We start from the raw sequence: 576,716 nt of genomic DNA on the forward strand, positions 1-576,716 counted from the left end.
TGGTTTTCAGTGACTACACAGAAGGGGAGACAAAAGTGATGCAACAGCAGAGACTTGTGGTCAGTGAGAGATGTGCGATGAGCTTTTTGTTACCGCTCTCTCTCTTTCTCTCTTTCTCTCTCACTCTCTCTATCTCTCTATGTCTGTTTTACCTCCCTCCATCTTTCCCCCAAAGCCCTGACCTTTTTCTCTGTTTGCAGGTTTATTACGGCTACAATTATTACAGATTACACTGAGAAGGAGCTTTTCAGCATTGAGAAACCTCTTTATTAAAGCGTTCTAATAGATCTTATTGACTCGATGTCATATAAAGGGCGATCACACGCACTGTAATAAAGTGGCAGTAAATATCACTGTTATTTTGTTCATGAATATGTAGCCGCATATTTCTATTTTATATTCATATCAATATTATATATGCGCATGGGGTAATACTGTAAGTTTAAGTGGGTTAACACCTCCCAGAGGTTTGTGGGGGTCTTGAAAGTATCTCATAGCTACTTCTCCTCCTTCCTGGCTTTCTTGTGTTTCCTAGACCTATAGTTGTACTGGTTTTCCTGGTTGTGTGGTTGTTCCTGGTGGGTATGACTAGGCTGGGAAGGCCTGGAGAAGACTGGTGGGGAGATCCGAGTTTAATCAAAGCTGAGGGGCAGCTTATTAATTATAGAGTCATAGTCACTGTACCTAAGGAATACACACACACACACACACACACACACACACACACAGGAAAACACAAAAATATACTATGCACACACTAAAACACTGGCTATCGTCTAACAATCACATACCTGCACACATATTCTCCAGCACATTAAGACACGCACACACACACACACACGCACACACACACACACACACACACACACGCACACACGCACACACACACACACACACACACACACACACACACACACACACACACGCACACACAGGATGGTCCAACGACACCGGCGGCTCCAGCTAATAAAGGCAGCATGCTAATGAGTTAGCAGAGGCTGTACAAATAGACGGAGGCCAGATAATTCATAAAGTATATTGATCTCCCAGTAAAGACGATAAGCCCCGATTAAGGGCAACAAAAGGAAAGGCATCGCACTTCATCAAGTGGTGGAGCTGAAGGGAGAAATGTGAGAGCGCAGACAGATTGTCATTAACACAGTCACGTGCCACACACATTCACACAGACACCACAAAACTGCCACATGTGTTTGTCACACCGCAAAAGAAGAGGGAGGAATAATAAAAAGAGAAGGGGAGAGAGGAGGAGGAGGGGGAGAGAGGAGGAGGAGAGAGGAGGGGGAGAGAGGAAGAGGAGAGAGGAGGGGGAGAGAGGAGGCAGAGGGGGAGAGAGGAGGAGGAGGAGAGAGGATGGGGAGAGAGGAGGTGGAGGGGGAGAGATGAGGAGGAGGAGAGAGGAGGAGGAGGGGGAGAGAGGAGGAGGAGGGGGAGAGGAGGAGGAGGGGGAGAGAGGATGAGGAGGGGGAGAGAGGAGGAGGAGGAGGAGAGAGGAGGAGGAGGGGGAGAGATGAGGAGGAGGGGGAGAGGAGGAGGAGGGGGAGAGAGGAGGTCGAGGGGGAGAGAGGAGGAGGAGATAGGAGGGGGAGAGAGGAGGGGGAGGAGGAGAGGATGGGGAGGGGGAGAGGAGAGAGGAGGAGAGAGGAGGAGGGGGAGAGAGGAGGAAGAGAGAGGAGGAGGGTGAGATAGGAGGAGGAGGGGGAGAGAGGAGGAGGAGGGGTAGGAGAGGAGGGGGAGAGTGGAGGGGAGAGAGGAGGAGGAGGAGAGAGGAGGGGGAGAGAGGATAGGGAGAGAGGAGGAGGAGGAGAAGAGAGGAGGGGGAGAGAGGAGGGGGAGAGAGGAGGAGGAGGAGAGAGGAGGAGGAGAGGGAGAGAGGAGGTGGAGGAGGAGAGAGGAGGAGGAGAGGAGGGGGAGGGGGAGAGGAGAGAGGAGGAGAGAGGAGGAGAGAGGAGGAGGGGGAGAGAGGAGGAGGAGAGAGGAGGAGGGTGAGATAGGAGGAGGAGGGGGAGAGAGGAGGAGGAGGGGTAGGAGAGGAGGGGGAGAGAGGAGGGGAGAGAGGAGGAGGAGGAGAGAAGAGGGGGAGAGAGGATAGGGAGAGAGGAGGAGGAGGAGAAGAGAGGAGGGGGAGAGAGGAGGAGGAGGAGGAGAGAGGAGGAGGAGAGGGAGAGAGGAGGTGGAGGAGGAGAGAGGAGGAGGAGAGGGAGAGAGGAGGAGGAGGAGGAGAGAGGAGGGGGAAAAAGGTAGGGTTGTTTTGTTTGTTCAGTGACAAATAATGTGGCATGTAGATCATTTAATTACTTCAGGGTACGAAATAATACGGTATAATCCTAGCTAAAGAACTTGGTATTTACCAGGGTTGGCTTCAATTCCAGTCATGGCAATGAACTAAAATTCAACACAGGAGAAGTGGCCTTTGTTTCCTATGATGACTTTTGACTTTACATTAACTACTGCATTGATTAAGTTAAATGGAATTGACTGCAATATTTACAATGCAGGTCCTCACATGTTCATGTCTTTCATCGAAAGCTAGTATCTTTACAGCACGTTTGCTATAGATGAGTGCTGTTGAATGGCTTCAGCGACGGATTTCAAGCACTGCTGTTGTGTGCTGTCTCTACCAGGTCAGAGACCAGATACACTCAAGGGCCTTGCATAGAAAACTTGAGGGTCATTGCTGTAGGTTCACAAAAGACATAAGAAAAGCTATGCACTGTATGTGTTTGTCTGTGCATCTTTATCTGTGTGTGCGTGTGCGTGTGTGCGTGTGCGCGTGCGTGTGCGTGTGCGTGTGCGTGTGTGTGTGTGTGTGTGTGTGTGTGTGTGTGTGTGTGTGTGTGTGTGTGTGTGTCTATGTATTCATGTCTTTATGTGTGCGTGTGTGTGCGTGCGTGTGTGTGTGTGTGTGTGTGTGTGTGTGTGTGTGTGTGTGTGTGTGTGTGTGTGTGTGTGTGTGTGTGTGTGTGTGTGTGTGTGTGTGTGTGTGTGTGTGTGTGTGTGTGTGTGTGTGTGTGTGTGTAACCGCATTGGTTCATATCGATGTGTGTGTGCGTGCTCATCAGTGTATATACTGTAAGAGTGATTGAGCTGGCAGTAGTCCAAATGAAGGCTGTGTTTTGTGTTTTGCCACGCTGGGTAGAGTGCTGGCGAGATGCTTCATCTCGACTATAGTCTGGTAGCATGGCAGCACACTTAGAACTGCAATTTGTTTCCCTTGCATCCAATAAGCTGCTCATTCCCTACCCAATCAGTCACCCCGAATACAGAGATTAAAAGCAGGCAGGAGAATGGAGAGAGGAGCCGTTTGCTGGGAAAAACTATAGTTGATTTGACAGAGAGAGAGAGGGGAGAGAGGGACGGACGGAGAGATTTGTATTGTATTGTATTTCAGAAAGAGAGAGAGAGAGAAAAGGCGAGGGAGAGCTTCCGGTCTCATACTTTAGTTCAGTATCAAACACTATACAATGTGTGTCAGTACTCTCTGGAACTTTGAAGGAATAGTAATGTGTACTCAAAAACACAAGATGTTATGTTTTTTTCACCAAATCAATAAACATTTGATCACGAAAAACAAGACACACAATTCAATGTCCACTGGAACACTTGGGTGAAATCAAATAGAGCAAGTTATATTGTGCAGTTTGGTACCTTTGGGGTGCTGTATCTTGTTAATAGTGTTAAAGTGTGATATCTGAGTCTGTGATCAGGTGTGAGGTCACATTTGATGTTAATATGTGTGACTTGTGTTTCTAGGGATATTTGTCTGACCCTGTGTGTGATAGAACCAGGTGATGATACTATCCCTGCAGATGGGAGGGGAGATATTATCAGGCATGTAGGTTGGGGATATGTAATATGTTTACAATAAAACTGTAACTGTAATTAGTTACATTACCAGCATAAATATTGAAATCAGATTACAGATACTTCCGAAAAACGACATGATTACTTCTAGGATTACTTTTTAAGTTCATGTTTTGTGAGAACAAAAAAATACAGTACAAGTTTAAGTTTGTTCAACCTGAGCGAGTCTTTTCACAAGTTGGGGACCACTATGATGACACACCAAATGCATTTGATGGAACCTTTTTGTATTTTTCTAATCGCTCTTAAGGGTAAAGTAATCAGATTACATTACTGAGTATGGGTAAAGTTGCATAACAGATTGGACAGGTAACTAGTAACTGTAATAGATTACATTTAGAAAGTAACCTACCCAACCCTGCAGACATGTTGTGTGTGTGTGTGTGTGTTGTCTGTGTGGGGTGTGTGTCTGGCATGCTTGTGTGAAAGCTGTTGTCCTTGTCAGAACACCTGCTATCTTCTCCCCTAACCTCTTCTCCTCTCATCCTCCTCCTCTCCTCCCTCCCTCCAACACTTCATCAATCCCTTCCTATCAGAGCTGGCATGAAGGGGACCACCAGAGCAGAGCACAGGACAGAGAAAAGGTTATTAAACACACACATTCACGTACACACACACACACACTCACCCCCACACACACCCACACACACACACACACACAATGATATTTCCTCACAACTTCGCCCCGTTGTTTTAGTATCTTATCGCTCATCACCACAACATTTCAATTTTTCAACACTCTTCCTCTCAACCAAGTCATCCTCCTCCTCTCTCTACCCCCTTCTTCCTCTTGTCTCTTCATCCCTCGCTCCCTCCCTCCCTCTCTCATTATCTTAATTAGATCCAGCAGATGAACATCCTTTTGTCTGTAGGGGAGGAGGGAGGGCTTCATGATGCAATACGCCTCATTTGCATATCCAAAGTTAATTGCAGGAGCGGAGCAGGTGTACAGTAATAATAATCATCACACATGACACTCACCTGTGACCACAGCGTGGCGTGCGCACACACACCCACACACACATGCTCACACACATGACCTGCCGCCAGGTTACAACTGACACACTCTCCACACCACCAGAGCCTCTAATAAAATCCACCAATCTCTTTCAAGTGTTGCCGCTGTTAAAAACACACATTTCGGGTTGACGACATCTCCCTTCTGACACTAAACCCAGTGAGACCTGAGACCTTCATCGGTTCCTGTTAAACACAGTATCTGTTTTAACCTGCGGGCTAAAACACCTCCGCCTTACCGAGCAGCGTCCCTGTGTGTTGCGGTGGCACTAATTGCTGTAGCTAATTCCGTGCTGTCCTCTCGCCTCTCTACGGTTCGTCGTGCTGAGGTGAGGATCACACCTCCGCATGGCACGGCCTGCTGGCGGTGATGAGTCACCTGCTTGTGAGGTGAGTTTTCAAACTTGTATCACTGCTGGAATCAGCAAGCCTTTAAAGCCACACAGACACACACACATGCTGCTTACACACACAGATACACGCACATGTGGTCATACAGACCATGGGGTCACTATCACGGTTTCTGTATTTGCTTCATTCTCTATTTGTGCAATGCAGGCCCAGTAGTTTTTTTTGTTGATTGGCTAATAACAGGTCTTCCATTGATCACAGTTCAGAGAGCTTTCTTACTGCTTACAGACTGACGTGTGACGTGACATTCAGGCAAGTCAGCTGGTCTGGGTTCAAACTGTTAATGACTCTCCTTCAATCAAGTGAGGTTTCACATCAGGAGAAGTCACACATCCAAACAGTATTGTAGGATGTTGATATATTGTAGGATGTTGATATGGTCATAATCTAGCAGACATGCAGCATCTACAAATCTGCATGGGTCCTGGTCTCTACCAAGAGGTAGTTGGGTTCATCTAATCAGACTCACACCCATTCAAAATCCTTTTGACACTACAGCCAGTACTGCAATTAAGCTTCAAGCACGGTGAGAAAAATGAACTATACCTCCGGTGGTTTCCGTCGCTTATGTTGAACTATCAGTCAATCCCGAGGAATAATTTGCCCCGTGAAGAAGCTCACAAGCCACAGATAAATAAGCTCTTCCGTATTTTCAATGCATTATTTATCTCCCGAAGGAGGAGGGAAGCCGCTCTCTCTCCTGCTTTGCTTGTGATGTCCTTTGTGTATTATGTATGATTTATGCCGTGTGACTCGTTTACATATTTCTATGTATTTACAGGACCGAGGATCTCTTTCATGTTCGCTGGCAGGTCGAGAGGTCGTGGGAGGCAGGGTCATTGGAGTAGATGCAGGTGGAGAGGACTCTGGCGCAGGTGGAGAGGGGTGGTTTGGACTAGACGTCTTAAGGTAGTAACTCCTAGAGAGGGAAGTAGTGGTGGGCCATATAAGCTCATAGTGATGATGGTCTCGACATGTTATGAATGCGCATCACAACTATTGTGTGTTTGTAACTTTCCTAACTCTTCTCCCCCGTGCGCGGATCTTCATCAGCCGATTATGCTAATTCGAGACTAATTTGAAGCCATCATTTGTGGCGTGCTGTATCTCTGTTTAACTCGGGGCCTTGGGAGAAGCAGAGGGAGGTTTGGTATTATTAGCTGTGTATGGACTCGCATGGCCCAGCAGACGCTGGCATTGGTGCTGTTTGCACAGCTGTTAACTAAAGTAATGCTACCTCATACCCTGCTTCCTGCTACAGACCTGTTTCTCTCTCTCTCTCTCTCGCTCTCTCTCTTTCTCTCTCTTTCTCTCTCTTTCTCTCTCTCTCACATCTGTGGTGTGTCTGCCACTTTACTCTCCCTTTCTCACTTTTACCCTCACCTTTTCACCTTTTCACTATCACTTCTCTTTCTTTCACTTTCTCTGCCACCTACTTTACATCTACTTTCTGTTTTCTATTTGTTATCCTTTTCACCACTCTTCTCTCTTTCATTCTCTCTCCATCTCTCTCTTCCTGACTTTACAGTAGTACCAACGTGTGTTGACCTCCTATCCAAACCAGGTTATTCTAGTCTGGCACAGCACATGATCTGATACAGTCTCTTGTATGGCACCTGGCATGTTCCAGGCATATTAATGGGGAATGGAGACATGGACACTGATTTCTGAGTCTTCAATGGTTCAGAGACATAAATAGCCCATCCCGAGTGGTGTTATGGGTATCATTCCACCTGGAGCCAGAGACATTGCGAGGGCTTGAGATACCCCTCCTCTGCTGTATTCCATTGTACTGCATGTGTGTATTTCCCATAGCTACAGAACTGAATGGCGTCGTTAAATTCAGTTTTAACTGCAACCATTGGAGGACAGCCAGGGAGGAAGCTATTGACACGAGCGAACAAGTGCAAAAACAAAAACGACAACAACAGACCCAGGAGCTAATTCTGCCCGCTCCGGGATAAACAGGAAGCGTCTCCTAAATTCCTCCTGAAAAGTCTGATTGCTGACAGGTCTGACCTCGGCAGTCCTGCCATGTTTACCCATAACTCACAATTAACGCCGACATTAGAGCGTCCCCACGAGGATCCACGGCTTTATTTACCTCTAACTGGGCAGCGCCGGGCCTGGACCGAAGCCCAGTTCTGTGATTTAGCGAAGATAGAGAAGGGGGAGGGTTGGGATGGAGGAATGGAGGAGGGGTGCAAGGGGTACAGAGCACACTTTGGGGGTTTAGGGCTGTTATGGATATAGCTGTGGTAATTACTCAGAGCTTGTTATTGCCCACATCACCACACCTGCGCCCAAAATGCGCCGGCGGATATTAGAATATCTGAAGAGCGTTGTGAACGGGATAACAGCAAACTAGCACGGCATAAAGAACGAAGCTAGGGAGACGGATAAACCTCCAGAAAGCATGTTTTCTTCATTAGTTCAATTTAAATCATATTTTTATTTTTGGGACATTGTTGTGTTTTTGCACTGGCTTGGCACTGGGCAGTACGTTGCCGGGTCCTTTTATTCATGAAACAAACAAGCACCTGTTCTCCGACGTGTCAAACTCAATCTCACGGCTCGTTAGTGGGGCCCATGCCCATAACCAGCTTTAGAGCTGCTTTGGACCTAATTCCCATCTCAACGCTGTCACTGGGTGTCATCGCCACAGTCATTCATGTTTTTATTCATTTCACATTTCATCATTTATTTATTGACTAACCAGACTGGCACAGCAAGAGACATTCAGGGCAGAGGTATGTAGATGCTGGGCAGACGTTACTTGCTTTTGAGGAACTGCTAGCCAGTAAATATGTTTGAGATTTACTTACTGAAATGTAGTCAAGCCTTATCTGAGTCTTGTTTAAAATCAAATAATCTGTGTGATCCATGTTAACTATACATGTGCGTGTATCGTAACAAACATTTCATCGTGCAAATGTTTTCAGGCTCACAGTTGACACATCAACTATTAAATGTACCAGCTAAAATGGACGGTTCGTTTTGTGGTCCCAGTGGAGACTGTAAACGGTAAGTGGACTGTGATTGGCAAAAATGAAATCATCAGATGCCTCATGTAGGTCACAGGAAATGAGGCGGGAAGCGTTGAATTTGGACTTCATCCCAGGGTCCTTTTCTTCCTCCTCTGTCTCTGTGTCTCTCTCTTTTCACTGTCTCAAGAGCAACCGGGGTGGATAATTGTCTGTGTTTCAAGAATTTCCACAAGCACATTCCTTCACTCAGGTCTTCAAATCTTCTCATAGCAGAGTTGTGTTGGACTGTCAGTGCATCTTGTATTGGCTGTTGTTGCTGAGCTGTTGATGTGCAATCCTTTGAGATTTTCCATACGTTTTTGTGCTCACATAGGCTTGTGTACACGTGTCCGCAAAGCCCATACCTGCATATGTGTTAGCACTGCCCTAGCCTCCTCCCCCTTCTCTATCCCTTTGTCTCTCCTCCTCCTCTTCCTCCTTCCCCCCATCGGTAATAGAGCTGTCACTGTGCTCTTAACCAGATCTGAAGGCATTAACACCCTGGCCCCGGTCACTCCCGCTGGGGACCCTGTGTGACAGCAGCGGTGCCCTCCACTACATAGCAACCACAGTAGCCAGAGCAGCCAGCCTGCCAGGCAGCAAGGCCAGGGGGAGAGAGAGGGCTGCTGGGGGACTGGCACAAGGGCTGGCACGGGTACCATGCGTTGGCAGCTAGGCCCAAAGTCACTCTCCAGGACCTGGCCCTCATCCAGTCAGCTGAGCCCAGGCCAAAAAACTGACAGAGAGAAGAGGAGAGGAGCGAGGGATGGGAGGATGGGATGGGAGCAGCTCTCTCATTTAGCCCTCCAACTGTTTCCCTCCCCGCATTTTAATTGACAGAATAAATGCACCTGCCATTGTGTAATATTGGAGAGATTGGTTCTTGCTTTGATGGAGGTGGTGTCAGAGGGGGAAGGGTTTGAGGGACGGACCAAGGGGACAGTGGCATGCTGAAGTCACTCACATGTTTTAATGGCATTTTGAGGTGTTGAGAGAAGAATACCCCAATGCTAGTATGTCATTGTTCAAAATGAAAGATGATTAGCCTACTGCAGAGAACGGGCAACATTGTAACCTTTCCATTCATCAAATCGGCTTCACAGATAGATGCTTTCGGGTTTTCAGAATAAGACATGTACACAAAACATAGATGCTGTTATGAACATGGCTAAGGCTCCATTATATCCAGAAAAATACTCTATCAGAGTCACTCGCAATTTTAACATTTGGTGTTGTTAAAACTTATTAAATTCCAATATAACGTAATGTTTGTGTGTGTATGCAGGGGTGTCTGTGTGTGTCTTACAAAATGAAAACCAAAAACCACTGCTTCCCACATTATGTTTATTCTAAAACAATTAAAACGCAGCATGTGACATGATTTGGGGAAGGGGGTTGGATAGAGGGGAGATGGTGTGGAGGGGGGACTGGACAGATTTCTGAAGCATAATTTAAATTTAATTGGACCAGGCCCGACTGTCTGGGGTCAATACGGAGAGAAAATCAGTCACATTAATCAAGATAAAATTATCAGCTGATTAATCAGTGTTCTAATTATGGTGCTGCACTTCTCTCTTTGTTCTGTTTTAATTACTCTACTTCATTGTCTTTTCCATATGGCCAGCATGTACCCACATAATGCCTAACACGCACACACACACACACACACACACACACACACACACACACACACACACACACACACACACACACACACACACACACACACACACACACACACACACACACACACACACACACACACACATATATATATAAACACACACATGCACGCACACACACCATAAAATATTAGCACACAGCCCTCTGTTGCCGCAAATCTACCTTACTTGCAGTCATATCTTCTTACCTCTGCTCCTTCTGAGCTCCATTCAGTTATCGTTCTCCTCCATCTACGTTTTTCCTCCTCCCCTCTTGTAGTGCTTGTGCTGCCATAGGGAGTAGAACGATCTGTCTGCCTGATGCTGGTGTAGGCCTACTAAGGTCTAAATGAAATGTTCCTTTAGCGTTATGTTTTATTAAGACCAGAACGGTTAGCATGCTACAATGTTAACTGACTATTGGTGGGCTAATTCTAGTAGCGCTAACTGCTAAGCACGGTTGGGTATGATGCTTTCGACATGTAATCCATTACAGTTACTTGTTACACTGTCCAAAATGTTTATCAGTAATGTAACTTTTGGATTACCCAAACTCAGTAACGTAATTTGATTACTTTTGGATTACTTTCCCCTTAACTTTCCCACCAAATGCATTTGGTGTGTCATCATGGTGGTCTCTAACTTGTATTCGGAGTCATTCAGGTGGAACAAACTTAAACTTATGGAAGTTGTCATAATGTTATTTTTTTCGCAAACATCCTTTCTGAATTTAAAAGTAATCCAATAAGTAATCATCTAGTTTTTTTTAAATATCTGTAATCTGATTACAATATATTTGCTGGTAACGAAACTGATTGCAGTTAGGGTTTTTATGTAATCAGATTATATGTAACTAATTACATGTAATCAGTTACTCCCCAACCCTGCTGCTAAATATCAGTCTGGACTGGAATGTAATAAGTCTCTGAATAAAACATGTTCTGTTGCCACAGGGGCTCCACATTAGCAGGGCAAAGTGGTGATTAGCCAGTCTATCATATTTGCCACCATATAACTCCCCTTTTCCCTTCCTTTCTTCCCCTCTCTCTCCATCTTCCTCTAATTCCATCTTCCTCTCTTTCTTTCTCCTTCTTCTCAGAATTTCTCCGAATGTTGGGTCCCAATGTACATTACACATTAGTGATAATACTAGATGAGTAACATCAAGTAGAATAGCCTATGTAATTAATACTCTTTTACAAAGTGTAGTATAGTATACGCAGTTATAACACTTTTCTCTTACTTTATGTATTTTCTTCGATAACTTGATCAGACATAAGCATGGCTACATTTAGCCATACATCTGGGCTGCTATATAGTTCACAATTTTCCTCTTTTAAAGTTTGTCAATGTTTCACCTTGTGGACCGGGAATGTCCTAAGGTACAGCCTCTGTAGCCTTGTAGAACCTGCTTCCTGCTACTGTGGTGTTATGGTTTTATTGAGATGTCCTGACTCCCCGCGTCTCTCTGTCAGCACGCAGGGCTAAGTTAGACATCAGCGAGGACCACTCACGCCACCGCCTCGACTCGCGCTGCCTCCGACAAACATCCCTGAATATGTAATTAGTGCGAGCAGTACAAGTGTGTCATGCATATTCATGTGCTTTTTAATTAGGCGACTCTCTTCACGACTAGCGCCTAGCGCCTAGCCCTAGAGCCACGGCCCTCCTGTAAAGAAAGTTCCCGAACCGTCACTGGGTGCAGGTTTCACACATGGAGAGAGAGGGGGATGTGAAGAGAAAGGCGAAAAAGAGACAGAGAGAGAGAGAGAGAGGGAGAGAGGGGGAGTAAGAGAGAGGAGAGAGTATTTTAAAATGGTGATAACAGATTGAGGCCATTCCAAGTGTATACTTGTTATGAGATCAAGTACATATCTCAATACATTCAACATGAAATTGTATACACTGAAGGTGTTTAAATGGCCTACGGTGATGTAACAACTGTGAGTCATGGATCCAGTGGCTATCCAGTCTGTTAAAAGGTTTGGTTGGATGAGCATTGTGTGAGTCTCGAGTCTTGTGAATTAGTGATACTGATCACGATGTAGTTGATAATCACAGACAGGTCAACGTGATGTGATGATAATATGTTGCATGATATTTGATCCCTAACTCTTTCAAAGTGAACGTTTTAAAACCGGGATGAAGTGTTTTTGTCAGATAAGGATGTAGGCATAGTGCAGTCCTTTGTAATGCCCTGTCAATATCCAGCGTGAACGTTTGACAGATTATGAGAGCAGTAGCGGATGGTTAGCAACTATAGACCTTTAAGGACCGACCGGTCTTTACTTTATGATTATATAAAAGGGATGACGTGAAAGTGATCCATTTACAACATTGGATTTGTTATGGAAATCTAATGGTGAATAACACAGTATGATGACAGTAAAAAGTCAGTCACTGGTCTCTTTTACGTTTTAACTACATCTGAGACCATACAGTAAGAGCAGAATTCAATCGCATAAGTGATCCATACGGTTAGTACTTTGGCAGATAATAAATACATGTATTACTTGGAAAAGTGTTATTTTGAATGACGACCCAATGATTCATTTGCCATTCTTAGGGTTACATTTTTTATCTGCCAAAACAGCACTCGATCCAAATAAAACACCAGAATTGCTTGCAGTGAAATTCAGTGAAATTCAGTGAAATTCATCTAAAAAATGAATTAGCTTAATTCAAGCCCAAGACGAGAGAAGACAACCGCACATTTTATGGAGACGAATTTAAGATATATCCTTCCCTCTGTATCTTTCTCTGACTCTATAACAACATGTAAGTACTAACGCTCACAGTACTCCTCACTGATCTTTGAACACATCCACTTCAGCCAGACCTCAAGAGCAGGCTAACAGTGCTCTCTACTGACAATTACAGGCAACTACAAAACAAAATATTTTTATTTGGGCATATAACTGGAAGGGAGGGTTGAGAGAGAGCGTATGAGAGGGGCACTTGGACCAGTACCAGCTCAGTAGGACCTCTCCAATCATAATCAACTTCTCTGGGCTTGTGAAACTGGTTCATTAGTTGGGGCCTTTTCAACTAGAGATGCAGGGAGCGATTAGGACCCAGCGCTGGCACACATGGACACAAAATGGCCGCCCTCCGGACACCCGTGGCTCGGAGCTCTCTGGCGACAGGCTGAAGCGTGCGGTGTGATGTCTTCACCGGGCCGGCAGCAGATCCATCAGCTGCCTGTTTATCTCCCCTCCGCTGGCACAGCCATCCATCAGGCCTAAACTCTCACGCCGCCGCATTCCTCTGGTAAATAAGGGGAAATGCTGGGGGATGGGCCGGTAGGGGGGAAGGGATTGGGTGGTATGGTTGGGGGAAGTGGGTATAGGGGTGGGTTGTGGAGTTCACAGCCCACTGGACTGAACGGGGCAGGTACTTGAAGGTGCATAAAGATGGTGGAACCCATGCACCTACCCCAAATTCCTCCGTATTGTACATTGCTCTCCATTACAATTTTTTTTTTTGTCACAGAATATACATGATCCCACTTTTAGCTTGAAGACGCCAACCATTTGAAGTAGATTGTGTTGATTTATTGGCACATTGAACCACATCGCAAGGCAGAGTTTAAGAACTCTGTGGGTAGTGCTAAAACAATGACGTCATATCTGAATTCCGCCATCTTTATGCACTTTCGCCATTAGTGGGCAGCAATGCAGACCTTTGGTCAAATTGTTGTATTCCTCAACCCTATTTAAAAAGACTGTACCATGTTAGACAGGCAAATGTGCATGTCTGTTTGAATGGTGCTACTTCATAAACAATGATAGTATAGGATTATAATAGTATCAGCAGACGTGATGAATTCAGCCATAGCCAACACATCATACAATGTGACTGATAGTGTGACCAGTTGTGGGGTGACAGGGGAAAATGACTGCAATCATCATGCACTGGCTTAGGGGGGGGGGGGGGGGGGTCAGATTGCATTGTTGAGGGGTAAAGTTGTGTGTGTGCTGGCTGCAGGTGTGTGGGTGTGTGTGTGCGTGTGTGTGTTGGCAGTCGGTCAGCTACATGTGTGTGTCACTTGGCAGAAGGTTGCTCTCTGGCCCCGCTGGCCCACTGGCGGTTCAGACAGTGTGTGTGTGTGTTTGTATGTGTGTATATGTCGTTCCTTGACATTTTTACCATCAGTCAGTGTGGATATTAATCTGCCCTTCCAGAGGTCCTGGAGGATTTTGGCAGCCTCTCGCTATCTACTCACATTCGTGTGTGTGTGTGTGTGTGTGTGTGTGTGTGTGTGTGTGTGTGTGTGTGTGTGTGTGTGTGTGTGTGTGCGTGCGTGCGTGCGTGCGTGCGTGCGTGCGTGCGTGTACAGGGTCTAGTCAAACAGGGCCGGGTTGGGAGACAGCCTGGCCAGGTAATCCATTACAGTTGAGAGCACACAGCTTTAATATCTACGTTCAGACAGCTGATGGGTCTAAAGTCACCAGATACACACTGACTTATAGACACAGGCAGCTGCTCCTCAGGGACCAAGGCTGCTTTTCTTTCCGGCCATGATCTTGACTTCCTAACATCCTACTCTCCTTTTCCCCTTTGACCGTCTCTCTTCTTTCCACCTTTTTTTCTCCTCTCCTCTCCTCTCCTCTCCTCTCTTCTCTTCTCTTCTCTTCTCTTCTCTTCTCTTCTCTTCTCTTCTCTTCTCCTCTCTTCTCCTCTCTTCTCCTCTCCTCTCCTCTCCTCTGCAGTTGAGGAGGTTGGATGGTATTCCAGTGGCACAGATGGGAAGAGAGGTATTCTGATCCTGACCCACTTCTACCAGAACACCAAGGTGACCTGACTGTAATACACACAAACATCGTTCGACATTGCTGCCGCACACACTTCCGTTCTAGATCACTTATGCCCTCAGGGTCAAGGTTCACGACCCTGCCTTCAGTGACAGGATAGGACGTCACCTTTCCTGACGGTGGACATTTATAGATTCCTCCCAAATGTCAGCGTAAATGTCAGGGTCTCGACACCAACCATGGGCCAGTCAACGCATCCACACAGTGTCCTCGCTAAGTAAAGGTAATTACACTTAGATTTAAAGGTGCATTCTGTCAGTTTCTTTCCCATGTGGTTGCAAGACAAATTACAGTTTTCTACAATCACTTTGGCACTAATTTCCGAACCTTGATGTCCTTTTTCAAAACTCGAGACACAAAACTCACAACCAATGATCAAAATGCAAATTTTTCAAAACTCTAACACTTTTTCCAATTGCTTGGATACAATACACAACGATAAGATAATTTGCTCATTGAACTAAAATCACCTGTTCAAAATGACTCAACTTAACATCAAAGTATTACCATTTCAAAATGAAATTCACACATTTACATCTGAAATGATTGTCTATTCATTCCATTACAATGATCTAACTATCAATTGATACAACGGCTCAAAATGATTCGTAACTGTTGCATTACTCTTAATGCATAGTTTTATGGAAACTGACAAACAATATTCCATGTTTAGATCATGAAAGTTTCAGGATAACGAGATCCATTGACATCAATTACCGTAGAACATGAACCAAGTGGACTACATTATCTATGGCTGTAATATTTCATCATCATTCTTTATTAGACACTGTTTCTATGGTCCCATGTACCGAACCAATTGGACTACATTATCTATGGCTGTAATATTTCATCATCATTCTTTATTAGACACTGTTTCTATGGTCCCATGTAACACTTTTCCAGACCATGTTTTCAAATCTGACATTACTGTACACTCGCCGGCCACTTTATTAGGTACACCTATCTAGTACTGAGTAGGACCCCCTTTTGCCTCCACAACAGCCTGAATTATTCACGGTGTTGTACGTTAAGAGATGCCCTTCTGCACACCACTGTTTTAAACAGCTGTTATTTGAGCATTTGTGGCCTTTCTGTTAGCTTGAATGAGTCTGGACATTCTCCTCTGACCTCTCTAATTAACAGGGTGTTTTGGCCCACAGAACTGCCGCTCACTGAATGTGTTTTGTTTATCGCACAATTCTCTGTAAACTCTAGAGACTGTAGTGCGGAAAAATCCCAGGAGGGCAGCTGTTTCTGAGATGCTGGAATCACCATGTGTGGCATCACCAATCATACCACGATCAAAGTTGCTTAGATTACTCATCTTGCCTGTTCTAATGTTTGGTCGAACAACATCTATATACTCTATATATTGAGTTGCAGGCAGCCACATCATTCGCTGTCCGAATGTAACCTTCCTTGATGAGCTAAATCAGGTCTGTAGAGCTGATGGCATGACCTATGTCATTGTGTGGGATAATGTCAGGTTCCACCATGCTCAAATGGTGCAAGCATGGTTTCAGGCCCAACCACAATTTACCACCCTGTACTTACCCCCATACTCTCCTTTTCTTAACCCGATTGAGGAATTTTTCTCCACATGGAGGTGGAAGGTATATGATGGGCGGCCTCACGAACAAGCAACCCTTCTCCAGGCCATGGATGACGCGTGCAATGACATCACGGCAGACCAGTGTCAGGCCTGGATTCACCATGCCCGAAGATTCTTCCCAAGATGTTTGGCTAATGAAAACAAACAAGACAGGGTTGAGGGAAATATAGAAGTACAGTAACCAAACCTTTGTTTTGCTTTTTACAGTAAGCCAGGTGAGGAACACTGCAGTTGACGTTTTACTGTAGTTTTTGTAGTTTTTTGTAGCTAATAATTTTGCTTTGATTCAAAGACACCTATGTTGTGATTTTATTGTATTTCATCAATAAATGATTTCACTGCTTCTATAGTATTCTCTCTACTCGTGCTTTTACAGTGATGTATTTACGTGTAGTAGCGTGATGAAACATGTGTCACATATTCTGTACTACAATATTTAATGATTGTACGAACAACTACACAGTGAATCTATCGGTATCTTGTGTGTGGGTGATCTAAATGAATGTTCCTTTGGTATTTCATGATAAATGAGTTATTTGAAACAATGATTCTGCAAGGGCAAGGTTTCTTTAAAGATATGAATGCACAATGCAATTTTTTGAACATTGGACAGCCTGTGTTACAAGTGATAACTGTTTTGAGTTTTGTGTCTAGAGTTTTGAAAAATTACGACAAGGTTCTGAAATTAGTGCCAAAGTGATTGTAAAAAACTGTAAATACACTATCGCCACTGAAACTAAACACACAGTACACAAACAACAAAGGTCAATTGTGAGGATATCTTCTACTACCCTGAACATTTCTTCTGGTGGGGGAACTGGCAGTCCGTCTCAGACATGACTAGATGTCTCCTAACATGTGTAGTGACATTTGTAATCCTTTTTGAAATTCTTGCACAATCAAACTTTTACTCTCCTCTCAAGGTTCCCACCTCTCTTTTTCTCTCCCTCTCTGTCTTCTTTCACCTCTGTAACGCTCTCCTGGATAAAGGGAAAGAAAATATGGAAACTCATGAGTAAGCACTGCCTGCTGGGAGAAGTTGCTCCCCTCCATCAATCCTTTGCTCGTGTCTGGCTTCTTCGCCTCGTTAGCTAATTGGAGAGAGAGAGAGAGAGAGAGAGAGAGAGAGAGAGAGAGAGAGAGAGAGAGAGAGAGAGAGACAGAGGAGAGAGAGAGAGAGAGAGAGTGAGAAATAGATTGATCTTTGTCACCTGTCCTGATGTGAGGGCTGACAGGGCAGGATGACACATCCAGATGTGAACTGTGATGGAGAGAGAGAAAGAAAGGAACCCTCCCTCGTTTCAAGCCCTGAGGGATCAGTAGCTAGAGGGTAGTGTCTGTAACACTGGCCGTGCTAGCGAAGCTTTGTGTGTGTGTGTGTGTGTGTGTGTGTGTGTGTGTGTGTGTGTGTGTGTGTGTGTGTGTGTGTGTGTGTGTGTGTGTGTGTGTGTGTGTGTGTGTGTGTGTGTGTGTGTGTGTGTGTGTGTGTGTGTGTGTGTGTGTGTGTGTTGTATGTGTTAATTATGGATAGGAGCAGTGCTTTCACCCAGGGTTGTGACTGTCGTTAAACGCTGACATGCCGCCAGAGAAGGCTGTTAAAGCGCCTGCCTCACTTCCCGAAACACTATTTATGACCAGAATCTACAGTATAATGCACCTCGGCTATTAATGACGATCAGGAGCCACTCCAACACCTCAGCTCTCATACAACTCTCTCTCTCTCTTGTTTTAACATCTCCCCTCTCTCAATCTTTCTCTCCTCCTACTGTATGAATAAGTCTGGAGTAGTCACTTATTTGACTTTATCATTATTAACTGTTTCCTTAACTGTTAACTAGAGACCCCCTAGTTTAAACAGCCCCTGTATAACAACCATCAAATATGCATTGCACTGAATATACCACTATGGGCAGTGTAGTTAGGATTATGTGGGAACAAAAGGAAATAAGAGAACCCAACAAGGAATAGCCTGATTGAGAGGCAGCATGGGAGAGAGGGGCCTCCCGAGTGGTGCAGCGGTCTAAGGCACAGTGCTAGAGGCGTCACTACAGATCCGGGTTCGATCCCTGGCTTTGTCACAGTCGGCAGTTACAGGGAGACCCATGAGGTGGTACACAATTGGCCCAGCATCGTCCGGGTTAGGGGAGGGTTTGTCCCATCGCACTCTAGCGACTCCTGTGGCGGGCCGGGCGCATGCACGCTGACACGGTCACCAGTTGGATGGTGTTTCCTCTGACACATTGGTGCGGCTGGCTTCCGGATTAAGCGAGCAGTGTGTCAAGAAGCAGTGCGGCTTGGCAGGGTCGTGTTTCAGAGGACGCATGGCTCTCGACCTTCGCCTCCCCGAGTCCGTATGGGAGTTGCAGAGATGGGACAAGACTGTAACTACCAATTGGGGAAAAAAAGGGGTAAAAAGTAAAACAAAAAAAGAGAGAGATGATATGGGAGAGGTGTGAGAGAATTAAAAGGAGAAATGTTGGAGAGAAAAAGTGATGGGTAGCCAGAGAGGGGGAGAGAGGGAGGAAGTGAGGTGAGGGGAAGGCTATTATGGTGCCCTTGTCTGCAGGGAGGGAGACCCCTCTCCAGGTGAGTAAAGGGGTCAGTGGTTAAAGGAGTGACTCGGCAGTGAACAGTTTATAGAAGATTTACGAGTCTCTGAATATGAAGATCCTCTCCCCATGATTAAACCCACACTCCTCTCTGCCACTGTGTCAACGAGAGGGAGGGAGAGAGGATGGTGAAAGATGGTGATAGATAGAGAGATGGAAGTGGAGGGGGTGAGTTTCTGTCTTTCTCTCTCTCTCTCTCTCTCTCTCTCTCTCTCTCTCTCTCTCTCTCTCATTGATGTTGATGAATTCACACACAGACACATTTTCACACATACAAACAAAGGCATGCACACACACACACACACACATACACACACATATACACACACACACACACACAGTCACTCAAAGGGACGAGATGGAGGAATTAAAGCGCGCCGCCTCTCCCGCCCAATGAATAGTCATGCTGACAAGTTGAATTGAGCTCCTTCAACAGGCCTCGTTTTGATGTCCCTAGTCCTTTTAACCCATTACCAGAGACACTCTGAAGCCATCGCCTGCTCACAATCCCCTCTCACACTGACAGATCCTTTATACTAGCACCCTTACCCGTCCTTGTGTGTGTGTCTGTCTGTCTGCCTGTGTCTGTGTGCATGTTTCTGTGTGTGTGTGCACACTTGTGATTGATTTTATATGACAGGGAAGTAGTTCATTGTAGTTCTTCTCTCTGATGTTTTAATTGGACACAACAGAGCAATGTGGCACATACACACACACACCGTCTTGTACAACTATCCTTGTGGGGACACACAATTCAGTCCCATTCAAAATCGTGTTTTCCCTAACCCTTAAACTTAACACTTACCCATACCCTTACCCTAACCCAAAAACCTTACCTTAACCCTAACCCTAGCGCCCTACCCTAGCTGCTAACCCTAAACCTAATTCTAACCCTAACACTAATTCTAACCTTAACCCTAAACCCCCTATAAATAGCATTTGACCTTGTGGGGACCAACAAAATGTCCCCAGTTGGTCAAATTTCTGTTAGTTTACTATTCTTGTGGGAATTTTTGGTTCCCATAAGTATAGTTAAAGACATCCACACACACACACACGTCCACACACACACACACACATATGTCCACACACACATGTCCACACTGACACACACACACACACACACACACACACACACACACACACACACACACACACACACACACACACACACACACACACACACACACACACACACTGGGCAATTCAGGATCTGGCCCTATGGAAGATAGGATTAACAGAAAGAGAGGAAGAGAACTTGGATGAAGAACTAAAAGACCAAATGTCCTTACCCTGATGCCACTAAAGAGTCTGTACTTACCTGCCCATAGAGAGGTATGGTGTTTTGGTGCCCCCTATTGGAAAAGGAAATGTACTTCTTCAATGAACTGTAAACCAACGCTTGTCCTGGGTCTCAGTAGGTAACTACCTCGCTTTCCTTGTCTCCTGTCCTTGATGGCCATTGGTAGCACAGGACACGTGAAAGCCTCTTTATTATCCTGACGCATGTAGAGTTTCCATTAAAGGGGAATGGAAACACAAGCAACGATATTTATTCAATCCACTAATACTAAACATGTGCATGTAACATAGAAACATCTCTATTTTGAATATTTTGATCTTGAATAACGTTTATTTTGGAGGACTTTGTTATGAAGGGCACTTTTGATGTCGCAAGCGGGAGTTTCTGAATGGAAGGAAGTCAAACATTGAAGCCCTCCGCTTGCCCCTCCATCTTCAACTTCGAGGGTTACAGTGTGGGGGTGACTGACCGACCATCATCGACAACTTCAGTGTCAAGGAATGAACGCGAGTCAGTGAAGGTAAGCTTAGCTAGTTACGTTGACAAAGATTTGTTTTGGCCTGCAGCAGCTAATGTTTGCCAGTAATGTTAGCTGTCAACAAGTGTTAGCTAGCTAATTACCTGAATTTGTTAGTGCCACGTTAGATCAATGCATGTGTTATGAATCTCAATGACCCACAAACATAAAAGTGGAAGTGTTACAAAGTATACAATCTCCACAATGCCATTAAACAGCTATCACATATATCACATAGCCCAGTGTTCAAAAGTATGGATGGGGGAAGTTGGTTAGACACGAGCTTATCTGCTGGCTGAGAAGAAGTTATCAAAAATTATTTGTGTAACTCCTATTTGGCTCTAGGACCCAACGTGGGTGGGTGGGGGGGGGTTCTGAAAATGGAGAAGAAGCCTGAATCAAGTCTGAATCCAAAAGATACTTTGATTCCCTCTATGGACCGGTGTATCATAGATCAAAGTCTCGTAGATTGATCGCTATGAAATGTTAGTATATTTGAATGTTTGAATATTATGTCATGTGGTTCTTTTACATAATTACATGTGTGTGTATTAGCCAGTTTTGTGTGTTGTGTGTGGCCCAGTTTAGGTGGCAATTCAGTTCTGTTTTGAAAAATCGACTGGGGAGGAAACTAGGTAGCGCAGGGTAAAGCTGCTTGAGGCCCACGTTTTTATTTGAATTTTATCACCAGTAAGTCAATTCGTCCAGTTTGGCTTTGTAAATATCTTTACCGAACACCACTACTTGAACACTGTAAATACCCTTAGCGTATAATCACAGAGTGCAGTACACTTCAGTTACTATGCAATTATTGCATCCAAAATACCGCATTCGACGGCAGTTCCTGCACTTTTACTGCAGTTTCAAAACGGCAATCTTTTTTTATAAGCGTAAATATCAACATTTATGCACCCGAACCTTCTGCCTCCTTATGAATATCTGACCGTATCCCTACACTGCCTATTTTACATCGTTTGTTTGTTTTTATTTACGACACATTTGTAATGTGTGCTTTTTGTCAAACAATAAAAATGGAATGAATAAAAAGCACCCTCTAAAAATATTTAAATTCATGAAATCACAAGTGCAATATAGCAAAACACAGCTTAGCTGGTTGTTAATCCACCTGTTGTTTCAGATTTTGAAAATATGCTTTACAGCGAAAGCAATCCAAGCGTTTGTGTGAGTTTATCGATCACTAGACAAAACATTAAGAACACCTAGCAGCAATGTAGATTGGTCACAAAAGCCAGAAAAGCAATAAAATGAATGGCTTACCTTTGATGATCTTCAGATGTTTGCACTCACGAGACTCCCAGTTACACAATAAATGTTCCTTTTGTTCGATAAAGATTATTTTCATATCAAAAAACCTCCATTTGTTTGGCGCGTTATGTTCAGTATTCCACAGCCTTAGGCAGGTCATCAAGGCTTGACGAAAATTCTAAATAGTATAAAGTTCGTAGAAACATGTCAAACGTTTTTAATAATCAATCCTCAGGTTGTTTTTAACATCAATAATCGATAATATTTCAACCGGACTGTAAACTATTCAATACAGGAGAGAAATAAAATGTCGAGCAACCAGTGTCGCATGCATAAACTAATGGAAGGACATCCGTCTATCCACTGACGCGTTTTGATAAATCTCGCTCATTTTTCAGAATAAAAGCTTGAAACTATGTCTAAAGACTGTTCACACCCTGAGGAAGCCATTGGAAAAGGAATCTGGTTGATATTCCTTTAAATGGACGAAAGGCAGGCAATGGAACACTGATTTTTCAAAATAAGAGTCACTTCCGGGTTGGATTTCCTCAGGTTTTCCCCTGCAAAATCAGTTCTGTTATACTCACAGACAATATTTTGACAGTTTTGGAAACTTTAGTGTGTTTTCTATCCTTCTCTGTCAATTATATGCACATTCTAGCATCTGGACCTGAGAAATAGGCAGCTTACATTGAGAACGTTATTATTCCAAACATAAAAATTCTGCCCCCTAGCTTCAAGAGATTAGGTACTTCAGTGCATCGCCTCCTCATGGACTGCACCAGATTTGCCAGTTCTTCCTGTGAGATGTTACCCCACTCTTCCACCAAGGCACCTGCAATTTACCGGACATTTCTGGGGGGAATGGCCCTAGCCCTCATCCAACAGGTCCCAGACGTGCTCAATGGGATTTAGATCCAGGATCTTCGCTGGCCATGGCAGAACACTGACATTCCTGTCTTGCAGGAAATCACGCACAGAACGAGCAGTATGGTTGGTGGCATTGTCATGCTGGAGGGTCATGTCAGGATGAGCCTGCAGGAAGGGTACCACATGAGGGAGGAGGATGTCTTCCCTGTCGCGCACAGCGTTGAGATCGCCTGCAATGACAACAAGCTCAGTCCGATGATGCTGTGACACACCGCCCCAGACTATCACAGACCGTCCACCTCCAAATCGATCCCGCTCCAGAGTACAGGCCTCGGTGTAATGCTCATTCCTTCGATGATAAACGTGAATCTGACTATCACCCCTGGTGAGACAAAACCGCGATTCGCCAGTGAAGAGCACTTTTTGCCAGTCCTGTCTGGTCCAGCGACAGACAGCGGTTTGAGCCCATAGGCGACGTTGTTGCCGGTGATGTCTGGTGAGGACCTGCCTTACAACAGGCCTACACGCCCTCAGTCCAGCCTCTCTCAGTCTATTGCGGACAGTCTGAGCACTGATGGAGGGATTGTGCGTTCCTGGTGTAACTCGGGCAGTTGTTGTTGCCATACTGTGCATGTCCCGCAGGTGTGATGTTCGGATGTATCGATCCTGTGCAGGTGTTGTTACACATGGTCTGCCACTGCGAGGACGATCAGCTGTCCGTCCTGTCTCCCTGTAGCGCTGTCTTAGGCATCTCACAGTACGGACATTGCAATGTATTGCCCTGGCCACATCTGCAGTCCTCATGCCTCCATGCAGCATGTCTAAGGCATGTTCACGCAGATGAGCAGGGACCCTGGGAATCTTTCTTTTGGTGTTTTTCAGTCAGTAGAAAGGCCTCTTTAGTGTCCGGAGTTTTCATAACTGTGACCTTAATTGCCTACCGTCTGTAAGCTGTTAGTGTCTTAACGACCGTTCCACAGGTGCATGTTCATTAATTGTTTATGGTTCATTGAACAAGCATGGGAGACAGGGTTTACACCCTTTACAATGAAGATCTGTGAAGTTATTTGGATTTTTACGAATTATCTTTGAAAGACTGGGTCCTGAAAAAGGGACGTTTCTTTTGTTGTTGAGTATATATATATATATTTTTTTCCCCCCCCAGATTTTTCAGGGGGTGCTAGGACCTCTACTTCCTGTGGCTAGGATTTTTACCTGGTGTTTTATATTAATTGCCCGTGAATTAAAATGTGTGGCCAGATTCTCTCTCTGTGCTTTGGCTCCAACAACAAATACCTCGATCTTTATCTGGAGGAAGTTGTGAACCATCCAAGTATTTAAATCAATAATACAGTCTAATAATTTATGAGTGTAGCTAATATCCTCTGGCGACACAGAAATGTAAAGTTTTGTATCGTCTGGATAGCAGTGAAAATCAATTCTGTCATTTCTAAGAATGCTGCCATGGGCTAAAATACACTGCTCAAAAAAATAAAGGGAACACTAAAATAACACATCCTAGATCTGAATGAATGAAATATTCTTATTAAATACGTTTTTCTTTACATAGTTGAATGTGCTGACAACAAAATCACACAAAAATGATCAATGTAAATCAAATTTATCAACCCATGGAGGTCTGGATTTGGAGTCACACTCAAAATTAAAGTGAAAACCACACTACAGGCTGATCCAACTTTGATGTAATGTCCTTAAAACAAGTCAAAATGAGGCTCAGTAGTGTGTGTGGCCTCCACGTGCCTGTATGACCTCCCTACAACGCCTGGGCATGCTCCTGATGAGGTGGCGGATAGTCTCCTGAGGGATCTCCTCCCAGACCTGGACTAAAGCATCCGCCAACTCCTGGACAGTCTGTGGTGCAATGTGGCGTTGGTGGATGGAGCGAGACATGATGTCCCAGATGTGCTCAATTGGATTCAGGTCTGGGGAACGGGCGGGCCAGTCCATAGCATCAATGCCTTCCTCTTGCAGGAACTGCTGACACACTCCAGCCACATGAGGTCTAGCATTGTCTTGCATTAGGAGGAACCCAGGGCCAACCGCACCAGCATATGGTCTCACAAGGGGTCTGAGGATCTCATCTCGGTACCTAATGGCAGTCAGGCTACCTCTGGTGAGCACATGGAGGGCTGTGCGGCCCCCCAAAGAAATGCCACCCCACACCATGACTGACCCACCGTCAAATCGGTCATGCTGGAGGATGTTGCAGGCGGCAGAACATTCTCCACGGCGTCTCCAGACTCTGTCACGTCTGTCACGTGTGCTTATGTGCTCAGTGTGAACCTGCTTTCATCTGTGAAGAGCACAGGGCGCCAGTGGCGAATTTGCCAATATTGGTGTTCTCTGGCAAATGCCAAACGTCCTGCACGGTGTTGGGCTGTAAGCACAACCCCCACATGTGGACGTCGGGCCCTCATACCACCCTCATGGAGTCTGTTTCTGAACGTTTGAGCAGACACATGCTCATTTGTGGCCTGCTGGAGGTCATTTTGCAGGGCTCTGGCAGTGCTCCACCTGCTCCTCCTTGCACAAAGGCGGAGGTAGCGGTCCTGCTGCTGGGTTGTTGCCCTCCTACGGCCTCCTCCACGTCTCCTGATGTACTGGCCTGCCTCCTGGTAGCGCCTCCATGCTCTGGACACTACGCTGACAGACACAGCAAACCTTCTTGCCACAGCTCGCATTGATGTGCCATCCTGGATGAGCTGCACTACCTGAGCCACTTGTGTGGGTTGTAGACTCCGTCTCATGCTACCACAAGAGTGAAAGCACCGCCAGCATTCAAAAGTGACCAAAACATCAGCCAGGAAGCATAGGAACTGAGAAGTGGTCTGTGGTCACCACCTGCAGAACCACTCCTTTATTGGGGGTGTCTTGCTAATTGCCTATAATTTCCACCTTTTGTCTATTCCATTTGCACAACAGCATGTGAAATTTATTGTCAATCAGTGTTGCTTCCTAAGTGCACAGTTTGATTTCACAGAAGTGTGATTGACTTGGAGTTACATTGTGTTGTTTAAGTGTTCCCTTTATTTTTTTGAGCAGTGTATATAAACTGAACAATACCATACCAAAAATTGAAACTTGTGCCACGTGATATGTATTTCCTCTGAGTTATGTTCACCAAGGGTGACAAAAAACTGTTGACCGGATAAATAGGTCCTAAACCAATTTAGAACTGGACCTGAGAGGCCAACTCTCCAGTCTTTCCAGAAGGACATCATGCTCAACACTGTCGAATGCAGCACATAAATCCAAGAGTACAAGGACAGAGAGCTGTTTGGCATCTGTGTTGGTTCTAAGATCATTTACCAGTTTAACTAAGGCTGTCTCTGTGCTATGGTGGGCACGAACTCAAGATTGGAATTTTTCATAAATACAGTTGGAACTTTAAAAAAATATTTTGTTTAAAACCAATTTCTCCATTATTTTGTTAAGGTTGGACATTGTCAGAAAATTGCTTAGAGCTAGATGACTTTTCTTCATGGCAGTTTTTAGTGCAGTGGGGAAAGTGAGTGATTAACAATAGCTTGCATTTCTTCAGATATGCAATTAAAAACAGTTTTGAAGAAGGTGGTGAGGATAGGATCGAGAAGGCAGGTAGGACGTTTAACTTCTTCTGGCTGCAAGCCCGAGGCCGGCCACAATATGACAACAGCCACTTCAAGTGTAGAGCGCGAAGTTCAAAATATATTTTTTAGAAATATTTAACTTTCACACATTAAAACTTCTTATGGCTGCAAGCCCTAAGTCGGGATCAATATGACAACAGCCACTTCAAGTGCAGGGCGCGAAATTCAAAAGATATATTTTTTTAATATTTAACTTTCACACATTAACAAGTCCAATACAGCAAATGAAAGGTACACATCTTGTGAATCCAGCCAACATGTCCGATTTTTAAAATGTTTTACAGCGAAAACAGCACGTATATTTATGTTAGCTCACCACCAAATACAAAAAAAGGACAGACATTTTTCACAGCACAGGTAGCATGCACAAAGCCAACCTAACTAACCAAGAACCAACCAACCAAACTAACCAACAAACAACTTCATCAGATGACAGTCTTATAACATGTTATACAATAAACCTATGTTTTGTTCGAAAAATGTGCATATTTCAGGTATAAATCATAGTTTACATTGCAGCTACAATCATAAATTGCACCGAAAGCAGCCATAATAATTACAGACACCAACGTCAAATACCTAATTACTCATCATAATATATTTCTGAAAAATACATAGTGTACAGCAAATGAAAGACAGGCATCTTGTGATTCCAGCCAATATTTCCGATTTATTAAGCGTTTTACAGCGAAAACACAATATAGCGTTATATTAGCTTACCACAATAGCCAGAAAGACAAGCCATTTCACAGTAGCAAAAGTTAGCGATCGTAACAAACCAGTAAAAGATATATATTTTTTGACTAACCTTGATATTCTTCATCAGATGACAGTCCTATAACATCAGGTTATACATACACTTATGTTTTGTTCGAAAATGTGCATATTTAGAGCTGAAATCAGTGGTTACACATTGTGCTAACTTAGCTACTTTTTCCACAACATCTAAATAGCAACGATATTTTTCTGACACGTTTTCTGACACACATATTCTGACCAAATAGCTATTCATAGACATAACTAAAAAATACATGTTGTATAGGAAATGATAGATCCATTAGTTCTTAATGAAATCGCAGTGTTATAATTCTAAAAAATAACTTCATTACGACATCCAGCTTCGGTATAGGTGAGTACCCAAACGTTGGGCGCCGACGACTAGTTCACATGCACGATAGATATATGAAATAGCATCATAAAATGTTTCTTACTTTTGGTGATCTTCCATCAGAATGTTGGACAAGGTGTCCTTTGTCAAGAACAATCGTTGTTTGGATTTAGAACGTTCATTTTCCCTCTTGATTTAGCAAGCGCGCTAGCCAAGTGTCTCGAATCTCTACATGTCAACAAACGGAAGAGAACGGAACACGGCAAAACTCCTGAAAAATGTTCAATAATCTGATGAAACTATATTGAAAAAACATACTTTACGATGATATGGTCACATGTATCAAATAAAATCAAAGCCGGAGATATTAGTCGCCTATAACGGCAGCTAAACAGAAGGCAAATCCAAGTCCCCTTTCGCGCCTCCAGAAAACAGGAAATGGGCGGACACGTCATACAAAGAGCCTGTATTCCACTTCAGACCAAGATAAACACTAAATTTCTTCTCTCACCGCCTCTTGACATCCAGGGGAAGGTCTATGAAGTGCACGTATACTCTTACGTATCATGCCCATTTATAGGCAGGAAGTAGAACAGAGACCCAATTTCAGACTTTCCACTTCCTGGTCAGGAAGTTTGTGCCAAATGAGTTCTGTTTGACTCACAGATATAATTCAAACGGTTTTAGAAACTAGAGAGTGTTTTCTATCCAATAGTAATAATAATATGCATATTGTACGAGCAAGAATTGAGTACCAGGCCGTTTGAAATGGGCACCTTTTATCTGGCCACTCAATACTGCCCCTTCAGCCCAAACAGGTTATTGCAATCGCCGTGTTATTAGCGATAGCAATAGGCACGTTAGCGATAGCGAATAAACCAGCAAGATATATAATTTTTGACTAACCTTGATAAGCTTCATCAGATGACAGTCCTATAACATCAGGTTATACATACACTTATGTTTTGTTCGAAAATGTGCATATTTAGAGCTGAAATCAGTGGTTATACATTGTGCTAATGTAGCATCTTTTTCCCACAACGTCCGGATATTTTTCTGACACTTTTTCTGACACACATATTCTGACCAAATAACTATTCATAAACATAACTAAAAAATACATGTTGTATAGGAAATAATAGATACACTAGTTCCTAATGCAATCGCCGTGTTAGAATTCTAAAAATAACTTCATTACGATATGCAGTTTACGTTATGGCGAGAGAGTACCCAAAACCTGGCCGCAAACGACTAGTTCACAAGTACGACAGATATATGAAATAACATCATAAAATGTTTCTTACTTTTGGTGATCTTCCATCAGAATGTTGTACAAAGGGTCCTTTGTCCAGAACAATCGTTGTTTGGATTTAGAACGGCTTTTTTCCCTCTCGATTTAGCAAGCACACTTGCCAAGTGGCGCGAATCTCTCCATCGTCAACAAACTCAGAGAACGGAACATGGCAAAACTCCCGAAAAAATTTCAAGAATCTGATTAAACTATATTGAAAAAACATACTTTACGATGATATTGTCACATGTATCAAATAAAATCAAAGCCGGAGATATTAGTCGTCCATAACGACAGCTTATCAGAAGGCAAATCCAGGTCCCTTGACGCGCTCTCCAGAAAACAGGAAACTGGTGACACGTCATACAAAGAGCATTTATTCGAGCCCAGATCAAGTTACACACTCCATTTCTTCTCTCACTGCTTGTCGACATCTAGTGGAAGACGTATGAAGTGCATCTAAATGAATAAATATCTAGGACTTTAATAGGCAGGCCCTAGAAGAGAGCATCGATTTCAGATTTTCCACTTCCTGTCAGGAAGTTTGCTGCAAAAGGAGTTTTGTTTTACTCACAGATATAATTCAAACGGTTTTAGAAACTAGAGAGTGTTTTCTTTCCAATAGTAATAATAATATGCATATTGTACGAGCAAGAATTGAGTACGAGGCCGTTTGAAATGGGCACCTTTTATCCGGCTACTCAATACTGCCCCTGCAGCCCAAACAGGTTAGGTTGTGATATCCCTTGCCTGAGCATATCCGTGTCAACAAGAGAAAATATATCCATAGTACCTGTGGGTGGTAGGCTAGGGCACATGTCATCTAACTTCTCATTAGCTCTCGCTTGACTGATATCCAGCTTAATGTTTGTTATCCTATGTCTGAAATATGCTGCAAACTCATCACATTAAGATGTGGAGAAAAGTTCACATAGGTTTGCTGGGATAGGATTTATCAGGCCATCAATGGTCGAGAAGAGCGCTCTCAAATTATTCAGATTATTAGTGATCAGGTTAGGAAAAGGAGCCAGTCTGGCATTTCTTATTGCTCTCTTATATATGCCAAGTTGCTCTCTCAGAATATCATACTGGACCTGCAACTTTGACTTTCTCGACTTCCACTCAGGCTTTCTGCAATTTCTCTTTAATTAATTAGTTTCCTCACTCATCAATCACTTTGTTTGGATGTGGCCTTTTTCAACCTTACTGGCATCAATGGTTGCCCTTAATTTGCTATTAAAGTTATTAACTAAATCATCACAAGAGGAAGGCAGAATATGTGATGGAGTATTGTTCATACACTCAATAAAATCTCTAGGAACTTCAGAGGTAAGATAGCGTTTCTTAACTTCTTGCGACTACAGGGGGTGCTGTTTTCTCATTAGCATAATTGCATTACAGACTAAACGGCTTCCTACTAAATTCTTGATCGTACAATATGCATATTATTACTATTATTGGATAGAAAACACTATCTAGTTTCTATAGCCGTTTGAATTATGTCTCTGAGTGGAACAGAACTTTTTCTACAGCGAAATCCATGACAGGTTTTGCGAAGGTCTGAGAGCGAAGCTCTGATCTCAGTTCAGTTTAAAGGGGTGTGTATATCCTATGGAATGACACGAACTGCACCCGCCTTCCCCTGGATGTCAGTAAGCAATGAGAAGTGGAATGGGGTTCCTACTTCACTCTCAGAGGTTATAAAAGACCAAGGAGTGAGGTGCGCCATCTTTTCGACGTTGAACTTTACGCAGAGAGATACCTGGGCATGCCATTTTCGAGCGCTCAGTAATGAACTTTAGATATATCAGTCTGTAATTTAATTTGATATAGGTGTTAGAAACATCATAACGAAGCTATTTGAAACCGAGTTATATCAGATTATGCGAGTATATTGCTATTTTTCGGAATTTCCTCAGTATTGCGTATTGAGGATTTGGACACGTTAGCTAATGTTAGCAATTGTTAGCTATAGTTAGCTGCTAAATCATAAGTTGAATGCAACGTTTTACAACCAAGCAACGATTCTTTTGGACAAAGAACCACCATGGCAAGATTCTGATGGAAGCTCGTCGAAAAGTAAGAGCTATTTATGATGTTATTCCGTTTTTATGTGGAAAAATGTAAACTCAATAATGGTGATTTGTGACGCCGTTATTGCGTCACTAGTCTGGCTGTAACGCACACTGTATGTCTAGTAACGTTAATTTTAAAAATCTAACTCTGCGGTTGCATTAATAACTAATGCATCTTTCATTTCATGTCCAACCTGTATTTTTTTTGTCAAGTTTATGAATAGTTTTCGATAAAAATAGTTGTATTATCATGATGCTGCCGGGCAGATTGCTTGAGTAGTTGGACAGTATTTCCATTGTGTAAGCACGATTTGTGCCGCTAAATATGCACATTTTCGATCAAACTCTATATGGATTGTGTAATGTGATGTTACAGGAGTGTCATCGGAAGAATTCTGAGAAGGTTAGTGAAAAAATTAATATCTTTTGGCGATGTTTACGTTATCGCTCTCTTTGGCTAGAATCAATGCTCTGGTAACGTTTGCATATGTGGTATGCTAATATAACGATTTATTGTGTTTTCGCTGTAAGACACTTAGAAAATCTGAAATATTGTCTGTATTCACAGGATCTGTGTCTTTCGATTAGTGTATGCTGTGTATTTTTACGAAATGTTTGATGATTAGTAAGTAGGTAAACACGTTGCTCTATGTAGTTATTCTAGTCCATTTGTGACGGTGGGTGCAATTGTAACCTATGACATCTACCTGAAATATGCACATTTTTCTAACAAAACCTATCCTATACCATAAATATGTTATCAGACTGTCATCTGAGGAGGTTTTTTCTTGGTTGGGGCTATCAATATCTTTATTTGGCCGAATTGGTGATAGCTACTGGTGTTGAGAGAAAATGGTGGACAAGAAAAATGTTGATTTTTGCTAACGTGTTTAGCTAATAGATTTACATATTGTGTCTTCCCTGTAAAACATTTAAAAAATCTGAATGGTGGCTTTATTCACAGGATCTGTATCTTTCATTAGGTGTCTTGGACTTGTGATTTAATGATATTTAGATGCTACTATTTAATTGTGACGCTATGCTAGCGATGCTAATCCGTGTGGGGGGGGTGGGGGGTGCTCCCGGACCCGGGGTAGGTGCTTGGTAGAGGTTAATAATGCATTCAGTATTATCCTGTGCTATGGGCAACAAGGTAGTAAAACATACACATTGGTGATCAGGTAAAGCAACATCCGCAATAGAGGATATGTCAATAGACCACCCCTTGGTAATAACCAGGTCAAGAGTATGGCCGTGGTTATGGGTGGGCCCATAACTATGTGTGAGGTGTATACTTTTCTTACAAAGTATATTTGTTTGACTACCTAAGAATACTCCGTGACCCTGATTTAGAGATAAAGTAGTCTGTGTGTGTCTAAGAAGAGGGTTGCTAAGTGATATGTGCATTTGAGGCCCATTTGAGACAATGTTTCTCTCCTCTACTCTAGGAGAAAGTTAGTGTTTCCTATAGGCAGTGCCAGATTCAGGGGAGTGGATGTGACCGTGCTCTGATAGCATGTCAAAGTGAATTAGCCTCCGAGTGGCATCCACTTGGCACACACAGCCGCCTGCCCTCTGCCCACCACCCCACATATGTGCCCAAGATTAGAATTAATAACCAGTGCTGTCAATCACACTCTAATCGCAATAATTCTGTGTTTAGGGGGCAGAGGGAGGATACAGGCATCTGGGCCGACGATGGGCAATCTGGGGCGAGTAATAAGGAGATTGTGTGTGTACGTGTGTGTGTGTCTAGGAAGGTGGGGGTGGTCCCCACTGGACTCATTTTCAAGCCTGCCTGCAGCAGCTGGTCAGGTGAGCCAGGAGAGAAGATTGGAAGAGGACACACCTGGAGAGAGGGCAAACGTCTCCTGTAAGGGACATGCTGTGGAGCTGAGAGTATGTGTGAGCGAATAGGTGGTGTGTAGTTATGGACCAGGTAGTGTGAATGAGAGAGATAACATGGCAGTTTGTGAGTGTGAAGGAATATGTTGTGGAAGCAGGTAGAGTTTTGGTCCTCCTTTGTCTAGATGTTTTGCTCTCGTTTCCCCTTCACTCTCAGTGTCTCTGCCTGTGTCTCTCTCTGTTTCTACATCTCTGAATCTCTCTCTCTGTCTGTCTTTCTCCATCTATTCTTTCTGTCACCCTCCAGTCTCTCGGTTAGATGGCCGAATTGCCATGGCCCAATTCCATCATTTGTTATTAAGCCGACACATCCGCTAATTGCAATCAAAATAACAAAACAACATATGTCAAGGCCCCAGAGACCTAAGTGTGTTTGTCCTGCAGGCGTCAAAATGAAGAGTGATGGTTGACAAATGAACGCTAGATTGGCTACATAAATTACCTTCCATAGTCAGAGACACACAACAGGCCAGGTAATCAAAGTCCCATGAGGAAACAGATGAAGGGGAGAGCCCAGCTAACATCAAACATTCCCACAACTTTAGAGAACATTCCCTTAAGAGGCTCGTTAGGTCATTAGCATTTTCATAGGAATGTTTCACTGATGTGCAAGAACTGTTTCCAAAAAACATTGTCTTAAAACCTTTTAGATCTTAAGTCCACTATTTGGTGGACATTGAGCGGTTCCGGACCGGTTCCGACTAACATTTTGGTCAAAGCGCTCTGTGAACGTTGTAGGTTCCCTTATCTAATAGTTCAAGAAAGACCCATCTCTCTGCTCTCTGCTCCCACTCTCCCAGCTAAGCTGACTTGAAGTGTCAGGTTTCAGACCCCACTTTTGAATAGACTTCAGTACAGCTTTTGAAATGATTGATCATAGTCTACTGCTGGAAAAACGTATGTGTTATGGTTTTACACCCCCTGCTATAATGTGGATAAAGAGTTACTTGTCTAACAGAACACAGAGGGTGTTCTTTAATGGAAGCCTATCAAATATAATCCAGTTAGAATCAGGAATTCCCCAGGGTAGCTGTTTAGGCCCATTGCTTTTTAAAATTTTTACTAACGACATGCCACTGACTTTGAGTAAAGTTTCTAAGTATGCGGATGACTCAACACTATACTTGTCAGCTTTTGCGGCGACGGAAATGACTGCAACACTCAACAAAGAGCTGCAGTTAGTTTCTGAGTGGGTGGCAAGGAATAAGTTAGCCATAAATATTTCTAAAACTAAAAGCATTGTATTTGTAATTAAACACTCCCTAAACTCTAAACTTCAACTAAATCTTGTAATAAATAATGTGGAAATTGAGCACGTTGAGATGACTAAACTGCTTGGAGTAACACTAGATTGTAAACTGTCATGGTCAAACATATTGTTGCAGTAGTAGCTAAGGCGATGCTCTGCCTTCTTAACAACACTATCAACAGGGCAGGTCCTACAGGCCCTAGTTTTGTCATACCTTGACTACCGTTCAGTATTGTGGTCAGGTGCCACAAAAAAGGACAGGAAAATTGCAATTGGCTCAAAACAGGGCAGCACAGCTGGCCCTTGGATGTACACAGAGAGCTAATATTAATAATATGCATGTCCATCTCTCCTGGCTGAAAGTGGAGGAGGAATTGACTTCATCACTACTGTTAGCTATAATATTGTTATAATGCCTTCATTATTAAAGCAGACGTGGTTGTAACACTTTGCTGCACCCCACAGATGAACCAGTTCTGCCTGTGCCAGATACTAACCTTACTCCCACACACACACAGAGAGAGATGGCTGACACAAACCATTTATGAGCTCTGACCTCAGGGGGGCGCTCTGACCTCAGGCGCCAGTTGCTGGTGTCTGCTTCAACATCTTGTCAATACAAGAGACAACCCAGACCGGCATGGCACTCAACGAGCATGCGCATGCATACACACACACACACACACACACAAACCCCTGTTTCAGGCGGGAGTTCCAAGGACAAAGAACACTACTGAGAACCAATGGAACATTGATATGAGCCTGAAGGGGACCGCCCTCCACTCACAGCGACCAGTCAGGAGAGCAGAACTACTAGAATCTACCTACGTCATTTCACTGTATAAAATGTATTGCACAATATGAGTCGGGGCTCCTCCTGCTAGCTCCCTCTGAGCTAAATGGACGAGCCCGTGCACGTGTTGTCAGATATCTTTGCAACTTATTAAACTGCCTTAAATATCATACCTTATCCACCTGGTCTAGCGTCTCAACTTGGTCTCTCTCTTCTAGTAAATATCATCAATCTTTAACATGGTAGCAGAGGACGGTTTTCTAAGAACCTGAATTCGGTCCATAGGAGGATGATGAGAAGAGAGAGAGAAGTTGGAGACAAATCCAGAGAGACGGGTGACCTGAAAAGGAGCTGCCGGGGATTCATCTCACCTCAGGAATCTGATCTAAAAGTCGACTAAACAAAAGGTAAGCAGAGCCGGTTAAATCAAAAATCTGCATATTGTATTATAGAGATAACCAAATTTAAGATCAGTGACTGAGTGTGAGTATGAATTTCCGTTAAATTTATTATATAAGTTGCATACTAAGGCATTGATGCAAAGATATTTGTCATATAGTCTAAGAATGAAAAGAGATGAAATGAGTAATGAGAAATGAGAAATGATTGACCACCGTAGAAGCGGGCCTAGTTGCTAGAACTAGAAGGATCCTGCACGGTTGAAGTGTCTGTTCAAGTTGTATCAGTGTCCGGGACTAGAAGTTAGTGTAAGTTGAAGATGTAAGTTGTTGGCAACCTCGTACACGCCTCGGACACCCTTCTAGGTAGCATCGGAATTAAACTGAATTTGATCATTCGGGAGCTCGTGCTGAATTGGCAAATCCGGGTAAGGTTAATAACTATTTTTTAACTGGTCGCCGCTCGGTACCTAAGTCCAAGCCTGAGCTTTAATGTGGTGAGGACTTAATCCTCTTGGCCATGTTTTAAATTCTTGTGACAGGTATAACTATGTAATTATGTTTTGTTTGTAGTAAACGTTTGGGTTAAGGGGATTTACATGTTCCCAGAGACAAGGTATCTTAAAGGGGCACACTCATATATGGAATATTCAGAGTTTTATTTTCTGAGTTTTAATTAGACAAGGAAATTTTTAATTTTTAAAGATAAGGGGTTCTTTAATAGGTCTAGACATGGTATGGAACACGAATGTAAGGGGGTGTTGTAACCTTTGACCTGCATCATGGCTGTCTCTTGAAGTCTGATCAGCTTCGGGGGAGGGCCATGTAGATAATGCATTTGTGTTCATTTGGTATACTGGTTTTGAGGTAAATTAATATGTAAGGACTCTAGAAATTGCCACCATAGACATGTTTTTCTAAAAATCCATGAGTTTAGATGAAGCCAAACAGTGAGACATTTAGTTAAAATTTGGAAACAAAACAGTTGTTACAGACAGATAAGGGAAAGGGCAGACAGACAGGCCCTCCCTACACTGCTGAGACCTTGAAGGTTTGAGAGCAGAGAGGGGAGTTTCGGAAGGGGCGCCAGGACATGGATAACAGAATGGGTAGATAACAGTTACTGAAAGGAGACATGAAAGGGGCGCTCCTACAATGATAATGTAGAACATAAGAATATTTTACTATTCTTACCTAAGTCATTATTTAGAATAGGTAAGGTTGTTACCTGGCTAGAGCCAGGTATCAAGAGGGGGATGGGTACATTGTGGTCTAGGATAGGATGGGGCCTATTGGATAATAAACTAATTATTAAAAAAAAAAAATAATAATTAAAAAATAAATAATAATAATAATTAAAAAATAAATAATAATAATAATTATAGCTAACAAATAGGTATAGAAGTTAAATATACAATCAGATAAAACAAATGAGAAACTGGTGGTTAACCGAACCTGTATGTCCAGGATTTTATGCGTTACAGATGAATTAAAGGAGAAGGTGATTCACTTGACCTGGGGGCATATCGCACTTGGAGGGTGAGACACACTGGCACTGCCGAATGATCACAGAGTTAAGGAGAAGAACTGTTGCTAATAAAGCTCAGGGGTCATCTCCTTAATGAAGAATTCCCTGACCCCGACCTGTCATCACTGTGAACATTCATAGAAGTGAAAGTGTTGCTTGATCTCTGGCTGATGATGTGTTCTCTGGGAGAGGATGGGGTTTTTCAGGACTGCTTGTGGTCCTGAGCTGTCTGATTAGGATACGATGGGGATGTTACCATCACAGTACTGCCAGAACAACCACCAGTTCCAACGGACCAGGGTTCAGCCGGCCTCCTCCACCACTTCAAGACCAACTCCCACACCACCACCTAAGCTCTCCAATCTGGTACAGGTAATAAATGTAAAAGACATCTCAGATAGTGACCAATTGGGGACTTAAACTGAATATGAGGAAAGGGAGAATATGTGGTTGGCCTACAAAACAATAAATAGAAAGGACTGTGTCGTATGTGGACATGCCAGACCTATTCTGGCTGCTCACCCATTTGCCCTAAGTAATGGGGAAGGTTGGATGTGTACATTGGAAAGCTACTTGGTCCGAGGGTACAGATAACATCCACACCAACCTCTTGGGGGTCCTAATAGGGGTCCCCCCACGAATTCCAGGCATTAAACAGAAATGATGGTCTGTGGCATCTGATGCCCACCATTCTTGGTCCAGCTATTGTTGATACTAAACAAAATGCCTGGATCAATTATATCTACTATAATCAACAATGATTTGTCAACTACACCCACACTGCACTTAGGGGGATGGCTGAACAATTGGATGCCACCTCTCGAACTGCTAGACAGAATAGGCTAGCACTAGACATGATACTGGCCAACCAGGGAGGTGTATGTAAAATGATTGGAGAACAGTATTGCAAGTTTGTCCCTAACAATACTAGTCCGGATGGGAGCATTTAAAAAAAAAACTCTGAGTGGGTTGGTGAGGTTATCGGTGGAGATGGAGGGTCTTGCAGGTGTGGAGGAGAGTGGACTGTTCCCCTGGCTGGGTGGTTGGTTTGGTAAGTACACTACAATGATGAATACTGGATTTCGGTGTCCCTAGTTGTTGTTTTTCTTATGCTCATGTGCTGTGCTGCCTGTATCATACCTTGTTTGAAGAAGTCTGTTACAGATGTGGCAAGGACCTCTGGTATGATGCCGTTGCTTGATGCTCCAGTTGGAGAGGCTGATACGGAATCAAGCTTTCGCAGGAGAGAGGGCCTGACAGAGGAGGACCCTTGGTTTGCTGCAATTGATGTTGTCGAATGAATAAAAAGTGATGTTTGTCCTCCCTGTTGTGAAGGTTTGAAGTTCCCGGGTGGCGACAAGCCCACCCGGTACAGGTTGTATAGAGGGATGGACCTGAGGGTTTAACATTAATTTTCTCGTTTTTTGGTTAATAATGTGGGATTTTGGACTCAACAAGGCTTCGAGGCGGTCCATGGCCAATTGGCCGCTACATCCCTGATGGCATTTCAGAATAGAATCGCAGTAGATATGTTGTTGGCTGAGCGCGAAGGTGTTTGTGCCATGTTTGGGGAGCAATGTTGTACTTTCATTCCCAAAAATACAGCGAATGATGGAAGTCTTACCGCCGCCCTAGAGGGTCTTCGCACGCTTAATGGGAAGATGAAACAGCACTCCGGAGTGGACACTGCTATGTGGGATTCTTGGATGGATGCTTTTGGCAATTATAAAATGCTTGTTTCCTCTATCCTCGTCTCAATTTCTGTTTTTGCCGCGATACTTGTGCTTTGTGGTTGCTGTTGCATTCCATGTGCTCGCACTCTGATACCCTATCTGCTATAGAACCAAAGCAGACCGATAGGGGTCAGATGTACCCACTCCTTGCTATTGAGGAAGCTGAGCCTGGGTATCAATTTGATGACTAGTGATGGCTAGAGGATTTACTATTGTCACGTCTCTGGTGAGACGTGAAGAGGGGGAATAAAAAAAAATAAAAAATGTTTGCTGACAAATTTTACTGTGATCACGTCTTTTAAGACGTGAAGAGGGGGATTTGTTAGCTATAATATTGTTATAATGCCTTCATTATTAAAGCAGACGTGGTTGTAACACTTTGCTGCACCCCACAGATGAACCAGTTCTGCCTGTGCCAGATACTAACCTTACTCCCACACACACACAGAGAGAGATGGCTGACACAAACCATTTATGAGCTCTGACCTCAGGGGGGCGCTCTGACCTCAGGCGCCAGTTGCTGGTGTCTGCTTCAACATCTTGTCAATACAAGAGACAACCCAGACCGGCATGGCACTCAACGAGCATGCGCATGCATACACACACACACACACACACACAAACCCCTGTTTCAGGCGGGAGTTCCAAGGACAAAGAACACTACTGAGAACCAATGGAACATTGATATGAGCCTGAAGGGGACCGCCCTCCACTCACAGCGACCAGTCAGGAGAGCAGAACTACTAGAATCTACCTACGTCATTTCACTGTATAAAATGTATTGCACAATATGAGTCGGGGCTCCTCCTGCTAGCTCCCTCTGAGCTAAATGGACGAGCCCGTGCACGTGTTGTCAGATATCTTTGCAACTTATTAAACTGCCTTAAATATCATACCTTATCCACCTGGTCTAGCGTCTCAACTTGGTCTCTCTCTTCTAGTAAATATCATCAATCTTTAACACTACTTTTATTTGTGAGAGGTATTGACATGTTGAATGCACCGAGTTGTCTGTCTGTCTAGTCCCCAAGTCCAGAACATACTATGGGAGGCACACAGTACTACATAAAGCCATGACTACATGGAACTCTATTCCACATCAAGTAAGTGACGCAAGCAGTAAAATTAGATTTAAAAAACAGAAACATCTTATGGAACAGCAGGGATTGTGAATCAACAGAAACATTAGCACAGACACATGTATACACACACACACACACACACACACACATACAATAACATACACATGGATTTAGTAATGTAGATACTGTATGTGGTAGTGGTGGAGTAGGGACCTGAGGGCACACAGTGTGTTGTGAAATCTGTGAATGTATTTTAAATCTTCTTAGGGATAGGGTCCCGCTAGCGGGACACCAGCCAACAACATCCGATGAAATTGGAGGGCGCCCAAATCAAATAAATAAATAAATAAATACTCGTAATATTAAACATTCATAAACATACAAGTATCTTATATCATTTAAATGCTTATATTATTGTTAATCTTACTGCTTTGTCCAATTTACAATTGGCTTTACGGAGAAAGCATACCATGCGATTGTCTGAGGACGGTGCCCCACATCAACATATTGTTCAACCAGCACAGGCTTCATAAAATCACAAATAGTGATTAAATAAATCACTTACTTTTGAAGATCTTCCTCTGTTTGCAATCTCAAGGGTTCCAGCTACAACATGAATGGCTGTTTTGTTAGATAAAATCCTTCTTTAAATCCCAAAAAGTCAGTTTAGTTGGCACCATCGATTTCAGTAATCCACTCGTTCAACATGCAGACAAAGGAATCCAAAAAGCTATTGCTAAACTTCGTCCAAACAAGTCAAACAACGTTTCTATATAATCGTCAGGTACTCTAAAATGTAAATAAACTATAATATTTCATACGGAAAGTAGTATGTTCAATAGAAAAGCAAAATTAGTAAGAGCACGCCCTGTCCCGAAAGACTGATATTGTTTTGGTGCTCTCCTAACCAAAACTCCAAATTCTTGCTGGTTTTTCAAAAAACAGGCCTTAAACCTTAAATAAATACTGCTGACATCTAGAGGAATCCATAGGAATTGCAATCTGGGAAACAGAATTACATAGGAACAATAGGTTTCCATTATAATATATATTCTGGTTGGTTTTTATTCGGATGTTCGCCTGCCATATCAATTATGTTTTAATCTCAGAAATTATTTTAACAGTTTTAGAAACTTCAAAGTGTTTTCTATCCAATGCTACCAATTATATGCATATCCTGGCTTCTGGGCCTGAGTAACAGGCAGTTTACTTTGGTTTAGTTCAGGAAAGTAACTGACGAAAGCAGTAGAATTAGATTTAAAAAACAGATAAAAAAAACGACTTATGGAACAGCGGACACACCCACACACACACACACACGCACACGCACACGCACACACACACATATGTGGTAGTGGTGGAGTAGGGGCCTGAGGGCACACAGTGTGTGTTGTGAAATTTGTGAATGTATTAAAATGTTTTCAAATTGTATAAACTGCCTTAATTTTGCTGGACCCCAAGAAGAGTAGCTGCTGCTTTGGCAAACGTGGTTACCATGTTCTCAGAATATTCAATATTAATGTTCTAGACATGTTTCATTGGAACCAGTTGTCACGTTCCTGACCTATTTCTGTTAGTTTGTTATATGTGTTAGTTGGTCAGGACGTGAGGTTGGGTGGGCATTCTATGTTTTCTGTTTCTATGTTGGTTTATGGGTTGCCTGGTATGGCTCTTAATTAGAGGCAGGTGTTTGGCGTTCCTCTAATTAAGAGTCATATTTAGGTAGGTGTTTTCACAGTGTTCGTTGTGGGTGATTGTCTCCTGTGTTTGTGTATGTCGTTGCGCCACACGGGACTGTTTTCGGTTTGTTTGTTCATCGTTCATTTGTGTAGCCTATTTTCTCTATTCGTGCGTTCTTCATTGTTTTATGTAAGTTCGTCGTCTAGGTCTGTCTACACCGTTTATTTGTTTTGTAAGTGTATTAGTCGAGTTCGTGTTTTATTCTTTAATAAATCATGTCGACAAACTCAGCTGCATTTTGGTTCGATCCCTGCTCCTCCTCTTCTGATGAAGAGGAGGAGGAAAGCCGTTACACCAGTGGTGGAAAAAGTATCAAAGTATTTTATTTATTATAGTGCTTAAGGAGTAACGTTAAAACAGATTAATATGCCCCACCACCATGAGACAACTATACAGAAAAACCCAAAATAAGTAAATAAGTCAATCAAATTAATGATGAAATAATAGTCAGATTAACTAATGACTGACACAGACATTGTGGTGTAGCAGGAAGATCGAAATGCCGTAAACCAATTGTGAGTTTAAATCCCAGGTAAGAACATGTTGATAAATAATTACTGTATAAATGAACATGCACAATGTCATCATGTTTGTCAAAGTGTGTCAAATATGTACAGTGCCTTCGGAAAGTATTCAGACCTCTTGACTTTTTCCACATTTTGTTACGTGAAATGGATTAAATAAAAACCTTTCCTCAGCAATCTACACACAATACCCCATAAAGACAAAGTGAAAATAGTTTTTTAGAAGTGTTTGAAAATGTATTCAAAAAGTAAAACTGAAATACCTTATTTATAAGTATTCAGACCCTTTGCTATGAGACTCGAAATTGAGCTCAGGTGCACCCTGTTTCCATTGATCATCAGTGAGATGTTTCTACAACATGATTGGAGTCCACCTGTGGTAAATTCAATTGATTGGACATGATTTGGAAAGGCGCACACCTGTCTATAAGGTCCCACAGTTGACAGTGCATGTCAGAGCAAAAACCAAGCCATGAGGTCGAAGGAATTGTTCGTAGAGCTCCGAGACAGGATTGTGTCTGGGGAAGGGTACCAAAACATTTCTGCAGCATTTAAGGTCCCTAAGAACACAGTGGCCTCCATCATTCTTAAATGGAAAAAGTTTGGAACCACCAAGGCTCTTCCGAGAGCTTGCCACCCAGCCAAACTGAGCAATTGAGAGAAAAGGGCCTTGGTCAGGGAGGTGACCAAGAACTCGATGGTCACTCTGACAGAGCTTTAGAGTTCCTCTGTGGAGATGGGAGAAACTTCCAGAAGGACAACCATCTCTGCAGCACTCCACCAATCAGGCCTTTATGGTAGAGTGGCCAGATGGAAGCCACTCCTCAGTAAAAGGCACATGACAACCCACTTGGAGTTTGCCAAAAGGCACCTAAATACTCTCAGACCATGAGAAACAAGATTCTCTGTTCTGAGGAAACCAAGATTGAACTCTTTGGCCTGAATGCCAAGCGTCACGTCTGGAGGAAACCTGGCACCATCCCTACGGTAAAGCACGGTGGTGGCAGCATCATGCTATGGGAATGTTTTTCAGTGGCAGGCACTGGGAGACTAGTCAGGATCGAGGCAAAGATGAATGGAGCACAGATAGATCCTTGATGAAAACCTGCTCCAGAGTGCTCAGGGTCTCAGACTGGGGTAAAGGTTCACCTTCCAACAGCAAAACGCCCCCAAGCACACAGCCAAGACAATGCAGGAGTGGCTTTGGGACAAGTCTCTGAATGTCCTTGAGTGGCCTATCCAGAGCCCGGACTTGAACTTTGTCGAACACCTCTGGAGAGACCGGAAAATAGCTGTGCAATGATGCTCCCCATCCAACCTGACAGCACTTGAGAGGATCTGCAGAGAAGAATGTGAGAAACTCCCCAAATACAGGTGTGCTGAGCTTGTAGCGTCATACCCAAGAAGACTCGATGCTGTAATTGATGCCAACGGTGCTTCAACAAAGTACTGAGTAAAGAGTCTAAATACTAATGTAAATGTGATATTTCAGTTTTTTTATTTTAATACATTAGCAAAAATGTTTAAAAACCTGTTTTAGCTTTGTTATTATGGGGTATTGTGTGTAGATTGATGAGGTAAAAAAAATATTTAATACATTTTAGGACAAGGCTGTAATGTAACAAAATGTGGACAAAGTCAAGGGGTCTGAATACCTTCCGAAGGGACTGTATGTTGAAAAGCATTGTGTGTGTGTGGATGTCACTAACTTCTTTTTGTCTAAGTAGGAGCTAAATTTGGGTCAACACAACATCTTAACCTTGTGTAGTCTTAACATTCTGTATACTCCCCTTGTCCTAAGGGTAAAAAATTACCCACCTTCACTAAAACCCTAAAATAAAGCAGCTTAATTTAATTTTAAACCCCAAATCTATTTTGCATGAAGAAACAACCTGTCATTCATCACAAACTTTGTGAATATCTGGGTTTTCCCTCTTCACAATGCATGTGTAGCCTTAGAAATCAGCAAAAATGTGCAGAAAGTAGTTTTGAAAGCATTTTAATGAAGGGAAACAATAACAGTCTTGATTTTTTTTTTGCAAAGTAGTGATATATTCTTATATACTGTACAATGAGGAATTCAACTACAAAATACTAGTCTTCTCCCATTTTTTTAAACATTGCCCCCACCCACAAGGTGTATAAACAACATCAATTAACAAGATTGAAACAAAATAGATACAAAACAAAAACGTGGAGAACATAAATCAATCAACTCTAATTAGCACATGTTGGACAGTATGCAAGTGTGTGTGCATTGACTTTGCAGATGCATTTCTCACTTGTGAAGCACATAGTATTTGTTTTACAGTCCGTCTTTGGGGGGCAGAATTGGCATCTCCTCCTCTTACCTGCCCCAGCTTCAGCCTCAGGTGGATAAGGACAAGATTCAGCCCCCTGAACAGCTTTCACAAGCGCTGCAGAGGCTGCTGTGTGGGGGGGGGGGGGCTCCCTTCTTTGAATGTGTGGGGTTACAAGTGCCTTTCTCAGCTGCTCCAGGAACACCCTCCTCTTCTTCCGTTTATCAGCGATCCAGGTAGGGTTGATCTTGTTTCATATCATGAAGGCCTTGTGTGAGGACACACAAATGATGTTATGGAAGATGACCAGGGGCCAGCTGGCAGTCATCCTCCTGAGGTTGTAAGTTCCAATCACCTTGTCCAGGTTGTCCATGCCTTCTTTTTTTGTGGTTGTAGTCCACGGTGATGGCTGGCTTCATGTCCTCACGATCACTGTTCTCAGCCATTTTGTGCAGTGTGCTCAGGAGGACCACATTCTTGTTAATCTTGGGGAGGTAAGAAACTAGAGCGATGGTGGGGGTGAATGCAAACGTTGATGAGAAGGCCTCTCTCCCCCTTGTTGCGAGGAGTGCAGGGGGCAGCTCAGGCTTGTTCTTTCTAACTGTGCCAACCATGGTGATCTTCCTCTTCAGTAGCTGCTGGCTGAGTTCAATTAGTAGCACACAATCTCGATTTCTCATTGTGTGTCTGTGTGTGTCTTTGTGGTTTTTGTGGTGATTAAATTATTTTATAACTGCCGGGTGATAAATGACACTAAGACAATATTTGTACCATGGTGGAGTACAGCTTTCATTGAAATATGAGCAAAGGCGATGTTTCACTTTTGCTAATGTTGGGGTCACTCTTGGAAAAGTCATCAAATTCCAAGTTGAAAAAATATAATTTAGGTGGTTTTCTCTGCTGTTAAACATAGTGGAGGGATTTTTGACCCTTAAAGATAACACAAGGGTTAAGTTCAGGTAACACGTACCAATTGATTTTCAGGACAAACTCTTAAAATGAATGGTCAAGGAAAACAAAACCTTTTATGTAAAGTTATATCTTGAATCACTCAAAAAATCTATATGGGGAAAACACCAAATGGCTGGTGGAAATATAATTAGCTCATGTTTTTTCTTTTATACCACCCTTTTCTCTCCAATTTCCAACTGGCTCAGGAGAGGCAAAGGTGGAGTCATGGATCCTCTGAAAAATGACCCCCCCTAACCTTGCTCCTTAACACCCGCCAGCTTAACCCGGAAGCCAGCCGCACAAATGTGTCAGCGGAACACTGTTCAACCTACAGGCACCCGACACGCCACAAGGAGTCGCTAGAGCATGATGAGCCAAGTAAAGCCCCCCTGGCCAAACCCTCCCCTAACCCGGACGACGCTGGGCCAATTGTGCACCGTCCTATGGGACTCCCGGCACAGCCCGGGAATGAACCTGGGTCTGTAGTAACGCCTTTAGTGGTTTAAACCGCTGCGCCACTCGGGGGGGCCCATTATTTGTAATTCTAAGCAATAATGTTAAAAGAGTATATGAATATTTTTTCCTGAGAAAAATGATTTATTCTTTGGTTTCGGGAAGTGTGACCTGTCAGAGTCAATGAAACTCTCATGTTCTATGACTGAATGAAATGCCTTTGAATTTGGCTGAATTAAATTCTACTTCCTGTCACTCAAACTCAATTTGGCTAATTCAATTTGAATTTCAACTCATGAGTTGAATGGGAGACAATAAAAACAATCTGAATTGTGTAGAACCCTGGTCTGTGTATTTTTGGTGTGACATTGATGGAATATTCTTCAAACCTTTAGAAAACTGGACACATGAATTATTCTTGTAACGTTCACATGATAAGTGTGTAGAACATTAATATCTCATATCCGAGAACCATGTTCTGGGTAAGCTTTGTTTGACATTTAGGTAATATTCTCCTAACTCTAATGCCAAAACATGATAACCAGCGTCTCAGGAGGTTTTTGCTAATATACATAGAATGTTCCCATAATTAAAATTAAACTGGACCTTCAAACATCAGGGGAACATAACGGGTAACATTACATTAGTGGGCTATCAAACAATTCCTAGGGAATACTTCTCTTTCCAAGCTTCACGGCTTCAAAATTCCCATGTATCTTCAACCAGGGATTCTACCAGGGAGATGTGATGTCACTGCACCAGTGAGATGATCGCTGTCCATGCTCATGGGGTGCTGAACTTCGGTATTCCGATTCCGGAGCTGTCCACTTGAGTGGTGCTAAATCACGACTATTAGCTTTTTTGTTTTCTTTAGCATTAGAACTTTTACAGACACATTTTCAATGACACAGCGATTGAATACTATAGTATCTAACTGAGCTAAGGAAATCCATATGTGAGAGACAGGGATCAGTCAGGCCTGTATAGCATGCCAGTCTACTCTTTCACCACCAGGGGGCTCTGTGTGAGAGGTGACAGGGTGCATCTAAATTGGATGAAGTGGCTTCCTTCCCTCATTTGCGCTCTTTCTCCTCCGTACAAATAAGTCATTACATTGTATCACTTCTATTTTAGATGATGTGTCTTATTTGTTTATCTGTTATATTCTGCTAATCTGATCTTCTTTCAACTATCTTTAGATATGGACACTGTTCAAACTTTTCTGCCATCAAAATGTGCCAAAACTCGTTCACTGTGATGGCCAAGGAATATGAACACATTGTGAGGTTTGTGGAAATCAAGAGAAAGATGTACAGAACCGGTCCACTGGTCTTATACTTCTACATGGTGTTATCACTCTGTGATCAGAAGATGGCAGTAGGGCCCTTTATGAAAAGCTCATCTCCCTTCCTCCTCTGTCTCTCACACCTCTCTCACATATCTCATCTCAGTTGTGTGATTCCCTGGTTTCCAATCCATGATGTCATCTTTAATACCCAATTTTAAAAGTTGTAGCTCTCTCCATGATCAAGCTCTCTCTCTCTCTCTTTCCATCACTCTCTATCACTGTCCCATGTTGCATGTCCGTCCACCCAATGATTGGTGAGTCAGTCTCAGGAGGCACTCAGAGACACATGGAGATGGATGGACATCACTTTGTTCTGACAGCTCTCCAGAAGAGAAGGGAGAGGGGTTTGTAGAGCAGTGGAATCTTTAACAGAAAGCTCTGTACCTACACAAACATACTGCACACTAATACGGATTCATATTGGCCTACACAGATGCCCACAGATGCCCATAATGAGACTGTTGTATGACAGTTCAGAGGCATTGCTAAGTGTCCCCTTGTTTCCTGAATGTTCTTAAGTTCACAGTATCTTTGAGCCTAAATGGAGTCGTCATTTTTATGTTCGTATTGAAGTGATTTCTTAACCTCATCTTGGGGGAGAGGAAAATCAATGCTGTTTGTCATTGCATTCCGTTCTTGGCACAAACAGCACTGTGTTTGTAAATACGTAACTGTGTGTGTGTGTGTGTACACACTAAGCTTAGTATAAAGGGTAAAACACCACACCTTTACACTGAGCTAATCCCTCTTTCTCTCAATTCCTTTCTTTACTCTCCCTCCCTGTCTCTCCCCCTAATGGTACCATGTCCCAAGGTAGATGGCTAGATGTGATGCAATCACATCATGACTATGACCAGGTCACTATGGAAACGCCCACTCTGGGACAACAGAAGGCTTTCCATAGAGCAGCAGGGGCAGTGGACAGATCTGATCCACTATGTGTGGATGGGGAGATTCCCCACAGCTTTGTTACTTCCCCTGACTACGGATGTAGTGGAGGTGTGATTGTCCTCAAGGGCCAGTGGTTGAGTCTGTAACCCTATTTATTTTAATAAACCTACAGTGGGGAGAACAAGTATTTGATACACTGCCGATTTTGCAGGTTTTCCTACTTACAAAGCATGTAGAGGTCTGTAATTTTTATCATAGTAATTAATTAGCATTTTATTGCATGACATAAGTGTGCAATAATAGTGTTTAACATGATTTTTGAATGACTACCTCATCTCTGTACCCCACACATACAATTATCTCTAAGGTTCCTCAGTCGAGCAGTGAATTTCATACACAAATTCAACCACAAAGAAAAAGAAGGTTTTCCAATGCCTCACAAAGAAGGGCACCTATTGGTAGATAGGCCATTTATTTTATAAAAAAGCAGACATTGAATATCCTTTTCACATGGTGAAGTTATTAATGACACTTTAGATGGTGTATCAATACACTCAGTCACTACAAAGATACAGGCGTACTACCTAACTCAGTTGCCGGACAGGAAGGAACCCGCTCAGGGATTTCCCCATGAGGCAAATGGTGACTTTAAAACAGTTACAAAGTTTAATGCCTGGGAGAAAACTGAGGATGGATCAACAACATTGTAGTTACTCCACAATAATAACTTCATTGACAGAGTGAAAAGAAGGAAGTCTGTACCGAATAAAACTATTCCAAAACATGCATCCTGTTTGCAACAAGGCACTAAAGAAATAGTGCAAAAAATGTGGCAAAGCAATTCACTTTTTGTCCTGAATACAAAGTGCTGTGTTTGGGGCAAATCCAATACAACACATTACTGAGTACATCATGTTATGGGTATGCTTGTAATCATTAAGAACTGGGGAGTTTTTCAGGATAAAAAAAAAGAAATGTAATGGGGCTAAGCACAGGCAAAATCCTAGAGGACAACCTGGTTGGGTCTGCCTTCCACCAGTCACTGGGAAATGTATTCACCTTTCAGCAGGACAATAGCCTAAAACACAATAACAAATCTACACTGGAGTTGCTTACCAAGAAGACAGTGAATGTTCCTGAGTGGCCAAATTACAGTCTTGACTTCAAGCTACTTGAAAATCAATTGCAAGACATGAAAATGGTTGAGTAGCAATGATCAAGAACCAATTTTAAAGAGTTTTAAGAATTTTTAAAATAATAATAGACAAATGTTGCACAATCCAGGTGCGGAAAGCTCTTAGAGACTCACAGCTGTAATATTACTGCCAAAGGTGCTTCTGCAAAGTATTGACCCATGTTTTCACTTTGTCATTATGGGGTATTGTGTGTAGATGGGTGAGGGAAAAGATCTATTGAATACATTTTGAATTCAGGCTATAACACAACAAGATGTGGAATAAGTCAAGGGGTATGAATGCTTTCTGAAGGCACTGTATGTACAGTGAGTATCAGTACCAGATCAATGTGCAGGGGTACAAGGTATTTGAGGTAGATATGTACATAAAGGCAGGTTAAAATGACGAGACATCAGAATAATACGAGTAAAATAAAGAACATATGATGAGTACAAAAGTGTGTGCATGTGTGTGTGCGTGTGTGTGTGTGTTCTTGTGTCGTGTCACATGTTTCATAAACAACAGTGAAATGCTTACTTACGGGCTCTTCCCAAAAATGCAGAGAAAGAAATAGAAACAAAATGTTTTGGACATTCTCCTGACACCTCCTGGTATATAGGTCCTGGATGGCAGGGAGCTCTGCCCCAGTGATGTACTGGGCCGTACTCACTACCATCTGTAGTGCCTGGCAGTTAGTTGCTGTACCAAATGGTGATGCAGCCAGTCAAGATTCTCTCAATGGTGTAGCTGTAATACCTTTCAAGGATCTGAGGGCCCATTCCATTTCTTTTTAGCCTCCTGAGTGGATAGAGGTGCTGTCGTGTGTGTGGACCATGTTAATTCCTTGGTGATGTGGACAACAAAGGAGCTTTAAGCTCTTGACCCGCTCCTCTACAGCCCTATCATTGTGGATGGGGGTGTGCTCATCCCTCCATTTCCTATAGTCCACGATCCGCTCCTTTATCTTGCTGACATTGAGGGAGAGGTTGTCGTCCTGTCCTGGATAGTCATTTAGGCAGGTTACCTTGGCGTTATTGGGAAAGGGAACAGTGGTGGTCTGCTGTTTAAAGGTCTAGTGTACTGCCCATCGGTTACAGAGAGCGAGGTCACAATAAAGCCCGGGGGGTGTGTTATATGACTAATATGCCACTGCTAAGGGCTGGTCTATGCACGACGCAATGCGGAGTGCCTGGATACAGCCCTGGTTACCAATATAATTAGAGCAGTTACGGTCTGATATACCACGGCTGTCAGTGAATCATCATTCGAACCATCCAGTCTGTAATTACATTTTAGTCATTTAGCAGATGCTCTTATACAGAGCAACTTACAGGAGCAATTAGGGTTAAGTGCCTTGCTCAAGGGCACATCAACATATGTTTCCCCTAGTTGGCTCGGGGATTCAACCCACATTTCCCTGTGTAGGGTGCCAGGCAAGGCACGCCTGTTATTTGTTGAGAGAATGCCAAGAGTGTGCAAAGTTGTCACCAAGCCAAAGGGTGGCTACTTTGAAGAATCTCTAATATAAAATATATTTTGATATGTTTAACACTTTTTTGGTTGCTACATGATGCCATATGTGTTATTTCATAATTGTGATGTCTTCACTATTATTCTACAATGTGCTGTACTCATCAAATAACGCAAAATGCAATATCTATAGCAATTACACCCACATAAGCAAGCAATGCCATCAAGATTCACAGATAAATCTAAATTATGTATTTAAATTAAAAGCAAAAGCCTAAACTAAAGTAAGCCTAGCCTACATAAAAAAATATGCCAAACAAGCAGTAGGCCTACATGAGGCAAAACGAACAAATTAATAATTCTGGCATTGCAGCAAGTGCCATAAAGGTTGTAAACTGGTGCTTACCGGGATTAAAGAGGATGAGGGTGAAGATGCAGAGAGCGTGGTGAAGAATTCATGGTTAAAGTGCTGCAGATCCCAGGTGATACTGTCGACTAAATTAAACTTGAACGTGTACATCGTTTTGGACAGAGAGGCCAGCGATAGGAGTGCCCAATCGTTGCCAGATGTGCATCCTTTAAAGATAAAATAATGGTTGAAAGCCTGGGCAAAAGACTCGCCAGCATTAAAATAGGCATGAACGATCAGTTCAAAAAGGAAATAGCAGAATGGTGCAAAGTACTGTACCCACTTTTCAAAGAGAATAGACTTAAAGGGAGACGTAGCTCTCGTAGTCGTCAAGTTATACATAAACACATATACACACCTAGCTATTCTAAATAAAATAGGATGTCCTCCGGAAGTTGTCATAATTACTGTGTAAGTCTATTGAAGCGGGTGAGAACCATGAGCCTCCTAGGTTTTGTCAATGGAGGACGGAAACTAGCTGTCCTCCGGCTACACCATGGTGCTACCCCAGAGTGTACTGTTGAGGCTACTGTAGACCTTCATTTCAAAACAGTGTGTTTTAATCAATTATTTGGTGACGTGAATATATATAGTTTAGTTTTATCTAAAAAGGATAACTTTAAAGTTTCACTATTTAAAAAAAATAATGAAATTCGTTGAGGAGGATCATCATCCCCTTCCTCCTATGAGGAGCATTCCACTGCAATGATCAAACAATGCTCAAAGTTGCGTAGATCACTCGTTTTGCACATTCTAATGTTTAATCAAACACTAACTGAATGCCTTGATGCATGTCTGCCTGCGTTATATAGCAAGTCACGGCCAAGTGAGTCACTGTCTGTAGGAGCGATCCATTTTCGTGAATGGGGTGGTGTACCTAATAAACTGTACATATGAAGTGGGTAAAACAGTATGGAAACATTATTAAAATGAGCAGTGTTAAATGACTATGTACATAGAGCAGCTGTCTCTAAGTACAGGGTGTTAGCCTGCTAGTAACTGAATAAGTTCAGGGCAGGGTATTGGGTGGAGGCTGGCTAGTGGTGACTATTTACAGTTTTTAACGATTGCTTACACACAAAAATTTAACTTTTCCCAAAATTAGCAAAACCTTACACTCAAGGAGCAAAACACAAGGCTAGATTTGCACAACTGTAAGCACATTGTCACCTTCACACTATTTGCAAAACATTACACACAGTGATTTGCAAAACACTAAACACACTTGTATACATCAGACACAGAAGTATATCATGATGTCACTTCCTTGCAATTCCAAAGCACTGACTGTCAAATTACCACACCTATGAGCCAATCTGTTAAACACAGCCATCAGGTGCACAAACACATGATTGCTAAATTGTAGACACACTAATCAGGTTTAAGCACTATAAAAATGCAGCAGGTAGGTTCACCTGCCTTCAACCAAAATGGAAGGAGTCAGAAGAAGAGTGAGGGTGAGAGGAGGAGTACACAGAGGAGGAGGAGGAGAAGGAGGTAGAGGAAGAGGGAGAGGCCGAGCCAGAGGTCGAGGAAGACCTGAAGCAGGAGGAGAAAGTGCACAAAGAAGAAGAGGACCAAACTTATCAAATGACATTCGTGCAACACTAGTGAACCATGTTGTGAACCACGGATTGACACTGAGGGAGGCTGGACTGAGAGTTCAACCCCTGTATATACAGTGGCATCTGTCATAAGGACTTTTCGACAGGAAAACAGGTAAAAGAAGATCTGTCTACAGTTACAGTAATCAGCCGCTTATTGTATGCACCATATCAGCACTTGTGATACCCCTTCCTGTGACATTGTACAGTAAGTTACATGTATTATTCTCTACATAGGATTGAGGGTCGGGAACGACAAGGAGGAAGGGGGCCCATATTCACGCAAGAACAAGAGAGAGAGTTAATAAACAGCATTATTGGCCAAAACCATATCAGGCTCAGTCAGAGAACTACAAGCCAACATTATCGGTGACCATGCCATTTTCAATAATGTCCATCATGTCTCTCAGTCAACACTGGCACGCATCCTGAAAAGACATCAGGTTCAAATGACACAACTTTACCGAGTGCCTTTTGAGCGGAATTCAGAGAGGGTCAAACGGCTGCGGCATGAGTATGTGGAGGTTTGTATTGTTCACTTTAGCACTGTGATGTTGCATACTGCACACATGACTTTTTTACATTGACTGTATACTAGACCTATCCTGAACTACACAATCTTGTCTTTCACTGTATTTCAGGGAGTTTTGCAGATGGATGCTGAGGAAATCCTGCATGAATTCATATATATTGATGAGGCAGGGTTCAACCTCACAAAAGCAAGAAGGAGAGGCAGAAATATCATTGGCCACAGGGCTATAATCAATGTCACTGTCACGATCGTCTTTAGGAGAGAATGAGGACCAAGTCGCAGCGCGTGGAAAGTACATCCTCTTTATTTGAGAAAGACGAAAACGAAACAAACACTATACAAACTACAAAAACAACAAAACAGACGACCGTGAAGCTATACAAACATAAGTGCTGCCACTAAACACTCTGACATAGACAATTCCCCACAAACAGCTAAAGCCTATGGTTGCCTTAAATATGGCTCCCAATCAGAGACAACAATAACCAGCTGTCTCTAATTGAGACCCAATTCAGACAACCATAGACTTTCCTAGAACCTACACTCAACCATAGACACAGCTAGACACATTCACTCAACACAAACCCATACACTACACCCAACACCCCCTATACCATATAACCACCCAAAACCGACAAAACACAAACATTCCCCATGTCACACCCTGACCTAACTAAAATAATAAAGAAAACAAAGAATACTAAGGCCAGGGCGTGACAGTCACAGGGCAACGTGGGGATAACATCACCCTTTGCGCTGCCATTTCACAGCATGGGGTTGTCCTCCGTCATGCCAAAATGGGCCTTTACAACACACCTCACATTCTCGCATTTTTGGACCGATTGCACCACATCGTCACAGTAGGTAATGAAATGCACCAGATGCAATACACGGTCATCTGTGACATTCCACCGCTCTGCTTTGGTCCAGAACTGGTTTCAACACCATCCACAGTTGACAGTACTATACCTTCCACCATACTCTCTAAACCCTATCGAAGAGTTTTTCTCTGCATGGCGGTGGAAGGTTTACGATCTCCAGCCCCAGGCTCAGGTACCCCTCATTCAGGCCATGGAGGACGCCTGTGACCAAGTCGACGCCGCAGCTGTGCAAGGATGGATTCGACATTCAAGACGGTTCTTCCAGCATTGTCTTGCTAATGACGATATTGCTTGTGATGTTGATGAAATTCTCTGGCCAGATCCAGCTAGGCGAAGAGATAATGTATAGTATGTTTACTGTAGTATTTTCTGTACAATATTGTCCGTTTTTTTCAGATAATATTTTATGTTTGTTGTTATTTACTGTAATTGTAACCTGTACTGGATACAGTATTTACGTTTGTCTGTTTGCTGAGCTAACAGTGTTATGCACACTACTGTAGTAGCATGAAAACTGGGACATGTTTTGTTGTGATTCTCCATGTTGACATGTTGACTGATTTGGGTATATGGAGAGAAATAAATGATATTTTCCTCAGTCTGCAGCATTGGTCTTGTGTAGTGTTTGTATAGTTGCACTTTCTCTGTGTACTTCATTTACACTCCTCTAATCACTGACAATTAGACTTGCTAAAAGTGTTTTAGGTTAGCAACAGCAGTGTGTAACTGGTTCAAAAAGATTGAAGTCATATGAAATGTGTGTGTTTCGTATGGTAACAAAATATTCCTTTTATGAAGTCGTGTGTAGTTTTGACAAGTGTTCCATTTTGCAAATGATCTGAAGTGTTGTGCTACTTTGGTGTAGGGTTGTGCTAATTGTGTGTAGTGTTTTGACAAACCGGGCCCTGTTTTCAAAATTGTGCTTAAACAATTGAAAAAAAAACTGTAACAGTCTAATGGCCTGGAGATAGAAGCAGTTTTTCAGTCTCTCTGTCCCAGCTTTGATGCACCTGTACTGTCTCTGCCTTCTAGATGGTAACGGGGTAAACAGGCCGTGGCTTGGGTGGCTAAAGGACCTTGATGATTTTCTTGGCCTTCCTGTGACACCGGGTGCTGTAGATGCACCCGGTAATGCATTGATGAGCCCTGTGCTTGCGGATGGTGCAATTGCTTACCAGGCGGTGATACAGCTCAACAGGATGCTCTCAATGGTGTGTGTGTGTGTGTGTGTGGTGTGTGTGAATGAGTGCATGAGAGTGCTTGTGTGCTAATGTGCGGAGAGTCAGTGCAGGTGGTAAGTCCAGTTCAAGTGTAAGGTGGTTGGGTAGAGAATAACATTTGGGAGAGTTAACAATGTGCTCGCACCTGGAAATAAGCTCATGAAATCCTGGCATTTACATTTAAACTTTGTCTTAAAAAATTCTACAGGTCAACACTATTTTGTCCACCAAATATGCTATATCAAAATAATATACAATTTCTCAGAATACATCAGAAAGGCACATTTATTCTGCAAGACGGTGTGTTTAGCATCAATTAAAAGAACATTCCTAATGGCACACTCAGTACCACAACCAGTGTGCCGTTCCACTAATTAATCAGTACTGTTGAATCAAATAGAAATCAGACATTCCCTTTGAAAGCAAGTTATTCTTTATTCAAGAGGTCTCTTTACATTAGATGTGAAGGCAAAATGTAGATTTCCACCTAAATAGACATACCCAAAAGTAACTGCTATTCATGTGTAATTACAGGATTCTGACATACAAAAACTTGGTATATTTGGAAAGAAGACATCTGGGATATTATGAGGAAATTATCAGAAGATAGAAGATAATCTTTCATTGACAAGCTATAAGTGAATTATTGATGCCCAGAGCTGGAAACACATCAGATTGCTTCCACAACATGTGAACAATATCAGAAAAACGAATGGTATTGATAGATCTAACAACTAGAAATGGGCAGATGTTTTAGTAAGTGGTGCCAGGTGTGGCCAAGGGATGTTTCCGAGTGTCCCTAAACCTCTCCAAAGAGGCGTATGTCTGTGGATTAGATCATTCCAGTGCTATTACATATTTGCAATCCCTAAATGCTATTTGTTCAGTATAAAAACACAATTTCTACCATATCAACCTCACTCAAACATTGTGGAAGTGTTATGGGGTATCCAGGGTACATTCAAGCGTCCTTTCAACCTCTCCAAAGTGTCAGAATGTGGTAATTGCACTGTGTTTGCACACTGGATGTGTCACGTCCTGACCATAGTTGTTATGTGTTTTTCTTGTTTAGTGTTGGTCAGGACGTGAGCTGGGTGGGAATTCTATGTTGTGTGTCTAGTTTGTCTGTTTCTGTGTTCAGCCTAATATGGTTCTCAATCAGAGGCAGCTGTCAATCGTTGTCCCTGATTGAGAATCATATAGGTGGCTTGTTTTGTGTTGGGGATTGTGGGTGGTTGTCTTCTGTCTTTGTGTTCTGCACCAGATAGGACTGTTTTTGGTTTTCACATTTATTGTTTTGTTGTTTGTAGTGTTCTCACATTCTTTATTAAATTATGTTTAACACTAGCAGCGCTGCATTTTGGTCCTCTCCTTCATCCCAGGAAGAAAACCGTTACAGAAGCACCCACCAAACTCGGACCAAGCAGCGTGGCTACGGGAAGCAGCGGCAGCAGCAGCAGGACCTAGCAAGACAGAGTAGCTGGAAGCCCGAGAGGCCCCCCCAAAAAATGTCTTGGGGGGTGGCACACGGGGAGTGTGGCTGGGTCAAGTGGGAGACTTGAGCCAGTTCCCCGTGCTTACCATAAGGAGCAGTTGGCTAAATTGAGGTACGAGTCGGAGAATGTGGAGGAGTTATTGGACAGATTGGAGGAAAGTGAAAGGATGGGAGATTATGAGACATTTGATGAGTTGTTGGTGATATTGGAGGAGAGCGAAGAGAGAGAGATGTTGGTTTGGCGTAGTATACACGGTACTCGCCCTGAGGTGTGTGATTACCGTGGAGAGCGGGAGTACGGGCAGACACCGCGTTATGCGGAAGAGCGCACAGTGTCTCGTGTACGTGTGCTTAGCCCGGTGCTGGTTATTCCACCTCCCCGCACTGGTAGGGCTAGATTGGGCATTGAGCCAGGTGCCATGAAGCCGGCTCAACGCGTCTGGTCTCCAGTGCGTCTCCTCGGGCCGGCATACATGGCACCAGCTTTACGCATGGTGTCCCTGGTTCGCCAACACAGCCCAGTACGGGTTTTTCCACCTCCCCGCACTGGTCGGGCTACGGGAAGCATACAACCAGGTAAGGTTGGACAGGCTCGGTGCTCAAGGGAGCCAGTACACCTGCACGGTCCGGTATATCCGGCGCCACCTTCCCGCCCCAGCCAGGTACCTCCAGTTCCCGCACCACGCACCAAGCCTCCAGTGCGTCTCCAGAGTCCTGTTCCTCCTCCACGCACTCTCCCTGTGGTGCGTGTCTCCAGCCCAGTACCTCCAGTTCCGGCACCACGCACCAAGCCTCCTGTGCGTCTCCAGAGCCCTGTACGCACTGTTCCTTCTCCCCGCTCTCGCCCTGAGGTGCGTGCCCTCAGCCTGGTACCACCAGTGCCGGTACCACGCACCAGGCCTATAGTGCGCATCGAGAGTCCAGTGTGCCCTGTTCCTGCTCCCCGTACTAGCCTTGAGGTGCGTGTCTCCAGTCCGGTACCACCATTTCCGGCACCACGCACCAGGCCTACTGTGCGCCTCAGCAGGTCAGAGTCGGCCGTCTGCCCAACGCCGCCTGCACTGCTCGTCTGCCCAGCGCCGTCTGAGCTGCCTGCCTGCCCAGCGCCATCTGAGCCATCCGTCTGCCCAGCGCCATCTGAGCCATCCGTCTGCCCAGCGCCATCTGAGCCATCCGTCTGCCCAGCGTCCTCTGAGCCGCCCGTCTGTCCTGAGCCGTCAGAGCCGCCCGTCTGTCCCGAGCCATTAGAGCCACCCGTCTGTACCGAGCCCTCAGAGCCGTTCGTCAGTCAGGAGCCGCTAGAGCCGTCCGTCAGTCAGGAGCCGCTAGTGCCGTCCATCAGTCAGGAGCCGCTAGAGCCGTCCGTCAGTCAGGAGCCGCTAGAGCCGCCAGCCAGTCAGGAGCCGCCAGAGCCGCCAGCCAGTCAGGAGCCGCCAGAGCCGCCAGCCAGTCAGGAGCCTCCAGAGCCGCCAGCCAGTCAGGAGCCGCCAGAGCCGCCAGCCAGTCAGGAGCCGCCAGAGCCGCCAGCCAGTCATGAGCTGCCCTCCAGTCATGAGCTGCCTTCCAGTCATGAGCTGCCTTCCAGTCATGAGCTGCCTTCGAGTCATGAGCTGCCCGCCAGTCATGAGCTGCCCACCAGTCATGAGCTGCCTTCCAGTCATGAGCTACCTTCCAGTCATGAGCTGCCCTCCAGTCCAGAGCTGCCCTTCAGTCATGAGCTGCCCTCCAGTCATGAGCTGCCATTAGTCCGGAGCTGCCCTTCAGTCCAGAGCTGCACCTCTGTCCTGAGCTACCTCTCTGTCCAGAGCTGTCTCCTCAATCTAGGGGGGGCCTTTGTGAAGGTTCCTAGGCCTAGGTCGGGGGCGAGGGTCGCCACTCAAAGGACGCTAAGGAGGGGGACAAAGACAATGGTGGAGTGGTGGCCTCGTCCTGCGCCGGAGCCGCCACCGCGGACAGATGCCCACCCAGACCCTCCCCTTGAGTTTTAGGGGGTGCGTTCGGAATCCGCACCTCAGGAGGGGGGTACTATCACGTTCTGACCATAGTTCTTGTGTGTTTTGCTTGTTTTAGTGTTGGTCAGGACGTGAGCTGGGTGGGCATTCTATGTTGTGTGTCTAGTTTGTCCGTTTCTATGTTTGGCCTAATATGGTTCTCAATCAGAGGCAGATGTTTTGTGTTGTCTCTGATTGGGAATCATATATAGGTGGCTTGTTTTGTGTTGGGATTTTGTGGGTGGTTGTTTCCTGTCTCTGTGTTTTCTCTGCACCAGAAAGGGCTGTTTCGGTTTGCCACGTTTGTTATTTTGTAGTATTTGTAAGTGTTCACAGTATTCGTCTTGTTAATTAAACATGTTGAACACGAGCTACGCTGCGTCTTGGTCCGATCCCTGTTACACTCTCTCTTCTCGTGAAGAGAGGGAAGGCTGCCGTTACACTGGACTCCATTCAGTGTGGTTAACAGAGGGAAAAAACATAATGACAATGAATGAGCTGATCTCCTGAAGGAGGTAGTGCTTCAACCATGTGAGTCGAGATGTAGCTGAAGGTCGAAATTCAGTTGATATAGTCAACAATGATCGGACAGAAAAAAATAAAGCACACAGCTAAAATGTGAAGCACTGAGCGAGAATACTCAAACACTGCCTTTCAGTAATGCTATAAACACAGTCTCTCATTTTGCGTTTAGAGAGGGGTACATTCTACTCTAAGTACTGACAACAAGGTCCCCCTCTTCTCCAGAGGCATCCAGGGCTCTCGCCACATCATCTTCCCCAGCACGTCTCACCAGTCTGGGCCATCCACTGGGGGAGAGGGGTGCGGGGGTTGGATAAAGAGATGTGACATTTGCCAGGCTGTGTTCTCCCAGAACAGGTCAGGAAGTCTGAGAGGAGAGGAGACAGGTGCTGTCATGTTCTCCCCCTCTGGCTGTAGCTAGTGGAAATAGACTTTCACCTCTCCTCTTCTCAGGGCTACACTGTCTTGTCTGAGCATGACTCTAAAGGACATATGTTATATTTCTCCTTCATTCTATTTTTCTACATTTAAATTGGCTGATGAGCTCCTCAAAGCCCAATCAAAGTGACAAGAACGACCTTATAGGATATAATGCACAAGGAACAAAAATATAAACGCAAATGTAAAGTTTTGGTCCAATGTTTCATTAGCAAAAACAAATCCCAGAAATTATCCATAGGCACAAAAAGCTTATATCTTTCAAATGTTGTGCTCACAGTTTATATCCCTGTTAGTGAGCATTTCTGCTTTCCCAAATAATCCATCCACCTGATAGGTGTGGCATATCAAGAAGCTGATTAATGAGCATAATCATTACACAGGTACACCTTGTGCTGGGGACAATAAAAGGCAACTTTAAAATGTACCATTTTGTCACACAATACAATGTCAAAGATGTCTTAAGTATTTAGTAAGTATTTAGGGAGTGTACAATTGGCATGCTGACTACAGGAATGTCCACCCGGGTTGAGGAGCATTTTTGTCTCTAATAAATCCCTTTTGTGGGGAAAACTCATTCTAATTGGCTGGACTGGCTCCCCAGTGGGTGGGCCTATGGCCTCCCAGGCCCACACATGGCTGCACCACTGCCCAGTCATGTGAAATCCATAGAGTAGAGCCTAATTCATTTCTTTCAATTGACTTATTTCCTAATATGGACTGTAACCATGCGAAAGCTTTGCAATTGTTGCATGTTGCGTTTCTATTTTTGTTCAGTATAGTTTACGAAAGTTCAATCAGTACGGCTGGTCTGAATGGATCTTTACTTTCCATGCATCTAGTAAAGTCATATAATACACATCGTTTCCCATCTCACTAATACGCATAGCAGGTATTTATATATATATATTTTACTTTTATTAAACTTTTATTTTAACAGGGAAAACATTTTGAGACATAGGTCTCGTTTTCAAATGCGTCCTGTAATATAACTTAAATATACACATTATACACTATATATGCAGTTGAAGTCGGAAGTGTACATACGCCTTAGCCAAATACATCTGAACTCAGTTTTTCACAATTCCTGACATTTAATGCTAGTAAAAATTCCATGTCTTCGGTCAGTTATAGGATCACCATTTTCTTTTAAGAATGTGAAATGTCAGAATCATAGCAGAGAGAATGATTTATTTCAGCTTTTATTTCTTTCATCACATTCCCAGTGGGTCAGAAGTTTACATACACACAATTAGTATTGGGTAGCATTGCCTTTAAATTGTTTAACTTGGGTCAAACATTTCGGGTAGCCTTCCATAAGCTGCCCACAATAAGTTGGTTGAATTTTGGCCCATTCCTCCTGACAGAGCTGGTGTAACTGAGTCAGGTTTGTCAGCCTCCTTGCTCGCACATGCTTTTTCAGTTCTGCCCACAAATGTTCTACAGGATTGAGGTCAGGGCTTTGTGATGGCCACTCCAATACCTTGACTTTGTTGTCCTTAAGCCATTTTGACACAACTTTGTAAGTATGCTTGGGGTTATTGTCCATTTGGAAGACCCATTTGCGACCAAGCTTTAACCTGTCTAGGATCAGCGTGGCGCTAGCGGCACACCCCCCCCCCCCCCACTGAAAAACCAGTGCCGCGAAATTAAAAAAAAATATTTTTTTTAAATATTTAACTTTCACACATTAAAGTCCAATACAGCTAATGAAAGACACAGATCTTATGAATCCAGTCAACATTTCCGATTTTTAAAATGTTTTACAGGGAAGACACAATATGTAAAGATGTACATCTATTACCTAAAAACACATTAGCATAATCCACCATCTTTTATTTGTCCACCAACACCAGTAGCCATCACCAATTCGGCTAAACTAAGATATTTATAGCCCCTAACCAACAAAAAAACTCATTAGATGACAGTCTGATAACATATTTATGGTATGGGATAGGTTTTGTTAGAAAAAAGTGCATATTTCAGGTATATGGCATAGTTTACAATTGCACCCACCATCACAAATGGACTAGAATAATTACAATGAGCAACGTGTTTACCTAACTACTAATCATCAAACATTTCGTAAAAATACACAGCATACACGAATCGAAAGACACAGATCCTGTGAATACAGACAATATTTCAGATTTTCTAAGTGTCTTACAGCGAAAACACAATAAATCGTTATATTAGCTTAGCACATAGCAATTAGCAGCCCAGCATTGATTCTAGCCAAAGTGAGCGATAAAAGTCAACATCGCCAAAAGATATTAATTTTTTCACTAACCTTCTCAGAATTCTTCCGATGACACTCCTGTAACATCACATTACAACATGCATATACAGTTTGATCGAAAATGTTTATATTTAGCCACCAAAATCATGGTTAGACAATGTGAAATGTAGCTCAGCTGGTCAGAAAATGTCCTTGCGCCACTTAGACAGTGATCTACTCTTATACATAAATACTCATAAACGTGACTAAAAAATATAGGGTGGACAGGGATTGATAGACAATTTAATTCTTAATACAATTGCGTTATTACATTTTTTAATTTATCCTTACTTTTCAATACAGTTTGCGCCAAGCGAAGCTACGTCAAAAAACATGGCGTCCTAAGCCACTAAAATGTTTCGACAGAAACACGATTTATCATAATAAAAATGTCCTACCTTGAGCTGTTCTTCCATCAGTATCTTGGGCAAAGGATCCTTTCTTGGGAGAAATCGTCTTTTGGTGGAAAGCTGTCCTCTTGCCATGTGGAAATGTCAACTGCGTTCGGGATGAACTGAAAAGCGTGCCCAACTTTTCACATCGTTGCAAAAATAAATGTCCCAAAATCGCACTAAACGGATATAAATTGCTATAAAACGCTTTAAATTAACTACTTTATGATGTTTGTAACTCCTATAACGAGTGAAAAGATGACCGGAGAAATATAACAGGCTAAACTAACGCTTGGAACAGGAGAGGGTCGGTGTCTTCCACGCGCGTTACGCAGCTCCCAAAGAATGACTAGCTTCAGAGTTTTTTCATTTGTAGGGCCTGTGAACGCGCAATCGAGCCCGTTGGAATCGTCATCACGTAAAGGCATCCAGGGGAAGACGTAAGAAGTGTCCGTATAGTCATAGCAACGACAGTGCCCTTTTAACTGACTTCAGAAAAGTGGCCAACATTTCTCAAATCTGACTCCATGTCAGGGAAATTGCTGTAGAATGGGCTCTGTTCCACTTAGAGACAAAATTTCAACTCCTATAGAAACTATAGACTGTTTTCTATCCAATAATAATAATAATATGCATATTGTACGATCAAGGATTTTGTGGGAAGCCGTTTAAAAAATTAGCCACATTAGCATAAATAGTCTAAACAGCGCCCCCATCCCCAACAGGTTAACTTCCTGACTGATGTCTTGAGATGTTGCTTCAATATATCCACATAATTGTCCTACATTATGATGCCATCTATTTTGTGAAATGCACCAGTCCCTCCCGCAGCAAAGCACCTCCACGACATGATTCTGCCACCCCCGTGCCTCATGGTTAGGATGGTGTTCTTGCAAGCCTCCCCCTTTTTCCTCCAAACATAACGATGGTCATTATGGCCATACAGTTCTATTTTTGTTTGATCAGACCAGAGGACATTTCTGCAAAAAGTACGATCTTTGTAACGGTTGTTCGTCCGAAGAGGAGGAGTAGGGATTGGACCAAAGCGCAGCATGAAATTTTGACATAACGAATTTATTAAAGAAAAGACGAAACACGATAAACACTTGAAAGGATTATCAAAATAACAAAACGACGTAGACAGACCTGAACATGGAACTTACATAAATACACGAAGAACTCACGAACAGGAACAGACTACATACACGAACGACAAAACGAAACAGTCCCATGTGGTGCACATACACAGACACAGGAGACAACCACCCACAAACAAAGAGTGTGAACAGCCTACCTATATATGATTCTCAATCAGAGGAAACGTCAAACACCTGTCTCTATAAGGCTAATTTACAATGATCTAAACATAGAAACACAAAACATAGAATGCCCATCCCAACTCACGCCCTGACCAACTAAACACATACAAAAATAACAGAAAACAGGTCAGGAACGTGACAATCTTTGTCCCCATGTGCAGCTGCAAACCGTAGTCTGGCTTTTTATGGCGGTTTAGAAGCAGTGGCTTCTTCCTTGCTGAGCGACCTTTCAGGTTATGTTGATATAGGACTCGTTTAATGAAGATATAGATACTTTTGTACCTGTTTCCTCCAGCATCTTCACAAGGTCCTTTGCTGTTGTTCTGGGATTGATTTGCACTTTTCGCACCAAAGTACGTTCATCTCTAGGAGACAGAATGCGTCTCCATCCTGAGCGATATGACAGCTGCGTGGTCCCATGGTGTTTATACTTGCGTACTATTGTTTGTACAGATGAACATGGTACCTTCAGGCGTTTGGAAATTGCTCCCAAGGATGAACCAGACTTGTGGAGGTCTACAATTATTTTTCTTAGGTCTTGTCTAATTTCTTTTGATTTTCCCATGATGTCAAGCAAAGAGGCACTGAGTTTGAAGGTAGGCCTTGAAATACTTTCTTCGTAGCTGTATATTTACCACAACAAACCGATGCTGGCGCTAAGACCCCACTCAATGAGCTGTATAAAGCCATAAGCAAACAAGAAAATGCTCATCCAGAGTGGTGCTCCTAGTGGCTGGGGATTTTAATGCACGGAGGCTTAAAACTTCTTGCGACTATAGGGGGTGCTGTTTCGCATTAGCATAATTTGCTCTACAGATTAAACTGCCTAGTACTCAATTCTTGCTCGTACAATATGCATATTATTATTATTATTGGATAGAAAACACTCTCTAGTTTCTATAGCCATTTGAATTATGTCTCTGAGTGGAACAGAACTCCTTCTACAGCACTTTTCATGACAGGGAGTCAGATTTCAGACATCTTGGCCCCTGATCTGGAGTCAGTTTAAAGGTCCGTGTAAATGCTATGGAGAAACAGACACTTCTTACGTCTTCCCCTGGATGTCAGTACGTGATGACGCTTTGAATGGAGTCGATTGCGCAATCATGGCCTCTATAAATCACCAAATACCGGAAGTAACTTCCTTTGGCTGCCTGCGCCTGACGCACGAAGGATGTCGGACTCGCCTCCTTCCAACCTGTTGTTTAGCCAGTAATATTTCTCCGGTCATGTTTTTACTCGTTATAGGTGTTAACAACATCATAAGGTAGTTAATTTGAACCGTTTTATAGCAATTTATATCCGTTTAGTGCGATTTTGAGGCATTGCGTTGTTGTGCACTTTGAAGCGCCGGGCACGTTTCGGGGTCCCGGTCAAACGTTAGTGGGCATTTCGACAGACAAGAGGACATCTTTCGACCAAAAGAAGATTAGACCCAAGAAAGGATACATTGCCCAAGATTCTGATGGAAGATCACCTCATAGTAAGAAACATTTAAGATGATAAATCGTGTTTCTGTCGAAAAATGTGAAACGCTTATGCCGCCATTTTGCTAGGTGTAGCTTCGCTTGGCGCAACCTGTATTGAAAAGTAAGGATAATTTAAAAAATGTAATTCAGCGATTGTATTAAGAATTAAATTGTCTATCAATCGCTGTCCACCCTGTATTTTTTAGTCAAGTTTATATGAGTATTTATGTATAAGACTAGATCACTGTCTAATATGGCGCACGACATTTTCTGACCAGCTGGGCAACTTTTCTCATTGTTTAACCATGATTTTGGTGGCTAAATATGCACATTTTCGAACAAACTCTATATGTATGTTGTAATATGATGTTACAGGAGTGTCATCTGAAGAATTCTGAGAAGGTTAGTGAAAAAATTAATACATTTTGGCGATGATTACGTTATCGCTCTCTTTGGCTAGAATCAATGCTCTGGTAACGTTTGCACATGTGGTATGCTAATATAACGATTTATTGTGTTTTCGTTGTAAGACACTAAGAAAATCTGAAATGTTGTCTGAATTCACAAGATCTGTGTCTATCCATTGCTGTGAGCTGTGTATTTTTAAGAAATGTTTTATGATTAGTAATTAGGTAATACACGTTGCTCTGTATTTTTTCTAGTCGAGTTGTGATGGTGGGTGCAATTGTAAACTACGATTTATACCTGAAATATGCACATTTTTCTAACAAAACCTATCCTATACCATAAATATGTTTTTTCTTGGTTAGCGGCTATCAATATCTTTATTTGGCCGAATTGGTGATAGCTACTGGTGTTGAGAAAAAATGGTGGACAAAGAAAAATGGTGTCTTTTGCTAACGTGGTTAGCTAATAGATTTACATATTTTGTCTTCCCTGTAAAACATTTTAAAAATCTGAAATGGTGGCTTTATTCACAAGATCTGTATCTTTCATTAGGTGTCTTGGACTTGTGATTTAATGATATTTAGATGCTACTATTTAATTGTGACGCTATGCTAGCGATGATACTCAGTGTGGGGGGGGGGGGGGGGAGGATCTCCCGGACCCGGGGTAGATACTCGTGAAAGGTTAAATCCGTTTTACCTAATTTCTACCATCATGTTACATGTTCAACAAGAGGGGGAAAAAACTATAGACCATCTTTACTCCACACACAGAGATGCATACAAAGCTCTCCCTTACCCTCCATTTGGAAAATCTGACCATAATTATATCCTCCCGATTCCTGCTTGCAAGCAAAAACTAAAGCAAGAAGTACCAGTGACCCGCTCAATACGGAAGTGGTCAGATGGCGCAGATGCTAAGCTACAGGAATGTTTTGCTATAACAGACTGGAATATGTTCCGGGGATCATCCGATGGCGTTGAGGAGTATACCACAACAGTCACTGGCTTCATCAATAAGTGCATCGATGACGTTGTCCCAACAGTGACCGTATGTACATACCCCAACCAGATGCCATGGATTATAGGGAACATCCTCATTGAGCTAAAGCGTAAAGCTTTCAAGGAGGGGGACTCTAACCCAGACATTTATAAGAAATCCCGCTATGCCCTCAGACGGACCATCAAACAGGCAAAGAGTAAATACAGGACTAAGATTGTATCCTACTTCACCGGCTCCGATGCTCATCGGATGTGGCAGGGCTTGCAAACTATTATGGACTAAAAAGGGAAAACCAGCCGCGAGCTGCCCAGTGACACAAGTCTACCAGACAAGCTAAATTACTTCTATGCGCTCTTCAAAGCAAGTAACACTGAACCATGCATGAGAACACCAGCTGTTCCAGACGACCGTGTGATCACGCTCCCCGTAACTGATGTGAGTAAGACCTTTAAACAGGTAAACTTTCGCAAGCCCGCAGGGCCAGACGGATAACCAGGACGTGTACTCGGAGCATGCACTGAACAACTGGCAAGTGTCTTCACTTACATTCTCAACCTGTCCCTAGCTGAGTCTGTAAAACCTACATGTTTCAAGCATACCACCTTAGTCCCTGTGCCCAACAACACCAAGGATACCTGCCCAAATGATTACCGACCCGTAGCACTCATGTCTGTAGCCATGAAGTGCTTTGAATGACTGGTCATGGCTCACATCAACACCATCATCCAAGAAACCCTAGACCCACTCCAATTTGCACTGCACCCCAAAATATCCACAAATGACTCAATCTCAATTGCACTCAACACTGCCCTTTCCCACCTAGACTAAAGGAACACCTATGTGAGACTGCTGTTCGTTGACTACAGCTCAGTGTTCAACACCATAGTGTCCTTAACCTCTACAGAGTACCTAACCCGGATCCGGGAGCACCCCCCACACCCCCCACACTGATTAGCATCGCTAGCATAGCGTCACAATTAAATAGTAGCATCTAAATATCATTAAATCACAAGTCCAAGACACCCAATGAAAGACACAGATCTTGTGAATAAAACCACCATTTCAGATTTTTTAAATGTTTTACAGGGAAGACACAATATGTAAATCTATTAGCTAAACACGTTAGCAAAATGACACCATTTTCTTACTCCAACAGTTTCTTACTCCATCAGGTGCTATCACCAATTCGGCTAAACTAAGATATTGATAGCCACTAACCAACAAAAAAATTCTTAAGATGACAGTCTGATAACATATTTATGGTATAGCATAGTTTTTTTTTTTAAATGTGCATTTTTCAGGTATAAATCACAGTTCTACATTGCAGCTGCAATCTGATATAGTGCTGATGCAGCTAGAACAATTACAGAGACCAACGTTATATAACTAATTACTTGTCTTAAAACATTTCAGAAAAAATACACAGCGTACAGACATTGAAAGCCCAACATCTGGTGAATCCAAACAATATTTCAGATTTTTTAAATGTTTTATAGCGAAAACAAAATGTATCGCTAATTAGCATAACCAGGCCAGCCAGAACCGGCTGGACGCGCCCGACCAGTTCACATGCACGACAGATATATGAAATAACATCGTAAATTGGGTCTTACTATTGCTGGTCTTTCATCAGAATGTTGATCAAGGTGTCCTTAGTCCTGATGAGTCGTTCAATCCATTCACAATGGCAACCTCCCCTCTTCATTTAGCCTGGGTACTGGTCGACTGGCACGGTCAATTCCCAAAGTTAAAAAACTCAAAGAACGGAACACGGCAAAACTCCCGAAAAAATTCTAATAATCTGATTAAACTATATTGAAAAAACATACATTACGGTGATATGGTCACATGTAGCAAACAAACTTCGACACAGAGATAGTTTTCATCCGTAACGTCAGCATAACAAAAGACAATGCCACCTCTGAAAACGCGCATCTCAGAAACCGGAAGTTGTCGGTCACGCTAAAGAAATAAGTCTTATTTCACGTCAGTACAAGATAAACAAAAAATTTCTCCTCTGACGTCTTCCAGACACCCAGAGGAAGAAGAAGGAAGTGTCATTCGGGTCATAGGTGGCGTGACCATATATAGGCAGAGCTTTGAAGCGAGCATACACATCTTGCAATATTTTTCAGGCTCAGGGAAAGTGCTGTGAAATGACCTGTGTTTGACTCAGAGACTCAATTGGAACGGTTTTAGAAACCATAGCTTGTTTTCTATCCAATGCTATATGGTTATATGCATATAGTAACAGCAATAATTGAATAAGAGGCAGTTTAGTCTGTAGAGGCAATTATGCTAATGCGAAACAGCACCCCCTGTATTCTCATCACTAAGCTAAAGACCCTGGGACTAAACACCTCCCTCTGCATCTGAATCCTGGTCTTCCTGACAGGCCGTAGTGTAGCAGGTTGAGAGCTTTAATTTCCTTGGTGTCCACATCACTGTCGTGTCTGTGACTATCATTAAATGTGCAGACTGTTATTTTATCAAATCAATTCTCTATGTGTAATTATTATTACGTGATTAAACTAATCATGTAAACTGTAATTACCTAGGAAGTCGGGGCACCACGGGAAAATGTTTATAGAGTTTCTATTTCAAAATTGACTCTTCAGATATTTTCAAATCTTATCGAGTACATTTTCATATCTTATCGAGTACAGTCTTGTATTAATGTATTATTATTACCTCATCAGTTCCCATTACTGAACGTCGCAAACCCTTGGATATCTGCATGAACCCTAGAATAAATCATGAATCAACTGGTGCAACCAGTTCGATGCCAGTGTGTCATCAGCATCTGGCTCTGATGAGCATTCCTTGGTGATGAGGAATTGTATTCTGTCTCTGTTGTCATTCTGTACTCGATTGAACGGTAGCTAGCAGATAATACACTGTACAAAAATATAAACGTAACATGCATCAATTTTAAAGATTTTACTGAGTTACAATTCACATAAGGAAATCAGTAGGCCCTAAACTATGGATTTTACATGACGGGGAATACAGATATGCATCTGTTTGGTCACAGATACCTTTTTAAAAAAGTAGGGGCGTGGGTCAGAATACCAGTCAGTATCTGGTGTGACCACCATTTGCTTCATGCAGCGCGACACATCTCCTTCGCTTACGGTTGATCAGGCTGTTAATTGTGGCCTGTGGAATGTTGTCCCACTCCTCTTCAATGGATGTGCGAAGTTGCTGGATATTGGCGGGAATTGGAGCACGCTGTCGTACTTGTTTATCCAGAGCATCCCAAACTTGCTCAATAGGTGACATTTATGGTAAGTAGAAGAACTACTGGAACCATAGAAGTAGAAGAACTCGAACCATAGAAGACCTGGGACATTTTCAGCTTCCATGAATTGTGTACAGATCCTTGCGACATGGGGCCGTGCGCTATCATACTGAAACATGAGGTGATGGCAACGGATGAATGGCACGTCAAAGGGCCACAGGATCTCTGTGCATTCACATTGACATCGATAAAATCTAATTGTGTTCGTTGTCCATAGCTTATGCCTGCCCATACCATAACCCCAACACCACCATGATGAACTCTGTTCACAACCTTGACATCAGCAAACCTCCCGCCCACACAACGCTACAGTACACACGCCTTCTGCCATCTGCCCAGTAGGGTTGAAACTGGAATTCATCCATGAAGAGGACACTTCTCCAGCGTGCAAGTGGCCATCAAAGGGGAGCATTTGCCCACTGAAGTTGGTTATGATGCCGAACTGCAGTCAGATCAAGACCCTGGTGAGGACGATGAGCATGCAGATTCCCTGAGACGTGTCTGACAGTTTATGATGGTTGTGCAAAACCACAGTTTCATCAGATTTGCTGGTGGCTGATCTCAGATGATCCCACAGGTGAAGCAGCCAAATGTGGAGGTCCTAGACTGGCGTGGTTACACGTGGTCTGCTTTGTCAGGCCAGTTGGACGTACTGCCAAATTATCTAAAATGACATTGGAGGCAGCTTATGGTAGAGAAATTAACATTTGATTAACTGGATACAGCTCTGGTGGACATTCATACAGTCAGCATGCCGATTGCACGCTCCTTCAAAATTTGAGACATCTGTGGCATTGTGTTGTGTGACAAAACTGCACATTTTAGAGTGGCCTTTTATTGTCCCCAGGTACACCTGTGTAATGATCATGCTGTTTAATCAGCATCTTGATATGTCACACCTGACAGATGGATGGATTTTCTTGGCAAAGGAGAAATGCTAACTAACAGGGATGTAAACAAATTTGTGCATAACATTTGAGAGAAATAAACTTTTTGTGCATATGGAACATTTCTGGGATCTTTTATTACAGCTCATGAAACTTGTGATGGAAATGTTATACTTGTGCTTTTCTATTTACCAATTTCTATGTTTGTGCTTTTCAATAAACCAATTTCTGTGTTCATGCGAGAGACTGACTGAACGAATCGTCACAATCAGTAGCTGCAATTTGGCAGTACACCCAGACGTTGTTTTTTAGAATGCAAGATATCTCAGTTTCAGGGTCACAGCTTAGAGAGAAGAAGCCTTGTGAGGTATTGGTCGGTCACATGAACAAAACAAAATGGTCATGATTAACTTCTTGAGAATACAGGGGGTGCTGTTTTCACATTAGCATAATTGCCTCTACAGATAAAACTGCCTCTTATTCAATTATTGCTGTTACTATATGCATATAACCATATGCCATTGGATAGAAAACAAGCTATGGTTTCTAAAACCGTTCCAATTTTGTCTCTGAGTCAAACACAGGTCATTTCACAGCACTTTCCCTGAGCCAGAAAAAGATTGCAAGATGTGTATGCTCGCTTCAAAGCTCTGCCTATATATGGTCACGCGACCTATGACCCGAAACACACTTCCTTCTTCTTCCTCTGGGTGTCTGGAAGACGTCAGAGGAGAAATTTTTTGTTTATCTTGTACTGACGTGAAATAAGACCTATTTCTTTAGCGTGACCGACAACTTCCGGTTTCCTGAGATGCGCGTTTAGAGAAGCCATTGACTTTTGTTATGCTGACGTTACGGATGAAAACTATCTCCGTGTCAAAGTTTGTTTGATACATGTGACCATATCACCGTAATGTATGTTTTTTCAATATAGTTTAATCAGATTATTAGAATTTTTTCGGGAGTTTTGCCGTGTTCCGTTCTTTGAGTTTTTTAACTTTGGACAGAGCCGTGCTAGTCGACCAGTACCCAGGCTAAATGAAGAGGGGAAGTTGCCATTGTGAATGGATTGAACGACTCATCAGGACTAAGGACACCTTGATCAACATTCTGATGAAAGACCAGCAATAGTAAGACCCAATTTACGATGTTATTTCATATATCTGTCGTGCATGTGAACTGGTCGCGCGCGTCCAGCTGGTTCTGGCTGGCCTGGTTATGCTAATTTAGCGCTACATTTTGTTTTCGCTATAAAACATTTAAAAAATCTGAAATATTGTTTGGATTCACCAGATGTTGGGCTTTCAATGTCTGTACGCTGTGTATTTTTTCTGAAATGTTTTAAGACAAGTAATTAGTTATATAACGTTGGTCTCTGTAATTGTTCTAGCTGCATCAGCACTATATCAGATTGCAGCTGCAATGTAGAACTGTGATTTATACCTGAAAAATGCACATTTAAAAAAAAAAAACTATGCTATACCATAAATATGTTATCAGACTGTCATCTTATAAATTTGTTTGTTGGTTTGTGGCTATCAATATCTTAGTTTAGCCGAATTGGTGATAGCACCTGATGGAGTAAGAAACTGTTGGAGTAAGAAAATGGTGTCTTTTGCTAACGTGTTTAGCTAATAGATTTACATATTTTGTCTTCCCTGTAAAACATTTAAAAAATCTGAAATGGTGGTTTTATTCACAAGATCTGTGTCTTTCATTGGGTGTCTTGGACTTGTGATTTAATGATATTTAGATGCTACTATTTAATTGTGACGCTATGCTAGCGATGCTAATCAGTGTGTGGGGGGGGGGGGGGTGCTCCCGGATCCGGGTTAGGTACTCTGTAGAGGTTAATGTATTATGCTAAATTATTCAAATATAACTTGTCTGTGTATAGCCATATATAAGACAACTTCTGGGACTGCCCCAGCAGAGCTCCTGATTGACGTGTGTACTATGGTACATTGAGTGGGTTGGAAGCTCTCCAGCGCGCTGATAATAAACAAAGATTAATTAAAGATTGACTTTGAGTGACCATGTGTCAGAATTTTCACAACACATGGGACCAACACTTTACATGTTGCATTTCTATTTTTGTTCAGTGTACATATACAGGCAGTGGGGCTATAGGAGAATGGTATGCATTTTGGATATGGACATGTACCAGTAAAACCTCCAATATAAAGCTAATCAGAGAGAGGAACTGAAAACTGAAATGTCAGAAATGACAAATAAATTGTGTGAAAAACAACAAGCCTCAACATTCGCTCATAAAGCAGAAGCTGCATAATGGTCTCATATAAAATCTTAATTAGGGGTTTTGAGTCATTGCATGAGTAAATAAATCTCTCCTGAGTCTGCTCTCTTTACTGTAGTACTGTTCTCTCTCTCTATCTCTCTATCTCTCTATCTCTCTATCTCTCTATCTCTCCACATCCCATTTGAATTATCTTCACATTACCACTTGACCTCCCTCTTCAGTACCTGAGCCAGGACAAAACAAATGACAGTAAATAGCACTCCGTTCCCTCATGAGAAGAGCTCTCTCTATATATCTAAGTGCCTTCCTTCCTCTTATTCTTTTCAGTGGAATGTCCATTTCCACCTAACATGCCCCACCACGATGAGATCACACACATGGTTGAATAAAGGACTACTTCACACATTTACACCGCCCAATGACACATGATGTCTTTTTTATCTCCCTCTGCCTCTCCATTAAACAGGTTGGTAAATGCTGGACTCTTTCACACACACCATATCAGATCCGTTCATTAAGCAGGTGAGCAGACGTGAGCCTCCTCTATATGACTCCATTACATCTTCACAGCTGAAAAGATCAGTGGGGATTGGGTGAGATGTCCTTGAAGGTCACAAGTGTTATGAAGATATCATAATAAGGAGGGATGGAAATGTCAGTGGTCTCTCATTGCCCCAGGGAGACATACACTACCGGTCCAAAGTTTTAGAGCACCTACTCATTCAATGGTTTTTCTTTATTTTTACTATTTTCTACATTGTAGAATAATAGTAAAGACATCAAACCTATGAAATAACAAATAGAATCATGTAGTAACCAAAAAAGTGTTTAACAAATCAAATATATTATATATTTGAGGTTATTCAAATATCCACTCTTTTCCTTGATGACAGCTTTGCATACTCTTGGCATTCTCTCAACCGACTTCACCTGGAATTATTTTCCAACGGTCTTGAAGGAGTTCCCACATATGCTGAGCACTTGTTGGCTGCTTTTCCTTCACTCTGCGGTCAGACTCATCTCAAACCATCTCAATTGGGTTGAGGTCGAGGGATTGTGGAAGCCAGATCATTTGATTCAGCACTCCATCACTCTCCTTCTTGGTAAAATAGCCCTTACACAGCCTGGAGGTGTGTTGGGTCATTGTCCTGTTGAAAAACAAATGATAGTCCAGATGGACCAACCAGATGGGATGGCGTACTATATCACTGCAGAATGCTGTGGTAGCCATACTGGTTAATTGTGCTTTGAATTCTAAATAAATCACAGACAGTGTCACCTGCAAAGCACCCCCACACCATAACACCTCTTCCTCCATGCTTTACAGTGGGAAATAAACATGCAGAGATCATCCGTTCACCCACACTGCATAACACAAAGACACGGCGGTTGGAACCAAAAATCTCAAATTTGGACTCCAGACCAAAGGACACATTTCCACTGGTCTAATGTCCATTGCTGGTGTTTCTTGGCTCAAGCAAGACTCTTTTTCTTATTGGTGTCCTTTAGTAGTGGTTTCTTTGCAGCAATTCGACCATGAAGGCCTGATTCACACAGTCTCCCTGAACAGTTGATGTTGAGATGTGTCTCTTACTTGAACTCTGTGAAGCATTTATTTGGGCTGCAATTTCTGAGGCTGGTAACTCTAATGAACTTATCATCTTCAGCATGGGTAACTCTGGATCATCCTTTCCTGTATTGACGGACCTTCATGTCTTAAAGTAATGATGGACTGTTGTTTCTCTTTGCTTATTTCAGCTGTTCTTGCCATAATATGGACTTGGTCTTTTACCAAATAGGGCTATCTTCTGTATACCACCCCTAACTTGTCAACACAACTGATTGGTTCAAATGCATTAAGAAGGAAAGAAATTCAACAAATTCACTTTTAAGAAGGCACAGCTGTTAATTGAAATGCATTCCAGGTGACTACCTCATGAAGCTGGTTAAGAGAATGCTAAGAGTGTGCAAAGCTGTCATCAAGGCAAATGGTGGCTATTTGAAGAATCTCAAAAATAAAATATATATAAAATACTTTTTTGTTTACTACATGATTCCATTTGTGTTATTGCAATTATTGATGTCTTCACTATTATTCTACAATGTAAAAAATAGTAAAAATAAAGAAAAACCCTTGAATGAGTAGGTGTTCTAAAACTTTTGACCGGTGGTGTACATACATTGAGTTGTCCACTGAATTTAGCCAGTAGATGGTTGGTTGGTTGGATGGATGGATGGATGGGGGACGTTTACCACCGAAATCAAATCAGTCAGTGGCAATTGCATTTGCGAAGGCCCAACTCATATTCTACTGTATCTTTCTGCTTCTGAGTTTGGGTGGGTCCACAGCTCATTTGCGTATAGAAGACAACACTTAATCTAAAGTGAGGAGAATTTAAAAAAAATACGTCAGCTCCCCACATCTCATCTCAATATCCAACCCCTCTCTCCACATTACCTCCTTGTCTACAGTGGCAGGGATCTAATGACATCATTTCTCACGACTACTCCCTTCTCAAGTCCCAGCCGCTTCGCTCCACACTCAAGGTCTTGCCTGCCTAAGATACACAGCAGCACAACACAACTAAACTACACTACATAACATCCCCATACAGTGGCTCTATACCACTATAGTGTGTGCATAACGCAAGGTGGTGGTCCTCTCAAGATAGCATACTGTGCCTGACTACTGCATTAATCACATACCAGAACACAGATAGTATGAAACAGTGATTACTGTACAGGCAACACACAGCCAGAGATGGGAGTCTCACGTTATCATATGGCCTTGTCTCTCGACTGGGCCAAAGTCTCATACCAACCGCCTATTGTATACTATAAGAACTTGCATCAGCAGACCAAGTGCCATTCTTCCTTCAACTGTCGGCCTATCGGGCGCTGACATACTTCTCTCTTCCCATCTGCGACTCTGCCTGGGGGTGTGACCCTCTGATGGGCATCATGGGTAATTCATGCTGAAGTGGAGATGCAGGGAGGAATTAATTGGGACTGTTTTAGCCTTAGTCAGCATCAGACAACATGTCCTATTACATTTCTCTAATGATTGAGGGGAGACTGAGGTATTTATTTATTTATTTTTATTTTATTTTACCGTTATTTTACCAGGTAAGTTGACTGAGAACACGTTCTCATTTGCAGCAACGACCTGGGGAATAGTTACAGGGGAGAGGAGGGGGATGAATGAGCCAATTGTAAACTGGGGATTATTAGGTGACCATGATGGTTTGAGGGCCAGATTGGGAATTTAGCCAGGACACCGGGGTTAACACCCCTACGATAAGTGCCATGGGATCTTTAATGACCTCAGAGAGTCAGGACACCCGTTTTAACGTCCCATCCGAAAGACGGCACCCTACACAGGGCAGTGTCCCCAATCACTGCCCTGGGGTATTGGGATATTTTTTAGACCAGAGGAAAGAGTGCCTCCTACTGGCCCTCCAACACCACTTCCAGCAGCATCTGGTCTCCCATCCAGGGACTGACCAGGACCAACCCTGCTTAGCTTCAGAAGCAAGCCAGCAGTGATACGCAGGGTGGTATGCTGCTGACACAGGTATGTCTCCCATGTGCCAAATTCTAATTGTTATGAGTTTTCATACTACAGGAGTTTAGTGTCTGAACAAAATTATACACACCATATTAATTTGTGGTCTACTCTATCATTGGTGAGTATAGTAGTTGAAAAAATGAAATGCCATAATGCCAATCAGAAATGTGCCATAAAAAACATCTTATAGAAGTGATTTCCATTGATGACTGAAAAGGCTCACCAGGCTTTGCTTATCTTTAATGAAGAGCAAGCTGACTGTATAACTTAGCAGAACTTGTAAGGGAGAAATCCATTATTTATCCATTATTTATCATTTCATTTCATGATGGGCCAGAGGATTAGTTACAAAGGCACGTACTGGTGTATTGCTTTTATTGGTTAAATACTACAGTATACTGCTGTATGATGCAATCCTGGTTTGGAGTGACTAGGGTAGCTCGTGGATTTCGCACTCTGTTTGGCCCTGCTTCTAACCTGTCCTTTTCTGTTCAGCAGTCCAGTTAGTTTAATCCGGTGGGTGGGTGGGTGTAGGGGTAGTTGCTCCAAAAGCGGACGCACACAGTAGGGAGGTCAAAGTGCACCACTAGGCCTTGGATCCAGGTTAAACCTATTGGAGCATTTGGTGGAGCATTGTGACACCATATGTCTCTCCCAGACTGTGTGTGTAGTGGATGGGTGAGGCAGGGTAGAGCCTCATGACAATCTGGCGCCAGAATAGAGAAAGCATGATTTATACACTGAGGACAGTTACACAGCCAAACACCCACAGTAAACAGGAAATCACCATCAATATGACATAAATAAAAAAAATACAAAAAGTGATGGACACACATCCTGAGTGTGATGGATAGAGTGGATTAAAGTCATGTGTGTGGTTGACACTGTCAAGGATCCCCCCGGTACTGCTGCTCATTCCGTTCACCAGCTCCGGAGGTCTACGTCACCGGCCTTCTAGGTGTCACTGAACTGGATTCATTACCACAAACCCCGGACTGTCTGGTCTCGTTACGCACACCTGGTTCCCATTCCCCCTGATTAGTATGTATATATACAGTTGAAGTCGGAAATTTACATACACCTTAGCTAAATACATTTAACTCAGTTTGTCACAATTCCTGACATTTAATCCTTATTTTAAGAATGTGAAATGTCAGAATAATAGTAGAGATAATGATTTATTTCAGCTTTTATTTGTTTCATCACATTCCCAGTGGATCAGAAGTTTACATACACTCAATTAGTATTTGGTAGCATTGCCTTTAAATTGTTTAACTTGGGTCAAACGTTTCGGGTAGCCTTCCACAAGCTTCCCACAAAAAGTTGGGTGAATGTTGGCCCATTCCTCCAAACAGAGCTGGTGTAACTGAGTCAGGTTTGTAGGCCTCCTTCCTCGCATACGCTTTTTCAGTTCTACACACTCCACCTTTTTCCTCCAAACATAACGATGGTCATTATGGCCAAACAGTTCTATTTTTGTTTCATCAGACCAGAGGACATTTCTCCAAAAAGTACGATATTTGTCCCCATGTGCAGTTGCAAACTGTAGGCTGGCTTTTTTATGGCGGTTTATAAGCAGTGGCTTCTTCCTTGCTGAGTGGCCTTCCAGGTTATGTCGATCTAGGACTCATTTTACTGTGGATGTAGATACTTTTGTACCTGTTTCCTCCAGCATCTTCACAAGGGCCTTTGCTGTTCTTCTGGGATTGATTTGCACTTTTCGCACCAAAGTACGTTCATCTCTAGGAGACAGAACGCGTCTCCATCCTGAGTGGTTTGACAGCTGCGTGGTCCCATGTTGTTTATACTTGCGTACTATTGTTTGTACAGATGAACGTGGTACCTTCAGGCGTTTGGAAATTGCTCCCAAGGATGAACCAGACTTGTGGAGGCCTACAATTTATTTTCTGCGGTCTTGGCTGAGTTATTTTCATGTTCCCATGATGTCAAGCAAAGAGGCACTGAGCTTGAAGGTAGGCCTTGAAATACATCCACAGGTACACCTCCAATTGACTCAAATGATGTCAATTAGCCTATCAGAAACTTCTAAAATCATGACATAATTTTCTGGAATTTTCCAAGCTGTATAAAGGCACAGTCAAATTAGTGTATGTAAACTTCTGATCCACTGGAATTGTGATACAGTGAAATAATCTGTCTGTAAACAACTGTTGGAAAAATGACTTGTGTCATGAACAAAGTAGCCAAAACTATAGTTTGTTAGCAATACATTTGTGGAGTGGTTGAAAAACGAGTTTTAATTATTCCAACCTAAGTGTATGTAAACTTCCGACTTGAACTGTATGTTACTTTCATATGGTATGTATGAATTTGTGGATGTCCATCATCCATTTTGTATGATATGTTACGAATTGCAATTTGTACAATATGTTTCCAATTGCAATTCATACAATATGTTACAAATTTGAGAAGTATGATATGTTACGAATTCCAATTTGTTGTGGCTAACATTAGCTAGGCTAGGGGTTAGGAGTTAAGGTTAGGGTTAAGGTTGGGGTTAAGATTAGGGTTAGGGGGAGGGTTAGCTAACATGCTAAGTACCAACCAATCAACCACCTTACTAAGTAACCTTCTGTCTTATGTAACCATACCAAACATAACACATCATACTAATTTCAGTTTACCGGATTTTTGTTTAATATGTTACATCTAGGGCCTCCCGAGTGGCGCAGTGGTCTAAGGCACTGCATCTCAGTGCTGTGGCGGGCCGGGCGCCTGCAAACTAGTTGGACGGTGTTTCCTCCGACATATTGGTGCGTCTGGCTTCCAGGTTAAGCAAGCAGTGTGTCAAGAAGCAGTGCGGCTTGGCTGGGTTGTGTTTCGAAGAACGCATGGATCTCGACCTTCGGCCTCTCCCGAGTCCGTAGGGGAGTTGCAGCGATGAAACAAGACTAACTACCAATTGAATACCAAGTACCTTTTTTAAAATACTATGAGACCAGGCTGTCTGTTCAGAGGCATTTCATCTCAATTTACATGGATGACAATGGGGAGATAAGGGCGTTAGGTAACTCTGTTCTTTTTCCTCCTCTCTTCCTCTTCCTCTTTCTCCCCCCACCAGACACTCTTCTCTCTCTACCCCTTCTTTGACTCTTTCTTTTTTTTTGCCACTCGTTTTGCCTCGTCTCCCTTTTCCTCTCCCTTCCTCTCTCTCCACACTATTTTTTATCATCTCTCTCCCCCTATCTCTTTCTATCTTCTACAAGCCAGCAGTCATACTAGAATGATTATTCAGGTATTAACCTAAAATGATTCTTAAAAAAGAATGGAACAATCCTTTGTCATCAGATAGATACACAGGTCCATTAAGCTTAAAGGCGTTTAATGCCAACAGACATAATAAAACATAGATCGTTTGTCTAAAGTTGTGAGTTACAAGCTCTTTTGTGCCCTGACTGTCGCAGTGTGACAGACTCAGTTCTTTATTTGGCTCTGACTGCGTTTACTGTCCAGCGCAGTCACATGAGACTTCAACCGCCTTAATTACCAACCTAAACTTAATAACCCCGATATCTCACACCCGGCCAATGAAAACACAGCCCACTGAATGAATACATTAGCATCATAAAAGTATCCTGAAGATGAGCCAGGATAATAAAGCTTTTATGTGTACCTCTATGAATACTGCATGGGAACATTCACTGAGTTTCTATTGGAAAATGTGCAGTTTAGCATTATATTGGGAGAAAGCTATATCTCTCTGTGAAGTATCTTGTGTGTCTGTTGAGGACCAATTCATTGTTTTCTGTGAACCCAGAGGTTTATAAAGTACCAATTCCTTAAACTACAATGGAATAAAGAAGTGTCAGGCGTCTCGTGTGCATCTATCTATCCATCTAAGCGGATCAATGCCATGCTTAGCAGTTAGCTACTGGGCGAGCTGGCTAAATTGGACCAACCAATAACCAAATTCATTTTCTCAAGGGTAGGATTGCTAAGACAAACCTTCAGACCACTTCCACCTGATCCCAGAGTGATTCCCTCTCTCCTAAGTGACTATCACCTGGTCCACACTACACTACACTAAACACACACACACACACACACACACACACACACACGAGAGTTTAGTAACCTTCAGATGTGCTGCATAAGCAGTATCCCTTTGTTACCATGTCACTAAACTTTTCACAGGTATCCACGCACCTCATCAATCCCAGAATGCCTTGCAGCTGTGTGCTTTCAGCTCAGAACCATTAACAGCCCAGGCGGTCGTGCCGGCTCTTCTATTATTTAACATAATGATGCAGCTTTGAGATGGGTCCCCCATACATTGCAAGTTAATAGTGACAATATGTGCATACAGTATTTGAAGCAAGTGATTGATGTACAGTGGATGTTCAGATACAGTACCAGTCAAAAGTTTGGACACACCTACTCATTCTGTCACGCCCTGACCTTAGAGAGCCTTTCTTTCTCTATTTGGTTAGGTCAGGGTGGCATTTGAGTGGGCAATCTAGTTTTTCTATGTTTTTGTTTGGCCTGGTATGGTTCCCAATCAGAGACAGCTGTCTATTGTTGTCTCTGATTGGGGATCATACTTAGGCAGCCTTTTTCCCCACCTTAGGTTGTGAGATCTTGATTTTGTTAGTTGCTGTATAGCCTGCAGAACTTTACGTTCGTTTTGTATTTAGTTGGGTTTTGGTGTCCATTTTAAATAAAAGTAAGATGTTTGCCTACCACGCTGCACCTTGGTCTCATTCCAACAACGGACGTAACAGAAGATCCCACCACCAAAGGACCAAGCAGCGTGGCCAGGAGGAGCAGAGATCCTGGGCCCGGGAGAAAAGTGAGTGGAGGACATCATGGACATGAGAGGAGATTATGGCAGGGGACAAGACCCTGCCATGGAAGCAGACGGAGGCAGCAAATTAGGACCAACGGCGACTCCGAAGTTCACGACCACGACAGAAGTCCGAAAGGCAGCCCCAAAAAATATTTTTGTGGGGGCACACGGGTTGGTCGGCCAAGCCGAGGGGCGAGTTTGAGAGCGAAGAGGAGTATTGGGATAGAGTGAGCGAAGAGTATTGTGAGATAGTTGAGGGGAGTGATGAGGTAGAGTGGCTGGTTTGGTGTCTGGAGCAAGACAGTCGCCGTGAGGAGCGGGGGACCAGTAAGGCACAATGTTTTCGGAGATACGCAATGTGTCGCCAGTGCGCCTTCACAGCCCAGGTCGTCCTGTGCCATCGCCCCGCACTTGCCGGGCTAAAGTGAGCATCCAGCCAGGACGGGTTGTGCCAGCTCTACGCTCCAGACCTCCAGTGCGCCTCCACGGCCCAGTATATCCTGTGCCAGCTCCACGCTCCAGGCCTCCTGTGCGTCTCCCCAGCCCGGTACGTCCTGTGCCAGCTCCATGCTCCAGGCCTCCTGCGCGTCTCCCCAGCCCGGTACGTCCTGTGCCAGCTCCCCGCTCCAGGCCTCCTGTGCATCTCCCCAGCCCGGTACGTCCTGTCCCGGCTCCACGCACCCGGCCTCCAGTGATGATCCATGGCCCGAAGCCTCCAGTGATGATCCGTGGCACGAAGCCTCCAGTGATGATCCATGACCCGAAGCCTCCAGTGATGATCCATGGCACGAAGCCTCCAGTGATGATCCATGGCAGGAAGACTCCAGTGATGATCCATGGCAAGAAGCCTCCAGCAACGAGGGTCCCCATTCCGGGGCCCGCAACGAGGGTCCCCAGTCCGGGAGCGACGATGAGGGTCCCCGCATCAGAGGCGCCACCAAAGTGGGGTGAGCCAGAGGTGGAGCGGGGTCTCAGTCCCGCACCAGAGCCGCCACCGCGTAGAGATGCCCACCCAGACCCTCCCCTATAGGTTCAGGTTTTGCGGCCGGAGTCCGCACCTTTGGGTGGTCACGCCCTGACCTTAGAGAGCCTTTTTTATGTCTCTTTTTGGTTTGGTCAGGGTGTGATTTGGATGGGCATTCTATGTCCTTTACTTCTATGATTTTGTGTTTCGATGTTTTGGCCGGGTATGGTTCTCAATCAGGGACAGCTGTCTATCGTTCTCTCTGATTGGGAACCATACTTAGGTAGCCCTTTTCCCCTCCTTTTGTTGTGGGTAATTAACTTTGTTTGTGGCACTATAGCCCTGTAAGCTTCACGGTTGTTTCTTTCATTTGTTGTTTTGTTGGTGACATTTTAAATAAAAAGGAAAATGTACACTCACCACGCTGCACTTTGGTCTACTTCTTTTGACGGCCGTGACAGCTATTGATCAGTGCCTTAAAATCTTTGGTGCGACTTACTACCTATTTATGGGCATACTAATTTATAAGGGCAGCCCAAGCCGATGATCTCATTTCAAGACGGCTGCTATCTACGTTCTGGTTAGCATTGTGAAGCATAAACTTCATTAACCTGTCTGGCTCTGGCGTTCCGCTAGCAGGACTCCTCCCACATTCCACTGAAAAGGCAGAGCGCGAAATTCAAAAGATATTTTTTTGAAATATTTCACTTTCACACATTAACAAGTCCAATACAGCAAATGAAAGATACACATCTTGTGAATCCAGTCAACATGTCCGATTTTTTTAATGTTTTTCAGCGAAAACACCACGTATATTTATGTTAGCTCACCACCAAATACAAAAAAGGACAGACATTTTTCACCGCACAGGTAGCATGCACAAAGCCAACCTAACTAACCAAGAACCAACCAAACTAACCAAGAAACAACTTCATCAGATGACAGTCTTATAACATGTTATTCAATAAATCTATGTTTTGTTCGAAAAATGTGCATATTTGAGGTATAAATCAGTTTTACATTGCAGCTACAATCACAGCTACTGTCAGAAATAGAACCGAAGCAGCCAAAGTAATTACAGACACCATTGTCAAATACCTAAATACTCAACATAAAACATTTCTGAAAAATCAAATGTGTACAGCAAATTAAAGACAAACATCTTGTGAATCCAGCCAATATTTCCGATTTTTAAGTGTTTTACAGCGAAAACACAATATAGCATTATATTAGCTTACTACAATAGCCTACCACACTACCGCATTCATTCATCAAGGCACGTTAGCGATAGCAATAGGCACGTTAGCGATAGCGAATAAACCAGCAAGATATATAATTTTTGACTAACCTTGATAAGCTTCATCAGATGACAGTCCTATAACATCAGGTTATACATACACTTATGTTTTGTTCGAAAATGTGCATATTTAGAGCTGAAATCAGTGGTTATACATTGTGCTAACGTAGCATCTTTTTCCCACAACGTCCGGATATTTTTCTGACACTTTTTCTGACACACATATTCTGACCAAATAACTATTCATAAACATAACTAAGAAATACATGTTGTATAGGAAATAATAGATACACTAGTTCTTAATGCAATCGCCGTGTTAGAATTCTAAAAATAACTTCATTACGATATGCAGTTTACGTTATGGCGAGAGAGTACCCAAAACCTGGCCGCAAACGACTAGTTCACATGTACGACATAACATCATAAAATGGGTCCTACTTTTGCTGATCTTCCATTAGAATGTTGTACAAGGGGTCTTTTGTTCAGAACAATCGTTGTTTGGTTTTAGAACGGCCTTTTTCCCTCTCGATTTAGCAAGCACACTTGCCAAGTGGCGCGAATCTCTCCATCGTCAACAAACTCAGAGAACGGAACACGGCAAAACTCCCAAATAAATTTCAATAATCTGATTAAACTATATTGAAAAAACATACTTTACGATGATATTGTCACATGTATCAAATAAAATCAAAGCCGGAGATATTAGTCGTCCATAATGACAGCTTATCAGAAGGCAAATCCAGATCCCTTCACGCGCTCTCCAGAAAACAGGAAACTGGTGACACGTCATGCCGAGAGCTATTATTCGACACCAGATCAAGTTACACACTCCATTTCTTCTCTCGCTTCTTGTCGACATCTAGTGGAAGACGTATGAAGTGCATGTATTCTAATATATATCAATGACCTTTATAGGCAGTGCCAAGAACAGAGCATTGATTTCAGATTTTCCACTTCCTGTCAGGAAGTTTGCTGCAAAAGGAGTTCTGTTTTACTCACAGATATAATTCAAACGGTTTTAGAAACTAGAGAGTGTTTTCTATCCAATAGTAATAATAATATGCATATTGTACGAGCAAGAATTGAGTACGAGGCCGTTTAAATTGGGCACGATTTTCCCCCAAAGTGAAAACAGCGCCCTCTGCGCTCAACAGGTTAACATGGAATACGGAATACGTTGATACTCACCAAAGCTGGGACTCCACAGATCATGATGATATCTTATTTGTCTGCAAGTGACCTACGCTTATTGATCACCAGTCCTGAGAGTGAACATTTTCATGTTACATGTTTTCACCAAACAAACCAGACATCGCGCGCACATTGATTTTGTTCACCCACACCAGAAGCGATTAGGACACGCAGGTTGAAATATCAAAACAAACTCTGAACCAATTATATTAATTTGTGGACAGGTCGAAAAGCATGAAACATTTTTGGCAATTTAGCTAGTTAGCTTTCTGTTGCAAGCTAATTTGTCCTGGCATATAAACATTGGGTTGTTATTGTACCTGAATTGCACAAGGTCCTCTACTCCGAAAATGTGTTTCTTATTTTTCTTCTTTGGACTTTATATGGTGTTAGCAACCAACTTTACAGTGCATTACTACAACCGACTGCAGTGTGGACGTCAGTTCTTCTTTCAATCACCCACGTGGGTATATGCTTCTAAAATCCAATGAGGAGATTTCAGAGACAGGACGAAGCAGTGCGTTGAGCGTCACAAATAGAACCAACTTCTATTTTAGCACCTGGCCACGCTGACACTTGCAGTCGCATGCCAGCAGTGTGTGTGCAATGATTGAATAACATGTATGTGTACATGTATTTTGCAATGCTCGCGCACGCGAAGCGAGCAGTGGAGTCAGTATGTTACAAGGTAAGCTGAGATTTGGTCTGTGTTTGAGCTATAGCTACATGTGGGGTATCAAATTAATCCTTACATTGGTAAGAACAAATCTATCATATTGCCAATGTTATCTGATGATAAAAGAGTTAATTGCAACATTGAATGTCCACCGAGTGACTATATCTTTGTGCATCCATATGTCCCCCAAAACCACCACAATGTTTGAGAGAGGTTGGTGTTGTAGAAATGTTGTTTTCAATTACTTTTAGGCACATCCAGCATGCTAAAACAGTGCAATTACCACATTCGAAAAACATGGAAAGGTTGAAAGGACACGTGAATGTACCCTGAATACCCCATAACACTTCCACAATGTTTGAGTGAGGTTGATATGCATAGTACCATCTGTAAAGTTTTGTGGAGGAGGAATAATGGTCTAGGGCTGTTTTTCATGGTTCCGGTTAGGCCCTTAGTTCCAGTGAAGGAAAATCTTAATGTTACATTCTAGATGATTCTGTGCTTCCAACTTTGTGACAACATTTTGGGAAAGGCCCTTCCTTGTTTCAGCATGACAATGCCCCCGTGCACAAAGCGAAGTCCATACAGAAATGGTTTGCCGAGATCAGTGTAGAAGAACTTGACTGGCCAGCACAGAGCCTTGACCTCAACCCCATCGAACACCTTTGGGGTGAATTGGAATGCTGACTGCGAGCCAGGCCTAATTGCCCAACATCAGTGCCCGACCTCACTAATGCTCTTGTGGCTGAATGGAAGCAAGTCCCCGCAGCAATGTTCCAAAATATAGTGGAAGGTCTTCCCAGAAGAGTGGAGGATTTTATAGCAGCAAAGGTCTTTAAAATTAATTACAAATTCTTAGGGCAAGGGTCTATTTTTCTTAATTTCCGCCTGACTGATGTGCCCAAAGTAAACTGCCTGTTACTCAGGTCCAGAAGCCAGGATATTCATATAATTGGTAGCATTGGATAGGAAACACTTTGAAGTTTGTAGAAATGTTAAAGAAATGTATGAGATTATAACACAATTGAAATGGTAGGCAAAAATCCAAGGAAATAGCAACCAGAATATATTTTTTGGGGGGTCCCAGGCTCTTAGAATGGAATGCTATGGGTTCTATGCAAAACTAGCTCCCAGATTGCAATTCCTATGGCTTCCACTAGATGTCAACAATCTGTGTTCAAGGTTTCAGGCTTGTTTCTTCCAAAACAAGGAAGAATTTGAAGTTTTGGTACAAAGAGTCACAGTGGAAAATCAGTTTGTCGGCACGCGACGAAGAGTGTTCTTTTGAACACACTTCCTTCCGTATGAATATTACAGTTTATTTACATTTTAGGGTACCTGAGGATTAAATCGGAACGTAGTTTGACTTGTTTGAACAAAGTTTAGCGGTAGCTTTTTGGATTCCTTTGTCTGCATGTGAACGAGTGGCTTACTGAAATCGATGGCTCCCTCCAGGTTCTCTCTCCAGTCCGGAGCTGCCAGAGCCTCCCGCCTGTCCGGCGCTGCCAGAGCCTCCCTCCTGTCCGGCCCTGCGAGAGCCTCCCGCCTGTCCGGCACTGCCAGAGTCTCCTTCCTATTCGGCGCTGCCAGAGTCTCCAGCCTGTTCGGCGCTGCCAGAGTCTCCCGCCTGTCCGGCGCTGTCAGAGTCTCCCTCCTATTCGGGGCCCGCTGTAAGGGTCCCCAGTCCGTGGTCGGCGGCGAGGGTCACCACTCCAGAGGCACCACATAAGTGGGCCAGGACTAAGGTGAAATGGGGTCTACGTCCCGCACCAGAGCCGCCACCGCAGTGAAATGCCCACCCAGACCCTCCCCTAGACCCTCCCCTATAGGTTCAGGTTTTGAGGCCGGAGTCCGCACCTTTGGGGGGGGGGGGGGGGGGGCGGGGGGGGTACTGTCACGTTCTGACCTTAGTTTCTTTTTTATGTCTCTATTTTTGGTTTGGTCAGGGCGTGAGTTGTGGTGGGCATTCTATGTTTTATTCTAGGTTTTGTATTTCTGTGTTTGGCCTGGTATGGTTCCCAATCAGAGGCAGCTGTCAATCGTTGTCTCTGATTGAGAACCATACTTAGGTAGCCTGTTTTCCCACTTTGAGTTGTGGGCGATTGTTTTCTGTTTTGTGTGTATACCTTACAGAACTGTTTTGTTTCGTTCTCTCTCTTTGTTGTTTTTGTCATTTCAGTGTTCAGGTTATTTTATAACATAAAAAATGAACACTTACCACGCCGCACCTTGGTCCTCTTCTCCTTCTCCCGACGACAGTCGTTATAGTTGTAGACAATAGCCATCTGATTTAGTGTTTGTTAATAAATCCTATTAGATGTAAAGTACCTGTTTAGGGATCGGCGTGGTTCTGGTACCGGTTCTGACCGATCTGTGGACACTGTAGATCGAAGTGGCTTGGATTGAGCAAAAGCCCTGGCTTTTATAGTATATTTTGTCCGCCTGTGTGACGTAGGATGTGAAAACTGAAACCAATTTCACCTTTATTTAACCAGGTAGGCCAGTTGAGAACGAGTTCTCATTTTGAAACTAGGATGTCCCTCCTACCATTTAATTTGCTCTTCCGATTGTCCATCAACTCCTGGCTGAACCCTATGGCACAGCTTCAGATGGATAAGATTAATATGAGATAAAAGGCGAGTTCCTAACAAGTTCGGGAATCCAAGCTAGAGCTCTATGTGACGTTCACAGAGGAGCGGGCAGATATTTTGATCAAAAGAGACCTTTAGAAAATATGTATATTGTGCATTTGAAAAGTATTCAGACCCCTTGAATTTTTCCACATTTTGTTACATTACAGACTTATTCTAAATAAATAAAAATCTTCTTCAATCTACACACAATACCCCATAATGACAAAGCAAAAAACTGTTTTTTAGAAAATGTTTGCAAATGTATTAAATATTTAAAAAACTTTTGTTGAAGCACCTTTGGCAGCGATTACAGCCATGGGTACGACGGTACAAGCTTGGCACACCTGTATTTGGGGAGTTTCTCCCATTCTTCTGTGCAGATCCTCTCAAGCTCTGTCAGGTTGAATGGTGAGCGTCGCTGCACAGGTTTTTTCAGGTGTCTCCAGAGATGTTCGATCCACTCAAAGACATTCAGAGACTTGTCCCGAAGCCACTCCTGCTTTGTCTTGGCTGTGTGTTAGGGTCGTTGTCCTGTTGGAAGGAACCTGTTTTCACTTTGCCATTATGGGCTGCTGTGTGTAGATTGATGAGGAAAAACATTTATTTTATCAATTTTAGAATAAGCCGTAAAGTAACAGAATGTGGAAAAACTGAAGGGGTCTGAATACTGAATACTCCGAATGCACTGTATTTGCACAGGGATTCATCCGTGAAGAGCACACGTCTCCAGCGTACCAGCAGATGAGCTTCCCTGAGATGGTTTCTGACATTTTGTGCAAAATTTCTTCAGTTGTGAAAATCCACAGTTTCCTCAGACGATCCCGCAGGTGAGGAAGCCGGATGTGGAGGTCCTAGGTCTGTGGTTGTGAGGCCGGTTAGGCTTATGGTAGAGAAAATATCATTAAATTCTCTGGCAAACATCTCTAGTGGACATTCCTTCAGTCAGCATGCCAATTGCATTCACCCTCAAAACTTAAGACATCTGTGGCGTTGTGTTGTGTGACAAAACTGCCCATTTTAGTGTGGCCTTTCATTATCTCCAGCATAAGGTGCACCTGTGTAATGATCATGCTGTTTATTCAACTTCATGATATGCCACACCTGTCAGGTGGATGGATTATCTTGACAAAGGAGAAATTCTCACTAACAGCGATGTACAAATTTGTGCACAACATTTTAGAGAAAGCACCTTAAATAGTGGAGTGTCTAGGGGTCTTAGAAGAAGAAAAAGTAACTCATAGGTTTCTTTTTCACTTGCTCTTCTTTCATACACTGAATTATGGTAGACCGTGTGTGTCAGGACAAGATATTGTGTTGAGAGGTACAGGTGTAAGATGTCAATTTGAGCCAGTTTACTACAGCAGGAAAATCATCCTGCTGCAACAGGAAATTTGAATTATCTTTTGACTATAATTAATGGACCTTTTTTTAAGGGTTTTAACATTTTTCGGGAAGGCCAAATCAAGTCTGAAGTTTCAAAGTTTGGAAATTCCAAACTCTAGAAGCCTTTTTAAACTCAAATACACTTCATGATTCTCCAGAATGGTGCGGCCGTCTAAGGCACTGCATTCCAGTGCTAGCTGCGTCACTACAGATCCTGGTTTGATCCCAGGCTGTGTCGCAGCTGGCTGCGACCAGGAGACCCATGAAGCGGCATACAATTGGTCCAGCGTCGTCTGGGTTAGCGGAGGGTTTGGCCTGCTGTGTTGTCCTTGTCACATCACGCTCTAGCGACTCTTGTGGCGGGCCGACGCAGTGCACGCTGACTCGGTCGCCAGGTGTACAGTGCTTCCTCCGACATATTGGTGCAGCTAGCTTCCGGGTTAAGCAAGCATTGTGTCAATAAGGAGTGCGGTTTGGCGGGGTCGTGTTTCGGAAGGACGCACAGCTCTCGATCTTCGCCTCTCCCGAGTCCTTACAGTAGTTGCAGCTATCGGACAAGACTAACTACCAATTGGATATCACGAAATTGAACAAATATATATACAGTACCAGTCAAAAGTTTGGACACACCTACTCATTCCAGGGTTTTTCTTTATTTTTACTCTTTTCTACATTGTAGAATAATAGTGAAGGCATCAAAACAATGAAAAAACACATATGGAATCATGTAGTAACCAAAAAAGTGTTAAACACATCTACATATTTTACATTCGAGATTCTTTAAAGTAGCCAACCTTTATTACACTGCCTTGTCAGTGTAGTAAACCTGGCCCTTTTCTTTACTGACACCTTTATTGGGCTTCCTTATAGGGCCAAATACGTATCATTACAGATGATACTACAGGTCAGGGTGACATATATATACAGCAGAGAACACCATTCCCCACCCCGCATTAAATAATTATGACCAGAGTCTATCATAGGCCTCTTTAACTCTCCACATAAATCCCCTCGGTGAAGGACTTTCCACCGGGAATCGATTATCCACTAGACACACCAATGAACCTTGACCCGAAAGGTCACCAGCCCCATTTGCCTATATATTTTTATGCAAGCATGTGGAAGAGCGGTTCATGCCATAAACGAGTATGTAAATGTGACTCATAACACACCTTTAACCACAATGATTAATGATAATCAATAAGTGCAAGGGTCAAGGAGCACAATATGCTCTTCCCATACTTCTATCACACAATTTCTCTCAGTCCATCTGCTATTATTATTGACCTGTCACTCCCTGACTTTAGTTATATTTGTTTTCTTTGTTGTTTTGGTTAGGCCAGGGTGTGACAAGGGTGGTTTGTTTAGTTTTTGTATTGTCTAGGGGTTTTGTCTTGTCTAGGTTTTTCTTGTCTAGGGTTTTTGTTTGTCTATGGGGATTTTGTAGGGTCTAGGGGTTTGTAGGTTTATGGTGGCCTGAGTTGGTTCCCAATCAGAGACAGCTGTTTCTCGTTGTCTCTGATTGGGGAGCCTATTTAGGTTGCCATTTTCCAAGATGGTTTTGTGGCTAGTTGTTTTCTGTCTCTGTACCAGACAGGACTGTTTCGTTTGTTCCGTTTTGTTATTTTTTGTTCTAGTGTTCAGTGTTATTAAAAATCATGAACACGCTGCACCTTGGTCCTCTCCTTCTTCCTCAGACGAACTTTGTTACATGACCACAACATTATTTTGGTTGAAAGCAGGAGCAAGGGCTGGATACAATCCAAAGAATCGTGGAAGATCCGCGTTAAAATGTAAAGGTAATTTCCGATTGAGCCGACATATGCATCGTCTACCATGAATGCAGTCTCTGCAAACACAGGAACATTTCCTTTAAATTTAAATTGAGCTATAATGGGGATCTTATCGCGATACTTCTGAGATATGGATTGAATCCTGCCCTGACAGTTAACACTGACATTAGCTTTAGGACGCAGTAATATGATAACCAATAATGATTGCAATCGAGATCAGCTCTGTGGGTGATTTTAGGACGTATTGATGATTTAACGAGAGATCAGCTGGTGATAATCGTGTGCCAATCAATTGTGGCAATAGGCTTCTTGAGTTTAACACCCTAAACAACAAGTTTGGAATGTTTGGCTGAAGAACAAAACATTTGCTTGTTTATCTACGGTATGTGCAACTTCCTCATTTATGTTTTGTTATTATAAATGCATCATTACTTGACCCTATAGGGCAGTGTCTTTGAAATGACATTTTACTTTTGCAAATTAAAAACCTATACAATTTTGAAGACCAATGAATGATGGTTCCCTATGATTAGTACTTTATGTGCTTGTTTAAGTTGGAGTTTGAAGTAGAGAGAGTATAAATTAAAGATAAAGAGAGTGGACAGGAGGCACAGAGATAAGAACTCCACTGTTGGGAGGCTCTGTGACAGCAGCAACTTATTGTTGATGCTTGACCCGGACCTCTCTAAGAGCCAAGTGACTGATGGCACGGTGCTGCTGTGGATGACAGATAGCTGGTGGTAACGGTGTGACACGCGATGCCATGCTGATTGAGCTGTGATTACCCAACAGATTGAAGGTGTCAGATTCCGAGTGCCGCCACGGCAATGAGGGATGGTGGTGTTAACCACCTGCGGCCTTCCCTGTCACACACGCCATAAATATGGAGAGATGGCCTGGCTACCAAATGTTCTTATCTGACTTCCTCTCCTTAGCCTGTCTAGGATCAGCGTGGCGCTAGCGGCACACCCCCCCCCCCCCCCACTGAAAAACCAGTGCCGCGAAATTCAAAAAAAATATTTTTTTAAAATATTTAACTTTCACACATTAAAGTCCAATACAGCTAATGAAAGACACAGATCTTATGAATCCAGTCAACATTTCCGATTTTTAAAATGTTTTACAGGGAAGACACAATATGTAAAGATGTACATCTATTACCTAAAAACACATTAGCATAATCCACCATCTTTTATTTGTCCACCAACACCAGTAGCCATCACCAATTCGGCTAAACTAAGATATTTATAGCCCCTAACCAACAAAAAAACTCATTAGATGACAGTCTGATAACATATTTATGGTATGGGATAGGTTTTGTTAGAAAAAAGTGCATATTTCAGGTATATGGCATAGTTTACAATTGCACCCACCATCACAAATGGACTAGAATAATTACAATGAGCAACGTGTTTACCTAACTACTAATCATCAAACATTTCGTAAAAATACACAGCATACACGAATCGAAAGACACAGATCCTGTGAATACAGACAATATTTCAGATTTTCTAAGTGTCTTACAGCGAAAACACAATAAATCGTTATATTAGCTTAGCACATAGCAATTAGCAGCCCAGCATTGATTCTAGCCAAAGTGAGCGATAAAAGTCAACATCGCCAAAAGATATTAATTTTTTCACTAACCTTCTCAGAATTCTTCCGATGACACTCCTGTAACATCACATTACAACATGCATATACAGTTTGATCGAAAATGTTTATATTTAGCCACCAAAATCATGGTTAGACAATGTGAAATGTAGACAAGCTGGTAAAGAAAACGTCCTTGCGCCACTTAGACAGTGATCTACTCTTATACATAAATACTCATAAACGTGACTAAAAAATATAGGGTGGACAGGGATTGATAGACAATTTAATTCTTAATACAATTGCGTTATTACATTTTTTAATTTATCCTTACTTTTCAATACAGTTTGCGCCAAGCGAAGCTACGTCAAAAAACATGGCGTCCTAAGCCACTAAAATGTTTCGACAGAAACACGATTTATCATAATAAAAATGTCCTACCTTGAGCTGTTCTTCCATCAGTATCTTGGGCAAAGGATCCTTTCTTGGGAGAAATCGTCTTTTGGTGGAAAGCTGTCCTCTTGCCATGTGGAAATGTCAACTACGTTCGGGATGAACTGAAAAGCGTTCCCAACTTTTCACATCGTTGCAAAAATAAATGTCCCAAAATCGCACTAAACGGATATAAATTGCTATAAAACGCTTTAAATTAACTACTTTGTGATGTTTGTAACTCCTATAACGAGTGAAAAGATGACCGGAGAAATATAACAGGCTAAACTAACGCTTGGAACAGGAGAGGGTCGGTGTCTTCCACGCGCGTTACGCAGCAAGAAAAGACTTGCTAGCTAAAGGTTTTTTTCATTTGTAGGGCCTGTGAACGAGCAATCGAGCCCGTTGGAATCGTCATCACGTAAAGGCATCCAGGGGAAGACGTAAGAAGTGTCCGTATAGTCATAGCAACGACAGTGCCCGTTTAAATGACTTCAGAAAAGTGGCCAACGTTTCTCAAATCTGACTCCATGTCAGGGAAATTGCTGTAGAATGGGCTCTGTTCCACTTAGAGACAAAATTTCAACTCCTATAGAAACTATAGACTGTTTTCTATCCAATAATAATAATAATATGCATATTGTACGATCAAGGATTTTGTGGGAAGCCGTTTAAAAAATTAGCCACATTAGCATAAATAGTCTAAACAGCGCCCCCATCCCCAACAGGTTAACTTACATCTGGAGGACTACAGAGAGAGATAGGCTGGGTACCAATTTTTTGATATGGTTTCATAACGCCCAGCATGTGTTAAATACGAACTTAATACTAACACACTTTGGTCTGTGTGATGCTGTGATTCCTCCATATTCATACAATGATTACAATTGTTACATGTTGATGGCCATCTTTGGAGTGGCAAAATCATGCTGGATGATCAAACCATTGATGAGTAACAAAATGTGCGGCCATATTTCTCCTATACAGAGATCCCTAAGCACGTCACGCCTTCGATTATCTGGTTCATTAACTTGGTAATTAACTGGTACAGTCCTCATTTATGTTATTGAAGAAACTGTCATTCTAGGACTCTCTGTTAGGGAAGATTAACCATTCAGTGTAACTATGGACATTTTGTTTCATCAGTGTTACCAAAATGTGTGAAGCAAAGTTATACTAATCAAGCTCTGGTACTCCCCACTGGTTCAAAGGATCGGAAATTCCTGGAGAAGTCGAAGCATAGACATAAGAAGGTATAGCCTCAGTCACGCATCATGTCTTCATATCTTTGTGGCTGTTCCATGTAGAATGACTGTATGGATATTAGGATTTCTAGGCACATTTTTACCTTCAAATGAAGTGAATCCAAATATGCATATGTCTCATGTTCTTACCGAAGTAAGTGAAGTGTTGTACAGTTACTCAGAGGAATACAACAGGCTGTTGCTTACACTGAAATGTTTGCACTTATGCCGAGGCAGTGACATGAGCTACTCTGCCTCAGGCGAATACACAAGCTGTTAGGAGAGGCTATAGTTCTGCTACCAGCAGCACAGTGCAGCAGTTAGAGAAAAAGCCTCAGAGACAGAGGGAAGGGAGGGTGAGAGACAGAGGAAAAGACTAAGATATCAGGGGGTTATATCCTGCCTGTTTGGCCCTTTCCGGGGGTATCGTCGGATGGGGCCACAGTGTCTCCCGACCCCTCCTGTCTCAGCCTCCAGTATTTATGCTGCAGTAGTTTGTGTCGGGGGCTAGGGTCAGTCTGTTATATCTGGAGTATTTCTCCTGTCTTATCCGGTGTCCTGTGTTAATTTAAGTATGCTCTCTCTAATTCTCTCTTTCTCTCTCTCGGAGGACCTGAGCCCTAAGACCATGCCTTAGGACTACCTGGCCTGATGACTCCTTGCTGTCCCCAGTCCACCTGTCCGTGCTGCTGCTGCTCCAGTTTCAACTGTTCTGCCTATGGAACCCTGACCTGTTGTTTTCAACTATCTAGAGACAGCAGGAGCGGTAGAGATACTCTGAATGATCGGCTATGAAAAGCCAACTGACATTTACTCCTGAGGCGCTGACCTGTTGCACCCTCGACAACCACTGTGATTATTATTATTTTACCCACCTGGTCATCTATGAACATTTTAACATCTTGGTCATGTTCTGTTATAATCTCCACCCGGCACAGCCAGAAGAGGACTGGCCATCCCTCATAGCCTGGTTCCTCTCGGTTTCTTCCTAGGTTCTGGCCTTTCTAGGGAGATTTTCCTAGCCACCGTGCTTCTACACCTGTATTGCTTGCTGTTTGGGGTTTTAGGCTGGGTTTCTGTACAGCACTTTGAGATATTAGCTGATGTAAGAAGGGCTTTATAAATAAATTCGATTTAGGCAGAGTTTCCAGCTACAATAGTCATTTACAACATTAAGAATGTCTACACTGTGTTTCTGATCCATTTGATGTTATTTTAAGGGACAAAAAATGTGCTTTTCTTTCAATACCAAAGACATTTCTAAGTGAGACACTTAAGTGAGAAAACCACTCTGGGGAACAGCTCCTCCAGATGTGATCATGAAAAATATTTTAAATTCACTGTCTAGTGATATGAAGAACCATTTCAAAGTAGAGAAGTGTAGGCAAGAGAAAGAAATGTTCTGTCATTGTTGACAAAGATGGACTATGGAATCTGTCTGATATACAAAAAGTTTGGGGAAATATACAGAGAATGTCTAATTCCTTGACAAAGACACAATGGTCATTACCTGTATTAGCCAAAGTAAGAAAACGTGATGAGAAATTATTTCTTAAGAGAATCAGGGGAATATGAACATCTAACTCTTAGCATAACATCTCCTCTTTGTATAAACCTATTTTTCTCCCACTGATTTGCTTTGGGGTCTGTGTTATTGAAAGTAACGCCAACTGCTAACAGAGAGATAACAATGAAGATTGTGAGCCGCATTCATCTTCCACGGGGGATTTCAAGTTACCATGGAAACCTAGGAGTGCATGGGCACACAACCCCCTTTGCAGACCCTGATCAGCTAGAGAGGGGGAGATAGATTGAAAATGTATTCCCTGAGCTCCAGTGTCTGTTCCTCAAAACATGACAAATCAATAACAATCGAAGTCAGAAAGGTTGTTCAGTTACCTCAGTCTGGCTTTCCAAACTGGGTGAGGAGAGGTTGTTGGCCAGGTGGCTTTTTAATGAAGGTAAAGTCCCACTACAGGTAAAGGCTAACTAAAAGCAATGTTGTCTGACTGGAGTGTGTCTGACCTTGAGTAGGATAGAGAGAACCTGAGTAGGGAAATAATTAGGTATATCTTGATCACAATTCAAAGTAGGACAGGTCTATTATTGAGCATTTTCTCTGTCATTATGTATACTAACTTAAAACTGTGGTTCTCCAAGAATCAAATCTTCCAAAGTAAAGCTATGGGTGAATTCTGCTTCTCTTAGCTCATCACCCACCTGAGTCACTCACAACAGAGCTTGTGTTTGTGTGTTTGTGTTGTGAGGAGAAACTTTGCTCCAAGTTTTTGATTGTTACAACATTAACACATTCTCAACACATGTCAATCAGCAAAACTGTCACACCCTGATCTGTTTCACCTCTCCTGGTGATTGTCTCCACCACCTCCAGGTGTCGCTTATTTTCCACAGTGTATGTATCCCTGTATTTCCTGTATCTCTGTGCCAGTTCGTCTTGTATGTTTCCAAGTCAACCAGTGGTTTTCCTGTTCTCCTGTTTTTTGCATTCACCTTTTTCTAGTTCTCTGGTTTTGACCCTTTCCTGTTTCTGGACTGTGTACCCACCTGCCTGACCACGAGCCTGTCTGCCACTCTGTACCTCTTGGACTCTCTCTTGGACTTTTTTGCCTGTCCACAACCATTCTCTCTTGCCTACCCCTTTGGATTAATAAACATTATAAGACTCCAACCATCTGCCTCCTGTGTCTGCATTTGGGTCTTGCCTTGTGTCTTGAATAAAACAATAACCTGAAACTCAAAAAATAAGAGACTGCTCATGCAAAACAGATCGGGAATGATAGCATATGGAGGATTTATTTCAACTGTGGGCAGTGTTGTTTGAAATAGACACCTAAGTCTTGCCTAACGCCACTATATATTCACAGCTAATTAATTCCTTATTATTTTATTAAGGCATTCTGAAAATTTGGTTCTGTATTTCTTAACAAGCATATAAATTACTCGTACATTCTGGGAATGATACTGACTCTGGTAAGCCAGTTCACACATGATGAGAAAAGCAATGGTTGTACAGTAGGTTTGCCTCGTCAAGATTGTGTCTTTGACATCAGTCACACACCCACATAGAGATGTAGGCTATGTGCTATGGCCTACGTCTCTATCTCTACTGTGTGACTGATGTCAAATACAAATAACGGGCCCCAATACAACAAGGAGTGAAATACGTGAACACAGACAAAAGCGTTTGAAATATGATGAATGTTCAACCTGGACTATTGGTATGATTGGTGATGCTTTTATGTGTCCCTCCATTTAGTATATGTTAGTTTCGGTATGATATGTTGTGAATTTGTGGCTGTCCCTCCATTTCGCATGATATGTTACATCCTCCAATTCATATGTTAAGTTACGAAATTGTGGCTAACGTTTTTGTATGATATGTTATGAATTTGTGGCAAACGTTAGCTAGGTTAGGGGTTAGGGGTAGGGGTTAGTTAATATGCTAAGTAGTTGAAAAGTAGTTAAAAAGTACTAATTAGTTGCAAAGTTGCATATTAGCTAAATTTGTCCCCAATGTGATTTGAACACAAAAACCTTTGAGTTGCTTGACTTTCACGATATATGCCCATCCATCCTTTTGTTTCTGTCTTAAGTAACCATACCAAACGTAACATATCATAGGAATTGGAGTGACACAAAGCTACTATGTTATGTGTAGTCGGAACGATCAGGCTGTAATCTTAAGATGCTTTAAAAACGTCTTAGGGCTAGGTCGACAACTTCCGGTGAAATTGGAGGGCGTGCAATTCAAATAAAGAATCGTAAAAAATTATGGATATTAAACATCTAGGTAGCACCTGCACATCTTATATCGGTTAAAAGCTTAAATTCTTGTTAATCTAACTGCGTTGTCCGATTTACAATAGCCTTTACAGCGAAAGCATGCTATGCAATTGTTTGAGGACGGCACCACACATCAAAATATTTTTCAACCAGCACAGGCTTCGCAAAATCACAAATAGCAATTAAATATTCACTTACTTTTTAAACATCTTCCTCTAATTTGCAATCCCAAGGGTCCCAGCTACAACATGAATGGTTGTTTTGTTAGATAAAATCCGTCTTTATATCCCAAAAAGTCTGTTTAGTTGGCTCCATCGATTTCAGTAATATACTCGTTCAACATCCAGACAAATTAATCCAAAAAACTACCGCTAAACTTTGTTAAAACAAGTCAAACTACATTTCAATTTAATCCTTGGGTACCCTAAAATGTAATTAAACTATAAAATTTCATACAGAAAGAAGTATGTTTAATAGAAAAGTAAAATTATCAAGTGCCCGTCCTCTTCGTCGCGACGCTGTAACAGTCCTGACCTATTTATGTTAGTTTTTATGTGTTTTTGGTCAGGGCATGTGTTTTGGGTGGGCAGTCTATGTTATCTGTTTCTATGTTGGTTTCGGTTTGCCTGGTATGGCTCTTGATTAGAGGCAGGTGGTTTGCATTTTCCTCTAATCAAGAGTCATATTTAGGTAGGGCATTTCTCACTGTTTGTTTGTGGGTGATTGTCTCCTGTGATGTCTTTCGTCGTTGTGTTCGATGTATTCACTTTCGGAGCTGTTTGGCTGTTCATATGTTTCGATGTACGTTCCTGTTCGTGAGTTTACGTTTGTCTATGTAAGTTTATGTTCAGGTTGCGTCAACGTCGTTTTGTTATTTTGTAAGTTTTGAAAGTGTTTTGTTTTGTTTAGTCTACGTCGTATTTGTAATAAAAATGGCTTATTTCCCTGACTCCGCATTTTGGTCCGAAGATCCTTCTCTCCTCACCTCATCCGAGGATGAGGAGAGCGACAGCTCTTACAGAATCACCCACCAAAATACAGAGACCAAGCGGTATGGGAAAAATGCTCGACGGAGCAACAAGGACTTTTGGACTTGGGAGGAGATCCTGTCTGGTAGAGGACCCTGGGCGCAAACTGGAGGAAATCGCTGCTCTCGTGAGAAGAGTGAGGCAGCCACAGCCCAGGAGCGCTGGTATGAGGAGGCAGCTAGGAGACGTGGATGGAAGCCGGAGAATCAAGCTCGTAACCGGAATTATGAGGGGACTCGTTTTGCACGGAAGCCCGAAAAGCCCGTGAGTAACTCCCAAAAATTTCTTGGGGGGGGGGGCTAAAGGGTAGTGGGCTAAGGGCAGGTAGGAGACCTGCGCCCACTTCCCAGGCTAACCGTGGAGAGCGGGAGTACGGGCAGACACCGTGTTACGCAGTAGAGCGCACGGTGTCTCCTGTACGTGTGCATAGCCCAGTGCGGGTTATTCCACCTCCCCGCACTGGTAGGGCTAGATTGGGCATTGAGCCAGGTGTCATGAGGCCGGCTCAACGCGTCTGGTCTCCAGTGCGTCTCCTCGGGCCGGCATACATGGCACCTGCCTTACGCAGGGTTTCCCCGGTTCGCCTACACAGCCCGGTGCGGGTTATTCCACCTCCCCGTACTGGGCGGGCGACCGGGAGCATTCAACCAGGTAAGGTTGGGCAGGCTCAATGCTCAAGAGAGCCAGTACGCCTGCACGGTCCGGTATTTCCGGCGCCACCTCCCCACCCCAGCCTAGTACCTACAGTGCCTATATTACGCACTAGGTTACCAGTGTGTATCCTGAGCCCTGTTCCTCCTCCACGCACTCTCCCTGTAGTGCGTGTATCTAGCCCGGTGCCTCCAGTTCCGGCCCCACGCACTAAGCCACCTGTGCGTCTCCCAAGTCCTGTACACACTGTCACTTCTCCCCGTACTAGTCCTGAGGTGCGTGCCCTCAGCCAGGTGCCACCAGTGCCGGTACCACGCATCAGGTATAGAGTACGCTTTGAGAGTTCAGTGTGCCCTGTCCCTGCTCCACGCACTAGTAGGAGGGTGCTTATCATTAGCCCGGTGCCTCCAGTTCCGGCACCACGCACCAGGTCTACAGTGCGCCGTATCCGGCCAGAGCCATCCGTCTCCCCAGCGCCATCTGAGCCATCCGTCTCCCCAGCGCCATCTGAGCCATCCGTCTCCCCAGCGCCATCTGAGCCATCCGTCTCCCCAGCGCCATCTGAGCCATCCGTCTGCCAGGAGCCTGCAAAGCCGCCCGTCTGCCATGAGCCTGCAAAGCCGCCCGTCTGCCATGAGCCTACAGAGCCATCCGCCAGACAGGAGCCGCTAGAGCCGTCAGCCAGACAGGAGCCGCTAGAGCCGCCCGCCAGACAGGATCTGCCAGAGCCGCCAACCAGACAGGATCTGCCAGAGCCGCCAACCAGACAGGATCTGCCAGAGCCGCCAACCAGACAGGATCTGCCAGAGCCGCCAATCAGACAGGATCTGCCAGAGCCGCCAGCGAGCCATGAGCAGCCAGAGCCGTCAGAGAGCCATGAGCAGCCAGAGCCGTCAGAGAGCCATGAGCAGCCAGAGCCGTCAAAGAGCCATGAGCAGCCAGAGCCGTCAGTGAGCCATGAGCAGCCAGAGCCGTCAGAGAGCCATGAGCAGCCAGAGCCGTCAGAGCGCCATGAGCGTCGTGAGCCGTCAGCCTGCCATGAGCGTCGAGAGCCGTCAGCCTGCCATGAGCGTCGAGAGCCGTCAGCCTGCCATGAGCGTCGAGAGCCGTCAGCCTGCCATGAGCGTCGAGAGCCGTCAGTCTGCCATGAGCGTCGAGAGCCGTCAGCCTGCATGGACCTGCCAGAACCATCCAAACAGGACCTGCCAGAGTCCTTCAGCCGGGATCTGCCCCTTGTCCCGGTGTTGCCCCTTGTCCCGGTGCTGCCCCTTGTCCCGGTGCTGCCCCTTGTCCCGGTGCTGCCCCTTGTCCCGGTGCTGCCCCTTGTCCCGGTGCTGCCCCTTGTCCCGGTGCTGCCCCTTGTCCCGGTGCTGCCCCTTGTCCCGGTGCTGCCCCTTATTCCAGTGATGGTCCTTATCCTGGTGCTGCCCCTTGTTCTGGTGCTGCCCCTTGTCCCGGTGCTACCCCTTGTCCCGGTGCTGCCCCTTGTCCCGGTGCTAGCTGTTTATTTAGGGGAAGGTAGTGTTAGGGTGGTCAGTAGAAGGGGTAGAAAGAAGAGGGGAGTGACTATGGTGGTGCGGGGACAGCGTCCTGAACCGGAACCACCACCGTGGTCAACTGCCCACCCGGACCCTCCCCTGGACTTTGTGCTGGTGCGCCCGGCGTTCGCACCTTGGGGGGGGGGTACTGTAACAGTCCTGACCTATTTATGTTAGTTTTTATGTGTTTTTGGTCAGGGCATGTGTTTTGGGTGGGCAGTCTATGTTATCTGTTTCTATGTTGGTTTCGGTTTGCCTGGTATGGCTCTTGATTAGAGGCAGGTGGTTTGCATTTTCCTCTAATCAAGAGTCATATTTAGGTAGGGCATTTCTCACTGTTTGTTTGTGGGTGATTGTCTCCTGTGATGTCTTTCGTCGTTGTGTTCGATGTATTCACTTTCGGAGCTGTTTGGCTGTTCATATGTTTCGATGTACGTTCCTGTTCGTGAGTTTACGTTTGTCTATGTAAGTTTATGTTCAGGTTGCGTCAACGTCGTTTTGTTATTTTGTAAGTTTTGAAAGTGTTTTGTTTTGTTTAGTCTACGTCGTATTTGTAATAAAAATGGCTTATTTCCCTGACTCCGCATTTTGGTCCGAAGATCCTTCTCTCCTCACCTCATCCGAGGATGAGGAGAGCGACAGCTCTTACAGAATCACCCACCAAAATACAGAGACCAAGCGGTATGGGAAAAATGCTCGACGGAGCAACAAGGACTTTTGGACTTGGGAGGAGATCCTGTCTGGTAGAGGACCCTGGGCGCAAACTGGAGGAAATCGCTGCTCTCGTGAGAAGAGTGAGGCAGCCACAGCCCAGGAGCGCTGGTATGAGGAGGCAGCTAGGAGACGTGGATGGAAGCCGGAGAATCAAGCTCGTAACCGGAATTATGAGGGGACTCGTTTTGCACGGAAGCCCGAAAAGCCCGTGAGTAACTCCCAAAAATTTCTTGGGGGGGGGCTAAAGGGTAGTGGGCTAAGGGCAGGTAGGAGACCTGCGCCCACTTCCCAGGCTAACCGTGGAGAGCGGGAGTACGGGCAGACACCGTGTTACGCAGTAGAGCGCACGGTGTCTCCTGTACGTGTGCATAGCCCAGTGCGGGTTATTCCACCTCCCCGCACTGGTAGGGCTAGATTGGGCATTGAGCCAGGTGTCATGAGGCCGGCTCAACGCGTCTGGTCTCCAGTGCGTCTCCTCGGGCCGGCATACATGGCACCTGCCTTACGCAGGGTTTCCCCGGTTCGCCTACACAGCCCGGTGCGGGTTATTCCACCTCCCCGTACTGGGCGGGCGACCGGGAGCATTCAACCAGGTAAGGTTGGGCAGGCTCAATGCTCAAGAGAGCCAGTACGCCTGCACGGTCCGGTATTTCCGGCGCCACCTCCCCACCCCAGCCTAGTACCTACAGTGCCTATATTACGCACTAGGTTACCAGTGTGTATCCTGAGCCCTGTTCCTCCTCCACGCACTCTCCCTGTAGTGCGTGTATCTAGCCCGGTGCCTCCAGTTCCGGCCCCACGCACTAAGCCACCTGTGCGTCTCCCAAGTCCTGTACACACTGTCACTTCTCCCCGTACTAGTCCTGAGGTGCGTGCCCTCAGCCAGGTGCCACCAGTGCCGGTACCACGCATCAGGTATAGAGTACGCTTTGAGAGTTCAGTGTGCCCTGTCCCTGCTCCACGCACTAGTAGGAGGGTGCTTATCATTAGCCCGGTGCCTCCAGTTCCGGCACCACGCACCAGGTCTACAGTGCGCCGTATCCGGCCAGAGCCATCCGTCTCCCCAGCGCCATCTGAGCCATCCGTCTCCCCAGCGCCATCTGAGCCATCCGTCTCCCCAGCGCCATCTGAGCCATCCGTCTCCCCAGCGCCATCTGAGCCATCCGTCTGCCAGGAGCCTGCAAAGCCGCCCGTCTGCCATGAGCCTGCAAAGCCGCCCGTCTGCCATGAGCCTACAGAGCCATCCGCCAGACAGGAGCCGCTAGAGCCGTCAGCCAGACAGGAGCCGCTAGAGCCGCCCGCCAGACAGGATCTGCCAGAGCCGCCAACCAGACAGGATCTGCCAGAGCCGCCAACCAGACAGGATCTGCCAGAGCCGCCAACCAGACAGGATCTGCCAGAGCCGCCAATCAGACAGGATCTGCCAGAGCCGCCAGCGAGCCATGAGCAGCCAGAGCCGTCAGAGAGCCATGAGCAGCCAGAGCCGTCAGAGAGCCATGAGCAGCCAGAGCCGTCAAAGAGCCATGAGCAGCCAGAGCCGTCAGTGAGCCATGAGCAGCCAGAGCCGTCAGAGAGCCATGAGCAGCCAGAGCCGTCAGAGCGCCATGAGCGTCGTGAGCCGTCAGCCTGCCATGAGCGTCGAGAGCCGTCAGCCTGCCATGAGCGTCGAGAGCCGTCAGCCTGCCATGAGCGTCGAGAGCCGTCAGCCTGCCATGAGCGTCGAGAGCCGTCAGTCTGCCATGAGCGTCGAGAGCCGTCAGCCTGCATGGACCTGCCAGAACCATCCAAACAGGACCTGCCAGAGTCCTTCAGCCGGGATCTGCCCCTTGTCCCGGTGTTGCCCCTTGTCCCGGTGCTGCCCCTTGTCCCGGTGCTGCCCCTTGTCCCGGTGCTGCCCCTTGTCCCGGTGCTGCCCCTTGTCCCGGTGCTGCCCCTTGTCCCGGTGCTGCCCCTTGTCCCGGTGCTGCCCCTTGTCCCGGTGCTGCCCCTTGTCCCGGTGCTGCCCCTTATTCCAGTGATGGTCCTTATCCTGGTGCTGCCCCTTGTTCTGGTGCTGCCCCTTGTCCCGGTGCTACCCCTTGTCCCGGTGCTGCCCCTTGTCCCGGTGCTAGCTGTTTATTTAGGGGAAGGTAGTGTTAGGGTGGTCAGTAGAAGGGGTAGAAAGAAGAGGGGAGTGACTATGGTGGTGCGGGGACAGCGTCCTGAACCGGAACCACCACCGTGGTCAACTGCCCACCCGGACCCTCCCCTGGACTTTGTGCTGGTGCGCCCGGCGTTCGCACCTTGGGGGGGGGGTACTGTAACAGTCCTGACCTATTTATGTTAGTTTTTATGTGTTTTTGGTCAGGGCATGTGTTTTGGGTGGGCAGTCTATGTTATCTGTTTCTATGTTGGTTTCGGTTTGCCTGGTATGGCTCTTGATTAGAGGCAGGTGGTTTGCATTTTCCTCTAATCAAGAGTCATATTTAGGTAGGGCATTTCTCACTGTTTGTTTGTGGGTGATTGTCTCCTGTGATGTCTTTCGTCGTTGTGTTCGATGTATTCACTTTCGGAGCTGTTTGGCTGTTCATATGTTTCGATGTACGTTCCTGTTCGTGAGTTTACGTTTGTCTATGTAAGTTTATGTTCAGGTTGCGTCAACGTCGTTTTGTTATTTTGTAAGTTTTGAAAGTGTTTTGTTTTGTTTAGTCTACGTCGTATTTGTAATAAAAATGGCTTATTTCCCTGACTCCGCATTTTGGTCCGAAGATCCTTCTCTCCTCACCTCATCCGAGGATGAGGAGAGCGACAGCTCTTACAGACGCGCACAGACTGATTTCCTGAGTTAGAAAGGGCTCCTTTATCTTTGTAGTGGCTGGGTGTATTGATACACCATTCAACGTGTAATTAATAACTGCACCATGCTCAAAGTGATATTCAATGTCTTTGTGGTTGAATCTGTGCTTTATATTTGGCTCCTGAGTGGCGCAGCGGTCTAAGGCACTGCAACTCAGTGCACGAGGCATCACTACAGTCCCTGGTTCGATTCCAGGCTGTATCACATCCGGCCGTGATTGGGAGTCCATAGGGTGGCGCACAATTGGCCCAGCGTTGTCTGAACTTATTTAGGCTTGCCAAACAAAAGGGTTGAATACTTATTGAGTAAAGACAAGGAGTGTAAATACTTTCTGAAGACACTGTATCACATTTGGCAGTCTGTGGGTCCCCTAAAGAGAAAGTGCTTATGGCAATGTTCTTGAGGAACACACAAGTACTATCCACACCCTTTGGACAGCACAAGTTGTCAACATACAGTATACTGGTGTCTCCTTCTTTCTTCCTCACCCTTTCGTACTGACCTCCCGCTCGCCCTGTCTCAACCTTATCTCCCAGGGTGAACCAACCACCTCCACATTGATGTGACACCATTACATCAATGATCTGAATACATTTGACTGGTGGACATCTGCAGAAGGCACGCCAGACGAATGCAATCTGCCACACTCCAGCTGGCTGATTGCAGACATCAAGTTAAAACCTGCAAATGGGAATGATCTTGCAGAGCTAACGTCAGTCTTGAGACCGACAGATATAACATTATATTCCGTTAGATTGATCTCATTTGCACATGTCTAATGCACAGTTTAGAATTCACACAGTACGGTATCTCCCTGACAAAACCAAGTAGCACCGCAAATGTTCAAATGGAAATCATAGGGTCATGTATTGGTCACCTATAAGATCACTAGCAGTGACTGTGTCGTTGCCCCCTTATCACACTGACTATAACATTGGAGACTGAGAAGAAATTGCAGAGATTGGCTTTTTACATCAACCTCTGACAGAATGAGGGTGTCATAATCGCAATACAATGGAAATAGCTGTGTGGTGCTCCCCTGTCTTAGTGGCAAACGGAAGAGAGGAAAACTGTTGTTGTAAAATTCAGTGCGACCTTGTTGAAATAACGTTTTGTTCATGTGATTTCATCTAACACAAATACTGTAACTAGAATCATTAATTAGCTCACAGCAGACATCTAACGAGAAGATCCAGTCAATTACTACTGAACTCCAGTTCGCCAAGCACTTACTCAGGCAAAACGAAAGGCATCTAACACTGTCAGCCTCAGCAAAACACAGACAATTGTGGTAACAGTGTTGAACATTTTAACTGGATCTCGTTTCTTGAATAAGGTATTGTACCATCATAAAGCAATGACAAAAGAGGTTGAGCCAAAATCATGTTTATATCACAGCTTAGGATTTAAGGCAAAGTCGAAATCACAACTGCACAGCTGTGACTATTCATGGATTGCACCTCTATCACTTGGTCACGTCGTTGCCATTGTTATCAACGTTTTACAGATCCAGCAGCTGTATTCATGCACAAAAGTAGACTGATGCCCAGTCATTCTGAACGGGGGCTACTGACTATTTACACGAAATTACACTATAGTTGTTTGGAAATACGACGACATTGCTAAAATAGAAAAATAAATAGGAGGAAACAACTATGACATATTATGTCATCAAATTTATTTTAGAGAGATGGTAATGTTGCCATAGCTAGCAAAGTTTGTAAACTACAATTCGGTGCTGTCCCATCAATCTTAGCTATACTGCATCTAAAGTCGGTCTGGCGACATCACAATGATTACAAACGGTTTCCTACTTATTATTTGACTCATTTTGAAATGCCGTGTTTCCAAGCCACTCACTGTGTAAAATGGCCTGTTCCCAAGTGATTAGATGTATAAACAAATATCTTTAATCGTGACAAGTAAAAGATATGATTTGACATGTCACAATAAAACAGATCTCAACAGTCACGAATTTTGAATTTCTGTGAACTTCACCAGTCCGAGTCATCAGCTCTGGAAGGACATGGATTTTCACACATGCTAACACCTTGGTCATTGTACTCATTCATCCCGATCAGTTCAGCAGCAATCTTTTGCAAACCTGTGCTTAGTAGCCTAGTCTTTGGAATTAGTTCATGTATTTTAGAAGTCTAAATATGAATGATAACTTATTAGGACTATTAGAATCTATTTGCATACGACTATTGTAATTTCATCCTTTCAAGATCCAATATCAAATCAAACTTCAACTCAAACGTTATTTTTATTTTCAAATAAAATTTTCACACTTTAGCGTAAAACGAGAAAATGAAAGATAAAAACCAACAAAAGGTAATAAAAGAACATAAACAAAGTATGTCAAAATAACAATAAAGTTGGCTTCATTAGACCAAGCTACTGTAAAAAGGCAGACTGTCAATTAGTACTTAAACACAGTTTCACAGTACAATGGAAAGCTCCATATAAAAAAAAAAACACAAATACACTATAAAATATAAAGAAACTATGAATAATCAGCCATTTTTTCCTGCTAAAATAGAAGAAATAAACATTTGCTTTACTCTCAAATTTCCAGCGCTAGGCCTGTTGATTTCTTATACTTTCACCTCCAAGTAGCATAATGGCCTGCCTAAAAAAAGTAGTACTATCACAGTTACTGTCTCTGTAGTCCTTGCAAACTGCACTTTATACCAGCAATATGTACAGCACTTCATAATCCTCTGAACTGGAATAAACTCTGCCCCTGATACAGATTCCAATGCCTTGCCCCAAACCCTAACAAGGAGCTTGAAGTGATATAGTCTGTTTCTGGAACCAATTTACATGAGCCATGACATGAGAAATGTGTGTGTGCTGGACCAATGTGCTGGACCAACAAGCATATCACAAGAGAACAATGCTGTTACTATGCCTGGAGTAAGCTCTGCATCTGGTTGAATGCGTGGTAAGCGCGTCCGTCTGTACACATGATGAATGAAAACTTCTACTCTCATCTGTGATTACAACCTCTCCCAGCATGTCTATGTTATTATGTTGTTCTGTCAGCTGAACAAGGGAGATCTCCTTGTTTGGATATATTAATTTGAAGACACTAGATCCTTCCTATCTTCGCTTGCTAAAACAAACAGCTGTTTAAGGGACAGACAAATAATGCCTGAACTCACCACACTGTAGATTCAACACCGGTAAGATCTTTATTCTCACTCTGATCAATTGCATGTAACTACTTGGATCAGGACCTACATGTATGTCATCTCTCTCATGACCAATGTTCCAATGACCAATTATTTTGGCACAGAGCAAATTTCAGGTCTGCTGAGTCTAAGCTTGAAAGTTGTGAAAATTCTGTGCAACTTCCAGCGTGTTTACTGTAAACACTGAGGCTGTACCCGCTTTAAGATACAGTTTTAACAGTGACCAAGTAGGCTACTGTGGCTATTTGATCATAAAGTAGGCCTACCAGAGTGGCCTATCATCAAAATCAATGGAGAAAATGCATCCCATAACATTTTAACATGAAAATAGCTGTTCTATCATTCAGCCTACAGTATCAGCAAATGTGTGATGTTCAATGTAGGACTACATTCCATGAGACTTTTGAAAAACATGCAGGGCTTGACATTAAAACTTCTTAGGGATAGCCCCCTTTAATTTCAATTTTCGCCTAAATGACATACCCAAATCTAACTGCCTGTAGCTCAAGCCCTGAAGCAAAGATATGCATATTCTTGGTACCATTTGAAAGGAAACACTTTGAAGTTTGTGGAAATGTGAATTGAATGTAGGATAATATAACACAATAGATATGGTAGAAGAAAATACATAGAAAAAACCAACAGGTGTTTTTTTAGCAAGATCTTTGAATTGCAAGAGAAAGGACATAGTTACAGCCATCACTCTGGTTGTAATTCCGATAGTGTATGTGCAAAGTGTTTGTGCAAAGTTTCAGATGGATAACTTGAAGTATGACTGAACCTCAAGACTTTTTGTGTGACGTCCCCAGGTACATTTGGGCAAATCGTGAAGGAGACATTCACATTCCATTTTTCTGCAAGAATATCGTCAAGTCTGTATACTTGGACTTTGATTTAGCTTTCCAACTATTAGTAGCCATATTATAAGTTCAACATTTGCAAAACAACTAGTTTTCATAACTTCATAACTATATTGAATATTATTAGAATTTGTGTCCAAAATGAAAAGGCATGCTGTCGTACAAGGTTAGTAGCTACATTTTATGACATATACATGGTTATACACGATACTCCCATAAAGCCCAGCTCATTGGGTATCTAGCTAGCTTTGTTTGACCCAGATTGGTGCTTATTTGACAAAGAAACAGTCGTTCACGTTATGGCCACCCGCGTCATCGGCGGGCCATGAAGGCGTCGCTCTCTGACCAAATATGGTGTCCTATAGGATATACTACACCCCTAATGAAATAGTGAAGTTTTGTTACCTTCTAGGATCTCTGAGTAATAGGAACGTGATTTGACTCATTGAAACAACATTTAGTGTGAGATTTTCACAGATTCCTTTCTTTGCAAATTGAACGAGTGGAAATAGAAAATCGATCGTGCATGGTATATGGACCTTTTTAGGATATGAAAAAGGATTTTATCTAACAAAACGACACTTCATGTTATCTCTGGGACCCTTCGGATGATATATCAAAGCAAGATTTCAGAAAGTAAGGATACATTTCACCTTCAGAGTTGAATTTATCAAATCTGTCGAGGTGAAAAAACTGTGTTGTTAGGAGCTCTCCTCAAACAAATGCTTTTTTTCACTGTAAAAGCTACTGTTAATTGGACAGTGCAGTTATATTAACAAGAATTTAAGCTTTCAGCCGATATAAGACACTTCTATGTACCGACATTTGTTGTTTCTCTAAAATCTGTGATCTTGACATAACACGCTGCATAATTTACAACTGTACCGTTGACGGGACGCCGATCCTTAAAAACCTGTTTATCCACTTGTCCTTCAGACAAGAAGGTGACTGAACATTTTCTTGTTGTTTGAAGCATGAAACCACTTTAAAAAAATTAAATGCATTATTATTCCCATACTATTATTATAGAGAATCAGACAAATAACGCTACGCTTTGCCTATTGGCTACTTAGTTAATAAAATAGAACACTGTCCCTTTAAGGAAAAAAAAAATAAGCTTTTTACTTGACTTGCTTTTCAAAGATGTCTAGGAATGCTCACATGTTGTGCTCTTGTGGGAAGCAATCCCTCCCCTATTGTTGACTACAAATTATTTATAACTGAGCTAATAACTCACAAACTAGCAAAGGATATGAACAAAAAAAATTGTTTTTATTTTATTTTACCAGGTAAGTTGACTGAGAACACGTTCTCATTTGCAGCAACGACCTGGGGAATAGTTACAGGGGAGAGGAGGGGGATGAATGAGCCAATTGTAAACTGGGGATTATTAGGTGACCATGATGGTTTGAGGGCCAGATTGGGAATTTAGCCAGGACACCGGGGATAACACCCCTACTCTTACGATAAGTGCCATGGGATCTTTAATGACCTCAGAGAGTCAGGACACCCGTTTAACGTCCCATCCGAAAGACGGCACCCTATACAGGACAGTGTCCCCAATCACTGCCCTGGGGCATTGGGATGTTTTTTTTAGACCAGAGGAAAGAGTGCCTCCTACTGGCCCTCCAACACCACTTCCAGCAGCATCTGGTCTCCCATCCAGGGACTGACCAGGACCAACCCTGCTTAGCTTCAGAAGCAAACCAGCAGTGGTATGCAGGGTGGTATGCTGCTGGCATGTGCACAAGTAGCTGCATGCAGCTCTCGCTTTGGTCTCAAAACAAGCGCATCTACTCATAACCGTTCATGCTGTAAATACATTCTAGTTCAAAGTAAATGGCACAGATCCATATATGGCAATGTCTATTATAAAAGGTTGCGTCAATCGAATCTGGTATCAGGATAAAATGTGATTCAGAGTCACCGAATATACCTTAAGTATTTTTATTTAACATAAGCGATAAATGGTAAATGCAATTTTCGTATATACGGGTCCACTGTATCACCACGCAGGGTAAAGCAGAGAACTGACTGAAATAGTACAGACATCTTCTTTTATACTGTGACAGATGTAGTTCCAACTTTAGAGTTGGCCTGTCACAGTAGAGGCTTAGCGTGGTTTAAACTTGCTAGCCTATCGGTGGTGCCCAGGCTGGTCCCAGCCTCACAGCACACAGGATCCAGATATCCGGAAGTGTTTTGTTGTGAAGTTTGAGCTGAGTTGTCGGTGGCTACACTGCTCAGTTCCTGTTTTCTTGTTATTCAGAATTTTTCCATCTTGTCTCAACCTTCTGGTTAGCACAGTCGACACCCTAGATTAACAACAGCTTTTCTGCAGTCACGCTATGTTTTGTGATTAACATGTCCTATTTCTATAAGGCATATATTTTTGTTAAAAAGAGAACAAAACCATCCTTCACACTATTTTCATATAGGTCTACTGCAGCTATGATTTATTGTGCTGCACCGGTCCGGTCTGTATAGAGTACGGCTGAGTACAGTGTCTATCTACTCCGATGTGTTCTGCCTACAACAAAATCTCTTGCATAGTTAGTTTTGCGTAGTAAGTCTTGCGTAGTTCATTTTGTGTCTGAATGTTGCATTGAAAATGGCTAAATCAAATCAAATCAAATTTTATTTGTCACATACACATGGTTAGCAGATGTTAATGCAAGTGTAGCGAAATGCTTGTGCTTCTAGTTCCGACAATGCATTAACTTCTAGTTGCACACAATCCCGGATCCGGTAGCACCCTCATCAGTAAAAAAGCTGACTAGCATAGCCTAGCATAGCGCCACAAGTAAATACTAGCATCTAAATATCATGAAATCACAAGTCCAAGACACCAGAAGAAAGATACACATCTTGTGAATCCAGCCATCATTTCTGATTTTTAAAATGTTTTACAGGGAAGACACAATATGTATTTCTATTAGCTAACCACAATAGCAAAAGAGCCAACTTTTTTTTCTCCACCATTTTTTACTGCATAGGTAGCTATCACAAATTCGACCAAATAAAGATATAAATAGTCAATAACCAAGAAACAACTTCATCAGATGACAGTCTGATAACATATTTATTGTATAGCATATGTTTTGTTCGAAAAATGTGCATATTTCAGGTATAAATCATAATTTTACATTGCAGCCACCATCACAACTCTCACCAAAGCAACTAGAATAACTACAGAGAGCAACGTGAATTACCTAAATACTCATCATAAAACATTTATGAAAAATACACAGCGTACAGCAAATGAAAGACAAAGATCTTGTGAATCCAGCCAATATTTCAGATTTTTTAAGTGTCTTACAGCGAAAACACAATTTAGCATTATATTAGCTTACTACAATAGCCAACCACACAGCAACATTGATTCATGCACGTTAGCGATAGCGAATAAACCAGCAAAAGATATTACATTTTTCACTAACCTTCTCAAAACTTCATCAGATGACAGTCCTATAACATCATATTACACAATACATATATTGTTTGTTCGAAAATGTGCATATTTAGCGGCACAAATCGTGATTATACAATGAGAATAGTAGCCAAGCTGCAAAGAAAATGTCGGGAGAAATCTTGGGAGAGGCACCTAATCTAATCAATAACTAATCATAAACTTGACAAAAAAATACAGGTTGGACAGCAAACGAAAGATACATTAGTTCTTAATGCATCCGCTGTGTTAGATTTTTAAAATTAACGTTACTACGACATACAGCGTGCGTTAAAGCGGGACCGCACCGCAGACAATCGAGAGCATCCTGTCGGGCTGTATCACCTCCTGGTACGGCAACTGCTCCGCCCTCAACCGTAAGGCTCTCCAGAGGGTAGTGAGGTCTGCACAACGCATCACCGGGGGCAAACTACCTGCCCTCCAGGACACCTACACCACTCGATGACACAGGATGACACTTTGTTTCAACGTAATTTCATTGAAAATTAAGTGGAAACAATGTTGATTTAACCAGTGTGTGCCCAGTGATTGCAAGTACGAATGTAACCTATTTGGTGCAGTGACTGTAATGCACTTTTGATTACATCTTCATCAGCTTCAATTTACAATGCACTGAATAGAACACTTAGTTGGGCATCAGTCCTAAAACGAATGTTCAAAACAATATTGTTACGAAACATGCAACATATGAATAATCATGACGGAGAAAGAGATTGTGTATGCATGTGTCTCTGTGTCTGTATCAGACTAGCTGCAGCAAATCACATCTGTCATAAAACCCCTGCCCTCAGGCTAGGCAGAGGAATGAGACAGCTAAATCAGCTCTCCCTAACAGCACTCTCAGTAGATACTAAATCACAGCGCCAGCACACACACGCAATATAGAGGCGTGAAACAGTATGTATAAACAACACTGATGTAAATGAGACAGACAACAAAGAGACAATAAAGAGATGCCGCCTACCAAAAACTGTATATGTCAAGTTGACATTGGGGTAGAAGAAGAAGATTTGATGAGAACTGCCCATGGCATACTCTACCTGTCATGTTGGATTGTAGGAAAACTCCTTGACCCAAAAGTTTGCCATTTTACTGAAAGATCCAGAAAAGTTGGGAACATCGATATCTCAGGAGCAGTATGCTGCTGCTATGTTGTACTGGGAAAGACTTCAGACTTGGCTGAGAATTTCCTTTTGCAAAGGTGGAGACTTCACAAACTGGAACTATCAATTTCTATCACATATAGACTCGGAACTTATTCATGCAGCTGACCAATTTATGCAAGATTTCAGTTCTGGGTTAACCAAGATTAACCTGCAACCTGCAATGACCAATACAATATGCAATACAATACAATACAATACAATATTCACATAACTACCAATCACTCAGATACAGAGAGAGGTGTGCGCCAAAATGTGAAGACTTCATTTTTATGGACACAGACCTGTCGTAAATCATTTATGGCACCTCAAATTGAGATTATCGTAGTATAGACATAGTGTAGATTGTGGTCACAGACACAAGACAATTAGTATGTTGATTTGTATGTACCACAGTTGGGCTGTTCTTAATTTCACTGCTTTTCTCCAGCCCTAATGATTTTGGGACAGCAGATTTACCTCAAGTTCTTCCTAAATATCTACTCCATAGAAGTAAGGCAAGGCAACCTCAAAAGAAAATGCCAGAAACGCATTACTCCATAGAATTCCAATTACAGTAGGTGTTGTCTCTTGTGAGTGCCCTGAAAATAGTGGTCAGGGCCTAGTTTCCCAGAGCCTTCATAGCGTTAAGATCATCGTTAGAACCTTCTTACGATGTATCTTTAGTAGCCGAGGTGTTTCCCAAAGCCTTCGTTAGTAACGTGGCTCTTAAAACACTTCGCACATCTACGAGTGATCCCGTCCGTTCGCCAAAGTGCATTCCTCATCACTTTATTCACAGAAGATCTCAAAAGTAGGCTTTCAATATTTATACTACACGTAGTATGGGGATGCCCTGATACTAATCCTGTCATTAGTGGTAGAGGCAGGGAGAATGCCTTACTACAGTGAAACAACAATAGTTAGATCACAGACAGGGAAAGGCCCTCGACAATTTAGGCACTTAGATTTCTGATGATGAGTAAAAATGCATAGTCATAGCTCTGTCTCTCTCTCTCTCAAATCAATTCAAAGGGGCTTTATTGGCATGGGAAACACATGCCAAAGCAAGTGAAATAAACAATCAGAATCTCTCTCCTCTTCCTCTTCACCCATTGGTGTGGCTAGATTAGCAGTGTTAGAAACTAAACAAAAAAGGCATTTCCATAATTGTCAGCAACCCATAACCTCATGTGTTGTCCTTTTTGTGCTGACCAAGATTGTATCTGTTAATTACATCTGAGGTGTGACACTACATTCGCTCTTGATATTTACAATACCTAACTATCTAAATATGGTTGGTTTGGATTACATATCACACTATGGTCTGATGGTTCCTGAAATATGACCTCAAAAGACAAATGATGAGAATATTGATGCAAAATTCAAGAATCCTCTCCCGACACACACACACAAACACACGTATTCACACACACACTAATTTGAGGGTAATTAAGGACTTGGACCCACAAAAATCAAATCAAATTTTATTTTTCACACGCTGAATACCACTGGTGTAGACTTTACTGTGAAATGCTTGCCTACGAGCCCTTCCCAACGATGCAGAGTTTAAAATAGTAACAAGAGGAATAAAATAAAATGCACAAGACTGGAGCTATGAGTATACGGTACCAGATCAATGTGCAGATGCACAAGGTATTTGAGGCAAAGACACTATATACAGTGCATTCGGAAAGTATTGGAAAGTATCGGAAAGTACATACCCCTTGACTTTTTCCACATTTTGTTATGTTACAGCCGTATTCTAAATTATATTAAACTGTATTTTTTCCTCATCAACCTACACACAATGTCCCATAATAACAAAGCAAAAACAGCTTTTTTCAATGTTTGAACAAATTTTTGACAACTGAAATAATACCTTTACATAAGTATTCAGACCCTTTACTAAGTACTTTGTTAAAGCACCTTTGGCAGCGATTACAGCCTCAAGTCGTCTTGGGTATGACTCTATAAGCTTGGCACATCTGTATTTGGGGAGTTTCTCCCATTCTTTTCTGCAGATCCACTCAAGCTATGTCAGGTTGGATGGGGAGTGTCGCTGCACAGCTATTTTCAGGTCTCTCCAGAGATGTTCGACCACGTTCAAGTCCATACTCTGAATGGGCCACTCAAGGACATTCAGAGACTTGTCCCGATGCCACTCCTGCGTTATGTTGGCTGTGTGCTTAGGGTTGTTGTCCTGTTGGAAGATAAACCTTCGTCCCAGTCTGAGGTCCTTAGCAATAGGGAGCAGGTTTTCATCAAGGATCTCTCTGTACTTTGCTCCTGTTCGTACTTCCCCCGATCCTGACTAGACTCCCAGTCCCTGCTGCTGAAAAATATCCCCACAGTATGATGCTGCCACCACCGTGCTTCACCGTAGGGATGGTGACAGGTTTCCTCCAGACGTAATGCTTGACATTTAGTCCAAAGAGTTCGATCTTTGTTTCGTCACACCAGAGAATCTTGTTTCTCGCGGTCGGAGAGTCCTTTAGGTGCCTTTTGGCAAACTTCAAGCAGGCTTTCTTGTGCCTTTTACTGAGGAGTGGCTTCTGTCTGGCCACTAACCATAAAAACCTGATTGGTGGAGTGCTGCACAGATGGTTGTCCTTCTGGAAGGGTCTCCCATCTCCACAGAGGAACTCTGGAGCTCTGTCAGAGTGACCATCGGGTTCTTGGTCACCTCCCTGACCAAGGCCCTTCTCCCCCGTTTGCTCATTTTTGACCGGGCAGCCAGCTCTAGGAAGAGTCTTGGTTGTTCCTAACTTCTTCCATTTAAGAATGATGGAGGCGACTGTGTTCTTGGGGACCTTCAATGCTGCAGAAATGTTTTTGTACCCTTCCCCAGATCTGTGCCTCGACACAATACTGTCTGTGAGCTCTAAGGACAATTCCTTCGACCTCATGGCTTGGTTTTTGCTCTGACATGCACTGTCAACTGTGAGACCTTATATAGACAGGTACTGTATGTGCCTTTCCAAATCATGTCTAATCATGTCTAATTTACCACAGGTGGACTCCAATCAACTTGTAGAAACATCTCAATGATGATCAAAGGAAACAGGATGCACCTGAGCTCAATTTTAAGTCTCATAGCAAAGGGTCTGAATACTTATGCTCGCTTTGTCGTTATGGGGTATTGTGTGTAGATTGATGAGGAAAATGTTTGATTTAATCCATTTTAGAATAAGGCTGTAACGTAACAAAATGTGGAAAAAGGGAAGGGGTCTGAATACTTTCCGAATGCACTGTATACAAACGTATGTGGAAACCTCTTCAAATTAGTGGATTTGGCTACTTCAGCCACACCCGTTGCTGACTGGTGTATAAAATCGAGCACACAGCCATGCAATCTACATAGACAAACATTGACAATAGAATGACCTTACTGAATAGCTCAGTGACTTTCAACATGGCACCATCATCGGATGCCACCTTTCCAAGAAGTCAGTTCGTCAAATTTCTGCCCTGCTAGAGCTGCCACAGTCAGCTGTAAGTGCTATTATTGTGAAGTGGAAACGTCTAAGAGCAACAACGGCTCAGCCGCAAAGTGGTAGACCACACAAGCTCACGGACCGGGACAACTGAGTGCTATAGCACGTAAAAACATCTGTCCTCGGTTGCAACACTCACTACGGAGTTCCAAACTGCCTCTGGAAGCAACGTCAGCACAATAACTGTTCGTCGGGAGCTTCATGAAATGGGTTTCCATGGCCGAGCAGCCGCACGCAAGCCTAAGATCACCATGTGCAATGCCAAGCTTTGGCTGGAATGGTGTAAAGTTCGCCGCCATTGGAGTCATTGGAGCAGTGGAAACGCATTCTCTGGAGTGATGAATCACGCTTCATCATCTGGCAGTCCGACGGATGAATCTGGGTTTGGTGGATGCCAGGAGAATGCATAGTGCCAACTGTAGAGTTTGGTGGAAGAAAATAATGGTCTGGGGATGTTTTTCATGTTTCAGGCTAGGCCCCTTAGTTCCAGTGAAGGGAAATCTTAACACTACAGCAAACAGAGAAATTCTAGACGATTCTATGCTTCTAACTTTGTTGCAACAGTTTGGAGAAGGCCCTTTCCTGTTTCAGCATGACAATGCCCCTGTGCACAAAGCAAGGTCCATACAGAAATGCTTTGTCGAGATCGGTGTGGAAGAACTTGACTGGCCTGCACAGAGCCCTCATGTCAATTTATAAAATATATTATTTCCAAATAGTCCGAATTTGCAACTCATCATCCGTAGGAACTGTACTGTTACTGGGGGAACAAATACATAGAGGCAATGTTGTTGGCTGACGGCCCGGAGCTGGTCAAAAAAAGAGGAAGTCACATAATTGCCCAATCAATCAACCTCAAACTAACAGATATCAGGGTGTTTTATATAGAGACTAGGACTACGGCACACACAGGACACAGAGAGAACGGCTGTGGTTACACACAATGGACTTCTGATGGATCTCATGATCAGTACTGCTCTTCTCTTGACCAGTACTGTAGCCCATGTTATGGGGAGCAGGGGGCTTGGAACATAAATGACATTCATTCATAAATACGGACTTTGTTGTCATTCTCGTTTTTTAACAAATTGTGTTCAAAATGTATGTTTTTGTGCGATACCTGTTTCGTCTATCCAGGTGTCAGTGGAGGTTCCCTTCTCTCTGTACTCTAGTGTGGGGGATGATGTCAATGAAAATACCAATGTAAAAAATTGGTGGAAGTAGCATTTTGGAAATAAACTCTTACTCTTAGGTCTCAGGTGGTACTATGGATCCTGTCGGGACAATCATCACTGCCCCAAAACAACCTATTGATCTTCAAAGTCCTCCAAAGCCAGGTAGCATTCAGGTAGCAGCAACATCAATTAGTTGCAAATCAGTCGCATAGGGCTTTGTGTGGCACTGCCCTGGATGGTAATCGTAATTGCAGTTTGCACAACTAGGAGGAACCGCCCAACAGCAGAGGTGTCCTCTGGTATAGAGCTGTAAGTTTAGACTCTAAAGTGAACAAACTTCTCCTCCTCACTCTGCCTCCTAGCTTAGTGCCAGACTTATTCTACAGTACCTTTAATGAATGTGTAAAACTAAGAGATTATTTGCTGATGCGTTTGTGCTTGCATAATAAATAAAGGCTTTGAAATAAAACAGGAAAATGTAGTGTACGTACAGTACATGGTATCTACTCAATGGGTGACGACAAATAATGTTTTACAAAGATGTTATATTTCTGTTGTGAATCAAGCATTTCTCTTGTCAATTGCCTAAGATTAAGGGGATTGCTTACTCGTGAAACTGTAAAACATTCTCTACAACTTCTGTGTTTCTCTAAATCAATCTCATTACCAGCTTCTAGTATCTACAGTATAGTGTGTGTGTGTGTGTGTGTGTGTGTGTGTGTGTGCGCATGTCTGTGAGTAGAAAGAGAGAGAGTTGGGAGGCAATGTGTGTATGGCACAGTAGGGCCTGTGAAATGACACACACACAAAAACGCACACAGACACTAACACACAATCTACACACACGTCATTCTTTAGTTGTATTGTTTGTATATCGTTGTATTTTACATGTGTGTAGCTGCTCTTGTCTGTCAGTTTATCAGTGTTTTGTTACTTGCCATGTTTTATGTTTTTGTGTGGACCCCACCAGGAAGAGTAGCTGCTGCTTCTGCAAAAGCTAATAGGATTCAGAATAAACCAATAAAACCAATAACTCTCAGCTACTGCAACAATATAGAAACAATTAAGAAACCACACTGTTTACTCGTTAGCTGCCTCAGATGTAGTTTCCCTCTCACCACAATCTCTTCCTCTGCTAACCTTCTATTATAGAAAATAATGATGGAACTCTTGGGGCAATTTGTGGAGATAGTAATATGGCTTTCTGTAACTATGTGTTCATGTTCTATCGCATAAGCATGCTATAATTGGTTGTGTTTCTAACAGCAATGGCTTTAAAATAATGCTTACTCCATTCTGTGTCGCTTAGAACCCCATAATATCCGTCTGCTAAAAACAATGCATTGTGTTGTTACAGGAACAAAGAGAACTTGTTGGAACATACAGCTGGGGAGAACACTGGCGTGTGCAGAGGAAGCTCCTTTGTGAACCCTATGATTGACTAGTGTGCTGTAGAACAATAGTATTGTCATTTAATACTGAGTGTTGATTTCATGTTGGTTGGTGAATTCGTCCATTCATTATGTTCCTGTCTTGTGCACACAGTGTAAGAATAGAATTACAGTGGTCAACACACCGCCATTCACACCGGGCTCATGTTATTGATTATAGTTAGAAATGACTGTAGCCTCTGATTACTGTGCTATCGATGGAAACGCTCAGCCTTATTAATACCATTTTTTATGCTTTTCAGGCCTCCCTGAAGTTGAAATAGTGGTAATGTGTGTTGTGTGCAAGGTTCAAATGAAAGGAGTGTAATTGGCTAAGTAAACTCTTGCAAATCAGATAAGTCCCATAGGGAACCTGAGAACCCTCATATGGTTTGAAAATTGGATCCGCAAAACATTTCCAACACACCAAATAGTTGTTAAATTTGAAACTGTGTGTGAGGATTTGGCAGTGCATGCAGGTGTGTGTGTGTGTGTGTGCGGATACAAGTGTAAGTGTGTCCTTCAGCCACTCTGAGTCAGCAGACAGTGTGTCCCACCTGCTCTTCCACTGTCATGCTGATACTGGCATAGCTGAGTCATCCTGGAGTATGGCCATGTTGGTTATTCACAGCAAAGTGGCAAATCCCATCAACAGAAAATTAAATATTATGTGAATGAATGACCTGCGTGAATGAGGTTGATACAAGCTGCACAGATTGATTCTGATTTTAATAGGATGTTTTACATTGTCCTGTCAGAAGAAATCTGTCATGTAAACAATGCTACCAAACAGCAGAAACACAATCTTGAACGTACATAAGTTACGCAACAGGTTGGGTTAGTGGTTTCAGCATTTCTTCATTGACAAGTAAAGTTGATGGATTAAAATAGAGCCAAAATGGAGTAGCTGTTCCGTATGTGCGAATCAGTAATTGCCTTTGTCATGTAGAAATCCAATTTCACTATATTCATATGGGCTATTGTGATGAGCATTAGCGTGGTTGAGAACAACCATCATTTCACCTTATATTAAATGCTCATTCAGACAACCTCAGGATGAAATACATTTGGAGGGAGGATATGTAAAATGGGAAACTGTGACTCTGAGAATTCCGGTCTGGAATTCCACTTAGTCTGTTTAAGTCTGAGTAAGACAAAACCAATCCATCATCACTGGAATCTAATTTCCGCTCTTTGTCCGATGCAAATGAACAATGTTCCCAATCACCGTTGTCTTGCCAATACTCCAGGAGAGGTGGGACAAATGTCAGACCATCCGTCTTCTGTTGAGTAAATAGTGTGGGTGTTCAACACATGAGGGCTCACATCTCATCTGCATAACTGAACAGACACAACATTTGCTCTCTGTTATCACAAATGCTTAGTTTATCTGCTAAAGATGCTATATAATGTTCATTTCAGAAGTAGCTCATCTTAGAAGAGAAGAGAAATCTGCGCACTTCTATTGCTAGTAACCCTGTTATTTATTGAAGAAATAGCCGATCTGAAATACATTATGTCATCTGTAAATGACAATTTAGAGTGCATTTTTGAATGCCTCTGTACACATGATCTGTGTCATGCTCCGCCTTGTAGACACATCACAGAACAATATAAAAGAGCTGAGAAAATGTGTGTCTTTTTGCTGAAAATATACTGATATCATAATTTCCCAAGAATTGTCAAGAGGGCGGCGCACCCCTAATCGTTTAAAAGGATTGAAATAGAAGTTGAATGAATTATGCAGCCGCGCTACATAGGGTGGGAGAAAGAGATATGTGAAATACTAACAGATCAAACATATTGTATAGCTTTCATCTCGGCATGTGGTCATATTCACTGGGAAACTAAAGGTAATAGCAACAAACTGGAGATCCAGAGAGACAAATACACACACAGTTTGAAAACACAAACTCCTCCATATACTGTAAAGCAAATACAGTACTAATAGGGTATGACATCTCCTTGGTCTTCTGTCTTCTCATTTGTCCTGTTTTCATAGGTTTGTAGTGTACAATGCAACTTATTCCGAGGACACTGTCCTAAAGTGTCAAGTAATGATGGATTAATAATAACAAAACATAAATTATGAATTTGCACATACAGTTGGTAAAACAAGCAAATGTCTTGTTTTTCAGCCAAACACGCCAAATATTCCAAACGTGTTGTTTAGACTGTTAAAAAAAAAACTACAACTAGGGGTCGTGTTTTACAAGGCTTCCCAGAGCCTGAAAATCACTTTAAAAGTACTTCTTAGACAAATTATGTTACCTTAACGTTAAAAGTAGGAGGTTGTTATAAAGCTGTTGAAGAATAGGAAGGGCTCTTGAGAGTGGAGTTAACTTCTTATCGCTGCAGGGGCAGTATTGAGTAGCTTGGATGAAAGGTGCACAGAGGTGCCCACAGTAAACTGCCTGCTCCTCAGTCCCAGTTGCTAATATATGCATATTATTATTCACATTGGATAGAAAACACTCTGAAGTTTCTAAAACTGTTTGAATGATGTCTGTGAGTATAACAGAACTCATATGGCAGGCAAAAACCTGAGAAAAAATCCAAACAGGAAGTGGGAATTCTGAGGCTGGTCGATTTTCAACCAAGATCCTATTAAATTCACAGCAAGATATGGATGAGTTTGCACTTCCTACGGCTTCCACTAGATGTCAACAGTCTGTAGAACCGTGTCTGATGCCTCTACTGTGAAGGGGGGCCGAATGAGAGGGGAATTAGTCAGGTCTGCCATGACTTGACCATGTTCTAACCATGCACGTTCACATGAGAGGGAGCTCTGTTCCATCGCTCATCTGAAGTCAATGTAATTCTCCGGTTGGAACGTTATTCAAGATTTATGTTAAAAACATTCTAAAGATTGATTCAATACATCGTTTGACATGTTTCAACTGACAGTTACGGAACTTTTGGACATTTCGTCAGCTTTAAGTGAATGCACTTCCTGACGTTGGATTTTTTTACAAAACACGCAAAAAAATAGCTATTTGGACATAAATGATGGCCATTACCAAACAAAACAAACATTTCTTGTGGGAGTCCTGGGAGTGCATTCCGACAAAGATCAGCAAAGGTAAGTGAAGATTTATAATGCTTTTTATGAGTTTTGTTGACTGCACAATTTGGCGCGTAACTGTATGGCTTGCTTTTGTGGCTGAACGCTGTTTTCAGATTATTGAATATTGTGTTTTGCCGTAAAGCTTTTTGAAATCTGACACAGCGGTTGCATTAAGAACAAGTGTATCCTTAGTTCTATGTAAAACATGTATCTTTCATCAAAGTTTATGATGAGTATTTATGTTATTTGACATGGCTCTCTGCAATTTCTCCGGATATTTTGGAGGCATTTCTGAACATGGCACCAATGTAAACTGAGGTTTTTGGATATAAATATGAACTTTATCGAACAAAACATATATGTCTTGTGTAACATGAAGTCCTATGAGTGTCATCTGATGAAGATCATCAAAGATTAGTGATTAATTTTATCTCTATTTCTACTTTTTGTGACTCCTGTCTTAGGCTGGAAAAATAACTGTGTTTGTCTGTGATTTTGCGGTGACCTAACATAATTGTTTGTGGTGCTTTCGCTGAAAAGCCTATTTGAAATCGGACACGTTGGTGGGATTAACAACAAGATTACCTTTAAAATAGTATAAGATACATGTATGTTTGAGGAATTTTAATTTTGAGATTTCTGTTGATTGAATTTGACGCCCTGCACTTTCATATCGATCCCGTTAACGGGATTGCAGCCATAAGAAGTTTTAAGTGTGCTTTTACTACAGTAGATCTCTAAAGGAAATATTACCATGATAATTCAGCCAACCAACCCCAAAGCTGCAGTTGGAATTGCAGTAGAAGCCATCTGTAATGTTTCATGAACATAATGAATGAATGAGGATTCTTGCGTACAAAGATTATTTGATTCTTTCTGGATTCTTTCTTTCATATGTTTTCTTTGCTTTATACTGTAATATGAAACAATTTAATTATAATTCAAAAATATCTATATATATTATTTGATAACTGTTGTTTTTGTTGATTAGCCTAGAGGTTTGTAAAAGCAGTTACTATCTTTTTGGAAGTCAATTCTAGTTATGTTGTACTAAAACTCAACCAACATTATCCTTAAAACGGTAGAGGGAAACTCAATAATAATTAAATCATTCCAAAAAACTCTAAGCCACATTTGTCCTAATTGTTTCTCTGTACTCTCTCTCACTCTATCTCAGACAAGTAGGCTGCGTGGGTAAAATCACAGAGGAAGTCAAGGCAGTAAAAAAGCAATTTTACAACCTATGTTGTGATAATTGAGTTATTTGCTCTATAACCAATTAGTTCATGAGTCACCGTGATATACAATACGTTTGAGTATATTTGTTCTTGCTCACAGATAAAACTGAAGAATTGCTGAATTTACATCACTAATAGTTGCAAAACAATCATTTAAAATACATAACACATAATACGTGACATAAATAGAATATTGAACAATTGAAAAACATAGGACATTTTAATGATGGAAATGTAAATATTAAAATGTGATTTAAAAAAATATATAATTTTGGGATGTTGTTTCTCAGGAGCCTGGTGGTGCAGTTAACTCTTTTTGGAGGGAGCAGGTCATTCAGTGGATGGTCAAGAATGTTAATGTCCTTCAGGCTGAACAGTGGCTGAATAAATTCAACTACACATACAATATCGTTCAAAAGTTTGGGGTCACTTAGAAATGTCCTTGTTTATGTAAGAAAATCAAAAAAAAATGTCCGTTAAAATAACATCAAATTGATCAGAAATACAGTGTAGACATTGTTAATGTTGTAAATGACTATTGTAGCTGGAAACGGCTGATTTGTGATGGAATATTTTATTTAGTTTTATTTTATTTTATTTTATTTAGCCAGGTAGGCTAGTTGAGAACAAGTTCTCATTTGGAACTGCGACCTGGCCAAGAGAAAGCATAGCAATTCGACACATACAACAACACAGAGTTGCACATGGTAAAAACTAAACATACAGCCAATATCTACAGTTGAAGTCAGAAGTTTACATACACGTTAGCCAAATACATTTGAACTCGGTTTTTCACAATTCCTGACATTTAATCCTAGTAAAAAGTCCTTGTTTTAGGTCAGTTAGGATTACCACTTTATTTTAAGAATGTGAAATGTCAGAATAATAGTAGAGAGAATTATTTATTTCAGCTTTTATTTCTTTCATCACATTCCCAGTGGGTCAGAAGTTTATATACACTCAATTAGTATTTGGTATTATTGCCTTTAACCTCTAACGAGCACCTACCCCGGGTCCGGGAGCACCCCCCCCCCCCCCCCCCCCCACACACTGATTAGCATCGCTAGCATAGCGTCACAATTAAATAGTAGCATCTAAATATCATTAAATCACAAGTCCAAGACACCTAATGAAAGATACAGATCCTGTGAATAAAGCCACCATTTCAGATTTTTAAAATGTTTTACAGGGAAGACAAAATATGTAAATCTATTAGCTAACCACGTTAGCAAAAGACATCACTTTTCTAACTCCATCAGTTTCTTACTCCATCAGGTGCTATCACCAATTCGGCTAAACTAAGATATTGATAGCCACTAACCAAGAAAAAACCTAATCAGATGACAGTCTGATAACATATTTATGGTATAGGATAGTTTTTTTTTGAAAAATTTGCATTTTTCAGGTATAAATCACAGTTCTACATTGCAGCTGCAATCTGAAATAGTGCCGACGCAGCCAGAACAATTACAGAGACCAACGTCATATAACTAATTACTTATCTTAAAACATTTCAGAAAAAAATACACAGCGTACAGATATTGAAAGCCCAACATCTGGTGAATCCAAACAATATTTCTGATTTAATAAATGTTTTATAGCGAAAACAAAATGTAGCGCTAAATTAGCATAGCCACGCCAGCCAGAACCAGCTGGGCGCCCACGACCAGTTCACATGCACGACAGATATATGAAATAACATCGTAAATTGGGTCTTACTATTGCTGATCTTTCATCAGAATGTTGATCAAGGTGTCCTTAGTCCTGATGAGTCGTTCAATCCATTCATAATGGCAACTTTCCCTCTTCATTTAGCATATGTACTGGTCGACTTGCCAAAGTAAAAAAAGTCACAGAACGGAACACGGCAAAACTCCCGAAAAAATTCAAATAATCTGATTAAACTATATTGAAAAAACATACATTAAGATGATATGGTCACATGTATCAAACAAACTTCGAGACGGAGATAGTTTTCATCCGTAACGGCAGCAAAACAGTAGACAATCGCACCTCCAAATCGCGCGATTCAGAGAACCGGAAGTTGTCGGTCACGCCAAAGAAATAGGTCTTATTTCACGTCAGTACAAGATAAACAAAAAATTTCTCCTCTGATGTCCTCTTGACACCCAGAGGAAGACGAATGAAGTGTGTTTCGGGTCATAGGTGGCGTGACCATATATAGGCAGAGCGTTGAAGCGAGCATACACATCTTGCATTCTTCTTCTTGGTCAGGGAAAGTGCTGTCAAATGACTTCTGTTTCACTCAGAGACAAAATTGAAACGGTTTTAAAAACTATAGATTGTTTTCTATCCAATGGTATTAATTATATGCATATAGTAAGAGCAATAATTGAATAAGAGGCAGTTTAATCTGTAGAGGAAATTATGCTAATGCGAAAACAACACCCCCTGTATTCTCAAGAAGTTAAATAGTTTAACTTGGGTCAAAAGTTTCGGGTAGCCTTCCATAAGCTTCCCACAATAAGTTGGGTGCATTTTGGCCCATTCCTCCTGACAGAGCTGGTATAACTAAGTCAGGTTTGTAGGCCTCCTTGCTCGCACACGTTTTTTCAGTTCTGCCCACAAATTTTCGATAGAATTGAGGTCAGGGCTTTGTGATGGCCACTCCAATACCTTGACTTTGTTGTCCTTAAGCCATTTTGACACAACTTTGGAAATATGCGTGGGGTCATTGTTAATTTGGAAGACCCATTTGCTACCAAGCTTTAACTTCCTGACTGATGTCCTGAGATGTTGCTTCAATATATCCACAGAATTGTCCTTCCTCATGCAAAGTACTCCCACAACATGATGCTGTCACCCCCGTGCTTCACGGTTGGGATGGTGTTCTTCGGCTTGCAAGCATCCGCCTTTTTCCTCCAAACATAACGATGGTCATTATGGCCAAACAGTTCTGTTGTTGTTTCATCAGACCAAAGGACATTTCTCCAAAAAGTACAATCTTTGTCCCCATGTGCATTTGGAAACCGTAGTCTGGCTTTTTTATGGTGGTTTAGAAGCAGTGGCTTCTTCCTTGCTGAGCGGCTTTTCAGGTTATGTTGATATAGGTCTCGTTTTACTGTGGATATAGATACTTTTGTACCTGTTTCCTCCAGCATCTTCACAAGGTCCTTTGCTGCTGTTCTGTGATTGATTTGCACTTTTCACACCAAAGTACGTTCATCTCTAGGAGACAGAATGCGTCTCCTTCCTGAGCGGTATGACGTCTGCGTGGTCCCATGGTGTTTATACTTGCGTACTATTGTTTGTACAGATGAACGTGGTGCCTTCAGGTGTTTGGAAATTGCTCCCAAGGATGAACCAGACTTGTGGAGGTCTATAGCTTCTTTTTTTCTGAGAAGCTTCTAAAGCCATGACATAAGTTTTCGGGAACATTCCAAGCTGTTTAACTTCTCCAGCATTTGGAATTTTGGATGAAAAGCATGCCCAAATTAAACTGCCTGCTTCTCGGGCCCAGAAGACATTATATGCATATAACTGGTAGATTTGGATAGCAAACACTCTAAAGTTTCCAAAACTGTTAAAATAGTGTCTATGAGTATAACAGAACTGATTTGGCAGGCGAAAACCCGAGAAAAATCTATTCGGGAAGTCGTTTTTGGGGGGGTTTTGTAGTTTTCTATTCAATGCCTTTACAGTATCTATTGACTTAGGACTCAACTTACCGTTCCTATGCCTTCCACTAGATGTCAACAGCCTTTAGAAATTGTTTCAGGCTTGTATTCTGAAAAATTAGGAAGTAAGAGCAGTCTAAATGAGTGAACCCTAAAGTGTCACAGAGCTTTTTCATGCGCGAGACCGAGAGAGTGCCTTTCTTGTTTACATTTTATATTGACAACGTTATTGTCCGGTTGAAATATTATGGATTATTTAGGCTAAAAGCAACCTGAGGTTTGAATATAAACATCGTTTGACATGTTTCTATGATTTTTACGGATACAATTTGGATTTTTTGTCTGCCTGTTTTGACTGTGTTTGAGCCTGTGGCTTACTAAAGAAAACGCGCAAACAAAACTGAGTTTTTTTGATATAAAGAGACTTTATCGAACAAAAGGAACATTTATTGAGTAAATAAATGTCTGCTGAGTGCAACCATATGAAGATCAGCAAAGGTAAGGGATTAATTTTATCTCTATTTCTGACTTGTGTAACTCTTCTACTTGGCTGGTTACTGTTTGTAATGATTTGTGTGCTGGGCTATGTTCTCAAATAATCATAAAGTATCCTTTCGCCGTTTTTAAATCTGACACCGTGGTTGGATTCACAAGGAGTTAATCTTTAAACCTATGTAAAATATGTTTTGTTTTCTGAATTTTTATAATGAGTATTTCTGAATTTGAATTTGGCGCCCAGCAGTTTCACTGGCTGTTGAAGAGGTGGGACGCTAACGTCTCAAGTACCCAAGAGAGGTTAAAGGCAGAGTCAATTTAGTGTATGTACACTTCTGACGCACTGGAATTGTAATACAGTGAATTATAAGTGAAATAATCTGTCTGTAAACAATTACTTGTGTCATGCACAAAGAAGTTGTCCTTACCGACTTGACAAAACTATAGTTTGTTAACAAGAAATTTGTGGAGTGGTTGAAAAATGAGTTTTAATGACTCCAACATAAGTGTATGTAAACTTCCGACTTCAACTGTACATAGGCGTACAGAGGCCCATTATCAGCAACCATCACTCCTGTGTTCCAAAGCCACGTTGTGTTAGTTAATCCAAGTTTATCATTTTAAAAGGCTAATTGATCATTAGAAAACCCTTTTGCAATTATCTTAGCAAAGCTGAATACTGTTGTTCTGATTAAAGAAGCAATAAAACTGGCCTTTTTTTAGACTAGTTGAGTATCTGGAGCATCAGCATTTGTGGGTTTGTTTACAGGCTCAAAATGGCCAGAATTAATAACCTCTTTGGGATATGGGGGCGCTGTTTTCACTTTGTAAAAAATCGTTCCCAAATTAAACTGCCTCGTACTCAATTCTTGCTCGTACAATATGCATATTATTATTACTATTGGATAGAAAACACTCTCAAGTTTCTAAAACCGTTTGAATTATATCTGTGAGTAAAACAGAACTCATTTTGCAGCAAACTTCCTGTCTGGAAGTGAAAAATCTGAAATCGAGGCTCTGTTCCAGGTCCTTCCTATTCATTTGCTTCAAATCTATGGCTATACATGCACTTCATGCGCCTTCCACTAGATGTCAATAGGCAGTGAGAGGTGAATTGGGGTGTATAGCTTGATATGAGGTCAAAAGAGAGCTCTTGGAATGACATGACCCCAATTTCCTTTGTTCAGCAAGGCGCGGGAAGAAACTCTGGATTGCCTTCTGAAAAGCTTTCGTTATAGATGGCTAATATCTCCGGCTTTGATTTTATTTGATAAATGTGATAATATCATCGTAAAGTATGTTTTTTCAATATAGTTTTATCAGAGTTTTGGCGTGTTCCGTTCTCTGCGTTTGTTGACGATGGAGAGCTTCGCGCCACTTGGCAAGTTTTGCTTGCTAAATCGAGAGGGAAAAAGGCCGTTCTAAAACCAAACAACGATTGTTCTGGACGAAGGACCCCTTGTACAACATTCTGATGGAAGATCATCAAAAGTAGGACCCATTTATGATGTTATTTCAATTTCATATATCTGTCGAACATGTGTACTATTAGTTTGCGCCCAGATTTTGGGCGCTCTCTCGCCATAACGTAAGCTGCATGTCGTAATGAAGTTATTTTTAGAATTCTAACACGGCGATTGCATTAAGAACTAAGCTATCTTTAATTTGCTGTCTAACATGTATTTTTTAGTAAAGTCTATGAATAGTTATTTGATTAGAATAGGTGAGTGTCAGAAATATATCCAGACATTCTGGGAAAAGATGCTAAGTTTTCCCAATGTATAACCACGATTTGTGCCGCTAAATATGCACATTTTTGAACAAACTATATATCTATTGTGTAATATGATGTTATAGGACTGTAATCTGATGAAGTTTGAGAAGGTTAGTGAAATAATTAATATATTTTGCTGGTTTTGTCGCTATTGCTAATGTGCCTAACGAATCAGTGCTGTTGTGTGGTTGGCTATTGTAGTAAGCTAATATAATGCTATATTGTGTTTTCGCTGTAAAACACTTAAAGAATCGGAAAAATTGGCTGGATTCACAAGATGTTTGTCTTTAATTTGCTGTACACCATGTATTTTTCATAAATGTTTTATGATGAGTATTTGGGTATTTCAATTTGGTCTCTGTAATTGTTCTAGCTGCTTCGGTGCTATTTCCGATTGTAGCTGCAATGTAAAACTATGATTTATACCTCAAATATGCACATTTTTCGAACAAAACATAGATTTATTGTATAACTTGTTATAAGACTGTCATCTGCTGAAGTTGTTTCTTGGTTAGTTTGGTTGGTTCTTGGTTAGTTAGGTTGGTTGGTTTTGTGCAAGCTACCTGTGCTGTGAAAAATGTCTGTGCTTTTTTGTATTTGGTGGTGAGCTAACATAAATATACGTGGTGTTTTCGCTGTAAAACATTTTAAAAATCGGACATGTTGGCTGGATTCACAAGATGTGTATCTTTCATTTGCTGTATTGGACTTGTTAATGTGTGAAAGTTAAATATTTCTAAAAAATATATTTTGAATTTCGCGCCCTGCACTTGGACGGGCTGTTGTCATAAGTGTACCGGCACCGCCCTGCAGCCATAACCTGTCTAGGATGAGGGTGCCGCTAGCGGCACTTCCCCCCCACCCCCACTGAAAAACCAGTGCCACGAAATTCAAATATTAAATATTTAACTTTCACACATTAAAGTCCAATACAGCTAATGAAAGACACAGATCTTGTGAATCCAGCCAACATGTCCGATTTTAAAATGTTTTACAGGGAAGACACAATATGTAAAGATGTACATCTATTACCTAAAAACACATTAGCATAATCCACCATCTTTTATTTGTCCACCAACACCAGTAGCTATCACCAATTCGGCTAAACTAAGATATTTATAGCCCCTAACCAAGAAAAAAACTCATCAGATGACAGTCTGATAACATATTTATGGTATGGGATAGGTTTTGTTAGAAAAAAGTGCATATTTCAGGTAGATGACATAGGTTACAATTGCACCCACCGTCACAAATGGACTAGAAAAACTACATAGAGCAACGTGTTTACCTACTTACTAATCATCAAACATTTCGTAAAAATACACAGCATACACTAATCGAAAGACACAGATCCTGTGAATACAGACAATATTTCAGATTTTCTAAGTGTCTTACAGCGAAAACACAATAAATCGTTATATTAGCATAGCACATAGCACATAGCAGCCCAGCATTGATTCTAGCCAAAGTGAGCGATAAAAGTCAACATCGCCAAAATATATAAATTTTTTCACTAACCTTCTCAGAATTCTTCAGATGACACTCCTGTAACATCATATTACACAATCCATATAGAGTTTGATCGAAAATGTTTATATTTAGCCACCAAAATCATGGTTAGACAATGTGAAATGTAGCCCAGCTGGTGAGAAAATGTCCGTGCGCCATATTAGACAGTGATCTACTCTTATACATAAATACTCATAAACGTGACTAAAAAATATAGGGTGGACAGGGATTGATAGACAATTTAATTCTTAATACAATCGCGGAATTACATTTTTTAAATTATCCTTACTTTTCAATACAGTTTGCGCCAAGCGAAGCTACGTCAAAAAACATGGCGTCCTAAGCCACTAACATTTTTCGACAGAAACACGATGAGTATTTGGGTATTTCGATAAAGGGCATGTTCTGGGAATCTTGGATACAACATGTAGAAAATGTTTGATGGTTTTTCTTTCATTTGTATAATATAGTATGAAACACGACTGTAAAAGGGTGGTATGACTTTTTGACCTCTATCAGGGCTTTCCTTTTGGGGTCTTATCAGCCTCATGGTGAAGGCCATTTGGATAATACATTTAAGGTAATTTGTGTAATGGATAATTATGAACGAGTTTATAGTTCTTTGACATATTTGTAATTTGGACCAATGAGAAGAAAGAAATGGCATAGCCTTGGAGTAATGGTAGACTTATGTTAAGTATTTAGAACCTAATCGAAGCAAACAGGACAGGGATATATGACAGCTGTGGTGATTCAGGATCATTGAGAGCATCGAGGTAACCTTAATCAAACTATGTAATAACCTTAGAGATTGCCACCATAGACAGGTGATTTTTAAAATCCATGAGTTCAGACAGGGAGACAGTGGGACATTTAACCTCTCTAGGGTATGTGGGACGGTAGCGTCCCACCTCGTCAACAGCCAGTGAAACTGCAGGGCGCCAAATTCAAAACAACAGAAATCCCATCATTTAAATTCCTCAAACATACAAGTATTTTACACAATATTAAAGATACACTTGTTGTAAATCCAGCCAAAGTGTCCGATTTCAAAAAGGTTTTACGCCAAAAGCACACCAAACAATTATGTTAGGTTAGAGCCAAGTCACAGAAAAAGACAGCCATTTTTCTAGCCAACGAGAGGAGTAACAAAAAGCAGAAATAGAGATAAAATGAATCACTACCCTTTGATGATCTTCATCAGATGACACTCATAGGACTTCATGTTATACAATACATGTATGTTTTGTTCGGTAAAGTTCATATTTATATCCAAAAATCTGAGTTTAGGCGGGACGTTACTGTCTCACTTGGCAAAAAGACAGAGAAAATGCAGAGCGCCAAATTCAAATGAATTACTATAAAAATCAATATTTCATTAAATCACACATGAAAGATACCAAATTAAAGCTACACTAGTTGTGAATCCAGCCAACATGTCAGAATTCAAATAGGCTTTTCGGCGAAAGCAAACAATGCTATTTTCTGAGGATAGCACCATTGTAAACAAAGAGAGAAAAGCATATTTCAACCCTGCAGGCGTGACACAAAACACAGAAATAAAAATATAATTCATGCCTTACCTTTGACGAGCTCCTGTTGTTGGCACTCCAATATGTCCCATAAACATCACAAATGGTCCTTTTGTTCGATTAATTCAGTTGATATATATCCAAAATGTAAATTTATTTGGCGAGTTTGATCCAGAAAAACACCGGTTCCAAATTGTGAAACATGACTACAAAATATCTCAAAGGTTACCTGTAAACTTTGCCAAAAAATGTCAAACTACTTTTGTAATACAACTTTAGGTATTTTTTTACGTAAATAATCGATCAAATTGAAGACGGGATGATCTGTGTTCAATACAGGATTAAAACCAACTGTAGCTAGCTTCTGGTCACGGCTTCTAACAAACAGGACACTTCGAGTGACCCTCCTTCAAGATGGCCGTACTTCTTCATTACACAAAGAAATAACCTCAACCAATTTCTAAAGACTGTTGACATCCAGTGGAAGCGGTAGGAACTGCAATAAGGTCCCTTAGAAATCTGGTTTCCCAATAAAAACTAATTGAAAAGAGAGTGACCTCAAAAAAAGAATCTGAATGGTTTGTCCTCGGGGTTTCGCCTGCTAAATTTTTTAATTTTTTTATTTATTTTACCGTTATTTTACCAGGTAAGTTGACTGAGAACACGTTCTCATTTGCAGCAACGACCTGGGGAATAGTTACAGGGGAGAGGAGGGGGATGAATGAGCCAATTGTAAACTGGGGATTATTAGGTGACCATGATGGTTTGAGGGCCAGATTGGGAATTTAGCCAGGACACCGGGGTTAACACCCCTACTCTTACGATAAGTGCCATGGGATCTTTAATGACCTCAGAGAGTCAGGACACCCGTTTAACGTCCCATCCGAAAGACGGCACCCTATACAGGACAGTGTCCCCAATCACTGCCCTGGGGCATTGGGATATTTTTTAGACCAGAGGAAAGAGTGCCTCCTACTGGCCCTCCAACACCAAATAAGTTATGTTATACTCACAGACATGATTCAAACAGTTTTAGAAACGTCAGAGTGTTTTCTATCCAAATATACTAATACTATGCATATCTTATCTTCTTGGGATGAGTAGCTGGCAGTTTAATTTGGGCATGCTTTTCATCCAAAATTCCAAATGCTGCCCCCTACCCAAGAGAAGTTAAGTAAATATTTGGAAACAACCCATATTTGATACTGACTGTTATGAGAAAGAGCGATAGACAGATAGTAGGAAGGGCAGACGGAGAAGCCCTCCCCGCACTGCTGAGACCTTGTGGGTTGGGGAGTAGCATGAGGAGAGAAGATAAGAGTGACACAGAATGAGAGCTTAGTTGGTTTCAGGAACTAAGGTGTTAAACACGGAACCATTGCCTAGAAATTATTCGGCACAACAGGCCGAAATAGTAGCATTGACTAGTGCCTGTGAAAAAAGGAAGGAGAGAAAGGGTACTAGTTATACAGACAAGCACGTAGGCATTTAAAACCATACAAAGCAGCACAGATACATCTGAAAGAAGATTAGACGCTTGACAGAGAATTGTTACAGGATAGCTATGAACAAATGCCCCAGGGAGAATTGGAAATATGAAAAATGAAAGGGGCGATTCTACAAGATAATGTCAGACATAAGGATAATTTACTAATCTTACCTTTCATTGTTTAGATATGCGGCAATATTGATACATGGGCAGAGCCATGTATCAAAGGGGGGATAGGCTAGGACACTTTCGCCTATTTGATAATAAACCATTTTTTAAAATATATAATAGAAAAATATAGCAAATGGGTAGAAGCGTTCCCAACTTACTTGGCGGACACGATTATGGTAACAAAAAAAATTGGCCAAGATATTATTCCTGGAGTTGGTTTACTAGGATCTATTTCTTTAAATAATGGATGACATTCTAGCTAATCAGATAGAACAAATAGAATGACAGAGTTAGGGACCAGAACAAGTAGACATAGAAGTTGAAGATATACTAGCAGAACATGAGAAGACTGTTTGTTAACCAAACCCGTGTGTCCAAGATGTTATGCTCTACAGGGGAATTACAAGACAAGGTGATTCACTCAATCCAACCAGGAGACTGGGTGACTGGGTGTGGATCCAGTCCCTGAGGAGAATAGATGGGAAGCAGCCCCGTTGGGAGGGGCCATACCAAGTACCAGTGACAGCCTTCGCGGTGAGAATAGCTGAAAGAGCTACCTGGGTTCATGTCACACATTGCAAGAGGGTAAGACACACTGACACTGGTGAACAATCACAGAGTTAGGAGAAGAACCGAATACCAATAAGGCTCGGTGGTCACCTCTCTAACGAAGATTCCCTAACCCCGCCTTATCCTCCCTTTGTGCATTCATAGAAGTGAAAGTATGGGCTGGCCTCTAGCTGATGATATGTTCTCTGGGAAAGGGTGGGGCTTTACAGGAGTGCTGATTGGTCTGAGCTGTCTTTTTGTGGGAACCATATTCCTAATACACCATGACCCATCCGAGAATGCAGAAGGTGGTAACTTGACCCATAGTGTAGACGGTGAGGATTTTGTATTAACCATGCATAAGAGATCACTTGATCTGGGTAAACAGGAAGTGAGAGTGGAGATCGGGAAGGATATCTCAGTGGAGTTCTATGTAGACCAAATGGGGTCTCTGACCCCTTGGCAGTCTAGAACTATGAGCCATTATGGAAGATATCTGTGCAGGTCCCCGTGTAGTTCATGGAAACAGGTCATAGCCCACACCACGAGAGAGGGCTATATAAATCCACATACCCGGTATGGAAGAAGATGGAGTATAGTGAAGGTGAAGGTGAGAGTTTTTGATTGTAATCCGGAGCGAGAGAAGTATTGCATAAAGGTACGAATTACCATTAAAAACGTAAAGAAAGAGGATCTAGGGTTATGGTATGTTGGGTTTGATCAGGTTTCGGTTGACACCATAGTACCATTCCGGGTAGAAGAGGTTAGGGCCGGAGATAGTTCTACAGCCAGTCAGAATAGAAGCAGAGCCCCTGATGAAACAGATACTGACCGTGGAGTCGTCCAGAGCCAAGGACCGGTGCGGATAGTTCAGACGAAAGATCTTAAAGAAGTGATTGAGGTGGAAACTGGTTATGGGGATTCCAACCTGTGGTTAGAATGGATTCAGTTTACAGTCAGATCAGTAGCTAAAGAAGAATGGTATGCCTGTGTCACAGCCAAACTTCAGTTGATCACCATGCCCTTTGCCCTTATGAGAATTGATTCACCCAGGGGAATGACCTGTATGGTAAAGCTGTTCATCAAGGCAGGGAAACCAGACAATGACAGTTGCCTTGATCTGCATTATCTGTATCCACATGTGCCCATTACATCCAGACTTCCCTTCACCCTTATCCGACACAAAGACCTAGTGCCAGATAGAAGAGAAAGAAATAGTGCTCCGTCAGGGTCCTTTGACAATAGAGTTTACATCGATAGCATTGGGGTTCCAAGGGGGGTGCCAGATGAGTTCAAAGCTAGGAATCAGATATGGGCTGGATTGGAATCAAGCATCTTCTGGTGGTCAACTCTCAATGAAAATGTAGATTGGATTATTTATATCTACTATAACCAACAGCGTTTCATCAACTATACTAGAGAGGTGATAAAAGGTTTAGCAGAACAAACAGCGGCAACTAGTTTGATGGTATGGCTGAATAGAATAACATTGGATAAGTTACTGGCTGAAAAGAATGGTGATATTCGGATCAGAATGTTGTACTTTCATCCCCGATAACACAGCTCCAGACGGATCAGTGACCAAGGCCCTGGCTGGTTTCACCACATTAGCTCACGAATTAGCAGAGAACTCTGGGGTGGATAATGCTCTAACAAATTGGTTTGACAGTGTGTTTGGGAAATGGAAAAATGTCATAATCACTGTGTTGTGGGCAACTTTCACCTGTATGAGTGTTTTGGTTCTGTGTGGATGTTGTTTGGTCCCCTGTGTGAGAGGTTTGATTACCAGGACTCTGGAGAGGTCAATGATGCAACAGATGGTGGGATGACGAATACGGGCCTCCAGGCCTAGGAGATGGCTCTGTTTCTTTTAACTACGAGGAGCCCATGTTGGATGAGACTGTTTTTGAGGGTTAAGACAGTTTTTTATGAGGATTGTAATAAAAGAAGCGTTATGATTTGATATAGGCCTATAACAGTCATTGATGAATATCGAATGTACATACATGTATTGGTTTGAATTAATCTTGAATACCATTTAAGTCTCCAAAAAGTACATGAGGTATCAGTGTGTATTATTTAGTCATTAAGGGCGGATTGATAATGGGATTTATTTGATCATGTGAATGATTAGAATATTCCACCCTGAAACCATATGATTGTATGAAATTGATTAGAATCATGAGATTATTCTAATGGTGTGTGTGGTTTTAGTCAGTAGAATTATATATCCGTGTGTGTAGGTTATGTCTATTATAGTATCTTAAAAACCGACTGTCTGAGCAAGATTCGGTGCCGACCTTGGCTGGGGCCACTGAGAGTACCCTATCTTGAGGGAGGATGGGGAGTAAGTCTCACGGATTCTTGCTCTTTTGGTCCAGACAGCATCAGATACATACACGTGTGAATTGACGGAAAAGTATAAACACATAGATCATTATTTTATAATTGTCATTTTTTTTATTGGAAACATTTAGGGAATACACGCCACTGTCTCAGACTATAGCAGAGGGACATTTATGAGACTCCGATCTGATATATCTTCCTAGAAACCACACATACACAGACCTGGGAGACAAACTGGAAAATTGAAAGATAGTGGCGGCACTGTTGGTGCTGAGCGATGAGAAAGCAATAAAGCTGCACACACACACACCACCCCCACCACAGCAGCTGAGGTGCATCCCTGATCTAATCAAAAAGTGACAACTGGGAGAGAGAGGGAGGGATAGCACAGAGCCAGGAAAGGGGAGAGGAGATACACTTGTAATCAGTGAGCAGACATTAAGTGGCGTTTTAAATGTTTCCAGATGATAATTGCTGGTGATTGACGAGCCTGGGGGTGTGTGTGTGCACGTGATTGGGTAATCTTAATTGCATGCATGATCCAATGTTACAGTATTTTTTTAAATCCTTGGTCATTCTTACAGTTTCCAAACTGCATGACAAGGAGAGGAAGTGAGAGGAAAAGAGAGACAGAGAAAAAACAAGGGTGGGGATTTCCCTTCATATTATGGTCAGTTAGGTGCTTGTACAGTTCCATACATAGGTAAAATGTTAATTTGATCACCCTGTTGCGGGAGAACTTTCCTGCAATGTACAGGAAATGTAAAACTTGTAATGTATTTTAGGTTTAAAAAGGCTTCTGAAGTTTGTTTCCACTATAAAATGTCAGGCTTGATTTCCCCTTACAAACAATGTATCAACCCCTACAAAGATGTCAATTAATTAAAATACACATTATAATTAATATTTCCTGTTGCTACAGGATTATTTTCCTGCTGTAGCAACCTGACTCAAATTAAGATCCTGCATCTGTAGCCCATAAGATGTTCTCTCTCTGTAATTGCTGTCCCCAGTTATAATAGTGAGTATATTGTAGCTGGGCTGCGCTGGGTTGTAATGAGCTGTCTATTGTAGCCTTGTACTGGTATAATGAAGACTAGCATTAGCTAATGCTAATCTTTCAATTAGCAGGTCATGAAGAATTGTGTGTGTGTGTGTGTGTGTGTGTGTGTGTGTGTGTGTGTGTGTGTGTGTGTGTGTGTGTGTGTGTGTGTGTGTGTGTGTGTGTGTGTGTGTGTGTGTGTGTGTGTGTGTGTGTGTGTATGGCTACTGATGTTTTTCTGAAGGTGTCAACCTGTCTCTGTTCTCCAGATCTTTTACATTTACATTTACATTTAAGTCATTTAGCAGACGCTCTTATCCAGAGCGACTTACATTTAACCTTTTTTTATTTTTTTTTTTTTTATTTAACTAGGCAAGTCAGTTAAGAACAAACTCTTATTTTCAATGACGGCCTAGGAACAGTGGGTTAACTGCCTTGTTCAGGGGCAGAACGACAGATTTGTACCTTGTCAGCTCGGGGATTTGAACTTGCAACCTTTCAGTTACTAGCCCAACGCTCTAACCACTAGGCTACCCTGCCGCCCCGCCCCTTTTCAATGAGCTTTCATGTCTTTACAGGAGTCAGTGGCAAGTTTGAAGGATCAGTGCCTTATTCATGACTAAATGCTTCAAGTGACAGGCATAGACAGATAATTCAAGTTCGAGACATAATGCAGAGATTATTTTGACTTCAAAACATTAAGGAAAGAAGTACAGTCGAATCCTGATAAGTGCACATTGGATACATTCAAACTTGATTTAAGTGCAGTTTACCAAGATAAACATACTTTCTTATTTGCTCCACCTTTCTGAATGCTTTGGTTTAGTGCACACTGAGTGGACTTTAGCAGCATCTATCTCAAGGCCATCAGACTGTTAAACAGCCATCACTAACATAGAGAGGCTGCTGCCAACATACAGACTCAAATCTCTGGCCACTTAAGTAAACTGACTTAATAAAGGTATCAATAGTCACTTTACATAACGCCACTTTAATCATGTTTACATACCCTACATTACTCATCTCATATGTATATACTGTATTCTACACCATCTACTGCATCTTGCCTATGCCGCACGCCATCGCTCATCCATATATTTATATGTACATATTCTTATTCCTCCCTTTACATTTCTGTGTATTTGTGTGTATAAGGTAGTTGTTGTGAATTTGTTAGATTACTTGTTGGACTTTACTGCATAGTCAGAACTAGAAGCACAAGCATTTCGCTATACTCACATTAACATCTGCTAACCATGTGTATGTGACCAATACAATTTGATTTGATTTTGATTTGAGATGCCCAGTAGACAGCTCCTGATTCTCCCTGATCATGATTTGCTGCCCCTGTTAGGAAACATGATGGATGCTAACACATTGAACTATCATGTCCTGTCCTCTTTGCCCCTCCTATCTTTACTAGATAGACCAACCCAATTTCCTTCACCATTTAATTGGCATTGGCATTCTACTGTATACTACCCCATAGATCTGTGCTTATAGGAAACTTCTATCCATGTATGTGTGAGTATTGCAAACAGCATGCATGACCGCAGTTTTGTTGTTAGTCAATGATAAAACCTCTCCTGATTGGCTGTTGTGCGGTTGCGTCGCTGAAACTTGCATAATATTGGGATATATGCTATGAAAGTGACGCAACATTTTCCAGGAAGTAGCCTTATAGTTGTAGAACTTTTGGAGGCTCTTTGAATGGTATTCAATGGGCAAAAACGTTGTGTAATCTCCATAAAAGGCATCTCGCACAAGTAAATAAATCCACAAACATTTTCCAAATTCATAAAAAAAATGTAAAGTCTTGATTGCGTGTGCCTTCACACCCTAGAGTTAATACTTGGTGGAAGCAAGCAGCTGTGAATAATTTTTAATAAGATTATAGCAACTTTGCACAACTCTTAGGGCAACATACTGTGTATGCATTGTTTCTGTCAAAATTGCTCAAGCTTAGTAAATTCAGTTGGGAATCATTGATGGACAGCAATATTCAAACCTTGTTTCTGATTTTCAAGCAAATTAAGTCAGGACTGAGAGTGGACAACTCATGAACACTCAACACCTATTGGAAAGCCATTCTGGTGTGTCTTTGGCATACATTTCTTTTGTAATTGTGTTGCTGAAAAATAAAACTATCCCAGGGTTTTCCTCTAACTTTTTCCCTAGGCTTTGATACCTTCGTATTTATTTTCATCCCGACAATTTCCCCCATACCTGCCGATGACAAGCATACCCATAACATGATGCTGCCACAATACTTGAAAATACATGGGGTTTCACTTTGTGTTGTATTGGATTTGACCCAACCCTGTTGGGGACATACTGTGAACATTAGAAAAAGTTGGTTTTAATTTAAGTTTAAGCATCAGCCATTCAAAGGCTACATGTTAGCTGTTCCCATTACATAACCTGGCACATTTAGACCAATGCTATCCTTACGAGGTGGCCATGATTATATGCGGTTCAAATTCCATAACAGCCAATTAAAATCATTGACATAGTGGAACGTGCTAGAACACTTTTCCATGAGACCGTCCTTAACAGCGGTCAAACGGCACCATCTGCTAATAAAAGCGACTGAAGCACACACCAATTTTCAATTGGACGATTAGCTGACAGTGTTGAGAGCCTGGCTCCCGGTGATTTTCACCGTTTGCAGCAAGTTTGAATCCCAGCTGATACAGTTGAAGTCGGAAGTTTACATACACTTATGTTGGAGTCATTAAAACTCGTTTTTCAACCACTCCACACATTTCTTGTTAACAAACTATAGTTTTGGTAAGTAGGTTAGGACATATACTTTGTGCATGTGTGACAGTTTAACTTTAGTCCGTTCCCTCACCCCGACCCGGGCGCGAACCAGGGACACTCTGCACACATCAACAACAATCACCCATGAAGCATCGTTACCCATCGCTCCACAAAGGCCGCAGCCCTTGCAGAGCAATGGGAACCACTACTTCAAGGTCTCAGAGCAAGTGACGTCACCAATTGAAAGGCAATTAGCGCGCACCACCGCTAACTAGCTAGCCATTTCACATCCGTTACACTCAACCCCCTTTCGACCTCCTCCTTTTCCGCAGCAACCAGTGATCCGGGTCAACAGCATCAATCTAACAGTTTAACTTTATGGCCGTCCCCTCGCCCCGACCCGGGCGTGAACCAGGGACCCTCTGCACACATCAACAACAGTCACCCACCTTTATGGCCCTTGCAGAGCAAGGGGAACCACTACTTCAAGGTCTCAGAGCAAGTGACATCACCGATTGAAAGGCTATTAGCGCGCACCACCGCTAACTAGCTAGCCATTTCACATCAGTTACACATGACACCAGTAATTTTTTCCAACAATTGTTTACAGACAGATTATTTCACTTATAATTCACTGTATCACAATTCCAGTGGGTCAGAAGTTTACATACACTAAGTTGACTGTGCCTTTAAACAGCTTGGAAAATTCCAGAAAATTATGACATGGCTTTAGAAGCTTCTGATAGGCTAATTGACATCATTTGAGTCAATTGGAGGTGTACCTGTGGATGTATTTCAAGGCCTACCTTCAAACTCCCAGAACAACAGCAAAGGACCTTGTGAAGATGCTAGAGGAAACCGGTACAAAAGTATCTATATCCACAGTAAAATGAGTCCTATATCGGCATAACCTGAAAGGCCGCTCAGCAAGGAAGAAGCCACTGCTCCAAAACCGCCATAAAAAAGCCAGACTAAGGTTTGCAACTGCACATGGGGACAAAGATCGTACTTTTTGGAGAAATCTCTGATGAAACAACAATAGAACTGTTTGGCCATAATGACCATCATTGTGTTTGGAGGAAAAGGGGGAGGCTTGCAAGCCAAAGAACACCATCCCAACCGTGAAGCACGGGGGTGGTGGCAGCATCATGTTGTGGGGGTGCTTTGCTGCAGGAGGGACTGGTGCACTTCACAAAATAGTTGGCATCAGGAGGAAGGAAAATTATGTGGATAAATTGAAGCAACATCTCAAGACACCAGTCAGGAAGTCAAAGCTTGGTTGCAAATGGGTCTTCCAAATGGACAATGGCCCTAAGCATACTTCCAAAGTTGTGGCAAAATGGCTTAAAGACAACAAAGTTAAGGTATTGGAGTGGCCATCGCAAAGCCCTGACCTCAATCCTATAGAAAATGTGTGGGCAGAACTGAACAAACGTGTGCGAGCAAGGAGGCTTACAAACCTGACTCAGTTACACCAGCTCTGTCAGTAGGAATGGGCCAAAATGCACACAATTTATTGTGGGAAGCTTGTGGAAGGCTACCTGAAACATTTGACCCAAGTTAAACAATTTAAAGGCAATGCTACCTAATACTAATTGAGTGTATGTAAACTTCTGACTCACTGGGAATGTGATGAAAGAAATAAAACCTTAAATAAATCATTCTCTCTATTACTATTCTGACATTTCACGTTCTTAAAATAAAGTGTGGATCCTAACTGACCTGAGACAGGGAATCCTTCTTAGGTTTAAATGTCAGGAATTGTGAAAAACTGAGTTTAAATGTTTTTGGCTAAGGTGTATGTAATCTTCGGACTTCAAATGTAGTTTTTTTCCTTTGAAATGTATAATTACATTTATTGTGTTAGTATGTTCCAACTGAAGATTATGAATAGATTTAATAAGGAGCTTCTTGTTTGAGTCCGACACAGGCTACTGGCACTGCTACATAAATAATCATTACTACTATAGGCTATATTACATAGACGTTTGGCCTACACTTACATCTACAACATTTTAAATGCAATATTATAATCATCCACTTCATCACATATGTTTGGACTAGAAGTGAACAGTGTTTTCCTTAACAAAAATGTTAATCAAAAATCCAATCAAGTTGTAGAAACATCTCAAGGATGATCAATGTAAACAGGATGCACCTGATCTCAATATCGAGTCTCATAGGAAAGGGTCTGAATACTTATAAATAAGGTATTTCAATTTATTTTTAATACATTTGCAAATATTTGTAGTTTTTTTGTTTTGTCATTATGGGATATTGTGTGTAGATTGATAAGGGGAAAAAATCATGTTATCCATTTTAGAATAAGGCAGTAATGTAACAACATTTGGAAAAAGTGAAGGGGTCTGAATACTTTCCGAATGCACTATACTTCATGACAGCGTTTCCACAAATGCTATGATATAATTGTCAAGCCCATTCAAAAGATTAGGGGACTAACCCTGGAAGTATGACATAATGTCGTGTCACTTTCATAGCGTGTTTTCGACTCTGGTCGCTAGCCCTGTCATCACCGACCATTGCCATGTGCCCTGCCATTTCTGTGTGTCTCTTCGTGTCATCCTTACATTAAAAATGACTGGTCGCTGAGTTAGACAGGCACACTCACTGAAACACACAGTATAAAACTGTGGAAACCCAGATAATCATAATAGCATTTGAACGTTTAGGTTTGTTGCCATGGTGATAAGGTCATGTCTCCCATGGTTGAAAACAACAGGGCAGTGTTATGTCAGGGGATGGGGGGTTGAATACAACATAGGCAACATAGTGTAAGGCAAAGCAGTGGAAAGAGAAACGTGTGTGTTCGTGTGTGTGTGCGTTCGTGTGACCTAACAGTGGAGATGAATTAGGATTATAATTGATGTAGGGTGCTAAATGTGTTAAAGATATATGCCCATATTTGGCCTGTCAATCTGCCTCATTGTCGACTCCCCACAGTTTCCCATTCAGTGCGCACACAGCACTTTTCACGACTTCATACTGCTGTCCAACACAACCTTTCAGTACATACTGACTGGATCAAACTCAATGAGGGTTTGATACATACTGTAAATCCATGGTACATTTGCAATCCTTTATTTTTATGATTAATTCACAAGCCTGGATTTGGTACTGTATTTAACTGGTTTCAAATGTGTAAGCAAATATTTAGATGGTGGTGGTAATGTATCAAACTTAACCCAGAATCCATTCGATCAAACTGGTTATCCTCACATTTTGATAGCTACTGTAAGTGGTCAAATCCAATACATTGTATATATGCCCTGGGGTCTTGCATTATATTTGTGCAAGCAGCCCCTCTAAGACATAGGCCAGCGGCGCGTTCAGTATGACTGAACGGTGTGAAATGCTTCATTAGACAGAAACAAAACGGTCCTGTAGGCCTAGTGGATGACCAGTTGAAAGACGTTGTGATTATGGTGGCCCAGAGGGCGATTGTCTATGGTGTGCTGCACTTTGCTAAATTTGCGATTTCAAATAGTCACACCCATATTGATCAGGCCACAAATTGCCACATCCACCAAACGGGTGCAAACATACACTCTTAGAAAAAAAGGTGATCTCTAAAACCTAAAAGTGTTCTGTGGCTGTCCCAATAGGAGCAACCCTTTGAAGAACACGTTTTAGTTCCAGGCAGAACCCTTTTGGTTCTACCTAGAACCCAAAAGGGTTCTCATATGGGGACAGCAGAAGAACCCTTTTGGAACCCTTTTATCTAAGAGTGTACCTCAAATACTGTTGAAGAACAGTGTGCACCGTTTGGGGAAATGTATCCTTCAGGACAAACCATCACGCAACGTAGCAAACTTTGAACGCACCCCAAGTAGACTTCCAGTGTGCCACATAGCTGATGGAGAAATAAAACAGAACTAAAGGAAAAGCAGCATGACTCAATCCCTAGTGAGAACAGATGATTTATACACAGACAGAGAGTAACAATTAAGGGGAACAATCCACTCGAAATCCAGGACTTTTCAATGTAATTCCCAAATCTATAGGCTCTGAGAATAGTGTGACTGTTATCCTGGATCAAATGTAGAATGTGTAGAACACAGGTAGTTCTCCTATAACGAGAAATCCCCAGGCATCTCCACACATGCACAAACGCACGCGCACACACACACACCGATGCACAAAAACAGACAGACAGACACAGACACACAAGCACACACACAGTCACACACGCACACAAACAAACCAGGTATGAAAGTGCTAGTGAAGGCATGTTGCAAAGTAGACAATCGCAGTCTTTAGGAATTGTCTTATTTTCTCTGAACAATAGTGCAGTTATGAAATCTATGCCATCCTCTTCAGCCTCCCAGCCTGTTGATGTCTATGTAAGTACAGAAGGATAGACACGGTGTGTACGGTAGTCAGGTAGGCTGACACAGAGACACAGCTTGCAGGCAGTAGTGAAGGCAATCCCAGTAGGGCCCACTACTGGTGCATTGCAGTAGGACCATTGCAGTAGGCAGGCAGTTCGGCCCTGCTGACAGAGATAGTAGCAATAAGCACACCACAACACTCCCCTCGCCTACGCCACCCACAGGTTTGCGTTTTTTGCGAGTACAAATAATTGTGTGTGATGAAATAAATAAAAAAGCCTTTGTGTGGTGTCCTTAGTGTGTGTATTTGTGTGTGTCTTGGGTTGGAGAGTGTAGAGGTGTATGTGTGTTTCTAACTGAGTGAGTGAGTGTGTGCGTGGGTGGTTTTTATTTGAATTTATTTGATCCGATGCCATCTGAGTAAATAAATAATGTGAGACCATTACCCATGGCAGCAAGCTGTATCATTTAGTGTGTTATGAAAACACACACACAAACAAGTTGACCATAGAGAGATATTGATCAGATAAGCCTCTGAAAATCATATCATCCTCGGTCAAGCAGAGAGGTGAGATTGATCATCATAAGCTCCTATCTGCTCTGTGTAGCTGTGTTTGTCCTGGATCGATGGGTTAAGTGCATAAGTGCTGAATACCTCTGTTGTGGTTCCTTCTGCTGAGGTGAAATAGTCGCTCGCTCTATCCTTAACATGAATCCATGCACTCCTACACACAAACACAAATATAGTGCCAGTGTATGGTGTGTGTGTGTGGGACCAAACAGAAGACTCTCTAGATGAGGTATTTTACATAAAGACACTTTATTATCTTATGCATACATCTCCTGATATGATATTTATAGATATAATAATACCAGTACATCAAAAATAATAACTGTCATTGTTTTATATAGATATATAGATATATATAGAAAACTAAGAAGATATACACTACTCTTGACTTATCTTATTTCTATCTTATTTCTATCACCACAAATGTATCAAGTCACAGGGAGGCGAGGTTATACAGCAGTCCTGTAGTAATAATGTATGTTCGCACGCGCGTGTGTGTGTATGTATGTATGTATGTGTGTGTGGCCCCACACATATCACATGAATTGAGGATAGGATTTTGATATGTTTTCTCCACAGCCATTGTCATATGAGCAGGTTGAAACCAACGTTTGTGAATTTCAAAATGTATAATATGGGTCAATATGATGCAATCTTCTCATTTGAACATTGACACAAGATTTATGTACTGTACTGTAACACTGGTTAGAACTTCACACAAAGCTAAAAGGGGAACAGAGTATTGCACTGTATTATGGGGAAGCATGTGTTGGTCTGTAAAGGGCCCATGGCCTACAAGTCTTGTTCCTTTCTCTTTCATAAGGTTTCTTTCTCAAAGGAGGTAGGACTATTCTGTTAGCAACAGAAATATTATCATATCTCACTGACAGCAATCTTCATTTGGCAATCATGGAGTGTTTGGCTTTGCCTCTAAAACCATCATGTTTCCTCTTTTTGAAGACAAGAAAGATCATGGCTGAAGTCGGCGAGTCACCCTCATCAAGACATTGTCTTTCATTCTTTCTTTGTATCTTTCTACCCGTCTTTCTTTCTCTCTCTTTATTTATCTTGATCTTTCTCTACTGCACCTGTCTTTATACTGTTTCTCTCCCCCCTCCCTTTAGAGACTCTGGTCACAGCTTGTGGTGGTCAGGAGGCATCAAAGCTGAAAGACAAGAATGGAAAATGGATATTACCATTACCGTGTATGCATGTGTGCGTGTCCATGCGTGTGTTTGTGTGTGTGCGCATGTGTGTGTGTGAGCCTGTGCTCAGCAGAATGAGGAGAGCAAACCTCTCTAGGTAACCTGAGGGCTGATATATTCGGCCATTAAAAGTGCTTCATCATTAAATATTAAGCCAGCCCATCACTCACCCTACAGGCAGCACATTAAGACTGGGGTCAGAGCAGAGGGAGCCCAAATACACGCACACACACGCAGAGACACACATGCAGACACGCAAGCATACAGTAGACGACAACACGTACACACACACACACTCAAGACACATGAAAGAGTCCATTGTCATCAATCTCTTTCCCAAAAATATCTGTGCAGTATGCCTGTGAGCGAGCGTGTGTTTGTGTGTGTGCATCAGTGGAGGCTGGTGGGAGGAGCAATAGGAGGACGGGCTCATTCAAATGGCGGGAATGGAATAAATGGAACGGAGTCAAACGTGGTTTCTATATGTTTGATGTGTTTGATACCATTCCATTCATTCCATTCCAGCCATTATAATGAGCCCATCCTCCTATAGCTCCTCCCACCAGCCTCCACTGGTGTGCATACCTGTGTATGTATGCCTTACCTGTTCCAAAGCTTCACACTCCTACAGGTGTTGGGGCAGCAGCCAGCAGATATGAGAGCTGCAAACATCAATAAATATGATACATTATTTATATGACCAAGGACAAGCACAACATCCTGATGACAATAATACAAGCAAATAATAGAATAGAAAATATTGAATAGAGTATTGTTGTAATAGTGTGTCTGTTAAATGACTAAATTGTTACGGTGCAAGACAATGGGGAGTCTTGATTCCCACAGTATATTCAGAGCACAGTGTGTGTGTGTGTGTGTGTGTGTGTGTGTGTGTGTGTGTGTGTGTGTGTGTGTGTGTGTGTGTGTGGCCATAACAGTGAGTCATTTTAGTAATGACAGTCATTAGGTGGAGAACAACCAACTAATTCAAGTGTTTTGTAATATAGCAGCATCACTTACAATGAGAGGGTCTGCTGGTTTAATTAGCTTATAATGCCCTCTTAATTATGTTTGATTCACTGAGTAAGAAGAACACACACACACACAGTGCCTTCTGACACAGTGCGCTCTGATACACAAAGGTGTGAAGACCCACAGTGAAATGCTCAGATGTGTGGTTGGGGCATAAATTAAGTGGATGTATGAGAGTGATGTTACTCTCAGATCTCTCTCCATGTCTGTTACAGCATGGATGGCCCCAGCCTCTGGGCGCCACTTCCTGTTACCCATCATCCTCTGCTTTAGTGTCTGTCAACATAGCACTGTGTATCTGCCTGGGAGTAAGAGATAGATGTCATCCTTTTTGGATTTTCTGTCTGTTCCTCACACATCACATCTATTTCCTTCTCTCTGTCTTCTTGTATGTGAATCTAGCTCCACCTGTCTGTCCTTCTTTCTCTCTCACTCTCTCTCTCTCGCACTCACTCACTCATCTCTGTCTCTCATCTCTGTCTCTCATCTCTGTCTCTCTCTCTCTCATCATAATAAAGGTGTTATTCTGTTAGGGCTGAGATATGCCCCTGTCCATATCGGTTGTATGTTCAGTCACACTAGATCAGGCACTCATGCAGGCACACAAACACACACACACAGCCCTCACACGCATAGCGACAAATAGCATTCCATTCAGCCATAAATCACTTATACATTTTAACTGTGACCCTAGGCCTCTATTAACTAGAAATTACCATTATTGAGTATCGGTTGCCATGGTCACACTTTGGCTTTGAGCTAAATTGATTGTCTACCAATGACAGGACTACATATGAATGTCCTTGGGAAGGGGCAGAGATAAAGGCAAGGCACTGCTTTGAAAGGAATTATCAACACACATACCACTACACTGACTCTCTATGTGGAGCTAGGTACTTAAAAACCCAATACCTGGGTATCAATGGTCAAAATAACTCCTTAAAGCACTATTACTTCAGCATGTGTGTCGTCACATCCACTCACATTCCACTACAACACCATGGTACTTGCATACTGAGCAGCAAGGGGAACTGCCCTTCCCTACCTGAAGGCTATGCTCAAACCCTACACCCCAACCCGAGTACTCTGTTCTGCCACCTCTGGCCTCTTGGCCCTAAGCAACACTCCCACTCCCACTCTAAGGGAGGGCAGCTCACGCTCAGCCCAGTCCAAGCTCTTCTCTGTCCTGGCACCCAATGGTTGAACAAGCTTCCCTCTGACACTAGGACAGCAGAGACCCTGCCTATCTTCCTGAAAACGTCTGAAACCCTACCTCTTGAAAGAGTATCTTAAATAATCACACAGCACCCACCCCCTTTTTTGTCCCTACTAGCACTGACTTCGCTGATAACTACTTTATTGAGGGAAAATATATTTACTATGACTGAGATATATGGTTGTCCAACCTAGATATTTTGAAATTAATGCACTAGCTGTTAGTCGCTCAGACTATGAGCGTCTGCTAAATGACTAAAATGTAAATGTAATGTGTTGTCGATATTAGGCAGTAAATTTGTACCATTCAGAGCCCTCAGCCATCTTGGCTATTTGTGCAGGACCAGATCAAACTTCCAGTGAGCATGTGGCAGAACAGGTGTTCAGAAGGAGAGGCAGGAAGAAAGAAGAGCTGACGAGTGACCACGGTCATTCATCATCTGTCATACACATGGAGTGTGTTTGTGTTTGTGTGTGTGTATGTGTATGTGTGAGCGTGCATATGAGTCTGTGTTTACTAAATACATCCCCTTTGAGCAGAGAGACCCTGGTCCTCTTGTCCCTCTCTGCTACTATTGACCTGCGCTACTATTGACCTGCTTCCTCCTGCACTCCCATTGGTCCAGCCAGAGACGGGGACAAAGACCTCTGGCTAGTCCACAGCTGTCTGCTCTGCCTTGCTGCACCTGTGTGTGTGTGTGTGTGTGTGTGTGTGTGTGTGTGTGTGTGTGTGTGTGTGTGTGTGTGTGTGTGTGTGTGTGTGTGTGTGTGTGTGTGTGTGTGTGTGTGTGTGTGTGTGTCCTCTGAGGCATAGCCTCATTGTGAGTGGAAGATAGAAGGGAGTATAGAAAGAAGTGACTCTTTGATCAACAGCACCGTGCTTCTATGAAGATTTCAAAGAGTAAACACACACACAGACAAACACACATACCAAGGTAAAGATACACACACACACACATACCGACCCACATGCAAAACAACACACACCACATCAACAATATTCATTATGTTCCTGAATCCCTCCATGGTAGCCAACAGACACAGTGTCAGTGTAGGTCTGCTCTGAATCTGAACCCCTGCATTAGGCTATTTCCCTTGTGGGCGGCCAAAAAGCTCAAAGCACCGGGAACAACCCCTAAGTGTTGCTTACACTAGCAAATAAACAGTGATTTCCCTGCATCTATTTGAATACATAACACAGTGTACACTAGGAACAGTCAGAAGCCTGAAGCCGACGTGGATAGGGGAGTGTGTATTATGATTATAATAATAATAATAATTTGATGGGTGCTTATATTTGTCCAATTTACACAAGTGTGTACTATACACGTGCAATAATTTTTTTGTTGTTGCATATCCTAACTACCCCTGAGACACCCTCAGAGACTCAAACTAGTGACCTTTAGGTTACTGGCCCAATGTTCTTACCGCTAGGCTACCTGCCTCCCAAACCATTGCCCAACGTGGGGCATGTGTGTGTGTGTGTGCGCACGTGCATGCACAGACAGATATTCGTATGTGTGAATGTGTACGTGAGTACATGCATCTGCGCATGAAAGTGTGTGTGTGGGTGGGTTAGCTTCACAAGTAAGCAAATAATATGTCAAATATTCCTCTGCAGAAAAAAATGCTTCAAAGTGGAAATGTAAATGAGAAGCCAGGGAAGCAGCTGTTGGCCTAGATTAGAAGCTGTCCCCAGTAGAGGACCTATGATCACTATCACACACACATACACACTGGACCATTACCAAAAGTATGTGGACACCTGCTCGTCGAACATCTCATTCCTAAATCATGGGCATTAATATGGAGTTTGTCCCCCCTTTGCTGCTATACAGCCTCCACTCTTCTGGGAAGGCTTTCTACTAGATGTTGGAACATTGCTGCTGCGGGGACGTGCTTCCATTCAGCCATAAGAGCATTAGTGAGGTCGAGCACTGATGTTGGGCTATTAGGCCTGGCTCGCAGTCGGCGTTTCAATTCATCCCAAAGGTGTTCAATGGGTTTGAGGTCAGGGCTCTGTGCAGGCCAGTGAAGTTTCCACGTCAATCTCAACAAACTATTTCTGTATGGACCTCGCTTTGTGTACAGGGGCATTGTCATGCTGAAACAGGAAAGGGCCTTCCGCAAACTGTTGACACAAAGTTAGAAGCACAGAATCGTCTAAAATGTTGTTGTACTTTACAGTTGCCACTATGCATTCGGGCAGGTAGCGTTCTCCTGGCATTCGACAAGCCCATATTCGTCCGTCGGACTGCCTGATGGTGAAGCAGGATTCATCACTCCAGAGAACGCGTTTTCACTGCTTCAGAGTCCAATGGCGGCGAGCTTTACGCAACCCAATGCTTGGCATTGCGTATGATGATATTAGGCTTGTGTGCGACTGCTCGGCCCTGGAAACCCATTTCATGAAGCTCCCGAAAAACAGTTATTGCGCTGACGCTGCTTCCAGAGGCAGTTTGGAACTCGGTAGTGAATGTTGCAACCAAGGACTGACGATTTTTACGCATTACGCGTTTCAGCACTTGGCAGTCCCGGACTGTGAGCTTGTGTGGCCTACCACTTCATGGCTGAGCCGTTATTGCACCTTGATGTTTCCACTTCACAATAACAGCACTTACAGTTGACCATAGCAGCCCTAGAAGGGCATAAATTTCATGAACTGACTTCTTGGAAAGGTGGCATCATATGACGGTGCCACGTTGAAAGTCACAGAGCTCTTCAGTAAGGCCATTCTACTGCCAATGTTTGTCAAGGGAGATTGTATGGCTGTGTGCTTGATTTTATACACCTGTCAGCAACGGGTGTGGTAGAAATAGCCGAATCCACTAATTTGAAGGGATGTCCACATACTTTTGTATATATCGTGTATATGGCAGTAGAATATTGGCCTGAGGTCAACACTTAATGTGTTTTGAAATAATTTGTGAAATGCATTGTAATGGTTTTAAAATTGGATTTAACTGCCTTAATTTTCCTGGACCCCAGGAAGAGTTGCTGCTGCCTTGGCAGCAACTAATGGGGATCCATGATAAATACAAATACACATGCTTATACACGCACACACACACAAACGGTTGGGTAGGTTACTTTCTAAATGTAATTTGTTACAGTTGCAAGTTACCTGTCCAAAATTGTAATCAGTAACGTAATCTGATTACATTCCGTTACTTTTAGATTACTTTCCCCTTAAGAGGCATTAGAAGAGGCATTAGAAGAAGATGTATGTTACCAATTGAACGACATCTATTTCAGGATAAATCAGTGTTAAAGTGTACATAGCTGGCCATATATGGATGTTACATTTTACTTTATGGGTTGGTTATGTAGGCGTAGGTGTGAGTAGGTGTGTCCAAACCTTTGACTGGTACTGTATGTATAATTTATACATCAAAAAGTGGATGTAGTAACTACAGATTGCCCCTTTAAGTCTATCAAAAGTGTGCAAGTTTGAGCATGTGTCCATTAGACATGGATTTTCAGCATGAATTAGATTGAGCAAAAAAAGCCCAACTTTTATTCCCTAGGCTTGAATCTGCACTATGCAGCTGTTGCAAGAGCGCATTTTTTACTGGCTGTCCACTGGTTTCAAAAATAATGATTGATAGGCAGTTTAATCGTTTTGAATTCAATCATTATTGGGTTCAAATACACATTTAGATTTGTGAACAGCCATAAAACAACAGCCACAATCCGTAAGCAGCAAATAGCTAAATGAGAGAGCAGCAGTGTGATTCACATCAATGCGCTATGTAGACATTAATAATAAGTGATATCCGTATCACTGAAGACGACACCACTACTGTCATCCTTACCTCCAAGCGTTCATTCAAGTTGGATAATCATTGGATGCTGACAGCAACCGCACCATTGGAAGACATAGCTTAGATTGTAGACTACAAAAGCCTATTCCTCATCTTTTCCCACAAACCATCAAACACATTTGGTGTGTCATCATATTGGTCTCTGACTTCTGGTCAGACTCGCTCAGGTCAAACAAACTTAAACTTGCACCTTTTTTCAATGCTGATTTGAATGTCATTGAGAAAACAGAAAAGTGTCAAAACATATTTTTTGGCAAACATCCTTTCTGAATTGAAAAATAATCCTCGAAGTAATCATCTAGTTTTTCAAAAGTATCGGTAATCTGATTACAATATTTTTGCTGGTAACGGATTACAATTACCGTTTTTTGTAATCCCTTACATGTAACACGTTACTCCCCAACCCTGCACACAGACAGACAGACACAACGAAGAATGATTGCTGGCACTGGCCCTTGCCTCACAGTCCCATGGACCTCCCCTGACCTCCTCCAACATCCCATAATCTAACAGCAACCCAGGTCAACACTTAATGAGTTTCTTACCAAATATCTGTGGTGGGTTTACCACCTCATTGGCCTACTTCCTTCCTGCTAGCAACCAAAAGAGCGAAAAATACCCAACAGTGGAAGCAAATACACACTCTCACACTTCCAAACACACTTTCCAGTTGTAGTTGTTTGTTGTTTCCTAGCGCTCACAGCCGGGAGCCTGGAGACGGAGCCTAGAGACGGAGTAAATGTAAGTGATTGGAGCACGTCAGGGAATCAGCGCTGTTAGGAGGATAAACTACTATTTAAAACCCCTAAGATCAAACACACTCACACACATATGCTGTGTGTGTTTTCTCTGGAGGCAAATTAGGCTAGTCCAACCCAAAACATCCACCCACCACAGAGCAATGTTCTCTCTCTTCTCTTCTCTTCTCTCAGCAGAAACACAGCAGGGGTACTGGGGAACACACAATACAGTATATAAAGACCTGGTCTAGCTACTGTTTGCCTGCCCTGGTACTGAGAGGTAGTGTGGTAAAAAGCATGTGTTGGTACTTTATATACTACCACAGAGAATTAATCACAATTGGTACCAGATGGTACATACAGTTGAAGTCGGAGGTTTACATACACCTTAGCCAAATACATTTAAACTCAGTTTTTCACAATTCCTGATATTTAATCCTAGTAAAAATTCCCTTCTTTAGGTCAGTTAGGATCACCACTTTATTTTAAGAATAATTATATTTGGTAGCATTGCCTTTAAATAGTTTAACTTGGGTCAAACGTTTCGGGTAGCCTTCCACAAGCTTCCCACAATAAGTTGAGTGAATTTTGGCCCATTCCTCCTGACAGAGCTGGTGTAACTGAATCAGGTTTCTAGGCCTCTTTGCTCGCATGTTTTTTCAGTTCTGCCCACACATTTTCTATAGGATTGAGGTCAGGGCTTTGTGATGGACACTCCAATACCTTGACTTTGTTGTCCTTAAGCCATTTTGACACAACTTTGGAAGTATGCTTGGGGTCATTGTCCTTTTGGAAGACCCATTTGCAACCAAGCTTTAAATTCCTGACTGATGTCTTGAGATGTTGCTTCAATATATCCACAATTTTCCTACCTCATGATGCCATCTATTTTGTGAAGTGCACCAGTCCCTCCTGCAGGAAAGCACTCCCACAACATGATGCTGCCTCCCCCGTGCTTCACGGTTGGGATGGTGTTCTTCGAACTTGCAAGCATCCCCCTTTTCCCTCCAAACATAACGACGGTCATTATGGCCAAACAGTTCTATTGTTGTTTCATCAGACCAGAGGACATTTCTCCAAAAAGTACGATCTTTGTCCCCATGTGCAGTTGCAAACCATAGTCTGGCTTTTTTATGGCGGTTTTGGAGCAGTGTCTTCTTCCTTGATGAGCACCCTTTCAGGTTATGTCGATATAGGTCTCGTTTTACAGTGGATATAGATACTTTTGTACCGGCTTCCTCCAGCATCTTCACACGGTCCTTTGCTATTGTTCTGGGATTGATTTGCACTTTTCACACCAAAGTACGTTCATCTCTAGGAGACAGAACGCGTTTCCTTCCTGAGCGGTATTACGACTGTGTGGTCCCATGGTGTTTATACTTGCGTACTATTGTCGTACAGATGAACGTGGTACCTTTAGGCGTTAGGAAATTGCTCACAAGGATGAACCAGACTTGTGGAGGTCTACAATTTTTTTCCTGAGGTCTTGGCTGATTTCTTTTGATTTTCCCATGAAGCAAAGAGGCCTTGAGTTTGAAGGTAGGCCTTGAAATACATTCACAGGTACACCTCCAATTGACTCAAATGATGTCAATTAGCCTATCAGAAGCTTCTAAATCCATGACATCATTTTCTGGAATTTTCCAAGCTGTTTAAAGGCACAGTCAACTTAGTGTATGTAAACTTCTGACCCACTGATATTGTGATACAGTGAATTATAAGTGAAATAATCTGTCTGTAAACAATTGTTGGAAAAATTACTCGTGTCATGCACAAAGTAGATGTCCTAACCGACTTGCCAAAACTATAGTTTGTTTACAAGAAATTTGTGGAGTGGTTGAAAAATGAGTTTTAATGACTCCAACCTAAGTGTATATAAACTTCCGACTTCAACTGTAGTAGTATTGTTGCTCTACATATACCAGAAAGACATTCACACATAACATCAAATACATACCAGACATAGTCCATGCATCAATTACAAAAACATCTGCCTTTTCACTATGCTGTTGGGTTGTGCAACACTATATTGAGTTCAGCACTATTGCTAATCTGAACTGTTTACACAGCTTATCATTTAAAGTGAATGCAGCCCAGTTAGCACGCCTGTCATGAACACAGGAAGTGTGATTGACAGTGAAAACAGGATGTAGAGCATATGCTGACATCATATCCTCTTTCTCAGCGTCTTTATTCACAGCTACAGCAGGACTCAAATCTCAGGCCTAAAAATAGCCCAAGCTCAGTAAACAGTATGAGACCCTAGAGAATAAACAGCCACTGTTTTTCCTCTATTCGCCACTCCAATCTCTCTTTCATGCTCGGATGCACGCACGCATACTGCCATGAGGAGAGGTAGGTGTGGCTAACCCTTTATTGAAGAAGTGGAGAAGCCATGTCATCAGTTTTGTTGACAGTCTGCCTCAGGAGCTTTTCTGCTCACTCTATAGGACTTCCCGTTAGAACTTCATGTTGATCAGGTGTAGGGCTGTGGCGGTCATGATATTTTGGCAGCCGGTGATTGACAAGCAAATCACTGCCGGTCTCACAGTCATTTACTGTTAATTAACCCTTTAGAACCCATAGCGGCCGTCAATGGCATTTCTTTAAATTACTATAGCGGGCGCGAATGGCCTTGTTTTCTAACAATAATATCTGTGTCAATATAGCAAATGAACTTGCTAACAACCTGTTGTCGTATCCATGTGGCTGTTGTCATCAACCAGAAACATGGTATGCTGTCATTTGACCTTTTATATATATTTTTTACTTAATTACTGAAAATTATTGCGCCAAGAGGGACAATTCTTTTTACTGTGAAAGATGCTGTGGTTGGTGATACGGATTTGGACACGTCCATGCACTTTGCAAAGCGATGATGTCGAGGTGAGTGAAATAAGTACCTCAGCCACTGCACCTCAGCCACGCTCAAGGTCATAAACGATATCGTAACCGCCATCGATAGGAAACAATACTGTGCAGCCGTATTCATTGACCTGGCCAAGGCTTTTGACTCTGTCAATCACCACATCCTCATTGGCAGACTCGACAGCCTTGGTTTCTCAAATGATTGCCTCGCCTGGTTCACCAACTACTTCTCTGATAGAGTTCAGTGTGTCAAATCGGAGGGTCTGTTGTCCGGGCCTCTGGCAGTCTCTATGGGGGAGCCACAGGGTTCAATTCTTGGACCGACTCTCTTCTCTGTTTACATCAATGATGTCGCTCTTGCTGCTGGTGATTCTCTGATCCACCTCTACGCAGACGACACTATTCTGTATACTTCTGGCCCTTCTTTTGACACTGTGTTAACAACCCTCCAGGCGAGCTTCAATGCCATACAACTCTCCTTCCGTGGCCTCCAACTGCTCTTAAATACAAGTAAAACCAAATGCATGCTCTTCAACCGATCGCTGCCTGCTCCTGCCCGCCTGTCCAACATCACTACTTTGGACGGCTCTGACTTAGAATATGTGGACAACTACAAATACCTAGGTGTCTGGTTAGACTGTAAACTCTCCTTCCAGACCCACATCAAACATCTCCAATCCAAAGTCAAATCTAGAATTGGCTTCCTATTCCGCAACAAAGCATCCTTTACTCATGCTGCCAAACATACCCTTGTAAAACTGACCATCCTACCAATCCTCGACTTCGGTGATGTCATTTACAAAATAGCCTCCAAAACCCTACTCAATAAATTGGATGCAGTCTATCACAGTGCCATCCGTTTTGTCACCAAAGCCCCATATACTACCCACCACTGCGACCTGTACACTCTCGTTGGCTGGCCCTCGCTTCATACTCGTCGCCAAACCCACTGGTTCCAGGTCATCTACAAGACCCTGCTAGGTAAAGTCCCCCCTTATCTCAGCTCGCTGGTCACCATAGCAGCACCTACCTGTAGCACGCGCTCCAGCAGGTATATCTCTCTAGTCACCCCCAAAACCAATTCTTCCTTTGGACGCCTCTCCTTCCAGTTCTCTGCTGCCAATGACTGGAACGAACTACAAAAATCTCTGAAACTGGAAACACCTATCTCCCTCACTAGCTTTAAGCACCAGCTGTCAGAGCAGCTCATAGATTACTGCACCTGTACATAACCCATCTACAATTTAGCCCAAACAACTACCTCTTTACCTACTGTATTTATTTATTAATTTATTTCGCTCCTTTGCACCCCATTATTTCTGTCTCTACTTTGCACTTTCTTCCAATGCAAACCAACCATTCCAGTGTTTTTTTAGTTTTTATTTTACTTGCTCTGTTGTACTCACTTCGCCTCCATGGCCTTTTTATATTTTATTTATTTATACATATATCTGTTTGCCTTCACCTCCCTTATCTCACCTCACTTGCTCACATTGTATATAGACTTATTTTTTTTCACTGTATTATTGACTATATGTTTGTTTTTACTCCATGTGTAACTATGTGTTGTTGTATGTGTCGAACTGCTTTGCTTTATCTTGGCCAGGTTGCAATTGTAAATGAGAACGTGTTCTCAATTTGCCTACCTGGTTAAATAAAGGTTAAATAAAAATAAAATTAAAAAAAAGTAAACAGCAGCTATATGTTTTGTGTTGTTGATGTTTGATCCTGTGAAACTTGGGGAATAGCTCTCAGATTAGCAAGTCAAGCCATAATAACTTGGTTGGTACAGGCAAGAACATCAGCAGTGGAGCTCATGGAAATAGTTGCAGTGTTTAGCTTTATATAGTCAGCTAACTAGTTAGTTGGTTTGTCTTGTTTCTACCGAAGTAATAAATATGGAAAATGCCCAAGATGCTTGCTATAGCTAGCTAGCTAACTAGTTAGTCTGTCAGGCAAGAAAAGTTGTGTGTTGTGGTAAATTAGGGCTGCGCTCATGAAGTGTCAACCTCAGCTGCCACTTTCACAAGCTAGCCAACCAGCTAACTAGCCACCGAAATGAAAGCTAGAGTAATTTGTTTTTATCTGCTGGGCTTAGGTTGTGGTTTGTCATGCTTGCTAGGTGCAGATATTCACAGGCTATACATTACCTCGTTTTCCTATCATTTGACAGCTCAGCTGCCGTGTTAGGCTAGTACATGCCTGCGCACTGAACCTCATGTGATGAGCTGGATATTTGTTTACATAGAAAGCTAACAAGTTGCTTCTTTTGTCCAGTTTTTACAGATGCAATTAATTTGGAAACTGTCCCAGCTTCGTAACTAATCAGCTAATATTGGCGAACTCTGCAGTTAGCCTGTCAGCCAGCAAAGCAAGAGTTGATTGAGAGAGAGTGAGTGAGTGTGGAATGGGAGGCGTGTAACTTCATCACACTATTTATTTATTTATTATGGAAACTCCTTATTAGGAAGAGAGAATGTGTATGTTTGAGAAAAAGAAAGAGGAAGAAGAGAGAAATTGTGTTCCTGAACACAATTGTTTCCTATTTGTTGCTCCTCTCCTCTCCCTCTGTTCCTCTAGGTCAGTGGTTCCCAAACGTTTTATAGTCCGGTACCCCTTCAAACATTCAACCTCCAGCTGCGTACCCCCTCTAGCACCAGGATCAGCGAACACTCAAATGTTGCTTTTTGCAATCATTGTAAGCCTGCCACACACACACTATATGATACATGTATTAAACATAAGAATGAGTGTGAGTTTTTGTCACAACCCGGCCCGTGGGACGTGACAAAGAGCTCTTATAGAACCAGGGCACAAATAATAATATAATAATAATCAAGAATTGTTCTCTTTCTTTAACCATTTTACATATAAAACCTTATTTGTTCATTGAAAATTATGAATAACTCACCACAGGTTCATGAGAAGGGTGTGCTTGAAAGGATGCACATAACTCTGCAATGTTGGGTTGTATTGGAGAGTCTCAGTCTTAAATCATTTTCCACACGAAGTCTGTGCCTGTATTTAGTTTTCATGCTAGTGAGGGCCGAGAATCCACTCTCACTGTCACAACTTATACCGAAGGTGGCTCCTCTCCCTGTTCGGGCGGGGCTCGGCGGTCAGCATCACCGGCCTCCTAGCCATCACGATCCATGTTTCCTTTTCCGTTTGTTTTTTCTTTGGTTCTGTCACACCTGGTTTTCATTTGCTTTGATTTCTGTGTGTATATTTACCCTGTTTCCCCGCTTAGGTTTGTGAGGGATTATTTTTTCTTGTTGCTTGTGGAGGCTTTCCTCAGTGTATTTTCGCGTGTAGTGATTTTAGTAAGGTGCGTTGTGGTTCTACGTCTTACGGGTGAACTGTTTGTTCCCTTTGGGTTTTGGGTATTTGTACTGGACTGTGTTTGTTTTGGACTTGCCCTGATTAAAAGTTACACGCTACACTGACCTTTCTGCTCTCCTGTGTTTCACTCCTCACTTACCTTCAGTGCACTCTCAACACTCACATAGGTACGTGGTTGCAAAGGGCATCAGTGTCTTAACAGCGTGATTTGCCAAGGCAGGATACTCTGAGCTCAGTCCAATTGAGAAATCTGGAAGTGGCATCTGATTAAATAAAATTTTCACAGAACCGCTTGCTGCAATTTCGATGAGGCTCTCTTGTTCAGATATCGGTAAGTGGACTGGAGGCAGGGCATGAAAGGAATAACGAATCTAGTTGTTTGTGTCATCCATTTAGGGAAAGTACCTGCGTAATTGCGCACCCAACTCACTCAGGTGTTTTGCTATATCACAATTGACATTGTCCGTAAACTTGAGTTAATTTGCACAAAAAAATCATACAATGATGGTAAGACCTTTGTGTTGTCCTTGTTAATGCAGACAGAGAAGAGCTCCAACTTCTTAATCATAACCTCAATATTGTCCCGCACATTGAATATAGTTGCGGAGAGTCCCTGTAATCCTCGATTCAGATCATTACAGGTGAGAAAAGACATCACCCAGATAGGCCAGTCGTGTGAGAAACTCGTCATCATGCAAGCGGTCAAACAAGTGAAAATGATGGTCAGTAAAGAAAGCTTTAAGCTCATCTCTAAATTAAAAAAAACTTGTCAATACTTTGTTCCTTGATAACCAGGGCACTTCTGTATGTTGTAAAAGCGTTACATGGTCGGTGCCCATATCATTGCATAGTGCAGAAAATACACGAGAGTTCAGGGCCTTGCTTTAACAAAGTTAACCATTTTCATTGTAGTGTCCAAAACGTCTTTCAAGCTGTCAGGCATTCCCTTGGCAGCAAGAGCCTCTCGGGTGGATGCTGCAATGTACCCAAGTGGTGTCGGGAGCAACTGCTTGCAGGAGCGTTACCACTCCACTATGTCTCCCTGTCATGGCTTTTGCGCCATCAGTACAGATACCAACATGAGCAGCAGCTACATTTGGCTACATATGGACTGTTAGTGGAATTCCCGCAAGAGAGTAACGGTTAATGTGATTGGATGTTAATTATTTGACTAGGCTACTTGTATTTGACATTGTGTTGTTATTTAGCTGAACACTAGATGGTTTCATTTTATTTTTGGCAGTGAAACAAGGCTACTCAGGCGAGAATAAAAACCTTACCCAAATGTATAGCCCTGTTGGAAAATATAAATGGCCCGTTTGAAAATATGAAGAAAAGAAAAATGAAAAGAAAGCATGTAATAAAAAATTACTAATTAAAATGTGATTATTTGGCATACCCACGACGGCATTGCGCGTACCCCAACAAGAAAATGGAAGGGTTTGACCATCTTGACCAACTGAGGAGCTATTACAATGTTACAATGTGCTATTACAATGTGAAAATGGTGGAAGTATGTGTTTTGGGGGAACGCTCAACAATACAATCCTAAAGGCATACATTGTGTGGTGGACCCTGCAAAGGCCCCTTCCCAGAAACCACAGTTGCTGGTCCATGAAGGCATTTAAAACGAAGCTTGTGCATTTACTTTGTAATATGGCTACAGTGGCAATAATTTGGTATTATTTTATAGTATGAAGAATATATCTGAACATAGCGTAATAAAATAGAAAGGAAGTGCGCACATGCGGCTATTCTGTGTTGAGTGGTTAACAAAGAAACTGGTCCTCCTACAAGCTTAATTTAGAGATATTTATGCAACTTTAGACATGATACAAACGTTGGGCTATATGTTTAGATTTTGAATACTAAGGCTGCATGATGGGACTCTAATGATGATTTGAAAAAAGTTGCATGAAAGGCATGAGCTCTGGTTTCTAGTGCAGGCTGCACACACTTCATCAGTCTCTCATTCACAATTTGACAAGCACTTGACAATATTCTCACCAGGCCTCGAATTTCCAGGCAGCATATCCCTTGGCCGTTATAGAATTCCCTTCTCCCGGCTGCCGTGCTTTGAAGCGCCTCTCTCTCAAATGGCTTGCTCAGATATCTCAATTCTTATTAGCCAATGTGGCAGGTAGCCTAGTGGTTAGTGTGTTGGGCCAGTAACCGAAAGGTTACTGGATTGAATCCCCGAGCTGACAAGGTACAAATCTGTTGTTCTGCCCCTGAACAAGGCAGTTATCCCACTGTTCCTAGGCTGTCATTGTAAATAAGAACTTGTTCGTAACTGACTTGCCTAGTTAAATAAGTAAATAAAATGCCGTCACGTGATCAGGTCCTTCTGACAGGCATTTCAGGTAAGCTACAAGTGAATGAAGAGAGACATTGTGGAAGTAACTGTGCGTATCCCTTTAAAAAATAATAATAATAATAAGTTTTTATCCCATTTTTCTCCCCAATTTTCGTGGTATCCAATCGCTAGTAATTACTATCTTGTCTCATCGCTACATCATCGCTACAACTCCCATACAGGCTCGGGCGAGACGAAGGTCGAAAGCCATGCGTCCTCCGAAGCACAACCCAACCAAGCCGCACTGCCTCTTAACACAGCGCGCCTCCAACCCGGAATCCAGCCGCACCAATGTGTCGGAGGAAACACTGTGTACCTGGCCCCCTTGGTTAGCGCGCACTGCGCCCGGCCCGCCACAGGGGTCGCTGGAGCGCGATGAGACAAGGATATCCCTACCGGCCAAACCCTCCCTAACCCGGACGACGCTATGCCAATTGTGCGTCGCCCCACGGACCTCCGGGTCGCGGCCAGCTGCGACAGAGCCTGGGCGCGAACCCAGAGACGCTGGTGGTGCAGCTAGCACTGCGATGCAGTGCTCTAGACCACTGCGCCACCCGGGAGGCTTGTGCGTGTCCCTTTTAACGAATTCCGAGGCGCATATTGAAGATATTAGAACTGTCCACAAGATGAGTAGGCCTAACGAACAGCAAAAGCACTAGCCTATGTCAATCTACTATCCTCCATAGTAAAAAGTCAACCAATTCTGCTGGTCAACTTGTCCTCCTGTGCAAGAAAAAAGAATGGTGACGGAGGGGATTGCTGCCTTTTTACATGCGCCTAACCAATTTAGCTTTTCTTTGTGTTTTTTTCGCATTGTTTCTAACTTATTTTGTACATCATGTTGATGCTACCGTCTCTTATGACCGAAAAGAGCGTCTGGGTGTCAGAACAGCGATTACTCACCTTGAACTGGACAAAGGGGGCGGCCCGTCCCAGACAAGGCCCAAATCCCCGTCATTCGCATTAAGAAAATAAGGAAATACAGGGGGCGTAGATCACGGTGCCTTGTGAGAATTTTTCGGCGAGTGGGTAACACGCCTCTACAGTCCGTTCTATTAGCCAACATGCAATCACTGGAGAGAATAAATTGGATGAGCTCTGTTCGAGACTATCCTACCAATGAGAAATTAAAACTGTAATGTCTTATGTTTCACAGAGTCAGGGCTGAACAACGACTTGGATAATATACAGTTGGCTGGGTTTCCCGTTCATTGGCAGTACAGAACAGCTACATCTGGTAAGATGAGGGTGGGGGTGTGCGTCTATTTGTCAATAACAGCTGGTGCGTGAGGTCTAATATTAAGGTAATCTCAAGGTATTGGTAGACTACCTCATGATAAGCTGTAGACCACACCATCTCCAATAGTTTTCAAATAAATTTTTCGTAGCCGTCTATTTACCACCACAAACTGACCAAACTCAACAAGCTGTATAAGGTCATAAGCAAACAAGGAAATGCTCATCCAGAAACTATGAGAGCCTATAAGGAGGAGGTCAGAGACCTGGCAGTATGGTGCCAGGACAACAACCTCTCCCTCAACGTGAGTAAGACAAAGGAGATGATCGTGTACTACAGGAAAAGGAGGGCCAAACACGGCCCCATTCAAGTTCCGTACAGCCCCTTACATCACTGGGGCCAAGCTTCCTGCCATCCATGACCTATATAATAGGCGGATTCAGAGGAAGGCCCAAAAAATTGTCAAAGTCTCCAGTCACCCAAGTCATAGACTGTTCTCTCTGCTACCACCTGGCAAGTGGTACCAGAGTGCCAAGTCTGGGGGGTAGAAGCTCCTTAACAGCTTCTACCCCCAAGCCATAAGACAGCTGAACAATTAATCAAAATGCCATCTGGACTATTTGCATTGACAACCCCACCCCTTTGTTTTTACACTGCTGCTACACTTAAAATACTGCAATACACTTAAATGCGAATGGAGGATTTTTTCCCCGTGGTTGATTTTCATGCTAGCTAGGTAGGCTATACTCCTGTTGGAAAGCAAAGCAATGTGCTTAATATTAGAAACATTTATAAATAAATATAGCAGGCCTAGTCTATAGAAAGCTGATGGGATCCTCCTATTTTTAATAGAGGCCATCAAAACTCTGTTTTCTCGCACAATTGCATAGCCTATAGAAATGTTGTGCAACATGAGCTTATGGGCTCTAATGAAGTGTTTGATTAGATTTTCAATGACATTTGCATTGATGTTAGAGTGATTAGAGGGACAATAGAGTGCTGAGTACCAGGTAGTTAGCTAGTTTGGTAGGCTACTAATGACCATCAGCAGCATCAGAACTTGGAGAACTTGCTGGGACTAAACGGTCACTTGGAATTTGACTGCCGTCATGACTTGTGACCGCCGGTATGGCAGTAATATGGTCATCGTAACAGCCCTAGTCAGGTGACACATTGCCAACCAACACTATTATCACGGGATTAATTCAGACTTCTTAAAGGGACCTCAACATCCAGATTGGGAGACAATTAATGTGCATAGTACTTGCGCAAAAAGGAAACATTTACCAGGATTGGAATTCAAACGGGTGAGGTTTGTGCAAATTTCTATTGGGTGTGTGGATGTTCTCTCTCAGTGAAAACAGAGAGTCAAGGTCCTGTCTTTGTGTTCGTTGCTTCACCAGGCTTCTGCAGCTGTGTTTTTTTGTCTGGGTGAACAAGTTCTCAAAAGAAGAGCCTGAGCAAAGAACATCGCTGATAACTGTAGCAGAATAATCTAGAGCAGTGTGTGTGTGTGTGTGTGTGTGTTCTTGTGCACACAGCCAGATCCTGAAAGACAAAATGATATTCAGCTTGGCATAACAGTGGCATAGACCACAAAGAGTACTTCAAATACAACTGCTCAGTCTTCATCATAACCTCTATGTGCATCCCACACTCATTAATTCACAGTGAGCGAACACAGTCCATTGCAGAATCTCTCTCTCACATTTTTTGGTTGGGACAGATTTTCTGAGTGTTCCCCTGAGGCTTTGTTGGGTTGGTAGGGGTTAGTGAACTGAGCCTCAGAACCAGCTGGCTGAGGGGACTCTTTTCTATGGTCAACTCTTGGCATTTAAGGGCTTTGTAATGGTAGGAGTGACTTGTTTGTAAATGATTCTAGCATTTGGTGGCTCTTTTTTGGATATTAATCAGAAGAGGGAATTCTCTCTCTCTCTCTCTCTCTCTCTCTCTCTCTCTCTCTCTCTCTCTCTCTCTCTCTCTCTCTCTCTCTCTCTCTCTCTCTCCTCTCTCTCTCTCTCTCGCTCTCTCTCTCTCCTCTCTGTCTCTCTCTCGCTCTCTCTCTCTCTCTCTCTCTCTGTCTCTCTCTCTCTCTCTCTCTCTCTCTCTCTCTCTCTCTCTCTCTCCTCTCTCTCTCCTCTCCTCTCTCTCTCTCTCTCTCTCTCTCTCTCTCTCTCTCTCTCTCTCAACAGATTGCTGTGGCTAGGCCAGCATGATTCACTTCTTAAAACATGCACTAAATATTCACGTCACGGTGCATATGTTATTTAGATCTACACTACCGTTCAAAAGGTTGGGGTCACTTAGAAATGTCCTTGTTTTTGAAAGATAAGCTAATTTTTGGGTCAATTAAAATAACATCAAATTGATCAGACATACAGTGTAGACATTGCAAATGACTATTGTAGCTGGAAACGGCAGATTCTTTATGGAATATCTACATATGTACAGGCGTACAGAGGTGTTAGCTAATCCAAGTTTATCATTTTAAAAGGCTAATTGTTCTTTAGAAAACCCTTTTGCTATTATGTTAGCACAGCTGAAAACTGCTGATCTGATTAAAGAAGCAATAAAACAGCCCTTCTTTAGACTAGTTGAGTATCTGGAGCATGAGCATTTGTGGGTTCAATTACAGCCTCAAAATGGCAAGAAACAGACTTTCTTCTGAAACTCGCCAGTCTATTCTTGTTCTCAGAAATTAAGGCTATTCCATACGAGAAATTGCCAAGAAACAGAAGATCTCATACAACGCTGTTTACTACTCCCTTCACAGAACAGTGCAAATTGTCTCTAACCAGAATAGAAAGAGTGGGCAAGAGGACAATTACATTTAAGTGTCAAGTTTGACAAACAGACACCTCACAAGTCCTCAACTGGCAGCTTCATTAAATAGTACCCGCAAAACACCAGTCTCAACGTCAACAGTGAATAGGCCACTCTGGGATGCTGGCCTTCTAGGCAGAGTTCCTCTGTCCAGTTTTCTTTTGCCCACCTTACTGTTTTCTTTTTATTGGCCAGTCTGAGATATGGCTTTTTCTTTGCAACTCTGCCTAGAAGGCCAGCATCCCGGAGTCGCCTCTTCACTGTTGACGTTGAGCCTGGGGTTTTGCTGGTACTGTTTAAGGAAGCTGACACAATGTGCCATTGGAACACAGGAGTGATGGTTGCTGATAATGAGCCTCTGTACACCTATGTAGATATTCCATTAAAAATCCCCCGTTTCCAGCTACAATAGTCATTTACAACATTAACAATGTCTACACTGTATTTCTGATCAATTTGATGTTATTTTAATGGATAAAAAATGTGCTTTTCTTTCAAAAACAAGGACATTTCTAAGTGACCCCAAACTTTTGAACGGTAGTGTACGTAAAGCTCCCTAACCTGATGCTTCTACTACTTCCTTCAATGTAATATGGTCCAAGTATGCAAAGTCTAGGATGGCCACAGTGAAAGAGCAGAGACGTCAGAGTGATGTGCGCCCTCTCATCAAAAACAAAAGAGTTGCCTTCTGTTCAGAGCAAACACTTCTTTCAACCTGTGAACAAACAATGAGAGCTAGGCCAGCTGAGACCCAAACAGCAGTTCTTTCACTAAGGGCACTGTAAAGCACGTACACACAGACACATGCGTTCATAATCATATTCTCTGTGACAGACACACACCACCCACGCACACACACTGTCACATATACCCGCAACATTTCTCGCTCAAGCAAATGGAGCAGAATCTGTTGCTGCTCATGTCCCTTCTGACCCCTACTAGAGGCCTTCACTTTTTGTACCTGTTTCGAAATTAACCTGGTGCTTTCCCACCCAGACCAGATATGCATACATTTGTTTTTAAAATATAAAGACCCATTCCGAATGGACCCGAGGACAACTAGACCCATTCCGTATAGACCTGGTTGGATCCAGACCCTGTCTGATACGGTCCAAGTGAGGGAAGCCGCAGAAAAGTCTATTTTTAAGTGGCTTTATTAACCAGAGATAAAAAAGTGCGAGGGACAGGAGGTAGAAAGAGGTGACGGAATAGCGAGGGCCGTGCTGTGTGTGTAGGCTACTGTAAGTGTGAGTGAGTGACATGGGGAGGAGGGAGGAAGAGACGAGAGCAACAAACCAGGCCGAGACGCGCTATAGTAGACTGATAGCTGCCAGCTTATAGGTAATTTATCATCCGATATGATTAAGTAGTACTTGTCTTGACAGCATCAAACCGGGAGAAGCTAGTTAAGCTATCTAGCTAGCTAGGCTTATTGAGGCTGCATGCGCTTTCTCGTCTTACATAGTTACTACTCACTGGGCACAGACGTCTATTCAACATCTATTCCATGTTGGTGGAAACAACGTTAATTCAACCAGTGTTTTCACACCCTGATCTGTTTCACATGTCCTTGTGATTGTCTCCACCCCCTCCAGGTGTCGCCCATCTTCCCCATTATCCCTTGTGTATTTATACCTGTGTTCTCTGTATGTCTGTTGCCAGTTTGTCTTGTTTGTCGAGTCAACCAGCGTTTTTGTTCTCAGCTCCTGCTTTTTCCAGTCTCTCTTTTTCTCTCCCTCCTGGTTTTGACCCTTGCCTGTCCTGACTTTGAGCCCGCATTCCTGACCACTCTGCCTTCCCTGACCCTGCCTGCCGTCCGCTACCGTTGCCACACCTCAAATTAACACTAAACCAGTGTTAATTTAACGTGTCTGCATCTGGGTCTTACCTTGATGCCTGATAGTGTGCCCAACGGGAAACAACAACTCCATTCAAAATATTAAGTAGCAGCCTACCTGTTGGCTCCTGGTTGTTGTAGCCTATCTTAACTTTTAATACAATAATTTTTATTTCCATCTTCCATTGATTAGATATCTCCTAACTTTTTCCACACACGGACCGAGGCTCTATGACTGTAGCCTAATTCCGCTTTGATGACTTATGATTGGACACCAACAACAACAAGCTACACGCGCCATCACGTGAAAAGCAAGAGCAGCAGCATAAATTATAAAATGTCTCTCTCTCTCTACTGCAGCAGCTGCATTTGGAATTGTACGGGTCCTCCGGATGAGTCAGTTAAAATTACACATACCCGAGACCTGTGACAATCAAATCATATCCGACCCAGACCCGTGACATTCTTTAGAATTCTAGATCCGGACCCACTTCTGTCCCAGATCGGGTCTCGGGTATATACAGGTACAGGTGCATCTGTGAAGACCTCTAACCCCAACAAACAAAGCGCAAAATATCAAATATGTCAGTGTTTTGGTTTGAACAAAACACACACAGACACACACACACTTCTCCACATAAAATCAGTCATCCCTTTCCTATCCATACAATCACTATCTAAAAATACATATTCAACATAAAAATAAACATAATTAATGATGCTATTTGAGAGCTGACAGCCTAAATTAAAGCTGTGATTAATTAATTCACACACAAACACACACACACACACACACACACACATACACTTTAACATTGAACAATAATATAATGGTCTCTGTCTCTGCAGCAGACAACTACCATAGCAGAGATGAGTATTTGACAGATAGTCATGCACTGTCTCTGACAGACTGATAGATCTATAAGATGAATAATGTCTGTTGAGAGCTACAGCACATAGCCTACTTGGGCTGGGATCCAATCCAATCCACGTTAGTACATGCGCAGCACCATACCAGAAAAAGAGCAAATTTGTTTTTTTGTTAAAAATATCAAGTTACAAAGTGCAATTTGATGATGTCATCTAAAGTAAAAACATTTAAAAAACAGCGATTTTCAAACACTATGAGATTTTCCGGGGAGCAGGAAAATAAGTAATTTTTCCCAAAATAAAAAATGGTCTGTAACACAATTGTTGCATCATTGTATGATGCAAGGGACCCCTTTACAAAATAAAAAGCATTACTAGCTTTTTTTATCATAGAGAATCAGACAAAAATGTAGGCTACACTATTGCCTTCTTTGCATATCTCAAAATACAAAACTGCCCCTTTAAGTTCCCTCATAGAGGATGGTTAGCCTCCCTTGGTAGCCTATAAAATTTGCAACATTACAATTACAACCAAATACTTTTTATGTCTTTAGAAAATAATTCCCGCCAGGGCTCGAAATTAAGTGCGTCCCATCATCCCTGAGAAAAAACTGACTCTGGGACAGTTCTAGGATGACAGATCCAAAATTCATACAACCACTGCACATCTTTTTTTTAAGCAATGAGATCAGACCGTTCAGCTTAAAATATATTTTTTACTTGTCTATTTGGAAAACGTAGGTTTATATTCTTATTTTCTGACAATTTTTCACATTTTGTTGTGTTACAGCCTGAATTGAATTAATGAATTTCAAATGAAAATCTAAGTTCAGGAGTAAAGAGTAGCTTAGAAAGTCACATAATAAGTTGCTTGGACACACTCTGTGTGTAATAATAGTGTTTAACATTATTTTTGAATGACTACCTCATCTCTGTACCACACACATACAATTATCTGTAAGGTCCCTCAGTCAAGCAGTGAATTTCAAACTCTGATTTAACCACAAAGACCAAGGAGGCTTTCCCATTTATTTATTTATTTATTTTTAACCATTATTTAACTAGGCAAGTCAGTTAAGAACAAATTCTTATTTACAATGATAGCCTAGGAACAGTGGGTTAACTGCCTTGTTCAGGGGTAGAACGACAGATTTTTTTACCTTATCAGTTCGGGGATTTGATCTAGCAACCTTTCGGTTATTGGCCCAGCGCTCTAACCACTAGGCTACCTGCCGCCAATGCCTTGCAAAGAAGGACACCTATTGGTAGAAATTAAAATTGTAATTGAAAAAAAAAAAAAAAAAAGCAGACGTTGAATATCCATATGAGCATGGTGAAGTTATTAATTACACTTTGGATGGTGTATCAATAAACCCAGTCACCACAAAGATACAGATGTCATACACTTACTACAAAGTAATAGGTGTCCTTTCTAACTCAGTAACTCAGTTGAGAGGAAGGAAACCGCTCTGTGATTTCACCATGAGTTTAATGGTTGTGGTAGGAGAAAACTGAGGATGGATCAACAATATTGTAGTTTCCCCACAATACTAACATCAATTGACAGAGTGAAAAGAAGGAAGCCTGTACAGAAAATAAATATTCCAAATCATGCACCCTGTTTGCAACAAGACACTAAAGTAATACTGCAAAAAATGTGGCAAAGCAATTTACTTTTTGTCCTGAATATAAAGTGTTTTGTTTGGGGCAAATCCAATACAACACATTACTGAGTACCACACTCCATATTCTCAAGCATAGTGGTGGCTGCATCATGTTATGGGTATGCTTGTAATCGTTAAGGACTGGGGATAAAGAACTTTTTCAGGATAACAAATTAATTGAATAGAGCTAAGCACAGGAAAAATCTGGCTGCTCTCCACCAGACACTGGGAGATGAATTCAACTTTCAGCAGGGCAAAAACCTAAAACACAAGGACAAATCTACACTAGAGTTGCTTACCAAGAAGACAGTGAATGGCCGAGTTACCGTTTTTCTTAAATCTACTTGACAATCTATGGCAAGACCTGAAAATGGTTTTGCCAATTTTGAAAAGAATAATGGGAAAATGTTTCACAATTCAGATGTGGAAAGCTCTTACAGACTTAACCAGAAAGATTCCCAGCTGTAATCGCTACCAAAGGTGCTCCTACAAAGTATTGACTCGGGTGTGAATATTTATGTAAATGATAAATGTATTTTTTTTTATGATGTCATCAAGTAGCACTTTTCAAAACCTTTATTCTTATCATTTTAACTACAGAACATAGAAATGTGCAGTTTTCACGTATGTAAATATTTGCATGGTGCTGGAGATAATGATTATGAGGTTAAAAAGCGGTGGAATTGCCCTTTAAGAGGGCAGTTAAACATAGAATTAGAGTAATACCATTTGGGATGTATTTTACGCTACATTATTCAAATCTGGCAAAAGCCTCATGCCCTCCCTGTCCCCTCCTGCCCCTCCACTGGCACTCCCCACGGGACAGATCAATGGGCAGCAGCAGTGAAGGGGTAACACTGGGGAACACACACAAATGGCACTGTGGAATTTTGCCAGAATGCCTGGACCAAGGACTGTATGTGACTGAAAATATTCAAGCATACCTTATTGTGAGGTTGCTGGACTCTCTTTCCCTCTAATCTACTGTTTTACCTCTCTTACACACCTGGGAATGAATAGAGACTCAGGTGTGTGAAAGTAAATTTCTTCAGAATTTCACCACAAAAAAAATTACGGCTGTCCTGGCAATGCTTTATGGGGGATTCAGCCAAGGCTTTTTCACTCTCCCTAGTCCCACTTCCATATGGAATATGAATGCAACTCTGGTAATAACAACATTGGCCTTTTTAAATGAGCCATAATAGGCCTGTCACACTGATGACTACGTACTGTGATATCAGACATGTTCATCCTTATTGGACAACTGCTAATAGCGTTGTATGCATTGGACCACCTTTATTAAAATCCCAAGGTATTTTGAGACACTGGTCAGGGTGTTAACAAGCAAAGGCGGAAACATGGCCCTACTCCTCAATGTACACGACTGATTATTCAGAGAACTGGGCTTCCTCTTACCAACAGCTGGGCACATAAGAGGTTTTCTCAGAAAATTACCTTATTTTCTCAGAGTGAGGGAGATGGAAGGAAGGGAAGGAGAGAGAGTGAAAGAGAGAGGGAGCAAGAGAGCAAAAGAGGCAGAGAAACAGCTTGATGCTAAAGCAGCCGATGTGTACCCTTTTACACCACCACCCCCTCCCTCCAACACTCATTGAAACCCAGAGAGCAATTCAAAAGCCCTCTAAATTCAATTAGTTAATACTGCAATATAAATGTCCAAAACAGAAAAGAACAGGACAGACCAGAGCAGTGCGGTGATGTTGCATCAGGCCCAGAGGTACAGGAGCAGGATACACGAGGGGAAACCTACGGATCATGAAGCAGCCTGAACATTCAGCAGGGCATGTTGGGTGTCACATCTCCAATGCTAATGCCTCTTACCCTGGGCACACAACATGGAGAATGATGCCCTATTTACACAGTAACTGATACCACGCCTCACTGACTGACTGGCTGACAGATTGAGATCCCTCCACTAAGGCCCACAGAATATTAATCTATAGTGCTACGCTAGGGCTGTATGGCTGTAGCAGAACATTGATTTGTACCGATATATTGATATGTTGTTGTTACATTGGCCTAACAATACAATTGTGTCCTTTTTACACCTGTGGGTCAATATGAAAATGTTGTGCGTTGGAAAAACTAAATGGAAATCATATGCAGTGCATCAGGTCCCCCAGATAAACCCAGTATTGCATTGTTTCCTTTGAGATCAATAGTGTTATATTGTGTCATTAGTCTGAGGTTTACACCTATAGGGATAGGACATACTGGCTATCAAGCACCAACAAAACTATACCCAGACTCCACAGGAGGTTGGTGGCCCCTTACTTCGAGAGAACGGGCTTGTGGTAATGACTTGAGAGGAATCAGCGTAGTGGTATCAAATACACCAAACAGATGGTTTCCAGGTGTTTGGTGCCATACCATTCGCTCCATTCCATTATTATGAGTGGTTCTCCACAACCTCCTGTGGCAGACAGTATACCTAGTGAATAAATAGGAATGTTATGGTGCTATACTAACTGTGGATGACAAGCAAGAGCCATGATGCAAATCGAAGGGGACAAAGAAGAAGAGACACTTAGTATGATGTTGTGTTTGGAAGTAGGGCTGGGAATTGCCAGGGACCTTACATGATACTTAGGTGCCGATAAGATATGTATTGCGATTCCCACGATTTTCATGATTCTATATGATCCGATACTGTGATTTTATTGCGATTTGATGTTCCAAACATATTGCTCACTTTATAGTTTGTCTGCTACAGAGAGACAAGAGCATGAGAAAACTCATTTTGATCAGTCAGGGAAATAAAAGTGTTGAAAACATGTTGGCTCACTATTTAAAAAGAAGATGGAGATCAAGCTATAGGATGAAAAATAATGACCTTTTGGCGCAGTTACTGCCAACTAGCCTTAGCTATCACTGCCTTCAGTACAGTAGCAATAAATAAAAACATAAATAAAAACATATTTTTTCTTGTTTTTTTGCAAATAAATACTTGGGAGTCAAATATCTATATAATATCGTCCAAAAATAATATCTCAATATGTAACTGTAACAGTGTCAGATTAATGCAGGGGCTTACCCTGGGGCCAGGCCCGTGGGGTGCCCAAGACGCAGCAAAAAAATGTAATATATATAATTTTACTTAAACAAAAAATTATAATATATATACATTATATCTTATCTATCCAGTATATATGTAGAATTGTATGTTGCTGTTGTTGTTTTTTTACTGCAACCGTCAACCACAGGAGGACTCAGGAGCCTGCTATCTGCCTGTTGCCGTTCTGCAAATCATCAGATGGGGGCAGGAGAGGAGGTAGGGGGCCCACGTGGGTAACTGGAGGGCCCTGCCTTGATTGATTCATAAAAAATAAAAAATAAAAGCTTAATTAATTAAAAAAATTAACTGCATAATAAATAAATGAAAATCAAACATATAAATGTTCTGCTTTACTCTGCTGTATTGTAGCCAAGGCCGTATTTCATTTGTTTATTTAAAGAAGACACACACGCCTATAATCCCATGCATAGGCAGTGCATCTATAAGGCTAGGGGAAGCTAAGCTTTCCCTAAAGTAAATGTAATGAAATAGCAAAAATGGTATAGCCTAATTATCCTACTCCTGTCTATACAGAAATAAATAAAATCATTCAAAATAGGCTACTATAACATGATTTGGCTACAGAGGAACATTCGCTTCTTTAAAAATAATAAAGTGTATTGTTTTAAATCGCATTGCCTACAGTTGGAAGGAAAGGCACAATATGGAGAGATTATTGTTGAGTTGCGACTGTCAGTGAAAAGTAAAAGCCCAGCCAGACATATCGCAATACTTCCAAATACAATCGCAGGAAAGCATAGTTTGGAAAGCAAATGGCAATTGCGGCAAAGAGAAGGCAATGAAAGGACTTCAATTTGTCTTTTAGTTATAAAATTAAGTGAGCGAACAACAGTATAGCCTATCTTATTGACACCAGCGGTGAGCATCGGCTATATACCAGGTGAATGCGTACTGCGCATATTCACTATCATTGTTGGGTAAGTGCCACCAAAAGTTTGTTTTTGGGCAATAATTTCGTCCTCCAGTTTAGATGAACCTCGTATTATATTTGTGTCTCCCCTTCTTGCATATTATGTGGACAACTACGTTTTCATTGACATGTTTGTCAGTGTCAGCAAAGGGGGCTACCTGTAATTTGTTGTATAAAAAATATTCTACTAATGCCTCTAGTAGAGGTCGACCGATTTCAAGTTTTCATAACAATCGGTAATCTGCATTTTTGGACACCGATTATGACTGATTAAAATGCACTCTACGAGGAGACTGCGTGGCAGGCTGCCCACTTGTTGCGCGAGTGCAGTAAGGAGCCAAGGTAAGTTGCTAGCTAGCATTAAACTTATCTTATAAAAAATAATCAATCTTAACATAATCACTAGTTAACTACACATGGTTGATGATATTACTAGTTTAACTAGCTTGTCCTGCGTTGCATATAATCAATGCGGTGCCTGTTAATTTATCATCGAATCACAGCCTACTTCGCCAAAATGGAAATTATTTAACAAGCACATTCACGAAAAAAGCACTGTCGTTGCACCAATGTGTACCTAACCATAAACATCAATGCCTCTTACAATCAATACACAAATATATATTTTTAAACCTGCATATTTTGTTAATTTTACCTACTATCATGAATTTATTTGAACTAGGGAAATTGTGTCACTTCTCTTGCGTTCTGTGCATGCGTTTTGTTTTCAAAATGATAGTTTCTGGATTTTACCATATTAATGACCTAAGGCTCATATTTCTGTGTGTTTATTATATTATAATTAAGTCTTTGATTTGATATTTGATAGAGCAGTCTGACTGAGCGGTGGTAGGCAGCAGCAGGCTCGTAAGCATTCATTCAAACAGCACTTTCCTGCGTTTGCCAGCAGCTCTTCGCTGTGCTTGAAGCATTGCGCTGTTTATGACTTCAAGCCTATCAACTCCCAAGATTAGGCTGGCAATACTATAGTGCCTATAAAAACATCAAATAGGCAAAGGTATATGAAATACAAATGGTATAGAGAGAAATAGTCCTATAATTCCTATAATAACTACAACCTAAAACTCCTTAACTGGGAATATTGAAGACTCATATTAAAAGTAACCATCAGCTTTCATATGTTCTCATGTTCTGAGCAAGGAACTTAAACGTTAGTTTTTTACACGACACATATTACACTTTCTTCTCCAACACTGTGTTTTTGCATTATTTAAATCAAATTGAAAAAAAATCAGTATCAGCGTTGAAAAATCATAATCTCTCGATCTCTAGCCATATAAAGTGTAGTAGAATTGCATGAAATGTGTCAAAATATTTCCTGTGCAGAGAAAGAAGGAAGGTAGGCTATCTGATATAGTCTATAGTCTAAGCCTACTGTATGCTATATGCCCTCAGCCATGCACTGAACGGTCTTTTTTGCAAAAAGTTATTGAGTTATATTATTAGCCTAGATTATGACTATCCAATCTACTCATCACATTACAAATAGTGGGCTCTTACATACTGTAAGTCTGCAAATGCGAAAATGAATGGAATGCTTTATTATAAAGGTGAATTTTTATAGCGAGAATTAGCTTCCCCAAACTTGAAACTCGCGCTGCCTGTGATCCCGTGCCTTTATCACAGTCAACAACACACATATATTTTATATTTTATAGTAAGAATAAGCATATAATGGAATGGAAAAGAATGAAAGAGAACATATTTTTTCCCCAACTAACCTTGCTGACTGTTGCGGGGTGCGCAAAGTGATTCTGGGCTTATGAAACAAGTGTCACAAGCAAGAGCAGTGTGTGGGTTGCTATTTTCTTGGCTTTATATCACAGCGGTATAGCTTATGAATGCATTTCTAAAAGGTAATAGACCAAACAATGCAATTATTTGGAAGGTGCTTATTCAAGGTAGTCCAGGTCACAGCCCATGTTCTCTCAGATGAGCACCCTAGCACTGGATTAGTTGCCCCTAGGGAGAGTGTGTGTGTGTGTGTGTGTGTGTGTGTGTGTGTGTGTGTGTGTGTGTGTGTGTGTGTGTGTGTGTGTGTGTGTGTGTGTGTGTGTGTGTGTGTGTGTGTGTGTGTGTGTGTACCTACGTGCGTGCATATGTGCATGTGTGTTAGGGTAGAGGGCAGATTCAAGGGGACCCTGTCAGGAGGTATGCGCTGTGAAGTTACACTCAAACACACACACACACACACAAACACACAAACACACACACACACACGTAAACACAGACAAACACATCCCTGACTCCGGTAGCACTTTTCTAACTGGGATAAAGGTTAAAGCACCCCAGAGGCAGTCCCAGGGAGGTGTGTGTGGAGCTGGTCTGACCTGCACAGGCCCAGCTGATGTCCATAAAGCAACTACAATGCATACCATTCGGAAATGTTTACTGATTTCCACAAGGCTGGCCTTCTCAATTATTGAACACAGCACAGCCATAGTGTTGACGGCCATCATTTGTTAAGGTGCTGGCTCTTGTCGACAACGCTCTGTTTTATAATGAAGATTTACCCATGCCAGAGACTACGGCACATAATGCCATGCTGAATGTACATGTACAGTTGGTTCTTTGGAAGAGAGAGGAAATTGCTGACCTTAGATGAAAAATCTAAGTAGAAGAGCAGAGGAGTAGCAGGCAGGACAGAGGGAGACCAGAGAGAGCACAGACACACAGACATGGCTAGAGCCCATGGAAACCATACAGACAGGAAGTATGTTACCTTCAGGCTTTTGAAAAATGTGATAAAGCATTCGTTAATTGCTTGTTGTGATTAACCATGTTATTTACCACTATAGCGATATTGAACAACAGTGATGCCAATACAATTGAATTCAATTTGATAGAGCACAACACAAGGCACACACACTGCACACAGACATAGGGAACCGGACTGTCACTGACACATATGGGGCGGCACGTAGCCAAGGAGCCTAGTGGTTAGAGCGTTGGACTAGTAACCGGAAGGTTGCAAGATTGAATCCCCGAGCTGACAAGGTAAAAATCTGTCATTCTGCCCCTGAACAAGGCAGTTAACCCACTGTTCATAGGCCATCATTGAAAATAAGAATTTGTTCTTAACTGACTTGCCTAGTTAAATAAAAAAGTTAAAAAATTACAATGGGAGAACACCAGCCAGGCTAACTGGTGTCTCTATGTGCCTGAGACCAACAGACCAGGCCACACACAGTATGTGAGAGCCCAATCACTTCTGTAACATTAAGAGATGGCTGGAGACAGAAAGAGGGGAGGCAGAGGGGGAGAAAGAAGAAAGCGCTGGGAGGAAGAGCGTGAGGTAGGGTGATTTGAGACTATGGGGTGAGAGGATGAAGGATGGAAGAAGAATAGGGATAAAAACAGAGAGGCAGGAGGATATAGAGAGCAGTGTTAAGACTGTTCTCCCATCGTTTGCTCATGGTGTCAGAGGGGTGAGTGCGCACCAGACATTAATTTCCCAATAAACTCAGCTTCCACAGCAGGGAGGGAGGGAGCAGAGAGAGTGAAAGGCTGACAGAAAAAGAGAAAGAGCAAATGATGAGAGAGAGAGAAAGAAATATGAACACACTTCAAGCCCTTCATACTTTACTGTACTTTACCCTGTTCTGACAGTGATGTGCCTTCAAAGCCTTATAATAAACTATAGTGTACACAGTAACACAGGCCCACTTCTCAATTACACTCTAATCCCTGTTCAATCTGCCTCTAAATGATCAATCCTCTCATAAAAAATGGATCTTAATGTTAGGCTTAGTGAAATTACATTGCCATGAGCAGCACCGGAGATATTGAGATAAGCGAGATGCACCACTTCGGTCTCACACAGTCACACACAGTATCTGCTCATGTGCACGGTTTCGCCTTCACACTGTTACAGCATGGTAGCCAGGGCATCAAAACAGCGGAGAAGTTGATCCTCACGCTTCAACGCTCTTTGTTGGCAATTTGAAGGCACAGAGATACCGTGACGAGATCCTGAGGCCCATTGTCATGCCATTAATCTGCCGCCATCACCTCATGTTTTAGCATGATAATGCACGGCTCATGTCACAATGATGTGTACACAATTCCTGCCCAGTCATGTGAAATCCATAGATCAGTGGTGTAAAGTACTTGACAACTTTTATTTTTACTTCACTACATTCCTAAAGAAAATAATATACTTTTTACTCTATACATTTTTCCTGACACCCAAAAGTACTTGTTACATTCTGAATGCTTAGCAGAAAAGGAAAAGGGTCCAATTCACACGCGTATCAAGAGAACATCACTGGTCATCCCTACTGGCGGACTCACTAAACAGAAATTCTTTATTTGTAAATGATGTCTGAGTGTTGGTGGGTGCCCCTGGCTATCCGTAAATAAAATAAAAAACAAGAAAATGGTGCCATCTGGTTTGATTAATAATATAAGGAATTTGAAATGATTTATACTTTTACTTTTGATACTTAAGTATATTTTAGAAATTCAATTTACTTTTTATACTTAAGTATATTTAAAAACAAATACTTTTAGACTTTTACTCAATTATTATTTTACTTGGTGACTTTCACTTTTACTTGAGTTAATTTCTATGAATGTATCTTTACTTTTACTCAAGTATGACAATTGGGTACTTTTCCACCACTGTCATAGATTAAGCCCTACTGAATTTATTTCAATTGACTGATTTCCTTATATGAACTGTAACTCAGTAAAATCTTTGAAATTGTTGCATGTTGCGTTTATATTTTTGTTCAGTATATATTGTAGTGTCTTTCCTACCGAGTAGACAGTAGTGTGTAAAAGAGAGTGTAGTTCTGTGGTGATAAGCGCAGTGTCAGGCTAACTGCTCACCTCCAGGACTCAAACCCCATGGCCTTACAAACAGCATCCACTCAGCACTCTACAGTAATCTTTACCAACTCAGGGCTGCACGCACACACTCACTCACTCACTCTCTCTCTCTGTCGCTTTCTTTCTCTGTCTTGCACACATTTAAACAAGTGCACATACATTCTTTAAAGGAAAGACACACTCACATAATTTATTCCCGAAACACAGCTGCGCAATATTGGACTCACCTGGATGCTGTTCCTGTTCTGTTTCATGAAATGTTCACTCCCTGTACCTGCTTCTCGTCTCCAGCGTCGATCCTCACAGAATGCTGACACCACTAAAGGAAGCATCAGGGAGTTTTTTTGTTTTTTTTTGGTTGGTTGGTGAGGTAGCGTCCAGGTGCCGTCACCGATGGAACAGGGGGTGCCTCAGCTAGCTCGTCGCGATTCCGCACCCTAGCTGGCTCGAGAGGTCTTTTTGCCCTGGTTGGCTCGGCAGACGGCCACCCCACATCATGCTTCAGCCGGCCCATCAGGCTCCCACGCCTCAACCGGTTCGTCAGTTCCCACGCCTCAGCCGATTCGTCAGGCTCCCACACCCCAGCCGGTCAGCAGGCTCCCACGCCCCAGCCGGTTCATCAGGCTCCCACACCTCAGCCCGTTCGCCGGGCTCCCATGCCTTAGCCGGCTCGTCGGGCTTCTACGCCTCAGCCAGCTTGTCCAGCGCCCATGCCTCGGCCGACCCATCAGGCTCGTCCAGGTGGGACGCCGGGTGGCGCCCCTAGAGGGTGGTGTACTGTTACACCTGCTCCCGCTCCTCCTCTCTGGCATTCGCGGGTGCCAGGCTGCAGTTCATTACGCACACCTGTCACCATCATTACGCACATCTGCGCAATATTGGACTCACCTGGACTCCATTACTTTGTTGATTATCCCCTCCATATCTGTGTGCTCTTCAGTTTGTTCCCTGTGTCAGCATTGATGTCGTTATTTTTCCCCTGTCCAGACGCAGTTCCTGTTCTGTTTCATGTCCATGTTTCATTAAATGTTCACTCCCTGTTCACTCACGTACTTCTCGTCTCCAGCGTTGATCCTCACAATGTGTATGTATAAATTAGGCTTTTACTATGAAAAGAGGAACATTTGTCTAGATATCTTTGATTTAATGTTATTTAAATGTAAAATAAAAGCCTCTTATTTAACTAAGTGGACAGCCCTACTCCCTCTCTGTGTTTATCCAGGACACACAGTCCCGCAAAATAACTCCCTGAACTCTTAGACACACACACACAAATGCCTCTGGAACTGTGGGCAAAAATAAATAAAAGATGCTGATAATAATAAGAATAATAATGAACCAAGGAGGCAGGACCCTGCTGTGCTTAGTGGCACAACTGCAGGCTGTGTGTGTTGCCTGAATCACAGCCCTGAACGCACACGGCTGTGTTACCCGTGTTGACTTCAAACACCCTGGGGAGTGTTACATCATATGCCCTCCCCCAATCACTCATACACACACGAACACACACCCATGCACGCACAAACTCCACCACAACTCCACAGAGAGAGAATCCCACAGAGCGGTGACATCACTGCTGATTTGCTAACACCGTAACCACTGCTGAACCACATTGGTGATACCACTAGCGATGTGCAGTACACAGATTTTCAAACCATCATACTGTTTCTGTATCATACTGGGGTATACAGTATTACTGAAAGTGCACACAAGGGGCGCTAATCTTTTTTTTTAAAGTACAACCTACACTATATATACAAAAGTTTTTTTATTTATTTATTTTACCGTTATTTTACCAGGAAAGTTGACTGAGAACACGTTCTCATTTGCAGCAACGACATGGGGAATAGTTACAGGGGAAAGGAGGGGGATGAATGAGCCAATTGTAAACTGGGGATTATTAGGTGACCATGATGGTTTGAGGGCCAGATTGGGAATTTAGCCTGGACACCGGGGTTAACACCCCTACTCTTACGATAAGTGCCATGGGATCTTTAATGACCTCAGAGAGTCAGGACACCCGTTTAACGTCTCATCCGAAAGACGGCACCCTACACAAGGCAGTGTCCCCAATCACTGCCCTGGGGCATTGGGATATTTTTTTTTTTTAGACCAGAGGAAAGAGTGCCTCCTACTGGCCCTCCAACACCACTTCCAGCAGCATCTGGTCTCCCATCCAGGGCCTGACCAGGACCAACCCTGCTTAGCTTCAGAAGCAAGCCAGTAGTGGTATGCAGGGTGGTATGCTGCTGGCAAAAAAAAAAGTGTGTGGACACCCCTTCAAATTCGGGGATTCAGCAATTTCAGCCACACCCTTTGCTGATAGGTGTATAAAATCGAGCACAAAGCTATGTAATCTCCATAGACAAACATTGGCAGTAGAATGGCCTTACTGAAGAGCTCAGTGACTTTCAAAGTGGCACTGTCATAGGATGCCACCTTTCCAACAAGTTAGTCCATCAAATTTCTGCCCTGTTAGAGCTGTGCCGGTCAACTGTAATTGCTGTTATTGTGACGTGGAAACGTCAAGGAGCAACAAAAGCTCAACCATGAAGTGGTAGGCCACACAAGCTCACAGAATGGGACCGCTGAGTGCTTAAAAGCGTAGCGTGTAAAAATCGTCTGTCCTCTGTTGCAACACACACTTCCGAGTTCCAAACTGCCTTTGGAAGTAACATCAGCACAATAAATGTTCGCTGGGAGCTTCATGAAATGGGTTTCCATGGCCAAGCAGCCGCACAAGCCTAAGATCACAATGCGCAAAGCCAAGCGTCGGCTGGAGTCGTGTAAAGCTTGTCGCCATTGGACTCTGGAGCAGTGTAAATGCATTCTTTGGAGCAATGAATCCCGCTTCATCATTTGCCAGTCCGACGGATGAATCTGGGTTTTGGCGGATGCCAGGAGAACGCTACCTGCCTGAATGCATAGTGCCAACTGTTGTACCAAAGTTTGGTGGAGGAGGAATAATGTTCTGGGGCTGTTTTTCATGGTTCGTGCTAGGCCTCTTAGTTCCAGTGAAGGGAAATATTAACGCTACAGCATACAATGACATTCTAGACGATTCTCTGCTTCCAACTTTGTGTTGCAATAGTATGGGGAGGGCCCTTTCCTATTTCAGCATGACAATGTCCCCGTGCACAAAGCGAGGTCCGTACAGAAATGGCCTGCACAGAGCCTTGGCCTCAACCCAATTGAACATTTTTGCAATGAATTGGAACGCCGACAGCGAGCCAGGCCTAATCGGCCCACATCAGTACCCAGCCTCACTAATGCTGTTGTGGCTGAATGGAACCAAGCTTGATCTTGAAATCTAGCCACCTAGCTAGCAAGTTAGCAAACAAAATGCATAGTTGGAGCCCTGAGGTGGATATAATTTAATTGACAGATTTGAGATTTCTTATAGTTAAACTTAACTTAAAGTTATAAGCAGTGGAGTAACACGCACCCGCGCAGCCCCCGCAAGTTTTTTGTTTTTTACGATATAAAAATTGTTTAAAAAAACCTTCGGATGGGGCCACAGTGTCTCCTGACCCCTCCTGTCTCAGCCTCCAGTATTTATGCTGCAGTAGTTTGTGTTGGGGGGCTAGGGTCAGTTGGTTATACCTGGAGTACTTCTCCTGTCTTATCCAGTGTCCTGTGTGAATTTAAGTATGCTCTCTCTAATTCTCTCGTTCTCTCTTTCTTTCTCTCTCTCTGAGAACCTGAGCCCTAGGACCATACGTCACGGCAAACCGGGCATGATGACTCCTTGCTGTCCCCAGTCCACCTGGCCTTGCTGATGTTCCAGTTTCAACTGCTCTGCCTGCGGTTATGGAACCCCTACCTGTCCCAGACCTGCTGCTTTCAACTCTTAATGATCGGCTATGAAAAGCCAACTGACTTTTATTCCTGATTATTATTTGACCATGCTTGTCATTTATGAACATTTTGAAAATCTTGGCTCTCTCTAATTCTCTCCTTCTCTCTTTCTTTCTCTCTCTCGGAGGACCTGAGCCCTAGGACCATACGTCAGGACTACCGGGCATGATGACTCCTTGCTGTCCCCAGTCCGCCTGGCCTTGCTGCTATTCCAGTTTCAACTGTTCTGCCTGCGGTTACGGAACCCCTACCTGTCCCAGACCTGCTGTTTTAAACTCTTAATGATCGGCTATGAAAAGCCAACTGACATTTATTCCTGATTATTATTTGACCATGCTTGTCATTTATGAACATTTTGAACATCTTGGCATAGTTGTGTTATAATCTCCACCCGGCACAGCCAGAAGAGGACTGGCCACCCCTCATAGCCTGGTTTCTTCCTAGGTTTTGGCCTTTCTAGGGAGTTTTTCCTAGCCACCGTGTTTCTACACCTGCATTGCTTGCTGTTTGGGGTTTTAGGCTGGGTTTCTGTACAGCACTTCGAGATATTAGCTGATGTACGAAGGGCTATATAAAATAAACTTGATTGATTGATTGATTGAAAAATCATACCGTCTGTATTTTTCAAAATACCCCGGTATATAGTATAAACTGTATATCGCCCAAGCTTAGATACCATGGTGACTGAACCTGCCATAGCCTAACCTACCCACTGGCTACTAGACACAAATTGCAAGGACAGTTTTGTTACACATGCCTAGTCAATTTACCCCTGTCTTTGTGTACATATCTACCTCAAATACCTTGTACCCCTGCACAGTGATTTGGTATTGGTACTGCTACTCCCTGTATATAGCTTGATTCTTGTGTATTTTATTCCTCTTTTTTTTTATATTTTGCATTATTTTTAACTCTGCATCATTGGGAAGGACTCGTAGAAAGCATTTCCCAGTAAAGTCTATACCTTTTGTATTCAGTGCATGTGACAAATAAAATTCTATTTGATTTATACGGTTGACCTAGCTGTAACGATTCTCGTTGGTGGAAGGAGAGGAGGACCAAGGTGCAGCGTGGTACGTGCTCATTTTAATAAACAAAATAAACTGAACACTGAATTGACAAAAAATAATAAAGAGCGAGAACGAAAACGAAACAGTTCTGTAAGCAATACGCACAAACAGAAAACAATCACCCACAACACACAATGGAAAACAGGCTACCTAAGTATAGCTCCCAATCAGAGACAACGATAGACAGCTGCCTCTGATTGGGAACCACACCAGGCCAAACACAGAAATAGACAACCTAGATATACAACATAGAATGCCCACCCACATCACACCCTGACCAAACAAAACATAGAAACATACAAAGCAATCTATGGTCAGGGCGTGACAAAAGCCATATACAGTGGTCATCAACCCTAGTCCTAGAGGGCTACAGTGTGTGCTAACCCACATAGCCTACACACCAAAAGACTGTGTAAGCACACTGAGCTAAAGCCTAGGCATGAGTATTATGTCTCAGACGGGGTTAATGTCTCAGACTCATCACACAAGCATAGTTCCTTGAACCACCTCAGCTACATATTGTCCCTTATAAATAATTAAATAAAGCATTATTACTATTCTGGATAAAAACTCACCGTTCATGCCGTTGTAGATGCTGCCGTGGTGAGGGGACAACTCATCTCCGGTGGTCCTCATCTGTCCCCACTCCCTGCCTGCTGGGGGGCTACTGCCGTACCTCCCCTTCCAGTGCTCTGAACTGGTGCTGTGGTTGTGGTGTCGTAACACTTCAGGGCTCCCCACAATCACCCGACCCTTCCTCAGGTGCTCTGGTGTCCCCGTCAGTGCCTGTTTGGGCTCAGGGGTCCAACATCCAGCCCCAACCCCGACCGCATTAACCCTGTGTCTCTGTGAGAGGTCAGGACTTGACTGGCCTGAACCTTGGTTTGGCCCTAACCCTTGCCCAGACCCCAAAAGCGGTTTCTGGGCCAGCATGCCAGCACTGTTGGGTTTGGAGTGGGCCTCAGCCGCCAGTCGGGTAGGGAATATGCTGTGTTTCTCTGGGCTGCAGGGCCCCCGGAGGCCCCTGGGATCAGGGCTGGTGAGGGACCCCCCACGGGGCCTGCAGGCCTGGGGGATGGTGTGGTAGTCCGGGGTGGAGCTGTGGCGACGGCCTGTAGATTCAGGGCCCGGGCCCTTTGGTTTGTCATGGTTGGAGCCAGGGTTGGAGCCCAGGCCGGAGCCCTGGTGAGGGGGCTTGCGGTGGGGGTGGTCGGGGCTATCCGTGCTTCCCGCACTCGAGGTGCTGCTCCCATCCCCCACGTCTCGGAGCAAGCCCAGTGTAGCCCCCCCAGTTTGAGACAGACTACTCTGGCTGTCGATGGAGCTTCTGCACCCTGCACTCTGCCCTGCTCCTCCCCCTCTCTCCTCGTCCAGTAGGCTACACAGCTCTTTGAGCTCCAGGTTCTCTCTGATCACTTCTCCCTGGCGCTGCTCCAGCTCCTTGAGTTTCTGCAGGTAGAGAGCCACCTCTTTCCTCATGAGGCCGGCGCTGTAGCGGCCCAGACGCTGCCACTCCCGAGACACACGCTTGCCCTTCTGACGGTCGTCATCAAGGAAACAGCACAGGTCCCGCAACTCCTGGTTATCCTCCTGCAGCTTCTGGTTCACATCCTGGATACACACACACACACACACACACACACACACACACACAGATAGGAGAAAGCACAGAGGTGTTATATAATTTATCATGTGGGATTTCTGATAACAAATGTTGAGCACGCAATTGTGTATTGAGGGGGAGCATGTGTGTGCGTGTGATGTATTTTATTGATTATTTACTGTGATTTTGAAACAAATCATAGGCCTTCCAAAATGTACTTTTGTGGTTGTGTTTAAATATCCTCAGCAGTTCCATCTGTAATAGGAAAAGCATAAAAGCAACAAGTGGATCTTTGGGTTGGATTATGATATAGCCTACTTGCTACCTTCGAACCACCTACCGTCATTATTTTCAAGGAGTTTGCAGAGGTAACACTATAGACTACAGCTTTTTTCACGCATGATTAGTCCATTGCTTTTTGATTTGGAAACATGCCTACAAAGGCTACACAACATGAGACCGTTAGACATCCATAGAGCAGTGCGCTAACTTGCGCGCCCGGCATTATCACACCTGCCTCACCTTCAAACCCCGGATCTCGGTCAGGTGCTGCTGGAGTCGGCGGTTCACCTCCCGGATCAAATTCCCGTGGTCAAGCATAAAGCTCATCTTCACTGATTCTGCCCTCCTTAGCCGCCGCACCAACTCCTCTTTGCTCCACTTGAGCAGCTCCTCGTCGCTTATCTTGGAGAGCTCCTCCGTCGGACTCTCTGCACTATTGACCATCAGCTGGGGCTGCGTCGCCTTTTCCATCGTTGTACTAGGCTACTCCAATGGGAGGATAAAAGTATCTATCATACAACGGTCAGTAACCTAAGAATTTAGTGCACAGTTCTACCAATCCTAACTTCACACATGGACCCAAATATACATTATTTATCTAACGTCCATATAATTATACCAAATGTATGTTTGTTCTATTTCTCAGACGCCCATTTTGAAGCTCTCCGAAAAGAGCAGTGTTCTCCTATATTCCCGCCTTTCTCAAAGTCGTCCGCACGCGGTCTCTTCGGCAGAGCCCCTCGCCGGCTAGACCGCGGCTTCTAGGCATGCCTGCCTCCTCGCGCATACAGCTGTTGCCTAGGGCACTCCCGGGTTTCGGCCAAAAGGGAGAATAGGGAGTGGCTGCTGCAGATGCATAGCAGCTGGCGCTGGGGAGTCGAGAAGCAAGGGTGCGTGACTGCAGTTCTGAGAAAAATTTGGCTGACTGGAAAACTCGTGCCCCTCTCTCTCTCTCCCTCTTCAGAGTGGTGAGGACGCGTTGTCTTCTTGCGCCATCTGCTGTATGACTCCCTTAAACTTTAGGAGGAGCATTCTGTTTTTGTGATGACAGATGGCAGGATTTAGTCAAGGGGTGTCATGTACCCCAAACATCGGAGGGAGCACAAAGTATCAGGATGGCTGAGGGGGAAAACATTTAGCATTTTTAATAATTATACTTAATTCTATGTAAACAAAAATATATGTATATTGTTTTGCATATCTAAGTGCCTCTTGAGATGACTACTAACCTTGAAAAAATTTAAACATGTTTATTTTTCTGCATATTTAAGATGTCTACCAACCTTGCCAGCAGGCATGCCAGCTAATATAGTTAGCGTTTTTGTAGTGTATCTCTAACACTACTAGTCACCTAGCAATTTTATGAAGTTGGCTTTAGCTAGCCCAGATAGGTTCCCCAATCTCCCAACCTCATATCTACACTATATATACAAACGTATGTGGATACCCCTTTAAATTAGTGGATTCAGCTATTTCAGCCACAACAGCTGCTAACATTTGCATAAAATCGAGCACACAGCCATGCAATCTCCATAGACAAACATTGGCAGTAGAATGACCTTACTGAAAAGCTCAGTGACTTTTAACGTGGGACCATCTTTCCAACAAGTCAGTTCATCAAATTTCTGCCCTGCTAGAGCTGCCACGGTCAAGTGCTGTTATTGTGAAGTGGAAACATCTAGGAGCAACAACGGACCTGCTCACAGAACAGGTCCGCCGAGTGCTGAAGCGTAAAAATTGTATGATCTTGGTTGCACCACTCACTACCAAGTTTCAAACTTCCCCTGGAAGCAAAGTCGGCACAAGAACTGTTTGTCGGGAGCTTCATGAAATGGGTTTCCATGGCCGAGCAGCCGCACACACAATGCCAAGCATTGGCTGGAGTGGTGTTAAGCTCGCCGCCATTGGACTGGCAGTCCAACAGACAAATCTGGGTTTGGCAGATGCCAGGAGAATGCTACCTGCCTGAATGCATAACGTTTTGTGGAGGAGGAATAATAGCCTGGGGCTGTTTTTGTGGTTTGGGCTAGGCCCCTTAGTTCCAGTGAAGGGAAATCTACAGTATACAATGACATTTTAGACAATTCTGTGCTTCAAACTTTGTGGCAACAGTTTGGGGAAGGCCCTTTCCTGTTTCAGCATGACAATTTTTTATTTTACCAGGCAAGTCAGTTAAGAACAAATTGTTATTTTCAATGACGGCCTAGGAACAGCGGGTTAACTGCCTTGTTCAGGGGCAGATCGACAGATTTGTACCTTGTCAGCTTGGGGATTCGATCTTGCAACCTTTCGGTTACTAGTCCAAGGCTCTAACCACTAGGCTATGCTGCCACCCAATGACCCCATGAACAAAGAAAGGTCAATAAAGAAATGGTTTGTCGAGATCGGTGTGGAAGAGCTTAACTGGCCTGCACATAGCCCTGACCTCAACCTCATCGAACACCTTTGGGATGAATTGGAACACTGACTGCGAGCCAGGCATAATCTCCCAACATTGGTGCCCGACCTCATTAATGCTCTTGTGGCTGAATGGAAGCAAGTCCCCGCAGCAATGTTCCAACATCTAGTGGAAAGCCTTTCCAGAAGAGTGAAGGCTGTTCTAGCAGCAAAGGGGGTCAAACTCCATATCCAGGTTGGTAGCAATTACTAAATGTACTGGATAAGACACACATTCCTTTCAATATTTTACCCAGATTTTAGCAGAGATGCAGAGAAACATATTTTGTTGCTTTAAAAAAATATACACCAGTCAGGAGGATACAGACAGCTCAATAGATATACTTAGACATGTAAAAAAAATATGTGTATTTTTGATATAGAATTAAACAAAATGATTGTAGATCTAGATTGCAGGAAAAAGTTTAAGGTTTAAGGTGTTTGAAAAATGAAATCCAGACCACCCCCCAGCCATGCACCCCTTAGATTTTTGGGGTGCATGCCGCCCCAGTTAAATATATGACATTACCGCTTGATTTCCCCTGGCCAGAGGAGATCAGAGCGCATAGGCTTTTCTAGGCTACCTGCATCTGTGGTTGTCAGTAGGCTACAGTTTAGACTGAAGCACAGATTGTGCACAAGTTTACAAATCATGAGGCAAATCAGTCTTAACAACAGTACTTTGTACCAATTTCCAATGCTTTTATGTCAATATTTTTTATTAACCAAATCAAAAGTATCTGGGCAAATGCCAGCTCTCCATACTTTGCCGGTAGCCATGCTGTGCTGATCGCTGTAACATGTATACTGTAGATGGAAATCGCCACACAATGCTACAAAAGAAGAAACATATGCTATATGTATGATCTACTATCTCAACATTTTTATATTATACCTACAACATTTTTGTTACATATCTCGACATTTTTAGATAGTATCGACATAAAAAAAGAAAATTGTGGCGGGAATGAGCTTCCAAAATTTGGAGGCTTATTATATTCATGGTGCCTTGATATTAAAAGTTTGGGAACCCCTGTGCTGTAGAAGAAGATACTTAGTTGCTCTATTGACCACTGAGCGGAGCTCTCTTACCATGGTTGGGCAGAATTCTACCATCATGATGACTATGTGGGCCCTAAGTAACTCACTAATGAATGCTACAACATAGTGTTGGGGGCCAGAGAGGTGGTCTTCATGGTAAGACAAAGCAGGGAGTAAGGTGTGTTGAGGAGTGGATGATTTTATTTACTGCTGTTGTCAGTGGTTCAAAAGTGCAGGTGCAAAATGTAAACAAACAAAAGGAACAGGTAGATTAACAAATGTATCCAAAGGCCTACTACAAGCAGGCTTACTACCAACACTTACCTAGTCATCCGTGTGACAGGCATAGGCTACAGTTCAAATGAACTAACAATGAAATAGAGAATGAAAAAGGAAACTATAGAATGAATAGCTATTGTTGAAGGCCAGTGAATCAGAGTGAGTTGTTCCCCACAAAAGGGCTTTATTACAGGCAGAAATACTCCTCAGCTCCCCACCCCCTCTGCTGATCCCGTAGGTGAAGAAGCCGGATGTGGAGGTCCTGGGCTGGCGTTGGTTGCACGTGGTCTGCAGTTGTGATGCATTTTGGACGTACTGCCAAATTCTCTTAAACGACGTTGGAGGCAGCTTATGGTTGTGAAAAGAAACAGCTCTGGTGGACATTCCTGCAGTCAGCATGCCAGTTGCACACTTCCTCGAAATTTGAGACATTAGTGGGATTGTGTTGCGTGACAAAACTGCCAAATTTAGAGTGGCCTTTTATTGCCACACCTGTGAGGTTGATCGATTATCTTGACAACAGATAAAATCCTCAATAACAGGGATATAAACAAATTTGTGCACAAAATTTGAGAGAAACAAGCTTTTTTGTGCAAATTGACATTTTCTGAAATCTTTTATTTCAGCCCATGAAACATGGAACCAGCATTGTACATGTTGCATTTATTTTTGTGTTCAGTGTATATACTGTAGGCCAGGAGCTGAGTGAGTAATACATTTATGAGAAATTGAGCATCACAGTGGAATATGTGCAGTGTCTTGGATTATGTCTCTTCATGAGTTTTATCAAAATATATTAATAGTTTGAATAAAATATAATCTACCTCCATTTTAATGTAATATATTATTTTTCAACACCATCTTTTACATACCACATTTAGGCATTTACCATTTTACATTGTACATGGTATTAGACAGTTTGTCATGTGGTCATCTCTGTCATGATATTTGAACTGGTAATTACATCAAGGATGGAGCCTCAAATCACTGCTGAATGCAGTCTGACATGTCTGGTGGTTTTTTGTTCTTCGCCCCATGCTCCATCCATCAAGGGCAAGCCCGGGGCAATAATGGCCCAAACAAACTCATGTACATCCACAGACACCAAGACCAAAAAATGAGTGTCAATTCTCTTCTGATTAGCAACCATGGACTTCATACCTTGTCTCACCATCAATTCAGCCAGCCCATAGCATTGCTTGTCTGTTGAGAATAAGTCACTCCAGTCAAAGTCATACCAGTAGACATAACAGTCCACCTAGTAAAATTTTGTTAAAAAGATGTTGAAAAGACTATCCCCGAAGTCCAAGCCACGTTAGGTTTTGGTTGAAAGTGAAAGTTGAAAATACTCATTTTTCAGGCCTTTGTTTTAACGGGTTGAAAACAACTTACTTCCAATGTACTTGCAGCCTATACACATGGACACAGTAAAAGAAAAATGGTATATGACATGTATTAACAATCATACATCACTCCATTATTTACACAGAGTATTTAAAATGATTTTTTTTGTGGCTCCCGAGTGGCGCAGTGGTCAAAGGCACTGCATCTCAGTGCTAGGTGTTACTACAGACTCTGGTTCAATTCCAGGCTGTATTACAACCAGCTGTGATTGGGAGTCACATAGGGCAGCGCACAATTGGCCCAGTGCCGTCCATGTTAAGGTTTGCCCGGGGTAGGCTGTCTTTGTAAATAAGAATTTGTTCTTAACTGGCTTACCTATTTAAATAAAATAGCCTCACAATTAGGTGTTTTACCTCTTTCTTTTCAGGACAACCAGGGCTACAAGTACAACACAAAACAATTTGACATAAACAGTTGCATTCATCAGTTTTATTGACAAAAAATGAATTTACAGTGCATTTGGAAAGTAATTTGTTAAACCACATTTGGCAACGATTACAGCCTCAAGTCTTCTTAGGTATGACGCTACTAGCTTAGCACACTTCTATTTGGGGACTTTCTCCCATTCTTCTCTGCAGATCCTCAAGCTCTGTCATGTTGGATGGGAGAGTGTCGCTGCACAGCCATTTTCAGGTCTCTACAGAGATGATCAATCAGGTTCAAGTCTGGGCCTGAGAGCTCTGGAGCAGGTTTTCATCAAGGACCTCTCTGTGCTCCGTTCATCTTTCCTTCAATCCTGGCTAGTCGCCAAGTCCCTGCTCCTGAAAAACATCGCCACAGCATGATGCTGCCCCCACCATGCTTCACAGTAGGGATGGTGCTACGTTTCCTCAAGACGTGACGCTTGGAATTCAGGCCAAAGAGTTCAATCTTGTTTCTCATTGTTTGAGTCCTTTAGGTGCCTTTTGGCAAACTCAGAGCAGGCTGTCATGTGCCTTTTACTGAGGAGTGGCTTCCGTCTGGCCACTCTACCATTAAGGCCTGATTGGTGGAGTGCCTCAGAGATGTTTGTCCTTCTGAAAGGTTCTCCCATCTCCACAGGGGAACTCTGAAGCTCTGTCAGAGTGACCATCGGGTTTTTGGTCACTTCCCTGACCAAGGCCCTTCTCCCCCAATTGCTCAGTTTGGCCGGGCGGCCAGCTCTAGGAAGAGTCTTGGTGGTTCCAAACTTCTTCCATTTAAGAATGATGGAGGCCACTGTGTTCTTGGGGACCTTCAATGCTGCAGAAATGTCTCGGTACCCTTCCCCAGATCTGTGCCTCGGCACAATCCTGTCCCGGAGCTCTACGGACAATTCCTTCGACCTCATGGCTTGGTTTTTGCTCTGTCATGCACTGTCAACTGTGCCACCTTATATAGACAGGTGTGGGACTTTCCAAATCATGTCCAATCAATTCAATTTACCACAGGTGGACTACAATCAAGTTGTAGAAACATCTCAAGGATGATCAGTGGAAACTGGATACACCTGAGCTCAATTTCGAGTCTCATAGCAAAGGTTCTGAATACTTATGTAAATAAGGTATTTCATTTTTCTATTTTTAATAAATTTGCAAAAATGTCTAATAACCTGTTTTTACTTCATCATTATGGGGTATTGTGCATAGATTGATGAGCGAAACATTTAATTTAAAACATTTTTGAATAAGGCTGAAACGTAACAAAATGTGGAAAAGTCAAGGGCTCTGAATTCTTCCAGAATGCACTGTATACCCCTATTACATAAAAAATCTCAAAACATCTTATAAATCTTCTGAAATAAAATCTTGTATACCTAGATACTTCTCTTTAGCTGCCACCACCACATCTATTTTCTCCGATTTACGTTCCATTTCTGTGGTACAGTTGAAAACTATTGCTATTAACGCTAAGAAGCCAACCTTACTGAAGCTCAAAACACTTGATCCCTCTGTGCTGAAATAAATCTACCACTCACTGGGATCCTTCAAGTTCTTTTTACCTTTGACCCATCCTCCTCTGTTTTCTTCACTGCCTCAGCATACGACACCTTCTGCACTACTCTGACTCTGGCCACTTCAACCTGCCTCTCTTGAACCGGACACTTCTGATCCCCAGCAACATGGGCACCCCTACAGTTGACACACACAACTTTATCCACCGAAACTACACAATTATCTGTCCCAAGCCCTCCTGCACACTTCCCACATCTTTGAATCTCCTTCCTACACGCTGCTGCAACATGACCCTAAATGTTGCACCTGAAACAGTGCAATGGATTCGGCAAAAAGCTCTAACAGGACAACTGATATATCCTAACATGACTTTGTCGGGTAGGGACTCCGACTCAAACCTCAAAAGGACTGACAGTGACTCCTCTGTTTCCCTATGCTCCCCAACGGGTCTGAGTTGCACCAAACGGCAGGCTTCACAAACACCAGGAATCTTCCACTTCAATTGCCCCACCTCCACACTTAACACTACACTAGAAATTATTCCTTTCAATGGTGCCCTTTTCCTAAGAGCAAAGCACAAAACAGATATTGACCTAAATTGCGTGACATGGTGCGCCTGCTCCTTCTGTTCAGAAGAAACATAAACAAATAAGTCCATTACATGCTACCTTTAATTATCCACCCACCCTGAAACCACAAATGGATCAGCCAAAAGGCAAGGGTCCACTTTCTCCAAATATTTTACTCCTATTGGACAATTTTTTTTTTTTTATCATATTCAACGATGCCAAGCTCGGGTTCCAAGCTCTTCACCACAGCTTCCACCTCACTTAATTTGCCCTCATTCACTTCCATCTCTCCTCCAGAGCTCACTCTGTTTGCAATTGACACCAATCTTATTCGACACCCCATCTCCATTTTTATCACCATCTTCCTCAGATTCAAATCCAACCTCTGCTTTCCTCATTGTCTTCAACCTCGTCTTCCTCTTTTTCTGCCTCCATTCCTCCTCAGAAATCCAAGTTTCTGTGTCCCTGTCCCAATATTAATTTTCTTGTTCCATGATTCCTCTTCAGAGCCATACTGTGAAGACCCAGAGCAACCTATGTGAAGCTAGCCACAATAACGTTTAGCCACAATAGTGGAATTTTCAGTTTGCCTTCAAAATAAAAGACCTACATTGAAATTGATGCAAACGGGCCTCCCGGGTGGCGCAGTGGTCTAGGGCACTGCATCGCAGTGCTAGCTGCGCCACCAGGGTCTCTGGGTTCGCACCCAGGCTCTGTCGCAGCCGGCCGCGACCGGGAGGTCCGTGGGGCGACGCACAATTGGGCTAGCGTTGTCCGGGTTAGGGAGGGTTTGGCCGGTAGGGATATCCTTGTCTCATCGCGCTCCAGCGACTCCTGTGGCAGGCCGGGCGCAGTGCGCGCTAACCAAGGGGGCCAGGTGCACGGTGTTTCCTCCTACACATTGGTGCGGCTGCCTTCCGGATTGGAGGCGCGCTGTGTTAAGAAGCAGTGCGGCTTGGTTGGGTTGTGCTTCGGAGGACGCGTGGCTTTCGACCTTCGTCTCTCCCGAGCCCGTACGGGAATTGTAGCGATGAGACAAGATAGTAATTACTAGGGATTGGATACCACGAAAATTGGGGAGAAAAGGGGATAAAATGTATAAAAATTAAAATAAAAAAAAATAAAAGTGGAATCATGCCATATTTGGACTAGATAATGCTTAACACGTTTTCAATTTTGTTATATAAATTCAACAAAAGACAATCATTTGTTTAGTTGACAAAAAATGACAAATCAGTTGAAATCGGACTGTGGATGTAGACCTCATAATTGCATTGGGGATATACTTATATTTCACTGTACAGCCTTACCTATAAATTGTGAATCAATGAAATGGGGTATCAGCCTATTCAGTGACACCCACAGAACACAAATGTGACCAGTTTACACACATATAAGCATTGTAGCTCTTATTGCAGAACTTATGGTGCATATTGCACATTCATATTGCAATGTACAGCCTTAAAACCTGTTAGGGCTGCAAGCCCGATATCGGTACACCTCTGACAACATCCAGCTCAAGTGCAGGGCGCGAAATTCAAAATCTATTTTTTTTTAAATATTTAACTTTCACACATTAACAAGTCCAATACAGCATTTGAAAGATAAACATCTTGTCAATCCAGCCAACATGTCCGATTTTTTAAAAGTTTTACAGAGAAAACACCACATATATTTATGTTAGCTCACCACCAAATAAAAAAGAGGACAGACATTTTTCACAGCACAAGTAGGATGAAGTAGCATGCACAAGCCAACCTAACTAACCTAAAACCAACCTAAATAACCTAGAAAAAACTACATCAGATGACAGTCCTATAACATGTTACACAATAAATCTATGTTTTGTTCAAAAAAATTGCATATTTTAGCTATAAATCAGTTTTACATTACTGCTACCATCAAAGCTACAGTCAGAAATCGCACGGGAGTAGCCAGAGAAAATACAGACACCAACGTCAACTACTAATTACACATCAGAAAACATTTCAGAGAAATATATGGTGGATAGCTAATGAAAGACAAAGATCTTGTGAATAAAGCCAATATTTCAGATTTTTAAAATGTTTTACAGCGAAAACACCACATATATTTATGTTAGCTCACCACCAAATACAAAAGACAGACAGACATTTTTCACAGCAACGGTAGCATGCAAGTAGCATGCACAAAGCTAACCAAACTAACCTAGAACCAACCTAAATAACCTAGAACCAACCTAAATAACCTAGAAAAAACTCCCTCAGATGACAGTCCTATAACATGTTACACAATAAATCTATGTTTTGTTCGAAGAATTTGCATATTTTAGCTATAAATCAGTTTTACATTACTGCTACCATCTTAGCCACCATCATAGCTACAGTCAGAAATCGCACGGCAGTAGCCAGAGAAAATACAGACACCAACGTCAACTACTAATTACACATCAGAAAACATTTCAGAAAAATATATGGTGGATAGCTAATGAAAGAGAAAGATCTTGTGAATACAGACAATATTTCCGATTTCTGAAGTGTTTTACAGCGAAAACACAATCTATCGTTATATTAGCTTACTACAATAGCTAACACACAGCAGCATTGATTCTAGTCAAACGCTAGCGATAGCACAGTTCGACAGATATATGAAAAAGCATCCCAAATTGGGTCCTTATCTTTGTTGATTTTCCATCAGAATGTTCTCCAAAGGGTCCTTTGTTCAGAACCGTCTTCATTTGGACCCAGAACGAACGATGTCCCTCTTGAATTAGCATGGCACACTGGCCATGCCGTGCTAACCTCTCCGTCTTGACAAAATTCTTGCGTCGCATCACGTCTAAAGTCCAGAATAAATTTCAATAATATAATTAAAGTATATTGAAAAAACATACTTTAGGATGATATTGTGACATGTATCAAATAATATCGAAGCCGGAGGTCATATTCACCTATAACGAGGGTTTTCCAGGAGCGCAGTCCAGTTCCTACTTCGCGCCCAGAAAAAAAAATAAAGTGCGCACTTCTCACTCCAAGATGTTGTTTTCAGTCCCTGACAGAGATAATCAAGTCATTTTTTCTCTCACTTTTCTCGCATGACACCCAGGGGAAGGCGTGTGACGTGTTTCTACAGTCCTAAGTGCCAAGGCCTTTTATAGAGAGTATCTTGAAGAGAGACATAGCTTCTTGGAAATTTCACTTCCGGATAGAAAATGGGCTGTAAAAAGAGTTATGTTTCTCTTAGAGAAATAATTAAACCTGTTTTAGAAACTAGACAGTGTTTTCTATCCAATTGTAATAATAATATGCATATTGTAAGAGCAAAAATTGATTAAGAGGCTGTTTGAAAATGGGCACATATTTTCCAGTTTTTCAATACGCCCCCTGCAGCCATAAGAAGTTTTAACTTCTATGGAACTTGCGTCCATGAAATGGGGTATCAGCCTATTCAATGACACCCCCAGAACACAACTGTGAAGAGTGTACACATATATTTGCATTGTAGCTCATATTGCAGGACTTTGACTGTGGGTAATCACCTCCCCAGTCAGTCTATTGTGCGTATTGGACATTTATATTGCAACGTACAGTATACCTATGGATCTTAGGGCCATGAATTTGGTTATCAGCTTACTCAGTGATGCCCACAGAACACAACTGTGGGTGTACACAGATATTAGTGTGGTAGCCCTTACTGTAGGACTTTGACTGTTGGAAATCACCTCACTATTCAGCCTTTTGGCTGGTGAGAAATTATGGCTCATTTCACAGTGGTTTCATTTCACAGTGGTCCTGTAATAAGATTTGTGTAAACTTTTCACAGTTCGCATTTCATGGACCCAAGATCCATAGGTAAGGCTGTATATTGCAACATGAATATCCAATACACACAATAGACTGACTGGTGAGGTGATTTCCGACAGTCAAAGTCCTGAAATATGAGCTACAATGATCATATTTGTGTAAACTCTTAAAAGTTGTGTTCTGTTGGTGTCACTAAGTATGCTGATATGCCATTTCATGGACCCAGGATCCATAGGTAAAGCTGTACATTGCAATATGATTGTTCAATATGCACAATATGCTGAATAGTGGGTGATTTCCCATACAGTTCTTTGCAAAAGTATTCATCCACCTTGGCATTTTTCCTATTTTGTTGCATTACAACCTGTAATTTAAACATAATTTTATTTGGATTTAATGTAATGGACATATGCAAAATAGTTTAAATTGGTGAAGTGAAATGGGAAAAATTACTTGTTTAAAAGAATTCTACAAAATTAAAAACGGAAAAGTGGTGCATGTATATGTATTCACCCCCTTTGCTATGAAGACCCTAAACAAGATCTGGTGCAACCAATTACATTCAGAAGTCACATAATTAGTTAAATAAAGACCACCTGTGTGCAATCTAAGTGTCACATGATCTGTCACATGATCTCAGTATATATACACCTGTTCTGAAAGGCCCCAGAGTCTGCAACACCACTAAGCAAAGGGAACCACCAAGAAAGCAACACCATGAAGACAAGGAGCTCTCCAAACAGGTCAGGGACAAAGTTGTGGAGAAGTACAGATCAGGGTTGGGTTATAAAAAATATCTGAAACTTTGAACATCTCATGGAGCACCATTAAATCCATTATTAACAAATTGAAAGAATATGGCACCACAAAAAAACTGCCAAGAGAGGGCCACCCACCAAAACTCACAGACCAGGCAAGGAGGGCATTAATCAGAGAGGCAACAAAGAGACCGAAGATAACCCTGAAGGAGCTGCAAAGCTCCACAGCGGAGATTGGAGTATCTATCCATAGGATCACTTTAAGTCGTACACTCCACAGAGCTAGGCTTTACAGAAGAGTGGCCAGAAAAAAAGCCATTGCTTAACCTGTTGAGGATGGGGGCGCTGTTGAGACTATTTATGCTAATCGTGTAATTTTTGAAACGGCTTCCCACAAAATCCTTGATCGTACAATATGCATATTATTATTATTATTGGATAGAAAACAGTCTATAGTTTCTATAGGAGTTGAAATTTTGTCTCTAAGTGGAACAGAGCCCATTCTACAGCAATTTCCCTGACATGGAGTCAGATTTCAGAAATTTTGGCCACTGTTCTGGAGTCAGTTAAAAGGGCACTGTTTTTGCTATGACTATACGGACACTGCTTACGTCTTCCCCTGGATGCCTTTACGTGATGACGATTTCAATGGGGTCGATTGCGCGTTCACAGGCACTATAAATTAAAAAACCCTGTAGCTAGCAAGTCTTTTCTTGGTGCGTAACGCGCGTGGAGGACACCGACCCGCTCCTGTTCCAAGCGTTAGTTTAGCCTGTTATATTTCTCCGGTCATCTTTTTACTCGTTATAGGAGTTAAAAACATCATAAGGTAGTTAATTTAAAGCGTTTTATAGCAATTTATATCCGTTTAGTGCGATTTTGGGACATTTATTTTTGAAACGCTGTGAATAGCTGGGCACGCTTTTCAGTTCATCCCGAACGCAGTTGGCATTTCCACATGGCAAGAGGACAGCTTTCCACCAAAAGACGATTACTCCCAAGAAAGGATCCTTTGCCCAAGATACTGATGGAAGAACAGCTCAAAGTAGGACATTTTTATTATGATAAATCGTGTTTCTGTCGAAAAATGTTAGTGGCTTAGGACGCCATGTTTTTTGACGTAGCTTCGCTTGGCGCAAACTGTATTGAAAAGTAAGGATAATTTAAAAAATGTAATTCCGCAATTGTATTAAGAATTAAATTGTCTATCAATCCCTGTCCACCCTATATTTTTTAGTCACGTTTATGAGTATTTATGTATAAGAGTAGATCACTGTCTAAGTGGCGCAAGGACATTTTCTGACCAGCTGAGCTACATTTCACATTGTCTAACCATGATTTTGGTGGCTAAATATAAACATTTTCGATCAAACTCTATATGGATTGTGTAATATGATGTTACAGGAGTGTCATCGGAAGAATTCTGAGAAGGTTAGTGAAAAAATTAATATATTTTGGCGATGTTGACTTTTATCGCTCACTTTGGCTAGAATCAATGCTGGGCTGCTATGTGCTATGTGCTATGCTAATATAACGATTTATTGTGTTTTCGCTGTAAGACACTTAGAAAATCTGAAATATTGTCTGTATTCACAGGATCTGTGTCTTTCGATTAGTGTATGCTGTGTATTTTTACGAAATGTTTGATGATTAGTAGTTAGGTAAACACGTTGCTCATTGTAATTATTCTAGTCCATTTGTGACGGTGGGTGCAATTGTAACCTATGCCATCTACCTGAAATATGCACTTTTTTCTAACAAAACCTATCCCATACCATAAATATGTTATCAGACTGTCATCTGATGAGTTTTTTTGTTGGTTAGGGGCTATAAATATCTTAGTTTACCCGAATTGGTGATAGCTACTGGTGTTGGTGGACAAATAAAAGATGGTGGATTATGCTAATGTGTTTTTAGGTAATAGATGTACATCTTTACATATTGTGTCTTCCCTGTAAAACATTTTAAAAATCGGACATGTTGACTGGATTCACAAGATCTGTGTCTTTCATTAGCTGTATTGGACTTTAATGTGTGAAAGTTAAATATTTAAAAAAAATATTTTTTTTGAATTTCGCGGCACTGGTTTTTCAGTGGGGGGGGGGGGGGGTGTGCCGCTAGCGGCACGCTCATCCTAGACAGGTTAAAAAAAAAAATAAGCAAACACATTTGGTGTTCACCAAAAGGCATATGGGAAACTCCCCAAACATATGGAAGAAGGTACTCTGGTCAGATGAGACTAAAATTTTGCTTTTTGGCCATCAAGGAAAATGCTATTTCTGGCGCAAAACCAACACCTCTCATCACCCCGAGAACACCATCCCCACAGTGAAGTATGTTGGTGGCAGCATCATGCTGTTGGGATGTTTTTCATCGGCAGGGACTGGGAAACTGGTCAGAATTGAAGGAATGATGGCTGGCACTAAATACAGGGAAATTCTTGAGGGAAAGTCTTCCAGAGATTTGAGACTGGGATGAAGGTTCACCTTCCAGCAGGACAATGACCCTAAGCATACTGCTAAAGCAACACTCAAGTGGTTTAAGGGGAAACATTTAAATGTCTTGGAATGGCCTAGTCAAAGCCCAGTCCTCAATCCAATTGAGAATCTGTGGTATGACTTAAAGATTGCTGACCACCAGCGGAACCCATCCAACTAGAAGGACCTGGAGCAGTTTCACATAATTTAGCAGACACTCTTATCCAGAGCAATTTACAATAGTGAGTGTATACATTTTTATACTGGTCCCCCGTGGGAATTGAATCCACAATACTGGCTTTGTAAGCGCCATGCTCTACTAACTGAGCCACATGGGACAAGCAACTATCTTTAAAATTGGAAACCTTACCAGGCTCTTACTATCACATTAACTTACACAAGTATCTTTAGAGATGCAATGCTGACAGTGTAAAAGGTTAACCCTAAATAACGAATACAACAGCACATTCCCTCTCACGGGTGGCCAAAAATAACAAACTGAAAGCCACGCCCCCAATAATCAGTGTCACTAACTCTTCTAATAGGCAGCCACCACTATATTGCCCCCTGCGCTATGCAATGCGCAATTCAGCAATGTGTTGATGCAATTTAGAAGCCTTCATTCAATAAAAAATCACATGTATCTGTCAAATTTGATAGAATAGAATAGGTTGAATGAACCAAAGTCTTATTTTTGATCATACCAATGATACATGGCCCCATCCATCCTCCCCTCAATACGGTGCAGTCGTCCTGTCCCTTTTGCAGAAAAGCATCCCCAAAGAATGATGTTTCCACCTCCATGCTTCACGGTTGGGATGGTGTTCTTGGGGTTGTACTCATCCTTCTTCTTCCTCCAAACACGGCGAGTGGAGTTTAGACCAAAAAGCTCTATTTTTGTCTCATCAGACCACATGACCTTCTCCCATTCCTCCTCTGGATCATCCAGATGGTCATTGGCAAACTTCAGACGGGCCTGGACATGCGCTGGCTTGAGCAGGGGGACCTTGCGTGCGCTGCACGACGGCGTAGTGTGTTACTAATGGTTTTCTTTGAGACTGTGGTCCCAGCTCTCTTCAGGTCATTGACCAGGTCCTGCCGTGTAGTTCTGGGCTGATCCCTCACCTTCCTCATGATCATTGATGCCCCACGAGGTGAGATCTTGCATGGAGCCCCAGACCGAGGGTGATTGACCGTCATCTTGAACTTCTTCCATTTTCTAATAATTGCGCCAACAGTTGTTGCCTTCTCACCAAGCTGCTTGCCTATTGTCCTGTAGCCCATCCCAGCCTTGTGCAGGTCTACAATTTTATCCCTGATGTCCTTACACAGCTCCCTGGTCTTGGCCATTGTGGAGAGGTTGGAGTCTGTTTGATTGAGTGTGTGAACAGGTGTCTTTTATACAGGTAACGAGTTCAAACAGGTGCAGTTAATACAGGTAATGAGTGGAGAACAGGAGGGCTTCTTAAAGAAAAACTAACAGGTCTGTGAGAGCCGGTATTCTTACTGGTTGGTAGGTGATCAAATACTTATGTCATGCAATAAAATGCAAATGAATTACTTAAAAATCACACAATGTGATTTTCTGGATTTTAGATTCCGTCTCTCACAGTTGAAGTGTGCCTATGATAAAAAATTACAGACCTCTACATGTTTTGTAAGTAGGAAAACCTGCAAAATCGCCAGTGTATCAAATACTTGTTCTCCCCACTGTTATTGTGAATCCATTACTGTGCCTGTAAGTTAAACATACTAGTTTCCTCACTTTGGATGTATGGATTTAAATACTTTTACTAGCAAAATATACTCCTGCTAGTGGATATCTATGAACTGGTAGTTTTGAACATTTTGGCCAACCGTTATGTTAAAATGATCATCTTTCAACCATCTGTCACAAGTCAAACAGAGCAGGTTTAGTGAAATATAGATTCAGTATTGTATTCCAGAAACACAAGTTGCACTTTTTTCAACATTGATCTGTAGCATTATATCAGCAGTGTTGTTTTTGCACTATAAACGATTTGTTCTTTCTACTGCCACTTTAATGCATAGTCTCTCTTGTAAAATATATTTTACAATCTCAATGTCCTTCTCCTCTGTAAATAAAGTACAGATGAGAATAAGAACGATAACATAATGCTGTATTTGGAAGTCAAGTCAGTTCACAGTCTCCGGTTAATCCTCTGCCAGAGTGATTAGAAGGCAACTGGTTTTAGGAATGCAGTACAGCAACCTCAAATGTATCCAGCCACCTTCTCAGAATACCATTCTCAACTTCGGCAAGAGAAGTAAAGGCAGATGAGAATGTTCCATATTATATCAACTCAAAGTAATGATACTTACAGACAGATGTACTTTCGTACCTGTAAATTACTTTACGTATATATTCAAGTAAATAAATAAAAAATATCAATATACTCAGCTTTGCTTTCAGAATATTTTGTTGTGTTGACAAGGAACAAGGAAGTGGATGGATTCATGTCAGACATGACCATTTATGTTGTGCTGTTTTGCATTTTTCACCAAAGTGATTGACATTTACCGTGAAGTACCCCATCATACCAGATCAACTACTTCTGTTCTGACCATCCAACCCCCACCCTCAAAATAGCCTATCTGGATAATGTGCATTTTCTTATGCATTACAGTAAAACGTTATTTGAATGTGTTATGTTTATATTTTGTATTTGGACATTTCTTTTAGGTTGTGCTAAATACTTTTACTGACCCTTTTCAATATTATTGACTGTCTTGTACTAAGAGCTGAACGCTAACTTGAGATTCACACTGCCATGTATAAACCTAATCTAACTTTCACTGAAACTGTATATCATCTGCATATTAAATGATCTTATATGGACAGGAACCCTGGCTGTTCATATTTAAGTTGCTCATCACAGAAATAGCACCCTGCCTGTACACAATCCACCTGACTTACCCCTGAAACGGAATTCATTCATGGCCTATTGTATCTGTAGTGAGGTTGAGAACAAATGACTCATGTGCAGTGCCTGCTCATCAATTCTGATTATACAGAAATGTTTGTCCTTTATAGAGAGCAATAGTTATGACGTCTTTTTATAGGCACTAACTCGCACTGACTCCGCCATGGCTCGTTGGCCAAAGTCTATGGGGATAAGAATTGGGTTTTTGGATAAATGCCGGAAATACGGTTTGTGGTAAACACAGGCTTAGGAGATCTTATATGTTCTTCTGTGGAAAGCTGAGACTCTCACGAACACGATGGTGTTCTTTGTTTTGCCCTAGGACGCCCACAAGCCCCACAAAACTCATCTGAAGGTCCAACGGTAACAGTTAAAATAATGAATGTAGTATATATGGAGATAGTTTAGTGCCTAAAAAAAGGAGATATATACATATACAAATATATACATATTTTTTAAATAGTCCTGAACTTTCTTATATTTCTCAGATATAGGACAGTCACTTCAGAATAAACTTCCTTTATATTTGTTTTTGGGACTATCTGTTTTTCCATGTAGTGAATCTGTTATTCAAGACTTTTCTAATGTCTAATAGCAGTAAGGCCAAATTCAATGTTTCATCCAATCATTTTGGGGTATTTTTTTACATCTTAAGGGGTCTTAATATTCAAAATCAAATATCCAAATTCTCCTTGGTATTGTTAGCTTAGACAGGGTGTAGTGGCTTCCTTTCCTCTTTACCATAGCCACTGCCCAAGCCTGAAGCGGGGTTGTTTCGGACGCATACAGTCCACACTTAACGTTTCCAAACGGCCAAACATTCAATGAGATCCAGGGATATGGTGCAACAAAAAATGTTTATTCTTCTTATCTAACAAAAAGGTATTCTCCAATCAACTTAAAGCAGAGATTACTTGAAATGCAAATACATAATATAATATGACCTGTCTGTCTTTCTGTATGTATGTCTATATGTCTATATGGTCAAAAAACTATACCGCTCCCGCATCTAGCAAGGACTCCGCCCCCCCGAAGGCCCAACTTCCTGCCTTTATACTAACACAATTAACACAGTACAATGAATGGGCAAGAGGGGGGGGCAAAAACTGAGTTACACTAATAACAAATGAATATATCTCAATCCGGTAAATAAATCATAAAGGTACGTACCTAATATTTCATCATATACATTAATATTTAATATATTTACACAAATGTACATGGAGCTCAGTATGTTCAGTCTTTTATACAAATATGCCCAAATCGGCTCTAACACAGGGCTTTGACTCCAGAGGGTTAATCTGTCAGCACAGGGAGCTTGTTGGCTGAGGCTCATCAGGGATTTACTGTATCAGGGGCAGGTTTCTGAGAAATGGCCTGAGCATCCTTTTCCCAGTGATAACAGCTGGTGAGAGGAGCAGCTATTGCACGCTGTCAATGCTCGACCGCCCTATCTCAACTCTGCCATGTAATCCTAAACGATCCAGAAAGCAGGGAGTTTAAGACCGAAAGCTATATTTAGACAGGCTCAGACAGTGGTGTAAAGGCAAAGTCTCCTCCAGACCAGATATAACTGAGGACGAAGCCATGCAAGACCATTGAGACCTGGCTAAGGATGTTTTGTTTTAACTGTATGAGAAGTTCTCTCTCTTCTTTCACTTTAAGTGTCTATCATTGTTTTTCACGCTGGTGTTGTAAGTGTTGAGTGGATTTCTTTCTGTCAACCTCATTATCCCTATAGTTCTCTTTTCCTCTGGATTTCTGTGTGTTTATCTGTATCTCTGTGTCCACTTCAATCTCTCAAGCATCTCTATTCCCCCAGGCACTTCCTCCCTGTCAGCTCCTCCTCCCATCTACCCTCTCTCCACTCCTGTCACTCTGGACTTGGTAATATGGTTCTACCTCTAACCCAGGATGACTTGCAAAAACTATCATATGAAAGTAGGTCAACACTGAACAGAGCTCCAACTTCCTGCTATAATGCTGCAGCTAAACATATAACAGGGTTCCATGTCCAAAACTAAAAGCAGCCTCTCCTGAGTACTACTTCCTGCTTATTATTTATGAATTCCTTGTATTTGTTCCCAGCAAAACCAGAAGTAATACCACTAAAAGTGGTCAAATGAGGCAAGCCTGCTTTCAACAGAAGAGTATTCTGATATTGGGAATGCTATCTGGCTCTTTAATACAACTGCACTCATCTCAAATCACAGACCCTGAGTTTGGCCTATCTTCTGCTGCTTTTTCTGTTCTTGTAGTTTGCCTTGTCTGACTATAGTCTGGGTCCCTCACAATGCATCTCAGGCTTCAGATTCATTGGACACATACACTTGAACAGAAACCTCCTGGCTCCAGACACAGAACATGAAGAGTTGAAGTGGAGCCTGGTCTTTATTGTGTCAATCCCTAACAGTTGGTACTGTGCCCCATTTCTACTCCATGTACTGTATGCATTATGGATGCTTGGTTGTTTATCTGATAGCACGACTCAGGATATGACCCAGATGCAAATACAGGAGCCGGATAGTTTGGTTCTTAGAATATGAATTATTACAAAAGGGCAGGCAAATGATAGGTCGAGGGCAGACAGAGGTTCGTAATCCAAGGCAGAGTCAATCAGGGACAGAACGGCAGGCAGGCTCAGGGCAGGCAGAAAGGTCGGAACCGGGAAGACTAGAAAACAAGAACTGGAGAAACGGGAAACACTCTGGTAAGACCTGACCAAACAAGACAAACTGGCAACAGACAAACAGAAAACACAGGTATAAATACACAGGGGATAATGGGGAAGAATAGGAGACACCTGGTGGCGGGTGGAGACAAACACAAGACAGGTGAAACAGATCAGAGTGTGACAGCAGAGGCTCATAGTAACAGCTAGGTGTTAATCTAGCTTTAGTTAATGCTCTTTTACATGGATCTGTCCTCTCCACAGTAATTTTCTCTCAATTTCCCTTAATCTCATTTCATATTTGAAAAAAACGTCCCATATTAAATCTCAATATTTAGGGTAATTAATAATAAATATGTGTTTCTTCAAAGGGATGTTCAACATGACACTTCAGTCATGAATATTTCTGCTGCTCTCATGAAAGTTTAAGTGTCATTTCTCCAAGCATTTGGTTTGGATTGAGGTTAGCAATGTTATGCTTCACTGGAACTCTGTGGAATGCTGCAATGTTACCACACAGAGGGATTGTGTGTTGTTGTATGCCTGCATATACAGTGCTTTCAGAAAGTATTCATACCCATTGACTTATTCCACATTGTGTTCTGTTATATAAAAAAAGATTGTTCCCACCCATCTACACATAATACCCCCATAATGACAAAGTGAAAACATGTTATAGAATTCTTTGCAAATGTACTGAAAATGAAATACAGAAATATCACACCACTTAGTCAATACTTTGTAGAAGCACCTCTGTCAACAATTGTTGTTGATCATTGCTAGACAACCATTTTCTCCAGTAGATTTAAGTCAAAACTGTAACTCGGCCACTCAGGACCATTCACTGTCTTCTTGGTAAGCCACTCTAGTGTAGATTTGGCCTTGTGTTGTAGGTTATTGTCCTGCTGAAAGGTGTCTGGTGGAAAGCAGACTGAACTAGGTTTTCCTCTAGGATTTTGCCTGTGCTTAGCTCCACTCCTGGTGCGGTCTGCACAACGCATCACCGGGGGCAAACTACCTGCCCTCCATGACACCTAAGGCACCCGATGTCACAGGAAGGCCAAAAAGATCATCAAGGACAACAACCACGTGAGCCACTGCCTGTTCACCCCGCTACCATCCAGAAGGTGAGGTCATTTCAGCTGCATCAAATCTGGGATCGAGAGACTGAAAAAATGCTTCTATCTCAAGGCCATCAGACTGTTAAACAGCCATCACTAACACAGATAGGCTGCTGCCTACATAGCGTACAGACTTGAAAGCCACTCTAACAAATGGATCACTTGTTACTTTATTATTGCCACTATAATAATAAAGTTTACATATTTTGCATTACTCATCCCATGTGTTTACACTGTATTTGTATACCATCTATTGCATCTTGCCTATGCCGCTCGGTCATTGCTCATCCATATATTTATATGTATATATTCTTATTCCATCCCTGTACTTAGATGTGTGTGTATTAGGTTGTTTTGTGGAATTATGAGATTACTTGTTAGATATTGCTGCACTGTCGGAACTAGAAGTACAAGCATTTCGCTAACATCTGCCAACCATGTGTATGTGACCAATAACATTTTATTTTATTTCCGTTTCTTTTTTATCTTGAAAAACTCCCCAGTCCTTAACTATTACAAGCATACCCATAACAGGATGCAGCCACCACTATGCTTGAAAATATGGAGAGTAGTACTCAGTAATGTGTTGTATTGGATTTGCCCCAAACATAACACTTTGTATTCAGGACAAAAAGTGAATTGCTTTGCCACATATTTTGCAGTATAACTTTAGTGCCTTGTTGCAAACAGGATGCATGTTTTGTAATATTTTTATTCTGTAAATGCTTCCTTCTTTTCACTTTGTCATTTAGGTTAGTCTTTTGGAGTAACTACAATGTTGTGGATCCATCCTCAGTTTTCTCCTATCACAGCCATTAAATTATGTAACTGTTTTAAAGTTACCATCGGCCTCAAGGTGAAATCCCTGAGCAGTTTCCTTCCACTCCAGCAAATGAGTTGGGAAGGACGCCTGTATCTTTGTAGTGACTGGGTGTATTGATACACTATCCAAAGTGTAATTAGTATGATTAATATAATATGATACACCATGATCAAAGGAATATTCAATGTCTGCGGGGTTTTTTACCCATCTACCAATAGGTGCCCTTTGCGAGGCATTGGAAAACCTCCCTGGTCTTCGTGGTTGAATCGGTGTTAGAAATTTCCTGGTTGACTGAGGGACCTCACAGATAATTGTTGATTTATCCGTAAATATTTTGAAAAACATAATTCCATTTTGAGATAATGGGGTATTTTGTGTCGGCAAGAAGTGGAACGAAATGTGGGAAAAGTCAAGGGGTGTGGTTATTTTCTGAAGGCACTATACAGATGACACACACTGGATCAGTGGCTCTATATTTAACATAACAGAAACGGAGAGACATATTTGTACATGCATCTCAGACAAGGCATGGCACACACACACAGGCACAGGCACACACACACACACACACACACACACTACCTTTCTGACTGAGATCTAAGAGGAAACTGACACACCAGGAGTAAAAAGCTACTCTAACTTGCTGGATGACGCAACCGTCCATCCTTGACTTTATCCACCAATTAATTGTACACGGTTCTGCTTCAAACAGGCTTTCCTGTGTCTTTATCATTAGAGTCCTCCTGTGTTGGGTCTGTATGGTAACTTGATAATCAGCTGTAAATTGGTGAGTTTGTGTGTGTGTTCCTGTTGAATGGCTCCACAGCTTTAACCGATAGCCCTGGTCCAGGGAGAGGGAGCAGGGAGAGCAGAGGAACCCCTGTACACAATGTCTTTGGCTCTACTTTCACATTAAATATTGACCTACAAACACAATAGGTAAAACAATGTACTGGTGATTATTTTTTCCTTTTGTTGTGTGGGTGAGAGAGAGAGAGAGAGAGAGAGAGAGAGAGAGAGAGAGAGAGAGAGAATTCCCTCTTCTGATTAATATCCAAAAAAGAGCCACCAAATGCTAGAATCATTTACAAACAAGTCACCCCCACTCCTACCATTACAAAGCCCTTAAATGCCAAGAGTTGACCATAGAAAAGAGTCCCCTCAGCCAGCTGGTTCTGAGGCTCAGTTCACTAACCCCTACCAACCCAACAAAGCCTCAGGGGAACACTCAGAAAATCTGTCCCAACCAAAAAATGTATCACCTATTGGAAAGACACCACAGAAAATCTAAGTAAAAAATCTAAGTTCTTTTCCCCTCAAAAAATGTAACATTTGAAACCAAAACAGAAAATGAGAAAATCCAATATCTACAGTATTGGGAGAAAACCCCATTTGTGCCATATTAGCTATAAAATATGTAGCTTCCTGCCACACCCGTAGGGACATCCAGTTGAATGACCAACCAGAGATTAACATTGCTACCTGTGTATTTTAATGTATTACTGTGTACTGTTAATTGTTACTACTCATTGAGTATTATTATTTTTCCTGTTATTATCTACAGAATCTGTGCCATCATTAGGCCGTCATTGTAAATAAGAGAAAGAGAGAGTTCTCTGGCACACACACCTGGGATTGTTATGCTGTGCAGTCATGGACAACGTTTTCACTGAACCCATTGGATGTGGCAGTGGATCGACCAATCGGGACCTATCATAAGGAGTGTGCTTAGAACAGTATACGTTCTGAAAGCCAACTCAACTCAGCTTTCCATTGCCTGAATGCCAGGTCTAAGGGATTCAATCTGATCACGGGTTATAGGCACTGTGGCTTTTAAAGGTAATGTTCCCGTATTCACAGAGATCCTATTCACGGTAAATGCTGCATATGTAGGTCAATCGGAAATTGCTTTTAAAGCTGGAATACTTAACGGTGAAACTGCAACGTCTGCTTGGGATATTACAGCCACAAAGAAGCTACTGCAAACAACAAACACCCCCCCCCCCCCCCCCCCATTGCACGTGTGATAGAACAGCAGAATATGTACTGCAATTTTCTTTCTCGCTCCTCCCCTCCAATTAGGCAACAGAACAAAAACAATAACAAAGGGGCTGGGGCGAACAGTGGCGATGTTTGCCCTAATGCTGATTTCATCTTTAAAAGCAGCAATGTTCAAAACCCAGAATCAGATTGAATCCGGGCCTACATTTTTATCTTCAGGATCTCCAGGATCTTTGTTTGGGTTTCCCAATGTCAACACCCAGTTTGCAAGTATTATCTATGTGAATACTAGGTAATGACTAGCTAAATCAGACCTGTTAGTAAATGGCTGACCTACTCTCCCACTGCTGTCCTTGTGTTTTTCAATGTTTGTGTTTAACAGAGAAAGGGAGAGACAGAGAGAGAGAGAGAGAGAGAGAGATGTTGTGTGTGCGTGTGCATGTGTGCATGTGTGCATGTTTGTGTGTTTATGAAGCGTCATTCAGGAAAGATAAGTCACAGTCAGCCCGAGGAAAGCAGATGCATGCAAAGTTTGGTCTGTGGAGGAGAGCTATGGGAGCACAATGTTGAGGTATTTACTGTGTGTGTGTGTGGGTGTGCGTGTGCGTGTGCGTGTGTGTGTGTGTGTGTGTGCGTGTGTCTGCGTGCCTGTGTGTCTGCGTGCCTGTGTGTGTTGGGGGGATGATGTGTGAGAGAGCGAGACACATAATGGTCCATCACACTGGCCTTTCTCGAAATACAGGCCGCAAACCACAGCTATTCAGTTCATCAGAGACACACACACACAGTGAATTTATTAAAATGGGAAATTATGTTACATTATATGTCTATGCTGCATCAGTGCGTGAAAGGAATCTCAATTTCCTGCAAACTTGGCTGATGTTTGTATGTGGGGGTTTGGCATACCTCAAACCTAGCCTTCAGTGTCTCTCTCCTCTCAACATCCAATGACACAGGCAGAGCAATTTCAAATAAAATGTTATTTTATTTGTCACATCCGCCAAATACAACAGGTGTAGACCTTAGCCCTTAACCAACAGTGCAGTTCAAGAAATAGAGTTAAGAAAATATTTACTGAATAAAGTAAAAAATAAAATAAAAAGTAATACAATAAAATAACAATAACGAGGCTTTATACAGGGGGTACCTGTACCGAGTTCATGTGCTGGGGTACATGTTAGTCAAAATAATTTGTACATGTGGGTAGGTGTAAAGTGACTATGCATAGATGATAAACAGTGAGAAGCAGCAGTGTAAAAACAAAGGGGGGTTCCAATGTAAATAGCCCGGGGGGGCGATTTGATTAATTGTTCAGCAGTCTCATAGCTTGGGGGTAGAAGCTGTTAATAAAGGAACCTTTTGGACCTAGACTTGGCGCTCCGGTACCGCTTGCCGTGCGGTAGCAAAGAGAACAGTCTATGAATTGGGTGACTGGAATAACATTCAGACGTCCAGGAAATGTTATACTGTTTCCCTTTATCCATACTGAAAAAAGTGTTTCAAATAATTGTATAAAAGCAATATATTTTATATTTCAGATTCTTCAAAGTAGCCACCACCCTTTGCCTTGTATCAATACTACCCAAATATGCCTAATTGGTTTATTAATAAATAAGTTCATAACTGTGCACTCTCCTCAAACAATAGCATGGTATTCTCTCACTGCAATAGCTACTGTAAATTGGACAGTGCAGTTAGATTAACAAGAATTTAAGCTTTCTGCCAATATCAGATATGTCTATGTCCTGGGAAATGTTCTTGTCACTTACAACCTCATGCTAATTGCATTAGCCTACGTTAGCTCAACCGTCCCGCGGGGGACCCACTGATCCTGTAGTGTTTTAATTGGAATGCATTCCAGTTGACAACCTGGAATGCATAGTTGAGAGAATGCCAAGAGTGTGCAAAGCTGTCATCAAGGCAAAGGGTGGCTACTTTGAAGTATCTGAAATATAAAATATATTTTGATTTGTTTAACACTGTTTTGGTTACTACATGATTCCATATGTATTATTTCATAGTTTTGATGTCTTCACTATTATTCTACAATGTAGAAAATAGTACAAATAAACAAAAACCATTGAATGAGTAGGTGTATCCAAACTATTCACTGGTACTGTACCTACAAACACAGAAACTGCCCCCAGGCACCACTTTGCCTTATCCCGGTCCAGCATAGCCGCTGAACAACTAGTGACAGTCAACCCTTATTTGGAATGGAAAATAAAACTATAACCTCCCATTGTTACAGCTGGTGGAAGGAAATCACATGTGAAAAAAAGCACAATGTCCGAACTTGATATGCTCCCCAGGCCCCACAGTGATTTACTTGTGAGACACTATTATTTTGAGACTGTTACAATACCCGTCTGTGCACACTTAGTATATTCAAAGGCAGAATGTTGTTGTTGTGTCTTTAAATGAAAAACTACAGATGGTCGCTATGTGAAATGTCTTATGTTGTATTTACATCCTGTGAGAGTATATGCAGAGTTTATTTCCAAAATGCTATATCCACAAATGTTTCACATTTGTGTTTTTTTCATCAGAAATTAATGTGTGTGTAAAATATTACTGTCCTTAGTGTCAGAGTCGTGTGTATAGGTGGCAGGGAAGTCAGGCGCAGGAGAGTCAAACGAAGTGTAAAATGGAGTCTTTTAATGAATGTCCCAGTAACATGCTCCATAACACTCATAAGAAAAGAACATAAACAAATATGGGTATGAAGACCCGGCGCGCACCTATACACATACACATAAACATACACATAAACACAACACTAACAATAAACAATCTCTGACAAAGACATGAGGGGAAACAGAGGGTTAAATACACAACAGGTAATGGATGGGATTGAAAACAGGTGTGTGGGAAGACAAGACAAAACCAATGGAAAATGAAAAATGGATCGATGATGGCTAGAAGACCGGTGACATCGACCGCCGAGCACCGCCCGAACAAGGAGAGGCAATGACTTCGGCAGAAGTCGTGACACTTAGACTTTTTTATTAACAGATTTCAGATGTGCATTAGAACTGATTTTGTTGCAAAATGCTACATATCCATTGTTCAGCTGGAATGGAATGTTCGTATCCTGTATATTTAACATAGATTCAACACATCAAGAATCTAGTCTCATGCTATAGTGTGTGGTTAGTTAAGCCTCATCCCAAATGGCACCCTATTCCCTGTAGTGCACTACTTTTTCCCAGAGCCCAGATCTCACATTATTGTATTGCTACATTTTTCTTTATATATTGATGTTGTACAGTTCCTTATTAATGTAATTATTTATAACATTTAACTGTGTAAAAGCATCCAGTGCTACTTTTTTCTCTGGGAGTGAAGCGGATATACTGTATCTCTTAAGGCAAGAAAATGATTAGTTGTCTCTCATCTCTCATTTAAGTGTTTCCTATATTTTGGCAGTTTTCTGTACATGGCAACGGACGTGATGATGGAAAGAATTATGCCATTTTCCTGATTTCCCAGACTTCCCTGAAAAAAAGTATATTATCACTGACCCACCTGTGACCTCAACATGTTGCCCTAGGGACACACCCCCCTGTGCTGGACTAGAGCTCCATGCAGCACAAGATCAATCTGTCTGCCTGTCTGCCTGTCTGCCTGCCTGCCTGTCTGTCTGCCTGTCTGTCTGTCTGTCTCTCTCTCGCGCTACCTCGCTCTCTCTCATGTTTATATTTGTCTTTGTGCTTGCATGTGTCGTGTGTGAATGCTTGTATTTATTTGTGTGTGTGTGGTTGTGTACATGCGTGTGCATGCTTGTAAGAGCGTGTGAGATCTCAGTGTCTGTTTAAGATCAGTTAACCTAGGAATCTAGTTTCACAACATTTCCAAACTAACCGATTAGTGCTTCTTTAAAAGTGCTGGAAAAATCAGCAAAGTATTTAGGGATTATACTCATTCCTAGACATTTTCTCTCTAAACACAAATGGCTTGATTCAGACTTAAATGCTGACCACACTGCTCTCATCAAATGTGCGCGTTCACGAGCGTTGCAAAATAAATGTACACATACAGCAAGTGAATGCATAGCCGGGCGCTAAAATAGAACTCGGTTGCTGCAAGTCTTGTCTCTCAAATCTCCTCATTGGTTTTTAGGAGCATATACCCACATGGGTGATTGAAAGATGAACTGAGTACCATAGTCTGCCACACTGCAGGAGTCTTGACGTAGCTGGAGCAGCTTACCAGCAGCCTCTCTCCCGGACAACGAAGAATCAAACACCTTCCATACTTCTGCCACGAACTCCTCCAGACTGAGGCAGACGGCGGACTGTTGCTCCCCACCGCCGTGGCCCAGATGAGTGCCCTCCCAGACATCAGCGTTATGAGATACGCTATCTTTGAGCGGTCAGAGGGGAACGAAGAAGACTGCAGCTCGAAGATGAGGGAGCACTGGGAGAGAAAGGCCCGGCAGTTTCCAGAATCTCCAGAGTAGCGCTCCGGAGGAGGTAAGCGGGGTTCTTGGGACACTGCCAGGGTATAGAGCCCCTCCATAAGGCAATGCAGTAACTCCTTGTGTCTTCCAATGGTGGCACCTTGCTGGGAGAGAGCATTGTGGAGCTGGTCTGAGTCTGCCGGGTCAGTCATGGCCAGTTCATACTATCACGACTCAGGATTTGATCCAGATGCAGACACAGGAGGCGGATAGTACAGTTCTTAGATGATTTATTGTAAACACAGGGGCAAGCAAAGGGCAGGTTGAGGACAGGCAGGGGATCGTGATCAGGTCAAAGTCAGGCAGGTACAGGACAGCAGGCAGGCTCGGGGTCAGGGAAGGCAGACTGTAATTAGGTCAGTCATGCAGGTACAGGACGGCAGGCAGGCTCAGGGTCAGGGCAAGCAGAAGGGGGGTGGAGACAAGCACAAAGACAGGGGAAACAGATCAGAGTGTGACAATGTTCCTAGCTCAAACAGTGCAGGAATACCTAACAATACAAAACCATACATTCAAATCCCCCAAAAAATGTAATGAAAGAGATTAAGAAATATACAAATAATAGAACGATCAATGTCAGAGTCTAGAATATAAATACAGTACCGGTCAAAAGTTTTAGATCACCTACCCATTCAAAGGTTTTTCTTTATTTTTACTATTTTCTACATTGTAGAATAATAGTGAAGACATCAAAACTATGAAATAACACATATGGAATCATGTAGTAACCAAAAAAGTGGTAAACAATAAAAATATATTTTATATTTGAGATTCTTCATATAGCCACCCTTTGCCTTGATGACAGCTTTGCACACTCTTAACATTCTCTCAACCAGCTTCACCTGGAATGCTTTTCCAACAGTCTTCAAGAAGTTCCCACATACTGTATGCTCAGCACTTGTTGGCTGCATTTTCTTCACTCTGTGGTCCGAACTCATCCCAAACCATCTCAGTTTGGTTGAGGTCGGGGGATTGTGGCGGCCAGGTCATCTGATGGAGCACTCCATCACTCTCCTTCTTGGTAAAATAGCCCTTACACAGCCTGGAGGTGTGTTGGGCCATTGACCTGTTGAAAAACAATTGATAGCTACACTAAGCCCAAATCAGATGGGATGGCGTATCGATACAGAATGCTGTGGTAGCCATGCTGGTTAAGTGTGCCTTGAATTCTAAATAAATCATAGACAGTGTCACAAGCAAAGCATCCCCACACCATCACACCTCCTCCTCCATGCTTTACGGTGGGAAATACACAAGCAGAGATCATCCGTTTTCCCACACCGCGTCTCACAAAGACACTGCGGTTGGAACCAAAAATCTCCAATTTGGCCTCCAGACAAAAGGACAAATTTCCACCATTCTAATGTCCATTGCTCATGATTTTTGGCCCAAGCTAGTCCCTTCTTATTATTGGTGTCCTGTAGTAGTGGTTTCTTTGCAGCAATTCGACCATAAAGGTCTGATTCACAGTCTCTTCTGAACAGTTGAGATGTGTCTGTTATTTGAACTCTATGAAGTATATATTTGGGCTGCAATTTCTGAGGTTGGAAATTCTAATGAACTTATCCTCCGCAGCAGAGGTAACTCTGGGTCTTCCTTTCCTGTGGCGGTCCTCATGAGAGCCAGTTTCATCATAGCGCTTGATGGTTTTTGCGACTGCACTTGAAGAAACTTTCAAAGTTCTTGAAATTGACTGACCTTCATGTCGTAAAGTAATGATGGACTGTCGTTTCTCTTTGCTTATTTAAGCTGTTCTTTCCATAATATGGACTTGGTCTTTTACCAAATAGGGCTTTCTTCTGTAAACCACCCCTACCTTGTCACAACATAACTGATTGGCTCAAACGCATTAAGAAGGAAAGCAAAACCACAAATTGTCCTCTCGGTCGGTGTTCGGCGGTCGACATCACCAACCTTCTAGCCGTCACTGATCCATTTTTAATTTTCTATTGGTTTTGTCTTGTCTTCCTTCACACCTGGTTCCAATCCCATCAATTACATGTTGTGTATTTAACACTCTGTTTCCCCTCATGTCCTTGTCGGAGATAGTTTGATTGTATTTGATGTGCAAGTTATATGTTGGTGTGCGACGGGTTTTGTACCCACTTTTGTTATTTTGTATATTTTGGTTTTTGGAGTTTTGTCAGCACTTATTAAATGACTCCGTTGGTTCTCCTGCGCCTGACTTCCCTGCCACCAACACGCACCTGTTACACAAATTAACTTTTAACAAGGCACAACTGTCAATTGAAATAAATTCCAGGTGACTACCTTATAAAGCTGGTTGACAGAATGCCAAGAGTATGCAAAGTTGTCATCAAGGCAAGGGTGGCTACTTTGAAGAATCTCGCAGGTAAAATATATTTTGATTTGTTTACCACTTTTTTGGTTACTACATGATTACAGATGTGTTATTTCATAGTTTTTATGTCTTCACTATTAGTCTACAACGTAAAAAATGTAAAAACATTGAATGAGTAGCTGTGTCCAAATTTTTGACTGGTACTGTATATTCTTGTACATTCTCTGACGTGATTTATGTTCTGAAATGCATGCAATAAAAATTCATTATTTGAATTTCAGCATTGTGGAACGATTGTGTGTGTGAGGGGGGGGGAGGGGGGTGGAATGGTAGAGAAGGCAAAAATAAAATAGAGAAGGCAAACAAAATAGAAATTAAGATGACACTGAAAATACCCACGGATTACGTAAATTACCCAGCTGCTGGGTTAATCCCCCAACACACTGGGGTAACGCAGCAATATAGTCTAATTTACTAAGCAGTTGTGCGCTCAAGCGCTCAACCCAAGGTGCTGAGTTAGAAGCTCGCTGGTTTGAATTAAACCAATAAGTAATTGTTTTCAGTATCCTAATTTAGTTTTGTTTTCTGATTATTTCAGTGCATGCATTCAATCAGCTTTGGACGAATGACTTCCACAGGGCCGCCATCTCCAAAGTTCACTCAGAAGGCAATAGTTCTGAACTGGGTTTAAATTTAGTTTTTGTTGTTTTAAGTATTAACATTTTGTTAATCATCTTTTAAACTTCCATTGGTTAATGTATTGCTAGGTTACCACTTGGCTCATGTAAATAATTCTGTAGTTGTCTCTTTAAACATCCTACGGTCAACATCCCCATAGTTGTCACGTCCTGACCTCAGTTCCTTTTTTTGTCTCTATTTTAGTTTGGTCAGGGCGTGAGTTGGGGTGGGCATTCCATGTTTTGTTCTGTGTGTTTATATTCTATGTTGTAGGTCTAGGTTTTCTGTTTCTACGTGTTTGGCCTGGTATGGTTCTCAATCAGAGGTAGCTGTCTATCGTTGTCTCTGATTGAGAGCCATACTTAGGTTGCCTGTTTTCCCACTATGATTGGTGGGTAGTTGTTTTCTGTCTTTGTATTAGTTACCAGACAGAACTGTTTCGGTTGTTCTTTGTTTGTTTATTTTGTATTTTAGTGTTCAGTGCATTTTAATAAAACGACGAACACTTACCACGCTGCACATTGGTCCGATCCTTCCTACTCCTCCTCAGATGAAGAGGAGATCCGTTACAATAGTGTTTACATTTCTCTCATGTAAATGTTTGTAGCTACATAAAAAAATGTAATAAACAATTTATTTGGGAAATATCCAGTCTTTTCTATTTTCTTCATTAGCATACTGATTATTTCAAGTTGTATTGAATTCATTTTTCATCTGTTAAAGACATTGAATACATGTTGTTTAGTATATTTGGTACATTTAGTATGTTTAGTTTTTTATCTCTGTGGTATAAGCTCATTTAAAGTTATGTGATATGGTTTATGTAGATACATATCAATGTTGTTTAACACACAGTGACCAAAAACCTGATTTAATTTGCATATTCAGACACAAGTTTCCCAGAATTGTTTGCCAGAAGTTCACAAGTTGCTGCAAATTTTCAGCGACAGACAAAACTAATTTGCAGGTGAAAATATGAGCTTGCTGCAATGGTTTGGTTTAACTGTTTGCCAGGAGCCATTTTTTTCTGGTAAGGGAAGAAAAACTTTCATTCTATCACTCACATTCTCATTGCTCACATGGAGCATTCCAAACAAAAGACAATGAAAATTTTTACAAAACTCGTAATGGTTATGAAATAAAAAACTTGTTTCTCACAAGTGTATCAGGTTGTGAACTCCCCAAACAATGTTTACAGTCCGAGAATGACAATGGTAAATGACTGTAATTAATACATGCATTAACAGAAATGAATGTAACCAAATGACGAGGGATTAACGATACATTTACTAGGCCTACTGGTGACATTTGTAATGGGGAATTGATCGAAAGTAAACAATCAAAGGGCAAACAATTCCCACAAGGAAACAAAGAACGTGCAAGAATTGGTGGGAGACAGCTGAGCGCATTCTGCAGAGCTGAGTGCATGCATTCTGGAGAGAGACGCGCCATATCTTCACCACACACCCCTCCCTTTCTTCTTGTTGCAACATTTATATTTTACCCAAGACATATTATCTTCACACATATTTTAGATGCTTATCACAGCTGCAACTCAATCAGCTAGACCTATTGCCACACACACTCACAAATTGCGGTCTTCCCAAATAGGCATAGGCCTACACAATTGTGATTTGAAACAATCCACAGCTATTTTTTTTAAAAAGCTAACGTGGCTAAGTCATGTGCCCTGATGAAGTATTATAAATGACTTTATTTATACAGGAGTAATTACTGTATATCATTTTGGTGAAATATCAATTTACTTTGGGGGAATCCAGAATCCTTGCAGTGCACTGTGCAGCCACCAACTTTCCTTTCCAGTTCGCAAGAGGCTGAAACTAGAGATCAGTATATAAGGATGAGATGCTCATGTCTCCACCCTAATAATGGGAGTCTTCGTTCCAAAGGCGGGAAGGCAAGCGACAAGCTTAAGTCTGCATAGTATGACCATAAAAACGCATTGGGCATATTCTGGACAGATTTTGGCAAGTGTACTCTCTTGCTTCGCCTCTTCCTCTCTGCTGAAACTATGTCACCTGAGAAAGCATCCGAGTGAGCGAAACAGTGCCCCTCTGTATGTAGCCCGTGTATCTGATGCTGTCTGGACAGAAATAGTATGACATGCCATACTATTTTGGTCCAGACAGCCTCAGATACATGGTCTACACATACTGAGACAGAGGGGCGCTGTTTCACTTGCTAGGATGCTTTAACTGAGATTGATGCTTCTTTCTGTCTCGGTCAAATAAATGATCAATATTTCAATATTTTATTTTGACGGGCAAGGAGGTACGGTAGGGTGGGCCAAGCCCCTAAGGCACATCCATAACTCCGGACCTGGGTGTTTCGAAATGCAAACAGCCAAGGTCATGCACGAGGACAGAGGCTGAGAGCAATTGGTATTTATCAATGGTTATCTCCTACCAGTGTGTGTATGACACTCGTAGGATTTTTTTGATAAATAACACTTTTTCTGTGGGTATGACCATTCTAAATTCCATTTGTAGGTACTGGTCAAACAATCCAGTAAATGTCCAGTAGGATGAGTTAAGATGGAGTGTCACCTTGTTAATGTCCAAAATCAGAAGTCTCGTCAGAAGTCTCGTCCATTTCTCCTGAAAACCAGGACATCCGGTTTTGGGGACTCAGCAGAGATTACAGTAGTTAGACAAATGTGACAATATCTCTAAGATACAACCGGTCCCATCACTTGAAGCAAAGAGTAAAATGTAGCAAGCTAGCAGAAAAATTCTAAGCTAATAAGAGCAAGCTAGCTAGCTAAGCATTTAGCAACCACGTATCTACTCATGTTTAATAAAAAAATAGAGCTAGCTAGGTGTCAAATATACAAGTAAGTCAGGTAACATTAGCTTTATTGAAAAGTTACGTTGAATAAGCTTTATGAACTTTAAATGGGGATGGACAGTTAAGCTGCCCCAGGGGCAGCAACATAAAATGCTAAGCTAAACAGAGCTAGTTGGCTAACAGATAGCAAACTCGTTCTAATGTTGAGTCATAATAGAGCTAGCTAGCTAGATAGGTCTCAAATATACCATTAAATCAGATCCCACTTACTTTAGCAAAATATTTAGTAGAATAAGCTATGTACACTTACAAATTGTAATGGACTATTATGCTTCCCTGGGGGCAGAAACGTAAAATGCTAAGCTAAATGCAGAGAGCTACGTCATACTAATGTTGAATTATAAAATAGAAATAGCTTGCAAGTTAGATCTCAAATCTGCCAGTAGGTCAGTTAACATTAATTACTTTTTTTACTTTAGTTTAATAAGCGATATAAACAAAACAAAAAACAGACTGTTTATGCAGAAATGTTAGTTAGGGTCAAGATCACTTGAGGCCATAAGGGCAGACTTCAAGCACATAAGTACAATTTTAAAAGTCTTAACTGACATTGGGGAAGCCATTTTAATGCACTGTTTAAATGCTTCCCCAGGGACAGTAATATTAGTTTGGGTTAAGATCACTTTGGTGCCCTAGGGGCAGACTTCAAGCACAAAAGGTTATAAAAATGTCTTTACTGCCCTCTGGCTAGCCATTGGAATGCAATTTTTAAATGCTTCCCCAGTGGCAGGGTTTGTTAATTTAGGTTAAGATCACTTTGGTACCCCAAGGGCAGACTTCAAGCACAAAATGACATTTTTGTAAGTAAACTGACGTTGGGGCAGCCATGGACTTATCTAAATTATATCCTATGCTTATCATCACCCACATTAACATTACTTTCCCTGGAGCAGCATTTAAACAGTGCATTACAATTTATAGTTGATTAAAAAGCGACTGCCTTTAAAAAGCAATGAATCCCTTAGAAAATGGCCTATCTGGCATCGATATGTGTCAGAAACAGTTATTCTAGTGTCAAAATGTACTACAAAGTATAAGGATAATTTTGTCTTGTCTGAAACAGAGTTTGGAACATCCATGCGTCACAATGGGTAAATGAAGGTTGGGTTTCGATTTGAAGATGTCCATTTGCCCACTAATATGGGTTGAACAGCTGGGGTTATTTCTCTCTTGGTACACCATCCATTGTGTAATTAATAACTTCAACATGCTTATATTCAATGTCTGCTTTTTTTATTTCTACCCATCTACCAATAGCTGCCATTCTTATCTAATGGACCACCCTTTGGGGTGGCAGGTAGCCTAGTGGTTAGAGCGTCGGACAAGTAACCGAAAGGTTGCAAGATCAAATCCACCTAGCTGACAAGGTAAAGAAAATCTGTCGTTCTGCCCCTGAACAAGGCAGTTAACCCACTGCTCCTAGGCTGTCATTAAAAATAAGAATATGTTCTTAACTGACTTGCCTAGTTAAGTAAAGGTAAAAAAAAAAAGTAATCTATGCAAAGCATTGGAAAATATCCTTGTTTTTTGTGGGTGAATCTGTGTTTGAAATTCACTGCTCGACAGAAGGACCTTACAGATAATTGTATGCGTGGGGTACAGAGAGGAGGTAGTCATTCAAAAATCCTGCTAAATACTGTTATTGCACACAAAATGAGTCCATGCAACTTATAATGTGACTTGTTAAGCAAATGTTTACACCTGACCTTATAAAGGCTTGCCATAACAAAGGGGATTAATACTTATTTACTCAAGATATTTCAGCGTTTCATTTCTAAATCATTTGTAAAAAAATATATATATATAAAAAATCTATTTTGACATTATGTGGTATTGTGTGTAGGCCACTGACAAAAACAATCTTTAAATTCAGGCTGTAACACAACAATAATTTCTTAAGGCACGCTATATGCCTCAACACAATTCTATCTCGGAGATCTACGGACAGTTCATAGTATAGTTATTGCTCTGACATGCACTTTCAACTGTGGGACCTTATATAGACAGGTGTTTTTCTTTCCAAATCAGGTCCAAACATTTTAATTGGCCACAGGTGACGTGGAATCCAATCAAGTTGTCGTGACAACTTGATGACCAAAGGAAATTAGATGCGCCCGAGCTCAATTTGGAGTGTCATAGTGAAGCGGTGTCAATAGTTATGTAAATTATATATTTCTACATTTCATTTTTAATACATATAAAAAAAAAGTGTAAACATGTTTTCACTTTGTCATTATGGGGTAATGTGTGTAGATGGATGAGAAAAAAAACGATTTAATACATTTGAATGCAGGCTTTAACACAACAAAATGTGGAATACGTCAAGGGGTATGAATTCTTTCTGAAGGCACTGTAGCTAGCTACCTCTATTTAGTAATTCAACATGAGTAGCTAAAACGTTGCTAAATGCTTAGGTATCTAGCTTGCTCTGATTAGCTTAGCATGTTGCTGCTAGCTTGCGTGTGTGTGTGTGTTTGTGTGTGTGTGTGTGCGCGGGCGTGCTCGAGTGCGAGTGACAGTGTGTGCATGCCTGCGCGTGTGTTCACATGTGAGGAACATAGCAGGAACCTATAAAAACATTAATAATCTGTTGTAGCTCAACAGATTTTATTCTGGATCCCCATTAGCTGAGGCCAAGGCCGCAGCTACTCTTCCTGGGGTCCAATCACAATTACATAATACATAACACAACACATTATTACACACTACTCTACCATAACATATATACAATACAAAATCAATAATACAGCTAAATAACAATATGTGTTAGTGTTGGTGTTAGTGTTTGCAAATGCTGTGTGTGTGTGCGCCTCTGTGTGTGTGCCTCTTCACAGTCTGCGCTGTTCCATAAGCTGTAGTTTTAGCTGTTTTTTAAATCAGATTTTACTGCTTGAGTGAGTTACATGATGATGAATAGAGTTCCACGTAGTCACGGCTCAATGCAGTACTGTGGCTTTCCCGTAGTCTGTTCTGGACCTGGGGACTGTGAAGAAACCTTTGGTGGCATGTCTTGTGGGGTATTTATGGGTGTCTGAGCTGTGCGCTAGTTGCTTAAACAGACAGCTCGGTAATTCCTAAATGTCAATTCCTCTCACAAAGAAAAGCCCTTAGCCAGGAGAGATTGACATGCATATCATCAATGCTGGCTCTCCGTGTACATCTAAGGACCAGCCGTGCTGCTCTGTTCTGGGACAATTGTAATCCCCTGGCACTTGACCATATAACTGGGAGGTAGTCCAGGTGTGATAAAACTAGGGCCAGTAGGACTTGTTTTGTTGATAGCGATGTCAAGAAAGCAGAGCAGCATTTTATTACAGACAGACCTCTCCCCCATTTTAGCTACCGTTGCATCAATTTGTTTTGACCATGACAGTTTACAATCTAGGGTAACACGAAGCAGTTTAATCTCCTCAACTTGCTCAAATACAATGCTTTTTGTTTTTGAAATACTTAGGACCAGCGTATTTCTTGCCACTCGTTCTGAAACTGACTGCAGCTCTTTGTTAAGTGTTGCAGTGATTTCACTTGCTGTGGTAGCTAATGTGTAACGTGTTGTGTCATCAACATACATAGACACACAGGTTTTACTCAGTGCCAGTGGCAGGTCATTTCTGGATTAGTCACCCAATGAGCACCACTGTGTATGTGCATTCAAACCCGCATCCCTGCATCCCCAAGTAAATAACACACTCACGCCAACCGTTCAACATTCTAAAGCAAGAAGCTAGCTTGTCACTCCAGTTACTTCTCTGACTGTCCTGCAAAACCAGGAGACATTGGTATTTGGGTCGTTCCATGACACCAACCATCTCAGATTGTTCTGAAATCGTTTCGGCAGATAGAAACATATAAGATCAGTATTCCTACAACATTATTTTGTTTAAATATACTTTGATCGCTGAGAAATTAAGCTAATTGATTGCACCCGAATTGGCCATTTTAATTTATAGAATCTAATTAATTCATAAGATTTAGTTGTAATCTATCTCTCACACCAGAGTACCGTGAGGGAAGGAACTTGTGGTCCATTGAGAGTTGATGGCATTAACAACACATGAATATGGATGGACATTTACCACAACGCATGCTAGAAAAAGAAAGACTTCTCTGCTACTGGTAAAACACTGTGATACTGCATATTCATTGTTTACTGGCATTTAAATGTTTTACATTATAGTCATTTAACAGGCACTCTTATCCAGAACGACTTACAGGAGCAAAAAATTCATAAAAGTAATTATGGATGTGGGTACATAGACCCACGAGCCACTGCGGCCCCTCATGATGAGATCCGTTTTTTTGTGGCCCCCACCCCCATCAAAGTTGCCCATCCCTGGTTCAGACAGATTAATGACTATATCTACCTAAGGCTGTCTGAAATTACATGGCCGCCACTGAGTGATGCATTGAGTGATGCGTCCGAGTGATGTATTCACCTACACAGCTGGCCACTCTGATACAGTAGGAAGCCTTTTAACTTGGCAAACAAAACCTCTGTCTCTATTGATCAAAAGAAGGAAAAAACTGAGCTGTATTGAACTGAAACCAGCTTCACACAGAATCACACTGAGTTAGAGGACAATGCAAGGCTAACAGCACATCAAAGACTGGACAGAGATAAATCATGCCAGAGAGAGAAAGAGAAAGAAAGAGAGAGAGAGAGAGACAGACAGAGACAGACAGACAGACAGAGAGAGAGCGAGCGAGCGAGCGAGCGAGAGATATCACCCACTCAATGTCCTGAATCACTGCTATGATGCGCTCTGGACTAGGATTATGCTCAATCCCACAAACAGGAAGTGTGTGCATGTGATGTGTGTTTGCATGAGCATATGAATGTGTGAGTATGGGCCAAGGAGCTATAGCTCTAATCTGGCAGCTCATTGGCCAACAACACACCCTCCATCAGAGGGCATTATGGGATAGCTGGGCCTGAGGATGCCTCCATCCTATGATGTCATTATCAAGTATCTCTGCCAATTATACAAGATTATGCTGCAACAGGCTCACCAAAAAAAGGTACATCAATGTTGCCTGTACTCCGATTCAGTAATATCAAGTATAGTATAGTTCAGTAGAGTAATGTACAGCAATACAGTAGAGTACAGTAGGTTACAGTACAATACAATATAGTACATTACACTGCACTTTACTCTACTGTGTTCTACTGTACTGTACTGAACTATACTCTACTATACTGTCACTATACTGTACAGTACTGTACTCTGCTGTGCTCTACTGTTCTGTACTATGCTGTGCTCTACTCTACTGTACTGTGCTGTCAGAACATGTGAAACATAGACGATTATGTTTGTGCCAAATCGAGGCTGATCACTGACAACTATGAGACAGCCTATAGGGAGGTCAGAGACCTGACCATGTGGTGCCAGGACAACAACCTCTCCCTCAACGTGATCAAGACAAAGGAGATGATTGTGGACTACAGGAAAAGGAGGACCGAGCACACCCCCATTCTCATCGACTGGGTTGTAGTGGAGCAGGTTGAGAGCTTCAAGTTCCTTGGCATCCACATCACCAACAAACTAACATGGTCCAAGCACACCAAGACAGTCGTGAAGAGGGCACGACAAAACCTATTCCCCCTCAGGAGACTGAAAAGATTTGGCATGGGTCCTCAGATCCTCACAAGGTTTTACAGCTTCACCATCGAGAGCATCCTGACGGTTTGCATCACTGCCTTGTATGGTAACTGCTCGGCCTCCGACATCAAGGCACTACAGAGGGTAGTGCGTACGGCCCAGTACATCACCGGGACCAAGCTTCCTGCCATCCAGGACCTCTATACCAGGCTGTGTCAGAGGAAGGCCCTAAAATTGTCAAAGACTCCAGCCACCCTAATCATAGACTGTTCTCTCTGCTACCGCACGGCAAGTGGTACCGGAGCGCCAAGTCTAGTTCCAAGAGGCTTCTAAAACTGCTTTGTCATTATTTAAATGTAACCTTTATTTAACTAGGCAAGTCAGATAATAAGAACACATTCTTATTTTCAATGACAGCCTAGGAACAGGGGGTTAACTGCCTTGTTCAGGGGAAGAACAACAGATTTTTACATTGTCAGCTCAGTGATTCAATCTTGCAACCTTTCGGTTACAAGTCCAACGCTCTAACCACTAGGCTACCTGCCACCCCACAGAAATGAATGGGTGAGACTACCAGATTAGTGTATAAAATTGAGTTCAGGCGCATGGCCATTCATCAGATGGACACACTTCCTCTCCCAGACCCCCACAAGCATATTTGTTTGAACACACACCTCACTCCACTTCTTGGCTTCCATGGCAACCCACACGGGAACCTTTCCCCAATATAATCTTTCCCCCACGGGAACCACACCTATTTGCATTCTCACAAACAATTGCAACATTGTTTCAATAATATATAGAACTTTTCTCGCAGCTCTGGTATATTAAGCTTTTTTGAGGCCTTGCTCACAATTCATTCTGTGGCAGCACAATGACCAAACAATATACTTTATGTGAGGCTCATGAACATATCTTTGATCATGACACTGGTGACGAGGAGAGAGTCCTTGTTAAACTTTGACACAAAGTAGTCTGTGATAAATAGCACAATATGAGTATTTGTTATAGTCAAAATAATCCATGCATTATGCTTTTTTTTACTCAACAACAAGTTGTATGAGCTCAGGTCAATGAGGCCTACAGGCCATAAATAGCAGATAGAAGTTCAAAACTTGTAATGTTCACAATAACTTAATAACTTCTTATGGCTGCAGGGGCAGTATTGAGTAGCTTGTATAAAAGGTGCCCATTTCAAACGGCCTCGTACTCAATTCTTGCTCGTACAATATGCATATTATTATTACTATTGGATAGAAAACACTCTCAAGTTTCTAAAACCGTTTGAATTATATCTGTGAGTAAAACAGAACTCATTTTGCAGCAAACTTCCTGTCACGTTCCTGACCTGTTTTCTGTTAGTTTTTGTATGTGTTAGTTGGTCAGGACGTGAGTTTGGGTGGGCAGTCTATGTTTTCTGTTTCTATGTTGGTTAAAACCTGTTGAGGCTAGGGGGTGCTGTTGTCACTATTTATGTAAATCGTGTAATTTTTGAAACGGCTTCCTACTAAATTCTTGATCGTACAATATGCATATTATTATTATTATTGGATAGAAAACAGTCTCTAGTTTCTATAGCCGTTGAAATTTTGTCTCTGAGTGGAACAGAACTCATTCTACAGCAATTTCCCTGACATGGAGTCAGATTTCACACATTTTGGCCCCTGATCTGGAGTCAGTTAAAAGGCCACTGTTATTGCTATGAGTATACAGACACTGCTTACGTCTTCCCCTGGATGCCTTTACGTGATGACGATTTGAATGGTATCGATTGCCCAATCACAGCCACTATAAAACAAAAACACGTGTAGGTAGGAACTCTTTTCCAGGTGCGTCAGGCGCGCGGAGGACACCGACCTGCACTTTTTCCAAGCACTAGTGAAGCCAGTTATATTTCTCCGGTCATGTTTCTACTCGTTATAGGAGTTAAAAACATCATAAGGTAGTTAATTTAAACCGTTTTATAGCAATTTATTTCCGTTTAGTGCGATTTTGGGACATTTATTTCTGAGACACTGTGAATCTCTGGGCACGGTTCCAGTTCATGCCGAACGCAATGGGCATTTCTACATGGCAAGAGGACAGCTTTCGACCAAAAGACGATTAGACCCAAGAAAGGATTCTTTGCCCAAGATTTTGATGGAAGAACAGCTCAAAGTAGGAACAATGTATTATGATAAATCGTGTTTCTGTCGAGAAATGTTAATCGCTTAGGACGCCATCTTGTTTGACGTAGCTTCGCTTGGCGCAAACTGTATTGAAAAGTAAGGATAATTTAAAAAATGTAAATCAGCGATTGTATTAAGAATTAAATTGTCTATCAATCGCTGTCCACCCTATATTTTTTAGTCACGTTTATGAGTATTTATGTATACGACTAGATCACTGTCTAATATGGCGCACGACATTGTCTGACCAGCTGGGCAACTTTTGTCATTGTCTAACCATGATTTTGGTGGCTAAATATGCACATTTTCGAAACAAACTGTATATGTATGTTGTAATGTGATGTTACAGGAGTGTCATCTGAAGAATTCTGAGAAGGTTAGTGAAAAAATTAATATATTTTGGCGATGTTTACGTTATCGCTCTCTTTGGCTAGAATCAATGCTCTGGTAACGTTTGCATATGTGGTATGCTAATATAACGATTTATTGTGTTTTCGCTGTAAGACACTTAGAAAATCTGAAATATTGTCTGTATTCACAGGATCTGTGTCTTTCGATTAGTGTATGCTGTGTATTTTTACGAAATGTTTGATGATTAGTAATTGGGTAAACACGTTGCTCTATATATTTATTCTAGTCCATTTGTGACGGTGGGTGCAATTGTAAACTATGACATCTACCTGAAATATGCACATTTTTCTAACAAAACCTATCCTATACCATAAATATGTTATCAGACTGTCATCTGATTAGTTTTTTTCTTGGTTAGTGGCTATCAATATCTTAGTTTAGCCGAATTGGTGATAGCTACTGGTGTTGGTGGACAAATAAAAGATGGTGGATTATGCTAATGTGTTTAGCTAATAGATTTATATCTTTACATATTGTGTCTTCCCTGTAAAACATTTTAAAAATCGGACATGTTGGCTGGATTCACACGATCTGTGTCTTTCATTAGCTGTATTGGACTTTAATGTGTGAAAGTTAAATATTTAAAAAAAATATTTCTTTTGAATTTCGCGGCTCTGCCTTTTCAGTGGAATGTGGGGGGGGGGGGGGGGCCGCTAGCGGCACCCCAGTCCTAGACAGGTTAATGGGTACCTAATATGGCTCTCAATTAGAGGCAGGTGTTTTTCATTTCCTCTGATTGAGAGTCATATTAAGGTAGGTGTTTTCACACTGTTTGTTGTGGGTGGTTGTCTCCTGTGTCAGTGTTTGTATGTTATGCCACACGGGACTGTTCTCGGTTTGTTTGTACGTTCGTTCTTTTATGTAGTCAGTTTTCCTGTTCATGCGTTCTTCACGTTATATGTAAGTTCGTGTCCAGGTCTGTCTACATCGTTTATTTGTTTTGTAGTTAATCAAGTATAGTTCGTTTTGTGTCTTGTTTAAATAAATAATATGTCAAGTTACAACGCTGCGTCTTGGTTCAATCCATGCTCCTCATCTTCGGATGAAGAGGAGGAGGAGAACCGTTACACTTCCTGTCAGAAAGTGAAAAATCTGAACTCGAGGCTCTGTTCCAGGGCCTCCCTAATTGTTTGCTTGAATTCTATTAGTATACATGCACTTCATACGCCTTCCACTAGATGTCAATAGGCTGTGAGAGGTGAAATGGGGTCTCTAGCTCTTTCTATGGTCAAAAGAGACAGCTTGGAATGACAGGACCCCAATTTCCTCTGTTCAGGAAGACGCGGAAAGGACTTCCGCATTGGCTTCTGAAAAGCTTTTGTTATAGATGGCAAATATCTCCGGCTTTGATTTTATTTGATAAATGTGACAATATCATCGTAAAGTATGTTTTTTCAATATAGTTTAATCAGATTATAGAATTTTTTTCAGGAGTTTTGCCGTGTTCCGTTCTTTGCGTTTGTTGACGATGGAGAGCTTCGCGCCACTTGGCAAGTTTTGCTTGCTCATTCGAGAGGGAAAAATGACATTCTAAATCCAAACAATGATTGTTCTGGACAAAGGACCACTTGTACAACATTCTGATGGAAGATCAGCAAAAGTAGGACCCATTTATGATGTTATTTCCTTTCTGTCGAAAATGTGTCGTTGTGTTTTCCGCTTTGATTTTGGGCGCTCTCTCGCAATAACGTATGCTGGATGTCGTACTGAAGTTATTTTTAGAATTCTAACACAGCGATTGCATTAAGAACTAAGCTATCTTTAATTTTCTGTCCAACATGTATTTTTTAGTAAAGTTTATGAATAGTTATTTGATTAGATTAGTTGCCTCTCCAAGATTTCTCCGGACATTTTATTGCATTTTGCCTACGTATTCACATTGTATAACCACGATTTGTGCCGCTAAATATGCAAATTTTCGAGCAAACAGTATATGTATTGTGTAATATGATGTTATAGGACTGTCATCTGATGAATTTTGAGAAGGTTAGTGAAAAAATGTATATCTTTTGCTGGTTTATTCGTTATCGCTATTGTTGGCTTGAATCAATGCGGTTGTGTAGTTGGCTATTGTAGTAAGCTAATATAATGCTATATTGTGTTTTCGCTGTAAAACACTTAAAGAATCAGAAATATTGGCTGGATTCACAAGATGTTTGTCTTTCATTTGCTGTACAACATGTATTTTTCATAAATGTTTTATGATGAGTATTTAGGTATTTCAATTTGGTCTCTGTAATTGTTCTAGCTGCTTTGGTGCTATTTCCGATTGTAGCTGCAATGTAAAACTATGATTTATACCTCAAATATGCAAATTTTTCGAACAAAACATAGATTTATTGTATAACATGTTATAAGACTGTCATCTGATGAAGTTGTTTCTTGGTTAGTTGGTTGGTTCTTGGTTAGTTTGGTTGGTTTTGTGCATGCTACCTGTGCTGTGAAAAATGTCTGTGCTTTTTTTGTATTTGGTGGTGAGCTAACATAAATATACGTGGTGTTTTCGCTGTAAAACATTTAAAAAATCGGACATGTTGGCTGGATTCACAAGATGTTTATCTTTCATTTGCTGTATTGGACTTGTTAATGTGTGAAAGTTAAATATTTCTAAAAAAGATATTTTGTATTTCGCGCCCTGCACTTGGCCTGGCTGTTGTCATAAGTGTACCGACGTCAGGCTTGCAGCCCGAAGAAGTTTTAAGTTGATAAAAAGATCGAACACAACATTAGGTGATAATATATGTGTTATTATGGATTTTTAATCAGCTATAATGGGACGGTCATTTTGGACCGGAACACAGAACTAATTAACATGAAACGAACACAACAGGAGGGTTAAAGGGTGTGTAGTCCTAGGCCTATGTTGAGTCATGGGTGCATTTGCATATATTAACTTTTATTCCTCTAATTACGCATGTGGAACTGCATGAAAATTATTTTTATTTTTGTTTCAAACCAATTGGAAATGTTTATCCCAATGTCACACATTGACTCCATTAATCATAGAAAGACCCTTTTGCGTGTGTGCGTGCATGTGCCTACCATTCTCATGTAAAGGAAAATTACAATGTTGAATTTGCCACACATTGCCAAACGGATGTCTGCAAAACACAATCATTTGTCTATAGCTTACTTTAGTTTATGCAGAGTCGGAGTAGTTTGTATAGGTAGGCAACTGAAAGAAACTATGGAATATACTAAACTCAGCAAAGAAATGAACGTCCTCTCACTGTCAACTGCGTTTATTTTCAGCAAACTTAAAAATTATTTGTAAATATTTGTATAACAAGATTCAAAAACTGAGACATAAACTGAACAAGTTCCACATACAGTACATGTGACTAACAGAAATTGAATAATGTGTCCCTGAACAAAGGGGGGGGTCAAATTCAAAAGTAACAGTCAGGATCTGGTGTGGCCACTAGCTGCATTAAGTCCTACAGTGCATCTCAACCTCATGGACTGCACCAGATTTGCCAGTTCTTGCTATGAGATGTTACCCCACTCTTCCACCAAGGCCCCTGCAATTTCCCGGACATTTCTCGGGGAATGGCCCTAGCCCTCACCCTCCGATCCAACAGGTCCCAGACATGCTCAATGGGATTGAGATCCGGGCTCTTTGCTGGCCATGGCAGAACACTGACATTCCTGTCTTGTAGGAAATCACGCACAGAACGAGCAGTATGGTTGGTGGCATTGCTATGCTGGAGAGTCATGTCAACATGAGCCTGCAGGAAGGGTACCACATGAGGGGGAGGGATGTCTTCCCTGTAACGCATAGCGTTGAGATTGCCTGCAATGGCAACAAGCTCAGTCCGATGATGCTGTGACACACCGCCCCAGACCATGATGGACCCCACCTCCAAATCGATCCCGCTCCAGAGTACAGACCTCGGTGTAACGCTCATTCCTTCAATGATAAACGCAAATCAGACCATCACCCCTGATGAGACAAAACCGCAACTCGTCAGTGAAGAGCACTTTTGCCAGTCCTTTCTGGTCCAGCGATAGTGGGTTTGTGCCCATAGGCGACGTTGTTGTGCCTATAGGCGACATGGTTGTGATGTCTGGTGAGGACCTGCCTTACAACAGGCCTACAAGCCCCCAGTCCAGCCTCTCTCAGCCTATTGCAGACAGTCTGAGCACTGATGGAGTCCGTTCTGTCTCCCGGTAGCTCTGTCTTAGGCGTCTCACAGTATGGACATTGCAATTTATTGTCCTGGCCACATCTGCAGTCCTCATGCCTCCTTGCAGCATGCCTAAGGCACTTTCACGCAGATGAGCAGGGACCCTGGGCAGCTTTCTTTTGGTGTTTTTCAGAGTCAGCAGAAAGGCCTCTTTAGTGTTCTAAGTTTTCATAACTGTGACCTTAATTGCCTACCATCTGTAAACTGTTTGTGTTTTAAGACCGTTACACAGGTGCATGTTCATGAATTGTTTATGGTTCATTGAACAAGCATGGGAAACCGTGTTTAAACCCTTTACAATAAAGATCTCTGAAGTTATTTGTATTTTTTCGAATTATCTTTGAAAGACAGAGTCCTGAAAAAGAGACGTTTCTTTTTTGCTGAGTTTACATCCAGGAGAGGGCAACGATGAGCATGTAGTTTATCGTTCACAATGAAGCCTGCTGCTTGAAAAATGTATCCACTGGACACTGATGCCAGTTCAAGGTCTAGTTGTAATTTACATTTGATTGAGTTTTCAACTATCTGAATTTAACATGAAATCAACATTCATTTGAAGCATGTTATTGGATTTAGGCTAAAAGTTGGGTGAAAAAAAGACACAAAAATCACCACAATTCCTTTAACATTGATGACTTTGCGAATTCAATTAGTTTTCCACGTTGATAAAACGTCATCCCATTACCTTTTGGGGTGAAATATAATATTTGTTGAAATACAGTTTATGCACAGTGGGATTTCTCTTCGCTCTTTTCCCCATCTCGCTACATTGTTCAATTACTATTTCTCTATAGCTTTATCTCTCTCTCTCTTTCTTTCTCTCTCTCTCTCGCTCTCTCTCTCTCTCACACACACACTCACCCCTCTACATCCTCCTTTCCGCGCTCTCTCTTCTACATCGCCAGCCTCGTTGCAGACCGTGTCCTGCGAAAACTGGCACAGAACTGACGCATCCATGGAGCGCTCCGTCCTATCACAACATTCACGACGCACAGCAACACTTCCGTGCGAAGTAATATAGAAGACAACATCGCAACCGACTCAAGATAGAATACCAACATCGTCTTTCACGCGTCGACAACCCACCTCTTCCATTGTGTAACTTTCCGAACCCCTCTTCCTCCCCGCGTCCTTCGACTCCTCCGCGTTCCCTGTCCGGGTTCCCAGAAACTCTGTCCCCGTGAAAACGTCTCCATGGATGGGATAGCCTTTGGCATGATGCCCGGGACCGTCCGGGTGCGGAGTAAGCCGCTTCAAGGGATGCTGAACCAGCGGAAGACCAAAGCTCAGCGGAAAAAGCGAAAGGAGTTGTTCGGTGGGCAGATGTTCTTCATGGGGGTACTGCTCGCTCTTGTAAAGGGGCTCTCGTGTTTGGTCGAGAAAGCAGGTGAGATGCTTGTTGTCTGAATGTCTTGTTGAACAGTTGCCTATTTGCGTGAATTTGCGAGAGGTATGTTTTTTTCAGTTTCACTATTTTGTGAGGCTCCTACGAAGGGACATAAAGCGATGTTGTTCACTAATATCCATATAGGCTATGGTGTTTTTGAGTGCGTTTCCTCTCAGTGGGTTTGCGCTTCATTATCTGAGTTTGACCTTTACGTTTTCATATAAATGGTTGTTGTTATGTGGGCCTAAAGCAAGGATTGTCCATAAATGAGTTGCAACAAATCAAATCAAATGTGGCACATGCTTTGTAAACAACAGGTCTAGACTAACAGTGAAATGCATAATTACGGCCCTTCCCAACAATAGGGGGGGGGGTCAATGCTGAACACAGGAGGTCCGGGATCCAGTTGCAGAAGGAGGTGTTTAGTCCCAGGCACTTTAATTGGTGAGGACTGGCTCGTGGTAATGGCTGGAGCAAAATGAGTGGAATGGTATCAAATACATCAAACACATGGTTTCCACAGACCTGGCGCCCGGACAAATCAGTTAGGGAGGCGTTTGATTTCCATAGGCGGGCCTGTTTTTTTCACGGGACCTCCTATGCGTGCACGCGCTTGTGCATATTTTTTTAAATGGCTGGAATAGTAAAGACCAAAGTCATCTCCTGAGTTTCAAGTTTGGGGAAGCTTACAATTTATCCTACCATTTCTACCAATCTGCGTGCCAGTTATGATTACCTTTATATGCACGTTTTCGTGGAACAGTTTCATTGAAATAATAATGTTTCAGTTTCTCAAAATCATTGTCACGTGGTTAATCATACAAATCTGAACTTTAAAATGAAACTATGGTGAGAGCACTAGCCTCTGCCATATGGACACATTGATACACTGTGATCCATTGGCGGCTAAAGAAATGAGAGCATAGAAATGCTATAACCAATGCATCAGTCAGTTAAGAACAAATTCTTATTTTCAATGACAGCCTAGGAACAGTGGGTTAAGCTGCCTTGTTCAGGGGCAGAACAACAGATTTGTACCTTGTCAGCTCAGGGATTCGATCTTGCAACCTTTCGGTTACTAGTCCAACACGCTAACCACTAGACTACGCTGCCGCCCCACTAGACTACGCTGCCGTTTGTATAAAACATGTAGAAACTGTATTTATAATTATATTACTATATTTTAGGGTGACGATACTTCTATTACATAATTGCTAATTTACCACATGCCTTACTTTCATTTTTCTGAATAAGTAAAATCAGGATTATATCTCTACTGCAGCGTTTTCCCAAACTCAGTCCTGGGGACCCTAAGGGGTGCACGTTTTGGTTTTTGCCTTAGCAGTTCACAGCTGATTCAAATAATCAATGATGAGTTCATTATTTAAATCAGATGTGTAGTGCTAGGATAAAAAACAAAACGTGCACCCCTTAGGGTCCCCAGGACCGAGTTTGGGAAACACTGCTCTACTGCCATTCCTTCCAATCAGACTGGTTTGCATTTCTCCCTGAGCAATATGGCTGCCATTTTTTATCCCATTCTGGATCTTTGAAGGTTAATGACATATCCCCTCTAGTAATCTATTAGGATCTCTATGCCTAGATGTCACTGATACAAATAGACACACTCAATGTATGGAGTGTCATCTGGGCACTAATGTACTTTTCCGGTCTGTAGATCATCTCATCGTGTATTATGGTTGTGTGTGGTGACGCTATGATTGATGGCAGAACACTTACAAACAGCACACAGAGCAAAGGAGTACTTTATGACTATGAACCCTGAGGTTGCTATGATTGAGAACACTGAAAAAACAGAGAATGTGACATATGTATGGAGGTAGAGTGGGGACGAGAGAGGTAGCCGGCACTTTAGCTAGTTTCTTCATCTCTCACTTCCTGTTTTACACACACACACACACACACACACACACACACACACACACACACACACACACACACACACACACACACACACACACACACACACACACACACACACACACACACACACACACACTCTCAATTCAAAGGGGCTTTATTGGCATGGGAAACATGTTTACATTGGCAAAGCAAGTGAAATAAACTAAAAAACAAAACTAACAAGAAACATATTTCACAACATCAACAAAAAAAAATAGAAATTAACAGTAAGCATTGCACTCAAAAAGGTTTAAAAAATATTTTTAAAGATAAAAATAAATAAATTCAAGTGTTATATTATTAGCTATGTAAAGTGTTTTAACAATGTGCAAATATTTGTAGTACGAATATGGGAAGATAAATAAACAGATACGTATTGGTGGTATTTACAATGTTGTTTCTCTCTCTCTCTCTGTCTCTCTCTGAGGCTGTCTTTAATTCAGCTGCATCTGGGTCAGCCGGTTTGAACAGAGAGCAGAGCTCTGCTCCAGTGTGATTGGGAGAACACAGATGCAAACAACATCTTCTTTCCTCCATCACTCACTCTGTCTCCATCTCGCTCAAACTTTATCACTGTCCTTCGCTTTCACTTTCTGTCACTTTCTTCTCTTTTACTCTCCTTTTGATGATCTCTCCTTCTTTTCTTTATCTATCCCTCTCTTATGCTCTCTCACTACCTCTGTCTCACATTATTCAATCTACAATGCACAATCTACCTCATCAATAAAGTGGAGGCTGTTATGTGATAGACAAGGCCCTGGACAGGTAAACAGGGATTATTTACATGAAATCTATTTGAGTGTACAGTGGCTTGCGAAAGTATTCACCCCCTTTGGCATTTCTTCTATTTTGTTGCTTTATAACCTAGAATTAAAATAGATTTTGGGGGGGGTTGTATCATTTGATTAACGCAACATGCCCACTTTGAAGATGCAAATATTTTTTATTGTGAAGCAAAAAAGGAATAAGACAAAAAAAAACTGAAAACTTGAGCGTACATAACTATTCACCCCCCAAAGTCGATACTTTGTAGAGCCACCTTTTGCAGAAATTGCAGCTGCAAGTCTCTTGAGCTAAGTCGCTAAGTCTCTATAAGCTTGGCACATCTAGCCACTGGGATTTTTACCAATTCTTCAAGGCAAAACTGCTCCAGCTCCTTCAAGTTGGATGGCTTCCGCTGGTGTACAGCAATCTTTAAGTCATACCACAGATTCTCAATTGCATTGCGGTCTGGGCTTTGACTAGACCATTCCAAGACATTTAAATGTTTCCCCTTAAACCACTCGAGTGTTGCTTTAGCAGTATGCTTAGGGTCATTGTCCTGCTGGAAGGTGAACCTCCGTCCCAGTCTCAAATGTCTGGAAGACTGAAACAGGTTTCCCTCAAGAATTTCCCTGCATTTAGCACCAACCACCAGTCCTTCAATTCTGACAAGTTTCCCAGTCCCTGCCGATGAAAAACATCCCACAGCACTGTAGGGATGGTGTTCTCGGGGTGACGAGATGTGTTGGGTTTGCGCCAGACATATCGTTTTCCTGGATGGCCAAAAAGCTAGATTTTAGTCTCATCTGACCACCTTCCATTTGTTTGGGGAGTCTCCCACATGCCTTTTGGCAAACACCAAACGTGTATGCTTATTTTTTTCTTTAAGCAATGGATTTTTTCCGGCCACTCTTCCGTAAAGCCCAGCTCTGTGGAGTGTACGGCTTAAAGCGGTCCTATGGACAGATACTCCTATGTCCACTGTGGAGCTTTTCAGCTCATTTAGGGTTATCTTTGGTCTCTTTGTTGCCTCTCTGATTAATGCCCTCCTTGCCTGGTCTGTGAGTTTTGAGGTGCAGCCCGCTCTTGGCAGGTTTGTTATGGTGCAATATTCGTTACATTTTTTTATAATCGATTTAATGGTGCTCCGTGGGATGTTCAAAGTTTCAAATATTTTTTATAACCCAACCCTGATCTGTACTTCTCCGCAACTTTGTCCTTGACCTGTTTGGAGAGCTCCTTGGTCTTCATGGAGTCGCTTGCTTGGTGATGCCCCTTGCTTAGTGGTGTTGCAGACTCTGGGGCCTTTCAGAACAGATGTGTGTATACTCAGATTATGTGACACTTAGATTGCACACAGGTGGACTTTATTAACTAATTATGTGACTTCTGAAGGTAATTGGTTGCACCAGATCTTATTTAGGGGCGTCATAGCGAAGAGGGTGAATATATATAGATGCACGCACCACTTTTCCGTATTTTATTTTTTCAAATTTTTTGAAACATAATTTTTTCCATTTCACTTCACCAATTTGGACTATTTTGTGTCTGTCCATTACATGAAATCCAAAATAAAAATCCATTTAAATTACAGGTTATAATGCAACAAAATAGGAAAACAGTCAAGGGGGATGAATACTTTTGCAAGGCACTGTACCTACCTGGTGGGATTTGTTGAACAGGAGACAAGGACAGACCGGGGTAAAGTTGTCCCCTAGAGATGCTGATCTAGGTTTAAGATTTAGCATTTTCTCCATTCCGTAATGGTTAAGGTTTAGGACTGGGGAAGGTAAGCTAATTTTAGAGAGAGCACTCTACTGTCACTTTTGAATCAACTCTCCCAGTGCAGCTAGAGGTTCCCACCACCATGCTTTATATACTGATATAACAACCAGTGATAAGAACAACACCTTTATCTCCTCCACCAAAGAAGAGAGCAGCCTTTGCCGTATACACACACTTGCACGCCCACACACATACATACACACACTATCTCTCTTCTATCAAATAGATATTACACACATACCCCCATCCCCAAAACAACAAAATATAATAATTGTCTATTCTCTTTGAAACATGTTAGAGGGAAGGATGTGGGCTTGGGTCTGAACAAGTTAGTGTGCTGTATCTGCCTTTCTGTCAGAAAAAAGCTGGCCCTCTGATACAGTATAGCCTCTGGCCCACTAACAAAGACAGCGGCTAGCAAGAATAGCTGTAGAAACATCTCAAATTAGCAACTCACTTTAGCGTTAACTTCTTTTAGGTATTTTCTAAACAGCTTTTCACTTCTTTGTTTCTCCAGTTGTCAGGTTGACCACCCACCATTTACACACTCATTTGTGGTGCCAAATTCAAAAATGAAAGTTAATTATTGTTGCTAGGCTACCAGTTACAGTGCTTTTATCCAGATGGAATACAAAAATTATAGCTAGTGTCTGGAAGAATGATATAGATGTAATATTTGTCAAATTATTGAGCATGTGCTGTGCATGTGCTGTCCTTATTTTCAGCATATCAAGATCCGGGTATGGACCTCAGCCAAGACAAGTATATCTGAAATGAATATAGCTTCATATCTGGAATGGGCTGAGAAAACACAGATGTGATGTATACAGTCAATTTTTGTCAACATGATGAGAGAAATAGGATGTCCCATATTTTAGGATATTGAATGAGTCTATATCTGGCCATAGGAAATGTCCATCCATGTGTGATATGCGGAGTAATCCCAATATCATATACAGTATGTCTAGAAGACACATCTGGATTCAGAATTTGTCAGGATATGGTGCATATCCACAAAACTCCAAATATACAATGGAAATGCTCTGTATTCTCTAGAATATCAAAAATGTGTCATGTAAACATATCCCCTGATATGGGCCCTTTTTGCCCAGTGTATGGTCTCTGGCACAGCCCACACTCTGCGATTTATAAAAGCCAGGGTCAGGGTAACTTTGCTAATCGCTATGGAGCACAGCACAGCTAACAGTAGCTATGACAAGGCGGAGGAACATCCACTCTCCTCCTCACTCTTCTGCAACGGAATTGAATGATCAAATATGAATATAGCGTTAGGCGGTAATACTGGAGTTTTACCGGTAAAGCTAGAGGCTAGCTAACCTACTCATTGGACCGGTAACTATTAGCAACTGTGGATAATTGGTTCCAAAGTTGTTTCAAGCATCAGAGTACCTGTAACTATGCAGGCTAGCTACCATTCATATTTTTTCCCTGATTATCTAAAGAGTAAAGGTTAGGTAGTTACTGTAGCTAATGTACTAAACATTTTTCTAGCTTGTTAGCTGGCTAGCTACCCGGCTAGCTAACTAAACAACAGCTGGAACGACCTATCTGTAATGTTTACAAGTATCCCCGCTAGCTAGTTACTAGACGACCAATATAGCTTTTTGTTATGGACTCTAGCTAGAATATAGATCAATACTTTTATAGCAATATAGCTAGCTACTACAATAGTCCAACTCTTTGCACATTGTTTTGTTTGCACGTTTTGACATTGTTTGGCAGCATTTTGTATCACATTGGCCAGCAAGCACATTCCCTTTGACAGCTAGGTTTATTACTGTAGAGACACCTTGAAGTTTTGGAGACACTGAGCTATATATTAACTTCCTTCATATGGATTTACTTCACTGCACAGTTAACTATGCTAGCTTTAGCTAGCTAGCCAGCCAAATGTGTATAGTTAGCGAGCAACTGCTACTTGCTAGCTAGCTAGCTACACTCTTGCAGTAGCGCCGCCGTGCACAATGTGTCTTCAGAAACAATGAAGTGTTCCAGTTGTGTTGGCATTTCACGTAACGTAAACTCGTACATCGCCTTGGTCCGTAATGTGTCATTACATACCTATTTGAAGGTTTGTGTCGAATTTGAATTGGGTTTTTAGGCGGTGCTAAAGTGATCTTAGAAGTAAACAGCGGCTTTTATAATGATGATCGCATGCAATGATGACGAAGAAAATTACTAGATATCCCCCCTTACCCCGTCACTGTCCATTTCTTGTTTTTAAACGATGAGAGAGAAGTGCTACACCTGGTGGAGAGAAATTGTAAGACAGAAATAGTTGCTTTATGCGTGCTGTACATTACGACATGACACGTCAAGATGTAACGGAGGGTCAGTTTTTTCAACTTTTCTCCAATAATATAGAGCCATTACCATGTCGATCAACGCTTGAATAGAAACCTAGTTCACACCCCCGATTTTGAAGTCAACACTGTCGCTACAGTCTCATTCGTTTTCATTTTAGCCTCATTTGAATGTCGCGGTTCAGCACATTTGTACAGAATGGGGTGAGTTTACATTTCACTTAACCCACTCATCAGAATAATCTAGCTATTTTCTTTCTACCCGTTTCACTGGCGTCAGCCCTTCCAACATCTCCCAACAGTCTAAATGCATTGCAGACCGCAGCCACAGTAGCAACAGATTGTAAACAGGAAGTAATGAGCCCACATGTGTTCTCTAACATGTTTGTAGAGAACAGCCCTATAACTGACCCCTACGTCAGAAAAAGTTACACGTCATTGACATGGATTTCCAAAGTTTCCACTTCAGATTTCCCACGTCATGACTTAAATCAAGTTTTAAGTTCACATGCACAAGTACAGTGAAATGCCTTTCTTGCAAAATGCCTTTCTTGTAATAATCATTAACAATGTATTACTAGAAAAAAAACTGAAGAAATAAGAATAGGAAATGTGAAATACACAATAAAGTAAGTAAGCATGCTATATACAGAAAATATTTTAAAAAGTCAGTTCCAATACCATATTTACATGTGCAGGGACTCTGGAGTGATGGAGGTAGATACGTATAGGGTTACGGGGACTAGGCAACAGAATATAAGACAAACAGAGTAGCAGCAGCTTGTATGTGAGTGGGTGTGTAGAGTGATTGCTTTATTTAGAATTCAAGGCACACTTAACCAGCATAGCTAACACAGCCTTCTGCAGCGATACGCTATCCCATCTGATTTGCGCTTAGTGGGACTATCATTTTTTTTCCAACGTGACAATGACCTAAAACATACTTCCAGGCTGTGTAAGGACTGTTTAACCAAGAAGGAGGGTGATGGAGTGTTGCATCAGATGACCTGGCCTCCATGTGTTATTTCAAAGTTTTGATGTCTTCACTATTATTCTACAATGTAGAAAATAGTCAAAATAAAGGAAAACCATTGACTGAGTAGTTGTGACCAAACTTTTGACTGGTACTGTACATTAACAGTGGCTTGCAAAAGTATTCATCCCACTTGGCGATTTTCCTATTTTGTTGCCTTACAGCCTGTAATTTAAATTTATTTTTATTTGGAGTTCATGTAATGGACATACTCAAAAAAGTCCAAATTGGTGAAGTGAAATGAAAAAAAATGACTTGTTTAAAAAAAGATATATATATATATATAGATGGAAAAGTGGTGCGTGCATATGTATTCACCCCCTTTGCTATGAAGCCCCTAAATAAGATCTGGTGCAACCAATTACCTTCAGAAGTCACTTAAATAGTTAAATAAAGTTTACCTGTGTGCAATCTAAGTGTCACATGATCTGTCACATGATCTCCGTATACAGTTGAAGTCGGAAGTTTACATACACCTTAGCCAAATACATTTAAACTCAGTTTTTCACAATTCCTGACATTTAATCCTAGTAAAAATTCCCTGTTTAAGGTCAGTTAGGATCACCACTTTATTTTAAGATTGTGAAATGTCAGAATAATAGTAGAGAGAATTATTTATTTCAGCTTTTATTTCTTTCATCACATTCCCAGTGGGTCAGAAGTTTACATACACACAATTATTTGGTAGCATTGCCTTTAAATTGTTTAACTTGTGTCAAACGTTTTGAGTAGCCTTCCACAAGCTTCCAACAATAAGTTGGGTGAATATTGGCCCATTCCTCCTGACAGAGCTGGTGTAACTGAATCAGGTTTGTAGGTCTCCTTGCTCGCACATGCTTTTTCAGTTCTGCCCACAAATTTCAGGGCTTTGTGATGGCCACTCCAATACCTTGACTTTGTTGTCCTTAAGCCATTTTGCCACAACTTTGGAAATATGCTTGGGGTCATTGTCCATTTGGAAGAGCCATTAGCGACCAAGCTTTAACTTCCTGACTGATGTCTTGAGATGTTGTTTCAATATATCCACGTCATTTTCCTACCTGATGATACCATCTATTTTGTGAAGTGCACCTGTCCCTCCTGCAGCAATGCACCCCCACAACATGATGCTGCCACCCCTGTGCTATAATGGATGGGATGGTGTACTTCGGCTTGCAAGCCTCCCCCTTTTTCCTCTAAACATAACGATGGTCATTATGGCCAAACAGTTCTATATTTGTTTCATCAGACCAGAGGACATTTCTCCAAAATGCACGATCTTTGTCCCCATGTGCAGTTGCAAATCGTAGTCTGGCTTTTTATGGCGGTTTTAGAGCAGTGGCTTCTTCCTTCCTGAGCGGCCTTTCAGGTTATGTCAATATAGGACTCATTTTACAGTGGATATAGATACTTTTGTACCTGTTTCCTCCAGCATCTTCACAAGGTCCTATGCTGTTGTTTTGGGATTGATTTGCACTTTTTGAATCAAAGTATGTTCTTCTCTAGGAGACAGAACGCGTCTCCTTCCTGAGCGGTTTAACAGCTGCGTAGTCCCATGGTGTTTATACTTGCGTACTATTGTTTGTATAGATGAATGTGGTACCTTCAGGCATTTGGAAATTGCACCAAGGGTGAACCAGACTTGTGGAGGTCTATAATTTTTTTTCTGAGTTCTTGGCTGATTTCTTTTGATTTTCCCATGATGTCAAGCAAAGAGTCACGGAGTTTGAAGGTAGGCCTTGAAATACATTCACAGGTACACCTCCAATTGACTCAAATGAGGTCATTTAGCCTATCAAAAGCTAATTGTCAACTTAGTGTATGTAAATTTCTGAGCCACTGGAATTGTGATATAGTGAATTATAAGTTAAATGGTCTGTCTGTAAACAATTGTTGGAAAAATGACTTGTGTCATGCACAAAGTAGATGTCCTTACCGACTTGCCAAAACTATAGCTTGTTAACCGTAAATTTGTAGAGTGGTTGAAAAACGAATTTTATTGACTCCAACCTAAGTGTATGTAAACTTCCAACTTCAACTGTATATACATCTGTTCTGAAAGGCCCCAGAGTCTGCAAGGGGCACCACTAAGCAAGCGGCACCATGAGGACCAAGAAGCTCTCCAAACAGGTCAGGGACAAAGTTGTGGAGAAGTACAGATCAGGGATGAGTTATAAAATAATATCCGAAACTTTGAATATCCCACAGAGCACCATTAAATCCATTATTAAAACATGGAAAGAATATGGCACCACAACAAACCTGCCAAGAGAGGGCCACCCACTAAAACTCACAGACCAGGCAAGGACGGCATTAATCATCAGAGAGGCAACAAAGAGACCAAAGATAACCCTGAAAGAGCTGCAAAGCTCCACAGCGGAGACAGTAGTATCTGTCAATAGGACCACTTTAAGCTGTATACACTCCACAGAGCTGGGCTTTACTGAAGTGTGGCCGGAAAAAAAGCCATTGCTTAAAGAAAAAAATAAGCAAACATGTGGGAGACTCCCCAAACAAATGGAAGGTGGTTAGATGAGACTAAAATTTTGCTTTTTGGCCATCCAGGAAAACGATATGTCTGGCACAAACCCAACACCTCTCATCACCCCGAGACACCATCCCCACAATGAATCGTGGTGGTGGCAGCATCATGCTGTGGGGATGTTTTTCATCGGCAGGGACTGGGAAACTTGTCAGAATTGAAAGACTGATGGTTGGTGTTAACCTGTCTAGGATGAGGGTGCCGCTAGCGGCACTCCCCCCCCACCCCCACTGAAAAACCAGTGCCGCGAAATTCAATTTTTTTTTTTTTTTTAAATATTTAACTTTCACACATTAAAGTCCAATACAGCTAATGAAAGACACAGATCTTGTGAATCCAGCCAACATGTCCGATTTTTAAAATGTTTTACAGGGAAGACACAATATGTAAAGATGTACATCTATTACCTAAAAACACATTAGCATAATCCACCATCTTTTATTTGTCCACCAACACCAGTAGCTATCACCAATTCGGCTAAACTAAGATATTTATAGCCCCTAACCAAGAAAAAAACTCATCAGATGACAGTCTGATAACATATTTATGGTATGGGATAGGTTTTGTTAGAAAAATGTGCATATTTCAGGTAGATGGCATAGGTTACAATTGCACCCACCGTCACAAATGGACTAGAAAAACATAGAGCAACGTGTTTACCTACTTACTAATCATCAAACATTTCGTAAAAATACACAGCATACACTAATCGAAAGACACAGATCCTGTGAATACAGACAATATTTCAGATTTTCTAAGTGTCTTACAGCGAAAACACAATAAATCGTTATATTAGCATAGCACATAGCACATAGCAGCCCAGCATTGATTCTAGCCAAAGTGAGCGATAACGTCAACATCACCAAAATATATTAATTTTTTCACTAACCTTCTCAGAATTCTTCAGATGACACTCCTGTAACATCATATTACACAATCCATATAGAGTTTGATCGAAAATGTTTATATTTAGCCACCAAAATCATGGTTTGACAATGTGAAATGTAGCCCAGCTGGTGAGAAAATGTCCGTGCGCCATATTAGACAGTGATCTACTCTTATACATAAATACTCATAAACGTGACTAAAAAATATAGGGTGGACAGGGATTGATAGACAATTTAATTCTTAATACAATCGCGGAATTACATTTTTAAAATTATCCTTACTTTTCAATACAGTTTGCGCCAAGCGAAGCTACGTCAAAAAACATGGCGTCCTAAGCCACTAACATTTTTCGACAGAAACACGATTTATCATAATAAAAATGTCCTACTTTGAGCTGTTCTTCCATCAGTATCTTGGGCAAAGGATCCTTTCTTGGGTCTAATCGTCTTTTGGTGGAAAGCTGTCCTCTTGCCATGTGGAAATGCCAACTGCGTTCGGGATGAACTGGAAGCGTGCCCGGCAATTCACAGCGTTTCAGAAATAAATGTCCCAAAATCGCACTAAACGGATATAAATTGCTATAAAACGCTTTAAATTAACTACCTTATGATGTTTTTAACTCCCATAACGAGTAGAAACATGACCAGAGTAATATTACTCCCTCCACTAATGCTTGGAACAAGTGCGGGTCGATGTCCTCCAGGCGCATTACGCAGCAAGAAAAGAGTTCCTAGCTACAGGGTTTTTTAATTTGTAGTGCCTGTGAACGCGCAATCGACCCCATTCAAATCGTCATCACGTAAAAGCATCCAGGGGAAGACGTAAGCAGTGTCCATATACTCATAGCAATAACTGCGGCCTTTTAACTGACTCCAGATCAGGGGCCAAAATTTCTGAAATCTGACTCCATGTCAGGGAAATTGCTGTAGAATGACTTCTGTTCCACTTAGAGACAAAATTTCAACTCCTATAGAAACTATAGACTGTTTTCTATCCAATAATAATAATAATATGCATATTGTACAATCAAGAATTTTGTGGGAAGCCGTTTCAAAAATTACACGATTAGCATAAATAGTGACAACAGCGCCCCCATCCTCAACAGGTTAAATGCAGGGAAATTCTTGAGGGAAACCTGTTTCAGTCTTCCAGACATTTGAGACTGGGACAAAGGTTTACCTTCCAGCAGGACAATGACCCTAAGCATACTGCTAAAGCAACACTCGAGTGGTTTAAGGGGCAATATTTAAATGTCTTGGAATGGTCTAGTCCAAGCCCAGACAATGCAATTGAGAGCAGTTTTGCCAAGAAGAATGGACAATAATCCCTGTGGCTAGATGTGCCAAGTTTATAGAGACATACTCCAAGTGACTTGCAGCTGTAATTTCTGCAAAAGGTGGCTCTACAAAGTATTGACTTTGGGGGGGGGGGGGGGGGGGGGGGTTGAATAGTTATGCACGCTTTTTTTTGGCTTATTTCTTGTTTGCCCCACAATAAAAAATATTTTGTATCTTCAAAGTGGGCATGTTGTGTAAATCAAATGATACAACCTCCAAAAAAATCTATTTTAATTCCAGGTTGTAAGGCAACAAAATAGGAAAAATGCCAAGGGGTTGAATACTTTTTTCTTTATTTGGAAAACGTGTACTCATCAGACCAAAGGACAGATTTCCAGCATTCTAATGTCCATTGCTCATGTTTCTTGGCTCAAGCAAGTCTCTTCTTCTTATTGGTGTCCTTTAGTAGTGGTTTCTTTGCAGCAATTCGAGCAAGAAGGCCTGATTCAAGCAGTCTCCTCTGAACAGTTGATGTTGAGAAGTGTCTGATACTTGAACTCTGTGAAGCATTTATTTGGGCTGCAATTTCTGAGGCTGGTAACTCTAATGAACTTATCCTCCGCAGCAGAGGTTACACTGGGTCTTCCTTTCTTTTGGCGGTCCTCAAGACAGCCAGTTTCATCATAGCCCTTGATGGTTTTTGCGACTGCATTTGAAGAATCTTTGAAAGTTTTTTAAATATTCCATATTGACTGACCATGTCTTAATGTAATGATGGATTGTTGTTTCTCTTTGCTTATGTGAGCTGTTCTTGCCATAATATGGACTTGGTCTTTTACCAAATAGGGCTATCTTGTGTAAACCAACCCTACCTTGTCACAACAAAGCTGATTGGCTCAAATGCATTAAGAAGGAAAGAAATTCCACAAATTTGCTTTTCACAAGGCACTATGATAATTGTTAATTGAAATGCATTCCAGGTGACTATCTCATGAAGCCGGGTTGAGAGAATGCCAAGACTGTGCAATGCTGTCATCAAGGCAAAGGGTAGCTACTTTGAAGAATCACATATAAAATATTTTTGGATTTGTTTAACACTTTTTTGGTTATTACATATATCCATATGTGTTATTTCATAGTTTAGATTTCTTCACTATTATTCTATAATGTAGAAAATCGTAAAAATAAAGACATACCCTGCAATGAGTAGGTGTGTCCAAACTTTTGACTGGTACTGTTTTTGCATATTATGATGGACTGTGTGTTTGTATGTTGGAGTGACAGTTGGAGTGTGCATAGAGACAGTGCAAAGATTGAAATATAAGGTCATTAAAGATATGTGCAGCTATTTATCAGTCGTATTGCTTGAGGATAGAAGCTGTTCAAGAGCCTGTTGGTGTCAGACTTGATTCACCGGTACCTCTTGCCGTGCGGCAGCAGTGAAAATAGTCTGTGGCTTGGGTGGTTGGAGTCTTTGACGATTTTCTGGGCCTTCTTTTCACACCGCCTGATATAGAGGTCCTGGATGGCAGGGAACTTGGCCCCAGTGATGTACTGGGTTGTCCACACAACCCTCTTTAGTGCCATGTGATTGAGAGCAGTGCTATTTCCATACCAAGTAGTGATACAGCCAGTCAATATGCTCTCAATGGTACAGCTGTTGAACCGTTTGAGGATTTGAGGGCCCATGCCAAACTTTTTCAACCTCCTGAGGGGGAAGAGACACTTCTTCCCGACTGTGCATGTGTGTTTGGAACATTTTAAGTCTTTAATGATTTGGAGACAGAGGAACTTGAAGTTTCCTGTAGTCCACAATCAGCTCCTTGGACAGCTCCTTGACCTTGCTGACGTTGAGGGAGAGGTTGTTGCTCTGGCACCACACTTTCAGGTCACTGACCTCCTGCTTGTAGGCTGACTCACCGTCGTGTCGTCAGCGAATGGTGTTGGAGTCGTGCGTGGCCACACATTTGTGGGTGAACAAGGAGTTCAGAAGGGGACTAAGGACACACCCCTGTGGGGCTCATGTGTTAAGGGTCAGCGTGGCGTAGGTGATGTTGCCTACCCTCACCACTTGGGGTCAGCCCGTCAGGATCCAGTTACAGAGGGAGGTGTTCAGACCCAGAGTCCTATGCTTGGTAACGAGCTTGGAGGGGACAATGGTGTTGAACACTGAGCTGTAATCAATGAACAACATTCTCACATAGTATTCCTCTTATCTAGGTAGGTGAGGGAGTGTGGAGAGTAATTGAGATGGCGTCGTCTTTGGATCTGTTGGGGCAGTATGCAAATTGGAGTGGGTTTAGGGTGGCTGGGATGGTGGAGTTAATGTGTGCCATAACCAGCCTCTCAAAGCACTTAATGATTACAGAAGTGAGTGCTACATGGTGGTAGTCATTGTGGCATGAAGCCTTAAATTTCTTAGGAACAGGAATGATTGTGGTCATCTGAGAAAAAAAACTTCAGACTGAGACAAGGAGAGATTGAAAATTATTTTGAGCTGTTCTGCGCATGCTCTGAGAACGCGTCCTGGAATACTGTCGGGGCCCACAGCCTTGCAGGTGTTGGTCTGAGCGAGATCACCCAATCCTGTGGGTCGGTGACGGGCCTCACACCCGGCTCGATGTTGTTGTTGTCAAAGCGTGCATAAAATGCATTGAGTACGTTTGGTAGAGAGCCATCGTTGGCAAATCACGGTTGGGTCTTCCTTTGTCGTCCGTAATGGACTGTAGCCCCTGCCACATGCGGCGGGCATCGGAGCTTCTGTAATATGATTCCACCTTATTCCTATATTGTTATTTTTCTCGTTTGATGATTCTGCGAAGGGCAAAGCGGGCCTTCTTGTACTTATTCCTGTCTGTGGCCGTAGCATCAGGGTTGTCTACGATAGCTCTGTGTGCGGTAGCCCTGTTCTTCAGTTTAGCGCCAACCTTGGTGTTAATCCAGGGCTTTTGATTGGGGAAGCAGCGAACCCTCACCAACGTCTTCGATGCATTTTCTAATGAAGCCGGTGATGGAGGTGGTTAGCTCGGCAATGTTGTCGACGGAGTCTCTAAACATATTCCCACTAGCAAAGCAGTCCTGTAGCATAACTTCTGATTATGGTGACCATTTTGTCAACAGAGCGAATCGCGGGTACTTCCTGTTTAAGTTTCTGCTTGTAAACAGGGAGCAAGAGTAAGGAGTCATGATCTGATTTGCCGAATGGCGGACGAGGGAGGGCCTTGTATGCTTGCTTGTGGGTAGAATAGCAGTGGTCTAGGACTTTATCACCCCTAGGGGCATTGGAGGTGTTGATGGAAGTTGGGCATCACGTGTCTTAGTGACGCCGAATCACGATAATAGCTGAAAACTCCCTCGGGAGGTAGAAGGGTAGGCATTTGACAATCAGGTATTCCAAGATGGGTGAACAGTAGGTCGACACTTCCACCACGCTGGAATTAGCACACCAGTTGGAGTTGATGAAGAGGCAAACACCTCCCCCCATCGATTTCCCTGACTCAACTGTCCTGTCCACCCGGTGAATGAAGAATCCATCGAGTTGGATAGCCATGGGGGTTATATTTTCCAAGAGCCATGTTTCTGAAAAGCAAAGAATATTGCAGTTCCGAGAATCCCTCTTGGTAATCTGCAATTGGAGGTCATCCATTTTATTATCATGGGATTGTACATTAGCCAGTAGAATGGAGGGAATCAGTGTTGTTATACAGCAGGCTTGTATAGGTCTAAAAAAGGCATAAAATGGCCACTTTCATCATGATTTGTAAGATAAAAAAGGCATGTCAGACATCCTTCCTCCCAATTAAGTTTCTATGTGAGAATTGCCAGAACAAACTGAGATACCTAAAATATTTTCGCCCAGTGCCCTCCCCTTCTCTTTCCTTTCTCACAGATGCACACTCACATACACAAATGTACACACACACACACACGCAGACGCACACACACACACAGACACACACAGTCTGTTGAGTCTATTCATGTTCTGCAGTACAGTATTAGCTCTGGCTGTGATTAAACACTGAACTATTCTGCTCCCAGCTCCCCAAATACACCGTGCCTAATTCATCATCCCCACCCAGATTTAGACTTTACATGTATTCTGGGAACCCATAGGACCTGGAAAAGAATAGAGGGAGGACAGGAGGAGAAATGGATAGGAGGTGGGGGATAGCGTTCTGTAGCTGAAGACTTACAGTGCATTTGTAACGTATTCAGACCCCTTGACTTTTGAAATATTTTGTTACATTACAGCCTTATTCTAAAATTGATAAAACATATTTTTCTCATCAATCTACACACAATTCCCCATAATGACAAAGCGATAACAGGTTTTTAGATATTTTTACAAATAAAAAACAGTATTCGGAACCCTTTGCTAAGGGACTTGAAATTGAGTTCAGGGGAATCCTGTTTCCACTGATCATCCTTGAGATGTTTCTACAACTTGATTGGCGTCCACCTGTGATAAATTCAGTTGATTGAACATTATTTGGAAAGGCACACACCTGTTGACAGTGCATGTCAGAGCAAAGAACAAGCCATGAGGTCGAAGGAATTGTCCGTAAAGCTCCGAGACAGGATTGTGTTGAGGCTCAGATCTGGAGAAAACATTTCTGCAGCATTGAAGGTTCCCAAGAACACAGTGGCCTTCATCATTCTTAAATGGAAGAAGTTTGAAACCCCCAAGACTCTTCCTAGAGCTGGCCGCCCAGCCAAACAGAGCAATCGGGCGAGAAGGGCCTTGGTCAGGGAGGTGACCAAGAACCCGATGGTCACTCTGGCAGAGCTCCAGAGTTCCTCTGTGGAGATGGGAGAACCTTCCAGAAGGACAACCATCTCTGCAGCACTCCACCAATCAGGCCTTTATGGTAGAGTGGCCAGACGGAAGCCACTCCTCAGTAAAAAGCACATGACAGCCCACTTAGAGTTTGCAAAAGGCACCTAATGGACTCTCAGACCATGAGAAACAAGATTTGTGGTCTGGTGAAACCAAGATTGAACTCTTTGGCACTAAAAGCCAAGCATCACTTCTGGAGGAAACCTGGCACCATCCCTACGGTGAAGCATGGTGGTGACAACATCATGCTGTGGGGATGTTTGTCAGCGGCAGGGATTGGGAGACTAGTTAGGATTGAGGGAAAGCTGAGCGGAGCAAAGTACAGAGAGATCCTTGATAAAAACCTACTCCAGAGTGCTCAGAACCTCAGACTGGGGGCCAATGTTCACCTTCCAACAGGACAACGACTCTGAGCACACAGCCAAGACAACGCAGGAGGGGCTATAGGACAAGTCTCTGAATGTCTTTGAGTGGCCCAGCCGAAGCCTGGACTTGAACCCGATCGAACATCTTTGGGGAGACCTGAAAATAGCTGTGCAGTGATGTTCCCATCCTACTTGACAGAGCTTGAAAGGATCTGCAGAGAAGAATGAGAGAAACTCTCAGAATACAGGTGTGCAAAGCTAGTAGTGTCATACCCAACAAGACTCAAGGCTGTAATCGCTGCCAAAGGTGATTCAACAAAGTACTGAGTAAAGGGTCTGAATACTTATGTAAATGTTAGATTTCATTTTTTGTATTTTTTATATATTTGCACACATTTCTAAAAACCTGTTTTTGCTTTGTCATTATGGGGTATTGTGTGTAGATTGATGAGGGAAAAAAACGTTTTAATACATTTACATTTACATTTAAGTCATTTAGCAGACGCTCTTATCCAGAGCGACTTACAAATTGGTGCATTCACCTTATGACATCCAGTGGAACAGCCACTTTACAATAGTGCATCTAGATCTTTTAAGGGGGGGGGGGGGGGGGGGGCAGAAGGATTGCTTTATCCTAGGTATTCCTTGAAGAGGTGGGGTTTCAGGTGTCTCCGGAAGGTGGTGATTGACTCCGCTGTCCTGGCGTCGTGAGGGAGTTTGTTCCACCATTGGGGTGCCAGAGCAGCGAACAGTTTTGACTGGGCTGAGCGGGAACTGTACTTCCTCAGTGGTAGGGAGGCGAGCAGGCCAGAGGTGGATGAACGCAGTGCCCTTGTTTGGGTGTAGGGCCTGATCAGAGCCTGAAGGTACTGAGGTGCCGTTCCCCTCACAGCTCCGTAGGCAAGCACCATGGTCTTGTAGCGGATGCGAGCTTCAACTGGAAGCCAGTGGAGAGAGCGGAGGAGCGGGGTGACGTGAGAGAACTTGGGAAGGTTGAACACCAGCCGGGCTGCGGCGTTCTGGATGAGTTGTAGGGGTTTAATGGCACAGGCAGGGAGCCCAGCCAACAGCGAGTTGCAGTAATCCAGACGGGAGATGACAAGTGCCTGGATTAGGACCTGCGCCGCTTCCTGTGTGAGGCAGGGTCGTACTCTGCGGATGTTGTAGAGCATGAACCTACAGGAACGGGCCACCGCCTTGATGTTGGTGGAGAACGACAGGGTGTTGTCCAGGATCACGCCAAGGTTCTTAGCGCTCTGGGAGGAGGACACAATGGAGTTGTCAACCGTGATGGCGAGATCATGGAACGGACAGTCCTTCCCCGGGAGGAAGAGCAGCTCCGTCTTGCCGAGGTTCAGCTTGAGGTGGTGATCCGTCATCCACACTGATATGTCTGCCAGACATGCAGAGATGCGATTCGCCACCTGGTCATCAGAAGGGGGAAAGGAGAAGATTAATTGTGTGTCGTCTGCATAGCAATGATAGGAGAGACCATGTGAGGTTATGACAGAGCCAAGTGACTTGGTGTATAGCGAGAATAGGAGAGGGCCTAGAACAGAGCCCTGGGGGACACCAGTGGTGAGAGCGCGTGGTGAGGAGACAGATTCTCGCCACGCCACCTGGTAGGAGCGACCTGTCAGGTAGGACGCAATCCAAGCGTGGGCCGCGCCGGAGATGCCCAACTCGGAGAGGGTGGAGAGGAGGATCTGATGGTTCACAGTATCGAAGGCAGCCGATAGGTCTAGAAGGATGAGAGCAGAGGAGAGAGAGTTAGCTTTAGCAGTGCGGAGCGCCTCCGTGATACAGAGAAGAGCAGTCTCAGTTGAGTGACTAGTCTTGAAACCTGACTGATTTGGATCAAGAAGGTCATTCTGAGAGAGATAGCAGGAGAGCTGGCCAAGGACGGCACGTTCAAGAGTTTTGGAGAGAAAAGAAAGAAGGGATACTGGTCTGTAGTTGTTGACATCGGAGGGATCGAGTGTAGGTTTTTTCAGAAGGGGTGCAACTCTCGCTCTCTTGAAGACGGAAGGGACGTAGCCAGCGGTCAAGGATGAGTTGATGAGCGAGGTGAGGTAAGGTAGAAGGTCTCCGGAAATGGTCTGGAGGAGAGAGGAGGGGATAGGGTCAAGCGGGCAGGTTGTTGGGCGGCCGGCCGTCACAAGACGCGAGATTTCATCTGGAGAGAGAGGGGAGAAAGAGGTCAAAGCACAGGGTTGGGCAGTGTGAGCAGAACCAGCGGTGTCGTTTGACTTAGCAAACGAGGATCGGATGTCGTCGACCTTCTTTTCAAAATGGTTGACGAAGTCGTCTGCAGAGAGGGAGGAGGGGGGGGGGAGGGGGAGGAGGATTCAGGAGGGAGGAGAAGGTGGCAAAGAGCTTCCTAGGGTTAGAGGCAGATGCTTGGAATTTAGAGTGGTAGAAAGTGGCTTTAGCAGCAGAGACAGAAGAGGAAAATGTAGAGAGGAGGGAGTGAAAGGATGCCAGGTCCGCAGGGAGGCGAGTTTTCCTCCATTTCCGCTCGGCTGCCCGGAGCCCTGTTCTGTGAGCTCGCAATGAGTCGTCGAGCCACGGAGCGGGAGGGGAGGACCGAGCCGGCCTGGAGGATAGGGGACATAGAGAGTCAAAGGATGCAGAAAGGGAGGAGAGGAGGGTTGAGGAGGCAGAATCAGGAGATAGGTTGGAGAAGGTTTGGGCAGAGGGAAGAGATGATAGGATGGAAGAGGAGAGAGTAGCGGGGGAGAGAGAGCGGAGGTTGGGACGGCGCGATACCATCCGAGTAGGGGCAGTGTGGGAAGTGTTGGATGAGAGCGAGAGGGAAAAGGATACAAGGTAGTGGTCGGAGACTTGGAGGGGAGTTGCAATGAGGTTAGTGGAAGAACAGCATCTACTGCCAGCAAGGTCCCATCTGTGACTGGATGACGCACACAGTAGGTGCTACACTCACAGAGAGGGATTGTTTGAGGACCTGTGTTTGTGTGTGTGTGTGTGTGGTAGGGAGGGAAGGGGTGTGCATGTTGTATACAGCCTGAGGCAACAGACGCTTATCTCCCAATCATCATCACTCCGCTCTGTCTTCCTCACCTCCTAAAGTCAGAAGTCTCTCACTGTGTGTGAAATAGCCGGAGCACTCCAATAGAGATTAGCCCGGAGCCTTTGTTCACTTGAACAAAGCAAACACAATCAGAGATCTCTTCACTTGCACTTCCAGGGCTAGAGGAACCCATTAGCTTTTTAATTACTCAGAGCACATGAATCGTCTGATCAGAGTCTTGGAGGGAAAATTATGTGTGCGTGCGTGCGTGTGTGTGTGTGTGAGAGAGATAGAGAGAAAGGGTGTGAGTACCTGACCTGTGTGCTCGTGTGTGTGTGTATAGGTCATTACTTTACTGTAGGGATTAGAAGGGTACTCTACCAGCAATCTCCTCCCAATGAAAAGACACATTTGCTTATGATATCAATCTCTATAATGGAGAGACTTGTCTTCAGACTGCTCCTTATTATTCGAATCCACGTTTAGATATGCAGATTGCACCGATCTATTGTCAATCCACCAAAATTCATAATTGGTTAAAGATGTGTGTGAGCCTACAAGATAAGCTAAAGCAGTACTAGGGTGTAGTGTCATTTCGGGAAAGTAGAAATCAGGTAATCCCTTTTTGGATGTCCTGCTTGACTGCATTAATGTATTGTCTGAAGTCATTTTTGTATGGGGAGTTGTTTAAACTGAATCTGTGCTGTAAGAATGAGCTGTGCGTGTGTGGGTGTGGTGTCATTCTGTGAGGTCAAGGAGATGTAACTCTCTCTGGGAAGTGAGGTGTGACATTCTTCCTCACGGTCGTCACCTGGGCATGTCACGTCCCATGAATCTATATGATTGGTTGTTGAATCTACAGTGTGTGATTGGTTTGAGCCCAGATGTGACACCCGACAATGGATTATTTTTGGAATTGCAGGAGAGAGGACCTCACCTCTCGCTCTCTCTCTCTCTCTCTCTCACACACACACACACACACACACACACACACACACACACACACACACACACACACACACACACACACACACACACACACACACTTGCGAGCATACATACTAGGTCGACCGATTAATCGGTATCGGAATTAATTCGGGCCGATTTCAAGGTTTCATTACAATAGAAAATCAGTCATTTTGGACGCCGATTTTGTATTTTTATTTTATTTTCTATACCTTTATTTAACTAGGCAAGTCAGTTAAGAACACATTCTTATTTTCAATGATGGCCTAGGAACGGCCCTTGAAATCGGCCCTAATTAATCGGCCATTCCGATTAATCAGTCGACCTCTAACACACACACACACACACACACACACACACACACACACACACACACACACACACACACACACACACACACACACACACACACACACACACACACACACACACACACACACACACACACACACACAGTCACCCACAATGTGGCTGTACAGGGCCAGTAAAAAACTGCCTACCCTCAGTCCTAGGCCATGGAGTGGTCACTATATGCTGTCAAGGCAACACATCGAACCCATCTGCGTTCAAAGTCTAACAACCACCTCTGCTCCGGCGTCCGCTCTCACCGTGACTGACATCTGACATCATCTGACATCCTCTTGATTGCTTGTGGACATCTAATTTGATTAGTGCCATTGCCAGAAAACAAAACAAGGAGGAAACCAACCTGCTTGGACAGTACGATACTGTCTGTTAATTGGCTGATCCCTTAAAAGGTCTGTTAAAGGGCCGCTAGTCTCTAGAGCTGTAGAGGATTCATCTCCTCATCTGTGGTGGGGAGCCAAACCTCCTAGTCAGCCGGATAGATACAACATGGGCTTTCACATGTTCCGTGTGTGTGTGTGTGTGTGTGTGTGTGTGTGTGTGTGTGTGTGTGTGTGTGTGTGTGTGTGTGTGTGTGTGTGTGTGTGTGTGTGTGTGTGTGTGTGTGAGTGTGTGTGCTCGTGAGTGTGTGTGTGTGCGCGCTCGTGAGTGTGTGCTTGTGTGTGTGTGCGCGCTCGTGAGTGTGTGCTTGTGTGTGTGTGCGCGCTCGTGAGTGTGTGCTTGTGTGTGTGTGCGCGCTCGTGAGTGTGTGCTTGTGTGGGTGTGTGTGAGAGACTGAATGAGATAAGAGGCAGCAAGAGTGTATGTTTGTTTGTGTGTGAGATTGAGCAGTAAAGTGCCTTCAGAAAGTATTCATACCCCTTGAATTATTCCACATTTTCCACATCATTTGCATAGGTATTCACACTGAGTCCATACATGTTAAAATCACCTTTTGCAGCAATTACAGCTGTGAGTCTCTAACAGCTTTGCACACCTGGATTGTACAATATTTGCACATTATAATTATTACAATTCTTCAAATTGATCATTGCTAGACATCTATTTACATGTCTTGCCATAGATTTTCAAGCCGAAAGTCAAAACTGTAGCTAGGCCACTCAGGAACATTCAATGTTGTCTTGGTAAGCAACTCCAGTGTATATTTGGCCATGTGTTTTAGGTTATTGTCTTGTTGAAAGGTGAATTTGTCTCTCAGTGTCAGTTGGAAAGCAGATTGAACCAGGTTTTCCTCTAGGATTTTGCCTGTGCTTAACTCTATTCCATTTATTTTCATCCTTAAAATATGCTGTAGTCCTTGCCGATAACGTGCATACCCATAACATGATGCAGCCACCACAATGCTTTAAAATATGGAGATTGGTATTCAGTAATGTGCTGTATTGGATTTGTGTTTGAAATTCACTAATCGACTGAGGGACCTTACAGATAATTGTATGTGTGGGGTACAGAGATGAGGTAGTCATTCAAAAGTCATATTTAAAACACTATTATTGCACACAGAGTGAGTTTATGCAACTTATTATGCGACTTGTTAAGCAAAGCTTTACTCCTGAACTTATTTAGGCTTGCCATAACAAAGGGACTGAATACTAATTGACTGAAGACATTTCAGCTTTTAATTTGTTATACATTTCTAAAGAATGTCACACAAAAGTGCCAGTAACACAAAATATGAATTAAATCTATTTGAAATTCAGCTATGGAAAAAGTCAAAGGTGTGAATACTTTCTGAAGGCACTGTATATACCTCCAATTGTCAGATGCTGCTACAATGCCTTCAAAAAGTTTTCATACCCCTTGACTTTTTCCAAATGTTGTTGTGTTACAGCCTGAATTTAAAATGGATTGAATATAGATTTTTTTTTGTCACTGGCCTACACACAATTCCCCATAATGTAAAAGTTTTACAAATCAATAAAAATTAAAAGCTAAAGTGGACCATCTGCATTAATAGTGTTTAAGATGATTTTTGAATGATTACCTCATCTCCGTACCCCACAAATACAATTATCTGTAAGGTCCTTCAGTCGAGCAGTGAATTTCAAACACAGATTCACCCACAAAGACCAGGGAAGTTTTCTAATGCCTCGCGAAGAAGGGCACCGATATGTAGATGGGTAAAAAAAAGCAGACATTGAATATCCCTTTGAGCAAGGTTGTCACACCCTGGCCTTAGTATTCTTTGTTTTCATTATTATTTTTAGGTAGGTCAGGGTGTGACATGGGGAAAGTTTGTGTTTTGTCGTTTTGGGTGGTTATATGGTAAAGGGGGTGTTGGGTGTAGTGTATGAGTTTGTGTTGAGTGACTGTTTCTAGGTATGTCTTTGGTTGAGTGAATGTGTCTAGGTATGTCTATGGTTGAGTGAATGTGTCTAGGTATGTCTATGGTTGCCTGAGTGGTTCTCAATCAGAGACAGATGTCTTTCATTTGTCTCTGATTGGGAGCCATATTTTAGGCAGCCATGGGCATCATGCATTTGTGGGTAATTGTCTATGTGTAGTGTTTGTGTCCGCACTATATGTCTGTTTAGCTTCACGGTCGTCAGTTTTGTTATTTTGTTTAGTTCGTTTATAGTTGTTCGTTTCTTGTTTGTTTTTCTCTTCTTTTAATAAAGAAGATGTATTTTGCACACGCTGCGCCTTGGTCCAATCTCTCACGGCAAGACGATCGTGACAAAGGTGAAGTTATTAATTCCGTAGAGGAAGGAAGCCGCTCAGGGATTTCACCATGAGGCCAATAGTGACTTTAAAACAGTTACAGAGTTTAATGGCTGTGAGGGGACAAAACTGAAGATGGATCAACAACATTGTAGTTACTCCGCAATACTAACCTAATTGACAGAGTGAAAAGAAGGAACCCTGTATAGAATACAAATATTCCAAAACATGCATGCTGTTTGCAACAAGGCACTAAAGTAATATATGTGGCAAAGCTATTCACTTTTTTTCCTGAATATAAAGTGTTATGTTTGGGGCAAATCCAATACAACACATTACTGAGCACCACTCTTCATATGTTCAAGCATAGCGATGGCTGTATCTTGTTATGGGTATGCTTGTAATCATTGAAGACTGGGGAGTTTTTTAGGATAAAAAATGATTAATAAGCTCAGGCAAAAGAGGAAAACATGGATCAGCCTGCCTTCCACCAGACACTGGAAGATGAATTCACCTTTCAGCAGGACAATAACCTAAAACACAAGGCCAAATGTACACTAGAGTTGCTTACCAAGAAGATGGTTTTGTTTTAGGTTTTGTCATGCCCTCTTCACGACTGTCTTGAGTGGCAGAGTTACAGTTTTGACTTACATCGGCTTGAAAATCTATGGCAAGACTTGAAAAGTGTTGTCTTGCAATGATCATCAACCAATTTGACAGAGCTTGAAGAATTTTGAAAAGAATAATGGGCAAATATTGTACATTCCAGGTGTGAAAAGCTCTGAGAGAATTACCCAGAAAGACTCACAGCTGTAATCGCTGCCAAAGGTGATTCTAACATATATTGACTCAGAGTTGAATACTTATCTATTCACGCTATATTAGAGTTTTCTTCCATTAATTTTAAAACAATGTTAGCATTTTTCTTGTGTAGATCCATTTTAATCAAATTTTGTAAAACAACAAAATGTGAAGAAAGTCATGGGGTGTGAATACTTTCAGAAGGCAATCTACCTTGCCTTCCATGAGCTCCACAGGAGAGAGAGATTGGGGACCTCACAGAGCCTGTATAGCCTATGAAACTCCTCTCACTCTGTGTAGGAAGCAGCTCTTCAAAGCCTGCCTGTCCTAGAGCTTCTGATGGAGAGATACATGACCATTGGAAAACCTTCAAACTGACAACACACTCTCACACACAGTGGGAGGGCTCCTGACACCTTCAGCTAACAAGCCTATTAACGTACCCATTAATGAACTGTCATACTCGTAATCTGCCAATTATCGAAGCCCTCAGGTGGGCCTTATTTTTTTACAAACTGTTGATGTGATGTGTTTTTTTTGTGTGTGTTCAGGCTCATCCTCGGGCACCTGTAGTGAAATCATTTAAGGCTGAGGTGGCCTAGAAGGACGCTTGCGGAATTTCGTTCATCCCACTTAAAGGGACAATCTAGGCCAAACCACTAATTCTTATGATTAAATAGCGGTAAATAGTGGTAAATAACACTATGTGAAAACAATATTTTTTTGTGAACATTTCGTCATTATAACAAGGTTGGTAGAAACTAGTTTTTTGGAAATCTGTTGCAGCTCAAGTGTACTACAAAACCCACAATGTAATGCTCTCTCTCTCTCTCTGGGATGGCTGGTTAGCTAGCTAGAAAACATAGCTACACACAATAATACTAAAGTCGATATCAGCATGTGAAGTAGCTAGCTAGCAGCTAGCTAAAATCGCATAAACAAACTGCACTATCAATTTAGGAGTCTTACTCACCAAGTTAAACTTGCAGCTCCTTCTCTGCCACTGAGCTTTAAACTGGGTCTCTGCTCAGAGCGAGAGCAGAGTAACGTTTCTTTCTCACAGAGATAGTTTTGAGGAGGGAAACTCCATTAGAATCGTATTAACGCCTATTGTGTACGTTGCCCATAAGTCTTTAATGAGTCATGCGGTGCATTCTGGGTGATTCTGATACAAGGAGAGCTCTCCTTCAAGGAGTGAATGAGAGTCAATTGGGCGCTAGCTCAGAAACTGAACATTAGCATCAATTTTGTGAACAAGAAGTACAACATTGGACATATTTTCCAAGATGTGAGATAATGAACTTGTTCTCTGTAATATCGTATATCTTTGGAATCGTGACATTACGTACTTTTGAGGAAAATAGGCAGGTTTCTTGAATCATACCCTGACTTTGAGAAGGAATTATGTGACGATTAGCTTAGCAACCATGTGACGCAGCATGACAATGTGAATGCAATGGGTCGAAAGTCAGTTGGGTGGGGCATTTATCCATTTTCCTCCTTTCTGTAATATATATGTTTCCCACAGAGACAGGGCGTATGGTACTTAAAGGTAAAATGGAGTTGAATAATTTGGTACACTGTTTAGATTAAGCAAATCTCAAATAAATGGATGGATGTGTTCTAGACAAGTATGCCCATACCATCTATTTGCTGATTAGGCAATCTGGATTGCAGGTAATTGTTATAAAAGCCTTATGAAATGTGATAGGGTGTTATCCCCTATCTCCAGTGACTAGAATGATGTAGCTATGACGTGTTCCTACACTGATTTTCACAGATGGACCACTTTGAAGTTAAATCATGGTGAAAAGTTGTATTTTACCCACTGACAGAACATTGGCTTTCACAAAATTGACAGGAGTTTCATGATTTTTATTTCTGGGGGTGGATTATCCCTTTAAGCACAACATTATTTATTGATGGAGAAATTGTGAGCAACGGCTGCTGACGATTCCTAGAGACATACCGTGTAGCCTGTTAAGAAGCTATGTTCTTTTTTTCAAATTCAAGTTCAAGTTTAGTTTCATGTTATTTTTATGTCACGTGCACAAGTACAGTGAAATGCCTTTCTTGCAAGCTCCAAACCCAACAATGCAGTAATCAGTATCAATGTAGCAATAAAATTAACATAAGGTAGAACACAAACAGAAATGTAAAAATTAAATAAGAAGAACACGGGAAAGTAAGAAGCTAAACTCAGCAAAAACCCACCGACCTTAAAGGACTGGCAAAAAGTGCTCTTCACTGACGAGTCGCGGTGTTGTCTCACCAGGGGTGATGGTCGGATTCGCGTTTATCGTCGAAGGAATGAGCGTTACACCGAGGCCTGTACTCTGGAGCGGGATCGATTTGGAGGTGGAGGGTCCGTCATGGTCTGGGGCGGTGTGTCACAGCATCATCGGACTGAGCTTGTTGTCATTGCAGGCAATCTCAACGTTGTGCCTTACAGGGAAGACATCCTCCTCCCTCATGTGGTATCCTTCCTGCAGGCTCATCCTGACATGACCATCCAGCATGACAATGCCACCAGCCATACTGCTCGTTCTGTGCGTGATTTCTTGCAAGACAGGAATGTCAGGGTTCTGCCATGGACAGCGAAGAGCCCGGATCTCAATCCTGTTGAGCACATCTGGGACCTGTTGGATCGGAAGGTGAGAGCTAGGGCCATTCCCCCCAGAAATATCCGGGAACTTGCAGGGGCCTTGGTGGAAGAGTGGGGTAACATCTCACAGCAAGATCTGTCAAATCTGGTGCAGTCCATGAGGAGGAGATGCACTGCAGGACTTTATGCAGCTGGTGTCCACACCAGATACTGACTGTTACTTTTGATTTTGACCTCCCTTTGTTCAGGGACACATTATTCCATTTCTGTTAGTCACATGTCTGTGGAACTTGTTCAGTTTATGTCTCAATCTTGTTATGTTCATACAAATATTTACACATGATAAGTTTGCTAAAAATTTCTATTTTTGCTGAGTTTATATACAAGGTCAGTTTCAATATCAACTGAACTGGGACATTTTCGGTTACCAGGAATTGTGTACAAATCCTTGCTACATGAGGCCATGCATTATCATGTGGAAACATGAGGTGAATGGCATGACAATGGGCCTTAGGATCTCGTCATGGTTTCTCTGTGCATTCAAATTGCCATTAATAAAATGCAATAATGTTTGTTGTCCGTGGCTTATGCCTGCCCATACCATAACCCCACCGCCACCATGGGCCACTCTGTTCACAATTTTGACATCAAACTGCTCGCCCACACGACACTATACACGTTGTCTGCCATCTGCCGGTACAGTTGAAACCGGAATTCATCCATGAAGAGCACACTTCTCCAGTGTGCCAGTGGCCATCGAAGGTGAGCATCTACTTGCTGAATTCAGTAACGACACCAAACTGGAGTCAGGTCAAGACCCTGGTGAGGACGACAAGCACACAGGTGAGGTTCCCTGAGACGGTTTCAGATTAACCGACACATGACACAGATTTGGGGGCGTAGCAGGAAGACGAGTACCGTGAACTGAGAGGTTGTGAGTTCAAATCCCATGTGAGGACATGATGAATAATAATTACTGTATAAATGCACAATGTGGTCATGTGTGTTAAAGTATGTAAAATGTGAGGGCTTAATACACTGTATGTTAAAAGCATTGTGTGAGTACCCCAACGTTGCCAACAGACAAGGAGCTATGAATGGATCAGTGGTTCACCATCCAGGACCTTGATTGACTTGGCAACAGTAACAAGGGGTGATGTGTAATTATTATTTTTGGGGGGACCATTAGGTGACATCCTGACAACTGATACACATAAATGTTCCCATGAAACGTGTCTAGAACATTAATCAGGTAGTTTATATTCATTAGTAACCCAGGCATGTGTGTCTTCATTTGTGCCACATCTAGTTAGAGAAAAGCTGCTTACAGTACATGTCAAAAGTCTTCTAAGAACCTTTTTAGTATGTTATAGCCTTAGAGTTAGGAAAACAGAACATACCCAGAATGTCGTTACCATGTTCTCAGAATATGCAATATTAATGTTCTAAAAATGTTTCATGGGACAATGGAAGAACATTCACGTGTCAAGTTTTTTGACGGTTAGGAAAATGCTTCAAGCATTGCGCTGTTTATGACTTTAAGCTTATCAACTCCCGAGATTAAGCTGGCAATACTAAAGTACCTATTAGAACATCCAATAGTCAAAGGTATATGAAATACAAATGGTATAGAGAGAAATAGTCTTATAATAACTACAACCTAAAACGTCTTACCTGGGAATATTGAAGACTCATGTTAAAAGGAACCACCAGCTACCATCCTCTGAGCAAGCTCTGAGCAAGCTTTTTTACATGGCACATATTGCACGTTTACTTTCTTCAACACTTTGTTTTTGCATTATTTAAACCAAATTGAACATGTTTCATTATTTATTTGAGACTAAATTGATTTTATTGATGTATTATATTAAGTTAAAATAAGTGTTCATTCAGTATTGTTGTAATTGTCATTATTACAAATATATATATAGAAATCGGGCCATTAATCGGTATCGGCTTTATTGGTCTTCCAATAATCGGTAGCGGTAGCGGCGTTAAATCATAATCGGTCGACCTCTAGTGTGTGTATGTGTGAGTGTTTGTGTGCGAAGGTAAAGTGAGACGATCAGTCAGACAATGGTCACAAAGCACAGAGGGAGAACACATACAACTTTCCTGCTGACACAAATAGTACACACACAGCTGCCCCAGATTCCTATTGGGAAAGACCTGTAGGTTCAGCACATGCTGACGTTATAAAATCAGCAAACAGGTAAATGTAGCACCACCTGTATTCATTTGGTCACCTCCTTACCTTTATTCACGCTGTGATATGCGGACCTTGTAACAGTTGTAAGAGCAGAAATGTTGCAGGAGACAGGCAGGATCCTGTGCAGAAGTTGTGCCTTTATTCACTTTTGAAGGTGGTGGTCTACAGGTGCAACTGGCAATATTAACAAAATTATATTTACAAACTTCCCATAACTTCATAATGAAAAAGAAGCAGGCAAACCTGTCCATTCCATTGAGACTCAGGTTGTTGTTAGTCTCGCGTTGCCATACCTCCAAAAACATTGTTGTCACGCCTCCTTTGGAGGTCCAGAGAATCCGAAACGGTTTGAATGGCCAAATTTGTTTTGCATGGCCCGGTGCCCCGCGTGGGTGGAGATTTCACTTAACAACCAATGGAATGGTCTAAATGTACAAACTCCTTACTTGGGGCACCTGGTCATGCAAAACAAACTCGCTCTTTGGCCTGCTGACTTCCAGCGACTACATTTTTATTGGATGTTACATTTCAAGAACCCTCCTGCGTGTTAAACTCTGCCCAAGCAAGGCCTTTGATTGAGTCGATGTGTTGTAAGGAGTCACTGATTTAACCCGGGTCTCCACCCCTATAGCTACTTTTAGCCATAGACTTCATCATGTTACAATAATAGGGAAGTCTGTTTCTCGGTGAGGCTAGGTTGTGGTTTACCAACCAGGCTAGGTTGTGGCTATTCCTGTGGCTCAGTTGGTAAAGCATGGGTCTTGCAACACCAGGGTTGTGGGGTTGACTCTCAAGTGGTACCAGTATGAAAAAGTTAATATAAATGTATACACTCCCTAACAATGTTCCCTCTATGCTGTGCAGTAGCACAGCTGCCGCACAGAAGTAATATCAGCCCCTGTAGAGAAACATGAGATTGAACTTCACTCAACTTTCTACAGTTTTCCACCTTAACACTATCAACGTTTCCCTTTACTGTGGGAATTGTGATCGAATCACTGCAATATTAGCCACTTTCAATGCAACATACTGAAACAAAATGAAGCATGCAAAACTATGATTAGATTATGGTGTAGGCAGAACGCTTGGGAGTAGGATTCTATATTTGATTGACATGCACAACTCAGGCCTTACTCTACACAAACTGGTGCAACCTAACCAATCAGAGCTGCAGTCGGCCTATATGCAAATAGAACATTGCCATTCTGTATATGGATCTGTGTCATTCATTTTGAACTGGACTGTGTTTACAGCATTAGCAGTCATGAGTAGATGCGCTTGTTTTGAGATCAAAGTGAGAGCTGCATGTAGCCACGTGTACACATTTGTTCATATCCTTTGCTAGTTAGTGAGTTATTAGCCCAGTTATAGATCATTTGTAGTCAGCAATGGGGAAGTGATTGCTTCCTACAAGAGCACAAAACGTGTACATTTCTAGACATCTTTGAAAAGCAAGTCGGTTAAATAGCTTTTTTTGTCTTAAAGGGACAGTGTTGTATTTTGAAACAGGCTTGAATAAACTAAGTAGCCAATAGGCAAAGGGTAGCATAATTTGTCTGATTCTCTGTAATAATGGTATGGAAATAATAATGCATTTTATTTTGTAAAGTGGTTTCTTGCGTCAAACAACACAACAACACTTGCAGTCACCTTCTTGTCTGAAGGACAAGTGGATAAGCATGTTAATGTCAGGCCCTGCATGTTTTTTTCAAAAATCTCATGGAATGTACTGTAGGCGTAGATTGAACACCACACTTTGGCTGCTACCTTAGGCTGAATGATATGCATGATGCATTTTGTTTTGATGGTAGGCCACTCCGGTTGGCCGACTATGATTAAATAGCCACAGTAGCCTACTTGACTACTGTCTGAAACTGTAACTTAAAGCGGGTACAGCCTCAGTGTTTACAGTAAACGCATGCTGGAAGTTACACCGAATTTTCACAACCTTCAAGTTTGTACTGTATGCAGAACTGAAATTTGGTCAGTGCCAAAAAGAAATTGAGGGAACATTGCTTACTACTGTAAGTTGCTTTGGATAAGAGCATCTGCTAAATGTAAAATGTGACCGACCACCTAGATTCGGTCCTATGTAGCAACATCTTGAATGGTGTTTTTTTTTTTTTTTTTTTTTTTTACATTGGATGAAAGTAGAGACTCAGAGCTAGAAAATGGTAAATCATACACTGCAGTTGAGGAGCAATGGGAAAGTAATTCTGCTTTGAAAGTTAATAAACTTGTAACCCCACTTTTGAGAAAATGGCCCGCGAATTTGTAGATACACTACTGGAGAGCTCTTCTTTGTCTACACCCATTCAGCATTGTTCACACCCTCTTAAGCCTTAGCCCCACCCATCTCTTTAAGGATTCACATGTGAGGCCATGTGCTAAACAGAGTGAATACGGTAATGTAGTAAACAACAGAAGATTTCAAGACTAAAATTGGTGAAAGTAGTAGCAAAAAGTAGTAGTAAAAATACACTTTATCTAGTCCTTGGCCTATATATTAATCTGACTTTGGTGCAGGTCATGTTGTTCTTCACATTACCGTCTCTGGTAAACACACACTATATCAAATGAAATATATGTTTATTTGTCACATGCACATGATACAGAAGGTGTAAACGGTACAGTGAAATGGTTACTTGCATAGTGGAGTCTTTTATTTAGACACAGCTAGCTAAACAATGAACCATAATCCCAACTCATAAAACCATGCACCATGCATGAATCTGCAGGTAGCTAAAGCTAACCAACTAGGTTCAGTGTTAGCTAGCTAGTTAACAGTAGGCTATAACTAGCAATGCAAATTGCTCTGAGGAATTGCTCTCTGAGGAATGAATAATATTACTAAACAGATCATACACGTAACGTTTGCTAGCGAAAAAGCCAGCTAGTGTTAGCTACCTTAACTTCTCTAAGATAGGCGGCAGCATTTTCACGTTTGGATGAAAAGCATACCCAAATTCAACTGCCAGCTACTCATCCCCAGAAGATAAGATATGCATATTATTAGTAGATTTGGATAGAAAACTCTCTGAAGTTTCTGTAACAGTTTGAATCATGTCTATGAGTATAACAGTATTAGCAGGCGAAACCCCTAGGACAAACCATTCAGATTTTTTTTTTTTTATGTCACTCTCTTTTCAATGGGTTTTCAATGGGTATCCAGATTTCTAAGGGACCTTCTTGCAGTTCCTACCGCTTCCACTGAAAGTCAACTGGACATTCCACTAACTGGATGTTAGAAATTGGTTGAGGTTTTTTCCTTTATGTAATGAAGAAGTACGGCCATCTTGAACTAGGGTCACTTGAAGTGTACTGTTAGATAGAGGAGCGTGACCAGACAGCTAGCTACAGTTTGTTTTAATCTTGTATTGAACACAGATCATCCCGTCTTCAATTTTATCGGTTATTTACGTAAAAAAATACCTAAAGTTGTATTACAAAAGTAGTTTGAAATGTTTTGGTAAAGTTTACAGGTAACCTTTGAGATATTTTGTAGTCACGTTGCACAAGTTGGAACCGGTGTTTTTCTGGATCAAACGCGCCAAATAAATGGACATTTTGGATATATATCGATGGAATTAATCTAACAAAAGGACCATTTGTGATGTTTATGGGACATATTGGGGTGCCAACAACAGAAGCTCGTCAAAGGTAAGGCATGAATTATATTTTTATTTATGCGTTTTGTGTCGCGCCTGCAGGGTTGAAAAATGCTTCTCTCTCTTTGTTTACTATGGTGCTATCCTCAGATAATAGCATTGTTTGCTTTCGCCGAAAAGCCTATTTGAATTCTGACATGTTGGCTGGATTCACAACCAGTGTAGCTTTAATTTGGTATCTTTCATGTGTGATTTAATGAAAGTTAGATTTTTATAGTATAATAGTAGTATTATAGTATTTTTAATATGAACTTTACCGAACAAAACATACATGTATTGTGCAACATGAAGTCCTATGAGTGTCATCTGATGAAGATCATCAAAGGTTAGTGATTTATTTGATCTCTATTTCTGCTTTTTGTTACTCCTCTCTTTGGCTGGAAAAATGGCTGTGTTTTTCTGTCACTTGGCTCTGACCTAACTTAATCGTTTGGTGTGCTTTCGTCGTAAAACTTTTTTGAAATCGGACACTGTGGCTGGATTTACAACAAGTGTATCTTTAAAATGCATATAATTGGTAGATTTGGATAGAAAACATTCTAAAGTTTCTAAAACTATTCAAATTATGTCTGTGAGTATAACAGAACTGATATGGCAGGCGAAACCCCGAGGACAAACCATCCCCCCCAAAAAATGTTCAGCCTACCACTGTTTTCAATGACTGTCACTTTTTTTATAAGGCAAAATCCTCCCAGATTGCAGTTCCTAGGGATTCCACTAGATGTCAACAGTCTTTAGAAAGAATTTCATGCTGGTTTTTGGAAAAATGAGCCAGAAATTGTAGTTTTTCTAGATGGCTCCCATTTTGTCTGTAGTGTTTCCAAGCGCGTAGAAGAGAGCGCGTTCTTTGATATTTTTTTCCGTTAACGACAATAACGATTCTCCGTCTAGAATATTCATTCTGATGTAGAATATTCATGATGAATGTAGAATATTCATGATGTTAGAGACATGCTCTGGGAACTTTGGCCACCACTAAGTATTTTTTAACCTCCCACCTAAGGCTGGATGTGTCAATGTGTTAGCCTGGATACCTGTATCTTTAGCCACTCACTATACTCCATGTCATGTACCAAAGAGACTGACCATTCTACCATCTTCAAATATGAACATTCTATAATTAATTAGCTCTATAATTATTTAGCTCGAGGAGAACAGAAGGTTTGATCCTGATTCGATCATCCTCACAGCTATCCTCCAATCACAACGATTATGCAAATATTGGAACTCCACAGAACACATTGGTATCCAATTGCTAAGCAACCGTTTTTTGTTTGTCCATACGAAACCAATCTGTCAAAAGTTGCTTGCACATATCTACATTCTCCAAGCTAAATACATACTGCAATTCCAACCACAAAACGTCTAAGTCTCAAAATATAACAACTTGCCTCGCTAACAGCTAAATGTTTGTTTTTGACTTTTTTATAAATTCTAATTCTGTTTTTGAAGTTCCAGATGTTGTCATGGAAAATATGTATGTTATTTCCCACAACCAATGAGCAATTCCGCCCTCTATCCAGTGCATATTGAACACTGAGTTCGCCAGTCTCTTTGACAATGACAAGGAGTGATAAGGGGTAGAATGTTAGTTAAAGAGACTGGTACTCAGACTATCAATGTGTAGTTCACACATGCATAATCTATGAGCAGAAATACTGTTGGACCTCAATTAACCACAAAAACCCTAGTTTGAAAGCAACTGTTTTTCTATAATCTGTGCTGTAATTTGAGTTCTAGGCAATGAGCTTCAGCAAAATACACACAGCAGAGCGAGAGAGAGAGCAATGCCATGGTGCACGTATATATCAGTCAAATTGCCAGGGTTAGAGGTTCCAAACCCTTTCTATTCATTCTATTTCTATGTGTGCTGCTGCTGCATTGTGGGGGATGTTGCTTAGGCAACCAGAGACTTGATGCTCGTTTCTGGGTCTATTAGTGCTTCAGTCATAACCAGCAACATAAAAAGCGTATCAACTCCCGTGGAAATGGTAGTATGTTCAATGTAAGCAACCTGATTTATGTTCTTCTAACGCTCCTGAATGCCTCTATCAATCCGACAGCTATTGTCAGCAGTAATCATGTGCCTAAAAACATGAGTTAAACTGTTAGCACTGAGACTGTTCACCCTAGTAGGAAGCCCACTGTGAGCAGTTCATCCCGCACTTTCATCTTAAATGTAAATATCACTGTCATGTCTAGCTTTGATAAGCTTCCCAGTAAAGCACTAAAAACAAACAAGCAACACAGAAAAGGGCTAACAATAGCCCACATCAACATACAGTATGTTGCCTTAGAAACAAGGTGCATGAAATCGATTACTTGGTAACATCAGGTAAGATTCATAAACTGGCCCTATCTGAAACTCACCTAGATTATTCCTTTGATGATACAATGGTAGCAATACAAGGTTATAACATCAGTAAGAGGTGTTGCTGTATATATTCAGAGTCATATTCCTGTAAAGCTTAGAGAGGATATCATGTCAAATACTGTTAAAGTAATATGAAGTAATATGTCTACAGGTTCGCTTGCCTCACCCAAAGCCCATTCTTGTGGGAAGTTGCTATAGACCACCAAGTGCTAACAGTCAGTATCTGGATACTACCTGTAAAAATGCTTAATGTTGAATGTGATATTATTAACAGAGAGATACCTATCTCAAATCAAATATATTTATATAGCCCTTTGTACATCAGCTGATATATCAAAGTGCTGTACAGAAACCCAGCCTAAAACCGCAAACAGCAAGCAATGCAGGTGTAGAAGCACGGTGGCTAGGAAAAACTCCATAGAAAGGCGAAAATCTAGGAAGATACCTAGAGAGGAACCAGGCTATGAGGGATGGCCAGTCCTCTTCTGGCTGTGCCGGGTGGAGATTATAACAGAACATGGCCAAGATGTTCAAATGTTCATAAATGACCATCATGGTCAAATAATAATAATCACAGTAGTTGTCGTGGGTGCAACAAGTCAGCACCTCAGGAGTAAATGTCAGTTGGCTTTTCATAGCCGATCATTGAGAGTATCTCTACCGCTCCTGCTGTCTCTAGAGAGTTGAAAACAGCAGGTCTGGGACAGGTAGCACGTCCTGTGAACAGGTCAGGGTTCCATAGTAGAACAGTTGAAACTGGAGCAGCAGCACGGCCAGGTGGACTGGGGACAGCAAGGAGTCATCAGGCCAGGTAGTCCTGCGGCATGGTCCTAGGGCTCAGGTCCTCCGAGAGAGAGAAAGAAAGAGAGAAAGAGAGAATTAGAGAGCATACTTAAATTCACACAGGACACCGGATAAGACAGGAGAAATACTCCAGATATAACAGACTGACCCTAGCCCCCCTACACATAAACTACTGCAGCATAAATACTAGAGGCTGAGACAGGAGGGGTCAGGAGACACTGTGGCCCCATCTGATGATACCCCCGGACAGGGCCAAACAGGCAGGATATAACCCCACCCACTTTGCCAAAGCACAGTCCCCACACCACTAGAGGGATATCTTCAACCACCAACTTACCATCCTGAGACAAGGCCGAGTATAGCTCACAAAGATCTCCACCACGGCATAACCCAAGGGGGGGCGCCAGCCCACCTATCTAACAGGGTGTTCTTTAATGGCAGCCTCTCTAATGTAAACCAGGTAGAGTTTGACATATGTCAAGGTAGCTCTCTTGGCCCCTTACTTTTTTTATATGTTTACTAATGACCTACCACTAGCATTTAGTAAAGCCTGTGTGTTTATGTATGCTGATGACTTCACATTATATACGTCAGCTAACACAGCAAATGAAATTACTGCTACACTTAACAAAGAGCTGCATTCAGTTTTTGAATGGGTGGCAAGTGATTAGCTAGTCCTAGATACACTGCGTGTACAAAACATTAAGAACACCTTCCTAATATTGTGGGTATGCACACATTCAGGAGTGTGGCTTTAAAAGGTTTAAGACCAGTAGCCAATCCATTTCTACCTTTGTAACCTATGAGGAGTTCATGCACATTTAAATAAGTATAAATAGCAATAGTTTATCAATTATAAATAGCATCAGAAAGTTGTGAGCACATTTTAAAATTCAACATTAGCTATGTTTCCATCAATTTGTATGAAGATTTTCAAGCGAATATTGTAATTGTAGTATTTGAACAAAATAAATATGCAACTTTTTACCTTTTGTGTGTTTCCATCGAACTGGCTTCTTGCGAATTAAAAGCACATGAAAAGCACTTTGTCATATAACTTTTCATTTACTGAATAAATAACAGAAGTACAATGTGTTTCCATCCCATCTTTAACTCTGATTATGGAGAGGTACTTTACTTGCGTAAAAATGGTTGGATGGAATCAGGGTTAGTGTAACATTAGGCATAGGCATTTCTATGCATTTTTATGCTAATTTAACCCTAGTCTCACAAGCCATACTCAAAGTATTGCGCGACATGTAAAGTTGACCGGGAGAGACTAGCCCTAACCCCCAAAACCCCACTCCCCATGGTTCCCCTACCATCACTGCCAGCCTTTCTAGCGGGTCTGGACGAGATCCTGCAGGGAGAACAGCCATCCACTGGAGGCCAGGGAAGCCTTGCCGGTTGTGGTGGTACACCTGGTCACGATCTCCTGTGCTCTGGGGCACCCGGGGGCAGCGGTGGGCATCTTACAGGACCCAGCCTGAGATCTGGAGCTGGGGCTGGAGGAGAGGTTCTCATCTGGACTGCTGCGGCCACTGTCACTCTCCCCTGGCTGGGGTGAGGACATGGGGCTGTATGGTGGGCTCTGGGGCTCCTCCTCACTGGAGATGGAAAAAGACGCCATGACACTCTGGCCCAGAGGCACACTGTCTGATGAACTGAAGTCAGAGTCGGAGGACTGCTCTTGGGGATTGCCACAAACCTGTGCGCTACCATACCTCGTTCAAAGGCACTTAAATCTTTTGTCTTGCCCATTCACCTTCTGAATGGCACACATACGCAATCCATGTCTCAATTGTCTCAAGGCTTAACCTTTTCACACATACCAACAAACGGGTGTGATCATTCTACAGTGGTCCCTGCAGCGTACGCTCAAACTGGTGTGACTAGAACCCTTGTTTAGAATGTTCAGTTTTGATTGACACAACAATCAGTATTTGAGCTGGCCACACTATTTTGTTCACAGAAACAAGTTGCACAAACACAGTCCTTAGAAAGTTATGTGCAGAATGTGACCAGTTTATTTTTGGATGCAATGTTTGTTTGTTTTTTGCACACATAGCTGGCAAATAGCTTAGCATTAGCTCATTATAATCAGTACAACCTCCATAAAAGTATTTTACACACACCACAGGTGTCCATTACAATCTATGCAATAATCGGAATGCATTATTTTTCAGCCATACCTGAAAACAAGTGAATAAAACTGTAAATACATTATGCTCCATACATACATACATTCATACATACGTATTGTACTGTATGCGCCTACAGTAGAAATGACAAAACGATATACAGAAAATAAGGAACTTATTTTGATAGGAATGCACACATGTCCACAGTCAGAAAATTTTCCAATTCGGGCAAGACTACTCAAATGTCTGTAGACTTGATCTGCGCAAACTTTGGTGAATTGAGTCGGCTCTCAAAGAGAGAAGTTTGTCCGGCTCAGTAAAGCCTCAAACATAAATTGTCCGCAACGCTGAAATGGGCTACTTCTATGTGAATTAATGAGGAGGCGGAACACACCTTAATTCAAACTGCTGTTAAAAGATCCAACTTGTTAGAAAATCATTTGAAATTGACAAGTTGAAAGATAGCCTATAGATAATTAGCAGGCAGCGCATTTTAACTGTCCTGTTGTCACATTTTGGAACCGTACGTGCATTCTGACATCACGTGCATAAAAGAACTCACGCTGGGGCAACTGTTAGAGATATTTGGAACTCACGAATGAAAAGGTTAAAAATACTTCTTTAACCCGTCTCATCCCCTTCATCTACACCAGGTATTCCCAAACTACCCCCAGGGGTACGCACAATGCCGTCTGGGTTATGCCAAATAAAAAGGTGATTCTTTTTTTTCACATTTTCAAACAGTCCATTTATATTTTCCAACGGGGCAATACATTTGGGTGATTTTTTTTCTCGCCTGAGTAGCCTCGTTTTACTGCCAAAAATTAAATTAAACTATCTAGTGTTAATTAAACTATCTAGCGAAATAACAACACAATGTCAAATACAGGTAGCCTAGTCAAATAATGAACATTCAATCACATTAACCGTTACTCTCTTGCGGGAATTCCGCTAACGGTCCATATGTAGCCAAACGTAGCTGCTGCTCATGTTGGTATCTGTACTGATGGCGCAAAAGCCATGACAGGGAGACATAGTGGAGTGGTAACACACGTGCAAGCAGTTGCTCCCAACGCCACTTGGGTACACTGCAGCATCCACCGAGAAGCTCTTGCTGCCAAGGGAATGCCTGACAGCTTGATCAACGTTTTGGACACTACTGTGAAAATTTAACTTTGTTAAAGCAAGGCCCCTGAACTCTTGTGTATTTTCTGCACTATGCAATGATATGGGCAGCGACCATGTAACGCTTTTACAACATACAGAAGTGCGCTGGTTATCAAGGGGCAAAGTATTGACACGTTTTATAATTGAGAGACGAGCTTAAAGCTTTCTTTACTGACCATCATTTTTACTTGTCTGACCGCTTGCATGATGACGAGTTTCTCACACGACTGGCCTATCTGGGTGATGTTTTTATTCGCCTGAAGGATCTGAATCTAGGATTACAGGGACTATATTCAATGTGCGGGACAAAATTGAGGCTATGATTAAGAAGTTAGAGCTCTTCTCTGTCTGCATTAACAAGGACAACACACAGGTATTTCCATCATTGTGTGATTTTTTTGTGTGCAAATGAACTCAAGCTTACGGACAATGTCAAATGTGTTATAGCAAACAACCTGAGTGAGTTGGGTGCGCAATTAAGCAGGTTATTCTGCCCTGGAATTGCTTTCCCATGCAAAACTAGACAGATAGGTAAAAACTAAGTCTTCAATAAAACTCCCAAGGTGTGACTTTTCTTGAATGAATATATTGAAAACGTTTATGTTGTGAAACTGCAAAATACAGAAAATAATATACTTTAGTATTCAATTCACATCGACATACTGTAGCTGTACATAATACATTTCAAGTTGAAGTTGCATAAATACAAAGCAACTGCAAAGGTACCATGTATCTGGCATGATGCCAAACCATATAGCTAATTGTTACTCATAAGGTAATTGGCTAAGTCCTTTCATTACTCTAATAATGTGCAACCACCTCCGTACAATAACAAAGCATATTACACTAGAAACCGTAACAAAACTACAGTATTGTATGTTTTACAATTCGTTTACATGACGCACGAGCAAAATAATACAGCTGACAGCATACATGTAAGGCAAGGCAATTTGTGTGAGTAAATGCAACCAACTAACATTGATAAGTAAGCAATTCTATCAATAACAAGATTATCATCACTAGCAATATGCTTGAATCGAACTTACAAACAAATATTTTCCGAGGCTGAAGCGTGACAAGAAATAACTGCACTGAAAGACCTGCACCGTAGCGATGTTTTTAGCTGCTTCTCTGCATGTCTCTTCCTGTTTCCTTACAGTCTTTCTAAGTACCAGAAAGCTCCACTAGGGGGCGATAAACACCATGGAACACATGAAAATCCATCTTAACCACTGTAATAAAATAATATGTTACCTTCTAACAGGATGACAGCACACAGGTACTGTCCTGAAACGGATGACACAAAGAACTGGATTGTGCACCGGGGCCTCCCACTCCTCTTTCTATTCTGGTTAGAGCCAGTTTGCCCTGTTCTGTGAATCGAGTAGTACACAGCGTGTGAGATCTTCAGTTTCTTGGCAATTTCTCACATGGAATAGCCTTAATTTCTCAGAACAAGAAATAGACTGACGAGTTTCAGAAGAAAGTTCTTTGTTTTTGACCATTTTGAGCCTGTAATCGAACCCCTAAATGCTGATGCTCCAGATACTCAACTAGTTTAAAGGAGGCCCGTTTTATTGCTTCTTTAATCAGAACAACAGTTTTCAGCTGTGCTAACATAATTTCAAAGGGGTTTTCTAATGATCAATTATCCTTTTAAAATGATAAACTTGGATTAGCTAACATGACGTGCCATTGGAACACAGGAGTGATGGTTGCTGATAATGGGCCTCTGTACGCCTATGTAGATATTCCATTAAATATAAGCCGTTTCCAGCTACAATAGTCATTTACATTATTAACAATGTCTACAATGTATTTCTGATCAATTGGATGTTATTTTAATTTTAAGGACCACAAAACTTGTGAATGGTAGTGTACATGTAGCCAGGTAGACAATCCCGACCTATGTTTCCTAATACAAACACGTACACATACCTCCATCACTAGCTTTAAGCACCAGCTGTCAGAGCAGCTCAGAGATCACTGCACCTGTACATAGCTCATCTGTAATTAGCCCATCCAATCTACCTCATCCCCATACTGTATTTATTTATCTTGCTCCTTTGCACCCCAGTATCTCTACTTTGCACATTCATCTTCTGTACATCCTACCATTCCAGTGTTTAATTGCTATATTGTAATTACTTCGCCACCATGGCCTATTTATTGCATTACCTCTCTTATCCTACCTCATTTCCACATGCTGTATATAGATTTTTCCACTGTATTTTTGATTGTATGTTTGTTTATTCCGTGTGTAACTCTGTGTTGTTGTATGTGTCGAACTGCTTTGCTTTATCTTGGCCAGGTCGCAGTTCCAAATGAGAACTTGTTCTCAACGAGCCTACCTGGTTAAATAAAGGTGAAATAAAATACATTTCAAAAATACTCCCACATAGGGAAATAGAGTCTGCGAGAAGAGCCCTGTGGCGTCAGGCTACTGGTTGTGGGAAATGTGTGTGGGGAAACATTTAATCACAGGTAAGGCATTTAACTTGTTTAGTACAGTCTGTTTATAACTCCACTTACTCCACACAACGTTCTTTCTCATACTAGGGCTGTTGCGGTGACCATATTACCACCACACCGGCATTCCTGAGTCATGACCGCAGTAAAATTCCACATGACCGTTGAGTCACGGTAATCTCCTTTTATGTACTCTGGATATGCTTTGGTAGTACCCAATTTACTAACTACCATCAGGGCCTATTCGCCTGGGCTCTATTGTCTATTCGGGGCTCTATTGTCCCTCTAACCACTCTGACATCAATGAAAATGCAATCGAAAATCACATCAAACTCTTATCATCAACACAATCGGCATATCATACTTTAAAAACTCACCTCACTGTGGTGACCAATTTGAAGAAAGTTCAACAGCAGGTTGAAACAGTGTAAAACATAGTTGTTGTGGATGTTGTTTCACTGCCTAACACACCGAAATGGACAGCGCTTTCTAAGGTGATAATTTATTCAAAACACCCATAAGCATATTAGAGCTTATGCATATGCATAAGTATGTGGACATCTGCTCATCGAATATCTCATTCCTAAATCATGGGCATTAATATGGAGTTGGTCCCCCCTTTGCTGATTCAACAGCCTCCACTCTTCTGGGAAGGCTTTCCACTAGATGTTGGAACATTGGACTAGCTTACATTCAGCCACAAGAGTATTAGTGAGGTCGGCACTGATGTTGGGCGTTTAGGCCTGGCTTACAGTCGGCGTTCCTATTCATCCCAAAAGTGTTTGATGGGGTTGAGGTCAGGGCTCTGTTCAGACCCTTTCAAGTTCATCCACACCAATCTCGACAAACCATTTCTGTATGGTCCTCGCGTTGTGCATGGGGGCATTGTCTTGCTGAAACAGGAAAGTGCCTTCCCCAAACTGTTACGACAAAGTTGGAAGCACAGAATCATCTAGAATGTCCTTGTATGCTATAGCGTCATGGTTTCCCTTCACTGGAGCGAAGGGGCCTAGCACCGAATCATGAAAAAGAACCCCAAACCCAGATTTGTCCCTCGGACTGCTAGATGGTGAAGCGTGATTCATCACTACTGAGAACACGTTTCCACTGCTCCAGAGTCCAATGGCGGCGAACTTTACACCACTCCAGCCAACGCCTGGCATTGCTCATGGTGATCTTAGGCTTGTGTGCGGCTGCTACGCGCTTCAGCACTCGGATATCCCGTTCTGTTAACCTGTTGTGGCCTACCACTTCGTGGCTGATCCGTTGTTGCTGCTAGACGTTTCCACTTACTGTTGACCAGGGCAGCTCTAGCTGGGCAGAAAATCTGATGAACTGACTTGTAGAAAAGGTGGCATCCTCTGACGGTGCCACGTTGAAAGTCACTGAGCTCTTCAGTAAGTCTGTTCTACTGCCAATGTTTCTCTATGGAGATTGCATGCCTTTGTGCTCAATTTTATACACCTGACACCACAGGTGTGGCTGAAATAGCCAAATACACACATTTGAAGGGGTGTCCACATATCTTTGTATATATAGTGTATCCCCTGACGATGGCATTTTTTCAATACAGACTCCTTTTGTCTTACAGTATTCCATATAAGCCACCCAGACCTTATGAAAGTTGCACAGTATGCCCTTAATATTGTAATAAAACAAATCTAGTGATACAGTGCATTCGGAAAGTATTCAGGCCCCTTGACTTTTTCCCAAAAACTTTACATTACAGCCTTATTCTAAGATGTATTAAATAGTTTTTTTCTCTTCGTCAATCTGCACACAATATCCCATAATAACAAAGCAGTTTTTTTTAAACATTTTTTTACATTTATGAAAAGTTAAGGACGAAAATATTAGTAGTCAAACCCTTTACTCAGTACTTTGTTGAATCACCTTTGGCAGCAATTACAGCCTCAAGACTTCTTGCGTATGATGCTTTAAGCTTGGCACATCTGTATTTGGGGAGTTTCTCCCATTCTTCTCTGCAGATCCTCTCATGCTCTGTCAGGTTGGAAAGAGAGTGTCAGTACACACCTATTTCCAGGTCTCTCCAGAGATGTTTGATCGGGTTCAAGTCCGGGTTCTGGCTGGGCCACTCAAGGACATTCAGAGACTTGTCCCCAAGCCACTCCTGCGTTGTATTGTCTGTGTGCTTAGGGTCGTTGTCCTGTTGGAAGGTGAACCTTTGCCCCAGTCTGAGGTCCTGAGCACTCTGGAGCAGGTTTACATCAAGGTTCTCTCTGTACTTGGCGCCATTCATCTTTCCCTCGATCCTGACTCATCTCCCAGTCCCTGCCATTGAAAAACATCCACACAGCATGATGTTGCCACCACCATGCTTCACCTTAGGGATGGTGCCAGGTTTCCTCCAGATGTGTCGCTTGGCATTCAGGCCAAAGAGTTCAATCTTGGTTTCATCAGACCAGAGAATCTTGTTTCTCGTGGTCTAAGAGTGGGCTGTCATGTGCCTTTTACTGAGGAGTGCCTTCTGTCTGGCCGCTCTACCATAATGGCCTGGTTAGTGGAGTGCTGCAGAGATGGTTGTCCTTCTGGAAAGTTCTCCCATCTCCACAAAGGAACTCTGGAGGAACTCACCTTCCGGACCAAGGCCCTTCTCCCCTGATTGCTCAGTTTGTCCGGGCGGACAGCTCTAGGAAGAGTCTTGTTGTTTCAAACTTTTTCCAGTTAAGAATGATGGCCACTGTGTTCTTGGGGACCTTCAATGCTGCAGAAATGTTTTGGTACCCTTCCCCAGATCTGTGCCTCCGCACAGCCCCGTCTTGGCACTCTACGGATGATTCCTTCGGCCTCATGGCTTGGTTTTTGCTCTGACATGCACTGTCAACTGTGGGACCTTAAATAGACAGGTGTGTGCCTTTCCAAATCATGTACAATCAATTGAATTTACCACAGGTGGACTCCAATCAAGATGTAGAAACATCTTAAGGATGATCAATGGAAACAGGATGCACTTGAGCTCAATTTCGAGTCTCATAGCAAAGGGTATCAATACTTTGGTAAATAAGGTATTTCAGTTTTTTTATACATTTGCTAAAATGTCTAAAAACCTGTTTTCGATTTGTCATTATGAGGTATTGTGTGCAGATTGACGAGGGGAAAAAATAACCTGACAAATTGTAAAAAAGTCAAGGGGTCGGAATACTTTCCGAATGCACTGTACATAACTTGACATTTCTTCCATCCATTATTTTAAGATAACCAACCTTCCAATTAATGGCATGGATTTCTTAGCTGCTAAAACTTCTAGGTTACCCAGTTTCTTCTGTTAACAGTCTCCAGTATCAACATTTCCAAGCAAACAAAAATGGGAGAATCTGTAGACATGCTGACATAAAATAACATACCCTTTGCCAGAATTCTGCGCTGTCACAGACTAGTCTTCCCTGGCTGCCAGACCCTGATGAGACCCCTGACACTATCTGATCCTGCTCAGATGAGGCATGACAAAGAATGAGCTTGGTGTACATTTATACATTATATTATCCATGAATAGAATCAATGGTTCAATAATTGAAATGACCATTATTCCCAGATCCCAGACTGTATCCTAGCCATCAACTCAAGATGGAACTTTATATCCATTCACTGATTGTTATAATATACTGCAACATTCACTTGAGCTCCGTAGACTGGTTTTCTCTGGCTGTCTGACCCTGCAGGGACACCTGTCACTATCTGATCCTGCTAAGACATGATGAGTATAGTGGTGTGTACTGACTGTGCACCATGACAGTGACGCCTGTAACCTGTTTATACCATGTCAGTGTGAAAAGTAAGTAATTAGCTAGGGAAACTGACAAATCAATAATGTTACATTGCTATACTGAACAATAAAAACTCATATTACGCTGAAACAACGTCAGAATATCGGTCTTTTGGCTAGCTCTAGCTAATGGTACATCATCAAATGTACTTCTGTTGAAATGGGACAAAACAAAGGCTACAAAACATTCCCATATACAGTTCAACTCTTAGATACTGCTACCTGGCAGATAGCTAGAGGCTAGGTAGAGCTGAAGTGGCTGTGGTAGCTACTAGTTAGCTAACTAGCTGCTAGGAGTTCATTCACTCCAGTCAAAAGGATGAAACATTAGCTAACATGTCAGTTACACTACTAGCTCAGCACTTGGAATACATACTTTTTTTCTGTCAAACAGCAGTTACCTTGTCCTCTATATCAGTCAACTAAAGAGTAGCCAGTTTATGCTCTGCTTGCTTTTACAATTTGGAGAGAAAGCAGCACGCTCTGTGGTGTTCATGCTGTCCTAAATCCAGCTTTTGTAATTGGACAGTGAGCATTCTAGGCTATTTTGGCAGCTTGTTTCCGGGGCTAGACCCTAAAAGTCCGGAGCAGGGCCAGCTAGCCCTTGGCTAAGTTTGGTGCTAGCCCACTTTAGAATGTGCAGGTGTGAACACTCGCTTAGCCCTGGGCTAAAATCTCCCATAGCCCTGGGCTAAGTTGTGAATGTGCCTTATGTAAACTCCTTTGTATGCTATGTAGGTGGATGTTGTCCATAGACACTAAAAGGTCACTATCAAGCACATGTCTAATGATAGCAAATATCTCTGTCTAGTTTAAAAGAGAACCTTCCATGTAACTGATACGATGAGTGAGGCTTTATTGTTCTCTGCCAAGATGCGGCCTATCAATGTGTGTGTGTGTGTGTGTGTGTGTGTGTGTGTGTGTGTGTGTGTGTGTGTGTGTGTGTGTGTGTGTGTGTGTGTGTGTGTGTGTGTGTGTGTGTGTGTGTGTGATGTCATCACTACTCTCCCTGGTCCCAGGATTGGCAATTACGTTACATCTAGGCCTGTGAAATTTTGTCAGCCGGTTATTGTCATACAAAAGATTGCCGGTGTTCCACGGTAATTGACAGTTGTTTCATAATCATGAACCAACAACAATACCTTCTCTCCCAGACTCATGGATAGACATTTTGGAGTGTATCATAAGGTAACCAGTCCATCCAGTATGCATAATAATACAGTCCACACTAATCAAATCAAATCAAATGTATTTATATAGCCCTTTGTACATCAGCTGATATCTCAAAGTGCTGTACAGAAACCCAGCCTAAAACCCCAAACAGCACGCAATGCAGGTGTAGAAGCACGGTGGCTAGGAAACACTCCCTAGAAAGGCCAAAACCTAGGAAGAAACCTAGAGGAACCAGGCTATGAGGGGTGGCCAGTCCTCTTCTGGCTGTGCCGGGTGGAGATTATAACAGAACATGGCCAAGATGTTCAAATGTTTCTAAATGACCAGCATGGTCAAATAATAATAATCACAGTAGTTGTCGAGGGTGCAGCAAGTCAGCACCTCAGGAGTAATTGTCAGTTGGCTTTTCATAGCCGATCATTAAGAGTATCTCTACCGCTCCTGCGGTCTCTAGAGAGTTGAAAACAGCAGGTCTGGGACAGGTAGCACGTCCGGTGAACAGGTCAGGGTTACATAGCCGCAGGCAGAACAGTTGAAACTGGAGCAGCAGCACGGCCAGGTGGACTGGGGACAGCAAGGTGTCATCATGTCAGGTCGTCCTGAGGCATGGTCCTAGGGCTCAGGTCCTCCGAGAGAGAGAAAGAAAGAGAGAAAGAGAGAATTAGAGAGCATACTTAAATTCACACAGGACACCGGATAAGACAGGAGAAGTACTCCAGATATAACAAACTGACCCTAGCCCCACGACACATAAACTACTGCAGCATAAATACTGGAGGCTGAGACAGGAGGGGTCAGGAGACACTGTGGCCCCATCCGATGATACTCCCGGACAGGGCCAAACAGGAAGGATATAACCCAACCCACTTTGCCAAGGCAAACCCCCCCACGCCACTAGTGGGATAACTTCAACCACCAACTTACCATCCTGAAACAAGGCCGAGTATAGCCCACAAAGATCTCCGCCACGGCACAACCCAAGGGGGGAAGTTCACGTCAGTGACTCAACCCACTCAAGTGACGCACCCCTCCTAGGGACGGCATGAAAGAGCACCAGTAAGCCAATGACTCAGACCCTGTAATAGGAGCATAGGCTAGACCAATTTTGGGGCATAGGCTAGACCAATAATGTACCAAAGACATCTTAAATCAGTTGTGTTTTATGTGTTCCTGCCATGCGTAATATGCTGTTATGCTATGTATTGTATCACGGCACAATTGGGGTTGCAAAGGGTCGGAAACTTTCCATGAATTTTTCCGGAAATCTCTCATGTCAAGTTAAGCCCGGCAATATTGGGAATTTTGCTTAAATTCATCAAAAAAAAAGTTAGCTTATAACAGTAAACCTTTTTTTGTGGGATACACATAAGGCAATTCTAGGTCTTGTGGCATATTTTGATTAAACTATCCCCAATTCAATGGAATTGCAACCCTCTGCATGCACAGTGCATTCTTCCATCACATGTACAGCATGTACTAATGAGATGCTATTGAGCCCACACTACTACACTGTCTGAGCCAAGGACTACATGCTTTCTGGTTGTGATTACAATACTGCATGGGGTGAATATATTTTATATAACATACATGATGTTTTGCTAATTAGTAATTAGTAGCCTACAGCAAAGTCTGTTTAAATCATTTCTAACTTGTTAACAATTTCTGCTAGTTAGTTTTTGCTACCATGTGGATTTTAGCTTGCTTGAGCCTGCTAACTGAGGAGTGTTAATTCACCTGTTTCCATACATGTTTCATTTTAAAACATGTATCTTACAAAGGAGTTGTTAATTCTAACTGCTTAACTATTTATATGTACATGGAATTGGATTTGTTTTTTTTTCTCATTTTTTTAATAATCTTTACAGGAAAATGAACTGAACACAGGAGATCCAGGGAGGACATGGAAGCCTGAGAGGAAGACAACCAAAGCTTTAGTTTCTAGACTATCATTTTACAGATGTATGTTGAAAACTTTTTGGGGAGATGAGATGGATCATTGGGGATCATTCAATATCCCCTTTCTTTTGTTGTTCAGTGAAATCATCCCATGTGAAGAGTCAACTCATTTAATTAAAGTTCAATTTGTAACAAAATTATTTAAAAAAATAAATATATTGGAAGGATTTAATAATTTGCAATTATGTCTACTTATGATAAGGTAAAAGGTTTATGTTTCTGTCGCCATATGATATGGTAAATATATCCAATGCAAAAAACATCTACATTTAACCTGTTTGGGGTGCAAGCCCGACCTCGGACCGAAAATGACACCCCTGCAGAGCGCGAAATTCAAAATCTATTTTTTAAAAATATTTAACTTTTACACATTAACAAGTCCAATACAGCATTTGAAAGATAAACATCTTGTCAATCCAGCCAACATGTCCGATTTTTTAAATGTTTTACAGAGAAAACACCACATATATTTATGTTAGCTCACCACCAAATACAAAAGTGGACAGACACGTATGAATTATGATTATGAAGTATGAATTATGATTGAAGTAGCATGCACAACCAACCGAAATAAACTAAAACCAACCTAAAGAGCCCAGAAAAAACGACCTCAGATGACAGTCATATAACATGTTACACAATAAATCTATGTTTTGTTCATAAAAAGTGCATATTTTAGCTATAAATCAGTTTTACATTGATGCTACCCAAAAATGCTAATACATAGCTACAGTCTGAATCCAGCCGGGAGTAGCCAGAGAAAATACATACACCAACGTCGGCTACTAATTACACCTCATAAAACATTTCAGAAAAACATATGGTGGATAACTAATGAAAGACAGATATCTTGTGAATACAGACAACATTTCCGATTTTTGAAGTGTTTTACAGCGAAAACACAATATATCGTTATATTAGCTAACATCATAAGCTAGCATAAGGCAGCATTGATTCTAGTCAAGCGCTAGCCTAGCATAGTTAGCAGAGTTAGCATTCAACAGTTCGACATATATATGAAAAAGCATCCCAAATTGGGTCTTATCTTTCTTGGTACTCCATCAGAATGTTGTAACGGGGTCCAATGTCCAGTAGAGTCTTTAGTTGGGTTCCAGAACGAATGATTTCCCTCTTTGGTTAGCTAGCACGGTAGCATTGCTGCGCCAGAAAGCGTTTCTTCAAAAAATTCTTCCGTCGTTTCACATCTAAAGTCCAGAATAAATTGCAATAATATAATTAAAGTATATTGAAAAAACACACTTTAGGATGATTTTGTGACATGTAGCAAATAATATCGTAGTCAGGCATCATATTCAACGTTATCTACCTTGTTCCAGAAGCCGAGATCAAATTATCCTTCGCGCCCGGATTTTTATTTTAACTGCGCAGGTCTCACAAGAAGTTCTGTTATTCAGTCCAGGGAAGAGATATTCGACTCCTTTCAATTCTCACTTCCGCATTACAGTCTGGCGAACGCCTCTGACGTGTCCCTATGGTCATAAGTCAAATGGCCTTTTATAGAGAAGGTCTTAAAGAGACACATCGCATTATGGGAAACTCAATTCGGCTGGGAAAATGGCTGTAAAAATATTTCTGTTCGACTTAGAGAAACAATTCAAACCTTTTTAGAAACTACAGACTGTTATCTATCCAACAGTAGTAAATATATGCATATTGGAAAATAAAAAGTTTCTTAGGAGGCCGTTTGAAAATGTGCACACATTTTCCAGTTTTTTCAATATTCAGCGTGCAGCCCAAACAGGTTAAATGGTATTAATATTAATTTGCATATATTTACGTGAATTCCCATATATTCCCTTTAATTCGCACGGAAAGTTTCCACAATCATAATTTTTATTCTGTTTTTTTGTGTGTTCGGGCTTGTGCTCATAAGCCTATACATATGCATAAGATTTAATATGCTTATGGGGTTTTTGAATTAATCATCACCTTGGAAAGCGCTGTCCATTTCGTTGTCAGGCTTTGAAACAACATCCACAACAACCATGTTTTACACTCAGTTTCAACCTTCTGTTAAACTTCTTTATTCAAATTATCATCATAGTGAGGTGTTTTAAAAGTACGATAGGCCTACTGTTTTGATGGTAAGTGTTTGATGTGATTTTCGATTGCATTTGCCTTGATGTCAGAGTGGTTAGAGGGACAATAGAGTCCTGAGTACCAAGCCATTAGGATCTGATGATCGTTAGCAAGTTGGATACTACTAACATGTGTCCAGAGTGCATAAAAGGAGATTACCTAAATGGTCATGTGGAATTTTACTGCAGTCATGACTCATGACTGCTGGTGTGGCTGTAATATGGTATGGTCACAGCTACAGCCCAATACACATTTCCTTAGTAACTCCAGCTCCTGGGTGCATTCTGGTTCATTGAATAGGCCTCTACTGCCTCTACTCCACAACAGAAAATCATTTTGCGTATGCGTGTGTACGTGTAAGGTGCATTCAAAAAGTATTCAGACCCGTTGACTTGTTCCACATGTTGTTACGTTACAGCCTTATTCTAAAATGTATTAAATAAAACATTTTCCTCACCAATCTACAGACAATGTCAAAGTGAAGACAGGTTTTTATACATTTTTCACATTTATAAAAATAAAAAGCAGAAATATCTTATCTACTTAAGTTTTCAGACCCTTTGCTATGAGACTCCACTTATCATACTTGAGATGTTTCTACATCTTGATTGGAGTCCACCTGTGGTAAATTCAATTGATTGTACATGATTTGGAAAGGCACACACCTGCCTATTTAAGGTCCCACTGTTGACAGTGCATGTCAGAGCAAAAACAAAGCCATGAGGTTGAAGGATTGGTCCGTAGAGTGCTGAGACAGGATTGTGTAGAGGCACAGATCTGGGGAAGGGTACCAAAACATTTCTGCAAAATTGAAGGTCCCCAAGATCAGTGGCCTCCATCATTCTTAAATGGAAGAAGTTTGTAACCACCAAGACTCCTCCTAGAGCTGGGTGCCCGGCCAAACTGAGCAATCGGGGGAGAAGGGCCTTGGTCAGGGAGGTGACCCGATGGTCACTCTGATAGAGCTCCAGAGTTCCTCTGTGTAGATGGGCAAACCTTCCAGAAGGACAACCATCTCTGCAGCACTCCACCAATCAGGCCTTTATGGTAGTGCCCAGATGGAAGCCACTCCTCAGTAAAAGGCACATGAGAGCACACTTGGAGATTGCCAAAAGGCACCTAAGGAACTCTCAGACCATGAGAAACAAGATTCTCTGGTCTGATAAAACAAGATCTGGGGGGGGCGGGGGGGCGTGGGGGGGAGAGAGAGAGAGAGACTTTCTGATATAACCAATGTTGTAATAAACACTTCAGATCATAAAATAGAATATTGTCCTACAAAGAGGAAATGCTCTGCAGTCTTACAAACACACAAGGACAGACATATTCCATTATATTTATTTCTAGGATCTGTATTCATAATCTATGATTACAGTCACACAACATGGACCCTTCCTAGGTTCCCTGCTCAGTGTCCATGTGTCTTCATCCTATCCGCCTGCTCCTCAACATTTACAGTAGACAGGCGAGCAAAGCTGGAATTGTTTTTATTCCCAATTTTGATCAATATAGTAAGGGCTATTATTAGCAGGCATTGCCAAATCGTAATCTCGTGCCCTGTTGCATCTTGGGAGCTGCGTTGAATTGGTGGCGGTGGCTTGAGGACATGGTGACCCAGATGAATGAGTCGCTGGAATGATCACCCCAGGGTCTCTGGAGCATTCCACTGCTGACTGTGTTGTCGTAGGAACGCTCCTAATGATTTCATAACTACAATGTCTCATCTTATTCTGACATACCAAGCTAGGATTGGTTGGAATTTGAATTTCTGAGTTCTGGTATTCTGAGTATCTGATAATTAGAATTGGGCTGAGCTCTGTGTGAGCTCTGAGCTATGTGTCCTATGTGACACATTCCATGAAGTTGCTAGCCTTGTTAGCTCCAATCTAGCCTCACACAACAGATATATCCAGGTGTTTATCATGGAAAGCATTAGCTCCATTTTTTATATTTTTGTTGGTGGCCCACTCTTTTATGGTATGCAAAACGTACAGTGTAATTTTAACTCTTAACAATGCTCTATCTTTCCATCCCAGGTTATGACATCTCCAGCCTTACTACTGAGGAGGGTGCCAGATGGGAGAGTCGGAGGCTACTACAGGAGTCCTGGGACAACGAGACAGACCTTCTGTTGAATCCCCCGTCCAAAAACTGCACTGAGCCAGGTAGGACAGGCCCCGCTTTAGAAGTTGTGATTCAACTTTTGGTTGCCAGGTTGGTGAAACTATTGGCCGAGCGAGAAATTCTGTAGTGGAGTCAAATTGAAGCTTTGGAATTAGTATACATGGGAGTCCCATGTGGGATTCCTGCAGGATATAGGGAAGACTGGAGTAGAGATGAAATAAAATAAATTAAGGGGGATTGAACATTCAGACAGGTAGGGATAGCCTTACAGATAGCGCTGTGACGATTATGGAATTTTTGGTAATGACTCATTGTCATGCAAGTTACCATGGTTATTGTCATCACTGTCATTTTTTGGAAAAATGTTTGGAGCTTGTAATGCATCTTTAAAAATGAGCCTCAACATACCTAATGAATACAACACACCCCTATCTCAACTGCTCGGAACATTTGGAAATTAAGCTATTTAAATCCCCCCTTATCCTAAAATGAATGTATTAAGATTATTATGACAATTATTATTTTAAGTTCACTGTTATTGTCCATAATTGACGGTTTCACAATTATACAATACTTATACACAATACAGTGGGTATTATAAGTATTCACCTGCCTTGGATTTTTTTACATTTTGTTGCTTTACAAAGTCGGAATGAAATAGATACAATTGTATTTTTTTTCATTGATGTCACGTTCCTGACCTATTTCTGTTAATTTGTTATATGTGTTAGTTGGTCAGGACGTGAGTTTGGGTGGGCATTCTATGTTTTCTGTTTCTGTGTTGGTTTTAGGTTGCCTGGTATGGCTCTTAATTAGAGGCAGGTGTTTGGCGTTCCTCTAATTAAGAGTCATATTTAGGTAGGCGTTGTCACAGTGTTCGTTGTGGGTGATTGTCTTCCGTGTCTGTGTATATGTTTGCACCATACGGGACTGTTTACGGTTTGTTCAGTTTATGTAGTCTGTTCCCTATTCGTGCGTTCTTCTTGTTTTATGTAGTTCGTCGTTTAGGTCTGTCTACACCGTTTGTTGTTTTGTTAGTTTAGTTAAGTTCGTGTTTTCTTTAATAAATTATGTGTTCAAACTCCACTGCGCCTTGGTTCGATCAATACTCCTCCTTTTCGGGCGAAGAGGAGGAGGACTGCCGTTACAGAATCACCCACCAAATCTCCAGAACCAAGCAGCGGAGTAAACGGAGTAAGGGACAGGAAAAGAAGGAGGAATGGACTTGGGACGATTTATTGGACGGGAAAGGTTGCTACACATGGGAGGAGATCCTGGCTGGTAGGGATCGCCTCCCATGGGAACAGCTGGAGGCACTGAGGAGAGCAGAGGCTACCGGAGAGAGGAACCGGAGTTATGAGGGAACGCGTCTTGCACGGAAGCCCAAAAAGCCCGTGAGTAACACCCAAAAATTTCTTGGGGGGGCTAAGAGGTAGTGGGCCAAGGGCAGGTAGGAGACCTGCGCCCACTTCCCAGGCTTACCGTGGAGAGCTGGAGTACGGGCAGGCGCCGTGTTACGCAGTAGAGCGCACGGTGTCTCCTGTACGAGTGCATAGCCCAGTGCGGGTTATTCCACCTCCCCGCACTGGAAGGGCTAGATTGGGTATTGAGCCAGGTGTCATGAGGCCGGCTCAACGCGTCTGGTCTCCAGTGCGTCTCCTCAGGCCGGCATACATGGCACCTGCCTTACGCATGGTTTCCCCGGTTCGCCTACTTAGGCCGGTGCGGGTTATTCCACCTCCCCGCACTGGTCGGGCGACCGGGAGCATTCAACCAGGTAAGGTTGGGCAGGCTCAATGCTCAAGAGTGCCAGTACACCTCCACGGTCCGGTATTTCCGGCGCCACCTCCCCGCCCCAGCCTAGTACCTACAGTGCCTACACTACGCACTAGGCTACCAGTGCGTCTCCTGAGCCCAGTTCCTCCTCCACGCACTCTCCCTGTAGTGCGTGTATCCAGTTCGGTGCCTCCAGTTCCGGCACCACGCACTAAGCCTCCTGTGCGTCTCCAGAGCCCTGTACACACTGTTTCTTCTCCCCCTACTAATCCTGATGTGCTTGTCCTCAGCCCGGTGTCACCAGTGCCGGTACCACGCACCAGGTATAGAGTGGGCTTTGAGAGTACAGTGTGCCCTGTCCCTGCTCCCCGCACTAGTATGAAGGTGCGTGTTCTTAGCCCGGTGCCTCCAGTTCCGGCACCACGCACTAGGTCTACAGTGTGCCTTATCTGGCCAGAGCCATCCGTCTCACCAGCGCCATCTGAGCCATCCGTCTCCCCAGCGCCATCTGAGCCATCCGTCTCCCCAGCGCCATCTGAGCCATCCGTCTCCCCAGCGCCATCTGAGCCATCCGTCTCCCCAGCGCCGTCTGAGCCATCCGTCTGCAATGAGCCTGCAAAGCCGCCCGTCTGCCATGAGCCTGCAAAGCCGCCCGTCTGCCATGAGCCTACAGAGCCGTCCGCCAGACAGGAGCCGCTAGAGCCGCCCGCCAGACAGGAGCCGCTAGAGCCGCCCGTCAGACAGGATCTGCCAGAGCCGCCAACCAGACAGGATCTGCCAGAGCCACCAACCAGACAGGATCTGCCAGAGCCGCCAACTAGACAGGATCTGCCAGAGCCGCCAACCAGACAGGATCTGCCAGAGCCGTCAGCCAGCCATGAGCGTCGAGAGCCGTCAGCCAGCCATGAGCGTCGAGAGCCGTCAGCCAGCCATGAGCGTCGAGAGCCGTCAGCCAGCCATGAGCGTCGAGAGCCGTCAGCCAGCCATGAGCGTCGAGAGCCGTCAGCCAGCCATGAGCGTCGAGAGCCGTCAGCCAGCCATGAGCGTCGAGAGCCGTCAGCCAGCCATGAGCGTCCAGATTCGTCAGTCAGCCATGAGCTGCCCTTCAGCCTGAAACGGCTATATACCCAGAACTGCCCCTCAGTCCAGAGCTGTCTCTCTGTCCGGAGCTGCCTTTCAGTCCGGAGTTGCCCCTCTATCGTGATCTCCCTCTCTATCTTGATCTACCTCTATTTTCTGATCTATCCCTCTGTCTGGTGCTATCCCTCTGTGTTGATTTATCTCTCTGTCCCGGTGCTGTCCATGTCATTGATGTTACTAAAAGGATTTTGTGGGGGTAAATTGAGGGTGGACATTTTTAGGGGGAGAGGGAGATTAGGATTGATTATGGTGGGGTGGGGACCTCGCCCGGAGCCTGAGCCACCACCGTGGTCAGATGCCCACCCAGACCCTCCCCTAGACTTTGTGCTGGTGCGCCCAGAGTTCGCACCTTATGGGGGGGGTTATGTCACGTTCCTGACCTATTTCTGTTAATTTGTTATATGTGTTAGTTGGTCAGGACGTGAGTTTGGGTGGGCATTCTATGTTTTCTGTTTCTGTGTTGGTTTTGGGTTGCCTGGTATGGCTCTTAATTAGAGGCAGGTGTTTGGCGTTCCTCTAATTAAGAGTCATATTTAGGTAGGCGTTGTCACAGTGTTCGTTGTGGGTGATTGTCTTCCGTGTCTGTGTATATGTTTGCACCATACGGGACTGTTTACGGTTTGTTCAGTTTATGTAGTCTGTTCCCTATTCGTGCGTTCTTCTTGTTTTATGTAGTTCGTCGTTTAGGTCTGTCTACACCGTTTGTTGTTTTGTTAGTTTAGTTAAGTTCGTGTTTTCTTTAATAAATTATGTGTTCAAACTCCACTGCGCCTTGGTTCGATCAATACTCCTCCTTTTCGGGCGAAGAGGAGGAGGACCGCCGTTACAATTGAGCTACACAAAGTACTGTATAAGAATGACAAATTAATACAAATTAAATAACTAAAATATGATCTTTACATAAGTATTCACCCCCTTTGTTTAGGCAAGCCTAATTAGTTCAGGAGTAAAATTTGGATTAACAAATCACATATGTTGGACTCACTCTGTGAAATAAGAGGGGTTGACATGGTTTATTAATGACTACGCCTTCCTCTGTCCCCATTCATACAACATCTGTAAGATCCCTCATCTAAGTATTCAAGCACAGATTCAACAATAAAGACCAGGGAACTATTCGAAAGCCTCATAAAGAAGGGCAGTGATTGTTAGATGGATAACAATAACAAATCAGACATTTAATATCTCTTTAACCATCATCAATATTAATAATTATGCTATGGATGATGTATTAAACCACCCAGACACATCAAAGATGTATTTAGTCGTTCTTCTTAACTGAGCTGCAGGACAAGAAGGAAACTGCTCAGGGATGTCAGTTGTGTGTGTCAGTTTTGTGTGTATAATTGTGCAAACCGTCAGGTTGTAATGTGAATTGAAAAGAAGAATACTCTTTCTCCATCCTGCTCCTCAGACTCTTCTTCATAGAGCCATAGTACCTTCCCTTATCCCTAAGCAAGGCAAGAAGTAGAGCTTTACAGCAGATAGCCTCCTATCCATATGTTAATGTTTTATTTAACCTTTATTTAACTAGGCAAGTCAGTTAAGAACAAATTCTTATTTACAATGATGGCCCTGCCAAACCCTAACCCAGACAACACTGGGCCAATTGTGCACTGCTTATGGGACTCCCAATCACAGCCGGTTGTGATACAGCCTGGAATCAAACCATGGTCTGTAGTGATGCCTCTAGCACTGAGATGCAGTGCCTTAGACCGCTGCGCCACTCGGGAGCCCTGCGATCAGATGAGTCTGTGGAATTAATTTATTGCTGATGCTTACAAGTCAACAGGAATGCATATGACACTTTAGACATTTTTTTCAACTGTTAGTTCGTTGAGTGACAGTTTCATATAGCAAATATAGCAAAAATATAGACAAAAACCCAGACTATAACACTGAAAATAAACCCAAATTCTGAATCAGGTCCAGAGTAACACAAATCTCCTTTTACGTAATGCTCCATGTCCACACAGGTCAATGGAAACAAACCTGAACAATTAGCACTTTCAATTCTCTCGTCAGGATGGCTACAGGTGATACACCGGAAAACTCTCACACACTGGCAGTCAAGCAGTCAGGCGGAGTATGTGTGTGTGCGTGCGTGCGTGAATATGTGTGTTACTGTACATTATGTGATTTTGTGTCCTTCTGTGTCCTACAATGGGGAAGTTCTGGAAGGAATAAGGCCACAAGCTATAAAAGACTCAATGAGAATTGACATTTGACTGGATCCAGTGAGTAGAATGAGATCTGATAGATTGTGAGATCATCGTCAATGTGTAATCATTACTAATGAAGCGAATGGGCGTCCACATTAATCTGTGATGATGAATCTCTGATCTCTCGCTTTCTATGCATACATAGCCTGGTCTACTGGCCCAAGTTGAGAGATGTTTAAGGATGTTGGATTGGAGGAATAGTGGAAAGGAGAGCGAGAGATAGAGAGAGAACGGGGGGGGAGAATGATCAAGAGGGAGTAAGAGAATGACAGAGGAAGAGAGACAGAGACAATGATCAAGAGGGGGTGAGAGAATGAGAGATAGATGAGACGGGCTCTTTTGTGCAGAAAAGCAGGAAGAATCCCTATTAAAATAATTTCAGTGTTTCAGGATGCAAAGCGTGATTAAGCGGAAAACAGGCTATTAAGTATTTCTGTCTAAATTTAACTCCCATATAACTTACTCGGATAGAGCAGGGGTTGGAAGCAGGCAATAGGATAAAGAGCTGTCTAGAGCATATGAGAATCTGTGTGTGTGTGTGTGTGTGTGTGTGTGTGTGTGTGTGTGTGTGTGTGTGTGTGTGTGTGTGTGTGTGTGTGTGTGTGTGTGTGTGTGTGTATTCGGCTTAGGTGTGGGTTTGGTTTGTGTGTGTGCGCATTGTATCTAGGACAGGGGCGAGTTTTGGGAGGCGGTGTGTTAACAGTGAGATCAAGAGATTGCTTGGCAGAATGCAGTCTCATAAAGCCCCAGGATTCCACATGGAAAACCCTCACACATACAAGGGCCCAGAAAAACACACACGCCCACGGAAAGACACACACACGCCCACGGGCAATGCAAACACAGAGAGTGCCGTTATCGGAGTTGGAATACAGCTTACATATATCTGCATATCCTCACAACACCCACCAAGGTTGGGTTCAATTCAAATTGAACGCAGTGAATTCAGGAAGTAAAAAAATGAAATTACAATTCAAACGTTCTCCATAAACTGACTGCATAAACTGAAAAGTAGAAGCTATTTATAAAAATTCTAAAAAGTTTATAAAATTACAAAGGAAAAATCATATCACTTCCTGAATTGATTGCATTCAATTCGAATTGAGCCCAACTCTGACACACACACACACCTGACATCCCTGAGCAGTTTCCTTCTTGTCCTGCAGCTCAGTTCAGAAGAACGACTAAATACATCTTTGATGTGTCTGGGTGGTTTAATACATCATCCACAGCATAATTATTACATTTTTTTTCAATTGTTTAAGCACAATTTTGAAAACAGGGCCTGGTTTGTCAAAACACTACACACAATTAGCACAACCCTACACCAAAGTAGCACAACACTTCAGATAATTTGCAAAATGGAACACTTTTGTCAAAACCATACACGACTTCATAAAAATAATATTTTGTTACCATACGAAACACACACATTTCATATGACTTCAATCTTTTTGAACCAGTTACACACTGCTGTTGCTAACCTAAAACACTTTTAGCAAGTCTAATTGTCAGTGATTAGAGTAGTGTAAATGAAGTACACAGAGAAAGTGCAACTATACAAACACTACACAAGACCAACGCTGCAGACTGAGGAAAATATCATTTATTTCTCTCCATATACCCAAATCAGTCAACATGTCAACATGGAGAATCACAACAAAACATGTCCCAGTTTTCATGCTACTACAGTAGTGTGCATAACACTGTTAGCTCAGCAAACAGACAAACGTAAATACTGTATCCAGTACAGGTTACAATTACAGTAAATAACAACAACAACAAACATAAAAAATAATCAGAAAAAAACTGACAATATTGTACAGAAAATACTACATTAAACATACTATACATTATCTCTTCGCCTAGCTGGGTCTGGCCAGAGAATTTCATCAACATCACAAGCAATATCGTCATTAGCAAGACAACGCGGGAAGAACCGTCTTGAATGTCAAATCCATCCTTGCACAGCTGCGCCGTCGACTTGGTCACAGGCGTCCTCCATGGCCTGAATGAGGGGTACCTGAGCCTGGGGCTGGAGATCGTAAACCTTCCACCGCCATGCAGAGAAAAACTCTTCGATAGGGTTTAGAAACAGAGAGTATGGTGGAAGGTATAGTACTGTCAACTGTGGATGGTGTTGAATGTTGAAACCAGTTCTGGACCAAAGCAGAGTGGTGGAATGACACATTGTCCCAGAAGACTGTGTATTGCATCTGGTGCATTTCATTACCTGCTGTGACGATGTGGTGCAATCGGTCCAAAAATGTGAGAATGAGAGGTGTGTTGTAAAGGCCCATTTTGGCAAGACGGAGGACAACCCCATGCTGTGAAGTGGCAGCGCAAAGGGTGATGTTATCCCCATGTTGCCCTGGGACATTGATTATTGCCCTGTGGCCAATGATATTTCTGCCTCGCCTTCTTGCTTTTGTGAGGTTGAACCCTGCCTCATCAGTATACAGTATATGAATTCATGCAGGATTTCCTCAGCATCCATCTGCAAAACTCCCTGAAATACAGTGAAAGACAAGATTGTGTAGTTCAGGATAGGTCTAGTATACAGTCAATGTAAAAAAGTCATGTGTGCAGTATGCAACATCACAGTGCTAAAGTGAACAATACAAACCTCCACATACTCATGCCGCAGCCGTTTGACCCTCTCTGAATTCCGCTCAAAAGGCACTTGATAAAGTTGTGTCATATGAACCTGATGTCTTTTCAGGATGCGTGCCAGTGTTGACTGAGAGACCTGATGGACATTATTGAAAATGGCATGGTCACCGATAATGTTGGCTTGTAGTTCTCTGAACCTGATAGCATTATTGGCCAAAACCATGTCTATTATCTCTCTCTCTTGTTCTTGCGTGAATATGGGCCCCCTTCCTCCTTGTCATTCCCGACCCTTAATCCTATGTAGAGAATAATACATGTAACTTACTGTACAATGTCACAGGAAGGGGTATCACAAGTGCGGATATTGTGCATACAATAAGCTGCTGATTACTGTAACTGTAGACAGATCTTCTTTTACCTGTTCTCCTGTCAAAAAGTGACATTATTACAGATGCCACTGTATATCTGCTAAGATTTGGCTGAACTCTCAGTCCAGCCTCCCTCAGCGTCAATCCGTGGTTCACAACATGGTCCACTAGTGTTGCACGAATGTCATTTGATAAGTTTGGTCTTCTTCTTTGTGCACGTTCTCCTCCTGCTTCAGGTCTTCCTCGACCTCTGGCTCTGGCTCAGCCTCTGCCTCTTCCTCTACCTCATTCTCCTCCTCTGTGTACTCCTCCTCTCACCCTCACTCTTCTTCTGACTCCTTCCATTTTGGTTGAAGGCAGGTGAACCTACCTGCTGCATTTTTATAGTGCTTAAACCTGATTGGTGTGTCTACAATTTAGCAATCATGTCTTTGTGCACCTGATGGCTGTGTTTAACAGATTGGCTCATAGGTGTGGTAATTTGACAGTCAGTGCTTTGGAATTGCAAGGAAGTGACATCATGATATACTTCTGTGTCTGATGTATACAAGTGTGTTTAGTGTTTTGCAAATCACTGTGTGTAATGTTTTGCAAATAGTGTGAAGCTGACAATGTGCTTACAGTTGTGCAAATCTAGCCTTGTGTTTTGCTCCTTGAGTGTAAGGTTTTGCTAATTGTGGGAAAAGTTAAATTGTAGTGTGTCAGCAATCGTAAAAAACTGTTACTTGATGATGCTTAGAGAGATAATCAATGTCTGATTTGTTATTGTTATCCATCTAACAATCACTGCCCTTCTTTATGAGGCTTTCGAATAGTTCCCTGGTCTTTATTGTTGAATCTGTGCTTGAATACTTAGATGAGGGATCTTACAGATGTTGTATGAATGGGGACAGAGGAAGGCATAGTCATTAATAAACCATGTCAACCCCTCTTATTTCACAGAGTGAGTCCAACATATTATCTGATTGGTAATCCAAATTTTACTCCTGAACTAATTAGGCTTGCCTAAACAAAAGGGGGTGAATACTTATGTAAAGACCATATTTCAGTTATTGAATTTGTATTAATTTGTCATTCTTATGCAGTATTTTGTGTAGATCAATGATTTTTTTTTAATTGAATCTATTTCAATCTGACTTTTTAAAGCAACAAAATGTTTTTCAAAATCCAATACTTATGATACCCATTGTATTGTATGTAAGTATTATATACTGTATATATTTATTTATTTTAACTTTATTTAACTAGGGCTGGCACAATTATTATGTAATTGTGTAACCATCAGGTGGTAATGTGAATTGAAAAGAAGAATACTATTTTGCCATCCTGCTACTCAGACTCTTCTTCATAGGGCCATAGTACCTTCCCTTACAGCTGATTGCCTCCTGCTTCAAGGTGGGCAACTGTCAGTGAATGTCGTGCTCTAGGTAGTGGTCGAGACGTAGCAAGTACCCAAGTATACATTTGAGTATTATGTGTAGCCGACTGTATTTTTACAAAACGTGTAGTAAGTGTGAAGAGGCTCTGTGTTAGACTCTCAGAGATGTGGAGTGACTCTGCTCTGTGCTGTGTATCTCTGTAATTGGCCTCACAGTGGCTTGATCAATGACACCCTTTTCTCCTCTAGCATCTCTCACAGACATCTACAACATACAGAGCCCCCAACCACTGTTCCTTCATTAAGCAGGATCTCAGTGTGGTCTTTCAGATTAGAGATAAACATGTTTACGTCACCTAGATTCTCCTCTCCTCACTTACTGCAAACAAAAAAGAGGCAGACACCTCATTAGAATGCCTCTCTGTGTGTGTGTGTGTGTGTGTGTGTGTGTGTGTGTGTGTGTGTGTGTGTGTGTGTGTGTGTGTGTGTGTGTGTGTGTGTGTGTGTGTGTGTGTGTGTGTGTGTGTGTGTGTGTGTGTGTGTGTGTGTGTGTGTGTGTGTGCGTGCGTGCGTGCACATGTGTGCGGGTTTGAATGTGTGTGTATGTGTCTGTACTTGTCCTTTCCTTGCTGCAAGTTTCACATTAACAGCTGCTAACATTGTAAACGGTAAGTGTCTCCAAGGTGTATCCAGTATCAAAATGACGCATTCACTTTCATAGTATAGTAAAGATTCCTTTCTTCTCACATCTCCCTATAACAGTATATACAGTTGAAGTCGGAAGTTTACGTACATTTAGGTTGAAGTCATTAACTTGTTTTTCAACCACTCCACAAATGTCTTCATAACAAACTATAGTTTTGGCAAGTCAGTTAGGACATATTCTTTGTGCATGACACAAGTAATTTTTCCAACAATTGTTCACAGACAGATTATTTCACTGTATCACAATTCCAGTGGGTCAGAAGTTTACATACACTAAGTTGACTGTGCCTTTAAACAGCTTGGAAAATTCCAGAAAATTATGTCATGGCTTTAGAAGCTTCTAATTGTTCAGGCTAATTGACATAATTTGAGTCAATTGGAGGTGTACCTGTGGATGTATTTCAAGGCCTACCTTCAAACCTTCAGTGCCTCTTTGCTTGACATCATGGGACAATCAAAAGAAATCAGCCAAGACCTCAGGAAAACAATTGTAGACCTCCACAAGTCTGGTTCATCCTTGGGAGCAATTTCCAAACGCCTGAAGGTACTATGTTCATCTGTACAAACAATAGTACGCAAGTATAAACACCCTGGGACCATGCAGCCATCATACCGCTCAGGAAGGAGACGCGTTCTGTCTCCTAGAGATTAATGTACTTTTGTGCAAAAAGTGAAAATCAATCCCAGAACAACAGCAAAGGACCTTGTGAAGATGCTGGAGGAAACAGATACAAAAGTATCTTTATCTACAGTAAAACAAGTCCTATATCGACATAACCTGAAAGGGTGTTCAGCAAGGAAGAAGCCACTGCTCCAAAACTGCCATAAAAAAAGCCAGACTACGGTTTGCAACTGTACATGGGGACAAAGATCGTACATTTTGGAGAAATGTCCTCTGGTCTGATGAAACAACAATAGAACTGTTTGGCCATAATGACCATTATGTTTGGAGGAAAAAGCGGGAGGCTTGCAAGCCGAGGAACACCATCCCAACCGTGAAGCACGGGGGAGGCAGCATCATGTTGTGGAGGTGATTTGCTGCACGAGGGACTGGTGCACTTCACATAAAAGTTGGCATCATGAAGGAAGGAAAACTATGGGGATATATTGAAGGAACATCTCAGGACATCAGTCAGGAAGTTAAAGCTTGGTCGCAAATGGGTCTTCCAAATGGACAATGACCCCAAGCATACTTCCAAAGTTGTGGCAAAATGGCTTAAGGACAACAAAGTCAAGGTATTGGAGTGGCCATCACAAAGCCCTGACCTCAGTCCTGTAGAAAATTTGTGGGAAGAACTGAAAAAGCGTGTGTGAGCAAGTAGGCCTACAAACCTGACTCAGTTACACCAGCTCTGTCAGGAGGAATGGGCCAAAATGCACCCAACTTACTGTGGGATGCTTGTGGAAGGCTACCTGAAACATTTGACCCAAGTTAAACAGTTTAAAGGCAATGCTACCTAATACTTATTGAGTGTATGTAAACTTCTGACCCCCTGGGAATGTGATGAAAGAAATAAAAGCTGAAATAAATCATTATCTCTACTATTATTCTGCCATTTCACATTCTTAAAATAAAGTGGTGATCTTAACTGACCTAAGCCAGGGAATTTTTACTAGGATTAAATGTCATGAATTGTGAAACTGTAAACTTCCGACTTCAACTGTATCTGTATAATAGCTACACTCTATATACAAAAGTATGTGGACACCCCTTCAAATTAGTGGATTCGGCTTTTTCAGCCACACCCGTTGCTGATCGGTATATAAAATCGAGCACACAGCCATGCAATATCCGTAGACAAACATTAGCAGTAGAATGGCCTTACTGAAGAGCTCAGTGACTTTCAACGTGGCACCGTCATAGTGGTAGGCCACACAAGCTCACAGAACAGGACCGCCAAGTTGCTGAAGCGCCTAGCACGTAAAATACGTCTGTCCTCGATTGCAACATACACTACTGAGTTCTAAACTGCCTCTGGAAGCAACGTCAGCACAATAACTGTTCATCAGGAGCCTCATGAAATGGGTTTTCATGGCCGAGCAGCCATGCGTCGGCTGCAGTGGTGTAAAGCCCGCCAACATTGGAGCAGTGGAAATGCGTAGTGATGAGTCATGCCAGGAGAACGCTACCTGCCCGAATGCATAGTGCCAACTCTAAAGTTTGGTGGAGGAGGAATAATGGTCTGGGGCTGTTTTTCATAGTTCGGTCTAGGCCCCTTAGTTCCAGTGAAGGGAAATCTTAATGCTACAGCATACAATGACGTTCTAGACGTGCTTCCAACTATGTGGCAACAGTTTGGAGAAGGCCCTTTTCTGTTTCAGCATTCAGCATGACAATGCCCTTGTGCACAAAGTGAGGTCCATACAGAAATGATTTGTCGAGGTCAGTGTGGTAGAACTTTACTAGCCTGCACAGAGCCCTGACCTTAACCCTATCTTACACCTTTGGGAAGAATTGGAATGTCGACTGCGAGCCAGGCCTAATCGCCCAACACAACCTCACTAATGCTCTTGTGACTGAATGGAAGCAAGTCCCTGCTGCAACAGGGGGGACCAACTCCATATTAATGTCCATGATTTTGGAATGTGAATGAGGAGGTGGCCACATACTTTTGATCATGTAGTGTACTTTCACAAAAAGATGAATGCCAAAGGTACAATTCTCCACAAATGTTCTCCTCTTTTTCAGTGTGTTTTATTAATGATTCATAGGACTGTGCGACAAAGGTATTTGTTTTCTTCCCCATGGTGCATCTGACAGAGAACAAACATGGTTTTAAAGGCACACAAGTAATGTTCTGCTCACAGCATCCCCCCATAACAATGTGTATCCCCCACCAGTTAGGCTTTCCATTCCCTGTGAAAAACTCAGTCTCCCTGAAAAGGAGATTCTGAGGAAGAAGGGCCTTGTGAGAGAATGGAGTGTGTGTGTGTGTGTGTGTGTGTGTGTGTGTGTGTGTGTGTGTGTGTGTGTGTGTGTGTGTGTGTGTGTGTGTGTGTGTGTGTGTGGGTGTGTGGGTGTGTGGGTGTGTGGGTGTGTGGGTGTGTGTGTGTGTGTGTGTGTGTGTGTGTGTGTGTGTGTGTGTGTGTGTGTGTGTGTGTGTGTGCGTAGTCCCCTCCTAGCCCTGGGCAAACCTGTTACTCCGGTAAACTTCACTGACACAGACTGGAAGGGGAGGGGTACAATGTCACTTCCCATCGCATCACATCCTGCAAGAAATCACGCCAGCAGGAAATAAAAAGAGACAGGAAAGACAAACAGAGAGCATGCAGAGCAACAAACTGGATGATCTGATTGTGCATTACCATTGCATGTTGTGTGTCTGTCCTTTCCGTGTTGACTGGAATAGCCAGGGCATGCTAACAGTGGCTTCTTGTTAGAAAGGAAAAAGGGATACGAATTCAGTCATACAACTGAAATGTGTCTTCCTCATTTAACCCAACCCCTCTGAATCAGAGCAGTGCAGGGGGCTGCCATAATCAACATCCATGTCTTCAGCACCTGGGGAACAGTGGGCTCTACCTAGGAGAAGAACAACAGATTTTTACCTCAGCAGCTTAGGGATTCAATCCAGCAACCTATCGGTTACTGGCCCAACGCTCCAACCACTAGACTAGAAAGACAGGGTGCTACTGCTTGCTTCATATATGTAACCCCTAAAAGTTCTATATACGGTAGAACCCTTTTATGCGGTTCTTTGATCAGAACCCTATGGGTTCTTCACTGAACCAAAATATAGAATTAATTTATAATAATAATTTATATAATAATAATATAATAATAATTTATGAATTATGACTACTATACATTTTGTAAATATATTTCCAGCTAAGAACATAATATAATAAACAATTAAATAATGGACAATAGAATACCAGCATCATTTTTGATTTTATTGCAATTATATATATGCAAACATAGTTTGGAAATATGCACTGGTGGCCAGGGAGGCATCTCTTTGTTTGAAGGATGGCCCACAAATTTGGTACCAACCAGGGGAGAACGACTGGAGACATTGGAAGTTCAAGACCAACCATGTTACTGCAGGCATTGTTAGCGGAAAACAGGATCCCACAGGATCCCAAACAGGATCCCACAGGATCCCAAACAGGATCCCAATCTTCATGGTCAATCTTCGTGTACAAGAAACGTGTATTTGAAGTCAATCACATTACCAATAATTGCTTCTAATACATCAGATGTATGTCCTTGAACTGATTTGTTTATAATCACATGCAGAAATGATAAGGATCATTTAGTTGCTAATGGCAGCCTGCATACCCCGGTCGGCCTACAACTTGACTTACTCAATGAGAGGTGGCAGCACTGAGCCAGCCTGCAAAGTCACTTCCTGGAGTAGCTCAAACTGCGCATGTTATGTCTCAATAAGACGCCGTCTTAACCGACTTCGTTTGACTTCAATGCGCTATTGAGTCTTCACATAGGAATGAATGGTGTCACATGACCGAGGGCTTTGTCTGTTCATGTATCCAGTCATTGGTAGCAACTCCGGCTGACTTCTTTATGGAACAGTACAGTACAGGGTTGCTGCCTGGCTGGTTCCTGAGAAGAAGAAAAAAGGAGCTAAAACGTGAGTTAAAATGCAGACAAAATGCAGACGTATAATTATGATGATGTAGAAGAACAACTTGTTGTCATGAGCAGCAGCAGCAGCCGAAAGAGCACATCCTCTGCCTCTGATCGCTGGGTTACTGCCAGACTGAGCAAAACATAGGCAGTGTGGTGAAAGTCATGTAATGATTAACCAAGACTTATTTAGATACAGTACCTCCTCTTAGTCAGCCCACTGCCCATCACATGCATCCAACAGAGGTCAGCAACACTTTTGTAATGGCTTCATGAAACATAACGCCCTCATTTGACTCCACACTGAAATACTGAAACAAAAGTAACAATTGGCTAATTGTCAGTGTCAGTTTAGTTTGCAACAGCACCGCTTTGTATTAACCTTGCTGTTTGCCTCTCTAACCTCTGCAACAATGCAAAATAAGAATTTGATCTCCCCCTGACACTTTAAGTGAATGCCACTTTAATAATAATGCCACTTTAATAATGTTTACATATCTTGCATTATTCATCTCATACAGTGGGGAGAACAAGTATTTGATACACTGCCGATTTTGCAGGTTTTCCTACTTACAAAGCATGTAGAGGTCTGTAATTGTTTATCATAGGTACACTTCAACTGTGAGAAATGGAATCTAAAACAAAAATCCATAAAATCACATTGTATGATTTTTAAGTAATTAATTTGCATTTTATTGCATGACATAAGTATTTGATCACCTACCAACCAGTTAAGCATTCCGGCTCTCACAGACATGTTCGTTTTTCTTTAAGAAGCCCTCCTGTTCTCCACTCGTTACCTGTATTAACTGCACCTGTTTGAACTCGTTACCTGTATAAAAGACACCTGTCCACACACTCAATCAAACAGACTCCAACCTCTCCACAATGGCCAAGACCAGAGAGTTGTGTAAGGACATCAGGGATAAAATTGTAGCCCTGCACAAGGCTGGGATGGGCTGCAGGACAATAGGCAAGAAGCTTTTTGAGAAGGCAACAACTGTTGGCGCAATTATTAGAAAATGGAAGAAGTTCAAGATGACGGTCAATCACCCTCGGTCTGGGGCTGCATGCAAGATCTCACCTCGTGGGGCATCAATGATCATGAGGAAGGTGAGGGATCAGCCCAGAACTACACGGCAGGACCTGGTCAATGACCTGAAGAGAGCTGGGACCACAGTCTCAAAGAAAACCATTAGTAACACACTACGCCGTCATGGATTAAAATCCTGCAGCGCACGCAAGGTCCCCCTGCTCAAGCCAGCGCATGTCCAGGCCCGTCTGAAGTTTGCCAATGACCATCTGGATGATCCAGAGGAGGAATGGGAGAAGGTCATGTGGTCTGATGAGACCAAAATAGAGCTTTTTGGTCTAAACTCCACTCGCCGTGTTTGGAGGAAGAAGAAGGATGAGTACAACCCCAAGAACACCATACCAACCGTGAAGCATGGAGGTGGAAACATCATTCTTTGGGGATGCTTTTCTGCAAAGGGGACAGGATGACTGCACCGTATTGAGGGAGGATGGATGGGGCCATGTATCGCAAGATCTTGACCAACAACCTCCTTCCCTCAGTAAGAGCATTGAAGAAGGGTCGTGGCTGGGTCTTCCAGCATGACAACGACCCGAAACACACAGCCAGGGCAACTAAGGAGTGGCTCCGTAAGAAGCATCTCAAGGTCCTGGAGTGGCCTAGCCAGTCTCCAGACCTGAACCCAATAGAAAATCTTTGGAGGGAGCTGAAAGTCCGTATTGCCCAGCGACAGCCCCGAAACCTGAAGGATCTGGAGAAGGTCTGTATGGAGGAGTGGGCCAAAATCCCTGCTGCAGTGTGTGCAAACCTGGTCAAGAACTACAGGAAACGTATGATCTCTGTAATTGCAAACAAAGGTTTCTGTACCAAATATTAAGTTCTGCTTTTCTGATGTACTTATGTTATGCAATAAAATGCAAATTAATTACTTAAAAATCATACAATGTGATTTTCTGGATTTTTGTTTTAGATTCCGTCTCTCACAGTTGAAGTGTACCTATGATAAACAATTACAGGCCTCTACATGCTTTGTAAGTAGGAAACACTGCCGATTTTTCAGGTTATCAAATACTTGTTCTCCCCACTGTATGTATATGCTGTATTTTATACCACCTATTGCATCTTGCCTATGCTGCTCTGTCATTGCTCATTCATATATGTATATAATCTTATTCCATCTGTGTATTAGGTAGTTGTTGTGGAATTGTTAGATTACTTGTTAGACATTACTGCACTGTCGGAACTAGAAACACAAGCATTTCGCTACACTCGCAATAACATCTGCTAACCATGTGTATGTGACCAATAAAAATGTGATTTGATATGATTTGAACTGTGTCGGATGAGACGGCTAGCCATTTTTCTGACCAGGCGAGATCATACAGTAGCATCATTAATATGGATAGCCTGTCAATGTCATGCAAAACAGCTCAAACAAAGGAAAAGGCACCTAGTTAGGTGTCATTTCAGAGTTTGACATGACTATGTTAGCTTTTATTAGCTGTCATTGGCTAAAATACACATTACATTCTGGGGTAGAGGGATAGAACCCTTAAGGAGTGTGCGTGTATCAGGCTTACATTTCATAGTACTCAGCACAGTGACAGAAAGCAAGGCAAACTATTATGAGATGTGACACTATGAGGTCTGTGCGTGTGTGTAGTTTTATTGCAACAAATAAACAAAACAATATATATATATACAATCATCACAAATACAGCCAGAGAGGTACATGTAAAATGGACATACATATTGGTTTTCTCTAGCCTTGAGCTTATAAGACAGATCAAATTTGGAGTATGAGCATCCACAACCACTGCCCACAACACACCTCACTGTTTGTAAACAGTGGGGGTAGGTCTTGTCTTGACAAACGGAACTGCTGCTATACTTAAACAGTTGACACCTTTAACATATCAAGCAGAGTTCTACTATAAAGCTTTTCATCCATGAACACCAGCTCAGGCCTCTGCTGTTGAATGTAGTTATTTGTCCGATTCATGCATGTATTAATGATTAAACATCCATCATCACTCGGGTAGGTGTATTGCATCATGTGACCTCGGCCTATATACCGGCAACACACCAAGGTTATCTGGGGAAAAAATCTCTGCCACCGGAGTGTCTAATTAGGATCTTGATCTTAATTAGGATCATGATCTGCTATTAAACTAGAGCAATACATCTCCCCTCACACACACACACCTGTTCCTGCACTGTCGAACATTACGGCCCCCTCACAATCTATTCTTCTGCATCTGTCCACACTCAGTCAGGATTTCTATGTCTGTTGATCTTTAACACATGTTCTTGTCAGAATGACACTCTCCCTCTCTTTAGAGGACTTCTGAGGTTTTTTTCTTCAAATTGCCGTGTGCTGCTTGCGTGTGTATGTGACTGATCTAAGGACTCTACATTATATTCTATTCCCTTGCTCAGACGAGTCAGCATGTCCCATCAGGTATGCACACGGGCAGCTTGGTCGATGCACTGAACAACCCCCCCATTCCCCTCCAGTTACCATGGCAACCTGCCATGACCCTAGTCTCCATCCAGTGTTTGTGTGTTTGTGTGTGTTGGCACAGCAGTTACTGGACACGACCCTCACGCCACTGCAGAAATGCGCACGTGCGTGTGTTACTCACGCACCCTGGCATTCACTATCTCTCCCTCTCGCCGGGCCTCTCCTTTTTACATTCCACTTCCATGCTGGCCTTTTCATTTTAGCAACTCACAACTGCAGAAGGGAGGTAGAACTGGAGAAGGTAGAGGACCCAAGACAAAAGAAAAAGGGATCTCCCTATGACGAAGGTTAAGACTAGAGCATTCTAATAGGTAGGTATCCCAGCAGCTAAGGAGTTGGACCTGAAGAATGGCCGAATCCCGGGCCGGGCAATGGAAAAAGGGGGGAATTGCTCTGGCAACAGGAGGGCAGCTGAGTTCACATCCTAAAAGACATTCCACTACTGTTGAGCCCTTGAGCAAGACCCTTATCCCCCACAACATGCTCTCCATCCAGGGGCACTGCACTGCAGCTTGACCCTTTGCTTGTCTCAATTGCGTGTGATGTGGTTAGGTATTAGGTTGTCTTAACCTTTTACCTAGGGATCTGTGCATTTTAAGACATGCTGTACTGTACATGTACTTGTGAAGATGTGTCTCTCCTGCGGCAGATGTTTTCATTTCAGCAACTCACAACTGCAGAAGGGAGGCAGCACTGTAAAGGGTAGAGGACCCAAGAAAAAAAGGAAACGGGATCTGTGCATTTGAAGACATGGTGTACTGTACTTGTGAAGCTGTCTCTCTTTATTAGTCTCGACCTGTCCATCCCTCTTGTTATCTCCTATTTTTCTCCATCTCCCCCTCTTTCTCTCTCTCTCTCCCTGTGCCTCTCCCCCTCTTCTTTTTTAGGTTATTTTCAATATCCCTTATAAGATCCTGTCCTTCAAATCGCCCGTGCGTTTGTTCAGTGCGCGTGCGTTACCAAGACAACCAGTCGGAGTAAAATGTCATCACCATCGCAGCTCTGTTTTTAAGCCGTCTGTGCCAAGTAGCCAGATCAGACAACTGTGATTACGCAACACACCAAAGTTCAACGCTAGAATGATGTCATCATTAAGAGAGCTGAGGACGGGAGTAGGGAGGGACTGGATGGATTAAAAGACACATTAGATATGATTATTATTACGTAATAATACAAAAAAATACACTAATGTATTTTGTGTTATGCCCGCCATCAGTTGAATACAGAATACAGAGTACAGAAATCTATGATTTCAATCATAGAATTAATAGAATGGACCTATTGTAACGGCTGATTTCCTCCTCTTCGTCTGAAGAGGAGGTGTAGGGATCGGACCAAGACGCAGAGTGGAAAGTGTCCATGATTTATTAACAATAAACTGAACACTACACGAAACAAAATAACAAAAGCGAATCAAACCGAAAGACAGTCCCGTGTGGCACGAACACTGACACGAAATACAAACACCCACAAACACACACGTGAACCCCGGCTGCCTAAGTATGATTCTCAATCAGGGACAACGATTGACAGCTGCCTCTGATTGAGAATCATACCAGGCCGAACATACAAAACCCCAACATAGAAAACAACACATAGACAACCCACCCAACTCACGCCCTGACCATACTAAATAAATACAAAACAAGAGAAAACAGGTCAGGAACGTGACACCTATCCCTTCAGACCATTGCAATTTAGCTTTTAACTTCTAATTACTACCACAAAGAAGAATTTCAACTTAAATTGTCATGTCTATTCTATTATCTATATTTCTATGATTTAAATAGGTTTCCTATGGAGGATTGATGGTATAATTTAAACCAACATATATTCCCATTCAAGTAAAAATGATCTGATGTGTGTATCATCTTTGTGGTACCATTTGAAAGTTGAAGTTTCGATTTTATTCCCATTTTAGTACATGTATCAGCCAAAACATGACACCCACCCTGTATTCAAGAGCATGTTGTGTCTCAACCGATAGCGGGCACAACACAAAAACTTTAGATAATGTAAAATAGGCCCTGAATGTTTTGGTAAACCTACTGGAGAGCTCTTCTTTGTCTACACCGATTCAGCATCCTTCACACCCTCTTCAGCTTTAGCCCCACCCAAAGATTTCAAGACTAAACAACCAAAGATTTCAAGACTGATGTTGTCCGACATTAAATTGTCATTGTCGTTATGAAAAAGTATAAACACAAAAACTACAGGCTGCATGACATCAGCAGCCTGCTGGTCCAAAATAGCATAACTAGTGTATTTTAACACCAATAAATCCACACGTTTAAAAATGAATTTAGTATATGTCAATCTAGCAGACCAGGTAATGAAAAACAACTTTCTAAACAATGTTTTGGTTTGTTTCTAGCTTGTTAGCTAGCTAGCGAATGTTAAGTTAGCTGGCTAGCCAGTTCAAATAATGACCATATCATATAGCTGAAAATGTCTTCAATTTAGCTAATTTGTCTTCATTATTACAGGAAAATAAACTCACAACAAGATCCTTATTTACAAGTAGATGGCGAGCCAATAACAGAAAATAGCTTATGCCGCTTGTAAGTGTGACAAAATAAAAGTAGGGCATTCTATTGGAGAATTTTAGAACTTGGACACTGTTTCGTTGGCCTAACATTACATCCTAATTTGACTTCTGTGCAGGTCATGTTCTTCACATTACCGTCTTTGGTAAACATTTACTATATCAAACAAAATCTAAGTTTATTTGTCACATGCACAGGATACAGAAGGTGTAGTGAAATGGTTTGTTCCATAGTGGAGTCTTTTGTTTAGACATGTGGCTAGCTAGCTAAACAATTAACCATAATCCCAACTCATAACGTTACTACCCTGCATGAATCTGCAGGTAGCTAACCAACCAGGTTTAATGTTAGCTAGGTAACATTAGGCTATAACTAGCAATGCAAATGGATCTGAGATATGAATAATATTACTACACAGATCATACACGTAATGTTAGCTAGCGAGCCAGCCAGCTAACGTTAGCTAGGTAGCTAACAGTATGCTTTAACTTGAAATGAAAACAACTTTCTGACAAAATTTTAAACGTATAATATCTGAATATGTAGCTAGCTAGACTATCTCATCCGTATAAGTGGATGGACGCTTCTACCTCTGTCACGGATGCCACGGTTGCCCTCAGTTTGAAGATGTAATCCGGAGAGTTAGGTGTTTTATACAACAGCCTTCTGTGTGTTCTCTTTTCGACTCCCTCTGCACATTTGCAATCAAACTCCAGAATTTTCTCAATTTCTTTAGCTATCATACTCTAATTCCACAGGGCATTCCACTGACTTCAAAACTCGGTCCTCCAGAAAGTGGAGAGCAACACTTAAAGAACTACTACGTGATATCTTTCAAAAAAGCCGCATTAGAAAGGATAACCTACATATACTGACCAGCTCATGTTATAGACAGAAGCGCGCTACATGGCAGACCAATCCGAACTCATCTCTCGGCATGTCCAGCCCATCGAAGTAGTGACGCGTGACATACGCCTAGTTTCCGGAAGCAAGTACATTTATCTCTTGAATGTTTTGGCATTCAGGTCCAAATAGTCATTTTCCGAGAACTTCTGCAATGGTCAAATATGTTTGGAAGGTTGTGTTCAAGTCAAAATGGGTGCTGTCAAAAGGTGATTGAATTCAAATGGATTTACCCTGTTCAATTATTGTAGGCGCACTTCGAGTAAAACTGAGTATATGAGCTGTCACACACGCGCACACGCACGCGCATACGCACACACACACACACACACACTGCATGGGCTGACTGCACAGTGATCTCTCTAACCAATATGGTTAGAGCTGCAGGGGCTCAGCTGTAGTGGAGTGTTGGACTGTAGCTACATGATTTGAAATGAAAACAATGCTTCATTATTAACACTTCTGAATTATGAACTGAGTCTTATGGGGACACTGTTCTTCCTGCTCCCACTGTGTGTGTTTGTGTGTGTGTGTGTGTGTGTGTGTGTGTGTGTGTGTGTGTGTGTGTGTGTGTGTGTGTGTGTGTGTGTGTGTGTGTGTGCGTGCGTGCGTGCGTGCGTGCGTGCGTGCGTGCGTGCGTGCGTGCGTGCGTGCGTGCGTGTGCAATTGTACGTGCGTGCGTGCATGTTGTCTGTATGTGCTAGCATTATGTGCTAGCATTATGTGCTACGCATGCGTTACGTATGTATGTGTCTATGTCTACCCACGTTAGCACACACACTTCCGTCCTCCTCTCTATCACATGTCCTCTTAGTCCCTTAGGATTCATTCATTTCCATTGTAAATGTCCCTGTGAAAACCAACATAGCTCTCCGAGCCCTGTACCCTCTGTCCAGAAGAGAACTGTAGCCTCTTAATAATCAATGATATGTAATGCTCCTAAGTGGCTTTCAAACGAGCCAGGCCCATTTTGAGCTGATTAAATCATGTCATGAGTGTGCGTGCATGTGTGTTGCTAATTCACTAAGGGCTATGCGTGCTATATTTAAACTGTAGGGATTGATTGGGGTGCTTGTGGTTTCCTCAAGACCGTGTTTATTGATGCTCCCACTTCTCTCCAATGAAATAGTGAGTGGGCTACACAGTAGAGTGGATAGGTCAGGAGACAGTGAGAGATTTCTGTTAGTTACTCTATAACAGGGAAATAAATATAAGATGTTTCTGTTTAGGATGTTTTCTGAATGCTTATTTCTAGAAGTTAGCACAACACACAAAGTCTCGTCAGAATAACACCTCTGCCACAGACACAGATACAGTACATATCTCTCTCTCTCTCTCTCTCTCTCTCTCTCTCTCTCTCTCTCTCTCTCTCTCTCTCTCTCTCTCTCTCTCTCTCTCTCTCTCTCTCTCTCTCTCTCTCTCTCTCTCTCTCTCTCTCTCTCTCTCTCTCTCTCAAAATTCAATTAAATTAAATTCAATGGCTTTATTAGCATGGGAAACATATGTTAACATTGCCAAAGCAAGTGAAGTAGTCAATAAACAAAAGTGAACTAAACAATAAAAATTAACAGTAAACATTACACTCACAAAAGTTCCAAAATAATAAATACATTTCAAATGTCATATTATGTCTATATACAGTGTTGCAATGAATGTGCAAATAGTTGAAGTACAAAAGGGAAAATAAATTAACATAAATATGGGTTGTCTTTACAATGGTGTTTGTTCCTCACTGGTTGCCTTTTTCTTGTGGCAACAGGTCACAAATCTTGCTGCTGTGATGGCACACTGTGGTATTTCACCCAGTAGATATGGGAGTTTAACAAAATTGGGTTTGTTTTCGAATTCTTTGTGGATCTGTGTAATCTGAAGGAAATATGTGTCTCTAATATGGTCATACACTTTAGGAAGGTTAGGAAGTGCAGCTCAGTTTCCACCCTCATTTTGTGGGCAGTGTGCACATAGGCTGTCTTCTCTTGAGAGCCAGGTCTGCCTACGGCGGCCTTTCTCAATAGCAAGGCTATGCTCGCTGAGTCTGTACATAGTCGAAGCTTTCCTTAAGTTTGGGTGAGTTACTGTGGTCAGGTATTCTGCCACTGTGTACTCTCTGTTTAGGGCAATTAGCATTCATTCTTGTTTGCTCAGTTTTTTTGTTAATTCTTTCCAATGTGTCAAGTAATTATCATTTTGTTTTCTCATGATTTGGTTGGGTCTAATTGTGTTGCTGTCCTGGGGCTCTTTGGGGTCTGTTTGTGTTTGTGAACAGAGCCCCAGGACCAGCTTGCTTAGGGGACTATTCTCCAGGTTCATCTCTCTGTTGGTGATGGCTTTGTTGTGGAAGGTTTGGAAATCTTTTCCTTTCAAGTGGTTGTAGAATTTAACGGCTCTTTTCTGGATTTTGATAATTATAGAAAAGAGCCGTTATAATCTGCTCTGCATGCATTATTTGGTGTTTTACGTTGTACACGGAAGATACTCTCTTTCGTCTTATTTTCCATAGACCTCTCTTGCACAAACTTTTCTTTACAAGCATTCTACTTCCTTAAATGTGTTTGCAATTAAGCACTAGGACTGTCACGTGATTTCTCCAATCCCCTAAAACAACTCAGACACAATATGGTAAAGTAGCATGCCCCCGTCCAAAATATATATGTTCCCTTCACAGTCCCGACACTCCACTGGGGCCCCCTTTGTATGGAGTAGCCCACTGGGCACACTACGTATTTTCGACATGGAAAATTGAGTAATATTTTGTTTAGTTGATCAATGAGTTTACAACCTGCAGTATTTTCAACCACACAAAAGTAAGTTGAATTTCCAATGTGTTATCACTATGCTTCCAACCATCTAAAGCACAATGAAATTCCAATGGTAAAACAATGACAGAGTTTTGGTTTAGTTGTCACCCAAATGTCTTATCACTGTTCTTTCAAAATGATCAGTCATTCAATTGTTTTTCTTTATTTTTACTATTTTCTACATTGTAGAATAATAGTGAAGATATCAAAACTATGAAAAAACATACATGGAATAATTTAGTAACCAAAAAAGTGTTAAACAAATCAAAACATATTTTAGATTCTTCATGCCTTGATGACAGCTTTGCACAATCTTGGCATTCATCAAGGAAAAAGGATGGTTACTTAGAAGAATCTAACATTTTTGGTTACTAAATTATTCCATATGTGCTATTTCAAACTTTTGACTGGTACTGTATATACCAGTTCCGAGTAAATGTGCAGGGGTAAAGTTTAGTCGAGTTAATTTGTACATGTAGGCAGAGGTAAAGTGACTATGCATAGATAATAGAGGGGGGGGGGTTCAATGTAAATAGTCCGCTGAGCCATTTGATGAATTGTTCAGCAGTATTATGGCTTGGGGGTAGAAGCTGTTAAGGAGTCTTTTGGTCCTAGACTTGGCTCTCTGTTACCGCTTGCCGTGCAGTAGCAGAGGGAACAGTCTATGACTTTGGTGACTGGAGGCCTTCCTCTGACACCGCCTAGTATATAGGTCCTGGATAGCAGGAAGCTTGGCCCCAGTGATGTATTGGGCCGTACGCACTACCCTCCGTAAGCGCTTTGTCGTCGGATGCCGAGCAGTTGACATACCAGGCGGTGATGTAAAGGTCAGGATGCTCTCGATTGAGCAGCTGTAGAACTTTTTGAAGATCTGTGGACTCATGCCAAATCTTTTCAGTCTCCTGAGGGGGAAAAAGTGTTGTCGTGCCCTCTTCACAACTGACTTGTTGTGTTTGGACCATGATAGTTTGTTGGTTATGTGGACACCAATGAACTTGAAACTCTCGACCCGCTCCACTACAGCCCAGTCAATGTTAATGGGGGCCTGTTCAGCCCTCCTTTTCCTGTAGTCCACGATCAGCTCCTTTGTCTTGCTCACATTGAGGGAGATGTTGGCACCACACTCCAATGGCCCTCACCTCCTCCCTGTGTCAGAATAATAGTAGAGAGAATGATTTATTTCAGCTTTTATTTCTTTCATCACATTCCCAGTGGGTCAGAAGTTTACATACACTCAATTAGTATTTGGTAGCGATGCCTTTAAATTGTTTAACCTTTTCTCAATTGGGGGTGCTGTTGGCACTTTGTAATAATTTTGTTCCCAAATTAAACTGCCTCGTACTCAATTCTTGCTCGTACAATATGCATATTATTATTACTATTAGATAGAAAACACTTTCTAGTTTCTAAAACGGCTTGAATTATATCTGTGAGTAAAACAGAACTGGAGTTAGAGCAATTTTCCTATGAGGATGTGAGAATGCTGAAATCTGCAGGTTGTTCTGAGATCCGTTTATTAATTTGCATGTCTTTTATTGGTTGAGATGCACTGCATACGCCTTCCCCTGGATGTCAGCGAATAGTGAGAATTTAAATGGTGTTGCTAGGCAGATCTGAGAGCTTATAAATGGGCTGGCAAAGTGGGGTCCATCCTTTCTTTGCCATGACATTACATTACATTTACGTCATTTAGCAGACGCTCTTATCCAGAGCGACTTACAAATTGGAAAATTCCGTGGGAATTGAACCCACAACCCTGGCGTTGCAAGCGCCATGCTCTACCAACTGAGCCACACGGGACCTCTGGATGTCGATCTAGAAAGCTCCCGTTATAGTCCTTAGATATATCTGGCTCTGTTTTTATTCAATATAGGTGTTAAAGACATCATAATGTTGTTATTTTAAACCGAGTTATATCAGTTTATATCAGTATATTGCGATTTTCGGATATTTATTAGTGCTGCGTTTTAGTGAGTTGGCACGCCTTTGCCACATGGCTAATGTTTACTGCTAATTCGAACGTTGAAGACGACAATCTACAACCGAGCAATGATTCTTTTGGAAAAAGGAAAACTTGCCCAAGATTCTGATGGAAGCTCATCAAATAGTAAGAACTATTTATGATGTTAATTCGTTGTTCTGTTGAAAAATGTTAAACTCATATTCCGCCATTAATCTCGGTGCGGTCTCGCTTTAACGCACGCTGTATGTCGTAGTAACGCTAATTTTAAAAATCTAACACAGCGATTGCATTAAGAACTAATGTATCTTTCATTTGCTGTCCAACCTGTATTTTTTAGTCAAGTTTAGGATTAGTTACTGATTAGATTAGGTGCCTCTCCCAAGATTTCTCCCGACATATTGTTGGCAGCTTGGCTACTTTTCTCATTGTATAACCACGATTTGTGCCGCTAAATATGCACATTTTCGAACAAACTCTATATGTATTGTGTAATATGATGTTATAGGACTGTCATCTGAAGAAGTTTGAGAAGGTTAGTGAAAAAATGTATATCTTTTGCTGGTTTATTCGTTATCGCTATTGTTGGCCTGAATCAATGCTGTTGTGTGGTTGGCTATTGTAGTAAGCTAATATAATGCTATATTATGTTTTCGCTGTAAAACACTTAAAAAATCTGAAATATTGGCTGGATTCACAAGATCTTTGTCTTTCATTTGCTCTATGCTGTGTATTTTTCAGAAATGTTTTATGATGAGTATTTAGGTAATACACAATGGTCTCTGTAGTTGTTCTAGTTGCTTTGGTGGGAGTTGTGATGGTGGCTGCAATGGTAAACTATGATTTATACCTGAAATATGCACATTTTTCTAACAAAACATATGCTATACAATAAATATGTTATCAGACTGTCATCTGATTAAGTTGTTTCTTGGTTAGTGACTATTTATATCTTTATTTGGTCGAAATTGTGATAGCTACCTATGCAAGAAAAAAATGGTGGAAAAAAAGTTGTCTTTTGCTATCGTGGTTAGCTAATAGATTTACATGTTGTCTTCCCAGTAAAACATTTTAAAAATCAGAAATGATGGCTGGATTCACAAAATGCGTATCTTTCATCTGGTGTCTTGGACTTGTGATTTAATGATATTTAGATGCTAGTATTTACTTGTGACGCTATGCTAGGCTATGCTAGTCAGCTTTTTTACTGATGGGGGTGCTCCCGGATCCGGGATTGTGATGAAGTAGAAGTTAACTTGGTTCAAATGTTTCAGGTAGCCTTCCACAAGCTTCCCACAATAAGTTGGGAGAATTTTAGCCCATTCCTCCTGACAGAGCTGGTGTAACTGAGTCAGGTTTGTAGGCCTCCTTGCTTGCACACGCTTTTTCAGTTCAGCCCACAAATTTTCTATAGGATTGAAATGATGATGTGATGTGATGTGATGGCCACTCCAATACCTTGACTTTGTTTACCTTAAGCCATTTTGCCACAACTTTGGAAGTATGCTTGGGGTCATTGTTCATTTGGAAGACCCATTTGCGACCAAGCTTTAACTTCCTGACTGATGTCTTGAGATGTTGCTTCAATATATCCACATAATGGATATGATGCCATCTATTTTGTGAAGTGCACCAGTCCCTCGTGCAGCAAATCACCCCCACAACATGATGCTGCCAGCCCCGTGCTTCATGGTTTGGATGGTGTTCTTCGGCTTGCAAGCATCCCCCTTTTTCCTCCAAACATAACGATGGTCATTATGGCCAAACAGCTCTATTGTTGTTTCATCAGAGGACATTTCTCCAAAAGTACAATCTTTGTCCCCATGTGCAGTTGCAAACCATATTCTGGATTTTTTATGGCGGTTTTGGAGCAGTGTACTCTTCCTTGCTGAGCGGCCTTTCAGGTTATGTTGACATAGGACTCGTTTTACTGTGAATATAGGTACTGTGGTACCTGTTTCCTCCAGCATCTTCACAAGGTCCTCTGCTGTTGTTCTTGGATATATTTGCACTTTTTGCACCAAAGTACCTTCATCTCTAGGAGACAGAATGCGTCTCCTTTCTGAGCAGTATGACAGCTGCGTGGCCCCATGGTGTTTATACTTGCGTACTATTGTTTGTACAGATGAACGTGGTACCTTCAGGCATTTGGAAATTGCTCCCAAGGATGAACCAGACTTGTGGAGGTCTACAATTTTTTTTCTTGGTTGATTTCTTTTGATTTTCCAATGATGTCAAGCAAAGAGGTATTGAGTTTGAAGGTAGGCCTTGAAATACATCCACAGGTACACCTCCAATTGACTCAAATGATGTCAATTAGCCTATCAGAAGCTTTTAAAGCCATGACATCTTTTTCTGGAATTTTCCAAGCTGTTTGAAGGCACTGTCAACTCAGTGTACGTAAACTTCTGACCCACTGGAATTGTGATACAGTGAATTATAAGTGTAATAATCTGTCTGTTAACAATTGTTGGAAAAAATACTTGTGTCATGCACAAAGTAGATGTCCTAACCGACTTGCCAAAACTATAGTTTGTAACCAAGAAATTTGTGGAGTGGTTGAAAAACGAGTTTTAATGACTCCAACCAATGTAAACTTCCAACTTCATCTATATATACTGTATTCTATCCTATTCTACTCTATCTTAGTCTTAGCCGTGCTGACATTGCTCGCCCAAATATTTATATATTCTTAATTCCAGTCCTTTACTTTAGAGTTGTGTGTATTGTTGTGAAATTGTTAGATATTACTTGTTAGATATTACTGCAATGTTGGAGCTAGAAACACAAGCATTTCGCTACACCCGCAATAACATCTGCTAAACACGTGTATGTGACAAATAAAATTTGATTTGATGTGAGCCATGACCAGCCTTTCAAGGCACTTCATGGCTAGCGACTTGAGTGCTACAGGGCGGTAGTCATTTAGTCAGGTTACCTTCGCATTCTTGGGCACAGGGACAACGGTGGTCTGCTTGAAACATGTAGGTATTACAGACTCGGTCAGGGAGAGGTTGAAAATGTCAGAGAAGACACTTTTCAGTTGATCCGTGCATGCTCTGAGTACACGGCCTGGTAATCCGTCTGGCCTCGCCGCCTTGTGAATGTTGACATGTTTAAAGGTCTTGCTCACATCGGCTACGGAAATCGTGATCACACAATTGTCCGGAACAGCTGGTGCTCTCTTGCATGCTTCAGTGTTGCTTGCCTCGAAGCGAGCATAAAAGACATTCAGCTCGTCTTGCGTCACTGACGCTGAGCCTGTTTGATGGTTCGTCTTAGGGCATAGCAGAATTTCTTATAAGTGTCCGGATTAGTGTCCGGCTCCTTGAAAGCGGCAGCTCTAGCCTTTAGCTTGGTGCGGATGTTGCCTGTATTACATGGCTTCTAGTTGGGATATGTACGTACGGTCACTGTGGGGACGACATCTTTGATGCACTTATTGATGAAGCCGGTGACTGAGGTGGTATACCCGTCAATGCCATTGGATGAACCACGGAACATATTCCTGTCTGTGCTAGCAAAATAGTCCTGTAGCGTAGCATCCGCGTCATCTGACCACTTCCGTATTGAGCGATTCACTGGTACTTCCTGCTTTAGTTTTTGCTTGTAAGCAGGAATCAGGGGGATATAATTATGGTCAGATTTGCCAAATGGAGGGCGAAGAGGGAGCTTTGTATGCATGTCTGTGTGTGGAGTAAAGGTGGTCGAGAGTTTTTTTCCATCTGGTTTCACATGTGACATGCTGGTAGAAATTAGGTAAAACGGATTTAAGTTTGCCTGCATTAATGTCCCCGGCCACTAGGAGTGCCGCTTCTTGATGAGCATTTTCTTGTTTGCTTATGGCCTTATACAGCTCGTGCCAGCATTGGTTTGTGGTGGTAAATAGATGGCTACGAATAATGTAGATGAGAACTCTCTTGGTAGATAGTGTGTTCGACAGTTTATCATGAGGTACTCTATCTCAGGCGAGCAATACCTCAAGACTGCTTTAATATTAGACATTGCGCACCAGCTCTTATTGACAAATAGACACACACCCCCACCCCTTGTCTTACAAGATGTAGCTGCTCTGTCCTGCCGATGCATGGAAAACCCATCCAGCTCTATATTATCCATGTCATCGTTCAGCCGCGACTCGTGAAATATATGATATTACAGTTTTTAATGTCCCGTTGGTAGGATAGTCTCGACCGTAGATCATCCAGTTTGTTTTCCAATGATTGCACGTTGCCCAATAGGAGCAATGGTGGTGGCGATTTACTCTCTTGCCTAGAATCCTCACAAGGAACCCCTACCTTCACCCCTGTATCTCCGTCTTCACGTGAATGACAGGGATTTGGGTCTTGTCTCCAGAGATCAGTATATCCTTGACGTCAGACTCATTAAAGAAAACATCTTCGTCCAGTTCGAGGTGAGTAGTCGCTGTTCTGATGCCCAGAAGCTATTTTCGGTCATAAGAGATGGTAGCAGCAGCTCTATGTACAAAATAAGTTACAAACAATGCGAAAAAACTAATAAAATAGCAGGAGCACGTAAATAGTTAGGAGCCCGTAAAACGGCAGCCATCCCCTCCGGCGCCATTATACCTCATTGGTTGCTTTGACAATCAAACAAAATTAAATATCTGTCACGCCCTGACCATAGTTTGCTTTGTATGTTTATATGTTTTGTTTGGTCAGGGTGTGATCTGAGTGGGCATTCTGTGTTGTATGTCTAGTTTGTCTGTTTCTGTGTTTGGACTGATATGGTTCTCAATCAGAGGCAGGTGTTAGTCGTTGTCTCTGATTGGGAACCATATTTAGGTAGCCTGTTGTCATTGTGGGTGGTGGGTGATTGTCTATGTGTAGTGTTTGTGTCAGCACTAGTTTTCATTAGCTTCACGTTCGTCGTTTATTGTTTTGTATTAGTTGTCAAGTGTTCTTCATTTTCGTCTTCGTTTAATAAATCAAGAATGTATTCATTTCACGCTGCGCCTTGGTCCTCCTCTCTTCAACGTTACAACGAGCGTGACAATATCACTAAATATCATTAGCTCATTGATGATATATGAGTGATAAAGTATGGTCACATTTCATTTGCATCTTTTGGAATGACTTCAACAGCAACAGTGAATCTATTTCGTTTTTTTAAGTGGAGATCTCGCAATAATCATTCTCATGAGAGCACATTGGTCAAAGTCAGTGACATCATAGCTAAACAGGGCTTGGTTAAAACCTTTAGATGGGAGACCAAAGGGTAGCTGTAGATAGAGCAATTCTCCAGTAGGAGGTGCTGCCCAGCCTATTTTTTTCTGATATTGGATATAACGTTGAAAATCTGACGTTGTTTTAAAGGTACAAATTCAACATATTTTATACAAGGTTTGTCTATGTTGAAGTTTGGTTACCATGATGACATAATCATGTGGTTCGAAATTTCACCCTCAAAACAACAGTTAACTTTTTTCGAATCCAAGGTATTTCCCCATAGATTCCACGTCACAATACATTGACGACTTGAAACAAAGTAATTGGAATTGGCTTGCACTTCTGATTTCGATCTCTGTCATATTATTCTGTTGTATCAATGAAACATCTATGCAAATAATATTCTGAATTTAGGTAGATTTAGATCAAAGAGCAGTATTTCCTCTATCATTACTTAGGCTGTTGGGACTTCCGTGGAGAGAGAGCACCGGTATGCTAGTGATGTCACTCACCTGCAGGAAACCCCAAAGCGATGTATGCTAATAAGGACAACTAAATCATGCAATCAAGACAAAGCAATTTTGTCCATTGAAACATAAGGGTTTGCATCCTATAATGTTTTGTCAGGGGCATGTGTGCCCTGCCTAGGAATAACTTTGGAAAATACTGCTGAAGATACCTGTCATCACACCACTGAGCAACAGAATTTAGCAGGGACTCGCTTTGTGAGACTACACTCTTCGACTGTGTTCCTTTGGCCTGGGTCAGTGGAGCAACCTTGGCACCCTGATTTCTTTCTGCCCACGTTGGCTGGCGTTCTGATTAAATGCCAGTATTACCATGTAACCTTTCGATGGTTGATGGTCCCACCAAACCCAGCACCTTCTCCTGTCCCTCTCCCTCTCTCCCCCCTGCTTGGTTTGTTTCTTCACATGCACACAAGCATGTGCACACAGATACAGACTCAATCCCTCCCTCTCTCTCTCTCTCTATTTCTTTCTCTCTCTAAAACACACACACACACACACACACACACGCGCATCCCTCCTGGTGCGCTGCTGCTGACCTGATCCCCGTGTTGCATGATTTATGCTCTCTCCCTTCTCTGAGTCAGAAATAGCCATGTTACCATGAATATGACGTCTCTAGGGAACAAGCCTCCTTGGAGACCGGAACGCTGTAACTTCCGACGAGGAGTAGTGCCTATTTCAGGCTGTGGCGCAGGAGCGGTCTGGAGCTGTAAACCTGTCGCTAAGGAGACGCTGATAATTGACTGAGGGGTTGTGTTAAAAATCATATGACGCACTACTCTAATTTAGATGTTAGCTGTTCCATTGAGGACAATGTGGAAAAGTCAATCATAATAAGCGATAGATAAGATAAGTATGTTAGATAAGTAGATAAGTATGTTGTTGAGCCTGTGATATTGTACATTAGATCACAAATGTTGTTATCCTCAATGAGGAAATGAATTATGCAAACAAAACAATATAAAAATGAAAGTATTGAATCACTCACTTGCTTTAATTAGTTCAGGAAAATGGGTATATATTATTTGAAAATCTCACACGAGAGATTAACATTCATTGTTTCTCAGCAGTGTTTGAAAAGGAATCCAATTGTCATACCTGGGTAAAAGTAAAGATACCTTAATAGAAAATGACTCAAGTAAAAGTGAAAGTCACCCAGTAAAATACTACTTGGGTAAAAGTCTAAAACTATTTGGTTTTAAATATACTTAAGTATCAAAAGTAAATGTAATTGCTCAAATATTCTTAAGTATCAAAAGTCAAAGTACAAATCATTTCAAATTCCTTATTTTAAGCAAACCAGATGGCGCCATTTTATTGTTTTTATTTATTTGAGGAATGCCAGGACCACACTCCAACACTTAGACATAATTACAAACTAATCATGTGTGTTTAGTGAGTCCACCAGATCAGAGGCAGTAGGGATGACCAGGGATATTCTCTTGATAAGCGTGTGAATTGGACCCTTTTCTTATCCTGCTAAGCCTTCACAATGTAACGAGTACTTTTGGGTGTCAGGAAAAATGTATGCAGTAAAAAGTACATTATTTTCTTTAGGAATGTAGTGAAGTAAAAGTATAAGTTGTCAAAAATATAAATAGTAAAGTAAAGTACAGATAACCCTAAAAACGAATTAAGTACTTTACACCACTGTTACTCAGCTGGGTAAAAAGTACCAAAACACAGCTGCCCACTGCATTGAATGAGTGACTAAATGATTGACAGGAGCTAATTGAGGAGTGTTGGTTTTAGCATGGTCTGCGGTCTGGATGGCTGAGTTAATGAGCAGGGTTGTGTGAGGTCAGTAGTGCTGAGGGATTAACTGAAATGTTGGTTATTCTTTAGTTTTTTAAACAACTAATTGACCTACATGGGTTAAATTCCTTTATTTTTTAAATTATTGTGTTTGCTGTGAGCTCTATTGTGCAGTTTTTCTAGAGAGAAATGAGATCAAGCCCGAACTGTGCGATATAGTAGTCCGGGAGTTGAAGTTTCCAACAGGCCAATATACAACATAGTTTAGAAAATGTTGTAATTAACTACAATGACCAAAATCCATTGCATGCCTACTTGTCCAGAAACTGAGAGGGGGAGAGAAGAATGTGCGAGGTACTGTGCCTTGCAAAAGTATTCATCCGCCTTGGCGTTTTTCCTATTTAGTTGCATTTCAACCTGTAATTTAAATAGATTTTTATTTGGATTTCATGTAATGGACATACACAAAATAGTCCAAATTGCATGGTCAGTCACTATCATCATGGGACTTTTATTAATTGTTTTATTCTGTGTTGTTACAGCATTCAACCCACATAATGCATAGTGCATTTAATGTTTAAAAATTGTCAAACCTGAAATCGAAAACCATGATTATTTTTTTAAGTCTAAGGAAAACCGAACTGACCTCAAAAAACAATAATCGCTCAGCACTAGAGGTCAGTAACCCAGCCAGAGGAGCTCTGAGGTGGGCTAAGATTAACCATCTCACCCCCTCTCAGTACCACCCCTGGTGCTAATTGCAGCTCATAGTTGGAAACTGTAGGAGCACTTTACAGAGTGGTAGAGCCTAAACCTACTCAACTTGTGTGGCTGCCCCTCTCCTCTCCTTTTCCCTTTACTCTCATTTAATTCCTTTCCAGAGGGATTTTTATTTTATTTTTATTTCACCTTTATTTAACCAGGTAGGCAAGTTGAGAACAAGTTCTCATTTACAATTGCGACCTGGCCAAGATAAAGCAAAGCAGTTCGACACATACAACAACACAGAGTTACACATGGAGTAAAACAAACATACAGTCAATAATACAGTAGAAAAATAAGTATATATACAATGTGAGCAAATGAGGTGAGATAAGGAAGGTAAAGGCAAAAAAGGCCATGGTGGCGAAATAAATACAATATAGCAAGTAAAACACTGGAATGGTAGATTTGCAGTGGAAGAATGTGAAAAGTAGAAATAGAAATAATGGGGTGCAAAGGAGCAAAATAAATAAATACAGTAGGGGAAGAGGTAGTTGTTTGGGCTAAATTATAGATGGGCTATGTACAGGTGCAGTAATCTGTGAGCTGCTCTGACAGCTGATGCTTAAAGCTAGTGAGGGAGATAAGTGTTTCCAGTTTCAGAGATTTTTGTAGTTCGTTCCAGTCATTGGCAGCAGAGAACTGGAAGGAGAGGCGGCCAAAGGAGGAATTGGTTTTGGGGGTGACCAGAGAGATATACCTGCTGGAGCGCGTGCTACAGGTGGGTGCTGCTATGGTGACCAGCGAGCTGAGATAAGGGGGGACTTTACCTAGCAGGGTCTTGTAGATGACCTGGAGCCAGTGGGTTTGGCGACGAGTATGAAGCGAGGGCCAGCCAACGAGAGTGTACAGGTCGCATTGGTGGGTAGTATATGGGGCTTTGGTGACAAAACGGATGGCACTGTGATAGACTGCATACAATTTATTGAGTAGGGAATTGGAGGCTATTTTGTAAATGACATCACCGAAGTCGAGGATCGGTAGGATCGAGGGTATGTTTGGCAGCATGAGTGAAGGATGCTTTGTTGCGAAATAGGAAGCCAATTCTAAATTTAACTTTGGATTGGAGATGTTTGATGTGAGTCTGGAAGGAGAGTTTCCAGTCTAACCAGACACCTAGGTATTTGTAGTTGTCCACATATTCTAAGTCAGAGCCGTCCAGAGTAGTGATGCTGGACGGACGGGCAGGTGCAGGCAGCGATCGGTTGAATAGCATGCATTTAGTTTTACTTGTATTTAAGAGCAGTTGGAGGCCACGGAAGGAGAGTTGTATGGCATTGAAGCTCGTCTGGAGGGTTGTTAACACAGTGTCAAAGAAGGGCCAGAAGTATACAGAATGGTGTCGTCTGCGTAGAGGTGGATCAGAGACTCACCAGCAGCAAGAGCGACATCATTGATGTATACAGAGAAGAGAGTCAGACCAAGAATTGAACCCTGTGGCACCCCCTATAGAGGCCCGGACAACAGGCCCTCCGATTTGACACACTGAACTCTATCAGAGAGGTAGTTGGTGAACCAGGCGAGGCAATCATTTGAGAAACCAAGGCTATCGAGTCTGCCGATGAGGATGTGGTGGTGACAGAGTTGAAAGCATTGGCCAGGTCAATGAATAAGGCTGCACAGTATTGTTTCTTATCGATGGCGGTTAAGATATTGTTTAGGACCTTGAGCGTGGCTGAGGTGCACCCATAACCAGCTCTGAAACCAGATTGCATAGCGGAGAAGGTTTGTTGACTTGGCTTTCGAAGACCCTCGAAAGGCAGGGTAGGATAGATATAGGTCTGTAGCAGTTTGGGTCAAGAGTGTCCCCCCCTTTGAAGAGGGGGATGACCGCAACTGCTTTCCAATCTTTGGGAATCTCAGACGACATGAAAGAGAGGTTGAACAGGCTAGTGATAGGGATTGCAACAATTTCGGTAGATCATTTTAGAAAGAAAGTGTCCAGATTGTCTAGCCCGGCTGATTTGTAGGGGTCCAGATTTTGCAGCTCTTTCAGAACATCAGCTGACTGGATTTGGGAGAAGGAGAAATGGGGAAGGCTTGGGCGAGTTGATGTGGGGGGTGCAGTGCTGTTGACCAGGGTAGGGGTAGCCAGGTGGAAAGCATGGCCAGCCGTAGAAAAATGCTTATTGAAATTCTCAATTCTAGTGGATTTATCGGTGGTGACAGAGTTTCCTATCCTCAGTGCAGTGGGCAGCTTGGAGGAGGTGTTCTTATTCTCCATGGACTTTATAGTGTTCCAGAACTTTTTTGAGTTTGTGTTGCAGGAAGCAAATTTCTGCTTGAAAAAGCTAGCCTTGGCTTTTCTAACTGCCTGTGTATATTGGTTTCTAACTTCCCTGAAAAGTTGCATATCACGGGGGCTGTTCGATGCTAATGCAGAACGCCATAGGATGTTTTTGTGTTGGTTAAGGACAGTCAGGTCTGGAGAGAACCAAGGGCTATATCTGTTCCTGGTTCTACATTTCCTGAATGGGGCATGCTTATTTAAGATGGTGAGGCAGGCATTTTTTTTAAATAACCAGGCATCCTCTACTGACGGGATGAGGTCAATATCCTTCCAGGATATCCGGGCCAGGTCGATTAGAAAGGCCTGCTCGCTGAAATGTTTCAGGGAGCGTTTGACAGTGATGAGTGGAGGTCGTTTGACCGTTGACCCATTACAGATGCAGGCAATGAGGCAGTGATCGCTGAGATCTTGGTTGAAAACAGCAGAGGTGTATTTAGAGGGCAAGTTGGTTAGGATGATATCTATGAGGGTGCCCGTGTTTACGGCTTTGGGGTGGTACCGGGTAGGTTCATTGATAATTTGTGTGCGATTGAGGGCATCAAGCATAGATTGTAGGATGGCTGGGGTGTTAAGCATGTCCCAGTTTAGGTCACCTAGCAGCACGAGCTCTGAAGATAGATAGGGGGCAATCAGTTCACATATGGTGTTCACAGCACAGCTGGGGGCAAAGGGTGGTCTATAGCATGCGGCAATGGTGAGAGACTTGTTTTTATAGAGGTGGATTTTTAAAAGTAGAAGTTCAAATTGTTTGGGTACAGACCTGGATAGTTGGACAGAACTCTGCAGGCTATCTTGTCTGAAAATGTTGTAGTTAGGGATGGAGATTTCAGAGTTTTTGGTAGTCTTCCTAAGCCAGGATTCAGACACGGCTAGGACATCCTGGTTGGCAGAGTGTGCTTAAGCAGTGAATAAAACAAACTTAGGGAGGAGGCTTCTAATGTTAACATGCATGAAACCAAGGCTATTGCGGTTACCGAAGTCATCAAAAGAGAGCGCCTGGGGAATAGGAGTGGAGCTAGGCACTGCAGGGCCTGGATTCACCTCTACATCACCAGAGGAACAGAGGAGGAGTAGGATAAGGGTACGGCTAAAAGCTATGAAAATTGGTCGTCTAGGACGTCTGGAACAGAGAGTAAAAAGAGCAGGTTTCTGGGAGCGATAAAATAGCTTCAAGGTATAATGTACAGACAAAGGTATGGTAAGATGTGAATACAGTGGAGGTAAACCTAGGCATTGAGTGATGATGAGAGAGATATTGTCTCTAGAAACATCATTGAAACCAGGTGATGTCATCGCATGTGTGGGTGGTGGAACTGAAAGGTTGGATAAGGTATAATGAGCAGGGCTAGAGGCTCTAAAGTGCATGCTTACCCGAGTGATCATAAGGGTCCAGTGAGTAGTGAGGTTGGTTGGGGTCACGGCAATTCAGACAGCTAGCCAGGCCATGGGTAGCAAGCTGGCAGAGGATGGAGGTCTGTTTTTAGCCACCTCGTGCGTTTCCGTCGGTAGATTAGTGGGGTTCCATGTGGTAGAGGGGACCAATCCAATTGGCAAAATAGATATAGTTATAGTGACCCAAGAAAATTGTCCGATAGACCTATTCAGATAGCAGCGGATAAGACAGCTAACGATTAGCGGGCCGCAGGTTACGTCGCGACGGAGGGGCCAGATAACTCCCTCGGGCAGATAACGTCGGTAGTCAAGTCGTTAAGGCCCGGTGGGGCTCCGTATCGGCAGTAAAACGGGTCCGGATAGGTGATTGTCCTAATGTCCTAATGTCCTCATGTCCTTATGTCACAACTAGACCACACCATCACTAAACTCACTCAGTCACTCTTTCCCATTAAATGTTTTTACCCTCTTTCCTTTTCTGCACAATTAGATACATGTCCAACACATTAGGTAATGCCACCCAGTTGTTTTTAAGCACTTGTGAAGTGTAACCACATGTTTCCATTTACACATGTTTTCAGGAGCGTTATGGAGAGAGGTGGGAAATTTAAAGGATGGGAGACTTTGATCCCTTTTCGAGGGTGACTGTGTACGTGTGCGTGTGTGTGGCATCGCCTCCTTGGTTCAATTACCTTGGTTATTTCTTTGTTGCTCTTGTCCCATCTGGGAGCATAAGGACAAATGGCCAAAAGTATGTGGACACCTGCGCATCAAACATCTCATTCCAAAATCATGGGCATTAATATGGAGCCTCCATTCTTCTGGGAAGGCTTTCCACTAGATGTTGGAACATTGCTGTGGGGACTTGCTTTCATTCAGCCACGAGCATTAGTGAGGTTGGACACTGATGTTGGGCGATTAAGCCTGGCTTGCAGTCGGCGTTCCAAATCATCCCAAAGGTGTTTGATGGGGTTGAGGTCAGGCTCTGTGCAGGCCAGTAACGTTCTTCCACACCGATCTCAACAAACCATTTCTGTATGGACCTTGATTTGTGCACAGGGGTATTGTCAAGCTGAAATAGGAAAGGGCCATCCCCAAACTGATGGAAGCACAGAATCGTCTAGAGTGTCATTGTATGCTGTAGCGTTAAGATTTCCCATAATGGGCCTAACCCAAAACATGATAAACAGCCCTAGACAGTTATTCCTTCTCCACCAAACTTTACAGTTGCCACTATGCATTGGGGCAGGTAGCGTTATTCTGGCATCCGCCAAACCCAGACTCGTCCTTCGGACTGCCAGATGGTGAAGCGTGATTCACCACTCCTGAGAACGCGTTTCCACTGCTCCAATGAGTCCAATGGTGGCGGTCTTTACACCACTGCAGCCGCCGCTTGGCATTGCGCATGGGGATCTTTGGCTTGTGTGCGGCTGCTTGGCCAGGGATACCCATTTCATGAAGCTCCCGAAGAACAGTTCTTGTGCTGACGTTGCTTCCAGAGGCAGTTTAGAACTCGGTAGTGAGTGTTGCGGGATAGAGAATAAACGATCTTTACGTGCTACGCTCTTCAGCACTCGGCAGTCCCGTTCTGTGATCTTCTGTGGCATACCACTTCACGGCTGAGCCGTTGTTGCTCCTAGACGTTTCCACTTCACAATAACAGAACTTACAGTTGACCGAGGCAGCTCTAGCAGGGCAGAAACTGAAACTGAAACTGAAACTGAAACTGAAACTGACTTGTTGGAAATGTGGCATCCTATGACAGTGCCACGTTGAAATTCAGTGAGCTCTTCAGTAAGGCCATTCTACAGTAAGGCCATTCAATGTTTGTCTATGGAGATTGCATGGCTGTGTGCTCGATTGTATACATAGCCGAATCCACAAATTTGAACGGGTGTCCACATACTTTTGAAACTATTAAGCTTTTTGTCCTTCTTTTTGTCCTCCATCGACTTTCACAGGATTTTCCTCTGCATTTTAAAGGGCCCATTGTGAAATCATGACTCCCAACATTCTATTCTATTCCCTGTAAACAATGTAACTTTTGACACAAATCAACTACTTTGACCACTTTTCCAACAACAATTAGAGCGTCTGGAATCTTCCTCTACTTCTCTGCTGTTCAAATCTGAAATCAGAACAAAAATATATTCCACTGTTCAAACAATACAGCTGTTTAAGTAACCACATCAACGACATTTCCTCTAAACAGCTGAAATTTCGACTATCATAACAGGATAGACAAAAACTTAGATATAGTATGACATCTTTCTCTATTTCCCTGCTATTCAAACAAATAACAGAAATATCTTCTACCAATCAAATGGTACAGCTGTGTTAGTAACCTCATTAACTGCTTTTCTTCCTAACTTTATGAAACAACTGCCCTTTTGACCACTTTACCAACGAAATAGACAACAATTTAGAGCGAATTATATTTTCCTGTACTTCTCTGCTATTCAATTCTGAAATCAATCAATGAAGAAATAGAGCTGTTTTAGTAACTGCATCAACTGCTTTCTTTAAAGCAATATAAGTCCTGTCAGAATCTAGCAGATTCATTACTCAATAACAACAGCTGTAAATTCTAATAAAACTGCATCACATTTTGAAGTTCACTTTCCTTGTTTTGTATAAGAACTCTATTGTGAATCTAGCAAATACGTTTTGTGGGTCAGTGTGCAGTATGTAGTTAGTTTCATAGCAAAAATGTTTGTTAGCATGTTTCTCATACTGCCTTTAGCTACGAAGGGCCTGCCAAGGCAAGTGTATTGGGGTTGCCTAGTAACACATACCTCTGAGGGAGACAACGTTTTAACCCTTTCATGTGTGAGTTCCAAATATCTCTAACGGTCGCCCCAAAGTGAGTTTCTTTATGCACGTGATGTTAGAACGTTCTCTCCATTCCAAAATGTGATCGTTACACAACAGCACATTTAATCCACACTGCCCTCAAACCAAGGCACGCAGCATGTTTTTATTTATAGGCTTGTTTCATTTTGTCAATTTCAAATTATTTTCTAACAATTTCTTTATTTTCTAAGAACAGTTTGAATTGAGGTGTGTTCCGCCTCATTCATTCACATAAAAGTAGTATTTTTTACTTTTGCAGACCAATTAATTTTTTTTACATTTCTGACCCAGACAAAATTCCCCAAACACTTCCCAATTGTTAGTGCAGTTCCAGTCTGCAGACATTTGCTCATCTCCCGTCCTGCACACACGTGTTCACATTTTCCGTTTGTTGCCTGCATCGCAGTCACAGTTGTTTTCGTTACCAATAATAACTTTGGAGATGTGTGCGTTTCTATCAAAGTAAGTGCCTTATTACGTTATAATAGTTTCTGCATGTCTGTTATGTCGTTTCTACTGTAGCATAATATTTATGTGTATATTCCTTATAAACGCGGACAGGCAAGGTAACGTTACTAATTTCATAACCTTTATGGTGTTATACTCAACCATGCTTATGTAGCTAGCTACATTCTTCTATTAGCTCTGTAAAACAATGCTAATTGCGTCAGGGAAGTATTGGCTTGTTGTATTTTGAAGCTACCCTGGAAAAAATTTAAAATATCTTCTTATACCACTTGGTCGTTTTCTGAGTGCATTCCACAAAGCTGTTTATCATGTCTGCCTTACCCACTGCCCCCATTTTGAGGTAATAGTAAAGCACGCAGTCTGGTTTGATTTTTCTCTCTCACATCAGGTGGTCCACCTTCCCTGTGGCCGACATGGTTGCTGTATGGACAGTGGAGAGGACATGGACGTCTCGTTTGTCATAGGACTTTACTGCCAGCTGTTGACATTTCTTATTTTGTATAACGGGTCATTTAGGATGGCAGTAGCATTGTTGATGAAATGCAGTCTTGGGAAAAAAGGGTGGCATAGAAGGGAGTTGCAAACATAGGGAGTTCTTCTTTACTATCCCCATGAGAAGGACTGTCACCAGGAAGGTATTCTCGTGTCTTTGGCTATGCCGGATTAAGTGATATGACATGCTATTCTATAAAATAATTTCTCTGTAATTAATATTACCTGATTAAGCTAATCTGATTAAGCTAATCAGGTAAATGTAATTAACTAGAAAGTCGGGGCACCACGAAATAATGTTTATAGAGCTGTTATCTTCCGAATAAACTCTTAAAGACCCAGTAATCTTTTACATCAGTAGCCGTCAATATTTAATCCTCACCTTATTCAGTCTCATCTGAAAGTTGTAAATTCTTGGGTATCTTCACGAACCCTGGCTAACAAGTTGAATCAGCAATACAAAATTATTTTTAATTATTTATTTACTAAATACCTAAATAATCACACAGAATTACATGTACACAGAATAGATCATACATTGAATACTAATTGTCATAAAGGAAAACGTCCCTAGCAGACGGAACAGATATGACGGCTGGTTACACAAATAAAGGGGGTTGGGTTTGAGTGAAAGAGCGGGAAGACTGAGTAACAAAGAGAGAAGCTATGCTATCGTAAATACAGTATCTTATGCATTCTAAATAACCGCCCATTTGAAAAAGGAAAATGCAATAATTATTTACTCTGAGCTGCGCTTCGGTAGATTGGTCATAGATAGAAGGCTGGGTTGTCCAGCATGGACCTCTTGTCCTCTGAAGAATGTCTAGTGGTGAACTGGAGCATGATAGAATGGATACTTTGTCCGTCCTCTCCTAGACCACGTTTACCCTTGCTGCGGCTAACTCAATCGGCTAGGAGGTATCACTTCTTTAGTGAATAAGAGTTCAAAGTTCACACCAAGTTGCCATACTTTAAGCTCATGCTATATTCTGGCTGGTATAGTCGAAATTCATCCTTTCGGCGTGTTGATCGTCATCTTCATATTGAAATTCGATGCTAATTTTGTTAGGTTCTTGTCTTAGCCCTTTCAACGTGGGGACCGCCATCCTCTCGTCCTTGGAACACCAGGTTGAATTTTCGTCAAGAGAAGGTCGTGTTTCATAGTTTACAGCCAATGTCTGTTCAATTGGGCGGGGCCTCTGAGTGAGCAGAGTTTACTCTATGACAACCAATTCTCTCCTTTAGAAGCTAAAATTACATTTCACCTTTTCACAAATTGTTTCATATTTAAACATTTCAATTGCACAACAATTCCATGTGAATCTGATAACTAGAATGTGTAGACTTTCCAAGATACAGTTTATGTCGTCCTATCATCAGTAATAATGTCTCAGACGCCAACTGATCTGACATTATATTCTCTAAGTACCAAGGCATATTTTCAGATGGTTGGATTACCGAAATATGGTTCCTTTCCCCCACCTTTTGATGTCCCCAGACTCTCTATGTTAACAAAGGGCTTTTCAAGAGTCAACTATATAGAGTAGAGAGAGAGAAACGGGGGGAAGGTATTTATGGGGGTCATAAACCTCCCCCAATAGGCCAACGTCATGACAGTATACATTTCACTAATTGTGGTTGTCCCAGCCACTCCTGGCTCTGTCTTCTCCAGTAGCTCCAAGGCATAGCGATTGGTCTCCGCTATGTCTCCCACCAGCTCCTCTGTCAGAAACAACTTGAAGCACTCTGCCGAAGATGGAAATGGCAAGGGGCGTTGCACTACAGACTGGGACTCATCAAAGCAAACAGCAGGGCCAGGAGGGGTGAAATGGCTGGCAGCCTTCCAGCTACCACAGAACTCCTGTACTTCATCCATAGTCAGTCTGCCTCCATCACCACCAGCATCTTCAAAGGGAACTGGGACTTTGTCAGTGATCAAGGGGTCCTCAGATCCATGGTTCTCAATGGCTGGGGGGCAGCTCCTCACTGTCAGAATTTGATTCCTGATTTTCAGACTCATTGTCAGAATTTGTTTAAATCTCCAGAATTTCCGCATTTGTGAGTTGTCTCCTTTTGAAAGACATTGCTAATGCTACAGCTTAGCTCACTAACTACATACATAAACAACAACACTGAATGGCTCAGAGTGGCAGTGAGAGGTTACGTGATTGACTGCCTGCACACGCCATTTGTATCAATAAATCACTATCAGAAAATGTTTTGTTTGGTAATTACAACATTCTTACTTACTCAACCTTTAAGCTAACCGCCCACTGTCATGTCAACTCGTTGGTGACACTTACCTGGTTACCATAGCAACATTTGGTCTCACTGTGCATTAGAGAACTTCACGGTTCCAAAACGTTGGTGCGTTCGGCTGCACGTATCACCCTCTGAAGCGCCTTGTGGTCCATGGTGGTGGAGTTATATTATTAATATTAGCTCTCTGTGTACATCCAAGGGCCAGCCGTCCTGCCCTGTTCTGAACCAATTGCCTTTTTTGTGGCACCTGACCACACGACTGAACAGTAGTACAGATGCGACAAAACTAGGGCCTGTAGGACCTGCCTTGTTGACAGTGCTGTCAAGGAAGGAGGTAGTGGCAGGTAGCCTAGTGGTTAGAGCATTGGACTAGTAACCGAAAGGTTGCAAGATTGAATCCCTGAGCTGACAAGGTAAAAATCTGTCATTCTGCTCCTGAACAAGGCAGTTATTAACCCATTGTTCCTCGGCCGTCATTGAAAATAAGAATTTATTCTTAACTATCTTGCCTAGTTAAAAAAAGGTAGAGCAGCGCTTCATCATGGACATACTTCTCCCTATCTTAGCTACTATTATATCAATATGTTTTGACCATGACAGTTTACAATCCAGAGTAACTCCAAGCAGTTTAGTTGCCTCAACTTGCTCAATTACCACATTATTTATTACAAGATTTAGTTGAGGTTTAGGGTTTAGTGAATTATTTTTCCCAGATACAATGCTTTTAGTTTTAGAAATATTTAGGACTAACTTATTCCTTGCCACCCACTCTTAAACTAACTGCAACTCTTTGTGTTGCAGTCATTTCAGTCGCTGTAGAAGCTGACATGTATAGTGTTGAGTCATCCTCATACATAGACACTCTGGCTTTCTTCAAAGCCAGTGGCAATTCATTAGTAAAGATTGAAAAAAGTAAAGGGCCTAGACAGCTGCCTTGGGGAATTCCTGATTCTATCTGGATTATGTTGGAGAAGCTTCCATTAAATAACACCCTCTGTGTTCTGTTAGACAGGTAACTCTTTATCCGCAATATAGCAGGGGGTGTAAAGTCATAACACATAAGTTTTGCCAGCAGCAGACTCTGGTCAAAGGCCACACCGAAGTCTAACAAAACATCCCCCACAATCTTTTTATCATCAATTTCTCTCAGCCAATCATCAAGTCATAAGTGATGTGCTTGTTGGATGTCCTTCTCTATAAGCATACTGAAAGTTTGTTGTCAATTTGTTTACTGTAAAATAGCATTGTATCTGGTCAAACACAATTTTTTCCAAAAGTTTACTATAGGTTGGTAACAGGCTGATTGGTCAGCTATTTGAGCCAGTAAAGGGGGTTTTACTATTCTTAGGTAGCAGAATTACTTTTGCTTCCCTCCAAGCCTGAGGGCACACACTTTCTCGTAGGCTTAAATTGAAGATGTGGGAAAATAGGAGTGGCAATATCATCCACTATTATGCTCAGTAATTTTCCATCCAAACTGTCAGTGGCTTGTCATTGTTGATAGTGGGCAGCTTGATGAGTGGGCAGCTTGATGAAAGCCAGTCAATATTTAAATCACCCAGAAGAAATACCTCTCTGTTGATATCACACACATTATCAAGCATTTCACACATGTTATCCAGATACTGACTGTTAGCACTTAGTGGTCTATAGCAGCTTCCCACCAGAATGGGCTTTAGGTGAGGCAGATGAACCTGTAGCCATATTACTACAACAGTATTTAACATGAGATCCTCTCTAATCTTTACAGGAATGTGGTTCTGAATATAAACAGCAACACCTCCACCATTGGCATTTCTATATTTTCTATAAATGTTATAACCTTGTATTGCTACCACTTTATTGGCAAAGGTATTATCTAAGTGAGATTCAGAGATCAGAATATGAATGTCAAATGTTACTAGCAAATTACTGATTTCATGAACCCTGTTTCTTATGCTACACATTTTAACGTGGGCTATTTTCAGCCCTTCTGGGATGCTTACTTGCTTTCATTTCTTTACTGGGAAGCTTAGCAGCAGTAGATGTGCTCATGTGCTTTATGTTAGTGCAGGGTGAGCTGCTCACAGTGGACTTCCTCCTAGGGCACACCGGCTTAGTGCTAACAGTATAAATCTGGTTCATAGGCACATGATCACTGCATACAATAGCTATGGGATCAGCAGAGGCATCAGGGCAGTTAAAGGGACATAAATTAGGTTACGTATATTGTGTCTACTGACACCCCTGGTGTAATGTACAATTGCTGAAGCATTATGACAACTCTTTGTCACAATGGTAGGGATTAGCTGAGCTGGGCTTGAGTCATTGATAAGTCATTATCAGGTATCAGGTATATAAATTGTCAACAAAAGTTACACCCATTGAGCGCCAATAATCACATAGCCAGTTGTGAAGAGAAAGAATCCTGCTAAAGTGTTCAATGCCATGATTCAGAGATGGCAGCGGGCCAGATATGATGGGTCTTTTATTCGTGTCTAGCAGAGAGTCAATCAGCTCTTTAAAATCCAGTTTCAACTTTTCAGAACTGCCGTTCATAATGTCATTAAAACCCACATGGACTACAATATAATCAATTTCCATGTCCTGGCGTAGTACCTCGGGAGCAGCTTAGTAATGTAATTTATTCGAGCTCCGGGATAAGACATTGTTTTTGCACCAGGAATGGTCACATTTCTTACCATGGAGCTGCCCAGAATCACCGCTGGTGAGAAGGACGAGGAAATCTGCCCACTCCCACTCTTCTCAGGATTCGGAGATGGATGGGCGAGAGGCAGGATAACTTGAGCCTGTTGCTCCCGGTGCCTGTGGCAGGCCTCCGACTGATGGGGAAGCCCTGCTTGATCCAGAACAGAGACGAAAGGTTGTCGACATCGAATTCGTAGTTGTAGGCACTGCGGCCGCAGACACAGGCACCCCCAGCGAAGAAGGTGCAGGAAGATCAGGCTCCAGGACGTCAAAACTATTTGTTGTTTGCCTCTCCGGGCCTCTCATTTGGAGTGTAGACTGCTTTGCGGGAAATCGCTGTCTTCGGCTTCCGCGGCTCGTGACATGCAACCACCGTTGATTGTCTTGCTTCTCTTGCTGTGCTCCTTCGACTCTGCTATCAGATGGGGGAGCTCCGGGCAACACAGGCCAGTCGGATAATGACAAACGACAAGGTGGAGATGCATCCAACAAGTGTGAACGCCGTCCAGCCACCGGTGTAGAAAATGTAAACATTTCACTCTTGCTTTTCTCACGTAGGCAGGCGACCTGCGTGATCAATGAAGCCACCTCAAGCCTATAATCCTCGGCAAGTAAACAGTTGCCGCATTGGAACTCTGAGTGGTCCGGTTTGTCCCAAAACAGTGCGTAATAGATACAGCTCCTACAGCACTGGAACCGTTCATTTATTTATCCAGTGCTGGAACCATTCATTTATTTCTCCAGACAAAGAGGGCTCCATTGCAAAACTAATCTGGTACCAACTATGTTAGCTTAGATGGCTAGCAGCTTAGCGTCTCTGTCAAGCAGGTTTAAACCTGTCTGTTAAGCGGGATTCCAGGACAAGAAATAGCGGTCCTTGCTGTTAAAAGCTAACTGCATTGCGGAATCCACGCAAAAACAAGTTCTGTATTTCTATTTTTTTTCTGTACAATATATTTATTGGCATTTCTTTTTTTTACAATTTAACAATCATCAAAATATGATACAGATAATGCCTCGTTATTCCTTCCACCTACACAAAACACCATGCTATATGGAGGCACATCGTGCAAAACCCTTCCCTCCCCAACACAGGAACACCCCTTCCCTCCCCTCTACTGGTATTAGCTTCACCGATTAACAACAAAAAAAAGAAACAGAATGACCTTCACATTCCATGCTAGAAAATAAATTATTCAACACAAAAACAAATAATAATAATACATTCATGAAGAAAGTAGTAATGAAGCAGCTAAGGTGATGTCTCTAGAAACTGTCTAGAGGATGTCATAAGGTGAATGCACCAATTTGTAAGTCGCTCTGGATAAGAGCGTCTGCTAAATGACTTAAATGTAATGTAAATGTAAACTGCTGAAAGTTCCCCCAGACATCAGTAAATTCAAAGGGTTCATTACGTAAATTGTATGTTATTTTTTCCGATGAAATATAGGAAGATAGTTATTTTAGCCACATCTGCTTGCTTGGCGGAGTGTCACTCTTCCATTAAATAGCTGTGCATTTATTGGCTGCAATGACTGCTAATTTAATGAATCTGGTTTTGCTACAAATATTAACTGGTAGAACATAATCATCTCCAAGAAGAATAAGGGAAGGATCTAGTGGTACCGTCATATTAGAGACCTGTGATAAGATCTGAATAATGTCTTTCCAATAATTGCTTAGTACAGGGCAGGACAAAAACATATGCATAAGTGTGCCCACTCCCGTTTTACACCTTGGGCAAAATGTTGAATATTTCGAATTGATCTTATACAGTCTCTCTGGTGTAAAGTAGTTCCTATGTAAAATATTGAATTGCATCAACTTGTGCCTTGTGTTAAATGAAAGACGATGAGCATCTAAAAAGAGCTTTCCCCATTTCTCATCCTCAAAAATGAGACCACGGTCACCATGCCACTTTATGCAAGCTTTCCGAGGTTCGTCATTCCCCCAACAGAGCTTGAAGAACAGAGTACATGTAGGAAATTACACCTTTTACCCCTTTCCTTTCCAGCCACAGTTTATCAGTTTTAGGTTTACCCATGGGCTGAATCCTAACTCCCTGCTGAGTGGCAATATAATGCCTAACCTGTAGGTACTTGAAGAAATTCGTTTGAGGTAACTGAAAATGAGATCCCTTGATGAAGACAGCTTGGTTGTCGAAACGTTGGATATTACATTTTTGCATCTGAGCTCCTAGAGTGTGCTTTATTGATCTCCTTTATTTTCAAGTTTTCTACTCCGCTAGCCAGAACCTCGCCTAAATAGGTGTGTGTTTCTTTTTCTTCTAAACTGAAAATGAGATGCCAGTTGTTGAAAGGATAGTAGTTCACCTTCTCTATAGAGATGACCAAATGTTATAATTTCTTTGTTGAACCAAGAAAATGTAGTTCCATCTCTCAGGGCTTTGGGTAGGATGGGGTTATTATACAGTATAAAGGTGTTTGTTCATATATAGATCTAAGCCCTTCTGTTTGTTTATAGACTTCAATCCATATATTTAAAGTGTTGTTGATGAAAGAGTTGTTTATGAGACCTAGCAAAGCTTTAGGTGGGCTAATATAAGGTATAGATGCCAATGTAGCTGTCACGACTTCTACCGAAGATAACTCCTCTCCCTGTTCGAGCGGCGCTCGGCGTCGCCGGTTTACTAGCCGCCACCGATCCCTTTTTCCTTTTCTGGTTGTTTTGTCTGTGTTCATTTTCACACCTGGTTTCAATTGCGTTTATTTCTGTGTGTATATAGGGCACCTGTTACCTGCCTTATTTCGTGCGGGATTAAGCTTGTGTGTATTTGCGCTCGATTATCTTTGAGGTTTCTTGTTTTCGTTATTACGTATGTGTAGTTAAGTTTCGGAACTGAGTTTGTTCCTCAGTGCGTTTGGCACGAGTTTCTGTATTGTTTTCACATTTTTGGGCACTTGTATGTAGTGTCGGAACTGTGGTTGTTCCTCCGTGTGTTGGCACGAGTTTCTGTTCCTTCGAGAGCGTAGTTTTGGATTTTCGTCTGTGGCAATTTTGTATTGGTGGACTATATATATTGTGAGCGGACCAAGTAATTGGGCGCCACTCTAAAGCGGGAAGGTGGAACAAACGAGTCAGGAGTAGGTTTTCTTGATTGAACAAAGTTCTATATTGAGGGCATTTGGACAACACAAACACTCCAACAGAATCAACGAAACTCTCCAAAGGAATAAAACATATATCTTCTTCTCCAGAGCAAAACAGGAACACAATACGATTGTCTTTAAATTACAACAAAAAGTCATGACATTGTCACCGTCTTAATGGTTCTTCCTAGATAGCTCCTCTGTCTCGGTGGCCATCTTCCAGAGATAGTTCTCCCTCTTGCTGGTTCCATACTCTCTCTTATAGGGGAAGGAGAATATCTCATTAGTAGTGTCAGCTGTGCTTAATTGCCTCTGGTTCACCTGTCTCCCATGCCTTGTTGGGCTACCATCCGTGAGCTCAGCCTGCCCTCTGGTGGTCCTTCCACAATATACACTGCTCAAAAAAATAAAGGGAACACTTAAACAACACAATGTAACTCCAAGTCAATCACACTTCTGTGAAATCAAACTGTCCACTTAGGAAGCAACACTGATTGACAATAAATGTCACATGCTGTTGTGCAAATGGAATAGACAAAAGGTGGAAATTATAGGCAATTAGCAAGACACCCCCAATAAAGGAATGATTCTGCAGGTGGTGACCACAGACCACTTCTCAGTTCCTATGCTTCCTGGCTGATGTTTTGGTCACTTTTGAATGCTGGCGGTGCTTTCACTCTAGTGGTAGCATGAGACGGAGTCTACAACCCACACAAGTGGCTCAGGTAGTGCAGTTCATCCAGGATGGCACATCAATGCGAGCTGTGGCAAAAAGGTTTGCTGTGTCTGTCAGCGTAGTGTCCAGAGCATGGAGGCGCTACCAGGAGACAGGCCAGTACATCAGGAGACGTGGAGGAGGCCGTAGGAGGGCAACAACCCAGCAGCAGGACCGCTAACTCCACCTTTGTGCAATGAGGAGCACTGCCAGCGGCCTGCAAAATGACCTCCAGCAGGCCACAAATGTGCATGTGTCAGCATATGGTCTCACAAGGGGTCTTAGGATCTCATCTCGGTACCTAATGGCAGTCAGGCTACCTCTGGCGAGCACATGGAGGGCTGTGCGGCCCCACAAAGAAATGCCACCCCACACCATGACTGACCCACCGCCAAACCGGTCATGCTGGAGGATGTTGCAGGCAGCAGAACGTTCTCCACGGCGTCTCCAGATTCTGTCACGTCTGTCACATGTGCTCATGTGCTCAGTGTGAACCTGCTTTCATCTGTGAAGAGCACAGGGCGCCAGTGGCGAATTTGCCAATCTTGGTGTTCTCTGGCAAATGCCAAACGTCCTGCACGGTGTTGGGCTGTAAGCACAACCCCCACCTGTGGACATCGGGCCCTCATACCACCCTCATGGAGTCTGTTTCTGACCGTTTGAGCAGACACATGCACATTTGTGGCCTGCTGGAGGTCATTTTGCAGGGCTCTGGCAGTGCTCCTCATTGCACAAAGGCGGAGGTAGCGGTCCTGCTGCTGGGTTGTTGCCCTCCTACGGCCTACTCCACGTCTCCTGATGTACTGGCCTGTCTCCTGGTAGCGCCTCCATGCTCTGGACACTACGCTGACAGACACAGCAAACCTTCTTGCCACAGCTCGCATTGATGTGCCATCCTGGATGAGCTGCACTACCTGAGCCACTTGTGTGGGTTGTAGACTCCGTCTCATGCTACCACTAGAGTGAAAGCACCGCCAGCATTCAAAAGTGACCGAAACATCAGTCAGGAAGCATAGGAACTGAGAAGTGGTCTGTGGTCACCACCTGCAGAATCACTCCTTTATTGGGGGTGTCTTGCTAATTGCCTATAATTTCCACCTTTTGTCTATTCCATTTGCACAACAGCATGTGAAATTTCTTGTCAATCAGTGTTGCTTCCTAAGTGGACAGTTTGATTTCATAGAAGTGTGATTGACTTGGAGTTACATTGTGTTGTTTAAGTGTTCCCTTTATTTTTTTGAGCAGTGTATATAATATTATATATTCAACACGCTTCTCAGAAATCCCTGCTCTCCTGCGCCTGACTCCTACACCTCTCACCGAGACGCACCTTATCACAGTAGCAGGGGTCAGAAACTCCTCCTCTATCTGTCTCCAAGATGGAGAACTTGTTGGTGTATCTTGCCATACCCACACAGCCTTTAACTGAGATGCCCAGTAATACAACTGGAAGTCAGATAGAGTAAGTCTTCATTCTGAGTATGGTTTGCATAAAGTTGTGAGTTTCACCTTTCCACAGAAATTAAGAAACCTTCCTATTAAGTTGTTTGAAAAACACTTGGGGAATAGGAAAGGGCAAGGTTTGAAAAATGTACAAGAATTTTGGTAATATATTAATCTTTACACAATTGACCCGCCCAATAAGAGAAATTGGTCAATCACGCCATCTATCCAATTCTTCCCCAACCTTTTTGAGAAGTGGAGTATAGTTCAGTGTATATGTCTTAATAATTTCAGAAGGAATTTTCAATCCAGATATGTTATTTTCTGTGGTTTCCAAGAAAACGGCTGGTCTAAGATTGGGTGCTGCATAGCTGCTCTGTTAAACGGCAAAATGATACTCTTCGATGGGTTTATGTTATATCCTGAAAAGGTCCCATATTCTTTTAGGGTGTCAACTAATGTTCGGAGTGAAATTTCTGGTTTAATGAGGTAAAGCAAAATGTCATTGGCATATAGCGAGACCAGATGTTCACTCCCACCTATACAAACACCATGGATGGATGGATGAGATCTAAAAGCTTCTGCCAGTGGCTCTATAGCCAAAGAAAAAAGGAGAGGACTAGCGGGACGACCCTGTCTTGTGCCACGTGATAGAGAGAACTGTGAGGAAATGTTTCTATTAGTCAGAATCTGAGCTACCTGACATTTGTACAGTAATCTAATCAGACCTATATACTTAGGTCCAATATTCATCCTATGTAAAACTTCAAACAGGTATTTCCATTCTATGCGGTCAAAAGCTTTTTCCGCATCTAATGAAGCCGCCACTACAGATTCTTGGTCATTCTCTACATAGTTCATAATATTAAATAATGTTCTGATATTATCAGGAGATGAGCAGTTTCTTACAAAGCCTGTTTGGTCCATATCAACCAAGTCCGGAAGAACCTTATCCAGTCTAAGAGCTATGAGTTTTGCAAGAATCTTATATGAAGTGTTCAATAGAGATATTGGTCTATACGACCCACAAAGCAGAGGATCTTTCCCAGGTTATAACAAAACTGTGATCAGTGCCTGTTCAAGTGTGTCTGGGAGCTTTTCTGTCTCTATGGCATAAATTAAACATACTGCAAAGAGGCTCAATTAGTTTGGGTAAAAAGTATCGATAGAATTCAATAGGGAATCCTTCTAACCCTGGTGATTTTTCCCCCAGCAGTGTTGGAAATGGATTCCCTAATTTCCTCTGATGTAATCTCTTTCTCCAAGTGCTCTCTATCCTCATCAGTTAAAGTTTGTAAATTGTGTTTGTTCAAAAACTCATGCATTGTGGCAGGGGCATCCCCTTCAGACTTGTACAATGTTTCATAAAACTCCCTGAAGACTAGATTAATTTCCTCAAGACTGTGAACAACTGTGTTATTGGGTAGCTTAATAGAGCTAATAACTCTACTAGCATCTTATCTGCCAAGCAAGCAACTTTCCTGCTTTATCTCCATGTTCGTAGTAGTTTTGTTTTGTTCTCCTAAGAGCATTTTCCGATTTATGGGTCATCAGGATGATATATTGAGTCGTCAAATGTTACACTATGTTCATTTTCCAGAACTCTAATTTCCTTCTCCAACGAATCTACTTGAGCCTTATACATCTTACGAGCACCTGAACTAAAGGATATGATTTGACACCTCAGATATGCAAGGAGAGCTTCCGATAAAATTAGAGGGGGGGCATAGTTGTTATTGGTGCAAAAAAAATATGTCTATATGAGTGTTCAGAAATGTTACAAATGTGGGATTATTTAGTAAGTATGTGCCAGACCTCTATCTTCTTGAGGGTGGCTGTGCTCTACTGACTGGTACTGAAGCCAGCAGGGCAGAATAATCTGATATACATCTTGGTAAGTACTTACACCCAGTAGTTAAACTTCCCTTGGCTGCAGGAATAAGAAATAGGTCAATTCTAGAGTAACTGTTATGGACAGGGGAGTAAAATTAGTATTCTTTAACGTTTTGGTTGTGAAATCTCCATACGTCTACAAGTCCAAAATGTTTAATTTCTGACTTTAACATTTTAGCTGCCTGTGTGAGGTTGATACTATTAGAGGAAGATCTATCACTGGAAGGGTCCAGTACCAAGTTAAAATCCTCTGCCATTATTATCTCTGATGATGGGCACGTCAACTTCAAAAAGATGTCTTGGTAAAATGTAGGATCATTATGGTTAGGCCCATACACATTCACAATGGTAATGGGCTCAGTGTTAATTAAACCATGAATGATCACAAACCTGAATCAAATCAAATCAAATGTATGTATATAGCCCTTTGTACATCAGCTGATATCTCAAAGTGCTGTACAGAAACCCAGCCTAAAACCCCAAACAGCAAGCAATGCAGGTGTAGAAGCATGGTGGCTAGGAAAAACTCCCTAGAAAGGCCAAAATTTAGGAAGAAACCTAGAGAGGAACCAGGCTATGAGGGGTGGCCAGTCCTCTTCTGGCTGTGCCGGGTGGAGATTATAACAGAACATGGCCAAGATGTTCAAATGTTCATAAATGACCAGCATGGTCAAATAATAATAATCACAGTAGTTGTCGAGGGTGCAGCAAGTCAGCACCTCAGGAGTAAATGTCAGTTGGCTTTTCATAGCCGATCATTGAGAGTATCTCTACCGCTCCTGCGGTCTCTAGAGAGGTGAAAACAGCAGGTCTGGGACAGGTAGCACATCCGGTGAACAGGTCAGGGTTCCATAGCCGCGGGCTACCTACCCCCTTTGTCTTTAATCTGAGATTGTATCTGAAAGGGGCAATGCTTATTAATGATTATGGCCACCCCTCTTGCCCGAGAGGTGAAATATGAATAGTACACTTGACCCACCCACGTTCTCTTCAGTTTATCATGCTCAGAGTCAGTCAATTGTGTCTCCTGAAGAAGAGCTATATCAACCTTATGCTGCTTTAGATAATTCAGAATGTGTTTGCGCTTGACTGGGCATTTAGTACCCCTAATGTTAAGTGTCATAAATGTATAGTTATTAGGTGCCGACATCTTTAAAGAAAATAAGAAATAGGGAAAAGGAAAGAAACAAAATTGTATACAACGTGTATAAAATTAAATTATGAAAGCATAAAGTAGTAAACATTTCGTGAGCTAATACCCTGACCCTACCACAAACCCTGTGCCGCGCGGCGACAAAAGCGATGACCACAAACGCACCTCAGCAGGTCAGGAAAAAAGACATCAAGCTATGATGTATAAATTAAAACCTTTACCAGACGATAACTATCATCTCGCAAATATAAAATAGGGACAGGTAGTTAAACAATCACCATCCTCCTAAGTTCACCTTCCCCCCCCAAAAATATTATATATACACACATGTACGCACATACACAAGTGTAAAGCTATCAGCTAGCTGGCAATTAGGCGGCCCGCCAGTGAGTAGCTTATCCCTGTCACGGTATCACTAACGCTAGCATACATCTCTAACAATAAAAAAGCCAGTAAACGTAATAGAAGCTAAAATTCCCTGAAGTAACGTAAACAACATAGTTAGGCTTGAAACCCAGTCAAAAGCCACATAACTATTTAACCAAACCCGACTGGACCTCTCTGCGTAAAATATAAGTATACAGCAAAAATGTAGCTACCTGGCATAGTGTGGATGTATAGTAGCTATAGCTACACCCTTGTAAACATAGCGAGCTGGCTAAATAGCACAGCCAACATTAGCTATGATTCAACTTTACCTCGCCAGTCATTATCACGCTAGCCATCTAGCAGGCCATGCAGCCAGCCAGCCAGTCGATCATATGAGTAATTTCGTTGTTTCCTCATGTGCTAACAGTTCACTATCCACTGTATCCAAGTTCAAAAGACAGTTCCTCGGGGTGTAGTAGACGTGAACAAGTCAGGAAGTTCTTTCCTCATGTATGTTTCAGCCATCTTCACAGAGTCAAATGTGCGCTCACCATTCTTGGTTTCGATCCACAAAGTCGCTGGGTAGCACAGGCTGTATGCCAAGCCAGCCTGAAGCAGAAGTCTCTTCAGTGGGGAGAAAGCCATCCTCCTATTGTGTAGTGTGGGAGAAATATCTGGAAAGATCATGACTCTGGCATCTCCGTACTTGAGCTCTCCCTTTGCTCGGGCAGCAGAGAGGATGCGTACAATGTCCTGGTACCGTAGAAATGTAATGACAAATGCTCTGGGTGCAATCTGGCCAAGCAGCCGCCTCTGTAGGATGCGATTGGGCCCTCTTGATCTCCAGCGGGAGGGGGTAGATCCAGAATTTTGGGAATCCATTCCTGTAGAAAGGAGATTGCGTCTCTTCCCTCCACGGCCTCCGGGAAACCTTGAAGTCTCAAATTCGAGCGCCTTTGGAAATGTTTATAATAATCAAATGTCTCCTCGAGTTCAGAGATGGCGTCCTCCAACTTCTTGTATTTTTGGTCCACTTCCTCGCGGACATCCAGGATGGCAGCCTGGTGGTCAGCATGGTATTTTTCTAACTTTGTCCCTCGTCCCTTTGTGACTTTCTGGTTTCCGTGGAGTTTATCGACCAGTACATCCATTTTGCTGAGGTGTTCAGAAAGAAGTCTCTTGAATTTTTGTTATACCCTTGTCCATCACCATTCTAAACCATGCTAGTGCTTCTTCCAAGCTAGCATCCACCGAGGCCGAAGGAGGGCTGTCAGAGAGAGGCATTTTTCCATGCCTCATCTGAGGATTTGACATATTGGGCATCTTTTGCTTTGGCGATACAATAGATGTTTTAACTTCCAACTCACTGTTAGCGAATAGTTCGAAAGTTCGAGGACGCTACGCAGATGCGTCTTGTTAGAGCATCGCCATTGTCGGAAGTCCCCCACTTCCTCCTGTATTCGTATTTAATGAATATCGGTTTTGTTTCAATCAAAAATAACAAACCGAGTGTTTTCCAGCTTACAATGTTAAGCTGCTCACTCTGATGAGCTCAGGGTGAGTAGATGAGCTCAGGGCGAAAATCTCCTTCCAGAGAGACATCAGGGACTGTAACATACTTATTACGCAACAGGACAGTTAACCTGCGTTGCCCTCAAACCAAATCACGCTGCCTGCTAATTATCTATAGGTTATGTTTCAACTTGTCAATTTCGAATTATTTTCTAACAAGTTTTTGTATTAATAATAAATCAAAACTGTAAACAACAGTTTGAATTGAGGTGTGTTCCGCCTCCTCATTAATTCACATAAGTAGCGCATTTCACTGTTGCGGGCAATTTATGTTTGAGGCTTTACTGAGCCGGAGAAACTTCTCTCTTCAACCAGAGCCCAAGCACTTCCCCAGTGTTTCCCCAGATCAAGTATGAAGACATCTCGAGTCAGAATTGTTACAACTTTTTCCCATGCACATTTTAAGGCTAGCGCCCGCATTGCTTTCATTGTTGTTTTCCTTACAAAGTGGACTTCAGACAAAAAATAACTTTGTAAATGTGTGCGTTCCTATCAAAGTAAGTGCCTCATTTTCTGTATATTGTGTTGTTGTTTCTAGAGTAGCATTCCGTATGTATATATGGATCATAATGTATTTACTGTTTTATTCACGTTTTCAAGTTCTGGTCACAAATCATGCATTCCGATTCCTGCATAAATTATAAAGGTGTAAAATACTTTTTTGAAGGTTGTACTATTTATGATGAGCTAATGCTAAGCTATTTGCCAGCTATGTGTGGCACCATATTTGTTGACAACAAACAATGCATTCTGTTTGTCACGTAAGCGTCTGTCAGACCAAAGATGTTATAACAAGGGATAGTTCACTCGACTGACTTATGGTGCTTTCAAGACAACTGGGAACTCTGAAAAATACGAGGTCAAATCATGACGTCAGGGATCTTCAGGTCGGAAAGGTCGAAGCTCCATAAAGAGGCCCGAGTTCCTGAGTTGGAGGACCGTTCAAAACAATTTTTCCCAGACGGAGCTTGTTTTTTTTCGAGTTCCCAGTTGTTTTGAATGCGACATCACATTGTAAGTACGGTACCACAGGGTTGCCAGCTCAGACCGCACTTTCCAGGGGTTTTCTTTTTATTTAGCGTATAAACTTATCCTGCGTTTGCCCCCCATTTATTGATAAATTCCCCATCATAGTAATATTTCCCGCATCATATCCCCCCACGATACCTTCCCCCATTTCTGCCCCCCATAGACTTGAAAACCCCTCACAAATTAAATGAACCCTCCCCCACATCTGGGGTGATGATCTGTGAGGTGATAACATTTTATTTGCTTTGTGATTTGTCAAAAATGGTAAACGAATTGTTAAGTCATGTGCTCCGGTTCTTGTATACACTGTAACAAGTACATCAAAGATTTGTAATATGCTGAAAAGGGGCCAAACTAAGTTCATATTTTTCAGACAATGGGCACTGCTATCTTTGACTTTGACTTTGTTTGTTTGCGTCTTATGGTGAATGGCATTCTGGGATTAGGGAGTTTTCTCTTGTCTAACATAAACAAAGATGGCTGCCATCATAAAGAATGTACCTGCTGTTAGCTTAGCTGACACGCATCTCTTTTCTAAACAATATTTAATTTCTCCCTTGTACTCACCAGAGATGTGGTACAAATTTAAACAACTCTAGCTGTTAGGTGGCTAACTTATGTTTAGTTTTTATGTCAGCGCAACCTGTTATTTAGATTGATTTATGGAATGAGTTTGGCTGTGGAGGTGTTCCGTGTGATGTTTGGATGATAACGTTTTGCATTTATCTTTTACAATTAAAGGTGAAATTGAGCCATAAAATTGCGAATACCTATATTTCCCAGCAGTACAAAACATTGTTAAGATGCTTTTCAGACAATGCTGTTTAGACGCATTTGTTGCATCATACGTCCTGTTGCTACTGTTCCAATCACATATTTGTGATGGTACGCTGCAGGCACGAGTCAACAATGATCACAAATATATGATCGTACACCTCAAAGGGCTAATATGCAGGAATATTTCACTTTCTCTGGTCATAGGAGTAACAACATGAATTGGTGCATGAGGCAGAAGACTGTGTCCCCTTTTCTCAGCAGAGGGAGGGAGAGGAGGGATGGTGAGTCGGGTGAGAGGCAGCCTCACTGCTGCTCCCTCCCTCACTTCCCTCAGACTGACCTCTAGATGTGTAGGCCAATAGTCCAGTAAAAAAATGTTTTAATTATTATGCTCACTCAGCTGTGCTTCACAAGTAATACAACAAATGATATATTGCCAGTGTGATCATATACCTTGAATTTTAAAATATCATTTCAAAATGGTCTGAGAAGAACAACATTGGCAGGGAAATTCAAGCATAGCTAATATGCAGTGATAGTGTATTGGGCCTATAGCCTACTGCACAAACCTCATTGCTACATAACTGTTTTTAATTGTTTAATGATGCCGAGCCTTACATTTTTTTAGTCATGATTAAAAAAATATCTGATTGGTAGATCTCGACTTGCATTTTGACTCAGAAAGTGATCTTGACTCAGAAAAGGTGTGTGACCACTGCATTAGAATGTCGCGTTTATAGGTGTTGAAGACTGTATTTCCCAGCTGTCCCACCAACAACATCAGCTGTGGTGAAAGCAGCTGTGTGACCCAAGACTGGCGATACAATGCCACTGTGATATGTGCGTGGGTGCATAACTGCAAGCCTCAGTCAAGTTAATCTGTACTCATATAGCACATTTCAAACAAAGCGAGTGCAATCTAATGTGCTTCACACTAAAGGAGGAAACTCTGAATAGGTGAAGAGTGTGTGTATGTGCCTTCTGGGATGTAGACAGCTAGCTCAGTGCTGTTTCTCTAACAACATACACTCCCATATTCCCATAAACAAAGGAAAACAAACTACACCGCCAGGTGAAAACCATCTGTTGTGTGGTGTCTGTCTGCAATCAGTGTGTTTTTTTCTACTGCTCTCAAAAGGATGCCCCTCCTGAGATCTGAGATCTCTTTAATGATGTAGAGGATTTGAAGGACTCCTCCTACTCTCTCTCTCCAGCACACAGCCTTATGTAATGATTGTGATGCTTATGTAAGCAGAGAGAGAGAGTAGTCGAGTCTTTGTTGTTCCTCAGCAGCTCTCTGCCCCCAGCGAGCCATCACAGCTCCCGGAGAGCCCAGGTCAATCCTGCCTGATCCAGTCCAGATTTAAAAGTCCGTGATTTTAGGTGTGTGCGTGCACATGCGTGCGTGTATGTGTGTGTGTGTACGCACAAGCATGGGTGCGTGCTTATGTGGGTGTCAGGTTTGGCTTAAGACTGAATAGATTAGAAAATCAATAAAGAGCATCCTGTTTTGTGTATCTAAGTTATGTATAGAGTACATCAGAGATATAACCATCCACCAAAGTCATGACAACAACCAAAGCCCTAAAGGGACAGACGTGGCCAGAGTGTGAAGGTCTCATGGGTAACACGCCATCCACTTAGGTCACACTTTGATGTCATACACAGCGGTGATAGGTCATCTTAAGGTCACATAGTGTCAGTGTCACATGGAACAAAATTAGCACCACACCCATACAGAAATGCCAATTGTTAACACGTATGGACCCAGAAGTAAATAAGGAAGCTGACCAAATTTCACAAGAATTGACTTATATGTTGTGTAATGTTCTTTTGAGTAAAACCAGATTGTATTCTACCCCGCTTAACGTTTTTTTAACAGTAGTTACAACAACCGTAGCTCCTCTAACACCCCTTACAGCACTTATGATGTCCTAATACTGTGTCATTCTCCTTAGTCTTACCAATCCATAACAGAGGATCACACTTTTTCCAATATGGCAATATGCACTTATCCAGACTTCTGCATTATGTTCAGTAGTAGATTCTGTATTTCCATGGCTTATGCAGACAAAATCATATTGTTTCGAGCCATCAGAAAGAACATGGAGTAGACTTTAGTGTAGGGCTAAATAAGGGACAGAGCACTCAAAGCTATTACTGTGGCATTAGAATATTCACAGAATCTATGCTGAGATTACTCTATGAATGACCTCATCCCCATGGTAGCAGTACCACTTTTTCACATAGGGGGCATGGGTCGATGGTCTCTAACTGGCAGTACTTACTGTAATGCAATGTTTACCAACCGCAGTCCTTGAGTAACCCCAACTAGGGTTGCAAAGGGTTGGAAACCTTCCAGTAAATTTCCTGGAAATTTTCCATGGGAATTTAAGCCTAGGAATTTGGGGAATTATGCATAAATTCATCAAAAAAGTTAGCTTATAACAGTGAACCTTTTTTTGTGGGATACACATAAGGCAATTATAGGTCTTGTGGCATATTTTGGTTAAACTATCCCCAATTTAATGGAATTACAACCCTCCGCATGCACAGTGCATTCTTTCATCACATGTGCAGTGCACGCTTCCATCACACTGTACATGTGATTACAATACTGGGTGGGGTGAATATATTTTTTATGACATACATGATTTGTTAACTAGTAAATAGTAGCCTACAGCAAATGGAGGAACGTAGTCAGAGAAATGCTGATGAATATCTTGCTCGAACTGTGTATGCAACTGGTTCACCTCTGATGCTCACAGGCAATGTGTATTAGAAGAGATTTCTGAATGTTCTTCGCCCAGCATACACCCCTCCAACCAGACATGCTTTATCTACTCATTTGCTAGGTGCAGAGTTCAACAGAGTTCAAGTGAAGGTCAAGCAAATCATAGAGAAAGCAGACTGTATTGCAATCATCTCTGATGGGTGATCGAATGTTCGTGGGCAAGGAATAATTAACTACATCATCTCCACCCCTCAACCAGTATTATTCAAGAGCACAGACACAAGGGTCAACAGACACACCGGTCTCTACATTGCAGATGAGCTGAAGGCAGACATCAATGACCTTGGACCACAGAAGGTATTTGCACTGGTGACAGACAATGCTGCGAACATGAAGGCTGCTTGGTCTAAAGTGGAGGAGTCCTACACTCAGATCACACCCATTGGCTGTGCTGCTCATGCATTGAATCTGCTCCTCAAGGACATCATGGCACTGAAAACAATGGATACATTCTACAAGAGAGCCAAGGAAATGGTTAGGTATGTGAAGGGTCATCAAGTTATAGCAGCAAATTGAGAAGAATAAGAGCACCACATTGAAGCTGCCCAGCAACACCCGTTGGGGTGGTGTTGTCATCATGTTTGACAGTCTCCTGGAGGGGAAGGAGTCTCTCCAAGAATGGCCAGATCACAGTCTGCCGATATGGACAGCCCCATCAAGAGGATCCTCCTGGATGATGTATTTTGGGAGAGAGTGGTAAGCAGCCTGAAACTCCTGAAACCTATAACAGTGGCCATTGCACGGGTTGAGGGAGACAATGCCATCCAGTCTGATGTTCATACTCTGCTTGCAGATGTAAGAGAAGATATCCGTACTGCCCTGCCCACTTCACTGTCGCTCCAAGTAGAGGAAACTGCAGTTCTGAAATACATCAAAAAGCATGAAGATTTCTGCCCGAAGCCCAATCACGCCACAGCGTACATGTTGGACCCCAAGTATGCTGGCAAGAACATCCTGTCTGGTGCAGAGATCAACAAGGCCTATGGTATCATCACTACCGTGTCTCGCCACCTTGGCCTGGATGAGGGCAGGGTTCTTGGCAGTCTGGCAAAGTACACTTCCAAGCAAGGGCTTTGGGATGGAGATGCAATATGGCAGTCGTGCCAACATATCTCATCAGCCACCTGGTGGAAGGGACTTTGTGGATCTGAGGCTCTTTCCCCTGTTGCATCCATCATCCTCCAAATCCCACCAACATCAGCCGCCTCAGAGCGCAACTGGTCTTTCTTTGGGTACACACACACACCAAAGCACCCAGGGGTTTAAAAATTGGTGGCCATCTGGGCAAATTTGAGGCTTTTTCAAATCAAATCAAGTTTATTTTATATAGCCCTTCGTACATCAGCTAATATCTCGAAGTGCTGTACAGAAACCCAGCCTAAAACCCCAAACAGCAAGCAATGCAGGTGTAGAAGCACGGCGGCTAGGAAAAACTCCCTAGAAAGGCCAAAACCTAGGAAGAAACCTAGAGAGGAACCAGGCTATGAGGGGTGGCCAGTCCTATTCTGGCTGTGCCGGGTGGAGATTATAACAGAACATGGCCAAGATTTTCAAATGTTCATAAATGACCAGCATGGTCAAATAATAATCAGGAGTAAATGTCAGTTGGCTTTTCATAGCCGATCATTAAGAGTATCTCTACCGCTCCTGCGGTCTCTAGAGAGTTGAAAACAGCAGGTCTGGGACATGTAGCATGTCCGGTGGACAGGTCAGGGTTCCATAGCCGCAGGCAGAACAGTCGAAACTGGAACAGCAGCAAGGCCAGGTGGACTGGGGACAGCAAGGAGTCATCATGCCCTGTAGTCCTGACGCATGGTCGTAGGGCTCAGGTCCTCCGAGAGAGATGAAGAAAGAGAGAAAGAGAGAATTAGAGAGAGCATACTTAAATTCACACAGGACACCGGATAAGACAGGAGAAGTACTCCAGATATAACCAACTGACCCTAGCCCCCCGACACATAAACTACTGCAGCATAAATACTGGAGGCTGAGACAGGAGGGGTCAGGAGACACTGTGGCCCCATCCGATGATACCCCCGGACAGGGCCAAACAGGAAGGATATAACCCCACCCACTTTGCCAAAGCACAGCCCCCACACCACTAGAGGGATATCTTCAACCACCAACTTACCATCCTGAGACAAGGCCGAGTATAGCCCACAAAGATCTCCACCACAGCACAAACCAAGGGGGGGCATGAAAGAGCTTACTGGTGACTCAGCCCCTGTAATATGGTTAGAGGCAGAGAATACCAGTGGAGAGAGGGGAGCCTGACAATGAGCCATCCTCAACAGGGTTGGAAAGTGACAGTAAAGATGAGGCCTCAGAGTCTGATGTTCAAGAGGTGAACATTGAGGAGGTCCAGGGAGAAGACATGGAAACCTGAGAGGAAGACAACCAAAGCTTAAGTTTCTAGACTATCATTTTACATATGTTGAAAACATTTTTGGGAGATGCGATGGATTGGGGATCATTCAATATTCCCTTTCTTTTGTTGTTCAGTGAAATCATCCCATGTGAAGAGTCAACTTATTCAATTAAAATTCAATTCGTAACTAAATAGTTTTTTTTATTTCTATTGGAAGGATTTAATCATTTGCAATTATGTCTACTTAAGATAAGGTAAAAGGTTTATGTTTCTGTCTCCTTATGATATGGTAAATATATCCAATGCAAAAAACATCTACATTTAAATGGTATTAATATTAATTTGCATATATTTCCATAAAATCTCATATATTCACATTAATTTCCACCCACTGGGGAGCCAGGCCCAGACAATCAGAATGAGTTTTTCCCCACAAAAGGGCTTTATTACAGACAGAAACACTCCTCTGTTTCATCAGCTGTCCGGGTTGCTGGTCGCAGGTGAAGAAGCCAGATATGGAGGTCCTGCGCTGGCGTGGCTACACGTGGTCTGCGGATTTTAGTCCGGTTGGACGTACTGGCAAATTCTGTAAAACGACATTGGAGCCAGTTTATGGTAGAGAATTTAAAATAAAATAATCTGGCAACAGCTCTGGTGGACATTCATGCAGTCACCATGCCAATTGCACACTCCCTCAAAAATTGAGACATCTGTGCACATTTTAGAGTGTCCTTTTATTGTCACCAGCACAAGGTGCACCTATGTAATGAGCATTTCTGGGATCTTTACATATTTATATATTGCGTTTATATTTTTGTTCAGTATATTTAGAATGAACAGCTAGCTCATGAACGAACGGATTCACCAGGGAGAACGCAACAAGCATGCAGATGCAATAAGTGTAACACATTATCTAACTGGAGATAGCTAGCTAACATATAAGGGGGAACTGCCCCAAAGAAATCGCAGGATTTCATTGAATAAATTATAACGGCACAAAATAAATGGACCACCCTGGGGTGCTCAAATGTGCGTTCAGTCAGAACATCTGGGTCTGCTCTAGTCTCCCTCTCAATGAGTCTCTCGTGCCATATGGCTTATTTCTACACATGAAACTAGATCTGCTCAATCAGGTACAGATGGCGATAAAGCAGAAAGCTAATTGTAATTAACTTGTAAATAAATAATCATAACAGTCATGGGAGACTGGGACCTGATAAACCGGACATCTACATCCAACAATAGTCAAAGGACAGAGGGATACACTAGCTAGAACCTTCTCATTGGTATCTGTAGGACAAAAAATATTTTCATCAGGTTCTACTATAGGTGACAGGGCGACATTTGTGGACTAAAACAACATAAAACCGGGTGTATACTTAAGCATGATCGAATTAATTAGCCAGCTACAATAATTCAGAAAAACATTGAGAAATAGTTTGGTCAATTCTTTGATCAAATTAACCAGTTATCTACCTTTGATAAGCAGCTAGTTAGCTATAGCTAGTGGTTAGCCTGCTAGCTATTTAATTCTCATGCCAATTTCAAGTTTTTCAAAACGAATATCTGACTAAGTCGGAAATATGAAGCTATTTCAGAATGAAAGTTAACTGGCTAACTCATCATACAGCAAATACCTGGCAAAACAATCCAAGTAATGTTTGCATGGCCTATGCGGCAGAGGAGGGGGGCAGAATAGTAGAATAGTAACAGAATAGTAGAATAGTAGAATAGTAACCGAACAGCTTGTTTTGGAAAATGTACACATTTACCGCAATTTTATGAGCATTTAAAACATAATCTATGTAATATATTTTATTTTACAAATGTTTGTTTTTGTTGACCAATCAAAAGTGGGGCGCCACCCCTAAAGCCCTAATGTGCCGGCCGACACTATCGGAAACACATGCCTAAGTTTGCATAAATCATTATTTTGTTCCATGTGATTTAACATTTTGGATTCAAACCGTGTGTGTAAAATATGTACAGTGCCTTCAGAAAGTATTCATACACCTTGACTTATTCCACATTTTGTTGAGTTACAGGCTAAATTCAAAACGTTTTAAAAAATATATATATCTCACCCATCTACACACAATACCACAGAATGACAAAGAGAAATCATGTTTTTAGAAATTTTTGCAAATGTATTAAAAATGAAATACAGAATATCTAATTTACGCCCCTTTGTTAAAATACTCAAAATTGAGCTCAGGTGAATCCAATTTTCTTTGATCATCCTTGAAATGTCACTACAACTTGATTGGAGTCCACCTGTGGCCAATTCAATTGTTTCTATATGATTTAGAAAGAAACACACCTGTCTATCTAAGGTCCCATGGTTGAAAGTGCATGTCAGAGCAGAAACTATCCCATAAAGTCAGAGGAACTGGATGAGGCATATAGCTGGGGAAGGGTATACAACTATTTCTAGTGTTGAAAGTTTCCAAGAGCACAGTGGTCTCCATCATTGGGAAATTGAAAAAATATGGAACTACCCAGACTCTACCCAGAGTTTGTCGTCCGACCAAACTGATCAACCGGGCATACAGGACCTTGGTCAGAGAGGTGACCAAGAACGCAATGACCACTCTGACAGAACTATAGTGTTCCTTGGCTGAGATGGGAAAACCTGTCAGAAGAACAACTGTCTCTACAGCACTTCACCAAGCTGGACTTTATGGGATAGTGGCCCAATGGAAGCCACTCCTGAGACAAAGGCACATGACAGCACACCTGGAGTTTGCAAAAAGGCACGTGAAAAACAGAGCGTGAGGCAAAATATTCTGTGGTCTGATGAGACAAAATGTAACTATTTGGCCTGAATGCAAATTGCTATGTCCTGAGAAAACCAAGCACTGCTCATCACCCGTCTAACACCAACCCTACTGCAAAGCATGGTGGTGGTAGCATCATGCTATGGGGATGCTTTTCAGATGCAGAGACTGGTAAAGACAGAAGCCCAGACTTGAAAATCTGTGGAAAGACTTGAAGATTGCTGTTCACCGCCACTCCTCATCTAACTTAACAGAGGTTGAGAAAATCTGCAGGGAAGAATGGGAGAAAATCCCCAAACCCAGATGTGAAAAGCTGATACAGACAACCAAGATGACTCAAAGCTGTAATCTCCGCCTAAGGTGCCTCTACAAAGTATTGACTCAGGGGTGAGAGTACTTATGTAAATTAGATTTCCGTCTTTCATTTTCAATAGATTTGGAAAATCTCTAAAAACATGTTTTTACTTTGTCATTATGGGGTATGGTGTGTAGATGAGGGATAAAAAAAATTGATTTAATCAATTTTGAATTCAGGCTGTCACACAACAAAATGTGGAATAAGACAAGGGGTATGAATACTTTCTGAAGTCACTGTATGTGTACATTGCATTCGGAAAGTATTCAGACCCCTTGACTTTTTACACATTTTGTTACGTTTCAGCCTTATTCTAAAGTGGATTGAATAGTTTTTCCCCTCATCAATCTACACACAATACCCCATAATGACAAAACAAACGTTTTTTTGTTGTTGCAAATAAAATAAAAAAATATGAAATTTACAAAAGTATTCAGACCCTTTACTCAGTACTTTGTTGAAGCACCTTTGGCAGCGATTACAGCCTTCTGTCTTCTTGGGTATGACGCTACAAGCTTGGCACACCTGTATTTGGGGAGTTTCTCTGCAGATCCTCTCAAGCTCTGTCAGGATGGATGGGGAGTGTCGCTGCACAGCTATTTCAGGTCTCTCCAGAGATGTTCGTTCAGGTTCAAGTTTGGGCCGTTGTCCCGTTGGAAGGTGAACCTTCACCCCAGTCTGAGGTCCTGGCACTCTGGAGCTGGTTTTCATTAAGGATCTATACTTTACTCCCTTCATCTTTCCCTTGATCCTGACTAGTGTCCCAGTGACGCAAAGAGTTCAATCTTGGTTTCATCAGACCAGAGAATCTTGTTTCTCATGGTCTGAGAGTCCTTTAGGTGCCTTTAGGCAAACTCCAAGTGGGCTGTCATGTGCCTTTTACTGAGGAGTGGCTTCTGTCTGGCCAATCTACCATAAAGGCCTGATTGGTGGAGTGCTGCAGAGATGGTTGTCCTTCTGGAAGGTTCTCCCATCTCCACAGAGGAAATCTGGAGCTCTGTCAGAGTGAACATCAGGTTCTTGGTCACCTCCCTGACCAAGGCACTTCTCCCCCGATTGGTCAGTTTGGCCAGGCAGCCAGCTCTAGGAAGTCTTGGTGGTTCCAAACTTCTTCCATTTAATAATGATGGAGGCCACTGTGTTCTTGGGGACCTTCAATGCTGCAGAAATGTTTTGGAACCCTTCCCCAGATCTGTGCCTTGACACAATCCTGTCTCGGAGCACAACAGACAATTCCTTCAACCTCATGGCTTGGTTTTTGCTCTGACGTGCACTGTCAACTGTGGGACCTTTTATATAGACAGGTGTCTGGCTATCCAAATCATGTCCAATCAATAGAATTTACCACAAGTGGACTCCAAACAAGTTATAGAAACATCTCAAGGATGATCCATGGGGCTCCCGAGTGGCGTAGTGGTCTAAAGCACTGCATCTCAGTGCTAGAGGCATCACTACAGACCCTGGTTTGATTCAAAGCTGTATCACAGCCAGCCGTGATTGGGAGTCCCATAAGGCGGCTCACAATTTGCACAGCGTCGTCCGGGTTAGGGTTTGGCCGGGGTAGGCCGTCATTGTAAATAAGAATTTGTTTTTAACTGACTTGCCTAGTTAAATAAAGGTTAAATAAAATAAAAAATAAATGGAAACAGGATGCACCTGAGCTCAATTTAGAGTCTCATAGAAAAGGGTCTGAATACTTATGTATAGAAGTGTTTCTGTTTTTATTTATTTATTTATTTAATTGCAAACTTTTTTTTTTAACTGTTTTTGCTTAGTCATTATCAGGTATTGTGTGTAGATTGATGAGGGTCATTTTTTTTTTTATCCACTTTGGCTGTAACGTAACAAAATGTGGAAAAAGGGAAGGGGTCTGAATACTTTCTGAAAGCACTGTATGCTTTCATACTGCTTCAAAACAAAGAGCAAAAGATCATACTGGATAGAGCTTGATCCTCTTGTTATGTGTTTTAAGACTAGGAAGAATGACATGGTGAAAGATGCCCCAAAAGGGCTTTATTCAGTTGATTCATGGACAAAATTGACCCCAAGCCTCGCCATTACCAAGAATCACTGAACTGAAATAAGCTGAAGTGAACTCCAACACAAAAGACCTCTCTTTGTTGATGGGGAGAGCTATTTTGTTTATCTAATCATCTTGCCAGCTCTTGTTTTTGTTGTTGTTGATGTAGTTATTTGTTGGTTTGTCTTTGCTGGTTGGCATGTGGTTGAAGCATTTGTAATGACTCGCACCATGTGTGTGTGCCTTTGTATATGTCTGTGTGTTTGTGTGTGGAGCTCTGAGTAATGAAGCCATACTTGTTAGTTGTGCTGTTGGCAGCAGGGTTGGTTGGGTGAGTGGGTCCCTGAGTGGTTACCCTGTATAAGAGTAGGCAGCACTGGGTACAGAGTGGACAATAGCCCTGGGCCTGCTTGCTTTGGCTGCAGAGCCACTGTGTAAAATGCATTCCGGTGTGTTGCCTACTGGGAGAATGTGTCTGTACTGCACTTAAGGGATGGCGGTAGGAAGGGAGGGATCAACCTAATTTTATTTGTCACATGGTCCGAATACAACAGGTGTAGACTTTACCGTGACATGCTTACTTATGAGGCCTTCCCAAAAATGTAGAGTTAAAAAGAGTAACACAAGAAGAATAAAATACACAAGAATGAAGCTATACTGAACAAAAATATAAACGTAGCATGTAATAAGTTGGTCCCATGTTTCATGAGCTGAAATATCCCAGAAATCTTCCATATACACAAAAAGCTTTTCTCTCAAATGATGTGCACAAATGTGTTTACATCCCTGTTAGCGAGCATTTATCCTTTGCCAAGATAATCCATCCACCTGACAAGTGTGGCATATCAAGAAGCTGATGTTTTCTTCTGTCTTTTCCTTTTTTCTCTTTAGTTCCTTCTCTTGGTTGTTGGTGCATTGGAGGGTTCTTGGGGGGTGGGGAATGGAATTCATTTTATTATATATTTTTTCTTCCTGGGGGGACTGTGAGGAGGGGTCTCAAATGCTTGAGGGACAGCTATTGGGGAACTGTGGGGGGAACTTGGAGGGTTCGGGTTCACGTTTTTTGGCCTGGTGGTATAGCGGTCAACATGCGCTTGAGCAGGGCATTGACCCTGGATGCTTCTGTGTGTCGCTCTGAATGGAATTCTGTTGGATGACTGGTATGATGTAGTTATTGAGCGGCTTCACTGCTAATATATTGTATGTTTCGAATATTCAATGAATATATATATATATATTTTTTTTTAAGAAGCTGATTAAACAGCATGATCATTACACAGGTGCACCTTCTGCTGGGAGCAATACAAGGTCACTCTAAAATGTGAAGTTTTGTCACAAAACACAATGCCACAGATGTCTCAAGTTTTGAGGGAGCATGCAATTGGCATGCTGACTGCAGGAATGTCCACCAGAGCTGTTACCAGAGAATTGAATGTTCATTTCTCTACCATAAGCCGACTCCAACGTCCTTTTAGAGAATTTGGCAGTACACCCAACCGGCCTCACAACCGCAGGCCAAGTGTAACTACGCCAGCCCAGGACCTCCACATCCGGCTTCTTCACCTGCGGGATCTTCTGAGACCAGCCACCCGGACAGTTGATGAAACTGTGGGTTTGCACAACCGAAGAGTTTCTGCACAAACTGCCAGTTCCTCTGTCCAGTGTCTGTGTTCTTTTGCCTATCTTAATCTTTTCTTTTTATTGGCCATTATGAGATATATGTTTTTCTTTGCAACTCTGCCTAGAAGGCCAGCATCCCGGAGTCGCCTCTTCATTGTTGACATTTAGACTGGTGTTTTGCGGGTACTATATAATGAAACTGCCAGTTGAGAACTTGTGAGGCGTCTGTTTCTCAAACTAGACACTCTAATGTACTTGTCCTCTTGCTCAGTTGTGCATCGGGGCCTCCCATTCTTTATATTGTGGTTAGAGCCAGTTTGCCCTGTTCTGTGAATCGAGTAGTATGAGATCTTCAGTTTCTTGGCAATTTCTTGCATAGAATAGCCTTCATTTCTCAGAACAAGAATATACTGATGAGATTCAGAAGATAGTTCTTTGTTTCTGGCCATTTTGAGCCTGTAATCAAAACACCTAAATGCTGATGCTCCAGATACTGAATTAGTCTAAAGAAGGCCAGTTGTATTGCTTCTTTAATCAGGACTACAGTTTTCAGCTGTGCTAACACAATTGCAAAAGGTTTTTCTAATGATCAATTAGCCTTTTAAAATGGTAAACTTGGATTAGCTAACACGATGTGCCCCATTGGAACACAGGAGTGATGGTTGCTGATAATGGGCCTCTGTACGCCTATGTAGATATTCCATTAAAAAAATCATCCGTTTCCAGCTACAATAGTCATTTACAACATTAACCATGTCTACACTGTATTTCTGATCAATTTGATGTTATTTTAATGGACAAAATAAATGGCTTTTCTTACAAAAACAAGGACCTTTCTAAGTGACCCCAAACTTGTGAACAGTAGTGTACATCTGTGCTCCTTCATCTTTTCTCAAATGTGGTCATATTTCCCTTGTTTTTGGCTCTCTCTGTCACTCATCCCGCTCTCCTCTCTATCTCGCTTTCTCTTGCTCGCTCTCTCTCGCTTTCTCTTGCTCGCTCTCTCTCTTCTCATACCCATCTCTCTCTCTCTCTCTCTCTCTCTCTCTCTCTCTCTCTCTCTCTCTCTTTCTCTCTCTGGCTGACTCACACAACCTCTTGGGTGTTCAGAGTGAGAATGTCACCGCGCATTGAGCAGCCATCAACACACTGCTCCACTCACAAATACACACAAACAAACACGCAATCATGGCAAGGCTATTTTTAGGTCCTGTCACTCAAATAGACTGTGTATGGTTGTGCCAGTGCACGTGTCTCTGCTGCACTAAATGAGACTGTGTTTCTCCCTGTTTAGTAATATATGTGCGTGTGTGTGTTTTCTCTCCAGCGTTACATGAGTTCCCCACAGACCTGTTCACCAACCAGGAGCGCACAGAGGGAGCGGTGGCCCTACACGTCCTGTTTGTGAGTGTCCAACCCCTCAACACACACACCAACACACACCTGTACACACACTCTACTATACATACACTTTTGCCACGCTACCTGCCACTGACTGTGGGATGCACTGACCATACATTTAAAAGCAGGATTTTTTTTATCTCTGGCTGGCTGGGATGCTAGATGTTGGACAGAGGCTTAGCTGACATACGAGGACACTGGCACAGAGAGTGTCTTGGCTTAGGATACTTTCGCGCAAAAGACAGACACATTGAACTAAGGGACCCTATATGTGGATCACATGAAGAAACTCAAGGTTCCAGAACACTGCAGAGATCACCAAGTTTGTTCATGCATGGGTATGTGTTTTTGTTTTGTGCTACTCCTCTGTAGGCCATGTACATGTTCTATGCACTGGCTCTGGTGTGCGACGACTACTTTGTTCCCTCTCTGGAGAAGATATGCGAGGTAAGAAGGTTATACACTATTCTGTAACAGGGTCGGGGTCAATTCATTTGGAATTTCAAGGACACAATTCTTCTTTTCAAGATGTGCTTTCTACTCTCTATCTCTGTCTGTCTCTCTCTCTCTCTCTCTCTCTTTCAGCGTCTACATCTTAGTGAGGATGTGGCAGGTGCAACCTTCATGGCAGCCGGCAGTTCAGCTCCTGAACTCTTCACCTCTGTTATCGGTGAGACATGTACAGACATGTTTTTTCAACGTAATTTGTCAACATATTGTGACGTGGAATCTACAATGGAAAATACATTGGTTTGGAAAAAAGTTATCAACTGTTGTTTTGAGGGTGAAATTTCAACCACAAGATTATGTCATCATTGTAACCAATTTTCAACATATTTTATACAGGGTTTGTCTATATTGAATTTTTACCTTTGGAACAACATCAGATCTTCAACGCTATATACTGTACATGATCAGAAACTGAAAATAGACAATACATATATATGGGCCTTGGATTTCAAGCTTTAGTTGATTTCAAATGTAATCTTCAAGTTAATCATTAATATGTTGGATCTCCATCTTTGGTCTCCATCTCAACCAAAAAGTTAAAGAATAGCACTAAATCAAATTTTATGTAAAGTGCATTTAAAGTTTGATTAGATTTAGTCATATTCTTTAACTTAGATTTGTGGTATGGAGACGTGAATCCAACATATCGATTACTAATTAGTAGACAAACTGGATATTGAATTGTGTTTGGTTGTCAACACAGCCCAGATGTCAACATTTAAAGGAGATGCATCTTCTGCTTGGATAGTTCCATCTGTGCCACTGACTTAGTCTGGATTTAATTCTAGTTTGTCTACAAACTAATAATTGATATGCTGGATTCACATCTTCACATCAACCAAAAATCTAAGTTAAACAATAGGACTAAATCTGATGTAATCAAACTTTAAATACACTTTCATTTGATTTAGTTCTATTCTTTAACTTTGATTATTGGTTGAGATGGAGACTTAAATCCAACATACTGTACATACTATTAATTTGTATACCAACTGGAATTAAACATATTTATTTTTATTTAACCTTTATTTAACAAGGCCTATTTACAATGACGGTCTAACCCGGCCAAACCCTAACCCGGACGATGCTGGGCCAATTATGCGCCGCCCTATGGGACTCCCGATCACTGCCGGTTGTGATACAGCCTGGAATCAAATCAAACCGCTGCAACACTCGAGAGCCACTATAAATTCCCAAAAGATACATCTTCTTCAAACGTTGATATTTGGTTTCATTGACAACCAAACAGAATTCAATATAACATCTTCAATACGGTAAATAGCCTATTAACTTGTTGACAAGTTAAGAAATAATATGTTGGATTCACGTCTCCAACGAAACCAAAAATACAAATTAAAGAATAGGATTAAGCCAGTGCCTCAGATGAAACTATCCAAGCATTAAATGTACTTTAAAGGTTTATATTTTGTAGTTTTGTCAACCAAACACAATTCAATATAATGTATGACAAATTTTTAAAAAGGAAATACCTTATTTACATAAGAATTCAGACCCTTTGCTGTGAGACGTATGTATTCATAGTAAGCGTGCATGTTCAAGATAGCATGTAAAGGTTGCAGGTCTGTAGAGATCTTCACAATTGCTATAATAATCTGTGCAGAATCTTGGAACAGCATTGATAACTTGCACTATGTACTTTTAATGTAATCTCAACTGCAGTCCAGGTAATTTAGGGTGTAGGGCATGTAGGGTGATGTAGGGTGGCAGGAAGCCTAGCGGGTAGAGTGTTTGGCCAGTAACCGAAAGGTCGCTGGTTTGAATACCCGAGCCGACAAGGTGAAAAATCTGTCGATGTGCCCTTGAGCAAGGAACTAAGCTCTAATTTGCTCTAGGGATGCCATACTACTATGGCTGACACTGTAAAACAACATATTTCATTGTAGCTGGGGTGTATGTGGCTTTTATTTGGGGGGGGGGGGGGGGGTGTTGTGCTGTTAGATAAAGCACAGTGATAACACATAAAAGTGTTGTATAACTAAGGGATAAACACTGACATTCTGTACATTTTTTGGAAATAATGGACGAGGCAGCAGGACGAGGCTGAGCCGAGCCCCTTTGCGTGCATTTTTCCAAGGTAATGTACAGTACAGAACAGAGGTTTTTATTCCACTTATACCAAAGTTGCCAAAAAACAACAATACTAATGCACACATTTACAAACCAGAACAATTTGGGGGATATTTTTATAAGAGATGTCATACTTTCTCATCTTTTGGTTGCTAGAGCCGCGACCCAGTCGTTCGTTCAATAAGTTCAATATTTATGGATGAGACCCAGTTGTTCGTTCCACAGTGCATTCGGAAAGTATTCAGACCTCTTGACTTTTTACACACTTTGTTATGTTACAGCCTTATTCTAAAATTGACTAAATGTATTATTTTCCTCATCAATCTACACGCAATACCTCATAATGACAAAGCAAAAACAGGTTTTTTAGACATTTTTGCAAATGCATTACAAATAAAAAAAGGAAATACCTTATTTATAGTATTTATTCAAACTTAAAATGTCTGCAGCGTTGGAGGTCACCCAAGAACACAGTAGCCTCTATCATTCTTAAAACCTCTTAAGGATACGCCGCTTTTTTTCAATTTTCACCTAAAATGACATACCCAAATCTAACTTCCTGTAACTCAGGCCTTGAATCAAGATTATGCATATTCTTGGTACCATTTAAAGGGAAACACTTTGAAGTTTGTGGAAATGTGAAAGGAATGTAGGCGAATATAATACAATAGATCTGGTAAAAGATAATACAAAGAAACAACAACCTTTCTTTTGTATTTTTTTGTACCGTCATCTTTGAAATGCAAGAGAAAGGCCATAATGTATTTTTCCAGCCCAGCTGCAATTTAGATGTTGGCCACTAGATGGCATCAGTGTATGTGCAAAGTTTTAGACTGATCCAATGAACCATTGCATTTCTGTTCAAAATGTTGTAACAAGACTGTCCAAATGTGCCCAATTTGTTTATTAATAACTTTTCATGTTCAAAATTGTGCACGGTCCTCAAACAATAGCATGATATTCCTTCACTGTAATAGCCACTGTAAATTGGACAGTGCAGTTAGATTAACAAAAATTTAAGGTTTCTGCCAATATCAGATATGTCTATGTCCTAGGAAATGTTCTTGTTACTTACAACCTCATGCTAATCGCATTAGCCTACGTTAGGTCAACCGTCCCGTGGAAGGGACATCGATCTCGAGAAGTTAAATGGAAGAAGTTTGGAACCACCAAGAATTTTTCTAGAGCATTGGACCTGTGTTTACAATGTATCCAATTTTAGTTTGTGTGGTTGTTGGTTTTGCTTTCTGTAACTTGTAGTAAGTATGGTCTAGGTGTGTACGCGCATATTGCGTCATGACTGCAAGGTGTCCCGATATCTATTTCAACTGTCCCATTATCTGGTTTTATTGTCCATTCAAGAATGCCCTTCTAACCAATCATAAATTAGTATTCAACAATGCTGTGGTATAAATACAACATATCTAACATTGTATTCCCATTTGAACTTTGTTTTGCATTTAGATGGTTGAAAGCATAGTGATGACACATTCGTAATTCAGCAAAGTTCTGGCTCTCTTTTTGAGTGGGTGAATACAGGTTGAAATCTTATTGATCAACCAAATATCATCCAAATGTCCACGTTGAAATGACATGGTGTGCCCAGCTGGATACATTTTTCATTACTTTATTAGCAGGCCCACTATGTTTTATTTCTTAGGGCTCCAAGTAGCATAGTGGTTAGAAGGTTGGGCCAATACCCAGTTCAAATGAGTTAAGATGGCGCCGAAGAGGATGGTGCCGATGAGGATGACTGACGTTTTACATGCCGTAAGCAATTGTGCTATTTTGTAATTGTTTTTGCATTGTTAGTAACTTATTGTTTTACTTATTTTGTACGTAATGTTGCTGCTACCGTCTCGTATGACTGAAAATAACTTCTGGACATCAGAACAGCGATTACTCACCACGAACTGGAAGAAGCTTTTTCCTTTAACTAGTCCAACGAGAAATATATACTGCTCTCCTGGGAACAGGCCCAAATCCCCGTCATTTGCATGAAGAAAAGACGGAAGAAAAGAGGACGCAGATCGGGCTGTCTTTTGAGAATCCATAGGCGAGCGAGTAAACTCCCACTGCCATCAATTCTACTTGCTAACATGCAATCATTTGAACATAAAATTGATGACCTATGATTACGATTATCCTACCAACGGGACATTAAGAACTGTCATATCTTATGTGTCACCGAATCGTGGCTGAACAACGACACAGATAATATAGAGTTGGAGGGATTTTCAATGTACCGGCAGAACAGAGAAGCTACGTCTGGTAAAGCGAGGGGTGGGGGTATGTGTCTTTTTGTCAAAACAGCTGGTGCGCGATGTCTAATATTAAAGAAGTCTCGAGGTATTGCTCGTCTGAGGTAGAGTACCTTATGATAAGCTGTAGACTACACTTTCTACCAAGAGAGTTCTCATCTATATTATTCGTAGCCGTCTATTTACCACCACCACAAACCGATGCTGCCACTAAGACTGCACTCAAACAACTCTATAAGGCCATAATCAAACAAGAAAATGCTCACCCAGAAGCGGCGCTCGTAGTGACCGGGGACTTTAATAGAGGCAAACGTAAATCCATTTTACCAATTTTTTACCATTATGTCACATATGCAACCAGAGAGAAAAAAACTCCAGACCCCCTTTACTCCACACACAGAGATGCATACAAAGCTCTCCCCCGCCTTTCATTTGGCAAATCTGACCATAATTATATCCTCCTGATTCCTGCTTACAAGCAAAAACTAAAGAAGGAAGTACCAGTGACTCGCTCAATATGGAAGTGGTCAGATGACGCGGATGCTCTGCTACAGGACTGTTTTGCTAGCACAAACTGGAATATGTTCCGGGATTCATCCATTGAGGAGTATACGACCTCAGTCATCGGCTTCATCAATAAGTGCGTTGACGACATCGTCCCCACAGTGACCGTATGTACTTCAATTCACATACCGCCCCAATAGATCCACAGATGATACAATCTCAATCGTACTCCACACTGCCCCTTCCCACCTGGACAAAAGGAACACCTATATGAGAATGCTGTTCATTGACTAGCTCAGCGTTCAACACCATAATGCCCACAAAGCTCATAACTAAGCTAAGGACCCTGGGACTAAACACCTCCCTCTGCAACTGGATCCTGAACTTCCTGACGGGCTGCCCCCAGGTGGTAAGGGTAGGTAACAACACACCCGCCACGCTGATCCTCAACACTGGGGCCCCTCAGGGGTGTGTACTTAATCCTATACTCCCTGTTCACCAATGACTGCGTGGCCCAACACGACTCCAACACCATCATTAAGTTTGCTGACGACACAACAGTGGTAGGCCTGATCACTGACAACGATGAGACAGCATATAGGGAGGAGTTCAGAGACCTGGCAGTGTGGTGCCAGGACAACATCCTCTCCCTCAATGTGAGCAAGACAAAGGAGCTGATCGTGGACTACAGGAAAAGGTGGACGAACAGGCCCCCATTAAGATCAACAAGGCTGTAGTGGAGCGGGTTCGAGAGTTTCAAGTTCCTTGGTGTCCACATCACCAACGAGCTATCATGGTCCAAACACAACAAGACAGTCGTGAAGAGGGCATGACAACACCTTTTCCCCCTCAGGAGATTTGGCATGGGTCCCCAGATCCTCAAAAAGTTCTACAGCTGCACCATCGAGAGCATCCTGCCCGGTTGCATCACCGCCTGGTTTGGCAACTGCTCGGCATCTGATCGTAAGGCACTAGAGAGGATAGTGCATCACTGGGGCCAAGCTTCCTGCAATCCAGGACCTATATAATAGGCGGTGTCAGAGGAAAGCCCATAAAATTGTCAGACTCCAGTCACCCAGTTATAGACTGTTTTCTATGCTACCGCACAGCATGTGGTACCGGAGTGCCAAGTCTAGGATCAAAGGCTCCTTAACAGCTTCTACCCCAAGCCATAAGACTGCTGAACAATTAATAAAATGGCCACCGGACTATTACATTGACCCCCCTCCCCTCCATTTGTTTTGTACAGTGTTATTACTCACTGTTTATTATCTATACATAGTCACTTCACCCCTACCTACATGTACAAATTACCTCTAACCTGTACCCCCGCACACTGACTCAGTACCGGTACCCCCTGTATAGTCTTGTTATTGTTATGTTATTGTGTTACTTTTTATACTTTAGTTTATTTGGTAAATATTTTCTTAACTCTTCTTGAACTGCACTGTTGGTTAAGGGCTTGTAAGTCAGCATTTCACGGTAAGGTCTACACTTGTTGTATTCGGCGAATGTGACAAATAAAGTTTGCTTTGATTTGAAAATGGTCACTGGTTCAAATACCAAGCCAACAGGGTGAAAAATCTGTTGGTGTGCCCTTGAGCAAGGCACGTAACTCTAATTTGCTCCAGGGGCTCTGTACTACTATGGCTGACCCTGTAAAACTGCACCTATCCGGTGTTCGTGACAAAAACACTTTATTTTTAATAAGTGACAGTGATATACAATATAACTCAGAGCAGCTTACCGATCACTGCACCATTGCACAGCCCATCTGTAAATAGCCCACCCAACTTCCTCATCCCTGTAACATTCGCCGTCGGAATGAGACCAAAGCGCAGCATGTAAAGTGTTCATGATTTAATGTTCACAAAAACACTCAAACAAAAGGACAAAAGGAGAAAACGAAAGCACACAGTTCTGTCAGGGAAACAACCTAAACAGAAAACAACACCCCACAAAACCCAAACGGAAAATGACAACTCATACAGTGGGGAGAACAAGTATTTGATACACTGCCGATTTTGCATGTATTCCTACTTACAAAGCATGTAGAGGTCTGTAATTTTTATCATAGGTACACTTCAACTGTGAGAGACGGAATTTAAAACAAAAATCCATAAAATCACATTGTATGATTTTTAAGTAATTCATTTGCATTTTATTGCATGACATAAGTATTTGATCACCTACCAACCAGTAAGAATTCCGGCTCTCACAGACCTGTTAGTTTTTCTTAAGAATCCCTCCTGTTCTCCACTCGTTACCTGTATTAACTGCACCTGTTTGAACTCGTTACCTGTATAAAAGACACCTGTCCACACACTCAATCAAACAGACTCCAACCTCTCCACAATGGCCAAGACCAGAGAGCTGTGTAAGGACATCAGGGATAAAATTGTAGACCTGCACAAGGCTGGGATGGGCTACAGGACAATAGGCAATCAGCTTGGTGAGGAGGCAACAACTGTTGGCGCAATTATTAGAAAATGGAAGAAGTTCAAGATGACGGTCAATCACCCTCGGTCTGGGGCTCCATGCAAGATCTCACCTCGTGGGGCATCAGTGATCATGAGGAAGGTGAGGGATCAGCCCAGAACTACACGGCAGGACCTGGTCAATGACCTGAAGAGAGCTGGGACCACAGTCTCAAAGAAAACCATTAGTAACACACTACGCCGTCATGGATTAAAATCCTGCAGAGCACGCAAGGTCCCCCTGCTCAAGCCAGCGCATGTCCAGGCCCGTCTGAAGTTTGCCAATGACCATCTGGATGATCCAGAGGAGGAATGGGAGAAGGTCATGTGGTCTGATGAGACAAAAATAGAGCTTTTCGGTCTAAACTCCACTCGCCGTGTTTGGAGGAAGACTAAGGATGAGTACAACCCCAAGAACACCATCCCAACCGTGAAGCATGGAGGTGGAAACAGCATTCTTTGGGGATGCTTTTCTGCAAAGGGCACAGGACGACTGCACCGTATTGAGGGGAGGATGGATGTGGCCATGTATCGCGAGATCTTGGCCAACAACCTCCTTCCCTCAGTAAGAGCATTGACGATGAGGAGTGGCTGAGTCTTCCAGCATGACAACGACCCGAAACACACAGCCAGGCCAACTAAGGAGTGGCTCCGTAAGAAGCATCTCAAGGTCCTGCAGTGGCCTAGCCAGTCTCCAGACCTGAACCCAATAGAAAATCTTTGGAGGGAGCTGGAAGTCCGTATTGCCCAGCGACAGCCCCGAAACCTGAAGGATCTGGAGAAGGTCTGTATGGAGGAGTGGGCCAAAATCGCTGCTGCAGTGTGTGCAAACCTGGTCAAGAACTACAGGAAACGTATGATCTCTGTAATTGCAAACAAAGGTTTCTGTACCAAATATTAAGTTCTGCTTTTCTGATGTATCAAATACTTCTGTCATAAAATAAAATGCAAATGAATTACTTAAAAATCATACAATGTGATTTTCTGGATTTTTTTTCCGTCTCTCACAGTTGAAGTGTACCTATGATAGAAATTACAGACCTCTACATGCTTTGTAAGTAGGAAACACTGCCGATTTTTCAGGTTATCAAATACTTGTTCTCCCCACTGTATATGATCCCCAATCAAAGACAATGATAGACAGCTGCCTCTGATTGGGAACCACACTCGGCAAAACAACAAAGAAATAGAAAACATAGATTTTCCCACCCAAGTCACACCCTGACCTAACCAAACTACATTTGCACACACTGTACATACATTTTTCTATTGTGTTATTGACTGTACGTTTGTTTATCCCATGTGTAACTCTGTGTTGTTGTTTTTGTCACACTGCTTTGCTTTATCTTGGCCAGGTCGCAGTTGTAAATGAGAACTTGTTCTCAGCTGGCCCACCTGGTTAAATAAAGGTGAAATTAAAAAAATATTTAAAAAGAAAACGGTATACATACTGTATATGTTAACCATGTCAATAGTTTACATGTATAAGTGTGTAACCCTCCATTCCTAACCATTGTATAACCCATGGGTGTTCTGTATTTTCACTGTCTCTGTGAAGGTGTGTTCATCACTAAAGGGGATGTGGGGGTGGGCACGATCGTGGGCTCAGCTGTCTTCAATATCCTCTGCATCATTGGAGTGTGTGGAATATTTGCTGGCCAGGTAGGTTTCTGCACCTTGGCTTGCACAGCAACAGACACGGACACAGACACACACAGAGGAAGGGATGAATACATTGGGGTGAAATGTTGGCTCTTCCACTCTTACAGACCGTTCCTCTCTCTCCCCCCTCTCCCATTCTCTCTCTCTCTCTCTCTCTCTCTCTCTCTCTCTCTCTCTCTCTCTCTCTTTCTTTCTCAGGCAGTGCATCTGTCTCGTTGGTCTCTTATGAGAGACTCTATGTACTACACCCTATCCATCACTGCTCTTATAGTGGTGAGTGGAGCCTGACCATTGCAAACCATTGATGTGGGCCTTAGTGTGTTGCTTCCTGCTGATCAGATGGTGTATCTACAGAGTGGATCCATATACTAATGTTTACATCAGAGAAAAGTGAACCCCAAAAGCGAATACTGTACTTCCAATCATTCTTCCAAGTGTTCAGTGTCATTTTTCTTTGTCTCCTTACAGTTCATATATGATGAAAAGGTTTCATGGTAAGTATGGCTTTCACTTATGTATACAGTACATACACCTATATGTTATATGTTGTGTTGTATAGCTGTTAAAAATCAGCTTCAGTTGAATCCTGCTTGATGTGTGTTCCAGGTGGGAGTCGCTGACACTGGTTCTGATGTATTTCGGCTATATTTTGATAATGAAGTAAGTCTGTGTCTGAAACCATCAATACCACACACAAACACACTTCAGAACCATTTCATGTAACCTGAGTCGAGGTATGAAGTTGTGTCCACAGCCTTGTACTGTCCCTCTTTGTCTAGGTTTAACTCGTGTTCCTTTATGTGTATAGGTTTAACTCGAACATTGTGCATTTCCTGGAGAGGCGGAAGAAGAACTCGCCCAGCCTGGGGAACGGCACGGCCAGTAACGCTGACCTGGACGACAACTGTGACGCCAGCGCTGTCCTGCTGAAGAAAAGTACGGTCTGACCGTTCTGCCATGCATGTGTCTGTGTGTGTTTGTCTCATCTCTCTCTCTCACATCGCTCACGTCTCTCTCTCTCTCGCTGTGTGCATGTCTCCTGTAGCTAACTTCCACAGAAAGCAGTCAGTGTTGATGGTAGATGAGTTGCTGTCAGCCTACCCCCACCAGCTGTCCTTCTCTGAAGCCGGCATGAGGATCATGATCACCAGCCACTTCTCCCCTCGCACACGCCTCTCCATGGCCTCACGCATGCTCATCACTGAGGTAGGACCACACATGCCTTCTGCACACGTGGCCGTGCTTCTGTTTGCTTTGTGGGTGTGAATAGACTGTATTCTTACAGCATACTTATTTTGAAAATGTTTGTACAGCATATGACATGTGCGTATGCATGTATTTGTGAAGAGACAGCGTCTGATTAGCACCCGGCCGTTCACTAACGGAGACTCCGAGGTCACAGTGAAGGTCGGCAGTAGACGGGGCCTGGAGAACGGACTGGGCGGGCCTGAAAGGGGAGTCAAAGGTCGCCGTGGTCACCATGGAGAGGACGACAGGGGAGATGTGGAGGCCGGCAACGAGACGGAAAACGAGAACGAAGACAATGAGAATAATGAGAACGATGAAGAGGAGGAGGACGTAGGGGAGGGACCTTTCGTGCCCTTTCACGCCCCAGGTAAAAAACAATATAACATTACAGGGTTTCAAAAAGGTTCAGTCTCTCTGAGCTCTCTTTATTGTGTTGGTCAACACTCGCCTAAAAGTGTTTTTAGATTTCCTCAATAAAAACATCAGTTATTAATGTGAATCCAGCAAAGAACACAAATTGAAACTGCATCTCTTCTTCTTTCCCTCTCCCTCCATCTCTTTCTCTAGCTGGGTGCTGTAATAAGGTCAAGTGGCTGTTGGCCTGGCCTCTGTGCCTGCTGTTGTTCTTCACGGTGCCTAACTGTGCCAACACTCGCTGGGAGAGATGGTTCATGGTCTCCTTCGTCACTTCCACCCTCTGGATTGCTGGTTTTTCCTATGTCATGGTCTGGATGGTGAGGGCACACACACGCACGCACACACACACACACACACACACACACACACACACACACACACACACACACACACACACACACACACACACACACACACACACACACACACACACACACACACACACACACACACACACACACACACACACACACATACATACATACATACATACATACAACACTGATGCCTCCCAAGTGGCGCAGTGTTCTAAGGCACTGCATCAGTGCTAGCGTGCCACTAGAGATCCTGGTTCAAGTCCAGGCTCTGTCGCAACCGGCCGCGACCGAGAAACCCATGGGGCAGCGCACAATTGGCCCAGTGTCGACCGGGTTTGGCCAGGAGGGATGTTCTTGTCCCATCGCGCTCTAGCGACTCCTGTCGGCCCGGCGGGCCGGGCGCAATGCACGCTGACACGGTCGCCAGGTGTATGGTTTCCTCAGACACATTGGTGCGGCTGGCTTCCGGGTTAAGTGGGCATTGTGTCAAGAAGCAGCGTGGCTCGGGTGGTTTGTGTTTCGGAGGACGCGCGGCTCTCAACCTTCGCCTCTGCCAAATCCATACATGAGTTGCAGCGATGGGACAAGATTGAGACTACCAATTGGGTACCACGAATTTGGGGAGAATTAATAAAAAATAAACTCACTGATGTGTGTGTCTCTTCCCTTCAGGTGACAGTGATCGGATTTACTCTCGGTATCCCCGACGTCATCATGGGCATCACCTTCCTGGCAGCTGGCACCAGTGTCCCTGATTGCATGGCCAGTCTTATAGTGGCACGGCAAGGTGAGAACAGACACAGAGGACTTTCTCTACCAAATCAAAGTCAAACTTTATTTGTCACATGCGCCAAATACAATAAGTACCTTACCGTGAAATGCTTACTTACAACAAGCCCTTAACCAACAGAAAAGTTAAGAAAATATTTACCAAATAAACGAAAACAAAAAATTATAAACAGTAACAATATAAAATAACAATAACAAGGCTATATACAGGGGGTACCAGTACCACTACAGCCCGGTTGATGTTAATCGGGCCCTGGTTTCGACCCACCTTTTCCTGTACTCCACGATCAACTCCTTTGTCTTGCTCACATTGAGAGAGAGAGGTTGTTGTCCAGACACCACACTGCCAGGTCTCTGACCTCCTCCCTATAGGCTGTCTCATCGTTGTTGGTGATCAGGCCTACCACTGTTGTGTCGTCAGCAAACTTAATCATGGTGTTGGAGTCATGTTTGGCCATGCAGTCGTGGGTGAACAGGGAGTACAGGGGGGGACTAAGTACACACCCCTGAGGGGCCCCAGTGTTGAGGATCAGCGTGGCAGGCGTGTTGTTGCCTACCCTCACCACCTGGGGGGCGGCACATCGGGAAGTCCAGGATCCAGTTGCAGAGGGAGGTGTTTAGTTTAGTGATGAGCTTTGAGGGCACTATGGTGTTGAACGCCGAGCGTTCGAGTGCTACGGGGCGGTAATAATTTAGGCAGGTTACCTTCGCTTCCTTGGGCACCGGGACTATGGTGGTCTGTTTGAAACATGTAGACTCAGTCAGGGAGAGGTTGAAAATGTCAGTGAAGACACTTGCCAATTGGTCCGTGTATGCTTTAAGTACACATCCTGGTAAGCCATCTGGCCCCGCGGCTTTGTAAATGTTGACCTGTTTAAAGGTCTTGCTCACATTGGCTACCGAGAGCGTTATCACACAGTCGTCCAGAACAGCTGGTGCTCTCGTGCATGCTTCAGTGTTGCTTGCCTCGAAGCAATCATAAAAGGCATTTAGCTTGTCTGGTAAGCTCGTGTCACTGGGCAGCTCGCGTCTGGGTTTCCTTTTGTAGTCCATAATAGTTTTCAAGCCCTGCCACATCCGACGAGCGTCAGAGCCGGTGTAGTAGGTTCGTCTGAGGGAATAGCGTAATTTCTTATAAGCGTCCGGATTAGTGTCCCGCTCCTTGGAAGCGGCAGCTCTAGCCTTTAGCTCGATGCGGATGGTGCCTGTAATCCATGGCTTCTGTTTGGGATATGTACGTACAGTCACTGTGGGGACAACGTCATCGATGCACTTATTGATGAAGCCGATGACTGAGGTGGTATACCCCTCGATGCCATTCCCGGAACATATTCCAGTCTGTGCTAGCAAAACAGTCCTGTAGCGTAGCATCCGCTTCATCTGACCACTTCCGTATTGAGCTAGTCACTGGTACTTCCTGCTTTAGTTTTTTCTTGTAAGCAGGAATCAGGAGGATAGAATTATGGTCAGATTTGCCAAATGGAGGGCAGGGGAGAGCTTTGTATGCATCTCTGTTTGTGGAGTAAAGGTGGTCTAAAGTTTTTTCCTCTGGTTGCACATGTGACAAGCTGGTAGAAATGAGGTAAAACTGATTTACGTTTGCCTGCATTAAAGTCCACGGCCACTACGAGCGTCGCTTCTGGATGAGCATTTTCTTGTGGGCTTATGGCCTTATAGAGTTGGTTGAGTGCGGTCTTAGTCACAGCATTGGTTTGTGGTGGTAAATAGACAGCTACGAATAATATAGATGAGAACGCTCGTGGTAGATAGTGTAATCTACAGCTTATCATAAAGTACTCTACCTCAGGCGAGCAAACCTTCGAGACATCTTTGATATTAGACATCACACACCAGCTGTTATTGACAAATAGACACATACCCCCACCCCTAGTCTTACCAGACGTAGCTTCTCTGTTCTGCCGGGGGCATGGAAAATCCCACCAGCTCTACATTATCCATGTTGTCGTTCATCCACGACTCGGTGAAACATAAGATACTACCGTTTTTAATGTCCTGTTGGTAGAATAATCTTGATCGTAGGTCATCGATTTTATTTTCCAATGATTGCACGTTGGCCAATAGAATGGATGGCAGTGGAAGTTTACTCGCTCGCCTACGAAATCTCAGAAGGCAGTCCGACCTCCGCCCCCCTTTCTCCTTCTTTTCTTCATGCAAATGACGGGGATTTGGGCCTGTTCACGGGAAAGCACTATGTCCTTCTCGTTAAAGGAAAAAGCTTCTTTCATTTCGAGGTGAGGAATCGCTGTTCTGATATCCAGAAGTTATTTTCGGTCATAAGAGACGGTAGCAGCAATAAGTTAAAAAATAAGTTACGAGCAACGCAAAAAAACTAGCAAATTAGCACAGTTGGTTAGCATGTAAAACGATGCCATTCTTCCAGTGCTGTTTGCCCTGCTGCTCCCCCACCCTATGAACACACACAGGAATCAAAGAGCTCCACACTCTGTGTACATGGTCAACAGAGTGAAGGGCGATAGAGAGATGGGATGAGGAAGAGGGGAGAGGTTGTCATCTGTCTCTGTGACCAAGTCGTGTGGAAGTGATGGGGACGGGTGGACTGAAGAGAACCCAGCGTGGCGCCTTCCTCCATCCTTGATTTCTGTTATGTGTTAATTATCGCGCCCCTTTCAAAAATTAATCAGAGTCTGAGAGAGGGAAATGGAAACACATTCCATGACAGTCTGTTTGTTGTTGTTGTATTTGTTGTTTGTGGCAACCTGATTACCTCAGCAAGTCAGAATTCTTTATTGATGTTACCGATGTTGACCAACGTCTCTGTCTATTGATTTCTCTTTCTCTCTCCCTCTCTTTCTTTGCCTCTCCTCTTTTTTTCTCCCTCCCTGTTTCCATCCCTTTCTCTTTGTCTCTCTCTCGCTCCCTCTTGCTGTGTCTCTCAGGTTTTGGGGACATGGCTGTGTCTAACTCTATAGGCAGTAATGTGTTTGATATCCTGATTGGACTGGGCCTTCCCTGGGCCCTGCAGACTCTGGCCATCAACTACGGCTCCTACGTAAGTAACAAACACTGTTTCTTCTAAACCTGGCTGTGTAAGGTCTTTAGTAAACCTCTATCAGAAATGCACAATAAAAACTGACATCTGAAACTTATACGTGATAGGCCTATTCTGTGAAGGTAATATTGATGTTGCTTTTTATTGTGAGAGATGACACAATTGATCTTCTGTCCAGAGCCCTCTCTGCTCCTGTCAAATGGCACCAATGTTATGTATGTTTATGTACAGTATTAGTCAGTGTCATGACATGTTTACGTAGCCATTGGAGCATCTGTTATTTGTGATCACTGTAGATACACATATATATTCCAGTTTGACATGTGACTGGGTCCTAACACCTGAAAGAGATAGGAGAAAAGTAGCTGTCAGTAGTCCAAGAGAAATACAGCGTTGAGTGCACCTGTAGCCCAGTGTGCCAGAATCACACTAGATAAAACACACGTGGGGGTGCTGTGGCCGTGAAGGAATGCTTACATTAATCTGTTCCCAGGAGAAGAGAGACAAGCTTTTGCTGCCTTGCTGCTTTTGGAGTGTGGCGTGTTACATGATTATTCTCAATGAAGGCTTTGACTGTGTGTAACACGGAACCTAAACTGGCTGTGCGCGTGCGCTATCGTGCATACACTTATTTTGTCCCCCCTACACCAAACACGATCACGACATGCAGGTTAAAATATCAAAACAAACTCTGAACCAATGACATTAATTTGGGGACAGGTCGAAAAGCATTAAACATGTATGGCAATTTAGCTACTTAGCTTGCACTTGCTAGCTAATTTGTCCTATTTAGCTAGCTTGCTATTGCTAGGTAATTTGTCCTGGGATATAAACATTGAGTTGTTATTTTACCTGAAATGCACAAGGTCCTCTACTCCGACAGGAGATGGGAGAGGCAGGACTTGCAGCGCGATCTGCGTCAGAAATAGGAATGACTTCTCTTTTAGCCCTTGGCAACGCAGACGCTCGTTGGCGCTCGCGAGCAGTGTGGGTGCAATAATTGAATAACATGGTTTTCAAAATGTATTTTGCGACGCTCACGCACGCAACGTGTCCGGTCTGGTCAGCATGTTAGGGAATTAAGCTGTGTATTGCGGGCTAATGCAGGAGTGAAATACAGTGCATTCGGAAAGTATTCAGACTCCTTCAATCAAATTAATTTATAAAGCCCTTCTTACATCAGCTGATGTCACAGAGTGCTGTACAGAAACCCAGCCTAAAACCTCTAAACAGCAAGCAATGCAGGTGTAGAAGCAGTTTACTTTTTCCACATTTTGTTACGTTAAAGCCTTATTCTAAAATTGATTACATATTTTTTCCCCCATCAATCTACACACAATACCCCATAATGACGAAGCAAAAAAAAAATTATACATTTTTGCAAATTTATTTAAAAAACTAAAATTGGAAATATCACATTTACATTAGTATTCAGATCCTTTACTTTGGCAGTGATTACATCCTCGAGACTTCTTGGGTATGACGCTACAAGCTTGGCACACCTGTATTTGGAGAGTTTCTCCCATTCTTCTCTGGAGATCCTCTCAAGCTCTGTCAGGTTGGATGGGGAGCGTCGCTGCACAGGTCTCTCCAGGGATGTCCAATCCGGTTCTGGTCCGGGCCCTGGCTGGGCCAGTCAAGGACATTCAGAGACTTGTCCTGAAGCCACTCCTGCGTTGTCTTGGTTGTGTGCTTATGGTCGTTGTCCTGTTGGAAGGTGAACCTTCGCCCCAGTCTGAGGTCCTGAGTACTCTGGAGCAGGTTTTCATCAAGGATCTCTCTGTACTTTGCTCTGTTCATCTTTCCCTCGAGCCCGACTAGTGTCCCAGTCCCAGCCCCTGAAAAACAACCCCACAGCATGATGCTGCCACCACCATGCTTCACTGTAGGGATGGTTCCAGGTTTTCTCCAGACGTGACGCTTGGCATTTAGCCCAAAAAGAGTTCAATCTTGGTTTCATCAGACCAGAGAATCTTGTTTCTCATGGTCTGAGTCTTTAGGTGCCTTTTGGCAAACTCCAATCGGGCTGTCATGTGCCTTTTACTGGGGAGCGGCTTCCGTCTGGCCACTCTACCATAAAGGCCTGATTGCTGGAGTGCTGCAGAGATGGCTGTGCTTCTGGAAGGTTTTCCCATCTCCACAGAGTAACTCTGGAGCTCTGTCAGATTGACCATCGGGTTCTTGGTCACCTCCCTGACCAGGCTCTTCATCCCTGATTGCTCAGTTTGGCCATATGGCCAGCTCTAGGAAAAGTCTTGGTGGTTCCAACTTCTTCCATTTAAGAATGATGGAGCCCACTGTGTTCTTGGGGACCTTCAATGCTGCAGAAACGTTTTGGTACCCTTCACCAGATCCTGCCTCAACACAATCCTGTCTCGGAGCTCTACGGACAATTCCTTCGACCTCATGGCTTGATTTTTGCTCTGACATGCACTGTCAACTGTGGGACCTTAAATAGACAGGTGTGTGCCTTTCCAAATCATGTCCAATCAATTGAATTTACCACAGGTGGACTCCCATCAAGTTGTAGAAACATCTCAAGGATGATCAATGGAAACAGGATGCACCTGAGCTCAATTTTGAGTCTCATAGCAAAGGGTCTGAATACTATTTTATATTTAAGACAGTTACATACATTTCTAAAAACCTGTTTTCGCTTTGTCATTATGGGGTACTGTGTGTAGATTGATGAGAAAAAAAACACATTTTAGAATAAATCAAATATTATGTCACATGCACCAAACACAACAGGTGTAGACCTTACAGTGAAATGCTTACAGACAAGCTCTTAACCAACAATGCAGTTAAGAAAAATTAGTGTTAAGTAAAAAAAAAAAAAAAAAATTGAGAGTAGCAGTAAAATAACAGTAGCAAGGCTATATACAGGGAGTACCAGTACAGAGTAATTGAGGTAATATGTACATGTAGGTAGAGTTAAAGTGATAAACAGCAGCATAAAAGAGGGGGGGACAATGCAAATAGACTGGGTAGCCATTTGATTAGCTGTTCAGGAGTCTTATGGATTGGGGTTAGAAGCTGTTAAGAAGCCTTTTGGATCTAGACTTGGCACTCTGGTACCGCTTGCCGTTCGGTAGCAGAGAGAACAGTCTATGACTAGGGTGGCTGGAGTCTTTGACCATTTACCTCTACACCGCCTGGTATAGAGGTCCTGGATGGCAGGAAGCTGTGATGTACTGGGCCATACGCACTACCCTCTTTTTTGCCTTGCGGTCAGAGGCCGAGCAGTTGCAATACCAGGCAGTGATGCAACCAGTCAGGATGCTCTCGATGGAGCAGCTGTAGGCTGTAACGTAACAAAATGTGGAAAGGGTAAAGGGGTCTGAATACTTTCCGAATGCACTGTACAGAGAACAGCTTATGGATACTGTATACATTTCAAAAGGGCCCCAAAAAAAGAGCTGGCATAAGACCATATAATCGTTTGGTGGTGTAACATCTGTTTTTGAAACTATTATACTCTTCTGGAAATAGCAGGTGTACACTTTATACTGGTGCAAAAGTGTTGTAAATCAGTTCCCAACCCCATGGTTTAACTTCTTCTGTGCCTGTTTAAACTTTTCTTCTCTTAGATTAAACTGAACAGCAAAGGGCTCATCTTCTCTGTGGGACTTCTGTTGGGGTCTGTGTTCCTCACAGTGAGTCATTCCATGTATATGTCTAAGATTTTAAAGAATAAAATATACTTGTGTATTGTATTTTACAGTCTATGCAGAATTACATTTGAGTAGCGCAACCATTAATGTAATTCCTTAATCTCTTCCCTCGCTCTCTTAGGTCCTGGGGGTACATCTGAATGGGTGGAAACTGGACCGTCGTTTGGGCCTGGTGTGTCTGCTCATGTACTGCATCTTTCTCTGCTTCTCCATCCTCATTGAGTACAACGTCTTCACCTTCGTCAACCTGCCCACCTGCAGAGACCGCTGAGACCCAGTTCTCACTCTCCCTTCTCTTTCTCCTCCCGGTCCTCCTGCCCCCACTCTCCAGGAGATGGTCTGGCTTGGGAGGGATCTGTCTGCACCTCAGATATTTGTATTATTATTATTATTATTTTCTTTATGGTCAGTGCAATAGGGAATAGCGTGTGTGTGGTTTAAAGAGGAGAGGAGATAAACTGGGCACACATGCAGGAGCACAAACTGACTTGTAAATAGCTTTCACACAGGACTCGTGAACGAAGCTATTTTTGTCGACTACTGCCTACTTTGATGTTAAGATTTTTATTTGTTTAGGATTTTTGTAAAGGTGTCTGAAACTGCATTATATTCTACCGTGTGATCTTGATGACAATTTATAATGTAATATGTTTATTAGCTGCTAACTGGCTTTGATGAAAGCCGGTCTTATACGAGTCTATAATGTGTACTGGAATGGTGTTGTTTGAACAATATTAAATGTTTTCCGCTTTGTAAATACATGCAGGCAGATATTCTATTTATTAATTTATTGATCGTTATTTATTTTAAATCCAAACCAACCCGGTTGGTCTCGAAGATGAGCTAATTTTGGAGATACTGTCTGTAGAGCTTAGTGCCACCAACACCCCTTGGCATGTTATGAGACTCCAGTCTACAGTCACTTTTAGGGGAAACAGCCTTCCAACCTTCTTTTGACTCTTGCAAAAGAGGAGTCTCTACTAAAAGTATTCTGAGCATTTACTCTATGATGGACTTGATTTTAGATCGTCACAATTTACAGACGAAAATGCATCCTTAGCAAAGTCAAACTTATTCAGTGAGACTGCACTGAAGTATATTATGTGATGTCTGTCCAAGGTGGGAGACGGTCTCTGTTTCAATGACAATGAGTGTTCCTACTTGCTTATTATTATGGCAATCTGGTCAAATGAAGCAAGCTTTGTGAAACAGTAAACTCCTTTTTTCCACACATGGAGCACAAGAGAATGATATGTGCTGCCACATAGGGGCACAACCATGAACTACAGCACAATATTGGATTCCTACAGACTTTTTCTTGTTCCAAGTAACTTTTACCAAATGTACATTGCCTAGATGGACTTCCTGTATAAAGGATGGACTTCCTGTACCACCGACACACAGAGGAAATTAGGCATTTCTGTACTAATGAGTACTCCCAGTGTTATGATTCATAGAGGTAGAGATGCACTTTAAATAAAGCATCTGAACTTTGGCTGACCTGATGTTGGTTGAGCTGCGGTAATTCATTTTTTGTAATGCACAATGTTTAGATTTGTCCAGATGGTAGGTTGTACTACATTTAAATCAGTTCTTATGTCCTTTACGCCTTTAGTTTTAGGGATTATATCAGATGTAATCTGTAGACATGCAGGGGATTCTAGGACACTTGTTCAAGGCAGAACCAGTCGTGCGTTGATTGAATGTTTGCTATGTTAGTAACACCATCGCACCTTTATTTGACCTTTACAAAATATATTTATCACACCACTGTAAACACACAGCAGACTAAGGGCTCTATTCAATCCGCTTCGCGGAAGTTCAGTTTTAAAGCGGGATTGAAATTTAAAGGCAATGTTCTCGCTTCAGCAGTTTACATTAACGGTAAACGCTGCATATAGTCGAATCAATCGGGAATTACTTTTACATTTCTGTTGCGGAATCTGTAACGCTTCAGTTTTACAGATTGAATAGAGCCCTAACACTATCTGTAAAAACCAAGATTTTTCATCTGGTAGGTTTTTTTCATAGATGCAAATAACACACATTTATTGGAGAAAAAAAACAACTTGCTTTACAAACTGCTCTGAATGACTTGTGAACACTCATTGTGAACATTCAATCTTGTGAACACTCATTTTATGGACCAATAACACAATATCTCAAATACATAAGTTATGATTAAAAAAAAGTCGCAATATACAAAGTTTTAGGGTTGCATTTATTTTGAAGCATGTTTATCGTTTGTTTTTGTTCATTTATTTATTTGTCTTGGGAAATGAGTAGCGACGGAGCACAACTCTAATGTCAAAGGAAAACAGGGTTTTTAAAATGTAAAATCATTTATAATGCAATAATGATGAGCTTTACAATGTAAATATGTTGTTTCTTTTCATTTGATTGAAGGCACATTTCTAGATGGTATGTACAGTCGCACATCCCTCTGTCAAGAGTGTGAAATGTATCTTGTCAGGCAGACTAAAACTAAGTGGTTTACAGAAGTCTGCACTGGAAGCTTGATATGAAAAGTGACTTAGATCTACCAAGCCTATAAGTCAAAGACTCCTAACTTGTTTTAATTGGCCAATATCAAACAAATATCCCCATGCAGCATTCAATACATTAAGTTGAAAAGATATCTCCAGTGGCACATCTAACTGAAATGTTAACCAGTGACATATTCATCCTTAGCCATAATACCATTGACAAATATGGTCAGATGTCATGTTGTGCTGCTGTTCATTTATCCCTGGTTTGATGAGGATTATGATCTGAAAACAGGTACTGTACAACACAGGAGGTTGGTGGCACCTTCATTGGGGAGGACTGGCTCGTGGTAATGGCTGGAGCAGAATTGATGGAATGGTATCACATATCAAACATGGTTTCCGTGTGTTTGATGCCATTCCATTTGTGCCATTCCGACCGTTATTATGAGCTGTTCTCCCCTCAAATACCACCATGTGCTTGAAATTCACCAGACTATCACCAAGACTCATATCTGCAGGTGAGCGGTCTTGAAGAAAGGAATATTTTAATAATTTGTGAAGTTCACATGGTGATATATATTGCTGATGTACATATATACATACATGTAAATGTATTTATATATTTTGTGTTAATCTGTATATTTGTTCAATATATTTTCATAGATATGATCTTAGGTCCCCCTTGGTACCCTCCTTAGTCCTTTGTTTTGTTGTGTTTGAGATTTTGATATCACCTTGTCCTTTGTTAACTCGCATGGATATATTTTAATATAATACATTATTTATTCTAATTATAATGTAATTTGAATCAGAATTATATATATTAAAGACGGCACTAAACTTGGCTGTTGAACTGGACCTCCTAGATGACTGCATGTTGTTTCTGATAGGATTGCTGAGTTTGATGATGTAATGTTAATCAATTAACCTGAAGTATGCCTCCGGAACAGGGAGATCAAAACAGAATGGTTTACTTTGTGTGCCGATGTTTCAGATGTAATTTAGAATACTTTTGGTACTTCCGCATAAATAAAGTATATTTGCTTAAGGTAATGCATGTATCCTTGTGTTGCTTCCCACACAAACAGCAGAAAATAGCTTTTATCATAAAGTCTATAACGTAACTTTAGATGTGAAATTAAAAAGAGAGGAGAAAGAGAATGTGAAAGAGAGATACTCACTAAACCGGTATTTTCATGAGTCAATTATCTGTCTAATTTCGCAACACATACTGCCCCTTTATTGTGTAAGTGTTGTGGCATTAGATTGGGCATTCACAATTGTTGGAGCACATGCACTTGGCAAATTAGCAGAGAAAGTGACCATGCAGCTCACTCTGGCCTGCTCTTGACATTATTCTACAAAAAGGCTATCAGACTCTCATAATGTTGAAAAAAAATGTTGCAGGCTACCCCCACACGGTCATGTCTTGATAGGATAAAGATTATTTTAGCTAACCCTTTTCCTAAATTTAACCTAATTCTTCTATCCTGCTAAATTCATTCTCCTAAATCAATTTTGACAAAGTGTAGGCCTATAGTATCGAGGAGGCAAGATCAGGTGGGACCATTCTAGCCAGGGAGAGGGCAGATATGCGTATGAATAACAGGCACAATGGTTTTGACTAGTTACCACAGCCAAAGTAAAAATTGGCCATCATAAAAATGTATGATTTTTTTGTTGTTGCTTTTTGCTCTTCATTCAAGGTTAGGCATAAGGTTAGCAGTGTGGTTAAGGTTAGGTTTAAAGAAACGACTTTACAAAATAAAATGCATTATTATTCCCATACCATTATTACAGAGAATCAAACAAATTATGCTACCCCCTGCCTATAGTCCGGCACAGTGTACGCATCATAATACCCATAAAACCTAGCGGTTAAACCCGGTAATGGTTCCAATCATTTTTTCACAATTCATTTTTGCATCTGGGATTTTAGAACTATATCATAATTACATTATAAGGTCTGTGTTTCGTGTAGGCTTACCCTGGCGTGACGTATTGATAACAGTGTAAATCTCACTTGGACAAGGTGAGTTTTTCAATATATTGCAACAGAGAAAACCTCAGCAAGACTACAAATTCCTGCAGGAAGCTCCTGCAGGTCATCTCTAGCCGACACTGTTAGCTACCAGCGCAATCAGAGACCTTCTGTGTCCAATCCATGAACTTCTTACATCCCCTTTCACTGTTTTAGCTAGCCACAGACTACACAAGCTAACTAGTTAACAGAGCAGTAGATCAAAAAATAGCCTAGATAACTGTTTGTACAGTATTTCAACTATTTCAGACCTCATGGCATTTTTCAAGCATGAGCATAAGAGTCTTAATAAAAGGGGAGAAGACCACGATAAGTCTGGACAACAGTGCAGCTATAGTGAGGGGCAACTTAGCGATTTGGTCAGGGCCAGCATGAGGGAAAAAGTTTATCCTATGTCGGTAAGTATAGCTATTAAGTTTGCGCATCTTAGCAATACAATGTGTTCTATACAGCTATCAACAGTTTACAAGGAAAGACCCACTTCATTATATAATCATGAACCAGATTACCCCAGATACCATACTTCGATGAATGATAACTCAGCTCTAGAATGTTGTCATTGATGAGAATGAATATAAAAATCTATTGACATCCAGCCTGTATTGTAGTTTCATGACGAGACAAATCTTCAAAGGCACAGTATTTATTTATTAGGAGTGGTACATGCATTCATAGTTTTGATTTTAGCCTCCTTCCCACTATATGATTGATATGTCAAGTGATAAAATCCCAAGTTATCAATTAAAAGTTAATGGAAGAGCTGCACTTGTCCTCGTGAAAATGACAGTTTATTAAATATTCTCCAGCTATAATGTCAATCAAATCAAACTATTTTAAATAGCACATTTCTTACAAGTAATGCATTTCAAGGTGTTGCACTAAAAGGCATGTGGCACTTAAAAGGAACGGTTCACCCATTTTTCATATTATATTGTTTTTGTGGATCTCTGAGTAATGTTTTATCGATTTCCTGGGTCATTTCATGTTGTCATGTGTATCTGAGTTATTGGAGTTCAAGCAGGCAGAAATCCGTCCGGTATGACGTAGTACCGTGATAAAGTCGCTCTCACTGCACTGGAAGTTAATAGGAATACAACTTTCAGTTCGCAAAAACGTCTATCATACATGTCATATTTCAATACTGGCCGATGTCATCATTCGGGAGGATGTCTTCTCTCAAATTAGCCACTGATCATATTTTTTTGATATTCCTAACTCGAGAAATGTGTAATTTAACAATGTCTAGCACATTTTTCATATTTGTCTGCATGTTTAGTCCAGGGTGCATTGCATGGTGCCGTTTCCAGAAATATTATAGAAAGGAGATGAATGAAGGAACGGAATGAAGGAACATATAACGCCCCATCCAGCAGACTGTCGACCAATCACGTTCACATTTTCATGCTGTATCACGTGGTTGCTAAGCTAATCGTCACGCAATCCCTTCTCAAAGTATGTCGAGGAACGTGCCTATTTTCCACGATAGCATAATGTTACGATTCCATCGTCCAGAATGCACCGTGCGGTCCATTGACGTAGCATGGGCAACAATTCCCATCTCCTCAAAAGTATATCTGCCGTTGCAAATACTAGACTCCATTCTGTGACGCACATTGATCTGCAGGTTGAACATGGTGAGATTGTAGACTCCTAAATTGATAGCCGAAAAATTGCCAAAACAAACTGAACTAACTAGCTACTTTACATGCTGATATTGTCTTTTATTATTGTGTATGGTTACATTTGCTTGCTAGCTAGCTACAAAGCTAGCCAGCCAGCAAGCCCATTGAGAGAGCATTGCATTGTGGATTTTGTAGTCGACTTGAGCTACAGATTTCCACAATAATTTTCCTTTAAAAAATCTAATCAAATGTTATTGGTCGCATACACATGGTTAGCAGATGTTAATGCGAGTGTAGCGAAATCCTTCCTCTAGGCAGGTCTCTATAGGTGACCAGGGGATTCTCTCTACCACATGTGAATGCCTCCATGGAGCTCATGAGTGTAGCCATGCAGCCTATTTTGGCAGTTCACAATATCGGCTGTACGGATGTGGAATGCGAGTGGAGGAAGCCAGCCGTGCTCAACCAGGTGCAGTCAGTGGAAGACCTGTACCTGGCCGAAGACTACAGCGCTCTGTCCCGAGAGCTCACAGAGGAGGATCTTGGCTAAGGAACTGACTCCGGGGCAGGTTGTGGAACGGCATGTCTCTTTGAACCTGATCCAGAACAAACGCTATCCTCCCTGTCTGTACCAGATATTGTTCAAAAACAAGGGCACCTGGGGCATGCAGGCATCCTTGCTGGCATGTTGCTGTCGGTGGAGGAGCAGTAGAATATACGCTAACAGGACAGCGCACCAACCCCAAATGGCACATCATGAGGAGAGAGAAGTTGACGGCCAGCAATTATGGAGGTGGTTAGGGCCAAGCGCGTTACTCCGTCGCTGCTTAAAAGGGTCCTCAGATCAGTCATTGGATAAAGTGTTGTTTGTAAAGTGGGGCACTGATAAAAGAGCAGGGCATCAAGGCATTCAAATGGGTACAGGGATGGATGTGCAGGAGTCAGGGTTTTGGGTCACAAGGTCTGGGATCCTGGGTGCCTCATCGGATGGTCTGGTGGGCATGATAGCAGCAGTGGTGGTGGTCAAGTGTCCCTATGGTGCAAGGAACCTTACCATTGAAGAGGAAGCAAAGTCAAAGGATTTCTATATCAAGGAGGGAGGGTCTTACAGCCTCCATAAAGACCATCCTTACTGGCACCAGGTCAGCTCCACATCCCTAGAAGGGACACCTGCTTCTTCGTTGTGTGGACCACCAAAGCCTCCATCACCATCCCCATCAACGTGACAACCTCACACTCATATTGCTCCTCCTGTCAGTGAAGCCAAATGGCGCACACACACACACACACACACACACAACGCTCCCAGAATAGGTTATATTACATACAAGTTTTGCTCAAAGCAGCAAACTAAAGTAATGTAAGTTCAATCACAAAGGCTGGTCTGAGTGCATCTCAGTTTCATTCAGTAGTACAACAATTCACATTGTATTTTATAGAGGGCACAGTGGGAATTTATAACTGTGATGTTCAAATTCTTTTTCCGTGTCTTACTTGCTGAAGGCCCCAGTCATCCCTGCCTGTACCTGACATTGTTGAAAAACAAAAATGAATACAGATCATAAACAGACAGAGTCCTAGAAAAGGTTATATTGCATTCAAGTTTTGCTCAAAGCAGCCAACTAAAGTAATGTAGTTAACGTAAGTTCAATCACAAAGGCTGGTCTGAGTGCATCTCCTCAGTTTTATTCAGTACTACAACAATTCACATTGCATTTTATAGTGGGCACAGTGGGAATTTACAGTATTCAGACCCCTTGACTTTTTCCACTTTGTTACGTTACAGGCTTATTCTAAAATGTATTAAATTCATGTTTTTCCTCATCGATCTATACACAATACCCCAACATGACGACGCGAAAATGCAAATGTATAAAAAATAAAGAAAATGGAAATACTTTATTTATTTACATAAGTATTCAGACTCTTTGCTATGAGACTTGAAATTTAGCTCAGGTTCATCCTGTTTCCATTGATCATCCTTGAGATGTTTATACCACTTGATTGGAGTCCTCATGTGATAAATGAAATTGATTGGACAGGTGCACCAGATGCTGTAGGTGTCCTGGAGGGCAGATAGTTTGCCCCCAGTGATGAGTTGGGCAGACTGCACCACCCTCTGGAGAGCCCTGCGGCTGGTGAAGTTCACGCACCAGGTGGTGATACAGCCCGACAGGATGTTCTCAAATTTCTTCAGCCTCCTGAAGTTGAAGAGGCGCTGTTCATTGACTACAGCTCAGCATTCAACACCATAGTACCCTCAAAGCTCATCATTAAGCTCGGGGCCCTGGGTCTGAACCTTGCCCTGTGCAACTGGGTCCTGTTGCGCCTTCTTCACCACACTATCTGTGTGGGTGGACCATTTCAGATCGTCACTGATGTGTACGCGGATGAAATTGAAGCTTTCCACCTTCTCCACTGCAGTCCCGTCGACGTGGATAGGGGCGTGCTCCCTCTGATGTTTCCATAAGTTCACGATCAGCTCCTTTGTTTTGTTGACATTGAGTGAGAGGTTGTTTTCCTGGCACCACTCTGCAGGTTCTCTCACCATTGTTGGTAATCAGGCCTACTACTGTTGTGTCGTCTGCAGACGTGATGATTGAGTTGGAGGCGTGCGTGGCCACGCAGTCATGGGTGAATAGGGAGTACAGGAGGGCGCTAAGAACGCACACTTGTGGGGCCCGTGTTGAGGATCAGCAAAGTGGAGGTGCTGTTTCCTACCTTCACCCCCTGGGGGCGGCCAATCAGGAAGTCCAAGACCTAGTTGCACAGGTTGGGGTTCAGACCCAGGGCCTTGAGCTTAATGATGAGCTTATGAGGTACTATGGTGTTGAATGCTGAGCTATATTCAATGAACAGCATTCTTGCATAGTTATTCCTCTTGTCCAGATGGGATAGGGGAGTGTGCAGTGCGATGGTGAATACATTGTCTGTGGATCTATTGGGCCGGTAAGCAAATTGAAGTGGGTTTAGGGTGTCAGGTAAGGTAGAGGTGATATGATCCTTAACTAGCCTCTCAAAGCACTTCGTGATGACAGAAGTGAGTGCTATGGGCGATAGTCATTTAGTTCAGTTACCTTTGCTTTCTTGGGTACAGGAACAATGGTTGAGATCTTGAAGCATGTGAGACAGCAGACTGGGATAGGGAGAGATTGAATATGTCCGTAATATGTCCGTAAACACTCCAGCCAGCTGGTCTGCGCATGCTCTGAGGAAGCGGCTAGGCACGGAGAACAAGAGCCCACAGTCCTTGGGAGCAGGCCAAGTTGATGGCACTGTGTTATCCTCGAAGCGAGTGAAGGTATTTAGCTTGTCCGGAAGCAAGACGTTGGTGTCCAAGACGTGGCTGGTTTTCCCTTTATAGTCCATGATTGTCTGTAGACCCTGTCACATACGTCTCGTGTCTGAGCCATTGAATTGCGACTCCACTTTGTACTGACGTTTTGCCTTTTTGATTGCCTTACGTAGGGAATAACTACACTGTTTGTATCCGGCCATATTCCCAGTCACATTGCCATGGTTAAAAACGATGGTTTGCGCTTTCAGTTTTAGGCGAATGCTGCCATCTATCCACGGTTTCTAGTTTGGGTAGGTTTTAATAGTCACAGTGGGTACAACATTTCCTAAACACTTCCTGATGAACTCTGTCACTGTATCTGTGTAATTTTCACTGTTATATTCAGAGGCTACCTAGAACATTTCCCAGTCTGCATGATCAAAACAATCTTGAAGCATGAATTCCGATTGGTCAGACCAGCGTTGAATAGACCTTAGCACGGGTACTTCCTGTTTGAGTTTCTGCTTATAGGAATGGAGGAGCAAAATGGAGTCGTGATCAGATTTGCAGAAGGGAGGGCGGGGGAGGGCCTTGTAGGCATTTCGAAAAGTTGAGCAGCAGTGGTCCAATGTTTTACCAGTGTGAGTATTACAGTCAATGTGTTGGTAGAACTTCGGTGGCGTTTCCTCAAATTTGCTTTGTTAAAAATCAGTATTCCTGAGAGAGCCATGTTTCCATGAAAAAGAGTATATTAAAATCCCTAATGTCTCTCTGGAAGGAGATCCTTGCCCTGAGCTCGTCTACTTTATTATCCAGAGACTGAACATTAGCGTGTAATATACTCGGAAGGGTTGGATGGTGTGAGTCGGACTAGAAGCACTCTGAATACCTCTTCTCCGGCGTTTTGGAGCAGCCTCTGGAATAAGTTCAATTGCCCTGGGCGGTACGAACAAAGGATTAAATTCAGGAAAGTCGTATTCCTGGTCGTAATGCTGGTGAGTTACCGCCGCTCTGATATTCAAAAGTTGTTTCCCACTGTATGTAATATCACCAAAACAAATTTGCCCTAATAATGTAAGAAATAACACACCAAAAATAAAAAAATACTGCAAAGTTGCTTAAAGCAGAGCTACCATATTACACTCAGTACACTGCGTTTATTGTGTCCAAAATACCACAGTCGACAACAGTTACTGCACTGATATGGCCTCTGCAGAAATCAGGGTATTCATACTTCTTTCGATTTGCGGCGCAGCGCAGAGCTGTTGTGAAGGACGTTTTCAAGGAAGTGAATAATACAGGACCTCCCACACTCACCTACCGCCAACCAATCATGTCAATGCGGAGCTACTGCATACAGAGCCTTCCTTATTGTGACAACATTTTAGAGGTACAAAGCGATGCGGTACAGGCTCCATTTGTCCTCTGCATGCCTCCGGAGGCTCAGAAATTGCATCACACCATCCATATGGCGCCTTCAACCACATTTTCGGATTTTATAGGGAACATTGCACAGTCGATATTAAATAGAACGTTGTGGCCCTGCCCGCCTTGGGGGAAAACAACCCATGGGCACCCCATTGGCTCACAGCAAAAACGTGACCCTTTTCAAACACAATGTTCTTGTTGTCTGCTTGTTAAAACTTCTTGTCAATATGGGGGCGCTGTTTCCACTTTTGAAAAAATCGTGCCCAAATTAAACTGCCTCGTACTCTATTCTAGATTGTACAATATGCATATTAGTATTACTATTGGATAGAAAACACTCTCATGTTTCTAAAACGGTTTGAATTATATCTGTGAGTAAAACAGAACTCATTTGGCAGCAAACTTCCAGACAGGAAGTGAAAAATCTGAAAACGATGCTCTGTTCCAGGGCCTGCCTTTTTCAATTGCCTAATTTCTATGGATTTTCATGCACTGCATACGCCTTCCACTAGATGTCAACAGGCAGTGGAAGGTGGAATGGGGTGTCTAGCTTGATCTGAGGTCGAACAAGAGCTCTTGGAATGACGTGACCACAATTTCCTTTCTCTACCCAGGCGCGGGAAGGACATCGACATTGGCTTCTGAAAAGCGTTTGGTATACACGGTAGATATCTCCGGCTCTGATTTCATTTGATAGATGTGATAACATCATAAAGTAGTTTTTTTCAACCGAGTTGTATCAGTTTATTCAACGTTTATTGCGAGTTTTGGAATTTTCCTTTCTTTGCGTCAGGAGAATTTGGGCATGTTCGCGCCACATGGCTAGCTAAGGTTGCTAATTCGACAGGAGAAGAGGACATTCTAAAACCAAACAACGATTTATTCTGGACCTAGGACTCCTTGTATAAGATTCTGATGGAAGCTCAACAAAAGTAAGAATAATTTATGATGTTATTTCGTATTTCTGTGGAAAATGTTTAGTCCCATTCTCCGCCCTTTTAGCGGGCGCTGTCTCGCAATAACGCAAGCTGTATGTCGTACTAAAGTTATTTTTAAAAATCTAACACAGCGGTTGGATTAAGAACCAGTGTATCTTTCATTTGCTGTACAACATGTATTTTTTAGTAAAGTTTATGATGAGTTCTTTGATTAGATTAGGTGACTGTCCAAAATATCTCCGGAGAATTTTGTGCATTTTGGCTACGTATTCACAATGTAAAACCACGATTTGTACCTCTAAATATGCACATTTTCGAACAAAACATATATGTATTGTGTAACATGATGTTATAAGACTGTCATCTGATGAAGTTGGTCAAGGTTAGCGATTAATTTTATATCTTTTGCTGGTTTTTGCGAATGCTATCTTTGCGGTGAATAAATGCGGTTGTGTGTTTGGCTATTGTGGTAAGCTAATATAATGCTATATTGTGTTTTCGCTGTAAAACACTTAAAAAATCGGAAATATTGGCTCGATTCACAAGATGTTTATCTTTCATTTGCTGTACACCATGTATTTTTCATAAATGTTTTATGATGAGTATTTAGGTATTTCACGTTGCTCTCTGTAATTATTCTGGCTGCTTTGGTGATATTTTTGATGGTAGCTGCAATGTAAAACTATGATTTATACCTCAAATATGCACATTTTCAAACAAAACATAGATTTATTGTATAACATGTTATTAACTGTCATCTGATTAAGTTGTTTCTTGGTTAGTGACTAATTATATCTCTATTTGGTCGGTTTTGTGATAGCTACCTATGCGGTAGAAAAATTGTGAAAATATGCGGTTGAGTCTTTTGCTATTGTGGTTAGCTAATAGAAATACATATTGTGTTTTCGCTGTAAAACATTTTAAAAATCGGAAATGATGGCTGGATTCACAAGATGTTTATCTTTCATTTGCTGTATTGGACTTGTGATTTCATGAAAATTATATTATATGATATCCCTGGCTAGGCTATGCTAGTCAGCTTTTTTGATGAGGATGCTCCCGGATCTGGGATGGGTAGCAAAGAAAGGTTAAAGTCAATTATAAAACTACATTGAAGAACATTCCTAAAGATTACTTTTCAACATTGCCTATTTCCAAACATTCTCACTAATTAGAAAAACGTAATATTGTAGGGCTTTCCTCATGCCTGTTTTCATGATGGTGATAGCAGCCACGTGAGTGTGAGTGCTAGCTAGCTACCGACCAGAACACAAGCTAGCCAAGACCAACAACACAAAATAAACAGACTAAACAGATGCTACTAACAGTAGTAAATGGAGTTACAAACAGACTATACCAAACAAGTTAAATGTCTTACCTGTGATGAAATGTTTTCCACACACATAGCTACGTGTCGCCGACTTGGAAATCGGGTCTCCACAATTTCCCACTCTCCCACGCTGAATAGTCTGAAGCCATAGGGCTCTTCTTTCAGGCTATATTTCCCTAAGTCGGAGCATTGCGAACTGTAGGTCGGTATTTTTGAACAAACACAGCAGCTTTTCGGCATGTTTTGTTATTTCTGTATAATAAAAAAAATCGACGTCCAAGTTGGCTCTTTTACACTGGGGGTCAATGGGAAAGAATGTTTGTTTTCCCCAATTTGTGGGCATGTTCGAGGGGAATTCCTTATTATTACCTCGGAGTAGGGCTGGCATTTTGACCCCATTCTGGAACTCAAGTAATTTAATAGGATCTCTATGGCTCAAACCCTCTTTTCCGCCAAACATTCCTTTGTTCTTTGAGCTGCTTGAGCCAGAGACAGAAAAGGAAGCGAGACATCCCACTCCATCTTTTTAAAATTTGTATTGGTGCACCTAACTGAAAGGTGCATACACCGCCGCCACCTGCGTGCTGGAGTGTGAGGTCAGTCACGGCCTCCCTATTCATCAATTTCTCTAATCTAGCCCTGTGCTTCCGCCTGTTGTCCTGGAGTGTTAATTCATCACACGTTGTGACAAAAAAAGGGAGGGGATAAAGGACAGGTAAAAGGGAAGAAAAAATACCCTACCAACTAATCCTACACCCATTAAAACGTCACTACTATTCCACTACCCTATCTGATCCTACACCAGGCTGGCAGCCTGGGAGGATGGGACACTATCATTCAACACACCTTGTAACTCAATCTTATACACTCAAGTACTTGTCTGCTGCTGCCACCACATCTATTTTCTGTGATTTACATTCCAGTTCTGCTGTACAGTTGATAGCCATGGATGCTAGAATGCTAAGAAACCAACCTTACTGAAGCACATGTTATTCCTATCACTCTCTATATGCCTATGCCTACTCACCGAGAGCGTGAGATCACTGCACCTGTACATAGCCCATCCAACTACCTCATCCCAATACTGTATTTATTTACTTATCTTGCTCCTTTGCACCCCAGTATCTCTACTTGCACATTCATCTTCTGCACATCAATCACTCCAGTGTTTAATTGGTACAGCGGGGCAAAAAAGTATTTAGTCAGCCACCAATTGTGCAAGTTCTCCCACTTAAAATGAGAGAGGCCTGTAATTTTCATCATAGGTACACTTCAACTATGACAGACAAAATGAGAAAGAAAAATCCAGAAAATCACATTGTAGGATTTTTAATTTATTTATTTGCAAATTGTGGTGGAAAATAAGTATTGGTCAATAACAAAAGTTTATCTCAATACTTTGTTATATACCCTTTGTTGGCAATGACAGAGGTCAAATGTTTTCTGTAAGTCTTCACAAGGTTTTCACACACTGTTGCTGGTATTTTTGCCCATTCCTCCATGCAGATCTCCTCTAGAGCAGTGATGTTTTGGGGCTGTTGCTGGGCAACACGGACTTTCAACTCCCTCCAAAGATTTTCTATGGGGTTGAGATCTAGAGACTGGCTAGGCCACTCCAGGACCTTGAAATGCTTCTTACGAAGCCACTCCTTCGTTGCCCGGGCGGTGTGTTTGGGATCATTGTCATGCTGAAAGACCCAGCCACGTTTCAAAAAGTTATATTTTGGTTTCATCTGACCATATGACATTCTCCCAGTCTTCTTCTGGATCATCCAAATGCTCTCTAGCAAACTTCAGACGGGCCTGGACATGTACTGGCTTAAGCAGGGGGACACGTCTGGCACTGCAGGATTTGAGTCCCTGGCGGCGTAGTGTGTTACTGATGGTTGGCTTTGTTACTTTGGTCCCAGCTCTCTGCAGGTAATTCACTAGGTCCCCCCGTGTGGTTCTGGGATTTTTGCTCACCGTTCGTGTGATCATTTTGACCCCACGGGGTGAGGTCTTGCGTGGAGCCCCAGATCGAGGGAGATTATCAGTGGTCTAGTATGTCTTCCATTTCCTAATAATTGCTCTCACAGTTGATTTCTTCAAACCAAGCTGCTTACCTATTGCAGATTCAGTCTTCCCAGCCTGGTGCAGGTCTACAATTTTGTTTCTGGTGTCCTTTGACATTTCTTTGGTCTTGGCCATAGTGGAGTTTGGAGTGTGACTGTTTGAGGTTGTGGACAGGTGTCTTTTATACTGATAACAAGTTCAAACAGGTGCCATTAATACAGGTAACGAGTGGAGGACAGAGGAGCCTCTTAAAGAAGAAGTTACAGGTCTGTGAGAGACAGAAATCTTGCTTGTTTGTAGGTGACCAAATACTTATTTTCCACCATAGTTTGCAAATAAATTCATGAAAAATCCTACAATGTGGTTTTCTGGATTTTTTTTTCTCATTTTGTCTGTCATAGTTGAAGTGTACCTATGATGAAAATTACAGGCCTCTCTCATCTTTTTAAGTGGGAGAACTTGCACAATTGGTGGCTGACTAAATACTTTTCTGCCCCACTGTATATTGTAATCACTTCGCCGCCACAGCCTATTTATTGCTTTACCTCACTTATCCTACCTCATTTCCACACTGTATATAGACTTTTTCTACTGTATTATTGACCGTATGTTTGTTTATTCCATGTGTAACTCTGTGTTGTTGTATGTGTCGAACTGCTTTGCTTTATTCTTGACCAGGTCGCAGATGTAAATGAGAACTTGTTCTTAACTAGCCTACCTGGTTAAATAAAGGTGATTTCTTTTTTTAGAAAAATAATGGCACAGATACAAAGATGAGTCCTCTATCTCTATGGTCCCACCTGCTCTCTCCTCCTCCCATCTTTGAGAGCATATATTTCTTGTTATAGTAGGCACTCGACTATCTTGTCAATATAATAAATCGGGCTCTCCAACCCTGTTCCTAGAGAGCTACCCTCCTGTAGGTTTTTGCTCCAACCCCAGTTGTAGCTAACCTGATTCAATTTATTAACCTTAAGCATCTAATTATTAGAATCAGGTGGGCTAGATTAGGGTTGGAGTGAAAACCTACAGGACAGTAGCTCTCTAAGAACAGGGTCCTGTAATAGATCATCTTTGGCAGGGGAACACAACTGTTTACCAAATATTGGGCGTGTTTGAGTGGTAAGGCAAAACTGAATGTAGACAAGTAGAAGTCAGGGGTGGTGCATCTCAGACAGCCAAAAGTTCATGACCTTCGATCACAGGATTTTTGTAAAGTTAATGCAGTCGACATGTGGGCGCAAATCAGTCATCATGTTTAACAGCATAGTGCAACACACTTTGAAAGGCGGAGACCATTCCCTTGAAGGTTCCCAATCACTCACAGCTGGCACAAAAAAAATATACTTGAAATGTTGGAACCTTGATGATCACTACATTGTGTTAGTTAAAGTTACATCAAATGTAGCCTACAATGTAACAATTTCTATCAGCGGGCTAAAATGTTACTGTTATGGTTACATTCAGCATACATGCTAATTGGCATCTTTCCATGAACTAAAAACGTTCAAGATAAATATGCAGTCAACCCGTGGGAAAGGTGCATGTTGATTGTTGCAGTGGGAATTGATGTTCACTACATTGTGTTAGTTAAAGTTACATCAAATGTAGCCTACAATGTAACAATTTCTATCAGCGGGCTAAAATGTTACTGCTATGGTTACATTCAGCATACATGCTAATTGGCATCTTTCCATGAACTAAAAACGTTCAAGATAAATATGCAGTCAACCCGTGGGAAAGGAACATGTTGATTGTTGCAGTGGGAATTGTAGTTCTTCTGGCCTTCCCAATGTTCTCGCAACATTACGGTGACGTTGTTGCAACGTGATATCATGCGCTGGCTGTGGACTGCTTGATAACCACTTCCGCTTTTTTTCCTCGCAGGTCAACATTTGCGTATACCTAGAAAGACAGTAAAGACATTGTAGAAAGGTTTTTGTTGGTTAAAACTCACGTTTAGGAGATCGACACGTTGAGATATTTATGGAGCATAATAATGGAGATACTTCTAGCTGGTCGATGCAGCGACGAATGGAAGGTTTGGTCAACAAACACATGGCAGACATAGCACTAGAAACACTCCAACAGAGACTATCAGCTGTGTCCGAAGAAATGAACCATCTTGCGGAACATGTCTCGAGACGCTCGGAGGATGTTCCCAAGTATGATATTCCAAGACGCACAGATGTAAACTTTGACGTTGAGTCACTGAGTGCAACATTTAGCACGGGTGGTGTTGGGGAAAAGTTGGCGATCCCAGGCACCTCACCATCAGCAGGTAACGTTTTACCCTTGCCTGATTAACTATAGTTATGTTTTTAAAGTGAATTTTCCTACTTTGTTTTGTATTTTCTTGGAAGTAACAAGTATCGGGAAAAAAACTAAGAATCCCATGAATGATTCAGTTGTGTGACCAATCAGATTATCAGGAGAAACATAGTACCCCAGGCTACATTTCTAATTGGTTGAAGTTACAGTAGCCAATGACACTAACTCGCTGTTTTAGATTGATGGGGAAAATGACTACAGCTAGGCCTGTCACTGTTCCAAAATGTGACACAAAATACGTCAAATCAACAAACTGACATGTCAATTCAATAAATTCTTAACATTCCAATTATTTTTTTCTCTCCAATTCTCAAGAAAAGGACATTTCCTTGAAAATAAGAAACATCTTCATAGAAAAAAGCATGTTTTATAGTCTCCAGCTGAAATTAATAGTCCCTATGCTGTAATCAAATAAAATTATATTAGTCACATACGCCGAATACAACAGGTGTAGGTAGACCTTACAGTGAAATGCTTACTTACAAGCCCCTAACCAACAATGCAGTTGAAAAAATATGAATAAGAAAAAAAGGAACAAGTAATTAAAGAGCAGCAGTGAAATAACAATAGCGAGACTATATACAGGAGGTACCGGTACAGAGTCAATGTGCGAGGGCACCGGTTAGTTGTGGTAATTGAGGTAATATGTACATATAGGTAGAGTTATTAAAGTGACTATGCATAGATAATAACAGAGAGTAACGGCAGTGTAAAAGAGGGGGTGGGGGGGCAATGCAAATAGTCTGGGTAGCCATTTGATGTTCAGGGGTCTTATCGCTTGGGGGTAGGAGTCTATGACTAGGGTGGCTAGAGTTTACCTAATTTTTAGGGCCTTCCTCTGACACTGCCTGGTATAGAGGTCCTGGATGGCAGGAAGCTTGGCCACAGTGATGTACTGGGCCATACGCACTGCCCGCTGTAGTGCCTTGCAGTCGGAGGCCGAGCAGTTGCCATACCAGGCAGTGACACAACCAGTCAGGATGCTCTCGATGGTGCAGCTGTAGAACCTTTTGAGGATCTGAGGACCCGTGCCAAATCTTTTCAGTCTCCTGAGGGGGAATAGGTTTCCTCCATTGTATGAAATTGGCATCTACCATGACCCTGTGTCATCCTAAATCAGTTTCTATCCACTGTTCCTCAGAGACGGCTGCCCAGCGTAAAATCATCTCCCTGCTGGTGGAGATTAAGGAGGAGCAGCAGAGACAGTGGGGCGTTTTGAGGCAGATGCAGGCCAGGGTTCAGGGCCAGAGCTTTCCGGTGGTAGAGGAAGAGGTGGAGGCTCTAGACATTGACATCCCACTGAGGACCATGGAGCAGCTAGATGACACAGAGAGGCACCTGGAGGATGCAGGAGCACAGAAGAGAATGGTAGGTGGACCGAGTGACCCGCAAAGGCTTGAACCAGCGACAAGCACACTACCTACTGTTGTAGTATGATACTGCTAAATAATGGGAAGTGATTGTGTTATAAATGGTGTATGTGTCCCTCTATGACAGGTGTCTCACCTGTCACGAATGGGTGGGGCCACGTTTGATGATGCGGTGCGAAGGCTCATGCAGGCAGTGCTATCTTTTGCTGTGGGCTCTGAGCTCAACTGGGTGGGCCGAGGCCAGAAAAGGAGCTTCAGAAACACCCGCCTCCAAGGGGTTCTCTTCTGTAAGTACCGGTATCATATCTTACACATACTGTTAGGGTTGGAGAGAGGGATGCATGGCTAACTAGATGGATGGATGGATCATGCAAAAGATCAGTCTCCATAGACATTTGGAAAGTAAACCACTGAAGTGAATTGGGATGCAGCACTGACCTCACTACTTCTCTATCACCGTAGGTGCTCTGAAAAGAACCCCAGTGGGCAAAGAGGCCACACATCACCAGTTTGCAGACGTGGTGAAGAAGTGGCTGCGGTTCGCCCCGTTTCGACAGGGAGGGAGTGGTCGACGGCATTATAAACCACCTGTTGACTTCCTGTGTCCAAAGGAATGTGTAGGTCTGCCTACACATCAGCCTACACATCCACAGTAACTCACAATCAGCTTATTAAATTTATTACATTGTTTAACATTTTAGTATTTTTTCCTAAGTTTGTTACATTGCAAAAAATATATGCTATTTGAATGTGAATACATGCGGTTTGGCCCATGTTACTTCATACAGGGCCAAACCTGTGATCTGCTCAAGTAACTTGTACCCCTGCATAAATCATGCAATGATGTAAATCACGTGCCAAACTCATTCCACGGAGGGTAGAGTGTCTGCTGGTTTTCACTCCTCCCTTGTACTTGATTGACGAATTAAGGTCACTAATTAGTAAATAACTTCAGTCACCTGGTTTTCTAGGTATTAATTGAAAATGAATAATAAAAACCTGCAGACACCAGGCACAACATGGAATGAGTTTGACACCCCTGATGTAAATTGAAGATGTATTCTCAAAGTCCAGTTTCTCACAAAGCTGTCAAAATTATGTCAACAATGTATAGTCTCCAATAGAGACACATCCCATGACGCTCCTCACATCACAGATCTGTCAGGTGTGGTTGGCTGTTTATCCCAGAGTAATTCAAACAAAATACTGCTGCAAAACCTGTTGATAAAAGTTGTGTATTGCATTTAATGCTTTGAAGGTACTGATTAGAAATCTTTCCGGCAGATTTTTTTTTACCCCACTAATGAGAATATCGGCAAATATATACTACAATTCAAAAGTTTGGGGTCACATAGAAATGTCCTTGTTTTTGAAAAAGCACATTTTATGTCCATTAAAATAACATCAAATTGATCAGAAATACAGTGTAGACATTGTTAATGTTGTAAATGACTATTGTCGCTGGAAACGGCTGATTTTTAATGGAATATCAACATAGGCGTACAGAGGCCCATTATCAGCACTCCTGTGTTCCAATGGCACGTTATGTTAGCTAATCCAAGTTTATCATTTTAAAAGGCTAATTGATCATTAGAAAACCCTTTTGCAATTATGTTAGCACAGCTGAAAACTGTGTTGATTTAAAGAAGCAATAAAACTGGCTGCCTTTGGACTAGTTGAGTATCTGGAGCATCAGCACTTGTGGGTTCGATTACAGGCTCGAAATGGCCAGAAACAAATTATTTTCTTCTGAAACTCATCGGTCTATTCATGTTCTGAGAAATGAAGGCTATTCCATGTGAGAAATTGGCAAGAAACTGAAGATCTCGTACAATGCTGTGTACTACTCCCTTCACAGAACAGCGCAAACTGTCTCTAACCAGAAGAGGAGTGGGAGGCCCTGGTGCACAACTGAGCAAGAGGGCAAGTACATTAGTGTCTAGTTTGAGAAACAGACGCCTCACAAGTCCTCAAGTGGTAGCTTCATTAAATAGGACCCACAAAACACCAGTCTCAACGTCAACAGTGAAGAGGCGACTCCAGGACGCTGGCCTTCTAGACAGAGTTTCAAAGAAAAAGTAGATATACTATTAAAAATCAGCTGTTTCCAGCTACAATAGTCATTTACAACATTAACTATGTCTACACTGTATTTCTGATCAATTTGGCTCTTAATATAGGCCAGGAACATTGCAGTTTGTAGTAGGTCTATGATGTTTTCATCCTTCCGAAGACACAGGCTTCCGGGTCATTCAGATGACCTCTTTCTGCACATTGTTTTTCCTATATAACTGTGAGTGAGTGTATGTTAGAGACACGAAAGCAATTTACTATATGTTAAAAAGTAATGTCCATATAAGCTTATTTCTTGTAACGACCATCATACATTGTAAATGTCCATAAATTGATATTTGTAAATACATATTTCTCATTAATTTCTGTTTTCTTGTTTTGTAATGAATTTTTTTAAATTTGTAACCAGCCCAAACTGCTCACTGACATAATTGATTCAGGTATGGTTTCTGCTGGGCACTGCGAAACGCACACACAAATGCATTTTTTAAAGAAATAGCTGTGTTTCTGGTTGTTTCTGGTAAAATTTGAAGGGAAAATACATCCAAAACTTATAATTTGGTCTACACTACTGTTCAAAAGTTCAAAACACCTGCAATACCCTTTCAAAGGTTTTTCTTTTTTTGTACTATTTTCTACATTGTAGAATAATAGTGAAGACATCAAAACTATGAAATAATACATTTGGAATCATGTAGCAACCAAAAAAGTGTTAAACAAATAAAAATATATTTTATATTTGAGAATCTTCAAATAGCCACCCTTTGCCTTGATGTTAGCTTTGCACACTCTTGACATTCTATCAACTACCTTCAACTGGAATGCTTTTCCAACTGTCTTTAAGGAGTTCCAACATACAGTTGAAGTCGGAAGTTTACATACACTTAGGTTGGAGTCATTAAAACTTGTTTTTCAACCACTCCACAAATTTCTTGTAAACAAACTATAGTTTTGGCAAGTCGGTTAGGACATCTACTTTGTGCATGACACAAGTAATGTTTCCAACAATTCTTTACAGACAGATTATTTCACTTATTCACTGTATCACAATTCCAGTGTGTCAGAAGTTTACATACACTAAGTTCACTGTGCCTTTAAACAGCTTGGAAAATTCCAGAAAATGATGTAACGGTTTTAGAAGCTTCTGATAGGCTAATTGCCATCATTTGAGTCAATTGGAGGTGTACCTGTAGATGTATTTCACGGCCTACCTTCAAACTTGCCTCTTTGCTTGATATCTTGGGAAAATCAAAAGAAATCAGCCAATCAGCCAAGCAATTTCCAAATGCCTGAAGTTACCACGCTCATCTGTATAAACAATAGTACGCAAGTATAAACACCATGGGACCACGCAGCCATCATATCGCTCAGGAAGGAGACGCATCCTGTCTCCTAGAGATGAACGTACTTTGGTGCGAAAATGCAAATCAATCCCAGAACAACAGCAAAGGAACTTGTGAAGATGCTAGGGGGAACAGGTACATAAGTATCTATATCCACAGTAAAACAAATCCTATATCGACATAACCTGAAAGGCCGCTCAGCAAGGAAGAAGCCACTGCTCCAAAACCGCCATAAAAAAAGCTAGACTACGGTTTGTAACTGCACATGGGGACGAATATCGTACTTTTTGGAGAAATGTCCTCTGGTCTGATGAAACAAAAATAGAACTGTTTGGCCATAACGACCATCGTTATGTTTGGAGGAAAAAGGGGAAGCTTGCCGAAGAACACCATCCCAACCGTGAAGCACGGGGGTGGCAGCATCATGTTGTGGGGGTGCTTTGCTGCAGGAGGGACTGGTGCACTTCACAAAATAGATAGCATCATGGGACAATTAAAATTATGTGGATATATTGAAACAACATCTCAAGACATCAGTCAGGAAGTTAAAGCTTGGTCGCAAATGTGTCTTTCAAATGGACAATGACCCCAAGCACTGTATTAATTTATTTATTTTGCTCCTTTGCACCCCATTATTTCTATTTCTACTTTGCACATTCTTCCACCGCAAATCTACCATTCCAGTGTTTTACTTACTATAATGTATTTACCTCGCCACCATGTCCTTTTTTTGCCTTTACCTACCTTAACTCACCTCATTTGCTCACATTGTATATAGACTTATTTTTCTACTGTATTATTGACTGTATGTTTTGTTAATTCCATGTGTAACTCTGTGTTGTTGTATGTGTCAAATTGCTATGCTTTATCTTGGCCAGGTCGCAGTTGCAAATGAGAACTTGTTCTCAACTAGCCTACCTGGTTAAATAAAGGTGAAATAAAAATAATAAAATAAAAATTCCAAAGTTGTGGCAAAATAGCTGAAGGACAACAAAGTCAAGGTATTGAAGTGGCCATCACAAAGCCCTGACCTCAATCCTATAGAAAAGTTGTGGGCAGAACTGAAAAAGCGTGTGTGAGCAAGGAGGCCTACAAACCTGACTCAGTTACACCAGCTCTGTCAGGAGGATTGGGCCAAAATTCACCCAACTTATTGTGGGAAGCTTGTTGAAGGCTACATGAAACGTTTGACCCAAGTTAAACAATTTAAAGGCAATGCTACCAAATACTTATTGAGTGTATGTAAACTTCTGACCCTCTGGGAATGTGATGAAAGCAATAGAAGCTCAAATAAATCATTCTCTCTACTATTATTCTGCCATTTCACATTCTTAAAATAAATTGATGATCCTAACTGACCTAAAACAGGGAATTTTTACTCTGATTAAATGTCAGGAATTGTGAAAAACTGAGTTTAAATGTATTTGGCTAAGGTGTATGCTGAGCATTTGTTGGCTGCTTTTCCTTCAATCTGCGATCCGACTCATCCTAAAACATCTCAATTTGGTTGAGGTCGGGTGATTGTGGTAATCTGATGCAGCACTCCATCACTCTCCTTCTTGGTCAAATATCCCTTACACAGCCTGGAGGTGTGTTGTGTCATTGTCCTGTTGAAAAACAAATGATAGTCCCACTAAGCCCAAACCAGATGGGATAGCGTATTGCTGCAGAATGCTGTGGTAGCCATGCTGGTTAAGTGTGTCTTAAATTCGAAATAAATCACACACAGTTTCACCAAAGCACCATAACACCTCCTTGTCATGAGCATTTTCAATCCCAATGATAATAACTGACAATCAATAGCTCTGACCAATCCCCGAGATCTGTAAGACCATGGGTTTAATAATAATTAGTCAAAGACTCAGCTAATGCAAAAAGATAGTACAGTTTATTCACGAGAACGCTCTGAAGTCCATTATACAAAGATATCCATTCTTATAGCTGCGCACATACTTCCACACAAACAGTAGGTATCCTACGCACATACATACACACAAACAGTAGGTGAGTCCACTGTGTTCTCACCACTGTGTATCACTACCCAGCCGATAGTTCCATTCCCCCGAGATTAGGGAAACCTTGAGAAGTACTCCCTATGCTATCATAAGTTCCTCAGAGGCCTAGCCAGGTCGGTCCAAACACAGTTTAACCTGTCTCGTTAATCCAACCACAGTGTCGGATTTCAAAAAGGCTTTTCGACGAAAGCAGAACATATCATTATGTTAGGTCAGCAACTAGTCACAGAAAGCATACAGCAATTTTCCAACCAAAGAGAGGAGTCACAAAAAGCAGAAATAGAGATAAAATTCATCACTAACCTTTGATATTATTCATCAGATGACACTCCCGGGAAAACACATTGTTACACAATACATGTATGTTTTGTCGATCAAGTTCATATTTATATCCAAAAACCTCAGTTTACATTAGGCTTTGCCTCCAAAACATCCCGTGAATTTGCACAGAGCCACATCAATTTACAGAAACACTCATAATAAACATTGATAAAAGATACAAGTGTTATTCACATAATTAAAGATATACTTCTCCTTAATGCAACCGCTGTGTCAGATTTCAAAAAAACTTTACGGAAAAAGCAAACCATGCAATAATCTGAGTACGACGCTCAAAGACAAAAACAACTCAAACAGATATCCGCCATGTTGGAGTCAACAGAAGTCAGAAATAGCATTATAAATATTCACTTACCTTTGATGATCTTCATCAGAATGCACTCCCAGGAATCCCAGTTCCACAATAAATGTTTGATTTGTTCGATAAAGTTCATCATTTATGTTCAAATACCTCCTTTTTGTTCGCGCGTTCAGCCCAGTATTCCAAATTCATGACACGCGATCAATAGGAGCAGACGAAAAGTCAAAAAGTTCTGTTACAGTCCGTAGAAACATGTTAAACAAAGTATAGAATCAATCTTTAGGATGTTTTTAACATAAATCTTCAATAATGTTCCAACCGGAGAATTCGTTTGTCTTCAGAAAAGCAATGGAACTCAAGCTAACTCTCATGTGAACGTGCATGGTCAGCTCATGGCACTCTGGGAGAGACCTTACTCAATCCCCTCTCATTCATCCCCACTTCACAGTAGAAGCATCAAACAAGGTTCTAAAGACTGTTGACATCTAGTGGAAGCCGTAGGAAGTGCAATATGACCCCATAGACACTGTGTATTCGATAGGCCAAGAGTTGAAAAACTACAAACCTCAGATTTCCCACTTCCTGGTTGGATTTTTCTTAGGCTTTCGCCTGCCTTATGAGTTCTGCTATACTCACAGACATCATTCAAACAGTTTTAGAAACTTCAGAGTGTTTTCTATCCAAATCTACCAATAATGTGCATATATTAGCAACTGGGACTGAGTAGCAGGCAGTTTACTCTGGGCACGCTTTTCATCCAAATGTGAAAATGCTGCCCCCTAGCCAAAACAGGTTAAACCTCTCTGGGATAGGTGGGACTGTAGCGTCCCACCTGGCCAAAAGCCAGTGTAAATGCAGAGCGCCAAATTCAAATAAATTACTATAAAAATCAAACTTTCATGAAATCACGCATGCAAGATACCAAATTAAAGCTACACTTGTTGTGAATCCATTTCTCAAAGGAAAAACCTCAACCAATTTCTAAAGACTGTTGACATCCAGTGGAAGTGGTAGGAACTGCAAGAAGGTCCCTTAGAAATCTGGATTCGCAATGAAACCCCATTGAAAAGAGTGACCCAAAAAAAGAAAATCTGAATGGTTTGACCTCTGGGTTTTGCCTGCTAAATAAGTTCTGTCATACTCACAGACATGATTCAAACAGTTTTAGAAACTTCAGAATGTTTTCTATCCAAATCCACTAATACTATGCATATCTTATCTTCTGGGGATGAGTAGCTGGCAGTTGAATTTGGGCATGTTTCTGTATAGTGGAAAAACACAGACTGTCTGAGCAAGGCGTAGCTTGGGATTTGAAGTTGTATGTGTGTGCCGAAGAAAAAAAACGAGAACAGTTAATAGAAACAACTCTTCTCTAATTCTGTAGCCTACTAGAAATTATATATTTTAATGTTCATAATACTACCAAAGTTGTATTTGAACTCTCCAAATTGAGCCCAATATAACTGTTACCAATTATCACTCGTTTTGAGAAATAGCGTTCACACACGGGATACGCTTTTCTTCACTTTGCAATAGAAACTTTTTCCATTTGAAAAAATATTATTTTCTCTATCATTCTTATTTGTGTCTACAAATATTCTATGTTCATTTTGACTCTACTAATTTATTTGTTCCATGTTTGCTCACAGATTAGAGGGTTTGTTAAGAAGAGAGAAAGAGAGGAGATATTGTAAGTTTCTCCATTCTCCATAGCCTTGTTTAACTTTTTTCCCTTCACAAACCAAAAGCATAACTGACAGCGGGCGGATTCAATCATAAAATTATGAATTTAGTAGAACTGTGTGGGGTAAGAAGACACAGAAAGCCAGTAGCTGTCAGGCGCTTTACAGTGGAATATGTTTATCTTGGTAAATTATTGAGGGGGTCAAATTGACCTTTCTCTAATATTGGAGGGGGTAATGACCCCCCGAGCCCCCGCAAGTTACGCGCATGCGCATACATACACAAATAATTTTTGCTGGATAACAGAACACCACACCAATAAAGCGGGGTGTACCCCTGACAAAGTAATCCCTTGCAAAGACACGTGACGTGAAAGCACTGATTTTACTTCAGTTCTCCAGCTGTTGCTAGACATGTCGAACGCACGCATTGGACTGTGGAGGAAGGAAAGACAGGAACTAGCGCAAATCATGGACGCAGCCAACTCGGGACAGGACCAGAGCACAACTTTCTACGACGAACTATGAATACTCCATCATTTGAATGACACAAACGTGACTTATTACTTCACAATGGCAGGCAATTATAAACATACATCAGAGTTGTCGGTTTAGAAGCTCAATTCTGCCGACTGGGTACGTTTGAAAGAGGTACGTTTTCATTGTTTGCAGCACTGCCGATAGAACTTTTCTCGATTTATTTCTCAATTTCCATGCCAGCAAGCCTGTCCGTAAATCATAAACGGCATATTTAGAAAGTATGATAATAGGCCCTATGTATTTATGTCGCCAGTTATTTTAGTCTAAATAACTATTGTCCCCGAAAATACTTCCCACTTATTCAGTTTCCATCCAAACAGGAGGATATCTCAAACATTGTCTCGCTAGTAACAGGTAATTACATTCAGTTACATGTAATCTAATTAATGTTACAAAGAAACAGTAAGTAAACAGTTAGTAGCTATAATTAAAAACATCCGAATACAGATACTTTTGAAAAACGACATTACTTTTCAATTTAAAAAATGTATTTAAAAATACATTGACACCTTTCTGTTTTTTTGCAATGACATTCAATTCAGCATTGAAAAAAGAAACACATTTAAATTTGATCCACCTAAACGAGAATGACCACAAGTTACAGACCACTATGATGACACACCAAATGCGTTTGATGGATCATTTTTGTCTTCTAATGCCTCTTAAGTGGCAAGTCATTTACTTAGTTTGGGTATTCGTAATGTGCAACCTGGTCTCAGATTAGATGTAACATAGTAAAGCAAATCTGGGACAGTCAGGTTAGTATGATATGTAACGTTTGGTATGGTTACTTAAAGGCAAAAACTAAAGTAGGGTGGTTGGTTGGGTGTGTAATGGGAATGTCTAGCAACCCAAAGGTTGCGAGTTTGAATTTTATCATGTACCGTTTTAGCTAATTTGAGCTATTTAGCAACTTTTCAACTACTTGATACTTTGCAACTACTTAGCATGTTAGCTAACCCTTCCCCTAACATGAACCCTTTTACCTAACCCATTACCCCTTACCCCTACAGCTAACATTAGCCAGCTAGCTAATGCTTGCCACCTAGGTAGAATTAAGCAATAAGCCACGAGAGGCTAAGGTATATGGCTTATATTCCATGGCTAAGGGCTGTTCTCATGTGCAACGAAACATGGAGTGCCTGTATACAGCTCTTAGTCGTGGTATATTGGCCATATACCACACACCCGAGGTTCCTTATTGCTATTATAAACTGGTTACCAATGTAAAAATAAATGTTTTGTCATACCCGTGTAATATGGTCTGATATACCACAGCTGTCAGTGAATCAGGGCTCAAACCACCCAGTTATAATTTGCAATATATCATAAGTTTAGCAAATTCATAACATATAATACGAATTGTAATCTGTAACATATACGAATTGGGTGACGTACATCCACAAATGAATGTATACCATAGGAAATGTAACATCATACTAAATGGAGTGTCTCGGATTTACATACAGAATAATATGAAATGCTCTGAGAACGGGTTGAAAAGTGACATCACTGATTTACAATTTTGGACAGATAACTAGCAACTGTACATTTAGAAAGTAGGCCTAACCTAGCCAACCTTGGCTATAGCTTATTCAACACCTGTTTCCCGGTGTCTCAGCTTCAATCGAGAAATACAATGTTGCGAGTGACGAGGCTCTTCGGTCAGGGATGGTGATATTGTAAATGTAAATTCAAACAGTAGCCTACTCCATGTGCTCACTTATATTCTGTGCAACTCACTCTAGGGAGTAGGGACTCAATACTGTATGTTGCTATGAACCATGGCTGGATTGTCTATAGCCTGCTGTACATTGGAATATTGAAGTAGGCCTACTGTAGTGGGCCTTCATGATAAGATGTATGAAGACATCTTCCTAAGAAAGCTCTAACCAACTTTTACTTATCATAGAAATAGAATATAGATATTGTGTGTACTTATCACAATTTACCCTCATCACCCTCTAAATCGCCTCCAAATGATTATCTGTGTTTTATTTCACAAAGTGAACCCAGAGTAAGCATGGAGAACACAAGGAGTTATACAGGTGCAAGCTCATTGTGACTCAGTACTGGGAGGTTTGCTTTCTGTTCAGCAGGTTGAGTCATAAGAGGGACTCACTGATAAGCCTTCAGTTGAGTGTTTGATCTAACAGGCGGTTCAATTTCTGCATTACTTCTAGTGTTCAACCATTTCAGTTTCTGATTTTGAAATTATCTTGAGTTGGTAGCTGTCACCCTGTAGATTTCCAAACTAGATTCAAAACCTGTTTTCATTATTTTACCACAATCATTTCAAACTTTTCCAGCAGAAGTTAACTTTTTCTTAATTACATAGACATACTAAGGTGCCAGTTTTCCAGTATGCTCTGAAATATGTTTAAGATTAGCTTTGGGGGAAAAGCAGACTGAAGTTTTACGTAACACCAGTCACAGGTTATAATTTGAAGAAGTGTGCAAAGACTGGCAGTTCATTACTTAGCCAATAGTTTGTTTTCCCCTTCTCTCCTTTACAGACTAGCAGGTTCCCTGTGTTCAAAGCTTCCCTGCACACTCAGCTGAATATTACCATCCAAGGCAGGATTTCTCTCCATTACCATATTGTAATTGGCTGTAGTTTACTTTTACCTGTCAGTTTCTTTGCCCAGAAGTCTGCTGTGGTTGCGTGCAGATCACCAATAGAGAAATGTTTGTCATCACTTCAGACTCTAACCACAGAAAGCTTAGGAGATATACTACTACAAAAAAAATGCTCTTTATTGTAGACTTGGTCAGAAGTTGGAGTTTCACACTCGGATATAAAGTTAGGATTCGGCTCTGATTAAGAGGGAGACTTAATGCTGTCATATAGGGTTTGGCATAAAGCCTATCATAACAAGCCATGACAACAGTACAGCCAATAAACCTGTAGTCATTCACCTCACCCATCTGTCTGCTAGCCCCAACGAACTACTACTGTAGATGCAGTAGGAAATGTGTTGCTGTCAGAGCAAGAAAACAAGTCGGTTCATCATTTGGTAGGGACAGATGAGCCGCTTTTGAGTTAGCCTGCTTTTAGACCCCCTTCACTGCGTTATTTTATCCAACCCTACTGAAATACAGCTGGAGGTGCAGAGCTCAGCAGTTTTCAGTGTTGAGGGAAGTGCAGGGAGTTGGGTGTGGCGTTGCGATTGTAGGGTGTTACATGGGATGCTTTGATAGCTGGTACTGTCTTTAGAAATTTAGAAGGGGCAACCACTGTTTTAGGATAACTCCCTCTTGTCAATCTCTGTGTGTGTGTGTGATTCATGTGAGTCTTATTGGCTGTGACCTCCAGCGACACACACCTAATCCAAGTGGAAACCGGCTGAATGTGTCTTTTTGAGGGAGCCACATTTGGCCCCAAGCGTTGACACTCCAACACACAATAGTTATCTAGAATTCACCCATTGTTTTATTTATAGAGGACATCATATACAGGTATCTGGCAAAATAATGGAAACACTTGAGTAAATGAGGGATACAAAGTATATTGAAAGCAGGTTACTTTGGTGTTCTTGGGCACAGACTATGGTGGTCTGCTTGAAACATGTCAGGGAGAGTTTGAAAATGTTAGTAAAGACACTTGCCAGTTGGTCAGCGCATGCTCGGAGTATATGTCCTGGTAATCCATCTCAATGTTGACGTGTTTAAAGGTCTTACTCACATTGGCTACGGCGAGTGTGATCACACAGTCATCCAGAACAGCTGGTGCTCTCATGCATGGTTAATTTTTGCTTGCCTCGACGTGAGCAGAGAAGGCAGTTAGCTCGTCTAGTAGGCTCACGTCAGTGTGCAGCTTGCGGCTGGGTTTCCCTTTGTAATCCGTTTTAGTTTTCAAACCCTGCCACATCCGATGAGCATCAGAGCCGGTGTAGTAGGATTCAATCTTAGTCCTTTATTGACACTTTGCCTGTTTAATGTTTTTTTTGAGGGTGTAGTGGGATTTCTTATAAGCTTCCGGATGAGTTGTCCTCTCCTTGAAAGCGGCAGCTCTACACTTTAGCTCAGTGCAGATGTTGCCTGTAATCCATGGCTTCTGGTTGGGATATGTATATACGGTCACTGTGGGGATCGTGTCGTCGATGCACTTACTGATGAAGCTGGTGACGGATGTGGTATACTCCTCAATGCCATCGGATGAATCCCGGAACGTTTTCCATTTTGTGCTAGCAAAACAGTCTTGTTTGCTTATGGCCTTACACAGCTCGTTGTGTGCGGTCTGAGTGCCTGCATCGGTATGTGGTGGTAAATAGACAGCTACGAAAAATATAGATAAACTCCAGGTAAATAGTGTGGTCTAGAGCTTTTCATGAGGTACTTTACCTCAGGTGAGCAAAACCTCAAGACTTCCTTAATATTAGATTGCGCACCAGCTGTTGTTGACAATTAGACACAGACACCACCCCTCGTGTTACCGGAGGTGGTTGTTCTATCTTTCCAATGCACGCAAAAACCAGCAAACTGTATTATCCATTTCCTCGTTCAGCCACGACTCGGTGAAACGTAAGATATTACAGTTTACTGTCCCATTGGTAGGATAGACTCCGATGGAGCTCATCCGGTGATTGCACGTTTCCCAGTAGGACAGATGGTAAAGGTGGATTATCCACCCGCCGACGAATTCTCAGCAAGCACCTGGATCTGTGCCCCCTGTATCGGTGTCTCCTCTTCATGCCAATGATAGGGATTTGGTCCTGGGAGGAGACGTAAATATTTCGCCGCCGATTCGTTAAAGAAAAATGATTTGTCCAGTCCAAGGTGAGTAATCGCTATTCTGATGTCCAGAAACTATTTTTGGTCATTAGTCTGTGGCAGAAACATTGTTCAAAAACAAGTTGCAAAAAGCCACACAGAATCGCACAATTGGTTAGGCTCCAGTAAAACGGCAGCTTCCCCTTCTGCGCCATTACTAAAAATGTTGATGGGTTTTCCACGCTCAACAGTTTTCCCGTGTGTATTATGAATGGTCCAACACCCATTAGAGTCAACATGGGCTAGCATCCCTGTGGAACGCTTTCGAGACATTTGTAGAGTCCATGTCCTAATGAATTGAACCTGTTCTTAGGGCAAAAGTGGGTGCAACTCAATATTAGGTGTTCCTAATGTTTGGTATACTCAGTGTAGGTTCCTACCTTTGATGCCATCAACACTAGCAATCAATAATAATTGCCATTTTCCATTATTTGATTCACTTCTGAATTGACACCAACCTTGGCAGTGAATTGTGTTTTGCTATAACTAGGGTTGTTTTTCCAGACATTATTACGTAACCTAGAAAAACTTTAGGCCTATTTTGTTTTTTACTTCGTTCTGTTCAGTTGGCCATTTTATTTATACCCATGCAGGGCTTTGAGTCAGTGATTACATTTGTTACTGTAGAGTTTATTTTGCCTCAAATGTCAGCCGCAGGAGCTTTCCTGTTTACCAGGCCCTTTGCAGTGTGTGTTTGTACCGTGTGTGTGTGACAAGATGGACGAACATGGGGATGTTTCAGGGCAGCAACAACATCAGAGACAGAAAAATGTAAGAATTGGGTCAAATCTCTCACTGGCTGTTGGTGCTTTTCAGGAAATGCCTTCAAATACCTTCAAACCAAACCTCCTCAACTTCCTCTTTCCCTTTCTCTCTCTCCTCTGGTATTTCCTGAGGAATGCACCATAACATGGAAATATAATCTTGTTTTTTCAAGGGGGGGGGGGGGGGGGTTCTGTCCCAGAAACTGGAGAGTCCATACAGCAGCATGCAATGATTGACAACAGGGGTCTGGTCACAGACCAGCATCTGAGTGAGAGTGTGGATGTGTGTGAGAAAGTCAGAATGTTTATACAGCCCTAGTCCTGGCTGTCAGATCAAAGCTAGTCTGGGTAGCGCCTGAGCTGCAGATGTTTGTCCTGGTTTCCCCAAAAAAGTAAAACTACCCTTTCACCTTTTAACCCCAAACAGTAGCAAATAGCATTTACAATTAAATATTCAGGTCTGAGACTGAAGTAGTCTCCTACAGTTACAATATAGTACATCAATGTAGACCGAGGGACTGTAGTCCTTTCAGATAGACACGGTGATGATGTTTAATTCTCATTCCTGCTCTCTCTGGGCTGGACAGCTGGCATTTCATTTACCCACAACATGCTTAGACCATGCAGACACACGTTTTCTAGTGGTTGAGGTCTTGCTTTGCAAGAAGGCAAAAGTAGCCTAGTAGTAGCCTTATGCAAATGGTAAGTATGATACCTCTTATTCATAACAAAAGAACAGGTAGGCCTAGATAAATATAATAACAAGTTGCAATCATTTGCCATTAGTGAGAGGAGCGAAAAATGTATTTCTTTGCATTCAAAAATAATAATTCTGGGTTATATTGTGTTGAACTTGGCTTTACTGGAATATACTAACTACTAGACAGTACTGGAGCGTAGCCTACAGGACTGTGAATGACATTCTGTTTTCTCCCCCACAGAGACAGGCACAACGAAGGACAGGAGGATAGCATGTCCATCAGCGCACTCATTGAACCCAGCGAGCAGAAGAAAGGGAGCTTCTTCAAGGTATGGTGGGAGGGAGGGGGGAGTAAATGAGGGAGACGATTAATTATTGGGGGGGGGGGGCAGACAGAAGAGGGAGATGGGGAGGAGCCTTCTTGAAACTGTCCTTGTGATTTTTGTTCTGTCGTGGTCAGTATGTCCGTCTGTCTGGAACGGCCTGTTCTAGTTTTGTCTGTTAAGTTAATCAACTGATACTTATTTGAGGAAGTTGGGGTTAGTTAGGTTATTGAAATTAAAAAGTCCCCATGTTCTTGCATTTTCGCCTCTCAAAGTCCATGCAACAGTTTTATGATATATGCCCTCCATTATAGCTGTGGTTGAGCCCTCACTGTTTACCATAATTAGTCTGAGTTGTGGGTTCGAGCCTCTATCTCTCTGTAATAAAGACATCAACCACATTTAAGCTGTGAACTCAGTGAAGAGCCTCTTTCAATTGGTCTGTTGGTTGGTTATGTGCTGGGACCTGCTTAGCTAATAAGCCTCTAGCTCACTAGCTAATTATAGACCTGCACACTCCACACCACCACACTAACTAATTATAGACCGGCACACTCCACACTACCACCACACCACTCGTCAGTGTTTGTGAAGAGGGGTAGAATATCTACTGATTCCAAATCATCTCTTTATATATCCTAACTCTGAATGGGAGGGTAATAGGTTACTCTCTAATGAACTGTGTGTCCATAGAACACACCCTCTTTATTTTGAGACCAGTCAATTTCTCACACTTTGAAGCCATTCAATTCAGATAGTAAATCAAAGCTATGATGGGGTTGTGCATTCAATGTGAGTTACTGTAAGGCTGATGTTTGATAGCAGGAAAGGGGGATGAGGGGTCAACAAGAGGAGAGGGGAGATGAGAATAGAGAGGAGGATGAGGAAATGGGAATAGGAACACTAGGTCCACTTCAGACTGAAATTCCAGAAATCTGTCTGACTTCAACCTGAGTCTTATCAATCCAGTCATCAATCAGTTCCTGTTCATGTGGCGTCACAGACTAAGAGAATGATGAAAGGCTATATACAGTCCTTGCCATATGTATTTGGACAGTGAAGCTAAATATACAGCTCTGGAAAAAATTGAGACCACTGAAATGATCAGTTTCTCTGGTTTTACTATTTAAGGTATGTGTTTGGGTAAAAACATTTTTTGTTTTGTTTTATTCTATAAACTACTGTCAACATTTCTCACAAAATTCCAAATAAAAAATATTGTCATTTGGAGCATTTATTTGCAGGAAATGTCAACTGAAAGATGCGGAATTGTCAGACCTCGAATAATGCAAAGAAAACAAGTTCATATTCATTTTTAAACGACACCATACTAATGTTTTAATGTAGGAAGAGTTCAGAAATCAATATTTTGGTGGAATAATCCTGATTTTCAATCACAGCTTTCATGCGTCTTGGCATGCTCTCCACCAGTCTTTCACATTGATGTTGGGTGACTATGCCACTCCTGGCGCAAAAATTCAAGGAGCTCGGCTTTGTTTGATGGCTTGTGACCATCCATCTTCCTCTTGATCACATTCCAGAGGTTTTCAATGCGGTTCAGGTCTGGAGATTGGGCTGGCTATGACAGGGTCTTGATCTGGTGGTCCTCCATCCACACCTTGATTGACCTGGCTGTGTGGCATGGAGCATTGTCCTGCTGGAAAACCCAATCCTCAGAGTTGGGGAACATTGTCAGAGCAGAAGGAAGCAAGTTTTATTCCAGGACACCCTTGTACGTGGCTTGATTCATGCGTCCTTCACAAAGACAAATCTGCCCGATTTCAGCCTTGCTGAAGCACCCCCAGATCATCACCGATCCTCCAACACATTTCAGTGGGTACGAGACAGTGGCTTGTAGGCTGTGAAATTTGCGGAGGATCGGTACTGTTATTTTGAAGTGGCAACATCTAGGAGCAACAACCGATCAACCGCAAAGTGGTAGGCCACACAAGCTCACAAAGGTGCGTAAAAATAATCTGTCCCCGGTTGCAACACTATCGCGTTCCAAACTGCCTCTGGAAGCAACGTCGCATAATAGCTGTTTGTCGGGAGCGTCATGAAATGGGTTTCCTTGGCGGAGCAGTCGCACACAAGCCTAAGATCACCATGCGCAATTCCAAGCCTCGGCTGGAGTGGTGTAAAGCTTGCCGCTATTGAACTCTGGATTGATGAACAGTAGTAGGCCTTATTACCAACAATGCCAAAACAGCCTACAGGGAGGAGGTTCGGGCCCTGGGAGTGGTGCCAGGAAAATAACTCCCTCAACGTCAACGAAACAAAGGTGTTGATCGTGGACTTAAGAACACTTCAGAGGTCGCACGTCCCATCGACGGGACTGCAGTGGATGTGTAAAGCTTTAAAACCCTGTCGGGCTGTATCATCGCCTGGTACAGCAACTGCAATGCCCGCAACTCCCGGGCTCTCCAGAGGGTGGTGTGGTCTGCCCAAACCATCACCGGTGGCAAACTACCTGCCCTCCAGTATACCTACTTCACCTGATATCACAGGAAGGCCAAAAAGATCATCAAGGACATCAACCAATGAGCCCCACCAACACAGTGAATGGAAAAAATTGTTAAAAGGGATCTCCCTCTGCTGGTGATTGGCTGAATATGCAATACTACAGGAGGGCTGTGATTGGTTAATGATCTATAATGTACATTTCTATGTATTAAAATGTATAATTTCTACAAAAGTAGCAGAGAGCCCACTGGAAATGTTATATTCTTCCAATTAGGGGTGTGAAAGTTTAAATGTTAAAACATTTAAACATTAAATTGTTTAAAAGAAGTTGGGCTCCTTAACGTTAAACATCCCTAATCGAAAAACGGTTATTTTCCCCACTTAATTAAAATCAAAGTTCAGTTATCACAACCATTATTTTCTGTGTTGTAGGCAATAGGCTATAAAGGCCTGGGGGAGTTGTGTAGTAACCAAAAACTGTAGTTTTCAGATTAATATATTTAATGTTGAATATGTTCATGTGAAATTTATTTCGGAATATAGCCATGCTCCATTTTAGAGCCCACTAAATATTGAGTATAATGACACCAAGATGTCTGTACCATGCATGGATCGTAGGGTTTTACAGGAAGCATGTATATGTCTAAAAAAAGGGCCTAAAATGGCCACTTTCATCATGATTTTAAACATATTCCCCCCAATGAATTTTTTATGTGAGAATTGCCAGAACAATCTGAGATACCCAAAATATTTTTCAGCCATGCTAATATGGAATTGGCCTACAGCTAGACTGTCTGTGGCAGCAACCAAATGTAATCCATCAACACCCAGCTGGCATCATGTACTGAATGTGTCACTCCATTTCTCTCAGTTTCCATCCGCACTAGGCTCAAGCGGTATACCGTATATACCGGGGTATTTGGAAAAAGCCACGGGATGGCAATACATATCGGAGGTCCCTGGCAATTCCTGCATGACAGTGCAGAACTGTACTTTTTACCCTTGATTTTTAATAACAAGATCACCACTCAGGCACTCCAATGAGTTAAGGCCACAACCCCCCGCACATGTTTGATTCTACCGCCTGCGTGCATACGAATCCCGGCACATACCGGCCCTACTTTGTTTATCCCTTCTCTCGGTCTCCCTTTCATTTCACACAGTATCCGTCATTGTTTTTCCAATGACATACTGATGGAGAATGAAATTTCACAGTCCTTTAAAATCTCAAACATCTCATTCGACGTGTGGATGCAAGTTTTACTGATCTCTTATGGGGCAGTTGTTGCCAACATGGAGGCTAGTTGCAGAACTCCTGGTAAATATGTCATACTGACTGTCTTCCTGTATAACTGCTGCCTAGTGCAGGAGGAAAGGAATTTGCTGTGCTCTTGGAAACTCTTAGAATTGTGGTTTTCACGATGTTCTTTAAATAGTTTGAATCCCTCTACCCTGCGCTATAGCAGCTGAACCTAGTTGCATAACATCTATTCTGAAACTGGCCTTGGAACAAGTGACACTCGTGCCTGTGAGTGTGTCCATGCGCATTCGTGAATATGTAATTGAGCAATCGCATCTCTTGATTTTCAGGAAGACATTTATCGCCTCACATGAAATTAAAAAACCCAGAGGTGACTCCTGGCAAACTGGGGTCTTATTTCTTTACTAATGATGTTAGACTTTTGCTTATTTTACCTATTATTTTTTTACACTTTCAAGGTAAGCAGAGATTTACACTGTACTGGTTATAGTGAACTATTGTAAGTAATTCACTAGAATAGCTGATGTACAGGAGTTTATGCATGGAGAAGGTGGTTATTTAGCAGTCCCTTTTGGATTCTAGGGTTAAAGCTACATCGTCAGTTTGCTTTTCTGGCTGTGTCTTGGCAGTGAACTGGAGAGGGACAGGCAGACCCACTGCTGTGTGGGTTTTCATTGCCTGTGTTCGTGGGAGCTTGCATGCGTGTGGTTTGCTGACTGGGGTTCAGTTAGGGTTAGACTATAACAACCCTGTGAGTAGTTGTGAAAATGAAAAGGCACTGTTGGAGCATAGACTGTGGTGCTAGGATGGGCTTTGGTTGTGTGTGAGTCCAGTCAGATTTTACAGTGGTGTGAAATCCACTCGGTTCATTATGCTCGTGTTTGAAACAGTGACCTCTTCTGGAGATGTTTTTATTTAACGAGGCAAGTCGGTTAAGAACAAATTCTTATTTACAATGACGGCCTTACACCGGCCCAACCCGGACGACGCTGGGCCAACTGTGCGCCGCCCTATGGGACTCCCAATCACGGCCAGTTGTGATACAGCCTTGATTCGAATCAAGGTGTCTGTAGTGGCGCCTCAAGCACTGAGATGCAGAGCCTTAGACTGCTGCACCACTCGAGATTACTGGTTTGGTCTTTGTTTTGCATGGCTGTTTATTTCTCCTAGTTAACTTTAGTATCAGCGTTAGATGTTTTAGGTTAGAGGATGTTATGCGAGTCTGGCTTCTCATCTGGTTTGTTTTCTTAGTGGGCATTTTGTCTTGCTTTTCTTTTCTCTGTTTCTCTTTCCTTGTATTCTTGGTCAGTCAGTAAAGGGGAAGTGGCTCTTCTGTGAATCATTTTATGGTCAAAATATGGCAACATGTCTGTACATTGTCTAACAACCTAAATTCCATTGCTGGTTGTGTATTAACTGTGTTAACTTGTCCTGATTGGATATGTCTACTACAGTGACAGAAAGGATGCAGTTAAGTGGTTATACAGGGTCAATTGATGAAATGGAACAGTGAAACATGTGGTGTGCATATTTTTTTTGTTTGATACTGTTCATTTTATTCAATTCCAGCCTTTACAATGAGTCCTTACTCCTATAGCTCTTCTCATCAGCCTCCTCTGACACACACTGGGAGGTGACTAGGGCTGACACCATTTAGTCGACTGGTGGATATACATTGCCTTCAGAAAGTATTCTCACCCCTTGACTTTCTCCACATTTTGTTTTACCAAGTGGAATTAAAATAGATTTAATTATAATATTTTGTCAATGCTCGACACAAAATACTCTTTCAAAGTGGAATAAAAAAATCGAACATTTGTAAAAAAATAAATAATAATAATAATAATTTAAAAGCACACAAAATATATTGATTTAGATATGTTTTCAACCCACTGAGTCAATACATGTTAAAATCACATTTGGCAGTGATTACAGCTTAGAGACTTTTAGGATAAGTCACTAAGATTTGCACACCTGGATTGTACATTATTTGCACATTTATCATTTTTTAATTTCTTCAAGCTCGGTCAAGTTGGTTGTTGATGAATGCTAGGTAGCCATTTTGAAGTCTTGTCATAGATTTTCAAGCAGATTTAATTAAGTCAACTATAACTAGGCCACTCAGGAATATTCAATGTCATCTTGGTAAGCAACTCCAGTGTATATTTGAATTTGTTTTAGGTTATTGTCCTTCTGAAAGATGAATTTGTCACCAAGTATATGTTGGAAAGCAGACTGAACCAGGTTTTCCTCTCAGATTTTGCCTGTGCTTAGCTCTTCTGCTTCTTTTTATCCTAAACTCCCTATTCCTTGCTGATGACAAGCATAACATGATGTAGCCACCACCATGCTTGTAAATATGACGTGATACTCGGTGACGTGTTGGATTTGCTCCAAACATAAAGCTTTGTATTCAGGACATAAAGTAGATTTTTGCAGTTTTACTTTAGTGCCTTATTCCAAACAGCATGCATGTTTTGGAATATTTGTATTCTGTACAGGCTTCCTTTTCACTCTGTCATTTTGGTTAGTATTGTGGAGTAACTACAATGTTGTTGATCCATCCACAGTTTTCCCCTATCACAGTCATTAAACTGTAACTGTTTTTAAAGTCACCATTGGCCTCATGGTGAAATCCCTGAGCAGTTTTCTTCCTCTCCGGCAACTGAGTTAGGAAGGACGCCTGAATCTTTGTAGTGACTGGTGTATTGATACGCCATCCAAAGTGTAATTAATAACTTCAACATGCTCAAAGGGATATTCAATGTCTGCTTTTTAAAAGATATATTAAAAAAAACTTTTAACCCATCTACCAATAGGTGCCGTTCGCGAGGCATTTGGAAAACATCCCTCGTCTTTGGTTGAATCTGTGTTTTGAAATTCAATGCTGGACTGAAAGACTTTACAGATAATTGTATGTGTGGGGTACAGCGATATGGTAGTCATTAAAAAACAATGGTAAAACACTATTGCACACCGAGTCATGCAACTTATGTGATTTGTTAAGAATATTTTCTTCTGAACTTATTCAGGTTTGTCATAACAAAGGGGTGAATACTTAAGACACTTTTCATTTTTTCTTCATTTGTAAACATAATTCCACGTTGACATGGTATTGTGTGTAGGCCAGTGACACAAATCAAAATTTAGTTCAAATAAAAATCTATACTGTAACAACACAAAATGTGGAAAAAGTCAAGGGGTGTGAATACTGTCTGAAGGCACTGTATCTACAGCAATAAGACAGATCCTGCTTCTGTTGCCTGTTTGAGTGTTTGTTTAGTAGCCTACTGATTCAGTGTGCTCCAAGCCTCATGCAACCGCAACATGTCGGATAAAGCAGTTTCACAACTGCTTTTTAAAATCTTTGCTATGCTGTAATAAAGGCTCTTCAACAGATCTATCAACCATAATTTCATGTGTCGATCTGAATAATTAATGCTATAGGTTTGAAATTTATGGAAATGAACCATGCATCAACATCACAATATTTTGCCTTACAATATTAATTGGACTAAAATGGATCACATAAACTATACTAACCATAATTTTGTCAGCTCACTTTCATGGGAATTTTCAATGACTTTTCATGCTTAGCCGTACCAGCTGTCCTTGTCATGTCTTGATAAAATAACTGTCTTTATTCTCATCACAAACGGCATGCTCATTATGTTTATCACATTTCCAACGGCTTGACATAAGGTAATTGACCCCCAGAATTATAGATTTTTAACCACTAACCTGTTGATTTTAAAAGCTTGTGAGAAGCTGCTCTGTCAAGTAAATTGATTCAGGCATAATTCTAATGTCCATTTTCAAACATTCAGTCACGTTGCTATTCTGTTAATATTTATAAAAGCAATAGGAACTAGAGACAATGGCCTCTGCTCAAATGTTTATTTTATTCCAGGTCATCAGTGTTAGGTTGTAAGATTCTGGTACAAATTCTAGTCAGACTCTGAAGAAAGCTCAAGCTAGATGTATTAAAATCACACTGGGTCAAACCGCTGCAAAGACAAAGTATGATTATACACGCACATATATATTTATAACCTCCGTTTGTACCCTCTTCCCAGACAATACCTCCCCCTCCAGAGTGTAGGCTGTACAATGCATCTCTGTGGCTAGGCAGGTGGTGTTATCAGCCCGAGTACGGAACCTTTTGATACTCCTCCACGCATCTCCTGGTCTACTTATCAGTCAGGAGAAGCTTTGAGACTAGGGAGTATACTTTCTTCAGCCTGACTCAGTCCGTTGTTAATTATCCGGACTCATACACAGAGGTATTTGAGAATAAGCCACTCATTCGTACTCAAGTGTATATAATGATGCAAAACATATTGAAACATTATGATATAAAAACAGTGAAGCTATAAGACAGTGTCATAGGGCAGTAGTTTACAATCAATGAGCTTTAACACATGCCTCCCATCTCAACCTTAGGGAAGCATTGTGTGTCTGCGACAGGCCCCCTTTGTGTAATTAAAAATATGCTCTAGTCAATTAGTTTCCAACATCAGTTTACATTGTTACTTTCGTCCCACCCGCCTCGCCTGTAACGTCTGCCAGACTAACACACAAGACTAGCTAGCATGATACTTGAAACATATGCTGTCATTTAGTTACCAGATGGGTTAAGAAAATGACATGTTTGAAACCTTAAACAACTACAACAAAAAAAAACTTCCGGGTCCATTTTTTAAAAACTTGCATCGCTCACAACCACTTTCTTTAACTTGGCGAAACAACATGGTCAGACTGGGCAGTTATTTTGCAGGAAGGTCCTCCTCAACTCTGTGAAGCAGGCAAGAATAACTAACTACTTCCGCGTCATGAATCCTTCAGAGTAAGCGTCCCGTCCTTTATACTTTAATAATTAGGGCAAAAAATGTATTCTAGTTATGCAAATAATTAAGTATTTCTATAAGAGATTGTGTTTTTTCTTTTTTTTCTCAAGACTACATAGTCAACAATGTTTTATGTATGTACACAATTTTCTGTAGATCCAGCTCCAGGATAAAGGAGGCAGTTGAAATCAGCAAGGGGGCACATTTTGGGGGGGGGGGGGGGGGTTCTTGCATTGGTATTATTTAATTCTGCTTATATAATCACACTATACAACAAACAAAGCTTAAATGCAGAGACTCTGATCTTCGAGTCCTTTTGAAATCTATAGCCCATCTCTGCTGCACTGTCAGCACAATTGATAGCGCACTACAGCAAGGCCACTTAGTGCATTACCCTTGTAGCCTATTTTCATGACCAATGTGCCTATCTGAATGCAGCCGTACACAGCTGTCTTACCAAAAAAATGCAAACTAAATGCTGAAAGTAGTAGCCTAGTTATTCATGCTTGCAACAAAAAAAAAGACTGACTAGCAATTTGGCTTAGAATACTGACACATGCAAACAAATTAATTTGAACAAAACAGCGGTACCAAGTAGGCATAGTAAACAAAATATCAGATCGATAAAGGCATGACATAATCTATATGTACACTCGTTACATTAACAGTAAACAAAAGGTGACTGGAGATGGCCTACTACAGTGAGCTGCTGTCTTGCCAAATAAGTTGGCAGAGACTTGCCCGCTTCAAACATGGAAAATAGTACCGCTCACTAATGAGTTCAGCAACACGTTGTATGGTACAATACACTTCTGTGAATCAAATTCAACCCAACTTTTCCAATACGTACAGTTCCATTTACAGCAACAAAAGATATAATGTATCTGTTTCTATGAAGAAACGTATTGATATGTAGCTATACCCAGGGGCGTCATTTGGATTAGTGCATTGGAATTCTATTGAATTCCGCTTATGTCACGCTATATATACCACAATAAACATGCGTTCAAATGCTTTTGACCAAGAAGTGACATGTTCAATGGCACAAATCAGGGCTGCGCTCTGTCAGCAACATGGACAGCGCCATACAGACTAAAGCAAGATTTGGATAGAAAACAACCACCTAGATTGTTTCCTGCTGCCTCCTTGATGCTCTGTGGAATATCCTGAATAATCATTCTATTCTCCCTGGAATCTTGTAAGATCCCCCTCAAATGCCAGTTGTATTAGTGGAGCTTTCCTCTGGTGTAACATCCTTCGGTGCTGACTGAAAACGTTTGTCAAAGGTGGAAAATTAATTGACATGCAGCTGTGGACGCCCCAAAAGTCAGTCCATGTTTCAGTGCAGTAAGCACGGTCGGCATAGCGGAGAGGGTCCAGGTGTCCTCATTGGTGGGTGAGTGGGTGATTTCAGTCTGCAAAAACTGGCGAGCAACACTAACCTCAGCTTCCACCAAATCGGTTTTGCTTAGATCCAGCCAGCAGTGGTTAATTTTTTTTACCTGTTTATTTAACTAGGCAAGTCACTTAAGAACAAATTCTTATTTACAATGACTGCCTACCCGGGCCTAACCCGGACGACACTCGGCCAATTGTGCTCTGCCCTGTGGGACTTCCAATCACGGCCGGTTGTGACTGGAATCGAACCAGGGTCTGTAGTGACACCTCTAGCACTGATATGCAGTGCCTTACACCGCTGCGCCCTGAACCCTAAACCTTTTCCACATATAGAAGTCATGGCTCTCTCCTATTTTCACATCCATTAGGAATTTTAGTCCCGTCTGCCTTCAATGTGTACCAAGATTCCGATATCTTTAACTCTTTCTTCAGTGACACTCGTGTCTCACTCGTGAGCCCTATGGTTTAATTTTGAATATCGTGTGACGTGTTTGTGGGGTATGGTGCTAAACACATTGGCAAGTTCCTTGTCTTTTCAAAGAGTATATTCCATCATAGACAAAAAAACTCCACTGCGCCTCTTGACTCTGTTGCTTCCAATGTTCCCCTCAGTGGTTACTGGTTTGAAACAGGGAACTCGATAATGTCCACAATCACCGACAAATAAATGTGATTTCTTGCCAGATGCGCATATATGATGCGCATATATGGATTAAAACTGAGGGGGCTAAACCACCTTTAGCCCCCTCGTGTGGACTGGTACAATTGTGTTGCAGTAAAAGGAGGGCCCATTCTACTCAGGAGCACTTCTAGTTTCCAAATCCAGAGTTTACACTGAGGAGCGTCACTTACTGTGGCCAATCTGCTTAAATCCAATTGTTTATTTTCATATTGGACATGCAAATTGCACTGTACACAATTTCCTGTATGTTCTGTCACAGTAAAAGGAGGCTCCATTCTACTCAGGAGCACTTCTCGTTTCTAAATCAATTGCTGTCGGGCTCCCTTTTGGGTTATTTGGCTTAATTATTTAATCAAACGGTGCACTTAAAGCATCAGACGACTCAATCGATAAATATTTTTTAGGGGGGTCGTGGACAGCCCTAGAGGTGACACTTCCCAGCTCCTTAGTCTGCAGGAATGAGTGCAAAGTTGTCTTGCATGAACTACACACACACATTCTCAACTTGTTTGCCTCTTACGCCCTCTATCCCTCGTCACTAATCAACTCGTCTTTCTGTGCTATAGCTGATCGACTCGTTTGTCTGGGAGATCGGGACTCTGAAGAAGGAGATGGTGCAAAAGGCTGAGCAAGCAGAAGGACATCCAGAGCCTGTAATACTACAGGGGTAAGTGTGTGTTAAAACCTACAGACAAACTGACTAACAAAATTGTTCTTTCTGTCCATCCGTTTACTCTAGTAGTGGTACGATGAGCAGACTTGCTTAAGCCTTATCATGGGCTGATGTAAAACTAACGTTAGCTGTGTATGTTAGAGCGAGGGGGGAAAAGGAGGAAGACATTAAAACAGTGATTTGTTTCCTTGAGGAACGAGTAGAATTTCAGATCACTTTCAGTTTGTTCAAGTGTAATAACAACAGATGTTGAATTCATTGTTACTGGATGTTTGATAAGCATGATTTGAGGATCATGATGATAACGATGATGAGTGGCAGTGAGTAAAGTTGATTGGTGTTCTGTAGTTCCCTGTCTCCACCAGCAAGTGGGGATAGTGTGCTCTGGTCACACAGGTAGCTGAGTTTCATGATGTCATTGTGTTGATGAGATGTCAGAGGGAAAGGTGGGTAGTGTATCAGGGATTTCCAAAGTGAACACCAGGCATGTTTGTGTAGATTAGATTATGGGTTACAAAATAATGATTTACAGATTACCTGACATTAGGTACATAATGACATGTAGATTACACTGGGTGTACAAAACATTAGGAACACCTTCCTAATATGGAGTTGCACCTGCTTTTGCCCTCAGAACAGCCTCAATTTGTCGGGGAATGGACTACAAGGTGTTGAAACCATTCCACAGAGATGCTGGTCCATGTTGACTCCAATGCATCCCACCATTGTCAAGTTGGCTGGATGTCCTTTGGGTGGTGGACCATTCTTGATACACACAGGAAACTGTTGAGCATTAAAACCCCAGCAGGGTTGCAGTTATTGACACTCAAACCAGTGCACCTGGCACTTACTATCATACCTTGTTCAAAGGCACATACATATTTTGTCTTGACCATTCATCCTCTGAATGGCACACATACACAATCCATGTCTTAATTGTTTCACAGATTAAACATCCTTATTTAATCCTCACCTTAATCTACACCACGTGTCAAACACAAGGCCCACAGGCCAATGATACATTTCTATCCAGCCCGTGCAATGATTTGGGTTGTCAATTTATTTTGGCCCGCTTACATACCACCCGTAATGCGGTGCGCTACAAGTCACAGCAAGCACTGCCAACCTGCAGTGCATTGTCACACACACCCCTCTTCCCAGACCCACCACACGTGATCCAGCCAGTGCGCTGTAATATATCATCACTAATGGCACTGACAATCTTCTACCGTAGGTTTACACGTGTTGGCTAAATGTCCATGCCAAGTTTCTGTTCCAACGGGTCATTGCTGTAGCCTACAGAAAATGTAATCTTGGTTGTGAAAAATGTATAAGATATTGGATTCACACGTGGGTATAAATTACTACTAAAGGACAATAGGGACACAATCGAGTATACGTGAGTAGACCTATTACAGCAACATTTGAGCACTAACCTTGGCTGGCTACTCAACTACAACACATTTTGAGTGCTTCTTATTTTGTTTAAGTATGTTAATGCTATATAGATTTATTCCTATTTTTCGACAGTGTGCGGGTCTCCATCTCTTCCATTTAAAATGCAGCGTCGTATGGACATTTATAAAGGGCCATATTTTTTCAAATTAAACAATGACCAGTTTGGCTCGCAGTTGTATGCACATTTTTTTTCTCAGTATGTGCTGATTGAGTTTGACACATTTACATTTAAGTCATTTAGCAGACGCTCTTATCCAGAGCGACTTACAAATTGGAAAGTTCATACGTATTCATCCTGGTCCCCCCGTGGGAATTGAACCCTGGTCCCCCCGTGGGAATTGAACCCACAACCCTGGCGTTGCAAGCGCCATGCTCTACCAACTGAGCCACACGAGACCATGCGACACCCCTGATCTATACTGATTGAAGTGGATTCATCAAGTGACATCAGTAAGGGATCATAGCATTCACCTGGTCAGTCTATCATGGAAACAGCAGGTGTTCCTAATGTTTTGTACACTCAGTGTATAATATACCCTTATGAGCCTCATATGAAGATTGCTAAATATTCACACCAATGGTGATTAGTAAATATCAGTGGCGCTAGCGGATCTCTTCTGCCCTGATAGGATGTTAAAGCAGTTTCTGTGGAATTGAAAAAGCACCTATTTCTGAAGAAGTATGAGTGGTGACGGATAAAGGTGGGCGTGCTTGCGTTGAGTCATTTCATTGGGTACATGTTTTACACTGGAATACTGACCCTCTTGGGCTATTCTCAGTTTTGAAATCCATTAATATTATTGATTCAACTCAATAATACTTTTTGGTTCTCATGCTGATCTATTACGTTCTAGTTTTTATTGTGCGTTTGTGTGCATTTGTGTTTGTGCATAGTTTTTTGTGTGTGCATGTGTCTGTACGTAAGATATCACTATCAGTAAACAAATAGATGATTTAAATGGTATATTTCTAATTTGGTCTTTCTCCCCCTCTCAGGCTAGATGGGCAGGTGGGAGGTCTGTTCCTACAGGCTCCTCCCTGTGTTGGCGTGAGGGCAGGGCTTGCTGGAGTTAGGGATTCAGGCTACGACACTTTGCGTAGAAGAATGAGTGTGCTGGACTGGCTGGTGCAAACGCACGCTGTGTGGCTGCAGCTGGGACTGAGCCGGCCAGAAGCCACACGCAAACTGCAACCACAGCCCACTGGGGTGAGACCAGATGCACTCACCTAGTCACAGGACCCAATTCATGTTCTACTAAGCTAACATATGGAATTGTTTTTAAGGTCATACCATGGATCATTTAGCCATTTGATTTAGGATTTTAGGACCCCTGTAGGCATCATACAAATATTGAATGTGGCCTTTTATTTGGCCTTCACTACTATAGCCCATAGAAATGCGTTGAATAACACATTCATACATGTAAAAAATGAATCAAGGTTTTGAAGTGTCTGTCTTATATCTAGGAGATGTAAGAAAGCTCAGGAAATAATGTTCTTTTTTTTTTTGGACACATGTTTAACAATAAAAAAAAATTGCCACAAACTACCTTCATACTTCCATAAAATGTTTTAACCAGTACCGTGTTGCCTTCAGACGAGTACCTTGACAGTTGTGGTGGTCGTAGAGCAAAACGGTAAAACTATCATGTTCGTGAGTCTCCCCTTTTCCATAGTGGTCATATTAGTTATTAGGCCAAACCATTCGGACGCTACAGACCGATTTTTCAGGATGTCTCCTGGTCTGACAAACAGCGCTGTAGCTCTGTCACTTTCAACCTCAGATGCGGAAGACAGACACAGGCGGATGCAGTGAATTGAGACGTGTCCCATGCAACAACAAGAAAAACATCTCTAAAGGATTTTATATGTTAATTCGATTGACGGGTAGGTGTCAATAGACTCTTAAAGAGATTATAGTGGTATTGTTTACATGCAAGCCTCAGCAAGCACCAATAAGATACAGGACACTATCACTGGCGCTTAATTTATAACAAAGGCAAGACCACTCACCCATATTTCCTATAATTCTACATATTTTGTCATGTCTTATGTGTGTTCATGTGATATTTGAGTGACTCAAACAAAATCAATGGGCTAAAAAATGATAGCTGACATTGGCTAGTTGATCTGGACATTTCTAAAAAGTTCTAAATAGCTCTCTACGGTCTGCAATGACTGACTTGACAAGAGGAAAACTGCTGATGCACTACCCAATTTCGAAATTGCACCTTGAGGAACTTTCAGGACTAAGTGGAACGCCTGACTGAGTTCCTTAAGGTACCCCCTGCCGAACCCTTGCGTACCCCAGAACCACTCAGTGTAAAAAAACATTTGGAACACCTGCTCTTTCCATTACATAGATTATCCAGGAGAAAGCTATGATCCTTTATTGATGTCACCTGTTAAATCCACTTCAGTCAGTGTAGATTTTTTTAAATGTAACCTTTTAACTAGGCAAGCCAGTTAAGGACAAATTCTTATTTACAATGAAGTGGGTTAACTGCCTTGTTCAGGGGTAGAACAGATTTTTTTACATTGTCAGCTCGGGGATTCGATCCAGCAACCTTTTGGTTACTGGCCCAACGTGCTAACCACTAGGCTACTTGACGCCCCCTAGATGATGAAAAGTAGACCGGTTAAAAAGGATTTTCAAACCTCGAGACAAATGAGACGGATTGTGTATGTGAGCCATTCAGAGGGTGAATGGGCAAGACAAAATATTTAAGTGCCTTTGAACGGGGTATTGTAGTTGGTGCCAGTGTACCGGTTTGAGTGTCAAGAACTTCAACGCTACTGGGTTTTTCACGCTCAACAGTTTCCTGTCTGTATCAAGAATGGTCCACCACCAAAAGGACATCCAGCCAACTTGACACAACTGTGGGAAGCATTGGAGTTAACATGGGCCAGCATCATTGTGGAACGCTTTCCACACCTTGTAGAGTCCATGCCCTGACAAATTGAGGTTGCTCTGAGGGCAAAAGAGGGTTCCACACAATATTAAGGTGTTCCTAATGTTTTGTACACTCAGTGTTTATGACATGGTGAAGTATCCCTCTCTTCCTATGAGAAGGCTGATGCATCTTTGTGTGCAAAGCAGTGCTTGGAGTATTTCCTACTTATCTGTGATCCTCACAAGGTCATCACAAACATCTGCTACTATCTTTCACAGTACCTAAGGCCAGGATGAAATTGGAAAAATAAATGTTCCTATAATTCTCCTTTTGTCGAAATACCTTACCCTCCCCTCCAGTTATCGCTTGCTGAGTTTAAAGCTCTGATAGAGGAAAATGATGACTATCGTGATTGTTTTTAATGTATTGTGCTCTTGTGTTGCATGTACACACTGACTACTTCCTTGCCAGGTCCCCCTCACAAAGAGGTTTCTAACCTCAAGGGTTTATTTTTCTGGTTATTAAGCTCCTATTCATGCAACAACCTCACAATACACGGACACCCTTACAATCTCACACAATGGAGGACTAAATGAGACACGTACTTCAGAAGTGTCTGTGATTTTCCATTTCAACTTTTTTATTGATGTCTGTGTTTCTCAAATGGGCTTTTTCCCACTGGCTGCAGACGTTTCTGGTGAGAAAGTCAACTACCCTGCAGAGGAAGGTGATCTCTCTGCGGATGCACCAGGACACTGAGACACCCGTCAAAGATTTCCCTGTGAAGGAGTGTCAATACAGTAAGCACATGGCCTATCAATTCCTATCTATTAGGGACCTTTATCATCCAAATGTATCCCCATAGACCTGTTATTATAAGCTTCTCAACACACCATTTTTTCCCCCTCTGATTATTTGAATATTCTATTTTAATCTATTATATCCCTTTTGCTCTAATTTCTCCTTGGGTTTCCCCTCCCCCATTCTAAATCAACACCAGTGTTGACGTGCTTCTGTCACAGTACAGTACGTGGTGTTTCTCTAACTGGGCCTCAACATTATTCTCTTCTCTCTCTACTCTGAGGTCGATGCAGAGAACACTGGGTGTTTCCCCAAGCCTATTTCACAATACTTACCTAGTGAATGTATTTATGTGTTATGCAGTTAAGTCACACAAAGATTCACTTCTTAAACCAGGCTTTATATAGCTGCCTCTCTTTTGATGAACTTGGGTTGAATAGAACAATCTGATTAAACTATTTGTTGGGTGTGTTGTCCCAGAAAATGGCTGACCAGGTATTTTGTATGGTTTCTTAATGTGATGCAGCCTGGTATGTGTGATGGCCTGTTGCAGCTTGCTCTCCGATTCTATGTAAACGATTGCACAAGGCGTAGGCAAATGCCTGGAAAACACACGTATCTCTCCTGCAAAAAGCCTCACTGAGCTAGGCAGCTAACTGGGCATTGTTTAGCCATCGAACAATCATTTTGGAGAGTAGTGACATTATCCAAATGTATGCTGAACAAAAATATAAACGCAAAATGTAAAGTGGTTTCATGAGCTGAAATAAAAAATCCCAGAAATTTTCCATACGCTCAAAAGCTTATTTCTCTCACATTTTGTGCACACATTTGTTTATATTCCTGTTATTGAGCATTTTTTTTTCTTTGCCAAGATAATCCATCCACGTGACAGGTGTGGCATATCAAGAAGCTGATTAAATGACATGAGGGAGCGTGCAATTGGCCTGCTGACTGCAAGACTGTCCGCCAGAGAATTGATTGTTAATTTCTCTATCATAAGCTGCCTCCAATGTTTTAGGTAATTTGGCAGTACAGCCAACCGGTGGGATCGTCTTGTGAAATCCATTGATTAAGGCATTTATTTATTTCAATTGACTGATTTCCTTATATGAACTGTTACTCATTAAAAGCTTTGAAATTGTTCCATGTTGTGTTCATTTTTGTTCAGTGTAGATGCTGCATCAAACAGTACTCAAGTTAGCGGGGGAACATTTTTGAAAACTTAAGATCAGCAAGAGTCAAGTATCCAGGCTAGAAATGTGCAAATGTAGAGTACTTTTGTGTAAATGTGGACATAATGTTTTCACATTACACAGCAGACTTTGACATCCTGTTGCTCTTTTCAAGTTTAGAATTCATCCAAGTTAAGCATTTAATAATGGAGTTCAGTGTACAAGTGAGGACTGCTCGCTGGCCTGCTGTCTGGATTTAACCCACTTCCCCAATTTCCTCTCTTAAATGTAAATACACATTCTCTCCCCCTCCCTCACTCTCTCTGCCTCTTTCTTTCCTTCCATATCTATCACTTCCTGCATACCCCAATCTCTATTAAAATGTTTAAAAATATATATTTCTCTCCGTCATCCCTTTTTTCTAGATCTGGGACACGTTTATGGGTTATTAAAGACTTGTTGTATACAGTTGCCTTTGTCTGGCTCTTCATGCCTTGGCAAATGAACCAGCAAGGCACCAGATGTGTACCCTGTTGTCTTAGTAGAGTGACCCAAACGTGTGAGCAACAGTTTTTCTATTAAGTTGTGTCTCAGAAGACCATAATGAAATGAATAACATTGGTAAACAGTGATAAGTTAACTACTTGTGATAATGCAGCTTGTATGGTATGTCACTGTAGTTCCCAAGTGAAAACATCACTACTCTCATCTAGGAATATTGCTGTTCTGATTTATGGGAATAGCCTATGGAAATGTCTCGGTTCCTTAAATATACATTTCTCCACAGCATTCTCCTTGGAGGGATCGGGCCTCAGCTTTGCAGACCTGTTTCATCTTGTGGCTTTCTGCTGCATCAGCAGGTAACACACACACACACACACACACAAAAAACTGTACCTTTCTCATCCCAGCTATAAATCACCTATTCCTTTTGAAGACGAACACATGGAGCCCAGAGGTTACTGAAAGAACCTGACTCAGTTGAAGTTCAGAGAATAGCATTTACTGGCCACCTCATCAGTTCATGTTATATGAGACTATTACACTGTTTTCTTCAAACTATCATTGTCAGTCTAGTCTGCACTATAACAATTCAAATTACTAGTGTTGAGCAACATTTTGGGGGGGGGGGGGGGGTTATTAAACAACTAATTGACCGACGGTACTTTAAATACATTTTTTTTTTTTTTTTGTGAGCCCAACATGCTCTTTTTCTACAGAGAAATCTATGGGACACTGGGCAGAAAAGAGTTGTAGTTTTCACTTAAGCAAATATTTCAGCTATTTCAGTGCAGAAACTTGTTAATTAACTCAGTGGCGTGTATTCATGGATGCCAAGGGAAGCCAGGCTTCTCCAAAAAATGTACCAAGAAAAAAAACATGCATTTTTCATCTCTGTATTTCATGATTTTCCTTACATTCACAAGAGGCTGAATGTACAGTATCTCATCGGAGAAAGCATTCGAGTGAGTGAAACAGCGCGTCTCTGTATGTGTAGGCCATCTACAGTTAAAGTCGGAAGTTTACATACACTTAGGTTGGAGTCATTAAAACTAGTTTTCAACCACTCCACAAATTTCTTGTTGACAAACTATAGTTTTGGCAAGTCGGTTTCGGACATCTACTTTGTGCATGACAAGTAATTTTTCCAACAATTGTTTAGACAGATTATTTCACTTATAATTCACTGTATCACAATTCCAGTGGGTCAGAAGTTTACATACACTGAGTTGACTGTGCCTTTAAACAGCTTGGAAAATTCCAGAAATTATGTCATGGCTTTAGAAGCTTCTGATAGGCTAATGAGTCAATTGGAGGTGTACCTGTGGATGTATTTCAAGGCCTACCATCAAACTCGGTGCCTCTTTGCTTGCCATTATGGGAAAATCAAGAAATCAGCCAAGACCTCAGGAAAACAAATTGTAGACCTCCACAAGTCTGGTTCATCCTTGAGAGCAATTTCCAAACCCCTGAAGGTACCACGTTCATCTGTACAAACACCATGGGACCACACAGCAGTCATACCGTTCAGGAAGGAGACTCGTTCTGTCTCCTAGAGATGAATGTACTTTGGTGCGAAAAGTGCAAATAAATCCCAGAACCATAGCAAAGGACCTTGTGAAGATGCTGGAGGAAACCGGTACAAAAGTATCTATATCCACAGTAAAACGAGTCCTATATCAACATAACCTGAAAGGCCGCTCAGCAAGGAAGAAGCCACTGCTCCAAAACCGCCATAAAAAGCCAGACTACAGTTTGCAACTGCACATGGGGACAAAGATTTGTACTTTTTTGGAGAAATGTCCTCTGGTCAGATGAAACAAAAATATAACAGTTTGGCCATAATGACCATTGTTATTGTTTGGAGGAAAAAGGGCAAGCCGAAGAACACCATCCCAACCGTGAAGCACGGGGGTGGCAGCATCATGTTGTGGGGGTGCTTTGCTGCAGGAGGGACTGGTGCACTTCACAAAATAGATGGCTTCATGAGGAAGAAAAATGATGTGGATATATTGAAGCAACATCTCAATACATCAGTCAGGAAATTAAAGCTTGGTCGCAAATGGGTCTTCCAAATGGACAATGACCCCAAGCATACTTCCAAAGTTGTGGCAAAATGGCTTAAGGACAACAAAGTCAAGGTATTGGAGTGGCCATCAAAGCCCTGACCTCAATCCCATAAATTGTGGGCAGAACTGAAAAAGCGTGTGTGAGCAAGGAGGCCTACAAACCTGACTCCGTTACACCAGCTCTGTCAGGAGGAATGGGCCAAAATTCACCCAACTTATTGTGGGAAGCTTGTGGAAGGCTACGTGACACGTTTGACCGAAGTTAAGCAATTAAAATTTTCCTGGCGCACCAAAAAGTGTCAAGGGAAGCCAGTTTGGATTTGTTGTCACTCCTATTGTGGCGACTTGTGTTGTCCTCCAGTGGCTAGCTAGCTTAAATTGGCCCTTTCCTAAATTCTTATTATCTGGCTTGGCTTTTTCTGGCTTGGCTTCCCCAGTGATTTACCCAAGCACAGCTACTGAATTAACTACAATGACCGTCATCCATTGCGCCTGTTCTTTTCTGGCTCGGACAAAGATGGATAGACTTTTGTTATGCCTGCTTCGTTGTGTTAGATACACAGACTGCATACGCCGCCGCATATGAGGAATGCACACAACACGAGACCGCACGTGAAAGTTATCTACTTTGAAATCTTGTTAAAAAAAATGTAATACAGTTCTCAGCATACTTACGCAGGCTAGCCTAGAATGACTAAAGACGGTACAGTACAGAGATGATGTTAGATGGTTGTCTGGCTGGCCAACTTGGTCTCGGAGCATTTCATATTATTTCCGAGACACTGCATTTATATGTATTCATTTGTGGATGTCCAACCATTTTGTATGATATGTTACGAATTACAATTCGTATTATATGTTACGAATTTGCATAATGTACAATATGTCACGAATTACCAATACTTAGGACATGTTACAAATTTGCTAAACATAAATGTTACGAATTCTAGCTAGGTGGTTAACGTTAGCTAGGCTAGGGGTTAGGGTTAAATTTAGGAGTTAGGTTAACAGGTTACAGTTATGGGAAGGGTTAGCTAAAAGGGTTAGGGTTAGCTTATATACTAAGTAGTTGCAAAAAAATGTGTGTAAGTAGTTAAAAAGTTGCTAATTAGTGCAAATGCTAAAGTTATCCGTGATGAGATTCGAACTCGCAAACTTTGGGTTGCTAGATGCCCACCCATCCGCCCCGACCAACCACCCTACTAAGTAACCATTTGTCTTATGTAACCATATCAAACGTAACATATCATACTAATTTCAGTGTCCTGGATTTATGTTTCCTATGTTACTCTAGTCTATGAGAACAGGCTGGGCTGGCTGGCTGCTAGTGCCTGAGCAGAGATGAGATGACTTTAAGGAATGAAAAATTATAGTAATGTACACAACTGAAATATTTTATTAGACAACGGAATATTTTCAATGTTTTGGCAATTGAATGTTCACTATTTTTGGCTTTGGAATTTCAATTAAAAAGATATAATTTTACTTTCATTATTTCATAATGCATTTAATGTGTAAAAAACATTTTTATGGAAAAATGGGATTTAAAAAAAAAATGTTTTTTTTTAAAACAGAACAGTCCTCAAAGCACATATCGCTCAGCAGAACTACAGTTTTTTTTTTTTTTTTACTTTGGTTAGTAAACAAGGGGTCACTTGATGCTATTCTAATTTTGGATAAAACTTGTGATTGATTGAAAACATGCGGAGATCATCCATTCACCTACTCTGCATCTCAAAGACACAGTGGTTGGAACAAAATCTCAAATTTGGACTCTCAAAAGGATAGATATCCACCGGTCTAATGTCTATTTGTTTTTTTGGCCCAAGCAAGTCTCTTCTTATTAGTGGTGTCCTTTAGTAGTGGTTTCTTTGCAGCAATTCGACCATGAAGTTTTGAACAGTTGATGTTGAGAGGTCTGTTACTTGAACTCTGAAGCATTTATTTGGGATGCAATCTGAGGTGCAGTTAAATCTAATGAACCTATCCTCTGCAGCAGAGGTAACTCTGGGTCTTCCTTTCCTGTGGCGGTCCTCATGAGAGCCAGTTTCATCATAGCACTTGATGGTTTTTGCTACTGCACTTGAAGAAACTTTCAAAGTTCTTAATGTTCCTGATTGACTGACCTTCATTTCTTAAAGTAATGATGGACTGTCATTTCTCTTTGCTTATTTGAACTGTTCTTGGCATAATATGGACTTGGTCTTCTGTATACCACCCCACCTTGTCACAACACAACTGATTGGCTCAAACGCATTCAGAAGGAAAGACATTTCACAAATTAACTTTTAACAAGGCACACCTGTTCAATTGAAATGCGTTTCAGGTGACTACCTCATGAAGCTGGTTGAGAGAATGCCAAGTGTGCAAAGCTGTCAAGGCACAGGGTGGCTACTTTGAAGAATCTCAAATATATTTTTGATTTGTTTAACACTTTTTTTTTTTGGTTACTACATGATTCCATATGTGTTATTTCAGTTTTGAGGATCTCACTATTTTACAATGTGTAAAATTGTAAAAATAAAAACCCATGAATGAGTAAGTGCATCCAAAATGTTGACTGGTTGTGTGTGTATAGATATATAGAAAGAGTGAATTAATCCCTTTCCCATCTGTCTCATTCATCTCACATATTGACTGTCTGCCTCTCTCTTAGGGATGTCTTGCCATTCACTCTAAAGCTTCCTGAAGCCATCTCTGCAGCCAGGACGCCAACAGGCTTGGAGGAGGTGGCAAAGCTAGGAGCAGGTGAATGTCCACTAGACTGATACTGTACATTTGTATTGATTTAATTCATATCTGAAGCATGAAGATTTAAAAGTGTAGCCTCACTCTGTAGCTGGATGGTCATGCTAGTTGACTGTAGTCACTTAAGAAAAGTCTGAGTACTTTAGGTCTAATCCCACATTCTGTTTAAAACCAAGCAAATGTTCTTCCTTTGGCTGTTCTTGTAAATCACATTTAACCACATTCTCCCAAGTTAAATTAGTAAAAGCCCAAAGCTCTGTGTGTCACCCATAGGAATAATGCCTCTCTGAGCCCCAAATCAGTGGCTGCTAGGCACATGATTAGGGGAGCATTGGGGCCCTGGAACCACGAATAGGCCTCACTGGGGGCTTAGACCTCTAACTCAGTCACTGTGCAATGTGCTCTCTCTGTGCCAAAGCTGTAATGTCGCACTGCCTCTGAAAGAGCCAATGTATAGGCCATACTAGCCTCGGTGACACACTGATTTGATAACATACTTCCTTTGGTGTGGTTTCGAGTGATCTTCACACACAACAGGCCCACTGTGTAGCTTTTCCCTCTGATTAACGTGAGGAGAGCGCATTGAGACTTAAACAATGCTTGGGTTTGTGTGTGTTGCTTGGGTTTGTGTGTGTTGAGGTAGATGCGCGTCACTGAAGGTTTACATGGATTTTAATGATGTTCATATAGGTGACCATGCTCTGTGAGCCGTGTGTAGGTAGGCTATGTTGCGTCACTGAAATATGGCTTTGGACATAACAAAAGACACCAGTGCTGAGTTCTGACGTCTAGATCGGTACCTGTGACGTGGGTCTGATTTCAATACAGTTGGGCTGTCTATCTATGCTTCAGAGAAAGTAGACTTTCTATCATTCTGTCTATTCAACCATTTGTCTGGTTAACAGACCAGCAGAAGGTAAGATTGATTGAAAAAGAAGTGCACATTAGCTGGACATACTAGCAGATGCTTGATAAGTAAGTTTTTCAAGCAGTGAACAATAAGCAGACATTTCTCTTTACCATGAGGCTGAACTTGGCAGTATTTATTCACTCTGTCATCATCTGCCTGTGTTTCAGGTTTCATTTGCCTCATATTCTTCAGCTCACTCTAGATTTTCCCACCTGACAGTTTTTTAGACCAGAACGTTTCCCCGTTAGGCCACACCCTCCCAGTGCCTCAGGTGTGTAACCTGCGAGACAGGATTTTAGATGCAACAAGTTCACACCTCGCCGACAACAGTTATTATTAACACTTTAGGGACGAATGTGTGATTTTCATCCAAGACACATGATTTTCTACATTATTTTATGTTCAGAACAGGGGCATTGGGATTTGATCTTAACGGAGAACTGCATTTCCTGATTTGGCGTCGTTTTTCATCAATGCTCATTAACAAATGAAGGCAAACGAGTTGTCTTCGGGGTGTGGTTTCATGTGGGTGTTTTTTGGGTGGGTTGTTTATTTGCCATTCAATCACAACAAATGAGCTAAAATCACTCCTGACTGCAAGGCCAGGCATGACTCCAACACCATCATTAATTTTGCTGATGACACAACTATGAGACAGCCTATAGGGAGGAGGTCAGAGACTTGACCATGTGGCGCAAGGACAACAACCTATCCCTCAATGCGATCAAGACAAAGGAGATGATTGTGGACTACAGGAAAAGGAGGACCAACTGCTCGGCCTCTGACCGCAAGGCACTACAGAGGGTAGTGTGTGCGGCCCAGTACGTAACCGGGCCAAGCTTCCTGCAATCCCGGACCTCTATACCAGGCGGTGTCAGAGGAAAGAATCCAGCCACCCTAGTCATAGACTGTTCTCTCTGCTACTGCACGGCAAGCGGTACCGGAACACCAAGTCTAGGTCCAAGAGGCTTCTCAACAGCTTCTACCCCCAAGCCATAAGATTCCTGAACAGCCTATCTAATGTTAGCTAGTGAATATTTCTGTCAAATCACAGTTATGCCAAGATGGCAAGAACCAGTGTCTGGAATGTGTTTCATGAGACACTTGTTCTACAACACCTTGCAACTTGCTAACATTATCCAATAATGTAGCTAGCTAGTGTAAACAACTCGCTGTCATCAACAACACCAGGCACAATCTCCACATTTTAACGTGTATCTAGAGTTTGATGTAATCCAGATCCTGGCCATATGATTGAACAACTTTGAAGCCAACTATTTTCCGATCAATATGTGCATTGCACCTGAAGCTGCTGCCAAAGATACACGGTTGTCTGGTGAATTCGTTTTGCATGGCCAGATTTGCCAGGTAGGCGGGTTTTCTCCTTTAAAACCATTCCATTAGTCTTCCTAAGGAGAGGTCTCTGCCTTCCTGGGGCTCCGGGCCATGCAAAGCAAACTAGCCCAGTTTTTTCCCCCAGAAAACACGGTTCCACCACGTGTTAATAGGCAAAAGGGGGCATGAATTGTTGATATAATTGTAATCTAAAACAACCCCTTTAAATCATGACCCATTCACTTGCCAAACTCAATTTTGGATGTGACTTTATGACCAAAATTATCCTATTTACACCTAGTAGTCAATTTTGACACGCATTGTTTCTGACTCATATCGATGCCACACAGGCTGTTTACAACCAGAGAAATCGGTTCTAAGGGGCAGTTGTCCTTTAAGACCAGAGGAAAGAGTGCCCTTTACTGGCCATGCAATACCACCTCTCGTCTCCCATCCATCCTTGCTTAACTTCAGATCCAAGCCAGCAGTGGGATGCATGGTGCTATGCTGCTGACACTTCTCAAACTTTTATCAATAATAATATTTTCCAGAACACAAATATCATTAGATGCCACTGTGCTGTTGTTGACAAGGCACCAAAATGGACTGTAAAGGTAACTGATTAAGAAAATGGAAGAGCTGCTTAATGAAAGAATAACGAAAATCAGTCACGCAAAAGAAGTCTGGAGGAGTTGGGTAGGAAAAACTTTGACTGAGAGCTGGCGCGCGAGTGAGGGGGTGACTGGGGGAGGAGAGAATGCTCTGTTGACAGCCCGCCCCCACGCACTTATTAGCATGTGTGAGTCATAACACAATCCGTGTGTGTGAGACACGACTGCAAGGCTGGACAGAGGCAGCAGTGTGCTCTAAAGTTCTCACTACTAAAACTACGGCAAACTAAAATCAGAGCTGGTCTTTGTCTTCTGTGAGTACAGTAAGTCAATGTTTGCTCTTACATTGTGATGTGACTTTGGCTGTGTCTGGTACGGCTTTGTGTGTTTTATTGTTCTATAGAGTGAGTTTTCTCTGTCTAGTACAGCACTGTTGTATGAGCTCTTCAGTTGGATGTGTCTCGTGTAGCAGTAGGTTTAGTTCTGTCAGAGTATCATTGTTTGGTCTATGGCTTTGGTTGCGAAATTGGTGGCTGTGTACAGTCGTGTCCAGCGCTGTTCTTCGTTAGTCCTTTATGGTTAACGTTATATCGCACTGATTGAAACGTTACTTTGTTGGCATTATGCAGGTATGGTTGTATTTATTTGCAACATGTATTAATGTGACGTAGATAATAGGCATTGGTAACGTGGTATGATAACAGTAGCTTAATTGACTCGATGGTGTAAGGTTGATGTGTATTGGCGTTGTTGTGCCTACTTTATCAGTAACTAAGCTATATCAGTGTTATTATCAGGCTATTGTAGCCTCCGTTTTTAAAATGGATAGTTCAGGATTTATCTACTTCCCCAGAGTCAGATTAACTTCTCGATTCCATTTGTATATATCTGCTCCAGTGGAGATTTTGGCATGCACATTATTAGGGTGAGGCACATGGGCTACTAACAGTTTACTACACAACATACACTTAGTATTACAGTTTTAGCTACAGTATACATATATACCTGACATATATTGTATGCTACTGCATAAATTATGTAATATTTAGGACTCACAAGGAGGTCCTTCGTGGGCAAATGTGGTCATCAAAGTCTGGCGTTCTCTGGATTTATGGTGATTTCAAGACAACTGGGAACTCGGGGGGAAAAAACCGAGGTCGAATCATAACGTCAGTGATCTTCAGGTCGGAGCTCTGGGAAGAGGCCCGAGTTTCCGAATTACAATTCCGAGTTGGATGACCATTCAAAACGTATTTTCCCAGTAGGAGCATTTTTTTTCTCCAGTTTCCAGTTGTCTTGAATTCACAGAAGTCAGATTTCAGAGTTTCCAGTTGTCTTGAACGCGGCAGAAATCGTGCTGGATTGACAGCATGGCCAATGTTGAATGTTTATCCTTTTAAACTTGGAATAGAGACCCTTAAACCCAGATTTGGACCACACACCCTCTCCACTGAATAGCATTTGCAATGCTTTCAGTTAGCCACTGATTCTTTCAAAACCACTCATTGTTGAATTTGGAATTTCCAACATGTTGTGTAATGTTTATGTCCAATGGATTTTGCGGTGATGTAGGGCCCCATGAGTGACAGAACACTGAGCCAATCACGGCGCAACTAGAGAACATTACCACCCCCTACACTCCGTATCTTCTGCTGGCTGCACCACTACAGAAAGCACTTGAGCTAGGCTGAAACACCTGCATTTTGGAGCTACCTTAAGGCAAGAAAGAGACCATGTTTTTAACTCAATGATAAAAAATAAACTTTGTTTGCAAGCTGATATGTGACATAAATGCCAAAATAACATAATAAATAATGTTTTTTTTGTTGCCCGTTTTTCATGTTATTTTGGCATTAATGTGTCATCAGTTTCTAAAAAAATAAATAATAATTGAGTAAATAAAGCCTCATACAAACATGGTCTCTTTCATACTGGAGCAGATCAGTGGCGAGCCCCACCTGCCCTGAATGACGGGTTGCCACTGATCTGCTCCAGTATGAAGGAAGTTACAGGTAGTTTTGCGAGCCAATGTTGGCTGTTCCTGTAGACTTCGTCATTGCGCTAAAGCATGTTAGCAACTTCCTTCAAACTGAACACAGAGACATAAAAATGGTTCCACACATTCATCTGATACTGGGGAGGTATATAAAGGGAGTCATTGACAAAATCCTGAAGTATCCCTTAAATGTGTTTCTATTATGTTACAGTAACATGTTACCCTTATGTTTTGATGTTGTGTAATATCAGGCTGACTCTGGTAGTGTTTGACCTGTAATGTTATTGTGAGTTAGGGCAACATAGAAATAATATTGTCATGATGTTAATGTAATGTTGCTGTTGTAGTGTCTGAACCTCTCTCTCTCTCTCCTGCAGGGTTCTGGGACTCTGAGCGTTGCCGCAGGAGGAGTTCTCTCTCCTCGTTGTCCAGGACAACCACCCACAACCAATCACCTAGCCTGAGGCCGAGGTCCGTTTACACCCCCCTGGTCACCCGCACCCCGTCCCAGCTGGAGTGTTCCCAGTCCAATGGGGCTCTCTGCTTCATCAACCCCCTCTTCCTAAAGGTTCACCACCCAGAGGGTGGCAACCACACCTTTTCCTCCTACACCAGCCACCACAACAACAACCCCCAGCACCTAAACAATAGCAGTACAGCTACAACTGTACAAGTACAACAACAGCACTGTACCAGCAACCCAGATCGACTTAAAGACAGCCCTCAACCCCATAGCGACAGCCCTCAGAGTGATAGCCCTGGCAACAGCACCCAGCATCATAACAGCTGTGTCAGCGTGACCCGGGCTAACAGAGTTTCCCTCCCGCCACCTCCTCGCCCCCCACCTCCCTGCTGTGCCCCCCGTCGCCCAGCCTCCCCACAACGCCAGCGCAGCATGCCTGAGAAGATATCTTGGATCAACCCCCCAAAAGAGAAGGACCGGGTGGGAGAGAGGGAGAAGGGCAGTAGCCTTCTCTCCCGCCTGGGCTCCTCTCTCAGCATCAGCCCATCCTCATCTTTCCTCTCCTCCTCTTTCCTCTCCTCCTCCCCTCCCAAGAAGCGTACCATCAGTGCCCCCATCTCTATCCCCCTGTCCCTCTCCTCCCCAAGTGACGTCGACTGCCGTCTTGCTCTCGATGACCAGACTATTGAGAACGCCATATCTCTCAGTCTGGCTAAGCAGGCACTGAGAAACGCCACCAACCCCGATGACAACACAGAGGGAAACAGTCCGTCCACTCAAGACCAAGCCCTCTCCTGCCGAGAGGAAGGAGGCGGAAGTGGAAGAGGCGGAAGTGGAAGAGGCGGAAGTGGAAGAGGCGGAAGTGGAAGAGGCGGAAGAGAAGAGGACTGCATCCAGCGCCTGAGCGACATGAGCATTTCCACAGACGACTCCACCGACTCAGTAGACTTCTCCCAGGGCTTCTTCCCCCCACTCGCTGAACCCAGCCCACCCACCACCAATAACCTGGTGCTGCCCCTCACCCACCCCTACAGCAGCATGGTGGAAGATGATGATGAAGACGAAGCAGACTTTGGAGTGAGCGTGGAGAACGACCAAGACCAGGACCTGACCATCACACCTCCCGGGCTGCGCACCAAACGACGAGCCAGTGCCGGAGCCATGGTCATCCAGCAGGCCCTCAGGGGCCACTTCCGTAAGATGAGTGGGGTGTTCAGCTCTCTCCTAACCCCTGAGAAACGGGCCATACGGAGAGTCCTGGAGCTGTCCAGGGATAAGGGCTCGTACTTTGGCTGCCTAGTGCAGGACTACTTGAGCTTCTTGCAGGAGGGAGGGGGCTGCCAGGCCTGGCAGTGCCACGCCTCAGGGCTGGAGCTGCTGCAGACGCTACGCCAGTTCATCACCCAGATGAAGAGCTACCTGCGGCAGAGTTCTGAGCTGGAGCCCCCCATTGAGTCACTCATCCCAGAGGACCAAATTGGTGAGTGGGGAGGGGTGTGTGCAAATATGTGTGTTTTTCCTGTTATACAACATTTCTGCAACTATTGGACATCAGAATGCTGATTAACCGTTGCTAATTTGCCAGACGTCACAGTAAAAATGTACGTGAACTTCAGTTGTTCCATTGTCATCTTTTAAATGGGTAATTAGTTGACATTGAGACAACCAAATGGCTAAAGAAAATATTTTTTTTAACTATCAGATCTGGAAATATACGAACTGGAATAGACTGTGTATGCCTATAGACCGGGCGAGAGCAGCTCAGTGCGCAAGTGTGTACGCATGTGTGTGTGAGCTGGCCATTGTGGTTAGGATTATGTATTTAATCTCAGGCTGAGATGAGTCCTGTGTCAAATCTACACATCAATATATATATATACACCATTACACGAAAAGCAAACACAATCATAGAAAAAAACATTCTTCACTAAAAAGGTTCTCATTTTGAATTGCCCGATAGGCATCAATTCATCTCATTTTAGAGAGCCTTGGACATTATTCTACAAGTAAGTTGCAAAAAAACCTAAATGCAGATTTACTTAACTCTGTGGAGATAGAAGGGTCTGGTATCTCGTACGTCTGTAAGCAACAATGAAGTAAGGTCTGTCGGAAGTTCATGCAGAAGGGCTCTATAAACAGAGTGCAATGCATCAATCTACAAGACTTCAAAGAGGGCCAGCCTACTTTTTGAAACATAAAGTAGTGATGTGAACCGATTACGGTTCTCTGTGACACTGGCATATCAAACACCTGCCTAGGGGAGGGGCTTAAAGATATTCATGTGTGGGCATTATTGGGGTTGGAAACTGGCCCAAATTGTAAACAGTGAAAACAAAGCCTGTTTCCACTAGAGGATAATTCTGTGAACTAGCTAACATGAACTCAGCTGTTCCCACTGGTCCTTTTGACAGGTGAAGAAGACAAAATACCATGGAATTGTGAAGCAGTAACACACATGGGAGGCATCTTTTGATCCTTACATTACCATTCTCCTGTTTGCTGTGTGTCAGTAACAATCAAAGAGATCTGTCTTTAAGACAAAGACAGCAAAATCATTCTGGTTTCTTAAATATTCTTGATTGACAACCAATCCTAAGAATTTCATAGGCTACTTTCACGATTACTTTTTCTGCAGTGTTTGGTATTGGAATTGTTTCGCAAAGTTTTTGTAGTTGCAGAAAGTGTTTTCAGTTTAGCTGAATGAATTGTCTCTGCAATGTGCTTCAGTCTCTCCCATGTGACCATTACTTCTCTCTCTCTTTCTGTCCCTCTCTTCATCTCTCCCACTCCTCCAATCACAGATAAAACCTTTATTGCATGCCCCTAAATAGCTCTCCCTCTTTTTCTCTCTCTTTTTGTGTTCAACACTCGCATGTGTCTCTGGGTGTGTGAGGAAAGAGCATGAGAGCGGAGGAGGGGGGGGGGGAGAATGGGGACCCTTGTCTCTTAAACCCACACGGCAGGTTTTTTCCCTTCTATTGCTTTAATTTCTATGCTCAGTGCCAAGTTGCGCAATATAATGTTCTGAAGCTCTGTTTGTGAGAAGTTTGCGGAAGGGAGACGCTATTGCCCAATTCCAAATGGAATGTTTGCGCTGCGTGTGTGTGTGTGTGTCTGTGTGTGTGTGTGCGTTTGCTGCTCTGTGACGCACATTGAGGCTATATGGCACTGTGGTGGCACGATCAGTGTTGGATGTGTGAATGGAGTCACTTCTCTCCAGCTCTGTTTGTCTGCTTGCCTGTACATAACAGTACATAACTCAGGTCCACGTGGAAGCTCTGCAGGGAGGATGTTCTGAGTGAGATTAGGGGCGAGAGAGGATGTTTATTGGAAGTGGAAGGGCCCTCTCAGATAGTACAAACTGCATTGTTGTGTGGTTGGAAACTAACCTAACTATAAATAAGTGTGTGACCTTGGCTGACGCTAACTCATTCCTAAGTGGGCTTGCTCCTCTGTGTCGATCTGTCCCCTCTCTCACACCATACAACTCATCACTTACTGTAGGTGTAACCGGTGTGAAATGGCTAGCTAGTTAGCGGTGCACGCTAGTAGCGTTTCAATTGGTGATTTCACTCGCTCTGAGACCTTGGAGTAGTTGTTTCCCTTGCTTTGCACATATTTTGTGGGGCAATAGGTAATTATGCTTTAAAGGATGACTGTTGTCGATGTGTGCAGAGGGTCTCTGGTTCAAGCCCAGGTTGGGGCGAGGAGAGAGATGGAAACAATACTGTTTACACACATTGACCTCAAACTTCTTTACAGACTAGTGATGGGGGAAAAATCTATATAGTCATATCGGGATATTATTTTTTGAAGGTATATTGTACAGTTTTGACTATCACAATATTATTTTTTACACCAGTTGGCTGTTCCAAAACTCCAGTATTTGTCTTCGTACCTTGTTCTCCATCTTCTTTTTAAATAGGGAGCCGATTCCTTTTCAGCACTTTTTTTTGTTGTTTTTTGGACAGTTCAAACTTATTTTCTCATGGCTCTTGTCCCTCTGCAGCAGACATATGGTGAGCAATATGTTTAGAACCTTCGAAATCACAGTATCGAATCGCAATGCAAATGATTTCGCCACCTAAGTATCGTGATAATATTGTGATGTCCCTGGCAATTCCCAGCCCTACTAATGCCCACACACTCCCAACATCTACACAGCTAGCATGTCTATAGCCTATAAGCCATACAGATAGGCCGGTGTAACCACTGCATTAGTAGGCCTACACTACAGGATTACATGCGACCACTCCATGGTTACATGTTATTACATGCCACAGTGCTAATGACCAGAGTTATGAGCAATACCGGTACGTAAGGAAGTATAGTAACTGGAGGCACAGTGTTTAAAAACCAAGTCTAGCGAAAGTGGAAAAACATGCATGCAAAAACAAAGGCCACGGGGTATTTTGTGTGTGTGTGTACATATGTGCTCCCACTGGGAAACTCATGCGCTGAGCCCAACTGCAGGCCTGAGGTCTTGAAATGCTAGCACTGCATTCCAGGGCTTTTAACCACTTTACCAGAACTATAGGGTGCCAGACGTGCTCGACGTCTGCATGGAAAAGACAGGGAAGCGACGGAGAGAGACTGACCTCATAAAAGATGACAGGGTGATATCCAAGTTGACATGTGTGCTTTGAGGTCTGATTGCCAGGGATTGTCAAGTCTGGTTTAATCTGTTGGGTAGTTTACTGCTTACTGGAAAAAAATCTATCTATTTTTAAACAATACTTTTGATAATGATACAGTGATGTTACACCTACAAGGAAATGTGTGCTTATCTTGACTTACGGAACGAGGAAGGACTCGTTGATACGCACATTCTGAGACTTGAGTTGTAACTTTCGAGAAGTTTAGATAACAAATGCTTGGGACGAGAGACTCGCCTGTGACAATCTGGCAGACGGGATAGGAAAGAAAGAAAAGTGGGTGTTGAGTGAGTCAAGAATTAGGGAACGAGTTGAACATTCAGTGTTGGAGGAAGCTGTGGCTCAGTCTGCAGATGTTTTCAGTATAATCTGCTGAGTTTGCCCCATTCAACTGCACAGTCAGTACGATCTTTCTCTGTGGGGCTTATTCAGCTCTGTGGTTTGGATTCCCTGTCTGCGTTTATCCTGTGTATATTATGATATCATGGCTCCTATTAGCCAGTCTCTTTGAGTAAGCTTGTAAAAGCCGAGGTCTACGTAATGTCTTGATGACATGATATGGATTGAATCCCACTCCTACTGCTACCAGGAATCGAGTAAGACTTCTGCAATTCATTAATCATACAGATGGATGGTGCCATTTCAGTATTTGCTGTCAAAATAATAGTCTCTTTCTCCCGCTCTCCTCCATACAGACTATGTCCTAGAAAAAGCCATGCATAAGATAGTCCTGAAGCCCCTGAAAGGTGTGGTAGGGGCGGCCCTCCAGGAGTTCCAGGTCCGCAGCGGGGCGTGGCAGGAGCTCAAGGAGAACCTCTCATTGGCCAAGGCCCGGCAGGCCCATGAGATGGGTGTGGCCAACGCCTTCCCTCCAGATCCAGTTAACATAGAGAAAATCCGTCACAAGTTCCACACCATGTGTAAACTCTATTCACCTGAGAAGAAGGTGACCATGCTGCTGCGCATATGTAAACTCATCTATACCATCATGGAGCACAAGTCAGGTACGTAGTAACACACGTATGCATAAACAAGACCAATCACATATGTGTATACAAGCATACAGTGTACACGGAGGGTACAAAACATTAGGAACACCTGCTCTTTCCATGACCGTCTGACCAGGTGAAAGCCATGATCCCTTATTGATGTCACTTGTTAAATCCACTTCAAGTCAGTGTAGATGAAGGGGAGGAGACAGGTTAAAGATGGATTTTCAAGCCTTGAGACATGGATTGTGTATGTGTGCCATTCAGATGGTGAAGTGCCTTTGAACCTGGTATGGTAGTAGGTGCCAGGCACACGGGTTTGAGTGTGTCAAGAACTGTAACGCTGCTGGGTTTTTACAGCTCAACAGTTTCCCATATGTGTCAAGAATAGTCCATCACCCAAAGGACATCCAGCCAACTTTACACAACTGTGGGAAGTATAGGAGTCAACATAGGCCAGCATCCCTGCGGAACGCTTCCGACACCTTGTAGAGTCCATGCCCTGAAGAAATTAAGCTGTTCTGAGGGCAAAAGGGGGGGTGCAACTCAATATTAGGAAGGTGTTCCTAATGTTTGTAAACTCAGTGTAAATGCATGCGCATACACACACCGACTCTCAAATCAAATTTTATTGGTCGCATACACAGGTTTAGCAGATGTTATTGCGGGTGTAGCAAAATGCTTGTATTCCTAGCTCCAACAGTGCAGTAGTGTAAAATAATGGATTTAAGAAATATTAGGACGAGCAATGTCGGAGTCTGGAGTATAAATGTGTATATGTGTGTGATATATAGACATTATGGACAGTATTTGGATAGAATATTTAGTATATCTGTAGAATACAATAGTGTGTGTATATATACACATCAATAGTTGAATAGGATGGCATTGACTAGAATACAGTATGATGGTATGAAATGAGTAAAACAGTATGTAAACTATTAAAGTGACCAATGATTCCATGTCTATGTACATAAAGCAGCAGCCGCTAAGGTGCAGGGTTGAGTTATCGGGTGGTAGGCGGCTAGTGAAAGTGACTAAGTTCAGGGCATGGTGCTGGGTGGAGGCCGGCTAGTGATGGCTATTTAAGTCTGATGGCCTTGAGATGGAAGCTGTTTTTCTGTCTCTCAGTCCCAGCTTTGATTCACCTGTAAGACCTCGCCTTCTTGATGACAGCTAATACCAATGCTGGGTGTGTGTGTGTGTCTCAGGTTGTCTGTATGGGGCAGATGACTTCCTGCCCATGCTGACCTATGTGTTGGCCCAGTGTGACATGCCTCAACTAGACAACGAGATCCTCTACATGATGGAGGTTCTGGATCCTTCTCTGCTGCATGGAGAAGGTACAGCACACATTTGCTTTACATCTATTTCCTTCCTAAACTTTGCCTTTCGTTTTATTGTAAATTGTAATGTTCAAATAAACTAAATATCAATTGTCATTGACCGCTGTTGTAGCAGTGTCAGGCTGCAGAGATGTTTGACCCTCCTCTCTCCTGTGTTGTTCCAGGTGGATACTACCTGACCAGTGCGTACGGAGCCATGTCCCTCATTAGGAACTTCCAAGAGGAGCAAGCAGCTCGTGTACTCAGCTCTGAAACACGCAACACACTCCGCCAGTGGCACTGTCGCCGCACCACCCAGCGCAGTGCGCCCTCCGTCAATGACTTCCAGGTAATACACACACACACACACACACACACACACTGGATGCTTAACTCTAAGTCCCTGAATAAATGCATCTGCTAAACAACCGTATCTTTACATTTTTTCTCAGAACTACCTGCGGGTAGCGCTCCAGGAGCTGGACAGCGGTTGCACTGCCAAAACTCTGCAGGTGCAGCCCTATGCCACCACTGAGGAAATCTGCCAGATCTGCGCCTACAAGTTTAAAGTTCCCGACCCTGAGAATTACGCCCTAATCCTGCTCACTGAGGGCTCATGCCAGCAGCTAGCCCCCGACACACACCCCCAGAAGATCAAAGCTGAGCTCCACAGTCGACCCCAGGCCGCACCTTTTCACTTCGTCTTCTGTCGGGTGGCTAACCTCAATGACCTGGCCGCGACCTCGTTTGAACCCCAGTCCAACCTCAATGACATCACACTTACCAAAGAATCTGAGCCCAACCTTAATGGTGTGGCCTTGACCCCTTCTAACCCCCAGGCCAACCTCAACCTGGGTCTCAGTCCCAGTCTCAGCCTCAGTCTACCCCCCAACCAGCACAATGGTAACTCCATATCCATCTGAGACTACAGGGCTGGAGAGTTGAAACCTCCATCTGGACTACCATCATTCTTACTGTACCCCAACAAAACTGGGCTGAACTGTGTTTAACTGGTCTGAGCTAGGCTGAACTGGGCCTAACTGGGTTAAACTGTGTCATGCTAAGCTTCCCCTTTTGGTGATTCTTCTGTCTTGCAGGGAATCCTCACTGTAAAGCTTTGTCTGAGTACAGGAGGAAAGGAAGAGGGAAGGAAATGCGACAGATGGGTTTATTTTGCAGCTCTATTTGTGAACTTTTGGGACATGGCACACGAGGAGCACACGTGAGGGCAAACACAACTCTCATAAAAGATGGATAAAGGTTTTGAAATAGTCTTGTTACAGACACAGCCAGACAGTTCAATTCCAAAAGTGTCAAAGTGCAGATTCAGGGTCAGTTTTCTTTTTCCTAGTAGTGAAGCATAGGATTAAGTAAAGGGAAAGATGATCTCAGATCGGTAGATAGGGTTCACTTTTATCTGCTTTGGTTCCCATCTAGTGATGTACTCGTTCAGTCCATTAACTTTTTCTTCAGACCGAAAATGTTCCTCTTCAGGCAGAAAATAGCCTTCAAGTCTTTACAGAAAATATACAGCAATTATTTTATCTGGGTGATACTTCTATAATGAATTACTTCTTGCAGTTGCTGGTAAACTGCATTGTGTGTTTTTATGGATTTTTTATGTTATAGCATTGCTTTTCTTTGTTAAAGTAAAATGTTAGGAGCAGGCATGTCTGCCAGTGATGAAATTATAAACTTAATGTTTTTATGATAATCCAGGAGTTATGATACTGTACTTCCCTCATAGCTAATACTTATTAATCGAGGTCATCCCTCCCGTAATAATTGGTGTAATCATATGTGATTGACTGGCTTGGTCTACGGTACCAGCGTCAAATTGCCGACAAGGTCATGAAATATTGTACTACTGACAAATATTAAAAGTAGGCCTAAGTTGCCTTGTGAAATTTAGTGTGTCGATTCTCAAACTGGTCTGAGATTCTGCGCACACACACACACACACACACACACGTTTGTGTGTGTGCGCAGAATCTCAGTGTTTTGACTCTTGACTGGTAAGAATTTTAGCGTTGGGTATGAGAGGGTGCAGATTTAAAAGATGTGAAGGGAAAAGAATAAGAAGAGAAGTAGAGCTGAATCATTAATGAAATACAGTCTCTGTTCTTTAACTTAACACAGATAATGTTAACAAATTGTATTCTATTGTATCAGTACTTTAATGTTTACATTATGGAATATAAACATGGGCATTGCTGGTGCTGTGGAGAGATGACAAAAAAGTGAAATGGGGAAATGTGATTGAGAGAAGGTTGAGTAGCCAGAGCATGGTTGTTAAGCAGTAGTATTATTGTTAGAAAAACTATGTAGCTTATGTTAGTTCAAATATATTAAACTATTTGGACTTTTTTATAGGCGTTATCCTTTTTTTAATAGACATGTACTGTAATACAATTGCTACTCTAACAAGATATTTTAAATGATACAAATGTTAGTATTTATATACATCTGTGCTGGGATTTTTATACATATGGCTTTTGTCCAAGTCTGTCATATTGCAGTTGTCCCAGATCAACAAGACATGTCCTTATGTTCCTATGCTGTCTGTGCATCATTGAATGATATTATTTTGCACTCAATACATTTTGGTCATGACTAATTAACATCGGTCCGTTGTGTGTGTGAACAGTACATCCTCACGCAGTGGAAACAGTCTTGTGTGTGAACTGTAATTTCTACTCCTATAAGTTTTCAGTAGGACTCTGATTCAACAGAAAGGTGTAGTTATAATGCTGGCTGGGTCCTTTAGGGTCAGCATCAGTTTCAAGCCAATAGGCTCTGATCCATTCCATTTCAAACTATTAGAAAAAAGTAATTTAAAGGTAGACTGCGATAGGATGTAGATGCATAAACAGCATAGTGGGTCAATTGCCGCAACAACTAAAAGCATTGACGCGCGATGCTCAACTTCTGTGCTATTTTGGTGCCTGTCTACCACGCTGTGAACAGCTTGATGCAAACCTGTGCACATGCGCAGAAACTGTCGCTGTGAGAGCGAAGTGTTGCATCTCACTCATCTCTATCTCCGCTGAGTATCTTTTTAAGTAATTTCTTTTTTTGATGATTTTCCCATTCTTTGATTGAAATGAATGATCTCAACCAAATTCATCCCTAAAGTTTTGATCTGATCATAGAAATAGAGGATTCTAGTGCCCAAAAGCCAGTTTCACCATTCTGAAGTAGTTAACTGGGTGGGAGTTATATACACTGCTCAAAAAAATAAAGGGAACACTAAAATAACACATCCTAGATCTGAATGAATGAAATATTCTTATTAAATACTTTTTTCTTTACATAGTTGAATGTGCTGACAACAAAATCACACAAAAATTATCAATGGAAATCAAATTTATCAACCCATGGAGGTCTGGATTTGGAGTCACACTCAAAATTAAAGTGGAAAACCACACTACAGGCTGATCCAACTTTGATGTAATGTCCTTAAAACAAGTCAAAATGAGGCTCAGTAGTGTGTGTGGCCTCCACGTGCCTGTATGATCTCCCTACAACGCCTGGGCATGCTCCTGATGAGGTGGCGGATGGTCTCCTGAGGGATCTCCTCCCAGACCTGGACTAAAGCATCCGCCAACTCCTGAACAGTCTGTGGTGCAACGTGGCGTTGGTGGATGGAGCGAGACATGATGTCCCAGATGTGCTCAATTGGATTCAGGTCTGGGGAACGGGCGGGCCAGTCCATAGCATCAATGCCTTCCTCTTGCAAGAACTGCTGACACACTCCAGCCACATGAGGTCTAGCATTGTCTTGCATTAGGAGGTACCCAGGGACAACCGCACCAGCATATGGTCTCACAAGGGGTCTGAGGATCTCATCTCGGTACCTAATGGCAGTCAGGCTACCTCTGGCGAGCACATGGAGGGCTGTGCGGCCCCCCCAAAAATGCCACCCCACACCATGACTGACCCACCGCCAAACCGGTCATGCTGGAGGATGTTGCAGGCAGCAGAACGTTCTCCACGGCGTCTCCAGACTCTGTCACGTCTGTCACATGTGCTCAGTGTGAACCTGCTTTCATCTGTGAAGAGCACAGGGCGCCAGTGGCGAATTTGCCAATCTTGGTATTCTCTGGCAAATGCCAAACGTCCTGCACGGTGTTGGGCTGTAAGCACAACCCCCACCTGTGGACGTCGGGCCCTCATACCACCCTCATGGAGTCTGTTTCTGAACGTTTGAGCAGACACATGCACATTTGTGGCCTGCTGGAGGTCATTTTGCAGGGCTCTGGCAGTGCTCCTCCTTGCACAAAGGCGGAGGTAGCGGTCCTGCTGCTGGGTTGTTGCCCTCCTACGGCCTCCTCCACGTCTCCTGATGTACTGGCCTGTCTCCTGGTAACGCCTCCATGCTCTGGACACTACGCTGACAGACACAGCAAACCTTCTTGCCACAGCTCGCATTGATGTGCCATCCTGGGTGAGCTGCACTACCTGAGCCACTTGTGTGGGTTGTAGACTCCGTCTCATGCTACCACTAGAGTGAAAGCACCGCCAGCATTCAAAAGTGACCAAAACATCAGCCAGGAAGCATAGGAACTGAGAAGTGGTCTGTGGTCACCACCTGCAGAACCACTCCTTTATTGGGGGTGTCTTGCTAATTGCCTATAATTTCCACCTGTTGTCTATTCCATTTGCACAACAGCATGTGACATTTATTGTCAATCAGTGTTGCTTCCTAAGTGGACGGTTTGATTTCACAGAAGTGTGATTGACTTGGAGTTACATTGTGTTAAGTGTTCCCTTTATTTTTTTGAGCAGTGTATATATACACACACACACACACTCAGCAAAAAAAGAAACGTCCTCCCACTGTCAACTGCATTTATTTTCAGCAAACTTTACATGTGTAAATATATATAAACGCCTCTGGATGAGCGTTTTCCTGTTTGCTTATGGCGGAATACGGCTCATTGATTGCAGTTTAAGTGCCAGCTTCGATCTGTGGTGGTACGTAGACAGCTGTGGAAAAATACAGATGAAAACTCTAGGTAGATAGTGTGGTCTACAGCTTATCATGAGATACTCTACCTCAGGTGAGCATAACCCTGAGACTTCCTTAGATATCGTGCACCAGCTATTGTTTACAAATATGCATAGGCCCCCACCCCCTGTCTTACCAGAGGCTGCTGTTCTATCCTGCCAATAGTGTATAACCTGCCAGCTGTATGTTCTTAATGTCGTCATTCAGCCACGACTCTGAAACATAAGATATTTGTTTTTAATGTTGTGTTTGTAGGATATACTTGCTTTCAGTTCGTCCCATTTTATTTTCTGGCGATTGACCATTAGATAGCAGAACGGAAGGCAAAGGCAGATTAGCCACTCGTCGCCTGATCCTCACAAGGCATCCTGATCTCTTTCTGCGAAACCTACGTTTTATTTTTCAGCGAATCACGGGGATCTGGGCCTGCTTGGGTGTCCGTAGTATATCCCTCGCATCTGACTCATTGAAGAACTCCTCATCCAATTTGAGGTGAGTAATCCCAGTTCTGATGTCCAGAAGCTCTTTTCTAAAATAGCATGGTTGGTTAAGAGCCGATAAGACGGCAGCCCTACCGATTTATAACTTTTTTAAACAGAAGCAAACGGAACGCAACTGGGATAAACATACCTGAACTTGTCCAATAGAAACTCTTGTTTGCAACTGTTTGTCTGATGATTACAACCTAGATCAGCTAGATGCAGGAAAGAATGTGCAAGGCGGTAATGAATGTCTGCCACCTTGATTACTCTAATTTCTCTCGACCTGTGCACCTACGTTGTAAACTTTCATTCGTAGGCTTTGTTGTTGCAACCTCATGATGGGTATAGGGATAATTTGAGTATCATGTGGTAGACTAAACCTATAAATGTTACATTGAGCTGTGTGAATGGAATATGAATGAGTCATCCAAAATGCTGTAATAGAAATAAGGCCATGCGCTTAAAAAAATAAAAAGTCCTCCCTCTTAAATGGCACCACCGCCACTGGTTTGAACATCTACAAATATTTTGGTCATGGTAGGGCGCTAAAGTACTGCCCAAACTCTAAGCGTGCAAAATTTACACGCAGTAGGTTTACAGATGCAATTATTGCTAAAAAATATTAACTTACAAGTTTGCAAAAGTGAATACAACTACAAAATGATTTTTTTGAATGTTCACAACTCATCAGTTACATGTTTGAGAATGAGGGGAGGGGGGAATGCCTGCATGCAGGAATGCCCGAATTGTAGGCTGCAGTTGTACACTATTGAGCTAGCAAGCCCTCTGCGACAATGTTATTGGGGCACTGGAATTCCTGATTCGTATATAAATGTTAACTGTCATTGAAGTTGGTGGTTACTGCTCCGAAGCGAGAGAAATAGTCTGCATGTTTTGGTAAGGGCTCAGTGACGTAACACCCCCAAGAAGCTCAATCAACCCGACGGGTTCACGACTCATGAATATTCATACAATTTGCCACTGCTTTTCTACCGGAGCTAAGCCACGTTCACGCGGTAGTCGGAACAAGTAAAGTCGGACATTCCCGACTTGCTAATTGGTTGAACGCAGCAAGTGTAAAACTATAACCAGTTAGCAAGTCGAAAATGTCAGTTTCCTAGTTCCGACTAGCATATGAACAAGGCAGAAATTTCGCCACGGGTTCATACCTCAGTGGGTTCCCCTCAAGGTCCGCTCACAGTTCTCGTGATTTAATGCTGACTGCCGTACTTTCATACAACAAACATTTAACTCTGATGTGCAATGGACCTATATGGATCGGAGACCGATGACCAAGAACAACCATTGTTACTCAGCTGACAAGATGATACAGTTGAAAAAGGTCAGTGCAAGCTGGAACAGCTGCTTGAAGCAATCTGACTTTGTACTCTCTAAATAGCCATCTATAGGCCTTTTCACACTGCATCGTTCACCTTTGCCCCAAGCTAGACTGGCCCTGAAATAGCTAAGCCTGTATAAACACAACCATTTGTTACCCCTGGGCTAAGGTTTAGCACTGACCTAATACACACTTATATTCCAAAGCCCTGGGCTAACGGACAAACACATGCAACCAACATTATATCTGACACGCAACCAATGTTAAAAGCAAACCAATACGACATGTATTAACACTTAACACATTGCCTCTTGCACTAGCATGTGATTTCCAACAGTGGTGGTTTGTATAAACCTTGCTGACTGCCTGTCTGACCTCGTAAACAATGTTTTACTTTTGAAATTCCAACTCGCTCCTGTCAGAATGATGTGCACGAACGAGACATCAACTTTTCTGATCCAGACGAAATCATGAAATAATATTATTAAAATGGTTATATCCAATCAAATCTCAATTTAAAAGCTATGAAAACAGACGAAAATGGCTCGTTTCCTGCATTTCCAATTGTAGAGTTTGTAGCTTTACTAGTTGGCTAAGTGAGAAGAGCCTGCATAGCAACCATTTTTGTTATTCATAGCAACCAATGATTTAGAGTGGGTGAAAGTTTTTTTTGTCCTCAGATGGAAATAGTATGCATCTACTTATCAAAATAATGCAGAACGCATTACAGGCATCACGAGCATATGTTAATTAAGTGACAGCATTCTAGGCGTTTTTCTTGACCCAATTTCACACTGGCTATTTTGGCACCATGTTTCTGGGGCTAACCCCGAAAAGTCGGTCCTAAGTACATAGCCGCGGAATGTTGGGGGCTGCAGCACCCCCTGAAAAATCAGAATTCGTTTTTTCATATAAAACATTTATTAAAATAAACTATTCAATAATTTTTTCACAAGTAGCTCACTCTTGCAACAAAATACTGTCAGGCTGTAGTATAACTGCAGTACACTGTAGTATAACTGTAGTTAGAGTGCAGTATAACAGAAGAATGTTGCAATTACTGCGTCCAAAATACTAGTCTACTGCAGTTTCAAAACTGACTTTTTTTTGTAAGGGCAGGGCCTGTACTGTTCCTCTATTGGCGGACGGATGTAGCAGGCAGATCATTTTTGTACCCCCCCAAACTACTTCCCACTGCTATGCTTCTAGCTAATTTCAAAACAGTTACTCAGATAAATTCTGTGTGTAACGTTAGTCGACTAATGCCTATGTTGCTTGCAAAACTGTCTAACCCATCGTTGACAAAAATCAGCTGATGGAAAGAAAGCATACCCAAATGCGCCAAAAAAATAAGGGAATCTGCGCCACGTTCAGTTGTCGAACATTGCAGATAGAAATGCCATAAATAGAGGCAAAATGATTCATTGTTTTACACGGAGAGGCATGTTTGTTCTATATAACATACTTTTAAATGAACATTCCAAAATGGTGTGTCCTGCTGAACGTGCCCTAGGGGTATAGTTCCTTTGAAACAAATGGAACACAACGGGAAGGGACCTACCTGAATTTGTCCAATAGAAACTCATGTTTTCGATGCAAAACGTTTACCATTTATTACGGTTTGGACTAACGATTGCACCCCAGGGATGTAATCATTAGTCCAATCTGTTTCAAACAGTTGCGATTTGCATCGAAAACCACCGTTTCAAATTCAGGTAGGTCCCTACCCATTTCATTCAGTTTGGTTCCTAGTGAATACACCCCATGCTGGTGCTCGACTGAGGGACTTCGTTAATAGCTAGTGGACATGAGTTGATCAAACAAGTTCATAATCTAGAGTCCTACACACATTCCACTTGAATAATAACAAAAAGAGAAATTAACAAACAAAAAAAGCATTTGCAAGAAAAATAAGATACAGTGCATTCGGGAAGTATTCAGACCTTGACTTTTTCCACATTTTGTTACGTTACAGCCTTATTCTAAAATTGATTAAATTATTTATTTTTCTCATCAATCTACACACAATACCCCATAATGACAAAGTGCAAACAGGTTTTTAAAAATGTTTGTACATTTATTGAAATCTAAAAAAGTATTCAGACCCTTTGCAATAAGACTCAAAGTAGAACTCAGCTGCATCCTGTTTCCATTGATCATCCTTGATGTTTCTACAATTTGATTGGAGTCCATCTGTGGTAAATTCAATTGGAGGGACATGATTTGGAAAGGCACACACCTGTCTATGTAAGGTCCCACAGTTGACAGTGCATGTCAGAGCAAAGACCAAGCCATGATGTCGAAGGAATTGTCCGTAGAGCGCCAAGACAGGATTGTGTCAAGGCACAGATCTGGAAAAGGGTAACAAAACATTTCTGCAGCATTGACAGCCCCCAAGAACACAGTGGCCTCCATCATTCTTAAATGGAAGAAGTTTGGAACAACCTAAAGCTGGCCGCCCGGCCAAACTGAGCAATCGTGGGAGAAGGGCCTTAGTCAGGGAGGAGACCAAGAACTCAATGGTCACTCTGACAGAGCTCCAGAGTTCCTCTGTGGAGATGGGAGAACCTTCCAGAAGGACAACCATCTATGCAGCACTTCACCAATCAGGCCTTTATGGTAGAGTGGCCAGGCGGAAGCCACTCATCAGTAAAAGGCACATTACAGCCCACTTGGAGTTGTCACAGAAGGCACCTAAAGGACTCTGACAATGAGAAACAAGATTCTCTGGTCTGATGAAACCAAGATTCAACGCTTTGGCCTGAATGCCAAGTGTCCCGTCTGGAGGAAACCTGTCACCATCTGTACAGTGAAGCATGGTGGTGGCAGCATCATGCCTTGGGGATGTTTTTCAGCGGCAGGGACTGGGAGACTAGTCAGGATCATGGGAAAGATTAAACAGAGCAAAGTACAGAGAGATCCTTGAAGAAAACCTGCTCTATAGAGCTCAGGACCTCAGACTGGGGTGAATGTTCACCTTCCAACAGGACAACAACCCTAAGCACACAGCCAAGACAATGCAGGAGTGGCTTCGGGACAAGTCTCTGAATGTCCTTGAGTGGCCCAGCCAGAGCCCGTACTTGAACCCGATCGAACATCTCTGGAGAGACCTGAAAAAAGCTGTGCAGCAACGCTCCCCATCCTGTAGATTGATGAGGGGGAAAAAATAGCTATTTAATCCATTTTAGAATAAGTTTGTAACGTAACACAGTGGGAAAAGTCAAGGCGTCTGAATACTTTCCGAATGCACTGTAGCTGTTTATTAAGGCCTTTTGGATCGACTGATTTAGTTGATCAGCCCATGTCCATTTACTATTATTGACATTTATTATTGCCATGGCTAGTGGGACACTCCCCTGCAAGGCTACATAGGTGCCTCCACTTTTCTTACCCAAGGCTCTGATGAAGTAGCCTGGTGCTAGGTGATGTTAGAAATATTTTATTTTAGCAACACGGGTGTATTTACCTACACTAGTGCTGCTTTCAATTGGGTTGCACAAAAACAGTCTGTGAGAAGCTAGATGTAAAATACAAATCCAATGCAATTTACTGTGACGATGGGCAAGACGGTTGGTCATTATGTACGGGGGGGGGGGGGGGGGGGGGGTTTGACACAAAATATCTAAAGGATCTTATTATTAAACAGACTTTCCAAATGTGGACCTGCTGTAGACCCACTTCCCCTCTGCTTACTTCTTGTAGGACTTTAATTTTGACAAGTGTGCCATACGTGGACAAAAAAGGAATAACTTGTAGGGGACTTTTATATTGACATGAGGTAAGCAGCAGAGATGAAGTGGGTCTACAACAGACCCACATTTGGCAAGTCTGTTTAATAATACAAACCCATTTAGTACCCAATACAATCAAATGCAACGCAAGTGTTTGTAAATACACCCGCGTTGCTAAAAGCACCTACCTGGGTCCCAGTCTGTTTTTGCTCTCTTGCCAACTCCTTATGGAATTGTGTATTGGAACTAATTTCCATCACTATCAGCTATGGCTAGTTAAGAAACTTTTAAAGTCAAAGTTCACTCTCAAAATCGAAGTTTGTCAGATGTTTTCAGACCTTGGTCTTATGCCAAGATTAGTTCACGGTTCATTCAACCTCAAAAAGCACAAGAAAAAGATTGACACCCGCCATCTCAGATTGTGCTGGAATTAGAAACAGAGATTAGCATTCCTGCAACATTATTTTGTTGAAATATAATTTGACCTGTGAGAAATAAAGGTAATTGGACCCAAATGGGCCACTTTTAATTTATAGGATTCTTATATTCAATAAATATAGTATCCAACATCCGATTTGGACTGAACATATTTTCTAACACTATGAGTTAGACATGGGGAATCCAAAGAAATTGTCAAAAGCCACCCACAGACGATGACTATATAGTATTAGTTCTCTGTTTGACACTACTTTTTTTCTATTTAGAGAAATTTGTCATTTAAGTTGTCCCATCCTGCATCCTGATATTTCCAGGTTCTGATCACTAGATGCTACTGTTCCTGCTATTAGGTGATTATTTTTTTAAAGGGATAATTCACTCAAATTACATATTTGGTTTTCTTACACTGTAAGCCAGTGTAACGGATGTGAAATGGCTAGCTAGTTAGCGGTTGTGCGCGCTAATAGCCTTTCAATCGGTGACGTCACTTGCTCTGAGACCTTGAAGTATTGGTTCCATGGGTAACGATGCTTCGTGGGTGTCTGTTGATGTGAGCAGAAGGTCCCTGGTTCGCGCCCGGTTGGGGCGACGGAAGTAAAGTTATACTGTTACACCAGTGTTTCTTAAAGTATAGGTCGCGGACCTGTTAATGGTGGGTCGCGAAGTAAATGTATAATTATTTCATTAATTACGGGAATTGCATTAATTACGGGAATTGATTTGGCCAAGTGTAACTGCGCTCTCTGTTTAGCTTCTCAGTTTGGCAGCTGCGCAAGTGGGAGAGGGAGACGCGTGTGTGCTTTGCGGTTTCGCGGATCTTTTTTAGGAAGTTTTCTTGAAGATCACTCATCGACCCACACGCTGCATCGCTGTCTTTCATCAGCAGACGATGCCCTGTCAGCCACTAACTTGTCATTCCCACTCACCGCTTACAGTAACAAAGCATATTACGCTACAGTAACAAAACGAAAGTATTATGTTTTACAATTCGCTTACATGACGCACGAGCAAACTAATACAGCTGACGGCATACATGAAAGGCAAGGCAATTTGCGTGAGTAAATGCAACCAACTAACATTGATAAATAAGACATTATACCAATAACAATATCATCAGTAGCAATATGCTTGAATCGAACTTAGAAACAAATATTTTCCGAGGCTGAAGCGTGACAAGAAATGGCTGCACTGAAAGAACTGCACCGTAGCGTTGTTTTTAGCCGCTTTTCTGCGTGCAGAAACGACTACTCTACTTCCTGTTTTCATGCAGTCTTTATAAGTACAAGATAGCTCCACTAGGGGGCGATAAACACAATGGAACACAATGAAAGATACATTTTAACCACTATAATAAAATAATCTGTTACATTCTAACAGGATGGCAGCACACTCACACAGTTCTGGGTTGCTCATCTACAGCAGGTCATCATGACCTCAGTGTTGCGCTGTCAAAACCTGAGCCCAAAATAGACATGCTTGTTGAAAACTTCAACCAGCCACACACCTCTCATTAGGACTGTGTGTATTAGAGGTAGACCGATTATGATTTTTCAACGCAGATACCGATTATTGGAGGACCAAAAAAAGCCGATACCGATTAATCAGACGATTTTTAGTCATTTGTAATAATGACAATTACAACAATACTGAATTAACACTTATTTTAACTTAATATAATACATCAATAAAATCAGTTTAGCCTCAAATAAATAATGAAACATGTTCAATTTGGTTTAAATCATGCAAAACAAAGTGTTGGAGAAGAAAGTAAAAGTGCAATATGTGCCATGTAAAAAAGCTAACGTTTAAGTTCCTTGCTCAGAACATGAAAGCTGGTGGTTCCTTTTAACATGAGTCTTCAATATTCCCAGGTAAGAAGATTTAGGTTGTAGTTATTATAGGAATTATAGGACTATTTCTCTCTATACCATTTGTATTTCATATACATTTGACTATTGGATGTTCTTATAGGCACTTTAGTATTGCCAGTGTAACAGTATAGCTTCCGTCCCTCTCCTCGCCCCTACCTGGGCTCGAACCAGGAACACATCGATAACAGCCACCCTCGAAGTATCGTTACCCATCGCTCCACAAAAGCCGCGGCCCTTGCAGAGCAAGGGGAACAACTACTTCAGATCTCAGAGCAAGTGACGTCACCTATTTGAAACGCTATTAGCGCGCACCCCGCTAACTAGCTAGCCATTTCACATCAGTTACACCAGCCTAATCTCGGGAGTTGATAGGCTTGAAGTCATAGACAGCTCAATGCTTGAAGCATTGCGAAGAGCTGCTGGGAAAACGCACGAAAGTGCTGTTTGAATGAATGCTTACGAGCCTGCTGCTGCCTATCATCGCTCAGTCAGACTGCTCTATCAAATATCAAATCATAGACTTAATTATAACATAACACACAGAAATACGAGCCTTTGGTCATTGATATGGTCGAATCCGGAAACTATCCTTTCGAAAACAAAACGTTTATTCCGTTCCGTATTTTATCTAACGGGTGGCATCCCTAAGTCTAAATATTGCTGTTACATTGTACAACCTTCAATGTTATGTCATAATTATGTACAATTCTGGCAAATTAATTAGTCTTTGTTAGGAATAAATGGACTTCACACAGTTCGCAACGAGCCAGGCGGCCCAAACTGCTGCATTATACCCTGACTGCTTGCACGGAATGCAAGAGAAGTGACACAATTTCCCTAATTAAAGAAATTCATGTTAGCAGGCAATATTAACTAAATATGTAGGTTTAAAAATATATACTTGTGTATTGATTTTAAAGAAAGGCATTGATGTTTATGGTTAGGTTTGGTGCAACGACAGTGCTAAATCATCACCCGTTTGGCGAAGTAGGCTGTGATTCGATGAAAAATTAACAGGCACAGGCACTGTACAGTAGGCCTGAATATTTTTTAAATATCTGTACTGTTAATTAGGGTTGCACTATCAAAAAGCCTGTGTGTGTTCTGTTATACATCTGTGTGATGTGATCAATTAGTCCAGTTTAGAATGAAATTATTTATTGTATTTTAACAGCAACAGTTCCAACCTAGACAGGTATGTAAGAGTGTTTTTTATTGGGAAAAATACACTTGAAAATATATTTATGGGTATTTCATTGTTTGTTTTTGTCTATATTGCATTTTTTTAGGCATAATGGCAATGTACTGATATTTACATATAGTTGCATGTTTCTAAGCTTGGGTCCCAGAATTTCTAATTTGGGTCCCAGGCTGAAAAAGTTTAAGAACCCCTGCTGTAAGCAGTCTATGGACCAGGTATAGCAGCAACCCATGCTTTGGTCTTGTTTACCTGGCCACTTACAAGGTTAGATAACCAATATGTAATTTGGCTGAAATATTCCTTTAACAATGGGGGGACTCTTTGAAAAATAATCACCTAATTGCAGGAACAGCAACATCTAGTGGTCAGAAGCTGGTAATATCAGGATGCAGGATGGGCCATAAACCCAACTTCAAAAACAGTTTTTTCTGAATAGGGGAAAAAACCATCACCAAATTAAATGAGAATACATTACATAGGATAAAGAAACAATACTCCAAGCCACAGCTCCATACTACTTGTCAAAAATAGAGAACTGATACTATATACTGGTTGTGGGATTGGCGTTTAGTGTGGAGGGGTCTGTAGATGGATTTTGATCACTTCTTTAGATTGCACATGTTTTGCTCATTGTTAGAAAAAAGTTTGGTCCACATCGGATGTTAGGTACTATAATTATTGAATATTATATAAATCCTATAAATTAAAATAGCCAATTTGGGTGCAATCAATTAGCTTAATTTCTCAGATTAAATTATATTGCAACAAGATGTTTCCCGAATGCTTATCTGTTTTTAACTACAGAACTGATTTCAGAGCAATCTGAGATGGGGGGTGTCATGGCCTGCTGAAATGACAAGGAACGACTCTCACATTACATCCCAGGCCTGTTATTTCAGTGGTGCATCTCAATCCCAAATAAATGAGAAAGATCGGCACCTGTTAGAATGGTGCTTATCCTATGAATGCCAGCACCAGTAGGTTGTAGCCTAGGACAAATCCATATATCTATTTGGCCTAGACTTGTAGAGGAACATTTCTAAAGGACTTTGAACAGGCAGGTCAATTCTAATATTTTGGCAAATTATAGGCCAAAGAGCTGATCTGATTGGTTAAAAGCCAATTTGGTGGAAAAAGATTAGAATTGGACTGCTTGTGTAAACACAGCCAGAGAGAGGAGGGGTGTATTCATTACACCAATTCTGTTGCAAAACGTTCCTTAAACGGAAGAAAGCGGAACGAAACAGGGAGGGACCTAGCTGAATTTGTCCAATAATAGAAACTCATGTTTTCAATTTGCAACTCGTCGGACTAATAATTCCTCCCTTCCTCTGAGGTATTAAAGTTTTTTTCTGGGCAGAACCCAGAAAAGCTTTCAATATTGATTGATTAGGCATGTTGCGGAAATATTAAATGTGTCACACTTTGTCAGCAAGCTGGAGAGGTCACAGTCAAATTTAGATGCATAAGTACCGGTCTGAAGTGCGCTCCAAAAGGGCATTCCTTACATAGAGCCTTGTATACCGCTATCTAAACCTACATCAACATGATTCATTGGATCAGTTCCTACATGTGACTGGCTCTGTCTCCTATCTTAACTTAAAGAACATGGTCAGAACGCCCCCCTCCCCATCTCTTGACCAGACACAGGCAGGAACCAAGGACTGTTTATGACACCAAAGATAAGATGCACAAAGAACATTTCCTTTACAGGCATATTAAGTTCAGGAACTAGCCTAAGTTACATATGGCGATAAACTCGTGTGTTTGCGGAATAGGTTTTCTGACTTGTCATAGTCATCATGTTAGGCGTAGTATGTCAATGTCTGGACGTCGCCCCGTTTGTTTATAATGTTGTCCTCTTGATATAATTGTGTTAGTGGCGGGTTTAGCCTTATCCAGTGTTTCCCAAACAGGGGTAGAGTCTACAAGCAGCCTACCATATCAACAGCAGTTGAATATGGGCGACACAGTCTCACCTTTTAGCTAACCAACCACCCTGCCAGCTTTGTGTAGTCAGTCAGTGCCACTGTTAGTAGGGCTACCATCACTGTTAAATATTTCTCCACTGTCTCATGTTTTGCATTCTCTTCTTGCCAGCCGTTTGTTTGTGCCATGGGTTGTAGAACAAACTGTCATTTTCAATTCTTGCATGTCTATTTTAAAACAACACATTTTTTTAACTGGTTTGCCATGCATTTATTGCCTGTGCACTATTTACCAATATTACCATATTCAGCTGTCAAATATTTATTTTATACCTGGCCCTGAACTGACTGTGAGAGGTAGCCTATAGGTCTAACAATTTAAATGAACAGGGAGCCATCCCCTTCACTCTGAGTTGCAGGTCTTATCTTACCCTCAGGTTCCTGGTTTAGATCCCCCATGGTAAAGAGTAGACAGACACGAGACACCATTTCATTCCCACAGCCATATCCATTCTGAGTAGTGGTCATGGGAGGAATAGTTGTCAGGTTGCATTAAATGAGCTTCTGTTCTCGAAGGAATGCTCTGGGTTATAAAAGGATGCAACAATAACAATCTTCAGTCTCATAAACAGCTCTTAGCCATAGTTAATGGTACTAAAAACAGAGATGCTGTAGAATATTGTGAAGGAAAAAGATATTAATACTGTAGCTTTCCTCTATGATCAACATTAGGTGTATGTGACAATACAGCATATTTTAATAAGAATTGATTATTGTGATATTTTACCGTGCCTGGTCCATTTCCAACGGGTTACAGCATCTTACAACTCTCTCTGTCTCCCTCCACTCTCTCCTTCTATCTCTCCCCTCCCTCTCTCCTTCAGCCCCCGCGTGCTGCTCGTCGAGGTACGGTCTGTCCCTGCTCTCCTGTTATGGTTTCTTTGTGGCTTACGCCCTTAGGGTCAACCTCAGTGTTGCCATGGTTGACATGCGTAACACAGATGCCAGCGGCAACACCAGCACATCAGTGTGTCCTGCACACCCCAGCCCTGCTCGCCCCAAGCACAACCACACTGTGCGTATCACCACACCAGCCCTGCTCGCCCCAAACACAACCACGTTGTGAGAAATAATGTAATACTGCAACCACTATGACTGCACACAACACCACATGATAAGCAACCGTATCTGTGTTGACTCTCTTGTTTGCTCTGGGCAGACAGACTAAGGATTGTTTCTGTGTGTGTCTGCCAGGCCAGTGTGTACGACTGGGACTCTGAGACCCAGGGCTGGATCCTGGGCTCCTTCTTCTACGGCTACATCCTGACTCAGATCCCAGGGGGCTACCTGGCAAGCAAGTATGGGGCCAAATGGCTGCTGGGCCTAGGAATCCTGGGAACTGTAATCTTTACCCTCCTCACCCCCATGGCTGCCGAATTGGATTACTTCTCAGTGTGTCCTGAGTCTGTGCCCAGTCGTAACCCAGGGATATTTTTGTTTGTCAACAGGGAGTGACGTTTCTCCCCATGCACGCCATGTGGGCATCTTGGGCCCCACCAATGGAGAGGAGCCGATTGCTCACCATTGCTTACACTGGTATTGCACACCTAACCCACCCTGCACACACATTTCTTATTCTGGGGACTCACTCATGTTTGCATGTGTAGTATATTATTTTTATTAAAGTTACAATATGTAACTTTTTGGGCGACCTGACCAAATTCACATAGAAATGTGAGTTATAGATCTGTCATTCTCATTGAAAGCAAGTCTAAGAAGCGGTAGATCTGTTATGTGTGCTATTTCTATGCTTCCCGCGATTATTTTTTTTTTTAATTTACCTTATTTAACCAGGTAGGCTAGTTGAGAACAAGTTCTCATTTACATCTGCGACCTGGCCAAGATAAAGCAAAGCAGTGCGACACAAACAACAACACAGAGTTACACATGGAATAAACAAACATACAGTCAATAATACAATCGAAAAAGTCCATATACAGTGTGTGTAAATGCGGTAGGATAAGGGAGGTAAGGCAATAAATAGGCCATAGTGGCGAAATAATTACAATATAGCAATTAAACACTGGAGTGATAGATGTGCAGAAGATGAGTGTGCAAGTAGAGATACTGGGGTGCAAAGGAGCAAAATAAATAACAGTATGGGGATGAGGTAATTGGATGGGGTATTTACAGATGAGCTATGTACAGGTGCAATGATCTGTGAGGAAGATATGAGTCTCCAGCTTCAGTGATTTTTGCAGTTCATTCCAGTCATTGGCAGCAGAGAACTGGAAGGAAAGGCGGCCAAAGAGGCTGACCAGAATGCTCATACGTGCACCATCGCGCGTATGTTGATTTTGTCCACCCACACCAGACGTGATCAGGACAATTGAAATATTGAATTATCAAAACGAACTCTGAACTAACTATATTCGGGGACTGGTCGAAAAGCATAAAAAATTCATGGCAATTTAGCTAGCTAGCTTGCTGTTGCTAGCTAATTTGTCTTGGGATATAAAAATTGGGTTATTTTAACTGAAATGCACAAGGTCCTCTACTCTGACAATTAATTCACAGATAAAAGGGTAAACCGAGTTAGTTTCTAGTAATCTCTCCTCCTTTCAGGCTTCTTCTTCTTCTTCTTTGGACTTTATATGGCGGTTGGCAACCAACTTTAAGGAGCATTACCACCACCAACTGGGCTGGAGTGTGGACCTCAGTTTGTCTTTCAATGACCCACGTGGGTATATGCTCTTATAAACCAATGAGGAGATGGGAGAGGTGGGACTTGCAGAGCGTCAAGCGTCACAAATAGAACCAAGTTCTATTTTAGCGCCTGGCTACGCAGACGCAGACGCTCGCGAGCAGTGTGGGTGCAATGATTGACTAACGTATGTGTACATTTATTTTGCAACGCTCACGCTAGCGACGTGAGTGGTGTGGTCAGAATGTAAGTTTAGTTTTTGCGTCTCTTTTTGTTTTGTACACCAGCTGACAATACAATATTTTTGGTTATTGAAAAGATATTTCACAGCGGTTTAGATGGTACAATGATTCTCTACACTACTTGTTTCATCACATAAACTGAAATTAGGCGGACCATTAGAATCTTAGCAACCAGGAAATGGCAGCGCGATTCCTGCCTATTGCACCTATTTAAGTTGAGGTGATTTTCTTCACAAGGCAACTTAATAAAAAAACTCCTCTCTCCAGGTGCTCAGCTGGGTACAGTGGTCGCCCTTCCCCTGTCTGGTCAGATCTGCTTCTACCTCGACTGGACCTGGGTATTTTATATATTTGGAAAGGCCGACAGAGGGTTTGAAACAGAGAAGATGTGAAACTGAACTTTATAGCATTTGACCCATTTCACACAGGTTTTTCGTAGTGTCGGCTTTGTACAGTTTTGTCTTTGTTCATGCTTACAATGAATACAGACACGATTTCCTTTATGCATTCCTTTTTTTAGGGAACATAAAGGGGAAAACACTTGGTGGGAAATATGATTGGGGGGAAATTAAGTGCATGTCACAAGCAAAGCTTGTGCGGCATGTCCGTACATGTGTTTGTGTTTACATTTGAGTCATTTAGCAGATGCTCTTATCCAGAGAAACGTACCATTTGACCATTAGTGCACTATTTGACTGTGTGTGTTTTAGGTATTGTGGAGATTGTGTGGTTCATCCTGTGGGCTCTCCTTGTCAGTAACACTCCAAGCACACACTCGCGGATCTCAGAACAGGAGAGACTACATCACTTCTACCCTGAATAAGGACGTATGTTGCAAAAGCAGCTGGGAATTGTAGTGTCTGATCTTTATGTCTAAGGCCCACTCTTTGTAAATTGGCAGACTATGGTTGTGTCAGGTTCATGAACATTAAGTACATAAATATAGAATACAGTGGTCAAATACGCAGTGAAGTTATGTACAGCTTTTTTGTTTTTGTTTTTGTCCTCAGTACAGTAGCAGTGTAAACTGGCACACTATTTGGTGCAACAGCAATCTCAACAGGAGGAACTGACTGCCTTTTTATGAACACTGTTATATGCAACCCTTTTTACTGCGGTCACATAACATTTATTGTATTTTTACTTCACATTTGTTATGCAACACATGGCAGACATTGAGACATTGAAAAAAAAATAAGGTGTTTCTAGCCAAATATCAACAAAGCACTTTTCTAAGCCACCCTCAAATAAGCCAGTGATAAAAGTGATATTCCACATGGGCAAGTCTAGTGTTATTTTAAGATGGTCATCTTTGATGTTCTTTTGTTCAGATCTCTCCGACAGGGGACCACATCCCCTGGGGGTCCATCTTGAAGGCCATGCCGCTGTGGGTCATAGTGGTGGCTCACTTCTACCACTGGACCTTCCACACACTACTCACCCTGCTGCCCACATACATGAATGATGTAATGGGCTTCAGTATCAAAGAGGTGAGTTCGTTTGTTCTGGTCACACACCCAGCCACACAGTCTCTGTCATTAACCCAGTGTTTGTTGTATGTGGTCCCGTTGGAACGGTGCCCTGTCGCCTCTGCCCTACACCGGCTGTGGGCTGCTAGCTGTGCTGGGTGGCCAGCTGGCGGATTACCTGAGGGAGAACTTCTTCTACCGCACTGTGGTCATCAGGAAGACCTTCAGTCTCATCGGTGAGGAGCAGCATTACCAGGGGACAGAGAGAGACACTCACAGATGAGCACATATACACACTCACCCACACATACATTCATGCTCACACAATACATGCTCACAATCCACATATTCAAACACGTTCAAACACCTACACTGTCTCTATCTTCTAGCTGTATCTCACATTACCTCTATATTTGAATGAATCTAATATTTTTTTTTTGTTATCAATGTCTTCCCTCCATGTATCCTATGTTTACCATATTCGGTGGGTGTATGTAAGTATGATTGGTCCGGCAGTGTTCATCGTGGCTGAAGGATTCGTAGCCTCCGGCTTCAACATCAATCACCGCAACATTGCCCCCCCCCCCCCCCCCATAAGATACTGAGATCACTATTGATACTGTTACTAGCACTTCATTTTTAGAGAGAGGAATGACCAGGAATGTATAGCATAGTAAAATGGTTATAATACAGTAATAACCATTGAATTATTGTCTTGTTGTGAGATGTGTGTAACTGTCAAAAAATTGTGTGAATGTTCCTTTTCCCTTTTTAGTTATGCTGGAATTTTGTTGGGAATCACAAACTCCTTTGCCACGATACCTGGTATGGTGGGACCAGTCATAGCAAGAGCCCTGACCAAAAATGTAAGAATCTGTTATCATCACATATCTTTCAGATAATGAAAGTACAGTATTATAAAACACTTTGCAGAACTCATGATTGTTGTAAGTGTAACAAAGTTAAATTAAAGCACATGTTGGGCTCAGGATGCAGGTAGAAGTTGCCAGCCTGGTGTCATAGACCAGGCGTAACATAGTAAACATATATCTGGGACACTCAAAAAATGTGTATGATATGTTACGTTTGGTATGGTTACTTAAGGCAAAAACGAAAGTATGGTGGGTTGGGGTGGATGGCAGGTTGCGAGTTCGAATGTCTTCACGGACAACTTTAACATTTAGCAACTTTAGCTAATTAGCAAATGTTCAACTACTTACTACTGTATAGCAACTACTTAGCATGTTAGCTAACCCTTCCCCTAACCTCAGGGCCTAAAATTAACACCTGACGAATGCAGGTAGATTTTGGCATTGGCGGGTAAAATGTCTTTTTCACCAGCCACTATGGCGGGTGGTCAGGGCTCCACAATGTGATCATTTCACTTGCATTTTTTAAATAAAAATAGTAAAGTATAATTACATTTATAGTAAAAAAGTGAAATTTGTTGTCTCATCTGTGATATTTTGATTAAAAAAACTTGGGTCACAAAAAATGAAATTAAACAATAGACTGTACCACATTACTTCTTACTATTAATACATTTATTGTTTTAGAAACATTACAAAGTAGTATGCTCATCTGTTTTGTTGGTGTAATCTGAGTGAAAAAAATCATATTGGGGCTGGTAGATTTAAAAAAATCGACCTGCCACAATAGCTGGTGGATCAAAAAGTAAATGTTATGCCCTGCCTAACCCTAACCTTAACCCTTTTACCTAACTTCTAAACATACCCCTAGCCTTGCTAATGTTAGCCAGATAGCTAATGTTAGCCACCTAGCTAGAATTTGTAACATATATGATACATTTAGCAAATTCGTAAAACATATAATAAGAATTGTAATTCGTAACATATCATACGAAATGGGTGATGGACATCCACAAATTAAGACATACCATACGAAACGCAACATATCATACTAAATGGAGTGTCTCAGATTTACGTATATAATAATACGAAATGCTCTGAGACCAGGTTGAAGTTTCTAGTTATCCCATATCTAGGATCAGATACCCTCATCAAATCCTATCCTTTGATCCGATCCTATCCAAATCCTATCAGATACCCTCATCAAATCCTAACTAGTATTACGGGGAAAAAGGCGACACTGACCTTAGACCAGTGTTTAGGTAGGGGCAACTTCAAAGTTTCCTGTCAGTCTTCACCAAGCTGCTCTACGCACAACGCTATTGGGAAAACAGCCTTGTAAAGAAAACAATTTAAGATTTTAATGTTTGTTATTTTTGGTAAGTTGACCCAATATAATGGGTATAAGTGCCTTTTTTTAAATCAATTATCAATGATATTACTCTTTATGTAGGCCTTTTTGTGTGGTATGATAACCCCTTTCGTTTTTTACTTTGTTTACAGGTAGGGGTTTGCGCTGGATTTTGTGGACTCTTGTGCCTAAAATCACTTGATGAAGTCTTGCATGGCCTGACATCAGACAAGTACCATTTCTATTTTTAGTCATCATTTGTTGCTTCCTCCGCTAGATGCTCAGGAGAAGAAAAAACAACAACAAGCCATATGAATTAAGGATCTTGTATGTAGCACAGTTAGCGGCAACTGAAAGAACCCAATCTCAGAGGATAGAATCCAAGTGCAGTTCACCCACTCCCAAGGCGAAGGATATACGTCTCACTCGAGAACAGGCCCCGACCCCAGTGATCTGCGTGAAGAGGAGGCGGAGAAAGAGAGGCCGGGGGGCAGGCTGCCTTCTGAGGAGTCGGAGGCGATCGAATAAACCCCCACTCCCCTCTATTCTGCAAGCAAGCATGCAATCTTTGGACAATAAAATGGATGAGTTATTGGGTAGATTAAACTACCAACGGGACATTAAAAACTGTAACATCTTATGCTTCACGGAGTCGTGGCTAAAAGACGACAATATCAACATATAGCTGGCTGGTTATACGACGTACCGGCATTATAGAACAGCGGCGTCTGGTAAGACAAGGGGCGGCGGTCTATGTATTTTTGTAAACAACAGCTGGTGCACAATATCTAAGGAAGTCTCGAGCTATTGCTCGCCTGAGGTAGAGTTTCTCATGATAAGCTGTAGACCACATTAACTACCGAGAGAGTTTTCATCTGTATTCTTTGTAGCTGTTTACATACCACCACAGTCAGAGGCTGGCAATAAGATAGCATTGAATGAGCTGTATTCCACCATAAGCAAACAAGAAAACGCTCAACCAGAAGCGGCGCTCCTAGTAGCCGGGGACTTTAATGCAGGGAAACTTAAGTCAGTTTTGTTAAATGTGCAACCAGAGGGAAAATAACTCTGGACCTCCTATACTCCACACACAGAGATCCATACAAAGCTCTCCCTCGCCCTCCATTTGGCAAATCTGACCATAATTACATCCTACTGATTCCTGCTTACAAGCAAAAATTAAAGCAGGAAGCAACAGTGACTAAATCAATAAAAAAGTGGTCAGATGAAGAAGATGCTAAGCTACAAGACTGTTTTGCTAGCACAGACTGGAATATGTACCGGATTCCTCCAATGGCATTGAGGAGTACACCACATCTGTCATTGGATTCATCAATATGTGCATCGATGGCGTCGTCCCCACAGTGACCGTACATACCTACGCCAACCAGAAGCCATGGATTACAAGCAGCGTCCGCACTGAGCTAAAGGCTAGAGCTGCCGCTTTCAAGGAGCGGGACTCTAACCCGGAAGCTTATAAGAAATCCCACTATGCCCTCCGACGATCCCTCAAACAGGCAAAGCGTCAATACAGGACTACAGTCGTACTACACCGGCTCTGAAGCTCGTCGGATGTGGCAGGGTGTGCAAACCATTAAAGACTACAAAGGGAAGCACAGCTGAGAGCTGCTGAGTGACACGAGCCTACCAGACGAGCTAAACTACTTCTATCCTCGCTTCGAGGCAAATAACACCCAAACAGGCATGAGAGCACCAGCTGTACTGGAAGACTGTGTGATTAAGCTCTCCGCAGCTGATGTGAGTAAGACCTTTAGACAGGTCAACATTCACAAGACCGCAGGGCCAGATGGATTACCAGGACGTGTACTGCGAGCATGCGCTGACCAACTAGCAAATGTCTTCACTGACATTTTCAACCTCTCCCTGTCCAAGTCTGTAATACCAACATGTTTTAAGCAGACCACCATAGTGCCTGTGCTCAAAAACACTAAGGTAACCTGCCTAAATGACTACCAACCCGTAGCACTCACGTCTGTAGCCATGAAGTACTTTGAAAGGCTGGTCATGGCTCACATCAACACCATCATCCCAGAAACCCTAGACCCACTCCAACTTGCATACCGCCACGACAGATCCACAGATGATGCAGTCTCTATTGCACTCGTCACTGCCCTTTCGCACCTGAACAAAAGGAACATCTATGTGAGAAGGCTCTTCATTGACCATCGCAGCCCCCCCCCCCCCCCAACAAATGTAATTAAATAATTTAGGATTTTTTGGGGGGGTGGGACCGCCAAATGTTACCATGGGTCAAAGAGAAGAATGTTCTCTTTTATAGCTAATTTCATGATATTCTACACATTTTGCTATGAGGCTGAGAGGAAAATGTGCAGTTTTATAGCTAATATCATGCTTTTCTACACATTTTTGCAATGATGCTGAGCGTATTTTACATTATTAAAGAACATTTCCTGCTTTTGAGAATAAATGCAACTCGCAAGCACGCAAACATGTCACATGTAGCTTGATATGTGAATAAATTCTATAAGATTTGCAAGCATGCAACTCAATTTGAGAATGAATGCAACTCATTCACTAAACTTGCGACTGATTAACCTTCTGTGAAGCAGAACTACATTTGATGATTTTGAATCTGCACACTCAATAGTTGTATCACTAATTTAGCAACTGACCTCTGGCAAAAGTTTTAAAAAAGTGCTCTGCATGCAAGTGTAGCACATGGGGATGTGTAAAACTTCTCTTCAGCTTGAAGTGTCCGCACTGCACCAGCGAATAGCTAGCTTTTTGCATGGCGCCGACTGGTAAGACTCTTCAGGAGGACGGTCACGTGTGCTAGGAAGGAAAATGGCCCGAGTTCGCTCCAGGTATGGGCCGAATCGGTCAGGAAGTGGTACTTGATAACATATTGTTTTCACCACTTCTGAACTCGTCAGACAAAGTTCCGCCCCAATTCATTTTCATAGAGGGCACGCAGAGCAATGCTCAGGGGATTGTGGTAAGGTGAGTGGTGAGGACCCTACTAGCAAAGCGGTAGAAAAAGTTCAGCTCTGCTCTACTTTCTGCAAATTGCACACCCCCACCACTGCCGTTAACCAATCAGGTGAGGAGCATATGTGCTTGAAAAACTTCCGTTCATGAAACAGTTCCGCCTGCCATTAGTTCCGGGCAAGCAAGACCAAAAAAGATGGAGGAAAGCCAATCATTGCTCTGTCTGGTTTTCCAATTCTATATGATGTCGCTTTGCTAGAATACAGTGACAAAATCAGAAGGTCAATGGCATGGAGGAGGATTGCAGAGAGTGTTGGTGGGTGAAGAGAGATTTGCAAGAGATGTTTGCTTGTTCTGTTAGCTAACTATGAAACTCAATCAATATAAACCTCAAAACTGATCAAGGCCATTATTTGTGAACGTGTTGACTAATTCTTATTATATTTGCCCACCAAAGGGTAGAAATCACCAGTAACACACAACATTGTAAATTAAACACCGGGCATGAATTTCCCATGTCAAATGCTACAAATGTAATTATGGTATCTTAACATCATGATTCTCATATATTATATCTTATGGCTCTTTCATTATACCTGTGTCTTGATCTGGATGATTATAACTCACTTCCTGTAAAATACATTGGCCTACATGTAATGGGTACTTTAGGTAAAGGAAATTGTGGTTTTGACTTGCAAACATTGTGCAAAGCTCTCTTCGCCCAACTTCAACATCAACAATCTCTGCAATCCTCCTCCATGCCATTGACCTTGTACTCTAAAATCATTCTAAGCAAATAAGGTAGAATTACGCGCCCCAAGATCCTTATCGACATTTTGAATTACCCTACAAATTGTCAGCTCCTTATTTTCATATACAATAATGTACCTACAATACAAGGGATGGATTTGCACGAAACAATTTCATGTCAGAAAAAACAAAGGAGGTTAGTTAGCATCATATATTAACTGCTGGTATCATTTTAAACAGGTTTTGCTGTTTTTATTGACATTTGTCAATAAAACTCATGAATACATCTATTTATGTCAACTTGTTTTGTATTCTACTTGTAGCTCTGGTTGTCCTGAAAAGAAAAATGGTAAAACACTTCACTATGAGGCTAAATATAAGACCTGGACATGAAGATACAGTTGAAGTTGGAAGTTTACATACACTTAGGTTGTAGCCATTAAAACTCGTTTTTCAACCACTCCACAAATTTCTTGTTAACAAACTACAGTTTGGCAAGACGGTTAAGACATCTACTTTGCATGGCACCGAATTTTTCCAACAATTGTTTACAGACAGATTATTTCACTTATAATTCACTGTGTCACAATTCCAGTGGGTCAGAAGTTACACTAAGTTGACTGTGCCTTTAAACAGCTTGGACAATTCCAGAAAATTATGCTATGGCTTTAGAAGCTACTGATAGGCTAATTGACATCATTTGAGTCAATTGGAGGTGTACCTGTGGATGTATTTCAAGGCCTACCTTCAAACTCAGTGCCTCTTTGCTTGAAATCATGGGAAAATCAAAAGAAATCAGCCAAGACCTCAGAAAAAAAATTCTGGTTCAAGTCTGGTTCATCCTTGGGAGCAATTTCCAAACGCCTGAAGGAACCACGTTCATCTGTGCAAACAATAGTACGCAAGTATAAACACCATGAACCACAAGTCTGGTTCATCCTTGGGAGCAATTTCCAAACGCCTGAAGGAACCACGTTCATCTGTGCAAACAATAGTACGCAAGTATAAACACCATGGGACCACGCAGCTGTCATACCGCTCAGGAAGGAGACTCGTTCTGTCTCCTAGAGATGAACGTACTTTGGTGTGAAAAGTGCAAATCAATCCCAGAACAACAGCAAAGGACCTTGTGAAGATGCTGGAGGAAACGGGTACAAAAGTATCTATATCCACTGTAAAACGAGTCCTATAACGACATAACCTGAAAGGCCGCTCAGCAAGGAAGAAGCCACTGCTCCAAAACCGCCATAAAAAAGCCAGACTACAGTTTGCAACTGCACATGGGGACAAAGATCGTACTTTTTGGAGAAATGTCCTCTGGTTTGATGAAACAAAAATAGAACTGTTTGGCCATAATGACCATTATGTTTGGAGGAAAAAGGGGGAGGCTTGCAAGCCGAAGAACACCATCCCACCACGGGGGTGGTAGCATCATGTTGTGGGGGTGCTTTGCTGCAGGAGGGACTGGTGCACTACACAAAATAGATGGCTTCATGAGGAAGGAAAATTATGTGGATATATTGAACCAATCTCAAGACATCAGTCAGGAAGTTAAAGCTTGGTCGCCAAATGGGTCTTCCAAATGGACAATGACCCCAAGCATACTTCCAAAGTTGTGGAAAAATGGCTTAAGGACAACAAAGTCAAGGTATTGGAGTGGCCATCACAAAGCCCTGACCTCAATCCTATAGAAAATGTGTGGGCAGAACTGAAAAAGCGTGTGTGAGCAAGGAGGCCTACAAACCTGACTCAGTTACACCAGCTCTGTCAGGAGGAATGGGCCAAAATTCACTCAACTTATTGTGAGAAGCTTGTGGAAGGCTACCTGAAACGTTTGACCCTAGTTAAATAATTTAAAGGCAATGCTACCAAATACTTATTGAGTGTATGTAAACAACTGACCCACTGGGAATGTGATGAAAGAAATCAAACCTGAAATGTATCATTCTCTCTACTATTATTCTGCCATTTCACATTCTTAAAATAAAGTGGTGATCCTAACTGACCTAAGACAGGTAAGTTTTACTAGGATTAAATGTCTGGAATTGCGTAAAACTGAGTTTAAATGTATTTGACTAAGGTGTATGTAAACCTCCGACTTCAACTGTGTGTGTATGTGTACATAAATATGTATACAGTCCATTCAGAAAGTATTCAGACCCCTTGACGTTTTCCAAATGTTGTTACGTTACAGCCTTATTCTAAAATGTTTTAAATACATTTTTCCCCTCATCAATCTACATATCGCATAATTACAAAGCAAAACAAGCATTTTTGAATTTTTATGAAGGAAAAAAACTGAAATATAACATTTACAGTGGCTTGCGAAAGTATTCCCTTGGCATTTTTCCTATTTTGTTGCCTTACAACCTGGAATTAAAATATATTTTGGGGGGGGGTTGTATCGTTTGATTTACACAACATGCCTGCCACTTTGAAGATGCAAATATTTTTTATTGTGAAACAAACAAGAAATAAGACAAAAAATCTGAACTTGAGCGTACATAACTATTCACTCCCCCAAAGTCAATACTTTGTAGAGCCACCTTTTGCACCAATTACAGCTGCAAGTCTCTTGGAGTATGTCTCTCTAAGCTTGGCACATCTAACCACTGGGATCTTTGCCCATTCTTCAAGGCAAAACTGCTCCAGCTCCTTCAAGTTGAATGGGTTCCGCTGGTGTACAGCAATCTTTAAGTCATACCACATATTCTCAATTGGATTGAGGTCTGGGCTTTGACTAGGCCATTCCAATACATTTAAATGTTTCCCCTTAAACCACTCGAGTGTTTCTTTAGAAGTATGCTTAGTATGCCCCACAGCATGATGCTGCCACCACCATGCTTCCCTGTGAGGATGGTGTTCTCGGGATGATGAGAGGTGTTGGGTTTGCGCCAGACATAGCGTTTTTCTTGATGGTCAAAAAGCTACATTTTAGTCTCATCTGACCAGAGTACTTGCTTCCATATGTTTGAGGAGTCTCCCACATATACCTTTTGGCGAACACCAAATGTGTTTGCTTATTCTTTTCTTTAAGCAATGGATTTTTTTCTGGCCACTCTTCCGTAAAGCCCATCGCTGTGGAGTGTACGGCTTAAAGTGGTCCTATGGACAGATACTCCAATCTCTGCTGTGGAGCTTTGCAGCTCCTTCAGTGTTATCTTTGGTGCCTGATAAATGCCCTCCTTGTCTGGTTTGTGAGTTTTGGTGGGCAGCCCTCTCTTGGCAGGTTAGTTGTGGTGCCATATTCTTTCCATTTTTTAATAATGGATTTAATGGTGTTCCGTGGGATGTTCAAAGTTTCAGATAATTTTTTTATAACCCAACCCTGATCTGAACTTCTCCACAACTTTGTCCCTGACCTGTTCGGAGAGCTCCTTGGTCTTCATGGTGCCGCTTGCTTGGGGATGACTCTTGCTTAATGGTTTTGCAAACTCTGGAGCCTTTCAGAACACAGAACAGGTGTATGTGTGTGTGTATATATATATATATATATACTGAGATCATGTGACACTTTGATTGCACACAAGTGGACTTTATTTAACTAATGTGAATTCTGAAGGTAATTGGTTGCACCAGATCTTGTTTAGGGGCATCATAGCAAAGGGGGTGAATACAAAGGCATCTTCTTCGAGTGTTGTTGAGGGGAGGGGGGACGTAAACTGCTATTATTTTGGGTTGAGTCCTCCAAAGATTTCCATTGGGAATTGCTGGTTGCAACATAAATGCATAAACAATTCCCAATGGAAATCTTTGGAGGACTTAAACCAAAATAGTTGATTACAACCATATACAGTCATTGATTACAACAATATCTAAACCATGTTTTATAAATACAATGTGATTTCATAATCTTATGGGCAGCCACAACTATAATTTGCGAAAAATAAATATTCGTACTTAAATATCTGTGCGTTTTCAAAACTTGTACATTACAAATTATAAACCTACAATTATCACTTTTCAGGGAAGACCCAGATGCAGAAAGTGTCGAGGTAACAAAAGTGTATTACTAGAACAGTGGGCAGGCAAATCGACAGGTCAAGGGCAGGCAGAGGACATTAATCCAGATCAGAGTCCAAAAAGTACAGAACGGCAGGCAGTCTCAGGGTCAGGGCAGCAGAGGTCAATAATCTAGTGTGGTGTGACAAGGTACAGAACGGCAGCCAGGCTCAGGGCAGGCTAAATGGTCAAAACCTGGAAAACTAAAAAACAGGAACTAGAAACCGACAGGACCAACGGTAAAAACGCTGGTAGGCTTGATGAACAAAACGAGCAGGCAACAGACAAACAGGGAACACGGGTATAAATACAATGGGGATAATGGGGAAGATGGGTGACACCTGGAGGGGGGTGGAGACAAGTACAAAGACAGGTGAAACGGATCAGGGTGTGGACAACAATGGTCTATGTGCCATCTCAATCTAATATCAAAATGAGATGGCAACATATACAGTACAAACAAAGATAAGACAAAGTAGTCATAAAGTTGCCTAACACTAAAATTTAAGTAATTATATGCCATGTAAAAAAATTACATTTGTGGAACACATTTCATAACAATAAATGAATGTACTTTTTTTTCTGAGTACAAGATGAAAATACATATCCATATTATAATTTTGTTATGGAGGGTGTGAGATTTATAAATGTTATTAAAATATGTGATCATACATTTTAAAATATAGGTCACGTTTATTTATGGGTTTTAAATATATGATCATATATTTTAAAATACACAGACTTTTCTGTTTCCATTTACGTGGGCTGGCACCCATGTCTCACTGGCCCATGGCTCCAGCGTCAACTCACACCCCTGAGTAAATACTTTGTAGAAGCAACTTTGGTAGCGGTTACAGCTGTGAGTCTTTCTGGGTAAGTACTGTATCTAAGAGCTTTCCACACTTTATTGTGCGAACTAATTTGCCTATTATTCTTTTCAAAATTCTTCAAGCTCTGTCGAATTTATTGTTGTTCATTTATAGGAAACCATTTTCAGGTCTTGCCATAGATTTTCTAGTAGATTTAAGTCAAAACTGTAACTCCACCACTCAGGAACATTCACTGTCTTTTTGGTAAGCAACCCCAGTGTAGATATGCCTTGTTTTTTACGTTACTGTTCTGCTGAAAGGTGAATTCATCTCCCAGTGTCTGATGGAAAGCAGACTAAATGGAAAAGAGAGTTAGCACAATAGAGCTAACTCTCTATTCTGTTTTTTTTATCCTGAAAAACTCCCCAGTCCTTAACAATTACAAACATACCCATAACATGATGCAGCCACCACTATGCTTGAAAATATGGAGAGTGGTACTCAGTAATGTGTCAGTATTGGATTTAACCTAACATAACACTTTGTATTCAGGAAAAAAAGTGAATTTCTTTGCCACATTTTTGGCCGTTTTACTTGAATGCCTTGTTGCAAAAATGTTATGTTATGGAATATTTTTATTCTGTGCAGGCTTCCTTCTTTTCACTCTGTCAATTAGGTTAGTATTGAGGAGTAACTACAATGTTGTTGATCCATCCTCAGTTTTGTCCTATCACTGCCGTTAAACTTTGTAACTGTTTTAAAGTCACCATTGGCCTCATAGTGAAATCCCTGAGCTGTTTCCTTCCTTTCCGGCAACTGAGTAAGGAAGGACGTCTGTATCTTTGTGGTGAATGGGTGTATTGATACACCATCCAATGTGTAATTAATAACTTCACCATGATCAAAGGTATATTCAATTTCTGCTTTTTTATTTATTTTACCCATCTACTAATAGGTGCCCTTTTTGCGAGGCTTTGGAAAACCTCCCTAGTCTATGTGGTTGAATCTGTGTTTGAAATTCACTGCTTGACTGCAGGACCTTACAGATAATTGTATGTGTGGGGTACAGAGATGAGGTAGTCATTAAATTCATGTTAAACACTATTATTGCATGCCGAGTGAGTCCACGCAACTTATTATGTGACTTGTTAAGAAAATGTTTACTCCTTAATTTATTTAGGTTTGACATAACAAAGGGTTTGAATACTTATTTACTCAACACATTTAAATTTTTTTATTACTTTGTAAACGTTTCAAAAAACATAATTCCACTTTGACATTATGGGGTATTGTGTGTAGGCCAGTGACACAAACTCTCAATGTAAAACCATTCTAAATTCTGGCTGTAACAATACAAATGTGGAAAAGTCAAGGGGTGTGAATACTTTGATGGCATGTATGCATATGCTTCAGACTTCAGATTTAAACCTCTAAGGGATCGGTGTCCCTATACCCGGGACGGTTGTTGCTAACGTGCACTAATGTGACTAGAATGACGTTGTAAGTAACAGCCACATTTCCACGACATAGACATGTCTTATATGGGCAGAAAGCTGGTTGAGAGAATGCCAAGAGTGTGCAAAGCAGTCATCAAGGCAAAGGGTGGCTACTTTGAAGAATCTCAAATATAAAATATATTTTGATTTGTTTAACACTTTTTTGGTTACTACATGATTCCATATGTGTTATTTCATAGTTTTGATCTCTTCACTGTTATTCTACAATGTAGAAAATAGTAAAAAATAAAGAAAAACCCATGAATGAGTCTGTACACAAGTGGAAGAAGCACATAGGGTTGGGAAGTTCAGCTCTTTTTACTGACACATCTTTTCGACTCGTTCAGTGAAATTAACCGGTGGTGGGGAAAGTACCTAATTGTCACACTTGAGTGAAAGTGAAAGTCACCCAGTAAAGTACTACTTGAAGTATTTGGTTTTAAATATACTTAAGTATCAAAAGTAAATGTAATTGCAAAATTATACTTAATTATCAAAAGTTAAAGTAGAAATAATTTCAAATGGCTTATATTAGGCAAACCAGACGGAACAATTTAAAAAAATATTTCTTTAATTTATGGAAGCCAGGGGCACACTACAATATGCAGACATAATTTACAAACAAAGCATTTGTGTTCAGTGAGTCCTCCAGACCAGAGGCAGTAGGGATGACCAGTGCATGAATTGGACCATTTTCCTGTCCTGCTAACCATTAAAAATGTAACTTGTACTGTTGGATATCAGGGAAAATGTATGGAGTACAAAGTACAATATTTTCTTTAGGAATGTAGTGAAGTAAAAGTTTTCAAAAATACAAATAGTTAAGTAAAAGTACAGATACCCCCAAAAACTACTTAAAAGTAAAAATACTACAAAGTACTACTTAAGTACTTTAGCCCACTGAAAAGAACAATCTTAGCACACAGGACCGCCTACCGGCAAACAAAGAGTATTGATACTACAAACCTCTTGTTCACTTTTCATTCCCCACAAGGGTAGTGGTGGGGAGTCGCCTCCTAAAGAGTTGATTCCACCAGTCCTTGCCTGTCGACTCCTATTTCTGGGTGTCGAGACTTCTACGATTCTGTATTTTTGAAAGGAGGAAACTAATTTCCATAGTATACTTTGAGAACGCAAACTCTCACATCTTTCACAGCAATGAAAGAGAGAGCTAGCGAGGGAGCAAGAGATGGAAGGGCCACAGCCAGGCATAGGTAGGCATGTTTCCAAGTGTTTTGGGAGTCGAGCAAGAGTCAACTCCTGGTTGGAGTCGACTCCAAAAATCCTGAAGTCTTGCAGCACTACATAAGGGGCATATTAGGGATGTCATTTGTGACTGAGACATGTACAATTGTGCTTTAAACAATGTACATTTGTTGATGGCTAGACATAAAAATATGATTATTTCTTGCTACATTTTGAAACAAGGTCTAGTTGTGGCAGCAACCGGACACGATTTTGAACGACTACTTGCGGATGTGTTACCATTACAAATTTTTTTTGCAGTTTTGAAACTGCAGTAAAAGTGCAGTAACTGCAGTCGACTGTGGTATTTTGGAAGCAGTACTTGCAGAATAACTGTAGCAAAATTACTGCAGTAAAAAAAACGGTGTTATTTTGGATACAGTATTTCCAGCATACTGCACTATAACTGCAGTTATACTGTAGTGTAATTCAGTTTTACTGCACTGTGACTGCAATATTTTTTGTAAGGTTTTGCTTGACTGCCATGAGGGCGATAATGTTAATAAAACGTTTACTGTTGACAGGAGAACAAGAGGAGACAATAGGACGAGGTGGATATTTTATAATAAGGCCGTTTAATTACATGTAAAGATATCTTAGTAAAATCTTGCAGCAAGGCTCTTTCAGTCTGACTCCTAGTGAATCGTCCGGGAAAGAGGGAGTTTCCAGAATTGTTCAGTACTATATAGACAACAAGCAAAGTAGGTAGATCTGCGAGTCCGGCCTTCCGATTGGTCGATCTGGGTCTTGGGTAGTCCTGATCAGGCCTGGTGTCCACGTTCCATTGGTTCCTGAGAGTTCTTTGTCCTGAGGTCCAACCATGGGTTGGGTGTGTCTGTGTGATTGTCATGGGGGAGGGGAATTGTGGGTGCCGTGTATATGTCCTATGTGTCCAGCATATGTCCAAGAGAAAGAGGGGGTGTGTATGTTGTGTCAACTTATAGGTAATGTTGAGAAGTTGTTAAAACAAGTTACCAATATCTAATACAATTTCTTACAGTAACCACAATATAGTTTGAACTGCAGCACCCCAAATGATTCGTTCTTCAGTTTTTTGAGCAAGTTTTACAGAATGTCCCTGCCGAGGGCGCTGTGGGACTAATTTCCAGCGTGTGTTGTTGTTTATGTCTGGCTTGAGCCATGATGAATGGCTCTCACCCATCCTCCTTCCTCACCCTTTCTCCCCCTCACGTGAGAGATCACGTCTCCTCCAGCTCATGGCTTCAGCCAATTAGACAATAGCCATGTGTCTCACCCCTGTGCACGCTCTAGCCATGCAGTCTCTCCAGGTCCTGATTGGCTTGCCAGCCTAACAACACTCTCTAAAGGGAGTAAATATTGACACGCTATACCTGAACGTGGTATTACAGTCTGTGTTTGTGGGTGGACATACAGTATGTACATGGAATGCTTGAGTAAATAATTAATGTGGTTTAGCTTGGCTTTGTATAGCACTACGTAGCTATTACAATGTTATATGCTGAAGTTGTTATTAGTACTGGCTATTACCTTTTAGTGTAACACTTGCTATGTATGTTTCCCATTTGTATAGCCTCACTGTATAGTATTAGGTAAGATGTTTACATTAACTCTGCTGTTATTATTGCACTAATATTTAATACCTGGTTATTAGAGAGAATCCTTACCTATTGCGCTATTGCAGTTCTCTTCAATTTTTTTATTCACTGTTTTAGCCCATTTCATATGCAGACGTTCATCCTGCTCTATTCATTGCTTTCTATGTGTATATTAATTATCTCTCTGTTTCTGTACCTTTACAGAACTATACCCATGTATATACCTCATACATCCCCGTGTTCATCTTGTCCTGTGTGTGAATTAAAGTTATGAATGTGTGTTAACTCTTGGACTGCCCTATTCCCTTCTAACTAGCAGCGGTGTCAGTGAGTCACAAACCAAACCAGCGAAATACGTAGGGCCGAGTCGCTCTCTATCACAAAGGCTGTTGAGAAAATACTCAACAAGCAAAATCACACTCCTTGCATAGAGGCTGAATTGACGTTTAATAGTTCAAAGACATGATTTGATATTAACTTTTTTAGAGATATTGTAAATGTTAATTACACATTAACAATCAATTAATTACTTGTTTGTTTCTTTAGGAATCATTATACAATTCAGTTAATGGTTGAGCGACAGACTTGACACTTGTTATTAACAGCCGCTGAGCGCAACTGTAGATCCGAGTTACTAGGCACCGCTGTTAAGTCATGCTGCTTACTTAGCGAGTACCACCAAAGATTATGAATATACTGACAAGATACATGTCTCTCCACCCTAACAATGAGAGTCGTTTGTCCACGAAGCGGCACAGCGTGCCGTCTAGCTCCCACCTATCCTTTCTTTGGATTGGTGGATACATCTCATTATTGTATCCTTTTTTTAACATTATTTTATTTTTATTATCTTCATTTATGGAGTAACAAGTACAATATTTTCTTTAGGAATGTAGTGAAGTAAAAGTTGTTAAAAATATAAATAGTAATGTACAGATACCCCAAAAAACGACTTAAGTAGTACTTTAAAGTATTTTTACTTAAATACTTTACACCACTGATTAGTGGTACCACTTCCGATTTGGCCCATACCTGGCGAGAACTCGGGACCTCTACCTCGTTAGCACATGTGACCGCCCTCCTGAAGCGTCTTATATACAGTACGCACTATGGTCTTACCAGTCGGCATCACGCGAAAAGCTAGCTATTTGCTGGCGCAAGTGGGGACACTGCACGCTGAGGAGTACGTTTCACACATCCCCATGTGCAACACTTGCTTGCAGAGCAGCTCTTACAAAACAGACAATTCACCCGTTGCAATTGTTGTAAATGAGTTGCATTCATTCTCAAATTGTGTTGCATGCTTGCAAATCGTATTGAATTTATTCCCATATCAAGTTACATGTTTGCAAGTGTTATATTTTTTCACACATCACATTACGTGTTTGCGATTATTGCTGCATTTATTCTCAAAACAATTTACATGTTTGCAAATATTTTTTTGCAACTACAAAACTGATTATACAGGTGCAACTCATATTTTACATGTGCAAGTCATACTTTACATGCCTGCACAATACATTGTCTCTAATTTACTTCCATAGCAGGACCTCATGTTTAGAAGTCCATGCTTATGTTATAGGGTCGGTCTTATTTATAGGACCTTATTTAGTTTATACACAATTATTATTTATCTCAGAAAATTCTTGTACGGATTATATCCCTAACCGCTCGTTCCCTAACTGAGGAAAAATACACTTTCATTGACGAATTCAAATGAAGTTGACCAATATAAATTAGGAAAAAGTCCGGGGTTGTATTCGATAAAAGTTTGTATTAAAAATATGAATTTCAGCACCACACGGAAGGACTGTGGTTGTATAGGACAAACATAGGTACAGGTAGGCGTTTTCAGAATTACAATTTTTACAAGTATGGACTGATGGCGGCTCAATGTTGTCGCTAGCAAAACGCGGGACCTGTTATCATAACTCAACTGTGCCTCAATGTAAGAAAACGGAGTTGTGTGCCTCGTCTACTCGTTCCCTTGCTCTGATGCTCTGTCTAGGACGGTCTGGGAGGGGGTATGAGAATTGAGCGCAATTGCATAACCCCCTACTGTCTGGGATATAAGCGGATCAGCATCTCGTCACACAAGGTCTTTCATTCAGCACCGAACTTGACTGTCGTTTGAGCAGGTAGGCAAGTTTCCGATAATATTTCACCCTTTGATAAATTGTTCTCAAATGCAATGCTGTAAATGGCGAATGATTGATGATGATCTTTTTCTATTTTCCATGTGTCCTTATAATATTGCTGTCCGTAATGTTTTTGTGCGTGTGAATATTGCATTGACGCTGGAAGCCGACAGTCGGCCGTTAATGCGCATAGATAGTCTATTCCAGTAAACAGAGGGATGAGAGAACATGGCGGCAGAGGCTCGAAAAGCCTGCTAAATCCCCTAGACTTCTTTAGAATTATCTGGTCGCGCTGCTAATTGTAGCACCCGCCCCCGTTTTCTAGTCCCCTATTTATAAATACATGGACAGCAAAGGAAAATGAACAGTGGCGAAAAAAAACTATTGCAAAGAAAAATAAACTATTGCAAAGCTACCAGATTTTATAGTAAAAATAACTGTCAGTTCTGATTATATCTGGTATCAGTTTCCAGTGCACATAGATAATCTTGCAGAACTGGCTACCGTAACAATTTCCATACATTACTCAGCTAATGAAATGTTATGTCATAAATAAATAACAACCTAGGGTGTTGATTAATGTGGCAATTGCAAAATTAGGTGAATTTGTGATGATCTTGTGTTTATCTGTCATTGTCATGTTGCAAATCAATGAAAATGAATCCACACTATTGCCCTAGTAAAGCCAGAAATTGTTGACATGTCATTCCCCTTCATTTAACCTGTGGATGCATGCACTGCAGTAGTCTGGCTTCAGAAATGGCTGCTGCACTTCCAATGGCAAGGATCATGACAAAATGGAGGACTATCTGTGAGGCTATAGTTAGCAAATTGATACGGAATACGGAGGATATTCAGTGACATAAGATCTGATCGTCTCAATGTCTCATTACTGAGTAGAGAGCTGTGGTGGCAGAGGAAAGGAGGGATAACTAGCTGACCTGCTAAGTGGAAGAAGAGAGGTGTGTGGAGGGATGTGAGGAGAGGGAAGAAACTCTGTGTGTCTTGAGCTTGACACAATTCTGTGCCCACTGACGTGATTCCCAATTTGCTGACATTAAGTAATTGCTTATTTGTCTCGTGGTGACAAATATGTGAAATTGTTTGTGTGTGTAAACTGTGCTTGCCCTTAGAAGTTATACTGAGGCAGTAGCTGCTGGGGCTGTTACGCAATGTCAAGTCAGTTGTGCTATAATTCAATATATTCCCTGCTGTGTTTTTGCCAAGGAAATCCTTTAAGATCCGTTGACTGTGCTGCATTTTCCGTTTGCAGACTCTCACTATCACTTTAACCATGGGCAAGGAAAAGCTTCACATCAACATTGTGGTGATCGGCCACGTGGACTCTGGAAAGTCCACCACCACTGGCCACCTGATCTACAAGTGCGGTGGCATTGACAAGAGGACCATCGAGAAGTTTGAGAAGGAGGCTGCTGAGGTGAGTAGGAGTTCGTACTGTACTTTGCAATCAACTTTTGATAGTCCGTTCTTCTGTTAGCCGACGTGTTATGAAAAGGGTTTGTAGACTGCTGTTATATTGTATTATCCAATCATCTTTATAGGCTACTTAAAGATAGACAAGATATAACAATATGTGTCAAAAAATGCGACAATCCTTCATCTTGGGAGTAAAATTCACTACCATGTTACTCCTCAGTAATATGTTTAAAACCAGCGATGTGTGGTTTTCTCAGATGGGGAAGGGCTCCTTTAAGTATGCCTGGGTGCTGGACAAGCTGAAGGCAGAGAGGGAGCGTGGCATTACCATTGACATCTCACTGTGGAAGTTTGAGACCAGCAGGTACTACGTCACCATTATCGATGCTCCCGGACACAGGGACTTCATCAAGAACATGATTACTGGAACCTCCCAGGTCTGAACCACAATGACAGTCTTTCCTTACACACAGAGACTTGCCAGGTCTTCACTTGCAGGGCCTGGAAGTCTATTATTAAACTTGCAGCTTTGGTTTTCAAGGATAGCTTATAGCTGTACTATAACTCCAGACAACTTCAGTAGTCGTAAAGTGCCTTCGTAGCATATTACTTTTTTGAAAACTTATTGTATGCATTATTCCCATGTTCTGGTGTTTACAGGCGGACTGTGCAGTGCTGATCGTGGCGGCCGGCGTGGGTGAATTCGAGGCGGGCATCTCAAAGAACGGGCAGACCCGCGAGCACGCCCTCCTAGCCTACACCCTGGGGGTCAAGCAGCTGATCGTGGGAATCAATAAAATGGACTCCACTGAGCCCAACTACAGCCAGAAGCGCTATGAGGAGATTGTGAAGGAAGTCAGCACCTACATCAAGAAGATCGGCTACAGCCCGGATATGGTAGCCTTTGTTCCTATCTCTGGCTGGAACGGAGACAACATGCTAGAGGCCAGTCCTAACGTACGTAAGCACAAAACTAAAGCGCATTTCTTGTTATTTCTGGTCATTATTCTAGGATAGCGTTACAGCCACAGTGAGCCATCTATGACTATATGTAATATAATCTGCTCTCCACTTTAATTTGAAGAAAGTACGTCAATGTGTAGCACAGCACACTTCATAACTTTGCTTTGAACATACTGCTAACTCCTGTCTCCTGCATGCTCAGATGACCTGGTTTAAGGGATGGAAGATCACCAGGAAGGATGGCAGTTCGTCCGGGACCACCCTGCTGGAAGCTCTGGATGCCATCCAGCCCCCGTCCCGCCCCACCGACAAGCCCCTCCGCCTGCCCCTACAGGATGTCTACAAGATTGGAGGTGAGCATCGCACCCACCCTAGAGGCTGTCCATCCATAATGATGATACATCTGTCACGCTCACTTTCTTATCCTCTCTCATTCAGGAATTGGCACAGTGCCCGTGGGGCGTGTGGAGACGGGTATGATCAAGCCAGGCATGGTGGTGACCTTTGCCCCTGTTAACGTGACAACCGAAGTGAAGTCTGTGGAGATGCACCACGAGGCTCTGACCGAAGCAATGCCCGGAGACAACGTGGGCTTCAACGTCAAGAACGTGTCCGTCAAAGACATTCGCCGTGGCAACGTGGCCGGAGACAGCAAGAACGACCCCCCAATGGAGGCAGCCGTCTTCACTGCTCAGGTGGGCAGGGCCAGACACACAAAAACACACACACACACACACACACACACACACACACACACACACACACACACACACACACACACACACACACACACACACACACACACACACACACACACACAAACTACTGTAGAGGTGTAAAAACCATAGAACCAAAAGTCATACAACTACAAATAATTATTATGTTTAACTATGATACACAGTAATGATCACATGGATAAAAGTATTTGTGGTGATGATACAGCTTAGTAGTTACTATTAATATCCCATATTTTTCTTTCCACTGTTTCACACTGCTCTTTTCTCACAAATATATATTTGTGGCACAGTGTGATGAGCTGTGGGGAACTATTTTGGGCAGAAAAGGAGCCAACATTGAATAGACCTCCCGGGTGGCGCAGTGGTCTAGGGCACTGCATCGCAGTGCTAGCTGCGCCACCAGAGTCTCTGGGTTCGCGCCCAGGCTGGGCTGGGTTCGCGCCCAGGCTCTGTCGCAGCCGGGCGCAACCGGGAGGTCCGTGGGGCGACGCACAATTGGCATAGCGTCGTCCGGGTTAGGGAGGGTTTGGCCGGTAGGGATATCCTTGTCTCAGTATGTAAAATGTAATAAAATGTATGCACTCTACTGTAAGTCGCTCTGGATAAGAGCGTCTGCTAAATGACTAAAATGTAATGTAAAATGTAATGTCATGGTTACCACATCAGTGCTGATACAGGTGTTGACAGAACAACCATGTTAACTGTGTCTGATGTTCCCTCCTTTAGGTGATCATCCTGAACCACCCAGGTCAGATCAGTGCTGGCTATGCCCCGGTGCTGGACTGCCACACCGCCCACATCGCTTGCAAGTTTGCTGAGCTCAAGGAGAAGATTGACCGTCGCTCAGGCAAGAAACTGGAGGACAACCCCAAGGCCCTGAAGTCTGGAGATGCCGCCATCGTGGATATGGTCCCGGGGAAGCCCATGTGTGTGGAGAGCTTCTCTGAGTACCCTCCACTGGGTGAGTATTGTTGGGTAGTAGTTCTCTTGGGCCTGTTTGGAATTCTTTGAAAATCATTCCACTCTCCCTTGAAGTTACCATTGATCTGACATCCTCTCGCTCTCTCTCTCTGCAGGTCGTTTTGCAGTGCGTGACATGCGCCAGACAGTGGCAGTCGGGGTGATCAAGGGTGTGGAGAAGAAAGCTCCCTCCACTGGCAAGGTCACCAAGTCCGCCCAGAAGGCCCAGAAGACCAAATGAATGTTGTGCTGCGCTGCCGACTCCAGAGTCACCCATGGCAGGACAGTGGTCACCCAACCCCACCCCCCTATTGGCTGCTTCAACTCCATAGTCAAGGACTGGTTAATAATCACAATGCATCGCAAAAGTATCAGAAGGAAAGAAAAAAGAAAGCCTAGTCCTTAAGACAGTATTTGTTCTTACTCCCATTTCAAAGTGGTTAGATTCATTTGTATTTACGTTGTAATAGCACATTGCTAGTTTTAAACGTGTACTGTTAAATAAGTGAATGGCCATGTCCCCCGTGTGTAAGATATTTTAACCATAGAGGGGCGCGGTTATAACTCACTCTTCACGCAGTCTGTTGTCTTGCTTTTAGTGTTTGTAAACTACCTGGTGCTTTATAGCAGCCTATGGTAATACAACTTAAAACTCTTATAAGTAGAACATTTGAGAAAAGTTAAGTGTATGTTGTATTATAGCTTTAAAGTAAACAAAAAAGCTAAACATTTTACATTTGTCTCACTCTAGGCATACTGAGCAGACCAATTGTTGACTCTCCAAGCACTTTTAATTGGCATTTTGTTAACTTTGCACTGGAAAACGTTTTAATTGGCAGAAGCTGTTGCATCTTACTCTGTTCAAGATGGCAGAAGCCCTGTTCATGACATTAAAGATGTTTCAACCAACCAGAATGTTCACGTACACAGTTTTTGCAGATGCACGAAATGCTTGTTTCTTGCTCCGACAACGCAGCAATATCTAGCAATACAATAACAATACACACATAATAAAAAATAAATGAAGACATCAGGTTGAGCAATATCAGAACGTGCAATGTCAGAACCAGAATGTAAATATATCCAGAATGTACCTGAATGGTGTGTATAGACAGAATGGACAGTAGGGGAGTGAAGTAATTTGAGTCGAAGGGTTACTTGAGCCACGGCCTTTTTCTAGGAAACACAAAATGAATCTTGACCAAATATTAAGGAAGATGTCATCTTCAAATCAAATTTGATTTGTCACATGCGCTGAATAAAAGACCTTACAGTGAAATGCTTGCTTACAAGCCCTTAACCAACAATGTTTTAAGAAAAATATTGTTAAGTAAAAAAAGATAAGTAAAAAATTGAAAATGAAAGTAAAAAATAATTAAACAGAAGCAGTAAGATAACAATAGCGACGCTATATACATGGTGTCTGAAGGAAGAAACCACTTGGGAAAAGTGGTAAGCAAGTTAGGTCCAAAACACTGATTTTCACAGTCAAATAAATGTATTGTGTTACAGTGGCTTGCAAAAGTTTTCACCCCCTTGGCATTTGTCCTATTTTGTTGCCTTGCAACCTGGAATTAAAATAGATTTTGGTTTGTATCATTTGATTTACACAACATGCCAACCACTTTGAAGATGCAAAATATTTTTTTATTGTGAAACAAACAAGAAATAAGACAAAAAGACTGAGAACTTGAGCGTGCATAACTATTCACTCCCCCAAAGTCAATACTTTGTAGAGCCACCTTTTGCACCAATTACAGCTGTAAGTCTCTTGGGCTATGTCTCTATAAGCTTGGCATATCTAGCCACTGGGATTTTTGCCCATTCTTCAAGGCAAAACTGCTCCAGCTCCTTCAAGTTGGATGGGTTCCGCTGGTGTACAGCAATCTTTAAGTCATACCACAGATTCTCAATTGGATTGAGGTCTGGGCTTTGACTAGGCCATTCCAAGACATTTAAATGTTTCCCCTTAAACCACTCAAGTGTTGCTTTAGCAGTATCCTTAGGGTCATTGTCTTGCTGGAAGTTGAACCTCTGTCCCAGTCTCAAATCTCTGGAAGACTGAAACAGGTTTCCCTCAAACATTTCCATGTATTTAGCGCCAACCATCATTCCTTCAATTCTGACCAGTTTCCCAGTCCCTGCCGATGAAAAACATCCCCACAGCATGATGCTGCCACCACCATGCTTCACTGTGAGGATGGTGTTCTCGGGGTGATGAGAGGTGTTGGGTTTGCGTCAAACATAGCGTTTTCCTTGATGACCAAAAAGCTAAATTTTAGTCTCATCTGACCAGAGTACTTTCTTCCATATGTTTGGGGAGTCTCCCACATGCCTTTTGGCGAACACAACTTTGTCCCTGACCTGTTTGGATAGCTCCTTGGTCTTCATGGTGCCGCTAGCTTGGTGGTGCCCCTTGCTTAGTGGTGTGGCAGACTCTGGGGCCTTTCAGAACAGGTGTATATATACTGAGATCATGTGACAAATCATGTGACACTTAGACTACACACAGGTGAACTTTATTTAACTAATTATGTGACTTCTGAATGTAATTGGTTGCACCAGATCTTATTTAAGGGGTTCATAGAAAAGGGGGTAATACACATGCACGCACCACTTTTCCGTTTAAAAAATATATATATATTTGGAAACAAGATATTTTTTACCATTTCACTTCACCTATTTGGACTTTTTTGTGTATGTCAATGACATGAAATCCAAATAAAAATAGTAAAAACGCCAAGGGGGATGAATACTTTTGCAAGGCACTGTTTAGGTTTCATGCTCGTATCTAAAACAAAGTACATATTTTTAAGATTGTTTTATACATCAGTTGGGGTCTCTATAAGCTACAATATGAGTTCCTTAACCCAGCATGAAAGTGCATCCTTGTAGCTATGTGGGCTAATATATTCATGTGTTTTTGCCTACGGGTAGGTTGAGCCAATCGCCATGGGGTAAATTGAGCCAATGGCCACCATACCCCATACAAATTATGAGTACATTTAGTCCGTTTTGTGAGTAATATGCATGGTATTTTCGCAATGTGTCATGCATATGAACTCAAGTGCATTTTTATTGTTACAAAGCAGACATCATCATGCCCCTTGTATACAATCAATCATGAGGTTCTTGAGAGAGCAGTCAAGGAAGTGAGAGAAGGGAAGAAGTCCAATCGAGCAGCAGCAAGGGATGAAAAAATAGACTGAATGACACAGAAATGGTACATTGACAAAAAGGAAGGAGTATCTGTGCGAAAGAGAGGCTATGATAGAGTAGCAGAGGCACACACAGTTTTATCTGATGACATGGAGGCTGCGCTTGCTAAAGGTATCAAGAATCTTCAGACCAGTTTAATGCGCTTTAGTAGCCTCAAATGCAGAGAACTAAACTACAAATTGACACATTGATACAACATCCCTGTCCCAGACAACTGGTCAAGAAATAGAAGGGTAAGTGATATTGAACAGAGAGATCTACAGTGCCTTCAGAAAGTATTCATAACCCTTGACTTACTTCACCATTTAAAATTTTATTTAAAACAATCTCACCCATCTACACACCATACCCCATAATGACAAAGTGAAAACATGTTTTTAGACATTTTAGCACATTTATTGAAAATGAAATACAAAAATGAAAATGAAATACAAAAATATCAAATTTACATACTGGACGTATTCACACCCCTGAGTCAATACTTTGTAGAAGCACTTTTGAAAGAGATTACAACTGCAAGTCTTTCTGGGTAAGTCTCTTAGAGCTTTCCACAAATGTGCAACATTTTCCCATTATTATTTTCAAAATTCTTCAAGCTTTGTAGAATTGGTTGTTGATCAGTGCTAGACAACCATTTTCAGGTCTTGCCATAGATTTTCAAGTAGATTTAAGTCAAAACTGAAACTCGGCCACTCAGAAACAATCATTGTCTTCTTGGTAAGCAACTCCAGTGTAGATTTGGCATTGTGTTTTAGGTTATTGTCTTGCTGAAAGGTGAATTCATCTCCCAGTGTGGTGGAAAGCAAACTGAGACAGGTTTTCCTCTAGGATTTTGCCTGTGCTTAGCTCCATTCCATAAATTTTTTTATCCTGAAAACCTCCCCAGTCCTTAACAATTACAAACATACCTAACATGATGCAGCTACCGTTTTGCTTGAAAATATGGACGGTTGCAACTCCGTAATGTGTTGTATTGGATTTGTCCCAAACACAACAAGTTGTATTCAGGACAAAAAGTGAATTGCTTTGCCACATTTTTTTGCATTATTACCTTAATGCCTTGTTGCCAACAGGATGCATGTTTTGGAATGTTTGTATTCTGTACGGGTTACCTTCTTTTCACTCTGTAAATTAGGATAGTATTGTGGAGTAACTACAATGTTTTTCATCCATTCTCAGTTTATCCTATCACGTTAAACTCTGTAACTGTTTTAAAATCACCATTGGCCTCATGGTGAAATCCCTGAGCGGTTTCCTTCCTTCCGGCAACTGTGTTAGGAAGGACGCCTGTATCGTTGTAGTGACTGTGTGTATTAATACACTATCCAAAGTGTAATTAATAACTTCACCATGCTCAAAGGGATATTCAATATCAGATTTTTTTTTTTTTACCCATCTACTGACCAATAGGTGCCCTTCTTTGCGAAGCACTGGAAAACCTACCTGGTCTTTGTGGTTGAATCTGTGTTTGAAATTCACTGCTCGACTGAGGGAACTTACAGCTAACTGAATGTGTGGGGTACAGAGGTGAGGTAGTCATTATAATTCATGTTAAACACTATTATTGCACACAGAGTGAGACCATGCAACTTACTATTGGACTTGTTAAACACATTTTTACTCTTGAAGTTATTTAGGCTTGCCATAACAAAGGGGATGAATAAGTACTGACTCAAGACATTTCAACTTTTCATTTTTTATGAATTTGTAAAGATTTCGAAAAACATAATTCCACTGGCATTATGGGCCATTGTGTCTAGGCCAGTGACAAAAAAATATCTACAATTAATGCATTTTAAATTTAGGCTATAACACAACAAAATGGGGGAAAAGTCTGAAGGCATTGTATATCTGAATGTAGGCATAAATTTAAGATATACAATATACCACACCCCCATTCCATTAATGAAACGTTGACCTACAGTGGCAAGAAAAAGTATGCGAACCCTTTGGAATTACCTGGATTTCTGCATAAATTGGTCATAAAATTTGATCTGATCTTTATCTAAGTCACAATAATAGAGAAACACAGTCTGCTTAAACTAATGACACACAAACAATTATACGTTTTCATGTCTTTATTGAACACCCCGTGTAACATTCACAGTGTAGGGTGGGATAAGTATGTGAACCCTTGGATTTAATAACTGGTTAACCCTCCTTTGGCAGCAATAACCTCAACCAAAGTTTTCTGTAGTTGTGGATCAGAGCTGCACAGCGGTCAGGAGGAATTTTGGACCATTCATCTTTACAAAACTGTTTCAGTTCAGCAATATTCTTAGGATGTCTGGTGTGGACCGCTCTCTTGAGGTCATGCCACAGCATTTTAAATCGGGTTGAGGTCAGGACTCTGACTGGGCCACTCCAAAAGGTTATTTTCTTCTGTTGAAGCCATTCTGTTGGTGATTTACTTCTGTGTTTTGGGCTGTTGTCCTGTTGCATCACCCAACTTCTGTTGAGCTTCAATTGGTGGACAGATAGCCTTACATTCTCCTGCAAAATGTCTTGATAAAATTGGGAATTCAGCGAAGCAGCCCCAAACCATGATGCTCCCTCCACCATACTTTACAGTTGGGATGAGGTTTTGATGTTGGTGTGCTGTGCTTTTTTTCTCCACACATAGTGTTGTGTGTTCCTTCCAAACAACTCAACTTTAGTTTAATCTGTCCACAGAATATTTTGCCAGAAGCACTGTGGAACATCCAGGTGCTCTTTTGCGAACTTCAGATGTGCAGCAATGGAGTTTTTTGGACAGCAGTGGCTTCTTCTGTGGTGTCCTCCCATGGACACCATTCTTGTTTAGTGTTTAACGTATCGTAGACTCGTCAACAGAGATGTTAGCATGTTCCAGAGATGTCTGTAAGTCTTTAGCTGACACTCTAGGATTCTTCTTAACCTCATTGAGCATTCAACACTGTGCTCTTGCAGTCATCTTTGCAGGGAGAAGGGAGAGTAGCAACAGTGCTGAACTTTCTCCATTTAGAGACAGTTTGTCTTACTGTGGACTGATGAACATCAAGGCTTTTAGAGATACTTTTGTAACCCTTTCCAGCTTTATGCAAGTCAACAATTCTTAATTAAAATGAGGTCTCCTGAGATCTCTTTTGTTCGAGGCATGGTTCACATCAGGTAATGCTTCTTGTGAATAGCAAACTCATATGTTGAGTGTTTTGTATAGGGCAGGGCAGCTCTAACCAACATCTCCAATCTCGTCTCATTGATTGGACTCCAGGTTAGCTGATTCCTGACTCCAATTAGCTTAGGTGTTCACATACTTTTTCCAACCTACACTGTGAATGTTTAAATGATGTATTCAATATAGACAAGAAAAATACAACAATTTGTGTGTCATTAGTATAAGCACACAGTTTGTCTATTATTGTGACTTAGATGAAGATCAGATCAAATTTGATGATTAATTTATGCAGAAATCCAGGTAATTCCAAAGGGTTCACATACTTTTTCTTGCCATTGTACCTGCACCATCGCCCACTGTCACAGGACACCATCACCCACTTATCCCAAGGCTGCTCAATTTAACCTGTCCCTATGCTCAACTTACCCCACCTGGGGTAAGTTGTGCCAAGAGACCACTTTTTTTTGGACAAGCTATCTTTTCAAAGCTGTTATGTTTGCATAAATTCTGATTATTTCCAAGGATTCACAACATTCTGAAATATAGGTAGATATCTTTGTTAGAAAGAATACTATATTTCCTTTGATGTAGTGATGCTGAATGTAAAAAATGGCTCAACATACCCCACTCTCCCCTATATGAATAGAAAAGGTGTATACAGCAGTAGTTATATAGAATGAGCCAAAGTGCCTGAGTACAGAGACAAAAAAAAAAGATGTGTCATTGACTGTCCCAATACCTTTGAAGCTCACTGTCTATAGGACAGCATGTTCTTATAGACTAGAACAGTGGAGGCTACTGAGGGGAGGACGGCTCATAATAATGGCTGAAACAGTGAATGCAAATGGCATTAATATGCTAGGATATGCATATAATTGGTAGATTTGGATAGAAAACACTCTAAAGTTCCCAAAACTGTTAGAATAATGTCTGTGAGTATAACAGAACTGATTTGGCAGGTAAAAACCTGAGAAAAATCCATCCAGGAAGTGGGATTTTTTTAGGTTTGTAGTTTTCTATTGAATGCCATTACAGTATTCATTGACTTAGGCCTCAAATTGCACATCCTATTGCTTCCACTAGATGTCAACAGTCTTTAGAAATTGTTTCAGGCTTGTATTCTGAAAAATGAGAGAGTAAGACCACTCTAAATGAGTGGACCCTACAGTGTCCCAGAGGTTTTTCATGCGCACGACCGCCTTTCTTGTTTACCTTTTATATTGACGACGTTATTGTCCGGTTGAAATATTATCGATTATTTAGGCTAAACACAACCTGAGGATTGAATACAAACATTGTTTGACATGTTTCTACGAACTTTACGGATACTATTTGGATTTTTCGTCTGCCTGTTGTGACTGCGTTTGAGCCTGTGGATTACTGAACAAAACACGCAAACAAAACTGAGGTTTTTGGATATAAACAGGGACTTTATCGAACAAAACAAACATTTATTGAGTAAATGGGAGTCTTGTGAGTGCAACCATATGAAGATCATCAAAGGTAAGTGATTAATTTTATCGCTATTTCTGACTTGTGTAACTCCTCTACTTGGCTGGTAACTGTTTGTAATGATTTGTCTGCTGGGCGCTGTTCTCAGATAATCGCATGGTATGCTTTCGCCGTAAAGCCTTTTTGAAACATGACACCATGGTTGGTTTAACAAGAAGTTAGTCTTTAAACCAATGTATGACACTTGTATGTTTTATGAATTTTTATAATGAGTATTTCTGTTTTTGAATTTGCCGCTCTGCAATTTCACTGGATGTTGGCCAGGTGGGACGCTAGCGTCCCACGTACCCTAGTGAGGTTAAACACCAGCCATTACCACGTGCACGTCCTGCCCAATTAAGGTGCCACCAACCTCCTGTGGACTAGAAGTAACATTAAAGGTAATCCGGGACACTCAAATTAGTATGATATGTTAAGTTTGGTATGGTTACATAAGACAGAACATTATTTAAGGCAAAAACAAAAGGAGGGTGGTTGGTCGTGGTGGATGGATAGGCATATAATGCGAACTTCTAGCAACCCAAAGGTTGGGTGTTCGAATATCATCTTGGCCAACTTGAGCATTTTAGCTAATTAGCAACCTTTCAACTAATTGCTACTTTTTAGCTACTTTGTAACTACTTAGAATGTTTGCTAACCCTTACCCTAACCTTAACTATTTTAGCTAACTCTAACCTTAACCGTTTAACCTAACTCCTAACCTTACCCAGCTAGCACAGTGGATCTGGGGCGGGGCACTCGGCTGAGAGTCAGACTCGGCCGATGTCATGTGGCCCGCAGTATTACTTATGGCTAGGATGCTCGGGCCGCTTCCGGTGTGAGTTTTCTGGCCCAAATGTATATATTACTTGGTGCTCGGGCCAATTCCGGTGCGAGTTATCTGGCCCAAATCTATTACTTGGGGCTCGGACCGATTCCGGTGAGAGTTATCTGGCCCAAATGTATATATTACTTGGTGCTCGGGCCAATTCCGGTGTGAGTTATCCGGTCCAAATCTATTACTTGGGGCTCGGACCGATTGGGGCTACTCTCTGGCAGATCATTACACGGGCTGCTTTATATAATTAACATTTCATTATTTATTTATTTTTCCATATTTTTTCCTCATTGTTTCTGTGATCAAAAAATACAATTAACATTTAAATGAAATTCTTTAAGCGTCCTGTGTAGTATTTTAGTATTTTGGTACTTTGTGCAAGGCAATTGATAATCATTAAAAACTTTGTGGGTGGAACTTCCCGAGTAGCGCAGTGGTCTAATACACTGCATCGCAGTGGTCTAAGACACTGCATCGCAGTGGTCTAAGACACTGCATCACAGTGCAAACTGCGTTTCTACAGATGCTGATTCGAGACCCGTGCCGACTGCGACCGGGAGACCCATGAGGCGATGTACAATTGGCCCAGCGTCGTCCGGGTTAGGGGAAGGTTTGGCCGGCCGGGATGTCCTTGTCCCATCGCGCTGTAGCAACTCCTGTGGCGGGCTAGGCGCTTGCACGCTGACACGGTCACCAGGTGTATGGTGTTTCCTCCGACACAAAATGTTTTTTTGTGGATGGGTATAATTTGTATGTATAAAATGTATAATAGTAATATTTTAAATGACTAAATCAGGTAATTTTGTACATATTTATTTCAATTTGCATCAGGCCGCTTCTGGGGGTATTCTTGTCAGATGCTGGCAAAGTCGGCTGAATTCTGGTAGACGGAAATTCTGGGCAGTCATTCATTTTGATTCCGGGCCGAGTCCGACACCCGATTCCGGGCCGATTCAATCAGTTTCGGTCACCCGGAAGAGGGCCGCTTCTGGGCCAATTACTCATTGCTAGCGGGGTAACCCTAACCTTAACCCCTAACTCCTAGCCTAGCTAATGTTAGCCAGCTAGCTAACGTTAGCATTAGCAATCTAGCCACCTAGCTAACGTTAGCCACAACATATTCGAATTCATAACATATCTTTAGTTTTGCACATTCGTAACATATTGTACGTTTTGCAAATTCGTAACATATAATACAAATTCATAACATATTTTGAGAAATGGATGATGGACATCCACAAATTAATGCATACCATACAAAATGTAACATATCCCACTAAATAGAGTGTCTCGGATTTACGTACAGAATAACACAAAATGCTCTGAGACCAGGTTGATAGGGCAGCAGTCTCTATGGTCCAGGGTAGAGATGACTGTTTAACAGTCATGATGTCCTGAAGATCCCCTCGGTGGTTCATGGATATCTCAAGAGACATCTTATACTTGTTTAACTGGGTTAGGGTAGTCATTTGCCCTGGTTTAGTAATATAGTTCATTCATGTAAGAGTAAAAGAGTAATAGTTACATATTTATCGCTATCATACTGAAAGTTAAGTCCATTAAGTTACTCGATGGAAGATAGGGATTTGGAGCGACAAGCATTTATCACGTCATTTACCTGACAATAGCACATTTCAGGGCAATCATACATGACACAAGTGCGTGCATGTGCTTTTGTTTACTCTGTCTCAATAGCTTTCGACACAAGAGGGCGATGAACGGATTCTGTATGTAGAAAGGGGAGTGTTCACATTCACTTTTCATCACACGGAAACAGTGAAGAGAGTATAATTTAGCTAGCATAGAAGACAGTTTAACTCGTCGATGTCACATCACGATCATACTTACTACAATGAGCGGCAGAGGGAAACCACGAAGCGTGCGCGCAAAGAGTCCGGAACCAGCGCATGCCAAGAATCCGGTTCGGGCCAAGAGTGCCCGGCAACCTCCAAAGGAACCAGTGAAAGACACTAAGGAGGAAACGCAACAGATCACTGATGAAAACAAACCCAAGAAAACCAAGGAATATAAGCAGCCTGAGTGCACCACTGAGGAAAAGGCACCTGTGCCACAGGAGTGCGTAGAAGTTAAAATCGGATCAAGGATGGTCAAAAAAGGTGACAGCGTTGACTCAAATCCGAATAAGATCCTGTTTACAACCATTGATCAATTGAAGATTAAGAAGAAACAGACATCGGAATCAGCAAGTATTGTCAATGACACGGTAAAGCGTATAATGGACCACATGAAAAAGTGTACAGAATGCTTCAAAGATGTAAATGATCTGCGCACTGGAAGTTACTACGAGAATTTAAAGGTGGGTCATTAATTAAATTCAATCATACATCACCAGTGTGACCCAATACTCTTTCATGCTTCACTAATTTTTGACGATCTTTTGATCAATATAGATTTCTAATCCCGACGAATTTGACGTGATGTTAACTGTGCCTGTCAAGCGGGTGGACATTCGGCCGTTTGGGGATGATGGGGCATTTTACAGCGTGGCGTTCAAACGAGGAAAACACTCGTTGGATCGCTTTCTAGATGAAGACTACACAATATCTGCCAGTGGAATGCTTACGGAGTTCAGAAACGAGGTTAAAAAGTGTGTGAAGATACTCAAAGGTGTGTACGGCTGTAGCGCGCGCTTCCCAAATGCCTATAATGTAGCGAATGTATGCAAAACATTTGTTAATGAAATGTTTCTTATTTCCATACTTCTATCAAGACGTGGGGTTGGAGAAGAAAAAGAAGGGTTGCCCGGCAGTGACCTTACTGATAAACGGGACGGGAACGGTCCCTATCTCACTGGACATTGTTCTGGGGCTTGAGGTCCGCTCGAGCTGGCCCACTTTCACCCAAGGAGGCATAGACAAAATAGACATCTGGCTCGGGACCAAAGTGAAGAAAGAACAAAAGTTGAAGGGGTACTACCTCGTTCCGAAGTACGAGGGAAAGGGCACGGTGGAACGGGAAGGTGTCTGCGCTAGAGGTAACCGTTTTGTACACCGTTTTGTACATTAACATTAAGTCAACACTATTAAAGCTAACACATCTTGAATAAAACTATCACTTTCATTTGTGAGATTTCTTCATGAGTGAGAGGTGCAAAGCATAGGGCGATCAGGATGCCTGCAGAACCCCCCCCCCCCCCCAAACAAAAATATGAATAAAAAATGTTTTGAAATTGTTGAAAAAATATTTTTTTCTCACAAAATTAGGGCCTTTACTAGTCCCGTATTAGAGGACACATATAGGTGTCAAAAAAAAATCAGCACTGCTTCCCCCCCTTTCTGGAGAAAGGGGAAGTGGCATGTAGCTATGTCCTTTTTCTGAGTTTCCTAAATGGTTTTTCTTGTCCTGTTACCTACAGACGCATGGCGCATCTCATTCTCGCATGTGGAGAAGAGTATCCTAACAAATCATGGCTCCCAGAAGACCTGCTGCGAGGCCAGTGGGACTCGCTGCTGCAGGTAAGCCTACTATAGAATGAATACTACAAACATGAATACTGTAGTCATAACGTTCAAGTGGATTTTTCCTACACATTTTATGAACGCGTCATTAAACCCATTTCCTTTGATAAATTGTGTATTATCATGTGTGCCTTAGACTTGCCATTTTCTTGCTTCAGGAAGTACTGTCTGAAGCTTCTGAAGCACCTGTTGGGCTTGCTGAAGGCAGAGAACCCTAGTCTGTCCAAGTTCTGTTCCTACCACGCCAAGACCACCCTGCTCCACGCCTGCTGCTCCAGGACCCAGGACAGCGACTGGGAGGAGGCCCAGCTGGGACAGTGCTTCCAGCAGCTGCTGGAGGACTTTGAGGGCCACCTGAAAGATGGCATGCTCCCCAACTTCTTTATCCCCACACACAATCTACTGGGCTCCGGCCATGACCGCAAGAGCCGTCAGTTCCTGGCCCGGCGCATCGAGGAGGAACGCAACAACGGTTTCCCCATTTTCCGCAAGTGAGTCGGGACTACCTCGATCACCTCCCCTTAGTGACTCACCCAGAGGCCCAAAAGGCATAAGTGGAGTACAGTGGTGGTCCCATACAGTTGTCTTTTCTTAAAGCAAAGGCATAGGCAGGAGGAATTGAAGAGCAGAGGAGTCAGAAGTTTCATTTAATTCAGATCTTACTTGAAGAGTTTTGAGAGCCAACTGCTCCTCCAACAAATTATAAAAGGTAATGTAGCCCTTTCCTGCAGGCAATGACCAAAAGGTCGCTCTTAGGCCTCATGGGTGAAATGTTATTCATATTTTTTTTAAATAATTTAATAATTAATAAAGAAAAAAAAATGTTAACCCGACGAAAATCTGGAGTTTCTATGTCAAACGGTTTTGCTATATTTCAGTCTTCTGTGATGTATATAAGTGTAATATTGCGATGCAAAGTAAAACATGTATACATCTCAATTCTGTATCTGACACGGTACATACAGGTGTCTTCTTTTTTTAAGCCCATAACTATGTTTGAGGTGTATACTTTTGTTTCAAAGTATATTTGTTTAAGACTACCAAGAATCACTCTGTGTGACCCTACATTTTGCCCACTGCGGTAAAAGGTTAAACAAACTCAGTACAACACTATTAATTGTTCAATTTAAAAAAAAACATAAAAATGTGCAACACAAAAAAAGGCTGAACACTGGAGGTTCCAGCATTGAAGTTACAAGTTGCTTCTTCCTCTTCTGAGGAAAGAAATGACAGATTCGTAAGACAATTGGCAAAGGGATATTGAACTCTAAACCACAAAAGATGAGTAGTTTTAGCACTAGGAGCTAACATGAGCTTTCAGTGAGGATTTTCCATTAAAAAAAATGTAATCGCTTAAAAATAATTTCATACTCAATTATACCTACTCAGGATGTCAACACCATATATTCCTTGCAGAGTATTTGTCCACCTGTATGTCTGTCTTGGCCAAACCAGGAGGAAGAAAATGATTTTCCCTGGTGTTGTTTTGCTGTGTTGAGTTGTTAGAAACTGACTGTGTGACAGTTGGTCCAGGTGCATGCTGGGAAACTCCAGCCATAATTTTTGTGACCACGGTCATTCTCTTTGACTCGAACTGTCTAACAGAGAGAGAGAGAGTGTGTGTGTGTGTGTGTGTGTGTGTGTGCGCGTGTGTGTGCGCGTGTGTGTGCGCGTGTGTGTGCGCGTGTGTGTGCGCGTGTGTGTGCGCGTGTGTGTGCGCGTGTGTGTGCGCGTGTGTGTGCGTGTGTGTGTGCGTGTGTGTGTGCGTGTGTGTGTGTGTGTGTGTGTGTGTGTGTGTGTGTGTGTGATGTGAACACATTGCAGGTGTCTCTCTGTTTACCCGATATTTGTATTTCTGTTCAGCTTTTGTTCACACAAGTTTATTATTAGCCATGCATTGGAATTTAAGGCCTGAGGGCAGGTGTTTTCAGCTGCATACCAATAAATTGCAATGTGCATGTGTGAAATACCCTACTTTTTAATAAAACAGAATACATAATGGCAAATATGTCTTTCTTATCTCTGTGAACCCAAAGGACTAGACTATTGTGAAACCCTACCCCTTTTCTTAACAAATGTATGCTTAATATGATATATTACGTTGGTATAAGGATTTAGAATTTTAGGACTCCTTTAGGTATAAAAAAAGATGCATTTTTTTTATAAAATATTGAATTTGGCCTTTACTTCTATTTTATTATATTTTTTAAGTTGTATTATTTTACCTTTATTCAAACAGGTTTTTTCTCATTGCGATAATATCTCTTTTCCAAGAGAGACCTGGTCCATTATCAGCAGGGGGAACAACGTTTTAGACAAAACAACTTACATACACTAACACAACATTAAACAAAACTATAAATACACATACAGTACAACAATTACATATTGCATTAAAAACACAAACATCTTGACTAAAAACAGCTGGCCTAAAAACAATTACACTCATCTATGTTGTATACATCGATCAAGTTTTTAAACTCCACCAACGAAACTAGATCATCACATTTTAAAATGTTCAGGAGAGAATTCCAGGACCACGGTGCTAAGTAACTAAAACTATTTCTAACATGACTTGTTCTAGTTTTTGGTACTGTTAGAAGCAAATCAGAATGGGACCGTAATTTATATTTATTTACTGACCTGACTAAAAAAGAACAGAGATAAAATGGCATTTTACCCAATATGGTCTTATAAATCAGTGTATACCAGTGTTTAAGCCTACGCAGCCAACCAGCCAACCAACACCACTTCGTTCGGACTGAGCGAGCCACTCTTGAGCACACCTGCTTTCTCAAGGCGTGGCACCACCGTTGAGCTCAATGTGCATGCCATAGAACCATTGTCAATCATAGCGATCACCTCTATAACATCCCCCAGTAACACACTAGTATAGAAGAGTTCATCGTTGTGGAGCACTCTCTGTGTATTTTGCATAATTACTTTCAGGTTTTCGCCTGCAGAATCAGTTTTGTTATATTCACAGACAATATTTTGACAGTTTTGGAAACTTTGGAGTGTTTTCTATCCTAATCTGTAAATTATATGCATATTCTACGATCTGGACCTGAGAAATAGTCCGTTTTCCTTGGGAGCGTCAAGAGGTGTCACGTTCTGACCATAGTTCTTGTGTGTTTTGCTTGTTTTGTTATACATTTAGTTATATATGTTATATATTTAGTGTTGGTCAGGAAGTGAGCTGTGTGGGCATTCTATGTTGTGTGTCTAGTTTGTCTGTTTCTATGTTTGGCCTAATATGGTTCTCAATCAGAGGCAGGTGTTTAGTGTTGTCTCTGATTGGGAATCATATATAGGTGGCTTGTTTTGTGTTGGGGTTTGTGGGTGGTTGTTTCCTGTATCTGTGTTTTCTCTGCACCAGCTATGACTGTATCGGTTTGCCACATTTTGTTATTTTGTAATTGTTAAGTGTTCACTGTTTATCATTATTAAATATGTTGAGCACCAACTATGCTGCGTCTTGGTCCGATCCCTGTTACACCCTCTCTTCTCGTGAAGAGAGGGAAGACTGCCGTTACAAGAGGTTAAACATGAGAACTCCCCTACCTCTCCCAAAAGTCTCCATTTAAAAATAATTTTAAAAAGATATATATACATATATATATATATATATATTTATATATATATGTATATGTATATATATATATATATATATATAGATATATATAGATATATATATATATATATAAAATAAATCTATGTGGGGATGGGGATGAGGTAGTTGGATGGGCTATTTACAGATGGGCTATGTACAGGTGCAGTGATCTGTGAGCTGCTCTGACAGCTGGTGCTTAAAGCTAGTGAGGGAGAAATGAGTCTCCAGCTTCAGTGATTTTTGCAGTTCGTTCCAGTCATTGGCAGCAGAGAACTGGAAGGAAAGGCAGCCAAATTGGCTTTGGGGGTGACCAGTGAGATATGCCTGCTGGAGCGCGTGCTACGGGTGGGTGCTGCTATCGTGACCAGTGAGCTGAGATAAGGCGGGGCTTTACCTAGCAAAGACTTATAGTTGACCTGGAGCCAGTGGGCTTGGCGACGAGTATGAAGCGAGGGCCAGCCAACGAGAGTGTACAGGTCGCAGTGGTGGGTAGTATATGGGGCTTTGCTGACAAAACAGATGGCACTGTGATAGACTACTCAACAAATTGGATGCAGAGGCTATTTTGTAGATGACATCCCCGAAGTCGAGGATCGGTAGGATAGTCAGTTTTACGAGGGTATGTTTGGCAGCATGAGTGAAGGATGCTTTGTTGCGAAAAAAGAAGCCGATTCTAGATTTAAATTTGGTTTAGAGATGCTTAATGTGAGTCTGGAAGAGGAGTTTGCAGTCTAACCAGATACCTAGGTATTTGTAGTTGTCCACATATTCTAAGTCAGAACCGTCCAGAGTAGTGATGCTGGATGGGCGGGCAGGTACGGGCAGCGATCGGTTGAAGAGCATGCATTTAGTTTTACTAGCATTTTAGAGCAGTTGGAGGCCACGGAAGGAGAGTTGTATGGCATTGAAGCTCATCTGGAGGTTTGTTAACACAGTGTCCAAAGAAGGGCCAGAAGTATACAGAATGATGTCGTCTGGGTAGAGGTGGATCAGAGAATCAGGTGTCCCGTCTAACATCCGGGTCCTTACCGAGGTTGGACTCCAGCTTCTGGTCCACAACTGTCTGGGAGAAGAGATACTCGACCCCAATGAGTTCCCCTTAAACAGAGAGAAAAAATATATATCACAATCAATATGAACACTTCTATAAAATCAGCTTGAACATAATGTACTCAAAATAAAAGTTCAGTAGTAGTTTCACTATCAAGTAGTTAGTAGTAGTTGTTTAACAAGACCAAGTAGTAGTTGTTTAACAAGACCAAGAATCGACAAAAAAGTAACATGAAACGCCCTCAAATAATAGCTGTCGCCACCATGTGGCAAAAAAGGCGGCGCACTGATGTTAATTGGCTTCGGAAAGTTACTAGCATAACAGCACAATTACATCACTAAATAATCATACTATCACCACATACAAGTAATAAACAGTATATTATATTTCCCCCACTCACTCATGCTACCAGGAGCTCCCAGAGAATTCCACTTGTGCAGAATACGAAACCTAGGCCTCTGGTGTCCAAAAGCAACCTCAGTACTTCTTGAAGCCGGGTCTCGGAACCCTCCATGTGACGTCCGGCGAAGAGAAGAAGACGAGTCTCGGCACCAGTGTAACAGATGTTGATCGTACTCTCCTTGCGTTGTGTTTTGTCCAAATAAATCACCCCAGCCAGTGGTCCCAGTTGAGCATTATTTATTATCTGCTGTTGTTAAATAGGAAACAGCACGTTAGTTGTGTAGGGCTTGATGATGTTGATGGCTGTCGATGGTAAAAATCTGTAGCATGAAAACAACTGTGTTAGCAGTGGGCTTATGTGACCAGCATGCTAGCTAGCACACTTATATACAGCAATCATATGCCAAAGCACATCCCAGAAAGCCCCTCAATCCCTAACAGGTACCATATACCCACACATGTATAAATCATCAATGTAATGTACAGCAAACTTGTACACATTGTAAAATAGAAAATAGAAAACAGTATTCAGAACGTGACCTACTCCTTGCATCACATTTTCATACTGGGGAGACCTGATGTTCGCGATCTCCACCTATCTGCAAGCGGGGCCAATCCACAACACGCCTTATTGTCATCGGAATTGAACCAACCAATCAGAATGCTTGAACATTAAATACACCTTTCTTTAGAGGCAAGTGGAAAGATAACCAACCCTGTTACATTTAGAAGCTTCTGATAGGCTAATTGACATCATTTGAGTCAATTGGAGGAGTACCTGTGGATATATTTCAAGGCCTACCTTCAAACTCAGTGCCTCTTTGCTTGACATCATGGGAAAATCTAAAGAAATCAGCCAAGACCTCAGAAAATAAATTGTAGACCTCCACAAGTCTGGTTCATCCTTGGGAGCAATTTCCAAATGCCTGAAGGTACCACGTTCATCTGTGCAAACAATAGTACGCAAGTATAAACACCATGGGTCCACGCAGTCGTCATACCACTCAGAAAGGAGACGCATTCTGTCTCCTAGAGATGAACGTACTTTGGTGCGAAAAGTGCAAATCAGTCCCAGAACAACAGCAAAGGACCTTGTGAAGATGCTGGAGGAAACAGGTACAAAAGTATCTATATCCACAGTACAACTAGTTCTATATCGACATAACCTGAAAGGCAGCTCAGCAAGGAAGAAGCCACTGCTCCAAAACCGCCATAAAAAAGCCAGACTACGGTTTGCAACTGCACATGGGGAAAAAGATTGTACTTCTTGGAGAATTGTCCTCTGGTCTGATGAAACAAAAATAGAACTGTTTGGCCATAATGACCATCGTTATGTTGGAGGAAAAAGGGGGGACGCTTGCAAGCGGAAGAACACCATTCCAACCATGAAGCACGGGGGTGGCAGCATCATGTTGTGGGGGTACTTTGCTGCAGGAGGGATTGGTGCACTACACAAAATAGATGGCTTCATGAGGCAGGAAAATTATGTCGATATATTGAAGCAACATCTGAAGACATCAGTCAGGTAGTTAAAGCTTGGTCACAAATAGGTCTTCCAAATGGACAATGACCCCAAGCATACTTCTAAAGTTGTGGCAAAATGGCTTAAGGACAACAAAGTCAAGGTATTGGAGAGGCCATCACAAAGCCCTGACCTCAATCCTGTAGAACATTTGTGGGCAGAACTGAAAAAGTGTGTGTGAGCAAGGAGGCCTACAAACCTGACTCAGTTAAACCAGCTCTGTCAGGAGGAATAGGACAAAATTCACTCAACTTATTGTGGGAAGCTTGTGGAAGGTTACCTGAAACGTTTGACCCAAGTTAAACATTTTAAAGGCAATGCTACCAAATACTAATTGAGTGTATGTAAACCTCCGACCAACTGGGAATGTGATGGAAGAAATAAAAGCTGAAATGTATCATTCTCTTTACTATTATTCTGACATTTCACATTGTTAAAATAAAATGGTGATCCTAACTGACCTAAGACAGGGATTTTTACTTAGATGAAATGTCAGGAATTGTGAAAAACTGAGTTTAAATGTATTTGGCTAAGGTGTATGTAAACTTCCAACTTCAACTGTAGTTGCATTGGTTTTGCTATACTTCTCACTGAAACTGGCATTCTATATATTTTTCAGCAAGGAAACAAAGTTTCACTTGTGTGAATGCTATTTAAACAAACAATGTAGCTAGCATAAACTGGGACCTAGTAAATCGACCTTTAAATGTGTGGGCAACTGTTCATAGAGAGCCACAGTATACAAGATATTTCTACAGCCAAGCCTCAACACAACTGATTCAAACTGATTATGATATTCAATCTAGACTGGGGACTTCATCCTTAAAGCTGCAATATGTAACTTTTGGGGCAATCTGACCAAATTCGCATGGAAATGTGAGTTATTCATCTGTCATTTTCTTTGAAAGCAAGTCTAGGACGCGGTAGATCTGTTCTATGTGCGCTACTTCTACGCTTCCCGTTCTTAAGTTTATTTTTTGCTTCTTACTTTCAGGCTTGTACACCAGTTCAAACAGCTGAAAATACAATATTTTTGGTTATGGAAAATGTATTTCACATTTGTTTTTTTGTTTTGTCACAAACTGAAATTAGACAAACTATTAGAATTTTAGTAACCAGGAAATGGCAGAGCGATTTCTGCATCGTGCAACTTTAAGAGACCGTTGTCTACTAGTTGTCTCTTCTTCCTGACTCAGGTGTATAAGGCTTGGGTGGAAGAAAAACAACATATCATTTAGTTATTATGCCTGATATGACGATTCATATTATTTTTCCAAAATGTATTATTGTTAACTTACCATGCATGTAAGAAGTCTTGACCTAGAGCACACATATTTCACTGTTCTCAGTTTGATTGAAGGCCTCAATCGTTCTTTTTGCCTTCTAGAAAGAGAGAAGGAACAACACATGATCAAGATGAGCTAGCTACTAGTTTAAAGTAATGAAATATCTAATTGTTACAAAGAATGAATGTGCGTGCCATATTTATGTGAATTGCTTACCTTATCAAGCTTGAAGATGCCACTCTAATTTATCACTAGAAAAAGTGTTATGAGTGAGTGCACCACAAACCAGTGGTGGAAAAAGTACCCAATTGTCATACTTGAGTAAAAGTAAAAATACCTTAAATAGGAAATGTAAGAGTGAAAGTCACCCAGTAACTTACTACTTGAGTAAAAGTCTAAAAGTATTTGGTTTATATATACTTAAATTAAGTATCAAAAGTAAATGTAATTGCAAAAATGTACTAAAGTATCAAAAGTAAAAGTATAAATAATTTAAAATTTCTTATATTGAGCAAACCAGATGGCACAATTGTTTGTGTTTTTAAAATATATGGATAGCCAGGGGCACACTCCAACACTCAGACATCATTCAGAAACAAACATTTGTGTTTAGTGAGTCGCCAGATCAGAGACAGTAGAGATGACCAGGGATGTGCGTGAATTGGTCCATTTCTGTCCTGCTAAGCATTCAAAATGTAATGAGTACTTTTGGGAGCCAGGGGAAATGTATGGGGTAAAAACTAATTCATTTTATTTAGGAATGTAGTGAAGTAAAAGTAAAAGTAGTCAAAAATATAAATAGTAAAGTACAAAAAATTAATTAAGTAGTACTTTAAAGTATTTTTACTTAAGTACTTTACACCACTGTCACAAACATCTTTCCAGGGTGTTTATGCATCCTCCTCCCAATACAACCTCTTCCAACAGCACGGGTAGGGGAATGGTATCCATCTGCAAGTTATGTTTTGATGTCAAGTCAGCTGTTGCTAAATTAGCTGTTGTGCTACTGACCAGTGACACTAGCATACTGACATGCTATTAAAAGACAGCAACGTATTCACCTAAAAAACATGTGTTTAGGCAAATCATTAGTTACCTAGCTAGCTATCACATTAATTGTGCAAATATATGATAGCCAATGTTAGCTAGCTAAGCGCTAGACAGCGAACTAAGTGCTAGCCAGTCAGTGGCGATGACAAATTGAAACTGGTATCAACAAAATGTGTTTCACTCTATCCCATAAAACATGACATTGCTAACTAGGCATGAATTAGCTAACACAATTTGAAAGTGTATTAGGTAGTTGAATTAATAAGTTAGACACTCACCAGACAACTTTGGTAGGTAACGTTAGTTAGCTAGATAACTTGGTTTCTATTTTCCTACAGATTTTTCTAATCCCCGTGATTTGTTGTCATCGGTTAGAAACGTCTTCTTGTAAACTGTTTACCACTAGTGGCAATAAATATTATTGCTTCCAAAAGTTTGCCACAGATCCAAATAGATTCTTTAGAGAATTGTTTGCCAGAAAAAAACATCTGGTGAACTGTTTGGCACTTGTGGCAATAAATATTATTGCTGCCAAAAGTTTTCCGCAGATTCACCACTAGTGGCAAACATTTGCAAACTTCTGGCAACATTTTGTAACACACTATTTAGTTAACGTAAACTCACCCCATTCCGTACAAATGTGCGTAACCGCGGCATTCAAACGAGGCTGCAATGAAAACGAATGGGACTGCAGTGACTGTGTTGGCATCAAAATCCGGGGTGTGAAACTACGTTTCGATTCAGCGTTGATTGACATGGTAAGGGGCTAACAATATTGGAGAAAATATTTTAAAAAAAGAACCCCTCTGATGCTGTATGTTACATCGTGGCGTGTCACTACGTAACGTACAGCGTGCATTTGCAACTCATTTTGTACCGTACAGCCTCTTTCCACCAGGGCTAGCCCTTCTCTCACAGATTAAAATCATGCTTAACCATATACACTTGTAAGAAAACTTCATTATTTTTGTCTAAATTAATATAATTATTGCTAATATTAAACTAATATTTCATGACTAGGGTGCCAATTGCATTTTTTTGCGCGTCATTGCTGCGAGCCATCATGACCCTCAAAAGCCGGAACAGCTGCAGTTCACTTGTGAGGCTAACGTTAGCGCAGCCCTAAACCCCTCTTCAAATTCGACACAAGCCTTCAAACAGGTATGTGATGAGACATTACATAAACTCTTTACGCTTTATTTACGTTTTAAAGTTGATTAGTTGGACAAAATGGGTAAAAAAAACTGTTTTCTTCACACAACATATTTCCCCCTTTCAAGATCACTTCGTAGCCTTCGCTCCCCACCCGCCAGTTTTAAAAAGACCCGACGGTGCTCATTGCCTTGTTGAATTATGCAGAGATGGGCATCATGAAGGTCTCGTCATTAATTTAGTTGGAAAGGGGAGAAATTGTGCTTTACATTGGTATTGATATTACAGTTGATCTGGAAGTATTACGTTTTTTGGGCGCAAAAATAAGGTAAATTGTACGGACCAAGGCGATGTACAAAGTGAGTGAGTTTACGTTAGCAGCAAATTTGCCGCAAATTTGCGTGAAGTTTGCCTACACTATTTTTCATCCGATAGCTTGTCTTTTTTTTAAATAGTGAGGCAAGATGTTTTCAGAACTTTTATTTCCATGACTGCTAAATCCCAGAGACTCCCATATAATTATCTGACTACTTAAAGATAGACAAGATATGTGACAATATGTGTAGACAATATGTGTCAAAAATGCAACAATCCTTCATCTTGGAAGTAGAATTCACTTCAATGTTACTCCTCAGTAACATGTTAATAACCAGTGATGTGTGGTTTACTCAGATGGGGGTAATTGCTTTTAATCTTGGTAAAGCTACCATGGATAGATGCATAATATGTAGAACTGTAGTTTTTGAGTATTTTAATAAACTTACATCTGAAGAAAAAACATATTTATGCTCAGGTTTATTGAATATTATGGATTTCAACACACAATCCCGATGTGTTTCAATGCAAACTGAGCTTAATAGGAGCATACTGGCCTTAATTGGAACAGCAAGGATTTATGGTAAAAACAAATAATAGCAAAGTTTACTCAGAAAATATTAGGAAACCAATAGTCTGGGGTATAAATATAAACTATACATAACAATATGATAATATTGAACAATATTTATATATTTCCATTTGCAGTCTATATAAAGAGGGTGCTTTTTGTCATGTCTGCTCCCGCTCCCCCTCTCTGGCGCTCGAGGTCGCCAGGCTGCTCATCATTACACACACTTTCACTATCGTTACGTGCACCAGTGCTTCATCGAACTGGCTCGTCAGGCTCCCATACCTCAGCTGGCTTGAGAGGCTCACAAGCATCGGTTGGCTCGTCTGGCTCCCATGCCTCGGCCTGCCCGTCAGGCTCGCCCAGGCAGAATGCCAGGTGGCGCACCTAGGGAGGAGGGGGAGGGGGGGGTTAAGCTGTGAGTGCTTGCGATCTATTATATTGTTGTGATTCACCAAGTTATGTTGCTACCGTATTGACTGTAACATATGGTACAACTGCTAGCATGAGAAGCCCATATTTTCAATTGGCAAGAAATAGTAATTAATTCCCATGTAGTATGTTATCATGTGCATAAATCAACACACTAATCTCTTAGTTTGACAGTAAGGTACTAAATATATCTGACATTTGTTATCTGAGATTTTAAAATTGTATCTGAGAGTCGCCTCCACACAAGTGTTTTGCAACTTTGAAATTGGCCACTAGTAGGAACTTACACATAACTGTTAATAACTTAATAATAAAATATCTGATCGGCTTAGAAAACCACATGAACTGCTTGAAACATTAAATATTTCTTATTTTTTTCTTTGAATCCAAATATTGAAATGTTCTTAATGGGTATGTGGGCTTAATAGGTACACTTACACTTTGCCTCATGCCAGACCATAAACTAATACACCTGTTTAGCAGAGCTTACTGAGACTTGACTTCCCTATGCAAAATTAAAAAAAAAATTCACATGCAAATAAATAAAGGCTCAATTTAAAATCAAAGGCAAAGCACAAAACTATCACAAAAAGCTAACACATGACAAACATACCTCAACCAGAGAACTAAGCACATGATTGCATGATTATACACAACTCAAAACCATAATCTCTCTATCCATCCTCTTCTTTCTCTTCATCTCAGTTACATGGGGAGTGGCACTGGAATGGAAAGGGCGAGGCGGGTGGTAAGTTTTCCTGCAAATGTTCATTTAGACATACAATTGTCTAATCCAAGCCAAAGAAGCGTAGGCAGCTGCGTGGGCAGTCAAGTTGACATTTTTTTGAGCCATATAATGAGTGCCTGACTCAGGACACAGGAAATGCTCAAATGATGACTTGGAATGTCTCTGCAGTTTTGATAATTACCTTGTTCTTGGTTCACCCATCATGTTGTGTTTCTGCAATGGGACTCTGCCATGGTTAGGACTCCTACCCCCTTATCCATTGTGAAAAGTCAACAACCTACCAGAAATGTAGAGCTACTACCATATACTGTATATCATTAACACCTATACAATGTTATACCTATCTAATTCGGTCAGATTTACATGATGTGCCTCTTGAATCGGGCAAGGAATAAATGTATAGTTTCCTCTCAATGTCTTGCTAGGCGTCATGTTGTGCAACACTATATTCTTGCCTATGAAGATGATAACTTTGTCCTCAGGCTCCATGTAGCAGTTGTTCATTCTTCTCTGTGTAACAGTTGGGATTATCAGACAATTCTGAGGGAAAACATATTTCTTATCCCAGGATTGAGGTACGTTTTCCGAGCCATATCTAGCAAATCCAATCTGATAGTGGGTTATAAGTACTGCAGCTCGTAAAAGGTCCAATGCAGTCATTTTTATCTCAATATTAAAACATTTCTGGGTAACAATTCAGTACCTCAATGTGATTGTTTTAAATAAAAATGGTCCCAAAAAAGTAATAATCTTAGCAAAGAGCAATTTCTCAAGCTAGAATTTTGCTAGGACAATCTGGGATTGGTCTGAGTGTGGAGGGGAAAACTGAAAACTAGCTCTTATTGGCACATCCTAGTTGACACCAGGCAGGCCAAAACCCCATCCCACCTAAACAGGCTGAAATTTCAGGCGGCCTTTTCAATAAGCTGTTACACTAAAAGGGAATTATCATAATTTTCACAATTTCACTATTATTCCAAACTCATAGTGTGGAAATATACACTGCTCAAAAAAATAAAGGGAACACTTAAACAACACAATGTAACTCCAAGTCAATCACACTTCTGTGAAATCAAACTGTCCACTTAGGAAGCAACACTGATTGACAATAAATTTCACATGCTGTTGTGCAAATGGAATAGACAACAGGTGGAAATTATAGGCAATTAGCAAGACACCCCCAATAAAGGAGTGATTCTGCAGGTGGTGACCACAGACCACTTCTCAGTTCCTATGCTTCCTGGCTGATGTTTTGGTCACTTTTAAATGCTGGCGGTGCTCTCACTCTAGTGGTAGCATGAGACGGAGTCTACAACCCACACAAGTGGCTCAGGTAGTGCAGCTCATCCAGGATGGCACATCAATGCGAGCTGTGGCAAGAAGGTTTGCTGTGTTGTCAGCGTAGTGTCCAGAGCATGGAGGCGCTACCAGGAGACAGGCCAGTACATCAGGAGACGTGGAGGAGGCCGTAGGAGGGCAACAACCCAGCAGCAGGACCACTACCTCCGCCTTTGAGCAGGAGGAGCACTGCCAGAGCCCTACAAAATGACCTCCAGCAGGCCACAAAAGTCCTGGCTGATTTCTTTAGATTTTCCCATGATGTCAAGCAAAGAGGCACTGAGTTTGAAGGTAGGCCTTGAAATACATCCACATGTACACCTCCAATTGACTCAAATGATGTCAATTAGCCTATCAGAAGCTTCTAAAGCAATGACATCCTTTTCTGGAATTTTCCCAAGCTGTTTAACCTTTCTCGCCCCGGGGTTCCGCTAGCGGAACACCCACAACATTCCGCTGCCTTCGCAGAGCGCGAAATTCAAAAAATATTTTTTCGAAATATTTAACTTCCACACATTAACAAGTCCAATACAGCAAATGAAAGATAAACATCTTGTGAATCCAGCCAACATGTCCGATTTTTTAAATGTTTTACAGCGAAAACACAATATATATTTATGTTAGCTCACCACAATAGCCAAACACACAACGCTATTTATCCACCGCATAGGTAGCTTTCAAAAAAACGACAAAATATAGATATAATTAGTCACTAACCAAGAAACAACTTCATCAGATGACAGTCTTATAACATGTTACACAATACATTTATGTTTTGTTTGAAAAATGTGCATATTTGAGGTATAAATCATAGTTTTACATTGCAGCTACAATCACAAATAGCAACGAAGCAGCCAGAATAATTACAGAGAGCAACGTGAAATACCTAAATACTCATCATAAAACATTTATGAAAAATACATGGTGTACAGCAAATGAAAGATAAACATCTTGTGAATCCAGCCAATATTTCAGATTTTTTAAGTGTTTTACAGCGAAAACACAATATAGCATTATATTAGCTTACCACAATAGCCAAACACACAAATGCATTTATCAGCAGCAAAAGGTAGCGATCGCAAAAAAACAGCAAAAGATATGAAATTAATCACTAACCTTGACCAACTTCATCAGATGACAGTCCTATAACATCAGGTTATACAATACACTTATGTTTTGTTCGAAAATGTGCATATTTTGAGCTGAAAACCGTGGTTATACATTGTGAATATGTAGCATCGATTCACCAGAATCTCCGGAGATATTTTGGACACTCACCTAATCTGACCAAAGAACTCATCATAAACTTTACTAAAAAATACATGTTGGACAGCAAATGAAAGATACACTAGTTGTTAATGCAACCGCCGTGTTAGATTTAAAAAAATAACTTTACCATAACAAACAGCTTACGTTATTGCGAGACAGCGCCCGCAAAAAGGGCGGAAAATAGGACTCTACATTTTCCACAGAAATACGAAATAACATCATAAATGGTTCTTACTTTTGCTGAGCTTCCATCAGAATCTTGTACAAGGAGTCCTAGGTCCAGAATAAATCGTTGTTTGGTTTTAGAATGTCCTTCTCTCCTGTCGAATTAGCAACCTTAGCTAGCCATGTGGCGCGAACATGCCCATCACTCTCCTGACGCAAAGAAAGGAAAATGCCAAAAGTCGCAATAAACGTTGAATAAACTGATACAACTCGGTTGATAAAAACTACTTTATGATGTTATTATCACATCTATTAAATAAAATCAGAGCCAGAGACATCCACCGTCTATACCGAACGCTTTTCAGAAGCCAATGCTGATGTCCTTCCCGCGCCTAGGTAGAGAAAGGAAATTGTGGTCACGTCATTCCAAGAGCTCTTGTTCGACCTCAGATCAAGCTAGACACCCCATTCCACCTTCCACTGCCTGTTGACATCTAGTGGAAGGCGTATGCAGTGCATGCAAATCCATAAATATAAAGCAATTCAATAGGCAGGCCCTGGAACAGAGCATCGTTTTCAGATTTTTCACTTCCTGTCTGGAAGTTTGCTGCCAAATGAGTTCTGTTTCACTCACAGATATAATTCAAACAGTTTTAGAAACTTGAGAGTGTTTTCTATCCAATAGTAATAATAATATGCATATTGTACGATCTAGAATAGAGTACGAGGCCGTTTAAATTGAGCACGATTTTTTCCCAAAGTGAAAATAGCGCCCCCTACACACTAACAGGTTAAAGGCACAGTCAACTTAGTGTATGTAAACTTTTGACCCACTGGAATTGTGATACAATTAATTATAAGTGAAATAATCTGTCTGTAAACAATTGTTGGAGAAATTACTTGTGTCATGCATAAAGTAGATGTCCTAACCGACTTGCCAAAACTATAGTTTGTTAACAAGAAATTTGTGGAGTGTATGCAAACTTCCAACTTCAACTGTATATACACTACCATTCAAAAGTTTGGGGCCACTTAGAAATGTCATTGTTTTTGAAAGAAAAGCACATTTCTTGTCCATAAAAATAACCTCATATTGATCCGAAATACAGCGTAAACATTGTTAATGTGGTAAATGACTATTGTAGCTGGAAACGGCTGATTTTTAATGGAGTATCTGCATAGGCGTACAGAGGCCCATTATCAGCAACTTTCACTCCTGTGTTTCAATGGCACGTTGTGTAAGCTAATCCAAGTTTATCATTTTAAAAGGCTAATTGATCATTAGAAAACCCTTTTGCAATTATGTTAGCACAGCTGAAAACTGTTGTGCTGATTTAAAGAAACAATAAATCTGGCCTTCTTTAGACTAGTTGAGTATCTGGAGCATCAACATTTGTGGATTCGATTACAGGCTCAAAATGGCCAGCAACAAATAACTTTCTTCTGAAACTCATCAGTCTATTCTTGTTCTTAGAAATGAAGGCTATTCCATGTGAGAAATTGCCAAGAAACTGAAGATCTCGTACAATGCTGTGTACTAATCCCTTCACAGAACAGTGCAAACTGTCTCTAACCAGAATATAAAGAGGAGTGGGAGGCACCGGTGCACAACTGAGCAAGAGGACAAGTAAATTAAATTGTCTAGTTTGAGAAACAGACACCTTACAAGTCCACAACTGGCAGCTTCATTAAATAGTACCCGCAAAACACCAGTCTCAACGTCAACAGTGAAGAGGCGGAGGCAGAGTTGCAAAGAAAAAGCCATATCTCAGACTGGCCAATAAAAATCAAAGATTAAGATGGGCAAATGAGCCTCCAGTGATGATCCATGGCACGAAGCCTCCAGTGATGATCCATGGCACGAAGCCTCCAGTGATGATTCATGGCACGAATCCTCCAGTGATGATCCATGGCCCAGAGCCTGCAGTGAGGATCCATGGCACGAAGCCTCCAGCATAGATCCGCGGTCCAGAGCCCCCAGCGATGGTCCCCGGTCCGGAGCCCCCAGCGACGGTCTCCAGTCCGGGGCCTGCAGCGAGGGTCCTCAGTCCTGGGCCTGCAACGAGGGTCCCCAGTCCGGGGCCTGCAGCGAGCGTCCCCAGTCCAGAGGCGCCACCAAAGTGGGGGGAGCCAGAGGTGGAGCGGGGTCTGCGTCCCGCACCGGAGCCGCCACCGAAGTAGATGCCCACCCGGACCCTCCCCTATAGTCAGGTTTTGCGGCCGGAGTCCGCACCTTTGGGGGGGGGACTGTCACGCCCTGGCCATAGAGAGGCTTTTATTCTCTATTTTGGTTAGGCCAGGGTGTGACTAGGGTGGGCATTCTAGTTTCTTTATTTCTATGTTTTCTGTTTCTATGTTTTGGCCGGGTATGGTTCTCAATCAGGGACAGCTGTCTATCGTTGTCTCTGATTGGGAATCATACTTAGGCAGCCCGTTTTGCCACCTTAGTTGTGGGTAATTGTCTGTGCTAGTGGACTGTATAGCCCTAGTCAGCTTCACGTTCGTTTTTGTTGTTTCCTGTTTTGTTGGCGACATTCAAAATAAAAAGAAATGTACGCTCACTACGCTGCACCTTGGTCCTATCATTTCCACCCTGACGACGATCGTGACAGACACACCACGATCATAGTATATATTTGATCCCTTGAAGAGGTTTTGGTTGCATAAGGTTGTTACAGTAGTTTGGATGTGGTACTGGTTAAAGCTCTAGTTTTATAGTGTATTAGTAGTATGTATGATACCATTTGAAGCCCTTGTAGCTGTTCTTGTGGCACTCTGACTAAATCTGTAGAGCTAGTTCTCTAGAACCACCATACCAGGGCCGTCCTGCTTATCTCTTTTCTGTGGGCACACATACAATAAGTGTAAGATATACAGCAAATGTCTATACCATTCCCTCCGAACTAAACGAGAACATAAGGGGTAGAGGTCAATTTTGGATTGAGCAATGGATTGAAATTACACCAGTATGGGCTCCCGAGTGGGCACCGGTCTAAGGCACTACATCTCAGTGCAAGAGGCATCACTACAGTCCCTGGTTCGAATCCAGGCTGTATCACATCCAGTTGTGATTGGGAGTCCCATGGGGTGGTGCACAATTGGCCCAGCATTTTTCAGGGTAGGCCGTCATTGTAAATAAAAAGGTGTTCTTAACTGACTTGCCTTGTTAAATAAAGGTTGAGTATTATTATTTTTGTTTTAAATGGTGGTAAACTCACACAGACTGCACATCCATATGGATGAAGCCAGGTAGGCCAGGGTCTTCCCTGTGCATGTCTGGGCGATCGCAATCAGGTCATCTCCTTTCAGTGACACAGGCCAGGCCTGAGACTGGGACAGAGGGACACAACTGTTATCAGCATGGGAATGAGGCTGACAACATGGGAGTTAAAGTGTAATTTTGTATGGTACCAAGTACCAACCATGGCATCACAGTAGTGGGTTTATTGTTAAAACAAAATATTGTATCTCAGAATGAAGACATTGTCAATGCCAACCCAGGCATCACAGAATGGGTGCATGCTGCCCTTACTGATGTTAGGTGCAGGAAGTGTAGTCAGCATAATGGATATAACCACAGATAACAGGAAGCTATGAGTCAGCTCATTACAGGCAGAAAGCTTTCTTACGAAATATCCTTCATTGAGCTTCAAAGGGTGTGTCCCAATAACATCTCCTTTCTCCTACTTATGCGCAGTATACTTCTGTACTTTTTTGATACTCAAACATAAAAAAATTGTTTGATACTACAATTGAGTTACTTTCGGTATTTCTATCAAATGTGTCTCATGTCGCGTAATGACTTAGAGGATCAATTCTGTCTAGTAATTTGTCAACCAGGCCAGAAACGTCTCAGCGCATTTGGCGTTCCAGTTCTACAATACAGTTTGCCATAAAAAAAATGGTGTCACATAGACATGGAAAACTCATGCTATATTTAAGCATTATGATTGGTCATGGTCATTCATTTATGCACCACCACGCTTCGCACGGCACACGCAAGCTGTCCAGAGTGCAGACTAGCAAAAGGAAGCGCTCATCAATCCACTCGCTGAGTTTATTTATTTTAGGGATAGTGATTTATTTACAAAAGTAAACTTCCAATAGTGAACATAGTAACAAATTAGCAATAGGTTACTGTTAGTAGTCTACAAAAAGTCAGCTCTACAAAAAGACACCTAGCATTGGTCTAGGCTACTGTAGCCAAATCGATCAAAAGTGTGCAACTGCAGGCCGCAATTTGTGGGGTTCCTGCATGTGGGCATTCCTGCATATGCAGGAACGCCCCCCCTCGAACATCCCTTTGGTTCCTTCATGAATACACCCTCTCGGCGGGAGCACAACATCTTCATGCTTGTGTGACAGTTTTGAATGTTGGTCAAAAGAGATATAAAAGTATTATTTTAGTTTTCTTGCCCCCGCCTACCGGTGTCCTCCTTGCCAGCACACAGAAAAGCTGTCTACCGGTCATCCCCACATCCATCTAGCACAGAAGACGGGTGGCGAGGGAGACTTGTTGTTTACCAGAGTCCTCCTTAAGGCTAGCTGGCTAAGCTAGCACAGTGTCCTTCGCTCCCACCTGCCGAACAACTGCCTTCAACATCATTAACAGAACTGCTGGAAAACAGTGCCCGACATGCGGGGCCGAAGGACACTGTCTACCGGTGTACAGCTAGCTAGCTACCTTTGTATGCTCGAGTCTCATTTTTAAATGTATGTAGTTCTGTCCTTGAGCTTGTTTATTATCATGCCATGTGTTATGTTTTGTGTGGATCCCAGAAGGAGTAGATGCTGCTTTCGCAACAGCTAATGGGGATAAATAATAAAATAATAAATAAAAGACCAATATATGGTTTTGCAGAAGGATTTTAGGTTAAATGTCCACATCTCATTATTTGTTTCTCTTATTTTAACTACAGAAGTCAAGCGCCACCACCCCATCAGCTACAGAGTACAGTTACATGCACACAATAATGTGATTATTGTGGATAGTCAGACTAATATACACTGCATTCGGAAAATATTCAGATCCCTTGACTTTTTCCACATTTTGTTACGTTACTGCCTTATTCTAAAATGAATTAAATAGTTTTTATTTCCCCCTCATCAATCTACACACAATACCCCATAATAACAAAGCAAAAACAGTTTTTTAGAAATTTTTGCAAATTTATAAAAAATAAAAAATATGTGCCTTTTACTGAGGAGTGGCTTCCATAAGGCCACTCTACCATAAATACCTGATTGGTGGAGTGTTGCAGAGTTGGTTCCCCATCTCCACAGAGCTGTGTCAGAGTGACCATCGGGTTCTTGTTCACCTCCCTGACCAAGGCCATTCTCAGTTTGGCCATGCGGCTTTGTCATTATGGGTTATTGTGTGTAGATTGACGAGGGGAAAAAAATTCATCAATTTTAGAATAAGGCTGTAACAAAATGTGGAAAAAGTCACGGGGTCTGAATACTTTCCGAATGCACTGTAATAGTTTTCATTAAATGTTTACGTGCTTTGCAAGAAAAACGATTCCCCTAATAATCCTGTTTACATGGACACATTGAAAAGGCTACCTGATGGCACTGATAAATACCTGATAAATGCAGAAAATCTCCAATCAAAATAAACGTTCTACCACAGCAAACATGCTACATTTGGGAAGCATATTTGATTCGGGGTTCGGAAATATAAAGTATGAATGTGAAAACTACTTCTAACGCGTACATTCAGTTCCGAACTCCCTTCACTCATGCTAAGGCTCGGTCGGCTGGTGCTAGCACATGCGCAGATCAAATAAAGTGCTGAAACACTAATTAAGGTGTTTACTGTCCTAATAATTTGAAAGATTGCTAAGAAAACCAGTTATTTTAATCGGCGTATGTTTACTTAGATTTGGACTTTATCCCGATTAAGATAAACAGAGTAAGGTGTTCACACGACTATTGCACAATCTGCCTGTTGCCATAATCTGTTAACCTGTTGGGGATGGGGGCGCTGTTTAGACTATTTATGCTAATGTGGCTAATTTTTTAAACGGCTTCCCACAAAATCCTTGATCGTACAATATGCATATTATTATTATTATTGGATAGAAAACAGTCTATAGTTTCTATAGGAGTTGAAATTTTGTCTCTAAGTGGAACAGAGCCCATTCTACAGCAATTTCCCTGACATGGAGTCAGATTTGAGAAACGTTGGCCACTTTTCTGAAGTCATTTAAACGGGCACTGTCGTTGCTATGACTATACGGACACTTCTTACGTCTTCCCCTGGATGCCTTTACGTGATGACGATTCCAACGGGCTCGATTGCTCGTTCACAGGCCCTACAAATGAAAAAAACCTTTAGCTAGCAAGTCTTTTCTTGCTGCGTAACGCGCGTGGAAGACACCGACCCTCTCCTGTTCCAAGCGTTAGTTTAGCCTGTTATATTTCTCCGGTCATCTTTTCACTCGTTATAGGAGTTACAAACATCACAAAGTAGTTAATTTAAAGCGTTTTATAGCAATTTATATCCGTTTAGTGCGATTTTGGGACATTTATTTTTGCAACGATGTGAAAAGTTGGGAACGCTTTTCAGTTCATCCCGAACGTAGTTGACATTTCCACATGGCAAGAGGACAGCTTTCCACCAAAAGACGATTTCTCCCAAGAAAGGATCCTTTGCCCAAGATACTGATGGAAGAACAGCTCAAGGTAGGACATTTTTATTATGATAAATCGTGTTTCTGTCGAAACATTTTAGTGGCTTAGGACGCCATGTTTTTTGACGTAGCTTCGCTTGGCGCAAACTGTATTGAAAAGTAAGGATAAATTAAAAAATGTAATAACGCAATTGTATTAAGAATTAAATTGTCTATCAATCCCTGTCCACCCTATATTTTTTAGTCACGTTTATGAGTATTTATGTATAAGAGTAGATCACTGTCTAAGTGGCGCAAGGACGTTTTCTTTACCAGCTTGTCTACATTTCACATTGTCTAACCATGATTTTGGTGGCTAAATATAAACATTTTCGATCAAACTGTATATGCATGTTGTAATGTGATGTTACAGGAGTGTCATCGGAAGAATTCTGAGAAGGTTAGTGAAAAAATTAATATCTTTTGGCGATGTTGACTTTTATCGCTCACTTTGGCTAGAATCAATGCTGGGCTGCTAATTGCTATGTGCTAAGCTAATATAACGATTTATTGTGTTTTCGCTGTAAGACACTTAGAAAATCTGAAATATTGTCTGTATTCACAGGATCTGTGTCTTTCGATTCGTGTATGCTGTGTATTTTTACGAAATGTTTGATGATTAGTAGTTAGGTAAACACGTTGCTCATTGTAATTATTCTAGTCCATTTGTGATGGTGGGTGCAATTGTAAACTATGCCATCTACCTGAAATATGCACTTTTTTCTAACAAAACCTATCCCATACCATAAATATGTTATCAGACTGTCATCTAATGAGTTTTTTTGTTGGTTAGAGGCTATAAATATCTTAGTTTAGCCGAATTGGTGATGGCTACTGGTGTTGGTGGACAAATAAAAGATGGTGGAATATGCTAATGTGTTTTTAGGTAATAGATGTACATCTTTACATATTGTGTCTTCCCTGTAAAACATTTTAAAAATCGGAAATGTTGACTGGATTCATAAGATCTGTGTCTTTCATTAGCTGTATTGGACTTTAATGTGTGAAAGTTAAATATTTTAAAAAAATATTTTTTTTGAATTTCGCGGCACTGGTTTTTCAGTGGGGGGGGGGGGGGGGAGTGCCGCTAGCGGCACGCTGATCCTAGACAGGTTAAATATTAAATTATTAGTGTGCATGTAAACATACTCCAGCCTACCATTACATCCATGCAAGAACCAAAGACTGAAGTGAAACATCCCACTCCCCCATTTTTTTCTGGTTCATATCAGAGCATGTGAGCAGAGTTGAGAGGTTGGAAATCCAGCTCATTGCTTGTGGAGGGGTGCTTGTGCACCATTCTGGGGCTCCATTTGCTTTCCTACTGCTCAGCTAAAAACCACTCTATGCTCACAGGGGGGGAAAAAATCACAATTTAACCAACACCCATCTATTTTTGTGACTACATGGACCTACCAATTGTTTTTTAAGTATTTGAATAAACATGAAAAGGTGAATGTAAGAAGCGAACATAATTTAAAATAGGCTACATGTCATATTACACTGCATATAAACACTCTAAATAGGTCAGGAGCCTAAGAAGGAACGCAAATGAATTATCTAGGCTATATTATTTCAATTATTTCAAGGCTATAGACTACAAAGAAATACATTGTGAAGCATTTGCGAGTGCGACACAATAGGCTGGTAGGGACAAAAAGCGTTCAGCATTTAAACAACATTTAGTTGAATTAAATCATTATAGTCTATAGATTGCGAATATAGGATGTGACTTACTTAGAATTAAATACAAATCAAATGGAAAATTACTTATTAGTGCCTTTGAATTCATTCTTAGAATTCATTATTAGAAACATGAGTTTGGCCAGTCTGTGGTTTCAGGCTCATACGATGGCTCTCGGCTAGCAGTGGAAAATATCCTCTCCACACTTGCAAAGCATTGGGGAACGATAAACACCTTTTTGGCCAATCTTGCCAGGCTGGGCAGCGATGCAGTTGTTTTTGTATTTTTCTATAGGTAAGCCTAAAGGTTTTTAGGCAAAATAACCGAATCAAAACAGAAATCTCCTTGAAAGTGAGAATATGCCAAAATGATGTCCTATTGTATAGATAATAGAACGAAAATGAAGGAAAGTTTTTTGTGGCTGTTTATAAATACTTTGCTACAATGACACACTGAGTTATCTACCCACCTTGTTCCTTTCTTTTAGCATGTGCACACATAGCATGCCTTTTTTCTTTAGTTGTGGGCACTAAATCACCGCACTTCCTCTCTTGCTATTGGTCCTCATCTTTGTAAGTTACCTTGATTTAGCACCTATGTGTTTTATCAGTTTCTTTATGAAATATTTAGTGAATTCCATGACAGTAGCACAAGCAAGGGGCTAAAGCAGCACACAAGTAGACTACGAATGCATGCTGGGCTGAGCATGCCGGAGCTTGTGAAGTGAGTGCTACTGGTGCAGGCGAGAAGGCCAACGCTCCAGCCAAATTGGGCACACTCAGCTCACATACTCTGGTTCATATACAGTCAATAAACTAAGCAGACCAGACCCAGCTGCTAATGCATAGGTGCCTATAGATGGATTACGTTTATTACACATTTTTAGTAATTTAGCAGACACTCTTATCCAGAGCGACTTACAATAGTGAACGCATACATTTTCATTTGTACTGGTCCCTCGTAGGAATGGAACCCTCAATCCTGGCATTACAAGTGCCATTGTGAAAGGTTGCGTCAATCAAATCTGGTATCAGGATAAAATGTGATTCAAAGTCACCGAATATACTTTAAGTATTTTTATTTAACATAAGCTCAGAATGGTAAATGCAATTTTCGCATATACGGGTTCACTGTATCACCACGCAGGGTAAAGCAGAGAACTGACTGAAATAGTACAGACATCTTCTTTTATACTGTTCCAGAGTTAGTTCCAACTTTAGAGTTGGCCTGTCACAGTAGAGGCTTAGCGTGGTTTAAACTTGCTAGCCTATCGGTGGTGTCCAGTCACAGCACTCAGGATTGAAATGTCCGGAATGGTTCTTGTGAAGATTGAGCTGATTTGTTGGTTTCTACTCATTCCTCCGTTTCTGTTTTCTTGTTATTCAGCATTTTCCCTACACATTCCTCAGTTCCTGTTTTCTTGTTATTCAGCATTTTTCCATCTTGTCTCAACCTTGTGGTTAGCACAGTCGACACCCTAGATTAACAACAGCTTTTCTGCAATCACACTATGTTTTGTGATTAACATGTCCTACTTCTATAAGGCATATATTTATGTTAAAAGAGAACAAAACCATCCTTTACAATCCCCCTTTTTACACCCCTCGCGGGTGTAAATACTAAGAAAAAGATACCATCACGTTCAATGATCGAGACACACATACTAGGTTGTAGTTAAACCCGGGAACTTTAAACATTTAAAGACCATTCAGAACACAGCTCTTTTTTATTGGTGTTTTTATGATTCCCCCTTTTTTGATTTCCCCTTTTGACACCCGCAAGAGCAAAAACAACATTATTGATATTAGAAAACACACAGAGTATATTTGTAGAAAACATTAAAACCATCTGGTCCTCCCTACTACACCTATCTTGTACCAGGTGGGCTCCTTGCCACTGTCAGAGCTACTAGGAGTGCTGGGTGGAATGGAGTCAAACGCAGAGAGCAAATTAAGGTTTGTGGATTTATTTTCCAATGCACGGGAAATCCTGCCCTAACACATACGGGCACATCAGAAAAGTCCAAGTAACACCAGACTAAACTGTTCCGAGGAAAATAACAAAATCCACTACAAGATCCTACACCAACATACCTAAACTAAAACAGGTGCACCCAATCAGCCCAAATTAACAGAAACCAAAACGAAAGAAACGATGGCAGCTAGTAGGCCGGTGACGACGACCGCCGAGCCCCGCCCGAACAGGAAGAGGCACCATCCTCGGCGGGATTCGTGACAGCCACCCAGGATCTTTAAACCTTCACATAAAGGAGGACAAGTTCTTACAAGTATGTTAGTTACATTAAGCTACTAATTATCAACTTTTTCATTCCATAACCTCACCCACAGCGAACCAAGGATCATCCTCAGTCAGCCCCATTTTTCTCCGGAAGTTAGACTCATTGTCAGCGTCTCCTTCCGGAGTCTCAAGCAATGGCATCATACCTGAAGCCCGCACCACATCTGTAATAGATTTCTTCAAACAGGCTATGATGCAAGTGGCACAGCACATCAGCATAAGGAATACAACAATGAGAGTCAGAAATCCAGTAACCATCAATGCAGTATACTTACCGAACCAGCCACCCAGCCAGGAGAACAGTCCCCCCTCCTCCACTCCAGCCAAGCCCTTCATTTCCACAGATAGTTTATCTAGACTACTTAGAGCTTTTGAAATTCTCCCATCAGGGCTGGTGTTATTAGGGATGAAAGTACAGCATTGTTCCCCAAACATTTTACAGACCCCCCCCTGACTGGCAAGGAGCATGTCCAAAGCTAGCCTATTCTGTCTGGCAGTTCTAGAGGTAGCCTCCCATTGTTCAGCCATCCCCTTAAGTGCGGTGTGGTGTAGTTAACTCATTGTTGATTATAGTAAATATAATTGATTCAGGCAGTTTGCTTAGCATCAACAATAGCTGGGCCAATAATGGGCAACAAATGCCACAGACCATCATTCCGGTTTAGTGCCTGGAATTCGTGCCTAGAGCAAAAGGGTGTGTTGCCAGAACAGGTCTAGCATGCCCACAGATAACACAGTCTTTTCTGTTGAGTGTTTTAGCTGTATACCTCATGTAGGCTAACTGTCAGGTTTTGGCCAAGACTGTTCGGGTTTTGGTCACTAGATGTCCCCATTGCACCTTTTTTGTACCTTTTGTTTTTCTTGCTCTTATTATTGTTTGCACCTGTAGGTCATTCCCTTGTTAGTATTTAAACCCTGTGTGTTCCTCAGTTCCTTGCTCAGTGTTTGTAAGTTAGCACCCAACCCCAGCCCAAGCCTTGTTTTATACAGATATTTCTCTTGTTGGATTTTCCAGAGGTTCTCTGGTTTAGTTCTTGTGTATTATTTGAGTAGTCTTTTGAGGTTTGTTTTTCCCTGCTGTTTTTTACCACTTTGTGGAGTTTCTTTTGTATTTTGGAGGATTTCCATTTTGTGCCTCTTGGCTTTATTTTTGGACATTGTGGATTTAGTTTCTTTGCCTGAAGATTTTGTTCTTTTATTAAACCACCATCTCTAGTACTGCTGTGTCTGCCTCATCTTCTGGGTTCTGATGATTATTAGTGACTGTTTCTCGCACCGAGTCCTGACAGAAACACTGAGCCCTTATAATGAACCCAGAGGCAGCCAGTACCCAGGATTTTTTTTCCATGCTGTCCCACCACGAGGGGACTGTCCAACGCCACGAAGCTGCTCTGGTTCAGCAAGAGGCCTTAATGGCTAGACATTCTCAACTTCTGTCAGAGATGCTGACTTCCATAAAGCAGATTTCGGATCGACTTTCCCCGGCAACCGCTTCTGCTCCAGTTCATCCGATTCAAGTGCCCCTGGCAGTTAACCCCCTGGCAAGTGGCTGGAACGACGAGGCGCTCACAGTGTGTTTTTTGAAGGGTCTTTCTGACACCATCTAAGATGAACTGGCCACTCGGGAACCACCGGACAACCTCGAGTCCCTTATCAAGTTGGCTTCACGCATAGACCAGCGTCTGAGAGAGAGAGAACTCAACCGTAGACCGCTCACCCTAGCTCCTTTCGGGTTCCAGCTCCGAGTCTCCACCTTTATCCTCGCTGGCTCCACCAGAACCCATGCAGGTTGGACGCATCTCCCAGGCTGAGAGAGACCGCCGGATGAGGGAGCGATGCTGTCTATATTGCGGCAAACCGGGCCATTTCCGCTCCACGTGTCCCGAGCTCCAGGGAAACGCACTCTCCCGTGCAGGCCTGGGAGGACTGTAACGGAAAACATAACCTCCTCCCATCCATCCAACTCCCGCCTGCTCATTCCAGTTACCCTTTCCTGGGACGACCACGAGTTTTCTCTTCAAGCTTTGGTAGACTCTGGAGCCGCAGGTAACTTCATGGATGGGGTCTGGGCGAAGGAGAATGGCGTTCCGTCTGAACCTCTAAGTGACCCCATAAGGGTTACTACGTTGGATAGAAGCCCTTTGGGATCTGGACTTGTCACTCGTGCCACTACCCCCTTGCGACTTTCAGTTTCCCAACACCAGGAAGTGATGAACTTTCATCTGATCTCCTGTTCCGAGTTCCCTCTCGTCCTTGGTTATCCCTGGCTTCACAGCCATAACCCTCACATCGACTGGTCTGTGGGCACTATCAAGCAGTGGGGTCCTACGTGCCAAGCCACTTGTATCTTCCCGAGTTCCCCTTCCGAGTCTCTAGAATCCATCGACCTGTCCCGAGTTCCCGAGTGTTACCATGACCTCAAACTGGTATTTAGCAAACAGAGGGCCACCAAACTACCACCCCATAGACCTTACGATTGCACCATCGACCTGTTTCCGGGGACCTGCCCTCCCAGGGGTCGGATCTTTTCCTTTTCTCCTCCCGAACGAGCTGCTATGGATACCTACATCAAGGACGCTCTGGCAGCAGGCCTCATGCGTCCATCTACCTCGCCGGCGGGAGCAGGGTTTTTCTTTGTGGCCAAGAAAGACGGTGGATTACGACCTTGCATTGACTACCGGGGACTCAATGCCATAACCGTCCGTAACCGCTACCCGCTACCCCTTATGGCCACAGCCTTTGAGCTGCTCCAGGAAGCAGTTGTCTTCACTAAGCTTGACCTGCGGAACGCATACCATCTTGTGCGGATCAAACCCGGGGGCGAGTGGAAGACCGCTTTCAACACGCCTACTGGTCACTACGAATACTCGGTGATGCCCTTCGGCCTGACCAACGCCCCGGCTGTGTTCCAAGCGCTCATAAACGATGTGCTTAGGGATATGCTTAACATCTTCGTGTTTGTTTACTTGGATGACATCCTCATCTTTTCGAGCTCCCTTCAAGAACACACTAAGCATGTCAGACAAGTGCTCAAACGCCTCCTAGACAGCCATTTGTACGTTAAACCGGAAAAGTGTGAATTCCATTCCTCTCGAGTACAATTCCTGGGTTTTATAGTGGAACCCGGTCGAGTCCAGATGGACCCCAAGAAGGTAGGGGCGGTATCGGATTGGCCCACCCCCAAGTCCGTTAAGGAAGTTCAGCGTTTCCTGGGCTTCACCAACTTTTACCGCAAGTTCATCAAGAACTTCAGCTCGGTGGCAGCCCCTCTCTCAGCTGTAACCAAGGGTGGCAACACAAGGTTTCTGTGGGGAAGAGAAGCTGAGACGGCCTTCCAAGGACTCAAGCAGCGCATCCTCTCTGCTCCCATCCTGACACTACCAACGGCGGATGAACCTTTTGTGGTGGAGGTAGACGCATCAGAGGCTGGGGTTGGAGCTGTCCTGTCTCAGAGGGGTGAAGACAAGAAGCTTCATCCTTGCGCCTTCTTCTCTCACCGGCTTACCCCGGCCGAGAGGAATTACGATGTGGGGGATCGTGAACTCCTAGCGGTTAAGATGGCATTGAAGGAATGGAGACACTGGCTCGAGGGGGCTTCTCAACCGTTTCAAGTGCTTACGGACCACAAAAATCTGGAGTATATCCAGCAGGCGAAGAGGTTGAACTCCAGACAAGCTCGATGGTCTCTTTTCTTCAGCCGATTTCAGTTTATCCTCACCTATAGACCCGGGTCGAAGAATCTCAAACCGGACGCCTTGTCACGAATCTACTCTCCTGCCATTCGAGAAGATACTGACATGACTGTCCTTCCGGCCGCTAAGATCGTGGCTCCGATCTCGTGGCAAGTGGAGGATTCCGTGAAACAAGCTCAAGCCATCGAACCGGGCCCTGGAGGGGGTCCTGCTAATCGGTTGTTTGTTCCCAAGGCAGCAAGGTCCCAAGTCCTTCTGTGGGGGCACTCCTCTCGCCTCACCTGTCACCCGGGCGTAGGTCGCACCTTGGAGTTCATCCAGCGTAAGTTCTGGTGGCCCACCATAAAAGAAGACGTTGCCACTTTCGTCAAAGCCTGTTTCGTGTGCTGCCAGGGCAAATCTTCTCACCTCCGCCCTCAAGGACTCCTTCACCCTCTATCTATTCCCCACCGACCCTGGTCCCATATCTCGTTGGACTTTATTACTGGCCTTCCTCCGTCCCATGGTAATACTACGATCCTAGTCATCATCGACAGGTTTTCTAAGGCGGCCAGGTTTGTTCCCTTGACCAAATTACCTTCTGCCAAGGAAACAGCTGAGTTGGTGATTAACCATGTGTTCCGAGTCTTTGGGATTCCGCAAGATATGGTTTCCGACAGAGGTCCCCAGTTCGCCTCAAGGTTTTGGAAGGCCTTCTGCCAACTCATAGGGGCCACGGCCAGTTTATCTTCAGGGTACCATCCGGAGTCCAATGGCCAAACTGAGAGGATGAATCAGGAGCTGGAAACCACCCTCAGATGCATGGTTTCCAACAACCCGTCCACATGGTCATCCTTCATTGTTTGGGCCGAGTACGCGCACAACACCTTGTGCTCCTCCTCCACTGGTATATCCCCGCATGGGTGTCAGTTTGGCTATGCGCCTCTATTGTTCCCGGACCAGGAGGCAGAAGTCAGAGTGCCTTCAGCCTCGAGGTTCATCAGACGCTGTCGGCTTACGTGGAAGAAGGCACGTCTTAATCTTCTGCGTTCCTCTCAGCAGTACCAACGACAAGCCAACAGACGTCGCCGTCCCGGTCCTACCCTGTACCCCGGCCAGAGAGTATGGCTCTCAACTAAGAACTTACCACTACGGGTGGAGTCTCGCAAGCTTTCCCAGAGGTTCATCGGTCCCTTTAAGATTGCCAGGAGAGTCAATCCCGTTACTTTTCGCCTGCACTTACCCAGATCCCTTAAGATCAATCCAACATTTCACATTTCTTTATTAAAACCTGTTGTTTTTTCTCCCCTTATCCCGGCAGGCAGACCTCCCCCTCCGCCCCGTGTCATCGGTGGCCAGTCGGCTTATACCGTCTACCGGATACTGGATTCCCGCCGGGTGCAGCGGTCCTGGCAGTATCTGGTGGACTGGGAAGGCTACGGTCCCGAGGAGCGCTCCTGGGTTCCTGCCAAGGACATACTGGACCCTGACCTCATTCGTCAGTTCAGGACCCTCCACCCTGAGAAGGCTGGTAGGAACGTCAGGAGCCGTTCCTAGGAGGGGGATTCTGTCAGGTTTTGGCCAAGACTGTTCGGGTTTTGGTCACTAGATGTCCCCATTGCACCTTTTTTGTACCTTTTGTTTTTCTTGCTCTTATTATTGTTTGCACCTGTAGGTCATTCCCTTGTTAGTATTTAAACCCTGTGTGTTCTTCAGTTCCTTGCTCAGTGTTTGTAAGTTAGCACCCAGCCCCAGCCCAAGCCTTGTTTTATACAGATATTTCTCTTGTTGGATTTTCCAGAGGTTCTCTGGTTTAGTTCTTGTGTATTATTTGAGTAGTCTTGAGGTTTGTTTTTCCCTGCTGTTTTTTACCACTTTGTGGAGTTTCTTTTGTATTTTGGAGGATTTCCATTTTGTGCCTCTTGGCTTTATTTTTGGACATTGTGGATTTAGTTTCTTTGCCTGAAGATTTTGTTCTTTTATTAAACCACCATCTCTAGTATTGCTGTGTCTGCCTCATCTTCTGGGTTCTGACGATTATTAGTGACTGTTTCTCGCACCGGGTCCTGACACTAACCACATATTTTTCCTCCCCTCATAACCAGTTTCAGTGCCTAATTGGTCACTGTCTGTGATATCCTTAACATTTATTACCTGCACCGGGTTCAATACTTTAGTTGGTGGATTTAGAGTTGGACCTGGAGTGGTGGAGCCGTTCGACTGGATCTGTCTCTGTCCGGTTGGAACTGGTGGTGGTTTCGGCAGTACCTTCAGGGCAATTGATCCCATAAGGTCGTGTCCCGACACCCCTATCCCCAGCGTATATGTTCCTGTATCCGAGAGCTTGACAGACTTAATTGTTTGTAGGATTTCATCACCTTTACAAACATCAGACTGCCCCTCACTCCTTCCCCAGATAAGGGAAAACCTGTCTACTTTTGTCGGGTCCCCTATGCTGTACGGGTAACCCCTCCTCCATTCCCAATAAGGACCCGTATTTGTAATCATGTAATCCCAATAAGCACACCCATGCCCATTACACAGGTACACTGGCACCATTCTATACACAGGTGTTAAAACCAAACTTTATGGCTCAATTCTTCTGGTTCCACAAATATCTCAATTTCTTCCCTGCTTATCCAGATTAAGTGATCCTTCATGCTTGGTTAATACAAAATCCTCATCATCTAAACTATGGGTCAGGTTACCCCTTTAGCCTTCTCGGGGGCTCATGGTGTATCAGGAATATGTCTCCCTGTCACGATCGTGTGGTGGATTGACGGACCAAAACGCAGCTTTAGGAAAATAAGCCATCTCCTTTTTATTAACGAAGAAGGCAAACGAAACAAAAACACTTAAACAAAACAAGAAAACGATCGTGAAGCTAAACAACGATGTGCACACACTGGCTACAAACGTATCACATAGACAACTACTCACAACAAATGAAAGCCTATGGCTACCCTAAATAAGGCTCCCAATCAGAGACAACCGAAATCAGCTGTCTCTAATTGGGAACTCATTCAGGTAACCATAGACTCTCCTAGACAACTAAACATACATAGACAACGCTAGACACATGTACTCAACACAAACCCATATACTACACCCAACAACCCCTTTACCATAGAAACACCCAAAACCAACAAAACACAAACATTCCCCATGTCACACCCTGACCTAACTAAAATAATAAAGAAAACAAAGAATACTAAGGCCAGGGCGTGACATAACCCCCCCCTTAAGGTGCGAACTCCGGGCGCACCATTAACCAGTCTAGGGGAGGGTCTGGGTGGGCTTCCATCCACGGTGGCGGCTCCGGCTCTGGTCGTGGTCCCCACGTCACCACAGTCCCTAACCGCCTCCTTAGCTTCCTCCAAAAGACCCCCCTCCACATTAACCCCATTGCATTAAGGGGCAGTTCCGGACTAAGGGGCAGCTCCGGACTAAGGGGCAGTACCAGGGTAAGGGGCAGTACCAGGGTAAGGGGCAGTACCAGGGTCAGGGGCAGTACCAGGGTAAGGGGCAGCACCAGGATAAGGGGCAGCACCAGGATAAGGGGCAGCACCAGGATAAGGGGCAGCTCCGGACTGAGGAATGGCAGCTCCGGACTGAGGGACTGCAGCTCCGGACTGAGGGACGGCTCATGGCTGACTGACGGATCTGGCTGCTCATGGCTGGCTGACGGATCTGGCTGCTCATGGCTGGCTGACGGACCTGGCTGCTCATGGCTGGCTGACGGATCTGGCTGCTCATGGCTAGCTGACGGATCTGGCTGCTCATGGCTAGCTGACGGATCTGGCTGCTCATGGCTAGCTGACGGATCTGGCTGCTCATGGCTAGCTGACGGATCTGGCTGCTCATGGCTAGCTGACGGATCTGGCTGCTCATGGCTAACTGACGGATCTGGCTGCTCATGGCTAACTGACGGATCTGGCTGCTCATGGCTGGCTGACAGATCTGGCTGCTCATGGCTGGCTGACGGATCTGGCTGCTCATGGCTGGCTGACGGATCTGGCTGCTCATGGCTAGCTGACGGATCTGGCTGCTCATGGCTAGCTGACGGATCTGGCTGCTCATGGCTAGCTGACGGATCTGGCTGCTCATGGCTAGCTGACGGATCTGGCTGCTCAAGGCTAGCTGACGGATCTGGCTGCTCAAGGCTAGCTGACGGATCTGGCTGCTCATGGCTAGCTGACGGATCTGGCTGCTCATGGCTGGCTGACGGATCTGGCTGCTCATGGCTGGCTGACTGATCTGGCAGATCCTGTCTGATTGGCGGCTCTGGCAGATCCTGTCTGGTTGGCGGCTCTGGCAGATCCTGTCTGGTTGGCGGCTCTGGCAGATCCTGTCTGGTTGGCGGCTCTGGCAGATCCTGTCTGGTTGGCGGCTCTGGCAGATCCTGTCTGGTTGGCGGCTCTGGCAGCTCCTGTCTGGCTGGCGGCTCTAGCGGCTCCTGTCTGGCGGACGGCTCAGTAGGCTCATGGCAGACGCGCGGCTTTGCAGGCTCATGGCAGACGGGCGGCTTTGCAGGCTCATGGCAGACGGGCGGCTTTGCAGGCTCATGGCAGACGGATGGCTCAGACGGCGCTGGGGAGACGGATGGCTCAGATGGCGCTGGGGAGACGGATGGCTCAGATGGCGCTGGGGAAACGGGCAGTTCAGGCGTCGCTGTGCAGACGGCAGACTCCTGCCGGCTGAGGCGCACTGTAGGCCTGGTGCGTGGTGCCGGGACTGGTGGCACCGGGCTGGGGACACGCATCTCAGGGCTAGTGCGGGGAGCAGCAACAGGACGCACAGGACTCTGGGGACACACAGGAGGCTTGGTGCGTGGTTTAGGCACTGGTGGTAAAGGGCTGGAGACACGCACCATATGGCTAGTGCGTGGAGGAGGCACTGGTGGTACTGGATTGGGGCGGGGAGGTGGCGCCGGAAATACCGGACCGTGCAGGCGTACTGGCTCCCTTGAGCGCCGAGCCTGCCCAACCTTACCTGGTTGTATGCTCCCCGTCGCCTGACCAGTGCGGGGAGGTGGAATAACCCGCACCGGCCTATGTAGGCGAACCGGGGACACCATGCGTAAGGCTGGTGCCATGTACGCCGGCCCGAGGAGACGCACTGGTGACCAGATGCGTTGGGCCGGCTTCATGACATACGGCTCAACGCTCAGTCTAGCCCGGCCGATACGTGGAGCTGAAATGTACCGAACCGGGTTATGCACGCGTACAGGAGACACCGTGCGCTCTACTGCGTAACACGGTGTCTGCCCGTACTCTCGCTCTCCACGGTAAGTACAGGGAGTAGGCGCAGGTTTCCTACCTGACTTCGCCACACTCGCTTTAAGGCCCCCCCCCAAGAAATTTTTGGGTTGTACTCACGGGCTTCCAGCCTTGTCTCCGTGCTGCCTCCTCATATCGCCTCCTCTCGGCTTTAGCTGCCTCCAGCTCTTCACGAGGAAGGCGATATTCTCCCGGTTGTGCCCACGGCCCCTTACCATCCAGTATCTCCTCCCATGTCCACGAATCCTGTGTAGGTGGGTCCTGTTGCCGCTTTCCATGCCGCTTGGTCCTGTAATGGTGAGTAGTTCTGTCACGATCGTGTGGTGGATTGACGGACCAAAACGCAGCTTTAGGAAAATAAGCCATCTCCTTTTTATTAACGAAGAAGGCAAACGAAACAAAAACACTTAAACACTAAACAAAACAAGAAAACGATCGTGAAGCTAAACAACGATGTGCACACACTGGCTACAAACGTATCACATAGACAACTACTCACAACAAATGAAAGCCTATAGCTACCCTAAATAAGGCTCCCAATCAGAGACAACCGAAATCAGCTGTCTCTAATTGGGAACTCATTCAGGTAACCATAGACTCTCCTAGACAACTAAACATACATAGACAACGCTAGACACATGTACTCAACACAGACCCATATACTACACCCAACAACCCCTTTACCATAGAAACACCCAAAACCAACAAAACACACACATTCCCCATGTCACACCCTGACCTAACTAAAATAATAAAGAAAACAAAGAATACTAAGGCCAGGGCGTGACACTCCCACAATCAGACAGCTCAGAACAACCAGTTCTGTAAAGCCCCACCCTCTCTCAGAGAACACATCATCAGCCAGAGGCCAAGCCACTTTCACTTCTATGAACGCTCACAGCGGGGAAAGGTCGGGTATAAGGGAATCTTCAGTAGAGTTGGCCCCAAGTACCCTGTTGGTTCTGGTTCTGCTCCTACCCCTGTGATTGTTCGACAGTGTCAGTGTGTCTTACCCTAATACAATGTGTGATATGCCCCCAGGTAGCTCTTTCAGCTATTCTCACTGCAAAGGCTGTCACCAGGAATACTTGGTATGGCCCCTCCCAACGGTGCTGCATTCCACCTATTCTCCTCATGGACCGGATTGCATGAATCACCTTCTCCTGTAATTCACCTGTAGTGCATAAAATCTTGGACATACAGGTTTGGTTAACAAACAATTTCTAATTTATTCTATCTGATTATATCTTCTTCTTTGCCTACTTGTTCTGGTCCCTAACTCTGTCATTCTATTTGTTCTATCTGATTAGCTAGAATGTCCTCCATTATTATCCTAGTAAACCAATTCTAGGGATAACATCTTGACCTAATATTTCAGTTACCATACTCGTGTCCGCCAAGTAAGTTGGGAACGCTATATATTTATTTATTTATTTATTTATTATTAACTAATAGGCCACACCACAAAGTGCCCTATTCCATCCCCCTTTTGATACATGGCTCCGCCCTTGTATCAATACTGGTGCAAATCTAACAATTCTCTGTCAAGTGTCTTATCTACTTTTAAGAGTTCTGTACTGCTTTGTATGGTCTCCTTTTTTATTTCACAGGCCCTAGTCAATGCTACTATTTCAACCTGTTGTGCTAAACTTTCTCCTCTCTGCTCTCAAACCTTCAAGGTCTCAGCAGTGTGGGGTGGGCCCCTCTGTCTGCCCTTTCCCCTTATCTGTCTGTAGCTCTGTCTCATAACAGTCAGTAACAACTATGTGTTGTTTCCAAACATTAACTCGGTGTCTCAATGTTTGCCTTTATCTGAACTGATGGAATTTAAAAAAAAAACATGTCTATGGTGGCAATTTCTAAAGTCCTTACATAGGTTAATTAAGGTTATCTCGATCCTGTCACGCCCTGGCCTTAGTATTCTTGGTTTTCTTAATTATTTTAGTTAGGTCAGGGTGTGACATGGGGAATGTATGTGTTTTTGTAGTGTCTAGGGTGGTTGTAAGGTTTAGGGGGTTTATTAGAGTAGTTGGGTTTATGTTTAGTATAGTAGTCTAGCTGTGTCTATGGTTGAGTGTAGGTATCTAGGAAAGTCTATGGTTGCCTGAATTGGGTCTCAATTAGAGACAGCTGGTTATTGTTGTCTCTGATTGGGAGCCATATTTAAGGCAACCATAGGCGTTTAGCTGTTTGTGGGGAATTGTCTATGTTGAACGTAAGTAGTTTGTGTATGCACTTGCGTTTTTAGCTTCACGGTCGTTTGTTGTTTTGGTTAGTTTGTGTATAGTGTTTGTTTCGTGTTTTTCTCTCTTACAAAATAAAGAGATGTATTTTGCATACGCTGCGCCTTGGTCCAATCTCTCATATCAAGACGATCGTGACAGAATTCCCCACCTGTGCGGGATCAAGCAGCGCGAAAAGCGGCAACAGGAGCAAGGCATCAAGGATTCATGGACATGGGAGGAAATTCTGGACCGCGAAGAACCAGGAGAATATAACCGCCCCAAAGCTGAGCTGGAGGCAGCGAAAGCAGAGAGGCGGTGATATGAGGAGCTAGCTCGGAGGCAGGAAAAGGATCTGGGCTACACTACGTGGGAGGAGATCGACAGGTGGGCAATCAACCCATGGAGAGTGCCGGAGCCCGCCTGGGATTCTCTGGCGCAGTGCGAGGAGGGATACCGGCGTATGGAGGCAGCACGACGAAGCGGTAGGAAGCCTGTGAGAAAACCCCAAAAATTTATTGGGGGGGGGGGGGGCTTAAAGGGAGTGTGGCGAAGTCAGGTAGGCAACCTGCGCCTACTCCCTGTACTTACCGTGGAGAGCGAGAGTACGGGCAGACACCGTGTTACGCAGTAGAGCGCACGGTGTCTCCTGTACGTGTGCATAGCCCGGTGCGGGTTATTCCACCTCCCCGCACTGGCAGGGCTAGATTGAGTATTGAGCCGGATGTCATGAAGCCGGCCCTACATATCTGGCCACCAGTGCGTCTCCTCGGGCCGGTTTACATGGCACCAGCCTTACGCATGGTGCCCCCGGTTCGCCTACATAGCCCGGTGCGGGTTATTCCACCTCCCCGCACTGGTCGGGCGACGGGGAGCATTCAACCAGGTAAGGTTGGGCAGGCTCAATGCTCAAGGGAGCCAATACGCCTGCACGGTCCGGTATTTCCGGCGCCACCTCCCCGCCCCAGTCCAGTTCCACCAGTGCCTACACCACGCACCAGGCTTCCAGTGTGTCTCCAGAGCCCTGTTCCTCCTCCACGCACTCGTCCTATGGTGCCATGTCTCCAGCCCGGTACCACCAATTCCGGCACCACGCACCAAGCCTCTTGTGCGTCTCCAGAGTCCTGTGCATCCTGTTGCTGCTCCCCGCACTAGCCCTGAGATGCGTGTCCCCAGCCCGGTACCACCAGTTCCGGCACCACGCACTAGGCCTAATGTGCGTCCCCAGGGTCCAGTATGCCCTGTTCATTCTCCCCGCACTAGCCCTGAGATGCGTGTCCCCAGCCCGGTAACACCAGTTACGGCACCACGCACCAGGCCTACAGTGCGCCTCAGCCGGCCAGAGTCTGCCGTCTGTACAGCGGTGCCTGAACTGCCCGTCTGCCAAGCGCCATCTGAGCCATCCGTCTGCCCAGCGCCATCTGAGCCATCCGTCTGCCCAGCGCCATCTGAGCCATCCGTCTGCCCCGAGCCATTAGAGCTGCCCGTCTGTCCCGAGCCGTCAGAGCCGTTCGTCAGTCAGGAGCCGCTAGAGCCATTTGTCAGTCAGGATCTGCCAGAGCCGCCAACCAGACAGGATCTGCCAGAGCCGCCAACCAGACAGGATCTGCCAGAGCCGCCAACCAGACAGGATCTGCCAGAGCCGCCAACCAGACAGGATCTGCCAGAGCCGCCAGCCAGCCATGTGCAGCCAGATCCGTCAGCCAGCCATGTGCAGCCAGATCCGTCAGCCAGCCATGAGCAGCCAGATCCGTCAGCCAGCCATGAGCAGCCAGATCCGTCAGCCAGCCATGAGCAGCCAGATCCGTCAGCCAGCCATGAGCAGCCAGATCCGTCAGTCAGCCATGAGCAGCCAGATCCGTCAGTTAGCCATGAGCAGCCAGATCCATCAGCCAACCATGAGCTGTCCAGCCAGGATCCGCCAGAGCCGTCCAGCCAGGATCCGCCAGAGCCGTCATCCAGCCAGGATCCGTCCCTCAGTCCGGAGCTGCACCTTAACCTGGTGCAGTTCCTTATCCTGTTGCCGGCCCTTAGTCCGGTGCTGCCCCTTAGTCCGGTGCTGCCCCTTAATCCAGTGGGGTTAATGTGGAGGGTGGCCATTTGGAGGAGGCTACGTAAGCGGGTAGTGACTATGGTGGGGTGGGGACCACGACCAGTGCCGGAGCCGCCGCCGTGGACGGACGCCCACCCAGACCCTCCCCTAGACTATGTGCTGGTGCGCCCGGAGTTCGCACCTTAAGGGGGGGGTTATGTCACGCCCTGGCCTTAGTATTCTTTGTTTTCTTAATTATTTTAGTTAGGTCAGGGTGTGACATGGGGAATGTATGTGTTTTGTAGTGTCTAGGGTGGTTGTAAGGTTTAGGGGGTTTATTAGAGTAGTTGGGTTTATGTTTAGTATAGTAGTCTAGCTGTGTCTATGGTTGAGTGTAGGTATCTAGGAAAGTCTATGGTTGCCTGAATTGGGTCTCAATTAGAGACAGCTGGTTATTGTTGTCTCTGATTGGGAGCCATATTTAAGGCAACCATAGGCTTTAGCTGTTTGTGGGGAATTGTCTATGTTGAACGTAAGTAGTTTGTGTATGCACTTGCTTTTGTAGCTTCACGGTCGTTTGTTGTTTTGGTTAGTTTGTGTATAGTGTTTGTTTCGTGTTTTTCTCTCTTACAAAATAAAGATGTATTTTGCATACGCTGCGCCTTGGTCCAATCTCTCATATCAAGACGATCGTGACAGATCCTATCAATATTGCATAGTATGGGATCCATTATCTACAGTAATTACCATCCCTAAGAACGGCAACATTTTTCTTTTCATAATTAAATTGAATGCTTATAAAATTACTATGTTCCTACCTTCATCTTTTTTCCTGCCCTGTTGGTTTAAAATATGTCCTAAATACTTAACACGAGTCTACCTTTTCTAAAAAACGTATCCTAACTAATTTTCTCACCGTATTCATCTAAGAAAATATAATTCACTATAATATCAATTTCACCGCCTTGTTGTATTAAATGACCTTAAACCTGTCTAGGATCAGCGTGGCGCTAGCGGCACCCCCCCCCCCCCCACTGAAAAACCAGTGCCGCGAAATTCAAAAAAAATATTTTTTTAAAATATTTAACTTTCACACATTAAAGTCCAATACAGCTAATGAAAGACACAGATCTTGTGAATCCAGTCAACATTTCCGATTTTTAAAATGTTTTACAGGGAAGACACAATATGTAAAGATGTACATCTATTACCTAAAAACACATTAGCATCATCCACCATCTTTTATTTGTCCACCAACACCAGTAGCCATCACCAATTCGGCTAAACTAAGATATTTATAGCCCCTAACCAACAAAAAAACTCATTAGATGACAGTCTGATAACATATTTATGGTATGGGATAGGTTTTGTTAGAAAAAAGTGCATATTTCAGGTAGATGGCATAGTTTACAATTGCACCCACCATCACAAATGGACTAGAATAATTACAATGAGCAACGTGTTTACCTAACTACTAATCATCAAACATTTCGTAAAAATACACAGCATACACGAATCGAAAGACACAGATCCTGTGAATACAGACAATATTTCAGATTTTCTAAGTGTCTTACAGCGAAAACACAATAAATCGTTATATTAGCTTAGCACATAGCAATTAGCAGCCCAGCATTGATTCTAGCCAAAGTGAGCGATAAAAGTCAACATCGCCAAAAGATATTAATTTTTTCACTAACCTTCTCAGAATTCTTCCGATGACACTCCTGTAACATCACATTACAACATGCATATACAGTTTGATCGAAAATGTTTATATTTAGCCACCAAAATCATGGTTAGACAATGTGAAATGTAGACAGGCTGGTCAGAAAATGTCCTTGCGCCACTTAGACAGTGATCTACTCTTATACATAAATACTCATAAACGTGACTAAAAAATATAGGGTGGACAGGGATTGATAGACAATTTAATTCTTAATACAATTGCGTTATTACATTTTTTAATTTATCCTTACTTTTCAATACAGTTTGCGCCAAGCGAAGCTACGTCAAAAAACATGGCGTCCTAAGCCACTAAAATGTTTCGACAGAAACACGATTTATCATAATAAAAATGTCCTACCTTGAGCTGTTCTTCCATCAGTATCTTGGGCAAAGGATCCTTTCTTGGGAGAAATCGTCTTTTGGTGGAAAGCTGTCCTCTTGCCATGTGGAAATGTCAACTGCGTTCGGGATGAACTGAAAAGCGTGCCCAACTTTTCACATCGTTGCAAAAATAAATGTCCCAAAATCGCACTAAACGGATATAAATTGCTATAAAACGCTTTAAATTAACTACCTTATGATGTTTTTAACTCCTATAACGAGTGAAAAGATGACCGGAGAAATATAACAGGCTAAACTAACGCTTGGAACAGGTGCGCGCCGGGGTCCTCTAGGCTCATGACGCAGCTCCCAAAGAATGACTAGCTTCAGGGTTTTTTGATTTGTAGGGCCTGTGAACGCGCAATCGACCCCGTTGGAATCGTCATAACGTAAAGGCATCCAGGGGAAGACGTAAGAAGTGTCCGTATAGTCATAGCAACGACAGTGCCCTTTTAAATGACTTCAGAAGAGTGGCCAACATTTCTCAAATCTGACTCCATGTCAGGGAAATTGCTGTAGAATGGGCTCTGTTCCACTTAGAGACAAAATTTCAACTCCTATAGAAACTATAGACTGTTTTCTATCCAATAATAATAATAATATGCATATTGTACGATCAAGGATTTTGTGGGAAGCCGTTTAAAAAATTAGCCACATTAGCATAAATAGTCTAAACAGCGCCCCCATCCCCAACAGGTTAAACTCAGTATTACCAATGACCTTAGATTCTCCATCCAAATTGCTTTCCAATGAGGCTGATCAGACCACAATGGAAAGCTATGATAGAAGTCATAAGTCATACCACCACTTCAAAGAAGTGTTCCTTACTACATTAAACATATATATTTTGTATTATTATAATTATTATTATATTATTATTAAAGTCAAATATTTTCTGCATGTTGTATCCAGGTTCCCAGAACCTTCCTTTATCAAAATAAAACCTGTATTTAATAAAACTTATAATATTCCATTTGTGAGTGTATTCCTTTAACCTGTCTAGGATCAGCGTGGCGCTAGCGGCACCCCCCCCCCCCCCCCCCCCCCCACTGAAAAACCAGTGCCGCGAAATTCAAAAAATATATTTTTTTTAAATATTTAACTTTCACACATTAAAGTCCAATACAGCTAATGAAAGACACAGATCTTGTGAATCCAGTCAACATGTCCGATTTTTAAAATGTTTTACAGGGAAGACACAATATGTAAAGATGTACATCTATTACCTAAAAATACATTAGCATAATCCACCATCTTTTATTTGTCCACCAACACCAGTAGCCATCACCAATTCGGCTAAACTAAGATATTTATAGCCCCTAACCAACAAAAAAACTCATTAGATGACAGTCTGATAACATATTTATGGTATGGGATAGGTTTTGTTAGAAAAAAGTGCATATTTCAGGTAGATGGCATAGGTTACAATTGCACCCACCGTCACAAATGGAATAGAAAAACTACTTAGAGCAACGTGTTTACCTACTTACTAATCATCAAACATTTCGTAAAAATACACAGCATACACGAATCGAAAGACACAGATCCTGTGAATACAGACAATATTTCAGATTTTCTAAGTGTCTTACAGCGAAAACACAATAAATCGTTATATTAGCATAGCACATACCACATAGCAGCCCAGCATTGATTCTAGCCAAAGTGAGCGATAAAAGTCAACATCGCCAAAAGATATTAATTTTTTCACTAACCTTCTCAGAATTCTTCAGATGACACTCCTGTAACATCATATTACACAATGCATATAGAGTTTGATCGAAAACGTTTATATTTAGCCACCAAAATCATGGTTAGACAATGTGAAATGTAACTCAGCTGGTCATAATATGTCCTTGCGCCACTTAGACAGTGATCTACTCTTATACATAAATACTCATAAACGTGACTAAAAAATATAGGGTGGACAGGGATTGATAGACAATTTAATTCTTAATACAATTGCGGAATAACATTTTTTAATTTATCCTTACTTTTCAATACAGTTTGCGCCTAGCGAAGCTACGTCATAAAACATGGCGTCCTAAGCCACTAAAATGTTTCGACAGAAACACGATTTATCATAATAAAAATGTCCTACCTTGAGCTGTTCTTCCATCAGTATCTTGGGCAAAGGATCCTTTCTTGGGAGAAATCGTCTTTTGGTGGAAAGCTGTCCTCTTGCCATGTCGAAATGCCAACTGCGTTCGGGATGAACTGAAAAGCGTGCCCAACTATTCACATCGTTTCAAAAAGAAATGTCCCAAAATCGCACTAAACGGATATAAATTGCTATAAAACGCTTTAAATTAACTACCTTATGATGTTTTTAACTCCTATAACGAGTGAAAAGATGACCGGAGAAATATAACAGGCTAAACTAACGCTTGGAACAGGTGCGCGCCGGTGTCCTCTAGGCTCATGACGCAGCTCCAAAAGAATGACTAGCTTCAGGGTTTTTTCATTTATAGGGCCTGTGAACGCGCAATCGACCCCATTGGAATCGTCATCACGTAAAGGCATCCAGGGGAAGACGTAAGAAGTGTCCATATAGTCATAGCAAAATCAGTGCCCTTTTAACTGACATCAGAACAGTGGCCAACATTTCTGAAATCTGAATCCATGTCAGGGAAATTGCTGTAGAATGGGCTCTGTTCCACTTAGAGACAAAATTTCAACTCCTATAGAAACTATAGACTGTTTTCTATCCAATAATAATAATAATATGCATATTGTACGATCAAGGATTTTGTGGGAAGCCGTTTCAAAAATTACCAAATTAGCATAAATAGTCTAAACAGCGCCCCCATCCCCAACAGGTTTTAAGATACCTTATCGCTGGGAAACATGGAAATCCCCTCAAACCCAAACGTTTACTACAAACAAAACCTAAAAACTTTTAAGATAATTATATTGTACCCCCTCAAATCATTAGTTTTAAATTTCCTTCATGGTTATATCTAAAACCCATTCAGTCTCTCTTCAAACAGTCTCCCCATTTTGCTTGATAGGAATACCCTGCCATTTAGACACACATAACTGTGATAAACGTGCACTGTCCCTTTAAAATCTATCGCACGCTTTCCAACTTTCTCTACTCCTACTTTTAAAACACCATGTACCTCGCTAAATTTATAACGTATGTCAGTCAATCCATAAGAATAATAACATTTCGATGGGCACAACTCTATCGTATCTCTCCGTTATTAACTGTCTTCTATGATTTAGTAATTTAAATATGACTCCAGTCTCTATACATTATTTCAGCAGAACATTTAGGCAACACAACGTATCACATCGAAATTGCCACGCGATTATTTTGAATGGATTAGTCTTTCAATTGAACCTAAACAAGCTATTAAAACGTTCAGTTTATATCCTAAACAAACACTAACTAACCGTATCTCTCCCGGCAAAACATATCAGTATTTGAATTACAACCAGAATTAATTTTAGTCTATCGGTGCCAAGCCTGAGATATTTGGAGGCGCAAATAACCCTATTATTATAATTCTCTGATGAGACAATTCCCAGAAAATAGCCCTATTTTAAAGGTCCAAACGTTTCCCCAGCAAGGATTCTACTTATTCTCTCTCTCGTTCTCTCTGTATGTCCCCTTACCTTGTAACCTTTTTTTTCTTCCCGGGATTGACAGCCCGGTATTTAACCCTCGACCTGCTGTTTCAAATGACTATCTGCTCTTTTCTTTTGACTGTCTCTATACACTTCTCTCCACTTTCTCTACCTCTATTCCCTTTCTCAATAAGTTTGCTAAATCCTGTCCTAGTTCGGTTAAATCTTTCCTAACTTTCCCTAGAGTAGCAATACTTATTCGATTCCTGTCTGTCCACTCTCTCTCTCCCCCTCTTATTCTGGCTTCAGACAACCACACCCTAGCGGTGTCTAGCCCCTCTACTTCTCTGTCTACTTCCCTATATTATCTCCTTATGCATTTGCCTTATCACTAATTCTAATTTTTCTACATTCTAATTTTTCTACCTCAAATTCGTACTTCTTTCTCCATTATGGTAATTCGATTTACCTCTCATCCCCGGTTAATTCCGGGACCTCCTTTGAGGATTTACTACCCATGTTTGATAAATCCTTGCCGTTCCTAGTCACTATAGCATTTACCACTATCTATGTGTATATATTTCTATGGTATGTATCTGGTCTCTATGATCTATGTGTGTGCCAGAAAGAGGAACAGAGCTTCTTACTGTTATCTGATTACTATAACTATGTTCTATGGTATATCAATATCCTGTCGGGTTCCCCGTCTACCGGGAGTCCGTCAGGCGCACTACTACTGCCTTCCTCTATCCACTCTCTGTATAGTTTTTCTCCCTTCCTTTCCCTCTTTACCGCCATTTATTTCTAAGGTGGATTTCAATGTCTTCAACACTTTTTCAACATATTGGTGCTCCATGATAGGGTTTTTATTTGACTCCTGGGGTAAGTTTAAATAGGAATATACTTTTGAGGTTTCAAATTGGGCTCAACTAATTGTTCTATTATTTTTATTAATATACTTATCTCTGAAACAGTAATTATTTAACTGGACACGGGAGAATAAGGTAATCCACCCGTCAATCACGGCCACACCCAGTGGGGAATGTACAAATTGTATCATGTCCCCCATATCTAATATGTACCTTACTTAATACTCATCAATCAAGTTAAAAAGTCAATTTCCCACAATACCCAATGCTAGATTCAACGTTGTGGTTAAATATATGGATTTGGTAATTATTGTCAAATGTTGAATATACAGGTTTGGTAATTTTAGCAAATGTTCTAATAGATTAGTACAGTTCAAATCAGGATATGCGTTTACATAGGAATCTACGTTCACAGAGGCTTTTAGGGCTTAAATGGGTTCACTTAACTTTCTATTAATCTAACAATGTAAATGGACTCACTTAACTTTCTATAATTCTAACAATATAATTCTAACAATATAAACACTCCTTTAACTGTGTCACTCACTAGTTAGATCAGATTGAATGTTTAACTAAAAGGGAAAAACAAGGTTATTTTCGCCAAATATACCTTTCAATTAATCACAGTCACACCCAATGGGGAATGTATAAATTGTATACATTCAGGGCCAATCTTAACGTACTTTACTGTATCACTTTTCTCGTATTTCATGCACACCTCCTCAATATTCAATGATATAACTCTGTTACGGACATCTCATCCGTCGGTCCGCGACCATTTAAAAATCATTCTCACCGATACCAGCTCCAACTGAAATATCTAATGTAATGCAGTCACTTGGCAGTTTCAGTTAATACAACGTAGACATCTCATCTGAAGGTCCCTGACCTCATTCAAACTGATACCAGCTCCTACAGAAATATCAAGTGTAATTCTTTCATACGATTTGAGCGTCTCTAAATCTTCATTCACACCAGTAAGCTTCAACTTACACCATACGAACTCGGCATCTCACCTTAATACACTTCATTCACTGTTGCATTAATCCCCACCCTCACTCATGCTTTTGGACATATAGCCCATTGGGCATCTCACCCTTATTCATACACGCTTGGCATCTCACCCAGTACATCACATTTGTTCATTATATCATAGAATACCTGGCCAGTCAAAATTGCATTCACCACTTTGTCCCTATGATTTTTACCAATATAAACTAATAACTTTTGGTAACTTATATCAAACAGGTATCTCACAAAACTGAATTTGGATAATGCCAATGTGCAGAACTTTAGTTTTTCACAGTAGGTATCTGCTTACCTTTATTTTTATTTATTTTTTTGACCGGTCTTTTTTGTGAGAAACTCCGTTCGATAACAGTAATGGTCAACTTGCTGGCACGCCAATGTCCAGCGAAGTCCTTTCAACCAGATCACGTCGTCGGGGTCACCATGTGAAAGGTTGCGCCAATCAAATCTGGTATCAGGATAAAATGTGATTCAAAGTCACCGAATATACTTTAAGTATTTTTATTTAACATAAGCTCAGAATGGTAAATGCAATTTTCGTATATACGGGTTCACTGTATCACCACGCAGGGTAAAGCAGAGAACTGACTGAAATAGTACAGACATCTTCTTTTACACTGTTCCAGAGTTAGCTCCAACTTTAGAGTTGGCCTGTCACAGTAGAGGCTTAGCGTGGTTTAAACTTGCTAGCCTATCGGTGGTGTCCAGTCACAGCACTCAGGATTGAAATGTCCGGAATGGTTCTTGTGAAGATTGAGCTGATTTGTTGGTTTCTACTCATTCCTCCGTTTCTGTTTTCTTGTTATTCAGCATTTTCCCTACACATTCCTCAGTTCCTGTTTTCTTGTTATTCAGCATTTTTCCATCTTGTCTCAACCTTGTGGTTAGCACAGTCGACACCCTAGATTAACAACAGCTTTTCTGCAGTCACACTATGTTTTGTGATTAACATGTCCTACTTCTATAAGGCATATATTTATGTTAAAAGAGAACAAAACCATCCTTTACACCATGCTCTACCAACCGAACCACACCTGTCAGCAGACAATGTCACAAAAACTATGTAAGTAAATAACAAGAAACTGATATATGGGGTATCATAAGTGGCTCGTTTCATCTTTTTCTTGATACAATGTCTTGTTTTGAGGTGTTTTGACAAAGTTCATGTCAGTACTTATATTGCTCAAATTCGCTAGTTAGCTAACCAACAATTGTAAGGATGTTGTTGTGTTTTGATAGTCAAGTTTAACCCTTTAGGGCACCTGTAACACCCCCCTGCTTACATACATTGGAATGCTTGTAATGTTTTTCCTGTAAAATGCATTAAACAATGCCCACGTTAGTTTCTACTCTAGTCTCATGTCCTGTCCTTATTGTATAAGTAATACGGTGTGCTATATAACAAAACTAGCGACGAGGAAGAAACGTTCTCACGTTTGTGCTCATTATCGTCAGCAGAGGCTGTAGAAAAGACGCAAAGAAAACGTGTAGTTCTAGCCAGTCGAGGGATGCTAGCTAGCTTCTGATGTCACAGCAACAACAGCCTCAAGGGATAGGAAGAGTTTCGCTTCAGGAGACAGTGAAGTCACTGTGAGTAAGGGACCGTCTGAAAGTGTGAGAAAGAAAAATAATACATCGAAAATGTCTGCAATGGTTGGAAGTAAAGGAACATTTGATGAATCTGTGGAATAATGGAGTTCTTACACAGAACGTTTTGAGTGCTTTGTGTTGACAAATGGAATTAAAGCAGAAGTAGTTGTACCAACATTTTTGACTGTTACGGGAGGAAAAACATTCAATCTGCTGCGCAGCCTAGTAACGCCTGAAAAACCTGGTGATAAATCGTTTGATGAAATTGTGGCTACTTTAAAAGGACATTATTCCCCCAAACCACTGATAATCGCAGAGAGATTCCGGTTTCATAAGAGAAATCAAGATGAAGGGGAATCAATCTCACAGTTTGTGGACGTATTGAAACAGTTATCTGAACAGTCATGGCTGGATGACGGCTATGGCTGGTCATGGCTCGCTGACGGCTCTGGCTGGTCATGGCTCGCTGACGGCTCTGGCTGGTCATGGCTCGCTGACGGCTCTGGCTGGTCATGGCTCGCTGACGGCTCTGGCTGGTCATGGCTCGCTGACGGCTCTGGCAGGTCATGGCTCGCTGACGGCTCTGGCTGGTCATGGCTCGCTGACAGCTCTGGCTGGTCATGGCTCGCTGACGGCTCTGGCTGGTCATGGCTCGCGGAAGGCTCTGGCTGGTCATGGCTCGCTGACGGCTCTGGCTGGTCATGGCCCGCTGACGGCTCTGGCTGGTCATGGCTCGCTGACGGCTCTGGCTGGTCATGGCTCGCTGACGGCTCTGGCTGGTCATGGCTCGCTGACGGCTCTGGCTGATCCGGTCTGGCGGAAGGCTCTGGCTGATCCGGTCTGGCGGAAGGCTCTGGCTGATCCGGTCTGGCGGAAGGCTCTGGCTGATCCTGTCTGGCGGAAGGCTCTAGCGGCTCCTGTCTGGCGGAAGGCTCTAACGGCTCCTGTCTGGCGGACGGCTCTGTAGGCTCATGGCAGACGGGCGGCTTTGCAGGCTCATGGCAGACGGGCGGCTTTGAAGGCTCAATACAGACGGGCAGTTCATGCGGCGCTTGGCAGACGGACAGTTCAGACGGCGTTGGGCAGACGGGCAGTTCAGGCGCCGTTGGGCAGACGGACAGTTCAGGCGCCGCTTGGCAGACGGGCAGTTCAGGCGCCGCTTGGCAGACGGGCAGTTCAGGCGCCGCTTGGCAGACAGGCAGTTCAGGCGCCGCTTGGCAGACAGGCAGTTCAGGCGCCGCTTGGCAGACGGGCGGTTCAGGTGCCGTTGGGCAGACGGCAGACTCTGGCTGGCTGAGACGCACTGTAGGCCTGGTGCGTGGTGCCGGAACTGGAGGTACCGGGCTAAGGACACGCACCTTCAGGCTAGTGCGGGGAACAACAACAGGGCACACTGGACTCTCAAGGCGTACTATAGGCCCGATGTGTGGTACCGGCACTGGTGGTACCGGGCTGAGGGCACGCACAACAGGGCGAGTACGGGGAGAAGGAACAGTGCGTACAGGGCTCTGGAGACGCACATAAGGCTTGGTGCGTGATACCGGAACTGGTGGTACCGGACTGGAGAGACGCACCTCAAGGCTAGTGCGGGGAGCAGGGACAGGGCATACTGACTTCTCAAGGCGCACTATAGGACTGGTGCGTGGTACCGGAACTGGTGGTACCGGGCTGAGGGCACGCACCTCAGGACGAGTGCGGGGAGAAGGATCAGTGCGTACAGGGCTCTGGAGACGCACAGGAGGCTTGGTGCGTGGTGCCGGGACTGGAGGCACTGGGCTGGAGACACGCACCACAGGGAGAGTGCGTGAAGGAGGAACAGGGCTCTGGAGACGCACTGGAAACCTGGTGCAAGGTGTCAGCACTGGTGGTACTGGGCTGGGAACACACACCACAGGGCTAGTGCGAGGAGCAGTAACAGGACGTACAGCACTCTGGAGACGCACAGGAGGCTTTGTGCGTGCTGTAGGCACTGTCTTAACCAGACGGCTAGCACGCTCCTCAGGACGAGTATGGAGAGCTGTTCCCGGTGACATTAACTCACCAACGTTCATTCGGACGAATGCCATGCCTCATGCACCAAACCAGTACATGCCTCATAACTCTCTCCTCCAATTTCTCCATTAACTACTTTACTGTCTCTGCATCACTCACCTCCAAATCCGCCCTCACCGGCTCCTTACGGTAAGCAGGAGGAGTTGGCTCACGTCTCCTGACTGACCCAACTAAACTATCCGAGAGCCCCCCCCCCCAAGAAATTTTTGGGTTTGACTTACGGGCTTCCAGCCTTGTTTCCTTGCTGCCTCCTCATATCGCCGCCTCTCTTCTTTCGCTGCCTCCAGCTCAGCTTTGGGGCGGCGATATTCTCATGGTTGAGCCCAGGGTCCTTTTCTGTCCAATATTTCCTCCCATGTCCACGAGTCCTGGTTACTTTGCCGTTGTTGTTGGTTCCGCTCACGCTGCTTGATCCATGGTTGGTGGGAGATTCTGTCATGATTGTCTTCTTTAGAGAGAGTGGACCAAGGCGCAGCGTGTGCAAAATACATCTTCTCTTTATTTTGAAGATGAACACGAAACACTTATACAAACTATACAAAACAACAAACAACCGTGAAGCTACAAACGAAAGTGCACACACAAGCTACTTACATTCAACATAGACAATCTCCCACAATCACCTAAAGCCGATGGCTGCCTTAAATATGGCTCCCAATCAGAGACAATTAATGACATCTGTCTCTGATTGAGAACCAAACCAGGCAACCATAGACTTTCCTAGAACTCTCTCCTGAACACAACCCCATACACTATACAACACCCCCTAAACAATACACACACCCTACACTAGACAAAACACACAAACCTCCCATGTCACACCCTGACCTAACTAAAATAATAAAGAAAACAAAGAATACTAAGGCCAGGGAGTGACACCCACGTCACAGGTACCGATCTAGATGTCAGAACTCAGCACTGGTGTCTTTTGTTATGTCCAAAGCCATATTTCAGTGACGCGACATAGCCTACCTACACACGGCTCACAGAGCATGGTGACCTATATGAAAAATATATATGACCTATATTAAAATCCATGTAAACCTTCAGTGACGCGCATCTACCTCAACACACACAAACCCAAGCATTGTTTAAGTCTCAATGCGGTCTCCTCACGTTAATCAGAGGGAAAAGCTACACAGTGGGCCTGTTGTGTGTGAAGATCACTCGAAACCACACCAAAGGAAGTATGTTATCAAATCAGTGTGTCACCGAGGCTAGTATAGGCCTATACATTGGCTCTTTCAGAGGCAGTGCGACATTACAGCTTTGGCACAGAGAGAGCACATTGCACAGTGACTGAGTTAGAGGTCTAAGCCCCCAGTGAGGCCTATTCGTGGTTCCAGGGCCCCAATGCTCCCCTCATCATGTGCCTAGCAGCCACTGATTTGGGGCTCAGAGAGGCATTATTCCTATGGGTGACACACAGAGCTTTGGGCCTTTACTAATTTAACTTGGAGAATATGGTTAAATGTGATTTACAAGAACAGCCAAAGGAAGAACATTTGCTTGGTTTTAAATAGAACGTGGGATTAGAAACTGGTTGAGAGAATGCCAAGATTGTGCAAAGCTGTCATCAAGGCAAAGGGTGGCTACTTTAAAGAATCTCAAATATGTAATGGAAAGAATGTCACTGAATGGAAAGATGAGACTCTGAATGGAAAGATGAGACTCAGATATATTTTGATTTGTTTAACACTTTTTTGGTTACTACATGATTCCATATGTGTTGTTTCATAGTTTTGTTGTCTTCACTATTATTCTACAATGTAGAAAATAGTAAAAATAAAGAAAAACCCTCGACTGAGTAGGTGTTCTTAAACTTTTGACCCGTAGTGTACGGGTCAAAAATTTGTACAAAGATTTGACTAGACCACGATTATTCCCTAAATACATTTTCCTAACTGACCCAATAACTGATAGAACCAATCAAACCCTCTTTTGCATAGCAACTTTTGCATAGCAACTCTGTTCAGTTCTTCGCCCCTCCTTTTCCAGGTTTCTCTTTGATGTTGTTAGTGTGTAGGGGAGTTCCTCCCTCAACGATCTTAACCATCATGCTCCAACTTGAGGGGTATGAAGTGAGTCTGTAGTTTGATGGCAGTCCCCATCGACTGAGGATGAGCAATTAATTATTATTCACAATTATGTAATTGAATGAAAATGATGTTTAGTAATAATAATCCACATTAATCAATCTGACTCCATTATTATGTGAATAAATTCAACAGGCGTGCTTCTCTGAGGATGTAGTCAAGGTAGCGAGCCTTGCATCACCTCTCAGTATGACTATAACGAACATGTGTCCATCTTGCAATGCTATGCAAATATTAAGAGGCTAGATTCAAATAGCTAATCCTGGCGACCAATTTCTAGCATTAAGTTATTGCGTCAAGTAGACCAGGGATGTCAAGGTAAAACCCAAGCATAAACTATATGTAGTGTAAATAATATTCACCAATAGACCTGCTCAATTATGAATGTATGGTCAATCAAAGAATTACCCGATAAAACGAGGAATGCATTTGTGACTCATTTCAGGAAACTAGGCGTATGTCTGATTCAGGTAAAAACATGTATATTGAACCAGACATTGTAGTCTTTAAATAACAGTCATGAGGAAGAAATGGCGATCAACAGTGTTGTTGTCACGGCAGAAGTTGACCGATACAAAAGTTGTACACAAACAACAGTAAGGTTTTAGTAGTGCGGTTGGACGGAAGGCTTTGTCGAAGGTGGCTGCAGGGTTGGGAATGGGACGCTTCTCCGTTTCTCCATCCTTCAGGTCGTCCACAAAGATATTGTTATTTGCTTTCCTACAGGAAGAGAGTGTATAATCAGACAGGAATATAGTGACTTTAGTTTTATGTTGGTTGGTACCAAACCACAGAAGCATTGTGACCTGATAAATATGTTACTAAGCAGAAAATCTAACTCAGAAAGTGGAGTAGGATAGATAAACAGCATCCTCTGCTGGACAATGAATATACCTCACCAAAATAAAGGCCTCATCCCCAACTTGCATGCCTTTAAGTTATCTTCACCCCAAATGGCTACAGTCTCTGACTCAATGTAGAAATGCTTATTTAGAGGAGGGAGATCTGCAAGGGGTCCCAAAACCATATTCTTTCAGACACTAAGAACTCCAATCAGAATACTGCCGTGTAAGAACACAGGATAATCGAGTGGAGCAACAGTTGTCAGTTAGTTGACATCTTATTGTGTGTGTGTCTGCCCCTTCATCTCCTCGTATTTCTGCTGGTTTTCCGTCATGGAGTTCCAGTCTATAGCCTGTGGAGGATTTTCATCCACAGACGCCTGCAGGGCACAATTCTACCACTTGGAGCCGCTCCTGTCTCCCCCGCCACCCCCACCCCCACCTCCTCCACCCCCAAATCCTCCAGCTGCTCCACCCCCAAATCTAACACCTCACCCAGGTCCTGAGAGAGAATACAAAACACAAAGAGAGAAACTCTGACAATTCGGGAGCCTAGTTACAGCAGGGGAAGCCTCAATGGAAGGCAGACAATGAAAAGCTTCACAGAAATCTATACTGTAAGAACACCGACTTGAATGAGTAAAAAATGTGTTGGTGAAATGCCCATCAAAACTTTATACTGAAGACATTATCAAAAAGCTATAGTTAAAGAGTATAAACAAACAGTATACAGTACCACACTCAGTGCTCTCTCCCTTTCACAGTGGTTTAAGTGTGTTTTACTGCTTCAGAAAACCCGGGACTTTTGTCTCCGGCCATCAGCTCCTCTATCATCTCTCGGGCCTTCTGCTGCACCTCACTGCTCCTGAAGATTTGCACCTCACCTTCATAGTCCCCCTTGTTGATCTACAGCACGTACACACACAGAGGGAGGTTACCTCCACAGGGGGTCATTTGATTAGGTGTAGCGTAGAAAATGTATCCCCAAAAAAATCATACATGCTGCAACTACTAAGCAAATGCAGTGTCTAAGTTAATTTAATAAAGCTGAAGAACATACCGTTGAAGTCGGAAGTTTACATACACTTAGGTTGGAGTCATTAAAACTCGTTTTTCAACCACTCCACAAATTTCTTGTTAACAAACTATAGTTTTGGCAAGTCAGTTAGGACATCTACTTTGTGCATGACACAAGTAATTTTTCCAACAATTGTTTACAGACAGATTATTTCACTTATAATTCACGTTATAACAATTCCAGTGGGTCAGAAGTTTACATACACTACGTTGGCTGTGCCTTCAAACAGCTTGGAAAATTCCAGAAAATGATGTCATGGCTTTAGAAGCTTTTGATAGGTTAATTTACATCATTTGAGTCAATTGGAAGTGTACCTGTGGATGTATTTCAAGGCCTACCTTCAAACTCAGTGCCTCTTTGCTTGACATCATGGGAAAATAAAAAAAATCGGCCAAGACCTCCACAAGACTGGTTCATCCTTGGGAGCAATTTTCAAATGCCTGAAGGTACCACGTTCATCTGTACAAACAATAGTACGTAAGTATAAACACCATGGGACCACGCAGCCGTCATAGCGCTCAGGAAGGAGATGCGTTCTCCTAGAGATGAACGTACTTTGGTGCGAAAAGTGAAAATCAATCTCAGAACAACAGCAAAGGACCTTGTGAAGATGCTGGAGGAAACAGGTACACAAGCATTTATATCCACAGTAAAACAAGTATTATATCGACATAACCTGAAAGGACGCTCAGCAAGGAAGAAGCCACTGCTTCCAAATCCGCCATAGAAAGCCAGACTACGGTTTGCAACTGCACATGGGGACAAAGATTGTACTTTTTGGAGAAATGTCCTTTGGTCTGATGAAACAAAAATAGAACTGTTTGGCCATAATGACCATCGTTATGTTTGGAGGAAAAAGGGGGAAGCTTGCAAGCTGAAGGACACCATCCCAACCGTGAAGCATGGGGGTGGCAGCATCATGTTGTGGGGGTGCTTTGCTGCAGGAGGGACTGGTGCACTACACAAAATAGATGGCATCATGAGGGAGGAAAATGATGTGGATATATTGAAGCAACATCTCAAGACATCAGTCAGGAAGTTAAAGCTTGGTCGCAAATGGGTCTTCCAAATGGACAATGACCCCAAGCATACTTCCAAAGTTGTGGCAAAATGGCTTAAGGACAACAAAGTCAAGGTATTGGAGTGGCCATCACAAAGCCCTGACCTCAATCCTATAGAAAATTTGTGGGCAGAACTGAAAAAGTGTGTGTGAGCAAGGAGGCCTACAAACATGACTCAGTTACACCAGCTCTGTCAGGAGGAATAGGCCAAAATTCACCCAACTTATTGTGGGATGCTTATGGAAGGCTACCCAAAACATTTGACCAAAGTTAAACAATTTAATGGCAATGCTACCAAATACGAATTGAGTGTATGTAAACTTCTGACCCACTGGGAATGTGATGAAATAAATAAAAGCTGAAATAAATCATTCTCTCTACTATTATTCTGAAATTTCACATTCTTAAAATAAAGTGTTGATCCTAACTGACCTAAAACAGGGAATTTTTACTCGGATTAAATGTCAGGAATTGTGAAAAACTGAGTTTAAATGTATTTGTATGTAAACTTCCGACTTCAACTGTACTTTGATGTGTAGTGTCAGGGTTTGCTTCTGGCATGTCCTGCCTAAGTTTGCTAGTCTTGCCAATGAAAAAATTATTAAAGTAGTTGGCAATTTCAGTGGGTTTTGTGATGAATAAGCCATCTGATTCAATGAATGATGGAGCTCAGTTTGCCTTTTTTTCCCAACATTTCATTTAAAGTGCTCCAAAGCTTTTTACTATCATTCTTTAGATAATTTATCTTTGTTTCATGTTATAGTTTCTTATTTTTTAAATTCAGTTTAGATTTCAGAGGATTTCTCAATTTGCAGTATGTTTGCCGATCGGTTGTGCTGCCAGACTTACTTGCCATACCTTTTACCTCATCCCTCTCAACCACACAATTTTTCAATTCCTCATCAATCCAAGGGGATTTATCAGTTTTTTCAGTAATTTTCTCAATGGGTGCATGCTTATTAGTAACTGGAATAATCAATTTCATAAATGTGTCAAGTGCAGCGTCCGGTTGCTTCTAATTACACACCACAGACCAGTAAATATTGTTTACATCATCAACGTAAGAATCACTACAAAACTTATTGTATGACCTCTTATACACTATATTAGGCCCAGCCTTTGTAACTTTGGTTTTCCTAGATATGGCTACTATATTGTGATCACTACATCAAATGAATTTGGATACTACTTTTATATTACATTTCTGCATCAATAGTAAAGATGTGATCAATACATGTTGAGGATTTCATTCCTCTGCTGTTTGTAACTACCCTGGTAGGTTGACTGATAAACTGAACCAGGTTGCAGGCACTGGTTACAGTTTGAAGCGTTTTCTTGAGTGGGTAGCTTGATGAAAGCCAGTCAATATTGAAATCACGCAGAAAATATACCTCTCTGTTGATATCACATACATTATCAAGCATTTCACACATATTATCTAGATACTGACTGTTAGCACTCTGTGGTCTATAGCAGCTTCCCACAAGAATGAACTTTGGGTGAGGCAGATGAACCTGTAACCATAGTACTTCAACAATATTTAACATGAGATCCTCTCTAAGCTTTACAGGAATGTGGTTCTGAATATAGACCGCAACACCGCCCCCATTGGCATTTCTGTATTTTCTGTAGCCGTTATAACCATGTATTGCTACCACTGTATCATCAAATGAATTATCTAAGTGAGTTTCAGAGATCAAAACCCGAATGTAATCTGTTACTAGCAAGTTATTGACTTCATTAACTTTTTTTCTTAAGCCACATATGTTAATGTGGGCTATTTTTAGCACTTTTCTTCTGGGATGCTTCCTTGTTATCATTGCTTTACTGGGAAGCTTAGCAGAAGTAGATATGCTCATGTTATTTATGTTAGTGCTGGGTGAGCTGCACAAAGTGGACTTCCTACTAGGGCACAATGCCTCAGTGCTAACAGCATAACTCTGGTTCATAGGCACATGATTACTGCATGCAATAGCTATGGGATCAGCAGAGGCATTCAGGGCAGTTAAAGGGACATACATTAGGTTACTTACATTGTGTCTACCAACGCCCCTAGTATAATGTACACTGCTCAAAAAAATAAAGGGAACACTTAAACAACACAATGTAACTCCAAGTCAATCACACTTCTGTGAAATCAAACTGTCCACTTAGGAAGCAACACTGATTGACAATAAATTTCACATGCTGTTGTGCAAATGGAATAGACAAAAGGTGGAAATTATAGGCAATTAGCAAGACACCACCCAAAACAGGAGTGATTCTGCAGGTGGTGACCACAGACCACTTCTCAGTTCCTATGCTTCCTGGCTGATGTTTTGGTCACTTTTGAATGCTGGCGGTGCTCTCACTCTAGTGGTAGCATGAGACGGAGTCTACAACCCACACAAGTGGCTCAGGTAGTGCAGTTCACCCAGGATGGCAAAACAATGCGAACTGTAGCAAAAAGGTTTGCTGTGTCTGTCAGCGTAGTGTCCAGAGCATGCAGGCGCTACCAGGAGACAGGCCAGTACATCAGGAGACGTGGAGGAGGCCGTAGGAGGGCAACATCCCAGCAGCAGGACCGGTACATCCGCCTTAGTGCAAGGAGGTGCACTGCCAGAGCCCTGCAAAATGACCTCCAGCAGGCCACAAATGTGCATGTGTCAGCATATGGTCTCACAAGGGGTCTGAGGATCTCATCTCGGTACCTAATGGCAGTCAGGCTACCTCTGGCGAGCACATGGAGGGCTGTGCGGCCCCACAAAGAAATGCCACCCCACACCATGACTGACCCATCGCCAAACCGGTCATGCTGGAGGATGTTGCAGGCAGCAGAACGTTCTCCACGGCGTCTCCAGACTCTGTCACGTCTGTCACATGTGCTCATGTGCTCAGTGTGAACCTGCTTTCATCTGTGAAGAGCACAGGGCGCCAGTGGCGAATTTGCCAATCTTGGTGTTCTCTGGCAAATGCCAAACGTCCTGCACGGTGTTGGGCTGTAAGCACAACCCCCACTTGTGGACGTCGGGCCCTCATACCACCCTCATGGAGTCTGTTTCTGACCGTTTGAGCAGACACATGCACATTTGTGGCCTGCTGGAGGTCATTTTGCAGGGCTCTGGCAGTGCACCTCCTTGCACTAAGGCGGAGGTACCGGTCCTGCTGCTGGGTTGTTGCTCTCCTACGGCCTCCTCCACGTCTCCTGATGTACTGGCCTGTCTCCTGGTAGCGCCTGCATGCTCTGGACACTACGCTGACAGACACAGCAAACCTTTTTGCCACAGTTCGCATTGTTTTGCCATCCTGGGTGAACTGCACTACCTGAGCCACTTGTGTGGGTTGTAGACTCCGTCTCATGCTACTACTAGAGTGAGAGCACCGCCAGCATTCAAAAGTGACCAAAACATCAGCCAGGAAGCATAGGAACTGAGAAGTGGTCTGTGGTCACCACCTGCAGAATCACTCCTGTTTTGGGTGGTGTCTTGCTAATTGCCTATAATTTCCACCTTTTGTCTATTCCATTTGCACAACAGCATGTGAAATTTATTGTCAATCAGTGTTGCTTCCTAAGTGGACAGTTTGATTTCACAGAAGTGTGATTGACTTGGAGTTACATTTTGTTATTTAAGTGTTCCCTTTATTTTTTTGAGCAGTGTATATTTGCTGAAGCATTATGACAACTCAGTGACACAATGGTAGGGATTAACTGAGCTGGGCTTGGGTCATGATAAATAATTATCTCAACACAGCCTTATAATGCTGTGAAAGGATCCAGGAACCCAAATGATTTGGGTGGATCATATCCCCCTTATAAAACGAGCTTTGTTTCCAGAAGGTTTCAAAATTGTCAATAAATGTTACATCCACAGAGCTGCAATAGTCTCGTAGCCAGTTATGGAAAGCTAAAAGTCTGCTGAAATGTTCAATGCCACAATTTAGGGAGGGCAGAGGGCCAGATATTATGGGGCATTTGTTGGTGTCAAGCAGTGACCCAATCAGTTCTTTAAAATCCATCTTCAGCTTATCTGAGCTGCTCTTTAGTTTAGTGGAATGTAATGGCAAAATGTCTTCCTTAACCTAGGCTGGCTTTCAATGGCCTTGCTTTATTGTGTAGGGCACTGTCCATGGTGCTGATAGAGTGAAGCGGAGATTTCGTGCCAAACGGTGTCTTCTTGGTAAAAAACACACAATGGTCTCTGCATTTGAACTTTTATGTTTATTGTGGTGTAGCGTGATAAAGCAGAATTCAATATAATTCCAATGTAAGAACCAAAATGACGCCCCATGGGTATAACTACATATCGGTATGTTAATTCATAGAAATAGATACATTCTATTATAATTTTCTTGGTCGCCTATTGGTTTTCGTGGTTGTTAATGGAACTTGGAAACATGTTTATGGTAGGCTGGCTTTGCCCCTCTAGAGTCCATGTCCAAGCGCCTGTGGGAAAATCTAATTAGCATAATAATAAAAAATCCCCATCAAAATCTGTCTGTTTAAGCTGTAGATCAGATTATTTTGTATGGGCTGCGTCTGAAGCCACCAATGGTCTTCCGCATCTGGGGAACCTTAAAACATCCCGGAAATCTGTCTTCTCCCAAAAACGTCTGTAGCATCCCACTGGTTTGGCCTACAAACTATTATGACCACTGAATGGAAAGATGAGACTCTCACGAACATGATGGTGTTCTCCACAAGCGTCTGAAGTTGGCACCGCTGATCTGCCAACTTCTGTCTGAATAGTTTGGGCTACACACTAATAGGACGCCCACAAGCCTCACAGGACTCGTCTGAAGGTAGCTCGGTACCAGTTGAAACAATTTATGGAAGTCTACAGTGACTGTACAAAGCATTAGGAATACCTTTCTAATATTGAGTTTCACCCCCTTTTGCCCTCAGAACAGCCTCAATTCGTCAGGCATGACCTCTACAAGGTGTCGAGGGTGGCACAGGGACAGACTCCTCACAAGTCCTCAACTGGCAGCTTCATTAAATAGTACCTACAAAACACCCGTCTCAACGTCAACAGTGAAGAGGCGACTCCGGGATGCTGGCCTTCTAGGCAGAGTTCCTCTGTCCAGTGTCTGTGTTCTTTTTCCCATCTTAATCTTTTTTATTTATTGGCCAGTCTGAGAGATGTATTTTTTTTTTCAACTCTGCCTAGAAGGTCAGCATCCCGGAGTCGCCTCTTCACTGTTGACGTTGAGACTGGTGTTTTGTAGGTACTATTTAATGAAGCTGCCAGTTGAGGACTTGTGAGGAGTCTGTTTCTCAAACTAAACACTCTAATGTACTTGTCCTCTTGCCTAGTTGTGCTCCGGGGCCTCCCACTCCGCTGTTCTGTGTGGTTTTCTAATGATCAATTAGCCTTTTAATATGGTAAACTTGGATTAGCTAACACAACGTGCCATTGGAACACAGGAGTGATGTTTGCAGATAATGGGCCTCTGTACGCTTATTCCATAAAAGATCTGCCGTTTCCAGCTACAATAGTCATTTACAACATTAACAATGTCTACACTGTATTTCTGATCAATTTGATGTTATTTTAACGTACAAAAAATGTGCTTTTCTTTCAGCTCTGTGGTCCTGGAATTCTCCCCGTGAACATTTAAAAATTTGATGATCTACAGTCGTGGTCAAAAGTTTTGAGAATGACACAAATATTCATATTCACAAAGTCTGCCCCCTCAGTTTGTATGATGGCAATTTGCATATACTCCAGAAAGTTATGAAGAGTGATCAGATGAATTGCAATTAATTGAAAAGTCCCCCTTTGCCATGCAAATGAACTGAATCCCCCAAAAACAGTTCCACTGCATTTCAGCCCTGCCACAAAAGGACCAGCTGACAGCATGTCAGTGATTCTTTCATCTGGCCACTCTACAATAAAGGCCTGATTGGTGGAGTGCTGCACAGATGGTTGTCCTTCTGGAAGGTTCTCCCATCTCCACAGAGGAACTACGGAGCTCTGTCAGAGTGACCATCGGGTTCTTGGTCACCTCCCTGACCAAGGCCCTTCTCCCCCGATTGCTCAGATTAGCCGGTCGGCCAGCTCTAGGAAGAGTCTTGGTGGTCCAAAACTTATTCAATTTATGAATGATGGAGGCCACTGTGTTCTTGGGAACCTTCAATGCTGCAGACATTTTTTGGAACTCTTCCCCAGATCTGTGCCGTGACACAATCCTGTCTCTACGGACAATTCCTTCAACCTCATGGCTTAGTTTTTGCTCTGATAAGCACTGTCAACTGTGGGACCTTGGACAGGTGTGTGCCTTTCCAAATCATGTCCAATCAATTGAATTTACACAAATGGACTCCAATCAAGTTTTAGAAATATCTCAAGGATGATCAAAGGAAACAGGATGCACTTGATTTCAATTTCGAGTCTCATGGCAAAGGGTCTGAATACTTATGTAAATAAGGTATTTCTGTTTTTATTTTTAATAAAGTAGCAAAATTGCTAAAAACCTGTTTTCGCTTTGTCATTATGGGGTATTATGTGTAGATCGCTGAGGATTTCCCCCCCATAACTTTTTTAAAATACAGACTACCTAAAAAAATAAGTGAAAATTGGCATACTATTCAATGAATTCTGATAATTTTCTGATAAAAGAAGTGGAGTGCAAAAAACAAGTTTGTACCCCATATTATAATTTGCTCCATGTGGACACAAGGCTGCTTGGCTTATCTCAGATGCAAAGAGGAATAAATTTGCAGCTGTTTCTAATTAATGAGTAATGCCATGCTGGTGTGTGGTAACATTCCAATAAAACCCAGTCCTGAAACGAAATCTATGTTGAAAATAATGTTAAATCCTTGGAAAAAATACCACATTCACACGGATGTGCACAAAGTATGATGTTCGGATTTGTAACTTCAATCCCAATTATACCATACTTTCGCAGTTGTAAATGAGAACTTCTCAACTAGCCTAACCGGCTAAATAAAGGTGAAATAAAATAAAAAAAAATGTATACTTTGACTAAAACTATGACTTATTGACTTAACCTTTCTAGGACACACATTCCGCTAGCGGAACCCCCCCACAATATTCCGCTGAAAAGGCAGCGCGGGAAATTCAAAACTATTTTTTTGAAATATGTAACTTTCACACATTAACAAGTCCAATACAGCAAATGAAAGATACACATCTTGTTAATCTACCCATCGTGTCCGATTAAAAAAATTCTTTACAGCGAAAACACAACATATGATTATGTTAGATCACCACCAAGTCCAAAAAACACACAGCCATTTTCCCAGCCAAAGATAGCAGTCACAAAAAGCAGAAATAGAGATAAAATGAATCACTAACCTATGATGATCTTCATCAGATGACACTCATAGGACATCATGTTACACAATACATGTATTTTCTGTTCGATAATGTGCATATTTATATCCAAAAATCTTAGTTTACATTGGCGCCATGTTCAGAAATGCCTCCAAAATATCAGGAGAAATGGCAGAGGCACATCAAATGAAATAAATACTCATCATAAACTTTGATGAAAGATACATGTTTTACATAGGATTAAAGATACACTTGTTCTTAACTCATTGTGCAACGTTATGGGTAAGCTTTGGCCATCGTATTTTAGCTAAAAAATATATATTTCTACAGGTGTGGGCATTTAATTGTTACCCAGAAATGATTTGATATTGAGATTAAAACAAGCAGCTGCGTTGGACATTACATGACCAAAAGTATGTGGACACCTGCTCATCTAACATCTCATTCCAAAATCATGGGCATGAATATGGAGTTGGTCCCCACCTTGGCTGCTATAACAGCCTCAACTCGTCTGGGAAGGCTTTCCAATAGATGTTGGAACATTGCTGCGGGGACTTGCTTCCATTCAGCCACAAGAGCATTTTTGAGGTCAGGCACTGATGTTGGGCGATTAGGCCCGGCTCGCAGTCGCCGTTCCAATTCATCTCACAGGTGTTCGAGGGGGTTGAGGTCAAGGTTCTGTGCAGGCCAGTCAAGTTCTTCCACACCGATCTTGACTAACTATTTCTGTATGGACCTCGCTTTATGCACGACGGCATTGTCATGCTGAAACAGGAAAGGGCCTTCCCCAAACTGTTGTCACAAAGTTGGAAGCATGAATCGTCTAGAATGTCATTGTATGCTGTAGCATTAAGATTTCCCTTCACTGGAACTAATGGGCCTAGCCCAAACCATGAAAAACAGCCCAGAACCATATTCCTCCTCCACCAAACTTTATAGTTGCCACTGTGCATTGGGGCAGGTAGTGTTCTCCTGGCATCCGCCAAACCCAGATTAGTCCGTCGGACTGACAGATAGTGAAATGTGATTCATCACTCCAGAGAACGCATTTCCACTGCTCCAGAGTCCAATGGCGGCGAGCTTTAACACCACTCCAGCCGGTGCTTGGCATTGCGCATGGTGATCTTAGGTTTGTGTGCTGACGTTGCTTCCAGAAGCAGTTTGGAACATGGTAGTGAGTGTTCTAACCGAGGACTGACAATTTTTAAGCGTTACGTGCTTCAGCACTCGGCGGTCACGCTCTGTGAGCTTGCGTGGCCTACCACTTTCCACTTCACAATAACAGCACTTACAGTTGACCGCGGCAGTTCTAGCAGTGCAGAAATTTGATGAACTGACTTGTTGGAAAGGTGGCATCCTGTAACGGTGGCACGTTGAAAATCACTGAGATCTTCAGTAAGGCCATTCTACTGCCAATGTTTGTGTATGGAGATTGCATGGCTTTATGCTCAATTTTATACACGTCAGCAACGAGTGTGGCTGAAATAGCTGAATCCACTAATTTCGAATGGATGCCCACATATTTTTGTGTATATATAGTGTATTTCTGTCTCAGCTTAGGCTGTAGTATCAAACATGATGGTATATACTGAATGAATCTTCGCCTCTGCCTCTCCTCTCTGCTAGGCTAATATCTACTTTAAGTGACAGCCCTTTCCAAGGTACATGGCTGCACAGCTTTCTGTAGGCTGTATATAATGCAACTTGGTGTGGTTATATTTCATTCAATACATCCAGACCAAAAAGACAGTTTCAAGTTTGTAGTTTATTTACATATGATATTATAATTCATTTAGCATTTCTCATCCACAGAGATTGTCATCTCTGTTATGTGCATTTTAATACATTTATTTGAAAGAAATCAAAATGTTAACATTATCAAGCATGTATTTTAAGGCCAGTTTTGTGTAATAAATTCACTGTATGAGTGGTAGGGAAAATGTACTGTAGTAGATTTGCAGACATTGAACGTGTGTGTTATCCTAGTTTCAGAAATTGGGCTTACATCTGTATGAGTTCTTCTAGTTAGGCACTGTAGCAACGTATGCAGCCTAGTGGAGAAAAAAATAGATATCATCATATATAAATGCTAAAAAGGCACCGTTAAGCTTTTGGGTCGTTCCGTATGATTTACATCGTTTTCTGACTGCACCCCTTTAGATTTGAACTGCACACTTTTTGATTTGACTTTTTGATTTCCACCATGTTTGCCCATGGTGGAAGTGGTCAGAAAGTGACTTTTTGGACCTGAATGCATGAATGACAAAACATTCAGGAGGTACTCAAAGTTGATCCATTTTGCATAACCCACATTACCACGGCTTGATCTCTCAAGAAGATAAAACGGCTAAGTTTAATGTAATTTGAAAGCTTACAAACAGGGTTGTCAAACTATTCTATAATTTATTGAACATTTGTTTTAATTAAACAATTATTTTCTTTAAGCTTTAATTTCTATTATCTAAAAACACATCAACTCTGATTTTCTCATTTTCACTCTTGGCATTCTCTCAACCAGCATCATGAGGTAGTCAGCTGGAATGCATTTAAATTAACAGGTGTGCCTTCTTAAAAGTACATTTGTGGAATTTCTATCCTTCTTAATTCGTTTGAGCCAATCAGTTGTGTTGTAACAAGGTAGGGACGGTATACAGAAGATAGCCCTATTTGGTAAAAGACCAAGTCCATATTATGGCAAGAACAGCTCAAATAAATAAAGAGAAATAACAGTCCATTGTTACTTTAAGACATGAAGGTCAGTCAATCCGGAACATTTCAAGAACTTTGAAAGTTTCTTCAAGTGCAGTCGCAAAAACCATCAAGCGCTATGATGAAACTGGCTCTCAGAGGACCGCCACAGGAATGGAAGACCCAAAGTTACCTCTGCTGCAGAGAATAAGTTCATTAGAGTTACCAGCCTCAGAAATGGCAGCCCAAATAAATGCTTCACAGAGTTCAAGTAACAGACACATCTCAACATCAACTGTTCAGAGGAGACTGCATGAATCAGGCCTTCATGGTCGAATTGCTTCAAAGAAACCACTACTAAAGGACACCAATAATAAGAAGAGACTTGCTTGGGCCAAGAAGCACGAGCAATGGACATTAGACCGGTGGAAATCTGTCCTTTTGGTGTGATGAGTCCAAATTTTAGATTTTTTGGTTCTAATAGCCGTGTCATTGTGAGACGCAGAGTAGATGAACAGATAATTCCCACTGTGAAGCATGGAGGAAGAGTTGTGATGGTGTGGGGGTTCTTTGCTGGTGACACTGTCTGTGATGTATTTAGAATTCAAGGCACACTTAACGAGCATGGCTACCACAGCATTCTGCAGCAATACTCCATCCCATCTGGTTTGCGCTTAGTGGGACTATTGTTTGTTTTTCAACAGGACCAAGAAGGAGAGTGATGGAGTGCTGCATCAGATGACCTGGCCTCCACAATCACCCAACCTCAACCCAGTTGAGATGGTTTGGGATGAGTTGGACCGTAGAGTGAAGGAAAAGCAGCCAACAAGTGCTCAGCATATGTGGGAACTCCTTCAAGACTGTTGGAAAAGAATTCCAGGTGAAGCTAGTTGAGAGAATGCCAAAAGTGGGCAAAGCTGTCATCAGGGCAAAGGGAGGCTACTTTGAAGAATGTCAAATGTAAAATATATTTTGATTTGTTAACCACTTTTTTGGTTACTACATGATCCCATATGTGATATTTCATATTTTGGATGTCTTCCCTATTATTCTACAATGTAGAAAACAGTACAAATAAAGAAAAACCCTTGTGTGTCCAAACTTTTGACTGGTACTGTAAAGGAACATGAAAAAAAATCTGAGTTGACGTGTTTTTAGATCATTTATGTTAAAGCTTAAAAAAGGAAATCATTTTGATTTTAAAAGCTTCCTTTCAATATATCATATAACAGTTTGATAACCCTGTTTGTAAGCTTTCAAATGATATCAAACTCAACCGTTTATCTTATGCAGTGATGAAGACATGGATGCCTCATGGTAGGGTGGGGTATGCAAAATGGGTCAACTTTGAGCATCTCTAGATCCTGAATGGCATTCAGGTCCAAAAAGTCACTTTCTGACCACTTCTCACATGGGCAAACATGTATGGAAGGTTTTGTTCAGATCAAAAGGGGTGCATTCAGAAAGGGATTGAAATCATATGCAACGACCGTTTCCAGAATAAACTGAGGGAAATGAACCATTAATCTCAGTGAAGTAAATTTTATATTACTTCAGACCAAGCGTGATATTATGAAAGAGTTCATACTCCATAGTTATCCAAGTGGATTCAATATTCAGTCCTGCCTCCAATGCATCTGTCCTCTGTACAAGTATTTCCTGTCTGTGGCACATTTTTTTGATTATGTATCTGGAAAACTTTTCATCACAAAGAATAACACTACCAATCACATATGCAGGTTCCAAAGTCTCCAAACAATTGTGCTTTCAGTTGTGCATTTATCGTACCAACTCAGGCCATTTTCATACAAAATCCCATTGTAACACACAGCTATATAGATTTTGCTGGTCACATCACACATATGAACATAACATATACACATTATACAGTATAATTGTTAATCAGCTAAGCCAATGCACGTATGCACCAATCGAAAAACGAAATAAAAACATAAACAAACATGTTGAATGGAAGCTGTCATCGTTAACTTGACAGAATACATATAAGACTGCTGTGCCTCTCTCCTTCAAGAACAAAAAGGTGCAACATAGAGAAAATAAAGATGTCTGAAACACAGTTTGTGCATATTCTCATTCAAGAGCAGTCGTCTGTGTTCAGGCTGAGTGGCAGTCAGCAGTGCTGCTGCCTCGTAAGGCAGTGGGACATGCAAACAACAGACAAATCACATTCAGAAGTTGAGCTCGTTGACAGCAGACTTGTTACCATATGTTCCATCCACTTACAACATGGCTTGTTCATTACTTTCCTGTCTGCGTATCTCTATGGACAGCATCATTAGTGATGACATTGGTTGGACAGTAGACACACAAGACCAGTGGCCTTCTCTAGACAAAAGATCCTGTGTGCTCTATTGGAAGTGCCAGGCTTGTAGGCTCACATACCACTATTTTAAGGGGACTAAATCATGGTGGATCAGGTCATCTCTCCCTGTATTTATGATCCAACTCCTCTGACTTACTCTCACACCGCTCATCTTGACCTTGGCAAGTCTGTAACGAGTTCTGATCATTATAGCTACTGACAAAGTGTAGGCTGGCTAACCATTTGTTGAGATGTCCCCAGCCTGTCATAGACTAATGCTCATCCACTTTGAGGAGATATACTGTATTTATTTTCAAAGTTTGAAGTGTCCCCTGTCAATCAGCTGGTAACAGAAGGGAATACTGTGGGCACATGAGCTGTAGAACAAGGAACCCTGAATTCTGTAGTGTTTATTGTGACTGACAACTGCAGTGTACCACAGCCTTGTTTCACCATATACAGTATCATAGTAGTAACTGATCTTATTTGGCTGCTGTTTGCCTTTCACTCAAATGCCTTTAAAAGTGAAAATACTGAATCCTACTGGCCTTGTCAGATTAGAGCACCCAATCAGCATATTGGATTTGTCATCAAAATCAAATGGCCACAAAAGATTGTAAAATGTATTAAAACAATTTTTTTTGACAACTTTACATCAGTAGGGTTATCTTATGTTATTATCAAATGAGTTATTGTCTTATCTATTTACTACATTTTCTATATTTGGGTAATAATTGCTGATGGCTCATAATTGCCTCCCAAGGGTTTGGAGGAGACATTACTGGAACATGCAGATAAACAGGTGAGATTTGGACTTATGACGTTGGACTCAGCCATCATGACTGTGTTTCCAGGGCTAACGAAGGGTCTTGAATGCTCTCGACCCCAAAGTGCGGTTTAGACATGCAGTGGTCATGCATAGCCGAGAGAGCAAACATTAACACTATCTGACCATCCTCTCTTTTGTTCAATCTTCCTCCCCCAGTTAGTTTCTCTGCTTGCTCCTGTTTTAGGAAATTCAAAATAGTCCATGCAATGATATGTATGAGAGTATAAAGGGTGCCTGAAATCTTTGATTGAAAGGAGTGAGAAACCCCCCCATCTCTTAAAAACAGAGTTATAATCAACATTTGCAATTCTATTTGTTGTTTGTCCAGTGAGTCCTCTTGCTGGATGGTAATATTGGTAATGTATGTGTTGGGGAGAGGGTTTATCTTATTCACTCCTATGGAAGAGTTATTTTAGTCGTACGTGGGTAGGCTGATTGAGGGACTCTGCACTGCCCGTTGTGGGGGTGCAGGGACCAGTCAGACTGCTTAAGGACCCCCCATCTTCAGTCCGCAGAACGTCCAAGCAGGTGGTACCGTCCGCTGTGGGATGGGACAGGAAGTCACTCCCCTGGGACAGGAAATCAAACTGGTCCTCCTGCGGTTCCAGGTCACGGCCGGTGATGAAAAGGTCTGTCTCGCCCCAGTTGCGAGCGTCGGGGTCGCCATGGCAGTCGCCACTAGAACTGCTACTGTTGCCGAGGGGAGAGGACAGGTTGGGAAGGTTGTCTGCAGATGGCTGGGTGAGGTTATGTGCCGACAGGGACTTCCCCAGCCCCTGTTCCTGCTCCAAGGGCTTGCCGTCACATCCAGAGGAAAGCAGCAGCATGGGGTCCACCTCCAGGCTCATGTGCCTCCTCCAGGGGCCCTCCTCCCTCAAATGGGACTTCCCCCTCAGCTGCACCCTGCCCCAGCTATGTCCACCCTCTCTGTCCCCCTCCTCTCCATGGTCCACCCCGGAGCCCACCACCATAGAGAGGCCTGAGCTCTGCTCCAGCCTACCCCCTCGTGTAGCATCTGGGGTGGGGCTGAGGGAACGTCTTTGCTGGGGGCCCATGGGGGGCAGCTGAAGGGTGGCAGCACCAGCGGATGGTGGAGGGGGCAGGAGGTCAGGGAAGTGCGCTCGCCTGGGGAAACTACTGGGTGTGGTGAGGAGCGGGTAGGGGCTGTCAGGGGGCAGGAGAGGCGAGGGCGTGAGGGATGCAGTGGAGGCAGGGTAGGAGGGGGGGCAGGTGTTGAGGGTGAGCTCGCTGGGGGCCAGAATGAGCTGGAGGCCCCTGGAGAGATGGCCTGTTGTTGACCGGGACATCCCCCCACCACTTTCATGCCCCCCTCTGCCCTCCCCTCCCTGGGGGGAGCCAGAGGACAGGTTCTTACTGAGGATGGAGCTCCGGTAGTCGGAGGTCTGGTGCTCCAGCTCGAACAGGGGCAGGGAGGAGAGGGTGAGGGCAGACGAACCATTTTGTAACACCTGCCTGTACACATCCAGCAGAGAGTCCAGCTTTGACTCTATGGACGTCACCTGGGCGGGGGGAAGAGCAAGAGACATGACCGTTAAAAGCAGCAATGGTTCATTGCAGTTTCTAAAAAATCTAGTTGATTCAACTAATTATTATATAGTAAAAGCCTTTTTTAGTTTACTCAACTTTTTGGTAAAATTGTTACCTGAATTTAAAATGTATAGTTAGCTCCAACTTCATAAAACTAGTCAAAAATTGGGTTAGCGACACCCACACATTCAAATAGTGCTTTTATCATACAATGTTTTTCAACTTAGGTATTTGACACATACTGACATACTGTACATGATTAGATTGTGCATGTTCATTTATACAGTAATTATTATTCAACAGGTTCTCCCCTGGGATTTTGAACTAACAACCTCTTGGTTCATGAAATTCCTATCTTCCTACTACACCACCATGTCTGTGTCAATGACTGATTTCACCTGTATTCCTACACTTTGCACTGGTAAAAGTTCACAAGAAAAACGATTTGATTTTTTATAGTGATTAAGGAGTAACATTCAAACAGAAAATCATTAAATAAGTCCATCAAATCAATGATGAGAGAATAGTCAGATGAACTGATATCTGACACACATGGTGAGGTAGCAGGACGATCAGAAAGACTTGAACCAAGAGGCTGTGAGTTCCAATCCCAGCTAAGGACATGTTGAATAATAATGACTATAAATAGGTAAGTTGAAAACATTGTGTGTGAAAAGCACTGTGTGGGTGTCCCTAATTTTTCTCAAGTTGGAACTAAGTTTGGACCAGATAAAAATTGTTAAGTTCAGGTAACACTTCGACCGAAATGTTTAGTAAACTAAAAAAGACTATGTTTCAGTCACTAAATTAATTATTAGTTGAATCAACTTGATTTTTTTTTTTTACAGTGTGTGCAAGAGACACTTCTCTACGAGTACACACAAACTAATGTAATTGGCTTAATTGGTCACCTGTCTTTCCACCTTACACACACGTCCCAGCATGCTCATGTCCTCCAGAGTATCCCTGTCAGGGTGCAGCTTGTCCCTGATCTTCTTGTCGATGGGGATTTGGCCCTTACCCAGTATCTGATCCACCCTGCGATACACACACTTGTCGTATTAAACACAAAAAGTGGACAAATGGGCACATTGACCGTCACCCCAGCCTCTTCCAAGGGCACTTCCCAGCAGGCAACAGACCTAACTCTAATGGAAGCATGTCAGTGTTAGAGTTAGTTAGAACAGACACACCATGAGTAGATTCAACAACCCACACTACAGAGTCACAGTTCACACAACAAACCACAGGCTACAGTCAAAACACAATCATACAGGGTTTCTAAACTACAGCTATAATTAGCTACAGTGCAAACTACAGTTCATGTTAAAAACAATCTGCACCAACTAGTAACTACAGCCATTCTCTGTGTTCACAAAAGTTCCACAATGAGAGATTCTTATTCGTTAGCCAATTCTTTGCAGGAGGAACATCGATTCTGTTAGATTGACAGCTGCTTCTGTATCTTTACTATGTCCCCTAAGCGCAGCAACATTCATAGCAGCCCACATGAAAAGATATCATAGCATACTATGATAAATACTATAGTATTCACTGTAGTGTTTTTTTGTTGTTGCAGATTTACTGTAGTATTCACTGTAGTCTGTTTAAAGTCCACAAACTGCAGTGATACTGTAGTATTTACAGTTAACTATAGTATAAATACTGTGGTAAAATAAAACTGTACTATATACTATATAATGAATGTAGTGTTTATGCGGATTCTACTATACTGTAGTATTTCATGTACAGTTTTTGCGGACTGTAGTATACTGTAGTATTTACTGTAGTGTTTTTGCGGACTGTAGTATACGGTAGTATTTACTATCGTGTTTTTGTTTTATTATCTTTGACATGGAAGTGGAGGCTTTCTCCTTCAGGAAACGTACAGGAGAAATGCTCAAATAGATCATTTTCCCTAACCTCTAGGTAGGTAGGACTGAAACCCTGCAACCCTACCTCTTCAGAAAGTATATTAAATAATCCCACAGCACCCCACTCCACTCGCACTTTACTTTTCCCCCCTTACTAATCAAATCTAATTGAATTTGTGACATGCGCCGAATACAACAGGTGTAGACGTTACAGTGAAATGCTTACAGTGCCTTGCAAAAGTATTCATCCCCCTTTTTCCTATTTTGTTGCCTTACAACCTGTAATTTAAATAGTGTCGTGTTTTTGTAGACATTACTGTAGTATTTACTACAGTGCTTTATTTGCAGATAATACTGTAGTACATTTACATAGCAGACGCTCTTATCCAGAGTGACTTACAGGAGCAATTAGGGTTAAATGCCTTGCTCAAGGGCACATCGATAGATGTTTCACCTAGTTGGCTTTGGAATTCAAACCAGCGGCCTTTCGATTACTGGCCCAACGCTCTCACCGCTAGGCTACCTGCCTACAGTGTACCACAGTAAGTACTACACATGATCAAGGGACACTACAGTGTGTAGTATAGTATTCTACAGTATTCTACAGTTTACTACAGAATTCTACAGTAAGTACTTGTATATTCTATAGTAAACTTTCATGTGGGAGCTTTACTTCTACCACACATTTGGGGATATGTTACATTTGCTAGTTGAATGCTTCCATTTCTTAAGAAGCATTTTCGAACCTGTCTTTATGTCATCAGGGAGTCCAAAGCTTCTAAATCTGGGTCGATTCAGTGAAAGCAGTGTGTCCTTTCTGGTCAATATATACAGAACTATGATGCTCTAAATCTAAAGATCTAAAAAAGTGACCGGATAGTGTAAGCAATATATTAGAAACTCTTGTAGTCCCTTTGGAAGCCTAGAGGTTGAGCCATCGTCATCTCACCTTTAAACCTATCCTGCCTCTGTAGCTCTACAAACACAGGCTTTGTGCTCCCTGATGGACACATGGACATAGCACCATCTCC

At 42.2% G+C, this 576,716-nt stretch overlaps 8 protein-coding genes and 1 long non-coding RNA gene across 14 annotated transcripts in view; 7 read left to right on the forward strand and 2 right to left on the reverse strand.

Moving 5' to 3' along the window:
• Positions 1 to 146,745: 146,745 nt before the first annotated feature.
• Positions 146,746 to 235,052, reverse strand: LOC129850799 (coiled-coil domain-containing protein 85A-like). Of its 2 annotated transcripts, none has more exons than XM_055917089.1 (4): positions 234,957 to 235,052; positions 185,890 to 186,925; positions 148,325 to 148,382; positions 146,746 to 147,680 (listed from the first exon to the last, which is right to left on the reverse strand). In XM_055917089.1, exons 1-4 carry the CDS (start codon positions 235,050 to 235,052, stop codon positions 147,665 to 147,667), a joined length of 1,206 nt encoding a protein of 401 aa, XP_055773064.1. In that variant the 3' UTR covers positions 146,746 to 147,664. The 2 variants fall into 2 exon arrangements, with proteins under 2 accessions (XP_055773064.1, XP_055773021.1); XM_055917046.1 differs by lacking the exon at positions 234,957 to 235,052 and adding an exon at positions 187,440 to 188,203.
• Positions 235,053 to 235,289: 237 nt separating this feature from the next.
• LOC129850698 (sodium/potassium/calcium exchanger 3-like) lies at positions 235,290 to 384,747 on the forward strand. Its single transcript, XM_055916990.1, has 17 exons — positions 235,290 to 235,482; positions 289,509 to 289,637; positions 362,154 to 362,230; positions 362,600 to 362,674; positions 362,813 to 362,897; positions 371,626 to 371,729; positions 371,928 to 372,002; positions 372,198 to 372,223; positions 372,336 to 372,389; positions 372,538 to 372,665; positions 372,775 to 372,935; positions 373,077 to 373,344; positions 373,545 to 373,711; positions 374,384 to 374,498; positions 377,419 to 377,531; positions 381,122 to 381,187; positions 381,327 to 384,747. Exons 1-17 carry the CDS (start codon positions 235,290 to 235,292, stop codon positions 381,474 to 381,476), a joined length of 1,986 nt encoding a protein of 661 aa, XP_055772965.1. The 3' UTR covers positions 381,477 to 384,747.
• A 13,463-nt stretch (positions 384,748 to 398,210) lies between these two features.
• Positions 398,211 to 402,521, forward strand: LOC129850999 (uncharacterized). The gene is made up of 4 exons (XM_055917146.1): positions 398,211 to 398,666; positions 399,858 to 400,084; positions 400,214 to 400,373; positions 400,549 to 402,521. The coding sequence occupies exons 1-4, from the start codon at positions 398,372 to 398,374 to the stop codon at positions 400,740 to 400,742; spliced, it is 876 nt and encodes a 291-aa protein (XP_055773121.1). The 5' UTR covers positions 398,211 to 398,371; the 3' UTR covers positions 400,743 to 402,521.
• Positions 402,522 to 408,149: 5,628 nt separating this feature from the next.
• LOC129851010 (ras and Rab interactor 2-like) lies at positions 408,150 to 452,814 on the forward strand. 4 transcript variants are annotated; one of them, XM_055917167.1, is made up of 12 exons: positions 408,150 to 408,490; positions 414,858 to 414,945; positions 426,157 to 426,257; positions 428,718 to 428,928; positions 431,304 to 431,415; positions 433,379 to 433,451; positions 437,818 to 437,909; positions 443,139 to 444,704; positions 448,575 to 448,883; positions 450,080 to 450,211; positions 450,379 to 450,542; positions 450,646 to 452,814. In XM_055917167.1, exons 2-12 carry the CDS (start codon positions 414,889 to 414,891, stop codon positions 451,114 to 451,116), a joined length of 3,288 nt encoding a protein of 1,095 aa, XP_055773142.1. In that variant the 5' UTR covers positions 408,150 to 408,490; positions 414,858 to 414,888; the 3' UTR covers positions 451,117 to 452,814. The 4 variants fall into 4 exon arrangements, with proteins under 4 accessions (XP_055773142.1, XP_055773134.1, XP_055773152.1 ...); XM_055917159.1 differs by lacking the exon at positions 408,150 to 408,490 and having other exon boundaries at positions 414,817 to 414,945; XM_055917177.1 differs by lacking the exons at positions 408,150 to 408,490; positions 414,858 to 414,945 and adding an exon at positions 418,925 to 419,121.
• A 12,413-nt stretch (positions 452,815 to 465,227) lies between these two features.
• LOC129844850 (sialin-like) lies at positions 465,228 to 467,864 on the forward strand. The gene is made up of 3 exons (XM_055913166.1): positions 465,228 to 465,243; positions 467,079 to 467,269; positions 467,449 to 467,864. The coding sequence occupies exons 1-3, from the start codon at positions 465,228 to 465,230 to the stop codon at positions 467,707 to 467,709; spliced, it is 468 nt and encodes a 155-aa protein (XP_055769141.1). The 3' UTR covers positions 467,710 to 467,864.
• A 1,212-nt stretch (positions 467,865 to 469,076) lies between these two features.
• On the forward strand, positions 469,077 to 475,019 carry LOC129851030 (uncharacterized). Its single transcript, XR_008758926.1, has 3 exons — positions 469,077 to 470,845; positions 471,385 to 471,475; positions 472,982 to 475,019. It is a non-coding gene; the product is annotated as an uncharacterized LOC129851030 (long non-coding RNA).
• A 12,524-nt stretch (positions 475,020 to 487,543) lies between these two features.
• On the forward strand, positions 487,544 to 492,822 carry LOC129851035 (elongation factor 1-alpha, somatic form-like). Its single transcript, XM_055917204.1, has 8 exons — positions 487,544 to 487,816; positions 489,090 to 489,254; positions 489,511 to 489,690; positions 489,914 to 490,210; positions 490,419 to 490,569; positions 490,655 to 490,911; positions 491,680 to 491,914; positions 492,030 to 492,822. Exons 2-8 carry the CDS (start codon positions 489,111 to 489,113, stop codon positions 492,152 to 492,154), a joined length of 1,389 nt encoding a protein of 462 aa, XP_055773179.1. The 5' UTR covers positions 487,544 to 487,816; positions 489,090 to 489,110; the 3' UTR covers positions 492,155 to 492,822.
• A 9,592-nt stretch (positions 492,823 to 502,414) lies between these two features.
• LOC129852157 (cyclic GMP-AMP synthase-like) lies at positions 502,415 to 506,074 on the forward strand. The gene is made up of 5 exons (XM_055918255.1): positions 502,415 to 502,914; positions 503,009 to 503,225; positions 503,329 to 503,592; positions 503,974 to 504,073; positions 504,235 to 506,074. The coding sequence occupies exons 1-5, from the start codon at positions 502,450 to 502,452 to the stop codon at positions 504,569 to 504,571; spliced, it is 1,383 nt and encodes a 460-aa protein (XP_055774230.1). The 5' UTR covers positions 502,415 to 502,449; the 3' UTR covers positions 504,572 to 506,074.
• Positions 506,075 to 568,168: 62,094 nt separating this feature from the next.
• LOC129851043 (potassium voltage-gated channel subfamily KQT member 5-like) overlaps positions 568,169 to 576,716 on the reverse strand; it is a 163,322-nt gene continuing 154,774 nt past the window's right edge. For both annotated transcript variants that reach the window (XM_055917225.1, XM_055917215.1), the window contains 2 exons: positions 574,723 to 574,849; positions 568,169 to 573,783 (listed from right to left, as the gene is read on the reverse strand). In XM_055917225.1, the coding sequence (XP_055773200.1) occupies positions 572,671 to 573,783; positions 574,723 to 574,849 (1,240 nt within the window). In that variant the 3' untranslated portion in view covers positions 568,169 to 572,670. The remainder of the gene's footprint in view (positions 573,784 to 574,722; positions 574,850 to 576,716) is intronic.

This window comes from Salvelinus fontinalis, chromosome 1 (genome assembly GCF_029448725.1).
Source record: "Salvelinus fontinalis isolate EN_2023a chromosome 1, ASM2944872v1, whole genome shotgun sequence".
Taxonomy (NCBI): Eukaryota; Metazoa; Chordata; class Actinopteri; order Salmoniformes; family Salmonidae; genus Salvelinus; species Salvelinus fontinalis.

Excerpts from the sequence above, each read along its gene's own strand:
- LOC129850799 (XM_055917046.1), bottom strand. The coding sequence starts at position 187,670 with ATGGAAAAGGCGACGCAGCCCCAGCTGATGGTCAATAGTGCAGAGAGT. Across the intron at positions 186,926-187,439 it reads CCGAGATCCGGGGTTTGAAG|GATGTGAACCAGAAGCTGCA; the intron begins GTGAGGCAGGTG and ends GTGTGTATCCAG. Across the intron at positions 148,383-185,889 it reads CATCTACAACGGCATGAACG|CTCTCATATCTGCTGGCTGC; the intron begins GTGAGTTTTTAT and ends TGATGTTTGCAG.
- LOC129844850 (XM_055913166.1), top strand. Across the intron at positions 467,270-467,448 it reads GCCCCAAGCACAACCACACT|GCCAGTGTGTACGACTGGGA; the intron begins GTGCGTATCACC and ends TGTGTCTGCCAG.
- LOC129852157 (XM_055918255.1), top strand. The coding sequence starts at position 502,450 with ATGAGCGGCAGAGGGAAACCACGAAGCGTGCGCGCAAAGAGTCCGGAA. Across the intron at positions 503,226-503,328 it reads GTGTGTGAAGATACTCAAAG|ACGTGGGGTTGGAGAAGAAA; the intron begins GTGTGTACGGCT and ends ACTTCTATCAAG. Across the intron at positions 503,593-503,973 it reads GGAAGGTGTCTGCGCTAGAG|ACGCATGGCGCATCTCATTC; the intron begins GTAACCGTTTTG and ends TGTTACCTACAG.
- LOC129851035 (XM_055917204.1), top strand. The coding sequence starts at position 489,111 with ATGGGCAAGGAAAAGCTTCACATCAACATTGTGGTGATCGGCCACGTG. Across the intron at positions 490,570-490,654 it reads GGATGTCTACAAGATTGGAG|GAATTGGCACAGTGCCCGTG; the intron begins GTGAGCATCGCA and ends TCTCTCATTCAG. Across the intron at positions 491,915-492,029 it reads CTCTGAGTACCCTCCACTGG|GTCGTTTTGCAGTGCGTGAC; the intron begins GTGAGTATTGTT and ends CTCTCTCTGCAG.
- LOC129851010 (XM_055917159.1), top strand. The coding sequence starts at position 414,832 with ATGACATTCTGTTTTCTCCCCCACAGAGACAGGCACAACGAAGGACAG. Across the intron at positions 431,416-433,378 it reads TGTGAAGGAGTGTCAATACA|CATTCTCCTTGGAGGGATCG; the intron begins GTAAGCACATGG and ends ATTTCTCCACAG. Across the intron at positions 450,543-450,645 it reads CCTCCGTCAATGACTTCCAG|AACTACCTGCGGGTAGCGCT; the intron begins GTAATACACACA and ends ATTTTTTCTCAG.
- LOC129850999 (XM_055917146.1), top strand. The coding sequence starts at position 398,372 with ATGGAGCATAATAATGGAGATACTTCTAGCTGGTCGATGCAGCGACGA. Across the intron at positions 400,085-400,213 it reads CAGGAGCACAGAAGAGAATG|GTGTCTCACCTGTCACGAAT; the intron begins GTAGGTGGACCG and ends CCTCTATGACAG. Across the intron at positions 400,374-400,548 it reads CCTCCAAGGGGTTCTCTTCT|GTGCTCTGAAAAGAACCCCA; the intron begins GTAAGTACCGGT and ends CTATCACCGTAG.
- LOC129850698 (XM_055916990.1), top strand. The coding sequence starts at position 235,290 with ATGGATGGGATAGCCTTTGGCATGATGCCCGGGACCGTCCGGGTGCGG. Across the intron at positions 235,483-289,508 it reads GTGTTTGGTCGAGAAAGCAG|GTTATGACATCTCCAGCCTT; the intron begins GTGAGATGCTTG and ends TTTCCATCCCAG. Across the intron at positions 372,390-372,537 it reads GGCTATATTTTGATAATGAA|GTTTAACTCGAACATTGTGC; the intron begins GTAAGTCTGTGT and ends TTATGTGTATAG.